Source organism: Bos mutus, chromosome 6, assembly GCF_027580195.1.
Source record: "Bos mutus isolate GX-2022 chromosome 6, NWIPB_WYAK_1.1, whole genome shotgun sequence".
Classification (NCBI taxonomy): Eukaryota; Metazoa; Chordata; class Mammalia; order Artiodactyla; family Bovidae; genus Bos; species Bos mutus.
Window position 1 is genome coordinate 88,573,780 of NC_091622.1, and position 576,716 is coordinate 89,150,495.

Consider the following 576,716-nt stretch of genomic DNA (forward strand, 5'->3'; position numbering starts at 1 on the left):
CAGGCAGACAGACCCCTAAATACCCCCATTGGCCAGCCATTTGATGTGGGCTACCTGTGTTGAGTGGGCATAGCTTTGGGCAAGACAATATCCTCAAGCGGTGAGCTGAACCCAGAGATGATGTTTGTTTCGTGCTATCTGGGGCCACCACAGATACGGAAAAAAGCCATGGTGCGCCATTCAGAGGATCCTGAAAAGGCATGCTGGCCGTTCTTCATGAGGAAGGAGAAGGAGGAGGAGGAGAAGAAAGGAGAGGGAATGGGAAGGGGAGGAGAGTGGAAGGCTCTTGTTCTTTTTCTTTGTGTTTTGGCTGTGCTGGGTGTTCACTGAGGTGCACTGGCTTCTCTTGTTGAAGCACACGGACTCAGCAATTCCAGCAAGTGGGCTTAGTTATCCCTTGGCATGTGGGATCTTAGTTCCCCCATCAGGAATTGAACTCGAGTTCCCTGCGTTGGAAGGTGGATTCCTAACCACTGCACCACCAAGGAAGTCGCATTCCTGTCTTTCATTTCTTTGTTTCTCCTTCCTCTCCCTTTCCTACTCTTCTCTTCCCTCATTTCTCTCTCCCACTCCCTTCCTTCCTTCTTCCTTCATTTATTCCTGAGAAATATCATGATACTACTTATAGGAGGAGGAACACGAGGCCCCAGGTGCTGAAGCAGAAATCTCAGTCAGTCGCCAGGACGAACCACCTTCCGGGTGAATGAGGCCATTTTGGACTTTTCAGCCCTTCCAGTTGCCCTCTGACCACCCCCACTCAAGTGTACTCAGGCAAGATGAAAGCAGAAGTACTTCTCGTTGTTGCTGTTCAGTCACTAAGTCATGTCAGACTCTGGATCCCAGGACTGAAGCCTTCCAGGTTTTGCTGTCCTCCACTAATCTCCTGGAGTTTGCTCAAGTTCATGTCCATTGACTTGGTGCAGGGTACACGCATGCTCCATCCTGTCAGGCTCTGCAATCCTATGGACTGTAGCTTGCCAGACTCCTCTGTCCATTGGATTTTTCAGGTAAAAATACTGGATTGAGTTGCCATCTCATCCTCCAGGGGATATTCCCAACCAAGGGATTGAACCCGCATCTCTGTCTCCTGCACTGAGCAGGCAGAATCTTTACCAACTGCACCGCCTGGGAAGCCATTGGGTTAGTGATGCTGTCTAACCATTTTATCCTCTGCCACCCCCTTCTTCTTTGGTCTTTCCCTCTTTCTTCCACAGTTTTTCCCAGCAGCAGGCTCCTTTCCAATGAGTCAGCTCTTCGACCTCTCATTAGCACGCAGAATTATCAGAAATGACAGACTTGTTGTAAGCCACTAAGTTTTGGAATGGCCTGTTATATAGCAAAAGAGGATTGAAAAATGATCATCATGCATCTAATGTTCAACAAATGGCCACAATCAACATCATTAAAAATCCGCATGCCTGCAGAACTTTGCAATGTTCTTGTGTAATAGCACCCGGAAGATATTCTGCCTCCAACTTCTTCTTTCCCCTCTCCCTCCACTCCTACCCCATGTCTCACCACCCCTGGGTCGTGGCACAATTAAATTAGTGCCAGAGTATTTGAAGTCAAGTCTTCCCTGGTGGTTCAGTGGTAAAAAAAAAAAAAAAAAAAAAGTCCTGCCAGTGCAGAAGATGTGGGCTTGATTCCTGGGCTAGGAAGATCCCCTGGAGAAGGAAATGGCAACCCACTTTAGTATTCTTGCCTAGAAAATCCCAAGGACAGAGGAGCCTGTTGAGCTATAGTCCATGCGGTTGCAAAAGAGTCAGACACAACTTAGTTGACTAAAACAAGAACATTTGAGGTCTGGATCACTTTTGTCCACTTAAAGTTATACAGAAAACATATTAGATTTCAGCACTTATAGGAAATATTTTGTTGGGTAGTATTTCAACTTATTGATTAAAGTGCTTTAACAAACTGACTCTCCATTTTATCATTTCTAAGATCTTCTGTATCAATTGTTTTATTACTAATTTGCAGGTGATAGCTTATTCCCTTCATACTTGGGAGATGTCAGTTTAAAACAGTCTGCATAAAGCAGAAATAACATATGTCTTAATTTTAAAGGCTGATGTCCCTCCAGTATCTTTAGACATTTTCTTTTAAAATAGCTAACAGATAAGTTCTGCTTTTAGTCTTAGAAAGCTTGCTAATTTCCTGAATGACACTGCTATTTATAATACAATGACTTAAAGGAAAAAGAGATAAAGTAAGTTACCACACACACACACAAAAAAAACAGGGTGACAAAGTATGTTTCATAAAAAGCTGTCAAATTATTTTTAAACAGAAGAAGCTCTGACACTAATTTTCTAGCATTCTTTTAAATTGTAACTTTGTATAAGCTAATTTCTTTTGCTTAAATAACTGATTTAAAATTTTTTTTTACCCATTTCTGTACAGTCCACTTATTAGTGTCAGTATTAGGTTTCTCTTCACGGAAATCAAAAAAGTTATGCACACGACAGTAAGGACAGTTAGCAATAGTAGCAGTAGTAGTGCATCGTAGTAGGAGGAAATTAGTATTTACATCCCATTGCTTTGCACAAATATTTGAGGTCTCATTTTTTTGCCTGGCACATAGCAGATACTTAATATTTATTGAATAAATGAAAACTAGCAAAAAGCATTTTACCTCAAATGCTGACTAATAGGCTTGTGAAATTTTAGTGACTCAAGAAATACGTTCATCCTGCCTCACAAACCTTGCTGACAATGTGTCTTTTGTGACAAAATACACTTGTTGATTAAGACAATGAGTTGATGATCCTCTGCTACACGCTACCTCTTTCCTGGTATCAAATAACTCAAGTAGCATTGTTAGCTCAGAAGACATTCCATATAGTTTCCCCCAAAGGATTAGGAACTTGTGACTAATCGAAGCGAACCAGAAAGGAAATGTGGTTAGTGTTCGTAAGAGGAGGAAAAGAAAAAAAGAAAATGAAGTCGCTCAGGTGTGTCTGACTCTTTGCCACCCCATGGACCATAGCCCAGCAGGCTTCTCTGTCCATGGGATTCTCCAGGCAAGAATACTGGAGTGGGTTGCCATTTCCTTCTCTAGGGGATCTTCCCAACCCAGGGATCAAATCCAGGTATCCTGTAACTGCAGGCAGACTCTTTACCCTCTGAGCCACCAGGGAAGCACTAAAACTAAAAAGAAGAGTAAACAGCATGTGTAGTGGAGGGAAGAGATGAGAAGGACAGAAAAAGAAAGAGATTATGAATAATGCCAAAACTTTTTATGTCTTACTCTGGAAATGGTTTTGAACTTACATTTGAATACAGATAGATCTGATTTGTGAGTCAATGCAGGCACATTGATGCGTTCACGTCTCTTGACTGTACTATAGAAATATATTGTTAAGTAATTCACTGAAAACATACTTTCTTGCTACTGCTTTAACAGTTTAGATCGGATAATGAATCCTCTTAGAAGCATTATACTCTGTGTACTCCGTTGCTTTGTGTCTTATTTTTAATTCACAGTATTTGTGAATATTGCAACATTTTAATCACAATAATGGGGAAAGGTTATACAGTCATCACTCAGGAAGAACTAGAAGGAAATTTATTCCCCTTGTCCTGTTTCCTGTTGAAATTCTCTCTGTAATTCACTTCACATGGTCCTTCTTACAAGAATACTAATTTTCAGTTTAAGATTTTCCTTGAGTTTACCTGCTAGATTATGAATTTTCCTCTAGTTTACCTGCTAGACTATGAATTTTAGACTAAAAGGGGGGAAGTCATGTTAATTTAATATGTTCTACTGCTAGACTGCAAGTTATAAGAAGAAAACTATTAGGGTGGAGAAAAATAAGGAATACATAGTAAAGCAGGAGCTAAGAACTTAAACAGACATAGTCAGGAACTGATAAACAGGAAAAAGTGGCTTAAAATTTTTTTTAAAGTTGGAAAAATTATTTACATAGTCATTTTTATGATAAAAGGTAATTTGATACACTTAACATTTTAAGACTTCCTTCTAGAATTTTGAAGGTATAAATAAATAAGCAGAAAGGAAAATAGGAGGCTTAAATATTATGTAAGATTTCTACAAAGCTGTAAGAGGAAGATGACCTGTGTCTGGGGGGTCCATCCTTTCTTCCCAGCCTCCCAAATCACTTTTTTATACCACTTGCACTTGGGGTTCATGTGAAGTCTAGTTTGAGAACTGTGAATGATCAGAAAGGAAAGAGAAACTTTCCTTTAATGAGAATAGCTGATTTATTCACGAACACTATTTAGCTATGACCTACGGTACAGTGCGTTATCCTACACACTACAGGATACATGAGGCATTCAAAGAAACCTTCCACATGCCTCTGCATTCCACATGGACAGAGAAGGGTCAGTCAGTGCTCAGGAATCACACACATTCAGATTATGTAATCATTATTCTACTTGTGCGTTTTAGTTAATACTGCTGTGAATTAAAAAATAAGTAAGCCCTAATGCCCTTATGGCAGAAAGTGAAGAGGAACTCAAAAGCCTCTTGATGAAAGTGAAAGTGGAGAGTGAAAAAGTGGGCTTAAAGCTCAACATTCAGAAAACGAAGATCATAGCATCTGGTCCCATCACTTCATGGGAAATCGATGGGGAAACAGTGGAAACAGTGTCAGACTTTATTTTTTTGGGCTCCAAAATCACTGCAGATGGTGATTGCAGCCATGAAATTAAAAGATGCTTACTCCTTGGAAGAAAAGTTATGACCAATCTAGATAGCATATTCAAAAGCAGAGACAACTTTGCCAACAAAAGTCTGGCTAGTCAAGGCTATGGTTTTTCCAGTGGTCATGTATGGATGTGAGAGTTGGACTGTGAAGAAGGCTGAGCGCCAAAGAATTGATGCTTTTGAACTGTGGTGTTGGAGAAGACTCTTGAGAGTCCCTTGGACTGCAAGGAGATCCAACCAGTTCATTCTGAAGGAGATCAGCCCTGGGATTTCTTTGGAAGGAATGATGCTAAGGCTGAAATTCCAGTACTTTGGCCACCTCATGCAAAGAGTTGACTCATTGGAAAAGACTCTGATGCTGGGTGGGAGTGGGGGCAGGAGGAGAAGGGGATGACAGAGGATGAGATGGCTGGATGGCGTCACTGACTCGATGGACGTGAGTCTGAGTGAATTCCAGGAGTTGGTGGTGTGCTGCAATTCATGGGGTCACAAAGAGTCGGACACAACTGAGCGACTGAAATGACTGAATGCCCAAAGTATATTAAAAGCAGAGGTAGTAAAATAACCCCTTAACTGATACCCTTTCCTTAATTTTTAGGAAGGGCTGTATTTTCTGGGAGTGAAAGTGAAAGTCATTCAGTCATGTCCGACTGTCTGTAACCCTATGGACTACACAGTCCATGGAATTCTCCAGGTCAGAATACTGAAGTGGGTAGCCATTCCCTTTTCCAGGGGATCTTCCCAACCCAGGAATTGAAGCAGGGTCTCCTGTATTGCAGTCAAATTCTTAACTAGCTGAGTTACCAGAGAAGCCCAAGTTTTCTGGGGGTGTCTCTGTTAATCACCTCTTGGAGCTAGATATAGTGCTGTCCCCCAGAATGCTGGAGGACAGGTAAGAGGAAAGGTGAAGGGAAGGGTTCCTGGCTAACGTTTCCATATCTCGAAGACAGTTTTAGGTTGTAACCATAGATTTATATGTTCATTTTTGTAAAGTACCTACCTATGTTTATTGTGGACAAGGTTCATTATTTTGCAACATCTAAGATTTTTAGATATCCTGAGGTGACAGTGTATGATAAAAAGTAGAGCTAATGAATTAATCAATTTGTAAATATCTTTGTTTCTTACCTGGAGAATTACCATGGACAGAGGAGCCTAGCGGGCTGCAATCCATGGGGTCACAGTCAGACACAACTCAGCGACTAAACAAAATATATATGTGTATATATATATATATATTTATAGATATTATTTATATGATGCATATAATGTATAATTATATATATATAATGTATATTATATATACATATATATAGCTCAGCTGATAAAGAATTGCCTGCAATGCAGGAGACCTGGGTTCGATCCTGGGTTGGGAAGATCCCCTGAAGGAGGGAATGGCTTCCCACGCCAGTATTTTGGCCTGAAGAATTTCATGGACTGTATAGTTCATGGGATCACAAAGAGTTGGATATGACTGAGCAACTTTCACTTCAAATATATATATATACACACACATGCTAAGTTGCTTTAGTCACGTTGGACTCTGTTGGACCCCATGGACTCTAGCCCGCCAGGCTCCTCTGCCCATGGTGAATCTCCAGGCAAGAATACTGGAGTGAGTTGCCATGTCCTTCTCCAGGGGATCTTCCCAACCCAGGGATTGAACCCCTGTCTGTGTCTCCTGCATTGGCAGGCAGATTCTTTACCACTAGTACCACCTGGAAAAGTGAAAAGTGAAAGTGAAGTCGCTCAGTAGTCTCCGACTCTTTGCGACCCCACGAACTGCAGCCTACCATGCTCCTCCGTCCATGGGATTTTCCAGGCAAGAGTACTGGAGTGGGTTGCCATTTCCTTCTCCAGAGGATCTTCCTGACCCAGGGATCGAACCTGGGTCTCCCGCACTGTAGGTAGATGCTTTACCGTCTCAGCCACCTGGAAAGCCCATGTATATATATATATATATATTTGGCATGTCATGAGGCATGCAGGATCTTCCTTGACCATGGATTGAACTCTTGGCCCCTACATTTGGAGAGCAGAATCTTAACCTCTGGGCCACCAGGGAAGTCCAAATATATTTGCTATAATTGATAAAAATAAATCATCTTAGATATGGAATTGTTAAACCATCTCTAAGAAATGTACGTAGGGACTTGTTCATTAGGTTGGCAGCAGATGAGCAGAAGGAAGTATAAAAGGAGGGATGTATATGGGTGTGTCATACTTGTATTTAGATGATAACCGCTGATGCGTGTACATCTCTAGGCTGTATCACAGGAACATTTTGTTAAGAAATTCAATGGAAACATACTTCCTCGCTAATACTTTAATAGTTTAGCGTGGATAATGAATCCTCTTAGAAGCATTATACTTCGTGTACTCTGTTGCTCTGTGTCCCATTTTTAATTGAGCACTAAGGGAATGTAGTATTTTAATCATAACTCTACCAATATCTTTATCTAGTCCATGGGGTCGCTAAGAGTCGGACACGACTGAGAGACTTCACTTTCACTTTTCACTTCCATGCATTGGAGAAGGAAATTGCAACGCACTCCAGTGTTCTTGCCTGGAGAATCCCAGGAACGGGAGGAGCCTGGTGGGCTGCCGTCTATGGGGTCGCACAGAGTCGAACACGACTGAAGCGAATTAGCAGCAGCAGCAGCAGCAGAGAGCTGTTGCTATTTTTGTCTCTTATGAAATATTTATTGCTAAAGCAGGATTGCATTTTTTTCCCGCACTGAGTTGGTATAGTATATTCTTGGTTATCAAAATACTCATATAGCTGTGGGATAGTGAAATGGTAAGTATTCATGATGTGTGAGAAAGCATGATACATAACTGCATGATCTTATTTACATAAAAATGGATGCTTAGTACCAAGCGGTAAGCTGCTTGTGATTACGGATGACTGTTTTCTATTTCTTGTGTTTTTCAGTTGCCTATTATGTACATGTTAATGTTTAAGAAATGTATGGCCCTAACAGAAGCAGAAGATATTAAGAAGAGGTGGCAATAATACACAGAAGAACTATACAAAAAAGACCTTCATGACCCAGATAACCACGATGATGTGATCACTCATCTAGAGCCAGACATCCTGGAATGCAAAGCCAAGTGGGCCTTAGGAAAGATCACTATGAACAAAGCCAGTTGTGGGTGATGGAATTACAGTTGAGTTATTTCAAATCCTAAAAAATGATGCTGTGAAAGTGCTGCACTCAATATGCCAGCAAATTTAGAAAACTCAGCAGTGGCCACAGAACTAGAAAGTCAATTTTCTTCCCAATCCCAAAGAAAGGCAATGCCAAAGAATGCTCAAACTACCACACAGTTGCACTCATCTCACACACTAGCAAAGTAATACTCAAAGTTCTTCAAGCCAGGCTTCAACAGTACATGAACTGTGAACTTCCAGATGTTCAAGCTGGATTTAGAAAAGGCAAAGGAACCAGAGATCAAATTGCCAGCATCTGTTGGATCATTGAAACAGCAAGAGAGTTCCAGAAAAACATTTACCTCTGCTTCATTGACTACTCCAAAGACTTTGATTGTGTGGATCATAACAAACTGTAGAAAATTCTTAGAGATGGGAATACCAGACCACCTGACCTGCCTCCTGAGAAATCTATATGCAGGTCAAGAAGCAACAGTTAGAACTGGACATGAAACAACAGACTGGTTCCAAAACAGGAAAGGAGTACATCAAGGCTGTATGTCACCCTGCTTATTTAACTTATATGCAGAGTACATCATGAGAAATGCTGGACTGGATGAAGCCCAAGCTGGAGTAAAGACTGGCGGGAGAAATATCAATAACCTCAAATATGCAGATGACACCACCCTTATGGCAGCAAGAGAAGAACTAAAGAGCCTCTTGATGAAAGTGAAAGAGGAGAGTAAAAAAGCTGACTTAAAACTCAACATTCAAAAAATGAAAATCATGGCATCTGGTCCCATCACTTCATGGCAAATAGATGGGGAAAGAATGGAAACAGTGGCTGACTTTATTTTGGGGGGCTCCAAAATCACTGCAGACAGTGGCATGGCCTGCAGCCATGAAATTAAAAGACGCTTGCTCCTTGGAAGAAAAGTTATGACCAACCTAAACAGCATATTAAAAAGCAGAGACATTACTTTGCCAACAAAGGTCCATCTAGTCAAACCTATGGTTTTTCCAGTATTCATGTGTGGATGTGAGAGTTGGACCATAAAGAAAGTTCAGAGCCAAAAATTGATGCTTTTGAACTGTGGTGTTGGAGAAGACTCTTGAGAGTCCCTTGGACAGCAAGGAGAGCCAATCAGTCTATCCTAAAGGAAATCAGTCCTGAATATTCACTGGAAGGACTGATGCTGAAGCTGAAGGTCCAATACTTTGGCCACCTGATGCAAAGAACTGACTCAGTGGAAAAGACCCTGATGCTGGGAGGAGAAGGGGACGACAGAGGATGAGATGGTTGGATAGCATCACCAACCGAATGGACATGAGTTTGAGTAAGCCCTGGGAGTTGGTGATGGACAGGGAGGCCTTGCGTGCTACAATCTATGGGGTCGAAAAGAGTCAGGCACAACTGAGCAACTGAACTGAACTGAAATTTTAAGAAATGTCATTTTTTAAAACCTTAAAAAAAAAAACAACAAACAAACCCAAAACCAAGTGTATAGTCCTGTTGAGGAAGCAATCTTATAGATGAGTCAGAGATCCAGATGACAGCGTACACCAGCCAGTATATGATGTGTGGGCCCCCTCCTGTACATCTGCCAGGCTTTGTCCATATCACGTGGGGTTTGAGATCAAGATCCTTAATTAGAGTCTGAGACTTTAATAAAGATCTTACTGCAATCCATAAGTGCAAAACCAGAAACACCTACAAGGTTGCCAGTAGGACAGAGGGTGGATGACAATTGCTTATCTACAGAACATTATGCAGACATTGAAAAGAATGGAGAAAAATGACATTGAGGTAACATGGAAGGATGATGAAGACATAATTTTATAGAACAAAAGCTGTATAACTCCAACTGTATAAAAAATGATCTATGTCTATCTCTCTATATGTATATCTTTATGTATTATATATGTGGATCTATGTATATGTGTATATATATAAATGTAGATAGAATAGAAAACTAATGCCAAATTTTTACCAATGGTTACCACTGGAGACCCAGAATGTGGAGCAATGATGAAGAGGAACTTGTATATTTTATCTACAGTTTATAAATCTTTTACAGTGAATTGTATCATACATTTCTCTGTTAGATTAAGTGGACTCAGATGATAGAAAAAAGTAAGAAGTTTATTTTATAATACAAGGGAGGATGAGTTTGCTTCTAGTTTCTGGATGAAATTATAAAAGATAATACATTTGGAAGACAGAAAGGATCCATAAACTAATACATAAAGTTGTTTTGATAATAATTGGCTCCTATTTTATCCACATACTCCTAATGAATCCCAGCACTTATCAACAACCAAGATAGTAACCTCTGCTTTCCTTGGCAACTGGAAAGGGAAGATAATTCTCTTTTCCAAGGGCCACATTTTTATCCTTTCAGATACACCTAAAATGTCTATAAGGCCTCTAAATTGCATTATAGGAAAGGCAGGGCATATTACATAATTATTCAGAGAAAATATATGTAATATTTCAGTCTAGTTCTTGCCTAAATATGTGTAAGGGAGGTGGATATTGAGAAAGGGGGGTGAGCATGTGCAGGGATGCAGCAAATGAAATTTAGCAGGAATTTGACTTGCCTGGCATTTATCTGTGTTGGGCACAACTTGACCACTCTTACACTTGTGTTACCACACACCCTCACTTCCCCTATCCCTATCCTTTTTCTCCTTACTGGCCTTGAGGCAGGGTGTATAAAAGACATCAGGCAACTGTGAAAACCACTTAGCTGTAGACTCCTGAGCAGAAGTTCACCCTCCTGGGAACAACTCTAACACAAGTCTTTTCCACCATGAGCCTCAGACCTGACGCCACCTCCTCATATACCGTGCCCAGCCCGCTTCCTGTCCTACAGGTGTTGCTGCTGATGTCACTGCTCCTGGTGATGCTGGTTCCCTCCACCAATGGAAAACGTAAGAGAAACTTTAGGGAGAGGTGAATAGTAGACTCTCTGCTTCTCCTAACCTGAGGCTGCTTCTGCTGCAGCTGTGTCTGGGGGAGGGACTGCCTTAGTGCCCCTGGGACTAGAGAAGGGCACTATATGAATAATTACAAATGGAGATGCTGCACTCTGTGGGCACTTGACCTGTGCCAAGAATTCTGCTCGGTGCTTTAGTAAAGGTTGACAGGTCGATCATATTCACAATGGCCTTTCGAAGGAGGTACTCATCAATATATAAGATCTAGGAGATAATTATGACCACTAATAGAATCATATCTTCTAAAAAAAAAAAAATCGTATCTTCTGCCCTAGTTAGCAGTAAAGAGAGATTTCTACATATTGAACTTCGCTGCTTGTGTGTGAAGACCATCTCTGGCATTCATTCCAGTAACATCCAAAGTTTGGAGGTCAACAGGGCAGGACCCCACTGCAACAAAGTCGAAGTAATGTAAGTCTCTGCTTCTCTAGTATTGCCTCCCTAAGGAAGCCCTCCATCCTCCTCCCTACCACCACTGCTGGATCCCTTCTGATGATGGCCAGGATGCTCACAGATAACTCTACTCTCTCTTGCAGAGCCGAGTTGAAGAATGGGAAGAAAATCTGCCTGAATCCGGAAGGCCCCCAAATCAAGAAAATAGTCCAGAAAATATTGGAAGATGGTGGGTTAGCTGCTTAATCTTTTTCACTTTCTGTCAAACCTTTTTATCTCCCAAGAAGAACGGAAGTTGAAATCTTGGCTTTCTAGAGTTCTTATTTATCCAGGATACCTAGTCATACTGTATTAAACTTTGGATATGTTTTCCATTCTGTCTCAAAAAGTTACAATTTGCTCTGAGATGGCTGGTTAATAGATGACAGGGAGAAGATAAAATTAAGCATGGCTAGGGTGTAAGACAGTCTCAAGGATGTATTGTATAACAGGAGGAATATAACCAATATTTTGTAATAACTCTAAATGGAAAGTAACCTTTTAAAATAGTATAAACATTTTAAAAATTAATAAAAAGGAAAGTAACCAAGGCTTGTTTCAAAATACAATATATGTTTTACTTCCTAACTCTTGGCTAAATGTGGTAATGTGTTTTGCATTTCTTTCTTTAAAAGTTTCTTTCCAAAACCATTTGTCTTAACTTATTGTGCTCCACTGTACTGATAGACTGGACATGACCATGATGATTCCGTAACAGTCAGTGATATTAGAAACCACACAGAGCCCAGCATGGAGCACTTGCTGAATAAATGTTTATTAATACATTTAGATATTTAATAGATTTTTCATTGTGTTAGTCCTAGGATGTCTTGTTTCAAAACATTAGCTGAAAGATTTTTCCAGTGTTTACTTTAGCCTTCAAATCCTAACAATAATAAAATTGTAGAATGTGAGTTTTGTGAGCAGTGGTTATTTACTTTAAAGTAGACACATTTAATACCAGTAGAGCAAACAATATGTGATGACATATGATATCATATATATCTTCAGTGATACAATATTTTCAATAATAACAGCAGATTCTCCTTGGTATTGAATGTTTTATCCCAACATGTTTGTACATTTTTGTTTACTTAATATCTACATGGTTACATTTTCTGTATTAGAATCAGCCTTGCAAATAAGGACAAGAGAGGATTTAAACTTTACCAGACTATAATTATTATTTTATAATCAACAGAATTTCTTTCACTCTAATCCCTTAAAATATACTATTCTTACAGAAATATTAACATAAAATCAAACTTATTATTGCTTTGTTGTCTTATATTATTACTTTTAACAGAATTGTTAGGGGGAAAAGACATCTTTTTTAAAAACTTTGGTATTTAACAATATGAACAACAAAATTCACTAGTTTATGATTTGTGCTGTTTTTAATGTACTATAGTAATAGCAAAACTTTATTAACAACTATTAATATTATAATATTAATAACAATATTAATATGCCAGATAAAATAATTGTTTTGCATGCATTATAATTAAATAATTGTAAAGAATTAAATAATTCTTACAAGATAGCTATGATGTGGTTAAGAGCACATCCTCTAAAGACAGAATAATGGGGTAACTTAGTCCATCACTTACTAGCTGTGTAACTTTGGTCAGATTGCATAAACTCTCCGTGCCTTGTTTCTTCATTTCTAAAATGGCATAATAATATTGCTTATCTCATGGAGTTGATGTGAAAATTAAGAGCTAATAAATTCAAAGTGCTGAAAATAATCCATGTCACACAATAATCCATAGGCCAATGTTAGTATTTATTATTATTATAATTAGCATCCCCAGTGCTACAGGGAGAAGGCAAAGGCAACCCACTCCAGTACTCATGCCTGGAAAATCCCATGGATGGAGGAGCCTGGTAGGTTGCAGTCCATGGGGTCTCTAAGAGTCGGACACAACTGAGCGACTTCACTTTCATTTTTCACTTTCATGCATTGGCGAAGGAAATGGCGACCCACTCCAGTGTTCTTGCCTGGAGAATCCCAGGAATGGGGCAGCCTGGTGGGCTGCCATCTATGTGGTCGCACAGAGTCGGACACGACTGAAGCGACTTAGCAGCAGCAGCAGCAGTGCTACAGAGAAGAAAATCGAAGTTCAAAGAAATTAGGAAATTTGCCTCAGAATCTAATAACTAAATAGGTGACAGAGGGGCGATTTGAAACTGTGCTATTAACCACAACATCTTAACACTTTGCTTGATTTTTCTTTCTCTAATGAAGAGATTATATTATGTTTCACATAATGGTATTGACACAGAAAATAAGACTTGATACATAAATAGCATACTAAACATCCTATGATTATTATAGAAGACATCAGCTCATCTACCCCAACCTGCACATGGAGTTTAGGGAGCACCCATGTATGAAGCATTTAGTTCACAGTCTATGCATTATTAGGTTTCTTTTTATTATGTTCTCATCATTATAGATTTAATGCCTTAAATGTTTTGTGTACAAAATAAACACATTTATTAAATAATAGTTAACAAATAATACACATAAATAAACATTTAATAAATTAAGCACTCACAGTCATCAGTTTTTCACCAATAATTTAAAATAGCTCAGCAACTCATTCATTTCTCTAGGATCTCCTACTGAAATCCAGGAGGGCCACCTTCTGGGACATGACACAGTTTTTACACTATGCTAATACCTCTTCATTGTGCATATGTCTTTTATTTTTGTGTGCACATATTGAATTATTCTATTTAGATGCAGAGAAAGAATGAGTTAACTGCCATTACTCCCTGAGTTTCTTTACACTGCACATATTGAAACCTGGGGGTCAGATTGTACAAATCCAGTATGTTGCCCATCCGTATGCTAAACCACTCTTCTATCCATTCTCTCTGTGCTAACCCAAATGGGATCTCAAGTTTCAGTTCCATAAATACATATGACTTACACCACATGCTGTACTAGCCATTGTGAAGATGCTGGGTATTCAAAGACCTATAAGTTATGGAGAATTGTCCTTGAAGAGATAACTGTCTGGTGGGAGATGCAGACAGGCTGACAAATCATTACAACCACACGTTCGTATAGAGGTATGCTCCTACTGCACAAAGAAATGGCACTTGAATATGTCAAAGCCTCATCATTATCGTTTTCAACATTCATCATCTTCACTAATGCAGTGCTTTATATTGAGTCCCTACCAGGGAGCTGGAGAAGAGAAAGGCAACCCACTCTAGTATGCCTGCCTGGAGAATCCCATGGACAGAGGAGCCTGGTGGGCTATAGTCCAGGGGGGTCTCAAAGAATTTGACATGACGGAGCAAAAAACACTTCACTTTTCCTTTTAACAGGGAGTTAGAATAGTGATAGACAATACTATCTCACAGCTCATGGAACTTTTCATCTAGGAAGAGAAACCATTTTAAACACATTTAAATATATATGCATGTCTTGTGTGAGTATCATGTGTGTGTGTTTATACGAGCTGTGACAAACAGGAGAAGCAGTGGGTGCTACATGACAACAAAAGGGAACATGAGTTGCTTAGCTGTCAGGGAAGATCCCTCTGGGGAGGTAATATTTCAGCTGACATTAGAAATATGAGTAGAACTTAGCTAGATGAAAGGACAGGTGGTGAGAGAGTAAGAGAAAGCACATTTCAGGTCTAGGAATTCAAGCGCACATCCCTGCAGAGGTCAGGTCCTGCTGAGCCTTAAGAGGTCAGCTTGGTCCATGCAGTGGGCTTCCAAGGCCGTTCACCACAGTTAATCAGTATGACAGAGAGCCTCTGGCTTTGAGATGAGGGTGTGTTTTTCCCTAATCAAAACCAAAGTCATTCTTTCTAAGGGAAGGGAAGATGGTCTTGAGGCAGGAGATAGAAAAGCCCTGGAGCAAACAGTTGGAGTTTGTTTTCTGTGGACTGATACCCCAAGACAAAAATAGCAAGAAGGCTGAAGGGAGGAGGCTGGGCCCTGCCCACATAGAAGATGAGAGGCCACATATTTCTCATTCTCTATCTAAGTCAGGAGCCCTGCCTGAACTCAGTTCAGTTTAGTCGCTCAGTCGTGTCTAACTCTTTGCAACCCCATGGACCGCAGCACACCAGGCTTCCCTGTCCATCACCAACTCCCGGAGCTTGCTTAAACTCATGTTCATTGAGTCGGTGATAACATCCAACCATCTCATCCTCTCGGGTCTCCTTCTCCTCCTGTCTTCAATCTTTCCCAGCATCAGGGTCTTTTCCAATGAGTCAGTTCTTTGCTTCAGCTGGCCAAAGTATTGGAGCTTCAGCTTCAACATCAGTCCTTCCAATAAATATTCAGGACTGATTTCCTTTAGGATTAACTGGTTTGATCTCCTTGCTGTTGAACGGACTCTCAAGAGTCTTCTCCAACACCACAGTTCAAAAGTACCAATTCTTTGGCACTCAGCTTTCTTTATGGTCCAACTCTCACATCTATACATGTGAAAAACCATAGCTTTGACTAGACAAACCTTTGTCAGCAAAGTAATGTCTCTGCTTTTTAATATGCTATCTAAGTTGGTCATAGCTTTTCTTCCAAGGAGCAAGTGTCTTTTAATTTCATAGCTGCAGGCACTATCTGCAGTGATTTTGGAGCCCAAGAAAATAAAGTCTCTCAGTTTCCATTTTTTCCCCATTTATTTTCCATGAAGTGATGGGACTGGATGCCATGATTTTCATTTTTTGAATGTTGAGTTTTAAGCCAGCTTTTTCACTCTCCTCTTTTACTTTCATCTAGAGACTCTTTAGTTCCACTTCTCTTTCTGCCATAAGGGTGGTGTCATCTGCATATCTGAGGTTATTGATATTTCTCCCAGCAATCTTGATCCCAGCTTGTGCTTCATTTAGTCTGGCATTATGCATGATGTATTCTGCATATAAATTAAATAAGGAAGGTGACAATATACTGTTTTGAGGTACTCCTTTCCCAATTTGGAACCAGTCAGTTTTTCCATGTCCAGTTCTAACTGCTGCTTCTTGACCTGCATACAGATTTCTCAGGAAGCAAGTAAGGTGGTCTGATATTCCCATCTCTTGAAAAATTTTCCACAGGTTGTTGTGATCTACACAGTCAAAGCCTTTGGCATAGTCAATGAAGCAAAGTAGATGCTTTTCTGGAATTCTCTTGCTTTTTCTATGATCCAATGGATATTGGCAATTTGATCTCTGGTTCCTCTGCCTTTTCTAAATCCAGCTTATACATCTGGGAGTTCTCAGTTCTCTTACTGTTGAAACCTTTCTTGGAAAATTTTGAGCATTATTTTGTTAGCATGTGAAATGAGCTCAACTGTGCAGTAGTTTGAACATTCTTTGGCATTGCCTTTCTTTGGGATTGGAAAGAAAACCGACTTCTTCCAGTCCCGTGGCCCCTGCTGAATTTTCCAAATTTTCTGGCATATTGAGTGCAACACTTTCACAGCATCATCTTTGAGGATTTGAAATAGCTCAACTGGAATTCCATCACCTCCACTAGCTTTGTTCATAGTGATGCCTTGACTTTGCAGTCCAGGATGTCTAGCTCTAGGTGACTGGTCACAGCATCATGGCTATCTGGGTCATTAAGATCTTATTTTGTATAATTCTTCTATGTGTTCTTGCCACCTCTTCTTAATATCTTCTGCTTTTGTTAGGTTCCTACCATTTCTGTCCTTTATTGTGCCCATCTTTGCATGAAATGTTCCCTTGTTATCTCTAATTTTCATGAAGAGATCTCTAGTCTTTCCCATTCTATTGTTTTCCTCTATTTCTTTGCATTTCCTCTATTTCTTTCTATTGTTTTCCTTTCTATTTCTTCACTTAGGAAGTTTTTCTTATCTTTCCTTGCTATTCTTTAGAACTCCGCATTCAAACGGATATATCTTTCCTTTTCTCCTTTGCCTTTCACTTCTCTTCTTTTCTCAGCTATTTTTAAGTCCTCCTCAAACAACTATTTTGCCTTTTTGCATTTATTTTTCTTGAGGATGATTTTGATCACAGCCTCCTGGACAATGTTATGAACCTCCATCCATAGTTCTTCAGGCACTGTGTCTAATCCCTTGAATCTATTTGTCACTTCCACTGTATAATCATAAGGGATTTGATTTAGGTCATACCTGAATGGTCTGGTGGTTTTTCCTACTTTCTTCAATTTCAGTCTGAATTTTGCAATAAGGAGTTTATGATTTGAGCTACAGTCATATACAGAAGGAAAAGGCGATGGCACCCCACTCCAGTACTCTTGCCTGGAAAATCCCAAGGACAGAGGAACCTGGTAGGCTGCAGTCCATGGGGTCCCAAAGAGTTGGACATGACTGAGCGACTTCACTTTCACTTTTCACTTTCATGCATTGGAGAAGGAAATGGCAACCCACTCCAGTGTTCTTGCCTGGAGAATGCCACGGACGGGGGAGACTGGTGGGCTGCCGTCTATGGGGTCACACAGAGTCGGACACGACTGAAGTGACTTAGCAGCAGCAGCATATACAGAAAGGCTCCTTGGAAGTCAGAAAGGGAGGAGGTGCCCTTCCATATTAAGTGATGCTAACTACCCATGGACATCTTCCGCAGAATCCGTCTTGGTTAATTGATGCATGCATACACATGGGAGGATTGTGAGATATACCAAATACAGACTCTGAACCAGGAAAATAAAAATGATTGGCCAAAAGAAACCTGGAAGAAATGCCCCATGTAAGTGATTTAAACTACCAGGAGAGCAAGACCCTCTCACTGAGTCCACCCGTGTGTCTATCCACATATACTCTACTCTTTTTTTCTTCCTAAGAAACACTTCACTTGTTTCACTACTTTTCCTCTTTGTGGGAATTTTTTTGTGCAAAGCTGAAAAGCCAGTGCCTTGTCACTGACCAAATATTTGATGCTCTCCCCACCACCACCTGATTAATCTCTGGCCAGGAACTGAAACCCTACTTCAAGCTGCTGCAGGCTGAGGCCAGCAGAGATCAGTCCACATGGATCCCTGAACTTTTCTGTGCAGGATTTTGGTGCATTCTTTTCCACAGTCAGCTCCCAGATGCTCTGTGTCCTCCTGAGAGCACCACTACTCCCGCCAATGGTGCAGCCTACCTCACCCTGTCCCTGGGGGCAGCAGGAGCTGGAAAACCTGAACACTCTCCTTGGTCTCTCTTTCAGGGTGAGCAAAATGATGAAATACCTGGGCAGTAAAGTTTTTACATAAAGAATGAATCCAAATAGTCATGTTACAATTCTTCTTAGAATAAGAGGACTTATGAGAACAACAGATTTTGCTTCCTAGGATGTATTGGCTGATGGTTGATAAAGCTGGGGAGATCCCATTCAAGAGTCTGAGGAAGTTTTCCACATCCACCTAACTTCTGGAACCAAGTCCTCACCTAGAGACCAAATTCAACTTTTTAGCAGCAGAATACCATGACAAAACGCACATCTTGCAGACATACAACTGCCAGGTTCAACTCAATGGTCATCCACAAGAAACAGAAGTGAAGGAGCAGTTTTTGAGGAGGCAGTTGGGAGAAGGAAACAGAAACTCCTGCTGCACAAATTGCAAAACAGTGACTGCAGAGTGACTCTACTATTGCGCATAACAAAGAAAACAGACTCTTTTAGGGACTTCTCTGGTCATCCAGCGGTTAAGAATCCACCTGCCAGTGCAGGGGGCACAGGTTCCATCCCTGATCTAGGAAGATTTCACATGCTGCAGGGCAACTGCGCACAGTGCACTGCAGCTACTCAGCCCCCTGTGTCTAGGGCTGGTGCTTTCCAACAAGAGCAGCCACTGTAATGAGAGGCTCCCCCAGCACTGCAAGGAAGAGTAGCCCCTGCTCTCAACTGGCAAAAGCCCCTACATAGCAAGGGAAGATCTAGCACAGCCAATAAATAGATGAATAATAAAGACATTTTTATAAGGTTGAAGTACTGTTTCTGACTGTACGAATGTATGTGAATTCAGGGTGGGGGTCGGATCCTGCCACCAGCTCCCAGTAAGACTGCTGGTCTCTGGCTTTTTTTCTTTTTTCTTGCTTAATCTTGTCTGTCCAGAGCCGAATTCTGCAGAAGTGTCTGTTTCCGCACCGCGGTTCCCCACCCTCCACCCCAAGCTTCCGAAGAAGCGTGCAGATGGCGGGGATAAAACGGGTCTGGAGAGGGTGGGGAACCACGAGTCTGCGGAGCTCCAGCCCTGCAGCCCCTGCGCTGGCTCTCGGCTCCGGCTGGCACTCCTGAGCGCGATGAACCAGGCAGTCGGACCCCGCGCCTCCCGCCCGCGGTCCAGCCCGGGGCTGCTGCTCCTGGGGCTGCTGCTTCTGCCGGCCATCGCCCTGGCCCAAGGTGAGCGCTGATGGAAGCAGGGCGGAGAGAGGTCCAGGGCAGCAGAGAGTCCGGGAAGTCCCAGGAACGGAGTCCGTAATCTCCGGATCCCAGCTAGGATTTCCCGAGCGCTTGCTACGTGTGAAGGCGCGGTGCCACGTGCTGGCCGGTGCGCTCGATCACCTAGCCGGCAACACTCTTTCAGAGGGATGTGGTTTGTGGGTGAGGAAATGAAGGTCCAAGGCAGTGAGAAGATCCCCAAGGTCCCTCTGACTATTCACAGAGTCGTCATTCCCTGCCACCTTGGTCCCGCTCCCAGCGGACTCTGAAGGTGGAGAGTCTGAGGACCTCCAATGCGTGTGCCTGAAGACCACTTCGGGGATTAACCCCAGGCACATCTCCAGCCTGGAAGTGATCGGGGCCGGGCTCCACTGCCCCAGCCCCCAACTGATGTGAGTCCTGGAACTTGTTGCTTTCGTGCCCACCCTCTGCTCTCCCCTTCCCTACCGTCCCTCTAAACCCCGCCGCCTCCCCGCCAGTCTAATTCTAAATTCAAACCCCGAGGACTGAAACGCACCTCTCTTCTTTCTCTGACAGAGCTACGCTGAAGACGGGAAGGAAAATTTGCCTGGACCAGCAGAATCCTCTGTATAAGAAAATAATCAAGAGGCTTTTGAAGAGTTAGTTGCCTAAATCTCTACTTTTGCTATAGAAAATGTTTCTTCTTCTTTTTTAAATTTTCAATCTACTTGTGGAAAACAAATCATCTAATGTTTTTATTGTCCTTGAAACTCTACATAAATAAAAGAAATGAAGTTTTGATAGCATGCCTCAATAGAGCAAAGAAATAACGTTGACATCACAATTTCATATGAAGAAAAATCTCCAGAATTTTAAGCAAAAATATATTTTGAAAGAAGATTTGGTTTAATAAAGACTGATTTTACTTAGTATATGTTGGCTGATACAATTTGCATATTTCCATGATTATATTTCTTAATAACTACTTATTTACCTATTAATGTCACAATTAACTTTGCCAATAAATATTAATTGCAGTTAAACTTTCTGGGCTGCTTTTCTAAAAAAAATTAAATATAGTGGACTCTGCTTTTATCCCCTTAAAATTTATACTGCACTCTAGGATAGAAAATTGATAAAAATGAAACTAGAATTCTCTACTACTTAATGGAAATATATTTCAGAGCATGAAATTAAGATATTTTACTCATTATTGGTCCTTTGATAATGTTGACATTTCACAAAAATGAAATGTTAAAAAACAGTTCTTGGGGTCTTCCCTGGGAGCCCAGTGGGTAAAACTCTGTACGTGTCATCTACATATCTGAGGTTATTGATATTTCTCCCAGCAATCATGATTCCAGCTTGTGCTTCATCCAGTCCAGCATTTCTCATGATGTACTCTGCATATAAGTTAAATAAGCAGGGTGACAATATACAGCCTTGACGTACTCCTTTTCCTATCTGGAACCAGTCTGTTGTTCCAAGTCCAGTTCTAACTGTTGCTTCCTGACCTGCATATAGGTTTCTCAAGAGGCAGGTCAGATGGTCTGGTATTCCCATCTCTTTCAGAATTTCCCACAGTTTATTGTGATCCACACAGTCAAAGGCTTTGGCATAGTCAATAAAGCAGAAATAGATGTTTTTCTGGAACTCTCTTGCTTTTTGATGATCCAGCAGATGTTGGCAATTTGATCTCTGGTTCCTCTGCCTCATGACCTAATGCCATTTCAACCTAAGGTGGCAGTGTTTGTGTAGAGGCAGGATTAGACTGCTAAGAGAAAGTGGAGAATGCCCTATTCAGTCTTCTTGAGGTGGGGGAAGTGAGAAGGCTTTGAGATATCAACCTCCTTAAACAGACACTGGGTTTCCCAGGTGGTGCAAGGGGTAAAGAATCCACCTGCCAATGCAGGAAAAGCAAGAAACTTAGGCTCAGTCCCTGGGTTGGGAAGATCCCTTGGAGGAGGGCATGGAAACCCACTCCATATTCTTGCCTGGAGAATCCTATGGACAGAGGATCCTAGGGGGCTAAAGGGTCTCAAAGAGTTGGACACGACTGAAGCAATTTAGCACAAATGATACTATTTACAGAGGTTTATAAAGTATTTCAGAGTATCATCTAAATTTCCATATCCACTTTGCATGCTAGGTAATATTATTTCCATCTTAGAGTTGTGGTAACAGTCTCAGAAAGACTGAGTTTCTCAAGACCACTTTGCTGAAGTCTGAGCAGGTCAGACTTCCAACTCTGTGCTCTTGCTTTCATGGTGGGCTGCCTCTCACACAAGCACATTTTTCAGAGAGGAACTGACCCCAGAACCAGCTCTTGGAGGTGGTATAGGTATTTGCCAAGGGGAAAAAGGAAGAATGAAACAGTCACAAGATGACAAAATAAAAAAGACACAGGACCATTAGGTCCTCAGCATGTTTATCATTCTGCAGAACTAGAGTGTCCACAAGGAGAGGTCTTTCAACTAGTTTCACTCATTTGGTGCTTTTCATTTTTGGTCCACCTTGTGCATCTTCACCCAAATTATCTTCCAGGTCCAAAGTCCTTAGCACGGTCCACAGGATGTGCTATACTCACTTGCCCTCTAGGCCTTAGTTTCCCCATTTATGAAATGGGGTGAATGTCTAATTCATAGATTATTGTGGGGACCAAATAGATGATGCGAACACTTGGCATAACTCCTCTTATGTAGTCTGTACTTAAAAATTAGCAACTATTACAGATATTATTATTTCTATCAATATTGCTCTTAACACACAATTCCCGTCAGCTTGGAGTGCCGAATAAGGCATTTAACAGAGTGATTCTTGGTGATAATTATAAAAACAAGTTGTAAGAGCAACATGTTTCTGAAGCTAAATGAACTTTGGGAGAGGATACATTGGAAATGAGGTGTTCATGGTAAAATACTTTTTTTTTTTTTTGCCTGTTTTTCTTTTACTGCTTGCGTCAAAAAACATAGATAGTTGGATTCAGTAATTCCTAAGTATGACTCAAAGGGCCAAAGGACCAAAACAGTTTTACAAAGTCCTCCAGTTCTGGGGTCTAGTTAATCCTCCCTTCAGAATCACCGTGGCTAACCATCCTGAGAATACTTTCAAGCTGCCGCCTTTATCAGCAATGGTGCTGAGAGAGGGCTTTCCTGCCAGGAAGTCGCAATCAGGTAACAATTTACTGTAGCTACCTGCTGTTCAAACATTCATGGAGTGATAAAGATTGAATGGACTTGAACTTTTTTCTTTCTTTCTTTTTTTTCTGACAGGAATTAGTCAGCAGAAACTGTCCACAAACTAGGCGCTTACTACAGCCATAGACCCTATCAACAAACAAAGCCACCAAAGGGTATTTGGCTCTGGGATATTCTTTTGCATTTTTTTTCCCTTTTAAGGCCTTTGTGGTAAAAAATACTTCCTCTTGAGTGCACGGAGTATTGAGGTCTTAGTTGGTTATAAAGATATACTCATATTTTTTTATCATTATAAAAGGCAATGAATGCATGCTCACTGTAGATAACATAGAAATACAGAGGAAATAAGGAGAAAAAAAATTTTTTATGTAATTTCACTACTCAAAGATGCTCTTTCTATTTTTCAAAATATTAGTTATTTGATACTGTTATAACGTAAAATGTTAATTTTCAATAAAATACTATTGTACACAATCATAAAAGGAACACAATAATTACTTCATCATGTTGAAATTTGTTAGGAAGTATTCTTATTTCAATTTGGGGTAATAAAATAAGTTTTTACATGGCCAGGGAAATAATAAACCTATGTGATCTGGCATCGATTTATATACAAATGGGGCAATGCTCGTGGCTCAGACAATCGGTAAAGAATCTGCCTGCAATCTGGGAGACCTGGGTTTGATCCCTGAGTCAAGAGGATCCCCAGAGAAGGGAATGGCAACCCACTCCAGTATTCTTGCCTGAAGAATTCCATGCACAGAGGATGGGGTTGCAGTCCATGGGTGTGCAAAGAGTAGGACACAACTAAGTGACTAACACTTTCACTTTCACTATATTTACACACATGCAGACTGTATATGCATGTATTCAGTGTTAGACACAAGTGCCTAAAATAAGTTTACATTAAAATACTTATACTTGTTTTGTACAAGTATTGTATTTTGATGTTTTATTTTCTATACTTCTCACCAAACTCAGGTTTGGCTGCTTACTGCTCAAAAGCCGATATTTGAGAGTCGAGTGTTGGTTGGAAAAGGAAAGGTTACTTCATTCAAGAGTCTGGCAACCTGCAGAGAAGGTGAACTTGTGTTCAAAAATCAGCTCTGAAGATTCTAAAGGGAGGAGGAATCATTTGAGGAAGGAGGTCAAAGTCTTCATTATCTTCCCCTGTGTGCGGACTTTCTTCCAATTGGTCAGTGGTGAGTTAGCATGGTGGTGTTCCAGGAATCTTGGGTTCAGTATGAAGTTACCATCCTCCACCTGGGTGGGGGCCTTAGTTCCTGCAGAAGAACTCAAAGGTATTTATATATATATATTACTTGAAGAGGAACCAGGACCCTGCCCCATGACTGCATTATTGTTTCTTGACTGCTCCTCCTTTGTTTCTGCATCCCCTCCCATGCCCGTAAACATTTGTTGGAATCCGAACTTTGGAACTCAGGGAAGGTCTAGGAGGCTGAATGAAACCTATTTCCTACAAACAAGAATAGGGGGCACAAAAAGGATTTGTGCTTTGGAGGACTTCATGTCTTGCTCTTTGAAACCCCTATCCTATTTTATCCACTTAAAAAAATGTTGGTCACAAGCCTATAGAATGATTTCATAATCCACTGATGGATCATAACTTGTAGTTTAAAAACATTGTCTGCTGCTACTGCTAAGTTGCTTCAGTCGTGTCCGACTCTGTGCGACCCCATAGATGGCAGCCCACCAGGCTCCGCCGCCCCTGGGATTCTCCAGGCAAGAACACTGGAGTGGGTTGCCATTTCCTTCTCCAACACATGAAAGTGAAAAGTGAAAGTGAAGTCACTCAGTCGTGTCCGACTCTGTGCGACCCCATGGACTGCAGCCCACCAGGCTCCTCCGTCCATGGGATTTTCCAGGCAAAAGTACTGGAGTGGGGTGCCATTGCCTTCTCCGAAAAACATTGTCTAGATCTTTGATTAAACAGTCAAGTTTTAACATTCCACACTCTAATTTGTGCTTCTCAAGATGCTTGGCAAGTCAGTAGGGTCAATAAAGCTCAGAATCAGCAGAACTGTTAAATCTCCTTGCCTCATCTGCCTTCAATCTCTGTCTCCAGGCCGGATCTGGTAATGAAGTCTTTGGGAATGCCATGAAAGTGAAAGTATTAGTTTAGTCATTCAGTCATGTCCAACTCTTTGCAACCGCATGGACTGTAGCCCACTAGGCTCCTCTGTCCATGGAATTCTCCAGGCAAGGATGTTGGAGTGGGTTGCATTTCTTCTCCATGGGATCTCACCAACCCAGGGATCGAACATGAGTCTCCTGCATTGCAGGCAGATAACTTTACCATCTGAGCCACTAGAGAAGCCCATGAGAATGCCAGTATTTGAGGGGAAGATGTAGCACCAAGTAGGTAATTTTCTGTATTGTAGAGATTCTATGTCCTTTACAGCTTCTACTTATATCCCTTGTCCATTCTGCTTCAGCCACATGCATTTGGTTTGGGGGTCTAATGAAAACTGAATTGAGGGCCAAAAGTACCTGCTTTCTAGAACATGTTGGGAAAGAAGCAAAGACATTCACTGAATTTAATTAGTGGTTTCATACTTATTTCTTCATCCTGTGTGATTCTTCTTTATTTTTGTGGTTGCTGGTTTTAACCCAGCAAGCTTCTGAATAAGACAGTCTGGGTTACATCTTTTGACTCTGTGTGACCCTGAGTTTCCCCAGTTTTCTCACCTGCCAAACAAGGGTAGTAATGTCCACCCCATAGGACTCTGGAAAGGACCATCCCAGGCCTGAGTCAAAATTGGAACTTAAAAAGTAAAAGCTACTTTTCTTCCCTTTCTTTAGAGTTTTACCCCTAGAGCACATATCATTTGCAAACAGTGGTGGCCACAATCCTTGAACTAAGAAGCAACCCATTAAGAATGTGGTCAAAAAGCTGTAACTGCCCGCCCCTCCCCCACAGAACCATAATCCAAAATTTGAGTGCAGATCTTGCCTGGAAAATCCCATGGACTGGTAGGCTGCAGTCCATGGGGTCGCTAAGAGTCGGACACGACTGAGCGACTTCACTTTCACTTTCATACACTGGAGAAGGAAATGGCAACCCACTCCAGTGTTCTTGCCTGGAGAATCCCAGGAATGGGGGAGCCTGGTGGGCTGCCGTCTATGGGGTCACACAGAGTCGGACACAACTGAAGTGACTTAGCATAGCATCAGATCAGATCAGATCAGTCGCTCAGTCGTGTCTGACTCTTTGGGACCCCGTGAATCGCAGCACGCCAGGCCTCCCTGTCCATCATCAACTCCCGGAGTTCACTCAGACTCACGTCCATCAAGTCAGTGACGCCATCCAGCCATCTCATCCTCTGTCATCCCCTTCTCCTCCTGCCCCCAATCCCTCCCAGCATCAGAGTCTTTTCCAATGAGTCAACTCTTCCCATGAGGTGGCCAAAGTACTGGAGTTTCAGCTTTAGCATCATTCCTTCCAAGGAAATCCCAGGGCTGATCTCCTTCAGAAAGGACTGGTTGGATCTCCTTGCAGTATAGCATAGCAACCTGTTAATATGATAGGCACAAGTTGTATTTTCCCTGTGTGGTAACAACTAAAAGAAAATCAAATAATAAAACCATAATGTTTATCAACCAGCATATCTACAAGATTATAAAATCCACAGGACATCTATTGATTGGGAATCTGGCTTCACTGTCTATTTAGTAAAGAAAGCAAGGTAAAGGAATAAACTTTGGATACAACCTTGTCAAATATTTATTTCCTTGCTGAGGCAAACATAAAAAAGAGATTATGGTATTACTAGCCTGTGTTACGGTGAGAGGTAATAAACTTGCAAGGAGGGCGGTGAATGAGCTGCATGGGGACAATCAGGTCGCACTTATCAGCTGTTTGGGGAAAAAGTCTTCTTTTTCTGGTAATTCTAGGGATGATGATAGGATCTTCTGGGCAAAAAGAAGTAAAGCAATTTATGTACACTCTCATTAGAATTACAACCAGACTGCACTGTGATTATTTATCTGTTTCCCTTTTTTAGATTAAGGAGTAAGGGTCATGCCCATTAACCTCTCTTCATTCCCACTTCCAGAAAAATGCCTGACTGTGTTGGTGCTAAATAAATGATTGTCAGATATTAACTACATGGAGGAAACAAAAGCACAGTTAGTACTATTGTGTAATGGTGCAGCAGGGTGCTGGATAAGGCACCTTCCAATAGAGAGTTGGCTGAATCTTCCCACCTCCTGACCTTGTTAACCTCAGAGATTTCACTAAACTATCCACAGACATCATAACACACTCATGCATTTGCCCAGTAAATGATTTATAAAATTTTTTTGTTAGTCGCATTTATAACTGTTAGAGAAACTTTTAAGAGTTCCCCTCATCTGTACATCTACATGGTTCAATAACACACAGATGCTATAATATGTGCTATTAGACATTATTGATCATTGATATTCACATTTGATGCATAAGATAAACATATGTAACATACATATATGTAATATACACATATTTAAAATACAGCAAAGCCATACTTTCTCTACATCTGCCATAATTTCCACCATACCTAGTTGGGTCTCATATTTCTTTAATACCGTCAACCACTTCAGAAATGTCAATCAATGAACTAGCTAGATCATACAGTAGCAGAGCCACCTCTGTGAAATAAATATCATTCAGAATCCTCTGTCTCCAAGATTACCTGAGTATATGGAAGAAGCCTGGAAAGTGAAAATAAAAGCAAAAATATTTCTGGCTAAAAAATTGGAAAATAATGAACACTGGAAAATACCATGGACATTATTCTCAATGTCAAGTTTTTATGATGAGTCGTAATTTTCCTAGTTGAAATCTTTCTGCTATGCGTGCTATTTTCTTTTGCAATTTACTTACATTCATCTTCTGGCTTCCTAAGTTTTGTTTCCGTTAATACGTTAATGTCATAATGATGATTTCATTTCCAAAATAAATTTCTTATGTGATTCTTTCTAAGAAAAGTTTTCTCATTTCCTTATTCTTTTGCAATTTTGGCAATCCTATTGTCATTTATTTAGTGAGTACTACTTTCAGAAAGCTCAGGAAACAATTTTAAGAAAATAGAGATAAAAAGAAATTTACAAAAACTTTCTTAAAACCGAATAAACCTCAAAAAAAAAAAAATCCCTGCCAAAAGTTAATATATTGAATAGTTTTCAGTGTTAACTAAATGATTTTAAATATTTATAGACTGATTATAACATCAGATAATCATGCCACTGACAGAAAAATAAATGATCTACTATTGCAGACTTTGACTGTGTGGACCACAACAAATTCTGGAAAATTCTTAAAGAGATGGAAATACCAGATGACCTGACCTGCCTCTTGAGAAATCTGTATGCAGGTCAGGAGGCAACAGTTAGAACTGGACTTGGGACAGACTGGTTCCAAATAGGAAAAGGAGTATGTCAAGGCTGTATATTGTCACCCTGCTTATTTAACTTATATGCAGAGTACATCATGAGAAACCCGGGGCTGGAGGAAGCACAAGATGGAATCAAGATTTCCAGAAGAAATATCAATAACCTCAGATATGCAGATGATACCACTCTTATGGCAGAAAGTGAAGAGGAACTAAAAAGCCTCTTGATGAAAGTGAAAGAGGGGAGTGAAAAAGTTGGCTTAAACTCCACATTCAGAAAACTAAGATCATAGCATCTGGTCCCATCACTTCATGGCAAATAGATGGGGAAACAGTGGAAACAGTGTCAGACTTTATTTTTCTGGGCTACAAAATCACTGCGGATGATGACTGTAGCCATGAAATTAAAAGACACTTGATCCTTGGAAGAAAAGCTATGACCAACCTAGACAGCATATTAAAAAGCAGAAACATTACTTTGCCAACAGGAATGTGGTCCACTGGAGAAGGGAATGGCAAACCACTTCAGTATTCTTGCCTTGAGAACCCCATGAACACTATGAAAAGGCAAAATGATAGGATACTGAAAGAGAAACTCCCCAGGACAGTAGGTGCCCAATATGCTACTGGAGATCAGTGGAGAAATAACTCCAGAAAGAATGAAGTGATGGAGCCAAAGCAAAAACAATACCCAGCTGTGGATGTGACTGGTGATAGAAGCAAGGCCCGATGCTGTAAAGAGCAATATTGCATAGGAACCTGGAATGTCAGGTCCATGAATCAAGGCAAATTGGAAGTGGTCAAACAGGAGATGGCAAGAGTGAATGTCGACATTCTAGGAATCAGCGAACTGAAATGGACTGGAATGGGTGAATTTAACTCAGATGACCATTATATCTACTAGTGCGGGCAGGTATCCCTCAGAAGAAATGGAGTGGCTACCATGGTCAACAAAAGAGTCCAAAATGCAGTACTTGGATGCAATCTCAAAAATGACAGAATGATCTCTGTTCATTTCCAAGGCAAACCATTCAATATCACAGTAATCCAAGTCTATGCCCCAACCAGTAACGCTGAAGAAGCTGAAGTTGAACGGTTCTATGAAGACCTCCAAGACCTTTTAGAACTAACACCCAAAAAAGATGTCCTTTTCATTATAGGGGACTGGAATGCAAAAGTAGGAAGTCAAGAAACACCTGGAGTAACAGGCAAATTTGGCCTTGGAATACGGAATGAAGCAGGGCAAAGACCGATAGAGTTTTGCCAAGAAAATGCACTGGTCATAACAAACACTCTCTTCCAACAACACAAGAGAAGACTCTATACATGGACATCACCAGATGGTCAACACCGAAATCAGATTGATTATATTCTTTGCAGCCAAAGATGGAGAAGCTCTATACAGTCAGCAAAACCAAGACCAGGAGCTGACTGTGGCTCAGATCATAAACTCCCTATTGCCAAATTCAGACTGAAATTGAAGAAAGTAGGGAAAACCACTAGACCATTCAGGTACGACCTAAATCAAATCCCTTATGATTATACAGTGGAAGTGAGAAATAGATTTAAGGGCCTAGATCTGATAGATAGAGTACCTGATGAATTATGGAATGAGGTTCGTGACATTGTACAGGAGACAGGGATCAAGACCATTCCCATAGAAAAGAAAAGCAAAAAAGCAAATTGGCTGTCTGGGGAGGCCTTACAAATAGCTGTGAAAAGAAGAGAAGCGAAAAGCAAAGGAGAAAAGGAAAGATATAATCATCTGAATGCAGAGTTCCAAAGAATAGCAAGAAGAGATAAGAAAGCCTTCTTCAGTGATCAATACAAAGAAATAGAGGAAAACAACAGAATGGGAAAGACTAGGGATCTCTTCAAGAAAATCAGAGATACCAAAGGAACATTTCATGCAAAGATGAGCTCGATAAAGGACAGAAATGGTATGGACCTAACAGAAGCAGAAGATATCAAGAAGAGGTGGCAAGAATACACAGAAGAACTGTACAAAAAAGATCTTCACGACCCAGATAATCACGATGGTGTGATCACTGACTTAGAGCCAGACATCCTGGAATGTGAAGTCAAGTGGGCCTTAGAAAGCATCACTACGAACAAAGCTAGTGGAGGTGATGGAATTCCAGTGGAGCGATTTCGAATCCTGAAAGATGATGCTGTGAAAGTGCTGCACTCAATATGCCAGCAAATTTGGAAAACTCAGCAGTGGCCACAGGACTGGAAAAGGTCAGTTTTCATTCCAATCCCAAAGAAAGGCAATGCCAAAGAATGCTCAAACTACCGCACAATTGCACTCATCTCACACGCTAGTAAAGTAATGCTCAAAATTCTCCAAGCCAGGCTTCAGCAATATGTGAACCGTGAACTTCCTGATGTTCAAGCTGGTTTTAGAAAAGGCAGAGGAACCAGAGATCAAACTGCCAACATCTGCTGGATCATGGAAAAAGCAAGAGAGTTCCAGAAAAACATCTATTTCTGCTTTCTTGACTATGCCAAAGCCTTTGACTGTGTGGATCACAATAAACTGTGGAAAATTATGAAAGAGATGGGAATACCAGACCACCTGATCTGCCTCTTGAGAAATTTGTATGCAGGTCAGGAAGCAACAGTTAGAATTGGACATGGAACAACAGACTGGTTCCAAATAGGAAAAGGAGTTCGTCAAGGCTGTATATTGTCAACCTGTTTATTTAACTTATATGCAGAGTACATCATGAGAAACGCTGGACTGGAAGAAACACAAGCTGGAATCAAGATTGCCAGGAGAAATATCAATAACCTCAGATATGCAGATGATACCACCCTTATGGCAGAAAGTGAAGAGGAACTCAAAAGCCTCTTGATGAAAGTGAAAGTGGAGAGTGAAAAAGTTGGCTTAAAGCTCAACATTCAGAAAACGAAGATCATGGCATCCGGTCCCACCACTTCATGGGAAATAGATGGGGAAACAGTGGAAACAGTGTCAGACTTTATTTTTCTGGCCTCCAAAATCCCTACAGATGGTGACTGCAGCCATGAAATTAAAAGATGCTTACTCCTTGGAAGGAAAGTTATGACCAACCTAGACAGCATATTGAAAAGCAAAGACATTACTTTGCCCACAAAGGTCCGGCTAGTCAAGGCTATTGTTTTTCCTGTGGTCATGTATGGATGTGAGAGTTAGACCATAAAGAAAATGAGTCTGAGTGAACTCCGGGAGTTGGTGATGGACAGGGAGGCCTGGTGTGCTGCGATTCATGGGGTCGCAAAGAGTCAGGCACGACTGAGCGACTGATCTGTTCTGATCATATCTGAGTCAAGGCTATGGTTTTTCCAGTGATCATGTATGAATGTGAGTTAGACCATAAAGACAACTGAGTACTGAAGATGCTTTTGAACTGTGGTGTTGGAGAAGACTCTTGAGGGTCCCTTGGACTGCAAGGAGATCCAACCAGTCAATCCTAAAGGAAATCAGTCCTGAATATTCATTGGAAGGACCAATGCTGAAGCTGAAACTCCAATACTTGGGCCACCTGATGTGAAGAATTCACTCCTTGGAAAAGGCCCTGATGCTGAGAAAGATTGAAGGCAGGAGGAGAAGGGGATGACAGAAGATGAGATGGTTGGATGGCATCACCAACTCAATGGACATGAGTTTGAATAAACTCCAGGAGTTGGTGATGGACAGGGAGGCCTGACGTGCTGTAGTCCATGGTGTCTCAAAGAGTCAGACACGACTGAGCGACTGAGCTGAACTGAACTGAACCACTGCAGAATAAAATAGATAAGCTATAAAAAGAATTTTACTTTAGAAGTTGGACTTTTTCCATCTTTGTATCTCCTACTACACCTATCACTATCTTATAAACAAATTGAATAAGAAAGTATATGGAATAAATAGCTATTATACACTCACTTCCTAACCAGACCTTGTAACTTTAAGTACCTGGATCCTCCCATTTACCATCAGGCCAATGGCCCATAAAGGCCAAGCATACTACACTTCTATTTGTAGCAATTAATCAAGACCTCCCTTGCTGTATTCTTTTTTTTTTTTGGTCATACTGTGCTTCATGAGGGATCTTCCCTGACCAGGAGAATCCATGCCCCCCACCTTTGGAACATAGAATTTTAACCATTGGGCTGACAAGGAAGTCTTTTTGATATATTCTTGACATTGCTCCCATTTTGTTCCAGATCTGAGCAGCTCAGGCCCTCTGACTTTGAACATATTGATGGGTCTTACTTGTGTTCTTTGGACTTGATGGCAGAACGTGGGCTCAGGACTTTCTACAGTCTTTGGTTCAGACTCATTTTTCTGGCTGCCCAAGTTCTTTCACTGGAATACAAACTCTGGCCCATCCTGGTTTGCCAAATGTCCAGAGTGGTTAAACTCAAAGGCTGAGTGGTCAAATGCTGAGTGAACAAATCAGGTAAAAGCAAGTAAGAAAATCTAGGCTGTTGCAATCATTTAAGGATAGTTTCCCGGTGTCCTGCTCTCAGGGATAGTGGCCTAAAACCTTTTATTCATGCATTATTTCAGCAAACATTTACTGAATGTTTAGTATGAGTATGGACCCAACTCACATTGGAGATGGGGATAGAAAGAGTAAAAGGTATGATAGTATTATTGGAGAGCACAGAACCCAGCTTGTGAACCAGTGGTCCCCACAATGTGATCTGTATCCAGGGCCAAGGTAAACACTTAGATGAACTGTGAGATTTCTGATGGAGAGGACATTTGAAACGGCTCCTGAGTGACGGGTGTCTGGGCCATGCTTATCCTCCTGCTCTCTATGTATCCCGGCCTTGATGACAAACTCCAGGTTACAACAAAGACCTGGCCCAACAAAATAAATAAATAAATATTAAAAAAAATACGGAGAGTCAGATACTCCCTCCTCTGAGTTCCTATAAAGTTCTATACAGTGCTATCACAGACTCCCAGGCGACTCCTTTTTATACTCCCATGGACTGAGTTTGGTAGTGGGAGAGTACTGTTTTTGGTAGTGGGAGTATCTGCTTTTGTTTTTTTTGTTATTCTCATCTTTGCAAACTAATTTAGAACCTACTTTAGTTCCTAGGTGGTACTGTTGGTAAAGAACACGCTTGCCAATGCAGGATATGCAAGAGACATGGGTTCAGTCTCTGGGTTGGGAAGATCCCCTGGAGGAAGAAATGGCAACCCACTCCAGTTTTCTCTTTTAGAAAATTTCACAGACAGAGGAGCTTCATGCTATAGTCCATGGGGTCACGAAAGAGTCAGACATAACTGAGCATACACATACTTATGAGTGAAAGACAAATGTTGAAGAGATAAATGAATAGACAGAATAAATGCAGTGAACAGAAAAATGCAATGAATAGAATAGAACTGTGATGAGTTCACCGTGCTCAGCAGACTAGCATCTATTTAGGCAAATTTGCTGTGAGTCCCCTATGTAAAAAGCAATGAGGTTTTCCTTTCCTTTTGTTCTTGCCAGAGAACGTGGCTTTGTGACCATGGAGAGTGTTGTCTCTGACCTCTACCATCCAGAAGGTACATGTACCAGTGTGCATCCCAGACTGGAATTCCAAGACATGAAGTCACAAGCAGCATTCTCTTCATCTGGCCATTCTAGCCATTAGGAGCTTGTCTTAAAGGGTCCCAGTCCATAGGTGGCCTTTGTTGTCTAAATCTTCATTGCTTTGTCAAGTACTGGAAAAGTCCCATTCCAGTAGCACCTGCCCCCTGTCACAGATTAATGCATCTACAGTTGAAGGCATCTCACATTCCCATGAATGACCAGAGACACTGTTTCCATTATATAATTTTTTTTTTAATTATCTATTTATTTGGCTGTGACTTGTCTTAGCTGTGGCATGCCGGGTCTTTTGTTGAAGCATGCAGGTTTCTCTCTAGTTGCTGTGTACAGGCTTAGTCACCCCTCAGCATGTGGGATCTTAGTTCCCTAACGGGATGGAATCTATGTTCCCTGAATTGCAAGGAAGATTCTTAACCACTGGACCACAAGGGAAGTCCCTTCACCACATAGTTCTTACCACCTGTGACAAGGAAGGCCTCCTCTTTCTTAGGCTAACTGGAAATTAATTTTCTGGATCTTGTGAGGACAGCAACTTTTTTTTTCCCACTGCATTGTGGGATGCCTCTTGTTTCCTTGGTTAAGCCATAAAAAGGGTTATTGGTCTGAGTCACTATTGAGATTACTATATCCCACTCATCAATGGCCAGATGATGGATCTTTTGAACTGGAAAAGCTTCCATATTTGAAAAAAGAATTGTTTGAGTGCTCTCATCCTAAGCAATTGTCTTACCCTATAGAGACCATATTATAAATGGATATAAAGAAGTGCAATATAACGACCAGCTTTAAGACCCCTTTAACAAGATGAAAAAAACAAACAAAAACAGAAAATGGAATATTACTCAGCCATAAAAAAGAAATCAAATTGTGCAATTTGCAGAGGTGTGGAGGGGCCTAGAGACTGTTATACAGAATGAAATAAGTCTGAAAGAGAAAAGCAAGTATCATATAATATTGCTTATATGTGGAATCTGGAAAAATGATAAAGATGAACTTATTTTCAAAGCCAAAATAGAGACACAGAGAATGGGTGTATGGATACTGGGTGTGGGGGGAGGACTGGTGGGATGAATTGGGAGATTGGGATTGACCTATTCACACTGCTAAGTATAAAATAGATAATTAATGAGAACCTACTATATAGTACAGGGAACTCTGCTCAGTGCTTTTGGGTGACCTAAATGGGAAGGAAATATAAAAAAGAGGGGATATATGTATACATATGGCTGATTCACTTTGCTGTACAGAAGAAACTCACACAACATTGTAAAGCAACTGCACTCCAATAAAAATTAATAAAAAAGGAAGTTTTGCTATGTTAAATTGAATGATAAAATTTCATTGACTACCTAGATCATTTCCAAATAAGATAAAATATAGACACATTGATTATTAAACCTAGGTTTGTCCACTTTTGGCTTCTCATTACAGAAAAACTAAAGATATTTCGTTTTTAATGATTATATCTTCTGCTACATTTTAAAACATTGTTATATTGTGAGGAAATGTATCCTACTAAAAAATATAAAACATATTTGCAAAATGCTGGTATTGCTTTGTTGTTCAGTCGCTCAGTCATGTCCAGCTCTTTGCGACCCCATATTTTGCAGCATACCAGGCTTCCCTGTCCTTCACCATCTTCTGGAGCTTGCTCAAACTCACATCCGTTGAGTCAGTGATGCCATCCAACAATCTCATCCTCCATCGTCCCATTCTTTTCCTGCCTTCAATCTTTTCCAGCATTAGGGTCTTTTCCAATGAATCAGCTCTTTGCCTCAGGTGACCAAAGTATTGGAGCATCGGCCTCAGCATCAGTCCCTCCAATGAATATTCAGAATTTATTTCCTTTAGGATTGCCTGGTTAGATTTCCTTACAATCCAAGGGACTCTCAAGAATCTTCTCTAACATCACAGTTCAAAGGCATCAAATTCTTTGACACTCAGCTTTGCTTATGGTCCAGCTCTCATATCCATACACGACTACTGGAAAAACCATAGCTTTGACTATATGGACCTATACTGACATAACAATTCACAATTGGTTACTTCTTAGTTTTAACTAGAAATCAAGTTAGGTAAATGTTAAGAATTCTAATGAATATATATAATTAAAACTACTACTAATAGAAATATTATAATAAAGGAAACACTTTTGTATACAGGAAAAATAAGATATGTAATTTGGGTAAGAAAAGCTATGAAAACTTAAGATGCATTTTGTTGAAGAAAATAAAGTAACTTTGCCTTAAAGCTGATTATTTTAGAACGGGAAAGAGAACAAGAGAGAAACTAAAGTGAACATACAGTTATAGAAGGTTTGTAAAAAAGGAATCTTAGGAAAGGAATTTTATGTTTGATCAAACTGGGTAAGATTAAATGGCTTTATTATAAGAGTTTTAAACATAAATTTTAATATCAGTAGCATATTTGTGCAAAATTTGAACTTAATTTTCTTTTATTTGTTAAGAGGACAAAGTTTTCTTCAATTATTACTCTTTTCTTGAAAGATATTATAAAAGAATTTCCTTTATCTTTTAAATTGATCTGCCTAGAAAACAAAGAATTTGTGTTTTTTCATAATAATTTCCTATGCTTTATGTTATCTTTATCATTGGTCTTTGATTACCTAAGTAAATCAAGTCTTCTCAATAGTAAAAGAGTTAAGTTTTGCTCAGAATTATGTAACCTTCTATATTTGCCCTTGAAATCTTTCATTGTTACTTTGGTTAAAAGGATAAGTAGGTACTCTTTCATAATGATCTATGATTCCTTTTAATCAAGTGTCCAAAATCTTTCATATTTTTGACACATTTCCTCAAATCAAATTCTAAATAATTTTTTTGACCTCAAACTAACTTGGGATTTTCCAGAGGGCCCCTGGAACATTTTAAAAGATTTGTTTTCTCTTCATATAAAAATAGAGAAGGAGAATAAGAGAGAGAGAAATGTTACATTGATTAGGCTTATTTGGTACATTAAACTACATGGAAAACTTCTTAGCTTATATTGTATGGGTGAATATTATTAATATGCTAATATCTGCTCTAGTAATTATATGAAATTCCAAAAAATCTGATACATTCTGATTTAATGTTACTATAATTGTTATTATCTTAAAATGTTGTGTGTCACAGAAATAACTAAATTTCTTTGTCAATTGCATAGCAATAAACTTTCATCTGATCTTTAACCATTGTAATTTTTAAGCTTTTTGTCATTTATAGACAGTTACTCTTTTACTCTGATTCTTTTGCAGAAGTATTTCTGCTTCAAAGAAATTCATAGAAAGGACCCTGACAAGTACTCTAGAATACAGGTTTCTGATGTATTTAAGAATATACCACTGAACTGGGTAAGAAATTAGAGAATTCTAAAAAAAAAAACAAAAAACTGACTTCATAAAACTGCTAACAAAATATCAAGATTGAAGAGAATTAATTATTTGGGGCTGAATGAACTGACAAGGATGATTATAATTTTTATGACTTAAAAATATTGCTAGTTCTTTAACCTCTTGTTTTCCAGATGTAAAGAGACCTTTCCTCTTAAACTATCTATGACATGGAAATTTAGTAAAATATCCTTTTATGAACAAAGATAAAACAAATTTTTTCCCCCTATGATTCCTCCAGAATTAAGTGACTTTTAGGGAGTATTCTTATTTTCATGGTAATGTGGTTATTAGCATAGGTTTACTAAGATTCTAATCTCTGGCTTTGACTGGAATGTCATATTTGGGAGAGATATACACACATAGACTAAGGGGAATTCCCAGGTTGTGCTAGTGGTTAAGAACCCACCTGCCAATGCAGGAGATGCAAGAGATAAGAGTTCGATCCCTGAGTCAGGAATATCCCCTGGAGGAGGGCATAGCAACCCACTCCAGTATTCTTGCCTAGAGAATCCAATGGAGAGAGGCGCCTGGTAGGCTACAGTCCATAGGATTGCAAAGAGTCAGACAAGACTGAAGCGACTTAGCATACACACACATACATAGACTAAGATATGACCAGACAGCTTTAAGAAAATAAGGTTGACTTTACAGAGCCAATAAACCTTCTTGGAAAAATCTGTCTGGCACTTTCTTGAAGGGTTCATAGCAGCTTTACCAGGTAAGTAAGATATCTGCCTCCTGAAAATCTGTATGCAGGTCAAGAAGCAACAATTAGAACCAGACATGGAATAACAGACTGATTCTAAATTGGAATTGGGTCAAGGCTGTATATTGTCATCCTGCTTATTTAAATTATATGCAGAGTACATCATGCAAGAGAAGAAGGGGACGGCAGAGGATGAGATGTTTGGATGGCATCACCAACTCAATGGATATGAGTTTGAGTAAGCTCCAGGAGCTGGTGACAGACAGGGAGGCCTGGTGTACTGCAGTCCATGGGGTCAGACATGACTGAGCGACTGAACTTAACTGAAGGTAGGAAACTCCCTGGCAGGTGCAGGAACCTCAGGGTATTTGGGGGACCTACATAAAAGAGGAATAGGCACTGAAACTTGATAGCAACTCTTTGGCTTGACTTCCTAGCCTCAAAAGGATTTCTAAAGGTCCAGTCTGAGATTCCTTATGAAAAGTTCCAGCAAAGAGAACATAAAAGAGCCTATATGGCCGATCACTATTCTTGCTGAACTTATGTAATAATCAGGTCAAATGTATTGAGACGACTTAATTTGCAAACAAATTAGTCTTATTGTTGTTATCTTTGATTAAAAAATGGAATGTTTACAAAGAAAAAGATTATGCTTCAGTGATACACCTTTATGGATATTAGATTCGAGTTCTGTTAATTATCTTAAATTACCTTTGAATTTTTGTTTTCTATCTGTGAACTAACTGGATCCTGAATTCTTCTATTTATCGTTTCCTCCAATACCTGGCTTCAGCTGTCTAAACTAGCATTTCCAACTTTTCTCCCAAACTTATGACTTGAAATCATTAGGACTCAGGGCTTTCACTGCCATGGCCCACGTTCCATCTTTGGTTGGGGTGCTGCTGCTGCTCCTAAGTTGCTTCAGTCGTGTCTGACTCTGTGCGACCCCATAGATGGCAGCCCACCAGGCTCTGCCATCCCTGGGATTCTCCAGGCAAGAACACTGGAGTGGGTTGCCATTTCCCTCTCCATTGCATGAAAGCGAAAAGTGAAAGTGAAGTTGCTCAGTCGCGTCCGACTCGTAGTGACCCCATGGACTGCAGCCTACCAGGCTCCACAGCCCATGGGATTTTCCAGGCAAGAGTACTGGAGTGGGGTGCAATAAGATCATAAAAGCCTCATGGCACAACTGGGAGAAAAAAAAAAAAAGCAAAGCCATGAGAACTAAAGTTGGATAACTTGACATATACTTCATAGAAATCACAACAGCTCACAAATAAACCCCTTTGTCTTATCAATTCTTCACAAATGGGTTTTTATTTTGCCTAAAAGTTATAAACTGAACTTTTCTGGTAGCTCAGTGCTAAAGAACCTGCTTGCTGATACAAGAGACTCGAGAAGGAAATGGCAACTCACTCCAGTATTCTTGCCTGGGAAATCTCGTGGAGAGGAACTTGATGGGCTACTACAGTCCATGGGACCCCAAAGAGTCAGATATGACTTAATGACTAAACAACAACAAAAAACTGCCTGTTTTGGTCACTTCTTTGAGTTTTACATTTTTGTGGAACTCCTGTATGTATGAAATTAAATTTGTGTTTCTCCTGTTCATCTATCTTATGTCAACTTAATTATTAGGCCAACCAAAAAACCAGGAAGAGAAGACAAGATACATTCTCCTCCCCCATACCCTGATGCTGGTACACACTAATATCATTGGCCTATAGAGACAGATGGATCCAGAAATTTGATGCAATGTTCAGACATCTTTGTTTTTCTGCCCCCAGAGCCAGAGTCATTACATCAGATGAGATCATCATAGCATACACAGAGACAGAAGTTGAGAGGGAATAAGTTCTTACAGCAAGCGAGGGGTAAAGTAAAGTGACACTGCCCTTATTTTTCTGACATTTAGTTTTCAGGATGGAGCAGCATCTTAGCCAAGGTATCCCCACCAAAAAGTTGAACCTGAGTCATCAGCCTACAATGTAAGCAGATTTATTTGGGGAAATATTCCTTATGTATGGAACTGGAGAATTTGGAAAAGCAAAATAGGAAAGGAGAGTGTGGGCAATTGGGGTTTAATCCTGTTGGGGAACCTTTGAGAAGTCATGCAGAATATCTGCCTGAAACATGAGAAAGGGGGAAATATTTATTGACTGCCTACTGTTCCCTATTGGGCAAGAGATTTTTTTTTTTCATTGTGGTGATAAAGAAAGCTTGGTGCAGAAAGTAGAGTAGAAGTGAGGAGATGTACGTTTATACCCGCTTGCAGCCGGTTGCTGCAGCAATGACTGGGTAGAACAGTGGACCTCCAAGATGGGAGCATTCTGGATTTTACTAATGGTAAGTTTCAAAAGGTTCATAACAATTGCAGGGTTGGTAGAATTTCACCATTGAAGCTTCCATTTTAAAATTCATTTTATTTATTTAGGAGTCGTGGCTTTCATGGGTTTAAAGACTGTGCATAAAAACCTGGTCTTCAACTTTTGCAAAAGTTAATTGGCTTAAAGAGGCACTTGTTCAAACAAGAAAATGAATTTGTTTATTGTACTAGACTAAGCATTCCTTTGCTTATAAATATTTCTGCATTTGGGTTGATAAGGATATCATGAATTCAAGTGGCATATGAAGGAGAAAATAATAACAACCACAAAAGAAATCTTTTTATTTCATTTCCAAAAACAAGTGATTTTGATTGTCATTCCCAGAAGTCAAATTCTATATGATTTATAGATGCTGGCTACCTCTTGGCATGCTTCATTTACTTTACCCCTCCACCTTTTTTTTTTTGGCAGCTCCTATAGATAAACTGTGGAGAAGGCAACGGCACCCCACTCCAGTACTCTTGCCTGGAAAATCCCATGGATGGAGGAGCCTGGTAGGCTGCAGTCCATGGGGTCGAGAAGAGTCGGACACGACTGAGCGACTTCACTTTCACTTTTCACTTTCATGCATTGGAGAAGGAAATGGCAACCCACTCCAGTGTTCTTGTCTGGAGAATCCCAGGGACGGGGGAGCCTGGTGGGCTGCCGTCTATGGGGTCGCACAGAGTCCAGCAGGACTGAAGCGACTTAGCAGCAGCAGCATAGATAAACTGGAGTCCCACTTCCCCTGAACACATTCATTTACGTCAGTTCTGGGTTGGGTCCAGAGACCATTATAGCAAACACTTACTGTTTTTCATCAGTTACAAGAAATAGATGAGAGATTTGGACAGCATGATTAATGCTGAATACAAACTTTTTAAGTCAATGAAACATGATGAAGTGTCAAAAACAGGACAGCAGATATTCTGGATTCCCACATTTAAGCAAATATGAACTCAGCAAAAAATTTAATTCCCTTTCTAGGAGGCTATCAGGTAAAGTATACATATCTACTGATTTCATTGTAGTGGTATTCTAAATATTCTAACATTGTAGTGGTATCTAGAAAGATAATTTTTTTAATAACCTTTTTATTTTGAAATAATTTTGAATTATAAAAAGTTGTAAAGATAATACAGCTTTGGGGTACCCTTCATTCATTTTTCCCTTGTTGTACCATTTTACATCCTTGTGGTATACTGGTCAAAGCTAAGAACCCAACATTGGCACACTACTACTAATTTATATGAATTTCAACAGTTTTCTCACTTATTGTCCTCTTTTTGTCCCAGGAGTCAATGCAGGTTACCACATTGCATTTGGTTGTCACGTCTCTATATTTTCCTCTGGCCTGTGACAGTTTCTCCGTCTTTCCCAATGTTCATGATCTTGAAATTTATGGAGAATGCTAGTCCGCTATTTAATAATACTCAATTTAGGTTTGAAAAATGTTTTCCTTATGATTGAAAACCATGTGACCCTTTGGAAGGAAGACCAAAGAGGTGAAGTGCCTTTCTCATCACATCATATCAGAGAATCCATGATATCCACATGACATCACACTGATGATATTCACCTTCAACATAATTGTTTAGATAAGAAAATGTTTGCCAGATTTCTCTATGGTAAAGTTACTATTTTTACCAGAATTGGACACTCAGGCTAGATCAATGCCACAGTAGACAGTTACGCTGTTAGTGAAATCAAACTGTGGAGGTATCTTGTCGTATACTGTGTTTGCATTTCAGAATAAGTAAATTTGAAACATTCAGCTAGTGGAATTATAAACAAATTTTTTAAAACCACTCCTCTCTGAATGTTTTTGTTTTTTGGTTGCGCCGATTCTTCGTTGCTGCATGCAGGCTTTCTCAAGGTGCAGTAAGAGGGGCTATCTCTAGTTGTGGTGTGTGGGCCTCTCATTTCGGTGGCTTCTCTTGTGGAGCACAAGCTTAGTTACCCCATAGCATGTGAAATCCTCCGGGACCAGAGGTCAAAGCCATGCCCCCCGCATTGGCAGGCATATTCTTAACCACTAGACCACCAAGGAAGTCCAAAAAATTATTTAGTTAATTAATTAAATAACTTTTTTTTTGGCCACACCACTCAGCATGCAGGATCTTAGTTTCCCAATCAAGGATGGGACCCATGTTCCCTGCATTGGAAGCGAGGTATTTTCACCACTGAACCACAAGGGAAATCCCCTGAAAATTTTAAATTATATATCACAGAGCATTGTTATAATAGCACAATGGTTAAAAGTCATTTCCTCTGGGTTAGAGTCCCAAGTTTCAATATCTGGTGAACTTTGGGAAGTTCCTTAATCTCTTTCCAATTGTTTCCTTATTTGTAACCTTAAAAAGTACCACAAAGATAATAACAAATACCTTCACAGAGATGTTTGAAAGATTGAATGAGTCAATATTTGTATAACTCTTAGAAGAGAGCCTGGAATTTGGCACCAAATCATTGTGCTGCATTTTGGGGTGGGTACAGAGGCTTAGTAACTTGGCAATGGTATGTGACAACTAAATAAATTAAACAGCTGCTTTCGTATTCACCCAGAACCCTGTATACTCTTATAACTTGTCAGCTACCATGTTTGTTGAAGAAAAAAAGCAAATTTTCAGTGACTTGTTAAATTTGTGCTGTAGACAAAAATTAAGAGAGATTAGAGGAAAAATAATCTCTTCATGCCTTTCTGACTTTTATAAACTCTAGAAACTGAGCCTGCATTACTTATAATTAGAAAACAAAACAATACATTTTACAACTTTTAAAGCCTAACTTTTGTATACCTGGCTTGTTTCCCATGAAATCCCCCAAAATAATTGATAACAAGGGAAGAAATAACACAAATTCTCAATTATTCCTGAGCTTGTCACCATATGTTATAGCCTTTATATTGTTTTTCATTTCTATTGCTTAATACAAATATTATGACTCAGACAGTTAAGAATCTGCCCCAAATGCGGGAGACCTGGGTTCAGTCCCTGTGTTGAGAAGATCCCCTGGAGGAGGGCATGGCTACCCACTCCTGTATTCTTGCCTGGAGAATTCCATGGGCAGAGGAGCCTGGAAGGCTACAGTCCTTGCAGTCCTAAAGAGCTGGACAGACTGAACAACTTTCACTTTCAATACAAATGTTAATACTCCTTTAATGTCCCAGGTTTTTCTTTCAGGATCATACTGAAAAACACTAGAATATTTTTAAAGACAGTTGTTTATTTTAATAAGACTTTTCCAATAAATAAGGTGAAGAGTATTGAATTCAAACTCCTTTCTAACAGATGAAGTGATTGAAAACAAGGCTACAGAATAAAGCAATGATAGATCTGAAAAGTAGCAACAAAAAGCAAACAAGCAAAACCACCCAAATCCCATGTACGTGCATCTCCTAGTAGAGTGTAACTGTGCATTCTTTTCAAAAAAACTAATACAGAAATTTTTTAAATATAAAAAGAAAAATTGAGAGGTGAACATTTCTATTACCTTTTTTTCCTTTATCATAAGATTTAAAACAGAGTTTGTGTTTAGGTTATATTGAAAAAAGCTATTTCTATTTTATCTGTTTAAATGTTTACAAATATTTATAAGGCATTTATTCCCAGTCAACTTTCACACATGTTAACTCACTTCTCATAACCACTGCCAGGTGAGCAAGGAAACGTTTAACACTGTGTAGGTTTAGTTCAGTTCAGTTTGGTCGCTCAATCGTGTCTGATTCTTTGTGACCCCATGGACTGTAGCACACCAGGCTTCCCTGTCCATCACCGTCTCCCAGAGTTTGCTCCAACACCACAGTTCAAAAGCATCAGTTCTTCGGTGCTCAGCTTTCTTTACAGTCCAACTCTCACATTCATACACGACTACTGGAAAAAACGTAGCTTTGACTATACAAACCTTTGTTGACAAAGTAAAGTCTCTGCTTTTTAATATGCTGTCTAGGTTGGTCGTAGCTTTTCTTCCAAGGAGTAAGTGTCTTTTAATTTCATGGCTGCAGTCACCATCTGCAGTGATTTTGGAGCCCTGCAAAATAAAGTCTGTCACTGTTTCCATTGTTCCCCTATCTATTTGTCATGAAGTGACAGGACTGGATGCCATGATCTTAGTTTTTTGAATGTTGAGTTTTAAGCCAACTTTTTCCCTCTCCTCTTTCACTTTCATCAAGAGGCTCTTTAGTTCTTTGCTTTCTGCTATAAGGGTGGTGTCATCTGCATATCGGAGGTTCTTGAAATTTCTCCTGGCAATCTTGATTCCAACTTGTGCTTCATCCAGCCCGGCATTTCACATGATGTACTCTGCATGTAAGTTAAATAAGCATATAAATTAAATAAGCACAATATACAGCCTTGTGTGTAGGTAATAGATAGCGATGAAAGTGCTATCGCTGTAGGCTGGCTGGCTGTGGGATGTGAGTTATCACCCACTGAGTTGGGCTGCCCAGAGCCCTGTTCCTAGATGCCTGTCCCTAGGCCAGAGGCCACTTTTTTCTTCTTTTCCCACTCCTATAGTATTCCATGTCTCCAGGAGGTCTGAATCTAATCTGGAAATTTTGTTCAGTTGCTAAGTTGTGTCTAACTCTTTGCAATCCCATGGACTGCAGCCTGCCAGGCTTCCCTGTTCTTCACCATCTCCCAGAGTTTGCTCAAACTCATATCCATTGAATCTATGATGCCAACAAACCATCTCATCCTCTAGTGCCCCTTCTCCTCCTGCCCTCAATCTTTCCCAGCATCAGTCTTTTCCAATGAGTCGGCTTTTTACATAGGGTGACCAAAGTACTGGAGCTTCAGCATCAGTCCTTCCAGTTAATATTCAGGATTGATTTTCCTTAGAATTGACTGGTTTGATCTCCTTGCTGTCCAAGGGACTCTCAAGAGTCTTCTCCAACACTATAGTTTGAAAGCATCTTCAGCCAACCTGGATAACTACACTTCAACCTCTAGACTTCATGTTGAGTCAATGCAAGAGCTCTAAAACTTCTGATGAAAAAATAGTAAAGGCATCAGGTGAAAAAACTGAAATTTCTGGTCAGAAAAGAGAGACATCAATATTTCAAGAAAAAGGAGGACCAACACTGATGTTCCCCCTTCAGTGAATGGAACAGGATTTTATGTGTGTTTTCCTCTTTATTTCATCAGCGCACATCCGTGTAAGGGTGCTATGCTGCAGAAAGCGTTCTTTTGTGTCCATGCGCTATTTTGTCCAAAGACAGACCAGAAGAGGAGACCCCGACCAGCTCGCCCACAGCTTCAGAGTGACCACCAATCCCATATTCTCAGACCAACTCTGAACCCTTCTTAGGTGGAAAAGGAGATCTGCCTCAAATTTTGGAAGTTCCAGTGTTGCTAAGAGAATATTGAGTTGAACAGAACACAAAACACTAGATCGTTTTACAGCCCTCAACTTTCACTGAAATTAACCCAGAATTCAGCTTTTGACACTGATCCCAGTTCTCATGTATGAAATAAGCAAAATTGAATATAGAGAGGCAGAAATATATAGAAGCAGAGGATAGATAACTAAACAAAATCTACATGCTTACTTCTCTTTAATTCCCCCAGTCTGATAAGTAAAGAAAACGAAGTCTCTCTCTAAGACCACCTCCCCAACCCTGTGGGGGTCTCTCCCCAGTGTCCCCAGAGCTTTCCCCTCTCCCTGCCCCGCGACCAGGGTGGCCTGAGACCCACAGCCCCCATCTGGGCTGGAGCCCCAGCGTGGTGGAGGGAGACTCACCGTCGCGTGGGGATTTGGGTACAGGGATGACACCTCAGTGCGCTGACTACGCGTGAGGCGGGCGGGGCCCCCTTCCTTCCGGACCGGGAATTTCCCTGACCCCGGGGCTAGCAACTCCCTTCTGATCAGGATAAAAGGGGTTCACTCGGTTCGGGGAGCCACAGAGCCCGCTCAGCCAGCGCTCCCGCCAGCCTTCCCGCCGCCGCAGACAGACCCTCCGAGCAGACACCCATGGCCCCAGCCGCGAACGCCGCCCCCCGGCTCCTCCGCGCAGCAATGCTGCTCCTGCTCCTGGTGGCCGCCGGCCGGCGCGCAGCAGGTGAGACCCGGATCCCCAGGGCGGGACGGGGGTGGGTGGGTGCCTGTGAGGACAGCCCCTAACCCACTCTGTCCTTCCCGCAGGGGCGCCCGTGGTCAACGAACTGCGCTGCCAGTGCCTGCAGACCTTGCAGGGGATTCACCTCAAGAACATCCAGAGCGTGAAGGTGACAACCCCCGGCCCCCACTGCGACCAAACCGAAGTCATGTAAGTGTCACTTCCGTTTCTGTCCTCGTCATCACCACCCACCGTGCCGATGCCCCCACCCCGACCCCCAAATGTACCCCCACCTCACGTAGATTCTTCTTCTCTCTGCAGAGCCACTCTCAAGACTGGTCAGGAAGTGTGTCTCAACCCCGCCGCTCCCATGGTTAAGAAAATCATCGATAAGATGCTAAACAAGTGAGTTGTGGTTTTTATTCATCGTGTGACTAGAGTCATTCTGCCTGCTGAAAATTATATCAGAGAAACCTAAGATTTAGCTGAAGGAATGAAAAACCACTATTTCAGAATTAAATTTGCCATTAAGGTCATTAATCTGCTCTGATGCCAGAAGAACATTGCCAATGCTTTCCATCATGGCCCTTGACTCTCCCCATTCAAATGAACGTGGGTTAAACTGCTTTCACTAAAATTCTCACTGCTGTTGGACAGTTCAGTTCAGTCGTTCAGTGGTGTCCAACTCTTTGCAACCCCATGGACTGCAGCACTCCAGGCCTCCCTGTCCATCACCAACTCCCGGAGTTTACCCAAACTCATGTCCATTGAGTCCGTGATGCCATCCAACCATCTCATCCTTTGTTATCCCCTTCTTCTGGCTTCAGTCTTTCCCAGCATCGGAGTCTTTTCAAATGAGTCAGCTCTTCCCACCAGGTGGCTGAAGTATTGGAGTGTCAGCTTCAGCATCAAACAGAATTGGCTATTTGTAGCCAATAATACAGTGAGTACTGCAGGCCCCACCTCCATTCCTACATAAGAGTATCAGAGAGCCTAGAGGCATCTGCCACACAGTATAGCAGGTGGCAGGCAGTAACCACTTGATGCCAGGCTGGGAAGACTGGACTCAGAAATCTCTGGAACCCAGGGAGAGGGAAAGGAGAAGAGTGCTGTTTCAGTCTTCTGGAGCAGCTACTAAGGAAAACCTTTTCTTCCTGCAGGGCCAGCTCTAACTGACCAGGTGGAAAACAGAAGCTCTTGGATGGCTGTTCCAGAAGTAGACCCTGCCCCTACAGAAATCAAAGAGGGAAAAGAGGAATCACCAGCTCCTAAGGCCACCTGGATCAGGCTTAATATGTTTGAACATCTCTTAGGAGGGTTCTTCCACTTATTTACTTATTTATTTATTTATGTGTTGCTTGGGTTTCAAAGATTCTGTGTTAATATTTACATGTGACATGATTAAGGATGTGATCAAATCTACTTGCACATCCTGTCATTATTGGTATTATTTATTTTATGAGAAAAAAAGTTTATTTAGTCCTGATTCTTTCTGAGTTTGAAGTAGAAGGTTTGCAAATGTTTGCCAGTCATGAAATTAATATTTCTGAGGAGCCCACATTATGCCAGCCCTTGTGGCAGAAGCTGGAGGATCGAAACAGATAGTGAACTCATTGTCGGGTGGGGGGATACGTGTTTTTGTGAATGTTTTTGTAAATGCATTTGTTTGTAAATGTTTAAAAGAATGTTAGTTATTTATTGAAATGATTTCACAGTATGTTGTCAGCATTTCTCATGTTGAAACTTTAAGAGCTACAATGTTCTAAATACCCTTTGGACATTTTATGTCTTTCTTGTAAGGCACAATGCCTTGTTTCATGTTAATTATGCAGTGCTTTTCTATGTCTGAGAAAAGAGAAATCTAAATATTTATTGATGTTTTTACAAAGAACATGAAAATAAAATATTTCAAACTAAACACTGTTTATTTCATTTTTTTCTGAGGAAAACCATTCTACCTTTACTGGATAAATCTGATGATTTACATCAACATTTCTTAGCTTCTTTTTCTCCTCTTGGACATTCATTTGCTACACAGATAAATCAAACTATCAGTTCAGTTCAGTTCAGTTCAGTCGCTCAGTCCTGTCTGACTCTTTGCGACCCCATGAATTGTAGCACGCCAAGCCTCCCTGTCCATTACCAACTCCCGGAGTTCACTCAAACTCACAGCCATTGAGTCCATGATGCCATCCAGCCACAATCCCTCCCAGCATCAGAGTCTTTTCCAATGAGTCAACTCTTCACATGAGGTGGCCAAAGTACTGGAGTTTCAGCTTTAGCATCATTCCTTCCAAAGAAATCCCAGGGCTGATCTTCTTCAGAATGGACTGATTGGATCTCCTTGCAGTCCAAGGGACTCTCAAAAGTCTTCTCCAACACCACAGTTCAAAAGTATCAATTCTTCAGCACTCAGCTTTCTTCACAGTCCAAAGCTCACATCCATACTTGACTACTGGAAAAACCAAACTATAAGTTATACTTAATTTCATCTGCTGATAGCTGTCACCCTCCTTGGCTCTCACCAACCCAAGAATGTGCTTTTCCAAACTGTGCACTGGCCCTTTCCCCTTAGTGTGAGAGTCACTATAATATTATGAGAGCAATAATAATATATTGCTGTTTTTTGTAAGGACCTTCTTGTACCTTGCTACTCAAGTATACCTCTTTAAAAATTTCTTTTTTTTTTTTTAATTCTTGTAGCTATCTTTAAAAAAAATGTTATCTGTTCTTTATTTTTTAAAAAAAAATAACTATTTATTTATTTGGCTGTCCTGGATCTTAGTTTCAGCATGCAGGATCTTCTGTCTTCACTGAGGCATGTGGGCTCTAGTTCCCTGACCAGGGACGGAACCCTGGTCCCCTTCACTTGGAGTGTGGAGTCTTAGCCACTGGACCACCAAGGAAGTTTCTCTTGTAGCTGTCTTAACAATAACCCTCATTTCATTGCTTTGGCTAAAGGATTTTTCAAACAACTATTAACAATTTAGTGAAACTGGCAGTGAAATGATAATAAAGAGGATTTTTTTTTCTTCAGGACTCAAAGTACTTTGTGTCATCAATAGAAGCACAAAAAGTGAGTGGCTGATAATATATAAAAGATCTAGTTGACATTTGGGTTCAGTTTTCTAACTTTCATAAGTAACTATCTCTGAGTTTGGGTTTCCTTGGTGGCTCAGATGGTAAAGAATCTCACCAAAGAGTTTAAGGTTATCCCAACCCCTTACATCAGTTTATCAAATGCAGTAAAATGGTTTTAAGATTTGAATGTGTTAGTTACCACCCTTCAGCATGTTTTCCTTTCCTTATATTAGAGTAGGATCTCTAGTCAGTCAAAAGAACAGGTTTTTATGTCAGTTTATCTCCATTTAGCTATCTCCATGCCTCTAGAGCTTCCCCAGTGGCTCAGTGGTAAAGAATTCACCTGCCAATGCAAGAGACAGAAGAGATGTGGGTTCAGTCCCTGGGTTGAAGATCCCCTGGAGTAAGAAATGGCAACCAGCTCCAGTATTCTTGCCTGGAGAAGCCCATGGACAGAGGAGGCCTGGCAGGCTACAGTCCATGGGGTCGCAATGAGTCCCACATGACTAAGCACAGCACACACACACAGGTAGCAAGAAACAACCTCTGTGAGGTTAGTTTCACACTTACAAAAGCTAAAAAAGTGATCATCTCTTCATAATTCCAATGTATTGATTATGAGATGAGAAGAAATAAACTGTGAACTACAGAATAAATTAAAGCCAGTTGTTTAGATGCTTCCTAAATGCTAGCATTTGCTCCCTAATCCTAAGTCAGAGGACATGGGAAAATGTTTACAAGTGTGACTCACTTGAGAGAGAGTTCAATTAAGCCCTCACCCTTAAGACCAGTCCTTACCCTCAAACGTGGGACTTGCTATATTGGCCACTTAGCACTTGTCAATACAGAACACAGCCCCTAAAAGCAAAAAGATGTTGCTGTTCATTTTGTTGATGAAAGAATCATATTTACTTCAGAGTAAATTCCAGCTCTACCGGTTGTGGACTGTGTGCTCTAGGGTAAGTTCCTGATCTAACCTTAATTTCCCTTCTGCCCAGTAAAGGTAATGACAGAACACTCTTTCTGAAGTTGTACAGGGATTTAAACGTTATCAGTGTCTCCAGGAATCTGCCACTGGCCCTCAAGGCCAACTCCATAGGTATCATCTCAACTTCCAGTGCTGTATCAAGTGGATATGCAGTGTAGTTTTGACATCGAATTTCCCGGGCAGTTCCCATTGGAAGTGTCACAGCAGGAAGTGAATCACAAAGCATGTGAGGTTGTGGTCACAGCATGAAGGAAGTAGAAAATGAATATTTCGTGTTATGTCACAACGTTGAGGGGTCATCAGCGGGAAATAGCAATGGCAGCAGTGACTGAGATTTCCTGAGCAATGTTACTAAATGAACTAGAGCTAGAGAGGAGAAAGTATGGTGTATCCCATTTTGTTATTGTGAATCTTTCTTTGTGAGTTGTATCAAGAGATGTCCTCTCAGGACTTCCAGAAGTAACTGGAGAAACACTGGGAGATGGCAGAGGTGGCAGATCTGTGATAGCACAATGAGGGCCATCCAGAATCACAGATGGTGCTATTTCTCCTTTCTGGGACTTCTCATACAAATAACAAGGGGAAGGGCTTGTCCTATCTTTACCGTTGATGCCCCGCTTGTATCCCCTCTGCTTACCGATGAGTTCTGAAGTCACAATAAGCAACATCTATACTTTTCTGGTGGCTTCCCAACTCAAGCGCCTCTCTCCTGCTTCTTTCCTGAGAGTTTTCTCTGCTTGGGAGTATGGAAGAGGGGAATGGCAGAGGAGTCTGCTCAGCTTACAGGTTGGATGGCCTGTCATGAGATGACTCTCACTGAGGGTCAGGAGTTAATGGATGTGTATTCTATTTTCTAGTTGGACATTTCTAGAAGTTGCACTAAATATATATATATATAGTTTCTACTTCTCTCTTCATCATGTTCACATTTTCTTTTAAACTTTTTTAGCATATTTATGATAGGTATTTTAATATCCTTATATATTAATTCTATAATTCTGTCCTTTCTGAATCTATTTCTATTGCTTGAATTTTCCTCCTGGTATGGGTTATGATTTTCTACTTCCTGGCATGTGTAGTAATTTTTGATTGGATGCAGGAAAAATTGTATATTATGTTATGGAATATCAAGATTTTGTTTTCTTCTTTTGGAGCCTTAGCCTCTGTTCTGATGGGCAGCTAAGTTACTGGAGCATCAGCTTAATCTTTTTGAGGCTTGTTTTTCAGCATAGTTAGGGTGGTCTAGAGAGAGTTCTTTGCTTTGGAGTTCATTTAATTGTACTGCTGAGTCATATCTCTTTTGTGTCTCTACGGAATGCCCTGAGTGCTCACAAGCTCTCTAACAAGTCAGACCTCAAGTGTCTCCCCACTCCAAAAGAGGTCTGAGAACTGCTCAGCCTGAACATCTATGGATGTCCTTTCCCTGAGCTTATGGAGTTTCACCCTATACATTTGTGACTTAGTATTGATTAAAGAGAACCAATGGAAGTTCAAGGCCAATTTCTAGAGCTCTATATTCTTTAGCCAACTCCTTAATAAGTATCATGATGTTCTGAGCCTTTTTTTTTTTTTTTCTGAGCCTATTTTTTAAGCCTTGAAAAACTAAGTTACTTTGAGTCTTTGAACACTTGGTTGTCATATCTTTGTATCCTTTCCTATTATCATCATAATATCTAAACACCTTATAACATAGTATTTTGTGATTTTAGTGACGAAAAATGAGACTCAAAGAAATTAAAGTTGTGTCTGAATAGTGTTTCTAACTTAGTTTTAACTTTTTGGTTTGTAAAAAGGCCAAGGTCTGATCATGTTGTCAAGTTATTGTAACTTATTTTAATATTGAAATAACATTTTTTCTCCACTTTCTCAACATGCCAAGACTGTTGTCTGAGTCCATTTGGGCAGCTGTAACAAAATACCACAGACTGGGTGGTTTATAAACAAAAGATAGTTATTTCACAGAGTTCTTGAGGTTGGAAGTCAAAGCCAGCAGAGCTGGGTGAAGGACCTCTTCTGGATTGTATCCCCACGTGACATAAGGGATGAGAAAACCCTCTGGGGTCACTTTTATGAGGGTACTAATCTCATTCATGAGGGCCCCACACTTATAACCTAATCACCTCCCAAAGACTTCCACCCCCTAACACCATCACATTAGGGGTTAGGATTCCAACATGTGAATTGTGGGGGAGACACAAGCATTCAGACCAGAGCAACCCTTCACAAATATATGTTAATATGAGCTTCCTTTCATCTGTAATAACTCCAGTGTTGCCTCTACTGCAAAGTCTTTCCTGGCTCTGAGGGGGAGGTCCTCCCTCCACTGCCTCCAGGGTACCTATATATTATAACACAGATCACCATCTTTAATCTGTTTACATGTCTGCCTCCCCCTATAGTCCATGAACTTCTCAAGATAAAAAACTCAATTTTTACTCTTTAAATACTTAGTGTCCAACAAAAGTCCTTCAGGTTGTTCAATGAGAATTAGCCAGAAAAACAAACATTCTTTTTAGACTATGTTCGTCTTCAGGCTACATTAGCCCTCAGTAATCACCGATTCTTCACTTCAGTGTTGTTACAGGTTGAATGGCATCCCCTACTCCCACCTTCCAAATTCATAGATTAAGACTCCAACCCCCAATACCTCACTTGGAGATAAGATTTTTACAGAAATAATCAAACTAAAGTCAGGTCATTGGGGTGGGTTATCCAATGTGACTGGTGTCCTCACAAAAAGGGAAAACTTAGAGTGGACGTGCACACAAGAAGAACAGCATGTGAAGAAAAAGATGAAGGAAAGACACTTGAAACAGCTTTTTCCCTCCCAGATCTAGGAAAGAACCAACCTTATCAACACCATGATTTTCGATTTCTAGGCTCCAAAACAGTGAGATAAAGATTTATGTTGTCTAAGCAACATAGTATGTGGGACTTTTTTTTATGGCAGCCCCAGGAAACTGAAACAAATGCTTTGGTTTTTTCCACTTTTTTTCTTAAGCAGTTTTATAAATGACCTTCATTATCCTATACAGCTCATTTATTTATTTATTTATTATATACAAATAAATGAGCTGTATAGGATAATGAAGGTCATTTATAAAACTGCTTAAGAAAAAAAAATGAAGTTCATAATCCACTGAGTTAATTCAGCTTCAAGCCTTTTGAAACTGCTGCCTTTAAACCGCAAGTAAACCATAATTTGCTGTTCTTGACAGGACAAGGGTTGCTGTAATCTGAACTTTATTCAGTATCTTTGTGAAAGTGCAAGTCACTCCATCATGGCTGACTCTTTACGACCCCATGGACTGTAGCCTGCCAGGCTCCTCTCTCCATGGATTTTTCCAGGTTAGAGTACTGGAGTGAGTAGCTGTTCCCTTCTCCAGGGGGTCTTACCAACACAGGGATCGAACCCAGGTCTCCCACACTTCAGGCAGATTCTTTACCACTTGAGCCACAAGGGGAGCCCTCAGTATCTTTAGAGGTTACCCATACTTTAAGTATGGGGCTTCTCCACTGGCCCTAGTGGTGAAGAATCCACCTGCCAGCGCAGGAGACGTAAGAGACACAGGATCTACCCCTAGGTCGAAAAGATCCCCTGGAAAAGGATATGGCAACCCACTCCAGGATTCTTGCCTGAAGAATACAATGGACAGAGGAGCCTGGTGGGCTATAGTCCATGGGATCAGAGTTGGAAAAGACTGAGGCGACTTAGCACACATGCATGCACACATTATGAGTATAGTTAGAGCTTGGAAGAGTCTATTATAACCTTGAATGGATTTACGCGAATAGGCACAAAAGCCAAAAGTAAATACTTGAGGAGGAAAAGCATCTTCATTTCCTACATTGTACAAACATGACCTTTGAAAAGATGTACAGACATCTTTTATTATTCCATTTTGTAAGTTGCTAATTGTAACTGGCACTGAACCCTTCACGATCATGCAGTTTCCCTCCCAGGGAATAATGGGTTCATTTTTCTATTCAATACATTCATCTCCTCATGCCTGAAATCGCTCAGTTAAAACAAAGCTTGAAAAATAAACCCAGCTTCCTCATTGACTTGTAAGTGACAAATATGCCACTTGAATAAACTGTTCCTTCTATTCTTCGTGGAAAGAGAGTGCAAGAACAACAAAAAACTTCCATGGTTACAGAGAGCATATAAAAGAGGCTGCAGTATTGACTCTACCATTCAGACAAGGATCAAGATCAGCATAGACATGGCTACTGAGAGCTCACAAATGTTCCTCCTGTTGGCCGTCCTTGTCCTGGGCATCTTTGGTAAGGAGCTGTGGCTTACATCTTTTCCTTCTTGGCTTTGGAAAAAATCGAAGCCCAAATGTTTCCAGATCAAATGAGATTGAATCTGGTGTTAGGGCAAAATGTAGAAAAAATTAAAACCTAAGCAGCACATACACTGAGATTGTGGAATGTCAAAGATGTTCCTGTTGAGTTAAAATTTTAAAATCTGTTGAATTAATTAATTAATATTGAGAATGTTATGAATACCCACACACACACGTGTGCATGCTAAGTCATCGCTTCAGTTGTGTCTGACCCTTTGCAACACTATGGACTGTAGCCCACCAGCCTCCTCTATCCATGGGATTCTCCAGGCAAGAATGGGGGAGTGGGTTGCTGTTTCCTTCTCCAGGGGACTTTCCCGACCCAGGGATCAAACGCATGTCTCTCATGTCTCCTGCACTGGCAAACGGGTACACTGTAAGGGTCTGTGCTTTTCTTATTAAAGATGATGGCAGCAGCGTGGACTTTCCCGGTGGCTCAGTGGTAAAGAAACCACTTGCCAATGTAGGAGACACAGGTTCAGTCCCTGGGTCAGGAAGATCCCCTGAAGAAGGGAATGGCTACCCACTCCAATATTCTTGCCTGGAAAACCTCACGGACAGAGGAGGCTGGCGGGCTACAGTCCATGGAGTTACAAAGACTTAAAGATTGAACAACAAGAAGCAGCAGCACACTGCAAAAAGGTTTAGGACGTTTATTTTAATGGTGGAAATTGCCACCTTCAACTGATAGAATTCACATAAAATTTTGTTATTTAAAGTATTTTATAGAAGGCAATGAAGTTGATTTTTACCATTAAACATTTCTTATTGACCATATATGCCTTCAAGCAATAAATTATTGGTCTAGTACATTTACCCATTTCTCAAATATAGTAGATGTTCAATAGTTTCATTGATCATAACAATAGCAAATGATTATATTTATGTGATTGTCTCCCTAAAAATTTCTGATGGTATTTGGTGAGTTGAGTATCTTGCTGCATTGATCTCAGATTTCATAAGTAAAGAATTAAGCATCACGGCTGTCTTTGTTCTTAGTGTTTCACTATTTTCTCACACAGCTGATCCCTCTGAGAGCCAAGAGCTGCGATGCCAGTGTATTCAGACACAATCTGACTTTATTTCTCCCAAATTCATTGCAAAAGTCCAGATAATCCCTGAAGGTGCTCACTGCAACAGAAAAGAAATCATGTAAGTGCCGAAGATGTAGAGGGAGAAGTCTTTTTTTGTGACTGTTCCCCAAGTTTTATTGAAACATAATTAGCATACATCACTATAAGTTTAAGGTGTACTGCATAATGTTTTGAATTATATATATTGTGAAATGATTACTACAATAAGTTTAGTTAGCCTCCATCATCTCATAGATAAATTAAAAATAGATTTTTCTTTGTGATGAGAACTCTCCAGATCTACTCTCTTAATAACTTTATTAATAACCTTTTCTTTATTGCCTCACAGGTGTTCTTTACACATTCTGGATATTAAACCCTCATCAAATTTATGGATAGAAAAGCTCATTTTCCAATTTGTGGTTCATGTTTTTAATCTTTCTGTGGTGTCCTTTCAATTAGTATAAATATATTTTTAATATGCTTTAGATTAGTAACGTTCTCTTTTCTGCTTAGCACTTCTAGTGTTTTAGTTCAAAAAAACTTTCCTTCACAGAGTTCATAAAAATATTCTTCTGTATTGTCTGCTAAATTTTTTTACAGTCTATTCCTTTGTATTTAAAACTTTAATCCACCTGGAATTGATTCTTGCATATGGTGCATCTTTTCCAATGACTCAGCTCTTTGCATCAGGTGGCCAAAGTACTGAAGCCTCAGCTTTAGCATCAGTCCCTCCAATGAATATTCGGGGTTGATTTGCTTTAGGACTGACTGGTTTAATGGTCCTCATGTAATGAACCTCAAAGGGATGGAGCTTTGCTGTTCTGTTAAGTGCAGTTGAAAACTACAGAATAGATTTAAATAACTAGTTTATGGTATCCTCCTCTCTTCCGATAATAAATGAGGCTTTAATGAAGTCTTAAAATCTAACCAAATTTGCAGAGGTGTAGTGATAAAGAGTACATAGTAAATGGTTGATAACTGGCAGCCTGGAAGATACCCTCTATATGCACATTTTCCAGAGTCTGACACTATATCCTGTGCATTTTAAGTCAAGTAAATGTTCAGTGATTATCAGCTGATATCTCTAAAGACTCTAGGAAATTTATCTTCTAGTTGATTTTTTTTAATTGTTATGTACACTGATATGATTAAAAGTCACATTCTAATAATATGATTAGTTTAAAATATTTGTGTGTTCATTTTAAGCATATGAATTTCATGTTACAGAAATTGTAATGAATAAATTTCAAGTGTTATTAAATTATATACAGTTATATACTCTTTTCTTTTCAGAGTCACATTGAAAGATGGACAATTAATTTGTTTGGATCCTGAGGCTGAATGGGTGATGAATATTATCAAAAAGATTGTATAGGTATAATTAATTTCAATGACTCTCACATTAATATTCTAATTTCTTTTAATTAAAAATATATTTAGAAATGCATGCAGATTCTGCTACATATCAGAATAAAATTACAATAAGACTAAAATAAGTTTATATCAGAAAACCCAAAAATATGGTTCCAAGGCCAGCAGAATTATCATCTGGCAATTTTATGGAAATCCCAGTTCTCAGTCTCATTTCAGAAGTTCTGGGGAATGAGCCCAAGAGGCTGTGTCTAACAAGCCCTCCAGGTGATTTTGAGCTTCCCAGGTGATAATGGGCTTCCCTGGTAGCTCAGTTGGTAAAAAATCTGACTGCAATACAAGAGACCCAGTTTCAATCCCTGATCTGGAAGATCCCCTGGAAATGGCAACCCATTCCAGTATTCTTGCCTGGAAAATCACATGGACAGAGGAGCCTGGCAGGCTACAATCCATAAGGTCACAAAGAGGTGGACATCACTTAGCGACTAAACCACTCAAGTTTGAGAACCATGGGTTCAAACAGATTTAACATGATATCCAAGTTGACCTATTTATAAATATCTCCACTGAATATAAAAGTGATTAAAATTGCTAGAAGCTCTGTTACAGAAATCAATCAGAAGCAACAGAACTATTTGATGAGAAATTTTAAGAAAAAAATTTCTCCCTCTTTGAAAAAAAATTACTTGAGGCACAGCCTTTCTAAAGCTAAACTCCAAATAGAGTTTATAAACTGGTGGATGGAGAAGATAGAGGGAGGTGATAACGGGAGTGTATTTGGATTAACTTGTGAAAAAAAGAAAAACTCAAACTAGCTTTTGGGAGTGTTTTGGTTTTGTTTTGTTTTGATTTGGTTTGTCTAAGTCATAGCAGTAGATAAGACCACTTATCACGGAAAAACTTATAATGGTAACCACTTACAATGGAAAAACTAAATTTTGTGGATTTTTAATTAAAAAATGAAAATAAAATAGAGAAATTTGAAGGTTGTGATCCACCTGAGGGTCACCTTGGCAGTTGAGAGGTGTAATGTGGTAGGAAGTACTTGAGTTTTTTTTTAATCCTACAGGTATGATATAATGTTCCCAAACCATCTAGCTATAAGTGATGTCATTTTGGATAATTCACTTAACATTGAAGATTGACATGCTTTTGTTTGCTCTTGCTTTATAATTAGAGAAGTAGATAATACATATAAAGTGTTTCATTATGACCATTAATAATTTTTAACTTACTATACACTTTTATCTTTAGAGGTTTTTTTTCCCCCCTCACAAGAGACTACAAATGAATAATCCTGTGTATGTGTCTAATTGCATGTCACTCTCCTTGTATTGTAGAGCCCTTAACTGATGACCGCAGAAGAAGCATCACATTCTATGGATCTCAAGAGCCCTTTGTATCATCACAAATTTGGACACTGTCCAGAGTTTTCTTTGAAAATAGCACGGACTTATACTAATTTAGGACCAGGTTGAACTGCTTTTTCTACTCATTCTGATTAATTTCAGGCCAGTGATTGGCTACTTGTGGGAGGAGTAATGGGAGGAGAGGTAATACAATTTCCATTATGTAGGAAGCATAATCCTGAACTCATACAGCAGGTGAGAGATTTCCCCGTTGGGCTCTACACCTCTTAACAGAGCCTACCTTCTCCATGGTGTCCTCTGCCACAGACAGAAAAAAAAAACAACGAAACACTTCCTCAGGAGGAACTTGCTTTTTAAAGAGGCGTTTTACACATCTTGAAAATGCTCTAGGCCAAAAGTCCAGGGGCCAGGGTGCCACGTTCTGAGCAATTGTCTGAACTTCTGTATACTCTTGTAAATGTGAAAACCTGGCAAAAACAAAGCAAAGTATCTCTATCACTTGAAAAATAGTTGAGATAATAGAATTACAGTTGCTTTGAAAGTAAGCATGAAGAATCACAGTGTTATCCTTATTAAAATTGTAAAATCACTTCCAATTAGTATTGAATAAAGCTAGTTTCACGGTACCTATTCACACTGTTTTAGGCACAATTATACACCAGGTCTCCAAACTGTTTACGGCTGCAGATCTTGGCAAAAATAATAATCATATTATTAAGCCGTATACTAACAACTAGCTCTGAGACTGAGCCTGTTAAAAGAACTATCTCAGGACCATGAGGGCAAGACTAACAGTAGTTTGGAATATAAAATTCAAAATTTCAAGAGAAAGGAATCTAGTCGGCACAGTTTGAGTATATCCACTCACAGTCCAGGCTTCCCTGGTGGCTCAGTGGTAGAAGAATCTGCCTGCAATGCAGGAAACACAGGTTTGATCCTGGGGTCGGGAAGATCCCCTGGAGAAGGAAATGGCAATCCGCTCTAGTGTTCTTGCCTGGGAAATCCCATGTACAGAGGAGCCTGGAGGGCTACTACTGTCCATGGGGTCACAAAAGAGTCAGACACGACTGAGTGACTACACAACAAATCATTGTCCAGCCACCTGTAGACAGAAGTGTGAGAACACGTCACAGAGGCAAGGCTTCCAGGAGCTGCCCCAGGGTGACACAGTTCATTTCCAGAGTAACAGGCACACGACTCAGTAGAGTCTCTCTACAACCCAGAGAGCACTCTCCTCAAAACTAAGGGAAGAGTCAAGTTTTCTGTTTTGCTGTGGTTTTTTTTATGTGTTTGTTTTTACAGAATAGCTTAAAATCCTTATTCTAGAAACTACTTGGAAATCCTGAAGATTTGAAAGACTCCTTCCAAATGAACAGCTCAGTTGGCCAGAGAAAAGTCCAAAGATCTTCCTCTCAAAAAAGGAAACAGAAACTAGGAAAGGAAATTTCCTAGGTATATACTGTGGCTTGTTCTGAGTGAGGCTTAAAGCTGGTTGCTCTATCAAGATTTAAATGCTAACATTTTAATCTCTCATTAAGACTGATGATATGATTTTGGATCCTTATAAGGAAGAGAGTTGTAACAAAAATCTTTGTATAAAATAAAAACTGTCACTGGAAATAAATCCACTAAAAAAACATGGATTTGTGATAAGGAAGCATGTCTGCCTCAATATGGACAATGGGTGGAAAAAAAATTTTTTTTCAACCCCTAAAGGTCTGTACCAATAGTCTGCCTTCAGGTAAGTTTGGGATTTCATTACAGCCCTTGTACGGTCTGGAAACTCCCAGGTAGCATAGAAGGAGGCCCAGATCAATATCTGGCAGAAATGAAAGTCAAACTGTCCTGCTAAGATATGTCTTCAACATGGACCCCAAAGGACTGTCAGAGATAAGAGTCTCATGCAGCTGGTGAGTCTACATACAAATTTATAAAACTCTGGAGGAACCATCAACACTACACAGGAGTCAAGACCCACAGTATAGAACATACCTAAACTTGAAAGTGTTAAAATCAACTAGAGACCATAATGAATAAGCATGTTTCAGATCATTAGACATTAAAGAAGGCTTTGGAACTTAAGAAAATAATATAATATTAGGAAACTAAGCAGATTCAAGAGTGGAGGGGGGAGACAGAGACAAATAGGTAATAGGGAAAGGAACAGCAATTGTAAAAACATTCAAGAAATAAAAATATGATTATATAAAGTAAAATCTCATTGGACAACTTAAACAATAGATGAACTTGAACCAGAGGGACAATTATTTTTTATTCATCTAGGACACAACAGAGAGATAAAAATATAGAATACACAAAAAGGAAGTTAAGAGACTTTAAGCATAGTATGAGAATATGTAACTTATTTCTGAAAGGAACTGCAGACTATGAGAAGAGGGAGAATGCATAAAAAGTAACATTTGAAAGAACAATAACTGAAAATTTTCTAGGATAGACTAAGCCACCATAATCAAGGAGCCCAGTAGATTCTAAGCAAGATAGAAGAGCAAAAATCACACCCAACTACATTGCAGTGAACCTGCAAGATCCAGAACACACAGAAAAGACCTTAGGATAAGTAAGCATGACCCACTGTGCCCCAGGTGGTCTTGGAGGAGGACTCTAGGAGGCTCAAATCTATGATGGGTCACTGGAAATACATGGTTTTTTTAAATGGAATTGCTGTGGATGAATTAGTTGTGGAAGAGTATTAATTTACTGTGGCTTTTTTCTTTACATTTGTAGTGAGGAATAAAGGTCACCAAATTTGGCTTGTGTTCATTATGCCTAAAGGTGAGATGGTTTCTACAGGATATAGTGAACTAGTAAGAAGAACACAGGGTTAGTGATTCACGTATTTATTTGACTAATTCTAATAGAAGTTTTTCGCTTCCTTATGCTTGTGATTCAAACACTACCTCATGACTCACACATTTCACATCTTTTCCACTATGATTTTTTCTTTAGATTCAGAGTCTTTCAAACTATAACCTGTTGGACTGAGAAAAATATGCCTTTATGACTGCTTCCCCCAGTCTCACCCATCTTAATATGTTAATGTGGAGAAGTGGTGGGCTTTCCTGTGGCTCATTTGTAAAGAACCTGCCTGCCCATGCAGGAGATGAGGGTTTAATCCCTGGGTTGGGAAGATCCACTGGAGAAGGAAAGAGCAACCCACTCTAGTATTCTTGCCTGGGAAATTCCATGCATATAGGAGCCTTGTGGGCTAAAGTCCACGGTGTCTCAAAGAGTTGGATGCGACTTACTGACTGAGCACGCATGCTCAGAGAAGTGGTCAAAGTAGTTCAAACAGGATTTGCAGCAGACTCACTAGCTCTACCATTTATGAGGTTATGAGATTTTAGGCAAGAAACTTCTAAATTTCAGTTTCTCATTCCATAAAATGTCAGTACTAGTATCTACTTTGCTGCTGCTGCTGCGTCACGTCAGTCGTGTCCGACTCTGTGCGACCCCATAGACAGCAGCCCAACAGGCTCCTCTGTCCCTGGGATGCTCCAGGCAAGAACACTGGAGTGGGTTGCCATTTCCTTCTCCAATGCATGAAAGTGAAAAGGGAAAGTGAAGTCGTTCAGTCGTGTCCGACTCTTAGCGACCCCATGGTAGCGACCCCATGGACTGCAGCCCACCAGGCTCCTCCGTCCATGGGGTTCACCAGGCAAGAGTACTGGAGTGGGTTGCCATTGCCTTCTCCGAGTATCTACTTTAGGGGGTGATTAAAAGGACGAAATAAGTGGATGCCTTTTGCTCATTTTATTATAATCTAGAGGTCATATCAAATTACTCATAGTCTTTCTGAAGATTCTGTTTCATTTCTTAGCTTAACACTTTTATTCATACTGTTTCCTCTGCTTGGGCCATGCCTCCTTACCCCTCCCCTGACCTAACATTTAAAGGAACTAAAATCTGAAGAATGATCTTGGTTAGTATATAACTTCCTCCAGGAGGCCTCCTCGAACTCTTCAAGGCTGGGTGCTCTTTGTCTATATAAGCTGTTAAAATTACAATTGCTTCACATTTTACCTCATTTCACAGAGGAAGCTTTTAAATCAGCACAAACTTAAATGACTTGCCAAGGATGACAAAACCAGCTAGTGGCAGAGCCCAGGCATGCAGCCAGGAATCCTGATTTTTTATCCCTAATTACCACCATTACTTCCGTTTAAGCTAGCAGGGCCGGCTCCACCCTGGTTACACCCAGATTCTGTGGGATGCTGAAACATAAATCTCCAGAAAGAGACCCTCTGTATATTTCTGGGTGAGTTGCATTTCTTCCCTATGACATGGTCACTCATCAGGCCATCCAAGACATCCTGACTTCTACTCCTTGCCAGCTCTATCAGTCTCCTTTAATCAGATACCATAATCTTGGTCTGGACCGATGCCTGTCTTTCTTCATTTTCTTCTTAGTGCCAACAAAAATATGCTATCATTTTAATTTAGCCAAATCTCCTTCCAAAACTCGTCATTCACATACAGCTTTTTCTCTCCACTTGAGACTCAATCATTCCCACTGCTGAAACAAATAATCCTCTGTCTCTCACCAACACCCCACACCCTGAAAAACACATTTATACATGACTGTGCCTAATCCCGTAGGTGAGGGAGCTCAAGGAGAGGGTGCATTTATTATCATCCCCCAATCTGCTGTTTTTCTGTTTCCTGTTTTATTATACCATAGTTTATCTAGCTGCCTAAGCCAAGACTGGGGCTTCCCAGGAGGCGCTGGTGGTAAGGAACCCACTTGCCAATGCAGGAGATGTAAGAGATTCAAGTTCTATCCCTTGGTCAGGAAGATCCCCTGGAGGAGGAAATGGCAATCCACTCCAGTATTCTTGCCTGGAGAATCCCATGGACAGAGGATCTTGGTGGGCTACAGCTCATGGGTTGCAAAGAGTTGGACATGACTGAGTGATTGAGCACACACACACACAAGCCTGGACTGAGGGTCATCATTTACCGATCTTCTCTCTGTGCCTCACATCCAGCCAGGCTCTAGGTGCTGCCATTTCTACACATTTTCTAGCCTTCATGTAGCCCTCCTTTCTCTTCCTTCTGTGACTGCCTTAGTCCTGGATATCTCATATTTTCACCAGTAACACTAAAAGTACCCTCCAAACTGGTCTCCATGACTTTAGGATGTCCCTGTTCCAGTCAGTCTTATTCCCTGCAAAGAGATTGTTTAAACATGCAAATCTCACCAAATGGGATAGATTCCTCATCTATAAGGCAGGTCAATAATCAGGAAAGACCATTAACCAGATTCTTTATGAAAGCTACCTTAATTTTCATCTCAAAACACACTAAATGGACACAGTTCTGACCCAGTTCTCTTGGAGTTATTCAAATCATGATAACTCTGGGTAACTGGGTAACTCATGATAACTCTACTACTACTACTGCTACTACTACTAAGTCGCTTCAGTCGTGTCCGACTCTGTGCGACCCCAGAGACGGCAGCCCACCAGGCTCCCCTATCCCTGGGATTCTCCAGGCAAGAATACTGGAGTGGGTTGCCATTTCCTTCTCCAATCCATGAAAGTGAAAAGTGAAAGGAAGTTGCTCAGTCGTGTCCAACTCTTAGCGACCCCATGGACTGAGGCCCACCAAGCTCCTGAGTCCATGGGATTTTCCAGGCAAGAGTGCCGGAGTGGGGTGCCATTGCCTTCTCCAATGATAACTTTACCCTATACCATACTTATAATGCAGTATCATTTTATTCAAGTTGCTATTTCCAATCTATGGGCCAAATTTACATCAACAAATAGAGACGTGCTACATTTACTGAAAGAAAACATGTACATGGTGAAAACTCAAGTAGGGTAAGGAATTAGTCTTTTTTAAAGGGAAGATATTAATTTTTCTGTATTGCCTGGTTTCCAACACTAGAAGTATTGATTTTTAGCAATTTTGTGGGTATATATTCTCAGAAATGTTCTCTGCGTGCATCATCGTATCTGATGACAAAACTGGAAGCACTGTTTCATTTAAGGGCATCTATTTACTGATTTCCTCAGGATAGGGAGTGGAGGCAGTATATTTCATTGCAGGTATCTGCCATTGTTAGTTTACCAACCCATTCTGATGGACATTCAGGTATTTCCAGAATTTTTTAAATACAGCAAATGATATTACAGTGAACATTTATGTACTGTGTATGCATACAGGTTATGCAAGTTTATCTGTAGGATAAATTCATAGAATAGGAATTTCTGAGTCAAAGGATCTGTGCATTTTACATTTTGATAAACAGTGCCAAAACACTTCCAAAGAATTTGCAGTAGTAAACTCCCTGTTAAACTAAGAAAATGCTTATGTCACAACAATCTGGTAATCATACTCATATCAAACTTTTTGATCTTTACCAGATTGATAGGTGAAAATTTCCATTTCATTGTTTGAGTCTGTATTTCTCTAATTCTGAGTGGTATTGGGTTCTTTGCATTTCTTTCTTTCCTTTTTTCCCCCAGCTGTTTATATTTTGCTATCTGGGATTTTTTATTCTGTTGGTTATAGGCCTTATACATTTTTAAAAGAAATGTTTATACATTGAGAAAATACCATTTTTTCTGCAAATAAATTGCAAAATATTTATTTTGTACTTTCCATTTGTATTTTTATTTTATTTCAATTTTCCTTATGGAGAAACTATTATTTTAGTATGGATAATTCATTAAATGTTTCCTTAGTAGAGTCTGTGTGTGTCTTTCTGTATGTATATATATTCAGTAAAAACTATATATGTAGTATTTTGTCTGCATATATAGTAAAAACTATATATGTAGATATTCATAAATATAAATATCTACTTTTACATATTTATACATATTTATATACCTGTATTCCCTGGTGGCTCAGACAGTAAAGAATATGTCCACAATGTGCGAGACCTGGCTTCGATCCCTGGGTTGGGAAGATTCCCTGGAGAAGGAAATGGCAACCCACTCCAGTCTTCTTGCCTGGAGAATTCCACAGACAGAGGAGCCAGGTGGATTCCAGTCCATGGAGTCACAAAGAGTCAGACACAACTGTAACACTATACCTATATACATACATTTAAGACAAAAATACTGTATTTTTGTATATGCATGCATACATATAAAATGCTATATACATATAGTTTTTAACTGAAAAAGGTATTTAACCACATTATAATGTGTTTTGGGTAATAGATGAGGAAGTTATTACCCAAGTCTCACTATGTTAATATAACTTCTGCCATCATTTTGGTTTTCCAGGTGGCTCAGTGGGTAAGAATCTGCCTGCAATGCAGGAGACACAGATTCGATCCCTGGGTCAGGAAGATCCTCTGGAGAAGGGCATGGCAACCCACTCCAGTATTCTGGCCTGGAAAATCCCATGGACAGAGAAGTCTGGAGGGCTACAGTCCATAGGGTCACAAAGAGTCAGGCACGACTGAAATGATTGAGTATGCATCATTATAGTGTATTTCCTTTCAGTCTGTTTTCCTATTTGAGTTATAAGTCTAATGGCATAAGTCATCTTTAAGGGACACTATAAAGATGTCTCCTATTAGATCAAGATAACAAAAGCAGGAAGAAGCTGGAAGAAGAGTGCCTTGGAAGCAGAAGTTGTAGGGAGGAGTTTATAAGAATTTGGGTGGGGCCTGCATCCCATCCAATCCTACTCCACCCCACTAGGAAGTGGAAAAATGCATGGTATTTTGGGTAAGTGTACTTAGAGAACTAACCAACATACCCATAAAAAGTTAACATGTGTATAAAAACATTATGCTAAAAAATAATGTACAATCAGTCAGTGTCAGCCAAATAGTACTGCAAATAGTACCAGCTAAACAAACAAAAAAAATTGGCCTTTTCCACTATATCCCTCTACCCCTGCTCTGACCCTAGAAAATGCAGAAGCAACAGAATGAGTAGAGGATGTAAAGAGGAAATTGAAAGTAGAGGAAGAGAAAAAGAACAGACCTCCATGATTTCATCCAGTCTTATGACTTTAGATGTCATCTGTATGCCAATGACTCTCAAACTTATAGCCCCAACCTTGAATCTCTCCTGAACGTGACTTGCATATCGAAAATCCCATTGAACATCTCTATGTTATAGATGCCTCAGAGTTAACATGTCCAAAACTGAACACTTGATCACCCTCAAAGAACTGATCTACCTGCAAACTCTATCCATTATAGTTGATGGCAACTTCATCCTTCCAACTGTTTTGACCAAAAATCTTGGAGTTTTACTTGACTTCTCTTTATCCACACATTGCATATTAATTTTTGGTCAGAAAATCATGTGGAATCTAACTTTAAAACATATGTATGGAATCTGACCATTTCTCACCACCTCAACTACTACCTGCCTGATTAGAGAATTAGCATCATCTTTCACTTGGAGATGCCCCAAACTCCAAACAGACCTCCTGCTTCTATACTTGCCACTGGCACTTCCATCATCTATTTCAAAACAGCAGCAATAACTGTGTTCGAAAAGCACAAATCAGATTGGTATTCTTCTTTTTTCTTTTATTAAATTAATTTTTATTGAAGTATAGTTGCTTTGCAATGTTGTGTTAGTTTCTACTGTACAGCAAAGCAAATCAGCTATGAAAGTGAAAGTTACAGCTATGAAAGTGAAAGTCACCCAGTCATGTCTGACTCTTTGTGACCTAATGGACTGTAGCCCACAAGACTTCTCTGTCCATGGGATTCTCCAGGCAAGAGTACTGGAGTAAGTTGTCATTCTCTTCTCCAGGGGATCTTCCAAACCCAGGGATCGAACCTGGGTCTCCTACATTGCAGGCAGACTCTTCCTGTCTGAACCACCAGGAAGCTGCTATATGTCTACATACATCCCTTCTCTTGGATTTCCTTCCCATTTTGGTCACCACAGAGCACTGAGTAGAGTTTCCTGTGCTATATAGGAGGTTCTCATTAGTTATCTATTTTATACATAGTATCAATACTGTATATATGTCAGTCCAAATCTCCCTGTTCATCCCACCCCTCCCCACCCGGTGTCCATATGTTTGTTATTTTTGTCTGTGTCTCTATTTCTGCTTTGAAAATAAAATTTTATCACTTTTATAGATTCCACGTATTGCCTTAATATGCAATATTTGCTTTTCTTTCTTTAACTCAAAACTTTCCAATCATTTTCCATCTCACTTTGAGAAAAGCCAAAGTTCTTACAATGGCCAGCAAGGCCTTATGCTATCCTCCCCCTCTCATCCTCCACCTCATCCTTTCAAGTCTACCATAACAAAATACCATAGACTGGTGGCTCAAACAACAGAAGTTATTTTCTCACAGCTCTGGATGCTGGATCAGAGTGCCAGCATGGTCAGATTCTGGTGAGAGTGCTCTTGCTGACTTGCTGATGGTCCCCTTCTTGCTGTATCCTCACATGGCAGGGAGAGAGAGAGAGACAAATGAGCTCTCTGGTGTCTCTTCATATGGAGATACTAATCCTATTGGATCAGAGTCCTACCCTTATGACCTCAATTAACTTTACTTTCATAAAGATACTCTCTCTGAATACAGTCACATCAGGGGTTAGGGATTCAACATGAATTTTTTTGAGGGGATGGACCACACACTTTCAGTCCATAATACCTTTACTAACAATAAGACCTTATCTCCTGCTAAGTGCCCCTTGCTTACTCTCCATCCTCATTGACTGGTTGATGACCTTGAACAATCCATACACATGCCTGCTTTAGAGTCTTTGCACAGGCTTCTTCCTCTCCCTGGAGTGTATTGCTTTTAGCTAGCCCCATGGAAAACTCCCTCACTCTTCACTGCTGCTGCTGCTGCTGCTGCTAAGTCTCTTCAGTTGTGTCCGACTCTGTGCGACCCCATAGACGGCAGCCCACCAGGCTCCCCCGTCCCTGGGATTCTCCCTCTCTTCACGTCTTTGTTCAAATGCCAACTTCTCAGTTGAGTCTACCCTTCAGCCTATTTAAAATTGCTACCAACCCTCACAAGCTCCCTTGGTCTCCTTATCTTGCTCTCTCTTTTGTTGCTCCACACAACCGTCCAAGATACTTTACAAGGAGCTGGACATATAGTGGAGACTCAAACAGATAGGGAAGGGTAACAAGAGCCTGATGAGAATGGCTGCAACTGACCCAGAGAGCAGGGCAGGGATGGGGTTGGGGAAGAGTGGTTCAGAGACCAGACCACACAAGAGCTGAGCCCCCCAGAATGAATACAACAATAGAATCACAGGCATTATGATAAGACAATGGGAAGAAATTTGAAGGAAGGTGGACAAATAGGGGGAAGGTGGATCCTTTTCTACTGAGCAGATAGGGTTCTGACTCTGGACTATTTCAAAAAGTTGTATTCCCAGCCTGTTTGCTTAAATAATAGGGTGTCACTCTCATCTGACTATGCTATTGCCAACTTCTCTCCTGAGAGAAGGAATATTTCTTGCCATGTTGTACACATGCTCAGTCGTGTTCAACACTTTGCAAAACCATGGATGGTAGCCCAGTACCAGGTGGTAGAGCTCCTCTGTCCATGGAATTTTCCAGGCAACGATTCTGGAGTAGGTTGCCATTTCCGTTCCAGGAGATCTTCCCAACCCAGAATAAAACCAAGTTTCTTCTGCATTGGCAGGTGGATTCTTTACCACTGCACCACCTAGGAAGCCATATTTCTTGCTATATCAGTAAGCAAAGGATATCACAGTCTGCAGCGACTGCAGCTCACTGCTGGTGAGCTGGTGAGTCCTAAGGGAACTCAGGAAGGAAAAGAATACCTACCATCTAGCAGCCATCAGACTGCAACTCCTCCCTACAGTCACTCCCTATGGTCCGCCCCGAGGAAACTCAGAGTGTGAAAACACCAAATACTGGCCACAGATAGCTGAGGTGCCTATCAAAGGAATGAAATCAGTGAGCCCAGATTTGAATCTTCTCATACATAAGAAGGTACTAAATTCCTTAATTTGGGATATTTGGTTTTCTTTCATTAATAATCATCTTTTGATATTCTGACTACCTGCCCTTTATTGCAAAACTCCTATATAAGCTAGCTCCCCCTGCATGCCACCTCAGAGCAGTTATCTCAGTATTATTTGAGATGCTGCTTCCCAGACTTGAAGTCTTAGAAATTCCCACCAAATAAAATACAACTCTTAACTTTTAGGTTGTGAACATTTTTTTAAGTCAACACTCCTTTATATGGCAGCTGGTGCTAGTGATAAAGAACCCACCTGCCAATGCAGGAGATGCAAGAGACACAGGTTCAATCCCTGGGTCAGGAAGATCCCCTGGAGGAGGGCATGGCAACCCAGTAGAATATTCTTGCCTGGAAAATCCCATAGACAAAGGAGTCTGGTGGGCTACAGTCCATGGGACCACAGAGAGTTGGGCACGACTGAGTGTGCACACACACACACACACACACACAGATCTTAACATCTTTAAAGCTCCATTTTTATATTCAGTGAGCAAATAGGTATAAAAATACTTTCTTCAAATCAACTATACTCCAAGTAAAAAATCCTTCTGCCATTTTATCAACCAAGTTTATATTATATTCTAAAAATTATTTTCTATGTAAATATTACTTTTCTTGTTATGTTTTCTTTATTAATCTCAATACTGACACAAAAGAGTCAAAATCTATAGCAACAGAATCAGTCATAGCCTAAAGATAAAGAATCTGGCACTAAGTTCAGTCACTCAGTCGTGTCCGACTCTTGGCGACCCCATGAATTGCAGCACCCCAGGCCTCCCTGTCCAACACCAACTCCCAGAGTTCACCCAAACTCATGTCCATTGAGTCGGTGATGCCATCCAGCCATCTCATCCTCTGTCATCCCCTTCTCCTCCTGCCCCCAATCCCTCCCAGCATCAGAGAAGGGTAAGCAAGTTTACAGGTAAAATGCCTGCTTTTCCTGAGCTGTTTCTCCTCCTGCCCCCAATCCCTCCCAGCATCAGAGTCTTTTCCAATGAGTCAACTCTTCTCATGAGGTGGCCAAAGTATTGGAGTTTCAGCTTTAGCATCATTCCTTCCAAAGAACACCCAGGGCTGATCTCCTTCAGAATGGACTGGTTGGATCTCCTTGCAGTCCAAGGGACGCTCAAGAGTCTTCTCCAACACCACAGTTCAAAAGCATCAATTCTTTGGCGCTCAGCTTTCTTCACAGTCCAACTCTCACATCCATACATGACCACTGGAAAAACCATAGCCTTGACCAGACAGACCTTTGTTGGCAAAGTAATGTCTCTGCTTTTGAATATGCTATCTAGGTTGGTCATAACTTTCCTTCCAAGGAGTAAGTGTCTTTTAATTTCATGGCTGCAATCACCATCTGCAGTGATTTTGGAGCCCCCAAAAATAAAGTCTGCCACTGTTTCCACTGTTTCCCCATCTATTTCCCATGAAGTGATGGGACTGGATGCCATGTTAGTTTCCTGAATGTTGAGCTTTAAGCCAACTTTTTCACTCTCCTCTTTCACTTTCATCAAGAGGCTTTTTAGTTCTTCTTCACTTTCTGCCATAAGGGTGGTGTCATCTGCATATCTGAGGTGATTGATATTTCTCCTGGCAATCTTGATTCCAGCTTGGGCTTCTGGCACTAAACCTACCCACAAAGAACAGATCAGCAGAGGTTTGCCAGTTGCGCTGTAGGTTGTACAGCTCAGGAAAAGCAGGCATTTTACCTGTAAACTCGCTTACCCTTCTCATCATGTATCTACCTGTGGAGAAGAAAGGATATTGGAAAGCTAGCTAATCTGACCTCTCTGCTTCTGAGAGGAAAATTGACTTATTTAAATGGGTGAGTTTGTAATAAATTAACAGGGTTTATTTGACATAAGGGCTTCCCTCATAGCTCAGTTGGTAAAGAATCTGCCTGTAATGCAGGAGAGTTGGGTTCGATTCCTGGGTCGGGAAGATCCCTTGGAGAAGGAAATGGCAACCCACTCTCCACATGGAGAATCTCATGGACAGAGGAGCTTGGCAGGCTACAGTCCATGGGGTCGCAAGAGTCAGACACAACTTAAGGACTACAGAGATAGAGAGAGAGAGATGACATAACATCTCCCTTTCACCTTTCTCAGGGGAGCCACCTTCAGGAAAGGATCTGCCCTGTCTCTGCCACAGGTGAATGTCATCCCACAAGGGATGGCTGAGATTTTCCAGCCCAATTTGTGACTGGGTAGGTACATCTGCCTGGTTCTGGGGACCAGTTCACCTACCCATTATCTCTAACACTAGTTTTATTAATAGTAAAGGTGATATTTTGGTCTCTTATCTAACATCCATTTTCTTAATTGGATCAAGACATAATTCAGGAAGTTTTAATGAGGTATTATTTGTAAGTCCCCTAAAACAACTATCATACATGCTCTTGGCTCTGATGAGCAGGCATGCCTCTGTATTACAATACAGAAATGATGATGAAGGCTGCGTCTTCAAGATGTCATTGGGATGGACTTCCCTGGTGGTCCAGTGGCTAAGACTCAGTGCTCCCAATGAAGGGCTTGGGTCTGATTCCTGGTCAGGAAACTAGACCCTACATGCTGCAACTAAAGATCCCATGTGCAGCAACTAAGACCTGTTGCAACCCAACAAATAAAAATAAATACTTAAAAAAAAAAATGTCATTGGGAGATTCAGTTCATTATGTAGCCTTCCCTTCCTCACCCTGTTGACACAGTCATGAATACAACCCCAGCCCACATCTGAGTGTGCTCTTATCTGCTGCAGAGGGGGGCCACTCCTTTCTTCTCCCTCTTCTCTGGCTTCTCTCAGCCTCCTCCCATCATTAGCACTATCTAAAGCTTTATCTCTGGCCTGTGATGATCTTGGCTGTCCTCTCTTTGCCATTAGTGAACAAAAGGAACCCAGGAACTAATCCAAACCAACAAAAGGGCAGGCAGCTGCAGTCTATTGAGCTGACAGCAAAGACCATATATTGACTCACTGTGAGCCATCAAATTAGGAGCATAAGGAACTCTACAAACAAAACCACAACCTACTTTGCTTGGTCACATTCTCAGAACCCAACAAGCTAGGACTATGTGTAGCTATGAAGGAATATCAAGAAGTTGAGATCGGAGGGTAGCCAGGACATTGGATGAGCATAATGTTTCCCAGCTCTATGCTCATCTTATTTCCTTGTATAGATTCTGTACCAAGCAAGTAAATTGTATTTTTTTCCAAGAAAATTCAGCCACAATACTTGCATTTTTTTTTTTTTGCATCGAAGGAAACTATCCCCATACATTCCACTGACTTTCATGTTACTTATAACAATTTGTAATTATTTTGTTCAGTTGTGTCCTGCCTCATTTCCCCTGGCCCACCATTTATGCAGCAGACAGCTCTACACAGGTATAACCTGATAGCACTTGGCTTTGGCTATATATACCATGTCTCTCAATTTGTATCCTGGAACTTCTCTGACACAGGAGCATCTAGAAGTGAAAGGCAGTTAACCCTCTTGGTGGGTATTGGGCAATACTGGAGGGTAAAATTTCTCCCCTTCTATCCCTAAGGCAGATAATACTGAGGCACATCTCTTTGGGTATGATCTCTGTCTCTGCACCTGGAGTGAATTGTAGAGTTTCCATCCCTAAAGATAAGATGTATGATACAACATGAACTTCCTCAAAAGGATAATTTTGAGCTAGTGAGTTTGGAGCAATGCAGAGGGCAATGGTCAAACAAGTTTGTACTACACCTTGACATTCCACCCTTGCAAGAGAAAGGCACTGGCCCTAAAGGAAGAAATTGATAACGATCTCTTAACAGAAAGAGAGTTTACGATCACCCATTAGAAAGAAAGCAAGAATGAAGTCAAGAAGCAAAAGTGAGACTTGGTGCTCAGTGAATACAAATTTTAACCTTAAGGCCAACGCTACTCATAATGATTTAAAAAATACTATTTTAGCGTTCTTTGGAAGACTTACAGTATTTTGGATAGATCTGTCATGCGAGTGTATGTTTCTCGGTTCTTTGTCTTGTCACAACAAAGATTTGGAGCGACGGACATTGAAGCCCTCGGCGCGTCACAGCTCTCAGGTCTTGGACAAACCGTGCTACAGCTCCTAGGCAAATCAGTGTTACAGCTCTATTTTATTTATAAGATAGGAGGAGAATCCAAGACCCGAAGAGAAGAGAGTGGAGAAGTGCGTGGGGAGGGAGAAAGAGAGAGAGAGAGAAAGAGAGAGAGCGTGCATGCACGCGGGAGAGAGAGTCCGAGAGAAAGCGCTTTGGCTCCTCCTTTTATATGTTTTTTCCTCCACCTGGGCCTGCCCTATGCAAATTGGGCTTAGCCAGGAGTGCTGTTTGTTCTGTTTGTTCTGCCTGAAGTCTTCACTCTGATCCTCGGACCTTCCTTGTCTTTTAGCCACCGCCATTTTGGACTCCTTTTCCCTGTTCTACCTACCTAACAGATCTAATCCTTTACAACATTCTACATAGACATTACAATTTGCAGTGATACAGTTATTAAATATAGATAACTTGGGTTTCCCTCATAGCTCAGTTGGTAAAGAGTCTGCCTACAATGCAGGAGAGCTGGGTTTGATTCCTGGGTCGGGAAGATCCCCTGGAGAAGGAAATGGCAACCCACTCCAGTATTCTTGCCTGGAGAATCCCATGGACAGAGGAGCCTGGCAGGCTACAGTCCATGGGGTCACTAGAGTCAGACACGACTTAGTGACTAAAGAGATAGAACTTATTTTACAAAGCCTCTTCTCTTTTTTCAAATCAAGATGATCAAACTAGCACATTATGCCAAGCCCAATGTGTTTCCAACACAATTACAGATTATGTATTTGTTAGATGTTTATAAGTGAGACATTTCCAAAGTAAAGCTGGAGAAGCAATTCACTGAGTACAGAACAAGAACAATAATGGAATTGTGCCCATTCCTGTTTTTTTTTTTTTCTCTTTCTTTCTAAGTTCAGGCTTACAGTGGAGAAGGAGTCAGGCTGTTATGAATCTGCTGAGGTAACTTCTCTTTCTTTGGGTTATATATGACAAAGATCCTCCTTGTATCAATCACTGCCTTCAGTTGTAGACCTGGTTTAAATACTGAAAGGAGTTGGAATAAAAGCAGATCAATCTAGTATCCCAGCCAAATAGAATCACTCAGAATCTTTGCTTTGGTGGCCTCAGGGGTCACACTTGCTTAAGGTATACATTGGATTCACTGAAGAAAAAAAAATATTTTTTTATTTTTTTGAAAGTTTGAAGGATGAAATAATTTGACCTAGAAAGAAGAAATAGGACTTTGTCACTCACAGAATAAAGAGATTATTTGTGAGTTACTTCTGTTGCCAATGACTAGCAAAGAATCTTCAGAAGAGAAGAGGCAACAATTTCCTTTGATGAAGTGTTTCACCAAGTTGGGTCTACTGCAATGGGAATTCTTCCATTCCTGTCTCATTCACTATGTATTTCAAACATCATGCACCTTCTAAAAAGACACTCTAGAAAGGGGTAAATTGGATCTTGATAGTAATAAAATATATGGAATCTTTCTTGAGTTTTGTCATTAAAATCATTAAAATTCAGATAATTACCAGAGAGGACATTTATGAATTCCCAGCAAAGAGCCATATTCTCACTAGATGCATTTTTGAAAATTCTATTATGGTTAACCAACTACAGTGTGTTTTATCAGCAAATCAATTTTTACTTTTAGAAATAGTGCCTTTGCAGAGAAAGTATCAGCTCTGAAGTTCAAGATGTGGAATAGCATTGTGGAACATTTTCACACTTTAGGACCAGGTGGGAAGGACCCATGACTACTTAGTCTAAAACCAAATACTCTGAAATAATTTCAATAGTGCTGAGGTCAGATTCAGGACTTCGATACTTTTTGAACTTATCATTTGTACTGCATGCTGATCTTTTTAAATTGAATAATTGACCTATTATATTGTTTATATATATTATATTAAACATTATATTGTTTCAGGTATTCAGCATAATAATTCCATAATTGTATTTATTTGCAACATCATAATGATCTTTTAAGAGATCCTTTCTAACACAGTGACACTACGATGAACACAAAAGGTATTGGGAGAATTGGAAGTGTAAATATCAAGTTGTTGACTGAGGCTATGCAACCTGAACCACTGTGACTTCTTACCACAGTGGAAAACCTACTGGAACCAAAGCAGAAAAATCACTTCAAACCCTAATGTACTCATTAGAGGAGGCAGTTAGGCCTCAGTTCAGCCAGAAATAGTCTCTGGATGAGAGTGTCTTCATTTCCTTCCCCTCAAAAAAGCCTAGTTTGACAAAAAATTCAGGTTAGTTCTATTTTACTTCTTTGTTGTGGTTCAGTAACTCAGTCATGTCCGACTGTTTGCAACCCCATGGACTGCAGCATGCCAGGCCTCCCTGTCCATCACCAACTCCCAGAGTTCACCCAAACCCATGTCCATTGAGTCGGTGATGCCATCCAACCATCTCAACCTCTGTCATCCCCTTCTCCTCTTGCCCTCAATCTTTCCCAACATTAGGGTCTTTTCCAATGAGTTGGCTTTTTGCATCAGGTGGCAAAAGTATTAGTTTCAGCTTCAACATCAGTCCTTCCAATGAATATTCAGGTTTTGTTTCCTTTAAGATTGACTGGTTTGATCTCATTGTAGTCCATGGGACTCTCAAGAGTCTTCTCCAGCACCACAATTCGAAAGCATCAATTCTTTGACACTCAGCCTTGTTTATGGTCCAACTCCCACATCCATACATGACTACTGGAAAAACCATAACTTTGACTATACAGACCTTGGTCAGCCAAATGCTTAGTATTTGGCACAACCCTGACTATTGACTGGACATAATAAGAACCTAGGTAGTGACAAAGTAGGGTCACTAGAGTGGGGTCTAGACCAGTGGTTTTCCACATATGGTCTGGAGACACTTAGGAGATCTTGAAACACTGCCAGGGTGACTGTGAGGTCACAAGACTTCATAACATTAGAATGTGTATGCCTCACAACCCTCCCACCAATTCTCTCTGAGTGTTCAGTGGAAGTTTCAGTGACTATGTGATATGTGATGATATCATTGCTCTGGTGGCTAATGGAATATGAGTTGGTATTTTAAACTTTCTGTTTTAATTTCTAATACAGTAAATATCAATGGCTATAATCCATATCTTAAAGAAAACTCTTTAGTTCAGTTCAGTTAGTCGCTCAGTCGTGTCCGACTCTTTGCGACCCCATGAATTGCAGCACGCCAGGCCTCCCTGTCCATCACCAACTCCCGGAGTTCACCCAAACCCATGTCCATTGAGTCGGTGATGCCATCCAGCCATCTCATCCTCTGTCATCCCCTTCTTCTCCTGCTCCCAATCCTTCCCAGCATCAGAGTCTTTTCCAATGAGTCAACTCTTCGCATGAGGTGGCCAAAGTATTGGAGTTTCAGCTTTAGCATCAGTAGTTTAGGACCCTCAATAATTTTAACAGTTTAAAAGTATCTTGAAACCAAAAATTTACAGTTCTGGAACAATGCTGTCCAGTAGAATTTAATGCCATAATGGAAATTATGGAACTTCCATAGATGGCACTAGTGGTAAAGAACCCGCCCTCCAGTCCAGGAAATGTAAGAGATGTGAGTTCAGTCTCTGAGTCAGGAAGGTCTTCTGGAGGAGGGTATGGCAACCCATTCCAGTATTCTTGCCTGGAGAATCCCATGGACAGAGGCACCTGGCAGGCTACAGTCCTAAAGGTCACAAAGAGCTGGACATGACTGAAGCAACTTAGCACAGCACGCAGCGCAGCACAATGGAAATATTCTATCAAACTGTACTGTCTCAGATAATAGCCATTAGGCATATGAGACTGATGACACCTAAGATGTGGCTAGTGGCTGGTGCAACTAAAGAACTGAGTTTTAAATTTTTTGAGTTTAAATTTAAATGTAAATTGCCTCTGTGAGTGATGGCTATCATATTGGGCAGTGCAGACATAGACCATCAGTTCCCTGACTCCTGATTTAATACTTTCTTAGCTTCCCTGGTGCCTCAGATGTAAAGAACCTGCGGTGCAGTGACCCAGGTTTGATCTCTGGTTGAGAGGATCCCCTGGAGAAAGAAATGGCAACCTATTCCAGGATTCTTGCTTGGAGAATCCCATGGACAAAGGAGCCTGGTGTGCTATGGTCCAGGGGGTCGCAAAGAGTCAGATGTGACTGAAATGACTAACACTTACTTACTTACTTACCAGTCTTTTATACAAGTATTTTTACAGTTTTTCCTTCTGCTAACTATCAAACTCTTGGCTTGGTTTATCTGGTATATAAAGGAATATTTAACAACAAACATGCAATGACAGAATTCTCCCGTGTACCTCTGAAATGTGAATAAATTCCAACTCAAATCTTTGACTCTAAAAAATAAAAAAAATGTTCTAAAGCTTGTAGTTGCCCCTTTGAGTTACGCAGACTTCAAAATAATGTTTATTCGTGCTTCATCTTGAATTAACTATATAGGCTTCAGATGATAGTTTTTAAATTATAAACAATGTTTGGGGCTTTGTTTGTGTTGCAGTTGCACAGACACAGGAATGTCCATGCTTGGTTACACAAGGTTAGCTGAGTGTTCAGACATGTTATTGTTAAACTGGCCTGCTTTGGTGTGGTCATCATTCACTAGCATCTGGATCTCAATGAGCAGAAATCCTGGATTTCTCAATTAGTAGAACTGCCTGGATATTGTGCACCTGGCTCTTACTAATCACAGAATTAGCTTGATAATATAAGCTTTGAATTATGTGACTGTATGAGTTACTAAATCTCTCTAAGCCTACTTTTTCCCAAGGAACATAGGGTAATGATAATATTAATTAAGAGAATTAAATGAGCTAATGTACATAAAACACTTCATACAACTCCTAAAAACTGTAAATATTCAACAGTGGCAGTTGTTGCCCAAATTATGGCTATTAGCTGTATTTACATAGCACATAGAAGATGTGCTATGTAAATACAGCTAATAGCCATATTAGAGAGCCAGTGATGTGCTGGACAGAGTGTCAGCATCATGGAGTTTACATCTAGTAAGGGAGAGGGACGAACAATTACATAAATAAAGAGGAGTTCTAGCTGGTGCTAAACTTTCTAAGAGAATAACTGAGTCATCAATAGAGAAAACCGTTTAGATGGAGAGGCCCAGAAAGACCTCTTGATGTAAACTATATTTAAACTGACATCTGAAATACCAGTAGGATTTACTGGTTGAAAGATGTTTCAAGGCGTGTCAGTTCAGGATAATGGTTAATAAATAGGCTTAAATTCAATGACTAAACAAGACAGAAGCTCATTTCTCTGTCACATTTTAGTACAGGATGGGTGGTCAGGCTCTGCTCTGTAAAGTAACCTGGGGATCCAGGCTAGAAAGGCAACTCTGTCTTCTCATTGTGATGTTCAGAGTTGCTCCCCATTATCATTTCCAGCCAGCAGGAAGGGAAGGGAGATGGATATATAGGGAGAACTTTAAACAAATGACCTGAATATTGCACTTAAAGGAAAGGTCATCTGGATGTTCAGATAGGCTATTACTGAACTAACCTGCTTCAGTGCGATCATTGTCATTCACTAGGACCTGGATCCCAGTTAGAGAAATTCTAGAGCAGTGTGGATTTTGTGCACCTGATTCTTCCAAACCAAACTCACAAAAGATATACGAGCATACAAGGGCATCCTTAGAAGTATACATTTTTAATTGACCGAGTTTCTGAAACTTTCTAAGCCTATTTCTTCCTTGTGAAGTCATATAATGATAATATTACTGCCTTGTCTATATGTTGTTGAGAGAGTTAAATGAGATAATCCCTTGCACTCATATGCTACTTATGTCAGATGGCTTGTTATAAGGCTACAGCTAGATGAAAGGGCAACTAGGAAATTTGTCTCTCACAAGACAGTCATATTCTGAGTAAAAGGGAAAATTGATTGTGGTTTCTACAATTTATGTCTACCACACAGTCAGAGGAAACCCAAAGCTGTAATATGGGAAAGAGCTTGGCACACTAAAGGAACCAAGTGGAGACTAGGGTGGATTAGGGAAAGTGGTGTGAACATGAGGCTAAGTGCCAGAATCCTCTTCTGCAATCAATTTATAATCCACTAGGAGGCACAGACCATGACTTTCTTGGTGGCTCAGGCAGTAAAAAATTTCTTCCGCAATGAAGGAGACCCAGGTTTGATCTGGGTTGGGAAGATCCCCTGGACAAGGGAATGGCTACCCACTCTAGTATTTTACCTGGAGAATTCCATGGGCAGAAGAGCCTGGCGGGCCACAGTCCATGAAGTTGAAAGGAGTCAGGCACTATTGAGAGACTTTCATTTTCTTTCAGGAGAGACAGAAATAAGCAAACGTGATTAATGCTATTATAAACACAAATAAACACCATGCATTGGTAGCAGAGAATGAGGACATTGCTTTTCCTCAGGAGTTTGTGGCGAATGGGACATTTTAGATGGACCTCTGTGGCAAAGAATTTGGGTGCGAGGTGACAGGTGGAGTCATGGGAAGGAAGACGGGCATTTGTACAGAACAAAAGCAAAGGCAAGGAGCCAGGAAATTTCAGGGTAAATTCCAAGAGTGCAAGGACTGTGGTTTAAAACATGGTCAGAAAGAGAATTTGCTTGGCCCCCAAGGAGAAATTCTGCACCGTTATTACAGCTGTGTGTTGTGCTTAGTTGCTCAGTCGTGTCAGACTCTTTGTGACCACATGGACTGTAGCCCACCAGGCTCCTCTGTCGATGGGAATTCTCCAGGAAATACCGGAGTGGGTTGACATTTCCTCCTCCAGGGAATCGTTCCAACCCAGGGACCAAACCCACGTCTCCTGCATCACAGGGGGATTCTTTACCATCTGAGCCACCAGGGAAGCCCAGTAATACAGATAGGAAGTATTATAACAACAACAAAAATTCATGGAGTTAAGATGTAATATCAGTTCCTTGAGTTATGTTCAAAACTGTTTGAGAAAACAGTGCTCTCTGTCTTCATCTAATATCATAAAAAGTAAAGTTTCTCAGTCGTATCTGACTCTTTGGGACCCCATGGACTGTAGCCTACCAGGTTCCACCGTCCATGGGATTTTCCAGGCAAGAATACTGGAGTGGGTTGCCATTTCCTTCTCCAGGAGAGCTTCCCAACCCAGGGATTGAATCCAGATCTCCCGCATTGTAGGCAGACATTTTACCATCTGAGCCACCAGGGAAGTCCTCTAATATCATAGGGCCCCCTTTATTCATCTCTCCAACTAAGGAAAAACTCCTTTGCATCAAAATCTTGTTGAACAAGTGAATACTTCTGATGTGCCAATTTTATCAAAAAGATAAAATATTGCTGCACTCTTATCAGTAACACACACACAATACAGAAGTAATTTTTGTTTACTTACTCTGAATTTTACTTCAATAACACTTAGAACTTCTTTTTTTCTCTCAAAGTTAAAAATATATTCAGACCTTCATTCACTTGCTCATACACTTGTTCATTCAAGAATGTTCATGAATGTCAACAATCTATATAAATGCTAGACACTGGGATGTGAATAAGACACAGTCCATGACCTCAAGAGATACAGGATCTCATAAGAATGGGAGAGGAACAAACATTACAATATAATGCAGAGCAGGGTCAAAGACATGATATTATGTAGGTATACATAAGTGCAGAAGGAGGGGGTTGCTCTGTGAAAAGAAACAAGGAAGGCATTATGGGAAGCTTGAATATTGATTTGGATTCTGCAACCTGAAGAAGAGTCTTCCAGTCTGTGGGGAAAAAAAAAATCACAAATTTCTGAGTATGGCTGGCTAGTTTAGGAGTGGCAGTTAGTCTAGAGTAGATGGAACAGCTAATCAAAAGAAGGAGAAATAGAATAGAATATAGCAAGTCAAAGTTTTAGGAGCCTGAGCAAATATTTTTGAAATTTATTTCAAAATAATGGGAAATGATTGCAGATCTTTAGGAGCCTGAGCAAATATTTTTGAAATTTATTTCAAAATAATGGGAAATGATTGCAGATCTTTAGGAGCCTGAGCAAATATTTTTGAAATTTATTTCAAAATAATGGGAAATGATTGCAGATCTTTAGGAGCCTGAGCAAATATTTTTGAAATTTATCTCAAAATAATGGGAAATGATTGCAGATCTTTAGGAGGAGGATAGACACAACTGGATCCACATTTTAGGAAGAGGGCTCTGGTGACAACACAAATGGTAAGAGGCAGCTGAGCTCAGTGAGCACAGAAGTGTGGTCTCCACAGTGCATCCTACCCTTTCATCGTTGTGTGATACTGAGCAAGTGATTCACTCACTCGGTGCCTTATTTTCCTCTTCTGTAAAACAGGATAATGATGGCTACTTTACAGGGTTGTCATGAAGATTAAATGAAGTAATTCCTATCAAGATTTTAGAACAGTGCCTGATACTTAATAAGCATGACAGTATCTATTTCATAGAGTTGTGAGGTATTAAATTAAGCAGACACATGCAAAGCTCTCAGCAAAGAGCCTGGTACTTAGCAATTGCTCACAAAAGGGTAGGTTTTATTATTAAAAGGTACTCTTCCCTTGTGGCTCAGACAGTAAAGCGTCTGTCTGCAATGCAGGAGACCCAGGTTTGATCCCTGGGTCAGGAAGATCCCCTGGAGAAGGAAATAGCAGTCCACTCCAGTATTCTTGCCTGGAAAATCCCATGGATGACGGAACCTGGTAGGCTAGTGTCCATGGGGTCGCAAAGAGTCGGACACAACTGAGCAACTTCACTTCACTTCACTCATGCAGGGAGCTGGTAATCCCATAACTCTTTACCCTTGGATAACTCCCAGCCCTGGGGATGTAACTGACATAGCGAAAAAGAGGACAGGCTTGGGAATCAAGTAAGCTTGATTCTTGTTCTGCCATTTAAAGTGGTGTGAGGGACTTCCCTGGTGGTCCAGTGGCTGAGGATCTGATTTCCAACGCAGGGGATCTGGATTTGATCCCTGGTTGGGGAATTAAGATCCCACATGCCAGGAAACAACTAAACCCACACACACCATGACTAAAGAGATCGTGCTCTGCAACAAGGGAAGCCTGCACGCTATAACAAGAAGCCCACCTGCTGCAACTAGAGAGAAGCTCCCATGCGCCAAAAGTAGAAAAAGCCTGTGTGCCTCAATGAAGACCCAGTGCAGCTGATAAATAAGTATTTAAACGGTGCTGTAAATGCGGACATTTTTCTAGAACTAGGACCACCTCGTTTCCCTCTGAGATAATTAGAGTACTTCCCACTCCCAAAGGCTGTTGTAAAGGTCACAGGAAACAGTTTATATAGAGTAGCTAGACTGGTGCAAAGTGAACACACAGTAGAAGTTGCTTCCCCCTCAGTTACGAGCTCCTCCTTACATCTGCTGTGAAAGATGAAAAGTCACACACCCTGACCTCAGCCTCGGTACGCCTAGTCTCGAAGACAGTCTTGGTGAGAAGCCAGGCAGAGGATTAGGCACTGTTTTGGATCATGACTTAAGGGTTTTAGAAAAGGACAGGACTAGAATGAAACTAAACCAACTCCTTTACTTGCCAGACCGCTTGCTCTCTGTCTCCCGCTAACACATAACCCAGACTAGCCACAGACCACCAATGGGCAGATGAGCCCTTGTGCAATGTTTTCAACTGGATAAAGTGTGGGAAATGAGGCAAGAAGGAAAGACCAGCAGACAGGGCATTTGGGAGTTAAACGTATTAGGTTGGCCAAAAAGTTCGTTTGCGTTTTTCAGTTACATGTTATGGAAAACTCTGAACAAACTTACAAGCCAATCCAATATAAAGGATGACTGTAATGCATCTGGAGCAGAGGACAACATATGCATTAACATAGAGGGAGGTGAGATTTTTTTTCCCCATCAAAACACAGAATAAGCACACCTAAGTAAGTAAGGGTTCTTCATATTTGGATGGTGTTATGTCATAGTGGATGAGAAAGGTGGTTTGGAAATATGGATTATTGAGTTCAACCCTGGTTTCACCACTTGTTCAGCCTTGGCAAGATATTTAAAATTTCTCAGCTGCAGTTTCCTCATGCAGTGCTAAGTCACTTCAGTTGTGTCCGACTCCTTGTGCCCCCATGGACTGTAACCCACCAGGCTCCTCTGTCCATGGGATTCTCCAGGCAAGAATACTGGAGTGGGTGGCCATTTTCTTTTCCAGGAGATCTTCCCAACCCAGGGATCAAACGTGCAACAGTTTCCTCAGTGGTGCCTAAATCATTACATTCGTGCAATGATAAAATATCATAATCCATACAAAGCAGGTGAAATAGTCTTGGCTCAAAGCAGCATGTGTTTAAAATATTAACTATTGTATTTATGATTTAAGCTTTTAGTTAAGTCAACACAGCTCAAAATATGTAAAGGAGAGGTAATTATCTATCTGTTGTAGGTGGTACAGATGACAAGTCAGAGTTAGATACCTACTTTATAGCCTGAATGATATAATTTCTTAGATTTAGTCAGTATAGAATGAACCTAAATTGATTCCCCTGAAAATGACTTCCAAATAAATTCTTTTTTTTTTTTCCCATTAAAAAATTATCTTTCTAAACTTCTGGATCTCAGGAACTTCTCTGTTTCTAGAGTAAATACTCTTACTAAGCATTTTTACTAAGTGATTTGCTTCTCAAATATCTTCAGGCTTGGCCATGGCTCATAAATCTTTTATGCATCACTACCACTCTGCCATGTGGTTTGGATTTATTGCCTTTCCTTCAATCTGTATAATATTGGGTTGGCCAAATTTTTCATTTGGGTTTTTCCATACCATCTTACAGAAAAACCCAAACTTTTGGCCAACCCAACACTTCTTGGAGACAACAGGGCTGTTTTCACCTTCTTGCTCTATGATAGCATTAACTTTACCTAGAAGGTGCCCTCCTGGTCTCTACTTGGCATTGGTCAAGTGCTAGTTTTGTTCCTAAAGTTGTGCTAGGTACCCTGAGTGTACAGGTGCAAAATATGGGTCGTGCCTTCTAACAGTTTCAGTTCAGTTCAGTCGCTCAGTCATGTCCGACTCTCTGCGACCCCATGAATTGCAGCACCCCAGGCCTCCCTGTCCATCACCAACTCCCGGAGTTCACCCAAACTCATGTCCATTGAGTCAGTGATGCCATCCAGCCATTTCATCCTCTGTCGTCCCCTTCTCCTCCTGCCCCCAATCCCTCCCAGCATCAGAGTCTTTTCCAATGAGTCAACTATTCACATGAGGTGGCCAAAGTACTAGAGCTTCAGCTTTAGCATCATTCCCTCCAAAGAACACCCAGGGCTGATCTCCTTCAGAATGGACTGGTTGAATCTCCTTGCAGTCCAAAGGACTCTCAGGAGTCTTCTCCAACACCACAGTTCAAAAGCATCAATTCTTCTGCACTCAGCTTTCTTCACAGTCCAACTCTCACATCCATACATGACCACTGGAAAAACCATAGCCTTGACTAGACGGACCTTTGTTGGCAAAGTAATGTCTCTGCTTTTCAATATGCTATCTAGGTTGGTCATAACTTTTCTTCCAAGGAGTAAGCATCTTTTAATTTCATGGCTGCAATCACCATCTGCAGTGATTTTGACGCCCCCAAAAATAAAGTCTGACACTGTTTCCACTGTTTTCCCATCTATAGAAATAAATCTCAGATGCATGGAACAGCTAGAGCCAAGGCAATTTTGGAAAAAAAAAAAAAGAAGAATATGGTAAACACAGGACATGGGCCCACCAGAGGGATGAGAATAGATATACATTGCTTTCTGGGAAACAGCGATCATTAGAGCCAAGAAAAGGAAAGGATACAGTGAAAAAATATTTCTACAGGCCAGATGGCTGACTGGCAGCACCACAGCTGGGGACACCATACTTCATAACCTGCTGTGGCCCCTTCTAGGCACACAATGCACTTTTCTCTATGGAGACATTATAAATAGTGCTTAGTTATCAGCTTTGTTTACCAAGGGTGATTAAATCCAAAGAGGAGCTAAACTATAGAGTACTAGAGAACATTAATAATTAACATTTTGGAGGATAATGCAATGTAAAAAGAACTTTTGCTTACCTTGCCTTACTTAAGGCTGACAACTAACCACTCTATGAGGAAGTTTATGATTTCCATTTTCAAAATGAGTAAAATAAAATTGACAGAAATTAAACATATTTCTTAAGGCCACTAATTTACCCCCAAGTGATTACTGGTGGGTGTTATTGTGTTCCATCACTAAAATCTGTGCTATATCATACTGCCTCATATTTGGGATTAGAAAGGTTATGGATTTATGTGTATATGCATGTGCGTGTGTGTTGATGCTGTGTCAGAAAAGGGATTATTCTGTGAAGCAATCCAGCATTCAGCACGTTATTTCTAGACAGAAAACATGTCAAATACTAACAACCCAACTTGGATGCAAAATTTTAGAATATAACCCACTTGTAAATTGCAAACTGATGACAGAAAATATAAATATGGGCCTCCAGCCTAGCATTTTACTATCTTATTTTTCTGTCAAGCAAAAAGATGTCGATTTCCTTTTCAGCATAGTTTTCCAAGTACTGATTGATGAGATCCTTGGAGATATACTAATATAGGTCTATTTTTCTCTCTCACTTTAGAATAAATAATTGTGCTAGAAATGAAAGGATCCCCTTTATCAATAATAACAGACTTCTGAGACTTTCCTGAAGGTCTATCGGTTAAGACTCTGCATTTCCACTTCAGGGGGCATGGTTCAAACCCTGGTTGGGGAACTAGGATACCATGTGGGCCATGGCTGCACCATGTGGCCAAAAAACAAAACAAAAAATAATAATAACATGCTTCTCTGCTAAGTTGTATAATGCATTAGTTTCGGAGGAACTTTTTGCTATATACCCATTACAAAATGGGGTTTATATTTTACTTAGACTGTTTGGCTTTAAATGAATATGCATTCCACACTGTATTCCATTTTATTTTCTAGTTTTCCTATCTAAGATCAAGATTTTGGTCAGAGACACTCAAGCCATATTTGCTTCAGTGAATTTGTAAGTCTTCCAAGCTCTTGGCTGTCTATCCCTAGATTATTCCATTACCTCTCTACTATGTTCCCTGACCTCCCATGCCTCAGCCAGGATACTTTTTGTGCTAAGAATTTTCACCAAGAATTACAGATAAATGTCTAAAAGCGTTTTGAAAAAGATTGTCTATTTCCTTTTCTATGGTTCCAAAAATTTGTCAACATCTGTTTAATAAAATGAGTCTGTATGTTCCTTCTTTTGGGAAATGAATAATTGAAGACATGTGAAGCTCAGTTAATACCTTCATGAGGCTTTGATCTCTGTTAACGCCTCCGCCAGTTGGCCAACATTTTAGAATGATTTAAACTGTTAAATACTGGAATGTGGCAACCGTTTCCATTTTTTCATAAAGCTTTGTCAATATTGACATTAAAACATGTACACACATTTAAAAGATGATATGAACTGAAAGCTGAACAGTGACTTCTATTCCTACATCTTCTTCAGATCAAGAATTTTACTTGAAAGGATTGCTTTGTCATTTTTCTTATAGTTAGTACTTGTTATTGTAATTTCTCTCATAGTTAGCACTTGTTATTGAGAAACAAAAGTTAAATAATTTGTTCAAATAAATAAAGTAATAGTCAAGGCTAGGATTAGACCCCAGGTTTTCTAATTCTTATCTCCTAGTCCTGAGCTTGTTTCACAGGATTCTACTCCTTCTGATCTCTATTTCTATAAGGCTGATACCAATATCTAAACAGGAAGCTGTCATGGACAGTACGGTTAGTCTCTAATGATCTTCTGCAAGCTCCCATGGCCATCATCTTTGCAACTTTTTGAGCTTTTCCCGGTCCTTTTATTAAAAGGTTTAGACTTATTTGCCAGTTAACTTGTGTTATTCTATCTTTTGTTGGCAATGTGGATTTAGCACTAAGTGTGCAATTGAAAGGGCTTCCCTGGTGGCTTAGATGGTAAAGAATCCGCCTGCAATTGCGGATTCTTTGTGGAGCTTATCTCTTCATGGTGAATTTGTTAAGTGCTGAATTATGGTATTGAGAATAATAATAGTTCTACTTATCTCCAGGCTTTTGAATTATGCTCTGGTCATGCTTATGAGACATTTTGTGGGTTGGAAGATTTTTCCTTTCCCACCTGCCTAGACATGATATGTTACAGAACAACTCCAAGTAAAAGTCTGACCACACAGCCCAACCCGCAGGGGAAGTCAGAGGACTTGGGAGGACAAGCAGACACCCTCAAATGCAAAGCCTATTTGTCCAGACCTCTGTTCCACTGAAAGCAAGCCTTCAGCCACCAGAAAAGCTAAGAAAGCAGTAGATCTAGCTTGAACCAAGATAGAAGTCACGGTTGAGTAATATTGTGAGACAGTCAGAATGTGAAAGCTTGGAAGAGAGAGACTGGAAAGCCAGACTTACTGGGGTAAGTGGCAGCATAGTCAGCGCTTGATCCAGAAGTACTCAAGAAAACAAAGCCTGCATTTAATGAGTAAAATTACTTGGGAGAAAATACATTTCAAGAATTGCAAACACTAACTTGTTAAATTAATATCAGCTAAACAGTGGCCTTTATTTTGAAATGAACTTGTCTTCTAACTCTAAATGATTAGACATTTGAAATTCTTTGGGAGGTAAAGCCATTGCAAAAGGGCAAATAAGGGGTCAACAAAAAGAACAGACAAAGTCTCATGGGAAGTTTTAAATTATTTTTTATTAAAAAAAATCTGGAGCATTAAAACAAAATCATGTCTTTGGGATAGGAATTAGACTTCCAAAAATATATCCTAAAATTTAATCTTACATAACTGCATTAGAAACTTTAAACACAGAGATATCAATGTAAGATTTTTACGAGAAAAATGAAGGTACCATAAATTCTTAAAAACATGGAAGTTGTAAAATAAATGATTTTCTTCATGGTAAATGAAGAAAACATCATGTTCAAACAATTTAAAATAGCTTAAATTGTGCATTATGATGCATCAAGTGAAAAATGTGAAAACTTTGAATTGGCAAAGTATTCGCTATGTACACAAAAGCTTCAAAATACAGACTGACTATCTCTTCAATTCAGTTCAGTCACTCAGTCATGTCCAACTGCTTGTGATCACAGCACGCCAGGCCTCCCTGTCCATCACCAACTCCTGGAGTCCACCCAAACCCATGTCCATCGAGTCAGTGATGCCATCCAACCATCTCATCCTCTGTCGTCCCCTTCTCCTGCCCTCAATTTTTCCCACCATCAGGGTCTTTTCAAATGAGTCAGCTCTTCACATCAGGTAGCCAAAGTATTGGAGTTTCAGCTTCAACATCAGTCCTTCCAATGAACACCCAGGACTGATCTCCTTTAGGATGGACTGGTTGGATCTCCTTGCAGTCCAAGGGACTCTCAAGAGTCTTCTCCAACACCACAGTTCAAAAGCATCAATGCTTCGGCGCTCTTTATAGTTCAACTCTCACATCCATACATGACTACTGGAAAAGCCATAGCCTTGACTAGATGGACCTTTGTTGGCAAAGTAACGTCTCTGCTTTTTAATATGCTGTCTAGGTTGGTCATTGGAGAAGGCGATGGCACCCCATTCCAGTATTCTTGCCTGGAAAATCCCATAGACGGAGGAGCCTGGTAGGCTGCAGTCCACGGGGTCGCAAAGAGTCGGACACGACTGAGTGACTTCACTTTCACTTTTCACTTTCATGCATTGGAGAAGGAAATGGCAACCCACTCCAGTGTTCTTGCCTGGAGAATCCCAGGGATGGGGGAGCCTGATGGGCTGCCATCTATGGGATCGCACAGAGTTGGACACGACTGAAGCGACTTAGCAGCAGCAGCAGGTTGGTCATAACTTTCCTTCCAAGGAGTAAGTGTCTTTTAGTTTCATGGCTGCAATCATGACCTGCAGTGATTTTGGAGCCCAGAAAAATAAAGTCAGCCGCTATTTCCACTGTTTCCCCATCTATTTGCTATGAAGTGATGGGACCAGATGCCATGATCTTAGTTTTCTGAATGTTGAGTTTTAAGCCAACTTTTTCACTCTCCTCTTTCACTTTCATCAAGAGGCTTTTTAGTTCCTCTTCATTTTCTGCCATAAGGGCGGTGTCTTCTGCATATCTGAGGTTATTGATATTTCTCCCAACAATCTTGATTCCAGCTTGTGCTTCCTCCAGCCCAGCGTTTCTCATGATGTACTCCGCATAGAAGTTAAATAAGCAGGGTGACAATATACAGCCTTGATGGACTCCTTTTCCTATTTGGAACCAGTCTGTTGTTCCATGTCCACTTCTAACTGTTGCTTCCTGACCTGCATACAGGTTTCTCAAGAGGCAGGTTAGGTGGCTGGTATTCCCATCTCTTTCAGAATTTTCTACAGTTTATTGTGATCCACACAGTCAAAGGCTTTGGCATATATCTTAGCAATGCAATTATGTGACATTTATTTCTCAATTATTTTTCAAATATTCTGAGGAACACAGAAAGTGGTCTAACATCACACACAAAAACTCCAGGTCTGCATTTGGCTGTCTAGCTTGTAATTTTTACTAGCTTTATGATCTCATATACCCTACCAGGCCTTGTTATTTTGGGTCTCAGTTTCCTCATCTGTGAAAATGGAATAATAATACTTAACTAATAGAACTGTTGCAAAGATTAAATGAAATAATGTAAAGCAATAGACAGTCCTGACACACAGTTACCATTTTAATAAATTTTAACCATTTATTACCTTTAAAAAAAGGAAAATGTGCACATGCACACGCACACACATACATATCTAAGTTTTAAAACTTGAAAATAAACACAGCTGCCCATTCTAAAAGACAGCTGAGTATTGTTAAAAACCCAGTTTAATCACAGCTTATTTTGCTTACTTAGTTTACTTTGAGAAGGACATAGCACGGAAACAGACAAAGAGTAGGCTGGTCAGATCATCAGTGCAAGTCCTGCCTAAGCAAAGCATGCCTCTTCCCTATGGCTTCATTCAGCTCTATTCCTCATGGATCATGTTTATCCAGTTCTCTCCTGATTGCTCAGTGCTTTGGGATGAACTGAGATTATTAATCCTGTCTTATGAACATGACATGATATACCTAGAAATATAGATTTTCCTACAAACCATTGGATGTGGAAGTGTAATGTTCAAATGCTTTTTTTCCCACTCATGGAGGATTACAGACTCCATCTTCTTTACAGGCCACCTGTAAAAAGAGAGGAAGTGCTAGAAAAATGTACTGAGTTTAGTTTGTATATATTTGCCGTTCCCTATACGTTATAATAGTTCACTATCTCAAGTGTCTGTCTTTGCTTCAAAAAGGAACAAAGGGTGGATTGAAAGAGATAATCCCAGACTTCCCAGTGGTTCAGTGGTTAAGAATCCATCTACCAGTGCAGTGGACATGGTTTTGATCCCTAGTCCAGGGATATCCCACGTGCTGCAGAGTAACTCAGCCCACAAGCTGCAAGTGCCGAGCCTGCGTGCTGCAGTTACTGAAGCCCGTACACCCGGAGCTTCCCTATGCTCCATAGCGAGAGAAACCACAGCAATGAGAAGCCGGCGCTCCACAACAGAGGACTGCCCCTGCTCAATGCAACTAGAGAAAGCTGACATGCAGCAACAAAGACCCAGCATGGCCAAAAACAAATACAGTAAATAAATAACGTTTAAAGAAAGCCAATCCCTCAGAGAACAGAACTGCCGGAGAACTAAGCAGTTTAATCCCAATTCTCCATTAGTGATCTCTATCCACGGGACTGTGTAGTTTAGTAGAAAAGTAGAGGCTGAATTTTCAATCCAGATTTACTGCAGCTAAAATTGGGAAAATTATTTAATTTCAGAATGTTGAATTTTCCATTTAAAAATCAGGATCTATGACAGATACTTCAGAGAGTTATTAAAAGGATTAACAATTATTATTTGGAATAAGATATATGGTATGTAGTAGGCATCCATTGAATGATAGCTGCTACCATACAGGGACTAAACACAAGGAAGTGTGGAATTTCCATAATGATAACAAGTGAAAATAATTGCTAGCATATAACATGTACCAAGAATTATTTTGAACAGTCTTCCTATCAGTCTGCAGTTAGTCCTCATAACAGCCTTTAGAGTTGGATAATATTATCAATTTACCCAATATTAATTTATATAATATTAACTTTTCTCTGTTTTTAGATAGTGAGCATGATATGCACTCTGAAGCTCCTTGCAACTCTATTAATATCTATATTATAAAATATCTATCTTGCTCTAGCTTATGAACTCTTCAATGACAAAAAGTAGATCTTTGTATTCCCAGGTTTTTCCTGGTTTATAGTATTCTAAGGTTAAGCTATTTGCCTCTGAGATTGGGAACTAAGCACTAAGTACTGTGTTCAGCACAGAAATTAATTTCATTTAAGATTTTAGGAGCTCCAAAGGAATGAATGGGCTTCCCTGATAGCTCAGTTGGTAAAGAATCCTCCTGCAATGCAGGAGACCCTGGTAGGATTTCTATAAGCCAGGGTCAGGAAGATACGCTGGAGACGGGAAAGGCTACCCACTCCAGTATTCTTGGGCTTCACTCCTGGCTCAGCTAGTAAAGAATCCACCTGCAATGTGGGAGACCTGGGTTCCATCCCTGGGTTGGGAAGAAACCCTGGAGAAAGGAAAGGCTACCCACTCCAGTATTCTGGCTTAGAGAATTCCATGGACTATACAGTTGCAAAGAGTCAGACACAACTGAACAACTTTCACTTTCACAAAAGAATGGACTAATTGCATCTTTGTCATTCACAATACATATTTGCACATTTAAAGATCAGAGTTTTATGGTAATTGTCAAGATCATTCACCAGTTTGTATTGAGTAATAGCTCAATAGAGATGTTATCCAGGGTGGAGTGCTGTATACTGCTGCTTTTGGAGATCTGTTGCCAATTCAGTGTTTTCATCACCTTCTGCTGGGCCCACCAAGTCAACCACCATATAGTCCACTCATTTCATCTGGTAATACTCTTTGCTCAAGGCCTGTGTCCACATAATTAATGGAACCAAGTGTGGTTGGTTGGACCAGTCTTTAGACCATAGAAATAACCAGGGACCAGGTTGCAATCTACAGAGTCTGGTTAAGTGGCCACAAACATGGCTGGAGTCAGATACACTGGGATTTGCTCATCAAAGAACTGCAAGCAATCAGTGGAATGCACACTAGCAAAAAGTCCTTATATTGATATAGAATTCTTTTCTGCATGAGGACAGCAAAGAAAATGAATCCAAAAGAATGTTTACAGTCGTTATAATAAATCTGTTTGAAATCTACAAATCTCCTTCAGAACAGTATTTCATGAAATTGAATTCAATGAATTGCCTGCAGACATTTCAGGGAAGAGTCAGGGATTAAATGACTTTTGCACAATAAATTTATTTTCTTGATGATATGAGTGCTTTTAAAATAGGACATTTACATAATTTTAACGCAGTCATATGTAAGTGGTTTGTGGTCTAGAGTATTTCACCTCCTGAGTAATCTTTTCATCAGCTTATGGAAATCCTATGGTTGTTCAGGAATATGCTTTTATATTCCAATAGGGACATGGAGAAGTTTGAAAAGCCCATAATTTCCTTTTAAATTTTACTCACCAGTAATACAAGATGATACTTATTTAAAGATGCAACTACCTATACTAATGGTTGCCATCTCCTTGGAAATAAGCATGCAATTTTTTTAAAAGAGCAATATTGATTGCTATTTGCGGGCCCTGTTAATGTTTTTATCTTTTTCTCCCTGCAGAGTTGTTTCAAGAGTCTCACATAACTTTGAAGTAAATGTTAGTCAAATATTGATCCAACACTATAATAGAAATGTTGAGGACACTGAGTGAGAGGTTACAAAATATCTATGATATTTATTTATATATCTATTTATATCTATGATATAAAATATCTATGTCATGTTAGAATGCTTCAAAATTAATGCATCACCCTCCTGAAAATTTCAAAAGAAGCTATGTAGGCAGTAGTACTGCAAATTCTAGAGCATCAGTTCCACCTTCTAAAGTGAATTCTCAGAGATTAGTGAATTAGTGAATGCTCAGAAATTAGACAGTGCTGAACATATGAGCAAAAGATTATGATTTATAGGACATAACTGGAGGCAAGTCAAGTTGACTGGTAAGGTTATGAGTATATTAACAAAGACAATATCATATTGAATATAAGCACCCATCTCCTGGCAATCTAAAAATACAAGTTCAGAATGCCCTGGTGGTACAGTGGATAAGAACCCACCTGCCAATGGAGGGGACACAGGTTAGATCCTTGGTCTGGGAGGATTCCACATGCTGCAGAGCCATTGGGTCTGTGTGCCACAACTACTGAAGCCCAGGCACCTACAGCCGGTGCTCGGAAACAAGAGAAGCCATCCATTGAAGAGCCAATGCACTGCAACCAAGAGGAACCCCTGCTCACTGCAACCAGAGCAAAGCCCACACACCACTGAAGACCCAGCACAGCCAAAAATAAAATAAATTTTAACATATATTAAAAAGAAAAAAAAGCTTTGACTATTAGTAAATAGTGATGGACAGGGAAGCCTGATGGGCTGCAGTCCGTGGGGTCACAAAGTGTCAGACATGACTGAGCAACTGAATTGAACTGATTAGTAAATAAGAAGGAAAAAGGAAAATACCAAGGGAAAGCCAAAGGTAGGTTGATGACCTACCCTGGAAGGAGAGATATGTGCATCTACTTTGTGAAGAAAATTATGGTGTAGGGTCTCAGCCAGGCAGATGTTTAAAGAGAGGTCATATATTCTGCAAAAACTTCTTTTGGAAGAATATTCATCATTGCCTCTCAATCATGTAATTATTCTTTCCTATTAAGTAAATGAATAAAAGAACTTGCATGAAATCTCTGCATGATCTATTCTATTGTTTTAGTGATTATCATTTATAGGTGCTGCTGCTGCTAAGTCGTGTCAGTAGCTGTAGAGCTAATAAAACATTCTCTGTCTTGACAGGTAAATAATCATAAAGAAGTGTACAATCCTTTCTTTCTTTTCAACCCAGTAGCTTAAAATTATTATAAAATATTTTGGAAGTTAAGAATGATGTAAAAATAATCTAGTAAATAGTTGTTCTGCTTTAGGAAATAAAAAATTATACCACAGTTGAAGTCCCTGTAGATGCTCCTCAAATGCATCTCTAGGAGTTGCCCCTATTTTGAATTTGATGATGAAATGTGCAGAATCACCTGGAAGTTCTTTCTGTTGGGCAACCATGATGACCTATAAAGTCAGTAAGTAAGTGAAAGTCTTTCAGTCGTGTCCAGTGCTTTGTAACCCCATGGACTACAGAGTCCATGGAATTCTCCAGGCAGAATACTGGAGTAGGTAGCCTTTCCCTTCTCCAGGGGATCTTCCCAACCCAGGCATGGAACCTAGGTTTCCCACATTGCAGGTGAATTCTTTACCAGCTGAGCCATAAGGGAAACCCAAGAATACTGTCCCTTATCCAGCATATCTTCCTGACCCAGGAATCGAACTGAGGTTTCCTGCATTGTAAATGGATTCTTTACCAACTGAGCTATCAGGGAAGCCCTAATGACCTATAGAACTATTTTAATAGTCAATGCTTTGGATCTGGCTATTGGCAGTAGAAAGTTTCAAAATAAAAAATGTTCAGAGAGAATTAGGATAATGAGCTTTGACTTATTCATAGTGAAAATTTGCTAATGTTCTGATAAAACAGAGAATAGCAACTCAAAATAATAGAGAATAGCCAATCAAAAATAATTTAGTTCAAATTCCTAGATGCTTCTTTGAGATCAAGTCAGTCTCTGTCCCATTCTCCTGATCTTGTTTACAACCCTATTATTACAACTACCCTCCGAAGGAAGAAAACATCTTAGGTTGAGAGCTGGGAGGCGTATACCTCTATTGTTTTCTAGGTCACATACGCCTCGGTGTTCCTCTGATTTCGGTCACTGCAGTGGGGAAGAGCGCCGGACAATAATCTCAGCAGCCTTGCACTGGGAACTTCCACATCAAGAGCTGGCATCTTTCTGCATTCCACTTTCACAGCTTTCACTAAGGTAGTGGGAGTGTGCCTGACTAGTGTGCAAGAACAGCTGGCCCGGAGCTGGGGGCTGAGGAGTAGGGGGAGGAAGGCAGGATAATGCCCCTGTGCCCCTGGGAGCCATCCTCAACCACTGGCTGGATGAGGAGAACTGACGGTTATCTACTCCAGACTCCAGACCTCTAAAGGAGAATATTAATCCCCCAACATTGTCTGCTTCCTGGAAACTCCAGGGAAATAGAGATCCTGTTTTCCACAGCAGCAACTCAATGAGGAATGCTTGCTTACACTGACTTTACACACTTCCCTGTTCCATTTCTCTGTTTCTTTTCTCTGGTGTCCTGAATCTCTCCACAGATGAACTACCAGGACCCAAAGCCTTGTTTAGTTTCTGATCTTAGGAAAGTAAAAACTAAGGCAGTTCTTTTAAAAAGAGAGAGAGAAAAAAATTTTTTAATTATTTTGTCTACAAAAATACATCTCTTTCATCCACATGTATACACTGTTATACTTACAATGGATAACCAACAAGGACCTACTGTATAGCACATGGAACTCTGCCCAGTATTATGTGGCAGGCTGGATGGGAAGAGAGTTTGGGGCAGAATGAATACGTATACAGTTCAGCTGCTCTTCTCTGCACTTGAAACTATCACAACTTTGCAAATTGACTATAGTCCAATATTAAATAAAAAGTTAAAAAAAAACACATAAAGAAAAGAAACACTCTGGGAGTTCAATAGATTGTAAAATTATTTATCTTTCCATAGCCCAGTTGTCCACATTAAAGTTCCTTGGTTTGCATTGCTTTCGTCTTATGTTGTTTTCTCTTTTTGGACACAAGCATCAACACCCTGCATCCTAGTTTGGTTGCAGGATGGTGATAATGCAACCCCTGATGCTCTGCCCCTCACCTCCCCTTAGTGTTATGTTGCAATGAACAGATTTGTGCATGTGCGTGCTCAGTCACTCAATAGTGTCTGACTCTTTTGTGACCCATGGACTATAGCCCACCAGTCCCCCCTGTCCATGGGATTTCCCAGGCAAAAATACAGGAGTGGGTTGCCATTTCTTACTCCAGGGGATCTTCTTGATCCAGGGATCAAACCCACGTCTCCTGTATCTCCTGCATTGGCAGGCGGATTCTCCTGCATCTTCTGCATTGGTAGGCAGATTGTTTACCACTGAGCCACCTGGGAAGCCAAACAAAGTGAGTCACCATATTTCTGGGATACGCTTTATGCTTGCTCAAGAGGTTACAGCTCTTGTATACTTTTCCCAAGTGGCCTGATCTCAGTCCCTATGGTTAGTTGTGTTTGTTGGCAATGAATCTAAAGATCTAAGTATGGTCTGCCTTTAGAAAACACTGGACTGTGAGTCAGAGACCCTTGGTTCTTTTTTATGATTCTACTTAATATGTTGAGTAACCTCCTACCCTTTCTGGGCAGTTTTTCCATCTGTAATGGAGCCACCCAACTGTATGCCAGACTAAGAGTGGCAGAGTTAGTTCTAGGAGCCTTTCAGAAGCTTAAACTAGAATTAAGCTAATTCCACTGCACCATCCTGTGTTTAAAATCAAAAGTATTTCTGTAAGTTGTTTTATTTTGATGTGGTTGGAAATATGCTTTGACTACAAAAGAAGTAAGAGTGATGTTTCATCCTTCTGTTTAGTAGTTGAATTCTGATGCAGGGTGATTATTTATAACTGAGAGAAACAAAAACATTTAAAATACTGAATAACGTTATTAGTTCTTTACATTATTTTCTAAACCTCATCCTGGTCAAATCAATATCATATTCCCTTCTAATAGCAAGGTTTCATTCCTTTGCATAAAACAATGCATCAACCTACAGGACACTTCTGGGAAGTAGAGCTTGGCATTTAAGAGTACTCTGTTAGAACATACACACAAACCTCTCCCACACTAAAACTCTGTGCATGAAAATATAGGTTGCAGAAGGGAGAGGAGTGGAAGCAAGGAATTGCATGTGATGGAAAAGCTCCTTTCTTTCATTTTACTTTCAGCATGGGAGTGTATGTGTGGAGTGAGGGGAGACATGGGTTCCATCCCTGGTGGCTGGGGGAGGAGTGGGTGGGAAGATCCGCTGGAGGAGGAAATGGCAACCCACTCCAGTATTTTTGCCTGCAGAATCCCATGGACAGAGGAGCCTGGTGGGTACAGTCCATGGGGTCACAAAAGTCAGACATGACTTAATGATTGAGCACATTTTTGTAATAGAGATGGCTTATAGTTCTGCAAATTCTCTTTAATGTTCATTGATAAAAGCTACAGCCCGTTCATTTATCTTATCATCAAGCACCATAATCAGATTAATAACTATTTTATCTGCAACACTGAAGAAGGGGTGGATATGGGGGAGGAGTGGAGGTAATTTTTATTTGGAAGGAGAGACAGGAGGCTCTGGAGAGCAGGCTCTGGTTTGCCAGAGAGCATTGATAAAGCTGTAGGTACCAAGATGCAAGAACAAGGGAGAAGCAAAGAAGCTTGGGAATGAAGGTGGGATGGTACCAAAAAGAAAAACTGCTTAACAATCATGACTTTGCAATTTTCCTTGATGAACTCACAATGATGTGTCTAGGTTAGCACAAAGATGACAAAATTCCTCCCATCAGCTCATCCCAGTTTTCCCAGTAGAGTCTGGTCCCCGCCTAGAAAAAGACAGAAAAAGGTTAATTTAAAAAGCTGTAAAAAAGAAAAACTCTCTATATTACTACGTACTCAAACACACACATGAATGTTTGAACACATCCCCCTCTCCATATTTAATTACCAGTATATTAAAAATATTAGGATTCAAATCCTAAAATATTGATCCTTTATAATTATCATACAGTACATGAAGAAATGATTCCTGTAACATATGCCTCTCAGCTTCTGAACATCTCCTTACTATCTAGTTTGAGAGGCTATTTCAGGCTTACCTCATACTTTCCCTTTGGTTGCTGTCAAGCCTTCGTTAAAGTGCTCTGCAACTACCCCCTTATAATTCAGTGTGTGAGTATTGCTGGTGATGACATGGGACAGAGGAGGTGTCCACCATCCTCCCTTCCGCTGACACTTGCTCAAAGCAGCAGCTGCCTATCACCAAAGGTCACAATCCAGAATTCCAGACACCCATAGTGCCTGCATACATTTCTTTAGGACTCCATTATATTCCAGATTCCATTGGTTTTTGTAAATGATTTATTAAATGAATTTAAAAATAAACATATTCATATCCTCTTAGTATTGTGTCGTCTCTTCCATCCTGGATCATATCCTTTCATATTTGAATCTCCAGATTTCAGTATAGCTTTCACCACTTGGTAGATTCTTAATAAATATGTGATCAGAGGAAGGAAGAAAGGTCCATCTTATCAATATTATTAGCAATTCAGACAGAAATATTAAATGCCATAATATGCCTAAGGCCTGTAGCCAATGCCTGGCAAATAGAAGGTACACTATGAGAGCAACCAAAGGAAAAGCTGAGCTATTTCTGTAATCTGATGGTTCTGGCACATAACAGAAAATAATTATTTTGGTTTACCTCATTCTCAACATTCCCTTTGACAACATAATAAACAAGTCAAAGAAATCATGAAAAGGTGCATTTGATGCTACTCTTGTTCAGCCTCAGATTTGAACAATTTTAAGAAAGCTGTTTTAAAGGACAATGGTAAATTGAGTTTTCTGATCAAATCATTGTAAAGTAAGTGATTGTCCAGAAAGCGTGTGTAAGTACTAAATTGAAACCACAAAACCAACAGATGAATCCTAAGTAGAAAGGACAAAATCTGAAAATTATGGTTACCATGTTTACAATAAATTTATTACTGCCTGAACATTGCTGCAGTTTTACACAAACCAAAAGAATCTATAAATGAATTAATGCCTAGACTAGTTTCAGAAAATAGTTACACTTCTAGTTGTAAGAATGAATCAAAGTTTAGGATTATAACTGACTTTGATGGGAAACAGAGGGACAGATCAGTGAAGAAGCACATAGATTTAGTATTAGTGACAAGGTTCTAGCTTTGCTGCTCACAGTGTGCATTCATGAGTGTTTTTGTTATGCTTTTCCTAATGCTTTATATTTTTCATCTTTTGTAAATATTTCTTTTTATTTATCAATTGTTGCATAATAAAATAGCATATAGTCAACATTTTGGAAACTACTAATCTAGTATATCAAGCCCTTGGTTACCTTATACGTTAAATCAAAATAATACTTATAAAATTATCATTTCAATTAGATGAAATATGCAACAGAATGCTTGGTATATGTGTGCAACATATATAACCATTTATGCTAATCTTTGTTCCAATTTTAAAACTGGTCTTTGAAGGTACACTTTAGTTTTGGTAAGTTTCAAAAGATTATGTATGAATATTGCATTTGAGTTCATCTTGAAATGCTTTAGGTGTACAAGTACATTTTTGATGAAAGTGACCATATCTTAACTGAACAGCTTTCTCCAAAGTATAAAGAGAATATGAAACATGTGTCCTCCATATAGTATTGCAAATGCTGTTTAATGTCTTTGTCTTGATGACTGCCTGCAAGCACTAGCCATAAAGCAATTAAGAATATAATTTTAACAACTCACATAAAACATTTAGTTGGAAATCCTGGGCATATGGTGAGTCACATTTAATTATTAATTGTTATTTATCTACACTACAACTAGACTGTCTAAATTACTTTCTTACAGGATAAAGGGAAAAACTTCTGTAGATTAGTAAGTTCAACAGTTTAATCTTATTTCTGCTTATTTTCCTGAGACAAAAATCAAATACATAGTAGAGCATGCACATCAAGTCTTTCTCGATTATTCTGAAAAGTCTATAAGCTCACTCAAGAAAATATAGTTTTCTATATTTTTATCTAAAGTGTATACTCAGACCACCTTGCTAAATTCTGGGCTGCACAATCCCTAGCAATACTGGGCTATCTACCCTGCTGGCCCCTTCTTGCTCTGCAAAACCAAACCAACAAACATGGAAGATGGTGCACCATTTAGAGCTGGATTTTGAAGCTGAATTCAGAATCAGTTGAGAAATACCGATGTGTTTGGATCTTTCCATTGAAGATTAAATTAATTCTTTCCATTATCCCATGGTATCAAGAGTGAAAGCAGTGATGGTAACCAGAAGTACTATTATGTCCTAACCATGTTCCAGGCAGGGCTTCCCTGGTGGCTCAGACAGTAGAGAATCTGCCTGCAGTGCAGGAGACCCGGTTTCAATCCCTGGGTCAGGAAGATCTCCTGAAGAAGGAAATGGCAACCCATTCCAGTATTCTTGCCTGGAGAATTCCATGGACAGAAGAGCCAGGTGGGCCATAGTTCATGGGATCACAAAGAGTTGGACATGATTGACTGACTAAACATTTTCACTTTTTCTTTCATATTCTAGGCAAAATGTTCAGCACTTTACAAGCACATGTGACCTACTTCAAATCTCATAAAAACCTCTATGAAGAAAGTTTGATTATCTTGAAGTGACTTATTCAAGCTATGCCACTATTGAATTAAACTAGAATACCAAACTTCTGATTCTTATCTATAACTTTTGAGGGTGATGGATATTTTTAACCTCTATACCACAGTAACCAGTGAATCAGTGAAGTTGCTTAGTCATGTCTGACTCTTTGTGATCCCATGGACTGTAACCTACCAGGCTCCTCCATCCATGGAATTTTCCAGGCAAGAATACTGGAGTGGGTTGCCATTTCCTTCTCCAGGGATCAAGCCTAGGTCTCCCTCATTGCAGGCAGACGCTTTACTGTCTGAGCCACCATGGAAGCCCAAAGTAGTTCTTAAATGGTCACTGTATTAATTATTTTACAATTTATTCAAATATCTACCAGTTGCAATCAATTGCCAAGCATTTCTCCTAGAATTACATTATCTAGCCTGGAAAGCATCTTTGAGGGTCCATCTTAAGATCTTAAGGAAATAAGAGAAAGAAATAATGAATTAGTCATGATCTTATAAAACCTTTAATCTGTGGTTTTCCTGACAGGATCTTACATGGTTTATAATTTATAGCTTTTCTCTGTGTTTCAGGTAGAAGAAAATAAAGAGGAAAGGGTTCTGAAATGGCTTTGCAAGTATTTTTGGTAAAAACCAAAAAATAAATAATTGCTAACTAACCAACTTATAAAAGAGGAAAAAAGTAAAGATTAGAGATTTTCTCATCCAAGCAGGCTAGGCCATGCACTATTTGAAGTGTTCAATGTCAAGTATAATTTATTAACCACTTTTATTGAGACTAGCCTTGAAGAAAAATATATAGACACATTTAACAGCCTTCTTGACCATTTCAAACATATGAGGCTTGCTTTTCTATCTTCTTCCAACCAGTGGGCAATTGATTATTAAGGAGACCACCTACACTTTCAATTATTATTATTACCATAAATTTCCTGTAGTAAATTCTTACTGTTTGATTCATTTTCTATGACTACAGAGCCCTGAAGGGATATGGATTTGGGGCCACCTTGTGACGGATTTAGAAAAGTCCTGGAGTCTGGCCCCTAGGGTCAGAAATTTTATTTCAGTTACTAAATTGTTACCTTTCAACAAATATATTTTGCAAAGGGGTTGCATGTGGTAATGGCTGATTTTTACTAATGAAAGAATGATTACCAGTGTTAGACTAAGTTGACTTGTTTTTATGTCCCAGCCACTGCCATAAACATATATATATTAACATAGTAAATCATTTTATGCTCACAAGAATACTATGAAGTAAATGCCATCATATCACCACTTTACAGATGAGGCAGCCAAGGTTTAGAAGGAATAAATAATTTATCTAAGTTCCTGCAGAGAGCAAGTGAGGTCTTAAGAAACCTCAAAATATTCTGGCTGAAGATATGAAAAAAAAGCTGTTCTATGTGAAAGTGAAAAATGACATGAAGTAAATCACCGTTTAGGAACATTTTAAAGCTTCGAATTGTATGTTATTAGGATATTTTGGATTAGAGACTCTGTATTTATAAATGCACAAAATAACATAAAAAGAAAATAATCCTGGAAGAAAACCAAAAAACTGATAATATTATGAACAAACTCAACAGTATAGAAATTACAAAGCATAAATAATGACATGCCTGGTACTTATTCCCCTATGATCTATTTTTGATCTTTCAGTCATGTTAAAAGATAATTTGTGTGTGTGTATGTGTGTGTGTGAAACTAAGGAGCACATATTTTTCAAGCTAAAATTAGTGCTAAATACTCTTGAATTCTATTTACAGTGTGCTGGAATTTTCACTGAATTATGCATCCTATATTTTTCCTTCAGGGATCACAGACAACATCCTCAAAAGTAGAAACACTACTTTCTCCCTATGTTGTTTGAATTTCCTATCTCCATTGTTGGCGTAGACATGGGGTTCCATAACCCGATCCCCACTTCATGGAAGAACTTTGCTGTCTGGGGGCAGGGAGCTGCTTTGACCAAGATCATGGCCTTCCTGGGTCAGCCTGCATTCAGTGGCTCAATGAGAGTACAAAGGTGGGTCATCTCATCTCCAGGTGGGGTGACATTATTTGCTCTGGGGTGGGATGACATTATTTTGCTCCAGGTGGGGTGACATTATTTGCTCTGGGCTAAGTCTGTGTCGGAGAAGGCGATGGCACCCCACTCCAGTACTCTTGCTTGGAAAATCCCATGGACGGAGGAGCCTGGTGGGCTGCAGTCCATGGGATCGCGAAGAGTCGGACACGACTGAGCGACTTCACTTTCACTTTTCACTTTCCTGCATTGGAGAAGAAAATGGCAACCCACTCCAGTGTTCTTGCCTGGAGAATCCCAGGAACGGGGGAGCCCAGTGGGCTGCCGTCTATGGGGTCACACAGAGTAGGACACGACTGAAGCGACTTAGCAGCAGCAGCAGCAAGTCTATGTAGGGCTTTCAGAACAATTCAACTGTTTTCTTCTGTCCAATTCTGCTCCTTCCCCCTTTTTTCTTAGGTTTTGATCCTTAATGTATGTCTTAGACTCCAAAATCATCTTGGAATTTGTCTCCTGTTTTTTTTAATTGTGATAAAAAGCACATGACATCAGTTTTACTCCCTTAACACGCTTGAGTGTACAGTACAGTAGTGTTAACTACATGCACTTTGTTGTTAATAGACATCGAGACTTTTTCATAAATATCTGCTTCCTGAGAATTCAATCCGTGACCACACTTTCTCTAATGATCTACATCTTTTCAGGATGTTTTGAAGTGTAGTTCTTCTTTCTTGGTAATATCCTAAACAGGTTTGCAATATGAAATTGTGAGACTGAAAGATGGCAGAAACCACGTAATGTAGAGTATCTGTAATGATCACATCTCTTTAAAATGGGGTCTGTGAATGTTTTCCATGCACCTTGAAGATTATGTTTTTCCTTTCTCTAGCTTGCATAAGAAGTGGATAGAAATTGGAAGACTTTCTCCTGGGAAGTTTTAAGAAGACAGTGAAAGGTAATTATTTTTATTGAGAGGCCAAAACAACGTTGCAGGTATCTAACAAAGTTTTTGACTCAAAGTTTTCAGTCCTGAGCATCCTATTTGGGATTTTAGAGTTTACTCAAAGTTGATGTCACATCGAAATTATTTTTATTGAGAGGCCAAAACAGTGGTGCAGGTATCTAACAAAGTTTTTGACTCAAAGTTTTCAGTCCTGAGCATCCTATTTGGGATTTTAGAGTTTACTCAAAGTTGATGTCACATCGAAACTTTGTACTTTGGTGACTCTACCGAAGTACCAATGTGCTTTGGTAACACTACAATAGGTTAGCCTCTTGTAGTGGTTTTCAGTCCTGTTGCAGTAATTTATAGGTGGCTAAGAATTTTTTTGCTACTTCTTCCATTGAGAGGCAGAATCTAATTACCCTCCTCTGAATCTGAGTTGACATCGGTGACTTCCTTGACAAATAGGATGTGACACAAGTGGTATGGCATGACTTATGAGCTAGATCTTGCAGCTTCCCCTTAATCCACAGGACCACTCTTCTTAGGAGTCTCTGAGAAGACTAGTGTTTTCCTCAGGACTTGAGAGGTAGGGTTAGGGGGACAGATGAGGAATGAGGAAACTTTTGAGGGCTTAATTACTAAGATGAATGTTTTTGATGATGAAACAATCTGGTGAGGATTTTGTAAACATATATGTATACCAAAGACCATAAAGTTGTTCATTTCAAATATGTAGTTTTTGTAGGAAAAGTATGCTTCATTAAAGTTGCAAAGAGAGATGGAAATTGGTTATCTCAAAGAATTTCCTCAGGTGCCAGAAAGTCTGGCCCAGTGGACTCATAGCTGGGAAAAAATGTCAACTGAATTTCACAATAGAATGAAGCTGGCAAAGGCAACATAACTATTCCTCACTGGATAGGAACACCACAGATTGCATCACTGATCCCCTGAACTCCTAAAACAATGATTGCTCTAATGAAAGTGTTTCTGGTGCTGCATCTGAAAAGAGAGGCACCTGCTTCTTCTGCTACCACCCATTGCCAGAGTTACATTAGCTCTTCCGGGTGAGTTTCAACACAGATCATCTTCTTAGGTACTAAACCCTACTGGGAGTCCTCAGATCAGCCCAGAAGAATCTATTAAAGTTCATTAAAAATACATTTGAATCAGTTCTAATGAGGTAGATGAAACTGGAGCCTATTATACAGAGTGAAGTAAACCTGAAAGAAAAACACCACTACAGTACACTAACGCAAATATATGGAATTTAGAAAGATGGTAATGATAACCCTGTATGCGAGACAGCAAAGGAGACACAGATGTGTAAAACAGTCTTTTGGACTCTGTGGGAGAGGTAGAGGGTGGGATGATTTGGGAGAATGGCATTGAAACATGTATAATATCATATACGAAATGAATTGCCAGTCCAGGTTCGATGCAGGATACTGGATTCTTGGGGCTGGTGCACTGGGATGACCCAGAGGGATGGTACGGGGAGGGAGGTGGGAGTGGGGTTCAGGATGGGGAGCACATGTACACCCATGGTGGATTCATGTTGATGTATGGCAAAACCAATACAATATTGTAAAGTAATTAGCCTCCAATTAAAATGAATAAATTTATATTTTAAAAAAAGAAAAAAAACCTTTTTGAGGAGGAAAATGTGGTTTTTTTCTTCCTTTCAACAGGTTTTGGTACCTAGTCTTACCATCTCACAATCTCACTATGAAACCAGGGCTTCACAACAAGCTAAACAGTTCATAACAGGGTTTGGCAAACAAATACTTAACAACCAACCTTTGTTGACCAATAAAAGTATAGAAATCCACTGTCAGTCAAGTTTTTCCTGGGACTCTTTTTTACTATGACAACTCGAAATGTATATATGATGAGATTTCAAAGTAATTGTGTTGGTCAACTTTTCTTTAATAGAGGTTCTTAGACCATTGGTCTCTACCAAAAATAATTATCCAAAATTGTTTAATAGACTTCAGTTACTCAACATTACCATTACTTGCTTCCCTTTCATATATCCATTATACTTTTCATCTACAGAGTATACCTAAACCCTAGCACAAATCTTCCCCTCTAGTATATCCTTCTATTTGCTGATTACTTGAGCTTCTCCTAAATAAAAGCTTTTTAGATCCAAATCATGGGGTTTTCTACGACACCCAGGAGAGAAAAGGAGTATGCTTTATTTTTCCCCCATCTCTCCCTTCTATTGAGATAGTTTGCATTAGCATGCTATGGCACTAATATACCTGTACTTTAAAGAGAGTAAAAATAGTCTTGTCAATGTACTTTCTTCTACTATAAATTTTAGATCTGTATGACCAGAGTCACCAGATCTCTTTCTTTAATTCTATAGACTATTCAAGGAATTTTATCTTGTCAATAATACACCTTGTTTTGGGGATCTCAGAAGTTATAACATGTACATTATCACACAGTTGCAAATTCTAGCTTCTAGATTCAGGATAATACAATCTTTTTAAAAGTACTTTGAAAGTAAGCATTCATAGATGTCAACTTCTTACCACCTTAGACAGTTCCCATGAAGCCCAGGACCCCTCATTCTCTGTCAAATATATCTTGTCTATGTATCCAGATGATCTGTTGCTGGTAGAAAGTAATTTAGAAAGCTACTTAATCATCTGCAAAGTGGTTATATGAATTTAAATTTCTCTTTGGGCAATGTATGTGTTCACCTTTTCCCAGATACTAATGCTCAGAGTTGTTTGATATATTGTTTCTTAGTACCACATTGTGGTCTAATTTGCATTTCTGTTAGGCAGAAAGCATTAGCATCTTCTCACTTAAATTTATTCTCCCACATTTTGTAATAGATGGTTTTTTTCTTCTTGCTTTAATTAATTGAATAAGCTGAAAACTCATTGTGGAAAAACAAAATTTTTATCATGTTTTAAATTGATGTTCCACATTTCAGATGCACCTAAATTATCTCTGACTTTACTAGGTCTTAATAGGAATAATTTTCAATCTGCTCCACCTTTATTCAGAGTTTTCAATCTTTCTCCTAACTATTGCACCAGACTACTCTCATCAACTCTTATGTGCCTGTAAGTCTGTAGACATATAAGAATACCTAAATTTTTATCCAGCCTTGAGCCTCCTAGCTATGTAACCACAAGCATATCACTTAACTTCTCTGTGCCTTGGTTTCCTCATCTGTGAAATTTTAAAATGACACTACCTATTTTGAGTTATTATGAGGATTGCACATATGCAGACAAGATATAGAACAATGATAATTAGACAAAAGTACATAACACACAAAGAGCATTCCAACTTCTACTCATTCTCTTGCTTGTTTGCCTTATGTTTTTAGCAGTTTATTGACAGATTCAAAGGTGGTTTAAAATAATATTTAATACAGCTTTGAAAATTATCTTTAGGAGTCAATCTAGCTACCTATTCCATTTGATGGAAACAGAAGTCTATAGATTTATGTTTCAAGACCATGGTTGTGTGCCTTATTTCCTCACAGTATGGCTTTATTCACTCTTATAACCCTGGAAAAAAGTTCATTTCTCATCAGGATATGGAAAGTGTTTATGAAGAAAAGCATTTTGGCTTCTGAAAGCAATTATTAAAATAGATATTCCTCTTATTGTCTACTGCCAACTCACTTGTCAAGACAGTCTTTTACCTGGGAGAAAATGGATAATAATCAGACCCTCTCTTAATGCTAATAATCACTGCAATCGGACAGTATGGCTAGCTTTGGATGCACTGTAGATTCAAAATTAAGAGAAACTGGACCTAAGGAAGAAGAAGCCATTTGTTTGAAGCCCAGTTGTTAGCAGAAGTCACATGTTTAACTTTCATCAGGAGGCTGTTTAGTCGTTCTTCACTTTCTGCCATAAGGGTGGTGTCATCCGCATATCTGAAGTCATAAATATTTCTCCAGGCAATCTTGATTCTAATTTGTGCTTCCTCCAGTCCAGCATTTCTCATGATGCACTCTACATATAAGTTAAATAATCAGGGTGACAATATACAGCCTTGAAGTACTCCTTTCCCGATTTGGAACCAGTCTGTCATTCCATATCCAGTTCTAACTGTTGCTTCCTGACCTGCATACAAGTTTCTCAAGAGGCAGGTCAGGTGGTCTAGTATTCCCAACTCTTTCAGAATTTTCCACAGTTTATTGTGATCCACACAGTCAAAGGCTTTGGCATAGTCAATAAAGCAGAAATAGATGTTTTTCTGGAACTCTCTTGCTTTTTCACTGATCCAACGGATGTTGACAATGTGATCTCTGGTTCCTCTGCCTTCTCTAAATCCAGCTTGAGCATCTGGAAGTTCACGGTTAATGGTTCGTGGTATTGCTGAAGCCTGGCTTGGAGAATTCTGAGCATTACTTTACCAGAGTAAGAGATGAGTGCAATTGTGCGGTAGTTTAAGCATTCTTTGGCATTGCTTTGGGATTGGAATGAAAACTGACCTTTTCCAGTCCTGTGGCCACTGCTTAATTTTTCAAATTTGCTGGCGTATTGAGTCCAGCACTTTCACAGCATCATCTTTTAGGATTTGAAATAGCTCCACTGGAATTCCATCACCTCCACTAGCTTTGTTCGTAGTGATGCTTCCTAAGGCCCACTTGACTTCACACTCCAGGATGTCTGGCTCTAGATGAGTGATCACACCATCGTGCTTATCTGGGTCATGAAGATCTTTTTTATACAGTTTGTCTGGGTCATGAAGACCTTTTTTATATAGTTTGTCTATTTTCCAGGCAAGAAGTGGGTTGCCATGCCCTCCTCAGGGGGATCTTCTCAACCAAGGAATTGAATCTGAGTCTCCTGCACTGACAGCCAGATTCTTTACCACTGAGCCACCTCTTCTTAATATCTTCTGCTTCTGTTAGGTCCATACCATTTCTGTCCTTTATCGAGCCCATCTTTGCATGAAATGTTCCCTTGGTAGCTCTAATTTTCTTAAAGAGATCTCTAGTCTTTCCCATTCTGTTGTTTTCCTCTATTTCTTTGCATTGATTGCTGAGGAAGGCTTTCTTATCTCTTCTTGCTATTCTTTGGAACTCTGCCTTCAAATGGATATATCTTTCCTTTTCTCCTTTGCTTTTCACTTCTCTTCTTCTCACAGCTATTTGTAAGGCCTCCTCAGGCACCTATTTTGCTTTTTTGCATTTCTTTTTCTTGGGGAAGGTCTTGATCCCAGTCTCCTGTACAATGACAACCTATGGTACAAAGTAAATCATTCTGACCAATAAACAATGACACTGAATATAATGTCAGGTAAATCCTTGCTATTTTGTTGTTCAATATAATGAAATTATAGCAATTTTGCTCTAACACTAGTCTCATGGTTCAAGAATAATGAGTAAACATGAAAGCAATATAAGCAGGGTGCTGCCAGCAGAAAAGATGAGAGTGGAAGCATCAAATGCCAGAGTTCGATCCCTGCATTGGAAAGATCCTCTGGGGAAGGCAATGGCAAGCCATTCCAGTGTTCTTGTCTGGAGAATCTCATGGAGAGAGGAGCCTGGCAGGCCATAGTCCACGGGGTCTCACAGAGTCAGACATGACTGAAGTGACTTAGCACGCACAGGCCATTATATTATTCTCTTAATATTTTTACCTTATAATTGTGTGAACATTTAGTTAATCTATCTATGTACATATGTTTTATTATATTTGAACTAGATTACATTTGAAAATATTATTTTATTTGACTATTTTAAAAGTTATAGGAATTTTACATGTCCTTAAATTCTCTTGGTGATAGGAAATGGCATAATTTTACCCACTTTAGAAATTAAGAAGAAACTAAACACAAAGGTTAGTTTCCAGCCTTGCATAGTATTCAAAGCTACTGTCTCAAGACTGGTTGTCCCAAAAGCTATCACTCAGTTGTGAATTCAAGTTTCAGTAGTTTATTTTGGAAGTGATTCCAGTGAACAAAGTGGGTGAAGTGGAGACAATAGTGAATAAACAAAAAGGTAATCAATAAAGTGTAATTTATAGTTATGGGTTAATTGGAGCTTCACTACCTGTGTGTGTGCTAAATCACTTCAATCCGACTCTTTGCGACCCCATGAACTGCAGCCCACCAGACTCTTCTGTCCAAGGAATTTTCAAAAGAGACACGTGTACCCCAGTGTTCATCGCAGCACTGTTTATAATAGCCAGGACATGGAAGCAACCTAGATGTCCATCAGCAGATGAATGGATAAGAAAGATACGGTACATATACACAATGGAGTATTACTCAGCCATTAAAAAGAATACATTTGAATCAGTTCTAATGAGATGGATGAAACTGGAGCCTATTATACAGAGTGAAGTAAGCCAGAAGGAAAAACACCAATACAGTATACTAATGCATACATATGGAATTTAGAAAGATGGTAACAATAACCCAGTGTACAAGACAGCAAAAGAGACACTGATGTATAGAACAGTCTTATGGACTCTGTGGGAGAGGGAGAGGGTGGGAAGATTTGGGAGAATGGCATTGAAACATGTAAAATATCATGTAAGAAATGAGTTGCCAGTCCAGGTTCGATGCACGATACTGGATGCTTAGGGCTAGTGCACTGGGATGACCCAGAGGGATGGTATGGGGAGGGAGGAGGGAGGAGGGTTCAGGATGGGGAACACATGTATACCTGTGGCGGATTCATTTTGATATTTGGCAAAACTAATACAATTATGTAAAGTTTAAAAATAAAAGAAAAGAAAAAGAAAACAAAAATCTAAAAGGAACACAAAGAAAAAAAAAAAAAAGAAGAAGTAGGTTGCCATGCCCTCCTCAAGGGGATCTTCTCAACCAAGAAATTGAACCTGAGTCTCCTGCACTGGCAGGCAGATTTTTACCACTGAGTCACCTGGGAAGCCCAGAGCTTTCCTGGAAACCATGTAAAACATGCTTTGGAGTTATCCACCTGAGGGGCAAGGGAGTTGAGCTATTTACATGCTACTCTGGTGAGTCAATATGCCAGCAAATTTGGAAAACTCAGCAGTGGCCACAGGACTGGAAAAGGTCAGTTTTCATTCCAATCCCAAAGAAAGGCAATGCCAAAGAATGCTCAAACTACCACACAAATGCACTCATCTCACACGCTAGTAAAGTAATGCTCAAAATTCTCCAGGCCAGGCTTCAGCAATATGTGAACCGTGAACTTCCTGATGTTCAAGCTGGTTTTAGAAAAGGCAGAGGAACCAGAGATCAAATTGCCAACATCTGCTGGATCATCAAAAAAGCAAGAGAGTTCCAGTAAAACATCTATTTCTGCTTTCTTGACTATGCCAAAGCCTTTGACTGTGTGGATCACAATAAACTGTGGAAAATTATGAAAGAGATGGGAATACCAGACCACCTGATCTGCCTCTTGAGAAATTTGTGTGCAGGTCAGGAAGCAACAGTTAGAACTGGACATGGAACAACAAGCTGGTTCCAAATAGGAAAAGGAGTTTGTCAAGGCTGTATATTGTCCTCCTGTTTATTTAACTTATATGCAGAGTACATCATGAGAAACGCTAGACTGGAAGAAACACAAGCTGGAATCAAGATTGCTGGGAGAAATATCAATAACCTCAGATATGCAGATGACACCACCCTTATGGCAGAAAGTGAAGAGGAACTCAAAAGCCTCTTGATGAAAGTGAAAGTGAAGAGTGAAAAAGTTGGCTTAAAGCTCAACATTCAGAAAATGAAGATCATGGCATCCGGTCCCATCACTTCATGGGAAATAGATGGGGAAACAGTGGAAACAGTGTCAGACTTTATTTTGGGGGGCTCCAAAATCACTGCAGATGGTGACTGCAGCCATGAAATTAAAAGACGCTTACTCCTTGGAAGGAAAGTTATGACCAACAAAGGTGTGTCTGGTCAAGGCTATGGTTTTTCCAGTGGTCATGTATGGATATGAGAGTTGGATTGTGAAGAAGGATGAGCGCTGAAGAATTGATGCTTTTGAACTGTGGTGTTGGAGAAGACTCTTGAGAGTCCCTTGGACTGCAAGGAGATCCAACCAATCCATTCTGAAGGACATCAGCCCTGGGATTTCTTTGGAAGGAATGATGCTGAAGCTGAAACTCCAGTACTTTGGCCACCTCATGGGAAGAGTTGACTCCTTGGAAAAGACTCTGATGCTGGGAGGGATTGGGGCAGGAGGAGAAGGGGACGACAGAGGATGAGATGGCTGGATGGCATCACTGACTCAATGGACGTGAGTCTGAGTGAACTCCGGGAGTTGGTGATGGACAGGGAGGCCTGGCATGCTGCAATTCATGGGGTTGCAAAGAGTCAGACATGATTGAGCGACTGAACTGAACTGAATTCAATGTTATCAACAGCTTTGAAAGATGAGAAAAATAAACGATAAAAAAGGATAATTTTTCCATTATTTCCAAAAACTTCTCGGTAGATGTGCTAACTTCAACTAAATAAAATCAGAGTTCTAGCCGGATTGGCACCCATACCACCCTATCCTTACTACTCACTGTATTTAGTCTTTCAGGGCCCTCTGGCCATCAATCCACTACACCAGCAGAACAGAAGACTGGAAATACTGGGAAATTAATAGGCCTGGAAGCAACCTTTAATGACTCACCAGTTCAGTTCAGTTCATTTTCACTTTCACTTTCTCTTTCACTTTCATCAAGAGGCTCTTTAATTCTTCTTCACTTTCTGCCATAAGGGTGGTGTCATCTGCATATCTGAGTTGATATGCAGATTGACATTTCTCCCAGCAATCTTGATTCCAGCTTGTGCTTCCTCCAGCCCAGTGTTTCTCATGATGTACTCTGCATATAAGTTAAATGAGCAGGGTGATAATATACAGCCTTGATGGACTCCTTTTCCTATTTGGAACCAGTCTGTTGTTCCATGTCCAGTTCTAACTGTTGCTTCCTGACCTGCAAACAGGTTTCTCAAGAGGCAGGTCAGGTGGTGTGGTAATGACTCACCAGCTCAGATCAGATCAGATCAGTCCCTCAGTCGTGTCTGACCCTTTGCGACCCCATGAATCGCAGCACGCCAGGCCTCCCTGTCCATCACCTACTCCCGGAGTTCACTCAGACTCACGTCCATTGAGTCAGTGATGCCATCCAGCCATCTCATCCTCTGTCGTCCCCTTCTCCTCCTGCCCGCAACCCCTCCCGGTATCAGAGTCTTTTCCAATGAGTCAACTCTTCGCATGAGGTGGCCAAAGTACTGGAGTTTCAGCTTTAGCATCATTCCTTCCAAAGAAATCCCAGGGCTGATCTCCTTCAGAATGGACTGGTTGGATCTCCTTGCAGTCCAAGGGACTCTCAAGAGTCTTCTCCAACACCACAATTCAAAAGCATCAATTCTTTGGCACTCAGCATTGAATTAGGTAAGAGCAAAGAAACTTTTTCATTGTGCCTTTTTTTTTTTTTTGAGAAATTAATAGTATTAAGTTTACTGTTTTACTCTACATTTTCAGTAATTAAAAAAGCGAAATTGCTTTTGCTGTTTTTTTCTTTCACTGAAGAGGCAAACAAATGAAAAAGTAATCATTTAAGCAGCAGCAACAGAAAAGGTGGCAGGTTGGAGTTAGTAATATTCCATCAGGTAATTGAGGAGCTGAGTTTTCTGAGTTTTCCTTAGTAGTTACATGATAAATGAAAATTTTAATTGCGAAAAATCAAACCAACTTTTCTCAAAACTATCTGTGTAACTACTGTCTGCACCCACTTTTTCTAAAGTCTCAGGAGAGGTCTGTTTGTGAATGAGCTAAAAAAAAAAAAATTGGGAGATGCTTTGCTGCTGCTGCTGCTAAGTCGCTTCAGTCGTGTCTGACTCTGTGTGACCCCAGAGATGGCAGCCCACGAGGCCCCCCACTGTCCCTGGGATTCTCCAGGCAAGAACATGAGTGGGTTGCCATTTCCTTCTCCAATGCATGAAAGTGAAAAATGAAAGTGAAGTCGCTCAGTTGTGTCCGACTCTTCACGACCCCATGGACTGCAGCCTACCAGGTTCCTCTGTCCATGGGATTTTCCAAGCAAGAGTACTGGAGTGGGGTGCCATCGCCTTCTCCGGGGAGATGCTTTATTTACCTGTTTTTAGGTATTCTTTGGCATTGAAATCGTGGTCCTTTGAGTTCAGTGGTTAACTGAAATGGTCCCAACAGGATTTCTTCACAATTTTCCAGTAACCACGGCAGCACTTCACTTATGTTGCCAAAGGCCATTGGACTCAGAAGTCACAGTAAAGGGAATTCCTGGGTAATCTGGAGGCAGGTTGCTAAAGTTAACCAGGATGAACCAAGAGTTGCTTTAATCACTGCTGTTGTTCAGTCGTTCATGTCCCACTCTTTGTGACCCCATGGACTGTAGCCTGCCAGGCTCCTCTGTCCATGGGGACTTCCAGGCAAGAATACTGGAGTGAGTTGCCATTTCCTTCTCCAGAGGATCTTCCCAACTCAAGGATTGAACCTGTGTCTTTAGCAATTCTCCTGCATTCTTTACTGCTGAATAACCAGGGAAGCCATAACATTCCCAATTTAAACTTATTATTTCAGAAACTCTGTCCTGCTTCTCTAATTACTTTAAAGGATGAAAGTTAGCCAGCTCCCCAGGCGGTGGTTCAGAATCTGTTTATATCAAGTAAGTGGAATTACTGCTCTAGGATTTGGAAGCTAGGGAACACGAGCCAAAACCAAACAGACATCTGCACCACATTAAGTTTCATAAAGACAGAGATATTTCTTATTTTTGTTTACCACTGAACACCCAGAACCCTGTTACTCTTCATTGGCAGATGCAAAATAACTCAGCACTTTTAAAAGCAATTACATGATTTCTAAACTTTTACAGTGTAATCTATTCTGAACCATTCTTCATTATTTGACACATTTTGAATGGAAAGGAATGGAACATGTTATCATCCACTGGCACTGAAGCAGTGTGCTCAGACTTGGCACAATGGAAGCAGTGAAAATAATAAAGGAATAGGCACTGGTTTCATTAAAAGGAAGAACTCTGCTGCATCTCTTTAAACTCTAACATGATGAGTTAAGGATCACACACACACAAAAGTCTTAATTTTAAGAAGAAGATTGCTGCAAATAAGACTACTTTTTGGCTATCCTTTGACTCCCATTGGTGGCTCAGAGGGTAAAACATCTGTCTACAATGCGAGAGACCTGGGTTCGATCCCTGGAGAAGGAAATGGCAACCCACTCCAGTATTCTTGCCTGGAAAATTCCGTGGATGGAGAAGTCTGGTAGGCTACAGTCCATGGGGTCTCAAAGAGTCGGACACAACTGAGCAACTTCACTTTTACTTTGACTTCCATTTGCTTTCTTTCAGGGAGGTCTGGAGTGCTGGAGTTCATGGGGTCGCAAAGAGTCAGACATGACTGAGCAACTGAACTGAACTGAAAATGTTTTTGCTGACTGCTTTGAGTAACTTTCTATGTGAAGACTAATATTTATAGTTTTTAAAATTAATGTTGAACCTCCATATGACACTTTTCTTTCCACTTGATTTTGCAGAATCCTTTGTGAAACCATAGTGATATTTCCAAGAGGTCAGCTATAATAACATCAACAAATAAACCATCTTTAGAAAGAATAGAAACTTATGTCTATTTCACAGAGATGTGTTTTTAAAAAATTATTTAATGCTAATGAAAGATGAAAGAAAAAATTCAAGTGCAGAAACCACATGTTAAAAACAAGATGTTACTTGCTGTAGAACAGATTCTCAGAAGGGTCTAGGATCCCTCATGGGGTCTTCAAAACAGATAGGAAATGATTATTGTCTGAATCTTCATCAACAGAATGATAAATAAAACATATGGGTTACCTAGCTCAATGTTAATGAACAATATTTATCAACTCTGGATCCCAAGGAATATAATACAAATTGTAACTGGGTTTGGGTACATATGTATTTATATATAGTGACAGTAGTAATGTTAGTCGCTCAGTTGTGTCCAACTCTTTGTGATGCTATGCACTGTAGCCCACCAGGCTCCTCTGTCCGTGGGCTTCTCCAGGCAAGAATACTGGAGTGGGTTGCCGTTCCTTTCTCCAGAGGATCTTCCTGACCCAGGAATTGAACCCAGATCTTCTGCATTGCAGGCAGATTCTTTACCATCTGAGCTATAGGGAAGTCCCATACATTGGTCTATAAAATTCAACTTATATTCAGACATGTAAATAAATGTGTTATAAAACAAGATTTTATTTTTAGCAACCAAATGTTTATACCAATCCAAATATCACAACTTCCTTAGAGGAATAGAGATAGAGCCTAAATAATTCAAACTCTGATTCAATCACAGCTGACTTATGCATGTAGCATAATAGACGCAGTGCCTAGGCACCACAATAATTTTAGAGGCCTGTGAAAATATTTCAATTTCTTTTAAAATCAAAAGAAAACATACATCTTTAGAGCCAAAGAAAGTGTTAGTAAAGGTAAAGTTGTCCAAGGACTCTGGAAGTCATTTTTCATCCTTGTTCACATTAAATGAAATTTTTTTTTGTTTTGAAAATAAATGTTTGTTCTTAAAGCATTTTGTTCTCAAAGCCTTACTTTCTGAGGATCATAATTGGATAAAAGAAAGCTCTAGTAATCAGAAGTATGTACCTACCTTTGCCTGATGCTACAGAGAGCATGAAACTGCCAAGAAAGCAAAAGAGCAATGGTCAGCTTGGAAGTCATGTTTACCCTGGATCCTCTCTTTGCAGGTTTCTGCAGCCCCAGACACCATTTGCTTGACTGTCTCTGAAGACTTGTGTTAGCTGGGGTGCTCCTGAGGCTTTTTATATTATTGCAACACTAAAGGTACATGGGTTCTCATCAGGTACTACATTACTGGAAATTACACAAAATCCAGTCTGTCTCCCTGCACTTTGAAACTAACCTTGAGAGAGGCAAACACTCGTAGGTCTCCACAAATTTTCCACGTGCTTAAAGTTTAATTGATTTGGTATAAGAACTATTTTGTTTAATGTCCAGGTCTTTCTCTGTTAGGGCTGCTGTAGCAAAAATAGCATATAGGCTTGTGGCTTAAACAAGAATCACTTATTTCTCAGAGTTCTGAAGACAAAGAATTCCAGGATCAAGGAGCCAGCAGATTAGGTGTCTGGTAAGAACCCATTTCCTGGTTGTAAGCAGCCTTCTTCTCACTGTGTCTTCCTAAGGCAAGGAAGGGTGATGAAGCTATCTAGGATCTCTTTTGTAAGTACTCTACAGGCATACCTCATTTTACTGTGCTTTGCTTATTTGCAGACATTGCATTTTTTTAATATAAATTGAAAGTTTGTGGCAACCCTACATCAAGCAAGACTATTGGCATCATTTTTCCAATAGCATTTTCTTGATTTGCGTCTCTGTATCATATTTTGGTAATTTTGGTAATTTTCCAACTTTTTCATTATTATTCAATTGCTTTAAAAATTTTATTTTTACTGGGGTATAGCCAATTAACAATATTGTGATCACTTTAGGTGAACAGCGGAAGGGACTCAGCCATACATATACATGTGTACATCCTCCCCCAAGCTCCTTTCCTATCCAGGCTGCCACATAACATTGAGCAGAGTTCCATGTGCTATACATTAGGTCCTTGCTGGTTATCCATTTTAAATATAGCAAAGTGTACATGTTGATTTGCTATGGTGATCTGTGATCAGTGATCTTTGATTTAATTATTGTAATTGTTTTGGGACATCATGAACTCTGTCCATATAAAATTGAGTTTAATCAATAAATATGTGTTCTAACTGCTTCACCAAACACTATTCCCCCATCTCTCTCCCTCTCCTTGGGCCTCTCTATTCCCTGAGACACAACAACATTGAAATTAGGTCAATTAATAACCTTACAATACCCCCAAGTGTTCATCTCTCACTTTAAATCATAAACCAGGAATGATTAAATTTAGAGAAGAGTTCAGTTCAGGGAAAAAAGCATGTTGAAAGCTAAGGTAGGTTGAAAGCTGAGCTTCTTGTGCCAAACACTTAGCCAAATTGTAAATGCAAAGAAAAAGAGAAGGAAATTAAAAGTGCTACTCCAGTGAACACACAAATGATAAGAAAGTGAAACAGTCTTATTACTGATATGGAGAAAGTTATAGTGTCTAGATAGGTGATTAAACTAGCCACAATATTCCCTTAAGCTGAAGCCTATCCAGAGCAAAGCCCCAACTCTCCTCAGTCTCTAAAGGCTGAGAGAGGTGAAGAAGCTGCAGAGGAAAGGTGAAGCTAGCAGGGGTTTCATGAGGTTTAATGAAAGCAGCTGTCTCCATAACATAAAAGTGCAAAGTGAAACAGCAGGTGCTCATGTAGAAGCTGCAGTAACTTATCCAGAAGATCTAGCGAAGATAAATGGCAGTTACACTAACACCAGACTTCCCTGGTGGCTCATTAGTTAAGAATCTGCCTGCAGTGCAGGAGACCTGGGTTTGATCCCTGGGTCAGGAAGATTCCCCTGGAGAAGGGTATGGCAACCCGCTTCAGTATTCTTGCCTGGAGATTTCCATGGACAGAGGAGCCTAGTGGGCTACAGTCCATAGAGTCGAAAAGAATCGGACATGACTGAGTCGACTGAACATGCATGCATGCACTCTAACACCATCCTCACAGATTTTCAGTGTAGATGAGACAGGATTCTATTGAGATGCCATCTAAGACCATCACTGCTAGAGACAAGTCAATGCCTGGCTTCAAAGTTTCAAAGGACAGTCTGAAGCAACCTAGATGTCCACCAGCAGATGAATGGATAAGAAAGCTATGGTACATATACACAATGGAGTATTACTCAGCCATTAAAAAGAATACATTTGAATCAGTTCTAACGAGGTGGATGAAACTGGAGCCTATTATACAGAGTTAAGTAAGCCAGAAAGAAAAACACCAATACAGTATACTAATGCATATATATGGAATTTAGAAAGATGGTAACAATAATCCTGTATACGAGACAGCAAATGAGACACTGATGTATAGAACAGTCTTTTGGAGTCTGTGCGAGGGGGCGCGGGTGGGATGATTTGGGAGAATGGCATTGAAACATATATAATATCATATATGAAATGAGTCGCCAGTCCAAGTTCAATGCACGATACTGGATGCTTGGGGCTGGTGCACTGGGACGACCCAGAGGGATGGTATGGGGATGGAGGAAGGAGGAGGGCTCAGGATGGGGAACACATGTATACCTGTGGTGGATTCATTTTGATATATGGCAAAACCAATACAATATTGTAAAGTTAAAAAATAAAATAAAATATAAAAATAAATAAGATGAAAAAAAAGAAAACAAAGGACAGTCTGACTCTTGAGTCTAATGGCAATGCAGCTGATGACTCTAAGTTGGCTGATAACTCTAAGCCAATGCTCATTTACCATTCTGAAAATCCTAGGGCCCTTAGAATTATGCTAAATCTACTCTGCCTGAGCTCTGTAAATAGAATAACAAAGTATGGATGACAGTATATTTGTTTACAACACGGTTTACTGAATGTGTTCAAATCACCTTGAAATCCATTACTCAGGAAAAAAAGAATACTTTCAAAATGTTAATGCTCATCAACAATGCACTCAGACATCTGATGACATGTATGATGGAATTAATGTTATTTTTTTGTGCCTGCTAACAGAACCATCCATTCTGTGGCTCATAGATCAAGGAGTCATTCCAACTTTCAAGTCTTATTCTATAAGAAATATATTTCATAAGGCTTTATCTTTATTCATAGATAGTGATTCTTCTGGTAGATTTGGGCAAAGCCAATTGAAAAGCTTCTGGAAAAAATTCACCATTCTAGATGCCATTAAGAACTTCCATGACTCATGGGAAGAGATCAAACTATCAGCATTAATAGGAGTTTGAAAGAAGTTGATTCCAACCTTCATGGGTGACTTTGAGGGCTCAAGACTTCAGTGGAGGAAGTAACTGCAGATGTGTTAGAAATAGCAAAAGAACTAGAATTTAAAGTGCAGCCTGGAGTTGTGACTAAATTTCAACTATCTCATGATAAAATTTTAATGGATGAGGACTTGCTTCTTATGGTGAACAAAGAAAATGGCTTCTTGAGAAGGAATCTATTCCTAGGGAAGATGCTTTGGGGAGTGTTGAAATGACAACTAAGAATTTAGAATATATGTAAACTCAGTTAATAAAGAAGTGGCAAGGTTTGAAAAGATTGACTTCAGTTTTGAAGAGAAGTTCTACTGTGAGTAAAATGTTGTCAAACAGCATTGTATGGTGCAGAGAAACTGTTTGTGAAAGGAAGAGTCAAATGATGATGCAAACTTCACAGTTATTTTATGAAATTGCTAGAGCCAAACCTTCAGCAACCTCAACCCTATTCAGTCAGCAGCCATCAAGATTGAGGCAAGACCTTCTACCAGCCAAACGTTTAGGATCTGCAAAGGTTCAGATGTCAGTTAACATTTTTTAGCAATAAAGTGTTTTTTAATATGTTATGTACATTGTATTTTTTTTTAAGACATAACGCTGTGGCACAATTAGTATACTATAGCAAATTGGGAACATAAGTTTTATATGCAATAGGAAACCAAAAAAATAGTGTGACTCGTTTTATTGAGATAGTCACTTTATTGGGATTTTCTAGAACAGAACCCACATATCTCCAAGGTATGCTTATAATCCTGGTGGAGCAAAGGCTCCACCCTCATGAACTAATCACCTCTCAAAGAAACTATAGTCCTTTAGGCTATAACGCTTGCTTTGTAGAAACTTCTTTCTAAGCGCGGCAACGGCTGCGACCGGCGCACTAAGCGCAGCGGCGGCCTAAGCACGGTCGAAGAGGAGCTACCCCACGTCCGAAGTCAGGGGTGGCGGCTGGGAGGAGTTACCCCACGTCCGAGGGCAGGGGCGGCGGCGGGGAGGAGGTACCACATGCCCCACGCCCGAGGCCAAGGGCAGCGGCTGGGAGGACCAACCCCACGTCCTAGGAGCGGTGGCTGCGCGGGCACAGGAGGGCCTAGAGAAGGAATCCCACGTTGAAGGTCAGGAATGGCAGCAGTGAGGAGATACCCCTCGTCCAAGGTAAAGAGCAGTGGCTGCACTTTGCTGGAGCAGCTGTGAAGAGATACCCCACGCCCAAGGTAAGAAAAATCCAAGTAAGATGGTAGGTGTTGCAAGAGGGCATCAGAAGGCAGACACACTGAAACCATACTCACAGAAAACTAGTCAATCTAATCACACTAGGACCACAGCCTTGTCTAACTCAAAGAAACTAAGCCATGCCCGTGGGGGAACCCAAGACAGGTGGGTCATGGTGGAGAGATCTGACAGAATGTGGTCCACTGGAGAAGGGAATGGCAAACCACTTCAGCATTCTTGCCTTGAGAACCTCATGAACACTATGAAAAGGCAAAATGATAGGATACTGAAAGAGAAACTCCCCAGGTCAGTAGATGCCCAGTATGCTATTGGAGATCAGTGTAGAAATAACTCCAGAAAGAATGAAGGGATGGAGCCAAAGCAAAAAGAATACCCAGCTGTGGATGTGACTGGTGATAGAAGCAAGGTCTGATGCTGTAAAGAGCAATATTGCATAGGAACCTGGAATGTCAGGTCCATGAATCAAGGCAAATTGGAAGTAGTCAAACAAGAGATGGCAAGAGTGAATGTCGACATTCCAGGAATCAGCGAACTGAAATGGACTGAAATGGGTGAATTTAACTCAGGTGACCATTATATCTACTACTGAGGGCAGGAATCCCTCAGAAGAAATGGAGTGGCCATGATGGTCAACAAAAGAGTCCAAAATGCAGTACTTGGATGCAATCTCAAAAATGACAGAATGATCTCTGTTCATTTCCAAGGCAAACCATTCAATATCACAGTAATCCAAGTCTATGCCCCAACCAGTAACGCTGAAGAAGCTGAAGTTGAACGGTTCTATGAAGACCTCCAAGACCTTTTAGAACTAACACCCAAAAAAGATGTCCTTTTCATTATAGGGGACTGGAATGTAAAAGTAGGAAGTCAAGAAACACCTGAAGTAACAGGCAAATTTGGCCTTGGAATATGGAATGAAGCAGGGAAAAGACTATTAATAGAGTTTTGCCAAGAAAATGCACTGGTCATAGCAAACACCCTCTTCCAACAACACAAGAGAAGACTCTATACATGGACATCACCAGATGGTCAACACCAAAATCAGATTGATTATATTCTTTGCAGCCAAAGATGGAGAAGCTCTATACAGTCAGCAAAAACAAGACCAGGAGCTGACTGTGGCTCAGATCATGAACTCCTGATTACCAAATTCAGACTTAAATTGAAGAAAGTAGGGAAAACCGCTAGACCATTCAGGTATGACCCAAATCAAATCCCTTATGATTTTACAGTGGAAGTGAGAAGTAGATTTTAGGGCCAAATCTGATAGGTAGAGTGTCTGATGAACTATGGAATGAGGTTCGTGACATTGTACAGGAGACAGGGATCAAGACCATCCCCATGGAAAAGAAATGCAAAAAAGCAAAATGGCTGTCTGGGGAGGCCTTACAAATAGCTGCAAAAAGAAGAGAAGCGAAAAGCAAAGGAGAAAAGGAAAGATATAAGCATCTGAATGCAGAGTTCCAAAGAATAGCAAGAAGAGATAAGAAAGGCTTCCTCAGCAATCAATGCAAAGAAATAGAGGAAAACAACAGAATGGGAAAGACTAGAGATTTCTTCAAGAAAATCAGAGATACCAAGGGAACATTTCATGCAAAGATGGGCTCCATAAAGGACAGAAATGGTATGGACCTAACAGAAGCAGAAGATATTAAGAAGAGGCAACAAGAATACACAGAAGAACTGTACAAAAAAGATCTTCATGACCAAGATAATCACGATGGTGTGATCACTGACCTAGAGCCAGACATCCTGGAATGTGAAGTCAAGTGGGCTTAGAAAATATCACTACGAATAAAGCTAGTGGAGGTGATGGAATTCCAGTTGAGCTCTTTCAAATCCTGAAAGATGATGCTGTGAAAGTGCTGCACTCAATATGCCAGCAAATTTGGAAAACTCAGCAGTGGCCACAGGACTGGAAAAGGTCAGTTTTCATTCCATTCCCAAAGAAAGGCAATGCCAAAGAATGCTCAAACTACTGCACAATTGCACTCATCTCACATGCTAGAAAAGTAATACTCAAAATTCTCCAAGCCAGGCTTCAGCAATACGTGAACTGTGAACTTCCTGATGTTCAAGCTCATTTTAGAAAAGTCAGAGGAACCAGAGATCAAATTGCCAACATCCACTGGATCATGGAAAAAGCAAGAGAGTTCCAGAAAAACATCTGTTTCTGCTTTATTGACTATGCCAAAGCCTTTGTGTGGATCACAATAAACTGTGGAAAATTCTGAGATGGGAATACCAGAACACCTGACCTGTCTCTTGAGAAACCTGTATGCAGGTCAGGAAGCAACAGTTAGAACTGGACATGAATCAACAGACTGGTTCCAAATAGGAAAAGGAGTACGTCAAGGCTGTATATTGCCACCCTGCTTATTTAACTTATATGCAGAGTACATCATGAGAAATGCTGGGCTGGAAGAAGCACAAGCTGAAATCAAGATTGCCGGGAAAAATATCAATAACCTCAGATATGCAGATGACACCACCCTTATGGCAGAAAGTGAAGAGGAACTCAAAAGCCTCTTGATGAAAGTGAAAGCGGAGAGTGAAAAAGTTGGCTTAAAGCTCAACATTCAGAAAACGAAGATCATGGCATCCGGTCCCACCACTTCATGGGAAGTAGATGGGGAAACAGTGTCAGACTTTATTTTTCTGGGCTCCAAAATCACTACAGATGGTGACTGCAGCCATGAGATTAAAAGACACTTGCTCCTTGGAAGGAAAGTTATGACCAATCTAGATAGCATATTGAAAAGCAGAGACATTACTTTGCCAACAACAGTCCATCTAGTCAAGGCTATGGTTTTTCCAGTGGTCATGTATGGATGTGAGAGTTGGACTGTGAAGAAGGCTGAGTGCCAAAGAATTGATGCTTTTGAACTGTGGTGTTGGAGAAGACTCTTGAGAGTCCCTTGGACTGCAAGGAGATCCAACCAGTCCATTCTGAAGGAGATCAGCCCTGGGATTTCTTTGGAAGGAATGATGCTGAAGCTGCAGCTCCAGTCCTTTGGCCACCTCATGGGAAGAGTTGACTCCTTGGAAAAGACTCTGATGCTGGGAGGGATTGGGGGCAGGAGGAGAAGGGGACTGACTCGATGGACGTGAGTCTGAGTGAATTCCGGGAGTTGGTGATGGACAGGGAGGCCTGGCGTGCTGCAATTCATGGGATCGCAAAGGGTCAGACACGACTGAGTGACTGAACTGAACTGAACTGAACAGAAAGATGCCCATGTAGAAATCATAATTGTATCTTTCTATTCAGCCATTTTTACTTCCCATACACCACTGAGTGTATCTCTTTAACATAAAATCTTTCTCCTTTCATTTTTTTCCCTTTTTTCACTTACTTCCTTTCATCCTTATTTTCTCCTTAACTTTTGTCATAGTTCTATATCACAAATATGATTCACTTTGAGTATATAAAAATATAAAACAAAAGAGAACAATAAGCTATCATTTCACTATCCAGAGATTATGGCTTTTAAGATTTTGATATATTTCATTTTAATCTTGTGTGTTGTGTATGCCATGACTTTGTATCTTGGTTATTGCACCTTCTCTTGTGTTATCAGCATTTCCTTATATCAATCAGTACTTCTATGTCACAGTTGTCTGGCCATTAGTTCTACTTGCATCTCTGAAGTATTCCAACATGTAATGGTTCCTAGTCTTTTAAAATTTTCAAATAATTTCTTAGTAAATTTCTTCCCTCTTCCTATCTCCACTATAATAGACTGGTCCTCCTTTCTCTTCCCCAGATTCCATAGAAATCTCCTAAATGGCCTAACCCAAGCCTTTTCCCTCACCATTCACTTGCTTCTACCAAGAGAACTTTCAAAAACATGAATCTGGCCATATCTTTTCTCAGGCTTAATCATCAGTGTCTACCACTTGCCATGGTCTTCAGGATAGTTCACATTCTTGACCTGATGGAAGTTTTTGTCTGCTTGACTCTGTCAGACCTCCCCAGTCTCCTCTCTCGATTTCTCTCTCCTCCCATCTTTAGCTTCAGTCTTTTAAATTCTTGTACCTTGTACCTTTTGCCCATACTGTTTTCTCTGTTTGGAGTGTCTTTCCCCTTTTTACATGACAAAATCAATGCAACCTTTGAAATTCAAGCCAGGTCACACCACTGTTTGGGCACTTCCTAAGAGCTCATTCTTTCAATCTCCACCTCACCCATAAGAGTTAAGATCTCAAGGTTTGTCCTCTCCTATCTCTGAGCCTTCCTATAGCCCAAACCGTACCTCTTCCTAAGTGACTTCCTGGTTTCTTTCCTCTTAACTGTGGGAGCTGAATTTGAACCCCACCCACCTCACACAGAGTGAAGGTTCAAGAAAAGTCTGATGAAAATAGAAATCTTTCATAGCCATTCTAGCTCAGCAGCTGAGTCCCTGTGTCTGAAGCTAACTTCCTTCTGTTGACTCCATTCCAACAACAGCATGCCTGGCACATGAATCATGGATCTGGGACAATATCATTTGTTGACATGGCTACAAAGAACAGTTATGGAATTTCCCAACGATTTCAGAATCTCCCTTTAAAATCCCTTTCCCTCCACATTTCTATCATAGGCACCTCCAGAAAAAGAGTAATAGCACATTGTTACATTGAGGGTAAATCAGCCACTGAAAAAATCTCCTACATTAACTTTGCTATTAGGAATTACAAAAGAGGAAACCAAGTGAGAGTTAGTTTGTGAATTTGATAAGTTAAAATTTAATATGCAAATTTTAATATAATGGATGTGAGTGGTTTGGGTGGACATTCAGAAAGACAGAAAGAAACTTTTGTGACTAGTTCAAAAAAAGATCTCTTTAATCCTACCCTTATGTAAGTTTATGAAATATTTATGAAAATATTTTTCATAAAAATATTTCAGTGACTTGGATCTGATTCACCATTTTGACCATACAACAGAATCCTCATATATTTATCACTGTTACTAGTTAGTAAGGTCATATTTACTAACCTAAATATAAGGATGAACATTTTACATGTTGTAAGCAATGATAACATTCAGATAGATAAGAAATTCATCACAGCCATAGACAGATGTATTACAAAGCTAATTAGTTGAAGTTCTAGGACCCTCACTAGTTTAGTCTTTTTTCAATGTTTAGGTGATGGGGGCTAACAAGAGTCATATATTTTTATAAAATTTGCTGAAGTCATGTATTTTAACCAAATTGGTTATAACTGCTAATTTTTTCACTCCCACTTTCCTTCTTTACACTTCTGCTTATACTGGATGCTATTGATATAGCTGTGCCTTTGAGATGTGGCTGAGAAGTTGAGCCAAGGATGGTTAAGTTTAGATTTAGTGATATTTATTTTACTGGTTCACGGTTACATTGTGAATGGTTCTGTTTTTCCTATCCTGGCATAAGACAAGCTTCTAGAAATATCCCTGTACTTACTGTGCCTACACATCTGCTTTCCTGATGCAGAGATCAAAGTGGGGCTTAAGGTGTCCCCCACTTCTTGATTACAGGAAATTACAGGAGATAAGCTTCATTCAGCGTCTGTGACCATTCCCGAGTTCCAATGAGTAGGTTCGAACAGTTGCTATTTAGGGACGGGAGGGGTTGCGGAAATAAGGGAGAAACAGCCAAGAGAAACAATAGGGCTTTCCTGGTGGTCCAGTGGTTAAGACTCCACTGCTTCCACTGCTGGGATGTAGGGTTAATCCCCAGATGGGAAAGTTCAGCACGCTTCTCTCGTGCTGTGGCCAAAAAAGAAAAGCCATAGTGCAGCCTTGGGGCAAGATTCTGGTTCCTCATCAAGGAATATAAATCTTTGAGCTGTTTTGCAGATACTGAAACCCCCACCAGGCAGGAGAACTGTATGCTGCCCACAACTGTAGACCCTAGACTGGCTGGAGTCAGAAGACTCCCATTTACCTAAACACCAACCAATCAGAAGAATGTCCATGAGCTAATCACACTCTTTCTGAAACTCTTCACTAACCTCCAGTTTGGGACACACAGTTGTGAGGGCAATAGGCCACTGTGGCCCAATTTGCCCAGCAAAGCAGTAAAACTATTCTTTTCCACTTCACCCAAAACTCTGACTGCTAGATTTACTTCTGTGTTGGGATCAGATCAGATCAGATCAGATACAAAAGCCATTTTCTGCTTCAAGGCTGGGGTGAGAATCAAACTAATCCACAGGAAAAGTCCAGTTCCCTGAAGCACACTGAGGAATATACTTAATTGACATTTTAATCCCCTCTCTATTGGCAGCCAAGCTGTTGTTCTTTATTGTGACCTCTACTATGGCTTTAGGATCTGTCAATCTAGACATTAATATGAATATCAGTGATCTCACACATTTGTGAAACACTTCAGAGTTTTCAGAATGATCTGTCACGGGTAACAGAGATGCTAACCCATTTCCTGTGGTCAATTCATTACACAGTTCAATTCATTACAGGGTGGAGACCATGGACCCAGTTTTCCAGACTCTAGGTTTAGCAGAGCCCCTCATTCTCCACTCTCCCCACAGATCCTGTCATATAGCTTCCAGCTGGTACTCCCAACAAACAGGACTTTTTATAGAAATGGAGAGTGTCCTGGGTCCATGAATTATTACTTCAGACTGGAAATTTTCAAGGACATGCTTGAGGTAAGATGTAGAGTTAAAAGAGGAAATAATTTCTGTTTCCTTATTTTGTTCCTTACTTTTCTCAGAATGGGTTCTGGTGACTCATCCTGCTTGCTTCAACCATTCTGCTTGAGTGCTGCAAAACATCATGGGACATAGCCATGTGTGGGGAACTCAAACCCAGTACCAAAGCAGATAAACCAAACTCCTACCAGGATGTAAGCTCCATGAGGACAGGGATTGCTGTCTGTCTTATTCACTCATCGGTCCAAAGTTCCTATAATACTACCTGGGACATAGTAGATGCTCAATATATACTTGTTGAATGAATGAATTCTGCTTAATAAGAATGAAATGCTGACTTCTGGCCTCACAAGGAAACTTTGGGCAGCTGTGTGATGAGCACTTAGTCTGAATTATTGCCCCACTTAAGACACTCTATCTGGAATTTCTGTCAGGCATCAGCTGAGATGTCACTTGGTTTCCTACCTACATTTAAATTCTGGAACAAAAGCTGGACCTTGTTTTTGAAGGCAAGTGTATGTAGCACAATGCTAAAGCCCAGCAGGTGCATAATAAACAAACAAACATAAATAAATAATTCCTCTCTGAGAAACTGATATTTCTACTCATTGTAACCTTAATCTAACCATTATGTTACTATCCTCTAACCAGAAGGTTCTTTCTGCTAAATACCTGAATAATCAAAGATCAGATGACATTTAAAATCAAAGGAGGTGGAAAGCTTTGAGGGCTGTGCCATCCAGGCCATGATGAGGTTTCTCAGAGACCATCTCCTTGTGACCAACCTCAGTTGAGTTCAGTCTCTCAGTCATGTCCAACTCTTTGCGATCCATTGAACTGCAGGCCTCCCTGTCCATCACCAACTCCCAGAGTTCACTCAAACTCCTGTCCATCGACTCGGTGATGCCATCCACCCATCTCATCCTCTGTCATGAACTGCAGCACGCCAGGCCTCCCTGTCCATCACCAACTCTTGGAGTTCACTCAAACTCACGTCCACTGAGTAGGTGATGCCATCCAGCCAACTCATCCTCTGTCGTCTCCTTCTCCTCCTGCCCCCAATCCCTCCCAGCGTCAGAGTCTTTTCCAGTGAGTCAACTCTTCGCATGAGGTAGCCAAAGTACTGGAGATTCAGCTTTAGCATCATTCTTTCCAAAGAACACCCAGGACTGATCTCCTTTAGAATGGACTGGTTGGATCTCCTTGCAGTCCAAGGGATTCTCAAGAGTCTTCTCCAACACCACAGTTCAAAAGCATCAATTCTTCGGCACTCAGCTTTCTTCACAGTCCAACTCTCACATCCATATGTAACCACTGGGAAAACCATAGCCTTGACTAGATGGACCTTTGTTGGCAAAGTAATGTCTCTGCTTTTGAATATGCTATCTAGGTTGGTCATAACTTTCCTTCCAAGGAGTAAGTGTCTTTTCATTTCATAGCTGCAGTCACCATCTGCAGTGATTTTGGAGCCCAAAAAAATAAAGTCTGACACTATTTCCACTGTTTCCCCATCTATTTGACATGAAATGATGGGACCGGATGCCATGATGTTAGTTTTCTGAATGTTGAGCTTTAAGCCAACTTTTTCACTCTCCTCTTTTACTTTCATCAAGAGGCTCTTTAGTTCTTCTTCACTTTCTGCCATAAGAGTGGTGTCATCTGCATATCTGAAGTCATCAATATTTCTCCCGGCAATCTTGATTCCAGCTTGTGTTTCTTCCAGTCCAGCGTTTCTCATGATGTACTCTGCATATAAGTTAAATAAGCAGGGTGACAATATACAGCCTTGACATACTCCTTTTCCTATTTAGAACCAGTCTGTTGTTCCATGTCCAGTTCTAACTGTTGCTTCCTGACCTGCATACAGGTTTCTCAAGAGGCAGGTCAGGTGATCTGGTATTCCCATTGCTCTCAGAATTTTCCACAGTTTACTGTGATCCACACAGTCAAAGGCTTTGGCATAATCAATAAAGCAGAAATAGATGTTTTTCTGGAACTCTCTTGCTTTTTCCATGATCCAGCAGATGTTGGAAATTTGATCTCTGGTTCCTCTGCCTTTTCTAAAACCAGCTTGAACATCGAAAGTTCATGGTTCACGTATTGCTGAAGCCTGGCTTGGAGAATTTTGAGCCTTACTTTACTAATGTGTGAGATGAGTGCAATTGTGCAGTAGTTTGAGCATTCTTTGGCATTGCCTTTCTTTGGGATTGGAATGAAAACTAACCTTTTCTGGTCCTGTGGCCACTGCTGAGTTTTCCAAATTTGCTGGCATATTGAGTGCAGCACTTTCATCTTTCAGAATTTGAAAGAGCTCAACTGGAATTTCATCATCTCCACTAGCTTTGTTCGTAGTGATGCTTTCTAAGGCCCACTTGACTTCACATTCCAGGATGTCTGGCTCTAGGTCAGTGATCACACCATCGTGATTATCTTGGTCATGAAGATCTTTTTTGTACAGTTCTTCTGTGTATTCTTGCCACCTGTTCTTAATATCTTCTGCTTCTGTTAGGTCCATACCATTTCTGTCCTTTATCGAGCCCATCTTTGCATGAAATGTTCCCTTGATAGCTCTAATTTTCTTGAAGAGATCTCTAGTCTTTCCCATTCTGTTGTTTTCCTCTATTTCTTTGCATTGATCACTGAGGAAGGCTTTCTTATCTCTCCTTGCTATTCTTTGGAACTCTGCATTCAGATGCTTATATCTTTCCTTTTCTCCTTTGCTTTTTGCTTCTCTTCTTTTCACAGCTATTTGTAAGGCCTCCCCAGACAACCATTTTGCTTTTTTGCATTTCTTTTCTATGGGGATGGTCTTGATCCCTGTCTCCTGTACAATGTCATGAACCTCCGTCCATAGTTCATCAGGCACTCTATCTATCAGGTATAGTCCCTAAAATCTATTTCTCAATTCCTCTGTATAATCATAAGGGATTTGATTTAGGTCATACCTGAATGGCCTAGTGGTTTTCCCTACTTTCTTCAATTTAAGTCTGAATTTGGCAATAAGGAGTTCATGATCTGAGCCACAGTCAGCTCCTGGTCTTGTTTTTGCTGACTGTATAGAGCTTCTCCATCTTTGGCTGCAAAGAATATAATCAATCTGATTTCGGTGTTGACCATATGGTGATGTCAACAAGGTGTGGTCCGTGTGATTAGATTGACTAGTTTTTTGTGATTATGGTTTCAGTGTGTCTGCCCTCTGATGCCCTTTCACAACACCTACTGTCTTACTTGGGTTTCTCCTACCTTGGACGTGGGATATCTCTTCACAGCTGCTCCAGCAAAGCGCAGCCACTGCTCCTTACCTTGGACGAAGGGTATCTCCTCACCGCCACTCCTCCTGACCTTGAATGTGGAGTAGCTCCTCTCAGCTCTCCTGCGCCGGCACAGCCACCACTCCTTGGATGTGGGGTTGCTCCTCTCGGCCTGTGACCAACTTAGGGTCCTGTAAATCCTGCCCTTGCTATTTTACTGTTTGTGGTTACTATATCTCATGCTGCAGATAGTATTTTCAATGGGGTGATAAGAAGGGGCAGAATTTTACACAAAAATGCTATTTTGAGAAAACAGTGATGTAAACTCTAAGCAAAATAAATAAAAACAATAATTTTTAGAATCACATAAAGTCACAAACCTTCACATCTATCAGTGCTTTGAGATAATGTCCTGTGGCCTCCTGGAGTTGTTCCTCCAGTGACTGCCTTTCTTTCACTTGTGTTCAGAGTCATCCATTTCTACGTTCTTCTATGAGTTTTGGCACCAAACTTTCAGAATCAGAGAGCAGAATATCCAATACTAAATATGCACTAAAGAGTAGATTAAACCAAAATTGGGATAGCCAGTTAAAAACCTATGTATGCTTAACAAATTTGTAAAGCAACAACCAGCCAGACATTTCCAGGGCAAATACCTTGCTAAAGGATGTGACAAGTGAAGGTCTCTGCTATACCCAAACAGATCATGATAAATATATATTCCTCATTCGTACATCCTGTCTTCCTGTAGAATGTATCCACGGTTACCTCCTCAGAAATACCAACAACAAAAAAATGTTTTGATCAGAAAAAGGTGTTAGATTTATTCAACATGGAAAAGAGCATTTTGACAGAATCATAGTGTCTCAGAAGAAGGATATTAGGGGGACAGGGATCACAACGTTTAAAACATGTTATTCATGGCAGAGAATTGCCTGGAACTGGGCAAACTTTGCTGACATAATAATTTTAGATTGCTGGCCAAATGAGATGAGAGTCTGGACAGGAATCTTGATAAACAGCCTATTTTCTAATTCAAGGGCTAATTGCTGAGATAAGCAGATTACTGACCCAGATAAACTAACTTACAAGAATTTCCTGAAGCGAACAATAAAGTTCTCCATCAGATGGCAATTTTCTCTTCTAAGTTAAGAATTTCCTGGAACACAGGGTTACTAAGTCATGCTAACACAAATAATCTTGGTTCTTAGAAGAAAGTAGGGAACTGGTCTATAGCCCCAACTCTTGGTACAATGCCTAGGATAAGTAAGTGCACATAGACATACATCTCATAGTTCAAAAAAGCATTTCTTGAATAGAATGAACATTATTGCTGCATGAAGGGGGATCCCTTCCATGGCCAAAGAGTCAGCTGTTGTCTAACACTTGGAAATAAATTGTGTAAGGAGACACACATCCTGACAAAGCAAGAGACTTTATTGGGAATGGGTGCCCAGGCAGAGAACAACACAGTAAGGGAACCCAGGAGAACTGCTCTGGCATGTGGCTCAAAGTCTTGGGTTTTGCGGTGAGGGGGTTAGTTTCTGGGCTCTCTCTGGCCAATCACTCTAACTCAGGGTCCTTCTGGTTGTGCACACATGGCTCAGCCAAGGTGGGTTCCTATGAGAAGGATTCTGGGAGATTGGTAGGACATATGGACTGGAGCTTCCTCTCTCCTTTTGACCTTTCATAAATTCTTCGGTTTAGTGGTAGCTTGTTAGTTCCGCATTCCTTACCAGGACCTCCTGATGTAAGATAATTTGTGCAAGTGGTTACTATCTTGCCTGACCAAGGTGGGAGGTGTTGGTCAGTGGTTTCCCTAACATTATCTTGGTGCTAATTATAATATTTAAAAAAAATAGACATTGTTGTAGATTTGAAAGTTCCCAGAAGTGGGAGTTAGGGTTCTGAATCCCAGTTCTAGTTCTACCACTATTTCTCTGTGCCTCTGTTTACTCACCACATTAAAAAGTAAGTTAGACAAGATTATGTTCAAGGTTCCTTCAGTTCTGAAACACACTATCTCTCCACATTCACTTAGGAATACTTAAGCCACCCACAAATATACGCTTTACCCCTCCCCCTACCCTACCCAGGGCATACAGACTTTAGCTGTTACTTAGAAAAAATGATTATGTTCTGGCACTGAGGCTGATTGGGAGAGCTAGTCATTGAGAATTCAAACTTAGTGTCTCAGTTCAGATGCTCAGTCACGTCTGACTTTGCAACCCCATGGACTGCAGCACACCAGTCTTTCCTGTCCATCACCAACTCCCAGAGCTTGCTCAAACTCATGTCCATTGAGTCAGTGATGCCATCCAACCATCTCATCCTCTGTCACCCCCTTCTCCTCCTGCCTTCAATCTTTCCTAGCAACAGGATCTTTCCCAATGAGTCAGTTCGTCCCATCAGGGATCCAAAGTATTGGAGCTTCAGTGTCAGTATCAATCCTTCCAGTGAATATTCAGGACTGATTTCCTTTAGGATAGACTGGTTGGATCTCCTTGCAGTCCAAGGGACTCTCGAGTCTTCTCCAACACCACAGTTCAAAAGCATCAATTCTTCAATACTCAGCTTTCTTTATGGTCCAGCTCTCACATCCATACATGACTACTGGAAAAACCATAGCTTTAACTAGATGGACCTAGTTGGCAAAGTAATGTCTCTGCTTTTTAGTATACTGTCTAGGTTGGTCATAACTTTTCTTCCAAGGGGCAATTGTCTTTTAATTTCATGGCTGCAGTCACCATCTGGGACCCAAGGAAATAAAGTTTGTCACTGTTTCCATTATTTCCCCATTTATTTGCCATGAAGTGATGGGACCAGATGCCACAATCTTTGTTTTATGAGGTTGAGTTTTAAGCCAATTCACTCTTCTCTTTCACTTTCATCAAGAGGTTCCTTAGTTCCTCTTCACTTTCTTCTATAAGGGTGGTATCACCTGCATATCTGAGGTTATTGATATTTCTCCCAGCAATCTTGACTCCAGCTTGTGCTTCATCCAGTCCAGCATTTCGCATGATGTACTCTGCATATAAGCATCCTGATGTACCCTGAAAATAAGCAGGGTGACAGTGTACAGTCTTGACATACTCCTTTCCCTATTTTGAACCAGTTGGTTGTTTCACGTCTATTAATATTAATAGTAATTTGGGGCTAACAGAACTCAACATCCACAGGACATGAAAGCAGGGTGCACAGGTTTATGATCCCAGGGAAATAAATCCTTCATCTTCTAGCATTTCATTCCTGAGCTTTTTGCCTATGCCAATAACAAAAAGTGGTTTTCTCCGATCAGTCCAGAACAAACTTCCAAGCATCTGTGCATGAAAGTCATCTGGATGATAAAACCTAGGAAAAAGTCAAAACTGAAAGAGGAAATGAGAGCTAAAGAAAATAAGAAATATCCAAAGGATCTGAGTAGAAGACCTAGAGCAAAAGACAGAGGCTATAGAAGGGAGATGTATAGGGGATTATGTTCATGCAGATCAGAGAGGGGATATATGTATGTAGTAGCACGTTGGTAAAGTAAGTTTCAAAAAACAAGCTGAGATTTATAGCATTTGCTGATTTTCATGGTTTTGCCCATGACCCAATGTATTCTATGAAGAATTAATAACTGATAACAGAATTACTGCTACTTCCCTGATGGCTCAGAGGTTAAAAATCCACCTTCCCTGGGTGGAGAAGATCCCTTGGGGAAGGAAATGGCAACCCATTGCAATATTCTAGCTGGAAAATCCCATGGACAGAGGAGCTTGGCAGGGTACAGTCCATGGGGTCTCAAAAGTGTCAGTCACAACTTAGTGACTAAACAACAGCATCACCAACTTAGCATTCAGTTCTTACAATGGGATGAGCTGACTTGAGCTCAGCAATGATACTAAGCAATGCCAGGAAATAATCCCCTTGGGATAATAACTTTTCAATGACCTGAAAATTCACTTCTTCTGTTTTTCTTTTAATGAAACTATGACTATGCTTTACTCTGGGGCGTCAGTGCACATGTCTTATTCTTCAAGAGGAGATTTTTGAGTAGGGGCTTATGTAGAGTGAAGTGGTTTTACACCTCACATGACAGGCATCTCTCTTCCTTGGTTCAGATGACAATCACTATTCCTCCAGTTAACTTTCTAGTAGGAGGAGGGGAGAAAGGAATGGAGTATTAGGGTCACTGTCCTGTATTCTCACCCTGCCCTCTGGCCTCTCGCACTCCCAGTGCTTCGTGGAATGCACTAGCTTGGAGGAAAACTGGAAGAGCTAGACTCTAAAATTAGTTAACTATTATCCATAGTCTAGGCCAAGGAACATCAAGGAAATATTTGCAACAAAGTTGTCTTGGAGACATTTTTTTCCATGCTATTTTTGTGTACATTTGTCATGGGCCTGCCATTGATGCCAAAGTTCAGCCTCTGGGCCCTGGTGCCAAATTGAATCTTGGGAACAGAGTCTTGGGTGAGGTAGAAAAGAATAGGTTTATTGCTTTGGCAGGCAAAGGGGACTGCAGATGGCTAATACCTTCAAAACTGTGTGTCCCAACCCAGAGGAGTTGGTGAGGAGGTACGTAATAATGGTTCAATGGTGGGGCTTCTGATAACATTAGGGTGTGTGCAGGGCCTGCATTCCTTTAACTTGGCCTCAGGCAGTTTCCTGTGGTTCTTGAGGTTACCAAATCATGATATCTCTGTGGAATGAAGAATGCTTCATCAAGCAATTCAATTTAGTTCAGTTGCTCAGTTGTGTCTGACTCTTTGCGACCCCATGGACTGAGCACACCAAGCCTCCCTGTCTATCACCAACTCCCGGAGTTTACTCAAATTCATGTCCATTGAGTCGGTGATGTCATCCAACCATCTCATCCTCTGTCCTCCCCTTCTCCTCCCACTTTCAATCTTTCCCAGCATCAAGGTCTTTTCAAATGAGTCAGCTCTTCACATCAGGTGGCCAATGTATTGGATTTTCAGCTTTGGCATCAGTCCTTCCAATGAATATTCAAGACTGATTTCTTTTAGGATGGGCCAGTTGGATCTCCTTGCAGTCCAAGGGACTCTCAAGAGTCTTCTCCAACAAAACAGTTCAAAAGCTCAATTCTTCGGCTCTCAGCTTTCTTTATAGTCCAACTCTCACATCCATACATGACTACTGGAAAAACCATAGCCTTGACTAGATGGACCTTTGTTGGCAAAGTAATGTGTCTGCTTTTTAATATGCTGTCTAGGTTGGTCATAACTTTTCTTCCAAGGAATAAGCGTCTTTTAATTTCATGGCTGCAGTCACCATCTGAACTGATTTTGGAGTCCCAAAAAATAAAGTCTGTCACTGTTTCCACTGTTTCCCTATCTATTTGCCATGAAGTGATGGGACCGGATGCCATGATCTTAGTTTTCTGAATGTTAAACTTCAAGCCAAATTTTTCACTCTTGTCTTTCACTTTCATCAAGAGGTTCTTTAGTTCTTCACTTTCTGCCATAATGGTGGTGTCATCTGCATATCTGAGGTTACTGATATTTCTCCTGCCAATCATGATTCTAGTTTGTGCTTCATCCAGTTCAGCATTTCTCATGATGTACTCTGCATCAGTTCAGTTCAGTTCAGTTCAGTCACTTAATCATGTCCAACTCTTTGCAACCCCATGAGTTGCAGCATGCCAGGCCTCCCTGTCCATCACCAACTCCTGGGGTTCACTCAGACTCATGTCCATTGAGTTGGTGATGCCATCCAGCCATCTCATCCTCTGTCATCCCCTTTTCCTCTTGCCCCCAATCCCTCCCAGCATCAGAGTCTTTTCCAATGAGTCAACTCTTCACCTGAGGTGGCCAAAGTACTGGAGTTTCAGCTTTAGCATCATTCCTTCCAAAGAACACCCAGGGCTGATCTCCTTCAGAATGGACTGGTTGGATCTCCTTGCAGTCCAAGGGACTCTCAAGAGTCTTCTCCAACACCACAGTTCAAAAGCATTAATTCTTCTGCACTCAGCTTTCTTCACAGTCCAACTCTCACATCCATACATGACCACTGGAAAAACCATAGCCTTGACTAGACGGACCTTTGTTGGCAAAGTAATGTCTCTGCTTTTGAATATGCTATCTAGGTTGGTCATAACTTTTCTTCCAAGGAGTAAGCGTCTTCTAATTTCATGGCTGCAGTCACCATCTGCAGTGATTTTGGTTAAGTTAAATAATAAGGGTGACAATATACAGCCTTGACATACTCCTTTCCTGATTTGGAACCAGTCTATTGTTCCATGTCCAGTCCTAACTGTTGCTTCTTGACTTGCATACAGATTTCTCAAAAGGCAAGTCAGGTAGTCTGGTATTCCCATCTTTTTAAGAATTCAGAGGGCAGATAATCAGAGGACAGACAGACTGAAAACCATCAAGCAATTAACATCTTCCATTTTTTGGGAGTTTTAGTTTTGCAGAAGAGCTCGGAGACATTGTATTCTTTGAGACAGAACCAGGATCCTGTCCCACGGCTACGCTGTCGTTTCTTTTTTCTTTTTTGGCCACACTGCACCACTTGTAGGATCTTAGTTTCTCAACCAGGGATTGAACCCAGGTTCTGGGCAGTGAAAGCAGGAAGTTGTAACCACTGAACAGCCAGGGAATTCTGCCTTATTGTTTCTTGACTACTCCTCCCTTGTCTCTGTACCCCCATCCCTGATTAGCGCTGTTTGAACCTGCCCTTTGGAACTGAGTGAAGGTCATGGAAGCTGAAGCCTATTTCTCACAAACAAGAAATGGAGGACACAGAAAGGCTTCCATGCCCAGGAGCTCCACAGAGTCCTGCTTGGTTTCACTGTTACAATAGAAGAGGATAAACAACATGACCCCGAGTCTGTAGGCATCTTGATGCCTTTCCTGCCAAGATCAGACTGTTCCTCCTCTTATTTCATTTCTGTTCCTTTTAGTGGACTCTAGGTTAGCAAATATGAGGCTGCAGGCTGAGTCCTGCTGATTTTTTTTCCCCCAATATTGTGTGTTCTAAGTAAAGCACATTGCGCAATACTATTTCATTTTGCTGATATTTTAGTTTGCTGAGCCATGATTCCTACAAGTTATGTAAACCACAAAATAGCATTTCCTGTGGCAATGCCAGTCAATGAGAAGCTGTAGCCAAAGTTATGCACCAAAGACGCACTTGACAAGACCCTCTGACTTCACATCCTTGTTCTAAGATCTGGATTCCCCTCTATTTAATAGAGTCACATTGCTTCCATAAACTGAACATGAGGCACAGCTGTCTGAGAACATATTCCCAAGACATTCTGCCCTCACTGTGATAGTCTCACATCAGGAAATGGCAATTGCAGTCCTGCTATTTATTTATGAGCAATGTGATGTCTCTTGAGTAATAAGAGCAAATTGGGAAATAAACTTCCTTTCTGCTGTTGAGATTTCTACAACTTGCAGTACTTCAATAAATGGAACAAACCAGCATTTTAAATTTAATTATAAAAGAGGTATGCTTAAAATGAGGCCAAATTAATATAGGATAAGTGTACAGTGTAGGTTAGATTCTTAAAAAGCTAAAAAGTAAGTCCGTCTCCCATTGCACAAGTTTTTAAGGATACTTTGAGGAATCACTGAAAGTAAGATAGCAATTCTGCTTTTCCCAACAATGCCTTATTGTATTATATCATCAAGAGTTGATTATAGTTAAAATAGCACTTAATAATTGATCAAGAAATTATATTTAAAGATAGATACTTATTACATCCCTTAGTATAACTTTCTCATCTGAAGTCTTAGCCAATAAAACGTATCTGTTTCTGTTCTTCTTCCTTCCCAGGAATGCCCTATTTCAAGTCATTAAGCACTGTTGCAGTCCAAGCACTATAAAATGAACTCTGTGTCAATAAAAATGTAAATGAGTAAATATTGTTTCCAAAGAGCAATAAGTCCTCTAAGGGGACATCAACATGAGCACAAATTTAAATACGTGACTATAATATTCAACTTTTTTTCCAAAATTCATTTCTTCAATTATCTGCTCTAGGATACTTTTGAAATCCTTCCCCAAATTATCTATACACTTGGGCCCATCTCTAATAATTGTGGGGTCTTGGGGGAAGGTTCAAAGAAGGCCCCACATTCCCCTGCCTAAATATTTGAAGCTTTCTAAAGAAGTTAACAGAATGTTAAATAAAATAGTTTTATCCTCCTACCTTGACAAATATACCTTGGCAAATATATACCAAAAGCATTTTAAAAGTAAATAAAACTTATGGATTTTACATGATGAGAGTCCATAAAATAGCAAAGATAACTGAATTTTATTATTTCACAAGCCTGGGTGTTCTGTAATTGTACCAATCATGTTAGCATGCATACAAAATAAAGATATGTAATTTATGAGTTATGCAATATTAATGGCTTAAAATTTATTTTTTGGCTACATTTTAGCAGAATTTATTCTTAAGTTTTTAAAATATTTATTAGTTGCAGCATGCTGGGTCTTTGATCTTTGTTGCAGCATGCAGGATCTTTAGGTTGTGGCATGCAAACTCTTAGTTTTGGCATGTGGGTTCTAGTTCCCTGACCAGGGATTGAACCTGGGCCTCCTTGCATTAGAAGCTTGGATTACCCTCTGGATCACCAGGAAAGTCCCTATTAAGTTTTTATGATTGAAATTTTCACCTGGTTTGTGTTCTCAGACAGTCATGCCAAATTAGATGTTACTTGAATTATTAATCCTAAGGGCATTGTTAATTTTAATTAGAAGTCTTACTCTGCTAAGTGGATTTTCAACAAGATTTCTAAAGCATTAGTTAGATTCAAAAATGAACCATGAATTTTACATCATGTTTATATTACATTATAATGGGTTGCTTACAATACATTACCTAGACACTGAGCTTCCAGAATAAATGAGAAAACGCACAGTGGACAGATGCCTTCAGGCTGTGTTTATTGAGAGGATGGGGAAATAATTGGTCATAAGGGTGCATAACTCTTTTGAGTTCCCCCAAGCTTTTTAGGTCATCTTCTGTGAAAACTCTGTTTTTTTTTGTAAAAATACATACCTCCAGCTCTCCATGGGCATTCTAAGGCAGAAGAAAATGGAAGGGAGTCCAACCTCCACCTTTATTATTCATTAACACTCCCCCCACCGCTGTGTTATTTTGGGGCAACTCAGCCTTGGGACTGGACTTTGTTAGACAAGAAAATAGACAGTAAAGTTTCAGGATTTTTAGAATATTAAAGGGCACTTGAACAAGAATTGCAACAACACCCTTAGAACTCTACCCTTACTCTGGAAAAGAGGAAACAATATAGTCCATGTTCCACACCATCCTAATGTTAGTTTGGTAAACATCAAAAAGGAGCAAGAAGAAAATAGAAGAAAGGAAAGGAAGATAGTGCTAAGTTATGTCTGACTCTTGGAATCCCATGGACTGTAGCCTACCAGACTCCTCTGTCCATGGGATTCTCCAGGCAAGAATACTGGAGTAGGTTGCCATTTCCTTCTCCAGGGGAACGTCCCAACCCAAGAAACCAGGTCTCTCCCACATTGCAGGCAGATGCTTTACCAACTGAGCTACAAGGGAAGCCCAGCATATAAAACAGGAAGGGCATTAAAACACAGAACTGGCTCCTGTCTCCATTGTGCGCTTATGGCTACCCCTAATTTTACTTTCTGTTTCAAAGTCTCCATTCACGAATCTTGGACCACCAGTGGGCCAAAGCCTCAAAGTTGACTGAAGAACTTCATATCCAGGCTTCCCTGGTGGCTCAGTGGTAAAGAATCTACCTGCTGATGCAGAAGACATGGGTTTGATCCCTGGTCTGGGAAGATCCCACATGACCTGGAGCAATTAAGCCTGTGTGCCACAACTATTGAGCCTGTGCTCTAGAACCTGGGAGCCACAACTACTGAAGCTTGTGTCCCTAGAGCCCATGCTTCACAGCGAGAGAAGCTACCACAATGAGAAGCCACCACAATGAGAAGCCTGAGTGCTGCCACTAGAGAGTAACCCCTGCTCACCGCAACTAGAGAAAAGCCCAAGCAGCAATGAAGACCCAGGACATTTAAGTTAATTAAATAACTTAAAAAGAAAAAAAAAACTTCATATCCCTTGGATTTACTTCTCTTTTCCCTCTTTCAAGGATCTTTCATTGTTTTAGGCCATTTTTCTCATGGCTCTCTAGGTCTCCCCTTCTTTTTGAACTCATGATCAACCCTTTATCTTTACCTAGTTCCCTGCTGGATACCACAGATAGGAAGAATGGAAATGGAAAATTGGCTATCACAGAGTTACGCACACTGCCCACACTGCCAAGATGAACAATTTTTATTTTTTCCTCAGTTCCCTCTTCCCAGGGAAGTAACAAGACTATGAAAGAAAGCCTGCATTCAGTGCTTAGAAGACACTTAAGCATTGGCATTACCAACCATAGCAACAATTTCTGTGTTCCAGAACAGGAAAAAGCTGCACGATGTTGTGCTTCAAATGACCGTGCCAATGTTTATCCTTTTTACAGAAAACAGGTTTAAGCCAAAGTTCAGAGGGATATTCCTGGATGTTTCGCTCTGCAGAAATCCCTCAGGACCTTTGCTCTACCAAGGGGTGTGGTCAGGGAACCACAATAATTATTGAAATTGCATAATTTTCATTTTGGTGGAATAGAATCAAATTTTAATCTGTTTTAAATAAAATAAACTTAAATTTTCCTGCAGGCTCAACTTTATGGAGCAAAATTCAGACTCACTACTCAGTATTGGGAGAAGGAAATGGCAACCCACTCCAGTATTCTTGCCTAGAAAATCCTGTGGATGGAGGAGCCTGGTGGGCTGCTGTCCATAAGATCACGCAGAGTCAGACATGACTGAAGCGACTTAGCAGCACTCAGTACTTGAAGACTCAAAAAAGTGACCACAGTAGAGAATGAACATTTTTTTAAGAGAATGAATTTTTATCAGGGCAGATTGAAAGCTCAGAATTTAAAACATAGCCACTGACATTGATTTTAACTGTAACTATACAAGGTATATAAGGATCTGACTGCCTCTTTCATAAAGCTTTGTCTATTTTTATCTTTTTTATACTGGACTTTAATGCAAGATAGAGGAAAAAAATAGCTATAAAGATTTGAGAAAAAGATTATACCCTGGATAAACATATTACTATAGAAATTCCTTTGTAGTTAAAAAATTTTTAATCTGTTTAATAACCAGCTAACATATAATTATATTGAACTTAACAACATTTTGTTACAATTATAGAGAATATCATCAGTCTGTTATCTTATGGGATTGAAAATTCTTTTGATTCAAAGCGCACTTCAGGCTCAATTGTAGTGTTCTCAGGAAGGTATTGCCTCAATAGTGGGGTCAAATTAATCCTTGCCTAAACAGTATTTGGCCACCTGATGTGAAGAACTGACTCTTTGGAAAGACCCTGATGCTGGGAAAGAATGAAGGCAGGAGGAGAAGGGGACAACAGAGGATGGGATGGTTGGATGGCATCACCAACTCTATAGACATGAGTTTGAGCAAGCTCTGGGAGTTGGTGATGGACAGGGAAGCCTGGTGTGCTGCTGTTCATGGGGTCACAGAGTCGGACACAACTGAGTGACTTAACTGAACTGAAAGGGCATTTTGGTTTTGTTTTGTTTTGTTTTGTTTTTGGCCTCACTGGGAAGCTTGCCAGATCTTAGTTCCCAGACCAGAGACTGAACCCAGGTCCCTGGCAATGGAAGTGCAGAGTCCTAACCACTGCGCAGCCAGGATATACCCCTATAAGGGTATTTTGAACTCATACTTTAAACAGTTTAAAATCAAGCCTTGAAAGTCAAATTGATTCCAAATAACCTAACTGCATTCCAGAACAAAATAAAAAAAATATTCGAAGTGATACAAAAATATACAAGGCATTTCACTTCTCTATTGTGTCTCATCAGTTTGATTTTCATTCTGAGCATCAGATCACTACTGCTAATTAGATAATGGTGTTGCAGTCATCAACTCCTATAGTTCCTCCCATATAACTTTCAGATATTTATCTGTTCTCTCTTTCATGACCCCCAGGATAAGCTCACGTCATTTATTTCAACAATTATTCTATGAAGGGCATCTTCCTCTGGGCCAGAAATTGTGCTATTTATTGGAATTCAAACAGAAGTCTCTACCCTTGCTCACAAGCTAATTCCAATCTAATGCAGCAAATGTTTGCATAGATGAGATGAAGTGCCCTAAGAAGATAGAGACAAGAATGTCTGGGGGAGCTGTGGAAAAACACAATTATAGATGATATCATCTCATAGGTTCCTATTAGATGTCAAGAATCACTTCTAACCCTCCCAGTGACACTTCAAGGCAGGTAATATCCCCACTTTATACTTAAGGGAGCAATTTCAAAAACTTTAAGAAACTTGTTAAGAGGCAACCTTAAGCTGCTTGATTCACAATTCTTTCTACCATAGCATGGTTCTTGTAAAAGGAAATGACATGTAAGTAATTACTTCCTAGAGGTACCAATAGATGAGCTTGATCTTAAAAAAATAAAAACAAAGAGAGAGACTTACTAATAGTCAAGCAAAGAACTAAACTGAAAAAAGGAGAAATGGGTGCAAACACATCAAAATCTGAATGATCATTGCATGTTTAGAGAAGGGTTTATTCTGTAAAAACAGAATATAGGTGAGGGATGGAGCAGATATGCATTAAAGAGAGAGTAGATAATGATTTCTCTGAGAGATTTGCTTCCTTTCTGAATTTTCCCCTCACATTTAACCTTCAATGCCACAAGAATTATCCTGTAAAAATAAAACCATGTCACTCATCTATGTACAAACATCCAAGGTTTCTCTTGTGTCCCCTGGTGTAAGGTCTAACTTAGCATTCATGGCACGTGTGCCTTGTTTTTCCAATCTCTGAAATGGGTGTATTTTGAATATCTATTTCCTCGGTTATTATAAGGAGATTTTACACACACACACGAGTCTTAGTCCTGTTTTTCATAACAACATAAAAATGGCATGTTTTTACTAAATGTTAGTGATTAGGAACAATAGCTATTATTATTATTGCTATTCTTTGTGCTATCATAGTATAATGGGCTGAATCAGACATTGAGCAGAGATATTTTGATAAAAATAAAGAATATCAAGTTGAAATACAAGTACTTCAACTGATTTTTTTTTAACTTAACACTTTAGAGAGTGGAGTGCATGTGGTAAGATCTTCTGGTTTTGCTTTTCTTTATTTCCTTTCTTATGCTTGCTACAAACAATTTCCCTAGTTTGACCCAATAGCCCGAAGAACCGAAATGAATTTTGCTCCATGTTAACCTTTATTTTAGATTAACTCCACCGAGAACATTGTGAAGCTGTCACCCTTATCTGTAAAAGCATCAGAAGTAGGCATTCCTGTCAGGAAAAGCACAGGTTGTACGGTAATTTAATGCAAGTACCCATTGTGCAAACTTGCAGGGAGTGATGAAATAAAAATGGCATGACTTCAATTATTTTTTTTTTTCTGCCTGCCTGGAAATTCTCAGAAGGTGATGTCTACAATCTAGGAACTTATAACACAGTCACAACTTTGATCAATAAAACAAAATAATCAAAAGACTATTTTTGCTTGTGGAAGTTCTTTTTCTACATTCAAGGGTTTAATTTCACATAGTTATCTGTGTACATTCGAAAAAAATTTTCACAAGATAATACTTTATTTGTGATACATTACAGTATATTTTCTTTTTATTCTATCTATTATATATTAAAATAATAGTTATAACCCACAAACTTGATTATATGACCTACTAATGCACTGCAGCCATGAAATTAAAAGATGCTTACTCCTTGGAAGGAAAGTTATGACCAACCTAGATAGCATATTCAAAAGCAGAGACATTACTTTGTCAACAAAGGTCCGTCTAGTCAAAGCTATGGTTTTTCCTGTGGTCATGTATGGATGTGAGAGTTGGACTGTGAAGAAGGCTGAGCACCGAAGAATTGATGCATTTGAACTGTGTTGTTGGAGAAGACTCTTGAGAATCCCTTGGACTGCAAGGAGATCCAACCAGTCCATTCTGAAGGAGATCAGCCCTGGGTGTTCTTTGGAAGGAATGATGCTGAAGCTGAAACTCCAGTACTTTGGCCACCTCATGTGAAGAGTTGACTCCTTGTAAAAGACTCTGATGCTGAAAGGGACTGGGGGCAGGAGGAGAAGGGGATGACAGAGGATGAGATGGCTGGATGACATCACTGACTCGATGGACGTGAGTCTGAGTGAACTCCAGGAGCTGGTGATGGACAGGGAGGCCTGGTGTGCTGTGATTCATGGGGTCACAAAGAGTCGGACACGAATGAGCGACTGAACTGAACTGAACTGAATGCATCACAACCTGTAGTTTAATAGCGTTGTTTTAGTCTCCTATGACAACCAAGCTTAGACAGTCTGTGATAGAGTCTAATCCTTACAAGATACTTGGAGAATTAGTAGAGATAGTTTGCTCAGACCAGCTAGGCCCTTCATACAGCCTGCCTGTCATCCACCTTCACTCTAATTATCAGATCCTTTAATATGATTATCAGTGTAGGAGGTCTTTGAGATTTCCATGGGATGAAGTGTTTAGAGCTGAGTTGGCATAAGCCAGAGGATCTCTGGGCTGTTGACACTCTGGGGCCTAGAAGCTGTCATTACTCATACATTTTCATTTGATTCCTAGGGCAAACTAAATTGAAGATTTTTAAAAATGCATTATTTCCTAGGAGGGCTTAAAAAATGAAGTGCACTCAGTAGACTTAAGATTTATATGGTGTCTTTCTTCCCCGTCTTTCTTTCCTTATCCAGAGAAAGACTTAAATTTGAGCCAATGGGCTTCTGAATTAGAAAGTCTTCAGTTTTAATTTTAACGCTGCCTTTAAGATCCTTTGTGCCATTTTCTTTATTGATAAAATGAGAATAATGATATCAACTTCATAGCATTCTTGAAATTATGAAAATGATATTATGTAAAGCTCAGGTACTGCATCTGACATAGAGTTGGGACCTAATAAATTTTACTCTTCTCTTCCTTTGGTTCCTTACATCTAGAACATGTATTATTTCCAAACAGTCCAATCCCTGAGCAAACAAGCAACCCACTAAGCATACCACAGGTAAGCAAGAATTTTTCTTTGGTAGAACTGCATCCCAAAGCTCGGGTGTTACGGTCAATAAAGAAAAGTTTAGCACACCGAATATAACCTGCATTTCCCCCCAAATGAAATTGAAAAGTCTATTAAGTCTGACAACCACCAAGTTTATAAGACTATAAAGTATATCTGGTAATTGAGAGGCTATCTTTACTTTTTTTTACCTTTTTTCTTCTGTGGAAAAAAAAATAGAAAATAGAAATAAGCATAATATGTAACCATATCAATTATTTATTAGTTCACTGAGTCAAACACAACAAAGAGATTGCACCTGTGTCCAGTTTTTATAGAGGACAAGAAAGCTTGAAGCCAAAGGGGTCACCAACCACAAATTGAGTGAGAACTATCAAGTCTTAATTATCAACACCCTCAGGTGGCTCAGAGGTTAAAGCATCTGCCTGGAATGTGGGAGACCTGGGTTCGATCCCTGGGTCGGGAAGATCCTCTGGAGAAGGAAATGGCAACCCACTCCAGTACTCTTGCCTGGAGAATCCCATGGAGGGAGGAGCCTGGCAGGCTACAGTCCATGGCATCGCAGAGTCGGACAAGACTGAGCGACTTCACTTCAGCTAATCTTTGTGCCGTGCTCAGTTGTTTAGTTGTGTCTGACTCTTTGCAACTCCATGGACTGTGGCTGACCAGGCTCCTCTGTCCATGGAATTCTCCAGGCAAGAATACTGGAGCGGGTTGCCATTTCCTTCTCCAAGATATCTTCCCAACTTAGGGATCGAACCTGCGTCTCCTGCATTGGCAGGCAGATTTTTTACCACTGCACCACCTGAGAATCCCTAATCTAATTTCTACACTGTAATTTTAAAGGACAGTTTCCCAACCTTTATCAGCTGCTAAAATCTATTGTCATTATTTCTTTGTCCTTCTCATCTCTTCCTCTAGAGAAGAAAACTTTGTCCTTCCTAGTACAGCTACATTCCAAGAAAACTTTAACCACAGTAAATGATAAAAAATGTGGTTAATGTTTTTGGTAAGTTACTGGCATAAGCAACTCAACCAACCAAAAATTAATTAAGAAAAGTAATGCCAATGAATACCTAACATGGTTTTCAACTCTATTAAAATAATTTACAATATGAGAATCCCCCACCAGGTTATTACCATCAACAGTGTTTCTAGTCTTTATTTTCAGTTTGAAGTATGCCCAAGAACTTTCAGGGTCATGCCAACATTTCCCCTCATCTGTCCATCCACACCCTCAATCACAATCACAAAGTATCACAGAATGTGCTCAAGAAATAATATTTAATTGCATAGATACATATTTAGATAGAGTGTATCACATGAGACACATAACCAAGGCATCCTGCTCCCTTTTCTTCCATATTTCCCACCCACCTGTCCTAACTGAATCTCATGGTTCTTTAATCTCCTCTACATCAGAACCTTCAAATGACACACTATCTTGGTTACCCCCAAGCAGAACCTCACCTTTGATATTATTCTCTTTAGAACGGAGCAACGAGATTACAGACACTTTCCAAGACTAACTTTTTGTCCAAACTCTCCTACTTTCAAACATACATCGAACATACCCAACATCCCCCAGGGACCTGAAAGTCCCTCAAAGATTATCCCCCTGCCCCCACCACCATTTTTCAGTCTATCATACCTTATCCTGCTTCCTGCACCTTCCATCTCAGCCTGGACTCTGTGGTTAGTCATTTCTGCAAATTAAGGTCTTCATGGTTTGCTGCTGCTGCTAAGTCGCTTCAGTCGTGTCCAACTGTGTGCGACCCGGTAGACAGCAGCCCACCAGGCTCCCCCGTCCCTGGGATTCTCCAGGCAAGAACACTGGAGCAGGTTGCCATTTCCTTCTCCAATGCAGGAAAGTGAAAAGTGAAAGGGAAGTCGCTTCATGGTTTACACCAGGCTAACCCCATGGCCTTGCTCAGTTTTACCATTTGTCTTTGTCTCTGAGTTACATGAAGAAATGAAATCATGTCTGTTGGTATCAGTGTGCTTTAATGCTTTTTAGTCCTAAGTGATGTTTCCCTGAAATTTTACAGTCCTTTTGTCCGTTAAGATCAACTACCTCTGTACTTTTAGCGCTGTTGTTCAAATCCTCACCATTTCCCTCAAACACCCAGCCCTGTCCGTAGCCCTGACTACTCAGTGCCTGCTTTGTCCCACTTTTTTGTGGGACACTTCATCCCACTTCATCCTCAAAATCTCTCTGTGCCTTCACCTTTTCTCCTTCTACTTTCTTGATATTGAGAAATAATTACCCCACCCTGAACCCATGTGCTAAATACAAACAGTCAATAAAACTGATTGCTTAATCTCAACTAAGTACAAATTCATGCATGATACTTTCTTTTGGCTTTTAAAAGCTATTCTTAATTTAAGCTATTTCATTATTTTTCTTTATTTAACAATATTTTATTTTACTTTCAAGCACATTTCGCAAATGTGAACTTAATTGGTTTTCATAATAATCCTATGAAATATTTTCAGCACTTTAAAAGAAGTAAAAATGTTTAGGTTGGCTATAAGCTGGTGGAAGGCAGAATGGACAAAAAATAAAGCAGATACAAAAGAAAAAAAAAGGCTGCAGTGAGAGATCACATGGTGTAGAAAAAACAGAGGATGAACTCTATTCCAGCCCCAAATAATAAATCTTGCTATTTCCTGTCCTGAACATCTGTTGACTTCCTTACTGGCCTTCTGTAAGTACCAGATAAATGCTAATGCCATCATCCTCTCATGAAGAGCTTTTATCTTGCTTTGTTTGTTTGATAAGACTTTGATTACTTATAACACATGCTGTGTGTGTCTGTATTAAAAAAAAATGTATGTACAAATGGACAGATTCAAGAGGAATAAAAACAAAAATAAAAGTATTTCTGGTGCAAAATATATGGAATGTAGTAAAAAAAAAAAAAAACACTGGAAAATACACTATGGACAACATTCAAAAATCAGTCTGTGATTCTTTATTCTAATTTTTCTAGCTAAAATTTGTGACACCATGTGTGTGATACTTTCATTTGTGGTTTATACACTCATCTATGTACACTCATATGTATATATATGCGGGCTTCTCAGGTGGCACTGGTGATAAAGAACCCTTGCCAATGCAGGTAGACGTAAGAGATGCAGCTTCCATCCCAGGGTCAGGAAGATCCCCTGGAGAAGGAAATGGCAACCCACTACAGTATTCTGGCCTGGAGAATCCCATGGACAGAGGAGCCTGGCAGACTGCAGTCCATAGGGTCGCACAGAGTCAGACACGACTAAAGTGACTTAGCGCACACAATCATATATATATGTATGTATACTCATCTTTAATACATATATATATACATATACACAGACACATATATACACATATATATTTATACACACACACATATACGGCATCACTGACTAAATGGACATGAATTTGTGCAAACTCCAGGAAATAGTGGAAGAGAATAGAAACTGGTGTGCTGCAGCCCGTGAGGTGACAAAGAGTTGGACGTGACTTAATGATTGAATAACAACATTCATCTATTGCCTTCCTAAATTTTGCTTCCATGAAACCACAGTCATCATGGTTTTATTCTCCAAAAGAAAATTTTATAGCATAAACTATGCATTTCCATGGAGATGTTTCCCCTTTCCCTGTGTCGAGTTCCCTTTTTAAAACTTGTCATAGCACTATTTCTTCATATTGCTTTATATGATCATGGTGGCATTTATTTAATTGAGGCTTCTTCCATAAACATTATAAACAATTTTAAGAAAATAAAGATAAAAACTAACTTGAAGCAATTTCTTAAAATCTTTTAAAAATTGCCCAAAGTAACTTGGGGCCTCCTGAGTGGCTCAGACAGGAAAGTGTCTGTCTGCAATGCAGGAGACCTAGGTTCGATCCCTGGCTTGGGAAGATCCCCTGGAGAAGGAAATGGCAGCCCACTCCAGTATTCTTGCCTGGAAAATCCCATGAACTGTGGAGCCTGGTAGGCTACCATCCATGGGGTCTCAAAGAGTCAGACACGACTGAGTGACTTCACTTTCACTCACTTTCAGTGTAACTTGAAATGATTTGAAATCATTGCTAATTGCTCAACTCACCCAAGGCTTTATTACAGATACAACAACAGGAGTTACCTAATATGCAGAGAGGAGTATATTGGATAGACATTAATGAATGTCAAGTTAAGAGTTGAAAATGTCAGGTTAAGAGTTGAGAATGTCAGGTTAAGAGTTTGGAGTCTATCCAGTTTTGCATCTCTTATAAATCATGTCCTAACATGTTATACACAGTAAGAAGTTAATAAAGGTCTCTATTTTTTTTTTGTCTTATCCTGAGCCTTTTATTTAATCTGACCTTCCCTCACATATTTCATACTTGGGAAATTTGTGCACATAGGTCAAGGAAACACTTTGAGATGGACTCAAGAGCATTCTAATGGAATTAGAATTAACACCTGGACTGGTTTCTGAGTAACAGGTGGAGGCTACACATAGCCTTTAGTGACTAGATTTTGCCTCCATCTCTCCTCTCTTCCTGCCTCACGGGTTAAGCTCCAGATATATGAATTGCTGTCTGTTCCAAGTAGACATGATACTCATTCTAACCTCAATGCTTTTGTACATTTGGCATCACCTTCTGGAATGTTTCCCCTATCCTTTGATCTCCTGATTCACATGAGAAAATTTTATCTATCCTTTATGACTCAACTCAGTAAGTACCTTGCCTTCAGAGAAGCTGCTCTGAAGTTCTCTGAGAATTTGGCCCACCCTCTTCAGAAACAAGACTAGGTATCCTACCTCTGCTGCTGCTGAGTCGCTTTAGTCGTGTCCGACTCTGTGCGACCCCATAGACGGCAGCCCACCAGGCTTCCCCATCCCTGGGATTCTCCAGGCAAGAACACTGGAGTGGGTTGCCATTTCCTTCTCCAATGCATGAAAGTGAAAAGTGAAAGTGAAGTCTCTCAGTCGTGTCTGACTCTTAGCGACCCCATGGACTGCAGCCCACCAGGCTCCTCTGCCCATGGGATTTTCCAGGCAAGAGTACTGGAGTGGGTGCCATTGCCTTCTCCAATCCCACCTCTAGGCACCTACCATATTCTAGGCATACTTTTCATGTGATGTTCTAGGCTACTTCATAATTGTCTGTATATAAGTCTGCTTCTCTTAGTAGACTGAAAGTTTTGTGATAATGGAATCAATCTTTTTTTTATATATATTCCTTGAAGCTAACATGTTTCCAAACTCATAAATGTTAAGTTTAAAGTGAATAGATGGAGAGAAAATGGGAAGGAAGAATTTAAATAGTGAAGAATTCAGTCTGTTAAAAAGATAACTTTATAAGCAATATGAAAGAAGGAGGTATTTTTCAGGACTCTTTACCTGCATGTGGTGTAATACAACCCAAATTGACTAAACAAGGGAAGAGAATCTATTGTATATGACAGTGAAAGTCAAAGGATTCGTTGTTTTTCAGTCCCTCAGTCATGTCCGACTCTTTGTGATACCATTAACTGCAGCATGCCAGGCTTCTCTGTCCATCACTATCTCCCTGAGTTTGCTCAAACTCATGCCCATAAAGGATTAGGTAGAACAAAGCTAGACTCAAGTTCACAAACAGCATCTCCCATAGTCTTGTCTGTGTAAACTATGTGCTTTCCTCTGTGGCATTATATTCTCAGGCAAATGTTCCCTAAGTCATGGCAAGACTGCAGATTTCCATCTTACCAGTTTAGCAATCCCAGCTAGAACCAAGAGCCTCTCAAAGCCCCTTAATTCCCTACTCTCCTGCACAATTGACATTGTCTTATTAGCCAACCTTAACTCATTGGTTCCATTGTGAACCCATGTTGACGTGGGCGAGGACATAGGTAGGAAGCAGGGAGCAACAGTGTCCTTGGGTCACAAATGCTCTGTCTTGAGCTCAGAATTGAAGTCACTTTAATCACATGGATTGCCAAGGGCAGAGGCAGGGATTTCCAAAGGAAAACTAAGGTTCTATTTTAAGAAGAAAGAGGTGAATTTTGTGGTGATCCACTGATTAGGGCTACACACTTTCACTATTGAGAGTGTCAGATCGATAGAGAAGTAAGGTCCCTGCTGCACCTGTGTGAACCCCTCCACCCTTCAAAAGAAAGAAGGAAAAGAAGAAAGGTGGGTGCCAATCAGGAGACAGGTAGAGAAAGCAGCAGACGTACTCATAGGAGAGCTCGGAAGAGGAGGTTAACAATGTTGTTCAACTGAGCATTCTTAGAAGGATGGGAGATCTTGGGATCTAGTAACTTGTTCAGTGATCTTCATTTTCTCCCTTAAGTGTAGAACTGTTCTACATAAACCATAGCTGTGAGGAAATGGGAATGGTAGCATTGGCAGTTATGTCAACAGAGCTCTCAAGGTGAGGTAGGACACGGCAGAGCCACACCACTCGTTCATGCTGGCCAATGAGCAAGGTCAGTGTTCAGCATGGAACAGTGACCTTAGATTCTGCAGGCATGTTACCTTGTATTAATCAAATCTCAAAGATACCCTTACAGTTACAGAATAGAATAGAATTTAGGAAATTGAGCTTCTATTTTAGAGATGACTCCATTGAATTCATGATTGCATTGATTTATGGCTTGTGCATATAAAAGTGGCATTCGGGACATATTAAAAATTAGAAATAATTTGCTTATCCTGATGAGCTTCATATCACTGATGCTTTTAAAATTTTCTGAAACTTACTATGGGGCTGACCTGAATTAAATAATGGAAAGCAGTACATTATTAAAGGAAAAACAATCCTTTTTTATTCCTTCCTGAAAGTAAACGATTTTAATTTAACAAGTTCCAGAGGTCATGTTATAGATAATTCTACAGATAAAGAGTTGATTCTTGACATGTCTCATCCTTTTGGCTGCTGTTGTAAGTAAGCTGAGATTCTACTTTTCCTTGGTATTTATTCATGTCACTCTTTGGGCTGGGTCTGGGAACCATTACAGCTAATACTTTTCATTGTTTGAGCAACTAACTGTTAATGCCCAAGGCAGATAGACAGTCATTTCTTAAATATTTTCTCATAAATGAATTGGGAATTTTTTTTTACTCTTATTCCTATTTTATATGAGAAGTAATTGAAAGCAACAGTGGATTTTAAAAAGCTATTCCAAGATTCTCGAAGAATATGGATGCATTCCCCCTTACAAAATTTCTAATGCTAAAAAAATTTAATGATAAATTAAGATATGTTTCTCTGAAATATACATATACATATATATATTCTCTTTACAACAGAGGTTGTTGTATTTATTGTGGTTGTTGTTTAGTTGCTCAGTCGTGTCTGACTCTTTGCAACCCCATGGACTGTAGCCCACCAGGCTCTTCTGTCCATGGGATTCTCCAGGCAGGAATACTGGGCTGGATCACCATGTTGTGTTTATGCAAGTAACTTAATCAGGTCAGGCTGCTATAACATAATATCATACACCGAGTGAGTGAGTGAAAGTCACTCAGTTGTGTCTGACTCTTTGTGACCCCATGGACTGTATAGTCCATGGACTGAATTCTCCAAGCCAGAATACTGAAGTGGGTACCCTTTCCCTTCTCCTGGGTTGACTAGGCTGAAATAACAAGCATGAGCCTCTTGATGAAGGTAAAAGAGGAGAGTGAAAAAGCTGGTTTAAAACTCAACATTCAAAAAACTAAGATCATGACATCCAGTCCCATCAACTCATGTCAAATAAATGGGGAAAAAATGGAAATAATATCAGGCTTTATTTTCCTGTGCTCCAAAATCACTGCAGATGTTGACTGCAACCATGAAGTTAAAAGACACTTGCTCCTTGGAAGAAAAGCTATGACAAATCTAGACATCATATTAAAAAGCAGAGACATCACTTTGCCAACAATGGTCCATACAGTCAAAGCTATGATTTTTCCAAGAGTCATGTACAGATGAGAGTGTTGGACCATAAGCGAAGACTGAGCACTGAAAAATTGATACTTTCAAATTGTGGTGCTGGAAAAGACTCTTGAGAGTCCCTTGGATGCAAGGAGATCCAACCATTCCATCCTAAAGGAGATCAGTCGTGAGTGTTCATTGGAAGGACTGATGCTGAAGCTGAAGTCCTAATACTTTGGCCACCTGATAGAAAGAGCTGATTTATTGGGACAAATCCTGATGCTGGGAAAGATTGAAGGCAGGAGGAGAAGGGGATGACAGAGGATGAGATAGGATGAGATGCTATCAATGATGGATAGCATCATTGATTCAATGGACAGAAGTTTGAGCAAACTTCAGGATATAGTAAAGGACAGGAAAGCCTGGCATGCTGCAGTCCATGGGGTCGCAAAGAGTCAGCCACGACTTAGGGACTGAATAACAACAAATTTCTCACATTTCTGGAGACTGGGAAGCAAGATCAAAGTATCTGCAGATTTGATATCTGGTGAGAATCTTCTTCTGGTTTGCAGGTAGTGAAATCACCTTGTTTTATTCTAACATCACTGAGAGAGACAACCAGCTCTTTGGGTATCTTTTGCTATAATGGCACTAATCCTACTGTGATGACCCCATCCTGATGACCTCAAATAAACCTAATCACCAAAAGGCTCCATGGTCATATACCATCTCAGTGAGGTATAGGGCTTCAGCATAGGAATTTTTGGAGGGTGCTAACATTTAATGCATAACAGTAAGATTGTCAACACTTCTATTTTATTTAGCAAATATTTATATAGCACTTTATATGTGCTACTCTTTGGACACTACTGAGCACACACTCTTCTAGAAATGTTAACACATTTCATATTCATAGCAACTCTGTGAGGCAGACACTATCATTAGCTTGCTTTAACAGAGGAAGAGCAAAAGCAGGGACAGATTAAATAATTGACCATGATCCCATGGTCACATGGCAGGTAAATGTGAAGTTGAGATTTCAGCCTTGACAGCCTGATTGACAAACTCCCTCTGTTCCTGAGGCAGACCCTCTTCCTCCACTTCCCAATCCTTCTCACAGCATCCACAGAACATCACACACATCCCCAAGGTCCTTACCTCTGGACGGTCAACTTAGACCAACTACAGTTTAATCCAAAAAGGGATATTGAAACTGATGCTGAAAGTGAAAAGCCTTCAGTTACATAGAATTTGAAATGTAAGTACATTGATAGTTGATTCCCAGGAGGGAATCAGTCCAAAGAAATAGGCAAATTCAAACAACACAGAGTGAAATATACTAGTAATCTAGTATTTGTGTCCAAAGCCATATCTGTTTGCTGCTTAAAGTCAGGAATCTTAGGCACTAGCTTTCTCATCTTAAGATCTTTTCCGCCCACAGACAGGCCTAGGATAGGTGAAGGGACCTCCTGAGCCCAACATGGCCCTTAATAATACCTGATATCTGTGGTGGGTGAAAACACAGCCTTCTGTATAACAAAAAGTGGTGTTCTTGGAATCACTAAGTTCCAGAATTTCGAAGAAAGGACCGATAAGAGATTACAACACAGTATCCTAAAATAAACAGGGAATCAACCCATTTAATATGTCCCTGGCCCTCACCCCCAGTCCATATCTCAAAAAAAAAAAAAACAAAAAACAAAAAACAATGGCACTAGCATGATTTATTTTTGATCCTAGAACATCAGGAATTAGACAAAGGTTCTTACATATAAACTGAGATGACAGATGTTATTTTAAGCAGTGCATTTATTTCAGGGATTCATAAAATCTACAAAATGCAAATTAAAGAGAAAGAGGAAAGACAGACAAAACAAACAAATAAAGGCTGCCATTCTAGCCTCAACTCGTTCAATCTCCAAAATAGATGTGTCTTTGAAAGAAACTAACTCCCCCCTAAGCTGTGGTGCTTATACTATACTAGTCTAATCAGTCTGACAACTCTCGCTGACAACTAGGGGTGTCCGGCGCCCATGGCACACCCCCTCTCGACCTTAGGTAGCCCCAGCCTGGCGGCGACTCATTCCCCTCCTGGGGATTTGGGCACAAAGAGGACACCCCGCGTGCGTGGATTCCCTGGGAGGCAGGCGGGGCCAAGCCTTCCTTCCGCACCGGGAATGACCCGCGCGTCCGGGAATTTCCCGGGCCCTGCGCTGCCAACTCCCGCCCCAACCATGGATAAAAGGGGTTCACCCGGCTCGGGGAGCCACAGAGCCCGCTCAGCCAGCGCTCCCGCCAGCCTTCCCGCAGCAGACACAGACCCTCCGAGCTGAGACCCATGGCCCGAGCCGCGACCGCCGCCGCCCCCCGGCTCCTCCGCACAGCGATGCTGCTCCTGCTCCTGGTGGCCGCCGGCCGGCGCGCAGCAGGTGAGACCCGGCGCCCGGGATGCCCTGGGCCGGACGGGGACGGGTGGGTACCCCTGGGGACAGCCCCTAACCCACTCTGTCCTTCCCGCAGGGGCGCCCGTGGTCAACGAACTGCGCTGCCATTGCCTGCAAACTTTGCAGGGGATTCACCTCAAAAACATCCAGAGCGTGAAGATGACGCCCCCCGGCCCCCACTGCGGCCAAACCGAAGTCATGTAAGTAGAGCCACTGTTGTTGTCCTTATCACCCCTGTCGTCCGGATGCCCCAACCTAGACTTACAGCCCGACCTCCTGCCTCACGTGGATTCTCCCTTCTCTCTGCAGAGCCACTCTTAAGAATGGTCAGGAAGCTTGTCTCAACCCTGAAGCTCCCATGGTTAAGAAAATCATCAATAAGATGCTAAACAAGTAAGTCATGGATTTTATTCCTACTTGCAACTAGAGCCATTGCTCTCAAATACTGGCATCTACCTCCTGAAAATAGTATTTGATAAATCCACAGTTTAGTTGTAAGACTAAAACCCATTATTTCCCCATTAAATTTGATCTGCTCTAGTGTCCTAAGGCTATTTCCAGCTCCCTCTGTCCTGGTCCTCCTCTCCATCCCCATTCAAATGAGCCTGTATGTTCCTAAAAGATTCAGTAGGGCTTTCCTGGTGGCTCAGAAGGTTAAAAATTCACTTGCAATGCAGGCGACCCAGGTTCAACCCTTGGGTCAGGTAGATCCCCTGGAGAAGGGAATGGCTACCCACTCCAATCTTCTTGACTGGAGCATTCCATGGACAGAGGAGCCTGGTGGCCTACAGTCCATAGGGTCACAAAGAATCAGACACAACTGAGCGATTTCAAAAGATTAAGTAAATTTAACCAGAAATGGTAAAATGCTTCCAAACCATTAAAGAACAGATGTTGTTTACCTCCATTCCTCAATGGTTTCTACCTGGAAAATGGAGACCCAGGTCTCCATGGGCAACAGGGACCTCAAAAACTTAGCAGTGAAGAGCAGGACTTTGCAGTGAAAGCTCCCTGTCTAGGATGCCTGTGAAAGTTTTTTAATCCCTTTGAGCAGAAACCTTTTCTGAGTGCGGAGCTGGGCCAGGGTCTGCATGCAGAAGTCCCTCCAGCCTTGGGGCCTGTACAAGAAGAGTAGCTTTCCTCAGCACTTATAACCCTAACCCTTTTCTCATTGCAGGGGCAGCACCAACTGACCTAGAGGGAAGTAAGAAATTCATTAGTGACAGTTCCTGAAAAGTGGTCTCTGCTCATAGAGGAACTGAAAATGAAGAAGAGAATGGCTGGTTTCCAGGGACAACTAGAAAGGATTTGATGTGCTGGACTATTTTATATGAGTTCTATTTATTTATATACGTATTTATTTTTCAAAGCTGGTATTTTAGTCTTTTACATGTTAGTGTTTAAAGATGTGATTATGTTAAATCAAACATAACCCAGTCCTGATTGTTATTTAATATGAAGATGATGAGTTTTAAATGTTTTATTCCACTGATATTTATTGGAAGACCATAAAGTGCCAGGCTCTGTGAGAGAGGTGGAGGCAGTGAGTGGGAGAGGGGAATTTATACAATCAGACAGTGAAATCACTATTAGAATCAGGGAAAGTATGTGCATTTCTATTTCTTTACTTTTTAAAAAGAATGTCAGTTGTTATTTATTGAAATGATTTCATATTATGTGATCAACATTTTTATGTTGAAATTTCCCTTGGACATTTTATGTCTTGCTTGTAAGGCATAATGCCTTGTTTAATGTTTACTATGTGGTGTTTCTCTTTGTTTTGGAACAAAGAAGTTAAAACTACTGTTACATTTTTTAAATGACATGAAAATAAAAGTTTTGCAAAAAAAATAACATGATTAAGTTTTGTTTTATTCTTCTTGATCTTTAGTTCCTACTGGGTGCTCAAGGTATTATACACTCAGGCTTAGGTTGTGCCTAACTTAATGCCAACTCCAGGCTGTTATTCCCTTTTTTTCTCTAACTTGAGAAGGAATATTTGATATACTACCCTCCTCAACCACTTTGAGAATTCTAGTTTTATAAAAAGAAAATTGCTGTTTTTTTCACACTGACCAATTTGTTATTCAAAAGTAGTTCTTTATAAACTGTTGAATTTTTATTAGTATTTCAACAAGGGCTCCTATTAAATTGTTTTGATAAAATGGTTTTTCAAACAGCTATGCAATTCTTTTCCTTTTAATGAAGCTGGGAGAAAAAGAGAAAAGTAGATTATTCCTAAGAACAGGAGCAGTTTGTGTTGTTTAAAATGACAATAATAATGGTCAGTAGAAATAAATACATAGTGTACAGTAAAATATATGACAAAAGTAGCACAAATGATAGGTAGGGAGATAAATAGATTTATAATACAATGTGTTATACAATATAATACATTGTTAGGGAAAGCTTTAAAGAAAATTGCAATGTGGCAAGAATATAGTAATTTTTAGGACAACCAATAAAAAAAATGCTAAATTTTAGATTTAAAAATTTAAAAAAAGGGAGAAAATGGAATAAAAGAAAATACCTGTATAATACAAAAGTAGACAAAAATTAAGGAATAAAGGAACAAAACAACAGATGGCACAGGGAGAAATGGCTTCCTTTTGGAGGGATTTCTAATAATATAAGTAGAGCCTCTTGAAGGTGGGGTTTAATTCCAACCCTTTCACACACACCTGAGTTTGAGCTGGACTTAGTGACTTACTTCCAAAAAAGAGGTAAGGAAAAAGGAAAAACAATAAACTTACAACAGAGAATCTGTCACTTAACCAAGTGATTAAGTTTATTATCACCACTTGATATCACATGTACTCATATGATGTGATGAGAAGGACACTTCATCTTCATGCTATTCTTACCCCAAATCAATAATCCCAGTGTAATCATCAGAAAATCATCCTAAAAATCCACATGGAGGAACATTCTACAAAATAACTTATCTTGCCTAGAAAATCCCATGGATGGAGGAGCCTGGTAGGCTGCAGTCCATGGGGTTGCTAAGAGTCGGATACAACTGAGCGACTTCACTTTCTGAGCAACTTCACTTTCACTTTTCACTTTCCTGCACTGGAGAAGGAAATGGCAACCCACTCCAGTGTTCTTGCCTGGAGAATCCCAGGGATGGGGGAGCCTGGTGGGCTGCCGTCTATGGGGTCGCACGGAGTTGGACACGACTGAAGTGATTTAGCATTTAGCATGCTATAAAACTGTCAAATTCATGAGAGACAAAACTGAGAATCTGTCACAGCTCTAAGGAGACAAAAGACACATGACTTAATGCCATGTGGTATGCTGGATTGGATCCAGGAATAGAAAAAAGACATTAATGGAAAGTGGTAAGACCCAAACGGAGGCTGGAGTTTAGTTAACAGCAATGTGCCAATGCTAATTTCTTAGTTTTGACAAGTGATTATAAATATGTAGAATATCAACAAGAGGAGATACTGGGCCAAGGTCCACAGGAACTCCATGTGCTATCTATGCAAGTGTTTAGTAAATCTAAAATTATTCTGGGGCTTTCCTGGTGGCTCAGTGGTAAAGAACACGCTTACCAATGTAGGAGACGTGGTTTTGATCTCTGGTCCAAGAAGATCCCACATGCCGTGGAGCAAGTAAACCCATGTTCAACAATTACTGAGTCTGTGCTCTCCAGCCTGGGAACCACAACGACAAACCCTGTGCTGCAACTTCTGAAACCCGCTCACCATAGGGCCTGTGCTCCGAAACAAGAGAAGCCACTGCAAAGAAAAGCCCATGCACTGCAACTAGAGAGTAACCCCTTTCCCTGCAACTAGAGAAAAGCCTGAGCAGAAATGAAGACCCGGCAAAGCCAAAAAAAAAAAAAGTAAACTAACTTTGAAAATTATTCCAAATTGAAAGTCTATTTTTAAAAAGATAAGACATTAAATCCAAATATATTAGAAATTATAGTAAATTGAAATGAGATAAACATTCAAATTAAAAGTCAAAGACCATCAGGCTGTGTAATTAAGACAAAAAGAATCAATGTTGCTTTAAAAAGGCACACTTTAAGCATTAGGACCCAGATCATTTGAAATGAAAAGAATTAAAGCATTATATCATGCAGAAAAACACTTGAAAGAAACTTGGCATGGATATACTGATGTATTAATTACTTATTAATTTATTATTAGTATAAATTATTGATATACTTGTTAATGGTTGACATATTGTGCATGCATGCAAGTGACTTCTGTCATCTCTTTGCAACTCTTTGCAACCCTACAGACTTTAGCCCGCCAGGCTTCTCTGGGATTCTCCAGGCAAGAATACTGAAGTGGGTTGCCAGGCCCTCCTCCAGGGGATCTTCCTGACCCAGGAATTGAACTTACATCTCTTACTTCTTCTGCATTGGCAGGTCATAAAGAATGTATCAACAAATTTTAAAACCTTGAAAAGTTACAGAGGATATTCTCTGATCATCAAGATTTTTATGATGAGTATAACTTTCCTAGCTGAAATATGTAATAACATATTACTGTACGTGATATGCTTGCTGTGGTTTATCTCATCTCTCAACTTCCTAAATTTTGCTTCCATAATACAGAAAGCATCAAAACAGGGTCATCACGTAGCCAAGAGTGATAAAAAATATTTCCACGGAGACATTTCCTCACTTCCTATATCTATTTCTTGACATATTCTTTGGTAATTTTGGCATTTCTGTATTTCTTTGGCTTATACATATGTGATGTATTTTAATTACCTCCACAAAAGTTTAAAAAACAATCTTAAAAAAAAACAGAAAGTCAAAGTTTACACTGAAATCTATTCTTTAGAAGACTTGGAATAATGCCCAAACTTAACATATTACTTGGTATTCAGAGATAATTGAAATGAATTTAAATATTCAGAGATTTTGCAATTGTCAGGCTGTCTTTCCGACAGGAACAGAAGGTAAGACTAACTCTATTGCAGAAGAAAGTACGCATGAAGAAGAACTTCATGTTTCAGCTTTTTCCACTACATATCTTCTACAAAACTGACCACAAACTCTTGCATCAATACATTGTATGTGCTTTATAAATGCCCTTTGACTTAATATTTTTGACCTAAAACTGATAGATTGTCAGATATTTCTCCAGTAAAGATGGGTTTATTCAAGACCAGCAAAGAATTGCAATTTGAAGTCTGCAACCATGGCAAGCTCCATCCAAGTCCCCACGCGGTAAGGGAAGAACATTTTTATAGAAAGGAACAAGAAGTTGGGAGGGCTACGGTAAACAAAATCCATGGATTTTCATGGACTGAGTCTTTGCAGGGAAAGGAGTCTTCTTCCTGTTGGGTTCAGTTCTTGTCCCAGAGTGTGAGAGCGCCCCCTTCTGGTCACTCTGTTCTATTTGGGTTTCTATGAAGTTTCTGCTTATTATTATTAATTATTGTTAGTTTTACAATATCTACCACCCCTCCTTTTCTGCACACACTGTGAATCTTAGGTTACCCTAGCCTTTCCTCCTCCCCATGGTAGACAGCTGATAAAGCTCACAATGTAGTCTGTGCAAGAAGGCTACAGAAACACCTTGAGGTGCATGGAGAGACTTCCCAACGGAGGTAACATCCGAACTGGGTCTTGATGGAGAAGCAGGATCCTATGAGCACACGGCCTCCAGTGTCCCAGCCCTGCCACCTCCTCCAGCCTCTTTTTCCCTCTTCCTGCTCGTAGAATGAGCTCTAAATGCAAGACACTTGCTCTCTCAGTACTCACATGCTCTTTTCAATAACCATGCCTTTGCCCCCTTGATCCTCTCCTGGAATGTTTTCCACCCCTCTGTGTTCCCCATTTACCTGGAAAGCCCCTTATTCCTAAGATTTGCATAAGTGAGCACTTCTTTCAGGAAAACTTGTCTGACAACTCTCATAAACCCTCTATAAGAGTTGCAGTAAGTCTCCCTTCTCACTCCCAATACCTTGGGAATGGTTTGCCATGGTAGCTTTTCCGAAACTTCTCTTTTTTACATTCATTTCCTACTGCATTGAGAGTTAGATGGTAGCAGAGTCTCTTATTCCTCTTTATATCCCCAGCACCAGACTTCATTCCCACCTTATAAAAGCTGAAAAAATAACCATTGAAAGTGAAGAAACAAATGGAGAAAGGCATTAAATTTGAGTTGAAACACCCTCCTTTTTCATAAGATAATTCTGGCAATAAGTAGAGTCAGTAACAAAAAACCTAATTCGAATTGGGTTAATCAAGAGAGACTCATCTGACCTATGAAACTAAAAGACTGATGAGTAGATGCAAAAAAGCTCAGTAATGCAGTTCAAAACTTCATAACAGTCTCACTCTGGATCAGGCTGCTTTTCTCTGTGCTGGCTTCATTTTAGGCACGCTCTTCTCAAGCACGGGCGAAGTTTTAAATTTCTGTTCTACTAGATATAACACAACAGGAATATTGCTTCCAACATCTTCATTCTTCTCCTCTCTGTGCCAGAATCATTCTACCCAAAGTAATCATTGCGGCAAGACAGGGTTGGCAATTGTGGGCACAACTTCCCAAGGCCAGCATGGGGAGAGCAGCAGAGCACAGACCATTCCTGAAGCTCCATCATCTGGGGATACAGCACCAACGCTGGACTTTTTTTTTTTTTTTGACTGTACCAAGCTTAAGTTGCTGCATGTGGGATCTAGTTCCCTGACCAGGTACTGAACCCAGGCCCCCTGCATTGGGAGCCCAGAGTGTTAACCACTGGACCACCAGGGAAGTCCCACAATTCTGGATTTTAAAGGCAGATTAGATAATGTCAATCAAATCTGCATAATGCTGTAAATATGGCAGCTCAAAATGAAATTTAGCTACTAATTCTTTTAATATAGGGTTGGCTCTATACTTTTAAAACTGATGATTGCCTTAGTTGAAAGTTTGTGTATATACATTTCAGAATACTATTGCTTTTTATTTTTAAATTTTTTTCTTTTGTTTTTGGCCATGTTGTGAGGCTTGCAGAATCTTTTTTCCCCAACCAGTGATGGAACTCAGACCCTCCATAGTGAAAGGGTGGACCACTAGGGGGATTCCCACATTATTGCATTTTAAATGATCTGAAAAATAATATAGTGCCATTAAGGATTAAATTTTGAGAACTGATATATTAAAGTAGAAAAAATCTTTTGCACTTTATTTTGTAAGAAATAAATGTTCATTAAGCAATGTTTATTAAGACAATATACAAAGTCTTAGGCATACAATTGAAGATAATTCTACAATACGATGGTGCTTCTTGATGTGGTTTATCCTTTTGGCTACTACAGTGCTTTGATTCTCTATTCGTTCACCCCAAGTATTGGCTTATGCCAATACTTTGGTTTGGATCTGGAAAGCATTAGAGCAAACATTCTCTGGTTTCTTAAGTTATAAAGAGAATAAATGTCTGGGTAGTCTCCAATTAATGCTGAAGGCAAAATATTTTAGATAATAAAATATGACAAAGTGCTCAAACAAAGTCAGTAGAAAACTGTGATCCTTATTTCAGCAAATAAGAGCTGATGGTATTGCTCAGTTCACTTCTGGGAAACTCTCAGGGTAGAGTCATTATTCCTGACCTGATTTTTGAGTTGAAGTCCACTGATTTGGAAAATCAAATCACTAGATGAATAGATATGGATTTTATTAAATTCAAGTATATAATATTCATGACACAAAAACTCTTGTTGTCAGTGAAATAAAACACTGGCGACTCTTGAGCAGTTGGCTATTTTCAAGTTTTAGGAAAGGTGAAGTTGAACTATTCAACCATGAGAATAACAAAACAAGACTGCTCCTCTGAAGTTAACTGTCATTTGTTTCAGGAAAAATAAATAATTTTTTATTGTGGAGTGGCTAAAGCTACACTGCCTGAAGTTCAAATTCTGAATTATCTTAACTCTGAGATCTTGGCAACTTATTAATAGTTTCCCTGTGGGGGAAAAATTGTGAAGAAAATAACTGGTGACTATTTCATAAGGCAGTTAAGACTAAGTGGGTTTTACATATGTGCAAAAGACTTAGAATATTGCCTATTACATCAAAGTGTTATTTATGATAGCACTTCGTGTTTACTTAGCATCTCATAAACACATAAAACATGTCAGATACTAGGATGTTGAAGAAAAAAGGAAAGATCTGCAAAAGTTTGCTTCTTGAACAGAAGTTTAAAAGTCTTAATAACAATCTCTTCATGTTTTCTGTCCTTTATACTTGTTCTATAATAAGCAGATATACATTTTAATCAGAAAAAGAAAATCAAATTTTTTAACTTTTAAAGAATATCTGTTATGTCTCTGAGCCACTGATTATCTCAAGAAAACATAATATAGTTGACCCTTGAAAACATGGGGGTTAGAGGTGCAGTTGAAAATCCAAGTATAAGTTTTGACTTTCCAAAAACTTAACTACTTATCACCTACTGTTGACTGGAAGTCTTACCAATGGCACAAACAGTCAATTAATACATATTTCATTTAGTCACTAAATTGTGTCTGACTCTTGCAACCTCATGGACTGTAGCCCACCAGGCTCCTCATCTGTGGGGATTTTCCAGGGAAGAACACTGGAGTGGGTGGCTATTTCCTTCTCCAGGGGATCTTCCCAACTCAGAGAGAGAACCAGAGTCTCCTGTGTTGGCAGGAGGACTCTTTATACTGCTGAGTCACCAGAGAAGCCCATTTGTGTTATATACTTTATTCTTAAAATAAAGTAACCTACAGTAAAGAAAATTAGGGCACTTTTATTAGGAAAATTTTAACAATGAGAAAATACATTTATATTACTGTACTGTATTTATTGATACTTTAAGTTTGTCATATGTTTATAAGATGAATCATGTCAGTATCTCCATCAACATTGTCTTATTTAATACAAAACACTGTAGATGTTATATGTACTAATAACATGACTCATCAAAAATGAAAAATAATGTAAAATTCATATTTAATTACAGATATAAAGATTAATGCATTGATAACAAGGAAGCAATATGATTGCTTTGTGGTAGCTTAATTGATACAATTGCTTCACAGTAGCTTAGCCTATATTATAACGAATGAACCATTATAAAAACCTTATGGCCAACAGTATTACAGTCATATTCATAACATAGTATTAGAAACATGGTTACATTTAAAAAAAAATTTACCTGTGATGATAGTTTCTCCAATTGTGAAATAGAGAGGCATACTGTATGGTTAATGTAATAAAAGCAAAGTTATAAAACAGGAAGAAAGCTAACATATTAATTTTATATTAAGTATCACTCACCTTATGCCTACATAAGAACAGACCAGTATTTACATGGATTCTATCCATTCATGACATAGTAACTTTTTCCTGGGTTTTTTTTTTTTTTGACATTTCTAGGCTACGTGGTTAGTCTGCAAGTTTTTTTTTTTTTTTTTCAAATTGCCACAAATCTCCCAAATTTTTTCCAATATGTTTATTGAAACAAGTCTGTGTATAAGTGGACCTATGCAGTTTGAGCCCATGTTATCCAAGTGTTAAGTATTGCTGTTGTTCAGTTGCTGTCATGTCTGACTCTTTGCAACCCCATGGACTGCAGCATGCCACCCTTCCCTGTCCTTCAGTATCTCTCAGAGTTTGCGCAAACTCATGTTCATTGAGTCAAGTGTCAAGTATATTTCCAATTAAGAATTCCAGAAAAATAAAAATAACAACAGTATCTAAGCAAATTCTCAATTATTGCTGAGTTACTCATATTTTATAAGCTTTAGGTCATCTTTCATTCCCTACTCTTTTTTTAAAAGTTAAATTTCCTGTTATCTCAGGACTATACTGACAAAAAAATGTAAAGACAAATCTTTATTATAGTCTAGTTACTCTTAATCTTTTCTAATAATCAAAATGAGACATCTTCACTTTTATTCACATTTTGTAGTTGAAATGACTAAAACTAGAATTATAAGATTACTCAACAAACTAGATAAGAAAAAATTGTACCCTGTTTTCTCTTAAGAAAAAATATGCAAACATTTTATGTTGGAATAGTTTTTGTTTTTATTTTGTTTTTTTTTTCTTCAATAATTATTTTCTCTTTGTGCAAAGATTTTATCCTCAGATTAATTTCAGCTTAGTAATATGGAAAAAAACAATTTCTATTTTAGTTTTAAAAAATTATTTATAGCATTTAATATGTACAGGTGTTTTCCAATGCTAATACATTTATTCATGGTAACAGCCGGTTGAAGTAGATATACAGTTCATCTCTATTTTACAGATGAGAAACTAAGGCACGGACAATTAAATGCCATGGATCAATATTTCCAAGAGCTGAAATTCCTACTTTGCAACCTGTAACAGAGGCCTGCTCTGTGTCTTTACCCACCCTTCCAACCTCCCCTCCCCTGTCTTGCTTACCACTGGGTGTCCCCATACTTTTAACAGATCTGCATCCAGAATCACACCTAAACCATCTGAAACCTACCTGAGCATAATCCAACAAAGGACATTAAAACTAAGGGTGAAAAATATACTACACAATTATGACGTCTTCAATCAACTGCTTGAAGTGTCTTTTTAGAAATCAGTACAAATAAAATAGGACAACAATTATTTCTTTGGAAGGAAATCAAATCACTGGAAGCAGAAAAGTCCATATAAGATGAAGATAAAATGAGATTTGTGACCATCAAACAAGTAAATGGTATGACATTCATGATATTAGCTCTTAGATACTTCACAGGAACACCTGTTTTTTTGGTTAGAAGAGTGAAGGGTGCTACTCTCACTGCTGGCACTAGGCATTCCTCGCCCCCCCCCAAACCCACACTCCAATTCCTGTGACTTATTTTGTTCTTGGACAAAACTAGAAACTGGACCGGGACACACCTTTCCCTCCCTGGAATAGGTCCAAATGACCACTTGTCCCTTAGTTCACGGATCAGTCAACACACTGTACGCAAAAAAAAGCTGGTATTCGTGAATCTACTCGAGCTCTGGAAGTTCCAGAATTTCACCAGGGAAGGAAGCTATGTAGGATTGCGACACTTTAGTTGCAATGTAAACACAAAATTAAACTTTTGATATTGGTCATCCTCTCACTACTGCGGGGATAATATGACATGAAGTGTGATTTATTTGTGCTCGTAAAATACCGGGAAGTAAGAGAACATTCTCATGCATAGTTTGACATGACATGTGCTTTAAGAGTGTATTTATGCAGACGTGGATAAAATCATCAAGTCCCAAAATACTTAAGTGTAAGTAACACGTAGAAAATCAGTTCTCTCTGCGGCCCTCCTCCCTGGCCTTAATTCCCTCAATCTTAATAACTAACGTTTGTCATGATGCCTGTCTCCTCTAAGACGTGACAACACTTCTTGCAAGGCGACTCACCCTCCGGTGGGGATTTGGGTAAGGGGATGACTCCCCGAGTGCGCAGATAACGCGTGAGGCGGGCGGGGCCGCGCCTTCCTTCCGGACCGGGAATTTCCCTGTCCCCGAGGCTGGCAACTCCCATCCGATCAGGATAAAAGGGGTTCGCTAGACTCAAGGAGCCACAGTACCCGCTCAGCCAGCGCTCCCGCCAGCCTTCCCGCAGCAGACACAGACCCTCCGAGCTGAGACCCATGGCCCGAGCCGCGACCGCCGCCGCCCCCCGGCTCCTCGGCGCAGCGATGCTGCTCCTGCTCCTGGTGGCCGCCGGCCGGCGCGCAGCAGGTGAGACCCGGCGCCCGGGATCCCCTGGGCCGGACGGGGACGGGTGGGTACCCATGGGGACAGCCCCTAACCCACTCTGTCCTTCCCGCAGGGGCGCCCGTGGTCAACGAACTGCGCTGCCAGTGCCTGCAGACCTTGCAGGGGATTCACCTCAAGAACATCCAGAGCGTGAAGGTGACAACCCCCGGCCCCCACTGCGACCAAACCGAAGTCATGTAAGTGGCACTTCCGTTGCTGTCCTCGTCATCACCACCCACCGTGCCGATGCTCCCACCCCGACCCCCAAATGTACCCCCACCTCACGTAGATTCTTCTTCTCTCTGCAGAGCCAGTCTCAAGACTGGTCAGGAGGTGTGTCTCAACCCCACCGCCCCCATGGTTAAGAAAATCATCGATAAGATGCTAAACAAGTGAGTTGTGGTTTTTATTCATCGTGTGACTAGAGTCATTCTGCCTGCCGAAAGTTATGTCAGAGAAACCTAGGATTTAGCTGAAGAAATGAAAAAAAATCAATATTTCAGAATTAAATTTGCCATTAAGGTCATTAATCCGCTCTGGTGTCAAAAGGACACTTCCAGTGCCTCATGGCCTCCTCGCTCTTTGAGTGTGGTAAATGTATGTTTCTAAAAGATGAAGCCCCAGGGACTGAATCCCGGTCCCCTGTATTGTAGGCAGATTCTTTACCATCTGAGCCACCAAGGAAGCCCAAAAGGTGAAGCAGAGTTAGCCAGTGATGCTAAAATGCTTCCTATCTGTTAAGGAACAAATACTGTTTACCTCAAGTTTTACATGGGCTTCAGACCTGAGAGGTAAAACTCTTGGGTTTGGGTCATATGGAGCTCAGGCTTGGGGGTGAAGCCAGGGACTTTTCAGGGAACGCCCCTTCCCCTGTCCTCTGCCAACACAGAGCAAGTCTAGGTTCCACCCTTTATTATTCCTGTAACCCCAGGGAAAGTACTTAATCTCTTTAAGTCTCAATAACATGGGGAATAATAGTAATAGGTATTTAGCGGAGTTTGCCATGAGGCTTAAGTGATGTCATGCATGTACTTTTTTTTAGCTCAAGGTGGCATTATATTCTCGCTTTTTGAAAATAGTAAGATTGCTACCACAGACTCCATGTTCCTAATTAAATAGCATTTAGGAGCCTGGCATTTTCTGTCATACAGTGCAGCAATGGTCTAGGTAGCAACCACATAGTGCAGGGCTGTGAGGTTTTGGGGGTCCTACTAACAGTAACCATTTTCTCATCGCAGGGCTAGTGCCAACTGATCAAGAGAGATGGAACGAGCTTCTTGATACTCCAGCAGCCTCAGTGGAAGTGAAGTAAAAGAAGAAAAACAAATGGTTCCCGGGGCCATCTGGACTGTGTTTAATGTATTTTGCTGTGTCTTATGAGAGTTCTATTTATTTACATCTGTATTTATTTATTTATGTTTCAAAGCCTGTGTATTGATATTCTAATATTTAAAGGAGTGAATGTGTTTGGCAGTTCTTGGTACTGTTCGTTTCAAAGTTTATTTTTATGTTAACTTAAAGTTAGTTCAATCCTGACTGTTATTTAATTTGAAGATGGTGTGTTTTAAGTGTTCTTCACTTATTAAACTATTTTTGGGGAGAGGGTATTCCACACTGTACTATCCACTATAGTAAAGGCTAGAGACAGTAGTGGAGGGTTCAAGCAAACAGATAGGTCACGATCACTGTTAATGTAGGGAATGTATGTATACATTTACTTTTTGTAGAGAAGATTGTCAGTTGTTATTTATTGAAACATTTCACTGTCTGTAGTCAACATTTCTGATGTTGAACCTTTACAAATGACAATGATCTAAATATCCCTTGGACATTTTATGTCTTCATTGTAAGGCATAATGCCTTGTTTAGTGTGAGTTATCTAAATGTTTCTCTATGTCTTGGAATAGAGAAGTTTAAGTATTTATTGATGTATTTTTATTAATAACATGAAAATAAAGCTTTTTACACAAATTTCTTGCTTAAGTTTCCTTTTTATTTCTTGACCACTTTTATCCTCCCTCTTGAATACCCAGCACTTGGGTTTTCTATTGCTGTTGTAACAAATTATTACAAATTTAGTAGTTTAAAATAATATACTTATTCTTTTACAATTCTGGAAGTCAGAAGACCAAAATTAGTTCCACTGGACTAAGGTCAAGCTGTCTGCATTGCTGCCTCATTCTGGAGGCACTAGGGGAAAATCCATCGCCTTGGTCTTTTTAGCTTCCAGAGGTCATCTATGTTTCATAGCTTATGATCATCTTCCTGTATCTTAAAGCCATCAACATGGCCTCCCACCAAATGTGTCTCTTTGTTGGTTATTTTTAATAAGCAGAAGATTCAGAAATGTGTTTTTTTTTGTTTTTTGTAACCTCTATCTTAACTGCCTAAAAGAATTTAGATAAAAAACCTGTTTTCAGAATAGACTTAGAAGAGATCTCTGCAAAGAATATGGGCCAGGGGTGGTGAGGCAAACTCTAAGCAGGATCTAAAAATCAGAGTTCACTTCGTGCCCCATTATCTCTGCATGGTGCAACAAATATTATCAAACATTGGCTTTTCTATTCCCAGGTAAATTGCTTCTCTCCCCAAAAGCCCCATAACCATTACTCCCAACATCTTTTGTCTTTAGCTTAGGATGGTATTTAAAGTGAGGGCTTTGGCTATTTTGGTGAGTTACTCAGTTTTCCTGGGTCTCTCCCATGTAGATATATTATTAAACTTTTGTTTGATTTACTCCTGCTAATCTGTCTCATGTCAATTTAACTATTAAACTAGTCAGAAAAACTTAGAGAGAGGAGCATTTCTTTCTCTGAGATGTTTTCTTTTGGTCTTTCTGCTCTGCCGCATTACCTTCTGTCTGATTCTGACTTCTCCTACTTCCTTTTTTATGAGAATCTTTGTGAATTATATCAGGCCACCCAGGATAAAGCAAGACAATCTCTCCTTGCAAGACCCTTAATCCCATCTGCAAAGTTCCTTTTGCAATGTAAGGTAACATACTCACGGGTTCTGGTAGTACAAGGTTATCTTTGGTAGTGGTGGTGGTTTAGTTACTAAGTCATGTCTGGCTTTTGTGACCCCATGGAGCCTACCAGGCTCCTCTGTTCATGGAATTTTCCAGGCAAGAATACTGGAGTGGTTGCCATTTCCTTCTCCAGGTAATCTTCCCGACCCAGGGATCAAACCCACATCTCCTGTACTGCAAGTGGATTCTTTACCACTTGTGCCACCTGGGAAGCCCTACATATACTGTTGCTTCAGTATTTAGCTCCGGATAGTCTCCTTTTAGAGTCACAGTGAAAGATAGAAAATTTGCTTGGCTCCTGAGAATATAAGGGTGATGATTTTTATCAAAAAGAGAGATACAGTACATGCCAAGGTGTCTTGAAGCAAAATTTTTTTCTTCTTAAACATATTGACATTTAAACAAAAGCTCTGCTATACTTTTTATGTAGTCTGGGGTCTGTTATGCCTACTAAACATGTAAATGATTACAATGGCTATAAATTGTCTTATGCAGATCATAAGTATGTTCTCTATGTCTGCATCTCCATTGCTGCCCTCAAATATGTTCATCAGTACCATCTTTCTAGATTCCATATATATACACATTAATATACTACATTAGTTTTTCTCTTTCTGACTGACTTCACTCTGTATAACAGGCTTCAGGTTCATCCACCTCCTTATACAGTGGGGGAAGGAGAGAGTGGGACACATTGAGAGAGTATCATTAAAACATATATATTTCCATGTGTAAAATAGATCATTTCAGTTTAGTTGCTCAGTCTTGTCCGACTCTTTGTGACCCCATGGGCTGCAGCACGCCAGGCTTCCCTGTCCATCACCAACTCCCGGAGCTTGCTCATATTCCTGTCCATCAAGTCAGTGATGTCATCCAACTATCTCATTCTCTGTCATCCCCTTTTCCTCCTGCCTTCAATCTTTCCCAGCATCAGGGTCCTTTCCAGTGAGTCAGTTCTTCGCATCAAAGTATTGGAGTTTCAGCTTCAGCATCAGTCTTTCCAATGATACCCAGTGGGAATTTGCAAACCAGATGCTCTGTGACTACCTAGAGGGGTGAGGTGTGGTGGGAAATGAGAGGGAGTTTCAAGAATGAGGGGACATATGTATACCTATGGCTGATTAGGGTTGATGTATGGCAGAAACGAACCAATATTGTAAAGCAATTATGCTCCAATTAAAAACAAATAAATTTAAAAAAACCATAGGTATGTTAACTAGGAAAAATGTTCAGCAAAATTTCCTCTCTTCTGTTCCCCCTTAGATGGAAATCTTTGAACTCCAACACGGTGTTGCTAAAGGTTCAACTTCCAGCACAGTTTACAAACCATTGGGTAGGAATTGGCTAAATGAGAGCAGACTCTGGGGTAAGGATTGAAGAGCAAGTATGCACTGGGGAGATGCAGGGAAATGTATATAAACAATGTTGAAATGGAAACACCACCAGTAAAGGGGCACAGTTAATAGAAGACCTTATAATAGATCAGTTTAATCTGCCATGGGTCAGTGTTCCAGGTAAGAGACATGGACAGACCAGTTCTTCCAGTTTCTGGGTAGATTATAACACAGTTCACCCTGCTGCTAAGTCCATATGAAACTGAACTGATCTGGATCTGGGGTGTGTTTTGTTTGTAAAATAAATGCAATTACCATGGATTTTCAGAGTTTAGTGAAAATTTAGTGATTAGTAAGCAAATTTACAATAAAAAAACTATCAACATTTTGTTGTAGAGGAGGATGGGTTGGAAGTTTGGAGTCAGCAGATGCAAACCATTATAATAGAATGGATAAACAACAAGGTCCTACATGGAACTATATTCAATATTCTGTGTTAAACTGTAACAGAAAAGAATTTTAGAAAGAATGTATATGTATGTATAACTGAATCACTTTGCTGTCTAGCAGAACTTAACACATTATAAATTAAAAATAAATAAATAAAATTCAAAATATAAAAATAAAATTTTGTTTTGCATTAGTCAGAAAATTTGCTTTGAGATGATTTTATTTTCAGAGGACTAGATTGGAAACAAAGGTTAGGTAGATTATCTGTTGAATTATTTGACTAAATTTTACTTCCTTACTTTTGTGACCTAAATTTTATACACTTAATGACTTTCATTCTAACATTCTCATCTTTATTTTTCTACCTAAGCTCATGTGAGTATTCACCTTATCACCTCCTAGACACACCGGGAAATGTTAGACTTGTATTACCATTGATTATGGTCTTCTGTTTGCATGATGCTATAGGAAGCCTGCACACAATTTGTAGTTTAAATGCAAGTCCTGGTGCAGACATGCTCAATTCAGAGATCAGACTCTTACTAGCTATGTGACCTTGAGCACATTACTTAACTGCTTAGAGTTAAGTATGTATCAGATCATTCTCATGTATCAGATCACTTTCTGGTTCTCTGAAAACACCATTTCTGTTTTGGCTCAGGGTCTTACAAGCACTGTTCTCTCTATCTGTAACATCTTTCAGCTTCTCCCCACCTCCTCGCTCATTCAGCTGCTTAATTTTTACCTGTTTTTCAGCTCTTAGTGTAGAAATCACCTCCTGCAGGAGGCTCTTCCTGAGCCTTCCAAGTGTTAATGAGTTAATGAAGTGTTCTAATGCTTATCATTTTATTTTCACACTGGTTTGCTAGTGCTAGGAAGTGAGGAAAAGGGAAATCAACTGACTTGCCCAAGGTTACAAAGCCTGTTAAGGGCAGAGCGAAAACATCATGTCAGGAGCATCCTCTTCCTTTTCTTTCACTACATCTGCCTTGGTGGGGCCAGCTCCACCCTGGTTGCACTCAGATTCTATGGTATGCTGAGACATAAAATCTCCAGAAAGAGTCCCTCTTTGTGTTTCTGGGTGAGGCGCATTTCTTCCCCATGACATGGTAAGTCATCAGGTCGTCCAAGACATCCTGACTGCTACTCCTTGCCAGCTCCACCAGTTTCCCTTCACTGGATCATCAGGTGCTACGATCTTTATCTTGACAGATGTCTATCTCCGCATTTTCTCCTTGCTGCCAGTGTTAACAAGTAACCACTGTAATCTACTTAGCTCTCCCAAGATTTCACGTGCTCCTCTATTTTCCCATTTTGCTTTATGAACAGTTCACTCTGTTGTCGAAACCAGGGACCCTGCTTTCACCGCAGACTGACTCCTTTTGCTTTGCATCCAACTGGGCTCTCATCCTGCCATTTTCATCCCCTTAACAACTCTCATGTGAAACTCCTTCTCTCCCTTCCTTATGAAATTGTTTTAATTATGCCTTTCATTGGCTTCCATTCAACCATTGACATAACTTCCTAAGTAGTCGCCCAGATTAGCCTCTCCAGTCAGTCTTATTCACCGCAAAGTGACTGTTTAAAAGAGCTCATCTTGTCTGGTCATCCTTTTACTTGAAATCTTCAATAGCTGTTTATCACCTGTAGCCAGTATTACTGGGCTTAGTCGTGTATTAATTTGCTCAGGCCACCATGACAAAGTAATGTACCATAGTCTGTGTGGCTTATACAGCAGAAATGTATTTTCTCAGAGTTCTGGAGGCTAGAAGTCCAAGATAAAAGGGTTCTTACAATTGGTTTCCTCTGCAGCCTTTCTCCTTGGCTTGTAGTGATCATCTTTTCCATGTATGTTAGCATGGTCTTCTCTCTGTATCATCTGTGTCCTAATCTCCTTTTCTTACAAGAACCCAGTCATAATGGATAAAGGAAGGCCCACCCTCAGTGAGCTTATTTTTGCCTTAATTATCTTTTAAATTGGCCTATTTACAAATAAAGTCACATTCTGAGATAATGAGGATTAGGACTTCAACATCTGGATTTTAGGGGGGACAAATTTAGCATATAAACAAGTGGCTTACTCATCTTATTCTTTACAAAATTTCTTATTATTTGTACACTATCTAAGCCTCAAAACTTACAAAACTCTATAGTTGGCCCAAGAACTGACTCAGTCTTCTTTGAGCCTTGCAAAATTTAATCTCTCTCTAACAGAAAGAGATCCAAATTCCCTTATGATCATTCTATCATACCTACTCATTGTGCTGTTGATCATTCAGAATCTGTAACTTGTACCATCAAGTAGGTAAACTGGTTAAACTTGTACCATTGAGTAGGTAAACAGGTTAAAACTTGTAAAAGCAAGAGAGTTCCAGAAAAACATCTATTTCTGCTTTATTGACTATGACAAAGCCTTTGACTGTGTGGATCACAATAAACTGTGGAAAATTCTGAAAGAGATGGGAATACCAGACCACCTGACCTTCCTCTTGAGAAATCTATACGCAGGTCAGGAAGCAACAGTTAGAACTGGACATGGAACAACAGACTGGTTCCAAATAGGAAAAGGAGTATGTCAAAGCTGTATATTGTCACCCTGCTTATTTAACTTATATGCAAGGTACATCATGAGAAACACTGGGCTAGAAGAAGCACAAACTGGAATGAAGATTGCTGGGAGAAATATCAATAACCTCAGATATGCAGATGACACCACCCTTATGGCAGAAAGTGAAGAAGAACTAAAAAGCCTCTTGATGAAAATGAAAGAGGAGAGTGAAAAAGTTGGCTTAAAGCTTAACATTCAGAAAACTAAGATCATGGCATCTGGTCCCATCACTTCATGGCAAATAGATGGGGAAACAGTGGAAACAGTGGCAGACTTTATTTTTCTGGGCTCCAAAATCACTGCAGATGGTGACTGCAGCCATGAAATTAAAAGACGCTTACTCCTTGGAAGGAAAGTTATGACCAACCTAGATAGCATATTCAAAAGCAGAGACATTACTTTGCCAACTAAGGTCTGTCTAGTCAAGGCTATTGTTTTTCCAGTAGTCATGTATGGATGTGAGAGTTGGACTGTGAAGAAAGCTGAGCGCCAAAGAATTGATGCTTTTGAACTGTGTTGTTGGAGAAGACTCTTGAGAGTCCCTTGGACTGCAAGGAGATCCAACCAGTCCATTCTAAAGGAGATCAGCCCTGGGATTTCTTTGGAAGGAATGATGCTAAAGCTGAAACTCCAGTACTTTGGCTACCTCATGTGAAGAGTTGACTCATTGGAAAAGACTCTGATGCTGGGAGGGACTGGGGGCAGAAGGAGAAGGGGACGACAGAGGATGAGATGGCTGGATGGCATCACTGACTCAATGGACGTGAGTTTGAGTGTGAACTCTGGGAGTTGGTGATGGACAGGGAGGCCTGGTGTGCTGCAATTCATAGGGTCACAAAGAGTCAGACACGACTGAGCAACTGAACTGAACTGAACTGATTGAATAGTTAAACTGGTTATATTTAGTCATTGAAGAAAAACATACGTGTACATCATAAAAATTCAAATGGTAAGAAAGGGTTATACAGTTAATAAATGACACCTGAATCTCTCCCTCTCGTTCAAGATCTTTGTTTCTCTTTCCCAGAAAACACTTTTTTGCAAAAAAAAAAAAAAAAAAAATCAATTTTCTGTGTGTAGATGTCTTGGAAAATATATTCTATAGCCAAATTAGCATGTGTTTATGCTGTCTGTTCATGTTTCTTTTTTTTATGGTAAACATGGGGGATACCATGCATGCTGTTATGCACTTTGTTTGCTTTGTGTAAAAATACATTTTGGTGACTGTTCAATTTCAGCAAGTATTTTTAAATGTTTCCCTAGAGGTAGAGAGATATGAGGGCTTCCTAGATGGCACTAGTGGTAAAGAACCTGCCTACCAATGCAGGAGACATAAGAGATGGGGATTTGATCCCTGGGTTGGAAAGATCTCCTGGAGGAGGGCATGGCAACCCATTCCAGTATTCTTGCCTGAAGAATTCCATGGAATACTGTTGCAAAGAGTCAAACACGACTGAAGTGACTTAATGCACATGCAGAAAGATGTGTGCTATACTACTTTATTGTTGGAATGGATCATTATTAGTTTTAAGAAGTTCTATATAGATATAGTCAAGGTTCTTCTCATCTTTTGTTTCTTTTGCTCTAATTACTGTATGTAATTTCTTTCCCCTGTCTAATTGCATTGTCTACATCCCAAATTCTGTTATATAATAATAGTGGTTCCAGACATCCTTGTCTCAAGTTCAGCCTTTCTATCTATTCCTTCTATTTTTTAACCATTAGGCATTATGTTGACTTTTGACTCCTATTATACATATAGGTTGTTACTGTTGCTATTTTTAATATTTTAGAAATATCTATTGGGGGAATACTTTTCCACCCTTCTCATTTCTTTTTAAATTGAACTAGTTCAATTTGCACAACATTCCTAGTCTCTATCATCCCTTTTGATTCTGTTCAGTGTAGAAATATCTTGCCTTATTTGGAAAAAATGAATCAGGCATGCTCAATTCTCCCATTTCACTCTTGGAAGCAGACCCCTTGACGTGGATGAAATCTATCTGGTTCAGCATCTGCAGTGACTTCGTGACTGCTTGTTTGTAGTATTCAGTTGGCAGCATTTTTGACACTGTCTTATTTAAGCTGTCTTCTAATGTTTTCTTTTAAATAGTATTAAAAACTGTTTTTGATTCCATTTGCCATTCATTTGATTTTTTGCATATTTTTAGTTCTGAAATGGTTTCTTGAGCTCTTTACCCCCCCAACAGTGAAAGTACAATCATATTGTGTCAAGAGCTTTAAAAATCTAGAATAAGTGCTTAATCCATCTTTAGTAATAACTACAGATAATTTAATCTATTGTCAATTTATTAATATAGGCAGATGGTATGTGCTGAATAGTTATTAATAAAAATTTTAAATCACTGTATTTGTATATTCATAAGTAAATGCAACACAGTGTTCGCCATTCTGTGCTTTAAGGCATGATTCCTAAATTTGCTTCTTTTTGCACCACACCAGTTAAAAACCATTAATAAAGAACACCATGAGGATGTGCTTTACTGTCTTCTAATTTTAGAGGTTAAGAGTTTTGTATCCACTCAGATATGGTACCAGAAAGGTGTCTTATAAGAACCAATTAATATACTACAATTATTTGTGTATACAAATAATGATACAGGTACAAAAATATAAATAGTGGTTTACAAGGTTTACTCCCTTTATTGTTATTTGATAAAGTAGTAGATTTAAACTAAGACATTCATCTTTGGTTTGTGTTAGGAAAGATACTATACTTTGGAGTTGCTTTCAGGGACTGAAGTAACTATCAATTATTTTAAATCATTTCTTTGGATTTCTTTGAATACAACATGGTGCTAGTGATACATCTTAAAGTGGCAAAACTGCGTTAAGCGAGTTTTTTACGTGTAGTTACTGGAAAATAGGAATGTGTCAGTCAAAGGTATTTCTGTTATAGCCAGACCAGGCTTATGCGTGAACCTCAACTTTAGAAACATTCTATCAGGGTTGGTGCAAATGAAAGTGTGATTTCAGACTGTGAATTTTAAATCATTATAACTAGGCTCACACACATTTTTATTAATCAAAATAGGAACCATTAAAATCAACATATTTTTGCCAATGAGAACAGTTTATTTATTCCTGTAGCATAAAAGTACATGCTTCGAGATATGACAGATTCTTGAAAAGCATTTTCTACATCCTGCTGGTTGTGGAAGCATTTTCCCTGCAAAAAGTTGTCCTGTTGGCTGTGCAGTGTGCTGTCAGGCTTCGTTGTGGAGAAGAATCGGGCCCTTTCTGTTGACCAAGACCAGCTGCGTGCATTGTAGTTTTCAGTGCATCTCACCGATCTGCTGAGCATACTTCTCAGACGCAATGGTTTTGCCAGGATTCAGAAAGCTGTTGTGGATCGGACCAGCAATAGATCACCAAACAGTGACCATGACCTTCTTTTGGTGCAAGTTTGGTATGGGGAAGTGCTTTGCAACTTCTTCTTGGTCCAGCCACTGAGCTAGTCATAGAAGGCTGTGGTATAAAATCCACTTTTCATCACATGTCTCAATCCAATCAAGAAATGGTTCATTGCTGTTGCATGGAATAAGAGAAGACACTTCAAAAAGATGATTTTTTTTTTTTATTTGCAGTCAGCTCATGAGGCACCCAGCTATCAAGTGTTTCACCATTCCAATTTGCTGCAAATGCCAAACAACCTTAGAACGGTCAATGTTGAGTTCCTCAGCAACTTCTCATGTAACTGTAAGAGAATCAGTATCAATGATAGAGAGCTCTCAATCGATTGTTGTCAACTTCCAGTGGCCAGCCACTGTGCTCCTCATCTTCAAGGCTCTTATTTCCTTTGCAAAACTTCTTGAATCACCACTCCGCTGTAAATTTGTTAGCAGCCCCCGGGTCAAGTGTATTGTTGATGTTGCCAGTTGTCACCACTGTTTATGACCCATTTCAAACACAAATAAGAAAATTTCTGGAATTTGCTTTTTGTCTAACATCATTTCCATAGTCTAAATATAAATATAAAATAAACTATAAATATAAAATAAACTATAAATATAAAATAAACAGCAAGCAATGTCATTACCAGAAAAACATGAAGTGAGAAATGTACATTAAATTAATGTATAACATAACCACAGTTATTTAAGAATGTATTGCATATTCAAAAGCAGAGACATTACTTTGCCAACAAAGGTTCGTCTAGTCAAGGCTATGGTTCTTCCTGTGGTCATGTATGGATGTGAGAGTTGGACTGTGAAGAAAGCTGAGCGCCAAAGAATTGATGCTTTTGAACTGTGGTGTTGGAGAAGACTCTTGAGAGTCCCTTGGACTGCCAGAAGATCCAACAGTCCATTCTGAAGGAGATCAGCCCTGGGATTTCTTTGGAAGGAATGATGCTGAAGCTGAAACTCCAGTACTTTGGCCACCTCAGGTGAAGAGCTAACTCATTGGAAAAGACTCTGATGCTGGGAGGGACTGGGGGCAGAAGGAGAAGGGGACGACAGAGGATGACATGGCTGGATGGCATCACCGACTCGATGGAGGTGAGTTTGAGTGAACTCCGGGAGTTGGTGATGGACAGGGAGGCCTGGCGTGCTGCAATTCATGGGGTTGCAAAGAGTCGGACACAACTGAGCGACTGAACTGAACTGAACAGTTCTGACTTAGAAAAAGTTAACTTCTCAGAGCTTCAGATTCTGTATTTATAAAATGAGAAGGAAAACAGTTCTGCTTAAACCCTTATAAAGCTGTTGTATATATTAAATTAAAAAAGTTAATACAAATAACACAGTACTGAACATACCTGGTGGAGAAGGAAATAGCAACCCACCCCAGTATTCTTGCCTACAGAATCCTGTGGATGGAGGAGACTGGTGGGCTGCTGTCCATAGGGTTGCACAGAGTCAGAGACAACTGAAGCGACTTAGCACGCATGCGTGCATTGGAGAAGGAAATGGCAACCCACTCCAGTGTTCTTGCCTGGAGAATCCCAGGGACAGAGGAGCCTGGTGGGCTGCCATCTATGGGGTTGCACAGAGTCGGACACGACTGAAGCGACTTAGAGGAGCAGCAGCAGCAGCAGCAGCAGAACATACCTGGAAGATATAAAGCTTTCAGCAACTGAACTGAACTGAACTGAAACATTAGTGGACACAATTTATTTTCATGTAATTGCTAACATTCACATTAACTCTGTCCCCTTTATCCCCTCCATTAGTTAAAATCTACATATAACTCATTTGTGCCAAATGGATCTTAATAAAAGATACATAATTCCAACAAAGCTCAAAACTTACTGTTTATCATCCATTTCATTGTGCCTTCCACTTAATCATGAATATATTATTGGTATACGGCAAGGAAAAGCTGAGTGGGAATGCATGTACAGTTTCTTTGGAAATATACCACATGCCCGATATATTCAGTTCAGTTCAGTCACTCAGTTGTGTCTGACTCTTTGCAACCCCATGAACCACAGCATGCCAGTCCTCCCTGTCCATCACCAACTCCCAGAGTTTACCCAGATTCATGTCCATTGAGTTGGTGATGCCACCCAACCATCTCATCCTCTGTCGTCCCCTTCTCTTCCTGCCCTCTATCTTTCCCAGTATCAGGGTCTTTTCAAATGAGTCAGCTCTTCGCATCAGGTGGCCAAAGTACTGGAGTTTCAGCTTCAACATCAGTCCTTCCAATGAACATCCAGAACTGATCTCCTTTAGAATGGACTGGTTGGATCTCCAATGTGTAAATAAATTTAAAATGTGCTTCCCATCTGAGACTTTCTTGTTCATAAATTATACTTTTTTTCCCTGTAACAAATTAAATGGAGATCATTTAGGATAAGGAAAAAGGATTTTGCCATCCACTGCCTGCCCCATTTCCAGTTGTAATGACTCACAATTTCTGCTTAAGAAAGTTAGAGCCACAAAAGGGCCATTTAATGTGACTACTAAGTACTATAACCGTTATTGTAATTTTTAACATTGATTACTGTTTAAAAGCATGTCAAAGAACATAGTTAATGTAGTTATGAGCTTTCTATACTATGTAATAAGATTCAATTTATACTTCATTTTTATGGTTAAGATAGCAAATAGTGGTTACATTTTAACTTTGTGTTATTTGTGGTTACAATCAAGTAAAAATAAGATGTACACTAAAATCTCTGGGACAATACACCCAAATTTTTATAGCATTTGGATTTGCACACCGTGAGAATGGTGACGATAATACTTTTGATTCTTATTCTCTTCCTTGTTCTTTTCTTTCATTCAGATTTTCTGTAACTTTCAAGTTTTTTGTAATGAACATGTATAACTTTATAACCTTTGTTTTTTAAAGAAATAATCTCAGGTTATGTTTAAATGACCCACAACATCTAGATGAGAGTCAAAATCAGGTTTACTATTTAAATACCTGAAAGAAGTTTCATCTCTTTCACAAGTGATATTTTTATTTCCTGTACTATTATGGCCAGCAAAGATTTTACCAAATCCTATTAAAATTTCTTATACATCTTATAAAACCTTTTCATATTCATTATTTTCTGTGAATTTACATTCAGTGCTTTTTTAATAGAGGCTTCCCAGAAGGTGCTAGTGGTATAGAATCTGCCTGCCAATGCAGGAGACTTAAGAGATGCGGGTTCGATTCCCGAGTCGGGAAAATCCCCTGGAGGAGGGCATGGCAACCCATTCCAGTATTTCTGCCCAGAGAATCCCACTGGCGGGCAAAGGACCATAGGGTCACTAAAATCAGTGCCAAACTTTGGTATTCATGAAACATTGGCTCCCTCTAGTGGCCAAATTAATGGTGGCTCAGAGGTTAAAGCGTCTGCCTGCAATGCAGGAGACCTGGGTTTGATCCCTGGGTCAGAAAGATCCCCTGGAGAAGGAAATGGCAACACACTCGAGTACTCTTGCCTGGAAAATCTCATAGACAGAGAAGCCTGGTAGACTACAGTCCATGGGGTCGCAAAGAGTCGGAGACGACTGAGCGACTTCACTTTCACTTTCAACTTGAGTGGTGGATGGGTATATAGCTATCACTATGCTATAGATCTATCTAGTAGATCTACTAGATCTACTGATCTATTGATATCTATCTACATATATCTGTATATCTAAAATGCTTCTTATTGAGGAATGTGGATTACTTCTAAGGAGAATCAGAAAATGCTTAAGCCCTATATTTAGTCAATTTTAATTGAAAAATTTACATACAATAAAATGTTCCCATTTCGGTTTTGACAAATGAATAGACTGTGTACCATACCACAATCAAAATATAGAACATTTTTGTCACCTTCAAAAGTTCTTTTGTAACCTTTTAGAGTCAGCCACAGACAAGTAGTAAAAATTAGAAACTGTGGAAACAGACCTTATTGCCTTGTGTTAAACTTACGCATCTCTCACCATGAAATAATCATTATCTGTGGGTTTTCATAGACATCCTTTATAAGCTTGATGAATATCCCTCGATTTACAATTTTTTGCAAGTTTTAAATTCTTTTTTCATGGATGAATGTTGAATTCTGTCAAATATTTTTTCTACATCTATTGAGCTCATTACTGTTTTTTTTTTTTTTTTTTTTCAATCTGTTGTTATAGTAAATTGAATTGATTGGTTCTGAGTGTTAAACCAGATTTACATGCCCAGGATAAACCTCACTTGGTCATGATAGATTGCCTTTTTTATATTGTTTTATTAAATTTGCTAGTGTATTTGAAATTTTCTGTTACTGTGTTATTGAGGGATATTGGTCTGTAGTGTCTTGTAATGTTTCAACACCAGGGTACTAGTGGCCTTATAAATGAGTTGGGAAGGTTCCTTCCTCTTCTATTTTCTGAGAGATTTGCATAATATTGTTACTATTGATTTCTTAAATATTTGAGAGAAATCATCAGTAAAGTCCACTGAAGACTAAAGATTCTTTGTCAGAAGACAATTAGTAACTTGATTTTTTCATGGAATTATTCAATTTTTAAATTTCTTTTGGGGTCAATTTTTGATGATTTGTGTTTTTAAAGAAATTTGCCTATTTTATTTCGGTGGCCAAATACATAAGTAATTGAGCCCTATCTGCTGCTGCTGCTGCTAAGTCACTTCAGTCGTGTCCAACTCTGTGCAACCCCATAGACGGCAGCCCACCAGGCTCCTCTGTCCCTGGGATTCTCCAGGCAAGAACACTGGAGTGGGTTGCCATTTCCTTCTCCAATCAATGCATGAAAGTGAAAAGTGAATGTGAAGTCGCTCAGTCATGTCTGACTCTTAGCAACCCCATGGACTGCAGCCCACCAGGCTCCTCCACCCATGGGATTCTCCAGGCAAGAGTACTGGAGTGGGGTGCCATTGCCTTCTCCATTGAGCCCTATCTACAATCTAATAAATTAGTCCTCTACAGTTTCATGAAAACTTACAGAAGACATGAGACTCCTGAAGAGAGACAAGAAATTTGTTACAGCAAAAGTAGTTATCAAAAATGACCTATCCAAAAAGGAAATGAAGAAATATTTCCATTTACAATAGCACCAAAAAGTATAAAATATTTAAACCCAACCAAGAAGGACTTTACACTGAAAATTGCAAAATGTTGCTGAAGGAAATCAGAGGAGACATAAATAGATGGAAAGATATCATGTGTTCATGGATTGGAAGACTTGCTGCTGCTGCTGCTGCTACTAAGTCACTTCAGTCGTGTCCGACTCTGTGCGACCCCAGAGACAGCAGCCCACCAGGCTCCCCCGTCCCTGGGATTCTCCAGGCAAGAACACTGGAGTGGGTTGCCACTTCCTTCTCCAATGCATGAAAGTGAAAAGTGAAAGTGAAGTCGCTCAGTCGTGTCCGACTCTTAGCAACCCCATGAACTGCAGCCCACCAGGCTCCTCAGTCCATGGGATTTTCCAGGCAAGAGTACTGGAGTGGGGTGCCATTGCCCTCTCCGGCAGATTTAATGCAATATCTATCAAAGTCCCAATGCCATTTTTAGAAGCAGCAGAAAAACCTATTCTAAAATTCATATGGAATCTTAAGGGGCCTTGAGTAGCCAAAACAATCTTGAAAAGGAAGAACAAAGTTGGAGGTTTCATACTCTCTGATACAAAGCCACAGTTATCAAAAGATGTGATGGTGGCATAAAGCAGACACGCAGAACAATGGAAGAGAAGAGAGAGCTCAGAAATAAACCTTCCAATAGATGAGCAAATGTTATCGGCCAAAAAAGTAGTTGCTGGAGCATTAGCATCATTGTTCCATTTTCCTGAGCCCACGTACCACAGGATGACATGGAAGACCAGATGAAGCCTGCATGTGTAGTCGGCTGTTGCACCACAGACAAGGAACTCTGAGCTTAAGGATCTCATCCCTTTAAGGCAAGCAGTAAGCAAGCATTCTCTTTGTACACAGGGAGTCATTACCTCATCGCTCAGAGTTACCGGCTGCATGGAAACTCATGAGAGATGTGGAACTGCTTGGTGGTCCAGTGGCTAACACTCCATGATCCCAATTCAGGGGGCCTGAGTTTGTTAGCATGCTGCAACTAGAGCTGGTGCAGATAAATAAATAAACATTTAAAATAAATAAATACTAGTTTCTTTAAATATAAGAAAATATTAAAAAAAAAAAAAAAGACTCCTGAGAAATGGCCCAGGTAAAAAGTGGTCAGGGTCTAGTCTTGACATTCAGCAAAACATGTAGGAATGAGAATAGGAATGCATGCTCTTTTCCTTTAATTAGTCTTACAATTTTATCAATTGTATTAATTCTCAAAATTCGCTTTTGATAATATTAATTTCATCTGCTGTTTTTCTGTTTTCTATTTAATTTAGCTCTTATTTTTAGCTCAACTGTTCTTATTTTTCTAATTTGTAGAAGCTCAGACCATTGATTTTATTAAATTTTTAATTTTTATTTTATATTGGAGTACAGTTGGCTTACAATATTGTGTTAGTTTTAGATGTACAGCAAGTAATTAAGTTTTACATATATCCATTCCCATATATGTCACTATAGACTGTTGATTAGAGTCCCCTGTGTTATACAGTAGGTCCTTGTTGATTATCTATTTTATATAGGGTAGTATATATACGTTAATCCCAAATTTCTAGTTTATCCCTCCCTGCCACATTTCTCCTTTAGTAACCATAAGTTTATTTCCAAAGTCTGTGAGTCTAGGTATCATTTCATATGGGTCAGAAGAGCCATCACCAAAAAGTTTACAAACAGTAAGTGCTGAAGAGCGTGTAGAGAAAAGGGAAACCTCCTATACTGCTGGTGGGAATGTAAACTGGAATAGCCACTATGGAGAACAGTATGGAGAGTCCTCAAAACACTAAAAACAGGACTACCATATAATCTAGCAATCACACTCCTCGGCATATATCTGTGCTTGTGTTCTCAGTTGCTCAGTTGTGTCTGACTCTTGGAATCCCATGGACTGTAGCCGACCAGGCTCCTCTGTCCATGGAATTTTCCAAGCAAGAATACTGGGGCAGGTTGCCATTCCCACTCCAGGGGATCATCCTAACCTCAGGATCAAACTCTCATCTCTTGTATCTCCTGCTTTAGCAGGTGGGTTCTTTTACCACTGTATCACCTGGGAAGCCCCATGTCCACAAAAAACTATAAATCAAAAAGAAACATGCACCCCAATGTTCATTGCAGTGCTATTTACAATAGCCAAGACATGAAAGCAACCTAAATGTCCATCAACAGAGGAATGGATAAATAAGATGTGAAAATGAAAGTGAAGTTGCTCAGTTGTGTCTGACTCTTTGCAACCCTGTGGACTGTAGCCCACCAGGCTCCTCTGTCCATGGGATTCTCCAGGCAAGAATACTGGAGTGGGTTGTGGTACATATATAAAATGGAATATTACCCAGCCATAAAAAAGAATAAATCCATGCCATTTGTAGTAACATGGACAGACCTAGAGATTATTAGACCATTGATTTTAGACTTTTATCTAAAATAAGCATTTAAGGCTACTGATTTCTCCAGAAGTACTTCTTTGGCTGCTTTCCTCAAATTTTGATAAATTATCTGTTCATTTTCCCTTCTCATGTCTTCTTTGTCCCATGGATGATTATTATTATTCTTTTAACCTACAGAATCAAAGTGCCTTTCTTTGAATTTTGAATGTACCACTTCCTAGACTTGTAGCTTTGGGCAAGTTTCTTAATTTCTTCACAGATCAAATTTATCATATGTAAAATGAGAATCCAAGAGGATCTTTCTCAGAGAATTATTGTCAGGATTAAATGAAGCAATCCATGTAAAGAATGAATGCCTTGAACAGAGTAAACCTACAGAAACTGTTAGCTATTATTATTGATAATTTTTATTCCTTTTAATTTAATGAATGTAACAATTCATAAACATAATCCTGGTTTTTAATACAGAAAATATATTTAACTTTCCAAATTATGTATTTTTCATTTTGTGCACAACTTTTTCTATATTTTGCATTATCTTTAAGCTGGACTACAAGAAAAACTTAAAAAACAATACTTAATTTAAGGGCATGAAGGTAGTTCTGTTTCTTTCTTCTTCTTATCACTAGTTAGGTAGTAGGTCTGATAGATCTGCAGTTTTAAAGGAAAGTAACCTTTCAATAGCCAAACGAAACCACTTATTGTCTAATATAACTTCTGCTCCCTTCTGCCTACAAGTCTTTCCTTTTGTGAAAGACATGCTCCTTAGAACTTTCTGCTTGGTTGGATGCTGTCTGATTCAAGTTGATTTTTGCTCAAATAAAAGCATAACTCAGTTCATCTTCTACTACATCTCAGCATAAAAAAAGGCCAGTCTGATTTTTACTTTTTAAAGGAAGCTGCTATTTTGTTTTCTCACTACAAATTCACCACATAACAAAGGTTCCTAGGTAGTGTAAGTTTGATCATAGACTCCAGAAAATGAATGACAGGTTTTCCTCTCCAAAGTGGAAATGATAAGGTAGAGCAACAGAAATTCTTAGGTCCAAGCCTTGTTCAGCCAGGTATCCCTCCTCCCTCCACACATTCACATTTGTCTTTCTTTCTTCTGCTCTCAGGAGAAAGGTATCCCAAGGTCTCACTAAGGAAGACAGAATCTGTATATATCCTTCCTGCTTTAAATGAAGTCACCAGTAGCCTGGGCAGCTGCGGAGCAGAGCAATGGTTTGGGAGAAAGGGAGCGTGCTGCTTGAACTGATTGGTTTAGACGCTTTCCCTATGTTCTTGCTATGGGCACATCAGCAGCGTGCCCAGTGCAAGAGAAACCGCGTCGCCACCAGGCCATACCGCAAACTGCTGCCTTCCGACGCACGTGCTAGTCCAGCCTGGGGCTCGGGTCCCGGCCCCGCCCCATGACGGTACAGGGCTCGGGTCCTTCAGCCCCGCCCCCGGCCCTGAACTCAGCTTCTAGCCCCGCCCCTGCAAGGTGCCCCCGGGAGCCCTCGGCTGGTGAGACTCGCTCTCCCGCCGAGCCGGGTGGGGGCGGAGTCCGGCCTGGAGCTGTGAGAACCGGAGCGGCGGAGGTGGTGCCTCTGTCGGGGAGCCGGCTTTCGCGGCCATGACAGTGGTGGCCCGCGGCTTCTGGCTGCTCCGCGGCCGCCTGGGCCGAGTGTCGGCGCTGAGCCGGATCGCGGAGTCGCCCTTCGCGGCGCCGGGAGCGGCGGGGCAGGCGTTCCGGGGCTTTCGGAGCAGCGGCATGAGGTATGAGCGCCCCCGAACGCTCGACCTCCTCTAGGGTGGGCGCTCCCGGGTGCGAAGCCAGTGGCTGTGGGAGGGGCGGCCGGGCGCCTGCAGCTGGCGCGGGCGAGGCCTCGCGCGTGTGACCCGGGGCTCCAGGGCAGCCGCGCGGCGGGTCGGGGGCGAGGCCTGTCTTCGCTCCGAACTTGGCCTTGCAGGCCAGGCCGGCTGGTCGCATCCGCCTCAAATCGGGCAACTTGGATGTTCTCTGCGCACACTGGAACGTTCCATGTTTGCAGCGGGTGCAGTTGAGTGACTGAGGAAGACCTTTGAGACCCAGAGAAAAGGGGCCTTAAAAACACGTGGTCTGCTTGTTTGAAGCATTTGTTTGATTTTGGTTACGGCTGTATTTTGTAAACAAAGGAGTGGGCAGTGGCCAGATGGTTTAGAGTTTATGAATTTCTTTGTTGGTGGTAATACTGAGATCTTTTCCAGCTCTACAGTTCTTAATGATTTCACAAAATCAGACATTAATCTTGACTTTTCCGTGTTTCTCTGTATGGCGCTTCCCAAATGTCTGCAGTCTTAGATTGACATGATCAATCTTAGATTCACTGCATCTCTTGTTGCTGGCTAGCAGATTGCGAGTAGGTTTTAACTGTTCTGTACAAATGGTAAGCTTTGTCCGTCCGTCCGTTACTTATAGCTATTATACAAACTCGATCTAAGAAGCTAAGAATAATTTCTTTGAACCCAGAGCCAGTGAGTCCATTTGTTTTCAGACTTACAGGAATTTCAATAACGTTCTGTAACTGCAGTTTTACGTGGCCAGAGATTGTGCCTTACTTGTCTTTTTGTAGCCCCATGTCCAGCACTATGCCGGAAGAAAGGAAAGATCAATAATGAGGAAACATAATGACTGCTTATTTAACTTAAATTGATTAACTCTTCATTGTATATATTTGGATCTTAGTCTTGGCGTGATTGAAGTAAAAAAAAAAAAAATCCTATAGGGTTTACTTTGGACTTAGTTTGTAATGACTGCTGTTTGTCTTCCAGAGAATATGTGAGAAAATAACAATGACTCACAGTTCTGATTGTGGCAGCTCTCATTGTGTCTGAAAAAAATTACCAGTTGGTTTGGATACAAACTCTGCAACCTAGGAAAAGCAGATTCTGTAGAATTCTCTTTGCATTACAGAATTGAAGGAATTAATGCACCACAGTCACACTATTTAGATAATTATTTGCTGAATTTGAGTTATTTTAGGGCTTCTTCCCAGAGTGAAGATAACCTTTTTCAAATTGTGTAAGTTGGTTAATTTCCCTTTGTCAGATCATCCTGTCTTCTCCAGGTATCAATACACTGAATGAGAACCGTAACAGCTAAAAACCTAACTATCTCGTTCAAGCCACTTGTCGTCACACACACATGCAGATACACACACGGATAATTCAGAGGTTTTTAAATTGAATTTATGTCTTTTATAATTTAAAATAATTGACTGGAATAATTTTGGAAAGCTATTTTTAATGTAAATAAAGAAGTGTTACTTTCAACCCAGCTGCTTTCAGATTATAGCTGTATAGAAATAAGTAATACCTTTGATAGATTTTTATTTTTTCAAGGCAGCACTAGTTAGGTTAGGATAGGTGGCATTTTGACATCCCCTTGTCACTAAGTACTGTATATGAAGATGAAGTTGGCTGTAAGGTTGAGAAACACCTGTGGACTGATGGGTCTCGGGTGGGGAGAAATCCGGACAGTGTGTTGATGCTCATTGGTGTCTCTTTTCTCTTCTAGGACCAGCAGAGAGAAGAGATTCCATCTTCCAGAGGTCGCCACTGTCTGCCTCCCCACTTGTCCCCATCCTCGGTCATCTCTTTTAACACATTATTGACCAGAGATGTATTAATATGTCTTTTGTTACCCAAATGTTATTGACTGGAGATATATCAATATCACTTGATAAGAAATTGCTGGCCACAGGTGTTAGTCTCAGCAAAAATCCCCCCGGTCAATAATGAGTTAATATGTAGTGACACATTAGTTGTGTAGTTATTCATAGTGAATGTGGTTTAAATCCTACACTATCCTCTTGACTTGAAATATGAGCCTTAGTGTTTTTCTCACTGCAGTAAATCTTTGAGTTTGATGAACTCTTTCCCTAATGATATTGACTGTTTTCAATTAACAGGTTTATTACCAGTTTCTGGTATAGAGTCTCAAATGAAACAAAGTATTTTTGATTGTCTTTCATATCTTTGGCTAATTAGATACTTATAATGGAACATATAAATACTTTTTTAGTAGAGAATTTCAAGGAATAGTGTTTAACAGAATTTGAAAATTACAAAATTATTATTTATTGTTTAATATTTAATCTCAGAATGGTTTCCCTTTAAAATTTGCAGTGAGTTTTTCCCCCATTTACTCATGATAAAATAGATTTATTAATTGAAAGAAAATATATTTAAATGTCAAGGAAATAAATGAATAAGTCCCTTCTATTTGTTGCAGCTTATTATTTCTTGAAATGAATTACCTAAAAAGCCAAAAAGTTACAAATAAAATATTCTTGGTGATTAAATTTTCCCAATTTGGCCTTGCTGTGTGAGAAGTTTACAAATCAAAATGTGCTTGGGTTGTGAAACATCATATGAGCCTGGCACGGTGTTTTAAGTGTATGGAGCTGGGCAGCAGTCTATCTCATCTGGAGGCAAGGTTACAGCAGACTTTTATATTAATGCCGTTCTCGAGGCAGATTTTCGGGTATTCTCCAACAGAGGCTTCCCCAAACCATGCTTTACTACATCAACTCATTTATAGTAACTAAATGGATATCCCAAGGGTTTTTGTTTTTTTTTAATTAAAAAACCCTGTATTTTTGGAAGTAGTAAGAGATACTGGTTTATGTTATGTAAATAATCATGTCTTATAGGACTTCCCTCGTGGCTCAGATGGTAAAGAATCTGCCTGCAATGCAGGAGACCCAGGTTCAGTCCCTGGGTGGGGAAGATCCCCTGGAGAAGGAAAGGGCTACCCACTCCAGTATTCTTGTCTGAAGAATCCCGTGGACAAAGAAGCCTTGCAGGCTACAGTCCATTGGGTTGCAAAGAGTTGGCCACGACTGAGCAACTAACACCTTCTTCTTTCGTAGGATGGATAGTTTTAATAATTTTAAAAAGACAAATTGTATATGTACACCTGTTTGTTTTTCTTGAGACCCTCTCTTCTAGTATTTACTCAGTTTCTCTGTCTGCTATAGAATTGATTTAAAGATCATTTTATCTTCATGTGAAGCTTAAAGAACCCAGACTCCACTTAGTACCATTACTGAAGCTGATTTTCCATGGAATTATTTCAACCAAGATAGAGTTTGTACCAATGGCTAGCAAGGGCAGTTTCTCAAAATCACATTTTATTTTGCTGGAAAATTGTGATTTTTGAGTCTTAATGCCTTACCTCTCCTAATGACAATGAGCTATGATAGCTATTTGGTTACAGTTTTTATTTCTAAGCAGTTATTGGTGGTTGGTGGTTTGGTCACTAAGTCGTGTCCTACCCTTGCGAGTCCATGGACTGTAGCAGTTATGTCATTTTAAATTTAAAACATAAATGTTTCACCATTTATTGTCTCATATCTTAGTTTTATATCTGTGCTTCAGCTGTTCAGAAATAATATGTTCTAATGTAATATCTCCAAAATCAAGTTTTCTGATTAAAATGGATCAACAGGTGAACAGAGAAAATTAATACTAATCTCAGACCTTGTTAGTTATGATTTTAGTAATAATCTAGCAATTTCTTTAATGACCCAAATCTTTGTTTTTCACATGCTTTGTAGTTATATTATTCTTTCATGTTAATACCCTGCTGCTGCTAAGTCGCTTCACTCATGTCTGACTCTGTGCGACCCCATAGATGGCAGCCCACCAGGCTCCCCCATCCCTGGGATTCTCAAGGCAAGAACACTGGAGTGGGTTGCCATTTCCTTCTCCAATGCAGGAAAGTGAAAAGTGAAAGTGAAGTGGCTCAGTCGTGTCCAACTCTTAGCGACCCCATGGACTGCAGCCTGCCAGGCTCCTCCATCCATGGGATTTTCCAGGCGAGAGTACTAGAGTGGGGTGCCATTGCCTTCTCCAGTTAATACCCTAGTTAGATGATAAAAGTAGCAACAAAGAAACCCAGCAGATTACCTTCTATGGTCGCATACTCTTCAGGAAATTCCATGGAGCTCAATGAAGATTTTTAAAAATAATTTGGTTTAAGGATGATTAAGTTGTAGAAGGATGTTTAAAGATGTAGGAGCTTGGGTGAAAACTGAACTGTCCAATGAGTGGGATAAATTAATGATTAGTAATTAGTGAGTTTACTATTAAGAAGTGCAATCTGGACCAGAAAAAATATCAACTAATTTGTGTTCAGAATGGGATATAATACAAACTTAAATTAGTTTTAAAGAAGACTTCAAGGTTGATAGTATCCAAGAAGTTTTATCCAGCTGCTTCTGTTAATATTATATCATAGGTATTTTCTGTGTTGCCATTGTTTTTGTTAACATTTTATTGGTTCCATAATATTACATTAAGTCAAGTGGCCTTAATTTACCTAACCGTTTTGCTGTTGGTTAATGTCTAGTCCTTGAAATATGAAATAATTCACTCTCAGATGCAGGTCATGTTCCTGTCAACATCATCATACCAACCAGGTTTGTTCACTTAATGATCCGAACTCTACTTAGGTTTCTAGAATTACTCTCATTAAAGAGTATGCCTCGAACCAAGAGACTATTCAAAGATTTGTCATTCTAAACTGAGGGCATATTATAATTTAAAAATAGGTGTTTCCTTTTCCCACTTTGGCTATTTATTAACTCTGCAATGAATATCATCTTGCTTTAAGCAATCCAGTTGTATTGTTGAAAAATAAATTCGTATTAATATTTAATGTTTCCTAACTCTGTGTTAAACATTTTGCTAAGATTTTTCACATATAGTTTGTCCTTCAATCCTCATAACAACTGAAAGAAGTAGACACTATTACTATTCCCAATTAACAGATTAGGAGACTGGGACTTAGGGAAATTAAATAACTTGTCCATGATAACACAGTAAATAAATGGTGAAGACAGAGTTGGAAACTGCATGATCTATCCAGTGCATTTCTCTACAAGCAATTTATAAATTTCCCTATTGCTTATCATCGTTCTGAAAATCCTTATTAAATTGCAGAACTTTTGTGAATCAAGACACCTGATTTTGCATATAAATCTTAAAAATTGTGTTGTCAGATTTCCTTAATACAGGGTATCTCTTTACTTGGGAATTCATGGATAGAATTTAAGTATCCCTAAACTTAGATGGTGGAGAAGGCAATGGCACCCCACTCCAGTACTCTTGCCTGGAAAATCCCATGGATGGAGGAGCTTGGTAGGCTGTAGTCCATGGGGTCGCTAAGAGTCGGACACGACTGAGCGACTTCACTTTCACTTTTCACTTTCCTGCATTGGAGAAGGAAGTGGCAACTCACTCCAGTGTTCTTGCCTGGAGAATCCCAGGGACGGGGGAGCCTGGTGGGCTGCTGTCTATGGGGTCGCACAGAGTTGGACACGACTGAAGTGACTTAGCAGCAGCAGCAGAAAACTTAGATGGGAGGTCACTAATCTCTACTAAATTTAGCATTTTCTTCAATTGTGAATGTTTGCCTTAAACCACTGTAATAGGAGTACAACCTATAATATTCCCAGCAAAAATACAGGTACATTAATAACACAGTTGATGCAGAGACCTCCAAACATATACATTCACCAGTACTCTTTGATATTATGTAGTAATTAGACTTGCCACTAGGTGTTTTATTTAATGCTTTTTTTAAAAAAAAAGTATTTGATAACAATATTTCAATAAAACTGGTTTTCTGTATACCTGTGTATTTTATGTTAAACATTTTAAAAAATGGTTCTGAGAAGATGTACATGGGATTTAACAAACTGCCCAAGTGTTCTCATAGTACAAAGCTTAGCATATAAGATTTCTTCTGCAAAAATTATGGATGTTTAGGTTGTTGTTGTTGAGTCACTAAGTCATGTCCGACTCTTTTGCGACCCCATGGACTGTAGCCCCCCCAGGCTCGTCTGTCCATGGATTCTCCAGGCCAGAATACTGCATTGGGTTGCTATTTCCTTCTCCAGGGGTTTAGGTTGTTACTGATGTTCTAAGTTACAGGTTAGAGTTCTGAAGTTACAAAATTGAATGAAAGAATCACACGTAATGGAAAAAAAAAATTGCTTTACTTTTTATTGACTTATGGAAGTATAATTCCTTTACTTCACAGTGTAAGATAGCATTTGGGATGTGGAATGAAATGTTTTTTAAAAAACCTTAAACTTAACATTTCTAAATATTAATTTACTTTAAAAAAAAATTCACTTGCTTTGAAAGGCTCCCTAGTATCAGTTAGTGATTGGTTTTATTCCATATGTAATTTTGCCCTGGTTCCCTTGAGTTTGTTTTGTTACTATTGTTAATTTGAACCCCCAAATCTTCAAATTTTGCCCTAAGATACAAAGCATTTAAACTATGCTAGGACCTGCAGAGATATTTTAATTGCTAATGACTGTATTAGGTTTTTTCATCTTTATAGATCATAAAACAGTTTATTACAGCTCTAATTAAAGTTGTGGTTGAAAATGAGATTAAAATACAGATGCAGAAGCAAGATGTCAAGTATACAGATTAAATACACTGTCGTTTGTGAGTGGACTTTGATTTACTATTTTGTGAAAGAGTATTTTGATATACAAGAAAAGTAGTGATTTTTTTCCCCTCCTGTTTACTACTTTGTTTTAGCTAATTAAACACTTAATTTAGTTCTAGGAACCATAGATTAGGATGGTTGTAGTTTATTTTCTGGAAAGTGAATAGGTAAATGGACAAGTTCATAGAAACAACACTAAATGTTGATGACTTTTTGTTGTTGTTGTTTAGTTGCTAAGTTGTGTCTGACTCTTTGTGACGCCATGGACTGTAGCCCACCAGGCTCCTCTGTCTATGGGATTTCCCAGGGAAAAATATTGAAGTGGGTTGCCAATTCCTTCTTCAGGGGATATTCCCGACCCAGGGATAGAAGCCATGTCTCTTGCATTAGCTGGTAGATTCTTTACCACTGAGCCACCAGGGAAGCCCTGATGGCTTTTTAGTCTCATATTACTTCTGGTTCTCTGAATATTTCTCCGTCTATTTCTTAACAGAAACTAGGAGAGCCATTTTAACAAATGAGCCAATCGACTCTTAGTCAAAGCTTATTTTATAAGGTCAACAGAGACTATTCCCATTATATACATGAGGAAATTGCATGCCTTTAAAAGCAGTTAAGTAACTTGGCCAGCTTTTAAAGGTAAACAGGGCTACCTCTCAGGGACTTCTGGCTTTGGGTGAGTAATTTGTAGTCTGTTGTGCTGCCTGACTGCTAACTCTCCTCCCTGGCCCCTCCATTATGATATATTCTTTCCTAATGAAGGGACTTGTAGTGTTAGCTGAGCAATAGGGGGAGAATAAACTGCTGAAAAGGAGAGCTCCTTGTCTTGCCTTCTTTGGGGGTGACTTGCAAAGTTCCTACCTTTGCAGGAGATGTCACCTGAGCAAGTAATGACAGGGTGCATTGTGTGAAACATATCTAAGGGTCAAATTGACTTCACTTTTGATTTGTATTAATGGCAATGTCACTGTATAATTTTTTGATGCAGTCACATTTTTAAGAGTTAAAAAAGTAAGATCACACTCAAGTACTGCATTTCAGATTCTTGTTAAATGAGGGCTACTCCATTTCTTCTAAGGGATTCTTGCCCACAGCAGTAGATATAATGGTCATCTCAATTAAATTTGCCTATTCTTGTCCATTTTAGTTCACTGATTCCTAAGATGATGTTCACTCTTACCATCTCCTGGTTGACCACATCCAATTTACCTTGATTCATGGACCTAACAGTCCAGGTTCCTATGCAATTTTGTCCTTTACAGCCTCAGACTTCACTTTCACCACCAAACACATCCACAACTGAGCGTCATTTTGGCTTTGGCCCAGCTGCTTCATTCTTTCTGGAGCTACTAGTAATTGCCCTCTGCTCTTCCCTAGTAGCATATTGAACACCTTGTGACCTGCAGGGCTCATCTTCTGGTGTCATATTCTTTGTCTTTTCATACTGTTCGTGGGGTTCTTGTGGCAAGAATACTGGAGTGTTTTGCCATTCTCTCCTCCAGTTGGCAAAGTTTTGTCAGAACTCTTCACTGACACTTACTCAGTGAAAAACAGGAGATTTATCAAAAGTTCTTCCCACAAATTGGGATACTTTGAATTGGGATTAAAGATGTATTTATTTACTAAGGCTGCCATAAACAAAGTACCACAAACTAGATGGCTTTGTAGAGGAGGGGATACTCTCCTCTTTTTTCTCTCAGTTCTTTGAGCTGGCAATTGAAATGAGAGAAGGCAGATTAACCCGAAAAAAAAAAATCAGTAAAAAAATTTATTACCTATGTATGAGGAATTTACATAAACATGAAGTGTTCCAAAGACAGGCAAGATGAGGTATATATACGTTATTATTATGAGGTATATATACATATATATAATGTATATATATATACATTATTCTGGACTAAGGAGAAGAAGGTAAGTGTCTAGGACTTCAAAGAGAAGTAAGGTAATTCACAGGAATATGAAAAGAGTTAATGTTTGTGAACAAATGTTTGCCTGGCCATCTAGAGACAGAGGGACACAGAGGGAACTTTGATCAAACCAGCCTTGCTAGGTTCCTCCCTGTCCACCACACCTAGTTCATACTTTAGTATGGTTATATGTGGTGACAGCTCCTTTCTGGAACTGGAATTCCAATTCTTAAAGTTCACTTAGGCATTTGGGAGAAGTTCAAAGGTTTCGTCCCAAATCTTTTGGGCCTTGGTTGTTTTCAGCTGGAAATAATCTGCACGTTAAGAGTGTCACATCTTGGGGCACTGTACCCTGAACCTCATCATAAAACAACAGCAACTTATCCTCACATTTGTAGAGGCCAGGAGTCTGAAATCCAGAGAATCCACAGAACCATGCTCTCTTGGCCTGTTGTTACTGGCAATCCTTGGCTTTTTTTGGCTTACAACTGTATGACTCCAATTTTGCGTCTATAGCCATGTGGCCATCTTGCCTCTGTCTTCACATGGAGTTCTCTCTGTCTTTTTATAAGGACAAAAGTCATATTGTATTTATGGTCACTGAACTCCAGTGTGACTTCATCCTGCAGCTTAATTACATCTGCAGATGCCTTATTTCCATATACGATCACAGCCGTGGGTACCAGGGATTAGGGTTTGAACATATCTTTTGGGGGACACAATTCAACCCTCAGCAATAGAATTTCAGAATTGCTTGTATAATGCTTGAGGTGTCATTGTTTAATTAGCTCAGTACCTTCTTTTGGAGGGAAGGGGTACATTTCTATTGTAAGCTTTGGTTTTAGTATTTGCAGTTCACTAGATGTTTCAAATCTGAACTCCTCATTCCACCCTTGTCTGGCTTATTTTTTTGAATATGTTAATAATTTCCAGTAGATTTTGAACAAAATGCAACACTTTCTAGCTCATTTACAAAATATATTTTTAAACACTTGTTTTTAAAATCATGTAGGCAGGCAGTGAAGAGAGTACATTCTGTGATGACATAATTTTTTGTATTCAATACAAACCTTTTCACAATAGCTTTGTAATTTAGTTATAATAACTGAGCTTATGTGTACAATATTTGTTAATTTGTTATCAATTTATACTTTTGGGCTTTCTCCATGGCTCAGCAGCTAAAGAATCTGCCTGCATTGCAGGAGACACATGAGATATGGGTTCGATCCCTGGGTCAGGAGGATTCCCTGGAGGAGGAAATGGCAACCCACTCCAATATTCTTACTCTTGGCAGACTACAGTCCATGGGGTCCTAAAGAGTCCTAGTTGGTAGATTGTATGCTTGTTTGCATACTTATGGATACATGCCCCATGACCAGTTTCAAGCATATACACATACTTCATAGGTTTCTTTATGTTGAAAGTGTTAATGCAAATTCACATGCCTGATGCACAATAGGATTTGGGAGTAGAGAAAGGTTTACAGCAAGGCAATGCAAGGAGATGGGTGGTTCATCCCCTAAAAAGCTTCAAGTTCCCCGAAGAGTTTCAGCAGAGCACTTTTAAAAGCCAAGTGAGGGAGGTGTAGTGTCTCAGGGTCTGTGATCAGCTCATGCACAATTCTCTGATTGGCTGATGATGAGGTAGGAGAGTGGTATCCCAGGGGTTAACATTATCAGTCCTTAGACTCCTGGTGTCCTGGGGCTATGTGTTCATCATTGTCAGATAGTTAACATCTTTCATTTGTTAGCATGAGGGAGGTTTTTTTTACATCTGCAAAACAGCTCAGGAAAAGTGCTTCAAATATTATCATATAGGTACTTCAGAGAGGAGCTAATGCAAAAGATATGGGGGAAAGCCTGTCCTGGGAAGGCCTCATGGGGTCCTGCTTGGTTACAAAGGTAGTTGACCACTTATCAGGAATACTAGAATGGGGATTTTTACTTTGAGCATCATGGGGGTGTAAATCAGTGGTTCTTAACTGAGGCTTGGCAGAACTACTTTATAGAGGTTTTAGTTAAGCCCAGTAAGATTTTTAGATCTAGCCTATAGCATCTCAGAAAGTTCCTGGCAATTCCTTAGCCAGCCTGGCTCATCAATTGTGAGTCCTGTTGTGTTCTGTAAAACAAATTTTGTCAGAGATGATGAAGGTTTTCTTACAAGACAAGAAGGGCAAGTTCTAGAGGCAAAGATGGTTTTCACATTAGAATTAAGAACTTTCCATCAAAAATAACTATAAAATAAGTGAAAAGTCAAACCATATACTGGTGATACTTGATACACAGATATAACTGATGTAGACTTAAAAAACAGACGTAGCCTAAAAGTTGAGAGTTATGTTTTATTTGGCAGAAATTTTTAGTACTTAATCCTGGGAGGCAGTATCATCTTAAGTATCCCTGAGAGAACTGCTCCAAGGAGGTGGAGTGGGGAGTCAGGTTATATAGAAGTTTGAAACAAAGAACAAGTAGTCTGAATATCAAAAGTATTTTTGTGAATTAAAGAAAACCAGATATCTCAAGGAATTTAACACTTTTCTATGTATGGGAAGATGAAAGAACCTGGGTTCGCTGAAATCACTCCTTTCAATTGCAGCTCAGCTATCTGGGGCCAACCTGCTGTGAATCTTCACATTCTAGTTCTTTGGTGCTCACCATAGAGAGTGGCTGCATTGCAGTCTGATGGCTGCCAGATGGCACAGGTCTTTCCCTCCTGAGTGCCCTGGAGGGCTGGAATCCCTGATGACTGTGACATCCTTGTTTACCCATATGGCAGGAAATACTCCATTTCTCACTGTTATGAGATTAGTGTTCAGAATGCATAAATAGCTACTACAAATTAGGCACAGCTAATAATCCATTAGAAAAATGGTCAATAGAGATGAACAGGCATCCCGTAAAAGAGGAACTCCAGATGGCCAATAAAACTGTAAGACATTCAACCTCTAGTAATTAGGGAAACACATATTTAAACTACAACAAAATGCCATTAAACTAATGTGTTACGTAAAAACTTTGACAATCTCAAGGAAGTAGAAATTCTTAGACACTACTGGTGGACGTATGAATTAGTGCAACCACTTTGAAAATAAGGTGGCATAAACTGAACACATATAAATGTATCCTATAATCTAGCAATCCCATTCCTGGGTGTAAACCTTAGAGAGATACTATGTTTTATATTTATATCATATATAAATGTGAGATATATAATGTAGCTCATATATTGATGTACATTATGTATAGTATATATATGTTATTATATTACATTATATAGTATATAATGTATATGATTATATTTCTAATGTTTAGAGACACAAACATTAGTTTAAATGATAAAGGAAAGCAATGGAATTATAAAGCCCAATTTCAGGATTGTGTTTAACTCTCTAGGAGAAGATAAGGTTTTGATAGGGGAGGGTTTCAATATATACAATTGCAGTGATGATGATAATACTTTTTTTAAACTGGGTAGTAAGGTTGTTAATTTTACTGTTTTTTTCTTTTCATATGTTTCATACATATTTTGCATTTATTCACTTTTAATTTAATTCAGGATCTGTTTTGATACCATTTTAAGATAGAAAGATAAATATCCAGAATACTACGTATCTCACTGTTTTATTCAGTCAGTTCAGTTTAGTCGCTCAGTCATGTCCGACTCTTTGCGAGCACATGAACTGCAGCACACCAGGCCTCCCTGTCCATCACCAACTCCCGGAGTCCACCCAAACCCATGTCCGTTGAGTCGGTGATGCCATCCAACCATCTCATCCTCTGTTGTCCCCTTCTCCTCCTGCCCTCAATCTTTCCAGCATCAGGGTCTTTTCAAATGAGTCAGCTCTTCTCATCAGGTAGCCAGAGTATTGGAGTTTAAGCTTCAAAATCAGTCCTACAAATGAACACCCAGGACTGATCTCCTTTAGGATGGACTGGTTGGATCTCCTTGCAGTCCAAGGGACTCTGAAGAGTCTTCTCCAACACCACAGTTCAAAAGCATCAGTTCTTCTGCACTCAGCTTTCTTTATAGTCCAACTCTCACATCCATACATGACCACTGGAAAAACCATAGCCTTGACTAGACGGACCTTTGTTGGCAAAGTAGTGTCTCTGCTTTGTAATATGCTGTCTAGGTTGGTCATAACTTTCCTTCCAAGGAGTAAGTGTCTTTTGATTTCATGACTGCAGTCACCATCTGCAGTGATTTTGGAGCCCAGAAAAATAAAGTCAGCCACTGTTTCCCCATCTATTTCCCATGAAATAATGGGACCAGATGCCATGATCTTAGTTTTCTGAATATTAAGCTTTAAGCCAACTTTTTCACTCTCCTCTTCCACTTTCATCAAGAGGCTCTTTAGTTCTTCTTCACTTTCTGCCATAAGGGTGGTGTCATCTGTATATCTGAGGTTATTGATATTTCTCCCGGCAATCTTGATTCCAGCTTGTGCTTCCTCCAGCCCAGTGTTTCTCATGATGTGCTCTACATATAAGTTAAATAAGCAGGGTGATAATATACAGCCTTGACGTACCCCTTTTCCTATTTGGAACCAGTCTGTTGTTCCATGTCCAGTTCTAACTGTTGCTTCCTGACCTACATATAGGTTTCTCAAGAGGCAAGTCAGGTGGTCTGTTATTACCATCTCTTTCATAATTTTCCACAGTGTATTGTGATTCACACAGTCAAAGGCTTTGGCATATTTTTCATTTAATTTCTTCACTTAATTTTATGCAAACATTTTAACATATTGCTATTTTTATAGTTATTTTCAGTGGCTACATATTAACTCCAAAAAACTGTAATACAATAAGCAATTTTACTCTGATAATCCCACAAATATTTTATAAACACAGTAGTAAATATAAGCTTCCTGTCCTACACAGCTTACAGTGTTGTGAGGGAGACAGTAATTTTAATAAGGATTTAAGAGTCTACATGAGGGTAAGAGCTGGGTGCTGTGGGCAGTCTTAGCAGAGGCAGATCCCCAGTTTGAAGGTGTCAGGGGACATTTTCCAGATTGCCTTCCAAGCTGAGACTTGAGGACTGTGTGGGAATGAATGAGGAGCAGATTTGGTAGGGATGTTAGAGAAGTGAGAAGGAGGATGAAGAGTGTTTTAGGTCAAAGGAACAGTGTATGTGAAGGCCCAGAAATGAGAAACTAGCACAGGCAATAAGTTGAAATGCAGCTGTGTGTACTGTGAGACTTGGTCAGCACCATGAGGCTGAAGAAAGCTCATGCAGGGGCATGTCAGCTACAGAACATTTGGATTTGAATTAAAATTCCCTTTCAGGTCAAAAATTTTGGAGTCATGTTTGACTTCTGTTCTGTTTTCTTTACACCCTATATTCAATCTCAGTAAATCCGAGTGGCTCCACCCTCAAAATAGATTCAGAATCAGACTACTCTCAGCACCTTGACTGCCTGCTCCGCTCACGTCCAAGCCACCATCATCTCTTGCCTGAGATTCCACACTAGCCTCTTCACTGGTGTCCTCACTTCCCTGCTTCCTCCTATAGAGTCTCCACATTTTAACCAGTTATCACTGAATAATGAAAATCAGGTCATGGCACTCCTCAAATCTTCAAATGCAGGCTTTCTCACAGTAACAGCCAGCGTCTTTCCAAAGGCCTGGAGTACAATGTGATCTGAGGTCACACTCTGACTTTACATCCTGTTCTGACCCATTCATTTGTTCTTTCCACTGCAGCCACTGGCCTCGTTGCTATTCATCAAACATACCAGGCATGCTTCAGCTTAAAGTCCTTTGTACTTGCTATGTACTTCCCTTAGCCTAAATTCTTTTCTCCAGGTAACCACAAAACATATTCCTTCACTTCTTCGTTTACACTCAGGTGTTACCCGATTAATCAGAGAAGTGACACTTTAACCTTCTTATGGAAAATGGTAATTCTGGCCTCCACAAATGCCTTTTCTATTTCTCACACATAATATATTAAATATTTGCTTTAAAATTTTGCTTATGTCTTCTTCAACTACAAATATAGTTTCTGTGAAAGTGAGTGATTTGTTTTGTGCACTATTATTTGTATTCCTGGTGCATAGAATAGTGCCTGGCATATAAGCAGTTTTCAATATTTATTTATTAAATTAATTTTCTCAATGTGTATATAGTCCAGTTTTAACAAGGGAGCTGGCATGTTCCCATTTGGAAAATTGCTCTGGCTGCAGTGTGGAGAACGGACTGGCAGCGATCGAGATCTGAAGGTGAATTCTTAGGAGCTGTGTGCTTCTATGGCTGAACATTTGAGTTGTTGCTGATATTTAACAATTTTCAACAATATGCATGTTTTAAAAAAATCTCATTCCTTTATGCACTGAGGTCTATATGAGCTTAATGTGTGTGTTTACCAGTCCTTCTAGCAGGTAGACTGATGCAGGCATCTTGCATTGGCCCTCCACTAATTCAGGGTTGCTTCATTTATCCTTAAATTGTGTCTCCCACAGAGCCAGGCTTGCTCAGCCTCTCCAGTGACTGGGGAAATCAGTGGGATGAACCAGCTACGACTGAAAATGCTCTAAGTCCCTCTTCATAATTGGGTAGCAATCATATGGGTGTTTACCCGTAAACACCAGCTAGGCCAGGCTAAACCATGTCAGCTGTAATTAGCAGGCCAATTTAGCACATCAGTGCTATCATGTAAAGTTAAGCCCTGTCACCTCAGCCTCCAACAGAAAAGGTGCAATCAAGTTTAATCTGCAAATAGATTGTCTTTTTGGAAGTCAGGAATCAGTTTATGCCATTATCATCGCTGACATTCTCAAGGTCACACAGTTTTGTAGTTTATAGGCTGTAATTATCCTGAATTATGTCCAGTGTTGCCAGTTTGACAATAATCTATGAATAAATCACTGTATTTAACAGAGAATTGGCTAATAAAACATGTAAGCCGCTGCATTGCTATTCATATGCTGTTAAAATGCAACATGGAGCTCAGATGGTTTTATATTTTAAAATACAAATGTATGTTCTTTACATCTGAAGTCACTTCTTTAAAAGTGACTTCAGATGTACGTTAGCAGATAAACTCATTTCTAAAGAAGACTATTTTGCCTATCTGAATATTGTTGACACAACTTAATTTTTGGAAAGTATTTTTTTTTACTACTTCTTATTTTATTTATTATTTATTTATTTTATTTTATTTTTTTCTACCTCTTATAAACGAATCATGTTGAAATTGTTTGCCATATCTGCAGGCCCTTAGTACTTATTAGTATAGGAGGTCCTTGTTCTTTCAGTATTAATGTGTGTGTGTGTGTGTGTGTGTGTATGCGTGCTCAGTTATATCTGACTCTTTGCAATCCCATGGACCGTAGCACACCAGGTTCCTCTGTCCATGGAATTTTCCAGACAAGAATACCAGACTGGGTTGCTGGTTTCCTTTTCCAGGGGATCTTCTCGACTCAGGGATCAAATCCATATTTCTTGCGTCTCCTGCATTATTGTCAGGCAGATTCTTTACCATTGTGCTACCTGGGAAGGCCCTTAGTATTAAAAGTCCACTTAAATGAATCAATAACAAATGAGCATCAGGAATTCAAAGTAAATAATGAAAAAAGTTTGTTTCTTAATCCTGAAAAATAAAATTTAAACTCAAAAGTGAATGTATTTTATTTTTTACCTTATTTAAGTCTAATAATTATGTATTAATACCAATTATTAGAATGTACAAAGATACAAACTACAAAAGGTCACTCAAGAAATGATAGATAACCTAAAGAGCCCTCTGTATTAAATAATTTAAATTTGTAGTTTTAAACCTTACCACAAAGAAAGCCCAGGGCCAGACAGCTTCACAAGTGAATTCCACCAAACATTTAAGGGAGAAATAAAACCGATTCTACACAAACTCTTCTGGAAATGTGAAGAGGGATGGATACTTTTTAACTCATTCTATGAGGGCAGTTTTACCCTGATACCAAAACCAGTTACTTGTTTACCCATGGTTATGATTATTATTGGGGCTTCCCAGGTTAAGAATCTGGTGCTAGTGGTTAAGAACCCACCTGCCAGTACAGGAGATGTAAGATCCCTGGGTCAGGAAGATCCCCTGGAGGAGGGCATGGAAACCCTCTCCTGTATTCTTGCCGGGAGAATCACACAGACAGAGGAGCCTGGAGGGCTCCATAGGGTTGCAAAGAGTCAGACACGACTGAAATGACTTAGCAGACACATGATTATTAAAATACACTTTTGTGTTGAACTAAAGAAGTGGTTTTCAAACATGATCATGCATAAGAATACCTGTGAGAGCCTGTTAGATGTGCAGATTGCCAGGCTGTCTCTTCTCCCCCAGGGGTCCTGAATCATGGGTGTGGTGGAGGTGGGGGGGTGTCCAAAAATTGCAAGTTCAGTAAGCTTCGCGGGCAATTTTGATGTATGTATCCATAGACTGTATTTCAGGATCACTTCTTAGCAGAATGTTGTTGACATCAAAATTGCATGAACCTGGATGAACCCTGTAGACCACTGGTGCCGGGTTGAAATAGGGTGTTCTTGATCTGGTTCTGTGTGTGTGTATACCAACCTGTCAGAAAGGGGAGCTGACTTATTTGGAAGGGGTGACAGATTTAATTTTGTTTGTGCTGGCTGATATTCATGATGCCTGCTCTGATTAGAACATAAAAGTTGTACAGGTGATTGAAAAAATTAAGTTGGTAAAGGTTTTCCTTTCCTCCATTTCTCCTCCTGCATAATATTCATTGATCTGCATATAGTGTTTTGTGTAATATTCATGCACTATAGATCATGCTTTCACCAGAGCTTTCAATAGTGAAAGGACGGGGGCACCAGATGGAACTATTTTTTATTTTATCTAATACCTTTAAAAACTAAACATGCAGTAGTGTGTGCATGCATGCTAAGTCACTTCAGTCATGTCCGACTCTTTGTGACCCTAGAGACCATAGCCCATCAGGCTCCTCTGTCCATGGGATTCTCCACTGGAGTGGATTGCCATGCCCTCCTCCAGGAGATCTTCCTGATCCAGGGTTTGAACCCACTTCTCTTATGTCTCCTGCATGTAGTAGGAGCAATGTTAATTCACCACTTTTAAATTTGAGATCATGGAGAGCAGTAAAGCCTTCCCATAATGCATTCATTTTTGTGCCTTTCCAGAGATAAATTTATGTTGTCTATCAAAGTCTAGCGTGCTTTACCTTCTTAAGCACTTATATAAACTGCCATGAAGTAATGTTTTGTGCGTTTTTTTCTGTTAGAAATAATGCCTTGGTGTGAGCAGGGTGGCTGGGGTGGTGGTGTGGGGAGAAGGGGAAACAGCCGTTTGCTTCCTGGCCTGATCCCCATCAATGACAAGTATGGCAGTACTGGCAGCTGTTGTCACAGAGTCTGAGAGCTGTGGGACACAATTTTTCTTGGAGTAAATGAGAGCAGCTGTGTAGTATAGAGCTCATGACTTCAGGATTTTGTACTGGGTGTACTATTAAGAGTGAACTGACTTTGCCTTTGGGTCAAAAGGCTATGGGGCCAGGTATATACAACATGTCTGGGGCTTTGGAGATGGGGGCCAGTTTTAACTCGACTGTGCTGATCTGTCTTTTCTGGGGAAAAAAAAAAAAGCAGAGCTTTTAATAGAACCAATATTCTAGGTCTTGAGTATGTGATTTGATAATTAAAAAACATAGAGGTGAAAGTGATGAAGAAATGTATACTATAGACAGATCATAATGCAGAACTAAAAAGCAGAGTTGGACTAGTTTTTAAAAGTTACGAATGCATTTCTGAACCTGAAGAATGAGGGTCAAATATATCTGAAAAAAATCAAAGTTTGGTTGCTCGCTTAGGGGATCATAGATGTTTTGTTCACTCTCGTACTTTAAATTGATGTGGCTGGATAGTCCTTACTGCCTTTTTAGTAGTATATTTGTTTTTTGTTTGTTTTCCACAGATATGATGCAATTATTATCTCAGGAACTGAAATGGCCAAACAAATCCAGAAAGAAATCCAGCATGGCGTGGACTCTTGGGTTTCCCTTGGGAACAGAAGGCCTCACCTCAGTATCATATTAGTGGGTGATAACCCAGCAAGCCACACGTATGTCAGGAGGAAGATTAAAGCCGCTGCTGCTGTAGGTGGGGAGCATTTTAGCTGTACTTGTTACTAGATAACGTTTTCTGGTTTTAGTGTGATAATTATGAATGATAACTGTCGACTAAATGCTATTTGAAAAACATGTATTATTATTATTTATTGCCATTCTGTAGATTATTTAGTTCCCAACATTCACATTCATTTCTTACTCTTTTTTTTCTTCAAATTTCTTTAAATCAACTTTGTGTGATTTCTGATCCTATTGGGAAACATGAGAGCAACTTGTTACATTTAAAGGGCCTGTTTGTTTTTTTTTATTTTATTTTATTTTTAAACTTTACATAATTGTATTAGTTTTGCCAAATATCAAAATGAATCCGCCACAGGTATACATGTGTTCCCCATCCTGAACCCTCCTCCCTCCTCCCTCCCCATACCATCCCTCTGGGTCATCCCAGTGCACTAGCCCCAAGCATCCAGTATCGTGCATCGAACCTGGACTGGCATCTCGTTTCATACATGATATTTTACATGTTTCAATGCCATTCTCCCAAATCTTCCCACCCTCTCCCTGTCCCATAGAGTCCATAAGACTGTTCTATACATCAGTGTCTCTGTTGCTGTCTCGTACACAGGGTTATTGTTACCATCTTTCTAAATTCCATATATATGCGTTATTATACTGTATTGGTGTGTTTGTGTTTTTTTTTTAATCACATTAACCTGGCTAGTTCATGGCGGTGGTGGTGGTGGTGGTATTGGTATTTTCACTCTCCTCAAATCCACTAACAGTAGCTCATCACAAATAAGTGCAATTTGTCACGTGGAATACTGGGCCAAAGAATGCATGTGAATCATAAGAAAACATCTGTACCATTTAAAAGTTCCCTCCTGATGGTGCTTTGAACATCACTTTTGTAGAAGGGCCTTTTCTTTCAGTGGGACAAGAACAGAGGGAACCAATCAAACACTGTGTAAGACACCATTAATGAAAAAACACATCTTTGTTAGTCAAGTGACTTTCTGTACTTGTTTTTCTTTCAGGTATCTGTAGTGAGATCATTCTAAAACCTAAGGATGTTTCTCAGGAAGAACTGTTGGATATAACTGATCAATTGAACGTGGACCCAAGAGTCAGTGGTATATTAGTTCAGTTGCCACTGCCAGGTACATAATTCTCTTCTGTGTATCTAATTTGGTTAGGGGCAAGGACATCTTTCAACATTATTTCATGACACCACAAGTCATTTATAAAATAGATTCAGAAAGGGACTAGCTATTACAGTAGCATTCAAGGTGGCAATTTCTGAATGACATGTTTATCGTGACTGAAAATTGTGAAAGAAAACTTTAGGCTTTGGCAATAATACATGCAGTTCTTGTTTTGCACAATAGTGCGAGACCATGAAAATGACTAAGTTGAAATTGGGCAAAGGATCTTAACAAATCAATAGGAAAATAACAATTGTTCTGTGATCTTTAAAATGTTTTCTCAAAACATTACCATGGTTTATAAATGTGTAAGGAGATGAAAGCTATGGTTTTTTCAGTAGTCATGTATGGATATGAGAGTTGGACTATAAAGAAAGCTGAGCACCAAAGAATTGATGCTTTTGAACTGTGGTGTTGGAGAAGACTCTTGAGAGTCCCCTGGACCACAAGGAGATCCAACCAGTCCATCCTAAAGGAGATCAATCCTGAGTGTTCATTGGAAGGACTGATGTTGAAGCTGAAACTCCAGTACTTTGGCCACCTGATGCAAAGACCTGACTCACTGGAAAAAACCCTGATGCTGGGAAAGATTGAGGGCGGGAGGAGAAGGGGATGACAGAGAATGAGATGGTTGGATGGCATCACCAAGTCAATGGAGATAAGTTTGAGTAAACTCTGGGAGTTGGTGATGGACAGGGAGGCCTGGTGTGCTGCAGTCCATGGGGTCGCAAAGAGTTGGACATGACTGAGCGTCTGAACTGAACCGAAGCAGATGCAAAAAATAATGAAACTAATATTTATCCAGTACACTGTAATTTAAAACATTAGAAACATTGAGCATTAAAGTACTTTATTTCATTGCCAAAATCTTATCAAGAGGAGTTTGAACAGTTACTTGCCTTCTTCTCATCATATAACTTATATGGAGCAAGCATTTTTTCTATGCCTTGGTGAATTAAATTGTCAAATTCTTTTTAAGTTTGGATTAACTTCTGTTTTGTCCTTTGTCCTTTCAAAGTCATGAAATATCTCTGAGAATTTCTTTAGTGTGAGGTTTGATTCTGGTGTCACTTCCTCTGGGCGTTGTCATCCTTTTTGTTCCTCATTTATTTTGATCCGTTTGCGATGACTAAGTTCCTTTGGCTTCACAGCTGCATCACTCCAAAGGACATGGTATCAGCTTCTAGGGTCTTTTCCTGTTTCTTAATCAACCAACCCATTTACTGTCCATTAGAATCCTACTGCAGCGACTTTACCTTCTCTTTTACATTCATGGCCCTTACCTTCTTGCTAGCCTAGGTCTCTTTTATCTTTGCTTTACTGTTGCCATCTTCAGATCTTCTATTCACATCCAATTTTCACTTCCAGCATCATCATATTTATTTCTTTGCTGAACTTTCATCTTTATGGGCTAATTCGTTCTTTTGATTATGTACTTTTATGAAATGTCAGTGAATTTATCCCTGAAACCCAAGGAGGCAATATGATTTGCTATCTATGTTTGAATTGAGTAACAGATGTACAGTGACCAAGCATTCACAGACTTCATCTGTTACTTATATAGTGATATTTGGACCAAAGAGTCGGCATGCATGCATGCATGCCAAATCGCTTCAGTCATGTCTGATTCTTCAGTCCTGTGGACTGTAGCCCTCCAGGTTCTTCTGTCCATAGGACCCTCCAGGCAAGAATACTGGAGTGGGTTGCCATTCCCTCCTCCAGAGGATCCTCCTGACCCAGGGATCAAATCTGCGTCTCTTAATGTCTCCTACTTTGGCAGACGGGTTCTTTACCACTAGCGCTACCTAGGAAGCCTATCATACAGAAGTGGGTTGCCATTCCCTTCTCCAGGGGATCTTCCTGACCCAGGGTTTGAACCTGGGTCTCCTGCATTGCAGGCAGTTTCTTTACTGTCTGAGAGTTGGCAGCTCTTATATAATTACTCACAGTTAAGACACAGTGATAACTAAAATTTGAACTGTGTTGTTGGAAGACAGGTGTCATTTGACTGAATTATAGCTCTGAAATTCATGCATTTTTCAATGAGCAAAGTAAGGAGTAGCCTGAATATTATAGATTATAGTACTTTTGTGCAGTTTTGAATTATTTTTTAGGTTTTGACTTGCAGAAAGTAAAGCTGAATAATGCAGTTGTCTGTGTTCTTTGTATGGTACTTGTATTTTAACTTATCTAATAATATAATTTAATATACTAGCTATATGTTATAACATTTGTGCTGTTTAAATTGCACTCTAGATTCACATTTCTAATTCTTTTCCTCTTATATGGTTGCGTTTAAAATATCAAAAAGTTGGAACAGATCTTAGAAGTTATTAAGGTTTGCCCTTAAGAAAAATGCTTATGACAGATAATACTATAGATTTAGCATAGTGATTTATCCCATACTTTTATAACTACAAAAGGAATTCAACACATACAGCACACTCATGTGATAGCATAGAAGATTAGGGCCTAGAAAATATCAGGGGTATATTAACATCAAAAGTCTGTCCAAAATTTTTTTGGCATTGAGTTTAAACCCAATTGTTTGGCTCATGCAAAATAAGAATCTTTTTATTTTTTTGGTACTGCTATATTTGCCAAGCAACATTCTTGTGGTTTTCAGTTTTTAAATTTCCCCCACTTATATTTGTATCCAATTCAGATTGTTATAGAAAATGTATCACAAATTTCCAAATATCTAGTTTGTCTTAAAGAATTAAATTCACATCTGTAGAAAATTTACCCCTTTATGGGCAATATTCCTCCTTATTGAATTTGCTAGCAGTTTGCCACTAGATGGCAATGGTGATCTGCTTGTACTAAAATAGAGTACCTTTTAGAAATGTTCATTTTAGAAATATACAAGCAGCTCATGCAGCTCAATACCAAAAAAATAAACGACCCAGTCAAAAAATGGGCCAAAGAACTAAACAGACATTTCTCCAAAGAAGACATACAGATGGCTAACAAAGATATGAAAAGATGCTCAACATCACTCATTATCAGAGAAATGGAAATCAAAACCACAATGAGGTACCATCTCATGCCAGTCAGAATGGCTGCGATCCAAAAGTCTACAAACAATAAATGCTGGAGAGGGTGCAGAGAAAAGGGAACCCTCTTATACTGTTGGTGGGAATCCAAACTAGTACAGCCACTATGGAGAACAGTGTGGAGATTCCTTAAAAAACTGGAACTAGAACTGCCATATGACCCAGCAGTCCCACTGTACCCCAATGTTCATCACAGCACTGTTTAGTAGCTAGGACATGGAAGCAACCTATATGTCCATCAGCAGATGAATGGATAAGAAAGTTGTGGTACATATACACAATGGAATATTACTATTAAATATTAACTATTTAACATTAAATATTAAAAAGAACACATTTAAAGCAGTTCTAATGAGGTGGATTAAACTGCAGCCTATTATACAGAGTGAAGTAAGTCAGAAAGAAATACACCAATACAGTATATTAATGCATATAAGTAGAATTTAGAAAGATGGTAATAATGACCCTATATGCAAGACAGCAACAGAGACACAGATACAAAGAACACACTTTTGGGCTCTGTGGGAGAAGGCGAGGGTGGGATGATTTGAGAGAATAGCATTGAAATATGTATATTACCATATGTGAAATAGATCACCAGTCCAAGTTCGATGTGTGAAACGGGGCACTCAAAGCCCGTGCACTGGGATGACCCTGAGGGATGGGAAGCGGAGGGAGGTGGGAGGGGGTTTCAGGATGGGGAACACATGTATGCCCATGGCTGATTCATGTCTATGTATGGCAAAAACCACTACAATATTGTAAAGTAATTAGCCTCCAATTAAAATGAATAAATTAATTAAAAAAAAGAAACTGAGAAGCAAGAGCCAAAGGGATATGGTGATAACACTTATCTGGATGCTTTGAGAAAAGGCAGTCTTCTACCTTGCTGAAGAGCCAGTAACATACAAAATAACACTGATTAAAATTAAGCCTTTATTATAAGCATTATTACATTCTTTACATTTATTGAGTCATTGGATCCTCACAATTTCCCAATGCAGATGGGGAGCTATTATTTATGTACATTTTACTAATGATGAATTTGAAGTACAGAGAAGTTATGTAACTTCCTCTAAGGACACAGAGCTGGTAATTGAGCTGGGATGTGAACCCAGGCTCACAGGTCCCTCATGCCTTTACCATTATGTTACCACCCTCACCAACTTGTCAGTGTTAGCTCGTGAGTAATGTGTGCTTACTATGTGGCAAGTATTCTTTTATGGGGATGATTTTATTTACTCCTCAAAATAGCCTTATGGGTAGGCATTATCTTCTTCATATTGCAGGTGAGAAGACTCAGCTATATTACTTATTGACACATTATACTGGTACACAAAATTTGTTGTTTAGCAGAATAAACTGGAATTCTCCAGGCAAGAATATTGGAGTGGGTAGCTGTTCCCTTCTCCAGGGGATCTTCCCAACCCAGGGATCAAACCCAGGTCTCCCACATTGCAGGCTGATTCTTTACCAGCTGAGCCACAAGGCAAGCCCAGGAAACCATAACGCAATGCAATTACCTTAAACAATGTGTTATAAAGTATTTAAATTAGTTCATCAATCTTTTGATGTAGGTTTTCAAGGAGGATGACATTTTCCCTTCTTGTTTCTTCTGTCTGGTCTGGGAATTAATTTGACCTGAGATAGATTAACAAGAGAAAAAACAAACAGAAGTTTAGTAACTTGTGTACTTGGGAGAGACTCAGGAAAACTGAGTGACTCTCCAAAATGGTTTCAGCTCTCACCTTAAATACTGTTGGACATGGAGAAGGGAAGGGAGTTCCAGACAAACATCTACTTCTACTTCATTGACTATGCTAAAGCCCTTGATTATGTGGATCACAACAAACTGGAAAATTCTTAGAGATGGGAATACCAGACCAACTTGTCTCCTGAGAAACCTGTGTGTGGGTCAAGAAGCAGCAGTCAGAACCAGACATGGAACAACTGATTGGTTCAAAATTGGGAAAGGAGTATGACAAGGCTGTATATTTTCACTCTAGTTATTTAATTTATATGCGGAGTACATCATGCAAACTGCTTGGCTGAATGAATCACAAGCTGGAATCAAGATTTCCAGGAGATATATCAACAGCCTCAGATAAGCAAATAATACCACGCTAATGGAAGAGAGTGAAGAGCAACTAAAGAGCCTCTTGATTAGGGTGGAAGAGGAGAGTGAAAAAGCTGGCTTAAAATTCAACATTCAAAAACTAAGATCATGGCATCCAGTCCCATTGCTTTATGGCAAACAGAAGGGGGAAAGGTGGGAACAGTGACAGACTTTATTTTCTTGGGCTCCAAAATCACCGTGGACGGTGACTGCAGTCATGAAATAAAAGATGCTTGCTCCTGGGAAGAAAAGCTGTGACAAACCTAGACAATGTGTTAAAAGCAGGGATATCACTTTGCCAACAAAAGTCTGTATAGTCAAAGCTTTTTCCAGTGGTCATGTAGGGATGTGAGAGTTGGGCATAAAGAAGGCTGAGTGCCGAAGAATTGATGCTTTCAAACTGTGGTGCTGGAAAAGACTCTTGAGTGTCTCTTGGACAGCAAGGAGATAAAACCAATCAATCCTCAAGGAAATCAACCCTGAGTATTCATTGGAAGGACTGAAGCTCCAATACTTTGGCCGGCTGATGCGAAGAGCTAACTCATTGGAAAAGACCCTGATGCTGGGAAAGGTTGAAGGCATAAGAAGGAGGTGACAGAGGATGAGACAGTTGAATGGCATCACTGACTCAATGTACATGAATTTGAGCAAACTTCAAGAGATAGTAAAGGACAAGAAAGCCTGGCATGCTGCAGTCTGTGGGGTCACAGAGTCAAACCCAACTGAGTAACTGAACAACAACAGCAATTCAGATATAAGTTTAGAAAACAGTGGGTGTTTGTCCTGAGTCAGTTGTGCCTGACTCTTTGTGGCCCAATGGACTATAGCCTGCCAGGCTCCTCTGCCCATGGAATTTTCCAGGTGAGCATACTGGAGTTCTTGCCATTTCCTACTCCAGGAGATCTTCCTGACCCAGGGATCAAACTTGCATCTTTTGCATATCCTGCGTTGGCAGGCAGATTCTTTACCACTGAGCCACCTGGGAAGCCCGGGAAACAGCAGTCACTCAATTAAATTTTAATGTGTTATTTTACAACTATTGTTCCATGACAACTATTACTAGTATTAGTAATGGCAAATTTTTTCCATTTATTATTGCCAGGCGTTGTTGTTAAGTGCTTTATATACGTAAATCATTTAACGCTCACAAGAACCTTTACCAGTAAGTACATTTTTTTGATCCATGGTTTATAGTTAAGGAAACGAAACTTGTTAAGGTTTTATATGCTACATAGGTTTCACTCATATGCTACAGCATATGAGTAGCAGAGAAATACTAGATATCCAGTTATAGCATTCTTTCAGTCATAATCACAGTCTTACAACTGGGTTAAGTCAAGCATCAAGGGAGATGCTTACTCACCTTTTTTGTATTTTCTTACTTTCTAGGAAATCTACTTCTCATCTATTTCTGGTTAGAAAATTATAAGTAGAGTGGGAAAATTTTTTTGTCTTATCTATCTTTTTCTAAAGTAGTTTTTCAAATATTTCCCTTCAGTTATCTAGTTTGATGCCTTTGAGGATCAACATCTTCCAATTTATGTAAAAGGATTGAATAGAGAAATTAGAATGAAATACAGGATTAAAGGATTGAAAATGGAGAGGGTGAGTAAGAAGAGTTAGAATTCACAGTGTAGATTTAACAAAGATAAATTTTTCTAGTAATTAGTAGGCGTATAAATGTGGATGTTGACCTAATTAGTGAATGTAGATATATATATTTGTCTAAACCTTGATTCTTCATTTGGAGGGGGGAGAAAAAGAGAAATGGTCTTACTATAGTTGTTTTTCTTGAGAGATTATGGAATTTATGTATGCAGAATACTTACTGCTCTATTTTTAATGTTCTCGACCAGAGTGAGAAATGTTTATCACTCTGGACTTCTCCATTTTTGTAGAGCTTTTTCCTGCTTATTTCTAAATAGTTTGTAAATTAGAAATCACCTTTGTTGTAGCTTTCTCTCCTTTTCTTTATGGGGAAAAACAATTCCACATAGAATATTTCATTGCTTTTTAGTAATATGTTTCTTCTACTAGATTATTAGTTATCAGTTCCACCAAAGTAGGGGAAATTGCAGTCAACAATATTATTCCACCTTGCCTCATGGTGGACTCTTAGTGACTGTTATTGCTTAAATAAATGAACCCTGTACCTTCACAGCTACTGTTTTTAGTGTATGTATGTCATTGAAGTTTCATCCTTCTGCATATTCTTCTACATCTGAGTAGTGTATTTATTAATTTCTGTCACCGATCAGTATTTGGTGAGGCTCTTATGCCCCATATCCTTGAAAGCTTCCTATAGTGATAGTATTTCTTATACGAAGGACATGCTAGGATAATGTACATTTTATTTCTTGAATAGGGCTTTAGCCTCTGACTTCTTTACTACATTGGTTATCTTTCAAACATACCAGGGCTGACTTCTTTCTGACTTTTAAGTCTTAGCTTAAATTCCACTGATTCAGAGAGCCTTTCTCAGCCTACACCTTCTGAAATTACTGTATTTCTATCAATTCCTGTGTTAGATCTGCTTTTGAAGTGTGCCAAACAGCCACACATTTCCTTACATTTCCCAGCTTCTCCTAGCAATTAGATTGGGGCCATGTGAGTTTTGGTTACTGGACTGTGAGGATAAGTGACTTTTTTGAGTCACTTCTGGACTGAGATATTTAGAAGCTATGTGGCCTCCCACAGCCACAGCCATTTTTGTTGCAGTTATCATGAAATCTAGGTGTTAAAGATGATTGCCAATTATGAGAAGAAAGGAAGTAGGATTCTTTTTTTTTAATGTGGGCCATTTTTTTAAAGTCTGTATTGAATTTGTTACAATGTTGCTTCTGTTTTATGTTTTGGTTTTTTGCTCACAATACATGTGGGATCTTAGCTCCCCAAACAGGGGTTGAACTTGCACCTCCTGCATTGGAAGTCTTAACCACTGAACCACCAGGGAAGTCTCAGAAGGTGGGACTCTTGGCAGAGGCTTACATGAATAAGAAATAAGTATTCTTTCATAATGGATTGGAGTTTCAGATTAAAGCACACACACACACACAGAACACAAATATGATAAAAAAAAAAACTATATATACACAGATCTATGAAGCTCAACAAACTCTCAGCCCATGAAATAGGAAGACAACTATACCAAAAACACCAAAATGAAATTCTTCAAATCCAGTGTGATTAAAAATAACGTTGAAAGTGTCAAGGGGATGGGGAGTCACATTACATACAGAGGAACAAAAAGAAGGAAATAGCAGACTTCTCAGAAATAATGTAAGCAAGAAGACAATGGAACATCTTAATCTTTAAAGTACTGAAAGAAAGAAATAACTATCAATCATGAGCTCTATAGTGAAAACATCTTTAAAAACTAAAGGCAAAAAAAGCATTTTTAGAAATGTAGAGAAAGTAGAGTCCAGATAGAGGTGAAAACAATCACGTGCATACCCACACTGTAAAACTTGTTAAAGGAAGTCCTTCAGGCAGAAAGAAATGATACAATATGTATATTATCAAAGGAATGAAGAACACTGGAATTGGTAGCCACATGAATAAGTATTTATGATATTTTTCTTAAATTGTTTTTCAAATCATTTTAGAATATAATTGGCATTTATCCCAAAATAAAAACAATGTAATATGTGGTTTGTAACACACATAACAGCAATAGTACAAAAGTCAGAAAGGAAGAAATGATAAAACATTATTGTTAGATTCTTATGCTATATGTAAAGTGATAAAATGTCACTTGAAAATAGACTTAAATAAGTTATATACTATAAAGCCATAAGCAACTGCTGAAACAAAACAAAACAAAGAGTTAGAGCTAGTAAAGCTAGTCAAAGAGATACTATCCAATCATTAAAATGTTCAAGTTATTCTAAAGGAAGAAAGAAAATGGGGGAACAGTGAAAACACATAGCTAGTTGATAGATTTAATCACATAAATGTAATGTTGTAAATAATCCAGTTAGATGTCAGAGGCTGTCAAATTGAATAAAAAACAAGATCCAACTATATGGTACCTACAAGGAATATAGTTTACATATAAAAGCCTAGAGAGGTTAAAAGGAAAAAAGATGGAAAAGATACGCTATACTAAGGTAGATCAAAAGAAAGCTGAGTGGTTATGTTAATATCTGCCTGCCAATGCAGAAACCACAAGAGACACAGATTTGATCCCTGGGTCAGGAAGATCAGATTCAGATCCCTGGGGATTCCCAGTCCCTTTGTTGGATCCCCAGGCTGGGAAGCCTGATGTGGGATTCATAACCTTCGCAGCAGTGGGAGGACTTCTTTGGTATTATTCTTCTTCAGTTTGTGGGTCATCCCCCCACCAGCGGACGTGGGAATATTTTTTATCGTGACTGTGCCCCTCCTACCGTCTTACTGTGGCTTCTTTGTCATTGGATGCAGGGCATCTTTTTTTGGTGGGTTCCAGTGTGCTCCTGTTGATGGTTGTTCAACAGCTAGTTAGGATTTTGGTGCTCTTGCAGGAGGAGATGAGCACACGTCCTACTCTACCATCTTGAACCAGAAACTGATGTCTCTTCTTGTAAGGGCGTTAATCCCATCATGAGGGCCCCACTCTGATGACTTCATATAAACCTAATTACATATCGTTTACATTAAGGGTCAGGGATTCAACACACGAATTTTGAGGGGACACAATTCAGCCCATAGCAAGTGTTTACAAAGTAGTTGGAGGTTAGGGGGTGAGAAGGGGAGAGAGAACAAGATGAGGAAAAGGGGCCTGTAGAAACTTTCCAGAGTGGTATACATATGTTCATCATCTTGATTGTGGTAATGGTTTTACAAGTATATACATATGTGAAAGCCTATCAAATTATGTACTTTAAATATATGCAGTCTACTATATTCAAATATTTTTAAATAAAATTATTTTAAAAAACAAATCTATTAGGAATACAAATGGATACAATAGAACTCTTATGGAAAGGAAGTCAAGGGAATGATAAGATCAGGATGTGGGATGAAGTTTACCTAAGGTTGGAGCAGGAAATGGGGTGGTTAATGGATGAAATATATGATTAAATATAGATTTTGTCAAGTCCATAACTTTTGTTTGGGGTGGCAAATTTGCATATGCCTAGCTTACTATGAAAATAACTAGTTAATTATTTAAAACTGGATTATGCTTGGACCAATATTGATATTGTGTCACAAGTTATTCAAAAATTTATGTGTTTAAGGTTTATGCAAAGAAAAAGGGCCAGATTTTAAACAATAGTTTGTTCAAATCCTTTCTGACATGATTTAGTCTTAACATAGAAACAAGTGAAAATCATTCGTTCATGTCCGACTCTTTGCGACCCCATGGACTATCCAGTCTATGGAATTCTCTAGGCCAGAATACCAGAGTGGGTAACCTTTCCCTTCACCAGGGGATCTTCCCAACCCAGGGATCAAACCCAGGTCTCCTGAATTGCAGATGGATTCTTTACCAGCTGAGTCACAAGGGAAGCCCAAGAAACAAAGTCATCACTGCAAATCACTCATCTACTTAAAAATTTTTTCTTATAGGTAAGACTTTTTTCAGAGAATTTGTATGAGGGGAAGGTAGGGGAACAAAGGGCTTCCCTGGTAGCTCAGCTGGTAAAGAATCTGCCTGCAATGAGGGAGACCTAGGTTTGATCCCTGGCTTGGAAAGATTCCCTGGAGGAAGGCATGGCAACCCACTTCAGTATTCTTGCCTGGAGAATCCCCACGGACAGAGGAGCCTAACGGACTGCAGTCCATGGGGTTGCAGAGTCAAATACAACTCAACAACTAAGCACAGCACAGCACAGCACAGGGGAACAAAATGGAAAATTCTCCTGCTCTGGCTTATGATAACCACATGATGGCAGCATTAAGCAAACTGTGTGTGTGTGTGTGTTGTGTGTGTGTGTGTGTGTGTTGTTTAATGGTTTATAGAGAAAGCTGAGTAAATCACTTTGATGTGCTTTATATATCAGTGGGATTGGTTGGTCCCTGTAGCCATATGTGTTTCTTCCTATTTATTTCCAAAGAGAAACCATCCCGAGTTATTTTAGTCCCTCAGATCTATATAATTATGTCTTTTTGAGTAGGTGCTATCATAAACAGACTATATCATGTAACTTGAGATTATTTACTTCTCAAAGTATCTTCACAGTCTGGAATTTCTTAGAACAACAATCGTTGCTTCTTTTTTCATATTTTTCTCTTTCCTCCTTCATAACGTCCTTAACTATTTTTGAGTGCTTTCAGCTTTGATAAGGAATTCACCAAAATCAAAAGACCCTTTGAAATGTCTGGATATTTCTTTGTAGAATTCTTTAAAGAGAAGTGTTTAAATGATTTCTCTCAGACCCTCTTTGTTCTTTTTCCAGTTCAAAAAAATATTTACCTAGAATCCAACCTATATATGATTCTGTGATAGTCACTAGGGAAAAGGGATGGTTAGAAAACAATTTGAGACTCACTGTCCTTAAAAACTTTGCAAGGAAGTCCCTGAAACACAGTATCTCTTCTTTTCCCTTTTGTGTTAAAGGAGTTCATTAGAATAGATATGCTCAGTTATCAGACTTTTCCTCTGTGGAAAAGACATAGCTTCAAGTTCAGTATAGTATATTTGACAGAAGTGTATAGTGTCTAGAAATCCAAGGGTTTAGAAAACCAGGGTGTCTTCAACACCACTTCTGAAGAATAATGCAATCTTTGGATCTCTATCTACTCTTCACATCACTCAAGAAACTTATAAAGGTCAAACCTTTGCGTGATGTGTAGGTTCCCACTTCATTAACTTTTTAAAGAGCCTGTGAAATCAGCCTGCCTAGGAATGTCTGCCTAGTTTCTGTGGCTATAGGAGAAAGAGGCTAAGAAAGGGTGGAGAGCCAGATCCACCCCTTTCTGGGCATCCACTCCGCCTCCAAGTTCTGCTGTCTTCTCAGATTTAGGGGTGGAGTAATACAGTGAGACTCGAGTCATTTCCCATTGCCTTTTTGTCTTGTCACTGCTTGATGATCCAACAATTCTTAAATGATATTGGGCAAGAGGTAAGCACCTGATACTTATTTTGTGTCTTGAAACATTGACGTAGAACCCAGAGGGTGTAACTTAAATAATATTATGTATTGGTTTGAGAACCGTGAACACAGCTTCCAAAACTGTATTTACTCCGGGAAAATAATTAACTCATCAAGAGTGTGAAAGTGTGTTAGTCACTCTGTCATGTCAGATCCTTTATGATCTCATGGACTGTAACCCCACCGGGCTTCTCTGTCCATGGAATCACCAGGCCAGAATACTGGAGTGGGTTGCTATTTCCTTCTCCAGGGGATCTTCCTGACCCAGGGATCAAACCCAGATTTCCTGCATTGCAGGCAGATTCTTTACCATCTGAGCCACCACTAGGGAAGCCCAGCTCATCAAGAGGCTACAGCTAAATGATTGACTAAAATGTGAGCTCCAGAGGATAGGAGTTTTGTTTGTTTGATTCACTTATATATTCTAAACCCTTATAACAGTGCTGAGCTTCCCTAGTGGTTCAGTTGGTAAGGAATCTGCCAACAATGCAGGAGACCCAGTTTGATCCCTGGGCTGGGAAGATCCCCTGGAGAAGAACATGGCAACCCACTCCAGTATTCTTGCCTGGAGAATTCCATGGACAGAAGAGTCTGCCAGGCTACAGTCCATGGGGTTGCAAAGAGTAGGACATGACTGAAAGACTAACACTTTCACTTTTCACTTTAGAACAATGGTAGGCACATGATGAAAGTGAAGTCGCTCAGTCGTGTCCGACTCTTTGCGACCCCGTGGACTGTAGCCCACCAGGCTCCTCTGTCCATGGGATTCTCCAGGCAAGAATACTGGAGCGGGTTGCCATTTCCTTCTCCAGGGGATCTTCCTGACCCAGGGATTGAACCCAGATCTCCCACATTGCAGGAAGAGGAAGCCACCAGGGAAGCCCATCATTTCAATATTGTAAATCTATAAATATTTGTTGAGTGAATAAATGAGTGAATTTCCAGGGGTCTTGTCCACACTTGTTCAGAGTGTGGACTTTTACATATCTGCAGAAAGCTTTACCTGAGATTTCTTATTTTTCAAGTCCTGAAAGGAAGAAATAAATGAAAAACAAAGAAACATGACTCTTTTACACATTAAATTTATATTGGAGAGTGTAAAAATGCCGAATATCTAGTAGTGCAGATGCATCTATTGACAAATCAAGATTTTAGTGAAAGCTACTTTTTTTTTTTTCATTGTATTTGTAAAATATGGATATCAGAGATTGCAGGAGAGTCAGGCACCTTTTCCTCGTGGTAGTCTACTCTAATTGTTTCCAGTTTACCACTCATTTGTCTCGGTATCTTCATTTATAAATCAAAGGTAGTTGTAGTTATTTATTTAACAAATTTTCAGGCACTGTTATTCATGCTAGGAATACATTAGTGAAAAAAAAAGGACAGAAATTTCTACCTTTGTGGAGTAGTAGGGGAGATAGACAATAAAAAATAAACATAATAAGTAATTACTGTATATTTTTTAGAAGTTGATATGCTATGGAAAAAAAGAAAGGTAGAGCATGGTAAAGAGGATCAGGGTGTTCGGGGAGTACTTGGGATGTTATATTTTTATTTTGGAGTATTTATTATACAGAGGACATGTTAAGATAATGCACATTTTATTATTTGAATTGGACTTTATTGAGCCTCTGATCTCTTTACTACATTGGTTATCAAATGTACCAGGGCTGAATTCTTTTCCAGCTTTCAGGTCTTAGCTTAAATGCCACTGGCTCAGAGAGCCTTTCCCAGCCCATGTCTTCTGACATTATTATAATTCTGCCAACCCCTAGTTTAGATCTGTTTTTTTTTTTTTTTTTTGTGGCAGACAAATAAAATACTCCAAACATGCATGTTTCCTTACATCCCCCAGTTTCTCTTGGCAGTTAGGTTTGGGACTTCAGAAGAGAGGAAGGCAATTCACCTGAAGACAGAAAAGCAAATGTTTAGTAAGCAAATGTTTGCTGGGCTATGCAGAGACAGTGGGACACACATGATTTCTAGGCCCTGCCTAGAGTTCCCCCAGCATTCCTAGCGCATATTCTTTGCAGATATTTCTGGTGATACCTCTGTACCTCTGTTCTGGGAAAAACTCCTTCATCTAAATTCTTTAGGCAGCTAAAGAATTTAAAGAGGGAGATAAAATGTAATCCTCATGTCAAAGAGACACATTTTGATATGGCAAATTTTCTCCCTCACAGAATGAAGTAAGGATTGTGTCTCTTTGTTGTTGTTGTTGATTTTTTCCCTATATGACTGTCAAATTATTCAAGTGTTATTTGTTGAAAATGCTTTCCTTCTCTCATTAAATTGCTTTTGGCAACTTTTTTTGGCAAATATTCAAATGACTGTGTAAATGTCCGTCTAAAGTTGGGCTCTCTATTCTGTTCCATTGATCTATTTGTCTATCCCTACACCAGCTACCCACTTGGGTATTCTTGCCTGGAAAAGCCCATGGACAGAGGAGCCTGGTGGGCTACAGTTCATGGGGTCAAAGAGAGTTGGACATGACTGAGTGACTAACACTTTCACTTTCATACCAGCCCCACTCTGTGCTGATTATGGTAGCTTTGTAGCAAGTCTTAAAGTCAGGTATCCTAAGTCCTTTTTGTTCATTTTTAAGATTTCTTTAGATGTCCTAAGTCCTTTGCATAGCCATATAAATTTTAGAATCAGTTTGTCAACTTCTACAAAAAAACTTCACTGGGTTGTGTTTGCAATTATGTTGAATCAATAGATCAAATTGGAAGAACTGACATCTTAATATTATTGAGTCTTCCAACCTATGAGTGGGTAGCCATTCCCTTCTCCAGGGGATCTTCCCAGGAATGGAACCTGAGTCTCCTGCATTGCAGGCAGATTCTTTACCATCTGAGCCATCAGGACTCCTGAATACAGTACACCTTCCATTTATTTAGGTCATCTGTCAGCAACATTGTATAGTTTTCATTATAAAAATCATGCCCTAAATTTTAAAATTTATTCCTAAGTATTTTCTGATCTGAGTTATTGTAAATAGAATTTTTAAAATTTCATATTTTAGTTGTTTCTTGTATACAGAAATGCAATTTATTTTTCTGGATATGGACTTTATATTCTGTGATCTTGCTAAATTCACTTTATTTGTTCTTTTGTTGTCATGTATATTCTTTACAATATTTTATATAAACAACCATCTGTGGTGAGAGAGTTTTACATCATCCTTTCTGATCTTTAGACTTCTTTTTTAAATTTTCCTTCTCTTGTTATACCAGCTACGATCTCCAATAAAATACTGAATTAGAAATGGTGGGTATGGACACTTCTGCCACTTTCTGATCTCGGGAAAAGAATCTATATTTCATTATAAAGTATAATGTTTGCTGTAAAAGTTTCTGTGTGTGTGAATGCCTGTCACATTTAAGACTTCAGGCTTTGCTTTGCCCTTGTTGAGCCACAGATGCATTCCGTTTAGTTCTCTTAGCTTTGGATGGGCTTCTTGGGGTTTGCCTGTTATGTGTATTGTCCAGGGGTCAATCAGAGTTTTGGGAAGAAATTATAGACATAATTCGGAGAAGGTAATGGCAACCTACTCCAGTACTCTTGCCTGGAAAATCCCATGGACGGAGGGGCCTGGTAGGCTGCAGTCCATGGGGTCGCTAGGAATCAGACACGACTGAGAGACTTCACTTTCACTTTTCACTTTCATGCATTGGAGAAGGAAATGGCAACCCACTCCAGTGTTCTTGCCTGGAGAATCCCAGGGACGGGGGAGCCTGGTGGGCTGCCGTCTATGGGGTCGCACAGAGTCAGATATGACTGAAGCGATTTAGCAGCAGCATAGACACAATTTGACTCTCCCCTCTGTGGTTTTCTCTTTTCCTGGATAGATATATCCCTTCAATTTCCAACTTCTGTAGCAGCCCCAAACTTTGTCCTTTGATTCCTTAAGCAAGGAAGAACACAGATTTTTATCCAAATTCGGTCTAGAAAAACCTCTCAAATGGGAAAGTCTTCCAGTGACATTTCCTTCAGATGTCCATTCTCTTCCAAATCTGTTTCAAGTAACTCTTCAGTGCTTTCAGAGAGTTGTATTTTTTGAAAATGTTTAAAAATTGTATGCTTCATTTACAGTTATTACAAAATATTGGCTTTATTTTTTGTACTGTACAATACATCTTTGATAGTTATTTTTTAATATATTTTTCCAATGTTTATAGTTGTTTTCATTGAGAAATTTGGTCCAATATAAACAATTTCAACATTATTAGACATGGAACCTAATGTTGAAATAACATGGTCAGAATACTATTACTGAGAATGTGGAATTTAAACAAAGATTTGAAAAAAGAGAAGGATTTAGCCAAATTGACAGTTTTTTTGGTAAAGCCTCCAGGCAGACAGAGGAGCAATAACCAAGCTAGGAGATGCCTGATATATTAGAGGAATAGCAAGAAGAGTAGGGTTTTGAGGAGAAGAGTGGTGTGATCAAACATGCATTTCAAAAATAAAACCTCTGCTATTTTGAGAACAGATTATATGGATGCAAATATAGAAACAATTAGCTAGAGAATTAGCTGTTACAAGAATTCACAGGAGAACTAATGGCTTCTTGAACCAGAGTGGAAACAGCGTCAGACATTATTTTTTGGGGCTCCAAAATCACTGCAGATGGTGATTGCAGCCATGAAATTAAAAGATGCTTACTCCTTGGAAGGAAACCTAGATAACTTAGATGACCAACCTAGATAACATACTGAAAAGCAGAGATACTACTTTGCCAACAAAGGTCCGTTTAGTCAAGGCTGTGGTTTTTCCATATGGTCATGTATGGATATGAGAGTTGGACTGTGAAGAAAGCTGAGTGCCGAAGAATTGATGCTTTTGAACTGTGGTATTGGAGAAGACTCTTGAGAGTCCCTTGGACTACAAGGAGATCCAACCAGTCCATCCTAAAGGAGATCAGTCCTGGGTGTTCATTGGAAGGACTTATGCTGAAGCTGAAACTCCAGTGCTTTGGCCAACTCGTGTGAAGAGTTGACTCATTGGAAAAGACTCTGATGCTGGGAGGAACTGGGGGCAGGAGGAGAAGGGGACGACAGAGGATGAGATGGCTGGATGGCATCACTGACTCGATGGACGTGAGTCTGAGTGAACTCTGGGAGTTGGTGATGGACAGGGAGGCTTGGCGTGCTACAATTCATGGGGTCACAAAGAGTTGGACACGACTGAGTAACTGAACTGAACTGAACTGAACCAGAGTAGACATGGTGAGACCAGTGAAGTGCTATATGTGATGTGAAGGAAGAACCAATAAAGTTTTTGTTGATTAGATATTCGGTGTGAAAGAAATTGTTCAGAATGACTTCAGATTTTTCTAGCAAGTAAGCATGATATCTGTATAACACAGAAGGATGGAATTGCCATCAATTGAGAAAGCTATGAGTAAATCAATTTAATACCATTCAGATATGACCCTAAATCAAATCCCTTATGATTATACAGTGGAAGTGAGAAATAAATTCAGGGGATCAGATCTGATAGACAGAGTGCCTGAATCTGTACACTGTACAGAGACATTGTACAAGAGACAGGGATCAAGACCATCCCCAAGAAAAATAAATGCAAAAAGGCAAAATGGTTGTCTGAGGAGGCCTTACAAATAGCTGTGAAAAGAAGAGAAGCAAAAGGCAAAGGAGAAAAGGAAAGACATACCTGTTTGAATGCAGAGTTCTAAAGAACAGCAAGGAGAGATAAGAAAGCCTTTCTCAGTGATCAGTGCAAAGAAATAGAGGAAAACAACAGAATGGGAAAGACTAGAGATCTCTTCAAGAAAATTAGAGATACCAAGGGACTATTTCATGCAAAGATGGGCACGATAAAGGACAGAAATGATATGGACCTAACAGAAGCAGAAGATGTTAAGAAGAGGTGGCAAGAATACACAGAACTATACAAAAGAGATCTTAATTACCCAGATAATCACATGGTGTGATCACTCACCTAGAGCCAGACATCCTGGAATGCGAACTCAAGTGAGCCTTAGAAAGCATCACTACGAACAAAGCTAGTGGAGGTGATGGAATTTCAGTTGAGCTATTTCAAGTCCTAAAAGATGATGCTGTGAAAGTGCTGCACTCAGTATGCCAGCAAATTTGGAAAACTCAGCAGTGGCCACAGGACTGGAGAAGGGCAGCTTTCATTCTAATCCCAAAGAAAGGCAATGCCAAAGAATGTTCAAACTACCACACAATTGCACTCATCTCACAGGCTAGCAAAGTAATACTCAAAATTCTCCAAGCCAGGCTTCAACAGTACCTGAACCTTGAAGGTCCAGATGTTCAAGCTGGATTTAGAAAAGGCAGTGGAACCAGAGATCAAATGGCCAACATCCACTGGATCATCGAAAAAGCAAGAGAATTCCAGAAAAACATCTACTTCGGCCTTATTAACTATGCCAAAGCCTTTGACTGTGTGGATTACAATAAACTGTGGAAAATTCTGAAAGAGATGGGCATACCAGACCACCTGACCTGCCTCTTGAGAAATTTGTATGCAGGTCAAGAAGCAACAGTTAGAACTGGACATGGAACAACAGACTGGTTCCAAATTGGGAAAGGAGTACATCAAGGCTGAATTTTGTCACCCTGCTTATTTAACTTATATGCAAAGTACCTCATGAGAAACGCTGGGCTGGAGGAAGCGCAAGCTGGAATCAAGATTGCCAGGAGAAATATTAATAACCTCAGATATGCAGATGACACCACCCTTATGGCAGAAAGTGAAGAACTCAAAAGCCTCTTGATGAAAGTGAAAGAGGAGAGTGAAAAAGTGGGCTTAAAGTTCAACATTCAGAAAACGAAGATCATGGCATCCGGTCCCATCACTTCATGGGAAATAGATGGGGAAACAGTGGAAACAGTGTCAGACTTTATTTTTGGGGGCTCCAAAATCACTGCAGATGGTGACTGCACCCATGAAATTAAAAGACGCTTACTCCTTGGAAGGAAAGTTATGACCAACCTAGATAGCATATTGAAAAACAGAGATATTACTTTGCCAACAAAGGTCCATCTAGTCAAGGCTGTGGTTTTCCAGTGGTCATGTATGGATGTGAGAGTTGGACTGTGAAGAAAGCTGAGTGCCGAAGAATTGATACTGTGGTGTTGGAGAAGACTCTTGAGAGTCCCTTGGACTGCAAGGAGATTCAACCAGTCCATTCTGAAGGAGATCAGCCCTGGGATTTCTTTGAAAGGAATGATGCTAAAGCTGAAACTCCAGTGCTTTGGCCATCTCATGTGAAGAGTTGACTCATTGGAAAAGACCCTGATGCTGGGAGGGATTGGGGGCAGGAGGAGAAGGGGACGACAGAGGATGAGATGGCTGGATGGCATCACTGACTTGATGGACGTGAGTCTGAGTGAACTCTGGGAATTGGTGATGGACAGGGAGGCCTGGCGTGCTGCAATTCATGAGGTCGCAAAGAGTTGGACAAGACTGAGCGACTGAACTGAACTGAACTGAATTGTGCCTTTTACATATATAAGGACTTTGGCAGTCTAATAATGGCAAATTGGAGCTATTTGAAGTAGCTCCAATCTAAATAAGCTCCATTGAATGTAAGATGGCAATAGTGTCCCTTTTAGGATACAAAAGATAAAAGACACCAAAGCATGGCTCTCTGAAAACAATTAGAACTTAGGCATTGATAATGTTTAAAAAATTATGTATAAGTGGCATTCATTGTATAATGCATAAATCAACTTTTATATAGAATATACACCTTTATTTCAGTATTTTAGGCATGTGGGTTAATTGTTGGGTTTAGGGTAACCTAAGTTACACTGTACAGAATAGTATTAAGAGCCTACTTTTCAAAATGAGATGATTGGCATCTCAAATCTCATTTGGTTAATTCATAACTCAAGTAATGTTCTTTTCCCTTCATAAAGAAAACCATAATAATATTTTGTATTTCAGTGTAAAAATGCTTCAGGGAAATGGTGTGTGTGTGTGTGTGTGTGTGTGTGTGTGTTTTATTTGCTTTTCTTTTATGTCATTTGGGAGGAAGCTAGGCATTAATGATGTTACGGCTATTTTTGACACTAATGGGCCTTTTAACCTATAATGCTAGCAATATTCAATAGAAGCTTATTCATGGAAATATTTTGTATAGGAAAAACATAGATTTAAATGTGCCAACTTATGCGGCAAAGCTTTATCATCTAACCATTCTCAGATCTCATTGGTATTGTTTTATTTTACAGATTTTTCCTTTTTACCAGGCTAGTCACTTCTGGTTCTGTACCTGCATATACTCTTACAGAAGTTAATTACAGCTATTGGTCAAGAGCACATTGACTTAATATTTTCATGGCAAGAGAAGGAATAGAGTAATCATTGTATATCTTAACTGAAGCTGAACCACAAGTGATCTGGCTGAAGGCCCTCGCATAAAATTTTTCAGGCTTCCAAATAAATAACAATGGAAAAATTAAATCAATTTTATTTACTTCCAGACCATATGGATGAGCGGACAGTATGCAATGGAATAGCCCCTGAAAAAGATGTAGATGGATTTCATATTATTAACATTGGAAGACTGTGTCTTGATCAACATTCCCTCATACCTGCCACTGCTAGTGCTGTTTGGGAAATTATCAGAAGAACAGGTTGGTCTATGGGACATAGGTGCTAAGTGCCACATGAGCATTTGTGCATTGCCTTGATGGAAAGGGTGAAAGAAAATAAGCCATTAAACTTCAGTCTACAGGAATAGATAAAGGTATAGAAATTGAAGAATAATCTGAAATAAGATAAAAGAAGAACTGGTATCAGGTTACAAGTAACCGCTGTTTCAGCTTTCAGGGAGTGCATTTTCCAAATAATAGATTTATCTCCCTACTTTAAAACTATAAACTTAAGGTATTTTGATATGCATTTTTCAAAATGTGTTATGTTTTTCCGTACCTTTAAAAACAAAATGTGCTGAACATTTGGAGCCATCTCTAATGACCTAGGTTTTCATTGTAGACACTTGCCCTTGAGCTGTGCTCTAAATAAAATAATGCTCTCAAAGACCCTCAAGCAGGCAGGTGACGGTTCCCCTGCCTGTATCACTGTCACTTACATTTCTGGCCGCATCTCCTCATCCCAGTCTGTTCTTTTCTACTGAGAAAGAGAACTTTCAAGGGAAAGCAGATCCTAGAATTATATTCATAGAATTTTAATAGTTATAAAACTTTAATTCTAATTTTTTCATTTTACTTATGAAAAAACTATGCCCCAAAGAGGTTAAGTGTATGAAATCTGTAAGCTTTACCTTTCAGATCTTTCTAAATCCGTACATTTAGTGCTTCTCTCCTATGAAGTAAACCGCGTAAATTTTATGAAAAATACTTTTCTCAACTTCATTTTGTCCTAGATTTGGTCAAAGTTTGGTTGCCAGTTAACCTTGACATTGTTGTACCTTGCCTGTTTTATAATTAATAGTTAATATATTTTAAGTCTTCACACTTCTACCTCTTCATGTGAATTTTAATGTTTAAAATAATTTAATGACAACTTGAAAATGTTTGTGGGTTTTTTTTTAATGAGGATATAATGAGAGGAAAACTGACAAAACCAAAAAGTATAAAAAGAAATATTTTTAAATAATGAATTTTGGAACATTATAGACAATTCACAAAATAATTCAAATTTAATTAGAGGTTTTTAAAGAATATTTCAGTTGGCTGTTCAGATGATTACTTCTTCTTGTTTATTCTTCATTTAAATCAAACTCTGTGTTTTAAGGAATTGAAACATTTGGAAAAAATGTTGTTGTGGCTGGAAGATCCAAGAATGTAGGGATGCCCATTGCCATGCTCTTACACACAGATGGAGAACACGAACGGCCAGGAGGTAGGTGCCACTTGGAGATTCTATGCACTCTTATTAATACAATCTTCTCACTTCCTAAGCTCTTCAAATAAAAATGTATTTGGAAATGTGATTTAGCATATTTGTGGGTTTAGCTGGGAGGGATTGAGGGCAGGAAGAGAAGGGGACGACAGAGGATGAGATGGCTGGATGGCATCATCGACTTGATGGATGTGAGTTTGAGTGAACTCCGGGAGTTGATGATGGACAGGGAGGCCTGGCGTGCTGCAATTCATGGGGTCGCGAGGAGTCGGACATAACTGAGGAACTGAACTGAACTGAACTGAATGCAATAAAGGTTTCCCTTATTCTTCATCTAATGACATGTGTGCACACGTGCTCAGTTGATCAGTCATACCTGATCCTTTGCGACCCCATGGACTGTAGCCAGCTGGGCTCCTCTGTCCATGGAATTTTCCAGGCATGAATACTAGAGTGGGTTGCCACTTCCTACTCCATCTAATGACATGAATGCCTTGATAATGTATAAAAGAATTGCTAGAAATATGTGGTCTCTTTGTTCCTATTTTTTTCTTTTGGCTATATGTACTTCTTTCATATCCTTAAACATATAGAGATTATGGAGAATCATATGGAGGTTCCTTAAAAAATGAGGAATAAAACTACCATGTGACCCAGCAATCCCACTCCTGAGCATATAGCCTGAGAAAACCACAATTAAAAAAGACACATGTACCCCAATGTTCATTGCAACACTGTTTACAATAGCTAGGACATGGAAGCAACCTAGGTATCTATCCACAGATAAATGGATAAAGAAGTTGTGGTATGTATATACTATGGAATATTACTAGCCATAAAAAAGAATGCATTTAGTCAGTTCTAGTGAGGTGGATAAACCTAGGGCCGTTATGCAGAATGAAGTCATAAAGAGAAAAAACACATATCATACATTAACACATATATATGGAATCTAGAAAAATAGTTCTAATGAACCTGTTGGCAGGGCAGGAACATAGATGCAGATGTAGAGGATGCTTGTGGACACAGCAGGGGAAGGAAAGAGTAGGACAAACTGAGAGCAGCATTGCAATATATACATAACGTGTAAAATAGATAATCAGTGGGCAGCTGCTGTGTAGCACAGGGAGCTCCACAGGTCACCCTCTAGGGCGCCCCTTGTGACGACCTAGAGGGGTGAGATGGGGATGGGTGCTAGAGAGGCTCAAGAAGGAGGAAATATATGTATGTTTATGACTGGTTCACATTGTTGTACAGTAGCAACCAACACAACATTGTAAAGCAAGTATCCTCCAATTAAAAAATTAAAATATTAAAAAAAGAAAGGTGGAAAGACTAGATACATACTAGATGCATAAATATCACATGTTGATAGATATCTGTATACCCATGTATACCATCTCACTAAAACACACCACCAATGCATGGATATAAGATTTTTTTTTTACCATTATTACCTTGGTGAATTTCAGTTTTCTGTTCTAACATTTTCAAATACAGTTGACTCTTGAACAACACAGGTTGGAACTGCACAGTCCATTTATATTTTTTTCACTAAGCATTTACATACTACAGTACTATACACTCTGTGGTTAGTTGAATCAGTGAATATGGAACCGTGAATACAGTGGCTGACTATAAAATTATAGGTGGATTCTCAACTGCACAGAGGGTGGGTGTTCCAAACCTCCACATTGTTCAAGGGTCAACTATACTAATTTTATGACCTTGGTTGACATAATGCATGTGAAATATTTTTTTAAACCATGAAGCCCAGTGGAAAAACAAACCCAATGATAACATATCACTTATGCAAAGTGATGAATTATGAGAATTAAATATTGTTTTTCCTTCCTGGGATTAAGGACTTAAATATTACCAGATCAAAATGTGTATGAGGATAAAAGTTATCTTGGGCCTGATAGTGACTCATAGTAACTTTAAAAAGCCTTAGTTTTGGACTTCCCCAGTGGTCCACTGGTTAAGAATTTGCCTGCCAATGCAGGGGACATGGGTTCAATCCCTGGTCTAGGAAGATTCCATGTACCCCAGAGCAGTTAAACCTGTGCCCCACAATTACTGCGCCTGCGTGCCTAGAGCCTGTGCTGTGCAAAAAGAAAAACCACTGCAATGAGAAGCCTGTGCACCACAACAAAGAGTAGCCGCTGCTTACCACAACTAGAGAAAGCCTATGCAGCGAGGAAGACCCAGCACAGCCAAAAGTTCATTAATTAATTATTTTAAAAGTCTGAGTTTTGAAGAGCTGTTCAAAAGACCAAATCTGGTAGTATGAACTTTGAGATGGTAGCCTACAAAGAGATGTAGTGTAGATGTATCTCTAGCTTAATTATTCACTTCTAACATAGTCTGTTAGTGCTCATCTATGTATCTCTTACGGAGAAGGCAATGGCACCCCACTCCAGTACTCTTGCCTGGAAAATCCCATGGACGGAGGAGCCTGGTAGGCTGCAGTCCATGGGGTCGCACAGAGTTGGACATAACTGAAGCGACTTAGCAGCAGCAGCATGTATCTCTTAGGATGTAATAATGATATTGAGTCATATTTGCCTTTATTTAATAGTTTCTGTTAAGCAAGGTAAAATAACCAGGAAGATTTACCTAAGTATACCATTTTTGTTGGAAGATTTTGACCAAGAGTCACTCGGCAGGTTTTTCTTCATTTTCAACACATTGTTATCTTATTTCATCAGTAACATATCAAGCAACATTATGCAACTTCATTATTTGCACAGCACTTTCTCATGATCTATCTTATTTTGTTCTCAATAATCTGGAATATATTCATATTCACATTTTGTAGCTAAAAGAAATGAACTTTAGAAACTTCAGTAACTTACCCAAGGTCATTCAAGGAAACAGTGTACAGAGCTGGGGGCTGGGTGCTGACTGTCTGGTTAGGAGGATAGTTTTGAAGTCAGACCCCTCTCCCACCAAGCCCTGTATCCTTGGACAAGTCATTTAATCTGTGTAAGCCTCCACTTCCCTCATTTGTATCTTTTTTGCTGGGTTATCGTAAAAACTAAATTAGATTTGAATGTGAAGCGCTACTCACAGTGCCTGAGACAGTAAGTTAAGTAAGCCCTTGGTACATGTGACCCATGGCTATTACTATTATTTCTATTATTATGCTTAAGGCAATAACCTATGGCCATGCAGATGAAAAAGTTTAGAGTAACATAATCCAAGGTTAATGATGAATTTTTAACCTTCATTTGAAATTTTATTTTTTTTTTGTGGTGGTTTTTCTGTTTGCCTTTATTTGGATGATATCTAGTCTTTGTTGTAATAATTTGCATAAATGTAAAATTTATAAAGTTTATAAACTATTAGAAGTATGATTTATAATATTACAAATTGTACTTTATATTATTAACATATTGTGTGCTAATTTCTTGATAAATTTCAATTTTGAATCATTTGTCTATAAAATACCTAAGTCTAAGAAAGTCAATTTCCCTCCTCTTTATGCAATTTAAAAGTAGATTTTCCTATGTTGTAAAACACATTGACTTTATAAATATTCTGTACTTTGTTTTGCAAGATATGTTCACTTGAATGCATGTTAAAAATTGAATAAAAGCAGAATTAGATATAGTACTGGTTACTTACATGCCAGGTGGTTAAATTTGCATTTATTATAGTGGCACCTAGGTGCCCTTTGGGCTTCTCTGGTAGCTCAGAGGGTAGAGCATCTGCCTGCAGTGCGGGAGACCCGGGTTCAATCCCTGAGTTAGGAAGATTCCCCTGGAGAAGGACCTAGCAACCCACTCCAGTACTCTTGCCTGGAAAATTCCGTGGACGGAGGAGCCTGGTAGGATACAGTCCATGGGGTCATGAAGAGTCGGACATGACTGAGCGACTTCACTTTCACTTTTCACTTTCACTTTAGGTGCCCTTTATAATTATAGTATCTAAAAGGTAATATATTGTAACTGATATTGGTCAATTTACAACATGGGTGGAAAGAGGTAATATATTGTAACTGATATTGGTCAATTTACAACATGGGTGGAAAAAGGTAATATATTGTAACTGATATTGGTCAATTCATAACATGGGTGGTGTTTAATCTCATGCACATTTAATAGGAATATGGTGACATATATGATTAGTATAATGAATTGTTGAGAGCTGCTCACTGAAAACCTGGAATCTGTGGGAAAGATAATATTTCAAATGTCCATGTCTGTTAGAGCAGTGATTATGTGGAGTGACTGCATGTGCATTGTTAGCTAGTGGAGATAATGAAGGAGGATTAACTGGGCAAATTCCTATCGATAGACCTTGTTCTGATGACACTCACAATGCTGAGCATCAGCTCACATTGTATTTCTTTGCCAGAAAAGATTCAAAGCCCTAATGACTCATTTGTGTTTTAAAGCCAAAGATAATCGCACTAGAAGACATATGGTGAGGTTGTGGTACTATTGCAGTGGCATTAGTGCTGGGATTTTTTAAAAGAGCATTATGGAAGATTTTACTTAGAGTCCTATGGACCTAGGGATATTCTTGATCTTGTTTGTGCAATATGCATTCAGTACATATTCTCATTGAAACACTAGGGTGGGGAGTGGTAGAGTGTTGAAAAAGACTTGGCTAGCACTAGTAGTAAAGAACCTGTGCCAGTGCAGGAGATGTAAGAAACCTGGGTTCGATCCCTGGATTGGGAAGATGCCCTGGAGAAGAGAATGGCTACCACTCTAGTATTCTTGCCTGGAGAATCCCATGGACAGAGGAGCCCGGAGGGCTACAGTCCATGGGCTGTCAAAGAGTCGAACACTACTGAAGCAACTGAGCACACACACCCCTGTCTCCAGAAGATGAGAGATTGCATCTTCAGGACACCATGTTTTCTTAAAGCTCAGGTTCCTCGTTGATATTCAGCTTTTGCACTCAAGCTGCCCATCTGCTGCAAATTCTATAAATCAGGTACATTTTTTTTTAAATTCAAGGAACATCCTATATAAATGGAAAAACCTCAAGATATTTTGTCAGTGGAATGCCTTGCCTTTGTGAAAATTGGCTCCAGTTGTGAAAAATGAACATTTTTGCCACTTTGGAAGCATTATCGGGGCCTTCAGGTGGTAATACAGGAGTGGATGTTCCAGGCAGTGCAATGTGATATGAGAGCTATGTGTGATTAAGCTCAGCCCAGTGCTAGGTTGGCCCAGGTGTCCTCCAGTTTCAAAGAGAGGAGCCAAAAAGGAATGCCTGGGATAGGAGTCAGGCAAAGCAATCACAAAGTCTCAGTCACGAGACTGAGATTCTTGGTCTTGTTGCCAGAGGAGTGAGGTGGACTTTTCCTGCCTCTGTGGAATGAACCATTGCCAAACTGGGGCAGGCAGACACCAGTCATATAGTCTTTATTCCTCCCATCCCACTGTTCCTAAGGTAGAAGTACTCACGGTAAGATATTGGGGATATTATGTCTTGTGATTCCTCCATGTTGAGTTGGCGTCACTGAATTATAGCTTTGAGTTTGTTTAGTGGAAAGCAATAGCAAAGAACAAATGCTTTTTGCAGTCTCATTTTCTGTGTTGAATAGTAGGAGTACTGTTTCATTTTCAGAGTATCTGAAATTCAGCCAGCTAGTATCTGGAAAGCACTGTACTTGGAAAAATACCACATATCCTCACGTTGGGCAGCTGGAACTGTTAGTTACACTGTTGAAACTAACATTCAGTTCAGTTCAGTTCAGTCGCTCAGTCATGTCCGACTCTTTGTGACCCTATGAATTGTAGCACGCCAGGCCTCCCTGTCCATCACCAACTCCCGGAGTTCACTCAAACTCACGTCCATTGAGTCAGTGATGCCATCCAGCCATCTCATCCTCTGTCATCCCCTTCTCCTCCTGTCCCCAATCCCTCCCAGCATCAGAGTCTTTTCCAATGAGTCAACTCTTCACATGAGGTGGCCAAAGTACTGGAGTTTCAGCTTTAGCATCATTCCTTCCAAAGAACACCCAGGACTGATCTTCAGAATGGACTGGTTGAATCTCCTTGCAGTCCAAGGGACTCTCAAGAGTCTTCTCCAACACCACAGTTCAAAAGCATCAATTCTTCAGTGCTCAGCTTTCTTCATAGTCCAACTCTCACATCCATACATGACTACTAACACTAAACACTGTATAAAAAAATGAAATGAAGTTCAAATCCTTTTCTTTCCCTTTCATTTTCTCTGTTTCATCCTGACCTCAGAGCACCAGGCATTTGTTTAATTAGCAGCACAAAACATCCCTTTTCTAATGTCTATAAGCCCAATAGTTCAAAGCATGACTTGTAAGGTTGTTGTGTTCTGCTCCACCAGCATTTTCAGCCATTTCTCCCATCAAGTCCCCTTTGGTACCTTCTGCTGAAGCTTCATAGAACTACATATTATTCCCCAAACACACCACCTCTTCCAAACAGCCTTTCCATTACATACACTGTTCCCTAGGCAGGGAATGCTTCTTCTCATCCCTCACCTGCTTTCCTCTCACCTTCCACCCATCTTTCATGATGTGCACCAAATCTAATTCTTAAATGTTATCTATGCTGCCATCACAATACTAATTCTGTTACGTCTTGATTGTCTACCTATTCCCCTTTTCTACACATGCATAGTAAACATGAGCTGCTTAATGACAAATATTTCTTCTTGGGCTGTTTCTATCTCTGAAATTTAGCCCTGAGATTGGCATGTAATGATGCAACTAGTCAATGAATCAATAACAGTTTATTAGTGTCTCCTATTGGCACCGAAGAATTGATGCTTTTGAATTGTGATGCTGGAGAAGATTCTCTAGAGTCCCTTGGACTGCAAGGAGATCAAACCAGTCAATCCTAAAGGAAATCAACCCTGAATACTCATTGGAAGGACTGATGCTGAAGCCAAAGCTCCAATACTTTGGCCACCTGATGCCTTCACATCATTGGAAAAGATGCAATTCTTTGGAAAGGACCCTAATGCTAGGAAAGGTTGAAGGCAAAAGGAGAAGAAGGCAGCAGAGGATGAAGTGGTTAGATAGCATCACTGACTCAATGGATATGAGCTTGAGAAACTCCGTGAGATAGTGAAGGACAGGGGAGCATGGCATACTGGAGTCTGCAAGATCCCAAACAGTCAAACACAGTTAGTGACTGAACAACAACATGAGCCTGTATTATAGAAAATAAGACTGCAGGCTAGGGATTTAAAATAAAATATTGCTATTTATTGAGGGGAAAAAAATTCCCTGTATAGTGAGGAGGAGGGAGAGAAATAGCTAGGTGCTTACTACACACTAACTCCTTCATATTTTAACATTATAGACATTTATATATAAGCATAACTTATGACACCCCTTCCCCCAAGAATCAGATCACAAGAGAGGAGAATGCCTCATGACCATCAGGAGGAGATCTTTGTGTACTGGGAAGAGAAGGGAGTTGTTAACAACAGCATTAATTGAAAGAGGTCACAGCATTTTTCCAGTAAAACATTTAAAATTTATCATTTTGTTTAGACTATTTTTTTTCCTCATGCTGCTGCAATGTAATACTGCCTTCTTACACAGGGGCTGATTTCTTTCTCACTAAGTATGCACAATATGACAGTGAATAAATCATATTCTTGAGCTCACAGTTCAGTAGGAAAGACAATCACTAAACAATCAGGTAATGATGATTAATCATAATTGTGCAAAATGCTGTAAAAGAGAAGAGCTTTCTATAATAAAAGCTTAAGGAATGGATGATTTCTAACTATAGTTCTGCATGAAGGTTTTACCTATTTATGTCTATCTTCTGTTACTGTTGCAATGGAATATTTTTAATAGTCTGCTTTCTGTCACTACGCTTCATTTCAGACTAAAAAAAATCCCACCTCAGGGACAAAAACAAAAATATATACTACTTAAAGTTATTTAAAATTTCTAAAATATCTAGAGGAAAAGTTTCATTCCGTAGAAAATAAATAATTCATACCATAATGGTAAATTATGATTTGATGATTTTTTAAAAAATCAAGTCAATGCCATGCAATTATTATATGTATAAAATAAGAACATCAGATAGAACTTCCTCAAACAGGCCTCTCGGAAAATCTCTCCTACTCCCTCACACACAGTTCTATAGAGACACTAAAGAACTTTTCCTTCACAACATTTATCAGTTTGTAATTATAATTTATTTGTATCATTATTGATTAATGTTCATCATACTTAGTGGACTGTTAACTCCACAAAAGCAAAAACCAGATTTCTTTATCTTCCCATTTTATTTCCAGAATCTACTAATAGCACAGTATTTCTCCAAAAATTCTTTGTTCAATAAATGAGTGAAAAGATCAGTTTATTTGTAGACCATGAGTATCACAAAGGTTTTAACACAGCTATTCATAAACTGTAGTCTTAGAAGGCCTAATGTACCACAAGATTTTAAATGGTTCTGAGGCTAACCATGAAAGGCCAAAAAGTGGGCAATGGCCCAATTCCTGGAAATCCCTTCCCCTTCCCCCAAAATAATCAGGGAATAACTGAAATAATCGGGGAATAATTAGAATAATAGTTGGAATAATAATGAGTTGGAATAATCTTCCCACTCATTTGCCTAAGATATTACTCAGCCCATAAAAACTTGCCACCCCATATTTTGGGGGCTCTTACCTTCTGAGATGACCCACACTCTGTCTATGGAGTGTGTTTCTTTCTAAATAAATCCATTTCTTACCTAAAGAAAAAAAAATAGTATTTTAAATGGGTTTGCGGGAGATCTGGTTTCGATCCCTGGGTTGGGAAGATCCCTTGGCAACCCGCTCCAATGTTCTTGCCTGGAGAATTCCTTGAACTGAGGAGCCTGGCAGGCTATAGTCCATGGGGTCACAAAGAGTCAGGCACAACTGAGTGACTGACACTGGTTGCTGGCTAATTTTTTTTTGAAGGGACAAAAATTAGTCAAATAAGTCTGGGAAATCTGGGTTAAACAAAATCAAACATATATCTTGACTGTGAATATAGTCATATAATATAGCCTTTAATATAGTGACCATTGTGAAACTCTGAGAGAGTAAAAGTCTTTGGTATTTGACCCTGGAAGTTGTTTTTTTCCCTCTAAAACAATATAAATCCATATATGTATATTTATATACATCCTGGAATGCGAAGTCAATTGGGCCTTAGGAAACATCAGTACGAACAAAGCTATTGGAGGTGATAGAATTCCAATTTAGCTACTTCAAATCCTAAAAGATGATGCTGTGAAAGTGCTGCACTCAATATGCCAGCAAATTTGGAAAACTCAGCAGTGGCCACAGGACTGGAAAGGTCAGTTTCATTCCAATCCTGAGGAAAGGCAATGCCAAAGAATGCTCAAACTACTGCACAACTGCACTCATCTCACACACTAGCAAAGTAATGCTCAAAATTCTCCAAGCCAGGCTTCAACAGTATGTGAACCGTGAACTTCCAGATGTTCAAGCTGCATTTAGAAAAGGCAGAGGAACCAGAGATCAAATTGCCAACATCCGTTGGATCATTGAAAAAGCAAGAGAGTTCCAGAGAAACATCTACTTCTGCTTTATTGAGTATGCCAAAGCCTGTGACTGTGTGCCTGTGACCTGCTTCCTGGGAAATATGTATGCAGGTCAAGAAGCAACAGTTACAACTAGACATGAGCAACAGACTGGTTCCAAATTGGGAAAGGAGTACGTCAAGGATGTATATTGTCACCCTGCTTAACTTACATGCAGAGTACATCATGGGAAATGCCGGGCTGGATGAAGCACAAGCTGGAATCAAGATTGCCGGGAGAAATATCAATAACCTCAAATATGCAGATGACACCACCCTTATAGCAGAAAGCAAAGAAGAGCTAAAGAGCCCCTTGATGAACATGAAAGAGGAGAGTGAAAAAGTTGGCTTAAAACTCAGCATTCAGAAAACTAACATCATGGCATCCAGTCCAATCACTTAATGACAAATAGATGGGGAAACAATGAAAACAGTGAAAGACTTTATTTTGGGGGGCTCAAAATCACTGCAGATGGTGACTGCAGCCATTAAATTAAAATATGCTTGCTCCTTGGAAAAAAAGCTGTTGCGACCCCATGGACTGTAGCCTATCAGGCTCCTCCATCCATGGGATTTTCCAGGCAAGAGTGCAGGAGTGGATTGCCATTTCCTTCTCCAGGGGATCTTCCCGACCCAGGAATCAAACCCAGGTCTCCCACATTGCGGGCAGACGCTTTACCATCTGAACCACCAGGGAAGCCGATCAACCTAGACAGGATATTAAAAAGTAGAGACATTACTTTGCCAACAAAGGTCCATCTAGTCAAAGTTAGGATTTTTCTAGTAGTCATGTATGGATGTGAGAGTTGGAGTATAAAGAAAGCAGAGTGCCGAATAATTGATACTTTTGAACTGTGGTGTTGGAGAAGACTCTTGAGAGTCCCTTGGACTACAAGGAGATCCAACTAGTCTAACCTCAAGGAGACCAGTCCAGAATATTCATCAGAAGGACTGATGTTGAAGCTGAAACTCCAATACTTTGGCCACCTGATGCAAAGAACTGAGTCACTAGAAAAGACCCTGATGCTGGGAAAGATTGAAGGCGGAGGAGAAGGGGACGACAGAGGATGAGATGGCTGGATGGCATCACTGACTCGATGGACATGAATTTGAGTAAGCTCTGAGAGTTGGTGATAGACAGGGAGGCCTGGCGTGCTGCAGTCCATGGGGTCACAAAGAGTTGGACATGACTGAGCAACTGAACTGAACTGAATGTATATTTATAGTTGCCATATTTGTATCTATATATTTGCTATATATGTACTGATATACCCCAGAGATCTAGCCTTTTTCCACACAGAGGACGAATAGGGCAATAAGCAGGATGTTGTTCTTCAAGATGTCTGCATTTTTCACTGTCAATTTCAGGACCTTGAGAAAACTTATTTAGCATCAGTCTATGGTCTTTTAAGGCTTTCCTGGTAGCTCTTACTATCTGGTAAAGAACCTGCTTACAAGGCAGGAGACCCAGGTTCGATCCCTAGGTTGTGGTGATCCCCTAAAGAAAGATATGGCAATTTGCTCCAGTATTCTTGCCTTAGAGCATTCCATGGACAGAGGGGCCTGGCAGGCTACAGTCTTTGGGTCACAAAGAATTGGACATGGCTGAGTGACTAACACTATGCCCTTATAAGCAAGTTTGCAAAAGCAGACATCGTAGTAAGATTCCTCAGTTTATTTTCATCTGTTAATCTTGGAAGAAAGAAAATAAATGCAAAAATTATATAAAGCTTTAACAAATAGACCTCATACACACATCTCCCAGCCAAAACAACTAGAAAGCAAAGGGTAACACTTTACTTAGCCTTTGTCCCATGACTGAGTTCGGTACCTCATTTTGGCTAGGGGTTGGGAGGGTCTGATTGCCTTTCTTTTTTTTATGTATATATAGCTTAAAATCTGTTTCACAATCATGAATACTACCATCAATCCTGACCCGGCAGCTTGGTAGCATGAGGAATTTGGTCACCTGGGGAATTGATTCATGTGGATGATTTAACAAATTTTATCCCTACTAATAGGAAAATAAACCCAAAAATATGACTCCAAAGCCAATATTTTCATTTGTAATCAGCAACTTGTTCTCTCCATAGTTGCAATCTTGACAGGTAAAGTTGGACTCCTGGAGCAGGAGAGCCTCGTGTTAATGAGACTCGGTGCTCTGATCATATTGCCTGAGTGCATCCTGTGTTCCTGTATTTCCCTGAAACTCAGTGTTCAGTTCATATTAGCTATTATAGTGTGCTTGCTCTAAAAAGTATTTAAAGTGGTCCACAACAATACACAAATCACAATGCAAATGAGAAGTAGTTAAGAAAAAGGAGAAATAAGACCTGAAACTAAAATGGAGTTATGAATAAAGCTACTATTAAAAATAGGCTACTATAAATTATAAATTTATTATAAATTTATAATAAATAATTTTAATAAAAATAAAGCTACTATATAAAAACATCATTAAATCTTCATGGATATTTTCCCTGGCCAAGCACACTGCAGTTTATATACTGTCACTAAATATATGTTTGGTGAATTTAATTGGGTCTAAACTACACTTTCTGTATTAGGGTCAGTAATTTCATTCTGTGAGCTTTTTAGCAGGAAAACAAAATGACTAGTTACCCAATTAAGTGTCTTTAGGATTAAAAATAAACACATGCTCAGAATAAATAAAACATTTTCTGATTTTAAAACCAAAGAGTAATTTCTCCTAAATTCCTTATAAGCAGGGAACTAGGAATGGACTGAGTAATGTTCATAATGCTTTTTAATTTAATGAAATGGTCATATTTTATAGAGTTATTTCTTTTATTGTTTAGCATAGGTCAAAGCTACCACTGGCATGTATTTCTCTGATCTCACTCATACATTTCTTCTGATTCTCAGTTTCTGAGTCATTCTCTTCTTCCCGACTTCTAAACCAGTGTTCTCAACTTTAGCTGTCCACTAGTATCATCTGACGGCTTTTGAAAATGTAGCCACCTGAACCCAGTGCAGAACAATTATATCAGAGTCTTTGTGAGGAGGATCTGAATATCAGCATTTTTTATAAAGCTTCATAAAAGAATCTAACACAATGATAGTAATTGAGGATGAAGCTCAAAACATTGGAATGAGTCCAGGACTTCACTTCCTATTCCAGAGTCATTCTGTAGGCATTTTTTCCCTAGCCTCATAGCTTCATTTTTTAATGTTTTAAATTAATTTTTATTATAGTATAGTTGCTTTACAGTGTTGTGTTAGTTTCTGCTGTACAGCAAAGTGGATCAGCTATATGGTTATATGTACCCCCTCTTTTTCGGATTCTTTCCCACTTAGCTTACCACAGAGCCTTGGGTAAAGTTTCTTGTGCTATATAGTAGGTTCTCATTAGTTATCTATTTTATACATAGTATCAATAGTACATATATGTGTCAATCTCCCAATTTCCCAATTCATCCCACCCTCCCCCTAGTTTGGTGTCCATATGTTTGTTCTCTTTATCTGTGTATTTATACTTTGCAAATAAGCTCATCTATACCATTTTTCTAGATTCCACAGATATGCGTTAATGTATGATGTTTGTTTTTCTTTTTCTGACTTATTTCACTCTGTGAGACAGCCTCTAGGTCCATCCATGTCTCTGCAAATACCATCCTCATAACTTTAAATCCACCTGTATCACCCCTGTGCTCTACAGCCATGTAACCACTGTCCACTTGACAGCTCCACTTGAATGGTCCACAGGGATCTCAAAATTACCAAATACAAACCTTCACTCTTAATTTTACTCCCCATAGTCCTCATCATCTTAGTAAATGTCACCATCGATTCACCTAGTTGCTCAGGCCATCCTTGACTTCTCTCTCTCACATTCCCTATCTTATCCATTAGCAATCTGTGCAAAACATACCTATGATCTCATCACATTCAATAATAAGTCCCTAGGTCAGTAAGCCATTATCTCACACTATAAAATGTACACATTTTATAAAATTTACATCTGCCTTTGTCCCATCTCCCACATCCAGTCTATTTTCCAAGTGGTGTGTCTCAGTCATTGGTGGCTTCCCTTAATACTCACAGCAACAAAATGCCAGAATAGAAGCCAAATCCCTTGCTGTCATATGCAAGATATTACATGACCCGACCTATGTCTCCTTACTCATTTCCTACCACTTACCTTCCTCACTACTCTCCAGCCACACCTACCTTTTGCTTTCCTAGAACATGCCGTACATGTCCATGTGTCAGATCTTTGCTCTTGGCTTTCCTTTTGCCTAGAATGCTCTTTTATGTAGTCATTTGAGTAACTTATTTCCTCACTCCTTCTGGTTTCTGTTCAGGTGTTATCTCCATGGGAGACCTGGGTTCGATCCCTGGGTTGGGAAGATCCCCTGGAGAAGGGAAAGGCTACCCACTCTGGTATTCTGGCCTAGAGAGTTCCATGGACTGTATGGTCCATGGGGTCACGAAGCAACTTTCACTTCACTTCACCATTCTTAGCTTCCTCACTACCCTCCAGCCACACCTGCCTTTTGCTTTCCTAGAACATGTCGTACATGCTCATGTGTCAGATCTTTGTTCTTGGCTTTCCTTTTGCCTACAGTGCTCTTTTTTGTAATTATTTACATAATTTATTTCCTCACTACTTCTGGTTTCTGTTCAGATGTTATCTCCACAGGCTGCACCTGACCACCTTATCAAAATAGCACCTATCCTGTTGCTCTTTATTCACTTATTCTGTGCTTCTTAACTCATAGCATTTATTCTTATGTAAATTTTTATTATAGACTTATTTGCTCATTTATGTCTTATCTTTGTTGGATGATGAGTCCATGAGTTAAATTCAATAATTTTTGGCTGAAACCAGGGGCATATATTTTTAATTATCTAGAGCAATAGGTGGTTATGATTCAGTAAGTCTTTCCTAATACTCTTTCTCACAAAAGAAATTTGAGATAGACGTAAAAGGAGTGAGATTGAAATGGTATTTGACTAAATGTGAAACCATATTCCTTAGTTTGCATCCACCTAGCAACCCAAAGTGTTTGAAAGATAACTGACAGACTGATAAACAGCAAATCAAACCAGCCTAGTCTTGACCAGATGCCAGGTTAAAGTCTGGCCCATTTAAAATATGAAAAGAAGGCTTAGATCTGAGTGCTCTGTAACTACATCTAAAGTTATTTAAATAAAAAGCAGCTGAAATTGAAACAAAAAACTTATAGTAAATGGAATTCAGGAGCCAAGAGAGTACAATATTATTTTAAGATCTAGGAAAATTGTTGTTGTTGTTCAGTCACTAAGTCATGTCCAACTCTTTGCGACCCCATGACTGCAGTGCGCCAGGCTTCCCTGTCCTTCACCATCTCCCAAAACCTGCCCAAACTCATGTCCATTGAGTTGGTGATCCTATCTAACCATCTCATCCTCTGTCCTCCCCTTCTCCTCCTGCCTTCAATCTTTCCCAGCATCAGGGTATTTTCCAGTGAGTCAGCTCTTTACATCAGGTGACCAAAGTATTGGAGCTTCAGCTTCAGCATCCAGTGAATATTCAGGATTGATTTCCTTTAGGATTGACTGTTTTGATCTCCTTGCTTCCCACTTGGAAAAATTGGCTAGAGATTATTTTACAAGAAGATCCCCTGGAGGAGGAAATGGCAACCTACTCCAGTATTCCTCCCTGGAAAATGTCATGGACAAAGGAGCCTGGTAGGGCCACAGTCCATCGGGTCATGAAGAGTCAGAGACAGTAGATCAACTGAGTACACACAAAAATTAAAGCCTAAACTGTCTTTTTTTGTGTTAGAGGCACATGTTTTCCGTCAGATGTGCTCTCATCAGTACTACCGGTGTATTCTGGGTGGGATTTGAAGGCAGACTTTATGCCTAAGGAAAAAGAGATCATCGAGTCATCGAGATCCCTCCCTGGCCTCCCTAGTATCAGCATAATCCCAGAAATGCTATTCTGCTGACCAAAGTGAAAACACAGTGTGTGCCAGCTCTGCTTCTACTGCTCGGACCTCCTTTCCTTTCTGTCCCATGTGGAGGCTGTGCAGTGAAGTGACGAGGAGCTTGGCCTCAAGAGCTGGACTGGATCAGTTTGAATTCTGGCTCTTATATAGATTTATGACCTTGGACAAATTATGGGATCTTTGTGTTTTCTCACTTTTCTCATTTATATAATGTAAATAATGTTAGTTTCAACCTCACAAAAAATACACTTACAGTGTTTGGTGAGGATTGTTATGAGTTAATATATATAACTAGAACAGTGCTAGTTGTGTAGTAAGTTCTTCCATAAGGGTTGTTTTTATCATATATGCTTTGGTTCTGCCCATGTAGCTTCCATGGAGCATTTCTTAGTAGAAAGGGTTTTGTTTTTCTGTTTCATGCTTAAAGATATAAAATAGCAGCTTATGAAGAGAGAAAGAAATATATATTCAAATTCAGAACCTTTAGGCCTCTGGAGTCATTTGTCTTAAAACAGAACTCAGGCTTCATTTTTCTATATAGTGCTGTTCTGTTGATGAGTACTGAGTTTTCCTTCTTGACAAAAAGAAGTTTTCCTTCTTTGCTATTTCCTTGATTTTTTCCCTTAAGCCAGACCCTGGTATAAGTTAAATGTATCAGGAATGATGCAATTTTCCCTTATCCAGAGAAGCTGACAAAGCAATACCCTACGTGTGAGATTCTAGCTCCTACTGGATTTGCCATTTTGCTTCATCTGCTGATGCAGGCACAAACATACAGGTTTGAAGATTTGCCTTATGGATAAAGAAGATGAGACTTGCCCTGTGTTGTTGAGGAAGATAGATCTAGGATCATAGCAAAAAGGTAGAGTTTTGCTATTATATGAAGGACTTTCTAACAGTTTGAGCTAAATAAAATACCCATAATTATTTTTATGGAAAATAACTTATTAGTTGGAAAAGATAGGAAAAGCATAAGGGAATTGAAGCAGAAGCAAGCTAAATTCCTGCTCACATTAAGAATCTGTCTCTAAGAGCTTTAAGTGCCCCTGTGTGGTTCTTAGCTAAAGTAGATCATGGTTCTCTCTGCCAGTTCTGTAACTTATATCTCCTTTTAATGTGGAATTATCACACTGTATTACAGTTCCGATTCACAGATCTGTTTTTATGTGAGAGTAGAGAATTGTGTGTCTCCATTACTTGGCATGGCCCTGGGATTATTTCTTGGTTGTTGAATAAATGAAATGCCTGACAAAAGTAAATCCCTCATTTAGGTAATTCTAACAAAAAAAATGATACTCTAAAATGAATCATATTGTGTTGTCTTAGCATTTCTAACCTCAAAAATTATTTCCTCAGTTGGCACTCTGTGTTAGTTAGCACCAACCCTTTGCTACAATCTGCAATTTTGCATAAATCACAGAGGCAATGATAGCCTAGAAGATTGCGCAGGGGGCTGGCTCCCAGTGAATAATCCTGGATTGACTGCAGACTCTTATATAGTCAGAAGCATTTCTTGCCCAGCAGCTAATTATTAAGTTCTAACAGAGCTCTATGATTCTAGGAGATAGGTCCTCAGTCTTTCGTTCTTATTATATCTTACAAATATGATGTAAAACACTAGGCACAATAAAGTTGCTTAAGACTCTTCTTATAAAACATTTTTACCTAGATTTGTGTGATAGAGAAAAGGAGGCCTGAGCCCAGGCTGTTATCATATGCACACTAAGAGGATAAAACTGAGTGTGAGAAAAAGTCATCTGAGTGTCAAAGATATGCATCATTCTGTGGAGTGGCTGTGGTAACTTGTTGGTTCTGATTATCCTAGGGAAAAAGCTAAGGCACTAGAGGTGACTAGCTGCAGCAAGCCCTGGAATTCACTGAAGAAAAGTGATGGAACACCAGAATTGAAAACAGAAATGACGAAATTTTCACAATGCTGAGTAAGACAGGTCAAATAAGAGTAGGGTTAGGACAGCTAGTTCTTAGGAAAAGGGATAGGGTTTTGTTGTTTAGTCACTAAATTGTGCCCAACGTTTTGTGAACCCATGGACTGTAGCCTGCCAGGTTCCTCTGTCCATTGGATTCTCCAGGCAAGAATACTAGAGGGGGTTGCCATTTCCTTCTCCACGGGATCTTCATGACTCAGGGATCGAACCTGCATCTCTTGCATCTACCTGCACTGGCAGGCAGGTTTGTTACCAGCTGAGCCACCAGGGACGTTCAAAATATTTTTTCTTTATTGATTTGGCTGTGCTGTCTTAGTTGTGGCATGCTCGATCTTCTAGCTGCAGCATGCAGGATCTTGAATTGTGGCATATGGGATCTAGTTCCTCTGTCAGGGATCAAACCTGGTCCCCTGCATTGGGAGCATGGAGTCTTAACCAGAGGACAACCAGACCACCACAGGAGTCCCTCCAGGAACAGGTATCCAAGGGCAAATGCAGAAGAGTCTGAGGCATTATTTGAACACATTTATTTTTAACTCCCTTGGTTCACTTCTCTTTTGCTGTCATCATATACTCTAATGAATAGTAGGTTAAAAACCTTCCCATAGTTTGTGCAACAGTCAGAAACGGATCCATCAAGTTTAAAAAAGACTTTGATATTGACATGACTATTCCTAGCCACAGTCAGGAGTTAAAAAATAAATTAACTAGATAGTATTAATTAAGAAGTGGAGTTATCTAAAAGATCTTTCCATGGTGATTGAAATTTATCTCAATTTTTTTTCTTTTGCTTGAAGCTTTATAGGTTGTTAATAATATGTGTATATAACTCACTGAACTATGTATCACTCAGTTCCTTAATGAAATCATTAGTAATGATGAAGTGGGAGGTTTTGGTTTCATTTTGGTTTTAATTTTGGTTTTTGCAAGGATTTGGGATGCTCTCATTTGGTGGTTTTTTAATTATTATTTTTTTGGCTGTGCTGGATCTTCATTGACCCACTCAGGGCACTCGGGCTGTTGGCTGTGGTGCGTGCACTTCTCTACTTGCCACAGGTGGGCTCGGCAATTGCAGCACACAGGCTTAGTTGTGGCATGTGGGATTTAGTTCCCTGACCAGGGATTGAGCCCGGGCCCCTTCATTGGGAACATAGAGTCTTATCCACTAGACCACCAGGGAAGTCCCAGGGGTCTCTCATTTGGAACAAGAGAATGCTTGAGTGGGCTGTTAACACCTAAGGGAAGTTTTCTAAACATAGGAAAACTGTATTAAGATAGAGATGGGAGGATGCTTCATAATTCTGGTGCCTGGGGATGGTTCTAAACATATACTTTACATATGTTGACTGTTTACAGCTTGTACTTACTTTTAGTAACTACATGTCTTTAATAATATTTGTTTAATAAATAGCTACTGAGAATTCTCTCAGTATATGCAAGATACTGAGCAAGACTTTGAAAAGAAAACTGATACAAAGGACACGGCTTCTGTTCTAACTAGACTTTGTGATGTTAGACCCCAGTTGATGGTGAAGGGAGGAGGGACTTCATAGATGATGCCAAGTTTCTGGGCAGAAAATACCAAGGAAGGTGGTGCCATTATAAGAGTAGATAACATAGGCAGGATAGCAGGTTTGCAGTGGCATTTGCAGACATGAAGGAGGACACAATGAGTGAAGGAATTTGGGTTTTAGTTCATGTATCCTCTATTTATATTTATGTGTGGCACTTGGACAAGTAGATCTTGAGTAAAAGAATAAGAATAGAGTTAACAGAGTCTGTTTGGAAGTCATATGAGAAAATATCACTTCTAAAGGTATAGGAGCCATTCATATGTTCCAAGGGAAATGGTATGGAATGGAAAATCATAGAACCTTGGGAAATAGGTGACAAGGAGAGGATAGAAATGGCAAAGGAATTTGGAAGAAAAAAGGAGCTCAGTCTTGTGGGAGTCAAGAGAGCAGAATTATGGAAGCAGGCATGGGGTGACTAACAGTGCAGTGATTGAAGAAAGAATGAGTGACTCCATCACAAACAAGATTCATCATTATTAAGGGAAAATTGTGCTAAAATCAGCAATAAAATAAAATAATAAAAATTGCTAAGTTGATTTTTTAACAGTGCTGCTGCTGCTAAGTCACTTCAGTCGTGTCCGACTCTGTGCGACCCCATAGATGGCAGCCCACCAGGCTCCCCCATCCCTGGGATTCTCCAGGCAAGAACACTGGAGTGGGTTGCCATTTCCTTCTCCAATGCAAGAAAGTGAAAGTGAAATTGCTCAGTCATGCCCGACTCTTAGCGACCCCATGGACTGCAGCTCAACAGGCTCCTCTGTCCATGGGATTTTCCAGGCAAGAGTACTGGAGTGCCATTGCCTTAGAATAGGTTTTATATTGTCATCCAGCTTACCATTAATAAGAATTCTATTTGTCTTGGTAACTCAAGCACTGATCATTCAAATCGTGAATTATGAGTGGCAATGTGTTCTAGCAAGAGTTTGGCATTGTGTTTGGTCATAGCATTCAACGTTTCCATAACATTTTTCTGTTGAGTTTATTACTTTGTTGGTAAATTCTTAAAATTATTTTTTGGTGTTTTGACCTTGTGTCGGGCATTTTTGTTTACTTAAACATTTGCATAGAATAAAATTTATTTAAACAGTTACATAGAGTAAAATTCACTTTTTTTGGTATTTAGTTCCATGAATTTAGACAAATGTACAGTCATGCAACAACCACTAATATCAAAATTCCCCAGGGCTGATCCGTATATATAGTATTATGAAAGTGTTAGTGGCTCAGTTGTATCCGACTCTTTGTGACCCCAGTGGACTGTGGCCGGCCAGGCTCCTCTGTCCATGGAATTCTCCAGACAAGAATACTGGATTGGGTTGCCATTGCCTTCTCCAGGGGATCTTCCCAACCCTGGGATCAAACCTGGGTCCCCTGCATTGCAGATAGATTCTGATTCATTGGTTTAGTTCAGTTCAGTCGCTCAGTCGTGTCCGACTCTCTGCGACCCCATGAACTGCAGCACACCTGGCCTCCCTGTCCATCACCAACTCCCAGAGTTCACCCAAACCCATGTCCATTGAATCAATGATGCCATCAACCATCTCATCCTCTGTCGTCCCCTTCTCCTTCTGCCCTCAATCTTTCCCAGTATCAGGGTCTTTTCAAATGAGCCAGCTCTTTGCATCAGGTAGCCAAAATATTAGAGTTTAAGCTTCAAAATCAATCTTTCCAATGAACACCCAGGACTGATCTCCTTTAGAATGGACTGGTTGGATCTCCTTGCAGTACAAGGGTATCTCAAGAGTCTTCTCTAACACCACAGTTCAAAAGCATCAAGTCTTCAGCGCTCAGCCTTCTTTATAGTCCAACTCTCACATCCATACATGACCACTGGAAAAACCATAGCCTTGACTAGACGGACCTTTGTTGGCAAAGTAATGTCTCTGCTTTTTAATATGCTGTCTAGGTTGGTCATAACTTTCCTTCCAGGGAGTAAGCGTCTTTTGATTTCATGGCTACAGTCACCATCTGCAGTGATTTTGGAGCACAGAAAAATAAAGTCAGCCACTGATTCTACTGTTTCCCCATCTATTTCCCATGAAGTGATGGGACCAGATGCCATGAACTTAGTTTTCTGAATGTTGAGCTTTAAGCCAACTTTTTCACTCTCTTCTTTGACTTTCATCAAGAACCTCTTTAGTTCCTCTTCACTTTCTGCCATAAGGGTGGTATCATCTGCATATCTGAGGTTATTAATATTTCTCCTGGAAATCTTTATTCCAGCTTGTGCTTCCTCCAGCCCAGCGTTTCTCATGATGTACTCTGCATAGAAGTTAAATAAGCAGGGTGACAATATACAACCTTGACATACTCCTTTTCCTATTTGGAACCAGTCTGTTGTTCCATGTCCAGTTCTAACTGTTGCTTCCTGACCTGCATATAGGTTTCTCAAGAGGCAGGTCAGGTGGTCTGGTATTCCCACTTCTTGAAGAATTTTCCACAGTTTATTATGATCCACACAGTCAAAGGCTTTGACGTAGTCAATAAAACAGAAATAGATATTTTTCTGGAACTCTCCTGCTTTTTTGATGATCCAGTGGATGTTGGCAATTTGACCTCTGGTTCCTCTGCCTTTTCTAAAAACAGCTTGAACATCTGGAAGTTCACAGTTCATGTATTGCTGAAGCCTGGCTTGGAGAATTTTAAGCATTACTTTACTAGCGTGTGAGATGAATGGAATTGTGTGTTAGTTTGAGCATTCTTTGGCATTGCCTTTCTTTGGGATTGGAATGAAAACTGACCTTTTCCAGTCCTGTGGCCACTGCTGAGGTTTCTAAATTTGCTGGCATATTGAGTGCAGCACTTTCACAGCATCATCTTCCAGGATTTGAAGTAGCTCCACTGGAATTCCATCACCTCCACTAGCTTTGTTCATAGTGATGCTTCCTAAGGCCCACTTGACTTCACATTCCAGGATGTCTGGCCTTAGGTGAGTGATCACACCATCGTGATCATCTGGGTCATGAAGATCTTTTTTGTACAGTTCTTCTGTGTATTCTTGCCACCTCTTTTAATATCTTCTGCTTCCGTTAGTTCCCTACCATTTCTTTCCTTTATCGAGCCCATCTTTGCATGAAATGTTCCCTTGGTGTCTAATTTTCTTGAAGAGATCTCTAGTCTGTCCCATTTTGTTGTTTTCCTCTATTTCTTTGCATTGATCACTGAGGAAGGCTTTCTTATCTCTCCTTGTTATTCTTTGAAACTCTGCATTCAAATGGGTATATCTTTCCTTTTCTCCTTTGCTTTTCACTTCCCTTCTTTGCACAGCTATTTGTAAGGCCTCTTCAGGCAGCCATTTTGCTTTTTTGCATTTCTTTTTCTTGGGGATGGTCTTGATTCCTGTCTCCTCTACAATGACACAAACCTCCATCCATAGTTCATCAGGCATTCTGTCTATCAGATCTAGTCCATTAAATCTATTTCTCACTTCCACTGTATAGTCATAAGGGATTTGATTTAGGTCATACCTGAATGGTCTAGTGGTTTTCTCCACTTTATTCAATTTAAGTCTGAATTTGTCAATAAGGAGTTCATGATCCGAGCCACAGTCAGCTCCCAGTCTTGTTTTTGCTGACTGTATAGAGCTTCTCCATCTTTGGCTGCAAAGAATATAATCAATCTCATTTCGGTGTCGACCATCTGATGATGTCATGTGTAGAGTCTTGTCTTGTGTTGTTGGAAGAGGGTGTTTGCTATGACCAGTGCATTCACTTGGCAGAACTCTATTAGCCTTTGCCCTGCCTCATTCTGTACTCCAAGGCCAAATTTGCCTGTTACTCCAGGTCTTTCTTGACTTCCTACTTCTGCATTCCAGTCCCCTATAATGAAAAGGACATCTTTTTTGGATATTAGTCTAGAAGGTCTTGAGCCATCAGGGAAGCCCCTATATAGTATTATGGATACTGTTTAAAGTCCTTTTTTAGATTACTTATCATGAAGTGAGTTGGATTTTCTTGAATCTGATGTTTGCAAGATACTTCTGCTAGGGTTTGGGGAGGATATTCTGGGCAGCCTTCAGATTTTTTTCTTCACCACCTTCACAGAGTCAAACCATTTCCTTCTCAAACGGCTCCTCCGAGTCTTTGTGTTACCATTCACTGTGAACTATGTGAGGTGCAAGAGGGCTTCTTCTGCCTTTATTCCTACATGCAATAGGAGAGAGAGATTTTGCAATTTGCTATGACCTCCTTCACCTTCAGGAAGTATATTTTTGTAATCATTTTTCAGAGATCCATCACTACTGGCCATTTTGTTATTGTTTGAACTTCTTTCTGCCTTTCTCCCTGTGTGATATCTACTAACTCTGCGCACCTGGGTACTGTTACGTATTTTTGGAGTCTGTGAAAAATATGTCTTCTACTTTTGCTAAAAAGAAGGATTGTACAGTTTTTGTTGTTGTCATTAACTGGGTAATTTTGCATGTTATCTGGGAGGAGCAGATAGAAGATCCTGTTTAACACATCCATGTTCTTACTGGAAGTCCTTCCTTTAACTGCTCTCATCACTGCCTTTCTCTCCTTCCCTTTCCTTGGCTCACACATTAAGCTCTGGTATCCCTCATACTGCCAACTCGTCTTATTCCTACATCACTTTATTAAAGCATGGAGTACTTCCTGTTATATCCTAGACCATGTCATCATTTCCTGAACATATAATTTCAAAGTTGATCCACTTTTTCCTGCTATCCTTTTGACTTGAAATGCCCTTTTATTCTTTCCCTGATTAGTATACTCTTGTTCATACTTCATGAGCTAAAAATGTGTTTGACTCCTTTAGGAAGCCTTCTTTGACATCTCCTCAGCTGTTGTTGTTTCTGACTCTTTGTGACTTCGTGGACTGCTGCACACCAGGCTTCCCTGTCCTTTAGTCTCTCCAGGAGTTTGCTCAAATTCATGTACACTGAGTCAGTGATGCTATCTAATCATCTCATCCTCTGCTACCTCCTTCTCCTTTTTCCTTCAGTCTTTCCCAGCATCAGGGTCTTTTCCAATGAGTCAGCTCTTTGTATCAGGTGGCCAAAGTACAGGAGCTTCAGCTTCAGCATCAATCCTTCCAATGAGTATTCAGGGTTGATTTCCCTTACGATTGACTACTTTGATCTCCTTACTCTCCAAAGGACTCTCAAGAGTCTTCTCCAGGACCACAATTTGAAAGCCTCCATTCTTCAGCCTTCTTTATGGTCCAACTCTCAAATCCATACGTGACTACTGGAAAAACCGTAGCTTTGACCATATGGATCTTTGTAGGCAAGATGATGTCTCTGCTTTTTAATACACTGTCTAGGTTGGTCATAGCTTTCCTTCCAAGGAGCAAGCATCTTTTAATTTCATGTCTTCAGTCACCATCTACAGTGATTTTGAAGCCCAAGAAAATAAAACCTGCCATTGCTTCCACTTTTTCCCCTTTCATTTGCCATGAAGTGAGGCAAATCACTCTCTCACCTGTGTTTCCACAGCACACTGTCCCATTTTCACTGCACTTACTTTGTTGCTTTCAATATTTATATATCTTATTATCAAGCCAGTGAGTGTGCCCTGCTCTATGTATTGGCCTGTCAATATAAAACTTTCAAATCCTTGGTTTCTTGGACTCTACTTGGAAATCTCCTATAATGAACAGCACATTCTTTCATTTGGTCTCATTTGACTTTCTACTGGTCAACTGAAGGGTGCAATATTTTGAGTCACTAGATTTCCATATCTAGCTTTTGCTTGCAAAGTGTTTTGATAATTTCAAAGCAATTTTACTATTCTTAGGATGTTACTGGAACTCCTCTAGAATTGAAGCCTCATAAAAAAAAAAAAAAACTCAGTAATTACTAATAGAAGTTATTCTGCATTCCAGGTGATGCAACTGTGACAATAGCTCACAGATATACCCCCAAAGAGCAACTGAAGATCCATACTCTGTTGGCAGATGTTATCATAGTTGCTGCAGGTAAGTCTTCAGTGCCTGTTATTTGTTGAAATGTCACATCAGCAGACTAATTCCTTCCCTGGTTGCTGACATGTCTATAAGAATAGCTTCTTGGAAGAATTAGGTATATGTACAACTAACTTCCATTCTGTCTTTTGGTAATCATGATATTGGTCCATTATGCCTGTGTTAGCATTTGTTACTTCATTATGGGAAACCAAAACAGTCTTTGGAATAACAGATTAAGCACAAGAATGAACGTGTACTTTGACAATTACTTTGAAGGTGTAATTGGTTCCAAACATGAATAAGTTAAGAGGAGACTGGTAGGAAATGCTGTTGAAAAGGTAGTCAGGGCTACCTCATGTAGGATCTTGTAAACCCTCCACGGACTTTCATATAAGCCAAGGATGGCTGTGAGCAAAAGATCAATATGGTTTGGCTTATGTTTTTAAAATATTACTTATATTGTGTCAAGGAGAATTGATTCTAGAACAGTAAGAGTAGAAACAGAGAGAGTAGTTATGCACTTCTATTTAATGAATCTCAATTTTCCCTTCATTTGTTTTATATTCAAACGTACAAAGTAATTCTACCCTTCACTTCTAGCTTTACTCTTGCCATGTAGTATTTCTGCATTACAGACAACTGTGACTCTTCTTGTTTTATCCAAGGCTTGAATGGGGGCATTTTTCACTTTGTTTATCAATTAGATGTTACTGATAATTTCAAGACTTTACAGTTAAATTGTTGAATATTTACAAACTACAAAGGGAGGGTAAAAGTTCCAGAAGAAATTGAGTTTGATGAAGAGAATGATAATAGTTTAAATTAGTTTCAATCAAGTTTAACTCACTTTTTAAATAATATAGACCCTTCTCTGGAACTCAGAATATATATGTGATGATTCCAGGTGGAGTAATTTGCCTCTTTGTAGAGTAAAAATAGAAATATTACATTTTCATGAAGTCACCAGTAAACTGGTAAAGCTAATCACATTTCCTGTTTTTCTGAAAAATTATATTCAAGAGATATCAAATGCAAATTTTTGAACTGAGTTGACACAACTAAGACATCAGATGTTTAGAGAGGCAATAAAAGTTTGTATACCATAGGTCAACATTAAGTAAAATGCTGTGCAGCAGCTGATATATTAGCAGAGACAAATACCGACTCCTTTTTAGAAATACTAGGGTTCACACACCACTTTCAGGATTTGGTGAGCAGAGAGAAATTAGAGCGATCTTCCCGGTTTATCTCTAACTTTAGACAGAATGAAATTACGTTATCTTTAAAAGGTGCTGTTGGCTCCAGTATTCAGTTCAGTTAAGTTCAGTGGCTCAGTCGTGTCCCACTCTTCGCGACCCCATGAATCTCAGCACGCCAGGCCTCCCTGTCCATCACCAACTCCCGGAGTTCACCCAGACCCACGTCCATCAAGTCAGTGATGCCATCCAGCCATATCATCCTCTGTTGTCCCCTTCTCTTCCTGTCCCCAATCCCTCCCAGCATCAGAGTCTTTTCCAATGAGTCAACTCTTCACCTGAGGTGGCCAAAGTACTGGAGTTTCAGCTTCAGCATCATTCCTTCCAAAGAAATCCCAGGGCTGATCTCCTTCAGAATGGACTGGTTGGATCTCCTTGCAGTCCAAGGGACTCTCATGAGTCTTCTCCAACACCACAGTTCAAAAGCATCAATTCTTTGGCGCTCAGCCTTCTTCACAGTCCAACTCTCACATCCATACATGACCACAGGAAAAACCATAGCCTTGACTAGACAGACCTTTGTTGGCAAAGTAATGTCTCTGCTTTTGAATATGCTGTCTAGGTTGGTCATAACTTTCCTTCCAAGGAGTAAGCATCTTTTAATTTCATGGCTGCAGTCACCATCTGCAGTGATTTTGGAGCCCAAAAAAATAAAGTCTGACACTGTTTCCACTGTTTCCCCATCTATTTCCCATGAAGTGATGGGACCAGATGCCATGATCTTCATTTTCTGAATGTTGAACTTTAAGCCAACTTTTTCACTCTCCTCTTTCACTTTCATCAAGAGGCTTTTGAGTTCCTCTTCACTTTCTGCCATAAGGGTGGTGTCATCTGCATATCTGAGGTTATGGATATTTCTCCCGGCAATCTTGATTCCAGCTTGTGTTTCTTCCAGTCCAGCATTTCTCATGATGTACTCTGCATATAAGTTAAATAAGCAGGGTGATAATATACAGCCTTGATGTACCCCTTTTCCTATTTGAAACCAGTCTGTTGTTCCATGTCCAGTTCTAACTGTTGCTTCCTGACCTGCATAGAGGTTTCTGCATAGCAGGTCAGGTGGTCTGGTATTCCCATCTCTTTCAGAATTTTCCACAGTTTATTGTGATCCACACAGTCAAAAGCTTTGGCATAGTCAATAAAGCAGAAATACATGTTTTCCTGGAACTCTCTTGCTTTTTCATGACCCAGCGGATGTTGGCAATTTGATCTCTGGTTCCTCTGCCTTTTCTAAAACCAGCTTGAACATCAGGAAGTTCACTGTTCATGTATTGCTGAAGCCTGGCTTGGAGAATTTTGAGCATTACTTTACTCGCGTGTGAGATGAGTGCAATTGTGCGATAGTTTGAGCATTCTTTGGCATTGCCTTTCTTTGGGATTGGAATGAAAACTGACCTTTTCCAGTCCTGTGGCCACTGCTGAGTTTTCCAAATTTGCTGGCATGTTGAGTGCAGCACTTTCACAGCATCATCTTTCAGAATTTGAAATAGCTCAACTGGAATTCCATCACCTCCACTAGCTTTGTTCGTAGTGATGCTTTCTAAGGCCCACTTGACTTCACATTCCAGGATGTCTGGCTCTAGGTCAGTGATCACATCATGGTAATTATCTGGGCTCCAGTATTACCAACTTGTAAAGACTGTTTCACCATTGAACTCATTTCCCATTTACCAATTATGACATTAAATGCATATTTTATTGTAGTGGAGTAACATCCCTCAGTGTTCATTCAGTTCATGTTTTTTTAAATTTTGATAAAAAAATGACAAATGTGTGATCAAAATCCTCTTTTCAGAACCACTGACATTCTTTGTGACTAAATCAAAGCTTATGTCACAAGTATACGTTCTTGAGTTCCTGCTATGGACTCACCGTATGCTCCTTTGTAAAGGCTTAAATCAGAACTTTGTAAAAGGCAAAGGAACAAGAGATAAAATTACCAACATCCATTAGATCATAGAAAAAGCAAGAGAGTTCCAGAAAACATCTACTTCTACTTCTTCATTTACTATGCTAAAGCCTTTGACTGTGTGAATCACAACAAACTGTGGAAAATTCTGAAAGAGATGGGAATACCAGACCACCTTGCCTATCTCCCAAGAAACCTGTATTCAGGTGGAGAAACAACAGATAGAACCAGACATGGAACAACTGACTGGTTCCAAACTGGGAAAGGAGTACATCAAGGCTGTATGTTGTCACCCTGCTTGTTTAACTTCTGTGCAGAGTACATCATGTGAAGTGCTGAGCTGGATGAAGCACAAGCTGGAATCAAGATTGCCGGGAGATATATCAATAACCTCAGATATGTGATGACACCACCCTTACGGCAGGGTGAACTAAAAAGCCTTTTGATAAAGGAGAAAGAGGAGAGTGAAAAAGTTGGCTTAAAACTCAACATTCAGAAAACTAAGATCATGGCATCCCATCCCATCAGTTAATGGCAAATAGATGGGAAAACAACGGAAACAGTGAGAGAATTTATTTCGGGGGGATACAAAATCACTGCAGGTAGTGTCTGCAGCTATGACATTAAAAGATGCTTGCTTCTTGAAAGAAAAGCTATGACAAACCTAGACAGCATATTAAAAAGCAGAGACATTACTTTGCCAACAAAAGTCCATCTAGTCAAAACTGTGTTTTTTCCAGTAGTCATGTATGGATGTGAGAGTTGGACTATAAGTAAGGCTGAGCACCTAAGAATTGATGCTTTCAAACTATGGTGTTGGAGAAGACTCTAGAGAGTCCCTTGGACTGCAAGGAGATCAAACCAGTCAATCCTAAAGGAAATCAATCCTGAATGTTCATTGGAAGGAATGATGCTGAAGCTGAAGCTACAGTACTTTGGCCACCTGATGGGAAGAGCTGACTCATTTGAAAAGACCCTGATGCTGAGAAAGATTGAGGGCAGGAGGAGAAGGGGACGACAGAGGACAAGATGGTTGGATGGCATCACCGACTCAATGGACATGAGTTTGAGCAAGCTCCAGGAGATGGTGGAGGACAGGGAATCCTGGCATGCTGCGGTCTATGGGGTCGCAGAGTCAGATATGACTGAGTGAACAAAAACAACAAATCAGAACTGAATACAGGGGTTAAAAATAAGACAGAAAAAGACAAAGGAAAATAAGAGAAGGGAAAGGAGGAGCCAAGCCTATATAAAATGAACAAGTGAAAGTGTTAGTCCATCGGTCATGTCCGACTCTTTTGAACTGCTTGAACAGTAGCCTGTCGGGCTCCTCTGTCCATGGAATTCTCCAGGCAAGAATACTGGAGTGGGTAGCCATTCCTTTCTCCAGAGGATCTTCCCCACCCAGGGATCTAACCCAGGTCTCTTGCATTGTAGGCTGATTCTTCACCCTCTGAACCACCAAGCCAGAAGGTACTCAGACCCCTAGCGGTAGAGCCTCTGTGGAGACTCTAGAAGCTGCAGCCATCCTGCTCAGGATAGCCTTTTACCAACAGAGGGCGCCAGTCAGGTGTGCAGCTACTGCAAACAGCCAGCTGGACACACTCCATCCTTATTCTGAGGGGGAAGACATTTTGAATGAAAGCAGTGCAATCTGGTCTTGCTCCTGCCTTATATTCTAGTCCTAATGCCTCCAACTATTAATAGATACTAAAGTATTCTGAAAGCTGGAAGACTGCCCTATACAAAGTCCTCCCATCATCCCCAAGAAATAAATATTTGGATAATGGGAAATTTCTGGGAAGAAAATTGAGAATTATAAGAAATAACTATAGATTGCTACATTTTCACTTCCTTAATAAACACCTGGAGATTTAAGGGTAAAATATGTAGATATTAGTAAATGACGGTAAAGTATAAATTAATGTAAAAAAGAAATTCCATATAACCAGACGATAAGAAAGAAATATTTCTAAAATGACCGCATCATCATGTGTGGGGAACACACAAATACAATTAGCAGTGGGTATTAAAGAAGGAGATAGTGATCTAATAGCAGAGTTGCTGAAACAGGGAGGGCTGGATTGTTATCATAAGGAAGATGTCAGCATATGTGGAAGCAGTTGCATCTAAAGGTTGGGAACAGTAGAAGGAGGAACAGGGCGTAATGTATCAGAAAGTTTAATAATGTTTGAGAAATGACAGTACAGAATGTAGTGATGAAATCTCAGAATGGGCTTGAACAAGAAAAAGGGAAAAAAGGAAATCATTTTGTGAATATCCTGGGGCATGAATAAAATTAGCTTATATTAACCTCACCCCTCCAGTTTCTCAAATTCCCATAGGTTTAACTATGCATCCCTTACCTTTTAAATATCTACTTTCAAAAATCAAGAATTGGACTAATTTAGAAGCTCAGACTTGAAAATCAGATCGTCAGACTGCTTCCCAAGTAGCACTCGTGGTAAAGAACCTGCCTGCCAATGCAGGAGACATAATGAGGCAAAGGTTCGATCCCTGGGTCGGGAAGATTCCCTGGAAAAGGGAATGGCTACCCACTCCAGTATTCTTGCCTGGAGAATTCCATGGACAGAGGAGCCTTGTGGGCTACAATCCATGAGGTCGCAAAGAGTCAGGACATGAATGAGTGACTAACACACAGAAACTCAAATATGAAAATCACATTGTCAAACTGCATTTAGAAATAAGAAGTTCAAGTCTCTATAGCTACCGCTGAGTTCACAGGAAGCATGAGTCTGTTTCTAGGGTATTTTCCTGTACCATGCTTATAGCACTCAACACCTGTGTATGGTTGTCTGTCACCTTCACTAGACTAGAGCAGGGACAAGGCTGGGTTTTGTTGTTGTTGGCTCTTTTTCTAGCCAAGTGCTTAGAACAGTATCTGACCCATAGTGGTACTCAGTAAATGTGTACTATAATTGTGTAATCTTGAGATTACAATTGGAGCAAGGATTTCTTCAAATTGATATAAACTTAGCTGATAAATATGTAAGAATACTTTTATAAGGATGAAATTGTTAGTCTAAGATATTGGTTGATTTGCTTAGAGATAACATTATTTTTATGACTACTAAACTTCCTACTTTGTCATTGTAAATTGATAAAGCCATAAAAGTGAAAGATGTGTTTATAAAAAATCAGTTCATGTCACTAGGTAGATGAATGGATTTATTTTAAAGATTCAGTTCAGTTCAGTCACTCAGTCGTGTCCGACTCTTTGCGACCCCATGAATCGCAGCATGCCAGGCCTTCCTGTCCATCACCAACTCCCGGAGTTCACTCAGACCCAGGTCCATTGAGTCAGTGATGCCATCTAACCATCTCATCCTCTGTTGTCCCCTTCTCCTTCTGCCCCCCAATCCCTCCCAACATCAGAGTCTTTTCCAATGAGTCAACTCCTCGCATGAGGTGGCCAAAGTACTGGAGTTTCAGCTTTAGCATCATTCCTTCCAAAGAAATCCCAGGGCTGATCTCCTTCAGAATGGACTGGTTGGATCTCCTTGCAGTCCAAGGGACTCTCAAGAGTCTTCTCCAACACCACAGTTCAAAAGCATCAATTCTTCGGCACTCAGCTTTCTCCACAGTCCAACTCTCACATCCATACATGACCACTGGACAAACCATAGCCTTGACTAGATGGACCCTTGTTGGCAAAGTAATGTCTCTGCTTTTCAATATGCTATCTAGGTTGGGCATAAAATTATTAAGATCAAAACTTAGAGCAGGATGAAGAAAATAAGGAGACTATGATAGACATCTAAAATATAGTAAGAAAGGAGAAAGATAAGGGGGAGGGATAAATTAGAAGGTTGGGATTAACATGGCTCAGTGGGTAAAGAAATTGCCTGCAATGCAGGAGACAAAGGAGATGCAGGTTTGAATTCCTGGATCAGGAAGATCCTCTGGAGGAGCAAATGGCAACCCACTCCAGTGTTCTTGCCTTGAGAATCCCATGGACAGAGGAGCCTGGCAGGCTGTAGTCCACGGGGTCACAAAGAGTTAGACACAACTGAGTTACTAAGCACACACACTCTGTGTAAAATAGATAATCAACCAGGACTTACTGTAAAGCACAAGGAACTCTACTCAATACTCTGTAATAACCTATATGGAAAAAGAATCTGAAAAGAATAGATATATGTATATGCATAAATGAGTCACCTTGCTGTACACCTGAAACTAACACAGCATTGTAAATCAACTATACTCCAATATAAAACGAATTTTAAAAATAAAAATATAAAGAAGTAGTTTAGGGGAAGGCTAAATTGGCTTTGTGTAAGATAATGATAAAATAGGGGAAAGTAGCCAGATTAAGGACCCAGTTTTAAGAATATGGACAAAGCCTTTGGCTCACCTGCATCTCATGCTTACAGGAAGCTGGGGGAAGTCTTTAGTTTGTAAAAGTCGTAGGAATCTTGATTATCCAGACAAGATAGGCAATGTTTTCCCCAGACATTGTCCGAAGGACCCTCCACCCATCTGAGTAAAGTCTGTGGAATTAGCTTCATTCAGAAGATGAGCTGCTGAGTCAATGCCACGAGCATATTAACTTCTGGCTGCAGAGTGTCATAGCCGGTGAAAGCTGGTGTTTTGTCCACTAAGCTCTCTCCGCCAGCATGATGTATGAACCTTCACAGTCATAACTGAAGCGTCTATATTGCAACACTTTTAATGATGGACACTGTAATATAAAGCAGGATAAATGAGCAATTCAGTAATTTGGAATATTCATACTTACTTGTCATAAAATGCAAGCTGACCAACTAACTTCTTTCTACTGCTTCTCCCATCATATTATCAAGTTTTAGACACACTCCCATTACACAACATCCTAGGCTCAGAGCTTTCCCTCTGGTAGGTTTCCTCCTCCTTGAAGCCAGGTTAGTAAATTTCACGATGGCAGGAAGTTCCAAGGGGTGGGGCATGGAAATACTCTACTGGACCATCTGAAGTTCATGCAACTCGGGAGAGGAGTTTGCTCACTCTCAGTCCTGGGTGCTTCCTGAATGAATGCTCACCCATTTCACGGTCTCACTGAAGCTACTGTTCTTCTTGTATCCTATTTCTGATTATCTTGTCCCCTTTGGCCTCTGTTTCTGCATTTAGAATTCCTTTCTGCTTTCCTAAATTTGTCATTTATCTCAATTTTTTTTCAATTATTTTCAATGCTATAGAGTAGTGTAAAAAGCACAGGCCTTGGGAATTTCCTGGTGGTCCAGTGGTTAGAACTCCACAGTCTCATTGCCAAGGCCTGGGTTCAGTCCCTGGTTGGAGTTATTACTTTGTTATGTTTTTATGGCATGTCTTTAAACATTTTATATCATTAAATATTTAAAATGTGCTTTTTAAATATAGCAAAAGAACAATGTTGCAAGCATCAATCAGGTTTGTCATATCTAAATATTGTTGTGTTTTCAATTTCTACATGCTGTACGTTTCTGCAACTTGCTTTGTTCTGGTTAACATCATGCTTTGGAGATTTGCCCATATAAATACATGCAGTGCTAGTTAAATAATACTCAGTTGACTGAGCATCCGTTTTCTGTTGATGGATATGTATGTTATTTCCATTTTACTGCAATTGTAAAAAGTGCTGTAGTGCTGTACAGAAATAAATCTGTACATATTTCCTCAGGCTCATTCTTTCTTTCAACAGATATTAATTTTGCCCTCCATCAGGTGCTGGAAAACAAAGATACATAAATTATAGATTCAGCTTTTGGGAAATTCAGAGCCTAGCAGAGGAGAAAGATGTACAAATTAGTATAATACAGCTTGCTGATACAGTATTAGAAGTATTTGTGGATAGATATGTTTATGTCTGGTTATCTATTAAAGAGAGACACAGAAAGACAGATAGTAGAGAGATAGAGAGACAAAGACCAAGAGGCACAGAGACACACAGACAAAGATGGAGAAAAACAGAGAAAGAGAGACAGACAGACAGACAGAGACAGAGGATGTGTCACTGAGGAGGAGTGACAGCTATGTTTCACTGACCCTGAAGGCGAAATGACTGAGTGGGGGTCCCATCCCACAGAGTGAACAGTAATTCCCTTGGAAGAATCAAAGGGAAGGGGCCTTCTGGAAGCTTAAAGCTGTAAAATACTGTGTGTGTGTGCATGTGTGTGTGCTTGATTTCTCAGTCATGGCTGGTTCTTTGTGACCCCATGGATTGTAGCCCACTTGGCTCCTCTGACCGTTGAACCTTGCTAGCAAGAATTCTTGAATGGGGTGCTATTTTCTACTCCAGTAAAACACTGTGCATATATCAGAAAATGTTCAGTTCAGTCCAGTCACTCAGTCATGTCCAGCTCTTTGCGACCCCATGGACTGTAGCACACCAGGCTTCCCTGTCCATCACAACTCCCGTAACCTCCCGTAACTTACTCAAACCCATGTTCATCAAGTCGATGATGCCATCCGACAATCTCATCCTGTCGTCCCCTTCTCCTCCTGCCTTCAATCTTTTCCAGCATCAGGGTCTTTTCAAATGAGTCAGTTCTTCGCATCAGGTGACCAAAGTATTGGAGTTTCAGCTTCAGCATCAATGATTCCAATGAATATTCAGGACTGATTTCTTGAATGTTAAAATGTTAACTCTTTCAAAATGATGCTTCTCTGTGAGTGGTGAAAGATGAAACAGCATTCTGAAAGAGCCAGACAGCAAAATAAATGAAGAGATTTGGATTTTATCCTGTCAGTTATGGATTAAACTTTATTTATTTTTGTAACACACCACTTCACTTTTAATGTAAGAAACTTACAAAAACATGCTTACGTTTTCCCCTTCCATCTTGTGCGCTACTGTTGTACATTTTCCTTGTGTATAGTAGTAAACCCCATGATACGTTGCTGTTACATTTGCTAAATAGTCAATTATATTTAAAATAAATTTTAACAAGAAAACTATTTCATAACTATGCATGTATTTCTCATCTCTCATATCATTTTCTCTTAACCTGAAGGATTCCCTTTATTGTTTCTTTTTAGCTCATCTCTCATATCATTTTCTCTTAACCTGAAGGACTCCCTTTATTGTTTCTTTTTGGCTTTTGTTTTCTGTTGTAGTGCGGGTGATTAACCCCGTTGTCATAGTTTCAGGTGCTCAGCAAAGTGATTCAGTTACACATATACATGTATGTAGTCGGGTTCTTTTTCCATATAGGTTATTACAGAGTCCTGAGTAGAGTTCCTTGTGCTATACAGCAAGTCCTGGTTGATTATCTACTTTACATATAGTGTGTGTCCATAATCACTCAGTTGTGTCTGACTCTTTGTGACCCCGTGGACTGCAGCCTGCCAGGCTCCTCTGTCCATGAGATTCTCGAGACAAGAATACTGGAGTGGGTTGCCATTTCCTCCTGCAGAGGATCTTCCCCACCAAGCGATCAAACCTGTGTCTCCTGCACTCTTTCCCCATTTAGATTGTTAAATAATATTGAAGAGTCCCCTGTGCTATACGGTAGGTCCTCGTGGATTATCCATTTTAAATATAGTAGTGTGTGCATGTCAATTCCAAACTCCCTGATTCAGATGGAGAAAGACAAATATTTCATGATATCACTTAAATGCAGATTCCAAAAAAAAAAAAAGATACAAATGCACTTATTTACAAAACAGACTCACACACTTAAAGAACAAACTTATCGTTACCAGGGGTGAAGGGTTGGGGAAAGGGTAAACTTTAAATAGGTGTAAACATTGGAATAACATGATGATATTTAAATTTTTGAAGGGTTACCCTGGTAGCCCATGGGCAGGGATGTGGTTGGGAGTAGCATTGATGTGGTTCTAAACTAATATAATAGTTGAAAATCAGACAGAGAAAGAAAAAGTAGACTAATCTTTCTGGCTTTGGATCCTGGGCATATGGTGTTACTGTTAACAAGGGAGAGCATGCAGAAAGGAAGTAAGATTTGTGTGGAGAAATGAGAGGATGAGAGGTGATGATGAATCTCATTTGAACTTGTTGAGTTCGAAACACTCACAGTATATTGAGGTGGAGAAATCCAGTAGAGGCCTGATATATGTGGATTTGGGGTTAGGAAGAGAACTCTAATCTGGACTGACAAGTTTGGAAGTCATTAGTGTCAATGGTACTAGACATGAGTTTGTTTAGACAAGACAAGTATTTATATAATCAATTCCATTCTCTTCCTCTTTTATTATTTTGTTACACTTCAAAATTCACAATGTGATGTTTAAGAGTTTTTAAATAAAGACATTCCATATCATCCCATGTTAGCCTGATGTATTTAAATTTTACATATTAATAATATTAAGGCATATTTTATGCTTTACACAAGTGTTATCAAACAACTTTTTTATAGCAAAGTTGTGTAGATTGCATAGTTATGTCACACTCGTATAGTAGAGACAAAATTATACTCTAAAAACAGAATGATTATCTTAAATTCATAAATGTTGAATCTTTCCACATAGATACTTAAAAATCATTAATAAATGTTTCTCACAGCTTATATTTTATGTTCATGCTTGTGTTTCTGTTATGTTCACAGTAAATTTGTCATAATTATTCTCTATCATTCAATGCATTTGATTTCCATTATATAGTTTGGTTAAGTTTCCCAGTGGACCTGCTTTTTCCAGTCTTAATTCTCACAGCCTATTTTACTGTCAAATAATTTTTTTCATCAGAGACAGCCTAATTTCAGTACCTGCATTTCTCATGCCTATTTATTGGTTAAATGCTTTGTAAAAATAGGAACAAATGATTTTCTCAGTACTGTATGGTCTGATTATCTGTTTTCTGAGCCTGATCTGCTTAATTTTTGCTTGAATAATCTATTGACTTAAATTCATCCTTTTTTTAAAAAAAACTAGGATCTGAAATGAAAGTTCTACATACTTTAAATATACTCTGTAATTTTTCCTATCCATTTAGGCTCTTTTTCTGTTCATCCAGTATATTTTTTCTATTTATAATTCTACTCCTATGGTGTCCATTCAACTCTGGAGGGTCTGATTAAGGCAGACATAGTCATGACATTCATAACCATGGTAGTAACTATTAAAAGTCCTTTATCCCTCTGTTGGGTTTCCCTGGTAGCTCAGTGGTAAGTAATCCACTTACCAATGCCAGTGCAGGAGACATGGATTCGATCCCTGGGTTGGGAAGATCCCCTGGAATAGCAAATGGCAACCCATTCCAGTATTCTACCTGGGAAATCACATGGATAGAGGAATCGGACTGGCTACAGTCCATGGGGTTGCAAACAGTCAGACACAACTTAGTGACTAAACAACAAACAAACAACAGCAAATTCCTCTCTTAACAAATTATTGCCTCTGCATTAAAAGACAATAGATTCTAGGGCATCTAATCCATATTTAGATGGATTTAGGAATGGTGCCTAAAATCATGATATTTTCCTTGTATATCAGTAAATAATTTAAAATCTACTCTACAGCTTCTGTGCCATTTTGAATATGGCCCTTGAATATTATGACTCACTTCAACAACTGACTCCCGTAAACTGACTCTGGACTACAGAGGAGGTAGAAGGCAGTTTTTAAAACCATGCCTTCAGTGGGCTTATCTCTTTCTAGTTTATTAATTGTTTAGTAGGCCTAACTTTATATGAGGCTGTATCAAGTCTTTGTTTATAGTTGTTAAAAAAAAGCTGTCTAGCAACACCCATATAAGGCATAAAATATGCCTTAATATTATGTGAAATTTAAATACATGATACTAACATGGGATGACAGTGGCTGCCTTTATTTAAAGTAGAAAAGTCTCTTTTAAGCATCATGTTGAAAATTTTGAAGTGTTAACAAAATAATAAAAGAGGAGAAGGAGAATGGAAATACAGAGGACCTAGATGAGATGTGATGAGTAAAAAACAGTATGAATTACAAGTGGGACAGTACTGACGTTATTCATACCATCTCGTGATCTCCAGTAGCCGGGACCATGTCTTATTTATCTTTATATTTCTTGTACCTCGTGAAGAACCTTACATTGGGAACTAGAAAACTCACTGTTAAATGAATACATTTCCTTCTTTAAAAGTCAGGTGGTTTTCTTGGTTTAAGGGTTTTTTCCCCTAAAACTTGAAGAGAGCTTTCATCGGGGCAGATGATCTCTTCAGGATCCATTCAGACTCTGATTCTTCTTCAAACCTTGTTTGGGGCTGTTCCACTTCATGAAGCCTTAATATGGCATTGCATCAGCACCACTGACTCAGAGCTTACACCTGCAGAATTCAAAGGTAAGATAGGGAGGAGGCCGAGAAACATCTGAGAAATGATGACTGTCTTCAATGAAAGAACGAGAAAATGCTATCTCTTTGCTCTCTATTGTGGGTAGAAGTATGAGCCCTTCTTTGGTGAAGTCATCATTCCTGTGGTATATTCAGATTTGCGGTACTGCTGAATATTTATCCCAAATGTATTAGGACTGGCAGAAAGTGAAATGATTTCAGTAGATCTATAGTCAGTCATTAGTTTTGGCTTTGTGATAACACCACATATCTAATTAAAATACAGAAAACCAAAAAAAAAATGTTTTTAATTCAGGGATGAAGTATCACATATCAACACTTGTGTAATAATCTGTACAGAGGTGGTGATTGAAGAGGAGGCTATGGAGAACCTGACTGTGCACCTAGCTACCTGTTTGAGGTGTGGCTTTGGTTCTAAAGGAGAGCGATGGGAAGGAAGGAGTCACTGTGCAGCCACAGGTCTCCTCAGGCAGCTTTCTGTGTAATTCCTTTCATCTCACCCATTTATACAGTCAGAGAAGTGTTTCCAGCCCTGTCTCCTCATCTTTCACCTAAGTGCATTTCCTCCCAAATTTATTTCTGATTTGATTAATTAATAATTGCTTATTTTAGAATGATTTACCTTTGTTACAAAACTTGAAGATTAATGAGTACTATGTACAAGTGTGGACTTTGTGACTGTGGATGGAACAAATATAAATGTCATAGTTCTTCCCCGAGTATGCAGATTGCAGACAATCTTCTCTTAGTATATTACTAATGTGTGTGCTTTAAATCAAGATAGTAACATCAGGGATTGCATATTATGTTGCAAAAAAAAAAGGGCAGGTACATTTTAATCATGTTTCAGTTGTATGTATTTCATAATTCATACACTTATTTTAAAGATAAGTAGGACTAGACCTTGTCTTTGACATACATCCATACACACGCAAAACAAAGGGCACACAGTATACACCTTTGACAGGATAGTTAGGGCAGTCCTAAAGATAATGTGATAGGGCATGTCAGCATGAATGGGAAGCCCTCCTTATGTACTGAGTATCGTACGTTCCTTTGGGTCACTAAGATACCACCCCATATTTACTTTTTCTTGAATTAAAAAAAAAGTGCTTGAAGGACTTCCCCCACCTCTACTTTATGATACATTTTCTAATTTTTTTACTGGAGACTCTGCAAAGGAGTACTTGAATGGCTCAAAAAGAACTTACAAGATGGCATTAATTATAGTGGGCACTAGATGAGGTAGTAAACTTGAGTAAATTTCTCCAGATACAAATAAATAGACTTTAAACCTTGTTATAGATATAAGCTGTGAACAGATAAGGTCTCAAAATACTACATCCAGGAGTTTAAAGAAAATTGTAAGGAGGTTTTCAGGGAAGTATTCAAGGACATCCATCCATTTATTGATGATAGCAAAAAGTTTGAAGCCGCCTAAACATCCAGCAATGCAGGAATATTTAATAAATGATGGTATAGCTATAAGAAGGAATTCTTACCACCAGTTATATTTTGAAAACTAATTATATTATTTATAAACATGACCTAATGTCTATATAGATTTCTATACAGAAATCTAAATAGAACCCCACAACACACACATATGAAAAACTTCAACTTGAGAAGAGTTGTTACCTCATGCTAATGGCTAATAGGTAATAGATAGATATTGATTCTTTATCTTTCTCTGAATTCTCCAAATAAATTCTTCAAGATGTACTGATTTCACAATTACAAAATAAAATAAAAAAACATTAAGGTGATCCATTCCCCATCAGTGGCAAGATTCTGCCTGAAGTCCATGTTGTCTTCTGTGGCTGATAACCTTTTTACATAAAAGCGTGGGAGTGCACTGTTCATTGCAGCCCTATTTACAGTAGCTAGGACTATTGGAAGCAACCTACATATCCATTGACAGGTGAATGGATAAGGAAGTTGAGGTACAATGGAATATTAATCAACTATAAAAAGGAACACATTTGAGTCAGTTCTAATGAGGTGGATGAACTTAGAGCCTATTATACAGACTGAAGTAAGTCAAAAAGAGAAAGACAAATACAGTATATTAACACATATTTATGGAATTTAGAAAGACGGTACCAACAATTCTATATGCAGGGCAGCAAAGGAGACACAGGTGTAAAGAACAGACTTTTGGACTCAGTGGGAGAATGAGAGGGCAATTTGAGAGAATAGCACTGAAATATATGCATTACCATATGTAAAATAGATGACCAGTGCAAGTTCAATGAATGAAGCAAAGCCAGTGCTCTGGGACAACCTAGAGGGATAGGGTAGGGAAGAAGATGGGAGAGGGGTTCTGGATTAAGGGTACCCTGTGTATTCAGTTCAGTTCAGTTCAGTCGCTCAGTCGTGTCCGACTCGTTGCGACCCCATGAATCACAGCACGCCAGGCCTCCCTGTCCATCACCAACTCCCGGAGTTCACTCAGACTAACGTCCATCAAGTCAGTGATGCCATCCAGCCATCTCATCTTCTGTCGTCCCCTTCTTCTCCTGCCCCCAATCCCTCCCAGCATCAGAGTCTTTTCCAATGAGTCAACTCTTCGCATGAGGTGGTCAAAGTACTGGAGTTTCAGCTTTAGCATCATTCCTTCCAAAGAAATCCCAAGGCTGATCTCCTTCAGAATGGTCTGGTTGGATCTCCTTGCAGTCCAAGGGACTCTCAAGAGTCTTCTCCAACACCACAGTTCAAAAGCATCAATTCTTCGGCGCTCAGCCTTCTCACAGTCCAACCCTCACATCCATACATGACCACAGGAAAAACCATAGCCTTGACTAGCCGGACCTTTGTTGGCAAAGTAATGTCTCTGCTTTTGAATATGCTATCTAGGTTGGACATAACTTTCCTTCCAAGGAGTAAGCGTCTTTTAATTTCATGGCTGCAGTCACCATCTGCAGTGATTTTGGAGCCCCCAAAAATAAAGTCTGACACTGTTTCCACTGTTTCCCCATCTATTTCCCATGAAGTGGTGGGACCGGATGCCATGATCTTCATTTTCTGAATGTTGAGCTTTAAGCCAACTTTTTCACTCTTCACTTTCACTTTCATCAAGAGGCTTTTGAGTTCCTCTTCACTTTCTGCCATAAGGGTGGTGTCATCTGCATATCTGAGGTTATGGGTATTTCTCCCAGCAATCTTGATTCCAGCTTGTGTTTCTTCCAACCCAGCGTTTCTCATGATGTACTCTGCATATAAGTTAAATAAACAGGGTGACAATATACAGCCTTGATGTACTCCTTTTCCTATTTGGAACCAGTCTGTTGTTCCATGTCCAGTTCTAACTGTTGCTTCCTGACCTGCATGCAGATTTCTCAAGAGGCAAGTCAGGTGGTCTGGTATTCCCATCTCTTTCAGAATTTTCCACAGTTTATTGTGATCCACACAGTCAAAGGCTTTGGCATAGTCAATAAAGCAGAAATAGATGTTTTTCTGGAACTCTCTTGCTTTTTCCATGATCCAGCAGATGTTGGCAATTTGATCTCTGGTTCCTCTGCCTTTTCTAAAAGCTTGAACATCAGGAAGTTCACGGTTCACATATTGCTGAAGCCTGGCTTGGAGAATTTTGAGCATTACTTTACTAGCATATGAGATGAGTGCAATTGTGCGGTAGTTTGAGCATTCTTTGGCATTGCCTTTCTTTGGGATCAGAATGAAAACTGACCTTTTCCAGTCCTGTGGCCGCTGCTGAGTTTTCCAAATTTGCTGGCATATTGAGTGCAGCACTTTCACAGCGTCCTCTTTCAGGATTTGAAATAACTCAACTGGAATTCTATCACCTCCACTAGCTTTGTTCGTAGTGATGCTTTCTAAGGCCCACTTGACTTCGCATTCCAGGATGTCTGGCTCTAGGTGAGTGATCACACCATTGTGATTATCTGGGACATGAAGATCTTTTTTGTACAGTTCTTCTGTGTATTCTTGCCACCTCTTCTTGATATCTTTTGCTTCTGTTAGGTCCATACCATTTCTGTCCTTTATCGAGCCCATCTTTGCATGAAATGTTCCCTTGGTATCTCTAATTTTCTTGAAGAGATCTCTCATCTTTCCCATTCTGTTGTTTTCCTCTACTTCTTTGCATTGATCGCTGAGGAAGGCTTTCTTATCTCTGTGTATACCTATGGCCAATTCATATTGATGTATGGCAAAAGCCATCACAATATTGTAAAATAATTATCCTCCAATTAAAATAAATAAATTTTAAAAATTAAAAAATAGAGCATGGAGTGGTGTAAAGCTGAACTGGCCTGTCCCCTGCAAAGTACCAAACATGTTAATTTAATGACTCTTCTTAAAAGAAGAAGAAATGAAAAGACAAGTGAGTTAAATGGATAAATCATATGGGATATAAATTATATCTTCATAAAACTCCAGTAATCTTGCCTGGAAAATACCATGGACAGAGGAGCCTGGTAGGCTACAGTCCGTGGGGTCGCAAAGTGTCGGACACGACTGAGCAACTTCACTTTCACTTTTCACTTTCATGCATTGGAGAAGGAAATGGCAACCCACTCCAGTGTTCTTGCCTGAAGAATCCCAGGGATGGGGGAGCCTGGTGGGCTGCCATCTATGGGGTTGCACAGAGTCAGACAAGACTGAAGTGACAGCAGCAGCAGCAGTAGCAGCAGCAGCAGCAGCAAAGCTTATAAAAACTGATGGGAAACTGAAAGACCCAGGAATGCTACAATTAAGGGCAGTTTTTGCTTTTAAATCGGTTATCAAATATTCAGAAAAAAGAATCTAGTGTTTTGTTTGGCTTGTTTGTTTTTTCACTTGAAATTGCTTTATTTAAAACCATTTCCAACTCCTGAATCCTGATATACTCAGTTCTTGGTCATTAAGCAATGAACCCTTTTGATGTTAGGCCACATGTAATGTAACATGATTACATTAGTAAAACTGAAATGCTCAGCAAAGAATTTTATTTAAAAAGTATAACTGCCAAAAGAAGATGGAATGGGGTGGGGAGGGAGGTGGGAGAGGGTTTTAGGATGGGGGACACATGTAGACCCATGGCTGACTCATGTCAATGTATGGCAAAAACCACTACAATATTGTAAAGTAATTAGCCTCTAATTAAAAAAAAAGAAGATGGAATTTGAAAGCATTTCTACCTAATCGCTGAGAATTGTATTCTCAGTAATATCCTGAGTTAAAGTTCCCACAACTACAATCTGTCTGTACCAGCATTTTAAATGAAGCAAACAGCATTCTGTTACTACACAGAAGATAATTGTTAAGAGCAATCAGTCATTATAAATAAGTTGATTCAAGTCTATGGAATATTATCAGAATTACAGCCAAGACGGGGACTCCAGATCAAGCCAGTGTGGTTGTCTTTGTTTGTTGCCTCCTGATCATATGAAGAAGTAATCTAGTTCTCAGGTAGCAGCAAGAAGGAGTAGGGCGAGAGTCTTCGGGAAAGAGGTGGTAGGAAGGGAAAACCTCTACTTGCTCTCATTGGAGCCCCTGATTTCTCCCTTTGCCATTCTGTCTTGAACATTCCTTGCCACTGATGCTCTATCCTTTTATCTCAAGGCCCTAGAGCTATCCAGATGCCATTAATACCTTGTTCTTCTATAGTCAGTCAAGGACAAATACAGATTTTAACTGAAGTAAGCTTTGTAACAAATAGAGGCACATTCATTTTTTGCCCTGTATACCTAATTTAAACCTTAGAAAAACCTATTTAGTTTCCAATTTATCTGACTCATCTCCAGCAAAAGCTAGTCCTTGATATTTCTGAAAAAGCATGTACAGGGACATTAAGATTTTTTTCTTAATATGGTTAAATAATTAGTACTTCCTCATATGTCTGAGTATCATGGACATTATCTTTTAAAATATAGTGATGTTTTTCAAACAGACTTTTTGGCCACTTTATTTATTTTTTAATTGAAGGATAATTGCTTTACAGAATTTTGTTGTTTTCTGTCAAACATCAACAAGAATCATCCATAGGTACATCCATGTCCCCTCCCTCCCAAACCTCCCTCCCATCTCCTTCCCCATCCCACCCCTCTAGATTGTTGCAGAGCCCCTATTTGAGTTCCCTGACTTAAACAGCAAATTCCCACTGGCTATCTGTTTTATATTTGGTGTTGTAAGTGTCCATGTTACTCTCTGCATACATCTCACCCTCGCCCTCCCCTGCTCCCTCCATGTCCAGAAGTCTGTTCTCTATGTCTGTGTCTCCATTGCTGCCTTGCAAATAAATTCATCAGTACTCTCTTTCTTGATTGTATATATATGTATCAGTATATGACATTTATATTTCTCTTTCTGACTTCACTCTGTATAATAGGCTCTAGGTTTGTATACCTTCAAACAGACTTTAAAGTAACCTTTAAGTGGAGTGTTTCAGTATAGAATTTTCATCATTTTATTTAAATATTGGCATTCATAATATTTATTTATTATAATACAGATTGATATTTATTGAGCATTTCTAAAAATCTCACATTTAAATCTCATAACACCCTTATGAAGTCACTAAGTTTAATATCCTTATAGATGCAAAAAGTTGAGGTTTAAAGTGAACTGATTTGCCCATGATCATATGATGGAATGCCTGAACCAGGACTGGAAACCCCATCTGGATCTTGATTCTTCAAAGCCCCTGATGTTGATTCTTCTAAAACCGCTGATCTTGATTCTTCATTCTGCTTTTGGCTATTGTTGTCATAATTTTGGAAAGCAATATGTGCTTTCATTTTCTGTGTTTATTTGCTTTATGTTAACTGCAAGCGTTATAATAACTGAAGGAGCAGGCATTATGCATGCATAAATGTTTCTCAAGAATTTATAACTATGTTGGGTACATTCCACATTTTATTCATAGCATTTTTTAACGAAACTCAAGGGGCATATTTTAGCAAGACAAAAAACAAGCATGAGTTTAAATTTTCAAAGCTTGCAGAGTTATATCTACAATTCTATAACTGTCTGCCAGTTAATAACATTTCACATTTGTATATTCAAATAGCAGAAAACTTGGCATTTTCCTTGTCTGAGTATTTGTTACATCTTCACTCCGGTTCAGCTCTTCCAAGACAGCCTGTCATATGTGTCCCTTTCATAATGCGTGGTGATGCTTAAGAGCACACTCTCACAGAGTGATGCTGACATTCTTTAGGAATCAGAAATCTGTTGAAAGGGGCCAAAATTATCCCTTCATCTCTGTGTCTTTTAGTCATAGACTCATATTTGTTTTTAGCAAAATATATGCTCCAACTGGAAAAGTTTTAACTCCTGGTACATTTTTTGTGTGATTTCATGGCCAAGGAAATAATTTAGAACCCATCTCAAATTTTTTAACCTACAGTTTATTCTTATTCTTATATATTCCTTAAATGTTTTCTCACCACCCAATGTCCTCATTAGGGATTTTGACCTGTAAACCCTAGATAGGAACTGGTTGGTACACCACTAATCCTAGAATAATTATGTAAGGGAAAGGCTCTCTTCCCCTCCCCTGACCAAAGAGATGAAAAACAATGCCTCACTAATTATGCCATTGCTTTCCTAGAATCAGCTGGAGATGATAGCCACATAATAATAGTAGCTAGAGAGGTAAAATTGAGACAATCTTGGTTTATTTATATGTGGTCCTTTAAGTCATACTTGTTTTTTACCCTAAAAAAAATAACTAGGGATATACACAAAATAAATTGATTTGCTAAAATTGTCAAAAGGGGATTAACAATGACATTTATTTAAAGAAATTTAATTATACCTTGACTTTTAAAAAAAGTTTGAAGCAACTTATAAAGACATTTTAGTTACATAGGAATAAGGTCACTTACGGTAACTTATCATCACTAAAGCTTGTTGTTGTCAGTTGCTAAAGTCGTGTCCAACACTTTGCAACCCTGTGGACTTCAGCACATCAGGCTTCCCCATCCTTCACTATCTCCCAGTTTGCTGTGATCCATGTTCATTGAGTCGGTGATGCTATCTAACCATCTCATCTTCTGCCATCCTCTTCTGTTGCCTTCAGTCTTTCCCAGCATCAGGGTCTTTCCCAGTGAGTTGGCTCTTCACATCAGGTGGCCAAAGTACTGGAGCTTCAGCATCAACATCAGTCCTTCCAATGAATATTCAGGGTGCCTATTAGACATCTTAAAGTAACAGGTAAATCCTCAGAATTCTGACTAATAAACTCAGAGTATTTTGTGAGATGTTTCTTTCTTCTTGGTAGTGAGGCAGAAAAGAACTTCCTCATATCAAAAGAATATTCACTGGAAGGACTGATGCTGACGCTGAAGCTCCAATACTTTGGCCACCTGATGCGAAGAGCCAACTCACTGGGAAAGACCCTGATGCTGGGAAAGATTGAAGGCAACAGAAGAGGATAGCAAAAGATGAGATGGTTAGATAGCATCATCAACTCAAAGGACATGAATTTGAGCAAACTGGGAGATAGTGAAGGATGGGGAAGCCTGATGTGCTACAGTCCACGGGGTCTCAAAGTGTTGATTTGATCTGTAAAGTTGCATACAGGACAATATTCATATTGTGTTTAAGTTTTCAATTAGAATAGAAATAAGCCAAAGGCAATTGTCATTCATCAGATGCTGCTGTACGCCAAGCATCATGCTCTGTGCTTTCATCTACTTAATTTAATTTAATTGCATTTTTACAAGAAATTTAGGGTTTGGGGAAATGTCATTGTGTTTATTTTTATAAATGTGGAATATAGTCTTACCATTGGTGTAGGAACATAGAATCTGTAGTTGTCAAGGCTGAGATCTGTTTGCCTCCAAAGCCCAAGTTCTTTCCAGTGACTCAGACGACATGCTTGCGCACACCAAATGGCAAACCTGGTTACCCTCCCTGGTAACTGCTAGTTCCTAATGGAGAGCTGTCATTATCACACCATTTTCCTACCTAAAGAGTTTCTCAGATCACACTTTGTCTGATTATGCTATATGGAGCAAATAAACAGCACATATCCACATTTCCCCCTGGATTTGTGATTTGAAACTCCTGGACTTTCTGCTCACTTCTCTTTCCCATCCTGCCAATCCAGGTAAGATAGTCAAAACTCCCAAGATTGGTAGAGACACAACTGTTTCACCTTCCTTTTGCTTCTCTATAGCCCTGCAGCGCCAGCCAAGCCAATTAGAAGACCCAAATGAAAGAAACTACTCCAATAATGCTCTCTTTCCTTTTGGAAGTTCTTTCTGCCTCACTACCAAGAAGAAATATCTCACAAAATACTCTGAGTTTATCAGTCAGAATTCTGAGGATTTATCTGTTACTTCAAGAGGTCTAGTAGGCGCTTACTGAACTTACTCACTTAACTTTCTCAAATTAAGTTTGCAACAAGAATCTAACTCCTTTTCACCAAGTTAAAGTACACAGAACGAGAGCCTTGGTGGCTTTCCTATCTTCCTTTGGGATTGCTTTTGCCTTTCTCCTCATTTAATTAGTATGCCACTTTCCACGGACTGCTGCCTGAAGCTAGTCTAGCCACGTTCATCCTTTCTCCCTTCATTTACTCAACTTATGTATTGAGTTCATACATATTAGTGCCAGACGCTGTGTCACATGCTGGTTAGTTTCTCCCTCATGGAGCTTACAATCTACTCTAAACAAACATGTAATATGCAAATGTAATGGCAAAATTGTAAACTGTGTGAGAAAGTGCAGGAGCTGTGGGTACATCTGTGGAAGGGGACTTGGTTGGTACCAAGGTTGGTGTAGTCACAGAAAGCCTCCCAGAGGAACTGGCTGTTTGTCTGACATGCTGGATTTAGTAATATCAGGCAAGAAAGACTGTCGCAGTTTTCTTTTATCAGTTTTAACTAGGCACTAAATGTACATCTGCTGTATTTTTATTACTGTGCATCTCAGGTTTAGAACAGAGAAGGCAATTGCACCCCACTCCAGTACTCTTGCCTGGAAAATCCCATGGATGGAGGAGCCTGGTGGGCTGCAGTCCATGGGGTCGTTAAGAGTCGGACACGACTGAGCGACTTCACTTTCACTTTTCACTTTCATGCATTGGAGAAGGAAATGGCAACCCACTCCAGTGTTCTTGCCTGGAGAATCCCAGGGACGGGGGAGCCTGGTGGGCTGCCGCCTATGGGGTCACACAGAGTCCAACATGACTGAAGCGACTTAGCAGCAGCAGCAGCAGGTTTAGAAGTCATCTTCCACACAGTACATTCGAGTTCCCTGAGGACAGGGGCTCTGTGAGGTTCCCTTACTCTCCTGAATGTCAGCCTAGCATCTCACCACACTCCTACTGGGCTACATGGGAAAGGGGTTTATGGCAGGATAAAATGCCATCAAGAAATTTTGATGCTTTCTCTAATTCATTTGTGTGGATTTTGTTCATTTTTGAAAACAAGTGTTGGATTTTTGGGGGGTACTTAGTTTTATCATGTAGTTTTATTTGTTTGTTTTTAACAAGTTTTTTTTTAACCTCAAAAAATGATTCCCTTGATTTCCCTGCTTTCATATCAAGCCTCTTCAGAGTTCCATGCTCTGGATGTGTTTCGTGTTTCCAAATGAATGTGAATGCCTTGTCCTTAATTTTGTTTGGTACTTGCATCACAGAGGATGTTATAATCAGCTAGTTATTCTCTCAAAACAAAGCTTGTAGGCAAGGTAACAGACCCACCCATTAAATCCCTAAGAGAACAGAGAGCTTTTTTTTTTTTTTTTCATTCTTACAAGGTGCCCATTCTTTCGTCACTTTGGCTTGTATACTGACCCCATCTATGGTAGGGGACTCTGTAAGGTTTGGCCCAAACATCATTTACTAACATTGTTGTTATACTTTATATAAGAGCAGATTAGAAATAACACCATTCAGTTTGTTGACAGGTGTGACAGAGCAATCTTCTTGTTACTATTTGTCCCAACTGTTGTTACGTGATGATTATATGTTAAGGTTGTGCCACTCTCTATTTGTGGGGGGTGGGGTCTCAAGTCAAGAGTGAGATCATTCATTGTATGCATCATCACAGCCTTTCCAATGTGCTGAAAAGTGGCATAACCCTTAGATCAGACAAGTTGATGGAGTGGGAGGTCTTTACTTCGTTATAAAGATAGATCCTTCTGTTGGTCTTGATGGAAATGGATCTGAGTGAAACTGGTCTGCTGTTGTTAGTGGAAAGGAAGATAGGAGAGTAAAGACCGGTGGTGGGTACAGAAGGCACTGGAGTGAGTTGTGGTGAACTGGTACTAGCCATCTGAACTAGGTTATAGCTTGATTTCAAGCAAAGATAATTTTGCAAAAACATTGTCCTCTCTGTAAGCTTGACAGTTTCCAAAAACTTAATTTTTTTTCTCATGAGAGCAATGGTGATATTAATGAATAGGATTTGTAATACTGTAAAATAATATGTGATGACATTTAGAAGATCTTTCCTCCCCACTGGTACTTCTGTCATGCTCATCCCTCCAAATCATTGGGTACACCCAACCATAGCTTTTCCAAGAATTGAATATAATATAAAACAGGTTGCTTTTACTTTTTCAATGGAGAAACCAAGTCTCAATATTCAGGATACATCTGAACTGGAATGTTGACCAACTGGAACTGAACCAGCCTTTTTCTTCTCTTAAGTGCATAGTGGTAAATAAAATGTTTTTTTCCTATCATTTGACAATATGGCAAAACAGTTTTAAAATTAATAAACATAGTTATTCTAGAAAACAAGAAAGAGAATAGAATAAGGATATTCCCCTAAAAAAAAAAGCAATGAGGAACAAATAAAATTCATAACATTCTGAAGCTGTGAAGTCAGTCCACAGGTAGCAGAGGGTAAAGACTCAGGTGAATGCTTGGAAAAAAGAACTGACATCTTTATGCCACACAAGTTGTATACATAGCACAGGACCACATCTGCACAGCTTTAGTGAAAAGGGGTTCTGGGACAGATGCCGCCTGTTTTCTACTCTCTTGGCTGAGCTTAGAACAGCAGTACCTCCTGCCATAGAGCTTGGGGCTCCTGCAGCATGGCTTGTAGAATTATGAGAGTCTGGATCTGTGCCTTAGCAGAAGCAAATCTAGAAGTGGATCTGTGAAGAGTGCAGTCCTGAGTTCCAGGCCTGCTCGGGAGCCAGACTTCCAACAGAGCCCATGGTGAGGCCACCACAAACTTGCTATAAGAGACCAGGATGCCCTAGAGGAGATAACCCATGAAAAAGGCACCTAACAAAGATGATAAAGGACAAATGACCAACTTGGTAAACAGAAAAGCTGACTAAGGAAAATAAGCAACTAGTACAACTAGAAAGGACTTTGAAAAAGTCATTTTGATGTTATTAGAGAGATAAGAAAGGGATTATAATCATGAGAGAAGAATGAAAGTTTAAAAAGAAGAATAAGATGGTGGCTCAGATGGTAAAGAATCTGCCTGCAATAATAGTAGTAATAGTAGTAGTATGTATTGTTATTATTGTATTGAAGACCCAGAATGGATGTGGTGACTTCTATTTGGTAATTCTAGACTTTACCATCATCTCATCTATTATAGTGTGACACACTTTTGTACTGAGTTATCATTTTAATTAGTGATTAAATTCTGAAGTTGAAAAGTAATATAACAAAATAAAAGAGCCTCAATAGTAGATTTGAACTGTTAGAAGAAAGAATCAGTGAGCTTGGAAACAGATCAATAAAGATTGTGCCATCTGCAGAATAGATAGTAAAAAGAATATAGAAAAGTGCAAAAAACTTCAGAGAAATGTGGAAAATTCGTAAGCACGCTAACATATGTGTGATAGAGTTACTAGAATGAAAGGAAACAAAGAAATGATCGGAAACAATGTTTGAAGAAATAATGGCTGAAACTTCCCAAATTTGATGAAAAGCATTAATGAACAAAGGCAAGGGAAATCACCAACCTCCAACTAGGATAAACTCAAGTAGAAACACCCCCAAGATATCATACTTAAAATGTTGAAAAGCAAAGAGAAAATCTCCAAAACAGCAAGCAAAAAATGACTAATTACATATAAGGGAACCTCAATAAAATTAACAGTTTGTCATCAGAAACAGTAAAGGCCAGATGACAGTGAGATAACATATTTAAAGTGCTGAAAGAGAAACTATCAAACATGTACCTTACATTTAGTAAAATCCTTTCTCAAAAATGAAGGTAAAAACATTTCCAGATAAATAAAAACTAAGAGAATTCATTTCTAACTGACTTTTTTTTTTTTTTTTTTTCTAACTGACTTTCATTACAAGAAAAACTCAGTACATTTTAAAGGATTGAGATTACAAAAAGTATGTTCTCCAACAACAATGGAATGAAATGAAAAAGCAATAACAGAAAGGAATTTGAGAAATTTACATATGTGTGGAAATTAAGTAGTACCCTCCTAACTGACTAAAGCATCAAAAAAGAAATCACAATTACATTAAACTGAATGAAAATGAAAACCTAACATAGCAAAACTTATGGAATGCAGTTAAGGCAGTGCTTAGAGAGAAATTTATAGCTGCAAATGTCTTCATTTTTAAAAAAGGAAATATATTGAATCAGTATCCTACTCTTCGAACTTGGAACACTAGAAACAGAAGAGTTGGCTATACTCAAAGGAAAGAGAAGGAATAAAAGAATAAAGATTATAGCATATATGAAAGTAATAGAGAATACAAAACAACGGAGATTATAAAGAACATCAAAATTTGGTTTTCTGAAAAGATCAACAAAAATTGTCAAAACTTTACCTAGGTTGACCAGGAAAAGGAAAAAAAAAGAGAGAGAGAGAGAGAAAAGTGTCAAATTGCTAAAATCAAGAATGAAAGAGAGGACATCATTAACAAACTACAGAAACAAAAAGAAATTCTAAGGGAATACTGTGGAAAACTATAATGGATGAATACCTAGAAAGACACAGACAACCAGAGCTAACACAAGGAGAAATTGAAAATCTGAGTAGACATTTAACAGTTTAGGAGATTGAATAAGTAGTTTAAAAACTTCCTCCCACAAAGAAAAGCCCAAGTCCAAATGACTTCACTAATGAATTCTACTAAATATTTAGAGGCAAATTAATGTCACTTCCTCTGAAACTTTTCTAAAAATAGACAAGATGGGGATATTTCCTATGAATCCAATATTATTCTGATATTGAAATAGAAACATTACAAAAAAATTACATAGAAACATTACAAAAAAAGTACAGACTAATATTCTGTATATAGATCCAATAATCCTCAATGAAATATTAGCAAGCTGAATCCAGCTATGAATAAAAAGGGTAACATATCATGACCAAATGGGGTTTACACTAGGAATATATTTTACTTTAACATACAAAATCAATTAATGTAATGCACACCATCAAGAGAATAAAGGACAAAAGCCTTGCGATCATATCATTAGATATGGAAGAAGGATTCAACAAAATGCAACATTCTTTCAAGATAAAGACACCCTCATGGCTCAGATGGTAATCTGCCTGCAATGTCTGAGACCCAGGTTTGATCCCTGGGTCAGGAAAATCCCCTGGAGATCTTCCTGAAGATTGGGAAGCAAATAGCAATCCACTCCAGTATTCTTGCCTGGAGAATTCCAAGGCCAGAGGGCCTGGTGGGATACAGTCCATGGGGTCACAAAGAATTTGTCACAACTGAGTGACAAACACCCACAACAAACTAAGAATAGAAGAAAGTTTCTCAATTTGATAATAGGCATTTTAAAAAACTCCATGCTTAAATCATACCTATTGGTGAAAAACTGAATATCTTCCCCCTAAAACCAAGAATAAGACAAAGATGACAATTCTTACCACTTTTATTCTATATCGTACTGGAGGTTCCAGCCGGTTCAAGAAGAAGTAATAAAAAACATTCATGTTGGAAAGGAAGAAGTAAAATTATCTCTTTTTGCAGATGACATGATCTTGCATACATAAAATCCTAAATAATCCACTAAAAATTATTAGAACCAATATAGAGCTTCAGGATACAAGATCAATATATAAAAATCAATTATATTTTTATACATTCAGTTCAGTTCAGGAGCTTCAGGATACAAGATCAATATATAAAAATCAATTATATTTTTATACATTCAGTTCAGTTAAGTTCAGTCACTCAGTAGTGTCGGACTCTTTGGGACCCCATGAATTGCAGCACGCCAGGCCTCCCTGTCCATCACCAACTCCCGGAGTACACTCAGACTCACCTCCATCTAGTCAGTGATGCCATCCAGCCATCTCGTCCTCTGTCGTCCCCTTCTCCTCCTGCCCCCAATCCCTCCCAGCATCAGAGTCTTTTCCAATGAGTCAACTCTTCACGTGAGGTGGCCAAAGTACTGGAGTTTCAGCTTTAGCATCATTCCTTCCAAAGAAATCCCAAGGCTGATCTCCTTCAGAATGGTCTGGTTGGATCTCCTTGCAGTCCAAGGGACTCTCAAGAGTCTTCTCCAACACCACAGTTCAAAAGCATCAATTCTTCGGCACTCAGCTTTCTTCACAGTCCAACTCTCACATCTATACATGACTAAGGCCCACTTGACTTCACATTCCAGGATGTCTGGCTCTAGATGTGTGATCACACCATCGTGATTATCTTGGTCATGAAGATCTTTTTTGTACAGTTCTTCTGTGTATTCTTGCCACCTCTTCTTAATATCTTCTGCTTCTGTTAGGTCTATACCATCTCTGTCCTTTATTGAACCCATCTTTGCATGAAATGTTCCCTTGGTATCTCTAATTTTCTTGAAGAGATCTCTAGTCTTTCCCATTCTGTTGTTTTCCTCTATTTCTTTGCATTGATCTCTGAGGAAGGCTTTCTTATTTCTCCTTGGTATTCTTTGGAACTCTGCATTCAGATGCTTCTATCTTTCCTTTTCTCCTTTGCTTTACACTTTTCTTATTTCACAGCTGTTTGTAAGGCCTCCCCAGACAGCCATTTTGCTTTTTGCATTTCTTTTCCATGGGGATGGTCTTGATCCCTGTCTCCTATACAATGCCATGAACCTCCGTCCATAGTTCATCAGGTACTCTGTCTATCAGATCTAGTCCCTTAAATCTATTTCTCACTTCCACTGTATAATCATAAGGGATTTGATTTAGGTCATACCTGAATGGTCTAGTGGTTTTCCCTACTTTCTTCAATTTAAGTCTGAATTTGGCAATAAGGAGTTCATGATCTGAGCCACTGTCAGCTCCCAGTCTTGTTTTTGCTGACTGTATAGAGCTTCTGTAATCAATCTGATTTCCGTGTAGACCATCTGGTGATGTCCATGTGTAGAATCTTCTCTTGTGTTGTTGGTAGACGGTGTTTGCTATGACTAGTGCATTCTCTTGGCAAAACTCTATTAGCCTTTGCCCTGCTTCATTCCGTATTCCAAGGCCTAATTTGCCTGTTACTCCAAGTGTTTCTCGACTTCTTACTTTTGCATTCCAGTCCCCTATAATGAAAAGGACATCTTTTTTGGGTGTTAGTTCTAAAGGGTCTTGTAGGTTTTCATAGAACCATTCAACTTCAGCTTCTTCAGCGTTACTGGTTGGGGCATAGACTTGGATTACTGTGATATTGTAAAGTAGGTATTAGGATCAAAATTAGGGAAAGGAAAAAGAGAGATGGCACAAAAAAGTAAAATCAGGAAATATAACTGGGACAGTGGGACATTTTAAATTTATATAATCTTATGCCATTAAATTTTAAAACCTAATCGATACTTAAAACCTGGATAACATGTTAAAACCAGAGAATGGAATCCCTGGTGATTCAGTGGTTAAGATTCAGTGCTTTCACTACTGTGGGCCCAGGTTTGATCCCTGGTTGGGGAACCAAGATCCTACTAGCTATGTGGCACTACCAGAAAGAAATAAATAAGTAAAATAAAATAAAATTTAAAAAACTGGGAGGAAAGGTGGGGATTTAGCAAAATTGTCCCAAGACAGAGAAAATCTGATTAAGCTACTAAGTATAAAATAAATTGAATTGGTAAACAGTTCTTCATATTAAAATAATGAGTACTAGAAGGTCTGGGGATAACTTCAGAAAGAACTTCTAATTCTTTAAAGAATGAATAATTATGTCTCATATAAACTTAGTATGGAAAAAGAAGAAAGGAAGAGGAGGTGGAGAAGGTGGGGGAAGGGGACAAAGAGGGAGAAGAAACATTATCCAATTTAATTTATAAGATCACTGATGGGGCTTCCCTGGTAGCTCAGCTGGTAAAGAATTCCCCTGCAATGCAGGAGACCCTCATTCAATCCCTGAGTTGGGAAGATCCCTGGAGGAGGGCGTGGCAACCCATGCCAGTATTCTTGCCTGGAGAATCCCCATGGACAGAGGAACCTGGTGGGCTGCAGTCCCTAGGGTCACAAAGAGTCGGACACGACTGAGAGATTAAGCATGCATGCATAATATTGATATCAAAACAGGACAAAGGTGACAGGGAAATAAAAAAGCTTTGTCTAGTTTTACTTATGAATATTGGTAAATTGAAAACATTAAAAGAATATAAGAAAAGAATTCAGATTCTTTAAAACTGTATTAACATTTTAAAAAATTGAATTCTTTAAACTATATTACTACCCAGCTTCTACGTGCCACTAGTGGTAAAGAATGCCTGCCAGTGCATGAGGCGTAAGCAACACAGGTTCGATTCCTGAGTCAGGAAGATCCCTGGAGGAGGGCATGGCAACCCACTCCAGTATTTTTGCTTGGAGAATCCTATGAACAGAGGAGCCTGGTGAGGTACAGTCCATAGAGTTGCAAAGAGTCAGACAGGACTGAAGCAACTTAGCACACATGCACCATTACTCTTATAAACTCAAAAGATGTAGAAAAAGCTATTTATAATAGCCAACAGTTATTTGTGATTTAATAAAACAACAGCAAAGAAACAAGTTTTTAAAATAATCATTCCGAGTTAGGAATGGAGAAAATTTTCTTAATCTAATGAATGTTATCAGTCGAAAATAAATAGAGAAAAAATCCTCAGTTTTGAAATACTAGAATTATTCCCATTCATTTAAGGATGAAACACAGAAAACAACTATTTCTTTGATTTTCCTGGTGCTCTTTCATTTTTCCTTTATTCTATTGATGAGATTTCTATGGTCAGGCTCAGATTCAAAGCATGGGAAAAAAGACTCCACTACTTAAATAAAGGAACCACAAAGTCATGTTGACCAAAAACAGAGTCTGACAGTTATTTCTCCAGCAAAAATGGATTTATTCAGGATCAAGGAATTGCAATTTGTGGTCTGCAATGACTCAGTGACTAAACAACAGCAACACACATTATGCTGTACTATTCCTATGAAACTATTCTAAATTGCCACTGGATAAACACATTGCCAGCCAGTAGATAATGACCTAGGCTACCCATCTCCTCCAGACTCCTCTGTTTTAGAGATATTGGTTGGTTTTGCTAACTGATGATTTGAGCTGCATGTATTCTCTCTTCCTGTGCTGTTAACTCCCATTTTTGTTTTAAATTCACAAACAATAGCGAGCCTTTGAAATCCTATCCCCCCACCCGGAGCCCCAGTAGAAAGCAGAGCCCCAGTTACATGCTCTCTCACTCTCTTTTGCTTTACCTGTGACCTCACTGACTGTGTGCCCCAGATGTGCCATGTAATTTCCAGGTCCTGTGTCAATAAGCTTTTTTTTAATTTCTTAATGGTTATTGCTGATGGCATCTTACAATCCTAAGAACCAAAAGAGCATGTTCAGCCACAGCATTGTTATCAATAGGCCGAGACCAGCAAACAACAAGATGGAAGAAGGGAAGGTCTAAGACTACGTACAAAGGAAATAACAGAATTATGAAAAAAATAATTTGTGTTTCTAAAATATCAGCCTCATTTATATACATTATTTAGACTATTTGGCTTTTGGAAGCTATGTCTTTAAGCAAAAGGAACTGAACTCACTAGCTTTCAAACTGAACTCTTGGGAACCTAAGGAGCTGGTGCTCCCCCAATCCTACCTTTTTTTTTTCAATGAGTACATCTATGCTTGCTTTGATCATTTTATATGTGAACTTGGTAAGCATTTTTCCTGTAAAGAAAGGATGAAAAAGTGTTTGAATCTTATTCCATTTTTGTGTTCTGTACACCCCATGGAGATTGGCAATGTAGGCCCTTTGAATTGATGCTTTCAAACTGTGGTGCTGGAGAAGACTCTTGAGAGTCCCTTGGACCGCAAGGAGATCAAACCAGTCAATCCTCAAGGAAATCAACCCTGAATCTTCATTGGAAGGACTGATGCTGAAGTTGAAGCTCCAATACTTTGGCCACCTAATGTGATGAGCTAACTCATAGGGAAAGACTGATGCTGGGAAAGATTAAGGGCAGGAGGAGAAGGGGACCACAGAGGATAAGATGGTGGGATGGCATCACTGACTTAAAGGCCATGAGTTTGAGTACATTCCGGGAGATGATGATGGACAGGGAAACCTGGCGTGCTGCAGTCCATGGGGTCGCAATCAGACATGACTGAGTGAACCACCTACTGTCCCAATTGTCCTCCAACCTCCAACTGTGCCTCCAGTGCACCCGTGTCTACTTGAAAGGAATATGGTTTTGTTAATGGGAGGAAGAAGAGAGAAACATGCATCTCACCCCTCAAGAGGTCCACTGGGCTTTGCAGCAAAAAGGTTCAAGGTAAAAGCTGATATCAATTATCAGATCTTAGAAAAGACCATCATTCTGGGAAAGACTGAAGGCAGGAGGAAAGGGGATGACAGAGGACCAGATAGTTGGATGTCATCACCAACTCAAGACATGAGTTTGAGCAAGCTCCAGAAGTTTGTGAAGGACAGGGAAGCCTGGCATGCTGCAGTCCATGCGGTCACAAAGAGTCGGACATGACTGAGCAACTGAACAACAACAACAAAAGCTGATATAACTCACTCAGTTCTGTGAGTTTCTGCAAGCAAAGGGATTCCATATCCCTGGAGAATCAAGTATGGCACAGAGCAGAATCCTACTGGTCCTCAGCTCTGTGAGGAATCCAAGGCTGGTCTGGCACCCCAAGGATTAGAAGCTTTAGAAGTATCCGGAGACTGCCCTCAGTACAGACATTACTCTCCGGACAGGCATCATAGTCAAACAGGAATCAAAATGGCCAGATAGGAATCAAAGAAGCCAGGGAAAAAAGAGGACATGTTCTGTGGTCATTGTCACTGATTCGCTGGCTTATAATCCACTTCTTGGGGATTCCTAGAAGTAACAGGAGGACTCTTTGGGGAAGACACTGAAGTACTCTCACTACTAATATAGTCTGTATTTAGCTAGGATGCATTTAGCCATCATACTACTGTCTCCAAAACAAATACTGTTGAACATGGTTTTTTCTCATCTAGATAGAAACATATACATTCACACAAATTCCATTGCAATTGCTCTTGTTATTTATGTAGTAGGACAACTTCCAGCTGAAGGAGTGATGCATCTGAACAAGCATTTCCACGGTGTTACTTTTATATTTGAATAAGAATTCTGGTTTTGTTCCCAGTCTCACCTCTGACTCATCATTGTGAAACCAAGAAATCAATTAGCCTCTCAGCACCTCAAAATCTTTCTTCTGTGAATGAGGATAATGGGTAACCTTCTCTTGCTTCACTGAATTGTTGTGAAGTTTAATTAGATAATGTTCACACAGCCCTTTGAACTCTACTAATTAAATTGATGTGTAAATATGGTGCTTCTTTTTATCAGGATGCCTTGACTGAGCCATTTCATAAAGAAAGATGACTGTGATAGGAGGATTCATAGGGAAAAGATTACTTTAAAAAAAATGCTTGTGAACTAAATTCTGAGATTGTCAAGTAACCATGTGAAATCATGTGAAAATACCTAGTTGGGGTTCTAGGATATGGCCTCTACTTACTCAAGGAGTGTTGGTTTTACCTTCATATAAAAGTAAACAGTTCCTAGGGTGTAGAATCATGTCCTGTTTATACTTTAAATAATGTTATTGTTTTTCTAAATGCTATATTTATCCAGTATATTTTGTTAAAACAGCATTGGTTGTTTATTTCATATTTGTCATATGCTAAGTCACTTCAGTCATGTCCGACTCTGTGCGACCCCATAGACGGCAGCCCACTAGGCTCCCCTGTCCCTGGGATTCTCCAGGCAAGAACACTGGAGTGGTTGCCATTTCCTTCTCCAATGCATGAAAGTGAAAAGTGAAAGTGAAGTCGCTCAGTCGTGTCCGACCCTCAGCGACCCAATGGACTGCAGCCTTCCAGGCTCCTCCATCCATGGGATTTTCCAGGCAAGAGTACTGGAGTGGGGTGCCATTGCCTTCTCCGTCATATCTGTCATATAAGGGATCACAAAATAACAGATTTGATATAGCCAAATAAATGTATAACCTTTGAAATAGTGTAATTCTGTGTAGACCATCCATTGGTTAGTCGCTCGGGGTAAAAAAAAACCATAAGCCTACCTCCATAAACCTATCTCAGGCTTTAGTATGTAATTCTGTTTATAAGTTATTTGCTTTAAAGTTATAAGTTTATTTGCTTTAAAAATAAATTATTTTTTAAAAATTCTAACTTATAAATAAAATTACATACTAAAGCCTGAGATAGGTTTATGGAGATAGGCTTATGATTTTTTTTTTTTACCCCAAGTGAATTAATCCATCTATGAAGTTATTTCTGACAGAAACAAAAGGTCTTTATGAATGCAAATTTCAAAAATAATTGGGAGAATTATTTTAGAGTGAACTATTCTCATTAGTGGAGAAGGCAATGGCAACCCACTCCAGTACTCTTGCCTGGAAAATCTCATGAACAGAGGAGCCTGGTGGGCTGCAGTCCATGGGGTCGCTAGGAGTCAGACAAGACTGAGCGGCTTCACTTTCACTTTTCACTTTCATGCATTGGAGGAGGAAATGGCAGCCCACTCCAGTGTTCTTGCCTGGAGAATCCCAGGGACAGAGGAGCCTGGTGGGCTGCCGTCTATGGGGTCACACAGAGTCAGACACGATTGAAGCGACTTGGCGGCGGCAGCAGCAGCAGCAGCGGCAGCATTCTCATCAGAAAATTTAGTAAGATTTTAATTCACCTAAGATTTCCCTGTTGTGAGTGAAATCTCTTTTATTGATAAGCAGACTAACGAATGGATGGTCTACACAGAATCACATTATTTCAAAGGTTATATGTTTATTAGCCTATTTCAAATCTGTTATTTTGTGATCCCTTATATGACCTCCATAAACCTATCTCAGGCTTTAGTATGTATTTTTATTTTTAAGTTAGAATTTTTAAAAAATTAATTTATTTTTAAAGGTTACACCCCATTTATTGTTATTATAACATATTGGTTATTTTCTCTGTGCCGTACAATGTATCCCTGTAGCTTATTTTCTACAGTGTGTACCTCTTACTCTCCTACCCCTATATTGTCCCTCCCCCTTCCTTCTCCTCACTGGTAACCACTAGTTTGTTCTCTATATTTATTTCTGCTTTCTTTTTGTTGTATTCACAAGTTTGTTGTATTTTTTAGATTTCACACATAAATCCAGTATCATACAGTATTTGTCTTACCCTTTTGAAGTATCTCACTTAGCATAGTACTCTCCAAATCCATCCGTATTACTACAAATGACAAAATTTTATTCTTTTTTTATGGCTGAGTATTATTCCAGTGTGTGTGTGTGTGTATCACATCTTCTTTATCCATTCACCTGTTGATAGACACTTATGTTCCTTCCATATCTTGACAATTGTAAATAATTTTGGTATAAACATTGGGGTGTGTTATCCTTTCAAATTAGTGTTTTTGCTTTTTTCCAGACATAAACCCAGGAGTGTAACTGCTGGTCCTATTTTTAATTTTTTGAAAAACTTCCATTCTGTTTCCCCAGTGGCTGCATCAATTACATTCCCACAAACAATGTACAAAATTCCCTTTTCTACACATCTTGCCAACAATTTGTTATCTGTGTTCATTTTACGATAGCCATTCTGACAGGTGTGAAGTGATATCTCACTGTTGTTTTGATTTGCCTTTCCTTAATGTTTAGTGATGTTGAACATCTTTTCATGTGCCTGTTGGCTACTATCTTCATGTCCCTTTGGAAAAATGTATATATATTCAGGTTTTCTGCCCACTGTTTAATTGTTTTATGTTAAGCTGTATTAATATGCATTAATATGAGCTCTTTAATGTATGTTGGATATTAACTCCTTATCAGTCATATCATTTGCAAATATTTTCTTCCATTGAGTAGGTTTGGTTTTTTTTTTTGTTAATGGTTTCCTTTACTGTGCAAAATATTTTGGGTTTAATTAGGTCCCTTTTGTTTATTTTTGCTTTTATTTGCTTTGCTTTAGAAGACAGATCCAAAAAATATTACTACAATTTATGTCAGAGTGTTCTGCCTACATTTTCCTCTAGGAGTTTTATGGTTTTTGGTCTTAAATTTAGGTCTTTAATAAGTTGTTGTTTTTACTGAAGTCTTTAGTTCATTTTGAGTTTATTGTTATATATGGTGTTAGAGAATGTTCTGATTTCATTCTCTTATGTGTAGCTGTCCAGTTTTACCAGCACCATTTATTGAAGAGACTGTCTTTTCTCCATTATATATTCTTGCCTCCTTTGCCATAGACTAATAGACTGTAAGTGCATGGGTTTATTTCTGGGCTCTCTAATCTGTTCATTGATCTACATGTCTGTTTTTGTGTCAATACCAGGCTGATTTGATTACTGTAACTTTCTAGTATAGCCTGAAATCAGGTAGGGTGATTCTTACAGCTCTGTTGTTTCTCAAGATTGTTTTTGCTATGCATAAACATATGCATAAGCATATGCATAGCAAAAACAATGCTAGAAATTTTTAATGATGATATTATAAGTGTGCAACAATGAAATTTCATGTTACTGAATATCCTAGAATATAGAGTTGATATGTTTTATTAGGAATTTAAAGAACTGATATGAGAGTTTTGAAAATTGCTAAATATAAAGGAGGGAGTTTGCAATAACAAATATTTATATAAAATCTAACAGCTATTGTATTGTACTTGTAATGTTTCTTATTACCTATTTACTTGAGGAAGTAAATCTGCTGATAGTCCAGCATAGCCTAAAAGTATTTTGAATTTTTAGAAACTTAAAATTCAGTTTCTGATTCACATCTTCTAAAATATATGTTCTTCTGCAAATCTTCCTTTGAATGATAAGAATATAATTACAGGAAAATTTCAGATTGTTTAGGTCCTGATAGAGGATTTTGAAAAAGTATTAGGATGACTTAGTAAACTCCTAGGTATAACAATAGCCCAGATATGTATATTGTTGATATTTCCAGAGGCCAATAAGTATTGATTATTATGATCTAAAAGAAATCATAATAGTCGATTATGATTAACAGTACAGAAAGGACACTAAAGAAAACAAAATACAGGTCTAAACTAAAACATTGTCTCAGGAGGCACAAGGATAAAACAGAATTTGAGGTTGCTACTACAGGGAACTGGGGAATGAATATTCTATTTATGGATCTAAGATTCTGAATGATTCTATATCCTCAACCCATTGGTGTTTTTACCTAGAAGGACAGGAGTTTTAAGAACCAGTCCATTTTCTATTAGTTTTGGTCCGTCTTTAGCTTGTGCTTTAAGAGAATATTATGTATCGGAGTCACCTGAAGAAGTGTTAAAATGCAGAATCCTGGACCATATCTGGCCTGCTGACTCAGGACACAGGCAGTCTAACAAGCTCCCCAGGTGAAACTCACTAAAACTTAAGCACACCTCAATAAAAGTGCTTTTCTCACTAGATAGAGGTTTAGATAGAGGTTCAGTCCTATTAATGCCGCCAATATTATAGAAGTGTTACCCACAAAAACTCTAGCATTTCTTTGAAATCTTAAATTTGAACTTGATTTAGACACAGTAAGTCTAAGTTAATATGCCAATTAGTTGATACCTCATTATGAATAGGAAGTCCTCAGAGTTTTCAGGAAAGAGACTATCAAGAAATCACTTAATTTGTTGATAATTCCGCTTTCAGCATACAACTGTCACTATCAAATTAGCAAGTGTGGGGTCACTGAGGAGCCAAGACTGCACTTCTGCTCTCAGCCAGGACATGCGGAATGTCTGAGTATTCTTAAACACCCACCACCTGAGTGGTCTGTTTACTCCAAGGGAGATGTTGAATTAAATAGCAAAGTTTAAGACTAATAAAGTAGTGCCCAGATCAAGCAAAAGGTTGCCTTTTAACATTATGAGAAAATTCTCCTTGTGAATATTCAAAGATAAAATGAGAGACTGGGCATTTGATTCCTTTTCCTCCTCCTCTTCTTCCTCATAGGGAGTGTCTGATTGTTTTATCTGAGTCTTATTCTGTCTTTGTTCTCATGTTCTTTTAAAAATGCTCAGTAAAGTTCTGGATGTCTGTCAATGGGTCTATTATTCCAGTCTAGTTTTTCTAGAATGTTTTAAATTATAGATTTTAAATTCTAAATTTTTCTACTGTATTAAACTTTCTATTTCAGGCTTAAAAGTATTGGCAAAAAGTTAGCAGAAAGCTCATTACATCTGCAGCAGGAGTTAATGAGAACTGTCTAAAGGTATTAAAGAACTTGTCTCTGAATTCTCCAGTGGATGGTTCCTTTCTTTGCTTGGAAGACAGAATCAGCATTCAATCTAAGCTCACAGGAGGGGATAGTTTCCAAAAGACCTTGTCTAATATACACAACTTTTCTAAATTCTTCTGATTTCTTATGCAGATTGGGTTCTTTGAATCCTATCTTTCCATCCAACTCTTTCATAATAGAACACATATGTACTATTTGATATACACTTGGGGATACTGGATTATTGACTCCTAAAACTATTTCTAATTCCTCTGCAAATTTTATCACTTGGCTTTTTGGCTCAGTATGAGACTAGACCTTAAAACAATGCAATTTTCCCTGTTTCTGATGGTGAGGGGAGGGGTGGTTAATTTTTTGAAGTAATTGTACTTTGGAGATTTTTCTAGCCAGTCAGGAGGTAAAAGGAACAAGTCAGAGGAAGTGGAGAAACTTAAGTTAGGGGAAGATAAATAATAAGATAAGAGCTATTTGATTTATACTAAGACTTCAGTTCAATTCAGTCGCTCAGTCGTGTCTGACTCTTTGCAACTCCATGAATCGCAGCACGCCAGGCCTTCCTGTCCATCACCATCTCCTGGAGTTCACTTAAATTCACGTCCATCGAGTTGGTGATGCCATCCAGCCATCTCAGAAGCAAGGTATGATGCTGTAAAGAGCAATATTGCATAGGAACCTGGGATGTTAAGTCCATGAATCAAGGCAAATTGGGAGTGGTCAAACAGGAGATGGCAAGAGTGAATGTCGACATTCTAGGAATCAGCGAACTAAAATGGACTGGAATGGGTGAATTTAACTCAGATGACCATTATATCTACTACTGCGGGCAGGAATCCCTTAGAAGAAATGGAGTAGCCATCATGGTTAACGTGAGTCTGAAACACAGTACTTGGATGCAATCTCAAAAACGACTGAGTCTGAAACACAGTACTTGGATGCAATCTCAAAAACGACAGAATGATCTCTGTTCGTTTCCAAGGCAAACCATTCAATATCACAGTAATCCAAGTCTATGCCCCAACCAGTAATGCTGAAGAAGCTGAAGTTGAACGGTTCTATGAAGACCTACAAGACCTTTTAGAACTAACACCCAAAAAAGATGTCCTTTTCATTATAGGGGACTGGAATGCAAAAGTAGGAAGTCAAGAAATACCTGGAGTAACAGGCAAATTTGGCCTTGGAATATGGAATGAAGCAGGGCAAAGGCTAAGAGAGTTTTGCCAAGAGAACACACTGGTCATAGCAAACACCCTCTTCCAACAATACAAGAGAAAACTCTACACATGGACATCACCAGATGGTCAACACTGAAATCAGATTGATTATATTCTTTGCAGCAAAAGATGGAGAAGCTTTATACAGTCAGGAAAAACAAGACCGGGAGCTGACTGTGGCTCAGACCATGAGCTCCTTATTAAACTGAAGAAAGTACTAAGACTTGGAAGACTCTAAAAGAGATCATTTTTAGTTTTTCACTTTTTGTTTGCCTTGGTGAAGACATATTTTAAGGGAACAATTTTGGAATCTGAAGGCCTCAGATACTCCCTCTGAAACATTAAAAAAAAAAATGCAGAACAGTGGATATTTGGGATGCCGTGCTAATGCTAAATCACTTCAGTCGTATCCAACCCTTTGTGGTCCAACGGGCTGTAAGCCTGCCAGGCTCCTCTGTCTATGGAATTCTCCAGACAAGAACACTGGAGTGGGTAGCCATTCCCTTCTTGAGAGGATATTCCTGACCTAGGGATCGAACCCAGGTCTCCTGCACTGCATGCAGATTTTTTTACCATCTTAGCTAGGGGAACAAGTGATCTGAGGCAAAACTTATCCATAGGATTTTCCAAAATTCAAAAGACACTTTCTGAATTTTTCAGTCTTCAGGGTCAGTTCGAGTAATGGATTTATCTACCTTACCCACATCCCCTCCCTGTGAACTCTTCCTTTGTAGATATACAACAAAAGATAACAGCGATAGAGACAAATTGTGTTGTAAGTAATAGCACTGACTTCTACCAAAGATAAAAGTTATTTAACTGAACATATAATCAAAGGATTCCTAAAATGAATTTCTTATTTAAAGAAGACAAAATAAACTCAGCATTTGGGGACCTTTAAAGAAAAGAAATCAGAGTTGGGACTCAATGCAAGACTTACCTCATCATCCCAGTCACGGAGGCCAACAGCTCCCTGCACCAGCAAGAGGCTCAAAGGGCCAAAGAGGCAACCATGGTTCCAACTTGAGGTCGTAGACCATGCCAAGGGAAGTTCTTTTTTTTTTTAATTTAAATTTATTTATTTTAATTAGAGGCTAATTACTTTCCAATATTGTATTGGCTTTGCCATATATCAACATGAATCTGCCACGGGTGTACATGTGTTCCCAATCCTGAACCCCCCTCCCACCTCCCCCAAGGGAAGTTCTTGATTAGATTTTCACAGATCCCCAGTATTGTTGAACACCGGTTTCCCCCAGATGTTATCCAAACAATCCATCAATAAGACAAATCTGAGTTTAGGTTAGAGAAACATGGGAGAACACTATCTTGACAGTCCCTTAGAGGCCGTGGGGTGCTGGAGCTAACTCTTATTAGCCTGAGAAGGATTCTGAACATCTCTTCCCAATTCCACGTTCAGTGATGTCAGCTTGGTAACTTGAAGTCAGCCATGACAGGAATACGTATACCACAGGAATCACCAAATTCCACAAATCAGAAATCGCATCCCCCACCACCACCCCCGCCACCAGCCCCAGTGAGCTACTTTACCTTAGTAACATCTTAGGGTGTAGAAGCAAAGTTGGAACATTTTGGATATGTTGAAGTTTGTTTTGGGGGTTTCCCTGGTGGCTCAGATAGTAAAGAATCTGCCTGCAATGCAGGAGATGTGGGTTTGATTCTTGGATGGGGAAGATCCCCTGGAAATGGAAATGGCAACCCACTCCAGAATGCTTGCCTCAAGAATCCCATGGATAGAGGAGCCTAGTGGGCCACAGTCCATAGGGTTGCAAGAGATTAAGCATAAAGTTTGTTTTAAGGCAAGTCTCATAATAAGAGATTTTCAGTAGGATTAGGTAAAGATCATAATATAAAAGTTTAGGATTGAAGACACAACAAGGAGAGGATTTAAAGCAAGGATTTCCAAGAGTCTCAAAATTTTTGATACTATCTGTTGAGATATCAGTTTGATGTTAATTAAAATAAGCCTTTTGATGTGTTCTTGAGACAATAAAATTGCTTACAACTTTTATCTTTCTGAGCAAGAGTTTCTTAGAGTAATAAAGTTGCATTGATAAAGATAATGAAATAATAAAGTTATGTTAATATATAGAGTAAGTTATGTGGATGTGGATGGTTTTGGTTCTCACACATAATGCTTGAGACTTCAAATTATATAAGAATTAAGGATAGGTTTCTATGGAACTATTACATCAAAAAGAAAAAGCTCATAGGAAATGTTCACTTGAACCTACTGTTCATTTTCAACTTTAACAAAAAAACAAAAATTTTTCTGACTTCACATTCTACTATTATCTGAAGTCTTTTTTTTTTTTTTTTTTTATGAGTTTGTTTTTCAAGTATAATTGTTTTTTTTTTTTTTTTTTTAATTTCAGGTATACACGTGCTCCCCATCCTGAACCCTCCTCCCTCCCCCTCCCCATACCATCCCCCTGGGCCGTCCCAGCGCACCAGCCCCAAGCATCCAGCATCGTGCACTGAACCTGGACTAGCATCTCGTTTCATACATGACATTTCACATGTTTCAATGCCATTCTCCCAAATCTTCCCACCCTCTCCCTCTCCCATGGAGTCCATAAGACTGTTCTATACATCAGTGTCTCTTTTGCTGTCTTGCATACAGGGTTATCGTTACCATCTTTCTAAATTCCATATATATGCGTTAGTATACTGTATTTATGTTTTTCCTTCTGGCTTACTTCACTATGTATAATAGGCTCCAGTTTCATCCACCTCATTAGAACTGATTCAAATGTATTCTTTTTAATGGCTGAGTAATACTCCATTGTGTATATGTACCACAGCTTTCTTATCCATTCATCTGCTGATGGACATCTAGGTTGCTTCCATGTCCTGGCTATTATAAACAGTGCTGCGATGAACATTGGGGTACACGTGTCTCTTTCCCTTCTGGTTTCCTCAGTGTGTATGCCCAGCAGTGGGATTGCTGGATCATAAGGCACTTCTATTTCCAGTTTTTTAAGGAATCTCCACACTGTTCTCCATAGTGGCTGTACTAGTTTGCATTCCCACCAACAGTGTAAGAGGGTTCCCTTTTCTCCACACCCTCTCCAGCATTTATTATTTGTAGACTTTTGGATCGCAGCCATTCTGACTGGTGTGAAATGGTACCTCATAGTGGTTTTGATTTGCATTTCTCTGATAATGAGTGATGTTGAGCATCTTTTCATGTGTTTGTTAGCCATCTGTATGTCGTCTTTGGAGAAATGTCTATTTAGATCTTTGGCCCATTTTTTGATTGGGTCATTTATTTTTCTGGAGTTGAGCTGTAGGAGTTGCTTGTATATTTTTGAGATTAGTTGTTTGTCGGTTGCTTCATTTGCTATTATTTTCTCCCATTCTGAAGGCTGTCTTTTCACCTTGCTAATAGTTTCCTTTGATGTGCAGAAGCTTTTAAGTTTAATTAGGTCCCATTTGTTTATTTTTGCTTTTATTTCCAATATTCTGGGAGGTGGGTCATAGAGGATCCTGCTGTGATGTATGTCAGAGAGTGTTTTGCCTATGTTCTCCTCTAGGAGTTTTATAGTTTCTGGTCTTACGTTTAGATCTTTAATCCATTTTGAGTTTATTTTTGTGTATGGTGTTAGAAAGTGTTCTAGTTTCATTCTTTTACAAGTGGTTGACCAGATTTCCCAGCACCGCTTGTTAAAGAGATTGTCTTTAATCCATTGTATATTCTTGCCTCCTTTGTCAAAGATAAGGTGTCCATATGTGCGTGGATTTATCTCTGGGCTTTCTATTTTGTTCCATTGATCTATATTTCTGTCTTTGTGCCAGTACCATACTGTCTTGATAACTGTGGCTTTGTAGTAGAGCCTGAAGTCAGGTAGGTTGATTCCTCCAGTTCCATTTTCTTTCTCAAGATCGCTTTGGCTATTCGAGGGTTTTTGTATTTCCATACAAATTGTGAAATTATTTGTTCTAGCTCTGTGAAGAATACTGTTGGTAGCTTGATAGGGATTGCATTGAATCTATAAATTGCTTTGGGTAGTATACTCATTTTCACTATATTGATTCTTCCAATCCATGAACATGGTATATTTCTCCATCTATTAGTGTCCTCTTTGATTTCTTTCACCAGTGTTTTATAGTTTTCTATATATAGGTCTTTAGTTTCTTTAGGTAGATATATTCCTAAGTATTTTATTCTTTTTCGTTGCAATGGTGAATGGAATTGTTTCCTTAATTTCTCTTTCTGTTTTCTCATTATTAGTGTATAGGAATGCAAAGGGATTTCTGTGTGTTGATTTTATATCCTGCAACTTTACTATAATCATTGATTAGTTCTAGTAATTTTCTGGTGGAGTCTTTAGGGTTTTCTATGTAGAGGATCATGTCATCTGCAAATAGTGAGAGTTTTACTTCTTCTTTTCCAATTTGGATTCCTTTTATTTCTTTTTCTGCTCTGATTGCTGTGGCCAAAACTTCCAAAACTATGTTGAATAGTAATGGTGAAAGTGGGCACCCTTGTCTTGTTCCTGACTTTAGAGGAAATGCTTTCAATTTTTCACCATTGAGGATAATGTTTGCTGTGGGTTTGTCATATATAGCTTTTATTATGTTGAGGTGTGTTCCTTCTATTCCTGCTTTCTGGAGAGTTTTTATCATAAATGGGTGTTGAATTTTGTCAAAGGCTTTCTCTGCATCTATTGAGATAATCATATGGTTTTTGTTTTTCAATTTGTTAATGTGGTGTATTACATTGATTGATTTTTTGCGGATATTGAAGAATCCTTGCATCCCTGGGATAAAGCCCACTTGGTCATGGTGTATGATCTTTTTAATGTGTTGTTGGATTCTGATTGCTAGAATTTTGTTTAGGATTTTTGCATCTATGTTCATCAGTGATATTGGCCTGTAGTTTTCTTTTTTTGTCGCATCTTTGTCAGGTTTTGGTATTAGGGTGATGGTGGCCTCATAGAACGAGTTTGGAAGTTTACCTTCCTCTGCAATTTTCTGGAAGAGTTTGAGCAGGATAGGTGTTAGCTCTTCTCTAAATTTTTGGTAGAATTCAGCTGTGAAGCCGTCTGGACCTGGGCTTTTGTTTGCTGGAAGATTTTTGATTACAGTTTCAATTTCCGTGCTTGTGATGGGTCTGTTAAGGTTTTCTATTTCTTCCTGGTCAAGTTTTGGAAAGTTGTACTTTTCTAAGAATTTGTCCATTTCTTCCTCGTTGTCCATTTTATTGGCATATAATTGTTGATAGTAGTCTCTTATGATCCTTTGTATTTCTGTGTTGTCTGTTGTGATCTCTCCATTTTCATTTCTAATTTTATCGATTTGATTTTTCTCCCTTTGTTTCTTGATGAGTCTGGCTAATGGTTTGTCAATTTTATTTATCCTTTCAAAGAACCAGCTTTTGGCTTTGTTGATTTTTGCTATGGTCTCTTTTGTTTCTTTTGCACTTATTTCTGCTCTAATTCTTAAGATTTCTTTCCTTCTACTAACCCTGGGGTTCTTCATTTCTTCCTTTTCTAGTTGCTTTAGGTGTAGAGTCAATATATAATGAATAATGCAATAAATGAAATTAAAAACACTCTGGAGGCAACAAATAGTAGAATAACAGAGGCAGAAGATAGGATTAGTGAATTAGAAAATAGAATGGTAGAAATAAATGAATCAGAGAGAATAAAAGAAAAACGAATTAAAAGAAATGAGGACAATCTCAGAGACCTCCAGGACAATATTAAACGCTACAACATTTGAATCATAGGGGTTCCAGAAGAAGAAGACAAAAAGAAAGACCATGAGAAAATACTTGAGGAGATAATAGTTGAAAACTTCCCTAAACTGGGGAAGGAAATAATCACCCAATCACCCAATCACCCAGAGAATCCAAAACAGGATAAACCCAAGGCGAAACACCCCAAGACACATATTAATCAAATTAACAAAGATCAAACACAAAGAACAAATATTAAAAGCAGCAAGGGAAAAACAACAAATAACACACAAGGGAATTCCCATAAGGATAACAGCTGATCTTTCAATAGAAACTCTTCAAGCCAGGAGGGAATGGCAAGACATACTTAAAATGATGAAAGAAAATAACCTACAGCCCAGATTATTGTACCCAGCAAGGATTTCATTCAAGTATGAAGGAGAAATCAAAAGCTTCTCAGACAAGCAAAAGCTGAGAGAATTCTGCACCACCAAACCAGCTCTACAACAAATACCAAAGGATATTCTCTAGACAGGAAACACAAAAATGGTATATAAATTCGAACCCCAAACAATAAAGTAAATGACAACGGGATCATACTTATCAGTAATTACCTTAAACGTAAATGGATTGAATGCCCCAACCAAAAGACAAAGACTGGCTGAATGGATACAAAAACAAGACCCCTACATATGTTGTCTACAGGAGACCCACCTCAAAACAGGGGACACATACAGACTGAAAGTGAAGGGCTGGAAAAAGATTTTCCATGCAAATAGGGACCAAAAGAAAGCAGGAGTAGCAATACTCATATCCGATAAAATAGACTTTAAAACAAAGGCTGTGAAGAGAGACAAAGAAGGTCACTACATAATGATCAAAGGATCAATCCAAGAAGAAGATATAACAATTATAAATATATATGCACCCAACACGGGAGCACGCAGTATGTAAGACAAATGCTAACAAGTATGAAAGGAGAAATTAACAATAACACAATAATAGTGGGAGACTTTAATACCCCACTCACACCTATGGATAGATCAACTAAACAGAAAATTAACAAGGAAACACAAACTTTAAACGATACAATAGACCAGTTAGACCTAATTGATATCTATAGGACATTTCATCCCAAAACAATGAATTTCACCTTTTTCTCAAGCGCACATGGAACCTTCTCCAGGATAGATCACATCCTGGGCCATAAAGCTAGCCTTGGTAAATTCAAAAAATAGAAATCATTCAAGCATCTTTTCTGACCACAATGCAGTAAGATTAGATCTCAATTACAGGAGAAAAACTATTAAAAATTCCAACATATGGAGGCTGAACAACACGCTGCTGAATAACCAACAAATCACAGAAGAAATCAAAAAAGAAATCAAAATTTGCATAGAAACGAATGAAAATGAAAACACAACAACCCAAAACCTGTGGGACACAGTAAAAGCAGTCCTAAGGGGAAAGTTCATAGCAATACAGGCACACCTCAAGAAACAAGAAAAAAGTCAAATAAATAACCTAACTCTACACCTGAAGTCTTTTTTTTTAGACTAATATCTAAAATCAGTCCATGGGGTCGCAAAGAGTCAGACACATCTGAGTGACTGAACTGAACTAAACTGAAAGTCTTTTCCAAATGTTTAAATAGTTTTTAATGTTCCACTTTATCAAATGATAATAATTTAATTTATTGCATTTGTTTATTTGGGGAACCAAATACCTCATGTTTAAGAAATTTCTTCCAGTGTCTTTTAAGGTACAGTTAATGAACAACTTTACTTCCAGTCATTTGTCTCTACGAGACAACAATGTCAGTGGGCCACTTATCTAACACATCTGAAGCAGGCATCATATATGCCTATTTGTTATCATTTCAACTGTTAAGTACAATTTGTATTATTTCTTTCGTTTAGCAGAATGGCAGGGTCAGAAGTCTGCAAGGGTTCAGAAATGAATTACTTGAGAGAAGAAAGAAAAACATTATTTTAATTAGACAAAAGAGAATCTTTAAATCATAAAATTTGAAAGCATCATTCACTTTCCCAATTCAATCTCATCTTTACCCAATTGTGAACATTTCTAATAGGGAATAAGGACAGGATTTCTCTTTGTGGCTTATTATTATTAAAATATTCTCCGATTTTGAGCTAAAATCTATTCCTTTCCTTGTCCCTTCATTCTTCCTTCTGAAAATATATAAAGTAAATCAACTCCCTATATAGTTTAACACATTGAAGACACAATTATTGGGTTTTGATTATTTTTAGTTTTTAGGGTTTTTTTCCCCCTGAGAAAGGCAACTTGAGTTTATTCAACCATTCCTCTGTTTCAGAGATATTCAATGTATTGACCAATACTGACCCATGGCTGTTCCTTACCCTTTGGGAACTATAAGTTATAGATCCACATCAATATAAAGAGCTGTGGCAGAATATAAATCAGCATACTGGGACTTCCCTCATGGTCCAGTGGTTAAGAATCTGCCTGCCAATACAGAGGACAAGAGTTCAATCCCTGGTCAGGGAACTAAGATCCTACATGTCATGGGACAACTAGTTGCAGCATATGCTGCAAGTAGAGAAGCCCAGGTGCTGCAACAAAGTGTCTGCACAAGGCAAGAAGACCCAGCCCTGCCAAAATTAAAAAAAAAAGAAATCAACATATTGCTATCATTGAAAAATTCTTTCTATGAAAAAATAAAGATAGCTTAATTTAAAAGGTTATTTACTGATATAGTTGATTTACATTGTGGCATAAACTTTTTCTTCTTGTCACAACCTGATGGGTAAACAGTTGAACCAACTAGTTTGATAGCACTTGTTCCATATGACATGATTTCCAGATCCATTCTCAACATTCTTCTTGAGATCAGCCTCCAGAATACAACCAACATTTTCAGAGAGAGTCTGCTGAAAATATAGTGGAAAACATTACATCCCTGTATCTGGACATTATTTGTCTTGGAACAACCTAATAGTTTTTAGTGAGTTTTTAATCAAGTACAGCCAGCTGGTCAGAATTATATACAGAACCTCTTTCAAATTCTTACTGCTATTGATAGTCCACTATTCCAAAGTAGCTACCTACTAGCTATTCTGTCCAATTTTGTGTCATTTACTAATATGGATTATGCAGCTTTTGCTGTATTAAAAAACAACCAAACACCCCCAAACTCAGTCAATTTAAACAACCACCCTTTAAAATAAATTTCTCCTGAGTCTGGTTCAGCTGGTCAATTATGGTGACCTTAGCTCAAATATTCTGACCATGACTTGGCTTGTTCAAACATCTGCCTTCAGCTGTTGGTTGGGTAGATGGCTGGTCTAGGATGGTTTCCCTGAAACGACTCAGCTCTCTTCCACAGGATTTGGATCTGCCAGCAGGGAGGCTTGTATTTGTTCTCATGGCTGTGACAGGGTTCCGAGAGAGAGAAAGATGAAATACACAAGACCTCTGTAAGAATCAGTCCCATCCCTGCCATAAAGTAGAGCAGAGAAGGGTGGAAAATGGACCTGGAGGACGACAAAGATAAAATAACTATTGAGATGCCAATGCATTCTTCCAAGTTCTCACAAAATTTTAAAGTGGCACTGAAAGATACTTTTCATGGAAGACCTCAAGAGACCTTCTTATAGATGCATTGATAAACTGTTTCAGAATGTATTATTTAATCAGTCATGACTCTACCATTGAGAGCTTTTATTCAACCCATGTTTTTCCATCATGTTTCACTGAATCCCATCATAAGGGTTCAGTGAAAAACTGTCAAACTTGCTGCTGCAGATAAGAAATCATAGTTTCCTGAACACAAATGATCATCACTGCATTATTTATGATAGCAAAGTATTGAAAAGACTGCAGGAATGAATAACTTATTATGGTAATTTATATAATAAATTATTTCATGTGTTTTTTAAATTTTAAATAATTGATGAAATAGGAAAATGCTTACAATTTAATTTTAATTCAAAGATAAGCAATACAAACAAAACTATATATCTTTTTATAGGCTTTTATAGCTAATGAAGAAACATTTTGAAATCCTAGAAACAAATACAATAAAATACACTTATTATCTTTGGATGGCAAGATTATAGTGATTTTTGTTTCAGCTTAACCTTTTAGATATTTTTGACATTTTCTGCAATGGACATATGTAACATCATCATCAGAAAAAAAAAAAAAAAGAATGCATTCAGTTGTTTTCCATTTTGTAATTTTCCTGAGAATTAAAATCAAGCTCACATTTCCCTCGCTTTGGAAAACTGTGTATTTGACCACTGCCAATTGATATTCATTGAGATACTGTATTGAATGGTCCTAATTGAAAGGGAGATCTGGATCTTTCCCAAAATCATAGTAGCTGGATTTTGATAACTACTTCATTGTCATTTTAATTTTTAAAATATTTCCTGCTGCCATAATCACTTATGGTTTCTTTTTCTATTGGCTGCCAAGAATATACAGGATTTTATTACTTTATTTGGAGCATTACTCAATATCTATGCTGCCGCTGCTGCTACTGCTAAGTCGCTTCAGTTGTGTCCAACTCTGTGTGACCCCATAGATGGCAGCCCACCAGGCTCCCCCGTCCCTGGGATTCTCCAGGCAAGAACAGTGGAGTGGGTTGCCATTTCCTTCTCCAATGCATGAAAGTGAAACATGAAAGTGAAGTCGCTCAGTAGTGTCTGACCCTCTAGAACTGATAAAAAGGGAGAACTTCTCTGGGACAGGATAGGAAAGCAAGAGAAAAAATATCTCTCAAGCACTGATAACCATCTTGGTTGTATCATTGGTATGGCTGAGGAACCTTGTCAGCTAGCTGCATCTATTTTGGCACTGTCTTTTTAGCCTTTTAATTCTTACTATCACTAAAAATCATATGTCACAAGATGACAGTTAAAGCATCTGGATATTCAGATGATAGAAGAAAGCCTCTGATGATACCAAACAGATTCCCCTATTCTGGTTAAGGGATGTAGTGTGAAAATGAGTAAATCACATTCCAGACACAGTGTCCTCCAGAGGCATGCTGATGGAATAAAGATGGACACAAATTCTTTGATTCTTCTCCCATTAGGAAGTGGTGTCTCTACCCCTCCTTTTCAGTCTAAGTGGATTCTGTCACTGCCTGACCAATAGAATATGACAGAAGCAACACTGTGCTAGTTTCCAGGTTCCATCCTCAAGCAATGGTGCCTTCTGTTTGCTGCCACTTGGAACACTCACTCCTGGAAGCCAGCTGTGGGGCTGTGAGAAGTCCAGCTGTATGGAGAGGCCACGTCTATGTGCTCTAGTCAACATCCCCAGACGAGCTCAACTGCAGGCCTGTGAACGCACCACCTCGGACAACCAATGATGTCACAGGTTGAGATGCTTCAAGCTGCAGCCACTAATTGACTCCATTTATGTGAAAGACCCCCAGGAAGATACATCCAGCTGAGCTCAGTCAACTCACACAACTGTGGAAAATAATAATAAGTTGTTGGTTTAAGACACTGAGTTTAGGAATGATTTGTTAACTTATAGCAAAAAAAAAAAAAAATGGAGCACTAGCTATTGTTAGCTGGTACTGTTGCACCTGAAATAAAATTTGAAAAGAGTTATAAAAAATAGATGGTGACATCACATTTCTGTAGAGCTATCTTTCAAATTCAAATGGAGAAACACTGAGTAGAATGTACGGTTTCTTACCATTCCAAGTTATATACAGACATGATGAATCAAAGAAACCAAGGAAAAATCAAAGCAGGATAGCCTTTCATGTTTGGAAATGATAAGATACTACTTTGTGCACAGCGCTTTACAGTTTACCACAACCCTGAGAAAAATGAATATTACCATTTCACGTTTTGTCTTTTTTATCCTCCTTCCCTCCCTCGCTTCCTTGTCTCTGCCTCCATCTTCCTGGTTGTTTTCACTGCACTGCACTCACCCTCAACAGAAGCCTGTTTTATCTCCATAATCTCCCCATGCTATTTACAGTACATGAGATACAAAAGGAAGCTGCTCAAGCTGGGTCCATTTGAAGTCTGCTAAGCAATCTCTAAGGTGAAGGGTAAACCCTAGCAGGATTTCATCCAGCGATACCCTCATGTGCTACCTTTCCATGACAACAAAAATACCAGATGTATAAATCTTTGTTATGCTCAAGGACAAACTTTAAGTATTTCCCAGTGTTTTACAACTCTGTTTTGCTTCTAGGTATCCCAAAGTTGATCACATCGGATATGGTTAAGGAAGGTGCTGCTGTAATCGACGTTGGTATCAACTATGTCTATGATCCAATCACAGGAAAGACAAAACTCGTTGGAGATGTGGACTTTGAAGGTAATAAAGTGCATCTCTTTTGACAAATGAAGAAAAACAGAGGTTCAACTTTGCATGTTTTGATAGTTGAAGGAGAGATTTTCTATTTAATTGGGGCATTACTTTTTTATAATTTTTTTTAAGATTATTTATTTTGGCTGTGCTGGATCTTTGTTGCTTCACAGACTTTTCTCTAGTTGCAGTGAGCAGGGGCTGCTCTTCATTGTGCTGCCCAGGCTTCTCCCTGCAGTGGTTTCCCTTGTGGAGCACGGATTCTAGGCTTGCAGGCTTCAGCAGTTGCAGCTCACAGGCTGTACAGCACTGGCTCAGTAGTTGTGGCACATGGGCTTAGTTGCTCCACAGCACGTGGGATCTTCCTGGACCAGGGTTTGAATCCGTGTCCCCTGCATTGGCAGGCAGATTCTTAACCACTAGAACATCAGGGAAGCCCAGATTTTGGCACTATTATTAATTATTTCCTCTGATGGAAAAGAGTGTAATGACACTCATGTATTTCCTTCCTTCTGCCTGACCTCTTTCTTTCACTTCTTCCTTCCTACCTTCCGTCTTTCTTTCCTTCTGTCCTTCCTTTCCTCCTCTTCCTTTTTTGGAGAAAAATGTAATGACATCATTAATATTTAGTTTTAAGATTAAATTCCTTGTAGTGCAGTTTTCTTAGCATTGTTTTGACTGTTGGGAGTGTATCTCTGTCCTTCATCATCCATGCTTTATACTCAGCCATTCATTCTCAGAGCCAGAAGGCGACTTGGGATGTGTTTGCTAGCCCTCACTATATTTCAGATCTAAATAGTTCCCTGGATAATTCAAGTCAATATCCCTCACTTGTGTTTTAAAGAGGACGAGAAAGAAGAGTTAGGTTAACATTACTATGGCCGATGAAGGAGACAAAGCAGCCAATGTGTAGGAATAAAAGAAATTCTAACCCAATGCCTTAGCTGTATAGATGAAGAAACTTAACCCCAAGATAGATATATTTTTAGATGCTTGACCCCTAATCCAATTTTACTTCCAATATCTTTGTCAAATACTTATCTGCATTGGGCTTTTCAGTATAATTTAGGAATCTTAGCTGTCTAATAATACATGGATGTAATAGAGTAATTTTCATATTAGAAATATTTTATATATTGGATTGGTCATTCTGGCCAAAAAGCAGGGTCATGCAAGAACTTCCACAAGTTAAAAGTATGTCTTTACAGACAAATTGAAAGGAAAAATCATGCTCTTTTTAAAAATAATTCAAACTTCACATTTTCTCTTGGAATTTGGTCATTAGATGATGGTTTGCCCAAGTCCTAGCTTGGTATATAATACAAATGACTATACAGAGACTCAGGAGCGTCCTTCTGAGTAAGGTATTGGCCCCTTGAATGTGAGATTCCAGGGTGCATCAGGGACCAGGTCCAAGCAGGGATGCTAAGCCCGGTGCTAAAAAGAAAAGGGAAGCCTGAAGACAAAAGCTCTGGAGACAGAATGATGAAGAGAGCAAAGTACAGATGGACCGTATCATCTGCTGCCCTCACAGGCTGTCATTCATGGAGCCTGCCAGCCGAGCAAGGTGGCTCCCCAGTGAGCATGTATGTCTGTATGTATGCGTGTGTCCATTCTGACCTGTTTAGGAAATGACCTCTTTTCTTTATTTAATTTTTCATGTTCAGTCACTAATGTCAGATATCTATAATATATTTGAATTTCTAAACTTGAAATTTCAAGTAAGGATAGATTTCATTTTAAAAGTTGACCTTTTTTTTTTTTTTTTTCCGGTCATTCTGCTTCTGGGTTACATTATAGTTACTGTGTGTTTATTGCAAAATCACCACACACTTATAATGCATCCAGATGGCATTGACAGCACGTGACAACCAGCTCAACGCAGGAAAGCAGGATGTTAAACACAGCTCACAACCTTGACTGTGCTTGTGGGGCAAGCTTACCTAGCTGGCAGTTGGCAGTGTTTTATAAGACCCTTCTCCTATATGATATTTCATTCAATTCAGATTTTATGAAAACTTTTTTTTTTAAATGAGCATTGTGGGGTGGGTGCATACACTGTCACATATACAATCCCTTGGTAGTATCTATTAAATTACAGTTATGCGTATCTAACTATATAATGAAACAAAAAAGGACATGACCATGAGGGACTAAGATGTAAGGAAGAGCACTGAGCTGAGAGACTGAAGAGGTACTCTGAGACCTATTATTGAAACCCATTAACTTAGCAACCTCTCTATCCAGCAATGTTGTTATCAGTTGACAGCAATGATGGCAGTTGTTCCTTCCAGCTCTAACACTTGGTGCATCTCGGACGTTCAGCTGAGTGTTGCCATGTGATTGTGTAAAAACACAGAAACTTTCAGAAAGTCAGGTTTTTCTGATCCTATCATAAAACACGCCTATGTGATTTATAAAATTACTCTTGTCGCCCTGCTGGTTCTTGGAGCCAGAGCCCTAAGACCTGGACTTGGTAGAGAAGGCCTTACCAGTGAGGCCATGACTCAGTCACCCAGAGGAGCACGCAAGTGATAGGTTTTGACATGCTGCTCTTCAGATTGTTCATCAGGACTTAACCTGAGGTGAGGGATGATCCCGAAGCTGAGAGGGAGGGACTTTCACGTGGGTTCTGCTGCAAAACTTATAGGTAGCAGTCAGCTGTAAATTGCCACAGGGAAATTGTGGCTGATTTGTGAGTATCGATGAAAGTTTCACTATAACTATAGCCAAGACAGATAAGCCAGATACAGGTAAAATGCGGAGCTGAAGTAAATGGTCCTTGCAGAAATCTTGGCTCAATAATAAAGGAAACAGGATGACCTACTTCAAGTAGATTACTTGAGTGGGAATGATTTTTAAAGAATAATTTCATCCACGACCCCCTTTAGGTATTACTGGAAATATGTAAATAATTGCAGATTATTTTACAAATTCAGTGATTTATAGAAACAGGTTCCATTTAGTCCATTTTCTTTCTAAGAAAGTACACACGCCTGTATGTATTCTGCTTCATTATTAAATCTTTTGACCTCATTTTTAAATCAGGCTTCTCTCTAAGAAGACTGATGTTTTGTAGCAAATACAACATGAAGGTTGCATCACAATAGTTCTTGACAAAAGAGAACATAAAAACACCCTAAATATTTCCTTGAGACTTTGAGGTCAGATTTTTCTTTGGGTTTAGATATAGTTTCCTCTAAACTGCATCTTCCTTCGTCCACTAGGGCTTCCTGCTCTTATTTCTGTGTTCTCATAGCCAGTGTTTGTGAAGTGCTTACAGGGTACTAGGTATTGTTCCCAGACTTTTACATATGAATAACCCTATAAGCATGTATTGTTTAATTTTGATTCAGTTATCATGATAACCCTATAAGGTAGGTGTTGTTATGCCAACTACACACTGGCATTAGCCATCTGCCTCCACAAGGATTAAATCATGAGCTGCTGCAGCTGCTGACCTTCAACATTCCCTGAAAGGCGTTCAGGGTGGAGATAGAAATGAGGTACTGTGTGATCTGGGAACAACTGGCAGAACAGGTCTGCAGGTAGATTTTCAGAAGATTTTATGAGCCCAATTCTTGCATCTCCTTGTGGCTAGAAAAGCACTAAAACCCTTCATGGTGACATCTGCTCCTCGTGACTAGCAGTAATTTTCAGGAGACTAGCATCAACTTTCAACAAAATACATGTGCCTGATTACATGTACTTGCCCTTCACCAAAGTCACTGACCTTTCCCCAGACTCTGTGCAGCGGTTTCTCAGCACTATCTGAAATAGCTCTTGGGCTACAGTCCTCATTTTGCCTTTAATAAAACTTGTTCCTTGTCCAGTTTTAACTGTTGCTTCTTATCCTCCAAACAGGCTTCTTAGGAGATAGGTAAGATGGTCTGGTATTCCCATCTCTTGAAGAATTTTCCAGTTTGTTGTGATCCACACAGTCAAAGGTTTTAGCATAGTCAATGAAGCAGAAGTAGATGTTTTTCAGGAATTTTGTTTTTTCTCTGATCCAATGGATGTTGGCAATATGACCTCTGGTTCCTCTGCCTTTTTAAAATCCAGCTTGTACATCTGGAATTTCTCAGTTCATGTACTGCTGAAGCATAGCTTGACAGATTTTGAGCATGTGAAGTGAGTGCAATTGTATGGCAGTTTGAACATTCTTTGGTATTGCCCTTCTTTGGGATTGGAATGAAACCTGACCTTTTCCAATCCTGTGGCCACTGCTGAGTTTTCCAAATTTGCTGACTGGCATATTGAGTGCAGCACTTTCGCAGCATCATCTTTTAGAATTTGAAATAGCTCAGCTGGAATTCCCATCTCCTCCAGTAGCTTTCTTCTTAGCAATTCTTCCTAAGGCCCACTTGACTTCACACTCCAGGATGTCTGGCTCTAGGTGAGTGACACCATCATGGTTATCCAGGTCATTAAGACCTTTTTTGTATAATTCTTCTGTCCTTGCCACCTCTTCTTAATCTCTTCTGCTTCTGTTAGATCTTTGCTGTTTCTGTCTTTCATTGTGCCCATCTTTGCATGAAATGTTCCTTGGTATCTCCAACTTTCTTGAAGATATCTCTAGTCTTTCCCATTCTATTGCTTTCTTCTATTTCTTTGCACTGTTCACCTAAGGCTTACTTACCACTTATTTTGACTATTGAGAAAGAGAAACCTACATGTTTCCCCTGGTTCAAGGACTAAGATTTTTGTGTGTATGCCCAGCCAGGAAAGATGAGTTACCTGCTGTTAGAACCTGCCTGTGGATATATACCCAGGACTGGGATTGCTGGATCTATTTTTAATTTTTTGAGGAACTCCATCCATTTTTCAGCAGTGTTTGTACCAATTTACATTTGCATCTACAGTGCACAAGTGTTCCCTTTTTCTCCAGGTCTTCTCTACCACTTGTTATTTCTTGTCTTTTTCACAGTAGCCATTCTGACAAATGTGAGGTGATATCTCACTGTAGTTTTGATTTGCATTTCTCTGATGATTGAGCAACATTTTACATACCTGTTGGTCACTTGTATATTTTCTTTGGAAAATGTGTCCATTCCATTTCTTGGCCCATTTTCTAATTGAGTTGTTTGAGGGTTTTGTTTTTTCTTTTGTGCTATTGAGTTGTATGTTCTTCATATATTTTGGTTATTAAATTCTTATCCAGTATGTGGTTTGCAAGTATTTCCCCCCATTCTGTAGGTTGCCGTTCCACCTTGTTGTTACTTTTTCTGTGCTGGTGCTTTTTAGTTTGATGTTGTCCCACTTGTTGATTTTTATTTTTGTTGCTTGTGCTTTGGTGTCATAGCCAAAAACCTACTGCTAGGACCAATGTTAAGAGTTTCTTCCCTATGTTTTCTTCTAGGAGTTCTATGGTATGAGGTATTAAATAGACTTTAATCCATTTTAAGTTAATTTTTGTAAGTACTGTGAGCTAGAGCTCCAATTTCATTTTTCTTTATATCTTTATCCAGTTTTCCCAGTATCATTTTTTGAAGAGATTTTCCTTTTCCAATGAAGTGTTCTTGACTCCCTTGTCAAATGTTAGCTGACCTATGTAGGGGATTTATTTCTGAGTTCTCAGTTCTTTCATTGATCTATGTATCTGTTTTACAGCTTTCATTATTATAGCTTTATATATTGTTTGCTTCCCAGGTGACTCAGTGCTAAAGAATCTGCCTGCTAATATAGGAGATGGAAGAGACACAGGTTCGATCCTTGGGTCAGGAATATTCCCTGGAGGAGGAAATGGCAACCCACTCCAGTATTCTTGCCTGGAAAATTCCACAGACAGAGAAGCCTGGTGGGCTATAGTCCATGGGGTTGCAAAGAGCTGGACACAACAGCACAAGCACAAAATATTGTTTGAAATGGGTCCTTCACCTTTGTTCTCAGGCCTGCTTTAGCTATTTAGGATCTTTGTGTTTCCATACAAATTTTTAAGATTTTTTTTTTCTGTTTCTGTGAAAAATGCCATTGGAATTTTGATCGAGATTGAATCAAATATATTGATGGCTTTGGGTAGCATGTGAAGTGAAGTGAAAGTCGCTCAGTTGTGTCCAACTCTGTGCAACCCCGTGGATATACAGTCCATGGAATTCTCCAGGCCAGAATACTATAGTGGGTAGCCTTTCCCTTCTCCAGGGGATCTTCCCAACCCAGGGATCGAACCCAGGTCTCCCACATTGCAGGCGGATTCTTTACCAGCTGAGCCAACAAGGGAAGCTCATAGACATTTAAAAATATTATTTCTTCTAATCCATGAACATGGAATATCTTTCCACTTATTATTTGTCTTCTTCAATTTCTTTCATCAAAGTCTTGCAGTTTTCATTGTATAGATCTTTCATTTCCTTGGTTAAGTTTATTCCTAAGTATTTTATTGTTTTATGAAGCTATAGTGAACAGGATAGTTTTCATTATTTCATTTTCAGATTTCATTGTTATGTATAGTATCAACTACACTAAATCAACACTACTGATTTATGATCCAGCAACCCCACTTCTCTTATCCAAAGGAAACGAAAACAGGATACAGAAAAGATATGTCTTGTTTAGTGTAGTTTTACTCATAAGAGCCAAGATATGAAAATAACCTAGACATGCCTCAGTAGATGAGTGGAGAGTCTGGGAGGGCAGTGGGGCCAAGTGCCCTCTGGAGCTGAGTTAGCCTGCCCTGAAGGTCACAGAGGGAGGCAGGGCCAGCACCGACTCCATAAGGTACCAGGGAAAACTGTGTTCATGAGGGAGTCTGTGCTTGAACTTGAGGAGGGATTTGTAGGTGAGGAGTGGGGTGGTCCTAGAGAGAGGGAACAGGGGGCATCTAGGCCAGCCATCCTGGGACAGTAAGAGGAAAGAGAAAGTCAGATGCTGGATCAGTCTGTCTGTCCATTCCTAGGCCTATAACTCACTCTTTTCTTAACCTACCCAGGAACAGGACACCTCCAGCCATGGAGGGGATATACCAGCCAAGTCCAGCCCCTGTCAGCGATTTCTCTCTGGCCCATAATTCTCTGCACAGTAGAGGCCTAGGTACTTCTCTGGCTCCTCACTACAGCCCTTTCTAAAAAATGCTGAAGAGGATGGTAGGAAGGGGAGAAGTGCTCAGGGCCCTTTCTGGAATCCCTGGAGGCCACAGAAGGGCTGGGGGTGGGATGCAGGGGGGTAGGGATGCCAAGTGTCAGGCATGCCAATGTCAGGATGCCAAGTCAGGATGCCAGTGTCAGGCATTGCTATGAGCACTTGGGATGCAACAGTGACTGACACAGGCAAAGTCCTTCCTGACAAAGAGCTTACACTCTGGTTGGAGAAGACAGGTAATAAATATATAATATACTATATTAGGCAGTATTTAATGTTACAAGAATAAAACAAGATGGGGGGCGAGGCTAGAGATTTATGGCCTTAGGTTGTTGAGAAAGAGTGGTCACAGCAGGCTAACTGCTGATCAGAACAAAGTCAAGTCGAGAGCCATGTGGATATATGGGGCAGGAACAGTCTAGACACATGGATGAGCAGTGTGAAAACCTTGAGGTACAGTGTTCCTGCTGGTTTTGATGAGCTGAGGAAGGCCACTGTAACTGGGGCAAAATAAATAAGGGGAATAATGCTGGGAAATAAAGAGGAAGCAGCAGGGGTACCACATCATGAATGGCCTTACAGACCATGCAAAGGAATTTGAATTTTACTCTAAGTGCAGTGGAAAGCCATTGGAGGATTTGTGCCAAAGCCATTGCAGGATATTTATGCATTTTTTGCATTTGACAAAATCATCCTGGTTTTTTGAATGACAAATCAACCTTAGAGAGGTGAAGATACCTGTTAGGGTACCTGTTAAGGTACCTGTTAGGATACCTGTTAGGGTACCTTAGAGAGGTGAGGTACCTGTTAGGGTACCTGTTAAGAACCCATTGTAATTATCCAGGTAAGAAATTATCCAAGATGGGGTGTGGACCCAGGTGGTAATGGTTGAAAGTATTAAGAGGTAGTTAGATGGTAGATAAAATTTAAAAGGAGAGTTAGAATGATTGGCTAAGTGATTAGATATAAAAGAAAGAGAATTATTTATGACTCTAAGAGTTCTCAAATAGGCAGAAGTGAAGGTATTCTTTTGAGATGAGTCTGAAATGATCAGTGAATTTCATCTATTTATGTGTATATAGGGCAGAGAGTGGGCAGAAAAAGAAAATAGGGCTCTTTCCATGGGGAGGGAACAGCGGATCAAAAGGAAGGAGGAAAGATTCCAAAAGGCCTTATGTACTCAATAAGTGATCCAACATTGTTTGTTGAATAAGGAAAGTAGGATATTCTAAATAATTGTGATTTGGTCCAAATAGTTATAGCCTTACCATGCATTCTTCAAAAGAATCTCCACTAGACAAATCTCTCTTAGAGCAAAAAGAACCCTATAATTTGGGACTCCATCTGGTCAGAATTATTCCTCAAAATTCGAATGCAGTAGTCAAAATATGAGGACAGAAGAGGGTCCAGAATTACACAGAAGGTACTGTTCTTATAAGAAACTACTATAAAGGAATTAAAACTCATGAAGTGCTTTTTAAAGCAGCTTTTCATCTATATTTTCTCTTCTTTTACTATAGGTGCTTCCAGATGTCTTATTTATGCATAGTAGTCTACATTCAAAACCTGAGAGTTACCTTTTAGTCCATGCTTTTTTATATTATGTACAATATTTTATATAAGGCTATGATTTGGAGTTAGACTGATTTAGGTTTGAATTCTAGCTCTGTTGCTTAAAACAATTAGGATCTTGGCAAATCACTTCAGCTCTCTGAGACTTATCATCCAAAAAACTGAGATAATAATACCTATCTTATAGAGTTGTTACAAAGATTAAATGAAATAATCACCTCACATAACTAATGTATGAGACTTCCTGAGCATAATACCTGGCAGAAAACAGTGTATGTGTGTGTTTGTGAGTGTGCACATTATTCAGCCTTTCTCTCCATTCCCACTAGAGTACTAACCTGGAAATATGTAATTTCACCTTTCAATTACCACTCAGCTCCTCATTACTTTTCTGACCTCAGCTCTCTTCCGGTCAGATCTGTTGTCACCCAATAATCCCCATCTTCTCCAAACTCCCATAGTAGGTCTCAATCTGCCCAACTCTTTCTGTTCTTAATCCTGTACTGCCTTGCACTTTTATTTAGTTGTCCCCTACTGAATTGTATGCCTCTGTAAGGTAAGCTTCCTGTCCTCCATTGCTTTTGTATCTTCATCCCACACCAGGTTCAACCTTCTCAATCATATCACTGGTCATTTGCATGATAATCCTGGATAACTTACAAATCTCTAGTGTTACTCTTGCATTACAGAAATAATCCCTTATAGTTGCCTGAATGGGAACAAAAGCTCCCACTGAAGGTGGCATCTGACACATTATTAATGTACAGCAATCTAGATTCAGTAGTGATACATCCACTGAATCATACATTGGCTTTTTCAGTGCACACTTCTCGCTCAACACACCGTCAAGGTACCAGGGATTTGGCACACACAGATAGACCGAGTCCCTGTTCCCACAGAACTTATATTCTCTAGTGTATGTTAGTCTCTCAGTCATGTCCTACTCTTTGCCCCCTCATGGACTGTAGCCCACCAGGCTCCTCTGTCCCTGGAATTCTCAGAAAGAATACTGGAGTGGGTTGCCATGCCCTTCTCCAGGGTATCTTCCCAACCAGGGATTGAACCTGGGTCTCCTGCATTGCAGGCAGAGTCTTTACCATCTGACCCACCAGGGAAGCCCTGTATTCTCTAGATTATATGTCAAAGTAACCATTTTTTGGAAGTGGCTTTGGTACTGTGTGTGTGTGCTAAGTTGCTTCAGTCATGTCCAACTCTTTGTGACCCTATGGATTATAGCTCACCAAACTCCTCTGTCCATGGGATTCTCCAGGCAAGAATAATAGAGTGGGTTGCCATGCCCCCCTTCAGGGGATCATCCCACTCCAGGGATTGAACCTGTGTCTCTAGGGTCTCCTGCATTGGCAGGCATGAACTTTACCACTAGTGCCACCTGGGAAGCCGATTTTGGTACTACTTACTCTTAAATGTATGTTCTAAAGCTGGGAGAGTAAGAGCATGTTACCAGTTTCTAAGGAAATAAAACTATTTTGGAATGAACCACTTTTAGAGAACTATTAATCTGTGGTGATATTATAAAGAACCAAAATTAAACTGAGTTTTCCATGTTAATCATTTAATTTGATGATGTATGTCTTAGTCAGTTTGAGCTGCTATGACAAATTATCAAAGGCTAGGTGGCATAAAGAACAAATATTTATTTCTTACAGTTCTGGACACTGGGAGTCTAAGATCAGAGTGTCATCATATCCAGGTTCTGGTGAGAACCCCATTCTGAGTTATAGACAGCTAATTTCTCACTGTATCTTTACATGTCACAAAGATCATGATAGCTCCCTGAATTTTTTTTTTTTTTAAAGAGTACTGAAAGTTGGAACTCTAATGACTTAATCTTTTCCTAAAAGGTCCTGAGAATTTTGCAAAGAGATTGCACTGGTCATAGCAAACACCCTCTTCCAACAACACAAGAGAAGACTACACATGGACATCACCAGATGGTCAACACTGAAATCAGACTGATTATATTCTTTGCAGCCAAAGATGAAGAAGTTCTATACAGTCAGCAAAAACAAGACCAGGAGCTGACGGTGGCTTAGATCTTGAGCTCCTTATTGCTAAATTCAGACTTAAATTGAAGAAAGTAGAGAAAACCACTAGACCATTCAGTTATAACCTAAATCAAATCCCTTACAATTATACAGTGGAAGTGACAGATAGGTTCAAGGGATTAAAACTGATAGAGTTCCTGAAGAACTATGGATGGAGGTTCATGACACTGTACAGAAGGCAATGATCAAGACCATCCTCAAGAAAAAGAAATGCAAAAAGGCAAAACGGTTGTCTGAAGAGGCCTTACAAATAGCTGTGAAAAGAAGAGAAGCAAAAAGCAAAAGAGAAAAAGAAAGATATAAGCATCTGAATGCAGAGTTCCAAAGAATAGCAAGGAGAGATAGGAAAGCCTTCCTCAGTGATCAATGCAAAGAAATAGAGGAAAACAATAGAATAGGAAAGACCAGAGATCTCTTCAAGAAAATTAGATACTAAGGGAACATTTCATGCAAAGATGGGCACAATAAAGGACAGAAATGGTATGGACCTAACAGAAGCAGAAGATATTAAGAAGAGGTGGCAAGAATATACAGAAGAACTATATAAAAAATATCTTCACGACCCAGATAACCACAGTGCTGTGATCACTCACCTAGAGCCAGACATCCTGGAATGTGAAAGTCAAGTGGGCCTTAGGAAGCATCACTATGAACAAAGCTAGTGGAGGTGATAGAATTCCAGTTGAGCTATTTCAAATCCTGAAAGATGATGCTGTGAAAGTGCTGCACTCAATATGCCAGCAAATTTGGAAAACTCAACAGTAGCCACAGGACTAGAAAAGGTCAGGTTTCATTCCAATCCCAAAGAAAGGCAATGCCAAAGAATGTTCAGTGTATACTGCATAATTGCGCTCATCTCACAGGTGAGCAAGGTAATACTCAAAATTCTCCAAGTGAGGGTTTAACAGTATGTGAACCGTGAAATTCCAGATGTTCAAACTGCATTTAGAAAAGGCAGAGGAGCCAGAGATCAAATTGCCAACATCCGTTGGATCATCGAAAAAGCGAGAGAGGTCCAGAAAAACGTCTACTTCGACTTTATTGACTATGCCAAAACCTTTGACTATGTGTATCACAACAAACTGTGGAAAGTTATTCAAGAGATGGGAATACCAGACCACCTTACCTGCCTCCTGAGAAATCTGGATGTAGGTCAAGAAGCAACAGTTAGAACTGGACATGGAAAAACAGACTGGTTCCAAATCGAGAAAGAAGTATGTCAAGGCTGTTTATTGTCACCCTGCTTATTTAACTTATATGCAGAGTACATCATGAGAAATGCTGGGCTGGATGAAGCATTGAGCTGGAACCAAGATTGCTAGGAGAAATACCAATAACCTCAGATATGCAGATGACACCACCCTTATGGCAGAAAGTGAAGAGGAACTAATGAGCCTCTTGATGAAAGTGAAAGAGGAGAGTGAAAAAGTTGGTTTAAAAGTCAACATTCAGAAAACTAAGATACTGCATCTGGTCCCATTCACTTCGTGGCAAATAGATGGGGAAACAATGGAAACAGTGACAGACTTTATTTCTTTGGGCTTCAAAATCACTGCAGATGGCGACTGCAGCCATGAAATTAAAAGACGCTTGCTCCTTGGAAGAAAAGTTATGACCAACCTAGACAACATATTAAAAAGCAGAGCATTACTTTGCCAACAAATGTCCATCTAGTCAAAGCTTTGATTTTTCCAGTAGTCATGTACAAATGTGAGAGTTGGACTATAACGAATGCTGAGCTCCGAAGAATTGATGCTTTTGAACTGTGGTGTTGGAGAAGACTCTTGAGAGTCCCTTGGACTGCAAGGTGATGCAACCAGTCCATCCTAAAGGAAATCAGTCCTGAATATTCATTGGAGGGACTGATGCTGAAGCTGAAACTCCAGCTCGTTGGACACCTGATGTGAAGAACTGACTCATTTGAAATGACCCTGATGTTGGGAAAGATTGAAGACAGGAGGAGAAGGAGACAACAGAGGATAAGATGGTTGGATGGCTTCACTGACTCAATGGACATGAGTTGTAGTAAGCTCCAGGAGTTGGTGATGGACAAGGAAGCCTTGCGTGCTGCAGTCCATGGGGTCACAAGGAGTCTGACATGACTGAGCGACTGAACTGAACTGAACAGATCCCACCTCAAGCACTTCTGTTTTGGTAGACAGTAGTCACCATCTTCAGTGATTTTGGAGCCCCCCAAAATAAAGTCTGTCACTGTTTCCATTGTTTCCCTATCTATCTCCCATCTATCCTAAAAGTGTTAGATCTTCTTTTATACTAAAATTGGAGTTTTGAGCTAACACTATGAAAAGTTTATATTTTGAGTCAGACTGATCAACTGTATTGTTATTGACTGAATATGTGTTCCTTAAAATTCATATATTTAAATCCTACCCTCCAGTATGATGATATTAGGAGGTGGGAGATATTGACCATTGAGCCGGCTGCTGCTTTGTTGTTTACAGCATGGGCAAGATGCTTAAAGTCTAGGTCTTTGAACTCAGGTCAACCTTTAGAGACATTCATTTTAGTAGAACATATTTTACATTGAATTCTTTACTGATGTGGAGAAGAGTTGGACTTTCCAGGTGGCAACAGTGGTAAAGAATCAGCCTGCCAATGCAGGAAACACAAGAGACTAGGGTTCCATATCTGGGTAGGGAAGATCCCCTGGAGTAAGAAATGGCAACCCACTCCAGCATTCTTGCCTGGAATATTCCCTGGACGGAGGAGCCTCGTGGGGCTACAGTCCATGGGGTCACAAAGACATGACTGAGCACACACACATATGGAGAAGAGTTAAATTGAAACATAAAAGGTTGTACCAAAACAGAAGTGCTTGATGCCTCTGAAGTCCTTGTTTTATACTTAAGGGTGAGTTTTTTTGTTTTTTTTTTTTGAAGTTGTTTCTCAGGGTCTTTTTAAAATAAAAATATCTATAGGAAGGAAATTTTATGTCCTAGTGTCTCGGGTTGATTATGGCAGACTACTGGGATCAAGACAGTGCCAGTGATTTTTGAGGATACTCCAAACAGCCTGTCTAGGTTTACAGACTTGCCACTCTGCTGTACATGTTCAGAGGCTTAAGGAAGAAGGATTGGGGAGGGAAGAAAAAGGATTGGGGAGAATGACAAGAATAAATGATAATGTTTTTATAAAGGAAGTCATGAAATGAAGATATTTTAGTTATGTTGACAGAGTACTAAAAATATCCTAGCGGAGATCCTTACTCCTGCTCACCAAAATGGAAACTAGCAATGATGGCTGACACTATTCATGGTCAGAGAGGAGGTTCCTCTGGTGGTCACAGAGTTTGTTGAAAACAATTTCAAATTTTGATCAGATAATTAATTTGTTATTTGGCTCCATTTAAGGCCTCCTGAGTTGTGAGTGGTAGTTTTAAATATTCACATCTGTATTTCTCTTGGCATCTCTCTAGTCAGTCAGCTGTGTTTGACTCTTTGTGATCCCATGAACTATAGCCCACCAGGCTCCTTGTCCATGGAATTCTCCAGGCAAGAATACTGGTGTGAGTATAGATTTGACTTAACATAATGAGTAAAGCAGATAAAGCAAAAAAAAAAAGAAGAAGAAGAAGAAAGAAAAGACTTAGCCACCTTACCCAGTTTAAGTTAAATAGTTGAGGGAAGTCTTTGTAACAAAAAACTTATAAAAATATGACCAAAGTCTCATAATCCTGTCCATTCCATTAATATTCCACTGGGTGCCATAATAATGAATATCTTAATATATATGTATGTATATGTATATATGTATATATATATAATAACTTGTAGAAACCCCAGGAGTCAGACAGCTAGATAAATGCAAGAGAAAGCATAGTAAATTGTCTCTGGGGCACCCGATTCCCTGTTGCCTCACAAGAATCCAGTGGCGAGCCATTCACTTGTCAAGGAGCCCTTACTCTCTCTCTCTGGCTCATCATGCTCTCATTTTTTATGTCAACCATCTGAGAAAGTGGAGTGTTTTCCATATTATCTCCTGAGTCATACTATTTCTCCAGTCTCATGCAAGTCAGGTTTTTCTGGTTGTTATTTACCTACGTCATCTTCCTGAAGCTTGTCTTCCCTTCATTACAGCGGATGTGTTTGGGAGGTCATGCTTCTAAATGGTCTGCGTTTAGAAGGAAGGGAAAATCTCTAAGCATTTAATTTGGACAATTACGCATGTATAGGAGGAGACAGAAATTCACATGAAGGGAACGAGGAATTTTCCTTCTGCTGCTGGTTGCCACAAATAAAGAATCATTCCTTTTCCTTTTAGGGAAGGGAGTTGGTTTTAAAAGTTAGTTGTAACATTGCTGGAAATCTGATATGGGCCATAGAGTACTTCTTTGCAAGAGAGAGAAATGGACAAAATACAAATGGAAATAAAACAGTACTGTGGGAATTTAACATATCAATTCTTTCTCTTCTACCCAAGAATAGATTTATAAAGCACAAATACATTCTTTGACTTAACTAGAATATACAATTTTCAAAATGTATTAGCAAAATTAATTCTGTTTAGGTATATATGTAAATTCAATTATTCGGGAACTTTGGAGTCAGTATATCACATACTATGGTGCTTCCTAGGTGGCACCGTGATAAAGAATCTGCCTGCCAATGCAGGAGACACAAGAGACATGGATTTGATATCCCTGATTTGGGAAGATCCCCTGGAGTAGGAATGGCAACCCTCTCCAGTAGTCTTACCTGGGAAGTCCCATGGACAGGGGAGCCTGGTGAGCAAAGAGTCACAAAGAGTCGGACACAACTGAGTGAATGAGCGCATACATCATACAGCAATAGAAATTCCCTATCTGCTTAAAAATTAGTGAGTCTTCCTAACGAAGTGTTTAAAATGAGAGTCTGGATTATTAAACCCAGATCCTGAAAACCTGGGAAAGTAAAGTTTCCAGAGGAAATAATGACACACAACACACAAGCCAGAGATACCCTGTCATGAAGCATGGGTTGCTGGTGCCGGAAGGTTAACGATCACACACTTCTTCTTTATTCTTACCTTAATTGTTAAAAGGTAACTGTTAATCCCTTATGTAGCTGTAAGTATCCTTCGTTAGCAATACTTCCACACCTTGTGACCATGTGTCACCCCTGGGTTTTAAGGCACACCTAATCTGAACACCTGGTTTCTTTCATCATCCCTCCATTACCTCAAATTTTAAACTTCTGCGCCATGCCTGTTCTTCTTACCTTCAAACTGAAAGATGGTTGACTTCAAGTAAGAAATGATGGAAATTATGTCAAGCCAAACCTGTGTTAATTCTTCCCTTTAGAAATTTGAAATCAATAACATGATAAAGAGTAGATGTCTACATATTGGAGAAAAGGAAGCATAGCAGATTAGATACATATTTCATGCTGAAAAGGGATTTCTTGAAAAATAATTGAATAGCATTCAAGAACCTAAAACTTTATGAAAATAAAACTTGGATTTCTTCTTTATTTTAATTTTCTTCTGAAAATTATTTAGCAGTATACAGAGTCTGCCTGCAATGCAGGAGACTGGGGTTCAATCCGTGGGTGAAGATCCCCTGGAGAAGGAAATGGCAATCCACTCCAGTATCCTTGCCTGGAAAATGCCATGGACAGAGGAGCCTGGTGGGCTACCGTCCATGGGATCACAAGAGTCAGACACGACTTAGTGACTAAACCACCATACATTTTTCTCTCCAATTTCTCACTTTGAAAAGCTGGTTATTCTTAAATACATAAATGCCTAGGTTTATTCGCAAAAGAAATTTTTTCAAAAGCTTATTCATCTTGAACACAGTATCTACAGCTGTCCTGACCCTTCACTTAATGGTCATGCAGCCCATGACCACCTTCCTAGCCTCTTCTCTGTCTCTTCTCTGCTTGCACCATGTGCTTCAGTCATAATGCACTTTTTTGAGCTCCTCCATTGCATCGGCTTTGTTGTCAGGTCCAAAGTTCCTTTGCTTTTATTATTCCTGGTATTTGCACTGCATTCTTTCCTTCTTTCTTCCTCCCTCAGACATTCATAAAATCTTGAAGCTTTTCTGTCACTTTACAAATATTCTCTGACCCCAGTATGATTTCTGTTCCTCTTTGAAGTGCTCTCACAAGAACCAGAATTTATTCCCATCTTAGCCAGTTTACCTTTATGTTGCTTCTTTGGTGTTCTCACTTCTCTGGCCCAGATGATAAGCTCATCCCATTAGAAAAATATACACAGAATAGGCAGTTTTCCCCATTTGATATATCCTGCATCAGAACATTATTTTTTCAAAGTTTTAAAAATACGTTATAAACAAGGTCCTACTGTATAGCATAGACAGCTGTATACAACATCCTATGCTATGCTATGGTAAGTCACTTCAGTCGTGTCCGACTCTGTGCGACCCCATAGACGGCAGCCCACCAGGCTCCCCCATCCCTAGGATTCTCCAGGCAAGAACACTGGAGTGGGTTGCCATTTCCTTCTCCAATGCATGAAAGTGAAAAGTGAAAGTGAAGTCTCTCAGTCGTGTCCAACTCTTAGCGACCCCATGGACTGCAGCCTACCAGGCTCCTCCGTCCATGGGATTTTCCAGGCAAGAGTACTGGAGTGGGGTGCCATTGCCTTCTCCGACAACATCCTATGATAATCCATAATGGAAAAGACTACGTAAAAAAAGAGCATATATAAATGTATCACTGTACAGCAGTGATTAACACATTGTAAATCAACTGTATGTCAATAAATAAAAATAATAATGCCTCAAATTTGTATAATTATCTGCTAGGCTCTATATGAACTAGACTCCTCCATATCATCTCCTGAAACTCTTCCCTTCACTTCTACATGTCAACCCCACTGACATTCTTGCAGTGTTTCCAAGAATTGATGCCATTTTCTGCCTGGAGGAAATCTTATTTCTACCTCATCACAAACATTGTTCCCCAACCAAGAACACTGTTTATTCCCTACCTCTCCATTTCACCTGGAAAAGTTTGATTCATCTTCTGATTTCTGGACTTGGCAGAGATATTCATATACTCAACCTCAGTTAGGTCCTCCCAACACAGTCACAGTGCAGTAAGCATTTTGTTTGTAGAACATATCATAGCCTTAGCTCAATTATTATGTAGGTAATTATATTTATAATATAAATCTCCCAACTAGACTATAAGTTCCAAGGGGTAGTGACAATGGCTGTCTTTCTCAAGAAACTATTTTCGTAAATCTCTGGGGAGTTTTGAGCATGTGTTGGAACAGTGAATAATGGAGTTCAGAAAATATGCAGTGGTTCGGAAATACTGCAAGACAAGGATGTAGGGCTGGATCATAAAAGATCCTAGCTGACATGACAAAGAATTGATATTTTATCCTAAAGGCAGTCTACCGACTGAGCTAGCTGCGTGGCTAAAGACAGTCAAAATTCAACAAATGTTTATAAGCTGAAGTGATCTAATCTATGTTTTAAAGAATAAATCTGGCAGCAGGTTATATAGCTAATAAGGTAGAGACTGAAATCCAAGAGACTTATTACAGTAGATTATAAAAAATGACTATACGTGTCTTCTTGCCTCATGGGCACATCCTCTTGGCAATGTGACTTGGTGATTCTTCCTATTCTAAGCCTTTAAATTTGAGCTTGACCATGTGACTTGCTTTGACCAATGAGGCATTCAGATGTTACACTGGGGGTGGCTGGGAGTTGACTGGAAAGTCGGAGGCCACCACATGAAGTAACCTTCATTGAAGCAGTGGATTCTAACCACATTTAAATCTCCTCCACATATGTGTATATGTATAACATTCCCTACCCTCATTAGAAACAGCTCTCATTTCAGCAGTGATTCTCAGTGGTGCATACTGGAATCATGAGGTGGGAGGAGGCATATTTAATTTGATTACAGTTCTCAGGAGATTCCAACCTACTCTATGATGACAAATTGAAAGCCATGGATCATTCATGGATCAATAAATGAATAGTTAATGTAGCTGGGGAGTTAGTAAGCACCACAAAGGAAGTAGCATTTAGCCAGATCTGAAAAGGAAGAACAAATATTCATTGGATGGAGAAGTGCAGGAATGGTATGTCAAAGAAAATAGTATGTACAAAGGCAAACCTTGTGTCCAGAATGACTGATTTTAATTTGTGAGCTCTTTGCTCTTTTATTTCTAAACAACTGGACACACACTCTCTAGTGTCTGAATTTTGCTGATAGGCATTATTATTAAGGAAATTATAGAATATATTTTGCAGAGTCAACAGTTTAGAAAGAAGTCATTCAAATAAATTATCATGACGATTGTCACCTTTCCTCAAAATATTCTTATTTTTAGGAAACTGCTTTAAAATCATCAAGTCATGTCCATCTAAATCTCATTCCCTAAAGTAAGTTCCATACAAGTAACGACAGGATTTGAGGATTATTTTACTTGCCTCCATTGTCAGTTTCAGTAACTCTAAAATCATGTTGACTTTATGAAATTTAATCTAATCATGGTTTTGTGGCATCTGTTCATAAAAGTCTCTCATGAAAGCATCAATATCAATCAAGATCTAATTCCTGATTCCCATATGTACAGAATTTTAGTATTTTCCTTAAAACACAAACATACTCCCTCACAGTAAATAAGTTTATGAATGAAATTACTGCCTTAAAATTCTTCTGTAATTCTTTTCAATGGAGCATATAGAACACCTTTTCTCACACATAATAGGATTAATCTTTAATAGCATCATCTTCTGCAAACAGGTGCAAACCCTGTTTGCCCTCAGGGAAAGACCAGTCAATGAGAAGTTATTCTGGTGATGTAATGCTTGTTAACTTACTCTTTCTCAAACATGATTGGGGAAAATGCTTTTCAGAGCATCAGACCGGTATTGAACTTAACTCTTTTCACAAACATGTCACTTAGGACAGCCTTGAAATAGTTATGCAAAGTAATTAGACTAAGAGAATTTCTTTTAAGCATTGGCATCTGTACCCATTGGCATTTGCCAGTGATAATTCCTCATATTTCTTGAGAAATCACTTACTTCCATACCCTGGTCCTTATGTAAATAGAAAAAGAATACATTAACATTAGCCAGCAGCAGCAAAACTTAGCAGTTCTTTCTCAGACACAGATCCTAATTAAAATCCAATCAAAAGCAATAGAGATCTTATATTTTTTAAATCAAATTCAACACAATCTGCCTCTCATGACTCTGTACAAATTCTATTTTCATACCTGACTAGTTATGTCAAAGATAAAAATATCTGAAATAAGTATTTGAATAAAACCAAATGTGTTCACAGTGATGTCATAAAATTCTGCCTAGGGATAATTTACAAGGCTCTGTTGACACAGCTAAATGCTCATGGAAGTCCAGAGAAGTCCTCACCCAAGACAGGTGAAGATCCATTACCCATCACATAGTCTTGATTCTATGAAGTGATTGGACAGGACAGATACATGTTGGTTTGCATAGTAAAGTGTGCAGGACAGCAGACATAGAGCCACACATTTCAGGCAGTTGTTATTTCATGTGACAGCTCATTCTCATTCCCTATTCCTCCACCTCAAGCCTCACTTTTTTAGCAAAAGAATGCAATAGTAAGCATGTTGTGAAAAACATAATTTCAAAGAGGAGGGTCATAACACCTGAGCAGACCAGTGGTTTATCTGATCTGAATTTCACCCAAGAGAAAGCAACTCAGACTGCTAAGCCAGCTGAAATTTAAGTGCTGACATAATTCAAAGATGATGAACTCTGAGTACTCACAGTAAAATTGGAGGTAAATTACTATATCAGAACTTTCTCCTTTTTGTTTCTTTTTTCTTAATATCCTCTTAACCCTTTGAGAAAACTGAGTTGATTTGGGGCACATGAGCCTTTCTTGGAGCTTTTCCACTTGTTCAGGTCATGGTAATACAGTTGCATTGGGATGAGGTGGAATTATGGAACCATAAAATGATTCAAGCCTGACTGTGAATAATGTCTCTACCATATTGGAGAATGATAAGTCATTTTAAGTTCAGTGAGCCACTTTCTTCAGCTATTGAAATGATAATTAAATGTCAATTATTAAAATGATGTGTCTACAATTCTTGGCAAATAGTAAGTATTCAATGGATACTGCCTATGGTTATTACTATTTTTCCATATAAAAATAATTTCAAGCCACTTCACTTTTCAAAGTTGAAAACCAAATTATATAAAAAAATGATTGTATACCCAGAATGGATTCCCAATTTTGTCTGCTTCTATCTTTTAACTATGAAATAAACCATTTTGTTTTCCATTGAGTATTTACTTTGATCTTGATTCTTAATGTATCACATTATGCAGTAGTATTCTATTTTTATCTATTAATATTTCAAAGTCAGTGCTTTACAAATATATGATTTTACATGCTATCAGTATAAATAATAGCAGTACAGTACATTTCTTCTAGAGATCTGATGCAATTTTTAAAGACATTTTTCTCTAATCCTATAGAAAAGGTCCTGGAAGGCACTGTTGATACCATCAAGTTAGCTTATTCAAAAGTGAAAAATGCAGTTTGTCACACTCCAGCTACTTATGTAGCTTGAGAATTCAGTAAATTAACTTGAACTAAATTGTTTTGATGCTGTCTATATCCAGTCAAAAACACAGACACATTTCTGCAAACTGATTTTAGATTTTAAATTTCAACAACTACTTACTTCATGTTTTCATAACTTACTGAATGCCTCACCTGTGCATGGAGAAGTTCTAAGATTAAGAAAGACAATAGTCACCCCAAAGACAGTTTCTGCCTTCTAGGGGCCAGTGTCTAATTAAAGGAACAGCACACTGTGCTAAATTTCATAACAGAGTTTGGTAAAAAGTGACTGGAAACATAGATGGTAACACTTTTAATTTAATGTTGACGGGGGAGAATTTTTGAGAAAAATTATGAACAGGTAACATTTTATTGGCTTTAAAAGGATAATAAATAAAAGGGGTTGTTTATTTGGAAAAGGTAGCAGTATATTCCAGGTGGAAGGAATAACAAGAGCAAAGGAAGGAAGGACTGAGAATTCATATTGATTTGTGAATTGACTGTTGACACAGCCTAGTGTTTCTGCAGAATAGAGTACATTGGACTGAATTATGGCCAGGAAAGGACATGCTTCCTGTATAGAGGCACATTTTGGAAAAACAAAATATTATCTCCCAAATCATAATACCCTTATCCTTTCTTTGTTATATACTATGAGACGAATCATGATGTACACTAGCGGGCTTTTTTGGTGTGTGATATCTTCAAGCTTATCTGGACTTTTCTTCAAGTAAAAGAATGTTATTCCTTTGATTTTCCTATGATTAAAAGGCCCAGATGGAGCTAGTGGTAAAGGATCTGCATGCCAATGCAGGAGACCTAGGAGAAATGAGTTAGATCCCTGGGTTGGAGAGATTCCCTGGAGTAGGAGATAGCAATGCACTCCAGTATTCTTGGCTGGAAAACACACAGAGACGCCTTGCAGGCTACAGTCCATGGGGTCGCAGAGTCAGACATGACTGAGCACACACACACACATATGAGTAAAAACTTACAATATACTAATACACTTAAGATAAATGCAAATTTTAAAAATCATATTTCAAAAAGGCAATGTAAATTGTACAAAAGTAATGCTTAATTAAGATTTCAAAAACATCTACTGATTTCATGTTTGTAGAAGCATCTAAGAGTAAACTTTTAAAAGGCAATATATCTAAATAGTATGTGACTAATGAGGTCAGAGTATGCATTAAAGTATTCTGTATGCTAACTTTGTGTTAAAAGAGTTACCTGGGAAAACTTCATTTTTCTTATTCACACGGTGAAACACTGAACCAGTAGGTCAATTCATAAAGCCATTCACCTGTAATATTGTGGGTGTGAGAACATTCTTAAATATAACTTGCTAAAAATTCTCTGTAATTTTCTTTGAGTATATTCACTGAAGAAGAAATCTTTATTCATACCTTAGAACAGGACTATGTGTATTTGCTCAGTTAATTTGAATATCTTTAATGTTTTTATTAGACTTGCACTGGAATGTATTATCCACATATACATGATGCTATTGTTATAACAAGGCTTTCCTGATGGCTCAGACAGTAAAGAATCTGCCTGTAATTCAGGAGACCAGGGTTCAATCCCTAAGTCAGGAAGATCTCCTGGAGGAGGGAATGATTAACCACTACAGTGTACTTTCCTGGAGAATTCCATGGACAGAAAAGCCTGGCAAGACTATTTTAATTTAACGGATGGTGCTAAACTGTTTGTATCCTGTCTTCCCTTTAGAGACTAATATCATGTATTCTAGAAATAGTTAACTGGAATTACACATAACTGAGTCAATCACTGGAAAAGATCAGTTTTCATTCCAATCCCAAAGAAAGGCAGTGCCAAAGAATGTTCAAACTACCACACAATTGCACTCATCTCAAATGCTAGCAAAGTATTGCTCAAAATTCTTCAAGCCAGGCTTCACCAGTACGTGAACCAAGAACTTTCAGATGTTCAAGCTGGATTTAGAAAAGGCAGAGGAACCAGAGATCAAATTGCCAACATCTGTTGGATCATAGAAAAAGCAAGAGAATTCCAGAAAAACATTTACTTCTGCTTTATTGATTACACCAAAGCCTTTGACTGTGTGGATCACAGCAAACTGGAAAATCCTTCAAGAGATGGAAATACTAGGCCACTTTACCTGCCTCCTGAGAAATCTGTATGCAGGTCAAGAAGCAACAGTTTGAACGGGATACCGAACAATGGACCGGTTCCAAATTGGGAAAGGAGTACATCAAGGCTGTATGATAGTCACCCTGTTTATTTAGTTTATATGCAGAGAGTACATAATGCGAAATGCCAGACTGAATGAAACTCAGGCTAGAATAAAGATTGCGGGGAGAAATGTCAGTAACCTCAGATATACAGATGACACCACTCTTATGGCAGAAAGCAAAGAATTAAAGAACCTCTTGAGGAAAGTGAAAGAGAAGAGTGAAAAAGCTGGCTTAAAAGTCAACATTCAAAAAACAAAGATCATGGCATCCAGTCCCATCACTCCATGGCAAATAGATTGTGAAACATTGGAAAGAGTGAGAGACTTTATTTTCTTGGCCTCCAAGATCACTGCAGATGGTGACTGCAGCCATGAAATTAAAAGATGCTTGCTCCTTGGAAGAAAAGCTATGACAAACCTAGATAGCGTATTAAAGCAGAGACATTACTTTACTAACAAAGGTCCACCATCTAGTCAAAGTAGTCATGTATGGATGTGGGCTCAATTCAGTTCAGTCGCTCAGTCACGTCCAACTGTTTGCGACCCCATGGACTGCAGTATACCAGGCTTCCCTGTCCTTTACTATCTCCCAGAGCTTGCTCAAACATCCAACCATCTCATCCTCTGTCGTCCCTTTCTCCTCCCACCTTCAATCTTTCCCGCATCAGAGTCTTTTCCAATGAGTCCATTCTTCTCATCAGGTGGCCAAAGTATTGGAGTTCAGCTTCAGCATCAGTCCTTCCAATGAATGTTCAGGACTGATTTCCCTTAGGATGGACTGGTTGGATCTCCTTGCAGTCCAAGGGACTCTCAAGAGCCTTCTCCAATACTACAGTTCAAAAGCATCAATTCTTTGGTGCTCAGTTTTCTTTATAGTCCAACTCTCACATCCATACATGACCACTGGAAAAACCATAGCTTTGACTAGACGGACCTTTGTTGGCAAAGTAATGTCTCTGCTTTTGAATATGCTGTCTAGGTTGGTCACAGCTTTCCTTCTGAGGAGCAAGTGTCTTTTAATTTCATGGCTGCAGTCACCATCTGCAGTGATTTTGGAGCCCCCCCAAATAAAGTTTCTCATTGTTTCCATTGTTTCCCCACCTATTTGCCATGAAGTGAGAGTTGGACCATAAAGAATCCTGAATGCCAAAGAATTGATATTTTGAACTGTGGTGTTGGAGAAGACTCTTGAGAGTCCCTTGGACTGCAAGGAAATCAAACCAGTCAATCCTAAAGGAAATCAGTCCTGAATATTCATTGGAAGGACTGATGCTGAAGTTGAAGCTCCAATACTTGGGCCACCTGATGCAAAGAAGTGATTCATAGAAAAGACCCTGATGCTGGGAAAGATTGAAGGCAAAAGGATAAGGAAATGACAAAGGATGAAATGATTGGATGGCATCACCAACTTGATAGACATGAATTTGAGCAAGCTCCGGGAGTTGATGATGGACAGGGAAGCCTGGCGTGCTGCAGTCCATGGGGTCGCAAAGAATCAGACACAACTGAGTGATTGAACTGAACTGAGTCAATCATGGGTTACAGATTTTCTTTTATTAAACTTTTTATTTTGTATTGGAGAATAGTCAACTAACAATGTTGTGATAGTTTCAGGTGTACAGCAAAGGGACTCAGCCATACATTTACATGTATCTATTATTCCCCAAACTTCGTCCCATCCATGCTGCCACATAATATTGAGCAGAGTTCCCTGTGCTATACAGTAGGTTAGATTTTCATCATGTAACACTAACTGAGCTGCATGAAGTTTTATGCTACAGTGTTGGCCTCATGTTTTTTCTATACACATTCAATATCATATACAGAAGTGTGTGTATGTGTGTTACAGTCTGCTTCATTGTAAAAATTATTTGGGGATGCTAGAGTTATACATGTAATGTAGAAAAATTCAGTGTATTCTGTTAATTAAACAAAGAAACCCTTGGACTGAGATGGCTCTAATGCCCCAGCCGTCTACATAAGCAAATCAAAATCTAGGTCTGGAAATGCCTCAAGGTTACAAAATTGAAAGCTAAGGACAGCCTATCACAAACAGCCAACTAGGCTATAAAGCTGGGCATTAAAGCTATAACTAATAAGTGGTTTTCTTGCTTTGTTTCCACCTTTTCTCTGTAAGTCGCTCCAGTTGTTGAAAGCTTTCCAACTACTTCAGGTTTGGTGCTGCTGGATTTGACTCCATTTTTGTGCAGATAAACTCTTAAGTTTTAAAATATTCACTTCAGTTTTTACAGTTTTAACAGTTCCATATGTTTAAAGATATGAAATTCTGAGAAAAAATAAGAAATTTTTCTGTTTCCTCCATCAGCTGTTAAGAAGAAGGCTAGCTTTATCACTCCAGTTCCGGGAGGCGTGGGACCCATGACGGTGGCAATGCTTCTCAAGAACACCCTTTTGGCAGCTAAAAAAATCATTTACTAGATCACGTGAAGGAATAAAGCAAACTGAAGTCATGCTACGTATATTTATTTGACAAAAGGCAAAAATCTTTATATTTTACTACAAAGCTATTTCTACATTGTATTTATTTTTTCATGGGTAGAATCATTGTGGATCAGATGATTCACACAATCTTATGCATTTCCTGCTAATATTTACTGGAATATTTTGAATGGATTTTGAGTTTTAGGAAAAAAGAAAACAACTGCAATGACACTTTGGTAACAATTGCTTGTTTTGTGAATAATATTTGTTCATAATGTTAAAACAATAAAGGGCTCATAAGAAATGCATATATTTTTGACACAAAATCACAAATTGTGTGTCTTCAACAAACACGTTGTCAGCCAAATAGGCTCCTTTGTAAAATGTAATTTAGATTTTGCCATAATCGTACTCAATTTTATATATATTTTACAGTCTATATTGTATGCTGAAAGATAGGACTAAGTTGTGTCCGACTCTTGTGATCCCATGAACTGTAGCCTGCCATCATGTTCCTCTGCCCATGGGATTCTCCAGGCAAGAATACTGAAGTGGGTTGCCATTTCCTTCTCCGGGGAACTTTCCCAATGCAGGAATTGAACCCAGGTCTCCTGCATTGAAGGCAGATACTTTACTGACTGAGCTACGTGGGAAGCCCATATTGTATGCTGAGAAAGAGCAAAAGAGCTTACTTGCTAAAAGAAAGATAAAATATTAAGCATAAAATTTTGATCTCATATACTTCCCAAATGTACTCCCCAAGGCATACTAATGAAAAACTATGCTCCATTCAAGGAAAGAAAAATGTGCAAGGAACCCTAAAAATGCCATGCTACTTGGAAAGGTATTGATTATTTCAAATTGTGAATGACTACTTGACATAGTAAAAATTCAATAAGAATATGTTAGGCTTACATGTAATTTCTTTGTTCTCCTACAAACATTTGAATAATACGTTCCACAAATCTAGAACTCTAATAGCAAAATATGACACAATGTGCCACAGCTACTCCTTAGGATATGACTAAAAACCTACTGCTTTTTGCCCACAGTTCTTTTCTCTTACGGCATTTGGTTCTCCAGTAGATGCCATGTTTTTAACGCAATTTAAATTATAAAATACATGTGCCTGTCAGTTGAAGGCTATTTGAGACTACCCTAGGCACATAATTGTATTGTTGTCATGCCCAAATCCCAGTGTGTTAATGTACCAATAATGATTCTTACCCAATGCATGTCTTTGTGTACTCTTAATCATTTGTGTGAAAATAGACTAGATGTTTATAATTAATAGTATTTCAACTGTATAATAAAATCAGTTTGGAAAGAAATACATGTCTTCTTTTTTCCTAAGCTAGAAGTTTCCTTGTTCATATACTCGTTATCTATTTCTTCGCAGCACGCTGGGGAGATGTACAAATGTCTCAAAAAGGAAAGAAAATGTTCTGTAGCCCATTCCACACTAATCTTGGTCTGATAACCTTGATAGTAGTTTTTTAATTTATTTTTGGCTGTGTTGGATCTTCGTTGCTGCACAGGCTTTTCTCTAGTTGCGGCGAGTGGGAGCTACTCTTTGTTGCGGTATGGGGGCTTCTCACTGCAGTGGCTTCTCTTGTTGCAGAGCACGGGTTCTGGGGCGGGCAGGCTTCAGTAGTTTCAGCTCCCAGGATAGGTTCAGTAGTTGTGGGGCAGCATGTGAGATCTTCTTGGACCAGGCATTGAACCCACGTCTCCTGCATTGGCGGGTGGATTCTTTACCACTCAGCCACCTGGGAAGCCGCTTGATGGTAGTTTAAAATCAAAGATCCCAAGCAAACATGTCAGAAAGGCCCTCATTAATATATAAGTGCCCCAAATTCCCAAAACGAACAATGACTATTGCAGTGGGGTCAAGACTATCACAATAGAAGAGATTGAAATCAACTCCACATATAGCTGAGACATCAATGGATTTATAGGCAATGAAAAGAGTGAGGGGATCAGTAGATGGAAAATTACTAAGAGAACTTGATTAGATATCAAGGCTGGAAGGATTTTTGTTAAACTACCTCACCAGGATTCTTGTTAAAGTTCAGTTCAGTTCAGTCGCTCAGTTGTGTCCGACTCTTTGCGACCCCATGAATCGCAGCATGCCAGGCCTCCCTGTCCAAAAGTTAGGTCAATATAAAGGGTGGGAGAGGAGGAATTTAATCAGATATGGCAAGAGGACAAGGAGCAGGGCAGGGGTATTCTCTATAAACTAACAACAGATTTCTTTGCTAAAACTGAGCTCAATAGTCTAATTCGATGCCTAGTTAAGAAAAGGATTCAGAGGAGCCTAGCTAAAGTTTGGTCAAGAAGGAAGCCTTTGTTAACACATAAAGGAAATGAAGTTGGTTCATCAGTATCATAACTTTATTTATGGATATTATTTGGGATCTATAAAAGATAGATATATGATTGTCTTGTGAAGGAGATTTGTACAAGTTCCCTTCTCCTACAAGTATCTGTAAAAAGGACCCTGAAGGACTAGTGAGGACTGAATAATAACATGAAGACATGGAGGTGAGAATGAGCTTAGCAAATACATATGAAATCAAGGGCAACAGTCAGACTGAAGTGAAAAATGTATGTTGCAGAGTGGTGGAAATATAGCTGAATAATAGCAGAAATGGATTAGAAAAAGCCTGGATAAATCAGAATTTGGACTATAGTTAGTCAGTGATAGAACATGGAAGTTGAAGCCTGGAGGATGTTATCACTGATTATCATGAGAAAATTGTAAAGAGGAGCTGATTTGGAGGAGAGATAATATGTTCAGTTGAAGACATGTTGTGTTTGCAGTGATGACATAATACATAAATCAAAGTCCTAACATAATATCACTCGGAATTGAAAATAATTTATGGCTAGTGGTGAAAATTTAGGACACAGTAATGATGCTAAAGCTGAAACTCCAGTACTTTGGCCACCTCTTGTGAAGAGTTAACTCATTAGAAAAGACTCTGATGCTGGGAGGGATTGGGAGCAGGAGGAGAAGGGGACAACAGAGGATGAGATGGCTGGATGGCATCACCAACTCAATGGACATGAGTTTGGGTGAACTCCAGCAGTTGGTGATGGACAGGGAGGCCTGGCGTGCTGCAATTCATGGGGTTGCAAAGAGTCGGACATGACTGAGCGACTGAACTGAACTGAACTGAACTGAGTGTGTGTTAACCACTATATTTCTAGCCTTTTTGACCTCTGTATACACCCTGCATCTTTCTAATCTTATTCAATAGTAATAGCTATCCTTAACTGAGAGTGTGCTATATGTTTTACATTTTTGAGGTTGTTGTTACTGACATTTTGCATTTGATATATGAGTAAATCAACCCATGAGGTTATGAAAAAGTCTCAGCCAAGGCCAAATGGGTAGGAAAGGTAGAACTGAAATTCAAAGAAAGGTCTGTTGGGTAATATGAGCCAGAACCCACTCTCTTTTCTATCACTCTATCCCCTCAGTTGCCCACCTCCCTGCCACCTAGAATCCTTTCTCTTATCATTATATTTCTAAATTCTACTTGCTATTTAAGATTCACTTCAAATGAAACTCATCCAAGAGAAATGCTGTGAGACTTTGACTAAGTCCTACCTCTGAACTCTCATACTCATTTATGTACACATTCATGGCAGTCATCTATCTCTACCCAGCACTGTAGTTAAGTATGTATTTTCCTTGACTCACTCTAGTTCCTTGAGGTCAGAGTCCATGTATGATTTGTCTACTTGTCTTACAAATATTGGATGTTAGAGGCATAAAGTAGTTTATGATTGAATGGGTGACAGCTGAATTCATGAGAATTACAGATTAAGTTTAGAGAAAGATAAGCAATGTGCTGGTGACCCTTTCCTGCAAATGTCCAAAAACAAATTGTGACTTTTAGTCAAAGAGCAAGCAAGAAAGAAAAAATGGAAGGAGAGGAGAGGAGCAAAGAGATGAAGAGAGGAAAAGAAAGGAAAAGAAACTGTTAAGTGGGAGAGGGAAGGAAAAAATAAACTTAAGGGGGAGGGGCGGGAAGAGAAGGCACTTTCAGAGTTGCTTATGACTAGAGAGAGATGACAGAGAAGGTGATGGCACCCCACTCCAGTACTCTTGCCTGGAAAATCCCATGGACGGAGGAGCCAAGTAGGCTGCAGTCCGTAGGGTCGCTAAGAGTCGGACACGGCTAAGCAACTTCACTTTCACGTTTCACTTTCATGCATTGGAGAAGGAAATGGCAACCCACTCCAGTGTTCTTGCCTGGAGAATCCCAGGGACGGGGGAGCCTGGTGGACTGCCATCTCTGGGGTCGCACAGAGTCGGACACGACTGAAGCGACTTAGCAGCAGCAGCAGTAGCAGCAGAGAGAGATGAATAAATTAAAAAGACAGTAAAAATGGTCAGAGGGAAAAATGATAGATGGGCATTGTAGCTCTTCACTTTCTTTCTCATTCTAACATGCATCAAGAATACAAATATCCATATGGCCACTTTACAGTACCCACCATCCCCATTCTTCAGAATTGCTGAGGGACTCCCTGATGAGAGGACTGAAGACATGAACATTGGAGATTTCCTACTTAGAGTGTACGTGGAATCCATCAGGATGAGTCCTAGAGGAAAAGAAACAAAGGATAACTTGGAGCTATTTTCATAAGCTCAGGTGGTAGATGAGTTTATATTGATATTATAATAATATTATGTGGCTTAGTTCACCAGAGTGGAGAAACATTTAGAGAGACAGCGGTCCACTTCTCTCAGTCCAAATATGTGCAGAAGCCACGGTTCATTTAATGTTTAGATTCTTATGGTAAAGGTAATTTACTTAAATCTTGATTTTAGGAGATAATGTGAATTCCTTTAAGGTCAGTATACTGACTCCTACCAGAGGACGCAGCTGGGGAAATGGAAAGGACGCGTGACCTGGAATCCTGAACAGATTCAAGTCCCAACTCTAGGGTGTGTCCTCTGGCAAGTCACTTAATTTCTTTCGAGTCTTCATTCTTTATTTGTTATATGGGTATTAAAACAAGACCTGTTGTTTATTGCTTTCTTCACTCAAGATAGATTGAGTATGCTCTATATATTAGGCATTGGATTTGTTGGGGCCAGCCAGGATTACTGAAGACAAATTTGAGATGTGTGTGAAAACCTTCTGCAAATGCAAAGCACTGTTAAATACCAGTTATCAGTTACTACAAAGATGTTGTTGTACTATGTCCCAGTCTTTGGAATAAAGGTATTTAACATTATTCCTAGCATCTTCCTCCTGAAACTGCAATTGGTTGTGGTTTATTTAATCCTTTGTAAATTATTTCTTCTTAAATTCTCACCAGTGGCACAGAAAGTGATTATATGACTTATAATTCAAATACTATTTGCTTAGGAAAAATCATATCCAGAAATTGTCCTAATAACAGTTAAAAAGAAAACCACAAAAGTAGAAATATGAACTGTGTAGGCACATTAAAGTAAGCCAAGTCCTATATATTCTTTAACTTTAAAAGGATGACTCTTGTGGTAAGCGATTGCCCAAGTTATAATGAGTTCAACAAGCTCATTCTTGTGTGATTTCTAAAGCCAAGTTTATATTTGAATAGTGAAAAGGATCCTTTCTGGTAAACTGAATTTGCTGGGTGGACGTGATGCAAATGACAACCTATCCCGACTTCTACAAGTTTTCAAGGTACAGAAAATATGAGCAATTGAAATTCTTGGTAGAAAACTTTAACACCTCAGCAAAACATATTTATAAATTATTTTATTATAAACTGGGCAAGTGAGAATTTATGGAAGCTCCGATTGTCACAAAAAGTAATAGCAATAATTACATATTTTGACTTTAAAAATGATACTTTAATAATCCTAAGTAGATAGGTAAGGTGAAGTCGCTCAGTCGTGTCCGACTCTTTGCAACCCCATGGACTGTAGCCTACCAGGCTCTACCATTCGTGGGATTTTTCAGGCAAGGGTACTGGAGTGGGTTGCCATTTCCTTCTCCAGAGGATCTTCCCGACCCAGGGATGGAACCCATGTCTCCTTCATTGTAGGCAGACACTTTACCGTCTGAGCCACCAAGGAAGTCTCAAGTAGATGAATAGCAAAAAAAATGTGAATGTTATATTAAACTTAAAACTTTCTATTCATTAGATGTACCAAATTTAAATATTTTAATTTCATCTTATTGGAGATGATATTATTATTGTTATTAGTATTTTGGTGTTTTACCAGCCTAATCACTGGGGCACATTTTTAAGAACTGTAGTTCCTAGAGCTTGGTAGCCATTCCATTTACTCAGAAAAATATTAAATGGCAAAAATGACATAAAGGTAAATGTTATACTCTTAAAAATAATTATTTTTACAAAACTTGAAATACTAAAACTAAGTAGCAAAAACTAAAATAGAATATTAAACTTTTACTTTTATGCACATTTAATTGTTCTCTCCTGCCACTAAATAACAAAATATCTTGATTTACAGTGCAACCCAATCTGTCCTAAAAAGTAGTGTAAATAACTGCAGCTTCAGGGATATTTCTTTTATTAACAGGTTAAGATGTTTCCTGGTTTGGATATATTAAAAGTCCCCTTTCTTGGAATCCTGCATGGATTGCTAGCAGCTTAGGAGCTAGAACAATTCTGTTCACACCAAGGGAGCTTTACCTGAATTCAGTTCTTTTTTGTTGTTTTAAGTACATTTACAAACATGATTATGCCCACAGGTAACAGGAAACCAGTGTTTCAAATGAAAAACTTGATCACACTACCAGATAACACAGGTATCCTGAACAAGTGCACGAACGCCCCAAGGCTTTACGCTGCTGCCAGAAGGACATATTTTTTTGATTGCTAAGAACTGCCAGATGACGCTTCATGAAATATAAATGCAAGAAAGCCTCTGAGAGAGCTCAATAAAAACCTTCCACCCATCGGTCTAGAAGGATAAGAGCAAGATACTATTAACAAGTGCAGGAAATGGATTTCGGGGTTCCAATATCAGTCTATCTCTTGATCAATGGTAGGTCATTTCTTTTTATTGTGTTAATGTTGTGTCATTGTAAAATGTGAACAGGATTTGCTTTCTCTGTGTGAGTGAGAAGTTGGCTTTTAGCAATTGTTCTTTATGACAAAGATCCAAGCAAGGAATCCGTGGATTCATTTAGTTTCTTATGTAATCTTTTGACACATTCCTCTCTTAATATATTTTGATACCTTTTTTCTGAGATCTCTATATTGTTTGTTCTATACAACTGAAGAGCAGTTGAGACATTTTAACTATGATATGAGAGTATCCTTTTGATTGAGTGAGTTTATAAATGTATTCATGTTCTCTTAACAATTAGTGGGTTTCTATTTTCTCTAGCTGTAATGTAGTGAATGGAATTGATATACATGAGAAACTGTCAGAAAACTGCCCTTAGTAGGTTATGGATCTCAAATGTAGATGAATTAAAAATAGAACAGATGTGGGAATAGACAGAATAACTTTTGATCTGTTGCTTGTACGTTGAAGGAGGCTAGCCTGCTAAAGATGCCTTTCCCCTCCTTCACACAGCAATGACAGCACTGACTGGAGAGGCAGCCAGCACTATAAGCCCCCCATTCACAACCCAGCAGAGTAACTGGACAGTTAACAAAACAGAAGGTATTTTTCTTCACACTTTTGTATTTCAAGTGACTTTTTTTTAATGTTTTAGCGAAATTTAGATTGTGATAAAAGCAACATTGGAAATTTTTAAACATATATCTTATTATTAGACAATCTTTTATGGGGACATTGTGAAATGGAAGTGGCAGGTAAATATGTCGCAAAGAATCATCTTTTTAAAAGGAGGAAGTGGAGCAGATGAGAGAAAGTTGTCTTCAGTTACAGTCTTGGATGTGAAACCTGCCACACTTTCTGCCTGATTCCTGCTGAGTTCCCAACAAACCAGGCATGTCTAAAGGCAATTTGTCCCCATTTTTACATTCTCGATGAGTAACAATATTTTGATCTGTGATTATGAGCTTTTGCAGCCAAAATTTCTGGCAAGCAGATGAAGCCTTAATCCACTTTCTCTAATCTTCGGAAACGTCTTTTTCCTTGTTTGTCTTTGGGGTTTTTTGTTATTTTAGTGTACGCTGTATTTCCCAACCACTTGTACCCAATTTTTGTTGTTGATGGTGATGACATATTTTATTATTGTTATTAAAATAGTTTCTGGCCATTGCTGAGCGTCAGCATGTTTCCAAACTCTTTGAACTCTTAGAGGTGAATTTAGGAAGCTTGTTATCTGCCAAGACCTGTGTATCAGGTGGCTGTGATTCTCAGGCAAATCAAATATCACTCCCTGATGGGAAGGTGGGCTTTGTGATTTACAACAAAAGAAACACCATGTCTTGCTCTCAGAGCCCAGCAAATAAAAGAAGATGAAGTCAAATACTTTGTTTGTGAACATGAAAGATAGTAATATTTAAGTATTCTTTATTTCACCAATAATTTTATATTTTAAAAACTTCCTTAAAATATTTTACCCATTTGAATTTTGGAGCATGTATTAATTTGAAAAACAAAATATGCGGCTTTTAGAATAACTTTTAGCCAAATTCTTCATGTCTCCAAGCCTTTAAACAAAGAGAAAGCATCCTTGTTGGAAGATAATACTGTTGAAATTAAAGAAGTACAGTTCCCTCTCAGTGTCGGACAGTTTGCCCATCACCACCGTTTTTCTTCCCTAATAGTGAACTGCAAATCAGTAGTCGCCAAGTTACAGGCAATAATATTGGAAAGAAAAGGGATTGAATGTATCACTTCAGTAGTTTTCCTTTGTGTTCTTGATTGGGGAATTCTCGTTTCCTGCTTATTGTTTAATCTAAAAAATCTGAATCTAGTACCTCAGGAAAATTTTTGTGAAGTTATAATTAATATTCTTGTCCTTAGGGGGAAGATGAGTCTCTAGTCTACTCTCTTTTTAAAAATGTCTTCTTTCAGTTCTCACATTTTCTAGTAAATCCTGATTCAGGCTTGGTTAATTGAACTGAGTTAATCTTGAAGTAGGAAGAACCTAGTACAGTTTATAATGGGAAGTTCTCACTGCCTTAATGATCAAGGTGAGAAATTAGATTTACTATGCTACATTTAACAAAATGAATATGAATTTTAAGGTAATGTGCGATCTCAACCAAAATGAAGCTATGCGTTGAGGACATATGATGTTTATTCACAACAATGACAAAAATAAAATGCCACTAATTCTGCTTGAGAAGAATTTAAGAATCAAATATTAAACTACACTAAAATTATGCTGTTTTACCCAAATGTCATTCCCACTGCATAAACCTCAAGAACAGCATAGGTATATGTCTTTAATACATCAAGGAATGAAAGATAACCATTCTGAAATATATGTATTTTGCTGCAGTACAGCTTCCCAAAGGGAAGTTTCCCATAAAAAGGCTTTTGGACACTTGACCACAAAAGTTTGACCAAGTGTGGTCATCTGAAGAATCTAAGAGCTAGAAATCAAAACCCAGGTTTTCTAATTCCAACTCCATGGCTTTTCCTACAGTCTCATAATGCCTCTTGAGTAAAATTTCTAATTAACATCCAAAGGTATTGTCTTAGCTGTGTTAAGCCTGAGCCATAAATTATTTCTGGCTTCATATACGGGTCATAACAATACCTCTTCTGAAATCAGTTATGGAAAACAATTTCCTTTCCATTAGCTACTTAAGGTCCACAGATGAGCAAGGGCAGATTCTCATCTCACTCCTCTGGGGAGTGAAGAGAAATCAAATTCATTATCTCACAAGCACATATCCACATCTCCCTAAGTGCTTACTTCTCAGGTATATGAAAGTTTCTATATTTATTAGCATCCAGGATACATTTGGGAAGCCTTGTTTAAGACACCATACTGACTAGTATCAATGCTGCCACCTTTTGGCAGACTTGTATCTATATCTTATAATGAAATTTCTAAAGAACAGAATGATAATCAGTCCACCTCCACCACCTAATTTATTAATATGTCTAGATGATATTAACCTAACTTTTGTATATATAACCTGCCAAAGGAATGAATCAATAGTTCAAGTGGCAGAGCACTCAAAGAATATTCTTAAAATGAAAGGCCTTTTTGTATATGTGTTACGAATCTACTATGAAAGCGTGACCCACTTCATCTGTTAATATAGTATCTCCTTTTTCTAGCTGACTACACAGAAGGACCCATAGCCTTGAAGTTCTCACATCCTTGCCTGGAAGACCACCACAGTTACTGCATCAATGGTGTCTGTGCATTCCACCATGAGTTGGAGAAAGCCATCTGCAGGTAATTGCAAAGAACTTCCCAAGTCCTAGAGATGGGAGAAGGAGAATGTATGCCTCCTCCAACATGGTGTTTCACATGGTACCTTTATATACACCTCTATCTTACCCAGTAAAAAAGGTACATGCTCTGAACATGATTCACCAATTCTCTTTGTATTTGAATATCTAAGGAGTCTTTTTCTAACCTACCTAATTCTCACTGCTTAAAAGTATGGTTCCTAGATTAGCAGCATCCGTGTAACCTGGGAGCTTGTTAGAAATGCAGAAGCTCATGCCACACCTCAAAACTACTGAATTCAAAACAACTTTTGAAAAGTGAAAATGTTAGTTGCTCAGTCGTGTCCAACTTTTTGCAACCCCATAGAGTATAGCCCACCAGGCTCCTCTGTCCATAAGAGTCTCTGGGCAAGAATACTGGAGTGAGTTGCCATTTCCTTCTCCAGGGAATCTTCCTGACCAGGATTGAACCTGGGTCTCCTACACTGCAGGCAGATTCGTTACCATCTGAGAGACCAGTCAATAACATGCAAAGACGTTTCTAAGATTTTTATGAGTTGATTATAGGGTGAAATGAAACTATGGCAAAAATATTTCAGGAATATAAACTTCTAGATCAACTGAGACACTGTTTATGACCATTGATTTGCTCAGCATCCTCTTATGAAAGAGTAGGTTAACAGTTTTCTTCATCAACTCATGGAGGTGTCCTACCTTTCTCTTCTACCAATGAGGGAAGCTGCATTAATACGGGGTTTTAATCAAATGCATGGCTTCTTCTTCTTTAATAGATCAACTTTCATTTGGTATGTGCCTCTTTAATTTAAATCATTTTTATTTAATTGTTTTCATTTTTTGAAATTAGTCATAGGTGTTTCCATCATCATGAGTTTTAACATTATACATTTTTTCTTTTTTTTAAAGGTGTTTTACTGGTTATACTGGAGAAAGGTGTGAGCATTTGACCTTAACTTCATATGCTGCGGATTCTTATGAAAAATACATCGCAATTGGGATTGGCGTTGGATTACTATTAAGTGGTTTTCTTGTTATTTTTTACTGCTACATAAGAAAGAGGTAAGAAAAAAAAATTATGAAGTCACTAGGTACTCATTCATTTGACAAACATTTACTGAGCCCCTACAAGGTACCAAGCATTGACATATATAATTGTCTAGTGAAAATATGGCTGTAAATCTGGCAAGTTCCTGCATATTTGTTTTGGTGCCTCTTCTCATAAGCCCAGACAAGAGGTAGATTTACCTGCAGTTGCAATAGGATAGCTCCAATTTACAATTTCCCTTCATCCTCATCTCTGTCTGTCTACATCAAGTTGTAAATGAGTAGGACAGTCAGTCCACAAGGGTGAAGATTAACTGTGTCCTGTGCAAAACTATATGGAGTGCTGAACACCGTGTTTGGGACACCGTACGTGCTCAGTAAATATCTGTCAAATGGACACATCAAATATAAGTATGAAATTAATGAAAGTGTGTAACAAACTTGGGCCATTTTCTTCCCAGACATCAACTGAGGGTACATGCAGGAGATACTGCCTACTGCTAAAAGCTAAAGAAGACAAATTTGATCCACTAAGTATAAATTACTCATGTATTAATTATTAATTATTATTTCTGGTCTTTCCACACTGGTAATTTTACCTAAAATCCACATATAAGGAAAAGTCAAAAAATACGTGACATACATTAAAGAAAAGTAAAAATACACTTCTTTTGCTGTACTCTGTTAACTAAGTTGTCATTTTTAAAATGACCAAAAGTTATTATACAACATAAAAAAATATTTTCTTAATAACTGCACCTTAGAGAGAGTAAAATTTGTTATATCAATTGTGGATCGATTAATACAAAATCTGTTAAATCAGCTGCATAAGAGATCAAGAAAGGAAAAACAAAGAAAAGGAAGTAAGACCTTTTAGTGTAAATAAGACAACTGCCTGAGGTCAAGTTCCCTAGAAGAAGAACTATGAAAGAGATTCTTGAGTGAGTGATTGGTCAAGGGACTACTCAAAGCTGAAACTTGTAACAAAGTAGGAAAGCTAGAGCAGAGTGGAAAGGAAGCAAAGATGTAGCTTTAGCTGAAACCTATCCTCAGCCTGATTCCACAGGGAGACCTAGAACATGAATGGCATCTCTGACCCAACCTAAGGAGGTGAGGGAGCTTGGTTTTAGTACTGAGTCATCAGGTGTGGATGTCAGAATGCTCCTGGTGGGGTAAGGGACAGGGCCTTGGAATCTCCCAGAAATCTTCAGGCAAAATCCTCTCTTGGCTGAGGACAGTCCTCTAGAGAAGGATGGTGCTGTGAGCCTTATTATGGGCTTCCCTGGAAGCTCAGCTGGGAAAGAATCTGTCTGCAATGCAGAAGACCCTGGTTCAATTCCTGGGTCGGGAAGATCCCCTGGAGAAGGGATAGGCTACCCACTCCAGAATTCTTGGGCTTCCCTGGTGGCTCAGTCAGTAAAGAATCTGCCTGCAATTCAGGAGACCTGGGTTCAATCCCTGGCTTGGGAATATCTCCTGGAGGAGGACATGGCAACCCACTCTAGTATTCTTGCCTGGAGAATCCCCATGGACAGAGGAGCCTGGTGGGCTACAGTTCATAGGGTCACAGAGAGTCAGACATGACTGAGCAATGTAGCACAGCACAAAGCACATGGGCCTTATTAATACCCACAGCTGCTGAGGGATGGGGATGGCAAAGAGGGTATAGGTGGGACACCAAGAGCAACTATTATACCAGAGCATTTATATAATTCTCAATAAGCTATACAAACAGCAGTCAAATTCATATGGAAACCAATGCTCTGTTTTAGGTATCTAAAATTGAAATCACCTTACAATATCTGTTCCGGAGGAAGACCACTGTGAAGCCTTTGTAAGAAATTTTCATGAGGCATTGGTGTAAATCAGTGGGCCCCAAACTGAAATCTTCAAGAGAAACAACAAAACTTTCCAGGCTGACTAGAAAGTTGGGATCGTGGTGAAATGAGAGAATAAATTTCAACGTTGGTGCTTAGACTCTGTCATCGTTAAAGCACCATGGGAGCCAAGGGAACAAGCTACAGTGACAGAAGTCAAGTTCACAGCCGTACTCTGGGTTTGCTGCTTCTGTGTGGTTTTTGTTCTCCCTATGGGATACTGAGTTGTATGCTTCTGACTATGTCAGATGTGAATTCTCATGACAATAATTATCAACTATGCAGTTGTTAGGGGAAGCACACTGATTGAAACCTCCCACCCTGGCCAGGCACCACAGTAACCATTTGCATGAGCTGTTTTACGACAGAAGGTCTTGGTAAGGAACAGGGAACTAATAAGCCTCCACCAACCAGAAGAGTTCGGGAAAGGTCAAAAGGAAACACCAGCTGTCCGTCCACCTCCCAGAATCCTCTCTGGCATCCATCTTGGCTGAACAAGGCTTGCACCACCAGGAAGGACTCTGAGTCAGAATGATTGGCTAAAGACAACCCGGAAACTAATCCCATCACCATAAAACCCAAACTGCAAGCCATGTGACAGAGCAGTTCTCCTGGGTTCCCTTACCCTCCTGCTCTCCACCTGGGCGCCCTTTCCCAATAAAATCTCTTGCTTTGTCAGCACATGTGTCTCCTCGGACACTTCATTTCTGAGTGTTAGACAAGAGCCCAGTTTCGGGCCCTGGAAGGGGTCCGCTTTCCTACAACACAGTCAGCCTAAGCAAGGCCATGCTTGGGTTCTTCACTATGCTTGTTACCAGGATTTTGGACCACAGCTCTATGGACCAAATTTGAAACATGCTGCTTTCATGGTGTCTAAAAGAATGTGATGTCAACTACTCAGATGAGATTAGTGTTATGGCACTTCCGGTGACCCAAACATGTGACTGAAGTCTAAGCTAGAGAAAAGAAAATGGAACGTCCAAGGCAAACATAAATCATCCCAAGCTTGTGGCAAAACTTTGAAATATGGAATAAGCTAAAGAGTTTCTGATGACTGAAAACTTATCTGGATATTGAGTCTTGAATAGGCAAAACATTTTTGTTTCTGCATGGATTATAAAATTTTGTGCTTGACTCACTAGTCCTCAAATGCTTATGTTCATCACTTTCTCCTATTGTTAGTGGAATTACCTGGTGACTATTTGGACTGACATTCTAAAATTCTACTAATGAATACAGTTCTACAATTGACTCTGAAATAGAAACTGAAGAACCAGACATTTTCATCAGCCAAGAGCATGTGGAAACTTTCTTTACCATTCCTGAATACCTGATAGAAGATTTATATGTGGAGAAAATGGAACATTGGTAGAAATAACATTTTGAGAATTATGGTCCTACCTGTTTAATCATTATTCTTCCACCTAATTCAAATAATCCTAGCCCCCTTAATTTCTTTGGACTTTCATGTCATTTTCCACAAAGCCTTTCTAGCACTAAAATTTGATATTGAGAGAAGGGAGAAAAATTTACACATCTGTGTTGCAAGTGTGATTATTCTCAGCTCCATGTCTGTCCCCAGTCTCACCCCTCACTCTGAAACACACCACTGGATATTATCTTCGGTGTATATTGTAGTGTTTGGTTGTTAAAATAATAATTTAAGAATTTGTTCTTAAAGGAAGTGAAACATGAAATTAAAGAATAGTATCTACCACGTTTCTTTTAGATTCAATCTAAGACTATGGACTTTTTTAATTTTTTTCTATTGTGGAATAGATAAGCAAAGTATTTTGATCATAGCATGGGTTAAAAAAGGAGTCAAAGGTGAACTTTCTTAGAATGGAAGCCTACTAGCAATGGCTTCTCTTACATCAGGTTGTGACTTTTCATTCACTTCTAAATAAAACTACCTTCTGTTTTCCTTTGAGTAGAAGGCATTTCACTTGCTCAGTTTGTTTTTCCTTCTGAAGGAATTTAATGCAGATGAATTGCACATCAGCACTTTCTGCATGATCTCACAAAGTATGCAAAGGTTACATCATCCCAAGGAGTAGGGAGGTAAAGGTTCCTCCCAATGACTCCTCTTCCTGAGCATTTCAAATAGCTGTTAAAAAGCTGGGGAGAGTCCAGGAAGAAACAATAAAGCTTAATTAAGGACTGCCTCCTGATGAAAAGAAAGAGGAAGTAAGACTAAAGTCTCTGGAAAGGTGATAAACTAAAGAGTTACAAATATTTGCTGTCTATAAGTATTTCTAAAATGTATACTTAACTGAATAAAATTCCCCAAATGCCAAACCAAAAAGTAGATCAAAGCAGAAAACCAACAGAGGTTCATTTTTTTTCACCTCTGGATGGGTATGCATTAACATCATAAAATCCACCCAGTGAGAAAATATGGAAATTTAGAGTGTGGCTCCTGAGAAGCCATCTGTTTATGATCTGTCATACAAAGGAATCTTGTGCTCATATAACTCCTAGAGTTCATTTTCCAGGAAGAAATCCCTGGTATTCTTATGGCAAAATTTACATTTGTAAGCAGGTCTTCAGTAGGAACATGTATAAGATGTTCTGCAAATCTTTCATTTTCTGTTTTTTCCTATATGAAATAAGACCCTCCCTGAACAGAAGCCTACCGGTGAAGATCTGGTATCAGAACTACATTTCAGCTATTAGGTGTGGTGGGTCATTTAAGAAAGAAATGAGAACGTATTTCTGGCATCTTTGACTAAATCAAACCAGTCAACGGAGTTCATCAGTTTCTTTCATTTCCCATTTTGTCTCCTTCCTGTGTCTGCCCTTCAGTTCTTGAGAACACATTCCTAAGTCATCAGTATTCATGAGCGCTTCATTAATTAGCCCTTGGGAGCACAACGGCAGTAGGAGCAAACACTATAATTTCAGTCATGCTTGAGAGAGTAAATTTACAAAAAAGGAATTATAACTGCTTTCCCCGAGTTATTTTTTTCCTATAATTATATTGGAAGTAGATGAAATGATAATACAGTTTGTCTTTTAGTGTTTCCTGGCACAATACAACCCTTTAATTTTGAAATGTCCCATTTTGCTGACATCAAGAAAATGTCCATTTATTATATGCAATTGAAAAAAGAATGTCTTAAGGAAATAACAATGAAACATGAGCAATTTAAGCTTTTGATGTTGAACAGAAGGACACTTCTCCACAGAAGACCATGAGTAAACCATCTAATTTCTCTGCCTTGCAAACTGTAACACACGCTGTGATATGATATAAATATTGATATCCTACAACCCACACTCATGGGAAGGGTTACCAGAATCTCTCTATTGCAAAACACCACTCTTTCTGGCTTACATCATTACTGTCTGACATCAGGATACTAGCATTTGCCAAGATGAACTGGAAGTGTTGAAATTTAATTTGTGAGTTTGGGACTGCTAATCTGGGTGAGTCCACATTTCTGTCCAAACTTTTGGCACAGCCCTATTCAGTAGCACATTCAGAAGCATATCTTCCAGATTCAGCTCCAAATTTCTGTTAAATGTTCAATGAATGTACAACTCAGAGTACAAGGCCTAAGTAGCTATTTCTTGAGAATTCAAAGTATAGACTTCTTGAGAATAACCATGTGAAAAAATGTGATCCATCACTACATTTTACTCCTCCGCCAAAACAAAACATGAGGGCTTTTACAGATTGTGGCCAATACCCACAGCTTCCAGAGAAGTATCTCATAAAGATGAAGAATATGATTATACAGTAACAAGAATAACTGAATTGTTTAATCAGGTCTTATGCCTATACTTCATGGGCTTTCTTTGTAATTTTTATGTCTCAGATAATATTGGAGCATAAGTAACTTAGATTAAAATTCTGTTAATACCACAGTCTAGCAGGTATCAAACTAGCAGTTTTCTTTAACAGAATGTTAGTTAGGCTTCACATCTTTCTGGAAAAACATGGCATATCTAGATTTTTTTTAACTATACAAAACTATTGATTCAATATTGAGTCTCTTCTCAAAGGAAACTGAAGTAATAGTGTAATATAGCTACCATCTATGAGCATTTAAAATGTTTGAAAAGCATTATTAGCTTTATTTTAATTAACCCACACCTATGTGCAATTAAGGCTTATAGAAGGCAAATCATTCTTTTCAAGGTCACATAGCCTTTCAGTGGCAGAGCCTAGATAGATCTAGATAGATCTAATGCCAAAGTCCCTTATTTAAACCTATATGAAAATTGTTCCCAACATTTTATGAAAAACATTAGTGTTGGGGGTTGATTTTCTTTCTTTTTTTCCTTATGAGTTTGAATATATACCCAAGAGATTTGCAAGTAAATGAAAAGTTATTTTCTTTAAAATATATAAAATAACGACCTTGTCATGAATCGACCACAAAAATTTCCTGGTGTCATCTGCAGATTATTAAAATATGAATAGCATCCTTAGGGTGGGGCCAGAACAAGCTTCAAGTGCCTACTGAATGTACAGTCTGAGAAGAGACTTTAGACTATAAATGAACCCTGGTTTATCCACAGGATGTAGGGAATGAGTTGGTCACTTGAGAACACTTGATCCCAGCCTGTGGACAAGGGTTCTTTGGCACTTACATCCTAACAGGGGCATCGTGGTTCAGTTTGGTAATGAGATGAGGAGCGAGTGGTTTTCACATCTCTGGGAAAATCTCAACAACCTCCTTCCCACCACAACACCCCCAATCCTACCCTAGTGCCATATATTCTTCAGAGAAAAACAGTCAATGGTAGTGGTCCAGCTTGGGTCAAAAATTGGAAGCAACATTAAAAAAAAAAATCTGCAATAAATGGATTGTTAAAGGACCTGTGATCTAGTCTGGCTGTGTGATTCTCTAACTTTGCTGGGCCATTTGGACTGGCTATCTTTGTCTGTTAAGTGAAAAAGATATTGTTTAGAGATGACCTCCACATTCCCTTCCTGGTTGAAAGTTGTATGTTGAAAATGTGCAGCCTATAAGGCAGATCCCGTCCACAGGTATATTTCCTTTGTCTTTCAAGGCATCTGTTTTAAATCCAGCCCACATTTAGAAATCAAGATGTTTTACTATAGAAATCTAGCTTCTAGAAAAAAAGGAGACACAGTATATATAATAGGAGTTAAAGGAGATCTCATAGATACAGGATATATAATAGGAGATACACAGTTCTGACCCTATATTCTTAACATAGCTTTGATCAGGAGTGTGCCCTGGACACCCAGCCAGTTTTTGTCTTCTCATTCAGGGTTCCTATGGATCTTAAGACTGTGTGGATCACAATAAACTGTGGAAAATTCTGAAAGAGATGGGAATACCAGACCACCTGACCTGCCTCTTGAGAAACCTGTATGCAGATCAGGAAGCAACAGTTAGAACTAGACATGAAAAAACAGACTGGTTCCAAATAGGAAAAGGAGTACGTCAAGGCTGTATATTGTCACCCTGCTTATTTAACTTCTATGCAGAGTACATAATAAGCAACGCTGGACTGGAAGAATCACAAGCTGGAATCAAGATTGCTGGGAGAAATATCCATAACCTCAGATATGCAGATGACACCACCCTTATGGCAGAAAGTGAAGAGGAACTAAAGAGCCTCTTGATGAAAGTGAAAGAGGAGAGTGAAAAAGTTGGCTTAAAGCTCAACATTCAGAAAATGAAGATCATGGCATCTGGTCCCATCACTTCATGGGAAATAGATGGGGAAACAGTGGAAACAGTGTCAGACTTTATTTTTTGGGGCTCCAAAATCACTGCAGATGGTGATTGCAGCCATGAAATTAAAAGACGCTTACTCCTTGGAAGGAAAGTTATGACCAACCTAGATAGCATATTCAAAAGCAGAGACATTACTTTGCCAACAAAGGTCCGTCTGGTCAAGGCTATGGTTTTTCCTGTGGTCATGTATGGATGTGAGAGTTGGACTGTGAAGAAAGCTGAACACTGAAGAGTTGATGCTTTTGAACTGTGGTGTTGGAGAAGACTCTTGAGAGCCCCTTGGACTGCAAGGAGATCCAACCAGTCCATTCTGAAGAAGATCAGCCCTGGGATTTCTTTGGAGGGAATGATGCTAAAGCTGAAACTCCAGTACTTTGGCCATCTCATGCGAAGAGTTGACTCATTGGAAAAGACTCTGATGCTGGGAGGGATTGGGGGCAGGAGGAGAAGGGGACGACAGAGGATGAGATGGCTGGATGGCATCACTGACTCGATGGACATGAGTCTGAGTGAACTCTGGGAGTTGGTGATGGACAGGGAGGCCTGGTGTGCTGCGATTCAGAGGGTCACAAAGAATCAGACATGACTGAGCGACTGAACTGAACTGATGGATCTTAAAGTGTGCCAGGATGGTTTGACTGGATTAATTTTAAGATCCTGCCTCATCTAAATTCCTCTGAATCTAGTCATCTGGGTAACCTGTAGAGGGCCTTGTTGTACTGCAAAACACTCAAGCCGTGAAAGAACCTGGAAGCTGTCAGGGGTGGCCTCCAATGACTCAGATCCCCTGCCCTGCCCACACCCTCAGTCACTCTCTGCTACAATCTTTGTCAGATTTGTTTTCTCATTGTTCAGCCCTATTTATGTTAACTTCCTGATCAAAAACTAAACTGACTCCCCATTGTGTGCCATGTTTAACAAAGGCTCCCCTCCTAATAGAGTGAGGCCCTCCACAGGGAGGCTCTGGTGGTCTCTTTCTTACCTATCTTCCCTGGGGCTCCCAACTCAGACCATCAGCTGCAGCCACCAGTTGCCCTTTGCTCTCTGAAGAGATCTCACAATTTCTATCTGTATGTTAGGTTGTCAGCTATTCCCTCCACATGTATTACCCTCCTTCATCTCTGTTGGTCAAGATTTCACGCAAAAAATTTTTTTTCAAATCCTGCCATCTCTTTGAAGAATTACATTATTTGCAAATATCATCTTTCCCTTCCTTTGAGTTCCTTGATTATTATTTTGTTTAACCTCTCAAATAGTGCTTACATTCTGCCTTGTATTATAATGGTTTTTGTTTTTGGCTAAGTTCCAGTTGTGATCAGAAATCTCATAGGGCTGGGTTCTGAGTCCCTGCTGTTTACTAGTTCTGTGATAGAGAGTAAATTATTTAACCCCTCTAAATCTCAATTGCATCCATTGTAAATGGGGATAATAATAATTATACCTAACCCATAAGGTCATTTTAGGATTAAGTTAACTTAGATAGCTAACTAGGTAAAATATTTAGAACATAGTACCCATTCAGTAAATTTTACTTATAATTATTAAACATTTGAAACTTCTGTATATGCCTTCCTAAAAAAGTTATCACATTGCAGAATTAAGCAATAAAAACCACGGGTCATATGGGAAAACTAAAGCTAGGGGTATAATACTTGAAAACTGTGTGACATTAAAAAAAAGAAACACTAAAGAAAATCATCAAACCACAAGGGAAGAGACAAAGAGAAGAAGAAAAGAACAGGGAAAAACTATACAACATCCAAAAGCAATTAACACCATGGCAATAAGAGCATACCTATTAATGATCACTTTGAATGTAAATGTACTAAATTCTCCAATCAAAAAACTTAAAGTAGCTGAATGTATAAAAAGACAAGACCTATCTATATTATGCTCCCTGTAAGAGACTCACTCCAGATCTATAAACACACACAGACTGTAAGTAAAGGGATGGAAAAAGATATTCCATGCAAATTAAAACAAAGCTGAGAGTAACACTCTTATATGTGATAAAATAAAGTCAAAAAAACTGCAACAAAAGACAAATAAGGGCATTACATAATCATAAAAGGATCAATTTAAGAAGATACAGCATTTGTAAATAAGTATGCATCCAACATAGAGGTATCTAAATACATAAAGCCAATATTAACAGATATAAAGGGAAAATCAACAGTAATACAGTGATAGTAGGGACTTTAACACCCCACTTAAAATCAATGGATAGATCCACCAATATATACAAAACATTGCATCCTCAAACTGCAGAAGACATTTTTTCAAGTGTACATAGAACATTCTCCAGGATAGATCACATATTAGTCCACAACACAAATCTAAATAAATTCAAGAGTAATATCATGTCAAGCTTTTTTCTAATCAAAACAGTATGAAACGAGAAACCAATTACAAAAAGAAACTAGAAAAACACAGACACATGGATATTAAACTACATGCTACTAAAAAACCAATGAGTCAATAAAGAAAGCAAATAAGAAATTTAAAAAATACCCTGATACAAATGAAAATGGAAACACAACTTTCCAGAATCTATCAGATCAGATCAGTCGCTCAGTCGTGTCCGACTCTTTGCGACCCCATGAATCACAGCACACTAGGCCTCCCTGTCCATCACCAATTCCCGGAGTTCACTCAGACTCACGTCCATCGAGTCAATGATGCCATCCAGCCATCTCATCCTCTGTCGTCCCCTTCTCCTCCTGCCCCCAATCCCTCCCAGCATCAGAGTCTTTTCCAATGAGTCAACACTTCGCATGAGGTGGCCAAAGTACTGGAGTTTCAGCTTCAGCATCATTCCTTCCATAGAAATCCAAGGGCTGATCTGCTTCAGAATGGACTGGTTGGATCTCCTTGCAGTCCAAGGGACTAAAGTTTAAAAATAAAATAAAATTAAAAAAAAAAAAAAAGAGTCTTCTCCAACACCACAGTTCAAAAGCATCAATTCTTCGGCTCTCAGCCTTCTTCACAGTCCAACTCTCACATCCATACATGACCACAGGAAAAACCATAGCCTTGACTAGACGAACCTTTGTTGGCAAAGTAATGTCTCTGCTTTTGAATATGCTATCTAGGTTGGTCATAACTTTCCTTCCAAGGAGTAAGCGTCTTTTAATTTCATGGCTGCAGTCACCATCTGTAGTGATTTTGGAGCCCAGAAAAATAAAGTCTGACACTGTTTCCACTGTTTCCCCATCTATTTCCCATGAAGTGGTGGGACCGGATGCCATGATCTTCATTTTCTGAATGTTGAGCTTTAAGCCAACTTTTTCACTCTTCACTTTCACTTTCATCAAGAGGCTCTTTAGTTCCTCTTCACTTTCTGCCATAAGGGTGGTGTCATCTGCATATCTGAGGTTATGGATATTTCTCCCGGCAATCTTGATTCCAGTTTGTGTTTCTTCCAGTCCAGCGTTTCTCATTATGTACTCTGCATATAAGTTAAATAAACGGGGTGACAATTTGACGAACTCATTTTCCAATTTGGAACCAGTCTGTTGTTCCATGTCCAGTTCTAACTGTTGCTGCCTGATCTGCATACAGGTTTCTCAAGAGGCAGGTCAGGTGGTCTGGTATTCCCATCTTTTTCAGAATTTTCCACAGTTTATTGTGATCCACACAGTCAAAGGCTTTGGCATAGTCAAGAAAGCAGAAATAGATGTTTTTCTGGAACTCTCTTGCTTTTTCTATGATCCAGCCAATATTGGCAATTTGATCTCTGGTTCCTCTGCCTTTTCTAAAACCAGCTTGAACATCAGGATGTTCACGGTTCACGTATTACTGAAGCCTGGCTTGGAGAATGTTGAGCATTACTTTACTAGAGTGTGAGATGAGTGCAATTGTGCAATAGTTTGAGCATTCTTTGGCATGGCCTTTCTTTGGGATTGGAATGAAAACTGACCTTTTCCAGTCCTGTGGCCACTGCTGAGTTTTCCAAATTTGCTGGCATATTGAGTGCAGCACTTTCACAGCATCATCTTTCAGGATGTGAAATAGCTCAACTGGAATTCTATCACCTCCACTAGCTTTGTTCATAGTGATGCTTTCTAAGGCCCACTTGACTTCACATTCCAGGATGTCTGGCTCTAGGTCAGTGATCACACCATCATGATTATCTGGGTCATGAAGATCTTTTTTGTACAGTTCTTCTGTGTATTCTTGCCACCTCTTCTTAATATCTTCTGCTTCTGTTAGGTCCATACCATTTCTGTCCTTTATCGAGCTCATCTTTGCATGAAATGTTCCCTTGGTATCTCTGATTTTCTTGAAGAGATCCCTAGTCTTTCCCATTCTGTTGTTTTCCTCTATTTCTTTGCATTGATCGCTGAAGAAGGCTTTCTTATCTCTTCTTGCTATTCTTTGGAACTCTGCATTCAGATGTTTATATCTTTCCTTTTCTCCTTTGCTTTTCGCTTCTCTTCTTTTCACAGCTATCTGTAAGGCCTCCCCAGACAGCCATTTTGCTTTTTTGCATTTCTTTTCTATTGGAATGGTCTTGATCCCTGTCTCCTGTACAATGTCACGAACCTCATTCAATAGTTCATCAGGCACTCTATCAGTGCAGCAAAGTCAATTATGAGGCAATAGCATAGTAATACAGGTTAACTCAAGAAACAGGAAAAATCTCAAGCAAGCAATGTAACTTTACATCTAAAGGAAGAAGACAGAAAAGAAAAAGCAAAGCCTAAAGTTAGCAAAAGGAATGAGATAATAAAGATTAAAGTGAAAAATAACAGAAATAGAGACCAAAAAAACAATAGAAAAGATCATTGTAATTAAGGACTATTTTTTGAAAAGTAAACAAAATTGATAAACTTTTAGCCAGATTAATCCAGAAAATAAAGATCCTAAACAAATAAATGAAAAATGAAAGAGAAGTTACATCATATACTGCTGCTGCTGCTGCTGCTAAGTCGCTTCAGTTGTGTCCGACTCTGTGCGACCCCATAGACGGCAGCCCACCAGGCTCCCCCATCCCTGGGATTCTCCAGGCAAGAACACTGGAGTGGGTTGCCATATCCTTCTCCAATGCATGAGTGAAAAGTAAAAGCAAAGTCACTCAGTCGTGTCCGACTCTTAGCGACCCCATGGACTGCAGCCTACCAGGCTCCTCCGTCCATGGGATTTTCCAGGCAAGAGTACTGGAGTGGGGTGCCATCGCCTTCTCCACATCATATACTACAGAAATACAAACAGTCACAAGAGACTACTACAAACAATTATACAACTACAAACTGGACACCCTAGAAGAAATAATTAGATTCCTAGAAACAAACAATTTTCAAAGATTAAGGAAGAAAGAGAAAATATGAACAGACCAATTTCTAATCAGTAACCAAAATCTCTCAACAAACAAAAATCTAGGACCATATGGATTCACAGGAACATTCCAACATGTATTTAAAGAAGAGTTAATACCTATCCCTCTACAACTATTCCAAAACACTAGAGGAAGTGTTTCCAAATTAATCTATGAGACCAGCATTATCCCAATAAGAAAATCAGACAATGACACTATAAAAAGAAAAAGAAAATTACAGGCCAATAGCCCTGATGAACATAGATTAAAAAATTCTCAACAGAATATTAGCAAACTAAATTTAGCAATATATAAAAAGGATCATACACCATGATCAAGTAGAATTTATTCCAGGGATGCAAGGATGATGCAATACCTGCATATTAATTATTGTAAAACAGCACTTTAACAAAAGTGAAAGCTAAAGCACATTTTATTTAAATGATCATTTTCAGATGCAGAAAAAGCATCTGATGAAAGTCAACATCTATATATGTGATAAAAATTCTCAACAAAGTGGGTTTGGAGGGTACAAACCTAAACATAATAAAAACTGCATATGACAAGCCCCCAGCTAACTCATACTCAGTGGTGAAATGCTGAAAGCTTTTCCTCTGAGATCAGGAACAAGTGAAGTATGCCCACTCTCACCACTTTTACTCACATGATACTGGAAGTCCTAACCATAGCAATCAGAGAAGAAAAAGAAAGCCATCTGAAATGGAAGCAAAGAAGTAATACTGTGACTCTTTGCAGATGGTGTGATATTATATAGAATAACCTAAAAACTCCACCAATAAACAATTTTGACTAATAAATGAATTCATTAAAGTTGCAACATTTACAACTTTACAAAATTTACAAAAAGATGCAGAATTAATCTGAAGACATTTGTTTAATTTCTATACATTAATAACAAACTATAAGAAAGAGAAGTTAGGAAAATAATCCAATTTACAATTACTTCATAAAGAACAAAATATCAAGGAGCTGAAAGACTTGCACTCTGAAAACTATAAGGAAAAGATTAAGATAAAAACAAATAGAAAGATATCCTTTGCTCACTGACTGAAAAATTATTGTTAAAATGTCCATACTACCCAAAGCAATTCACAAATTCAATACATTCCTTATCAGAATATTCATGGAATTTTTCACAGAACAAATAATCCTAAAATTTGTATAAACTACGAAAGACCCCAAATAGCCAAATCATTCTTGAGAAAGAAGAACAAGACTGGAAGTATCACATTCTCTGGTTTCAGACTATACTGTAAAGCTATAGTAATCAAAATAGATATTGCTGGCACAAAAACAGACATATAGATCAAATGGAAGAGAATAGAACACCCAGAAATAAACCCACATTTATATGGTCAGTTAATCTATGATAAAGGAGGCAAGAATACACTATAGGGGAAAGACAGTCTCTTCAATAAACACTGTTGGGAAAACTAGACCATTACCTGGAAAAGAATGAAACTATTTTTCTTACACCATAAGCAAAAATAAAATAAAAATGAATTAAAGGCTTAAATGTAAGGCCTCCCAAACCATAAAATTCCTAGGAGAAAGTGAAGGCAGCATACTTTTTGACATCAGTCTTGGCAGTATTCCCTTATTTGTGTACTTATTTATTGGGATCTGTCTCTTCAGGCAAGGCAACAAAAGAAAAAATAAACAAATGGGATTACGTCAAACTAAAAGACTTTTGTACAGAGAAGGAAACCATCAATAAAGTGAAAAGGCAATCTGCTGAATATTGCAAATGATATGATATTTGCAAATGATATGCCTGCTAAGGGGCTGATATGTAATATATATATAAAGAATGCACATATCTCAATAGGAAAAAAATTAGATTAAAAATGAGCAAAAGACCTAAACAGGCATTTTCCCAAAGAAGACACACAGATGACCACACAGGCAGATGAAAAAATGTTCAACATCATTAATCTTCAGGGAAAAGCAAATAAAAGCCACAATGAGATATCACCTCACACCCATCAGAATAGCTATTATCAAAAAGAAAACAAATAACAAGTGTTAGTGAAGAAACAGAGAAAATGGTACCCTTGTACACATTTAATGGGAAGGTAAACTGGTGCAGCCACTATTGAAAGCAGCATAGAGATTCCTCAAATTTTTAAAGTAGAACTACCATATGATCCAGCAATTCCATTTCTGGGTATTTATCCAAAGAAAATGAAAACTCTAACTGGAAATCAAACATGAACTCCAAGGTTCACTGCAATATTATGTAAATATAAGAGCCAAGATCTGGAAGTAACCTAAATAATCACGGATAAAGGAGACGTGGTATATATACAGTGGAATGTTGTTGTTTAGTCCCTAAGTCACGTCCGACTCTTTTACAACCCCGCGGACTGGAGCCCACAGGCTCCTCTGTCAGTGGGATTTCCCAGGCAAGAATACTGGAGTGGGTTGCCATTTCCTTCTCCAGGAGATCTTCCTGACCCAGAAATTGAACCTGTGTCTCTGTTTGGCAGGAGGGTTCTTTACACTGAGCCACCAGGGAAGCCCCACAATGGAATATTAATCAACCAGAAAAAAAGAATTAAATTTTGCCAGTTTTGACAACATGAATGGACCTAGAGGATATTATGCTAAAGTGAAACAGAGAAAGGCAAATACTCTATGATTTCACTTATATGTAGAATCTTTAAAACAAACCAACACACATAACAAAACAGAAACAGACTCACAGGTACAAAGAACAAATGAGTGGCTCCCAAAAGGGAGGGGTGGGGGAGTGGACATATGGGGGAAGGGGGAATAAAAGGTACAAACCTCCAGTTACAAAATAAATAAGTCATGAGGATGTACTGTACAGCAAAGGGAATCTAGTTAATGATATTGCAATTATATTTTATGGTGACAAATGGTAAGTAGACTTGTCATAGGGATCATTTCATAATGTGTAAAAATAACAAATCACTGTGTTATACACCTGAAGTCAAAATAATATTGTAAGTCAAAATACTTCAGTAAGAAAGAGTAATAAAATCAGCAAAGTCTTATACATTCTAAACGATCAAAGATATATAAATAAATAATAAAAAGACATAAATAGTTGAGTGTGTAGTATACTTTACCTCAAAAAACACCTGAGGTTTGCTTGTGGAAGTGACAGAAGAAGGATTATGGAAACTGGGTAAAAAGTTGTAACAGCAAATATTTCTAACACAAACCTGAACCAAAGTAGCTGTCATATATTTGTGATTTGGGCAAGTGTGCATTTGGTGTAGTCTACTCATCTCAGCTCAACAGCTTTGTGCATTCATCTAGTGCTTTTCTCGGGTGAAATTCTGTGTAAGCAAACACAAAATTCCTATTACGCTGAAACTGTTCCTTTATGTTAGAAGTAATGCTCACTTTCAAAACAAGCATTCAAATAAAACCATATCCTGAAATGATCATAGCTCTTATATTTCAACCTAAAACTTAATTATAATTTTTAGACACTTGAAACATTCTGATAATATTTATATCAGGACCTTAAGGAGTGGGGGTTACGATAACCTTCATTTCTCCATCTAAATTGTAACAGGAATGCCAACACATATTTCCAAGGACCCATGATACCATGCTTTTGAGTTCTCTCAGACAGACTTATTATCATTATGTTTATTCTTTTTAAATCAAACTATAAATGGACAGAAAACCTCATGACTATATTTTCCTTCCAAAATTCATAATCACTCTAAGATCATTTTCTTCCAAGTGTTATTGACTTAAAGTATTAATGTGAAAAATCCCAATTCTTCCTCCTTTCATAGTGACTTATTCCCCTCCTGTATTTTTTCTTTTCTTTCTGAGCATCAAGTTTGACTCCCTTCAGTAATATATACTAGGCAATAAATCTTGCCAAACTGCAGACCTTCTTCAAGCAGCAAGAATTCATTTAAGAATTATCAAAGCATTTAGTAGACAAAAGGGGACATTACACAAAAGGAAGTAAAAAAGAAGAGTCAAACTTGGTATATACTAGGGTCCCCAGCTTGAGCCTAACACGTTACCATCAGGGTTCAGGCCTGTCTAGGTGGATTGGGCAAAAACGTGTGTCTATAGACAGCTGTCTTGAGCAGACTGAAATTCATTTGCCTGAGGGACTAAGGAGCCTTCTCTGAGCACACCTTCAGGTACGCCTCATACCTGATCAAAATTAATTTATGTTTCAGTGGTTTTTGTTTGCAGGCCTAGGGAAATATAGCATGTAGTAAAATGTAGTAACAATTAATTTGCTTCCCTTGCCAGCAAGTAAGAACTTTACAAAAAAAGATCTTCATGACCCAGGTAACCACAATGGTGTGATGACTCACCTAGAGCCAGACATGCTAGAATGTGAATTCAAGTGGGCCTTAGGGAGCATCACTATGAACAAAGCTAGTGGAGGTGATGGAATTCCAGCTGAGCTATTTCAAATCCTAAAAAATGATGCTGTGAAAGTGCTGCACTCAATATACCAGCAAATATGGAAAACTCAGCACTGGCCACAGGACTGGAAAAAGTCAGTTTTCATTCCAGTCCTGAAGAAGGGCAATGACAAAGAATGTTCAAACTACCACACAATTGCACTCATCTCACATGCTAGTAAAGCAATATTCAAAATTCTCAAAGCCAGGCTTCAACAGTACATGAACTGAGAACTTCCAGATGTTCAAGCTGGATTTGGAAAGGGCAGAGGACCCAGAGATGAGATTGCCAACATCCACTGGATCATAGAAAAAGCAAGAGAATTCCAGAAAAACATTATCTTCTGTTTCATTGATTATGCCAAAGCCTTTGACTGTGTAGATCATAACAAACTGTGGGAAATTCTTAAAGAGATGGGAATACCAGAGCATCTGACCTGCCTCCTGAGAAATCTGTATGGAGATCAAGAAGCAACAGTTAGAACTGGACATGGAACAACAGAATGGTTCCAAATTGGGAAAGGAGTGGTATATCAAGGCTGTATGTTGTCACCTTGCTTATTTAACTTATATGCAGAGTACATCATACAAAATGCTGGGCTGGTTGAAGCACAAGTTTGAATCAAGATTGCTGGGAGAAATATCAATAACCTCAGATATGCAGATGACACTACCCTTATGGCAGAAAGTGAAGAGGAATTAAAGAGCCTCTTTAAGTGAAAGAGGAGAGTGAAAAAGCTGGCTTAAAACTCAACATTCAAAAAACTAAGATCATGGCATCTGGTCCCATCATTCCATGGGAAATAGATGAAGAAACAATGGAAACAGTGACAGATTTTATTTTCCTGAGCTCCAAAATCACTACAGATGGCGACTGCAGTCATGAAATTAAAAGACACTTGCTCCTTGAGAGAAAAGATATGACCAACCTAGACAACATATTAAAAAGCAGAGACATTACTTTGCCAACAAAGGTCCATCTAGTCAAAGCTATGGTTTTTCCAGTAGTCATGTATGGATGTGTTAGTTGGACTATAGGGAAAGCTGAGAGTCAAGAACTGATGCTTTTGAACTGTGGTGTTGGAGAAGACTCTTGAGAGTCCCTTGGACCGAGAGGAGATCAACCAGTCCATCCTAAAGGAAATCAGTCTTGAATCTTCAATGGAAGGACTGATGCTGAAGCTGAAACGCCAATATTTTGGCGACCTGATGGAAAGAACTGACTCATTTGAAAAGACTCTGATGCTAGGAAAGATTGAAGGCAGGAGGAGAAGGGGACAACAGAGAATGACATGGTTGGATGTTTGAGCAAGCTCTGGGAGATAGTAAAAATAGGGAAACCTGGTGTGCTACAGTCCATGGGGTCACAAAGAGTCAGACACAACTGAGCAACTGAACTGATCTGGCCCGCATCCATGTCTCTCCACTATGGAGAACAGTGTGGAGATTCCTTAAAAAATTGGAAATAGAACTGCCTTATGATCCAGCAATCCCACTGCTGGGCATACACACTGAGGAAACCAGAAGGGAAAGAGACATGTGTACCCCAATGTTCATCGCAGCACTGTTTATAATAGCCAGGACATGGAAGCAACCTAGATGTCCATCAGCAGATGAATGGATAAGAAAGCTGTGGTACATATACACAATGGAGTATTACTCAGCCATTAAAAAGAATTCATTTGAATCAGTTCTAATGAGGTGGATGAAACTGGAGCCTATTATACAGAGTGAAGTAAGCCAGAAGGAAAAACACCAATACAGTATACTAATGCATATATATGGAATTTAGAAAGATGATAACAATAACCCTGTGTGTATGAGACAGCAAAAGAGACAGTGATGTATGGAACAGTCTTATGGACTCTGTGGGAGAAGGAGAGGTGGGAAGATTTGGGAGAATGGCATTGAAACATGTGAAATATCATGTATGAAACGAGATGCCAGTCCAGGTTCAATGCACGATACTGGATGCTTGGGGCTGGTGCACTGGGATGACCCAGAGGGATGGTATGGGGAGGGAGGAGGGAGGAGGGTTCAGGATGGGGAGCACATGTATACCTGTGGCGGATTCATTTTGATATTTGGCAAAACTAATACAACTATATAAAGTTTAAAAATAAAATAAAATTAAAAAAAAATGAAAATAGAACCCCGATTTTGCTTTGGAATATCATCCTCCTTCAACTTCATTGTACCTGGCTAGATGTAAACATCTCACCTCTATCCCCAGGGGCAATCAAAACATTCCATCACCCAACAGTAGATACTGAGAAGCAGTTGTTCAGTCACTAAGTCACGTCCAACTCTTTGTGACCCCATGGACTGCAGCACGCCAGACTCCTCTGTCCTATCTCCTGGAGTTTCTCAAATTCATGTCCACTGAGTCAGTGATACTATCTAACCATCTCTGCCACCCCTTTATCCTTTTGTCTTCAATTTCCCCCAGCACCAAGGCCTTCTACAATGAGTTGGCTCTTTGCATCAGGTGGCCAAAGTAGTGCAACTTCAGCATCAGTCGTTCCAATGAATATTCAGGGTTGATTTCCTTTAGGGATGGACTGGTTTGATCTCCTTGCTGTCCAGGGGACTCTCAAGAGTCTTCTCCAGCACCACAATTCAAAAGCATCAATTCTTGGGCACTCAACCTTCTTTATGGTCCAACTCTCACATCTGTAAATGACTACCGGAAAAACCATAGCTTTGACTACATGGACCTTTGTTGGCAAGTGATGCCTCTGTTTTTTAATACACTAGGTTTGTCATACATTTCTTTCCAAAGAGCAGGTGTCTTTTAATTTCATGGCTGCAATCACTGTCCACAGTGATTTCAGAGTCCAAGAAAATAAAGATGCTTCAACCTTTTCCCCTTCTATTTGCCATGAAGTGATGGAACTGGCTTCCCAGGTGGCATAGTGGTAGAGAATCTGCCTGCCAATGCAGGAAAGGAAGGCGATGTGGTTCAATCCCTGGGGCAGGAAGATCCCTTGGAGCAGGAAATGGCTATCCACTCCAGTATTCTTGCCTGGAAAATTCCATGCACAGAGGAGCCTAGACAGCTACAGTCCATGGGGTTGCAAAGAGTCAGATACAACTGAGTAAGCATGAAGGCATGCACCGTGGGACCAGATGCCATGATCTTAATTATTTAATGTTGAGTTTCAATTTTTTTTTTTTTTTGCATCCAGCATATATTTTGAAAACTTTTACACTGATACCAAAGACAGGCAAAGACACTACAAGAAAATTACAAATATCCTTAATGAATATTGACATAGAAATCCTGAACAAAATACAAGCAAACCAAAGCAGTACATTATAAGGTTTATACACTATGACCAAATGTATTTATTCCTGGAATTTGAGAATGGGTCAACAGACAAAAATTAATCAATGTGATATGTCACCTTAATAGAAAGAAGGAAGAAAACCCCAAGCCTGCTTTTTCACTCTCCTCTTTGACCTTCGTCAAAAGATTTAGTTCCTCTTCACTTTCTGCCATTAGAGTGATGATATGCATATTTGAAGTTGTAGCTATTTCTGCCAGCAATCTTGATTCCAGTTTGTGACTCATCCAGCCTGGCATTTCTCATGACATGCACTGCATATTGGGCTTCCCAGATGGTGCTAGTGGTAAAGAACCCACCTGCCAGTGAAGGAGACATAAGGGACACAGATTTGATCCTTGGGTCAGGAGGATACTCTGGAGGCGGGTTTGGCAACCTACTGCAGTATTCTAGTATGGAGAACCCATGCACAGAGGGCTCCACTCCATAAGGCTGCAAAGAGTCAGACACAACTGAAGCGACTTAGCAGGAGCATGCACAGTGCATTTAAGTTAAATAAGCAGGGTGAAAATATACAGCTTTGATGCACTCCTTTCCCAATTTTGAACCAGTCTGTTGTTCCATGTCCAGTTCTAACTATTGCTTCTTGACCTCCATACAGGTTTCTCAGGAAGACGGTAAGGTGGTCTGGTATTCCCACCATTTTAAGAATTTTCCAAAGTTTTTTGTGATCCATACAGTCAAAGGCTTTAGCATAGTCAATGAAGCAGAAGTAGATGTTTTTCAGGAATTCCTTTAATTTCTTCATGATCTAATGAATTATGGCAATTTGATCTCTCTTTCTCTCTGCCTCTTCGAAACCCAACTTGTACATCTGGAATGTCTTTGCTCAAGTACTGCTGAAGCCTAGCTTGAAGGATTCTGAACATAATCTTGCTAGCATGAATTGAGTTCATGTTATCATTCAATTCAGTTCTGTTACCCAGTCATGTCCAACTCTTTGCGACCCTATGGACTGCAGCAAGCCAGGCCTCCCTGTCCATCACCAACTCCTGGAGTTTACCCAAACTTATATCCATTGAGTCGGTGATGCCATCCAACCATCTCATCCTCTATCATCCCCTTCTCCTCCCATCTTCAATCTTTCCCAGCATCAGGGTCTTTTGAAATGAGTCAGCTCATTGCATCAGGTGGCCAAAGTATTGGAGTTTCAGCTTCAGCATCAATCCTTCCAATGAAGATTCAGGACTGATTTCCTTTAGGAAGGACTGGTTGGATCTCCTTGCAGTCCAAAGGACTCTCAAGAGTCTTCTCCAACACCATAATTTAAAAGCATCAATTCTTCAGCGCTCAGCTTTCTTTATAGTCCAACTCTCACATCCATACAACACCACTGGAAAAACCATAGCTTTGACTAGATGGACCTTTGTTGGCAAAGTAATGTCTCTGCTTTTCAGTAAGCATCTTTTAATTTCATGGCTGCAGTCACCATCATCAGTGATTTTGAAGCCCAAAGAAATGAAGTCTGTCACTGTTTCCATTGTTCCTCCATCTATTTGCCATGAAGTGATGGGACCAGATGCAGTTTCTTAGTTTTCTGAATGCTGACTTTTAAGCCAACTTTTTCACTCTCCTCTTTCACTTTCATCAAGAGGCTCTTTAGTTCCTCTTCACTTTCTGCCATAAGGGTGGTGTCATCTGCATATCTGAGGTTATGGATATTTCTCCCGGCAATCTTGATTCCAGCTTGTGCTTCCTCCAGCCCAGCGTTTCTCATGATATACTCTGCATATAAGTTAAATAAGCAGGGTGACAATATACAGCCTTGACGTACTCCTTTTCCTATTTGGAACCAGTCTGTTGTTCCATGTCCAGTTCTAATTGTTGCTTGCTGACCTGCATATAGGTTTCTCAAGAGGCAGGTCAGGTGGTCTGGTATTCCCATCTCTTTCAGAATTTTCCACAGTTTATTGTATCCACACAGTCAAAGGCTTTGGCATAGTCAATAAAGTAGAAGTAGATGTTTTTCTGGAACTCTCTTGTTTTTCCGATGATCCCGCAGATGTTGGCAATTTGATTTCTGGTTCCTCTGCCTTTTCTAAATACAGCTGAAACAGCTGGAAGTTCTCGGTTCATGAACTGTTGAAGCCTCAATTCACGTACTGTTGTAGAATTTTGAGCATCACTTTACTAGTATGTGAGATGAGTGCAATTGTGAGGTAGTTTGAGCATTCTTTGGCATTGCCTTTCTTTGGGATTGGAATGAAAACTGACCTTTTCCAGCCCTGTGGACACTGCTGAGCTTTCCAAATTTGCTGGCATATTGACTGCAGCACTTTCACAACATCATCTTTCAGGATGTGAAATAGCTCAACTGGAATTCTATCACCTCCACTAGCTTTGTTCATAGTGATGCTTCCTAAGGCCCACTTGACTTCACATTCCAGGATATCTGGCTCTAGGTGAGTGATCACACCATCATGGTTATCTGGGTCATGAAGATCTTTTTTGTACAGTTCTTCTGTGTATTCTTGCCACCTCTTCTTAATATCTTCTGCTTCTGTTAGGTCCATACCCTTTCTGTCCATTATTGTGGTCATCTTTGCATGAAATGTTCCCTTGGTATCTCTAATTTTGTAGAAGAGATCTCAAGACTTTCCCATTCTGTTGTTTTCCTCTATTTCTTTGCATTGATCACTGAGGAAGGCGTTCTTAACTCTCCTTGCTATTCTTTGGAACTCTGCATTCTAATGGGTATATCTTTCCTTTTCTTCTTTGCCTTTCACTTCTCTTCTATTCACAGCTATTTGTAAGGCCTCCTCAGACAACCATTTTGCCTTGTTTTGTTTGTTTTGTTTTTGTCACAAGGCAAAAATTATTAAAAAAAACATTAAAAGAATTTCAGAAAAGAGAGTCTACAGATCCAAGAAATATAGACCTCACACCTAAGTAATTAAAGGAATTACAGTCTAAAACATCTTTTAAAATTTGTAGCTTAAACTGTTCAAGGATTAAGAGGGAAAAAAATCATAAAATAAGAGCAGGGAACTGGAAAAAGACAAGTGATGATCCTAAATGCAGTCTTTACTGTAAAATAAATCTAGATAAACTAAAAGAAAATCTAGTAGCTTAGGCACAAGATAGAGAGAATTAGAGAAATGAAAGAAAGTTCTGAAGAAATCATCTAGAATAGTTGCTCAGAGAAATAAAGAGATGAAAGGTATGAAAACTTCCAAAATAAATCAAGGTATTCCCAGAAAGAAAGAATAGTTTAGAGGAAATATTTAAGCAAGAATGGCCAATAACTTTCAGAAATGAAGACATGAACCTTCAAATTGAAGACATATACTTGGGCTTGAGAAAGATGAGTGAAAACAAATCTACACATAAACAAATCACAATGATACTGAAGGACATGAAAGACTAAAAACACTTAAAATTTGTCAGGAAAAAAGATATATTGTCTTAATAAGTCATTGAAAATAAGGGCATATTCTCCCTCAGCAAAAACAGAATATTATTATACAAGGGAATGATTTTCAAAATATTTAGGTAAAACCAATGTTACTATAGAATTCTACCCCCCATTTTAATAGTAAGAACAAAATTAAGCCATTCAGCCAAAAAAGATACTAATACTTTCCAACAAAATGCTCAAATCACTGATATATAATTGAGATTACAAAAATTCAGTTAAATCATATATAACGGTTTCATCTCACATTTTTCTTTCTTGTGACAAACATAGTGTACAGCTTCAGGTGAACAGTTGGATGAAGTAAATATTTTAAGAAATACAGCTTTTTTTTTTTAAACAAACATTTTTGGTCTCTAGTTTAGGGCTTCCCTCATAGCTCAGCTGGTAAAGAATCCACCTGCAAGGAGGGAGACCTGGGTTAGATCCCTGGGTTGGGAAGATTCCCCTGGAGAAGGGAACGGGTGCCCACTCCAGTATTCTGGCCTGGAGAATTCCATGGACTATGTCCATAGTGTCGTAAAGAGTTGGACACGACTGAGCGACTTTCATTTTCTTTACAAATCAAGCAAACTTGTATGTTTCTTTATCTTTAGCAAACAGACTTAAAGAGATATGCAACTTTATAAGATAAAAAATACACAAAAATTAACTCACCAGCTAATATTTGCTAACCTGTTATTGCTATGACTTATGATTTAATCTGAACTCTAGCTTTCCAAGGACCATGGTAACTATCTTCTCATTCTCAAAATTTCTTATTAAACTCAATAAAGGCTTTCAACCTCTGACTCTTCTTTTTAGGAAAGTCTAAATTAAAGATATTGAGCTTATAATTTTCTACTTCTGAAAAAGACTTAGTTTCCTTTTGCTAAATCATCACTGAAAGAACTGCCAATGAATATATTTTAACAAGATGAAAAAAGATCACGAGAGGAAAAAATGTCATGCAAGTAGCAATGATGAGCAAAGAAATCAGAGATACATTTTTCATAAGTAGAGATAAATGTTCAGTTCTGGTTAAAATTAACCTGGGGCAACATTTAGAAAATGATGTAAAACTTAAACACTAGATCATAACAAGGATATTAAAGAAGGAATTTAGAAAGAAGTTAAATTGTAGTAGGGTCCTTGTCTGTGCAAAATCGCTTCAGTCGTGTTCAATTCTTTGTGACCCCATGGACTGTAGCCTGCCACACTCCTCTGTAATGGGGATTCTCCAGATAAGAATACTGCTGTGGGCTCCCGTGCCCTCCTCCAGGGGATTTTCCCGACACAGGGATGAAATTCCTGTCTCTTACATCTCCTGCATTGACAACAGGTTCCTTACTACTAGCGCTACCTGGGAAGCTCTCTCATCTGTATAAACAAGGAGAGAAATACTGACTAAAGAGTGACTATGGCATAAAATTATAAAAATTAAGAATGAGTGAAAAAGAATATGGTAAACCATTAATAATATTAAACATTTATGCCTTAAGGATGAATAAAATAGGAGAATAAATAAAAATATACCAGAGAAAACTTTCACCAATAAAAGGCAGAAAAGGAAAAGTAAAAGATGAAAAAACTCATATTAAATAGAAAACAAAATGAAATAGTAATGATAAGTTGGAATATATTATAAATTATAATAATTGTAAAGGGTTGGAGATTTCCAAACTGGGATAAAAAAAATAAATGTAGGCATTCAGTCATTTACAAAAGATAGTATAAAACCTAGACATAAAATTATCATGGAAAGAGAGTTGATGTAAAATATTAATTAGAATAGAGTTTAAGGGAAAAAACCTTGAGTTGAGATATAGATGCAAATACGTGCAAGTGTTCGTAGCCACTCAGTCGTGTCCGACTCTGCGAGCCCATGGACTGTAGCTGCCAGGCTCCTCTGTCCATGGGATTTTCCAGGCAAAAATACTGGAGTCTGTTACCATTTCCTTCTCCAGGGGCTCTTATGGACCCAGGGACTGAACCTGTGCCTCCTGCACTTCCTACATTGCAGGCGGATTCTTTATCACTGAGCCATCGGGTAGCCCACAGATACAAATAATGATGCATTTAAAACTATAATGACCCTGAACTGGTATCTACTTAATCACCTGAAATCTACAAAACAAATTTGGCATAATTACCTGGAGAATTGGACAAATATGTGATCATAGGCAGAGAATATAAAATGTCTCTCAAGAGCTGATTGAATAAGCAAACAAAAACTTAATATAAGATTTGAATAGCACAATGAACAAATTCAGTCTTATACACACACTGTCTCTTAAAGAAGGTCCAGACATTCTTTTCAAGCACATGAGAAATGCTTATGAGTCCACCACTCATAAGATCATCCCTCAATGAGAATTTTTAAAATGGAAATTATACAAATGCTGTCTGATTAAGGGGCTTCCCTGGTGTCTCAGATGGTAAAGAGTCTGCCTGCAATGCAGGAGATCAGGGTTGGATCCCTGGGTCGGGAAGATCCCCCAGAGAAGGGAACAGTTACCCACTCCAGTATTCTTGCCTGGAGAATTCCATGGAAGGAGGAAACAGTCCATGGTGTCTCAAAGAGTCAGACACAACTGGGTAACTGACACTTTCACTTTTCTCTGATTAAAAAGCAATGAATGAAAAATTAGCAATGAAAAATAGCAAAAGCTGAGGATGAAACAAAACATATGGCTTTGTGGGTAAGAGCATGGACCCCTGGCAGACTGGGTTTCTTAGCTAACCAGCTGTGTAAACTTAGGCAGGTTAATTTCTTTGTATTAATACCTCAGTTCTTTCAGACACTTATTTTTATTTTTTTTTCCAGACACTTATTTTTCAAACTCAAAGTATTTCAATCTCCGTAACAGGAGAACTTTACTGTAAAAGTAAAGAATACATTAAAATCATCAGCCAGTTTCTCTAACAGACACATAAAGTTTACAAGTAATACAAGAAAACACACAGGAAGAACAGAATCCCAGAAAAACTGGCGACATGGTTTTGCAACAAGAATCTCTCTACTCAAGAGAATCTTGAGAATCTACTCAAGTGGTTAAAAAGTTGTGAAAGACATTACAGTCAGAGGTTGTGTAAAAGGTTAAATTTGAGGTACACTGGGCTATATATGTGATATGCTGATTACCAGAATCAAGATCTAGAAAGAGATAAGCAATCCCAAGCCAGGAACTGGACTGGGGCAGGCAAACCTTGATGCATCTGAGTAATTTCCTCCCCCGATTATGTGACCACAAATGTGTCCAGGTTCCTTTCTCTGCCCGTGCTAAACTGTCACTTATCAATGTGACATAAATTCGTATCTCAAGAGTAACCCTGAGCCTGAGTTGCCAATAGCAAGAGGAACTGGATTCAGAGGAGTGATTCATATCAAGGCACGCACTGGGCATGAGAAGTAACTAATTTACCATGAAAAACATTGGTCATAAAGTTGAAACATTTATGAGAAAGGTTTCTTCATATCTGTGTTGCAATGTTACAAACTGGAAAAAAGAAGTGAAATTGCCATCTTAGGCTGGAACAAAATTAGGTTTTTTTTCATTACAAGTAAGACAATATTTTTATATGTGTATTCTGATCATTTGTAAATATACTTTTATGAAATTCCTATTCATCTTCATAACCCATTTTTTAAAAATCAGGCTGTTTCAGTTTCTTACTGACATATAGAAAATGTAAAATACTTCAAATACTAACCATTTGTCATTTGTGTTGCAAATGTTTATTCTAAGTTGTTTTTCATTTTTGTCTATATTTCTCTTTGAAATACAGAACTTGAAAAGCGAAATTTTCACAAAGATCTTTTCTACACCAAAGTTGTTTTCATTTGAGAAACAAATGAAAGACAAGAAAGTAAGTTTTCACACAAGAATGTAACTTTTATTTTAGAGATTGTACAGAATGCTGAAAATCTGTTGTTTTTTCTAACTTGTGATGAGTGTTTAGTCATTTTTCAATTTATTGTCATATATTTAATTAATATTTATTTATATTTCCAAGCTGCAGTTCAATGGCTCTCTTTTATTCTTACAGTACCAGTACCACACATATATTTAATAACTGTATAGCTACATAATATGCTTAAAAATCAGGTAAAGTTAGAACCTCATTATTAAGCCAGTTTTTCAAAATTGTATTGTCTATATCCCCAGATTAAGCTTTTGAACAAAAACAATTTTTAATAGGCTTTATATAAACATGATAAAGAGAATTTAAAAAAAGAAAATTCAGAGACTAATAATTCTTTTTTTCCATTATTGCTTCTCAATCACCAACACTTATACTTTTCAGAGTTAATGATTATTTTGTACCACTTCAGAGATATTCTACACATAAACTAGTATAATCATTTATAAGCTGGTTTGCTCCAAAACTTTACCATACTGTATATGTAATTTTTTGTTGTTGTTTGTTTTTTACCTAATATCTTTGTAAGTATTTCATGCAAGTGCATCCAAGCTCTCTCATTTATTTCAAGAGTGCACAGTTTTGCCTTGCTTCATGCACCATATTAATTAACTGGTCTTTGCTTGGCAGATATTTACATTGCTTCCAGACTCTTACTACAACTAACAGGGTTGTCAAGAATATCCTTTTACATATACATCAAGATACAGATTTGAAAACATATCTATAAAGGTAAGTTCTTAAAAATATGACTGCTGCTTCCTCTATGTGGGGTTGCTGGTTCATAGATACATCTCTTTTCTGTATTTAAAATGTTAATATTTCCATTTCTTTATCAACCCGAGTGTCCACACTATTAGTTTGAAATTATGCATCATTTATATAAAGAAAAGGATACTCTTTTCTTCAGATTATGTTTTACAAGTATTTGTTGTCTTTTGAATTATTTATGGTGTTTTTTGATGCCTATAATATTTTCCATAATTGAATACATCCAACTTTTATTTTATGGTTTATTTTTGATGATACTTTTATAGCTTCATTTTTTAATTTCCATGCTTGATCCATCTAAAACTTGTTTCAGTGTAAAGACTAAGCAAATAAAGTTGTTTATTTCTTAAATGTCTATTCCAGTTTCTCAACAACATTTATTGAATACTTGTTCTTACACATTAACCTTCAATGCTACCTTAATATTATATACTATTCCCATATTACTCTCATATTATTTTCTGTATTGAATTCTGTTTTGTTTCATCACTTTACCTGGTTTATTCCAAAAACTGACAATGCATACATATTCTTACTTTAGAGAGAATTTACATTATTATGATATTCAGGGTTTCTATCCAAGATTCGGGTATATCTTCCAATTGATTCAAGTCTTCTTTTATATTTCACAATAGCATTTTAACATTTGTTTATAGAATTCTTGTGCATTTATTGTTAAACTTATTCACAGCTATTAAACTCCACTCTGGTATTACTGTAAGGTGGATCATAATCCACTTTAAATTTTAACTAGTGGTTAATTCTATATGGGAAGGCCATCAATTTTTGTAAATAAAATTTATGGCCATCTTACTGAAACATCTATTTAATTGTAATAGTTTATAAGGTTTTTATAAACATATGGAATTCCTTTTTTTATAAACATATGGAATCACTGCTTCTATTAAGAAGGATAATTTACCTCTTACTGAAACTCAGACTAGGAATTGAACCCACAATCCAGGATTCAAACCCAGCCAAAACCTAAACTGGGACTTGAACCCACAGTCCTTTAACTGAGATCATACACCTGGTCTCAGGACTTAATGAAGCTTGGGTTCTTGATGTCTCATTGTAGAAAGAATTCAATGAGACACAAAGTGATAGGTAAGAAGTGGATTTATTTAGAGAGAAACACATTCTGCAGACAGAATATGGGCCATCTCAGAAGGCGAAAGCAGGACCAGGGTATGGGGTTGTCTGTTTTTATGATTCCACAGGCCAATGAGTGGGGAAATATTCCAGCTATTTTGGGGAAGGGGTGAGAATTCCAGGAATTGGGCCATTGCCTACTTTTTGGTGTCTATGGTTGGCCCTGGAACTGTCATGGCATCTATGGGTATGTCATTTAGCTTGCTAATTTGTTACAATGAGTGTATACTGAGGCTGGAAGACTAGTGAAGGTCAACTAGTCTGCTATCTTGGACCTATTTGGTTCTAATCAGTTTATCTCACGTCCTCAGGCTATGTCATTTTTTTTAGAGGTTATGCTTTGTTCCAAGTAAATAAATAAAGTGTTAGACTTTATTTTTGGGGGCTCCAAAATCACTGCAGATGGTGATTGCAGCCTTGAAATTAAAAGACTCTTACTCCTTGAAGGAAAGTTATGACCAACCTGGATAGCATATTCAAAAGCAGAGACATTACTTTGCAAACAAAGGTCTGTCTAGTCAAGGCTATGGTTTTTCCAGTAGTCATGTATGGATGTGAGAGTTGGACTGTGAAGAAAGCTGAGCACCGAAGAATTGATGCTTTTGAACCGTGGTGTTGGAGAAGACTCTTGAGAGTCCCTTGGACTGCAAGGAGATCCAACCAGTCCATTCTAAAGGAGATCAGTCCTGGGTATTCTTTGGAAGGAATGATGCTAAAGCTGAAACTCCAGTACTTTGGCCACCTCATGCGAAGAGTTGACTCATTGGAAAAGACTCTGATGCTGGGAGGGATTGGGGTCAGGAGGAGAAGGGGACGACAGAGGATGAGATGGCTGGATGGCATCACCGATAAAATGGATGTGAGTCTGAGTGAACTCCGGGAGTTGATGATGGACAGGGAGACCTGGTGTGCTGCAATTCATGGGGTCGCAAAGAGTCAGACATGACTGAGTGACTGAACTGAACTGAACTGAACTGATTCCCTCCTGGCTCAGTACTATTTTAATATTTTTGCCTCTTCTTTCTCTCATCTAATCCTGACAATTATACTAGGTAATAGTAATTTATCATTTCCAGTTTTATTATGAATATATCTAGTGTTTTCCAGCAATATGATATAGATTCTTGACTCCATCAATGTAAAATAAAAGTAAATTCTATTATTTATATTTCAGTAAAAGTATTTCTAAAGTCAAGAATGGATATTGAATTTTATCAAAAGAATTTCATCATCTATGGATATTGTTACAATTTTGCCCTTGTTCTATTAATATGTTGAATTAAATTGGTAGTTTTCTCTATGCTAAATCCTCTTTACACTGTTAGTATGAATCATAACTGCTCTTGGGATTTTTTTTTCTATTTTTTTAAGTGCTGCTAAATTTTATTTTCTGCCTTTTCAAGATTATTATTGTATTAAAATTAATGTGTGAATTAAAAAAAATTTTTTTTCGTGCTGACTTTGTTAGATTTGGGTGTCAATATTAGGCAAGCTGAATACTAAACTATGATGATAAAAATCATGAACTCTGAAGCCAGACTAGCCAGGTTCAAATCAGCTCTGCTGTTAGTGACTGAATGACCTCGGGCAAGCTGTTAAACCTCTCTTGTGCATTAACTTCCTTGACTGGAAAATGTGAAATCTGAGGGATTATGGTTCTTTCTTACTATTAAAATGTAACTCTTCAAGTTCCAAATGAAAGGATGGGCATGTGGTAATAAGGACCCTCTTTTTTTAAAAAATAAATATATAAACTTTATTCACTGTCCAGCTTTAACATTTCCATTTCTACTTTGCCCCTGATATCAAAGCCAAAGTGTACACTTTATTTGCAGCTTAGCATCATCCTAGATTTTAGTTTGCTTCAACATAGGGCAATAAATGACATTCTTGTATAATGTTTTATTTGACAGCAAGGTTTTTTCTTTTTTTTTTCTTTTTGCTCTTTCTTTAAAAAATAATGAAATATAGTGAATTTACAATGTTGTGTTAGTTTCAGGTGTACAGCACAATGATTCAATTATACATATATATGTATTTCTTTATCAGATTCTTTTCCATTATAGGTTATTATTACAAGATATTGAATATAGCTCCCTGTGCTATACAGCAGGTCCTTGTTATTTATCTGGTTTACACATAGTATCATGTATTTGTTAATCCCAAACTCCTAATTTATCTATCCCTCCCCATCCTTGCTATTTCTTTCAGTAAACATAAGTTTGCTTTCCATGAAGGACCTTCTTTTTGAAAGAATTTAAACCCTAACTTTTGTTCCCATCCCTGTAAGACCATCAATAGTTCTGCTCAGCTTTTCAAGCCCCTCATCCACTGATTTCTCTGTTGAGAATCATCCAGAGCAGTCCAAATTGTGAGGCTCAGCACCCTTACTCCTGGATATGGATCCCTCAGTTCCTTACTGCTGCCTGTCTGATGCCTTCAGATCAATGCCTTCTTTCACTGTGCTCCTTTTCTGGGCATTCTGAGTGAAACAGTTAATCCAAAATACTATTGTCTCCCCACTTTCTATGATCAGTCTAAAACAAACTAACATTTTTGCCTACAGTAATTATTTTAATTTTAAGGTTAGAGTTTATCTAATTTTATTAAAAAAATTAGCTATATCCTTGAACAAAATATGACTTTAAATATGCAACTATTTCAAAATTGTTGTAATGTTTATGCTTTCTAAAAATTCTAAAGAAAAAATTAAGCTGGGGATTTCCAAGTTTATATTATAGCATTTACGATAAATAAGTGACATCAATTCAGGAACAAATGAAGACAGACATCACATTTATAAATAAACAAAAACTTAATTTTTGTTTTCATTCCTCACATTAAAAATTTAATGTGAAGGAATCACATTAAATTATTTCTTTTTGTTTGCATGCTTGAATATGTAATACAATATAAACAGCTGAAAGTAAGTTTAGTTTTCATATTGTACCTAATGGTAAGTATACTCCTATTTTCTTTATTACTTACCCTCCCCCCCAAAAAAAATGTCAAAAAAAAGTATGTCCTATCACTCAACTCTCTTTTATGAAAGACAAGGATTCTACCCACTCTATATTTTGAAGAGTCACTGTTTATAATTAATGAGAAATGGAATATTTCCTGCCATAAGAATAAGCATGAATGTCATAGTCATCAGCCATTGCAGCCCTCCAATGTGAGGTCTCTTCACACTGTTCATGGAGTTCTCAAACCACATTGTCAAAGCTATGGTTTTTACAGATGTGACAGTTGGACTATAAAGAAAGCTGAGTGCCGAAGAATTGATGTTTTTGAACTGTGGTGTTGGAGAAGACTTTTGAGAGTCCCTTGAACAGCAAGGAGATCAAACCACTTAATCCTAAAGGAAATCAGTCCTGAATATTCACTGGAAGGACTGATGCTGAAGCTGAAACTCCAATACTTTGGCCACCTGATGTGAAGAACTGACTCACTGGAAAAGACCTGATTGATGGGAAAGATTGAAGGCAGGAGGAGAAGGGGATGACAGAGGATGAGATTGTTGGATGGCATCCCCAACTTGATGGACATGCATTTGAGCAAGCTCCAGGTGATGGACAGGGAAGCCTGCTGCTGCTGCTGCTGCTAAGTTGCTTCAGTCGTGTCCAACTCTGTGCGACCCCATAGATGGAAGCCCACCAGGCTCCCCCATCCCTGGGATTCTCCAGGCAAGAACACTGGAGAACACTCTCCAGTGCATGAAAGTGAAAAGTGAAAGTGAAGCCGCTCAGTTGTGTCCAACTCTTCGCGACCCCGTGGACTGCAGCCTACGAGGCTCTTCCGCCCATGGGATTTTCCAGGCAAGAGTACTGGAGCGGGGTGCCATTGGGGTTGCAAAGAGTCAGATACAACTGAGCAGCTGAGCTGAATGTGAGTCCATGAGTCATAAGGGAACTCAAGGAGAAGAATACCTGCTGTCTAGCAGCCAACAGACTACAGCCACTCCCTATGGTGAGCCTTGAGGAACTCAGGATGTGAAAACAGGATATTGGCCTCAGATAGCTGAAGTGCATATCAAAGGAAGCGGTTTGTTTAGTTAAAACAGAAGCAAGGCACAGATGTACATCAGAAGAGAAAGGGTGTTGGCATCTCTCCTAGTGAGGAGGAGCTCAGTAAAGAGGTGGTTAAGTCATTTATATATGGCAGTTTGTCAGGGTTTTCAGTCAATTATCTGGTTTATTTTTCCACACCTGACCTACCCTAGGACCCTCCTATGGGTGTGCATGCACCCCACAGCCAAGATGGTTCTCGAAGTGAAGGCTTCTGGGAGGAGCAAGATTCATTATGGCCTGGTATCATCCCCTGACTTTTAACCCCCAAGGGGCCTTTCTCTATATGTGTAGTGTCTCCCTTGTCCCCAGAAAGCAGGGAGCAGAGATCCCTTAATTCTTTATCCAAACAAGGTTTTGCCCCTCTTTGTCCTTGCCATGATTATTACTTTAAGAACAAACAGTGGCTATTTACCCTGTTTCTGTTGTTATTTCCATTTCCGAGGGCAAATAGGAGGTTGATTGTAAATGCCGTAACTGGAGCCCACCTATCTCTTGTCTCAGGAAATGCAAACAGGCGGCTAGTAGTAAGTATCCTGCCTGAAGCCCACTTCTTCCTGCCCCATAAAATGTAAACAAGAAGTCAATTGTAAATGTCTAACCTGGAGTCCATCTATTTTCTGCCTCAAGACTACCTGCTCTTTGTTGTAAAACTTCCATGTAACTTGGCTCCTCCCCTTGCCTCTTTGGACCAGTTCTCTCAGGGTTTCTTGAGATTCTGTCTCCCAGGCTTGAAGTCCTAAAAATTTCCAACGAATAAGACATAACTCATTGTTTAGGTTGCTTGTACTTTTTCGGTTGACATTAAGTATCTTACAGATATCCAGCAACTGTACATACGCGAAAACACTGCTTAAATCGTCACAACATTGCAACACTCCCCACAATGAGGAAGTTTATATCTGTTAAACTTTTATTTACTTAATAATAAAGGCAAAGGACTCCTTCTGACATTTTTGCATGTATTGTTTATCTCTAACTATGGTTGTGCACAAGTGTGTACGTTTGTGTGTGTGTGTGTGTGTGTGTGTAGGGGGAACTGATAGTCTATTTCATGAGTACCTTCTATGTTCCAGGGATTCTTTTCAACATTTTAATATATGAAAGTGTTTCAACCTCAAAAGTATCCCATGATGCATACTCTGTTAACTCCATTCTTCAGATAAAACAGTGCTCTAAGCTTGCTAAACAACTTCAAGCTAATACTTGTTAGCTTTTAAGGAGCTAAGGTTTCATGAATAAAGTTTAAAAATAGTGAAAATCATCATTAACAGTCATTACCCCACTTAGTCCATTTCTCCGTCTTTAAATAAAATTGCACTTCAAACATAGACAGCAGTCTGCCTTCCATTCCTCCTGCAGCCCCTTCAAAGCCTCATGGCCAAGATGCTACACCAATCCCCTGTGGTCCATTCCAGTCTCTAGTCTTGCCAGAGCATCTCCTGAAAGCTTCTAATCCTTTAAGAAAAGTCTGATTTGTCCTGTTTCTACAAAGCAGGATCCTGTGGGCCTCCTGGACACAAAAGCCCTGCTGTGCCCCCCATTTCCGGATTACAGGAAATAGGTTTCATTCAGCCTCTATGACTTTCCTTGAATTCCAAGGGGCAAGTTCAATCAGTTGCTCATTAGTGACTGGAGGGAACATGGAGATAAGGGAGGAATAGTCAAAAGAAACAATCATGCAGTCTTGGGGCAGGGTCCTGGTTCCCCTTTAAGAGCTAGACATAACAATATCTCTGAGTGATTTGCAGATACTGAAATCCCCGACCAGGTGAGAGATATGAATGGTACCCAAACCACTGGGACCAGAAGGTTGATGATGCAGACTCCCACTTACCTCACCACCAATCAAGCAAAAGAATGCCCAGGAGTTGATCACACCGTCTTTGAACCATTACTATAAAACATCTCACTCCCCTCTCCAGGTTGGGACACACAGTTTTGAGGGTATTATCCCACTGTGTTCCCGTTTGCTTGGCAAAGCAATAAAGCTATTCTTTTCTACTTCACCCAAAACTCTGTCTCTGAGATTTAACTTGACGTCAGGGTAAAGAAACCATATTCAGCTTCACTGTCTCAGCTAGAGGAGAGAAATTCTATTCACCAGCACTCAAAACAGAAAGATTTTCATCCTACCCAACACACCCCATTCCTGTGGCTTTGTTTTTGGTTGTCTGCTTGGCCCAGAGATTTCAGCGTAAACACTGATCTGAATCTGTTCTCAGGTATCACCCTAGGTTCCCAGGGCAATCCTGCCACCAAATCACAAGTTCAAGTAAACTCTTGGGAGTCCATTTGGTAACTTACGTGAACAGACTAACTGCCAACACTATCCATGTTTTTATTTCAAATGGAAATGGCTCTAACTTTGGGCTAGAAGTACTGGGGCTTCTCCAGGCAATCCTAAATACCTATATTACTGGAATATTCAACAAGGAGATCAATAGGAATAATGGGATAATTTTGATACCCCCATATTTCCCTAATAGATAAACAAAAGAAATCTAATGACTTTTGCCTATCTTTTTACCAGTACACTTCTATGACCATATCTATGATATAATTGGTGGTGCCACTGGTAAAGAACCCACCTGCCAGTGCAGGAGACTCAAGAGATGCAGGTTGGATCCCTAGGTGGGAAGATCCCCTGGAGGAAAGCATGGCAACCCACCCTAGCATTCTTGCCAGGAAAATCCCATGGACAGAGGAGTCTGGTGGGCTACAATCCATAGGGTCACAAAGAGTTGGACACAAGTAAAGTAATTTAGCATGTATGCATGACACAATTATTGCTCATTAAGTGATTATAATAATCATAGTTATCACATAAGTTCTTTGCACATAACCTTGTTTCCAGTTATAAACAGTAGATTTATAGGAACCTCTTTGCTAGATACTGTCTTTATCAGCTCTCTGATGTTACTGTGCAATTCTATAAGCTAATTAAATTCAGAGGTTCTGTACTGGGTATGAGGGAAACTCTAAGGGCAAAACGAATTCACAGATAGAGGTTGAATAAATCTCTGATTTTCAATGACAAAGTAGTTTCATCTCATGATAATTTTTAATAGATATTTTTTTTTTTTTACAAATTGGAAAATATATAAGCTGATGTTATCTGAGGAATGCTGTTAAGAATGAAGTTAATGTATTTGAAGTAAGAATGTTATTTCTGACTAATATCTTCCCTACTTAAAAAATGATTTTATGGCTATCCAGTTTCAGTTCTGACATACAAAGAACTTAGAAGTATCACTCCCATCCTTAGAATAAGAGAAAGCTGACAAACTGAAAATCAACGAATTATCTTGGCCCTATTAGAGAACTGAGTTTACAGGACAGACTGCCACCCAGACAAATGTTCCATTTTTGGCTTCAACTGTTTTTCTGCCTTCTCTGGTTTTAATTGGTTATTATATATGATTTCCTTTCACCTCTTCTGCTGCATCAATTATAATACTTCTTAAAAAGTTTTAGTATTTGCTCTAGGAGTTTGAAGCACACATTTTAAACTAAAGCCATCTTCAAATAATAACATGATACTGCCTCAGGTGTAGGGCAAGCATCTTATAACAGGTATTTCCAATTTCTTCTTCCCGTCCCTTATCACAGTACTGTCATTTATTTCATTTACCCACATGTTATAGTCATTCAATACATTACGATTATGACTGCATACAATTATGACTGCATACAATTATGATGGCATTAGCCTATTATCTAATCTTAGTCATTTAAAAAAAAAAACAATAAAAACCTCGTGTGATTTCTAATTTCCAAGTTATTAAATTACTGTACACTTACCATGGGCCAAGCACAATTCTAAATACTTTATGCTTATTTAAGATCCACATCCTTATGAAACAGTACTGTCATTTCTGCTTTATAAATGGCCAAAAGCTGAGGCAGAGAAAGTTTAAGTGACTTGCCCCAAGTCAGACAATTAGTAAACTGGGTTGTATGGGTGTGAAACCAGGCTATCTGGCCTCAAGCCCATGCTTTTATCTCTCCACCCTCTTTGTACTTCCACATGTATCATCCAATTTTATGCCAAATCCCTTCATTCACCTAATGATCATTAATGGAGTATTATGGCACCCCACTCCAGTACTCTTGCCTGGAAAATCCCATGGACGGAGGAGCCTGGTAGGCTGCAGTCCATGGGGTCGCTCAGAGTCGGACACAACTGAGCAACTTCACATTTATGTTCCCCCCAGAGAAGGGAATGGCAAGCCACTCCAGTATTCTTGCCTGGAGAATCCCATGGACAGAGGAGCTTGGTGGGCTACAGTCCACAGGGTTGCAAAGAGTCAGACAGGACTGAGCACAATTATGCTCCAGGTACAGAGCCACGTGCTGCAAGATACGAAACAAGTGTAAGACTGTGCCTGGTTCATCATCTATAAAAGGAAAGAAACTTTAAAAGGGTTCCTCAGGCCTTTCTAGTGTTGCCTGAGGAAATTCAACCTTTTCCCCATATCCATCTCTGACCTACAAATGAGGAGGGTCTGTTGTGAATTCTATACCAGAATTCTCCAGTTTGTCAACAGGATCCCAGGTGCAAGAAACCTCTACTCAAGGATCTACAGGAGGAAAAGTTCTCGATTGTTTTCTACTACTCAGGCTTCAAAGCAAAGAGAAACCCCCTTTCCTCAACAGCATTACAGTCTCTTATCATGTCACCCGTGCGTGCATGCATGCTAGGTCGTTTCAGTCGTGTCCGACTCTTTGTGACCCCATGGATTGTAGCCCTCCAGGCTCCTCTGTCCATGGAAGTTTTCCAGGCAAGAATACTAGAAAGGGTTGCCAAGCCCTCCTCCAGGGGATCTTCTCGACCCAGGGATCTCCCACGGCTCCAGCACTGCAGGCAGATTCTTTACTGCTGAGCCACCAGGGAATCCCATCATGTCATACACGCACACACAAAAAGCTACATCTGTGTACTGTTCATTTTCTACAAGGCCAGATGGCACAGTTTTATGTCTGACTTACTCATCACTCCAGCCTTTTCAGTTCTGCTTTTGGCTAGAAAACATTCCGAGTTTTCTTCCCTCCTTGCATGCAGTCACCTTTATCCCCAACCCGATTGTCTTTTCTAATGCCCTCCCCTCTGAGTGACGCTCTTCCTTATCTGAGGGTTGTTTGGGAACGGGTTGACTCTTGACTCTGCATGCCTTCAAGGGCTTCATTTGGGAGCCAGTTGTTGATCTGGAATAGTTTATTCCTTTGGGCTTCTTAATTCTCCAGCTCCTCTAATCCTCATGTAAATAGGTGACCAGATCCTGAACTTAAAGGCTTTCTCTCCAAACCCTGAGTTACTGAGAGGCAAAGTGTCAGTATATGTGTAAATGCCATACTTTTAGAATCTATAGTAAGTGGAGGAGATGTGTCTATGGCGTGCATGCGTGCTAAGTTGCCTCAGCTGTGTTCAACTTTTTGTGACCCTATAGACCGCAGTCCGCCAGGTTCCTCTGTCCATGGAATTCTCCAGGCAAAAATACTGGGGTGGGTTGCCATTTCCTCCCCTAGGGGATCTTCCCAACCCAGGGATCAAACTGGCACCTCTTAGATCTCCTGCATTGCAGGCAGGTTCTTTATTCTTTATTGCATGATTATCAAAGTGGGGTTCTGGTATTACTTTAAACCAAGGGGCTGGCTAACCTAAGGTAGCCTTTTGTTGCATAGTTAAAAATTCAAGTTAACTTGGGGTCGAGTGAAGCCAAGGAACAAGTGGAGCAAACAGTGCTGAGTCTGAAGGGTGAGATGGGCCCCCAAATGGGAGGAGGAGGCACAAAGGAATTGACTATTGGAGGACTGAGGAGATGGAGAAGAGAATGGAAGTGACCGGGGATTCTGAGCTGATCAGTGAGAACCGGTGTTTGGAGAGGAGTGGGAAGGGCAATTTACAGAAACCAAGCAAAAACAGACCAGTCTTTGGATCCAAAGGAATATCTGGAAAGACCAGGGATTTGAAATCTGACAAACCTATTTTCAAACTCCAGCTCCACCACTGCTTGATCTTGGAAATGTTATTTAACCTTTAGGTTCTCATCAGTATATCAGGGATGATTATGTCTACCCAGTAGACTGATGTGAGGATTAAAAGGAGGAATATGTATAATACACTTAGTGCTTCACACATAGTAAATATTTCATAAATTCAAGTTCTCTCTTTTCTTTTGCTTCACATTCCTCTCTCCCTCCCTGATCCACATCCCAATCTTGAGTCACTTCTAAAAACTGGGTTTGTCTCCTCCATCTTAGACAAACATGACTTTAGGAAGTTCTAATAATCATTTCTAATTCTTTTTAATTAGTTTAAAATTATGAGATGTCACCTCTGCCCTTGAAACACCACATTTCTCTCTGAAAATGATCTGTTCCCATTCCTGACAGATTGATAAAATCTAAAAAAAAATTCTGTTTTTTCCTTTCCACTGAAATGTTCTTTATCTAAAAACACATGAAGAGTAGAGCAATAAATAAAATATCTGGACTCTTAAGGAAAAGAATGTCTGGGAATTCCCTTGCAGTCCAGTCGTTAAGACTCAGCCCTTTCACTGAGAAAAATAATAATATTGCATGTGTGTGGAATCTAGAAAAATGATACAGATAAACTTATTTGCAAAGCAGAAATAGAGACACAGATGCAGAGAAAAAATGTATGGATCTGGCAAGTGGGATGAATTAGGAGACTGGGATTGGCATATATACACTGCTGCTGCTGCTAAGTCGCTTCAGTCGTGTCCGACTCTGTGCGACCCCATAGACGGCAGCCCCCAGGCTCCCCCATCCCTGGGATTCTCCAGGCAAGAACACTGGAGTGGGTTGCCATTTCCTTCTCCATATATATATACACTACTATGTATAAAACCGGAAACTAATAAGAACCTACTGTATAGTTCAGGTGATACAAATGGGAAGAAAATCCAAAAGAGGGGATATATGTATACATATAGCTGGTTCACTTTGCTATAGAGCAGAAACTAACACAATACTGCAAAGCAACTATCCTCTAATAAAAATTAATTTTAACTAATTTTCAAAAAGAGCTTTCACTGCCATAGTCCCAAGTTGAATCCCTGGTCCAGGGAACTAAGATACTGCAATGTGTGGTCAAGAAATAAAAAGAAGAGGAGACTGTCTTCACTCACCAGAAACCCAAACAATGATCAAAACTTAGCACTGAATTCTGAGCAAAAGGGTCAAAATTCGTGTAAATTATCTAACGGGCTTATCATAAGTCCACAATATAAATTTCAAAATTCTGATGCAGATTTGAAAGATGTAAGCAAAACTGAATTTTATATACATATAATAAGGATCCAGTCAAATACTTCAACTTTACTGAAACTCCATGCCTAAAGTATTGCTTGAAATAAATAGAACATCATATAAGAAAGCTTTTAGTTTCTGTAAAGTGATTTCACAAATAACTGGATTTGACCTATAAGGTAAGGAAATTATAATGTACAGAGGTAGTTGTTAAACCTTTTACCCAGTGAAATGTTTCTTTAAATGGAATTTTCTGTGGAAGACCTGCATTTAGAGAAAAATGTAGCAGAAGTGGGAGTGAGAACCGGGAATCCATCTACTCTAAAAACACACATTCTCTCTCCCATTTCTGACTGTGACAGAAACTCTGAGCACCACCATCACCATCACCCCTCCCCATTCATGTAGCCCCTAGGGCTTTAGAATCCACAGGATTCACCACTGCTCTAAAGCATCACTGATCTGTGTGTCTATATTTTCCTAAATTGCATATCGTAACCAGTTACTGTGCCAGTAAATAAATTTTAATGAATCTCAACTATTATACCCTTGTGTCCTATGGCCTGAGTGTGCTCAATCGTGTCCAATTCTTTGTGACCCCATTGACTGCAGACTGCCAGGCTCCTTTGTCCAGGGAATTTTCCAGGCAAGAAATATTGGAGCGGGTTGCCATTTCCTACCTCAGGGGATCTTCCTGCCCCAGGGATTAAACCTGCATCTCTTGCATCTCTTGCACTGGCAGGCGAATTCTTTACCACTTGTGGCACCTGGGAAGGCCACTGTATCTTTCATATGAGATAAAATAGAAGAGATCACAACACACTTCAACAAGCTAATATATGGTTTTAACACACTTATTTCATAAAGATATATATTCCTGAGTATGCTGCATCAGAATGTAAAATGACTGTAAGCCCCAACTGAGAAGTCTGACAGAACCCATGCTGCTTCATGAGGCTGAGAGAACCTCATGAAGTGGATAACATCTTGGTGAAATAATTTTAAAACGACAAACTCCCAACCCTAATATAATGGAACTTTATTCAGAAAAAAAGTTATGGTTGAACAACATATAGGCAAATCAATGAAGAAGTTGGAGGCATAATTTTGTTGGTAATAAAAAGAAGAAGCTAAGTTTTTTTAGCCATTTATTTTTATTTATGTATTTATAATTTATTAATTATAAATACCATGCTCTTTTCCCCTATCAAATAAATGTTCAGTTTAAACCTAAGACTGTTGAATAACTTGGGTTGTCTTAAGCCTTCTATCATAGTTGCTAAGTCCACAAATCAGAAATACAGATGTAAAGGTATTTCAGATACTTTAAATGTAACAAATGGCAAGAGCAATATCTTAGTTAATCCATGAAACTGCATGATATCATTTCTCTTAATAACACTGGGGATCTGTTTATCATCCAGGCCTTGGTATTATGTCTGTATTAATTTTCACAGTAATGGGCATCCAAATACCCTCAGCATATTTGTCTTTTTCATGTGGAACACAAGAGTCAAGTGTTACTTGGGCTCCTAATTGCTGGGTTTCTAACAGAAGAAGTTCTTTGGCTCCTTAAGCTGCAGGATTTTCTCAAAATGATTCATGTCATCTCTGACCAGTTCTCAGCATGATTCAAGATGTTACAGTCTTTAACAAGCAGCATTTTCTGGAGATCACTTCAGATATTTCTTCTGCTCAACAGACCTTCGGCTGTCCACACCAAACCTATCCTATGACACTGTGACTTGTGAATAGTACCGATCAGAGCACAGAAGTATTGTTAAGTGCCTGCTTAATGGGCAAGTCTTCCTTACCACTGGCCCTAAGTTTGATTCATAGATATCTAACAAAACCGGTCTAGGAGCTTATTAAGATAGTATGCACACCATTAATGTAATAGGATTTGTGCTGGCAATAATTATTAACCTAGTCATGTTGGATCACTACCAGATATATGACACCCAAGTCCCAATGTAATTTTCTTCTCTTCCTTTAATATATAATATGGAATTCAGCTTTAGTAAGCAACACATTCATTCAACAACTAAATGTTAATGCCTCATATATGCAAAACAGGACTTCCCAGGTGGTGCAGTGGTAAAGAATCCACCTGCCAACATAGGAGACACTAAAGACATGGGTTCAATCCCCCAGTCAGGAAGATCCCCTGGAGTGGAAAATGGCAACCTGCTCCAGTATTCTTACCTGGAAAATTCTATGGACAGAGGAGCCTGGTGGGCTACAGTCCATGAGGTCGCAAAGAGTCAGACACGACTGCATAACCAAGCACACACACATATGCAAGACACTAAAGTAGGTATAGCAGAGTATCCAAACACATGAAAGGCATCACTTTGGCTTCAAAAATATTAAAATCTGGTATTTAAAATACAACTTGTAAACCACCACTAACAATAGGCATACTTATTGTATAATTTATGTGCTAGCCAATGTTCTAAAAATTTTAACTCCAAGTTACTGAATAAGGATAGCGATTGATCCTTTCCTCATGGAGTTCATCTTTCCATGAGAGAAACAAGAAACAAATGCGTGAAGAAGTGATAAGTTTTATGATGGAGGAAGTTCAGACTGTAATAAAAGACATCACTGGATGTGCCTGACATGGCCTAGGAAGATCTGAAAAGGCTCCCAGAGAAAGTAATAATAAAGTTAACACTCATTTGAGTATGATCCAGGACAAAAAACAAGCAGAACTGCCAAGAATCTGGAGTTGAAGTGTCATAAAAGTTTTGAACTCACAAGTCACGTAAGTAGAAATGTTATAAACATCAGAGCTTCTGCTCTCAAATCCTTAGTCTATCCCTATCCATTGCTGGGCTTGATTTAGTTTTCCCTTTGGAATATCTTCTATTGATTTGTGATTTTGGAAGTCAAGGATTTGTCAGAGCCACCAGAGACCTTCCCTGGTGGCTCAGATGGTAAAGAATCTGACTGCAAAGCGGGAGACCTGGGTTTAATTCCCAGGCCGGGAAGATTCCCTGGAGAAGGTAATGGCTATCCATTCTAGAGAATTCTTACCTGGAGAGTTCCATGGACAGAGGAGCCTGGCGGGATCCATGGGGTCTCAAATAGTCAGACACAACTGAGTGACTAACACTTTTACTTTCACTAGAGAGCTCGGTACAACAGATAACATAACAAAGCACAGGTTTCATGTTAAGATGCCATGATACCCGTTACAAGACTGGCAGGATAGGGTAAGCAGAGAGAAGGGTAGTTTATAGCCATTCCTTTTGGAGCCCCATGGGAATACAGGTAATATTTTTTCCAAATCCAAAACACACTTTATAATCTAAGTGAGGTATAGGAGGGCCTCTAGAAAATTGGCTCAAGATTCAAGTAAAACTCAGGTTTCCTTCTGGTGAGATTCTGGGTTCCTCTAGCTTTATTTTTCATACATTCTTAAGAATGCAGATGCACTAACCCAGGAAGGACAGATCTGAAGTACTAGGTCCTCTGTTACAAAAGTAGAAAGATAACTAGATTTTTACAAATAGGTATGTATTAAGAGGTGTGTTTAGAGAAAGGAAGATTAAGTTCCAGGGAGTCTGGGGAGTTGATTCATGAGATGAGGGGAGTTTTGAAGAATCTTAAGTCTGAAATTATAGTCCAAGAGCCAGAGTAACTTGAGAGGGGACTAGGAATTGTAAGATGGATATTCCTTCCATGTCATTATATTTTTGATCTTATGTCATTCTGAAGTCCAAGTCAGTTTAAGTGCCATGGCACCATATAAAGACTGGAGATGATGATCCATGTCTCTTTCTCTATACTCAGCTACCCGCCCTCAGTGAAGATACAACAGATATTATATGTGTGTGTATGTATATATACTATATATAGAGTACCTGTTGTATGTTTTCTCCTGTGCCCCTTAATTTCCACCCACAAATAATGGATTAGATATCAGCAGGAAAGGAATGAGAGGAGACCAATGCATTTAAATAAGGTGTGAACGAGATTGTCTGTATATATATTAATAGAATCTCAGTATCTCAGAAAATCACTTTGTTCCTGATTCCTCTACTATAATACACAAGGTTACTTTCTTAGATCCATATATATATAATATTGAAGAAAATTATTTTTGAAGTTTCCCTCCAAATTAAATTAGAAAAAGATGAGAAATGCATGTTATAGTAAAGCCCACAGTAAGCAGCTTCTCTCTTGGGTTCACTTGAATACTGCATGGGTTAAACAAAGGCCTGCCTACAAGAATGACTTCTCTCTACTCCAAGAGTTTTACACTTAGCTTTGATGACTTTTGGGACTCTTGTCCTGTGAAACTTCCCACGCTGAGTGAGGCCCACTGACTCTTCTCTGACAGTTGATATTTAGTATTAGAAGAAATACAGGACATTATATGTCTGTAATCTGACTTGTGTCTTCTCCTTTACACTGAACTTTCTCCTGAAAGGTTACCAGTGATCTCATTCTTGCCAAACCTCTTCCTCCATTTCTACTACTGTCTTGACCTCATTGCTCCACCTGCCACAGGCACCTCTTTGGAACACTCTCCTTGTGCTTTGGGAAGCCAGCACTATCACCATGGCCCTTTGAACTTTTTGACTCTCTTATATATCTTGACACTAAATAAATATCTGATATTTGTTAATGTCAAAAATTATATCTTACAGTTCTGTCTCACCATTTTATTAATTGACCTCATTTGAATCCCATGAAAATACTGAGATGAATGAAAGACAGGAACAGGTTTTACAGATGAGGCTAGGGCAGTGTAAATAAGGTCATAAGGTCAAAAGACTCAGGAATGATAGGAGCTAGCATCGCAAACTAGGGCTTCGAACTGTTGGTTTAGTGTCTTTTTTTTTGCATAAATGTTTTCTTTTCTTATTCTTTTGGCACATTTAACATATACCCCTTCTTTCCAACAGAAAAAGTGAAATTTTCTTCATAAATGTGGCTCGGGTCATACTATAGTACAGTTCTCAATCCACAACAGGATCAAGATTTTCAAGTTTCTAAATCCCCACATAGTTTCCATGGCATTTATGATTCATACGTTGTAAGCTAAGGGAAGAAAATGAACAAAACAGCTAAACCAAAATCCTAGGGGAGATGAAGGTAAGATTTCAGAAAACTGGAGAAGCCTGTTTAGAAGATAAACTACTTTTTCATATCCTAAGGACATTACCTGTGCTATCACTCTAGGATATTTCAGCCGAGGTCTAAGATTGCTCAGTGCTTAAAAAGCAAATATAGTTGAGAGATATTAATGTTGTGGTTCCATCACATCAGTATCAGATTTCAGAGGTCATAGAAAGCTATTCCATTTCGAGATCGTGTGGTTCAAATCTGCCTTTTAAGAATGAAAAAGGTCTAGCCCAGAACTGTTAAATGACCTACACAAGATCACACAAGAGTTTATGTTCAGTCAGGACTAGAACTTGGATCTAAACTATGTGGTTCAGTATTTGTTCTCGCTTTCCATGTTTAGTTAAAACATCAGGCTCTCTGCTTATAAGACTACATTTATTTGAGGCCCTTCCCAAAATAAATGAATCAGAATCTCTGGGAGAATAAGGCCCCAGATTCAGTATTTTTTCTGAAGCTATCCAAGTGACTTTAACGTGTAGCCATGGGTGAGGAGAATCAGCTGTACAATAAAATATTAGCAATTATACAAATCATTCCTTACAGACTAAGATACATTGCAAGACAGAATATAATCTGTGTGTAATTTTATTGGGGGATAATTTTCTAAATCTAACAGGTATTACCAGTAATATCCAATGTAATAAAAATGAAGACTTCAATAGCTATTGCTTTATTGCCTTCACTAGCGATTTTTTACTTATCTGTTAGTGGCAGTGTTAAACAGAGGAAAAAAACAGTAATCATAAAACAATTCCTAGGATTTCTGTGCCATTTTACTCCATCTTCTAGATATCTTTACCTCCAGGGTGTACCGAAATAAGGCAACAGTAGGTTGAGGGCAGGAGGAGAAGGGGACAACAGAGGATGAGATGGTTGGATGGCATCACCGACTCAATGGACATGAGTCTGGGTAAACTCCAGGAGTTGGTGATGGACAGGGAGGCCTGGTGTGCTGCAGTTCATGGGGTCGCAAAGAGTCGGACACGACTGAGCGACTGAACTGAACTGAGATAAAATTTATTGAGCTATAGATTTAGATATCTTGAAGAGATTGAAGACAAGAAAGTTTCAGGCTGTGTATGTTTCATCCTTTCTCCAAGGTTGAGAAGGACACTGTTCTTACTATTCAGTTGCTAAGTCATGTATGACTCTTTGTGACCCCATATATTGCAGCACACCAGGCTTCCATGCCCTTCACCATCTCACAGAGCTTGCTCAAACTCATGTCCATTGAGTCAGTGATGTCATCCAACCATCTCATCCTCTGTTGTCCCCTTCTCCTCCTGACTTTACTCTTTCCCAGCCTTAGAAAAGCTGACTTTCCTAATGAGTCAGCTCTTTGCATCAGGTGGCCAAAGTATTGACGCTTCAGCATCAGTCCTTCCAATGAATATTCAGGAATGATTTCCTTTAGGATTAACTGGTTTGATCTCCTTGCAGTCCAAGGGACGCTCAAGAGTCTTCTCCAACTCCACAATTCAAAAGCATCAATTCTTTGGTGCTCAGCCTTCTTTATGGTTCAACTCTCACATCCATACATGACTACCGGGAAAACCATAGCTTTGACTAGATGGCCCTTTGTTGGCAAAGTAATGTCTCTGCTTTTTAATATGCTGTCTACATTGGTCATAGCTTTTCTTCCAAGGAGCAAGTGTCTTTTAATTTCATGGCTGCAATCACCATCTGCAATGATTTTGGAGTCCAAGAAAATAAAGTCTCTCACTATTTCCATTGTTTCCCCATTTATTTGTCATGAAGTGATGGGACTGGATGCCATAATCTTAGTGTTTTGAATACTGAGTTTTAAGCCAGCTTTTTCACTCTCCTCTTTTACCTTCATCAAAAGGCTCTTTAGTTCCTCTTCACTTTCTGCCATTAATGTGGTGTCATCTGCATATCTGAGGTTATTGACATTTCTGTATATTTAACTTATATGCAGAGTACATCATGAGAAACACTGGGCTGGATGAAACACACGCTGGAATCAAGACTGCCAGGAAAAATATCAGTAACCTCAGATATGCAGATGATACCACCCTTATGACAAAAAGATGGAGAAACAGCAGAAACAGTGGCAGACTTTATTTTGGGGGGCTCCAAAATCACTGCAAATGGTGACTGCAGCCATGAAATTAAGACACCTACTCCTTGGAAGAAAAGTTATGACCAACCCAGACATCATATTAAAAAGCAGAGACATTACTTTGTCAACAAAGGTCCATCTCGTCAAGGCTATGGTTTTTCCAGTAGTCATGTATAGATGTGAGAGTTGGACTATAAAGACAGCTGAGCACCAAAGAATTGATGCTTTTGAACTGTGGTGCTGGAGAAGACTCTTGAGAGTCCCTTGGACTGCAAGGAGATCCAACCAGTCAATCCTAAACGAAATCAGTCCTGGGTATTCATTGGAAGGACTGATGCTGAAGCTGAAACTCCAATACTTTGGCCACCTGATGTGATGAGATGACTCATTTGAAAAGACCCTAATGCTGGGAAAGATTGAAGGTGGGAGGAGAAGGGGATGACAGAGGATGAGATAGTTGGATGACATCTCCGACTCAATGGACATGAGTTTGGGTAAACTCCAGGAGTTGGTGATGGACAGGGAGGCCTGGCGTGCTGCAGTCCATGGGGTCACAAAGAGTCGGACACGACTGAGCGACAGAACTGAACTGAACTGAAGTGATTGACATTTCTCCCAGCAATCCTGATTCCAGTCTGTAATTTATCCAGCCTTGGATTTCTCATGATATACTCTGTATATAAGTTAAATAAGCAAGGTGACAATATACAGCCTTGGCATACTTCTTTTCCAATTTGCAACCAGTCTGTTGTTCCATGTCCAGTTCAAACTGTTACTTCTTGACCTGCATACAGGTTTCTCGGGAGGCAGGTAAGGTGGTATTCCCATCTTTTTAAGAATTTTCCAGTTTTTTGTGATCCACACAGTCAAAGGCTTTAGCATTGTCAATGAGGCAGATGTTTTTCTGGAATACCCTTGCTTTTTCTATGATCCAATGGATGTTGGCAATTTGATCTCTAGTTCCTCTGCCTTTTCTAAATCCATCTTGAGCATCTGGAAGTTCTCAGTTCACATACTGTTGAAGCCTGGCTTAGAGAATTTTGCTTGTGTGTGAGATGAGTGCAATTGTGCGATAGTTTGAACATTCTTTGGCACTGCCTTTCTTTGGGATTGGAATGAAAGCTGACTTTTTTCAGCCCTGTGGCTACTGCTGAGTTTTCCAAATTTACTGGTATACTGAATGCAGATGAGCACAGACTCATCTTTTAGGATTTGAAATAGCTTGGCTGGAATTCCATAACCTTCACTAGCTTAGTTCATAGTGATGTTTCCTAAGGCCCACTTGACTTGGCACTCCAAAATATCTGGCTCTAGGTGAGTGATCACACCATCGTGGTTCTCTGGGTCATTAAGATCTTTTTTGGATAGTTCTTCTGTGTATTCTTGCCACCTCTTCTTAATATCTTCTGCTTCTGTTAGGCCCATATCATTTCTGCCCTTTATTGTGCCCATTTTTGCATTAAATGTTCCCTTGGTATCTCTAATTTTCTTGAAGAGATTTCTAGTCTTTCCCATTCTATTGTTTTCCTCTATTTTAGGAATCAATGAACTAAAAGGACCGGAATGAGTGAATTTAATCTAGGTGATCATTATATCTATACTGTGGGCAACAATCCCTTAGAAGAAATGGAGTAACTATCATAGTCAACAAAAGAGAAATGCAGTACCTGGGGAAAACTCAAAACAGAAGAATGATCTCTGTAAGTCTCCAAGGCTAAGCCTTCAATATCATAGTAATCCAAGTCTATGCTCCAATGCTACTAATGCTGAAGAAGCTGAAGTTGAATACTTCTATGAAGACCTACAAGACCTTCTAGAACCACCAAAAAATGATGTCCTTTTCATCATAGGGGACTGGAAGGCAAAAGTAGAAAGTCAAGAGATCTCTGGAGTAACAAGCAAAGTTGGCCTTGGAGTACAAAATGAAGCAGGGCAAAGCCCAACTAAGAGTTCTGCCAAGAGAATGCACAGGTCATAGCAAACACCCTCTTCTGACAACACAAGAGACCACTCTACACATGGACATCACCCGATGATCAATACTGAAATCAGATTAATTATATTCTTTGCAGCCAAAGATGGAGAAGCTCTATATAGTCAGCAAAAACAAGATTGGGAGCTGACTTGACTCTGATCATGAACTTCTTATTGAAAATTCAGACTTAAATTGAAAAAAGTAGGGAAAGTAGCCCTTCAGGTATAACCTAAATCAAATCCCTTACGATTATACAGTGGAAGTGACAAATAGATTCAAGGGATTAGATCCAATAGACCAAGTGCCTGAAGAACTATGGATGGAGGTTCGTAACACTGCACAGGAGGCCGTAAGCAAAACCATCTCCAAGAAAAAGAAATGCAAAAACTCAAAATGGTTGTCTGAGGAGGCCTTTAAATAGCTGAGAAAAGAGAAGCAAGAAGGGCATTAAATTGAGTATTTAAGAAACTACATAAATCCATATGCAATCATTGCAATAATCTTGCAAATTATTTAGAAGTTGGGGAGTTTCTCAAAGGCTGATGATGTATGAGACATAAAATGCTCATTGAATGATTGTTTAATCAAGGCCTTTATGAAAGTTAACATTTTAACTGCAAGCCATTGATTAAGAAGTAGTAGCACCAGTGTAGGCGATGTATGATCACATGCTTCTAGGCATTAGCTAAACTTGAAATAGCAGTACTTTAAATAAGGATGGCTGCATTCCTAATTCATCATCACTGCATGTGTAATTAATGCTCTGTGGGTATGCATAAGTGACAGAAAGGGAGGCTCTTCTATTACTAGGTCACAGCTCAAGACAAGTACAAGAAGCAGCAGCTTCAGATGTCAGATTCCTAATATCAAATAGCATCTGTCTTTTTCTCATATTTTATGATTACTGAATGATTTTTCAGAGGAAGCTGTTGATAAAATTCACACGTGGTATTTTCAACGGGGCATTGTTAGAACAAAATGTTTTACATGAGCATGATGGACTATAAAAAAGGAAGGTGAACAACTGCTTTGGCGATGGAAGCTGGAAGACTGACACACCTAATTTCCTTCTTAATAGGAAAGCAATAATATGGGACATTCTTCTTGGAAAGAGTATCAAAACTATCAGCAAAGGGACGTGAACGCTCTTTTCAAATACTCTGAGACTAGAAGCTCCAGAAACATGGATTTTAGTGAAAATATAAGAGAGCAATGCACATATAAGAAACACTGTAAATGGAAACTTACATTACCATGTGTAAAATAGATAGCCAAAGGGAATTTGCTGTATGGCTCAGGAAACTCAAACAGGGGCTCTGTATCAACCTAGAGGGGTAGGGTAGGGAGGGAGATGGAAGGGTCCAAAAGGGAAGGGATATATGTATACCTATGGCTGATTCATGTTGAGGCTTGACAGAAAACAACAAAAATCTGTAAAGCAATTATCCCTCAATTAAAAAATTAATTAAAAAATAAAAAAAGAAAGAAACACTACTTACGGTGAACCAGACGTTGCTATGGGCAAAAACAATACAGTGTGATGGTGAAAGAGTTGGTGTTGCCCGGAGTCAGGCTGCTTGATTTGAATTCTGTCTCCTGTTGTTTATGAGCTGAAGGACCTTGAACAAATTCCTTAATCTTTCTGCCTTAGTCTCATCTGTAAAATAGAAATAAAAATGTACTCACTTCACAGGGTTATTTAGGGGAATAAATAAGCAATTATATTTTAAACTACCTAATGCATTAAAAATGTTAGGTATATAAATGCTACGTGTTGTTGTTGCTACTGCTATTATTACTAGGCACATTCTGATTTAGATTTAAGAACAAATATCCACTACTTTCATGTTCCTTTCCACCTATAGTTCTGAATCAAAACAGAACCACAAACAAGATACTGTCTTTTAGTGAATTCATTCATCTAATCACTCAGCCATCTACACCACTCACTGTTCAAATGGTATGTAAATTTTTACACGTTTTGGAACATTTTTGGTTTAAGAAAACTCAAATTATCAGGCCAGTCAATGAAAAATTGTAGTTTACTATTAATTAGACTTTAAAGCGTTCTAAATTTTTATTTTCTTCTACCTCTGCATACATCGAATGAAACACAAGGACATTTTTCTTTTTCTGAATTTTCAAACTAATCCTCTGTTAAGAATGGATTAGTCCAGAAGACAATGACTTTTTTTTAAAAAGTCTATGATAAAGGATATTTAAATAAAGGGAGGATAACTACATTCAATGTAAGTTCCTCCTTTCTCTATTTTGTCTCTACTAGGACACAATATGAATAAATGAATCAATGAAAAAGCATGGCAATATGTTAATTTTCAGTCAAGGAGAAAAGCTAGGGGACTTCTCTGGTGGTCCAGTGGCTAAGACTCCGAGCTCTCAGTGCAGGGGCCCTGGGTTCAATCCCTGGTCAGAGACCTGGATCTCAACGCCACAACTAAGAATTTTCATGCCACAACTAAAGATACCAGTGCCACAACTAAGATCTGACCCAGCCAAACAAATACATACTTTTCTTACAAAACAAGAAAAGCTAAACAGTCACAGTTGCACAGAGACTACAGGGAAATATGGAGCCTAGAATTCTGCTTGGAAATGCGTGCTTTGTTTGTACTTTATAAGACACTATTTAATCTACATTTAAGTAATTATCATGAAGGACATAAATTCTTCATTCAAGTGGAAGTGGCTAACGTATGATTCATATTTGTCTAAATGTAGAATAAAATCATTTTTTTCAAAAGTTAGCATGATAGAACAGAATTCACATTCCAGGACTCATATTTTGAATATTAAATTTAATAGCTTTATCTCAAACACTTTCCTATATTTTTCAACACCTTTATTGTTAAAAAAAAAGCAACCTATGGCTGATTCATGTTCATGTTTGACAGAAAAAAATAAAATTCTGTATGGCAATCATCCTTCAATTAAAAAATACATAAGTTTAAAAAATACATTATTTTTTAAAAAAGCAATCTAATACCACTCCATGGCAGCAGTTCTTGCTAAGGATTACCTAACAAAAAATTATAAACATTTTGTTATATAAAAGCTAATTCACCAAAGTAGGTATGCTCTGTTGTTAGCTTGAAAATCATTAATTTCATAATAAATAAGTGCCAGTTGCAGTCCCAAAGAAGCAAGTGATGGGAGAAGAATTATGAAGTTGCATCTGTTCTTGTCTAAGGCTAAATGCTAGAGTTTGGGTCTGGTCCAGGGCTCGATCTGGCTACAGTGTGTAGTAGGCTTACACCTGATATCAGTTTAGGGCCTGTGTATGCAGTTTAGGCGGAGAAGGCGATGGCACCCCACTCCAGTACTCTTGCCTGGAAAATCCCATGGGCGGAGGAGCCTGGTAGGCTGCAGTCCATGGGGTCGCTGAGGGTCGGACACGACTGAGCGACTTCACTTTCACTCTTCACTTTCCTGCATTGGAGAAGGAAATGGCAACCCACTACAGTGTTCTTGCCTGGAGAATCCCAGGGACGGGGGAGCCTCGTGGGCTGCTGTCTATGGGGTTGCACAGAGTCAGACACGACTGAAGTGACTTAGCAGCAGCAGCAGCATACAGTTTAGGATTCGTAGATGCTGCCAGTCCAGGGTTTCCTAATTCTCCTAAGAGGACCCTTTTTAATGCCACACAGCCCCATCTGACAGAGGTAATATGTTTGTTATGTATCAATTAAAATACACATACCAGCAAGCCACCTTGAATTCATTATTAATTTAAAATGAATACACTTTAATAATCACAATCCTTAATACCTTTAAAAAACAGTATTAGATAGATATCAGACTATAAATATTATTTATATTTACTAAGTTTTTGAGAAAGAATCCCCAAACTGCAAGGGTTGGGAATTGCTGACCTGGTTGATATCTTGAAGGTACTGCCAGTTGGAAAATTCTATACGACTTGATTGTTTTCTTGCCAAACTGTCCTGCCTTAAATGTGTTGGGGGCCTTTAAGAGGAATTATGATTGTGCTTGATACTATGTTTATACATTTAAATGAAAGATTAATGAAAATGGTTCCCAATTATCAAAAAAAAAAACAAGACTCTTTTGCGGAGGCAGCGGCCAGTCTTCCTGATGTGTCATGACAGAGTCATTCTTGAAAGCTAATGGTTAGAAAATTGAGTAAACATAAAACCAATAAAGAGAAGATTTCTTCACACCATGTGAAATCAGCTTATAGAGGAGCACATTGCTGTGGAAAATTTTGGGAGAAGCACAAGGATTTTTTCATGATGATGGTATCTCCTGCTTGCAGGCATCAGCTACAAAATGAAAAAAATTCCTCCCCACATATCAATACCAAAGAGCTGACTACTGTCGCGTGACTCCATTTTTTCCAATCTGGTCCCACCCCATCCTTCTTTTGTGTACACACCACGACACTGTATTTATTGAAATACGACATTAATTAGGACTAAGACAGTCTTCTTCCTGTCACTGTTTATAAGTACTTGACAGGGGCCACTGTGCAAAATAATGAAATACTTCCAGCTGACCCCTCATTCTTTCTACTGAATTCTGCTTTAGTTTTTCAGACACTTGAGGGCTATTTCTTTTCCAGATCCAGTTTGTAAAACAAAAACCATCACGAACCAGCAGTCCCTTTTCCCAATTCTAATTTACCAAATTTGTGATCCCTATCAATGTTCCATTAAGCTAACCCACCTCCAGGATCATCTTTCTTGGTTCCATTTATTCTTTTAGAAAAGAGCAATTGACAAGTTACTTACTGCTTGTTTCCTTGCTGGGTTCAGAAATTAAACTCAGGAACTCCTGACGCACAGATAATCCTACTTGTACTTTACCATACATTGATTCACTTAGCTCCTGAATACTGACCATCATCCTAACATGCATCTGCATATTATAACAGGCATTTTTAACAGGTGCCAACTCTTCTAGGCACTATGGGAAGCACTTTCACTATCTTCTTATGAGTTAGATACTATTAGTATCCCTAGTTTGCATACAAGGAAACTGAAACTGGTTAAAAAACTTGTCCAAGGATTCACATGCAAACAATCTAAATCCAGAACTGAAGATCTTAACCACTGAGGGAAAGAGGAAACATTTGCTTCCAACAGGAGTAAAGGACATCATTGATATGAAGGAAAATGAGTAGGAAGGAAGGAAGGGAGGGAAGGAGGAAGGAAGAAAGAAAGAAAGAATGAAAAAAAGAAAAAGGAAGAAAGAAAAAAGGAAAGGAATACATGAAGATAAAAGAAAGGTAAAGAGTTATCAACATATGAAATTTCATTTTCTATTCAAGTATGCTGTCAGTATGTCAGGGAAGTATGGGCTTCCCTGATAGCTCAGCTGTAAGAATCTACCTGCAATGCAGGAGACCTGGGTTTGATCCCTGGGTTGGGAAGATCCCCTAGTTGGGGGCATGGCAAATCATTCCGGTATTCTTACCTAGAGAATCCCCGTGGATTCTAGCCTGGTGGGCTATATAGTCCATGGGGTCACAGAGTCGGACACAACTGAGCAACTAAACACATCACAGCATATGCTGTCAGTACTGCTATATTAACTCACTGTTTTTAGGACCTACAGGGTAAATACAACAAGTAAGGCAATTCATGCATTTGAGCAGAGCCAAAGATAGGACTGACAAACAAGAAAAGTTAATTCAAAGTAGTTTCATCAGGTGTAAAGTACCATCTAGCATTCTATATCTGCTGCTAAGTTGCTTCAGTCGTGTCCGACTCTATGCGACCCCATAGACGGCAGCCCACCAGGCTCCCCCATCCCTGGGATTCTCCAGGCAAGAACACTGGAGTGGGTTGCCATTTCCTTCTCCAATGCATGAAAGTGAAAAATAAAAGTGAAGTCGCTCAGTCGTGTCCGACCCTCAGTGACCCTATGGCCTGCAGCCTTCCAGGCTCCTCCATCCATGGGATTTTCCAGGCAAGAGTACTGGAGTGGGGTGCCATTGCCTTCTCCAATTCTTTATCTAGTCTAGCGGAGAGATAAACACCACAAGCTGTGACAGATCAGAATGGAGAGAGAAGCCCCACCAATCCAGGCCTTGGAGGAGAACCATGAAAGTGAATAGGCTTGGCTCCATTTCTCCAAACTGGGATTCCGCTGGCTCAGGGAGGACAGTGGGAATAAGCAAAGGCAGAGTGAGTTTCCCAGCCTGACTGCAGCTAGGCAACTTGTCTTGGTGAACTAGCGGGAATTGAAGTGGAGAAGTCTATTGAGTTCACAATTGTGTCTGGCCTTCTCCAAAAGGCAATGGAAAGTCACTGAAAGATTTTGTTCGGAAAGGTGACAGCATTAAGGCAAAATTCAGGGAAGTTAAATTAAAAGCAATAGGCTGATGGATGGGGAAAGCATCATTTAGGGGCTTTTCTTCATAATCACTACATTTGGAAGCCTTAAATGCTCGCAGCACGCTGGAAGCAGAGGGGCTGCAAAGGAAGGTGTAGACACACACACACACACACACCACCTCTGGACGGTGGCGGGTGTGAATACAAGGAGCCACAAATTTCAAGAACGTCCATAGGTCACTGACACACACACACACACACACACACACAGCTTTCCAAAAGCACGAACTAGGAGCTCCAGCCCTGGCCGAGAAACTGACTGACTCAAGCTAACGCCCGTCGTCCAGAGCAACCCAAACCACCCACCATCCGGCAGGTGACCCCACAAACCAACCCTACTGGTCCACGCTCCCCATCTCCTCCCGCATGAGCCAGGGAGGGAGATGGAAAAGTTTGGGGAGTAGTCCCCGGCTCACGAGAAGGGCATTTTCTCATTCCTCGGTCACTCTCAGGTGTTCAGAGCGGGAGGATGACATCCGGACCGTCCTCCGGCCACTCCTCCCCCGGGCCGATTATGAAACTGCGGGCACTTTGTACCTCACCCCGCTCGCTAGGGAGTACTCAGGCCCCTCCCCAGACTAATAAAGGTCGCAGCGCGCGGCCGTGGAGCTCACTTGCCAGACACAGGCCGGGTGTCCGAGAGACGCGTGGTCCCCCGTAGCTCCAGCCGCCGCCGCCGCAGCCCAGCCGGACCCCTCCCGCAGCCCGCCGGAGCCCCCGTGTCCCCGCGCCCCGACACACGCTCACCGCGAGAAGGATGGAGCCGCGCCGCGCCCGCCAGGTCCCCACGCTGCTGCTCGTCCTGGGTGAGTCCCCCGCCCCTTCCCGACGCAGAGGACGAGACTCGGGCGGCCCGGGGGGCAGTTGTCACTTTCCACCTGACTCCAGGGTCCTCCATTTCCAACCAGGTCTCTCCTTCGGCGGGGAGTCCGGCCCTTCCCTCCCGCTGCGGCTGGAATGGGATGGGGTAGGGGAGAGGGGATCGGTGTTCAGTATGCCTTTTGCTGATCAAGGAACTTGGGCTGTGTGTTCTGCGTGAATTAATACAGCTCCGTATTGGGAGAAATAAAAAGTTGAAAAGATTCCCACCCCTACCCCTACCCCGCCTCCCCGCGCCCTTGGGAAAATCTGACAGTTCTAAAAAAATCCAAAGACAAGGGAAAACTGGGGTGAGGGTGGGGACAGGAGGCGGGAGTAGGGACTAGACCCGCGCCTATAAAAGACTTTTGGGAAAGAAAAGCGGTTTCCTCCCGCCTGGCCTTCAGTTTTCTACATAAAGCGGGCTTCAGCTTTCTGGGGTGCTGGCGTGTGCCGGCGCCGGCTTCGCGGAAGCTCCGGACTCCACGAGTGGAAACGCTGCTTGCTCACCTGGAGCTGCAGGGACACGCGGGCCCTGCCGCTTCCGGTCCCCCTACCCCCTCCCCCCTACTCCCGGGCCGCGCGCTCATCACTTGCTGTTAATTGCACTCTGTGGCCTGTAGTGGACCCGACTGAACACACAACACACACACGCAGCCTGTAGTGGCTGAGCGTACTTTAATGCATGTCTTCTTATTTGAGATAATTCAGGTGTGTTTTTTTTTTGGGGGGGGGGTGGACAGAGGGGGAAAAAATCCTTATGTAACTTTACTGGTATTGAAAAAAAAAATAATGCTATTTCCTAAACTTCAAGAAGAGTTTGGAGCTGTTATGAAAATTTTCCTAAGGAAATAAAGGTTGCCAATCTCGCGTTATTTCTGGGATTGCAATGAGGCGAATTCCCCTAACTCTACCTGTGCAGGATGTGACAGTTAAATTATTATTTCGACACACCTTATCTTAGGGGTTAGAAGACCTAATGACATGCATACTATGCATACTTGTAACTAACTCGTCCAAGTTCAAGAACACAGGTGGGAACTGGATCTGTGGTTTCTACCAAAACTTTTAAGAATAACTTCCTAGGAGTTTCTCAGTAAATAATGTGGCTTTGCTATCTTTGTTATGAAGTCTTCCTAGAGTTAGATGTCAACCTAGAGGTCAGAATAGCTTAACACTTTTTTTTTTAATTTCCCCTACCTATAAGGTTGCTTTGAACAATGCAAGTGTCTGTTTTGGGCCACTCATTGAGTATTCTAATTTGAGACATCAAGATCCTATGAATATCCTGGTTACTACCCACTTAGCTTATGTGTTGTGTGTTTTTGTTGTCATAAAAATGCTTAACTCCTTTATTGCATTACTTAATTATAGTTCACCTATTTCATCAGCTGCCAAGCCCATTTCTAAATGAGCTCGGCCAGTTTCTGTTTTCCCAGTTTGTTTAGGTATTTCTCTGCCACTAGGAAAGTTCCTGTTTGAAGTTCTGTATCATATCTCTACACTCTATTCAAGTATGCAAGTCCAATAGTCTTATTCCAAAGCACATGGAAAAAGGCAAGGCCAACTGTTCTGTTTGAAATTGCCATTTCCCCCCTAAACTAAAGATTACGTAGAAATACTTTTCCCAAGTATCTATCCTTCAAGAAAAAGAGACATTCATTCGAGTTTTCAGCAAACATTTTATTATTGCCTTTTTTTGTGTGTGGAATTTATATGTATTTATGTCTGTGGAAAAAAAAAATACAGACACTTTCATTTGAATCTTCTGCCTCCAGCACATGCAGATTTAAATTGCTATACACACCCCACAATCATTTGGTCACTTTTACATTTGATAAATATTTGATATTGATGGTTCCCAAATAAAAAGGAAAACATTTTATATTGAGTCTGCAATTAATGTTCAGGGTCTCTTGATCTAAAAATCAAACATGTTCAAGGATACCTAGATGGGCTTTTGAGCATGCTCCTGAATGACAGCTCCAAGACAATTTATCCATACTTCATTGCACAATGATAGAGAATTGACAGAATAAACATTCTTTCTTGAAATCTGAGAAGCATAGATCTCAGTGAGGCAATGGCTTGCCTTAGAGCTTTCCTTTTGACCCTGAGAGTTTATGAGCTGCCTGGTGTTGGCACAGCCTGAGATGACACATCACGGGCAGAAACACGATGACAGGCCTCTCCGGTCTGGATTTTGACCCAGGCACCCTAGCTGCCTTCCGCATCATCTTGCCATATAAGCAACTTGGGTAATTGGGGTGTGTGGTTCAACCCTGAGACCCAAATCCAGGCTCTGGGAAGGCAGATGCCTCCTGTGAACTAACCATGTTGTGTGTGAGGTGTTTTCCATGTATCCTTTACTCCTTAAAATAACTGTATGAGGTAGAGATGATTAGCCCAGTTTGACAAATGGAGAAACCAAGGCTCAGTGATGTCAGATACCTTACAAGGACTTAGAGACAGCAAATGTCAAGGTCATTCTGGGTCAATGTGTAAAGAGCCAGAGGTTTTCAGAGTTAGTTATCAGGAGCATAATAAAGTAACTGGTTCTAATAGAGAAGTCCTAGAGTAGCGTGGGGGTTGCTGCAGAGCTTAGGACCTGTTATGGGCACTGGCGTATGTGCAAAAATGGTACCTGATGGTATCACTCAAGAAACCAGGCACAAAAAAGATGAGATTATTTCTTTAAGCTCTGCTCAGATATGTTACATTTTTACTTAACCTATATTCAGCATTTTTAATACCCAGGAAATGACTTTATTATGAAGCAATCATTGACGTCAGTTGACTGAGACCTTTGTTTCTATTTTTATAGTTTCCTAGACGTATGTTAAGTAAAGCAGTCAAGGAGAAGGAAACCCACATTCTTTTTATTCCCTGGATCATTCACAATATTGTGAATTGAATGTAGTGTTGACAAGAGATCTAGCTGGAATCTACAGCATACTTTATTAACAGTGAGAAAATAGACCTACCTATTTGGTTTTATAAAAAAAGTGCAGTGGTCCCATAGTCACTTTGGAAAACTTGAATTTGAATGTCTTCAAGAATGTTCATTTTTGCCCAGGAATCTCCCATTTCCTGGTGAATGATCATCCAGGAGATGCAAATGTCATGTAAGAAATCCTCTTTGAAGGGACTGTAAATGCAGGTGTGGTCTCCTCATCTGTCAGTCTTCACTCTGAATATAGGCCTATGCAAATTTCCATGGCTGTAACTGCTGTTGGAAACATTCCTTCAGAAGACAATGGGAAGACTCCCCAAAGCTGTAATAGGCCAGCTCCTCAGGGAGAAGCACCCTGACAGCCATTGCCTTGGTACGGCAATACTGGAACCTTTGGAAAATGATCCAGTGTCCTCTGGCAATGCAGTTTATGTTAAGGCTGGATGTCTGGTTTCAGGGCAAATAAAGGTTCAGTGGCATTCTAGGTTAAAGCTTTAACTAGGATACTGTTAATAATACCCAAGACAGCTTGATAATTGTCCAGAAAAAAAGTTAGCTCAATTATTTAGGTCAAAAAGCCTGAATTTTAAACTTGAGGCATGAAAGTAAGTGAAATACAAATATTTTTGAAAATCCTCAGGATAAGGGTAAAAGTCTCTCTTTCTCATATGTATGTGTAAATGCATATATGTATAATTTTCTGTACACACATGTGTGTGTCATACTTTACAGTTTTGCATTGAGACATAGTATATAGAACATAGGTTTCACATCCCGCTTCTTTTATTTCATACTTTTGGAAAGATGTATTCCTCCTTGAGCTTCAGTTTTCTCATCTATAAAATGGAGATTGTAATAACTATGCTGTTAGGTTACTGTATATGGATATTATAAATATCATAATATTAAAAATAATGAGAAACAGTTTTAAAGTCAGCATTGTTATCAGTAGTAGCAAGTTTTTCTTTTAGGAAAATGCCTCATTTGATCTTTGTAACTCCCTTTTAGCCAGGAGAGGCATTGTTTTTCCCAGTTTATAAATGACAAGACTCACTTTAAAAGGCGTTACACAGCATGTAAGGCTCCTTTTTAAAATATGGTGTACCATCTACTGTGGATGCTCCCAACTCACTTCACTTTCGGTGAAAGTTCTACTCATCCTTTAAGATTGAAGAAAAATATCAGGCCTTCTCTGATACCTCCCTGCATCTTTCTCTCACCACTGGAAAATAACTGTGCCGTCTGCCCGCCCCCCTCCCCCCAACCCCTTTGTTTCTCTCTGAATCCTCCTATCCTACTCTTTTCTCATCACACTGTGTGTATCTGGCCCTGTCTTTCCTTACTGATGCTCAGCTTTTATCATTCACATTGTAACAGACTTATGTTAACCAGTCAATGACTATCATTGGAGGGATGATGAGAATGGTACTCTATTTAGGGTTCTTAGCACTCTGTTTTGACTCAGACAGCTGTTCTTTGAAAATGTGCTTGCAAAGTCAAATATTTTGGCTGAACAATAGTTTTTGAAAATCCAATTCTGTTTAATAGTAAAGTTGAACACCTTTTCTTCCTTGTTTTCCCCATTTCTGTCTCAGTGTAGTCTGTATTCAATGACAGTACGCCTAACAAAATTTAAGTGTATCAGCACTGTGTGTGTGTGGATGGATATGTGTATATGTGTATGTGTGTGTGAGTGAGAGAGAGAGAGAGAGGGAGGGAAATAGGGCAATGATATGACTGAATGATGGATAATCAGCAAGAAAACGTATTCTAATCTAAATTCTCTCTCTCCTACTCCACCCTGCTCCCCGGTGATATTTTCAAAGATAAGGTAACCTAGCTGCCGAGAGATAAACAGTATCTGAGCTAGAACTCTCTCCATACCTCACGGATCTGCCGGGAGGATTTTCCAGCCTTGGGTCTATTTACACTATGGACTGGATGGTTCTTTGTTGTGGACTGTTCTGTGCATTGCAGGGCATTTAGCAGCAATCCTGGTCTGTACCCACTAGATGTCAGGAGCAGCTCTGGTTGTGACAACCCAAACTATTTCCAACGTTGCTAAATGTCTCTGGTTGGCAAAATTACTCCAGGGTGAGAAGCACCAGCTGATGTTTTCCATTGCTAAGGAACATTGCCGCTCGTAAGTTGCAGTTCGAATAATCAGTGCTTAAGTTACTAAGACAAATAAAATTCATGTTAATGGTAAGCTCATTGCAGATATAAAAGCAATTCTAATGTTAAAAAAAATCAACTTAGCAAGTTTTATTGCCGATTTTAACACCATTTTCCCTGAATAATGATGAATCTTGTTTATGATGGAGTCATTCATTCTCTCTCCAATCATTGCATTGCTAACCACCCCATGCCCCCTTTCATAATTCTGTTCTCTTGACTCCCGCAAGACTGAACTTTCCTTTTTCCTCCAATTTCTTTGGTCATTTCTATCCACTCCTTGTCACCTATTTCTGAAGTTCTATGATTTTCCATTCCATACTTTTTCCTTTGGAACATTTGAATGACTTCTATTTTTGAAGGTAGTATTTCCTCATAAGACTTTCAAATAGATCCTGTCAATTCCATTCCTATTCTTTTACTCAAGATCTTTTTTCCCAGGTACCTCATAAATATAAATAAATGATATATGAACTGCAAACCCAGATTCCTTCATTCGTTATGTCCCCCGTCATGTCTACTAGCTACAAACAGTGCCACAAACCTGCTGTCCTGCCTGTGTTATCTACTCTTGTAATGGCACCACCTTCCATGGTATTTTCTGGTCAGAAACATGGTATCATCTATGAAATTCTTCCTTCCCTCACCACCACCTGGGATCTAGCCTATAGTTAGAACAGAAGCTATGCCCTTTGCATCAGTTTACTTTTCAGCATCTTGTTCAGTATCATGCATATAGAAGGCTCTTGGTAGACATTTGTTGAACAAATATTATTAGAAACAGATAATTACTAAAAAGTTAGTATAAGTTAAGTTGCTTTCCTTCCCTCTCGTTTATCACGTGTAATTAAGCCCTTCCCACCCTTCGGTTATGCTAAGGATGCACATATGCTTTGCACAAAAGTTGAAGTCTCCAGTGTTAACCAAAAAATATATTTTCACAAAATAAAATTTCTTAGCAGCTCCCATTATGCTAAGTGCATCACACAGATTCTTGGAATGAAATGTAATTAGCCTTAAGGCTTTTAAAATTATATTTTATGTACTTGTTTTCTCCTCTTTTCTTTCTTTCTTTTTTTTTTTTTTTTTGAGGCATACTGATGAAAACACTATCTTTTTGCAAATTCATTTTTGGCAATGAGCTTCTGTAAAGAATGAATAATAACAATAGTATGCTTCTAAAAATGCTAAGTTTTCAAAGTTGTAGGCCACAATATGACCGTAAAGAAGGAAGAAAAGGCAAATGGCACACACTTATCCAAACTGTTTCTCCTTTAGAAGATTTTTCTTTTGAGACAATAATGTAATAGTAATTCAAATTTCTGAATTGAATCAATGGGGATACATGTAAGAAGCAAGATGGAAGGGGGTAAAGATAGAAAAGGTGCTGAAAGGATCTTCCATGAAATATTATCTTGAAGAAAAAAATACATTTTCAATAGATAATTTGAAATAATACCCTAGAGATGAATCTTTGGTTTTAGAGGTTGCACATTCCATATTTAGAGCTCTTAGTCACAAAATTTCAAAACACCCAGATTAGTAAAAATTGTATACTTTATACAGTAATGGATATGCCTTCTCCTATATTATGAGAACATTTCCATTATGAATAAGATAGACAGCTTTAAAATCCATTTTTATGATAAAATAAGCTCTAGTTTCATATTTTGACACACACTTCTTGATTTGAATAGTTTTAAGTATAGTATTGTATGATAACCAAAATATATGAGCATTTTGAAGTATGATTTAGAAATTATTGCCACAGATTTGAAGAGTTATTTAATGTCTCTGAACTGAAAACTATGGCTTATTACATCTTCTCTTGATACTTTACAAAGAAGATCTTATGGCTGTATTTGAAATTCAAAATTCAAGACTTATTTGTAACCTGTCATTATATCAACCTCTGGTTTCATTCTGTTATCCTGTTTTTATCTAAATAGTTACTGTTGGCTTTTACATTTATTTTTAAATGATGCTTAGTGGTAAAGTTAACATTAAAAGCTGTAGAAAGAAAATGATTGCTGGCAGGAAGCAAGGTTTATGCTATATAGATATACATTATGATATGTATATACTATTACATATGCTGTTTTCTGAGAAATAGGCTGTTACTAGAAAGTCTTTCAGTAGTGCTTTTCAGTGTCTGATGTGATAACAGAGCTTACAGTTATTTTAACTTTATCTAATAGTGGCATTTAAGACAAAAAGACATCTGGAAATGATGAAGGCATATTCACTCCTTGAAAGAAAGTATACAAGACCTAACAAGCCTAGTATGTTAAAGACAAATCCTAAAATTACAGACTGCCCTGGAAGAAAGTAGAAAACTAACAGTTTTGTGAGTAGGTAGGCATGTGACCAAGCAGAAGTGTGAGCAAAGAGGATTTTGCTGCCTGTTTGGGCTGGGCAATTACTGTGATTCATAATGAGTTGGCTGTTCTGGTCTAAATATCCGAAAAGGTTAAATTAGGAAAATAAGGTGCATTCCTTTCATTCTGTAACCCATCTCATTTTATTTTGGGTCATTTGTATTTGACTTGATTGTTATTCAGGAGAGTCATTTTATCTCTGAGAATTGCAGTTGATGATTGCAGAATAGGCTTGGTTAACCAGTCACCAAATCTCAGTCTCCATCTAGATGGCCCCTCAGTGTGGCCAGAAGGAAGCAAGGACAAAAGACACCGTATGCAAAAAAAAGGACATTTTCTACCTTTAGCATTCCTTCTGACTGTCAGGCACGCACTTTTCACTTAATGCCCCAGGGCCCAGGACATTTGGTGCCCCCCCACCCCCCACTGGAGCGAGGGCACTCAACCTCTCCCACGAGCTGTCCCCAGTATTGTGTAAGGTGTAGGCTCGGCCCTGACTCACAGAGTAGAGGTGATTTGTATCCTGTGAGTCACCAGTGCCACTTCCTGCTGGCACATTTGAGATTTCACTGAAACACATCTCTGAAAGGTGAAGGTAGATGAATAGGCGAGCTTTAAATTCCTGAAACCCATTTGGAAATTGGACAGAAATAATGGGCTCCAAAGACAGTTTTGTTTTCTTAACATTATTGACATAGAAGTTCCAATGGCTAATTTTGTGTTTACAAATTACCATTTAGCGTGGAATTCCTCTGTATGGTAGTTACCAATGTAGGGCTGGCCACCAATCTGTTTGCTGACATTATCCAAACTCTATATCCAAATAATACCATAGGGTTATGTTTTCTCAGCAGGGACCCATGGTCAAGATCAAAAATTCAAATATAAGATTTGCAATTGACCTAGAGAAAGATCATTATGTTCAATTAGCACTAAAGTCATGAAAAACTGAAAGATTAAGGAAATATACAGATAGGACTTCAGCATGTATCCCTGTATGACTTTAATGAGTAGTGATTTATAATTGGATATGAATGCTGGATGTTAAAATTCTTCATGGGTTAACTTTTTCAATCTTTTGATCGCTTCCCACTATTCCTTTACCCCATTTTGCAAGGCCCTGGGCTAAATATGAGGTTGAGGAAAGCTTGAAAACCAGTTTTGAAGCAATAGAGCTGTGTGGATGAACACATGATTTAGAACCAATTTTGGTAGTTCATTAAGAACCAGTTTTGGTAATTCTTCCCAAGTGGTGCTAGTGGTAAAGAATCTGCATGCCAGAGCAGGAAACACAAAAGACGCGTGTCTTATCCCTGGGTCCTCCTGGAAAAGGAAACTGCAACCCACTCCAGTATTCTGGCCTGGAAAATTCCATGGACAGAGGAGCCTGGCCGGCTACAGTCCATGGGGTTGCAGAGAGTCAACCACGACTGAGCACTTACAAGAACTGAACACAGTAGTTCATTGGCTACATATATCTGTGATTAAAGTGTAATCTCACACTGTCATTTGAGAACTACATTTAAAATCATTTACAATTCCATCTATAAAATACCCGGATGTGGGATTAATGTACCAAGTCTCATAGAAACCATCCTGAGAGATGGACTATGTCCAAGGGAGCGTCACAGGTTAGAACAGCCCAGTTTTTGTGGAGGCACGCCCTGCCCTGAACATTCTTTAATTCACAAAGACAAATATTTCACTTGTGGCTTGACCAACTGGAACAAAGTTTCCAACAGTGGAAAAACTAACAATATGAAAAACTTTTGAGAAAAAAAAAAAAAAAAACCAACAACAACTAATAAGCAACACCTCAGAGCAATTAGCTGGATTTTATTATAATAGTTGCAGGTTGCATTTGTAAGCAGTTCTGAACAGGAAAGGCTAGTGTCTGATTTCTGCAAAGAGTGAAGAAACCATCCTTTGCAGAGAAATGTACATTTGCACAGTGGACCTGGCTGGCCCTTTTGCAGTAGGAGAATCGATAAGATCTCCTCACATCAGTTGAAGAGCCGTGGAGGAATAGGAATGTCAGGGATGTAAAAACACACATTTGAAACTCCAGCTTATCTTGAGCAGATTGTATAAATTAAAGGAAGTAATTCTTTATGAGTGAAAGTTTATGGCAAAATTATATCGAGAAGTAGAATGATATTGGCTTGGATAAAACTCTAGCTAATTCACCCCTGAAAAAATGTGTGGACAGTTATCCTTTTCCATCTCTGTTCAACTGACAGTAGAATCCAAATTTTAGCCATTTTTTTGTCATTTAAGAAAGATTTTTTTTTTTTCCTGTAAGGACAATCAAAGTATCATTTATATTGTAGGAGAAATATGGAGCAAGGAGGTGATAGTTCTAAACTTTCCAAAAGATATTTTCAAGTCACTGAAAGGTTATGAGACTCGATGTCATAAGATGTACTCCTAACCCTTATCTTCTATAATCTCTAGGTAATTGGTCTTGGATAAGACATTTAATTTAACTACACTGCAGTTATTGAGGTTAATATAACCACTTCAGAGGATTATTATCAGTGTCAAGTTTGAAACATTAAGAAATTACAAACTCTGATGCTTATGTTTTACTCAAATCATACTCAATTTGCTTAACATGTACACACCTCCTCTGTGAAAAAATAAAATTCTTTATTATATGGAATAATTATCCTTTAAAATACCAAAATACAGAGAGATTTATAACCTTGTTATAGACCAGTAGAGGGCACTATCCACATATACTACTTCTCAAAACAAGCTAGCTGTTGAATGGCATGGAACATTCATGAGTCCCATTTCATTTAATTCTCCCCCAAACTCTATAATTTGGTAAAATTGAGATCCAGAGAATTTAATTAATTTGTCCATTAATTGCATAGCTCAGGTTTTCTCCCAGGATTGCCTTTCCAACCATACTTTGTTGCCTCTTTATGGCATTAAATACTCTGCTTCAGTTATATTTAGCTGAGTTCATTCCCTGTAATGTCCATTATACTTTAGTGTTATTGCCTGTTTCCAAATTCTGTAATGTGGGCAAAGAACAACATTGCTGTGTACTCTGAAGAAAGTTACTTAAACTCTTTATGCCTCACTCTTCTCAAATGGCTAGTCGGGAGAACAGTAATATCTTCTTCAAAGAGTCACTGAGTGGATTAAGAGACAGTATAGGTAAGGATGGGCTTCCCTGGTGACTCAGATGGTAAAGAATCGTACTGTGATGCTGGATACTCAGGTTCGATCCCTGGGTCAGGAAGACCCCTGGAGAAGAAAGTGGCTACCCACTCCAGTATTCTTGGGGCTTCCCTCATGGCTCAGACCATAAAAAATCTATATGCCCACACATAGTACATGGTCAAGAAATGTCAACTGCTGCCAACTACTACCACCAACGCCAATAATGTTTATTATATAACAGTTACACATATAACCTGGAACGAGTGATTAAAGAGCAAATACTCCTAAGAAGAAGAGTAAAATTCTCTTCAGTAAACTTTCCTACAATTAAAAGGATTCTTCCTATTCTTTCCATGCAATTCACAAACTTCTTGCAACATCCTGGTGCCAGTCCCCCAACATTTATCTTTTCAGGGGAGACACACAGTGAAACACCTTGTTAATCTCTTATTGGATGACAGAAGCTGTATTCTAAGGCTCAGTATGGTTCATGCAGCATGTGTATCCCTTCCCATATTGGATAAGATATGTTCTGACTTTACTTAGATTACATATTGTGCATTAAAATCTATTAATATTTTCATGTGTAATACAAAGAGTACCTTAGGTACTTAAATCAACAACTGATGTATCTTCAGTTGAGAGTCCTATTTCATTGTGACCATAAATAGAAGCTGAGTTTTATTTGAAGCCTTCTTTGTGATAGGTTCTACTTTGGAGCATTGCTCTGAACACATCATGAAGTAAAACGGTGGAAATTTTCCAATTGCTAAGCTTCTTAAGAAATCAGATGGTAAAACCAAGTCTTTGAAAAGGTTACTGTGAAATGTTTAGAGCAGGTCATGTTTGTAACTCTGAATGTAATGCCATGGCTTTTACCATGGGACACAGAGCTGGGTGTTCATTTATTTTCAGTGATATGCCTGTTTCCATGAATTATTTTCTTTCAGGGTTTAGAGGGATCAAATTATTGAAATAATCAAAAGAAATCTGCAAATATTGTAATTATGTGGAAATCTGGTCAGAGTTTCTTTCTTGAAGCATCAGTTATATATTTTATTTTTCTCCATAAATAGTTTTCTATCTTCTTCAAGCAGTCTTCAGTACAACTGTGATTCCTTCATGTATCCCAGGAGAGTCGGGAGATAACTGCACAGCATTAGGTAAGCCCAGCTTTGTCAATGTTGCATCAAATAATTATGCATTCTTAACAGAAATGTAAACTTAAAGACTATAAATATGAGATAGTGGGGAAAAGAGAGGCGAATAGCTGCTCTATTAACAAAAGAACTCAATGATCTGGAAAAATTATATAAAGGAGTAACTGGAGGCAGAGGGCCTGGATATCTAGTTGTATGTGAAAATTTGATCTTAAAGAGAGGGAAAAAAGAAAATCAGATTCCCTTTGATCATTTCAGAACTTTGCTACGAAACTACTGGGAGAGGTTGGATCCCAGGCAAAATAGGCAAATTTGAGCTTTGTACACAGTAGATAAAGTATTTCGTTGTTGTTTTTTGTAAAAGGAACAAATGATGTCCTGTATTTTGAGTTACAGCAATCATTCAGAAAATATCTATAGAGTACTTAATACATGCCAAATACTGTGCTTAGGTGGCACTAGTGGTGAAGAAGTAGCCTGCCAATGCAGGAGATGTAAGAGATGTGGGTTTGATCCCTGGGTAGGGAAGATCCCCTGGAGAAGGGCATGACAAGCCCCTCCAGTATTCTTGCCTGGGAAATCCCAAGGACAGAGGAACCTGACGGGCTATGGTCCATAGCCTCACAAAGAGCCAGACAGGACTGAAGCAACTTAGCATACATGCACACAGATGAGTGGTGCATTGTCGTATCTTTGGACCCCAGGGGACTCTGACTGTGGTTCAGGAGAGATCTGCTTTATATTCAGTCTGAGTTATTGAGTTCAGAGTTATCCTGAGTAACCAGAGTAGTACACCTCTTTTCTTATCCTTCCTCATTATACTCTAGGGGTTTGGTCTGCCTCGCTCCCTATTTTTGGCTATTTGAACAAGAGTATAAAGTCAAGATGCCTTGTTTGATTATTTCATATAGACTCTTCAAATTTTAGGTCTTCCCTAGTGGCTCAGATGATAAAGCGTCTGTCTGCAATGCAGCAGACCCAGGTTCAATCCCTGGGTTGGGAAGATCCCCTGGAGAAGGAAATGGCACCCCAGTCCAGTATTCTTGCCTGGAAAATCCCATGGACTGCGGAGCCTGGTAGGCTACGGTCCATGGAGTCGCAAAGAGTCAGACATGACTGAACAACTTCACTTTCACTTTCTTCAAATTTTAGTAATTGAAACATTCTAGGGATTCCTTGGTGGTCCAATGGTTAAGACTGTATGCTTCAACTGCAGGGGGCATGGGTTCAGTCCCTGGTTTGGGAACTAAGATCCCACATGCCACACGGCCAAAAAAGTAAATAAACTGTTTAAAAAAAAAAGCTCTTAATAAAAAATTATAAAGTAAATGTTATGTGTAGGTTGTAGCGCTATTCTAAAGAGGCTACTGTTTTCATGGTTGTATTTGTGTAACCAAGGCATTTATAAGTCAGGGTTTGTTTAGGTCACGTTCAGCTCTTATCATTAGAGACTTTGATTTTGGGTTTGGGGTGGTGGTTTAGTCATAAGTCATGTCTGATTCTTTTGACCCAATGGACTGTAGCCTGTCAGGTTCTTCCATGGGACTTTCCAGGCAAGAATACTTGAGTGGGTTGCCATTTCCTTCTCCAGGGGATCTTCCTGACCCAGGGATCAAACCCTAGTCTCCTGCATTGCAGGCGGATCCTTTACCGACTGAGCTACCAGAGAATGCACACCAAAACAAGCCTTGTTGGCTTAAAACCCTCTATAGATTTAAGCTGTCTTAAATTAATTAATGGATTCAGCTTGCAAATGTCAGAATTATTTGAAAAAATTAGACAACCTTATTTGGATAAGTGAATAACCGTAAAGTATTATGATTTTTCGTGTGTGCCTTCAACTTACCTTTTCTAACCTTAAACATTGTCTTTTGGGAATTTTATTCCCAGTTTTTATTTTGTTTTGTTTAGTCCATTTTCCTTTGGGAATCCAGTGTTTTGCTTATTGCTCTAGAGAGTATGATAACTAAAGTGACTTTTTGTCCACAAATGCCTGAGAATGGTTACGATTATGAAAGGATGATACTATTTCGAAGAAAGTAACAGAATACATTCCACTTGGCGTTTCTTTCACAGTTCAAACTGAAGATAATCCACGTGTGGCTCAAGTGTCAATAACAAAGTGTAGTGCTGACATGAATGGCTACTGTTTACATGGACAGTGCATCTACCTGGTAGACATGAGTGAAAATTACTGCAGGTAATGCACCAAACACAAACAAACAATATCTTAAAAACCCATATTGTCTCTCTTTCTTATCTTCTTAATAAGTACTCTATTATTTCCATGGGCTGCAGTTTTTAGTATTATTAGCATGCAATTTATATTTACTATTATAAACTTTATTTTTTCTTTTAAGCTGTGCTCTGTGTGCTAAGTCGCTTCAGTTGTGTCTGACTCTTTGTGACCCTATGGGCTGTAGCCCACCAGGCTCCTCTGTCCATGGGATTCTCCAGGCAAGAATACCGGAGTGGGTAGCCATTCCCTTCTCCAGGGGGTCTTCCTGACCCAGGGATCGAGCCCAGCTCTCTTATACCTCCTGCACTGGCAGGAAGGTTCTTTACCACTAGTGCCACCTCTTTTAAGTTGGGGAACAAAGAGTAGAACAAATGGTAGTTATCAGATTATACAAATACTTCAGGGGTGTGGAATGGGGAGGGCTTCAGATACCTTCCTCTCACACTTACCACAATAGCAGGTCAACTTTTAATCTTTTCACTGGACTTATATGTCAGCTATTGTTACAAGCATTGACTCCACTGATTTAGACAAAAAGCACCTCAAACCCACACAACATACAAAACACCATTGTCAGCCACATTGGCAGCTGAATAAGACTATCATTTTAATATAACAGTTGCGATTTGAGAGCTTCATGGGGCTCTTTTATCAAAGTTGGGCCAGCTTTCGGGTCAGTCTTTGAATTCATCTTTACAACTTTTGGCAGACCTTGTTGATATCTTGCTTTATAGTGTGAGATGACCTCTTATGAGATTAATTCAGAACCAAGATTGCTTTTTAAAATAATTGATCTTTCTCTTCCATTGTCCTTTAGGTGTGAAGTAGGTTACACTGGTGTCCGGTGTGAGCATTTCTTTTTAACTGTCCAAAAACCTCTGAGCAAAGAATATGTGGCTTTGACTGTGATTCTTGTTATCTTGTTCCTTGTCATAGTTGCTGGTTCTATATACTACTTCTGCAGATGGTAAGCCAGTGTTTTTGTTTTTTAACACTCTTCCTTTGTAAATTACCTTTATACAAGACACACAAACTGGGTAAAAATATGGCAAAGTATTATTTAGTGGGAAAAGACAGACTGCACTAAAGATATTTTTAAGAAAGTTTCAGCAGCAGAACACCTGGACTTGACTCTGTTTTGGGATCTGTTATTTATTACCTCTGTGACCTTATACAACTTAAACTAAGAGTATCAGTTCCCTCCTTTATAAAATACAAATAGAAATCCTTATTCTACGTTAATGACAGGATTATTATCAGTATTGAGTATAACACATGCAAAAGTAAATCATAAGGCATCATGCCAATGTTAAATTTAGCCACTTGTATTCAATTTATTAGATTGAAGTTTGTATTTCATAAAATATACTTTGTAAACTAATAACCCCAGAGGCTTAGGATCTTAAAATTTAAGGCAGACTAGTAGAAACGAGTGTCCAGATAATTGTAAGAGCTTACTTTTAAAAATTGGTTCATGCCAGTCCCTTAAAATTCCATCTTCAACACTCCATCTCTGTACAGTGCTGTACTTATATATGCTGACAACTGAGTGGGCATTGAAACTTTTGAGCGTATATCAGATTGGCTGTTTTTTAAGGTTAGTATCAGGAATAGTATAACTTAAATAGTGTGTGTGTTCAGTCTTATCCAACTCTTTGAGACCCCATGGACTATAGCTTGCCAGCTCCTCTGTCGATGGACTTTTCCACTCAAGAATACTGGAGTGGGTTGTCATTTCCTACTGCAAGGGAACATCCTGATCCAGGAATCAAAACGGAATCTCTTGCGTTTCCTGCATTGGCAGGCTGGCTCTTTACCACCGTGCCACCTGGGAAGCCCTACTTAATAGTAGCTGCCTTTAAAATGTCTCCATGAAATCCTCCTTATTTTGGAAGGGCTACAAATTTTTCAGTGTACATTTGAGTGAATTTTATTTTATTTTTGCTGAAAATAATGCACTTCTACTTTTGAAGCTCCAAAAATGTTACTTTTACAAGATTAAATTTATTTGATCTGTGTTTACTTCTAAGTATTCATCAAATTTTAATATCTTTTTAATTAGTTATGATCACATAACTGAATATTATTACACCTGAAACACACCTGAAAGGTCTTTAACTACAATCCTTTCTTTTCTAAAGATGAGAAAGTGAGACCCAGAGAGGGAATTGACATGCCCTGGCTTGTCTAGTTGACAAGTAGCCAGATCAAGGCTAAACAAAGGTTTTCCTAATCGTGTTTTTCAAGTAAGCAAAAACATTATGCAGTTTCCTTAAGTCTACATGATTCATCTTCAAAATGGGTAGAAAATGAACTCAAAATATTAGGTAGACAGCTTTAATGAATGAGTGAATGAAGATTCTGAACCACTAGATTTATGAATCCTAGCTAGGAGAACTTGCCAGGTTATGTAATCCATTTGTACTTTACTTTTTTCATCTGTAGAATGGGGATGATAATGCTAAGTGTAAGGATAAAATAAAAAATGAATATATATCACTTAAAACATTGTCAGTCACGTAGTAATTGCCTGATAAATGTTAGTTATTTTTATTTTTATTGGTGATAACATTACATTAACATGATAGGTAGAATATAATAGGGATATTCAAAGTATTTGCACTTTTTTTCTTATTTGTAATAAGGAAAGAAGGAAGAAAAAGGGAAGGGAAGACAGAGAAAAAGAAAAAAATGATAACAGTCCAGGATTAAATGTGGTCACATGCTCTCCTGGAATTTTACAATTTTCATGACCATCTGAAAGCCTCTGAGGAGTTCTTTAACTGCATTTCACCATTTCCTCCCGAATTTATTTGTCCAGGGAAACTACTCCTTGCCCCCTCCCTCTTTTCTCAGCTTCAACCTAAACTTGGTTACCTGTGTCATTTTGGAAGCACCATGCTTAAGTGCCTTTAGAGTCCAAGTATTTGTTTCTTTTTTTTTTTTTTTAAACTTTACATAATTGTATTAATTTTGCCAAATATGTTAGCATATTTTGCTCTTATTATTGTTAACTACAGTGCTAATGATTTCATTTCTGAATATTTCTAGGTACAGAAATCGAAAAAGTAAAGAACCCAAGAAAGAATATGAAAGAGTGACCTCAGGGGATCCGGCATTGCCGCAAGTCTGAATGGTGCCATTAAGCTTATGGGCAGGAATGCACTGCATGCCTGGTTATGTTAATATTCCTATTTTATTAATAATATTTATGTGGGGTCATATGTTAAGTCAACAATGATGTATTTTTTCATATGCTAAGAAAAGTTTTTATTTTTGTTTTATTTTTAACAGATTGCTAATGTATAATGTACACAAAATATTTAATATAAAAGGAAAGTGGATATTTTTGTAAGAAATCCTTTCCTGGGCTAAATGCTTTACTGAAAACTTTTTTGCCTGGTGTACAATGCATAGGAGTGAACAATGCCCAGTTCGTTGTTTAGAAAGTGTCAGCACGTGACAGATTTCTATAAGCCAAAAATATGGTCAAACCAATTTAATGTATTTTTCTACTCCTCGAATCAATGATAATTGGTTTGACTATATCAGAGTTTGGTGTCTGAGTTGGCACCACTGTGCCACGTATTGAAACACTAATGCTATGGGAACTGGGGAGAAGCAAATATAGATCTTGAGCTAAACACTACACCCTCTGCTCCCTCCACTCACACATTCTCACTGTTTACTGCCTGGAAGGAAGGTGCGCCATTCTCTATGCCCATTCACAACTCCTGTGGATATTAGTCATCCATCTAATACAGGGGCCACAGACTGCTCCCAGTCCACAGCTGGCTAGGAATGGGCCACACATCTGGAGGTGAGTGGCAGGCAAGCAAGCAAAGCTTCATCTGTATTTACAGCCTCTCCCCATCACTCACTTCTCCCTGGTGCATGGAAAAATTGTCTTCCACAAAACCCGTCCCTGGAGCCAAAAAGGTTGGGGACTGCTGATCTAATAGATTTTCCTTAAGAAAATGAATTGAGAAAACTTTTACCATCTTTTATGTAATTTTATGTATAGCTTCCCAATGTCCTTTTTTTTTTCAGTACATTTATGCTAGGTAACTGTTGCTCATGAACTAATAAAAAAAATCCACACATGAAGCCAAAATTTGTGCTTCTTTTTTGAAGAGTATTTATTTCTATATGAACTTTGCTAAAGAATTCTACAGTTAAATCAGAGTCCAAAATTTGATGGACTAAGTGTTATTTTAAAGTATAATATAAGACAGTTATTCTATATATAGTCTAAAGAGATCTAAAAGCATGTTTCTGTTTCCCATTAATATAGCTGAAGTCAAATGTGCTGTGTAAGGATATGTTTTTAATCCTACACATCCTTATTGACATCTACTGTATGTAAGGGAGGTCTGCTTATTTTGAGTAATATTGATTGCTTAAAAAAAATTATTGATGAACCAAGAAATCATCTGAAATCCATTTATTTTGTTACAAAAGGGAGTCATATTGGTTTATCTTGAGCATTTCAATTCATATTACATAATTAATTGTAAGTGGTTTGGGATGTTAAATCTTTATTTAAGGATGCTTAAATAAAGATTAAAAACTAGCCCCTGTAAAAGTTAAATTTTTATTTATAATTTGATATTAAATAATAAAAAAGATAGGACACAGATTGGTTTTATGGGTGAAAATTAATTTTTTAAATGTTTTAATGAAGATAATGCTGGGCAAACATTAAAAAACCATTGCCATTAGCTCATGTTTCTTACAAACAGAAAAATTTGGCTCATATTTAGTCTATCTTCCTTATTTTACAAATTTCTCACTATATATATTTCTAGAAAGATCTATCTATGTCTAATGTATTGAGACTAAATGCAAACCAATGCATAAATACCTAGTTTGTGGCTTCCCACCAAGACCACACAGTAACCCAGTAGACATACTCTATAACCAAAGAGGGTCTAAGATTGATGCTAAAGATAACCTCATGATCAAGATTTGTGTAATTTATTAAATATTTAAAATACAATCAAATGCCACTGTTCTTTTGGACATTCTTTGTTCTTATCTCTTTGCCAAAGTCAAAGCAAGGAGAGAGATGGTGCATTGGGAGGACAGATTTTTATTTTTGAGTCCTGAGAAGAGGATTAGTTAAATTCAACTGCCCTGAGGTGTCAGATCAATTTCTATGTACCAAATACATGATATTAGCTTCTAATTTCTATTGAATTCAGTAAAAACTCATGTCTGATCCATTTTGCTATTTTTGCTGCAACAGTCAGTATGTAGACTTTTGGGAAAAAATGTGTTTAACTTGCTGCCCAATAATTTCTGATTTTTGTCTACTCTTATTCCTATGGGGAAAAGGGGAGTAACAACCTTTATATAAACAGTGTTGCTTGAGTAAATTTTAATGTTTTGACTGAAGAATAATTTTATCTAACACATGCCTGTTATTCAAGTTGGATGAGGTTAAATGTAAGACAGTGAATTTCTCTCTGCTTTTTTTGCACTCTGTAATTGCACTTTTTACGTTTGAAGAGCCATTTTGGTATACAGTTTATATTAAAGATGCTGTAGAACATAAAGTTGTATCACATGCAGTTTAAAGTAACTTATTTGACAATGAATTTTATCAGAGTACTGAATTGTATCAATTTGTTTGTGTTCCATATCAGCTTTGATAATTGTGTACCTTAAGATATTGAAGGAGACTATAGATACTTCACAGGATATTATTAATTTTTATTTATTTTTTGTTGGAAACTGGAAAAAACAAAATTGAAAAATAAAAATGCATGAAACACCTTGCATTAAAAATGTCACTGATTGATGTAGTCTCTTTTGTTTTTTCATACTACATTAACGGGCTTAAAAGCAGTGACAGGACTATAATGTGTTTAAAGACATTGGTTTTAGTTTGGGAAAGCACTATGTAAATTTATCACAGATTATGGCCTACCATAATGAAGAATTTCTTTGAAATGTAAGGAATTCCATTAATTATAAAATTCTAGCTGTTAGTATATTTTAAAAGAATATTCTTAGAGAGTACTTGCTGTATAGCATGCACAAGTCAGCTCACTGCTCTGTGATGACCTTGCTGGGTGGAATGGGGGGTGGCAGGAAGGTCCAAGAGAGAGGCATATATGTACACATATGGCTGATTGACTTCGTTGTGCAGCAGAAACTAACACGAAATTGTGAAACAACTATAGCCCAATAACCATTTCTAAGAAGAATAAATATCCTACTGAGAAATAACTTTTGAAAGGGTGCATCAGACAGAAGCATGTCCCATGATTTCCTCAGCATCTGCCAACCAAAAGTTTGGGTTTTCCCAGGCCTTCCCAGGTGGCTCAGTGGTAAAGAGTCTGCCTGCTAATGCAGGAGATGTGGGAGACACAGATTCAATCCCTAGGTCTGGAAGATTCCCTGGAGTAGGGATCCCACTCCAGTATTTTTGCCTGGAAGATTCCATGGACAGAGGAGCCTGGTGGGCTATAGACCACAAGGTTGCAAAGAGTAGGACATGATCAAGCACACACACCACCACACAGCAGGAAACATTGATCCTCTGAACCTCTGTCACAGTAACACCTTCTGAGGTACCTGCTTCAACAATCTATAGAATGCTTTGTCTTTTATTGGCTCCTTGGACCACTTCATAATCTCTGGATAGGGCAGGGAGGCATAGCTAGCTTTGATCATTTTACAAGGGGATAAACCAATATGTCCAGGGTCACAGTTGGTAGTAAAAGATGAAGCTGGGGTGAGAAACAAGGTCTTCTGATCCCCAGTTACACTGCAGCTCTGGCCATGGTGGTGCTAGTGTTAAAGAACCTGCCTCCCAATGCAGGAGACATAAGAGACTTGGGTTCCACCTGTGGATCAAGAAGGTCCCCTGGAGAAAGAAATGGCAACCCATTCCAATATTCTTGCCTGGAAAATCCCATGGACAGAGGAGCCTGGCTGGCTACAGTCCGTAGGGTCACAAAGAGTCAGACATGACTATAGTGACTTAGCACCTGGTTCATGTCAGGGGCGGCAGAACAGACCATCACGTGGAGTGAGTGTGAGGTTTAATTTGGAATTTTGTGGGGGAGAAACAAAAATTTCTATAAAATGAATTTCTTGAGATCTCACAAAACCATCAGACTGATTCTATTCAAAGTCTGAGAACCCACAGGGTTAAGTAAGGAAAAGAACTCCTTGAAACACTTCTCCCATTCAGCTTCCAAGGTGCCCTCCTCATCTGGTTGTCAACCTGTTTTCAGTCTCATCCTTAATCTTCCCTAATATCTTCTGTCTTCCACCACTGATCTGTAAATGCTGGAGTCCACCCAAGCTTTTAATTTTGGGACTTTTTCCTCTATATGCATACATGCTAAATCACTTCAGTCATGTCTAACTCTTTGTGACCCTATGGATGGAAGCCTGTCAGTCTCCTCTATGAGATTCTCCAGGCAAGAACACTGGAGTGGGTTGCCATGCCGTCCTCGAGTTTTCTCTATATATACAATCCCTACTTTATTTCATATAGCCTTGTGCCCTTAATTGCCATTTGTATACAGACTATTCCTTGACTAGATATTTCCCCTGATTTCTAAACTTCATTATACAACTACCAATGGATATCTACTGGACATAAAATGGTAACATGTTCAATGACCAACAGTCCCTTATTGTTTTTTCTTCTACCATGTTCCTGTTTGATTAAATTCAACTCCATCCTTTTTGTACCTCAGGTCAAAAATCTGGTGTCTTTTCTGGAAGGTGATGAATGGTTCACTTTTAAGTGGTTTCAGAGAGGATTACCCTCAAATTTGTACAACAATGGAAAAACTGCAGAACTGGCCATTTTGAAGGCATTATGCAGAAGGAAAAATCTCCCAGAAGACTAGACTTTGATAGAATATCACAATTTTTTTTAAAAAATAGGAAACTGTAGGCAAAGGTTTTGACTTTGGTCAATTCTAGAACATAGTTCTCCTCAAATGGTCGCAAGACGTTGTTTTGTTCATTAGGGTCCAACATGAATTCATTAAGAAGGAGACATAAAATACGGATCCTTTAAAAATATCCTGTCTGGTCAGCTAATGGTAAATACCCAACATACAGAGCCAAACAAAGGAAGGATATTCAGTTTATTTAAATTTAGAGAAATATTTAGGAAAAGTCTTCCAAAAATTTCATATGAGCCTGCAGAGCCTTGTGCCTACTAAGAAAATAGGCACAGCCAAGTACTTTAATGCAGGTGTTATTAACAGGTCTTCCCTGGTGGCTCAGTTGGTAAAGAGTCAACCTGCAATGCAGGAGACCTGGGTTCAATTCCTGAGTCAGGAAGTTGTTAATAGATCCAACAAATGCTAAATGGAGGCCATGTGACAAAGCTTTGGATAAGGGCATGGTTGTACTCATTGGAAATATAGGAATTATGAATAAATTATTAGTTTCCCCAGTGGCTCAGTGGTAAAGAATCTACAAGAAATGCAGGAGCCACAGAAGATGCAGGTTAGATCCCTGGGTCCAGAAGACCCCCTGGAGAAGGGTATGGCAACTCACTCCAGTATTCTTGCCTGGAGAATCCCATGGACAGTGGAACCTGGCAGGCTACAGTCCATGGGGTTGCAAAGAATCAGAAAGGACTGAGGTGATTCAGTAGGCACGCATATAAAAATATCAGTGGAAAGGTGATTTTTCCAGCCCATCTGTCAGAAAGGAGTAATGGTTTTCTGTTTAGTCTTTTTCTCTGGATAGCAGGGTTGATACCAGGGAAATACATCATATTCTTGGCCCTCAACTTGTCATCAGGAATAATTCATGTTCTGGAAAAATGATAAAAATTAATACTTTATGAATCAATCAATACTTATAGAAAATCTTTTTTTTAGTATCTAGTAATATATAAGAACTGTAGAGTATTCAAAAGAAGTATTAAATGTACTGTAGATTTTAAGAAACTTAGAAGAGGAATTTGAAGTTATCATGACATATAAAGAATAATGCAAGGCGTTAGTAGTTACAGTTCTTTGGCTTTTAGGGAAAAAAGACTGAAATTGTCTCTGGCTTAACCAAGAATAAATTTTGGGGAAGGATATATGGGGTTTGATAGAATTAAAAGCCAAAGAATCAAGGAAGTTCTAGTACTTTAGTTGGCAGTGTACTGCTTCTAAAAGGTGTGAATTCCAACTGTTTTTGTTCTTGGGTGCAAGTGGTCAAGGAAGGCAGGATCTGATTACTTAACTGGGATCATGACCTCACCTCTTGCCTTGGCCACTAATACATTTGAAAAGCCATAGAGTTTGTACCTAATGGGAGAATCTTTTCCCTGCAGAGGAAAATCAGAGAGCTATTACTAGAGGAAGAATAAGCAAATTCTGAACAGGCAAACAACAGAAGTCCGCCATAGTTACTAAATAGTATTATATCAAGCCATTTAGAGAAAGGTCATGCCAATGGGGAAGCTTTTACTGAGGAATTGGGACTTTAACTGGACTTGGAAGCTTGACAGGACTTTGATAAGCAAAGGAGGGACTGTAGGACATTTCAAATGGAAGAATAATCAAGAAAACCATGGCACGTTAAAGATATGTAAGGGAAACCACCCTGACAATAGTGTCAGATATCTATTTGGGAATAAGTTAGAATTTAGTTTGAAGGATCTTCAAAATCATACTTAGAAGATAAACTTCACATTAATGATTAATGATTAATAAGTAATCATTTAAAGTTCTTGATCATGGGACACATGCCATTAAAATGGCATCATAAGCTGAATAATACCCACCACACTCCCTATGCCCCAAAGATGTCTTTGTCCTAATTCCTGGAACCTGTGATATAGTCCCTTACGTAACAGAAGGGGCACTGCAGATATGATTAAGTTTACAGACCTTAATTTGGGGAGATGATTCTGACGAGCCCAGTGGACTCAGTCTAATCACATGAGCCTTTAAAAGCAGGGAGCTGTTCCCAGCTGTGGTCAGAGAGCTGTAGTCTGAGAAGGACTTGACCCAAAGTTAAAGACTTTGAGACAAAGAAAGTTATCATAAACCAAGAAATGTAGGTGGCCTATAAAAGCTTGAGAAGACAAGAAAATGGATTCTCCCAGAGAGCCTTCAGAAAAGAATCTAGCCTTACCAACACCTTAATATTTACCCAATGTCAACACCTTACTTTTAGCCCAAGGAAACCTACATTGTACTTCTGATCGATAGGACTGTAAGACAATGAGATCTATTGGCTTAAGCCACTAAATTTGTGGCAGTGTGTTAATATAAACTGAATATGATTAGTGTTTTGAGAAAATTTAAGGGTTCTTATTTAAGAAGACTGATTGAGAAAATCAGTCTAATTGATTAAAAAAAGAAGACAGAATACCTAGCTAGATGAGTGGTGTAATTACCTAGATATAAATTAAAGAAAGCTACAACTGTGGTTACATCTGACATAACAGAGAGCAGGAGGAAAATTTCAGACACATTACAGAGAGAAAACCAGAAGTGGTTAGCGATTGGATATGCGAAATAAGAGAAACTGAAGTTAGAAAGAATTCAGCTTTGGAAAAAAGAAGTTAATTTAGTATAAATATGTTGAATGCAAGATAACAACAGGATATACTTATAGAAATAGCATGTTCAAGGTATTTGACAATACCTCAAAATTATATATACTATTTTCCAATTTAAAGAACACTTTCACATCTATTAACTCTTTGTTTAAATGCATTCTCTAAGACAGAAGGAGAAGATTAATAATTGTTACTTACATGAGAATATAGTTTCTGGAAAGGTTGTGGTTTTCTCTGAGTCACAAAACAAGTAAAGTCTCAGAACTTAAATGTTATTTCAGGTCTCCTGATCCCCAAATTTCCATCTACTTAGAGCTGCCTCCCTAATGTGGAACTTGGGTGTGTGGTGTGAGTTAAAGATGTGATGGTGGGAACTCCCATCACAGAGACTATAGCTGGTGTCAGAGAAACATTTCAAGTTCAATACTTCAAAGAGTGAGGGTAGAGGAAAAATGCCAAGAAAACCAATGATTGACACAAAGGGAATACCTTCACCAAAGAAATTGTCACACACACACACAAAAAAGAGGAGACAGGGAAGGTAAAAGGAGTGGTTAAATGTTTCATTCATTCATTCAAAAATTACTTATTGAAGGCTTAGTATATGTCTCACAGTTCTACATCTCAACAGTGAGGGATGAACAAGACAGATTATTCCTGGAATTTGCATTTCTAGTGGGAAAAGAAGAAGATAAATAAATATTAATAACAATAATAGTATCAAACATTTATATAAGGCTTATCATTTACTGGAAAGCTTTTAAAAAGTAATAACTCATTAAATCCTTATAACAAGTCTATAAGCTATGTAACTACTTTTATAAGATTCATTCCTCAGATGAAGGAAATGAGGCAGAGTAACTGACCCAAGGTCTTGTGGATAGGGATAAAATAAGTTAGTAATACATAATATACTTCGGTGTCAGGGCTGATTTAGTTAGGGTGGTCACATGTGTGCATGCTAGGGTGGCCACAGAGGCATCCATATGGAAGTAATATATGAGCATAGATATGTGGGGGTGGGGAGCAAATAGTGCTACAAACTTGTGGAGCCAAAGTATTCTGGATCTGGAGCAGAACATACAAGGACTCTAATATTCAAAAGACAGTAGGATCAGCATGGCTAGAGCATGCTCCGTGGACAGCAGCAAGAGAGAAGTCAGAGAAGCAGGTGAGGGCAGAAAATTTGGGAAGTATAGGCTTTGGATAAGGTGTTCACCTTTTGTTAAAAAGGCAACAAGCCATCAAAGGGTTGGGAATAGAGTGGTGATGAAATTTGAATTTCATAATGTCATATGCAGCTGCATGGATGAGCCTAGAGATTGTCATACTAAGCTAAGTAAATCAGAAAGAGAAAGACAAATATCATATGATATCACTTACATGTGGAATTTAAAGTACGGCACAAATGAACTTATCTATGAAACAGACCCACAGACACAGAAAACAGATGTGCACTTGCCAAGGGGTATGGAGGATAAAGGGGATTTGTACCGGGAGTTTAGGATCGGCGGATGGAAACTACTATATATAGAATGGATAACAAGGTCCTACAATTTAGCACAGGGAACTATACTCAACATCCTGTAATAATCCATAATGAAAAACAAAATGAAAAGAATATATGTAGTTTTTATATATATTTAATTTATAAGGTCATGGTTATTGTCTGCTATACAGCACAGCAATTCAGATATACCTATACATATATCTATGTATACATATAAATACAGAAAGTAATCCAGATATATCTATATCTATCTCTCTCTATATATATACACACAAAGTAATTCAGATATTCCTATACATAAGTATGTATATCTATATATACACACTTCAATCAAAAAATATGTATTTCAAAAAGACTAGTCTATCTGCTTTGGAGAAAACAGAATAAAGAGGGGCAAAAAAAGCCTGGAAGACAAGGTAGGGGCTTATTTTATTCCTACTTAAATAATAACATGGCAAGGACAAAGATGATAGTGGTGGAGGTCATGAGAAGTGGTTGAGCTTGGGCTGTATTTAGAATGAACCTCATTTCAACAGGACTTGCTGATGGGTATAACCAGGAGAGTGCAGTGGCATTGAAAATCAGGAGAAAAAAAATCTAAGATTGGCAGTAATAGTCAACACTGTCCAGTACACTAGAAACTTGGAAAAAAGAAACTGAAGGAGAGTAAAAATGTTACTGGTTTTGACTTCTGAATATCATGGATTTTGAGAGTGTTTTTAGTGGTTGATGAAGTGGATGAAGTCAGATTGCTCTGGATAAAGGAGTTGGTGGTGGCTGACGGTAGAAAATACTTACCTAGAATTTTGACTGTGTCAGAGAATGGAAATGACAAGCTCTCAATCATTCAGTAATTGTATACCCTTTGATTGCAAGTTTTTCTCTTTGGCCTTTTCTGTGTTAATTAGAATCAATAGTTAAAGAAAGCTTAAGGCCATGGAGGAGGTTAACATTATTGGTTAAATTGGAAGTTGGGACTCACCAATGACTTTCAGTTCTTCAGTCATCTCTGGCATTTATACCACAGGTAACTGAGAGTTGGCTCTCATCCCGGGTTTCAGGAAAAGAACCAATGCCTGTGAGTCATATGCTTACACAAGATGAAGTTTAGATTACAGAGGCAGAATCTCGCTGGGGAAATATAAATAATACCCTTATCACTGGGTAGGGCTTCTTTATAAAACATGGGTTGGACCACAGAACAGAAAGTTGAACTGGAGAATATACACAGCAGCTATACTGAGAATTGATTCCCTCAGTGTACGTGATGGCTCCTGACCTGTCGGTCATGTCACATAATTTAGAAATCAGGAGTAGGAGGTTTCAGGTTAGTGGAAGTCAACAATTATAGTGGTATTCTCAGAGAGCTTCCCTGGTGGCTCAGAGGTTAAAGCGTCTGCCTGGAATCTTGGAATGTGGGAGACCCGGGTTCAATCCCTGGGTCAGGAAGATCCCCTGGAGAAGAAAATGGCAACCCACACCAGTACTCTTGCCTGGAGAATCCCATGGAGGGAGGAGCATGGTGGGCTACAGTCCATGGGGTTGCAAAGAGTTGGACATGACTTAGTGACTTCACTTCACTTCTCAGAGGTAAAAATTTGCTCTCCTTGACAAGACTGGGAATCCTAATGAGGACTGGTAGTTGAAGTAAAGTGTCACATTGCAGCATTGTTTCTGCCTTTTTAATTTGTGCTTTAGAATCTCCAACAGTTCACAGTCTTCATTGTACTATTCCATAGCATGGGACCCAATATTCAGTAGTTCGTATGCTTAATATATACCTGTTTTCCAGCTCTTTGTTGTTCTGTGGTACTTGGTAGAAAAGTTCAATATTTATTACTAATATGATAATATAACTAATGACTCCTCACTGGGATCAGTCTAGATTGAAAAAAATTCCCAAAAAAATGGTACAGACATTGTGCCTTCCTCTTTAGACACACACACACACACACACACACATTAAATAAATAGTCTTTAGCAATATGCATATAAAACTACAAATAATACATCCAGAGTTGAATGACAAAGAAAATATTTATTTAAAAACCACAGAAATGATTTCTGAATTCTAGCCTATACTATCTAAAATTTAGGTCCTAAAAAACTTGTAAGAAACTAATCTTGGAAATCAAATCACAAGAGAATGAAATTTCTTTGAAAGTCCTTGATAATGACAACAGGAAATTTTAGCATATAATAAAAGAAGTGTGCCTTGTACACAGATTTTAATAAATATTTTTTTCTTATCAGAATGGGCAATCTCAGGCTTGATACTTTCATTAGGCAACAAATCCAACAGGCTATGCCCCTATAGCAGACACAGATCTGTTTGCTACAATGGTAGCAGAATTTCCTGGTGTTGGGTCACAACCCAGCCCCCATTCAAGGAGGGCAAGAAGAAACCAAATAAACAGGCAGCACGCTCCAGATTGGTAGCTGGCAGAATGAATAAGCAAGGGAACTTATCTACAAGGTCTTGGGCGATGGTGAGATGACTAAATTGCCAACACCACCCAACAGATTCTTGAAACTTTATATTAAGCCCTTAATGGAGTATTAAAAAGCAGAGACGTTACTTTGCCAACAAAGGTTCATCTAGTCAAAGCTATGGTTTTTTCCAGTAGTCATGTATGCAGGAGGCTGAGGGCCGAAGAATTAATGCTTTTGAACTGTGGTGTTGGAGAAGACTCTTGAGAGTCCCTTGGACAGCAAGGAGATCAAACCAGTCAATCTTAAAGGAAATCAATCCTGAATATTCATTAGAAGGACTGATGCTGAAGCTGAAGCTCTAATACATCAGACAACTGATTCGAGGAGCCTACTCATTAGAAAAGACCCTGATGCTAGGAAAAATTGAAGGCAGGAGGAGGAGGAGACAATAGAGGATGAGATGGTTGGATGGTATCACTGACTCAATGGACATGAATTTGAGCAAGCTCTGGGAGATGGTGAAGGACAGGAAGGCCTGGAGTGCTGCAGTCCATGGGATCACAAAGAGTTGGACATGACTGAGCAACTGAACAACAACAAAATGTAATTCAGCCACATATACCTTCCAGATGGTGTCAGTAACACACTGTTTTCTCAAGGCTGCATCCTTGAAAATGGCTCCCACTGTGGGAATGGCTGGCAGAACATACATTCCCAGGACAGGGGAGGAGCTGAGGGACCTCCAGTTGCCCTGGTCCAGCTCTAGTATCCACTGGTGCTTATGTCCTTTAGATGAGCTCCTCCAAAACCTGGATGTCAGTTAGTCAGTTCAGTCGCTCAGTCGTGTCCAACTCTTTGCAACCCCATGAACCACAGCACGCCAGGTCTCCTTGTCCATCACCAACTCCCGGAGTCTACCCAAGCCGATGTCCATCGAGTTGATGATGCCATCCAACCATCTCATCCTCTGTCATCCCCTTTTCCTCAAGCCCTCAATCTTTCCCAGCATCAGAGTCTTTTCCAATGAGTCAGCTCTTCGCATCAGGTGGCCAAAGTATTGGAGTTTCAGCCTCAACATCAGTCCATCCAATGAACACCCAGGACTGATCTCCTTTAGGATGGACTGGTTGGGTTTCTTTGCAGCCCAAGGGACTTTCAAGAGTCTTCTCCAGCACCACAGTTCAAAAGCATCAATTCTTCAGCTCTCAGCTTTCTTCACAGTCCAACTCTCACATCCATACATGACCACTGGAAAAACCATAGCCTTGACTAGATAGACCTTTGTTGGCAAAGTAATGTCTCTGCTTTTGAATATGCTATCTAGGTTGGTCATAACTTTCCTTCCAACCAGGATGTATATTCCATTAAAAGAAGAGTTTAGGGATCATGCTGTAAATGTCACTCATCAGCTTCAGCAGCAGAATTTTGTGTCATTGGAAAGAAGTTATAGTATGTGCAGGTGTGCGTGAAAAGAATAGAAACTGTATTAAAATTTATGCATATGTATGTCTTACTTAAAATATGTAACCTATACTTGCAGCAAATTTTTTTGTAGCTTTTAATTACAAAATAACATGTTTGTTTTTAACAAAATTTTAAAGTGTTATTAAGTAAAAATAGGTTTAAAGTTACTCCGTTTTCCTATTTCTTAAATTACCACATTTTGATTTATCGTTTTACAGTCTTTTATGTGAATGGGATTGGGAGCATATGCACAGCAATGGAGTAATTCTGTGTGTAACATTTTGCTTCATGTTTTTAATATTTAACATGGCAATTTTACATGCGGCTACCCACTCCAGTGTTCTTGCCTGGAGAATCCCAGGGATGGCAGAGCCTGGTGGGCTGCTGTCTATGGGGTCGCACAGAGTCGGACACAACTGAAGTGACTTAGCAGTAGCAGTAACCCTTCTTGCCCGGAAAATCCCATGGACAGAGGAACCTGGTGGACAATGGTCGATGGGGTTGCAAAGAGTTGAACCTGACTGAGCAACTCAGCACTCATGCAAATATTATTAGGGCTAGTATTTTAATGACTGCATAATCTCAAAACAAAGCTACATTACTGAATGTGTAAATTGTTTCTAATTTTCCAAATTTGTACAAAATTGAGATGAATATCTCTATACCATAACCATGTGCCTCTCCATGATTATTTTCTAGAATAAACACACCAAAGTGAAATTATTTGAACAAAGTTAAGGGCCAAATAGTCAAAGCTATGGTTTTTCCAGTAGTCATGTATGGATGTGAGAGTTGGACCATAAGGAAAGCTGAGCACCAAAGAATTGATTCTTTTGAACTGTGGCGTTGGAGAAGACTCTTGAGAGACCCTTGAACAGCAAGATCAAACCTGTCAATCCTGAAGGAAATCAGTTCTCAATATTCATTGGAAGGACTGATGCTGAAGCTCCAATACTTTGGCCACCTGATGTGAAGAGCTGGCTCATTAGAAAATAGCCTGATGCTGAGAAAGATTGAAGGCAGGAGGAGAATGGTACAACAGAGATGAGATGGTTGGACAGCATCACTAACTCAATGGACATGAGTTGAGGTAAGCTCTGGGAGTTGGTGATGGACAGGAAAGCCTGGAGTGCTGCAGTCCATGGGATTGCAAATAGTCAGACATGACTGAGTGACTGAATTAAACTGAACTTAAGTGTATATTAGTATAAGGGGTTCCCAGGTGGCACAGTGGTAAAGAATCTGCCTGCCAATACAGGAGATGAAAGAGACACAGGTTGGATCCCTGGGTTGTAAAGATCCCCTGGAGTAGGAAATGGTAACCCACTCTGGTATTTTTGCCTGGAAAATTCCATGGACCAAGGAGCCTGGTGAGCTACTATTCATGGGGTCTCAAAGAGTCAGACAAGACTGAACATGCTAGCCAGAAGGATATATAAATTTTGCTTTTGATACAATTTGCAGAAATTATTTTTTAAGTTCTAGAATGATGAAAAATACATCTTAACACCAATCAATTTAATATTATTTTAATACCACTAATTTGCCAATAATTATTCAATCAAGAGTTAACCTCTGAACATTTCATCCTATTCCTTCCTTCTCTCTCTGCACAATTTGGGCCAAGTTCCAGATATCTAGAACTCTGCCTCTAAATATATTAGTGTTTATTTCCTAAGAATAAGGATATTTTCTTACACAGAGTCAGGTTATCAAAATCAGAAAATTTAACCTTGATATACTATTGTCTAATATTCATTCCATATTCAAATTTTATCAACTCTCCTAGTGATAATCTCATGCTAAACTCTTTTTGGTTCAAAATTCAATCAGGATCACATATTGCATTTAGGTGTCAGTTTTCTTTAATTTCTTTACATCTTGAACAGTTCCTCAGCATCTTGATCTCCTAAACCATAAATGTTCTTCCCATTATTAATATCAACCCTTTCAGTTCAGTTCAGTTCAGTCACTCAGTCATGCCCGACTCTTTGCGACCCCATGAATTGCAGCAATCTTAGCAGGGAAGTGTGCCCCTCCAGGAGAGATAGTTTATTGAGAGGACTGTGAAGGAAAACTGCAGAATGTGAAAAGTTACTGATGATGATGATCCTAGCTGAAAAGTTAGAGTGATCCTGTGAGGATTAAAATGACAGAAGGAAGGCTTTGAAGGCTGGAAGGAATACTGACGATATACAGAGAAAGTGATATTACAGAGATATGAAAGTGAGTCACTCAGTCGTGTCTGATATAGAGGGCATCAATACCCGGTTTTTGCCATTTTACCAATTTTCCCAAGGATAAGAAAATTCTGTAACTAATGTAACGGGGCTTATAAAATGAGTTAACTATAGCATTCTTTTCTTACCTTTTGACTTCTGATATCTAATGATACTTCTCATAGAACAACAAAACGAGCTGGGACTGATCATTTACTTTTTAAGTCAGTTCTGAAACATATTCTTTAAACAGAGAGAGTGCCTACTTGGTCAATTAAATCCATAAATATCTCATTAAACGGTTCAGTTCAGTTCAGTCACTCAGTCCTGTCCGACTCTTTGTGATCCCATGAATTGCAGCACGCCAGGCCTCCCTGTCCATCACCAACTCCCAGAGTCCACCCAGACTCATGTCCATTGAGTCAGTGATGCCATCCAGCCATCTCATCCTCTGTCATCCCCTTCTCCTCCTGCCCCCAATCCCTCCCAGCATCAGAGTCTTTTCCAGTGAGTCAACGCTTCGCATGAGGTGGCCAAAGTATTGGAGTTTCAGCTTTAGCATCATTCCTTCCAAAGAACACCCAGGACTGACCTCCTTTAGAATGGACTGGTTGGATCTCCTTGCAGTCCAAGGGACTCTCAAGAGGCTTCTCCAACACCACAGTTCAAAAGCATCAATTCTTGGTGCTCAGCCTTCTTCACAGTCCAATTCTCACATCCATACATGACCACAGGAAAAACCATAGCCTTGACTAGACGGACCTTTGTTGGCAAAGTAATGTCTCTGCTTTTGAATATGCTATCTAGGTTGGTCATAACTTTCCTTCCAAGGAGTAAGCGTCTTTTAATTTCATGGCTGCAGTCACCATCTGCAGTGATTTGGAAACCCCCAAAATAAAGTCTGACACTGTTTCCACTGTTTCCCCATCTATTTCCCATGAAGTGATGAGACCAGATGCCATGATCTTCGTTTTCTGAATGTTGAGCTTTAAGCCAACTTTAGCCAACTTTTTCACTCTCCTCTTTCACTTTCATCAAGAGGCTTTTTGGTTCCTCTTCACTTTCTGCCATAAGGGTGGTGTCATCTGCATATCTGAGGTTATTGATATTTCTCCCTGCAATCTTAATTCCAGCTTGTGCTTCCTCCAGCCCAGCGTTTCTCATGATGTACTCTGCATATAAGTTAAATAAGCAGAGTGACAATACACAGCCTTGACGTACTCCTTTTCCTATTTGGAACCAGTCTGTTGTTCCATGTCCAGTTCTAACTGTAATTCAGCATAGTAAACAGTATCAGCATAACAACTAATAAGACTTGTAGCAGTTTCATAGGTATAAGTCCTAACTTTCTGAAGTTAAATTCCTATCACCACAACTATGGTAAATAACTCTCGTTTGCTCTTCCATGCTCACCAGTGAGAGTGCCCAGGGAGCACACATGAGGTCAGACTGTTGGGAGAATGCACTTCTTATTAGGAGGAAATTTTATAGTGTTTGGGTCTGTGCTGGATGTTTTAGAGAAGAATATGAGAAAGCCAAGTTTTTTCCTGGATTGGGTGCGGTCAGAGAGCTTGAATAATTCAGTTAGGTACCCTATACATTTTTTTTTAACAGTCAGGAGGAAGTATGCAAGGCTAAATTTGCCATTGGTCAGAAAATGATAGCCACTTATGTTAGTGGAGTTAGAAGGGTATGTGAATATTTTGTGATTGCATTGCTTACTGTCTCTGTTCTCATACGATTGGAATGTGGTCTTACTTCTGTCATGCTCCACCATGGTCATGGTGTGGCCCTGTCTGACTCTTCTACATATTTGTTGGATGTAGTTTGTGTTCAGTGGAGGACACCATGGCCTACCTGTGAGATGCCAGGTGTCAAGGCCTTTCATTTTATATTATTTTATTGTTACTCTTTTCTCAACGTATCTATTCCACATTCAGTAAATATGTATGAGTGACAAGATGTGCCTGGCACTATGTGAGGTACAAGATACGGGTGAAAAAAAAAGACGAGAGGGTAGAACTCAGGTAACAATAAAGTGTTCAAGAGTATGGCTTTGAGTTAAAGTCCCAGATTTAAATCCTGGCTTATCACTTACTGGGCTTCTCTGGTGGCTCAGACAATGAAGAATCTGACTGCAATGCAGGAGACCTGGAGTTTGATCCCTATGTTGGGAAGATCCCCTGGAGAAGGGCATGACTCTCTACTCCAGTATTCTTGCCTGGAGAATTCCATGGACTGAGGATCCCGGTGGGCTGTAGTCCACAGGGTCACAAAGAGTCGGACACAACTGAGTGACTAAAGCTTTCACTTTTTTCTTTATCACTTCCTGTCTTCTTGAGTAGTAGTAATAGTGTTAGTCACTCAGTTGTGTCCGACTCTTTGGGGTCCCACAGACTACAAGATCACCAGGCTCCTCTGTCCGTGCGATTCTTCAGGTAAGCCCCAAATATCTAGAAAATAAACAACACGCACCTAAATAACACGAGTTAAGAAGTGTCAGGAGGAATTTTAAAACATTTTAAAATGAATGAAAATATAACTTATCAAAATGCATAAAATGCAGTGGAAGACGTTCTTGGAGGGAAATTTGAAGCACTAGAAACATATAAGGGAATATGCTCGGTCACTCAGTGGTGTCCAATTCTTTTACGATCCCATGAATTGTACCCACCAGGCTCCTCTGTCCTTGGGATTCTCCAGGCAAGAATACTAGAGTGGGTTGCCATTTCCTACCTGCGTTCTCCAGGTAAGAATATTGGAGTGGATTGCCATACCCTTCTTCAGGGCATCTTCTCGACCCAGGGATGGAACCCGGGTCTCGTGTATTGCAGGCAGATTTTTTACTGTTTGAGCTACAGGGAAGACCTTGAGTCTCCTTGAGTAAGTTATTCAATATCACTAATTCTCAGTTACTTCATCTGCAAGTAGGAATAATAACATTAATACCTCCCTAAATTGTTACTGATATTAAATAAATGTTATCATTATCATTATCATTAAAGAAGACAGAAGTGCTGCAGAAGAGGAACCAGAGATGCTATGATGGTCTGTACCAGGAGCACTTCAACTCTGGGACAATCAGGGAAGTGCCCCAAGGAGGAAATATTTAAATAGAGCTCTAATCATGCTTTAACTAAGAGGAAGGAGTGAGGAGAAGGGTATCCTATCCAAATAGAAGAAGGAATCTAACCAAAACCTCAGACAGAAAAGATGTGTCATGTTTGAAATCCTGGAAGAATGTCCGTGTAGTCAGTTTAGTCCAGAGGAGGTGGGTGGTGGGAGATAACATTCATGAAGGGGACAGTTAGGAAGGACCTTAATGCCATATTAAAGATTTGAGATTGTCGTAAGAGCAGCAAAGCGCCACCACCAACAGAGCCATGCCTCACCCAACACCTTTTACAGGAGCTGCTGTTAACAGTTACACAATAAGGAACTTGAATTCTAATCTCTATTCCCCTCTCTGACTCCTAGACATGTGCTAATGAAGGGCTTTCGGTTGTCAGCTCAGACAATGAACACAGCCCTAACTTGCGCCCAGCTTTGAGAAAAACAAGAATCATTTAAAAAGAAGAGGAATATCAATGGACAAGATAGTTTTTCCAAGTTTTTCCAAGATAGTAGAATATATGACACATGCTTTTTAAAAACCCCTATATTCAAGTATGCTTAACATTACATTGTATATTTTAGAGTCTAGTATTCCACAGATTTTCTTTTTTCCTATTTCTGTAATTTTTTTTCAATACCTGTAACTCACTTAGGTACCAAGTCATTTAACTGGTATGGAATCACTTCGGTACAAACAAATAGTCTAAAATATAGATACAGTTGTTGTTTTCAAATTATGTATTTACTTCTATAACAATTTATAGACATAAATGTTAGTTATTTCTAGTAACTTTTGGTTTCTACACTTTAAAATTAGTATAATTATCATCTCCCCTAGCTTCTAGGATTTTTGTGAGAATTACATGGGGTAACATATCCAATGGATATTCAGCCCATGCTTATTAATTTCCCTCCTACCGAAAGAAGGCCCCTTTTCAGCAGAAGCCAAGGATAGCCAGGAGAGGCTGACCCTTGAAGTCTGACTTTCGATTTCCCCAGTTTAATTTGGAAAGTGTCACTGCCAAGGTAACAGAAGAGTTGTATTTGAAGCCATGATCTGTTAGAGGATGTGTAAGAGAGTTGAACAAAATCATCAGTGAATGCAATGCCGTCTTGTGTTCCTTTTATCATCAAAATTACTTTTCCCAAAGACCGTTGCAGTCATGAGTCCATAATAACTTGTCAGATTTTGTCCAGGTGGAGCTGAACTTTAAAAAAAGATCTAGCAAAATAAACTGCCCTAGGCTACCATCCATGTGACTCATTTGAACGGAAATGTGAAATTATTTGAAGGCATAAGGAAAACTTTATATTAAGTGATCTAAATAAAATGAATTAAGTGTTGAGAGATGAGTCAGTTCTTTTCTCTCAAAGCACTAGCATTCCTGCTGATTTCAGTTAGAATCATTAATTTTCCTGTAATTATTCCATCTTTTCCTTCACCTCGTATTGACCTCTCTGTTCTACGTTTAAATCATATAGACTCTCTTAAAATTGTAAAAGCCACATACTAGTATTTAAATTTTGACATTAAGTTTGATAAATTTGCTTTTGATGGAAAGTATCTGAGTTTTTCAATAAACTTTCAATTCTGTGATACTTTCTTTTTCTGAACAGCTGATATAATGCATCAGAAGGATCCATTTATGTCAGTGGTTCTGAGAAACTGATAATTCAAGAAAGTACCAAACTGTGTCATGGATTATACAGAAGAAGTATTTACAGACCAAAGTTGAATTAACACAATGTTTTGTTTTATCCATGTAAAAAGTACAAGGAGTAAATAGATATCCTTTCCAGATGGTGGTTTGTATAGATGGTGACATCTGTGTTGAAATGATCACACAAGCTTGCACGCAATTCATGCCCAGGCTTTTTCCATCAAGGAGAAATGACTAAGAAGGACCACACCAGCTTACAGGCCAAGAATTGCAGGATAGTTTCCTTGCCTGCCAAGGCCCAACCTGGCACAGGTTAAGGGATAGAAACCCTTTCTGATCATCCTCATTACCAGTTATGAATGGGAAAAATTAAACAGAGTAGTCCTTTAAACTGGATATTACTTTGCTATCACAGATGATTAGTGACAATAGCCAGTGACAAAAATGTACTTTCCCCGCAATTAGATATAATTTTTTGTTATTACCTAACTCTGTGTTTCTCAACCCTGGCTATACTACAGGAGAATTTAAGAGATCTAAAAAATTTTCTTTACTATTCATTTATTTGGCTGTGCTGGGTCTTCGTTGCTGTGCATGGGCTTCTCTTTTTGCAGTGACTTCTCTTGTTTTGGAGTTCAGGCTCTAGGGCATATGGAATCAGTAGTTGTGCTGCAAGGGCTTAGTTCTCCCAAGGCATGTGGGATCTTCCCGGACCAGGGATCGAACCTGTGTTCCCTGCATTGGCAGGCAGATTCTTAACCTCTGGACCACCAGGGATGTCCCAAGAGATTTATTTAAAAATATCTATGTCTAGGTAATCAATCAGAATCTCGTGGTTTTAAGACTTGATTCTTAGAAGCTGTTTATGTGCCACTAATGGATCACAATAAACTGTGAAAAATTCTGAAAGAGATGGGAATACCAGACCACCTGATCTGCCTCTTGAGAAATTTGTATGCAGGTCAGGAAGCAACAGTTAGAACTAGACATGGAACAACAGACTGGTTCCAAATGGAAAAGGAGTACGTCAAGGTTGTATATTGTCACCCTGTTTATTTAACTTATATGCAGAGTACAACATGAGAAACGCTGGACTGGAAGAAACACAAGCTGGAATCAAGATTGCCGGGAGAAATATCAATAACCTCAGATATGCAGATGACACCACCCTTATGGCAGAAAGTGAAGAGGAACTCAAAAGCCTCTTGATGAAAGTGAAAGTGGAGAGTGAAAAAGTTGGCTTAAAACTCAACATTCAGAAAACGAAGATCATGACATCTGGTCCCATCACTTCATGGGAAATAGATGGGGAAACAGTGGAAACCGTGTCAGACTTTATTTTTTGGGGCTCCAAAATCACTGCAGATGGTGATTGAAGCCATGAAATTAAAAGATGCTTACTCCTTGGAAGGAAAGTTATGACCAACCTAGATAGCATATTCAAAAGCAGAGACATTACTTTGCCAACAAATGTCCGTCTGCTTCACTTTCACTTTTCACTTTCATGCATTGGAGAAGGAAATGGCAACCCACTCCAGTGTTCTTGCCTGGAGAATCCCAGGGACGGGGGAGCCTGGTGGGCTGCCGTCTATGGGGTTGCACGGAGTCGGACACAACTGAAGTGACTCAGCAGCAGCAGCAGTCAAGGCTATGGTTTTTCCTGTGGTCATGTATGGATATGAGAGTTGGACTGTGAAGAAAGCTGAGCACCGAAGAATTGATGCTTTTGAACTGTGGTGTTGGAGAAGACTCTTGAGAGTCCCTTGGACTGCAAAGAGATCCAACCAGTCCATTCTGAAGGAGATCAGCCCTGGGATTTCTTTGGAAGGAATGATGCTAAAGCTGAAACTCCAATACTTTGGCCACCTCATGCGAAGAGTTGACTCATTGGAAAAGACACTGATACCGGGAGGGATTGTGGGCAGGAGGAGAAGGGGACGACAGAGGATGAGATGGCTGGATGGCATCACTGACTCGATGGACATGAGTCTGAGTGAACTCTGGGAGTTGGTGATGGACAGGGAGGCCTGGCATGCTGCAATTCATGGGATCGCAAAGAGTTGGACACAACTGAGTGACTGCACTGAACTGAACTGAACTGAATGCTTGCTTATGTGCAGGTATTATTAAAAATAATGATTTTAACCAATGGAATCAGTCAGCATAGGACCTCTGGAGAGTCAGACTTAATTGATCCAGGTTTTGCCTGAGAATTTCAAATGAGATTCTAATAAGCAACCAGGCTAAGGTGATGATGTTATAAACTGCCTGTATTCTGTTTAGACATGTCTAGAAATCCATGACAAAGAAGTTTTCTAATGCAGTGATCCCAACATTGGTTCTTTTCAGAGACAACAAAGCCATTAATAACTATAACTTTTCACATTTATTTAGCATGCACTACATTTCAGAGTATTTTCGAAAGCATTAGATCATATTAAATGGGTATGGAAATATTTTGAAAATAACTTAAATATACAAAACTAATACCTAACATTGTCTATTATTTTCTAATGTTATTTTAACTCATACTTCAGTTCAGTTCAGTTCAGTCGTTCAGTCATGTCTGACTCTTTGTGACCTCGTGGACCACAGCAAGCCAGGCCTCCCTGTCCATCACCAACTCCCAGAGTCCACCCAAACCCATGTCCATTGGTTCGGTGATGCCATCCAGCCATCTCATCCTCTGTCGTCCCCTTCTCCTCCTGCCCTCAATCTTTCCGAGCATCAGAATCTTTTCAAATGAGTCAGCTCTTCCCATCAGGTGGCCAAAGTATTGAACTTTCAGCTTCAACATTAGTCCCTCCAATGAACACCCAGGACTGATCTCCTCTAGGATGGACTGGATGGAGATATCCTTGCAGTCCAAGGGACTCTCAAGAGTCTTCTCCAAAAAAAAAAAAAAAAAAGAGTCTTCTCCAACATCACAGTACAAAAGCATCAATTCTTTGGTGCTCAGCTTTCTTTATAGTCCAACTCTTACATCCATACATGACCACTGGAAAAACCATAGCCTTGACTAGACAGACCTTTGTTGGCAAAGTAATGTCTCTGCTTTTTAATATGCTGTCTAGGTTTCCTTCCAAGGAGTAAGTGTCTTTTAATCTCACGGCTGTAGTCACCATCAGAAGTGATTTTGGTGACCAGAAAAATAAAGTCAGCCACTGTTTCCACTGTTTCCCCAACTATTTCCCATGAAGTGATGGGACCAGATGCCATGATCTTAGTTTTCTGAATGTTGACTTTTAAGCCAACTTTTTCACTCTCCTCTTTCACTTTCACCAAGAGGCTCTTTAGTTCTTTACTTTCCTCCATAAGGGTGGTGTCATCCGCATATCTGAGGTTATCGATATTTCTCCCGGCAATCTTGATTCCAGCTTGTGCTTCCTCAAGTCCAGTGTTTCTCATGATGTACTCTGCATATAAGTTAAATAAGCAGGGTGACAATATACAGCCTTGACGTACTCCTTTTCCTAATTGGAACCAGTCTGTTGTTCCATGTCCAGTTCTAACTATTGCTTCCTGACCTGCATACAGATTTCTCGTACTTAGCTCCCCTTATAAACTGAGAATTCCTTAAGGTTCACCTCTTTATCTTATTTATCACTGTATTCCACACAAGAGTTCAATAAATATGTATACTTGGTAAGTATTCAATAAATTTATGTTTCATAAATGATTGGATAATTCCATTTACTTGGATGAATACTAATGAATAATTGTGTATCTGACTCTCTCCAGGTCTTACAGAAACAGTAAAACTTTTGCTCATAGCTCCTGTTTTCATGGTGCTTACATTCCAGGAGATGAATGGAATATTAAGATTTCAGCTTCCAGACTATTCCATGTGCCTGTCATCAGTACTGACATGCCACAGTAGAGGTCCAGACTGGCACAAGCCCAAAACTCAAGAGACACATGTGTTTTCCTTTGCTAGCAGTCAAGAATCAGCCTATCTGTAATCGTTGCAATCCTTATATCTTGCTGTTTTTTTCTTCATCATGCGGCATGTCAAGTGGGCATCCATGATCTTAGTTCTCCAGCCAGGGATTGAACCCATGTCCCATGCATTGGAAGCATGGAGTCCTAACCACTGGACAGCCAGGGAAGTACTGATCCTTCTATCATTTTACATGAACAACTTCTATTACTTTGGGCATCCTCACACAGGGGTCTTTTTAAAAAAGTGCAATCAAAAGAATGTATTAGCAGTGCTTCGAACAGAAACCTGAAATCTTAACACTTGATACGGAAGCCTCAGGTTACCAGGTAATCTTCCCCGTTGGAAGGACTGTACCTGATGCTTCTGTTTGAACTGTGATTTACATCTGTAATGCATAAGATGGATATCTGTGCCAAGGAGAAGTCTTAGCATGGAGAAAACATTCAATAGCCAATTAAAATGATAAATGTGCATGTTCCTTAACATGCACAATCCCATTGACAATACTGAGGAGAATGAGTGGCTTTTTCTTAGGAAATTGAAAAAATGACTAAGAGGAGCCTCCAAAAGCCTGCTGGTAATATAAACTTTCCCTCTCCCAAATAGCTTCAGAGTCAGATCCAAATTTATCATCCTTTTAAGCAAAAACTAAATTCTGTGTTCCCCTTTCAAAGGAAATGGGACATCATCCTCACCACCACGGGATGGGAGTTATATGATCTGAAGACAGAAAACTTGATAATCAGTTTCACTGGCCCTTCTGATTCCAAAACTGCCCCTGAGAAGGAAGAGGAGTAGTGCTTTACTCCTGAGGGGCACTGGCACCTTGACTCTGGAGAAGGCTGGATGGGGTTTGGCCCCCAATAAATTTGCCTTCAGCTATTAAAATTCTGCTTTGAATTTTAGAATTCAGGCTCACTGAACTTACAATCAAATGTCTTTTAGGAGTACTGACAGGCCTAATGGAGCAATGGCAGTGATTCTGTTGAAAAAAATTCTGTGCTTAACTTGGAGCCAAGATAATATTTAATACAAACAACTGACTAAAGAATTACCATTTTACTGGGTGGGGAGAATAGTTATTTTGAGTTTTGAGGCCAAATAGAGAAGTGATAAACACAGAAGGAAAAATATTAGTCCTCTTTCAAGTTCAACTTCCAGCTAAAACTGTTTATCATAATAACCATAATTATTTTTAAAAGCACTCTGAAAAAAATTTGCACAGAGAGTAGCAAATCTGAAGATCAGAATCTTAGAGTCTCATCTAAAATTAGTGTTTTCTTTGTTAATATCCCTTGCTATGTTTCTATAAATGCTAATCTCAGGTATATGCTTTCAGAAACAGTAGCTGTCACCCAGGCCCTTAATAATCTTTTGAAATGAGGTAATAAAAAGAGCTAATTATAAGGGAAGGGAATACAACATACATATCCAAACAGCTGACCAACATGAGGTATCACTTTCCTTTTCCAAGGCAGAACAAGATGAAGATCCAGCAACTACTTTTACAGAATGGAAACTGACTAACAAGATGTAATCATCTTGGCATGAAACTTGTATAGAAGAGACTTTGGTTACCATGAAATAATTAAGCAAGGTGAAAATATTAATTGGTTCTTGATATAAAGGCAATTTTATTGAAAGCACATTTCTATTATGTTGCAAATATTAATGTTTAAAGGAAAAATATAGTTATACTGATTTTCTAGTAATACTACCCAGCATTTTACTAACCAGAATCCTCTGTTAACTGGCATTTCTAAATATTTCCAGTACACAAATAATCATCATTACAAACTGAGATATGAAAATATTGTGAAGAATTATCTAAAGCTTAGGCATATTTGTACACTCTAATACTTGAAGATAAATGTTATGTAAATCATGTTTGGTATATCATAGACCATAACAATATTTTCTAGAAATCCCAGATATTTTATAAAAAATATCTATTTCAAGAATTTCCTCCCAACATACATTAATAGAGAAAGACATGTCTCTGAGGCCAATTAGAAAAGTGAGTTTCAGTGAATAAAAATTATTAATGTGCACCCTCTTCCAACAACACAAAAGAAGACTCTACACATGACATCACCAGATGGTTGACACCAAAATCAGATTGATTATATTCTTTGCAGCCAAAGATGGAGAAGCTCTATACAGTCACCAAAAACAAGACCAGGAGCTGACTGTGGCTCGGATCATGAACTCCTTATTGCCAAATTCATACTGAAATTGAATAAAGTGGAGAAAACCACTAGACCATTCAGGTATGACCTAAATCAAATCCCTTATGATTATACAGTGGAAGTGAGAAATAGATTTAAGGGACTAGATCTGATAGATAGAGTGCCTGATGAACTATGGATGGAGGTTTGTGACACTGTACAGGAGACAGGAATCAAGACCATCCCCAAGAAAAAGAATGCAAAAAAGCAAAATGGCGGTCTGAGGAGGCCTTACAAATAGCTGTGAAAAGAAGAGAAGCGAAAAGCAAAGGAGAAAAGCAAAGATATACCCATTTGAATGCAGAGTTCCAAAGAATAGCAAGGAGAGATAAGAAAGCCTTACTCAGTAATCAATGCAAAGAAACAGAGGAAAACAACAGAATGGGAAAGGCTACAGATCTCTTCAAGAAAATTAGAGATACCAAGGGAACATGTCATGCAAAGACGTGCACAAAAAAGGACAGAAATGGTATGGACCTAACAGAAGCAGAAGATATTAGGAGGAGATGGCAAGAATACACAGAAGAACTGTACAAAAAAGATCTTCATGACCCAGATAATCGCAATGGTGTGATCACTCACCTAGAGCCAGACATCCTGGAATGTGAAGTCAAGTAGGTCTTAGGAAGTATCACTATGGACAAAGCTAGTGGAGGTGATGGAATTCCAGTTGAGCTATTTCAAATGCTGAAAGATGACGCTGTGAAAATGCTGCACTCAATATGCCAGCAAATTTGGAAAACTCAGCAGTGGCCACAGGACTGGAAAAGGTCAGTTTTCATTCCAATCCCAAAGAAAGACAATGCCAAAGAATGCTCAAACTACCACATAATTGCACTCATCTCACACGCTAGTAAATTAAAGCTCAAAATTCTCCAAGCCAGGCTTCAGCAATACATGAACCATGAACTTCCTGATGTTCAAGCTGGTTTTAGAAAAGGCAGAGGACCCAGAGATCAAATTGCCAACATCTGCTGAATCATTGAAAAAGAAAGAGAGTTCCAGAAAAACATCTATTTCTGCTTTATTGACTATGCCAAAGCCTTTGACTGTGTGGATCACAAGAAACTGTGGAAAATTCTGAAAGAGATGGGAATACCAGACCACCTGATCTGCCTCTTGAGAAACCTGTATGCAGGTCAGGAAGCAACAGTTAGAACTAGACATGGAACAACAGACTGGTTCCAAATAGGAAAAGGAGTACGTCAAGGCTGTATATTGTCACCCTGCTTATTTAACTTATATGCAGAGTACATCATGAGAATCGCTGGGCTGGAGGAAGCACATGCTGGAATCAAGATTGCTGGGAGAAATATCAATAACCTCAGATATGCAGATGACACCACCCTTATGGCAGAAAGTGAGGAAGAACTAAAGAGCCTCTTGATGAAAGTGAAAGAGGAGAGTGAAAAAGTTGGCTTAAAGTTCAGCATTCAGAAAACGAAGATCATGGCATCCGGTCCCATCACTTCATGGGCAATAGATGGGGAAACAGTGGAAACAGTGTCAGACTTTATTTTTCTGGGCTCCAAAATCACTTTCGATGGTGACTGCAGCCATGAAATTAAAAGACGCTTACTCCTTGGAAGGAAAGCTATGACCAACCTAGACAGCATATTGAGAATAGACTTATAGACATGGGAAGAAGGGAGGAGAGAGTGAGATGTATGGAGAGAGTAACATGGAAACTTACATTACCATATGTAAAATAGATAGCCAACAGGAATTTGCTGTATGGCTCAGGAAACTCAAACAGGGGCTCTGTATCAACCTAGAGGGGTGGGATGGGGAGATGGGAGGGTGGTTCAAAAGGGAGGAGACATATGTATACCTATGGCTGATTCATGTTGGCAATTGAAAGAAAACAATAAAATTCTGTAAAAAAATTATCCTTCAATTAAAAAATAAATAAAATTATTATACAATTCTAAAAAAAAAAAAAAATAGCATATTGAAAAGCAGAGATATTACTTTGCCAACAAAGGTCCGTCTAGTCAAGGTTATGGTTTTTTCAGTGGTCATGTATGGATGTGAGAGTTGGACTATAAAGAAAGCTGAGTGCCGAAGAATTGATGCTTTTGAACTGTGGTGGTGGAGAAGACTCTTGAGAGTCCCTTGGACTGCAAGGAGATCTCCATGCAGTCCATCCTAAAGGAGATCAGTCCTGGGTGTTCATTGGAACGACTGATGTTGAAGCTGAAAGTCCAATACTTTGGCCACCTGATGTGAAGAGCTGACTCATTTAAAAGACCCTGATTCTGGGAAAGATTGAGGGCAGGAGGAGAAGGGGACGACAGAGGATGAGATTGTTGGATGGCATCACCGACTGGATGGACATGGGTTTGGATGGACTCCGTGAGTTGCTGATGGACAGGGAGGCCTGGCGTGCTGCAATTCATGGGGTTGCTAAGAGTCGGACACGACTGAGTGACTGAACTGAACTGAAGTCTCATTCTTCAATTGACAATGAATTTGAACTCACTCGTTTCCCTTCCCAATCAGTTTTTAGGTAGTAGATGGTTTCTCATTAAGGTTGTTTCTTCTCGGTTTGTCTGTCACTTTTCTAATATATTATGCCCCATTTTTTATTTCAGGCATAGATGAGAAGCAATGAGAGTGATTATGAGCTGTAAGAGTTGTGAGAGCTAAATCATGAAAATGGACCTAAATGGCATTTTTCAAAGCACAGGCCTTGGACCATTAGCATTAAGAAGCTATCTGGGAGGTTTCCGGCACATGTAGTAAGTAACATAATTTATTTTTATTCATACAAAGACTGAAAATACCTGCCTTAAAAAGACTTCTTTTCCTCATTTTTAAAACCAAAGTGTTATAAAACCTAAAATTACTTAGACATTTAGAATTTTGTTGAGTTCTAAGCTCTGCCTAATATAAGACTGCTTCTGATGGAGCTCAGCAACAGTAAGTCTTATAAAACTTCTAGGACGTTACATGATGATGATGATGATAATTGTGGAATCACATTGAAAAAGAAAAGACAGTGAAAGTCATTCAATTGTGTCCAACTCTTTGTGACCCCATAGATGATACAGTCCACAGAATTCTCCAGGCCAGAATACTGGAGTGGGTAGCTATTCCCTTCTCCAGGGGATCTTTTCAACCCGGGGATCAAACCCAGGTCTCCTGCATTGCAGGTAGATTCTTTACCAGCTGAGCCACCAGGGAAGCCAGAAATCACATTAATCTTGACCAAAAGTCCAGGTTTCTGTCTTGAAAATTTTAAGCACAACATTCATCTCAGGGCCTTTGCATCAAATTATGTTGTCTTTCATCTGTATCAAATCAATCATGGCTGAAATGATCAGCTTCTAGGTTTTAAATGCCCTACTTTTCATTTGTGCTAAAAAACTGCCATATCTGAGTGATCTCCCTTGACCACCCTAAACTGTATCACCTTCCCACACTCTCATTTGGATTTACTCTTCTTCATAAAATAATTATCATGTTATCCATTATATATTTATTGTTTACTTGCTTAAGTTCTTCTGCCTTAGAATAGAACACTGATGAGAGCAATGTTTTCATATATTTTGTTCACTGCTTGATTCCCAGTGCCTAGGAGGGTCATCAACCCATGAGAAATTTTAATAAATATTTGTTGGAAGTGGATGAGCCAACATACACAGTTGTCAGTTAATCCCTTAGGAAACACATGTTTGAAAGTGGTCTAAAGGGAACTAGAATGTGAGCTCATAAAACTTGCCCAATGCATTTCATGCTCCAGTGAAGTTGTCTGCACAGAGAGTGTGCTAAAGGTAGATCTGTGCTCCAATGTCTTAAGACACTCCCCTAATAAACTAGTCTCCTTGCTTCCAATATTGTCTCTTTCTATTTTATCCCCCACATGGAAGCTAGGGTGATCAGACCACGTTGTTCACCTGCTGTTAAAACCCTTGAACAGCAGCCCACTGTGTCCAGGATAAAGACCCCCAGAGCTTTGCATGGTCCAGCTTCATTTGAGTTCCCACCATTTTTCGCCTAAGCAGCTCTTCCAATAGCACAAACTCTGTCAAATTCAATGCTATACGGATACCGCTCTCTTTGCCTGGACTGCCCTTGGCAAGCTCCTATTCCTTCTTCACATTTTAGGGGAATTGCCATTTTTTTTCTCAGAAAACTTCCCTGACATTGCCATTTAAGTTAGCTCTTCTTGGTGTATTTTCTGAGCATCCTATAATTCTCTTCCATAATATTGATCACAATTCAAATAGTTTTTGAAGATATGACTATTATTAAAAAGTGCTTATCTTCACTAAACTCCGAGTGTCATTTCACAAGCTCTTTATCTTTTTGCATCCCAACTACGAGCACAATGTAGTGTGAACTTTCAATCAACACACACTGAATGAATAAATGAATTGTCCCAAGCTAACCTCTGGGAAGAATGGAGTTAAAATATAACTAGTTTATGCCATTGTGAATGCTCTGAGGTTCCTGGAAAGCTTAATTTTTTTGTTAATTGTTCTGTTTAGTTGCTAAGTCATGTCTGACTATTCTGCCATCCCATGGAGTATATAGCCTGCCAGGCTCCTCTGTCCATGGGATTTCCCAGGCAAAAATACTGGAGTGGATTGCCATTTCCTTCTCCAGGGGATCTTCTCAATCCAAGGATCAAACCCGTATCTCCTGCATTGGCAGGCAGTTTCTTTACAACTGAGCCACCAGCAAAGCCTCAATTTTTGTTTATGGCTTTATTTTTAATTCTAGTATCCTCTTTTATTGTTAATAGTAACTCTTATGTATTATCTGATGGTTTGATTTAATCCTTTAAAATAATTCCAAATAATTTTTATTGTTTACTCAGAGCTGAAGCTCAGTACAAATGATGCAAACCACTATTTCAGCCAAGTCCTGTTGATTCCAAAGCCTAAGCTGTAACCTCTCCACTGTGCTGCCTTGGCAATATTAGACCCTTCCAGAATATTAGAGCCTTCCTCAGGTTTCTGGTTCCATCCTGAAGCCTTAGCCACTTCTATACTTGGAGAGTGCCCAGAATTCACTTTATTGAAACTTAGTTTTTCTCTGTTTACTTGGGCATTTACAGAATTTAATAGTAGCAATCTAAAGCATCCTACATCATCAATGGACACTACAATCAAACAGTCAGTTGAGGAATTCATGTACGACCTGATGTTTTTAGGTTCGGGTTTGGGGCCCTGGAAGGCAAACTTGTACTTTACCTTATTTTTTCAATACTAGAGTCAAAATTTTTCATGAATACAGTGACAACTATATTTATTCAGATTTTGTGCAAAGATTTGTATTTGGCAGTTACCTGGCATGCTAAATGCTGAGCTCAACATGCCTTGGCATGTAAGAATGAGTTTGCTCTCTCTGCCCTGTTTGTGGCATTCTGGCTGATAAAGAAGGCCCCAGAGTCGATGAGAATACCAGATCAACTATGGAACTTGTAATATTATTTGCTTTGAATCAGAGTTCATTTGACCACCTTTAGCATTCTGAATACTGGCTTGGGTCCTTCTCAAATTGTCTGTTTATTCTAGAGCAAACCTCAGTTGGTATTTCAAAATCTCGGTTAACAGGAAATCAATGAACTCTAGAGAAGTAAGTTAAAGGCAAAAATTCTTTTTGTGCAAAAGTTCACTGGGCCTTTGAAGACATGCAAAAATGACACGTGAATCACTAATGTGAATGAGTTTATTATGCATCACAATGATTTTACCTTTAATCACTAATATTTTCTATGTGAGACAATTATACTTATTTTAAAACCACTGCAGAATTTCAGTACTATATATTTCTTAATGTTTATTTTAGACTACATCCCAAATCTTCGTTGCTCAGATTAGGACAATGTACCAAGAAAGAAAGTCAGAAATCCGACTAACAGAGTTATCTATTTTGTTATATAATTTACAAGAAAGATCAAGGATAGCATTGAAGAAGTTCAGAATAATTGGCAAAATTTTCACCAACTTTTAAAATAGGAACTGGTCTATTTTGATAGCCCAGGAAGGTTCCTTAAAAATGAAATGAGTAGTCATTTAGTTTCTTGTTTTTCCAGGTTTATTACATAAATGTGCACTAAGTTAGTACATTTGGACTTTAATGTATGATTAAGATCACCTGTATATCTTGTTAAATAGCAGATTTGGATTCAGAAGGTTTAGACTAAGATTCAGCCTTTCCCCCAAGTACTGGCTGATGCTGTTGGGTCTTGAACCCTTTTGTTCATGCCTTACACAGAGTTAAAGTTCAATAGAAACTGATGTTAATTGAATTCTTGAAAAATACTTTCATGAGGGAATGCTATGACTTTGTATCCTTTTATTTATTGAACAAACGCATGTAGTGCCTACTATGTTCCAGACACTGATGGGAATAGGACATTGCCATGAAAAAACCAGATCCATAGCAATGCTTGTGAAGGAATCCTTAGAGACAAGCTGAGAACTAGCCTTGTCCCTGCCTCAGAGACCTGTGGAGAAGACAAACACCAAAAAATAAATGCATATGCAAATATAATATTATAAATCTTGACACTGCAATGAGAAGAGTAATGAAAGCATTTCAAAGATTTAAAGTGGGGTGTGTAGATGTGAATTGCAGCAGACTTGAAAGATGCCTAAATGCTAACAACTCAAAAAGGAGGAATGTGTTCCAGGCAGAATGGTGCCTTGGGCAAGGACTCTAAGACATGAAAGAGGTTTGCTTCCTCATGAAATCTTAGACAGTTTTAGATGACCAGTGTAGCTCAAATGTAGAAAAAGGTAGAAGGGGCAAAGAAATGAAATTCAAGATGAGTGACCACCTACCTTAACTTACTGGAAAACAATATTTTCAGAGTACAGAATGCATTCTTAATAATGACTTTAAGACAATTAGGTATACACCAAGGTGTATGATGGGGCTTCCCCAGTAGCTCAGCAGTAAGGAATGTGCCTGCCATGCAGAAGAGGCAGGTTTGATCCTTGGGTGGAAAAGATCCCCTGGAGTAGCAAATGGCAACCCACTCTAGTATTCTTGCCTGGAAAATCCCATGGACAGAGGAGTCTGATGTGCTGCAGTCGATGGGGTCGAAAATGAGTCAGGCAAGACTTAGTGACTAAATAACAACAGAAAGGTGTGTGGTGACCACCCCTAGTGTGGATAGGCAGGCAGGGATAAAATTGCAAAGTGCTTTTGGCTATGAAGTTGTTAGGATTTTTAGTTCGTTTCTTTCATTGTTCTCTCTAGTGGGAAGAACCCCAAGTCATAGGAGTAAAAGAATTTCATTTATGGTTTAATAGATCACTCTGGAAGTTGTAAGAGGATAATGGTGAAGCCAGTCTTTTTATTTCCAAGCATTTTTTGCTTTACTTAAAAAAAAAAAAAAAAAAAGTGCCAAAAAGATAGAACATTAACTAGAGCACAATTAAGAGTCTCTTGATGAAAGTGAAAGAGGAGAGTGAAAAAGTTGGCTTAAAAGTCAACATTCAGAAAACTAAGATCATGGCATCTGGTCCCATCACTTCATGGCAAATAGATGGGGAAACAGTGGTAATAGTGGCTGACTTTATCTCTTTGGGCTCCAAAATCACTGCAGATGGTGATTGCAGCCATGAAATTAAAAGACGCTTACTCCTTGAAAGGAAGGTTATGACCAACCTGGACAGCATATTGAAAAGCAAAGACATTACTTTGCCAACAAAGGTCCATGTAGTCAAGGCTATGGTTTTTCCAGTGGTCATGTATGGATGTGAGAGTTGGACTATAAAGAAAGCTGAGTGCCGAAGAATTGATGCTTTTGAACTGTGGTGTTGAAGAAGACTCTTGAGAGTCCCTTGGACTGCAAGGAGATCTCCATGCAGTCCACCCTAAAGGAGATCAGTCCTGGGTGTTCACTGGAAGGACTGATGTTGAAGCTGAAAGTCCAATACTTTGGCCACCTGATGTGAAGAGCTGACTCATTGGAAAAGACCCTGATTCTGGAAAAGATTGAGGGCAGGAGGAGAAGGGGACGAAGGAGGATGAGATGGTTGGAAGGCATCACCGACTGGATGGACATGGGTTTGGATGGACTCCGGGAGCTGGTGATGGACAGGGAGGCCTGGCGTGCTGCGGTTCATTCGGTCTCAAAGAGTGAAACACAAGTGAGTGACTGAACTGAACTGATCTGAGGTGCTCGTGTTTTGTCATTTTTTGTTGTTGTTTCTCATAGCTATATAACATTTAGCTACTATGTATGGCATACGAATTTACATGGTACTCCCATTTGTTTAATAGAAATACATGAGCATTAAGTAAGAAAGTTCTCAAAGAATTTTAATATCCTTGAAATATCAAGTGTTACATAAATTTAAAGGACTTTTAAATGCCAGGAATGTAAATATGATGAGCAAGATATGATAAACAACTTGGGCAAACATTAGGGGTTTAATGCTAGTGACGTGAGGTGCAGAAGTAGATACTCACATAAATGATGGCCGTTTTCTCCTCCATGTCCACTGGGTAACTAAAATACCCCACACAGATGATACAGAAAGAGCTCTGTGGGTTCTTACAACAACTAAGTCAGTGCCACCTACTTCTGTTGCATTGCTTCTTTTCAAGAAGTGATTTCTCATTTCCCTCCCACCCTCTTCAAGCAGAGGACCAAAATGCTGACGCTTTACAAGGCTCATCTCCTGCAGTGATTCTTCTACTTTCATCACCTCTCCAACCTTGGTGCGTCAGAGTCTTCCCCAGCATCAGGCCAGTTTCTGGCAGTGGTTTGGCTGCTTGAGGAACATAGTCACTGTGTCCTGACACTAAGGCTGTTCATGCACCCCAGCAGCCCTGCTGTGGGTACATAGGTGTGGGAGTGAGGGTGTTCAAAGGCCCCACTGCTTCCTTTCTTGCCTCTTCCCCATCCCTCACTCCACGCCCTCTGATGCCAGTTGACTCATTCATTCTCCATGACCCACCATCTCCTCTGGAACACGTCCATGTTCGCCCCGCCTTCCCGTTTCCTCTGCCTGGAGCTCTAAGACAGAGAAGTGCTTTCCTAAAGAGATGAGTGATATCACACCCTTTCCCAAACTGTTTATCTTATCCTTAGCCCTTGTCACAAGTTTAATTCTCTTTGTGCTAGAGGTGTTTTTAACATTTGTGACTGAATCAAATTTATTTTAAACACACTGTGACATCTTTGTTATTGAAAACAGTTCTCTTAAGAATGCTTTAAAAAAAATGGAAAGAGTTATACGTTGTATCTAAGTGAAGATTTTAGCATAGGTGGGTTGCAAAAATAGCCTACAAGGCTACCTGGCCAACACAAGTTACAAATTACCACCACCCCCCGCCCTTTTGCATGTTACAACTGGGGGGACTGATGCAGCCACCACAAAAAAATCAAGGTTGTTTTCAGATTTTTATCTAGTTCTGTGAGACAATATATGTCTTAAAAATAAGAAAACTATAACTTTTTATGTGTGTGTGTGCTTAATTGCCCAGTTGTGTCTAACTCTTTGTGGCCCCATGGATTGTAGCTTTCCAGGCTTCTCTGCCCATGGAATTTTCCAGGGAAGAAGAGTGGAGTGGGGTGCCATAAGCTACTCTAGGGGATCTTCCCAATTATACTTGTTGTAAAAAACAATTGAACACAGCAGAACACAGTGAAAAAAATACTCACCCTTAATACAACCATCCAAGGATGAGCAAGTTTCACTTTGGGGACCGCTAGATCACATTTTCCATTACCTTATTCTCATACCAGGTAGACAGGGCTAGAGATGCAGGTGGGGATGAAAGAATAACAGTCATGGCCAATGGCCCCCAAGTATTTCTAAGTAGGTGGTAGAAGATACACATCATTTCCTTATCCATACAGGATGTCACAAGTACCTCTGTAGAGAGAAAGAAAGGAAGTGGGAGTGAAAGCAGAGGAGGGTATGTGAACAGAACTCATCCATCCCTACATTCTTCCGGATACTTCCTCATATGGTAGGAAAAGTCAAAGAATAAAATTTAGTAGAACTCACTCTGTTAAGTGATCCACCAAGTCTCCTCTGGGGACACGTGAACCTTCTTCTGCTTGTTGATGAGGATCATAGATCATAGGTTATTCACTTGGAGGCTGAAAAAAATTAACCCATTTTATTCAGCTGGGAATGTGTGCCTGGATATGTTTGTAACTATCTTTTTCATAGATCACGCAATTCAGTATGATACTTAGTGCCAACGTATGCTTGTTCTTGTAATTTACTGATTTGACTGTGCTGGGTCTTCCTTGTGGTACACAGGCTTTTCTTTAGCTGCAGTGTGTGTGGCCTTTCCTAGTTGTGGTGTGTGGCCTCCAGAGCACTTGGGTTCAGTAGCTGTGGCACCTGGGCCTAGTTACTGTGTGGCATGTGGGATCTTAGTTTCCTGACCAGGGATAGAACCCACATCCCCTGCATTTGGAAGCCGGGTTCTTGGCCACTGGCCCACAAGGGAAGTCCCCGTATGTTTGTTCTTAAGGGCTTCTAGGGAGGCGTGTTATGATTTAAAACAAAACCAGCCTCAGGGATGCTGCACTTGCTTTTCCTTCTGCATTTGTCCTCCTAAATCTTTGTCCTTCTAAAAACATTGTCCTCCTAACATTTTCCTTCTAAATCTTTGCATGGTTTTCTCCTTATCACTCATCCAAGCTCAAACATATACACAAAGAGAACTTCTTTAATCCAATGTACTAATGTACTTGTACAATGTACTTCTTTAATCCAGTTTAGCTCAATGTGCAGGTAGCCACTATCACCTCAGCCTTCTCTAATTCACTTTATTTTCTTTAGCCTTACCAACATTTTAAATTGCTACCTTTATTTATCTACTCATTTATTTTCTGTCACTATATTTTAATGAGAGCAGGGACCTCATATGTCTAGCTCACTACTTATCTCCAGTGTCTAGAAAAGCACCTAGCACAGGTGCTTTAAAATATATTTGTATTTAATAAATATTTATTAAATAATAATAAGCTTAACAAATGTGATGTAAATTATACTGACAGAATAATTTCATTGGAAATAATGAATAAAGTTTAGATGGTGTGACTGTTTCACTAGTCACAAAAAACATGAAGCAAACAAAAGGAGAAAATTCTGGGTGAATATAATATACAGATTGGTCCTTCTATGGGCCCAAACTGAGAAGATGAGTCGGTCCTAAGGGATCTCTTTCATCTGTTTTTTTCTCATTTCTTTTCCTGAGATGCTCTTAATCTATGCATGGGAAAACACTTGAACACTGTGCAGTACTTTACAAACAGAAAATGTTTTTCTTTCTATTTGCCATAATTTGTTGACAATGAAGAAAATAATGGTTATTTGAAAAGGATTGTCCAAAGGAGCAGCACACAGAGTATCTACCGTGGATCAGGTGCAAGTGAAGCTTTTGAAACCACCCTATAAAATATTGCTTGTCATCCCCATTTATCAGATGAGGAAACTGAGATTAAGGTTTTGAATAGCCTTTTCAACTGAAGCTAGCCTTAATTCCAAAACTAATGCTTTCTGCTATGATGTGTGGAAAAGGAAACCCACACTATTATGACAATCCCCCCTCCTTACTCCACATCACACACAGTAGCTAAACAGGATGGCTTGTAGCACTGATAGAATTCCTTGAAATATGGAGGATAATGTTAATCATTTGTTTCTTTTGCCTATTTGCTTTTCTCCCTGAGCTCTCATTTCCTCTGTGACTCTGACTTCATTTAACATTACCACTATGAAGAAGAAAAAGAAGAAGGAAAAGAAGAGAAAAGGGAGGCAAGAAGCAAAGAAGGACAGAAGGAAGAAAACGTATATTAAGGATCTGGGCACCAGGATTCTGTCATTTTTAAAAGATCTTTTTGGTTTGCTTTCCACAGACAACTGTATCTTTTATTACAGAAAATAAATCTAAAAAGAGGACCGTTTTTCTCCGTTTATATCTTGTACCCTGGCTCAAGATGAATTTAGATTCTGTGTTTCTTACTATAGATACCACGTTCCTTTCAGGCAATTTCTTGCTTTCAGTTTGCTTTATATATTCTTTGTTGAACAACTTTTAACTGAATTTTTATTTGCTATTTTCATAAACTTTTTAGGAAACATTCATATCTTAAGTAAGGTTAGCAAGAACTTGGGGTATGGAATGTGAAGAAAATGTGATAGAAGGAAACAATTAGGAGATAAAACTTAATTTTAAATGGAAAACTTTGGAAAGGAATAGATTAACTCTTTTCTCCCAATACAGCCCTTAGGAAAAGGAGAGGTATAAAAGAAGTGACTGTTCCCTAAACTGGGCAGGGGCACATAGCAGAAGTGTGGCCATTTTAGTGTGGCCACTAAGCTTAAAGTCTCAATGTAATTGTGGCTCTTTGCTCTCAAACACACTGTTCATCATAAGAGGCCCATCCTGTACTATATACTACGATTGGTTGTGTTTCTACTGAGGTTGAGGGGATTTAAAGTGTCCCTGGCCACCTGTTTGGTGGCCAACATTAAGCCATATTTGCTGTTGGTCTTTCTCTGGTTGATGCTTTCTTCAGCTCTCCCCAATTATGGTAACTATACACTTATATAGTTTCAGTAATTAGACCTTTATCTTGTTCAAACTTTTGAGACCCTGAGTTTGTGTCTCTTTTGCATCTCTGTCCAGAGTTTAACTTTGGACCCCTGATCTCAGTTTCGTAAGTTTTGACATGGACAATATATCCATGTAACCATCAAAGCCAGATAAAAAATATTTTTATTATCGCCCACAGATTCCTTCATCCCCTTTCCAATCAATTCATCCTTTCCCCTGCTCCTAGAGCACCTACTTTCTGAATCATGTCTCTATAGATTGATTTTGCCTATTGATTTTGCCTATTCTTTGACCTCATAAGATTGAAACAATACAACATTTACATCTTTTTGTCTCATTGCATTTACTTAAAATGCTTTTGACGTTCCTCTGTTATTGTATGTGTCATTCTTTATTGCTAAGTGTCATTCTACTGTACAAATATACCACCATTTTTTTAAAATCCATCTTGCTGTTGATAGACATCAGGTTTTTCCTAGTTTGGGGCAATTTTGAAGATGGATGCTTAGCACAACTTTGTACATTCTCTTCAGTAAATACACAGGAGTGAAATTCCTGGGTCATAAATTAGATGTGTATTCAGTTTTATTAAAAATTGCCAAACAGTTCTCCAAGTACTTGCACCAGATTTACACTCCCACTAGTAAATATAGGGGAGATCGCATTCATTTACACCATCAAAAGTATTTTGAATTGTTGATCTTTTCAATTTTAGCCATTCTAAAAGGTATAATGATATTGTGTTATCAATTTGATTGGACTTTCATTTGGTCTAGATAACAAACTCTTGGTCAGATATACATACAATAAAAAATATTTTTCTTGTCTGTGGCTTGTCTATTCATTTTCTTAATAGTGACTTTAGAGACTCAAAAATTTTGAAGTCCAAAATATCAACTTTTCTCCTCCTATGGTTTAGTGCTTTTTGTTGCCCTGTACAGAAAATCTTTGCCTACACCAAGGTCTTAAAGATGTTTTCATACATTTTTTTAAATAGCACAATCTAATACAGTTTTCTTTGATGATTGAATTTTCTGCCTTAGCTGCACCATCCAATACTGTAACCTGTAGGCATATCTAGCTATTAAGCAATTTATATGTGCCGGGAATGACTTAGGAAGCTTTTTAGATTTAATTTAAACAGACAGATGTGGCTGGCAGCTACTAAAGTACATAGCAATTCAAGAAGTTTTAAGGTTTGGGTCCCATATTTAGATCTACAATGAACCCAGAATTATTTTTATGTGTGGAATAAGGAATCAGTTTATTGCCCTGTGTGTATCTAGTTGCTGCAACAATATTCACTAAAACTACTTTCTTTTCTCCTTTAATTTATTTGGCACCTTGATGGAAAACCAATTGACTGTATAAGTATAGATGAAAAAGATTTTTAATGAACTATATAAATATTGAACAATTATTCATTTAGTACTTTTATGTGCTAGGCAATGTGCTAAACTCTGGGAGAAATAGAGAGTCCTCCACTTAACGTTCAGTTGAGATACATACTATTGCCCCTGCCCTCATTAAGATCTCAGTGCAGTTAGCAACATGTGGCAGTCACAGGGAATTGCAATGTGGTACAATATGGTGGGAGAAATAATCTGTGCCTTGGGTATATGTAGAAAGATATATGCAATCTGGATTTAGGGGCAATAGTCAAAGAAGGCTTTGTTAGAGGAATTGATCTCTGAGTTGAATGCTGAATATAAGTTAGTTAAAGAGTAAAAAGATGTATTTCAGGCAAAAGAAGAGGAAGAAAAGCATCTAAGAAAAAATAATGCTTGAGTGCTTACAATTATCCCATGCTTTACATGGACTATTTCAATCAAACTTAACAATAATCTGAAGCACAATAATAGCACCATTTTGCAGACAAGTAAATCAAAGCAGTAAAAGATTAACTACCCAAGTCATTAATGTAGTCAAAAGAAATACCAAAATTTGAAATTAGTCTCTCACTCCAAACATAGCACTAAGTCATATCCAACTTTTGTGATCCCATGAATTGTAGCCTGCCAGACTCCTCTGTCCATGGGATTCTCCAGGCAAGTATACTGGAGTGGGTTGTCATTTCCTTCTCCAGGGGAGCTTCCTGACCAAGAAATGGAACCCAGGTCTCCTGCATTGCAGGCAGATGCTTTACCGACAGAGCTACGTGGGAAGCCTTCACTCCAAAAGTCATGCTCTTAAATCCACTACTCAATAATGCTCATAATATTTGATATTTATTTGATTATTCTGTATTTTTAATCTCTTGGATTTTATTTTAATTGGATTTTAATTTTTAATACCTGTCATATTGTACATTAAATTGCCAGAACTTATTCATTTTATAATTGGAAGTTTGTACACTTTAATCAACATCTTCCCATTTCTCCTATCCCCACCCTAACCCCTGGCAACCACCATTCTACTCTCTGTTTCTATGAGTTTGTCTTATTAAATTCCATATATAAGTGATATTACCCAGTATTTGTCTTTCTCTGTCTGATTTTTTCTGCTTAGCATAATGTCCTCAACGTTCATTTATGTTTGCAAATGGCAGGATTTCCTTCTTTTTTGTTGCTGAGTAATATCCCATTGTGCTTGAGTATGTCTGTGTACGTGGAATTCCCTGGTGGCTCAGACTGTAAAGAATCTGGGCACAATACAGGGGACCTGGGTTTGAGCCCTGGGTTAGGAAGATGCCCTGGAGCACTCCAGTATTCTTGCCTGGAGAATTCTATGGACAGGGGAGCCTTGCAGGCTACAGTCCGTGGGGTCGCAAAAATCGACCTGTGCTTAGGTCGATTTAACTGAGTTACTAAGCACAGTGTGCATACGTATGTGATACACATATGCACACACACACACACACATCACATTTTTATCTACTCAGCCATCAAAAAATGGGCACTTAAGTTGTTTCCACATCTTGGCTATTATGAGTAATGCTGCACTGAACATGAAAAAGAGATTTTTTTTGTAAAATGGTGATTCTATTTCCTTCATATATATATACCCAGAAGTGGGAGTGTCAAGTCATACGGCAGTTTTACTTTTAATTTCTTGAGGAACCTCCATGCTATTTTCCATAATGCTATACCAATTTACATTCCCACCAGCAGTGCAAAACTGGTCCCTTTCCTTCACATCCTTGATGACACTTATTGCTTGTGGTTTTAATACTGGGCATTCTAACATGTGAAGCAATAGCTTGTTGCAGTTTTAGTTTGCATTTCACTGATTAGCTATATTCTGTATTAGATGAATGTACATTAAAGAAACACAAAGAATATCAGGTAACAGCTCAGTTCAGTTCAGTCGCTCAGTCGTGTCTGACTCTTTGCGACCCCATGAATCACAGCACGCCAGGCCTCCCTGTCCATCACCAACTCTCGGAGTTCACCCAAACTCATGTCCATCGAGTCGGTGATGCCATCCAGCCATTTCATCCTTTGTCATCCCCTTCTCCTCCTGTGCCCCATCCCTCCCAGCATCAGAGTCTTTTCCAATGAGTCAACTCTTCGCATGAGGTGGCCAAAGTATTGGAGTTTCAGCTTTAGCATCAGTCCTTCCAAACAACACCCAGGACTGATTTCCTTTAGAATGGACTGGTTGGATCTCCTTGCAGTCCAAGGGACTCTCAAGAGGCTTCTCCAACACCACAGTTCAAAAGCATCAATTCTTCGGCGCTCAGCTTTCTTCACAGTCCAACTCTCACATCCATACATAAAGAGTATGCTGCTGCTACTGCTGCTGCTGCTAAGTCACTTCAGTCGTGTCTGACTCTTAGCGACCCCATGGACTGCAGCCTACCAGGCTCCTCCGTCCATGGAATTTTCCAGGCAAGAGTACTGAGTGGGTTGCCATTGCCTTCTCCAATAAAGAGTATAATCCCTTCTAAATTGTTAGATTCTCCTTTAAGAATCAAGATACCCCTTTTTAAACTAATTATCATTTTCATCAACACTTTAGCCAAAAGCTAAAGCTACACTCTAATAACATCAAAGAATTTTAAGAGAAAGTACCAAAGGCCACAGAATTCTAGGCCCACTGAAGACTGATCAAGTTTTTAAACCTGCGTTAAGCATCACAATTGTCCACTGAATTTCTTCATTTCCCTTATTTACACTTTGACACTGGGATAAAAGTCCTGGTTTTAAAAAGGTCTAATGCTCCAGCACAAGGCCATTTCCAGGCCACATAAGGAAAAGAAGCCAGTTCACAGAGTATCTAATGAGTCCCCAAGTTATTAAGAGCTGATTGTAATAAACTAAGAATAGTGTGTAACTCACTTCCAAGCCGTTGGTGTAAGCTCTATTGTGCTGACAACAGGGAAAGTAAACAGTCAACAAGATGATTATGACTCAGACATAGTACACAGTACATTTATAGAAAGCCAAGTCTGGCTCTTTCTTTGTATCCCACATAGTTCCTCCTTATCTTGAGTTGCTTTTGAAGTTAGTTAAAGCCCTGAGATGGAAAGGTATTAAGAGACATGTAGAAAGAAAAAATAATATGATGGTCATTGGTTTAAATAACAATCATTTATGGAAAAAAATCATTGCATCTGATCAGGAATGTATCTCAAATCATCTCCTAAAGTCATGCAGGTGACACTCAACTATATCAAAACTAGAAAATGCATACAATACAAAAATGTTAACAATTCATCTTAAAAGAGAATGCTTGTCTTCTTTTTGATTTATAAACAATATCTCAAATCTATAACCAAATGTCCTAAGAGAAAAATCCTGAAAGCATTCACAGAGACAAAAGGTGTCCTAAAAGGCATGAGAGTCAGACTGATGATGGTAATCCTCTCGGCAGCAGCACAGGGCATTGGAAGGCAATGGGCAGTGTCTATAATGTCCAGAATAGAATTATTTTGAAATTAGAATTTGATACACTGCTAACAGTCAAATGAAAAAGAAAATACATTTTAAGATGTATAAGAATGTGGACAACTAACAGCTCATACACCTTATGTCAGAAAGTTTATTTGAGTAGAAAGAGACTCGCAGACTTATAAAATGAACTTTAGGCTACCAAAGGGAAGGGATAAGTTAGGGAGTTGGGATGGTCATGTACACTGCTATATTAAAATGGATAACCAACAAGGACCTACTGTATAGCAGATGGAACTCTGCTCAACGTCATGTGGCAGCCTGGCGGTGGGGGATGGATTTAGGGGAGAATGGAGATACATTTGAGTCCCTTCAATGTTCACCTGAAGCTACTGCAGCATTGTTAATGGGCTATACACCAGTATGAAATGAAAAGTTCAAAAGAAAAAATGCAAAAGTTTAGTTGAAAAGATATTCCAGGGAAAGAAAAAGCTAAATAAGGAGAACATGAAAGAGGATGGTATGTCATTCAAGAAAGAGTAACAGCTGATTATAACCTATAAGAAGAGAAGAAAACTGAAGATACTTTGAGATAGACTGACAGATGCTAGGAAAGTCCTCTTTGGAGTGGTGAAATGCAAACGACATCTCTTCCTCTACAGATGCAACATATTGCTCAGTTCAATAATGTCCCAAATACTATGTATTTATTTTAAGTTTTAAGTCATCTATATAAACATTCAAATGACACTAACTATAGTAACAGAATAGGATCTCAAATTTATAAAATGGGGTAACCTTAAACAATGATCATTGGAAGGAGACTAAGAAGTAAAAAGTGAAAAAAGAGTAAAGTGAACACATTTCAATTTTTTACTTGAAAGGAGTCAGTATTCTCTATGTAAAGTCAACAAATCCAAAACAGTGTTTTAAGAATGCAGTAAAGTCATGAAGGCAACTGATAAAGTACAACTACAATGTAACTTAAAAAAAATTGAGGGACAAATGGGATTGGGAGACAGTGTGAAATATTACATTTCTTTTCCTTCATTGGAGAACTAAATAATACCTAAAACTAACAAGTCAAGAACAGAGCTAATACTGTAATATGCTGCTGCTGCTGCTAAGTCATTTCAGTTGTGTCCGACTCTGTGCGACCCCATAGACAGCAGCCCACCAGGCTCCCCCGTCCCTGGGATTCTCCAGGCAAGAGCACTGGAGTGGGTTGCCATTTCCTTCTCCAATGCATGAAAGTGAAAAGTGAAATTGAAGTCGCTCAGTCGTGTCCGAACCTCAGCGACCCCATGGACCGCAGCCCACCAGGCTCCTCCATCCATGGGATTTTCCAGGCAAGAGTACTGGAGTGGGGTGCCATTGCCTTCTCCAACTGTAATATATAAAGCTATAAAAACCACCGGCAGAGCCAAAAACCAAATGACACTAGTGATAACATCAGAGAAATGGCACGAGGAATCAGTAGTGGAGACAGAAGGCCTTTCTGAATTATTTTATTCACATTTTTATTCTTGATTTGATCTAGCCACCTCCCATAATTACTTTGAAAATTTAGCAATGAAATGAATGAGACAATTTGTTTTAAATTCTGTCATTGTCAGTTATTTTTAATTTAAGGTGGCCCCAAAATTTAAGGTGGCTCACTCAGTTCTGTGTGGGTTTTTTTGTTTTGTTTTGTTTTATATTTATTAAAATGTGTTTTTTCTTTCATACATAAATTTTTTTTTCCCAAGATACAATCTGGACATCTTGAGTATATAAGAGGTTGAATGAAATATTCTTAAATCCATGAAGACATGTTACAGGTTTAGGAGACATCACAGAATCTCATCCTCATTATCCACCACTCTGTTCCTTGTGTTGAGAAGAACGCAGGTCAATATTAAATGGCAAAGAAGTAAGCTTTCATAGGTAGGGTATGTAGATATTCCCTATTAGCTATACTATTTTCAATACTATTCTATGCTAAAATTCACCTTTATTATGTTGAAATCCTAAAGAATGCACTGTGAAAGCCAACCTTTGATCCCTCCTCCATTTTACAGAACCATATCTGAGGCTTCCAAGAGCAGGTTCCAAACCCCTGAACTCTGTGCTGTTTGCAAACAGTACACGAACTGATATCTCTTCAATGAAGAGTGCTGCACATGTGAAGGTGTCCAAAATGACTCATGTTTAACAGAACTGCCACGGCAACGCTTCCACAGTCTTTCTCTAAACACGAGGAAACAAAGCCCGATGACATCATAGAGGATCAAGTCCAGAGGAGTGCTGCTGACTGCTGGGCTTTGGCTTCCTGTCTGTTTATGTGGCTGGGGTAAAAGAAAAGAGGTCAGAGAAGAAGAGTATTTGTTGTTATAAGGATGAAACATCAAATATGTCTCAGGTGATCTATTTCATCTGATGTCGTAAGGCTGCTGACATGGGCCCAGACAGAGCTGTCAGTACCTAATGCCTGGGTCCCAACGAGACACGGGCTTTTGAGAGTGCTGTGACCTTTGCATGGAACACAAGCATTTTCCTGACCCTCACCCCCATTCCCACAACAGACTTATCTACACAATCACCTACTCTTCAGCTAACGAGGCCAATTCATTCTTCCCAGATATCATTTCTCCCAGGATGCCTTGCTACAGCTCTTAAGTCTGGGCTACCTTTCCACACTCTTTAGATCTCAGGGTACCACGTCTTTTCCTTAGTGTCATGCCACTTACCACAATGCATTATAGTCATCTGCTTCTCATCTGTGTCCATCTGCTGCACTGTAAACTGTTTAGAAGAATTGTTTTTCATTTTTACATTCCTATCACAGTTCTTGGGATATAGGCAATGCAGAATAATACATAATAGGTAATAATACATAATAGGTAATATATAATATGTAACAGGTAATACATAATACATTGAATGAATGAATGACTTACACATTCAGAACACCATCATGGCCATTTTTGAAGGATAAATCTGACTTTCAGAGGTAGTCTAACCAAACTTACACAGAGTGAGGTAGAAATCCAGATGTCAATTTAGTAATTTCCAGTGAGAATTGTGATTGCTGATCTGCTTGGTTACAGGAATCTTCTGACCTTCACTGACCTTGGACAACCTATGAAGACAAATTCTAATCAGAGATCACTCAGGCATTAGACTGAGTGAAATAGATATATCTATTTTTTCAGTAATGATGTGTCAGCTATCAGAATGAAAGAGATGAACTCCTTGGGCCAGAGAAAATCCTTCCTGGAAATGTGTTCCAATGGAGAGAGCCAACTTTGACATTCTTATATCACCCTTCTGATTGATACATTTGTCTTTCAGTTTTACTAAAATAGTAAATGTAGTCCTGTGAGCTTTTTTGGATTTTTTAGATTTTTGTGGTCCTTTGGATTTTTTAGTTATTTTCAGTTATTTTAGAGTTATTTTATATGTTTGCTCTCTGCTCTATCAATTAGAAAAATTTTAAAGTCAATTTATTTCTAGGTTCTTTTACACTATGATATCACTAGTATTTGGTCTACCAAGCAAGTAACTTTAAAAACCTTTGTTGAGGACTTCCCTCATGGTTCAGTGGTTAAGAATCCACCTGCCAGTGCGGGGGACATGGGTTTGATCCCTGGTCTGGAAAGATTCCATATGCTGTGGGGCAACTAAAGCTGTGTGCCGCAACTACTGAGCTCATGCACTGCAACCAGCAAAGCCCACACTATAGTACCTGTGAGAGTGTTCTGTGACAGGAGAGGCCACTGCAGTGAGAAGCCCATACACTGCAACTAGAGAGAAGCCCCTGCTCACCACAACGCAAGAAAGTCCATGCGTGGCAATGAAGACCAAGCACAGCCAAAAATAAAACTGATTAAAAAAAAAAGAAAACGATCATCTACTGTATGCCTAGTGCTATGCTGACTATGATATATAATAATGATTAAATGTATGAGTTTTAAGTCAAAGAGACCTTGGTTTGAATCCTACTTCTATCAAATAAAAGTGCAGCCTTCTAGCAAGTTATTTGAAACTTTGATTTTCTCATCTGTTCTGTGGGGATGATAACACATACTTTAAAGGATTTTATGAAGACCAAATGACATGAAGTCTAAAATGTACTTAGGAGTATAAGCTCTAAATACATGTTATCTAAATTATATGATAATATTTACAGCTTAAATGTACTCTTTCCTGTCAGAGGCACCTGTAAAGGAAATGGAAACCTAAACTAATAGTTTCAGTTTTTTAGCATAGGAAACGCCTAGTGGATTCTGTTCTCATCTCAGGACCTCTATATAATGTTAAACATTTGCTGAGAATATGCAACGCATATAAACTTGTGCTGGGATTTAAGAGTGGTGAACAGATGGAGAGAATACATCCCTGCCCCTGTCCTCACATATGACCCATGTTGGATATGGTAATTCTCATTCTTGGTATCTTTTCAAGTGTCTCTTTCATTTAGCTTTAGTAACGATGTTAATCTAGTCCTTATGCAGCTTTCTTATGTGAAAAAAAATTATTAAAAAAAATGATGTAAGTGTATCCAAATGTTACCTAAGCCACTGTAAAATAAAAATAGTAACTGGAGGTTCTTACTTTGTTTACTAAACACTTGTTAATCCACTCAGTTCATTCAACCAACAGTTGAGCCCTTAACCCACACCAACTATTATTACAGGTGACAAAGAAAAAGGCAGCCCCTGACATCCAGGAGCTGGCCTGGTACTCTCACCTTGGCCTTGATGTTCTGCCGAACATTAAAAATTTCACACAACAGCAACATCAAATAAGGTCACTGTATGACTATCATGGATTATGGCAAAATCAAGACCATCTCATAATCCACCTGAACACAGACAAGACCTGAACGTGGTTCAAGCCACAGCAGTGACCACACATCCTCTTATCCTGATTACTATGTGTGACTGTGGATGCCTTCACAATTAACAGATTTAGCCTTACTGCTTCTATGGAAGACCAAGATATCCAACCATAGAATTATGCCCACTTCCTGACAGCTGCCAATTCAGAGAAAAATGTCCTCCCTTAAATTACTTAACACAAGCCCAGATCCTCTCTGTCCTTTCTAAAACTTACTCGACACCATCTTTTACTCATATACCCATGTACTCGGGTGTACATTCCCCCTCCCTTCAGCTGTGCTCCTGTGGTCTTTAGCTTGAGGACATTGCGATGGAAGGGAATACTGCTATAAATACGAGAGTGTCTGATTACCAAATCATTTCATATTGGGCTCAGAAAACCACACACCAGAAAAGCTTAAATAACAGCAACTTAATCAAGATAGAAAGTTTTCTCTTCTAAGGTAAAGAGTACAGAGGTGGTGCAGCAGCTCCAAATCAGGGATTCAGGCTCTTTCTGTCTTTCCCACCATTCTAGCACATGCCTTCAGATTCAGGGTCAGTTTATGGTTCCATACAATTCTGGGGGATGCTGCCAAGCATCCATATTCCAGGCAAAGGAAAGGAATAAAGAAAGCACAATAAGAGTGTGGCTCCTAACCTCACCAAATTCCTTCAAGAAGCCTTCCCGGAAATTCTACCCATACTTCTGCTTTCAGTTCACCAGACATGACTTGCAGAATCTAGTCACATTGTCACCACTATTTTCAAGGAAACCTGGGAAATGTTCTATTTAAATTGTACATATTGCCATCTGAATAACATCAGGGTTCTATTACTAAGGAAAGAGATAGGAATGGATACTGAATAATGTCTAGGACAAAATTATTGATGGGGTAGTTAGTATTGAAAAATTGCCTAGTTGGGTTAGTTCATGGTGAAAAAAGAAATTTCACCAACAAACAATGTACTCACAGCAGAAATGGCCTGATTTTGCTGTGAAATCATGGTATCATGGTATGAAGACATCATATAGTAGGAAAATATTGCACAGCTGAAAAACATAGAGTTTGCACATTTAAAAACAAGTAATGCTCTGGAAAGGGCTTCCCAGTTGGTGTTAGTGGTAAAGAATTCACTTTCCAAATGCAGGAGACACAAGAGACAAGGGTTCAATCCCTGGGTTGGAAGATGCCCTGGAGTAGGAACTGGCAACCCACTCCAGTATTCTTGCCTGGACAGTTCCATGAACAGAGGAGCCTTGTGGGCTACAGTCCATGGGGTCTCACAGAGTTGGACACGACAGCACACACATTCATTCTTCCAAGGCTCTGGAAATGTCATGCATCTGAAGTCAGCAGTACAAGCTATTTGCAATAGGACCTTAATACAAGGCTCACTCATGTTGCTTTCATCATTCTAAAAAAGTTTTGAATTCTTAAAGGCTTATCTGTCACAGTAAGCAGAGGTTCTCAAGTTATGAAATCAGTTAGAACAGTGTTCAATTATTTATCCCGATCCACAAATAGGCTTTGAAATTTTCTCATTGGATTCTCCAGTACTTTTTTCATTTGTGTCAATATTAATCATAAGAAAAATACAAAAGATCTTTGAGCAATTATGAAAGGTCAGATACTGTTCCAAGTGTCTTATGTGCATTATCACATTTAAACGTCACAACAATCCTATGATTAAGGTGTGGTTATCATCGTCTCCTTTTTTAGAGATTAGAAAGCTAAATCCACAAAAGCATTTAAATCATTTGACCCGTTGGTAAGAAATTGACTGTAGAGCATTGAAACATATACATTATCGTGTGTAAAATAGGTAGCTAGTGGGAATTGGATACACAGAGCTCAACTTGATGCTCTGTGACAGCCTAGAGGGATGGGAGGTGGAAGGCAGATTTAAGAGAGAGGGGACATATGTATACCTATGGCTGATTCATGTTGATGTATGGCAGAAACCAACGCAACATTGTAAAGCAATTATCTTTCAATTAAACATAAATAAATTTTAAAAAGAAGACAGTACTGAAATCCAGTAGTTTCAGCTTCAAATGTTACAGTCTTGACCTCTTCACTCTACCTCCTGGATTCCACCCAGCAGAGGACAGCACAAATGCAGGAGCAACTGTTTAAGGGTAAGGAAGGATGGGGAAAAGCAGACAGCTTCAGTGATCACTGTCTTTCAAAACTGACATCCTAATTGGAAAAAACAAAATAATTGATCATAGAAATCATGTCAAATCAGTTTGCTTGGAAAATCATTCTCTTGCCTTGGATTGGAGTTTTTAACGTAAAAAACAAAAAAGAAGTAATATTTGATCTTTGCACACATATTTAGAACATACAGAGAAGCAATGAATTCCTTAACCAGACTAACATTGTTGACATTCTTTCTATATCCTTTCAGAATGTTTCTGTTCATGTATATCTACATGTACCTATTTATATTTGATATGTATATAAATATTTGTAAATATATTATTAAAAGTTTCATACTGAACACAGTTTTATTAATGTTTTATACAAAAATGTTAATATATGTCTATAAAACTCTTTCTTGGTTTTACTCTTATAAGCCATGGATTTTTTAAAAAATGTAGACTTACACTCTTCTTTTCTCTTTCCTCTTATATGTGCTACCTTCCTAAATCTATGAATGCAAAATAAAGCCACAATACTTGTTTAGTTTTTTCCCAGTAAAATACCATTACAGTAATCATTTTGTGCAGGTTGCAATATTGTTAAGGAAAAAAACGAAGCAAATTTTATAAACATGTATAGACATATTTTCAAATCTCCAAATTACCAAAACTGAGAAACATAAAATTTTACATAGTTAATTTTTTAAAAGTTATATCCTTAACTATCTGGCAGTTAAAGTAACTTTTAAAAGTGCAGACTATATGCATTTCTTCAAATAAGTAATTTTAGGCAAAACATATCTTCAAAGTCTCGTTTTCCTTTTTCTATTTCAATAAATGTAAGAATTTTAGTAAATACTATTTTTAAGATGGAAACATTTGATCACATTTATATTTCTTAAAAAAATTCTTAAAAAATTTTTGCTATCATGTAACACTTCCCCACTATTATATTAGCTTTGCTCAGGCCAAGTGTACTGTTGAAAAGTCAAATATATTTTTTACAGTCACAAAAGATAGTGCTTGAGAATCTCAAAATTGTCTAGCAATTTGATATTAAAAGTATCTTCTTGGAATGTCTGCTACCTTAAGAAGTAACCAAAACTAATCATTTTTAGAGTTTCTGTGGAAGAAAGGAAATCTAGGAGTGAATCTTCAGCAAATGGCAAAATCATCTGGGAGCACATAAATCCAGGTGTGCTCAGTCATGTCCAGCTCTTTGCAGTCCCACGGACTGTAGCCACCAAGCTCCTCTGTCCATGGAATTTTCCAGGCAAGAATACTGGGTGGGATGCCATTTGCTACTCCAGGGACTCTTCCCTGCCCAGGGATCAAAGCCACTTTTATTGCTTCACTTGCTTTAGCAGGAGGATTCTTTACCACTAGTGCCACCTGGGAAGCCCAAAATCCAGATTTAGGATGAAAATATTGATTTCAGGAATATTACTAAAAATGTTTATAAAACATATGGCTATATTTTCAATTTTTCCTTATCCATGAGTTCCACGTGTATATGTATTTTTCAATATTACCTTCTTCTTATTCTGGTCACATAATTTCAGGGCATACATTCAGAAAGCTTTGGGAAGTATGACATACAAAGGTCATTTTATTTGTGATTTAATTTGTCCCTGCCTAGGACAGACTGTACATGAGTGGTCTACTCAACAAAATAGTATTTCCTTCACTTATGATCTTTAAAAACTGCTATTCTTACTGAACTCAGGGGGAAAAAAGCCTGTTGTGATCATGGGAAAATACAACAAAATCTATATGTAATACAACCTAGCTTTGTTAAAAATGCATGAATGCTTGAGAGACTATCTAAAGTGATAATAGAAACATCAAATATGTATCATTAATAATATTGCCATTGAATTACTAAATGTATGCATATGTTGTCAATTTTTTAAGTAAAAGAAGGCAAGTAACAGTCAATCCTAAAGGAAATCAACCCTGAATATTCATTGGAAGGATGGATGCTGAAGCTGAAGCTCCAATACTCTGACCACCTGATGTGAAGAGCTATTCATTAAGACCCTGATACTAGGAAAGTTTGAAGGCAGGAGCAGAAGGGGATGACAGAGGACTATCCAAGATGGTTGGATGACGTCACTGACTCAATGGACATGAGTTTGGGCAAGCTTGGGGAGATGGTGAAGGACAGGCAAGCCTGGCGTGCTGCAGTCCATGGGGCGGCAAAGAGCTGGACGGGACTAAGCTACTGAACAATAACAACAAGAGTTCCACATCTTTGAAAAAGTTCCACATCTAAAAAAAAGGTCATCACACAATATTGAATTTTTGATAACTGGAATGATAATTTATAAAATAAAATGCAAGAAGCTAAGGAAAGTAGAAATGCATTAAAGGAAGATTAAGCTCACACAACATATTTTTTAATTTTGGAAAAAATAAATTAAGGATATCATTATTTATTAACTAAAATTGGTAAACTATAAAAATCTTCTATAGGACTCTAATATACTTCAACCATTTGACCTTAGTATATTTTTAAGAAATAATAAAATGTCAGATCTTATCCTAAAATCCTAAATTCATAAAGGATTAACAGCACACCAAAATTATACATGCTTCCTAACTCAGTGTATGATGATGGTTATGGACATCTAGTTTTCTAATCTTACATTCAGAATTGAGTTAGTGAGAACCCATAATAATTTGGTGTAGATGTGACTCCATTCTTGTGAGACACTGAGTCTTGAAGGATTATATGCAAAGTGGATTTTTTCTTTTTCATATATTCAGACATATTACATTAAAATAGTTCCCTATTCATTACTAAATTGAAAGTATCCAAATTTGTAGGATGAGTTTCTTAGATATAAGATAAATGTCTTCATCTCACTTACATGCTTCCTTACATTTCTCCATCTTTTATGTTTCAAACAAATCTTCCATCTCTATGAGTATGCAGTCCCACTGTTTTATAATCTCTCTGAATGTACCTTGATTTTTTTTGCCTATGTATTCCTTAGTGGAGTAGTTCTTAATCAGAGGTACACACCAGAATTTTCCTGAAAGATTTTTTTTTTTTTTTTTTTAATACACAGGCCAGGTACTCACATCAGACATACTGAATCAAGAGAGGAAAATGGAGAGTAATTTTGTAAAGGTTCTCAGATGATTCCAATCAGCTAACCTTTGCTTAAGAACTAAAGACAGCTCTTGTTTAGCACTGCTAAGAAAGCTGTTTAAGAAATGATTAGTGGAATAGACTTTTCTACAATGTCCTAACATAGTCTACGTTTGAGGTCCAATTTAAGGCCTCTGTGTTCCTCATTCTTCTTGTATATGCCTGTCTCTGTTGTTCATTACTGCTTATGTCTATCTCCGTGTGTGTACGTGCTAAGTCACTTCAGTGGTGTCTGACTCTTTGCAACCCCATGGACTGTGGCCCTCCAGGCTCCTCTGTCCATGGGGTTCTCCAGGCAAGAATACTAGAGTGGGCTGCCATTTCCTTCTCCATAGGGTCTTCCTGACCCAGAGATCGAACCTGTGTCTCTTAGGTCTCCTGCATTGGCAGGTAGGTTCTTTACCACTAGCGCCACCTGGGAAGCTCACAAGTCTATCTCTGCTCTTAGATATTGTTATTATCATTCTATAGGATAATCCTCCCCATTTTATCCTGCCACGTTCCCTCTAGGGAGAAAATACGAACTACTTAAGTGTAGGGGCTTCCTTGTGCTTCTTCATCTCATCTTCCACCATTCAAGTTCTCTACATCACACATTCTATTTCCTTTCTAGCACTTTCACTACCTAAATTTATTTTGTGTATTGTTTCTTTGGTTACTGTGTGTTTCTCTTTAACAGAATGTAAAGACTTTAAAAATAAGGACACTGACTAATTTAAAGTTCTAACGCAATATCTAGTTCTCAAAATATACTTGATGAATAAATGAACTACCTAGAGGACTGATTTTGGCACATGTATCAATGTATATTGTGTTTACTTAGTTCCCACTGTATCAAATCATTTATGACTTTCAGTCCCATCTTCTGGTCCTTGCTCTGGAAGAGTCATCATGTGAAGGATACAAAGAGCAAGAAATTTTATTTCATTCTGTCAAATTAAAACAATCAAGTTCATTAAAGTTCTCTTGAAGGAACTAGAAATTACATATTCTTTAGAGTGGATATTTTCAAAATGAAAAGTAGAAAATTATAGACATCTAAATGGAGCTAATGCATCTGTTAATAATACGTGAACTGTTGCTTATATTTCAGAGAATTTCTTAATTTTAGTTTGAGAGTTCATATGTTGACTCATAAAAATGACCATGATGTAATATTTACTCAGACCCTGACGCTATTTGTAAAATTTCAAAATCAGCTATATGAACAAAAACTAATTCTACTGTGGGTTCTATAGAATATCTTTTAGCAGAGTCAAAGTGAGTTTCTTTCCACTCTACGTATAAAATATCATCAGGCTCTAGATACTAGGCACCAAAAGAGTGTGTGACTCGCTAGGAACATTTGCCTTTGGGGCTGCCTTTAATATCAAACAAATGAAGGAATTATTAATTTATTAGGATAAAAAGAGTTACTTCTCTACTTGAATTTTTTGAAATTACTCCTCCTGGTCTCAACTTAGCAATCAGAATGTAAAGAATCCCACATTTATATGGGGTTGGTTTCTTTCTCATGCATGTATTCCTGAATGCCATGAGTCATCAAGGGGTGCTGCCTTTGTGATGCAACTATTATGACACCACATGATATCCTGTGATGCACCATAATGTCAAAATGCTTAATCTTAATGTGAAGTGGGTACAAAGTTCACGGCTTGAACGTATTGGAGGAGATTACTGATCACTTACTCTGTGAGTAGCTACATTTCTAAGGGTCACTTAGTTCTTCAGTGTGATTAATATAGTGTAACTATCACAATGTTAAGGTTAATAATATTTAATAACAGTCAAGTTTATTTATTGTGTACTCACTACAAGTAGGATCTGTGCTATTGTTTATGTATCTTACCTAATCTGCTTAACGGCATGTGGGTATCTTTATTCTTATTTTCAGATGAGGAATCCAGAGTCTTTCAGATATTAAGTAATTTACTATATGGTGGAATTTGTATATGAAAACTCAATTGGTTTGAATCTTAAGTTGATATTAAGCACTCAGTCCCTATGATGCTATGTTATGTTCCACACCAATGTAAATTACCACCCTCTAAATTTCCAACTGGAAAAAGACAAGACAATTTCCAATGTAAAGAGCCCACTTTCACTTCAAAGTGAAACACTTTTGATGATAGGTGTGCACAACTTGCATTCACCTCAATAAGAAGAAGGGCTTCCCTGGTGGTTCAGCTGGTAAAGAATACGCCTGCAATGCAGGAGACCTGAGTTTGATCCCTGGGTTGGGAAGATCCCCTGGAGAAGGGAAAGGCTACCCACTCCAGTATTCTGGCCTGGAGAATTCCATGGACTGTATAGTCCATGGGGTCACAGAGTCAGACACGACTGAGCTACTTTCACTTTCACTTTCAATAAGAAGAAAGTAAGAAGAGAGGAAGAGAAAGATGAGAACAAAATCAAAACCTATGAGAGCAGAAAGATATACCAGCCTAGGCAACAATCTGCATGCTAAACAAAATCTCCACCATCTTTTGAAATCTGCTGGTAAGAATGTGAGTCTCTCTGAATCACAGTCACCTCATCCACCAAAAAAGATGACCATGCAGGCCCCTGCTTCACCCTGGAATGGGCAGGGTCATCTTTCTCATCTTATTTTCCACTCTTGGTCACACCTTGTCTTCAGGTATTCTTTTCATTTACACTTGCTTCTGGGAAGACCATTGAGTGACCTCTCCGTCTTTCCACAATGCTCTCCATGATACACAGAACAAAACTAAACTGCATCCTGGTTTTTCATGGCACTCAATCCTTCTTATCTGATATAAAAGACCTACTTTACTCTGCATCTGACTTTCACCTCCTTGAGCTACTGGGAACTGGTCATCATTTAATTATCTCCCTGCATAAAACAGAAAACAAGTGAAATACACAAAATATGGTCTCAACAAATGTCCAATAGAAGCAAAGGCATGAGTCATGACTCTATTTTATCCTACTAAATGTAAAGTACTATTTAGCCTACATTATTATGACATGTCATTAAAAAATATATAACTTTTTAAAAAGTTTCCCAGAATTAGGACACGTACCACTGTGACCGACATTCCTAAAAAGAACTGTTTTACTGGAACAGTCACGGAAGAGACAGATACCTTCAGGACAAAGAAATACTTAGAACAATGCTTTTTTCTCTTCTTCAAGTCATGAAAAATCAAGTTCTGGAGTTGTCTCCATGTAGAAGTTAGTCAAATTAATCAATCTCTCCCTCTCTCTTCACTTCATCTGCTTGTCATGATTAAAATGCCCTGCTAGGTTCTAAATGGACTCTTAAAGCTGGCTCATTCTGTCTTGGGATTCCAGAAGCAAAATCTTGGCCACCATTCTTCGTCATCCAATCCCAATATGCTATCAGCAGAGACTATTCCTTTAGGTTAAATATTATTCTCCTGTAGAAATTCTCTTTTCAAAGAGAAGTTTAGTCTAAATCCTTTTATCAGAGTGGAAAGAGAGTTTAAGAGTGAGATGAGGTTGAAGATGAATCTGTCTGGCTCCTGCCATGACCAGCTGTGTGAAGTCCTCCCTGCCTTGTAAAGCTGACATTTGTCCCTCTTGTAAAACAGGGAAGATGATACTTAGACCTCCCTAGGTTTTGAGTGAGGTGGTATTGGTAATATTTTTAGTGTATTGTTCTGCCAAAAAAAAAAAAAAATCAATAAATAATAATTTTGACAAGGATGGGTCCCTGGGCCACAAAAATAAATTGGACGGGAGGTGGTTGGAAATTCTGACCACTTCACAGTGGGTGGGGAAGGGCCTCCGGGTGAGATAAGGTAAATAAAGCAGCTTCTCATTAGGAGGTGGGCTCTGTAGTCATATTATGACCGTTATTGTTAAAGACATCGGACCATTGTTAAGTCACTCCTGATCTTAAGGTACTTCAACATTTTAAAATGGAATTTTTTCTAGGTAATTCCTGTCTGTGGTAACACTAAGATCAACCAAAGTATATTCTGAGGATTTTCAGATGTGTTGAATGTTCGGGACTTCTGAATGTCAGCTCCTAGCTCCCAAACTCCACTCCTGTCCCTTGTATGGATCTGGTAATTTTTTTTTTTTTTTCAGCTTGCAGCGAGAGGTTTAATTTTCACTTCCTTCCAGCGGCTCTCTGCGCTCTCAGGAGGTGGGGCGCCTGGCATCCGTGTGTGGTTTTCGGGTAGTAACTTCTTCCCGGGAGGCCGCCCGCCTCCACCCTCCGCCGCGGCGTGACGTCACGGGCGATGCCCGGGTCCCCGCCCGGCCTATAAAGCGGCAGGTGCGCGCAGCACCTCCGGAATGTTCGCACACCTGGTGCCCTAGCCTGAGCCCAGGGATCGCGAGGCGAGCTCCAGGAGCTGCCTCCAGTACCCCAGGCTGGCCGGGCCTGCGAGCTCGGCCACGCGGCCCCCAGCGTCCCAGCTCTCGGCCACCACCGCCTCTTCCCGCCTGCAGCTCCCGGCCGAGTTGCCCCAGAGACCGCGACGCCGCCGCTCCGAGGGACCAATGAGAGCCCCGCTGCTGCCGCCGGCGCCCGTGGTGCTGTCGCTCCTCATCTTTGGCTCAGGTGAGGACATCCCGGCTCTGAGCTGCCCGGAGCTTCTCCCACAGAGGCCAAACTGGTCGCCTCTTGGATTTTGCTGCTTATTCTTAAAAAAAAAAAAAAGAAAGCAGCCCCTGGGTGTCCCCCGACTCTGTCCGATGGGAGGTAATCGACATACCGGCCCCTCCTATGGAGGCTGAAAAAACAGGCCGGGTGTCTTAGAGGTTCCAGGCCAGCAGGAGGGTGCCTGAGAATCTTTGTACTCTCACTTTAGTCCAGAGGAAGGGGAGTTTAGAGATCCTGTAATCCATACCCTTCCTTTTACAGCGGTAAAGTGATTTCTAGAGATCTTGCAGAAGAGAAGTCCCAGACCAAGGAGTCCTATCTCCTACCTAAATTCTCCGTCTCCTCTGTCAAGTGATTTTGTTTTTACCATTCTAGAGGGCCTGGCATCGTCCCAGGAAGAGGTTCTACTTAAAAGCACCACTCTGACACTGTTTTGAGACCTAAAGAATCCGCCTGCCAAGTAGGAGACGAGGGTTCAAGCCCTAGGTTGGGAAGATCCCCTGGAGAAGGAAATGATAACCCACTCCAGGATTGTTGCCTGGAAAATTCCTTGAACAGAGGAGCCTGGCTTGCTACAGTCCATGGGGTCGCAAAATACTCCTATAAGATTTAGCCACTAAGCAACAAACGATAAAGCAGGGGCTTGAAACTGGCCCCCAAGTCTTACCTAGTCCCTAGTTTCTTCTCTATGTGAGGGCAATAATAAGAAACAATGACAGTAAGAAAATTTATTACCAACTACTATTCATATTACTTTTTACATTTGATATGCATACTCTTTTTAAAAAGGTACTGCATGTGTTAAAAAGATATTGGGTTTATCTCTAGAATCTGTTTATTAAAATGGAACAGGTAACATTCTATTGTATATATATATATATGAAGTTATGGTCATATTTAGATGTTACCTCTTAAATAATTATATTACATTAATTTGCCTATTTGGTGGGTTTTTGATGTGGAAATTAATGTAGATTATCTGTGGAAAAGAAAACCTAAATAAAAGAAGCTCTGTAATTGGGACAGTTGAGTTTGCTTGTTGGCAGAGTATGAAGCAGCTTTCATAAGTGACTCAATCGCAAACAATAACACATGTGCCGTCACTGCTTTGAAGATAAACACTCCTCCCGAACAGAATTGACTGGAGAGAAAAGGCACCCCGCTTTACTTTTTCTTTTCTTCTCTTATTCTCGCTCCCATAGCCCATTATACTGCTGGATTAGACGTCAATGACACCTACTCTGGAAAAGGGGAACCATTTTCTGGGGACCACAGTGCTGACAGATTTGAGGTGACCTCAAGAAGTGAGATTTCCTCTGCAAGTGAAACGCCTCCTGGTGGCGAACTGTCCTCCGTGATCGACTATGACTATGCAGAAGAGTATGATAATGAACCACAGATATCTGGCTATATTGTAGATGATTCAGTCAGAGGTGAGTAGAGGAGAAGGTGACAGTATAGCCTATAAGATATGTGGTTTGTATGAGCAAAGCTGCTTCAAGAAAAGCCTCTCCAAGATCTTCCAGTGGCTTTCTTGTGTGTATGACTGTTGTGCATCCTGCTAGTTAAGCTGGAAACTGAGATAGAAGGAGCTTTTAGTAGGCACAACTTTTGTGTCTGGAGCTCTAACAAACGTTTCATGTCTGGTAAGTCTAATCTTCACAACTTTATAAAGTAGGAATTGTTATCATTTTACAGATGTGATAACTGAAGCTTAAGAAGGTTAAGCACTTTGCCCAAAGTTCCACAGCCAGAATGAGAAACTCCAATCTGTTGGATTTCAGATACTCTGCCACATGACCACTCCCCGATGTGAAAAACCAATGTAGACATCAACCAACCCTATATACTTTATATCAGCTTTTATAGCCACTCCCCACCACCATTTTTCTCTAAATAACTGCAGTTGGACACAAATAGGGCTTCCCTCATAGCTCAGTTGGTAAAGAATCTGCCTGCAGTGCAGGAGACCCAGGTAAGGGAACAGAAAGATGTAATGGGAAAAGAATGATTGGATCTTAGCACTGTGTATTGTGTTGCAACATTGGCATTAGTAATATCACTTTCTGGAAATATTAAAGAACAAATATGCATGGATTTTATGTCACTAACATCTCTGTTTAACCCTAAATCTCAATTGTCGGTTAAATAATAGTGACCTATAATTTCTTCTCTTCTGCTGTTACCTGATTTTTCAAAAAGAGCATTTACTTAAAATGAGGGTACCAGAGTAAGAGGTCACTATTGTTCATTACTCTCATATTACTTTGGAGTTTGAGGGCAGATGAGGTCATCAGTAAATCAAATCTAAATATCCTAGGAGCATCCATTATGAAGGCAGGGTTTAAAGCGTCCTCTTTCCTGATCTTAGTTTCCCTGACTCCTCCCCTCTGTCTAGCTCCCAGAACTGGTGAAGGAATAGCAAGTGATAACATGAAGACAGTGGCAGGTGGGAAAAGTTTTATCAAACACTCCATTTTCCTCCCTTGCTCCACACCTCCCTTATGTGCTTTTACATAAGGTGGGAAAGGGGTCCATTTCTTATTTTGGGAGGGGGATGAGATGAGACCATTAAGACTCTAGAAATTTTTCTCTTAAAGATGTTTCAAGTTGGCATTTCATAAGGCCAAATGAATTGATGGTGATGAATGAAAATGGTTAGGGGCCAAAATTACAATACACTGTAAAATACAGTGAAAATTGCTCCATGAAGATAATGTCTATTGTAGCACTTCAGCATAGTGACTGTCTCTGTTTAAAATTTGTAATGTATCTGTAAAGTGCTGTAATATCGATTTAAACTGTCTCTGTTAGAGGAACTGTTCTAATTTGGGGTACTTTTCTTATCATCAGAGGGAAGTTTCAACACAAAAATTGCATAGCCACCTATTAAACATTGCTCCTAATTTGACTATTGTTAATGTTGATATAATGACTGCTAAAATACTCAAAGTATTTAATTTTTCATTACCTTAATCACAGGGCTCCAGCTTTGCTACCCTTCCTTATGTTTCTAGAGTTCTCTATTTACTGAGCACTGCAGAACCATTTTGACTAACTTTATTATGACTTTATGACTCTTTTCTCTGGGTTCACTAAATACTTGCTCAGATAAACCTATGCAGAGATTAGGTAAGACAAAATGCACAGCTCTAACATAGAAACTCCTCCTTCCTATGTTTAATGTGTGGGTAAACTATACCCTGCATAGCTATAACACTGAACAAAGGTTTCTGTGAATCTGAAGAGTTAGGATGAACCCATGAAGCATCAAGTACAAATATTTCTGGACTCTGTTTTTCAAATAGATTGATTATAGAAATTAGCCCCCAGAAGGTATCAATTAATTATAATCTGTTGTAATCTGGGAGTTGAAGAAAGTTAACTCTAATGTATAATTCTGTTCTTTTCACCTCAGGTAATAACACACCAATTCCCAACTATGATAGCACAAGACTGATATGAGTAAAGAAAATCATCAAATATACTCAAACCCCACTTAGAGAAAACATAATGTAATTGGGTATTAATAGGCTTTAACATTCCAGCACTGCCATTTTCTAGCTACTGTTTTAGTGCAATTTACTTGTCTTTACTCGACTCTACTTTTTCTCATCTGTATCATGTGGATAGTAACAATACATTCAACTGTAATTTGGGTTTAATTAAATTAATGCTTGTTACCAAGAACCTGGTATGAATTAAAGTAAAAACAAATGTTTAAAATATTTCATGGATTTTCTTAGACAAGTAACTCCTATTATTCCTGTTATCAGTAGTAGTAATACTGATACAAATAAATCAAAATATGTTTTTAAGCTAATAAAATAACAAATGTGTTCAGATTCTAAGTGCCACATAATACAGATATTGTCTTTGTTCAATTATTGTATATGAGTTGTGTTAAAAAATGAGACTGATACGGCTGTTACCCTGTGAACTTACTGCTAGGACATTTTTCTCTCATGTCTTCAAAATGGTGTTACACGTGAAGAGAGACTTTTGTCAATAGATCTTTTCTTTTTTATTTTTTTAGTTGAACAGGTAGTTAGGCCTAAGAAAAACAAAACGGAAAGTGAAAAGACTTCAGATAAACCCAAGAGAAAGAAAAAGGGAGGCAAAAATGGAAAAAATAGAAGAAACAGAAAGAAGAAAAATCTGTGTGATACAGAATTTCAAAATTTCTGCATTCATGGAAAATGTACATTTTTAGAGCAACTGGAAACAGTATCATGCCAGTAAGTTACCCTAAATCATATGGAATTCTATATTTCTAACACTGTGTATGAAACCCCTAGTTGCAGAAAACCATTTGTGTTTTTTTTCAATGTATAAACCAAGAGTTGGCAAACTTCCTTAAAGAAGGAGATATGAAATATTTTGGTTGTTGTGGGTCAAGATTATGTACGGTTATCATATAACCAATTAAAACATGGCCATTTAAAACTGTTAAAAAAAAAAAAAAAAAAACATTTTTCAGCTTGCGTGCTATAAAAGACCTAGCAAATGGCCAGATTTGACCCGTGGGCAATAGTTTGCTGAACCCTGGTGGAAATCATCATTTCGCAATATATATTTTACAAAACCTCTTGATAAAAAAGGAACTAAGGTAGTTTTCACTTAATGTTGTTCTTGCTTCCTTCTCCCTAAAAGCTGCTAGCACATTAAATGGTAGTGGAATGTATTAGCTGCATAACAAGCCACTGAATTCATCAGTTGGTCATACAAGGAGCACAAAGAATGAAAAGGCGTGTCCTCTTGGAATATCACACTCAGACTAATCTCAACTTGTTCTTATACTAATACACCTTAGGCGCGAATGCATTCTACAGCTCATCATTTTGAAATACAAATAAATGCCTGGACTGATTTTTTGAATGCTAGAATTAATGATGGTTTGTGATCTGGAAAGTAAATGTGATTATTGGAATCTTTTCAGTGATTATAATTTTAAAATGTGGGTTCTTTGCAGATGTTATCCAGAGTACTTTGGTGAACGATGTGGGGAAAAGTCCATGAAGACTCAGAGCATGGTCGACAGCGATTTATCAAAAATTGCTTTAGCAGCTATAGCTGCTTTCGTCTCTGCCATGACCTTCACAGCTATTGCTGTTTTTATTACAATCCTGTAAGTAAGGCATGTCTTTAAAATCCCTAATAAAGTAATGCCAGGTTGATTTTTTTCAGGATTTCTATCTCAATGTGGTATCATATTTTACGTGAGTTATTCTATTAGTGGTACGTGATATTTGGCCGTATCTTTACCCTTCATTGACAATTCACAGAATATGGTTAAATGTATTCCTTTGGCCACCATTGAAACTTAATATATGAACCCCTTTTCTTGAACTTAAAAATTGATGGTTTTGTTTCATGTTATATGTCTGCTCATGGCTACTTCTGAATCTCAGATTGTTAATATCTTCTATTAGTATATTATGCTTAAGCAAGCTTCCCCAGAAGCTAATAGGAACTAGGTTGTCAGAGACATTGCTTTGATACTAAAAAGTCACAAAGAGCTTCAAGCCAGGAGCCAAGAAAAGATGTCTTCTGCTTCTGTCAGAATGCAAAATTCTGAGTTAGGAATTTGATAGCATGGTACTGACTTATTCGAGCTTATGCCTATTTTGTTATTGTCAAATGAAGTATGGGAATTCAATTACTAAAAAAAAAAAAAAAGTTTCCTCCATATGGCATGGCGTAGGAAGCAGGGACAATTCTATTACTGTTTCATTCTAGCAGTATCTTCCCTGTGCTCATAATAACAGATCACTTACTTCACTTCATGACCAATGAATGTTTGAACTAGACTGTCCTAGGTAGTAGCCACTGGTGGGTATGTAAAAATGGCATTGTCTGTCAAACAAAAGTCAGTAGATTAAGGAGCTTCAGGGAGGGTGTGAATGGCTCTGTAATGACTCATGTGCTACTGGAGCTTGGGAAAAGCAAGACTCATTATTCTAATTTTAGGTCTTGGTAAATTACTTTTAACAACTGGATTGTATACATGATCTACTACTCCTGCCATTCAGGAAACAAGGAATTATCTTCTGTCATTGTTTACTATTATTTTAAACTCATATCAGCTAATGATAAAATGCCAGGTAAAACACAATTTTATGATGCACGTAAAGTTTGATGTGTGGTTTAAATTTGTTTTGCACATCCGAGAAATTATTTCAGTCTGTTGGTACCTCAAGCCCGATATGATATGCCAGTGTGTTTAGGAAAAATACACTCAGACACCATTATTATTTGACGTAGAATGACAGAAGAAGAAACTGCCAGTTAGGGAAGATGTTTTGAAAGAATTATTCAAAAACTCATAATTATTCAAATTGAAATATTTAATAATCCTTTGGAAAAGTATGGAAAAGCTTTGTCATGTTTTCCTTTTCTCTTGTATTCTTCCCTGTATTTGAAACACATCGCAAATACCAGCCTAAGACACAGTTGCTGCTTTTACATAACTGAAATCAGTTTTTTCCCAAACATCACAACAAAAGTTCTTAAGATTTTAATAATAACATTTAGTAGATAAAAAAGCTAATAAAAATTGAATTGCTTGAGCAACACTAAAACATTTCAGACCATTGAGTTTTTTGAGTATCAGGTAGCAATAAATTAGAAATATTTATTATATTTAGAAATAAAATCAATTTGTTTTTAAGCCTGTATATAAAAAAACAAAACCTAAGCATTTACATTAGTTTGTACAGCCCTTCTGTGGTAAAACTATACTATCTTCTTCCAGCTGTGCCTGCAATTGTGCTGTTTCGGGGAAAAATATGGATATGTTTCATGCCTTCTAAAAGTTTGCATCCCAATGCACATTTGTTTAAATCTCAGAATATGTTTATATAAAATCAACATAAAGATTCCCTTAAAAGAACATTGTGATACTTTTTACCTGGGTTTAGTTTTTTGGGTTTGGTGGAGTGGTCCTTAAATGTATAGTGGTCCATAGGACTCATGAAAGAAATTCCCTGTGCTCATGAAACCCCAGTCAATGTATATATGAATAGAACTTTGATGATAGTAGAATATCTTGTTCTCTGAAGGCTTCGAAGACGATACCTCAGGGGATATGAAGGTGTCGCTGAAGAACGAAAGAAACTTCGACAAGAAAATGGAAATGCACATGCTGTAGCATAACTGAAGGTATTATTGCAGGTTGGAGTTTTAAAAGATATCTTTAAATAATATTTTACAATTTTAAAAATATAACGTCTATTATCTGAAGAAAAATGAGAAAAGCAAGTTTTCTTAATGGTACACTATGAACATTGGCTACACAAAGGTGTTATTCTTTCAGCTTGAGTTGCAGTTCCATACTGAGAACGGACCATGTCCTTACTATGCCAAGGGATAGAAAAGTGAAGGAGACACAAATTCTGTTCTCAAAGAGCTTAGTGTTTTGAAGATAGAAAAAGATGCAAGAAACAAGAATATCAGGGGGAGTAAAATATATGTCATAAAAAAGGAACTAATGGAATATGAGGAGTTTCCAGCAAAGGAGAGATAGAATCCAGTGGGCTGCATTTAGGGAGCAGAAAAAGATGCGATAGAGGATGGCATTGGAAGTGAGCCTCAAAGAACTGATGAGACTGGGACATGTGATTATAAGTGGAAAGGAAGATCAATAGTGTGAGATGGGCTAGATTATTTTAGAAAGGTTTGAAAGATGACCTAGTTCTAATGGTGTTGGAGGAGATAAGGTTGAACTGATAGGCTGAGCTCACATGGTGGAGAGCCAACATCAGGGCACCTGCACTACAAATGTGAGGAAGTAGAAACACCAGTGGGATATCCTTGCACAGAAAAGAAGCAGGAATGGAGAGGGGCTCACACTTGAGAGGTAACTTGGTTAGTGTACAGATTGTAGTTCCTATTTTTTTAAAAAAAATTTTTTTTGTAAAGAGAGAGAGCTGAGCATGTTGTATGGAGAAAGTATGGAGAGGGATATTTCGTTGACAACTAAAGTCAACAGCTGATGAAGCAAACTTCCACAGGAAGGGGGAGGCAAGGAGATCAAGGACGCTCTTAATGTCAGTCAAAAGAAGGAACTCCATTTCCTCAGACATTTTGGAAAGAGGTCACATCCTCAAGTTATTGGTGGCCAAAAAGTATGTTAGGATTTTTCCGTACAATCTTACAGAAAAACTCAAATGCACTTTTTGGCCAGCCCAATATTATTTTTTGCCTTCGATTGTTTTAAGAATTACTTGAGATACTTGCTAAACATGCACATTTCTAAGCCAAATCCTAAATCTACTAAGTCTGCGATTCCATCTTTTATTAACATTCCAGATGCTTGAAGAACACTATCTTTAGCATTGGTTAAGTACAGGCATTGTGTTCTGAGCCTATTACAGAATTAGCTCAGTAAGTCATGAAATAGATAATTATCCATGCCAGTGCTATACTCAATACTTATTCATCAAAAGTTATTAATGAATTGGCTTAATGTTCTGAAGCTAAAGTCACCAGCATGAATAAGAGTTTATTTTTGGTTGTTTAGTGCAATTGAAATTTCTCAAAGGAGGTCCGGAATGACTTTAGGAAAAGGAATATGCTGTGTTGGCATATTGTGGCTACCTATTAACTGGTAGCTACTATTATTATGCCCTTGGTACTAATTATCCTAAATTAACTGTATATCATAAATATACTGAGCCACTTAATCTTTGTTTTTAATTATGTCCGCTTCATGGATTTGGTTAGGAAAACTATTTCTCATCACTATTCTCAGTGCTGCAATTTTAATAAACAGAATTTGATGAAACAGGTTTGAACACACAGTCTTCTACCCAAGTATGCATATAACTGAAGCAGATGTGAAAGACAGATTCAAGTCAGAAGGGCTAGTTTGTCTCTGAAAAGCTTTTAGCACTTTCCACAAGACATCCTAGGGGAAAAAAAAAATTGGCAGAAATTCTGATTGATGATTATTCTTTGACCTTATCTCAAAGCTATGTTGGAATTGGGCTGTCTTTAACAGTTCATTTTATTTTCCAACAGGGTATCAGATCGGAGTCACTGCCAAGTCACAGCTGCAAGTGATACATTGGTTCTTCTTTTCAGCAAATCCCAAGAAAACAGAACCTTTTCGTTCTGATGGTTTTAAACTTTCAATTGTCACTTTTTAATGCTAAGTCTTATTTCTGTACATAAAGATGCATGGAGATAAAAACTATTTTTTCAAGTTGTAAATAATTTATTTAATATTTAATGGAAGTGTATTTATTTTACAGTTCATTAAACTTTTTTTTTAATCAAACAGATTGAGAGTTTGAATGTGACTTTTGAGATTGTAAGACTTTAGGGTATTTGTCTAACATTTAAATGATCATTTTAAAAGGAGTTCCTTTCCTTTTTTTTTTTTTTTTTTTACTGTTTTGATGTTTATTTTCAAAACTTAACTGTTTTCTTAGAAAGTACTCTTAATGGGAAAATTATTAACTAGAGTCACTTAAAGTGAAGTCGCTCAGTTGTGTCTGACTCTTTGCAACCCCATGGACACCAGACACCAGGCTCCTCCGTCCATGGGATTTTCTAGGCAAGAGTACTGGAGTGGGTTGCCATTTCCTTTTCCAGGGAACTTCCTGACCCAGGGATTGAACCCAGGTCTCCCACACTGTAGACAGATGCTTTACCATCTGAGCCACCAGGGAAGTCACTTAGTCCTCCCACAAATACTGATGTCCCAAACTTCTCTTTCTTATTCCACATAGAACTTATTGCAAGTCCAATAAATTATAAAAGCTTCTAAAATCAACATGTGGTATAGCTTCTCTATTACAGTAGACATAGATATTATAAAAGAGAGAAAATATATTGCCCATTATTATCATCACCATAAACAAGAAAGGAATAAGGTTTGAACATGGCCTTTTGCATGAACCAGGAAGTATTTAGATTTGAGACTTCTTTCCCTAATATCACGACATAAATGTATAAAGCAACTAAAACCCACTCTTCTTTTTCTCCACTTGCTCCTCTTTTCTTACATTATTTTAAACAAATACATGTGTATTTCTGGTGAATGTTCTTTCAAAAGCATTAAGGTCGTGGAATGATTCACAGTCATCCCTGGCTGGTCAACTAAGTTACCTGGGTGAAAAACAAAATAAGCTTTCTGTTGTGCAGGGTATATTTTGAGAATATTCACCAGTAATAAGCATATTTCCAGCAATCATCTCATGGAATTTCATGGATGAGAGGTGCCTCAAATATCAACACTTCCATCTGTCTCTAATGTGTGTGGTTGCTCAGTCATGTCCTACTCTTTGTTACCCTTTGGACTGTAGCCCTCCAGGTTCCTCTGTGCACGGAATTTTTCAGGCAAAAATGCTGGAGTGGGTTGCCATTTCCTCTTACAGGTAATGTTCCCGACCCAGGGACTGAACCCATGTCTCCTGCAACTCTGGCATTACAGGCGGATGGATTCTATACCTACTGAGCCACTGGGATTTCCAAATCCTTGCCCAGTGATCATCTAACCAATTGGCTTCCAGTCTCACACATTATTAGTTGAGTTTTAAATGTCAAAGTGGCAATCCTCATCCCAACCCTGCCACTCTCCTCACAGTTTCTGACTTAAATGGTCAGGGGTGGGTCATTGGTCCCTGTATTTTTTAAACATTCCTATTTACAACCAGTGTTGACAACCTCTGGTTCTCACACCTAAAGTATACATTTTCTGCACACCTGAAGTATATACATTTTCTGCACACCTAAAGTATACATTTCCCTCAGCATCAGCTACTGATTATTTATTGTGGATGACTCAAATATAGTGCTAGGGATATAAGACAAAAAAAGCCTTTATTTTGGGACATTTACCACCAAACTGGTGGGAGAGTGTGTCTTGTCAACACAGTGCAGTAAATAGCTGGATTAAGATATGTACCAGGAATTCATAGAATTTAGAGGAGCTCTTATCCAGACCAGGCTGACTGAGGCAGGAAGGGTTTCTTGAAGAGGGCCCACCCAAGATAATCTTTGAAGGGTGAGTAGGAGTTGCGTAGGAAACCATTACAGTCACAAGCAAATTACAAAGTCATCAAAGAGTATGCCTCAAAAAGGAAAATATATAAAATAGTTCAGGATTACTGAAACAAAGGGTAAAGTCAAGAGAGTCTATAACACAAGTTGGAGTGGTCAGATCAGGGGCACACAGGGCCCTTAACTTACACTGTAAGTTAAATGAGGAACCACTGAAGCCAGCTGATCAGGGATAGTACTGATCACTTGTATTTCAAATAGGTTAACAGTCAACCATATGGTGAAGCCCAAAGCCAGAGGTAGGAACATTAGCTTGGAAGCAGTTGAAATATCCCAAGAGTGAAAAGAAAAACAGTTGAAGTTGGGAAGTTAAGGGAGGGAATGAGAAACCCAACATGTATTTGGAGATGTTTTTGTAGATTGAAAAACCAAAAAGCTGAGGGAACAAGATAGTGAGAGGAGAGAAGATATCTGGAGTGGCCTTCAGGTTCCTGGATTTAGTGGCTAGGAAGATAGTGATACAATTTTAAGTAGCCGTCTCTTGAACTAGCTTATTGAATATTCTAAAAGAAAAGCATGGCTTTTTAGTTATACTTGAATGAAGAATGTCTCTTCTGTATTTCATAAAATCAACCTTTCTAGTTTTTAATGGATTTGTGAAGAAATGAGTACCAGCCTGAATAATCAGTCAACTGAATCAATGCTGGCCCTCACCTCCCAGCTGAAATTGAGCAGATGAGAGGAAAAACTAGGTCTACAAGTGTGATAATAAATGCAGCCTTGGATCTGTTGAGTTTGAGATGTCAGGAGATATCTATCAATAGGAAGCAGTTGGATACATAAGTTTGAAATCCAGTGAGGTGAAGAATTACACATTGAGAGTTGTCAAAATATATATGTTGTAACTGAAGCCACAAAATGCTCAAGATTACCAAATGAGGTGCTAATGAGTTTGCAGAAAAGTATATTTGAATTGAAAAATCTCAGTTGTCACCAAACACTGGGAAGGATGACTCAGGCTACCATAGTCACTGTGAAGGTTCTAGGCAATTGCCTATTATTCCATGTAATTTCTTAGTCCTTAAAACAAAATAAAAGTTTATTGAACCATTACAGGCAAAGATGGAAAAGCTGTATAGAGTCAACAAAAACAAGACCTGAAGCTGACTGTGGTTCAGATCATGAGCTACTTGCTGCAAAATTCAGACTTAAATTGAAGAAAGTAGGGAAAACCACTAGGCAATTCAGGTATGACTTAAATCAAATCCCTTATGATTATACAGTGGAAGTGACAAATAGATTCAAAGGATTAGATCTGATAGACCAAGTGCCTGAAGAACTATAGATAGAGGTTTGTAACACTGTACAGGAGGCAGTGACCAAAACCATCCCCAAGAAAAAGAAATGCAAAACACAAAACCGTTGTCTGAGGAAGCCTTACAAATAGAGTAAAGAAGAGAAGCAAAAGGCAAAGGGGAAAAAAAGAAAGACATACCCATCTGAATGCAGAGTTCCAAAGAACAGCAAGGAGAGATAAGAAAGCCTTCTTTAGTGATCAATGCAAAGGAATAGAAGGAAACAATAGAATGGGAAAGACTAGCAATCTCTTAAAGAAAGTTAGAGATACCAAGGGAACATTTTATGCAAAGATGAGCACAATAAAGGACAGAAATGGTATGGACCTAACAAAAGCAGAAGATATTAAGTGGCAAGAATACACAGAACTATACGAAAAAGGTCTTAATGATCCAGATAATCACAATGTTGTGATCATTCACCTAGAGCCAAACATCCTGGAGTGTGAAGTCAAGAGGGCCTTAGGAAGTATTATTACAAACAAAGCTAGTGGAGGTGATGGAATTCCAGCTGAGCTATTTTAAATCCCAAAAGGTGATGCTGTGAAAGTGCTCCAGTCAATATGCCAGCAAATCTGGAAAACTCAGCAGTGGCCACAGGACTGGAAAAGGTCAGTTTTCATTCCAATTCCAAAGAAAGGCAATGCCAAAGAATGCTCAAACTACCGCACAATTATACTCATCTCACACACTAGCAAGTCATGCTCAAAATCCTTCAAGCTAGGCTTCAACAGTATGTGAACTGAGGACTTTCAGATATGCAAGCTGGATTTAGAAAAGGCAGAGGAACCAGAGAACAAATTGCCAACATCCATTGGATCATAGGAAAAAGCAAGAGAGTTCCAGAAAAACATCTACTTTTGCTTTATTGACTACACCAAAGCCTTTGACTGTGTGCATCATGACAAACTGTGGAAAATTCTTCAAGAGATGGGAGTACCAGACCATGTAACCTGCCTCCAGAGAAATCTGTATGCAGGTCAAAAAGCATCAGTTAAAACTAGACATGAAACAATAGTTCAGTTCAGTCGCTCAGTCATGTCTGACTCTTTGCGGCCCCATGAACTGCAGCATGCCAGGCCTCCCTGTCTATCACCAACTCCCGGAGTTCACCCAAACCCATGTCCATTGAGTCGGTGATGCCATTCAACCATCTCATCCTCTGTCATCCCCTTCTTCTACTGCCCTAAATCTTTCCCAGCATCAGGGTCTTTTCAAATGAGTCAGTTATTTGCATCAGGTGGCCCAAGTATTGGAGTTTCAGCTTCAACATCAGTCCTATCAATGAATACCCAGGACTGATCTCCTTTAGGATAGACTGGTTGGATCTCTTTGCAGTCCAAGGACAACAGACTGGTTCCAAATTGGGAAAGGAGTAAGTCAAGGCTGTATATTGTCACCCTGTTTATTTAACTTATATGCAGAGTACATCATGTAAAATGCCAGACTGGATGAAGCACAAGCTGAAATCAAGATTGCTGGGAGAAATATCAATAACCTCAGATATGCAGATGACACCACCCTTATGGCATAAAACAGGGAGGAGCTAAAGAGTCTCCTAATGAAGGTAAAAGATGAGAGTGAATAAACTGGCTTAAAACTCAACATTCAGAAAACTGGGATCATGGCATCTGGTCCCATCACTTCATGGCAAATAGATAGGGAAACGGTGGAAACAATGACAGACTTTTTTTTCTTGGGCTCCAAAATCACTGCAGACAGTGAGTGTAGCCATGCAATTAAAAGATATGTGATACCTGGAAGCAAAGTTATGACAAACCCAGACAGCATATTAAAAAGCAGAGACATCACTTTGCCAACAGAGATCCATATAGTCAAAGCTGTGGTTTTTCCAGTCATCTTATAAAGATGTGAAAGTTGGACCATAAGGCTAAGTGCTGAAGAATTGATGCTTTTGAACTGTGGTGTGGGAGAATACTCTTGAGAGTCTCTTGGACAACAAGGAGATCAAACCAGTCCATCCTAATCAACCCAGAACATTCATTGGAAGAACTGTTGCTGAAGCTGAAGTTCCAATACTTTGGCCACTTGATGCAAAGAGTGGACTCATTGGAAAAGGTCCTAATTTTGGGAAAGATTGAATGCAAAAGGAGAAGGGGGTGACAGAGCATGAGATGGTTTGATGGCATCACCGATTCAATGGACATGAATTTGAGCAAACTCTAAAGAGTGCAGGACAGTCAAACTTGGTGGCTGCAGGCCACAGGGTCACAAAGGGGTGCCTGGTGGGCTGCACCCCATGGGTTTGCAAAGAGTCAGACACAACTGAGTGACCAATATAAAAGTAATGACACTTATTTTCTTCTGTGACTTAGAAATCAACATAATTCTTTAGTAATATTTTGTGTGAATATTTTCACCTTAACCTCTAATCTCTCAAACACACACATGCAAACATATCTATACTATGTTCATTTAATCATTAATGTAATAATGCTGCGGCTAAGCCGCTTCAGTCATGTCTGACTCTGTGCGACCCCTTAGACAGAAGCCCACCAGGCTCCCCTGTCCCTGGGATTCTCCAGTCAAGAACACTGGAGTGGGTTGCCATTTCCTGCTCCAATGCATGAAAGTGAAAAGTGAAAAGTGAAAGTGAAGTCGCTCAGTCGTGCCTGAATCTTGGAGACCGCGTGGACTGCAGCCTACCAGGCTCCTCCATCCATGGGATTTTCCAGGCAAGAGTACTGAAGTGGGGTGCCATATTTACTGACATCTTCTATAACCATAGTGATGGTTTGCACAGGGCAATTCAAGCTTCTTCCAGGACTCTCTGGAGAGACAAAGTGTATCATAAACACTCTCTGCATATACGTGTGTGCATGCTGGTAGTGAGATGGTTGGCAGCTTAGATCATCATAAAATACAATTAGAACCTTTTTTTAAAGGATAACAAAAACTGTTTTATGCCTGGACACTAACATAAAAATTCTTGAGTTAAAAATTATCTTAAAGAAGATTTCAAAATACTTAGAATCTAATGAAAATGTTTTATTTGTCAAAATTTGTGAGGCATAGCTAGCTAAAATAATACTTAATAGACAGTTTGTAGATTTAAAGTATATTTATTAGAAAATAAGAAAATCTTAAAAGGGACACAACTTAAGCTAAATATTTAACTCAAAATTTAGAAAAAGATCAATAGAATAAACCCAAGGAACGTAAAATAAAAATGTGAAGGGCAGAAACAAATTTTCAGTATTTGTGTACAAATGTGAGAGTTGAACCATAAAGAAAGCTGAGTGCCAAAGAATTCATGTTTATGAATGTCACTTTTTTGCAAAAATATAAAGATGGATAATGTTGGCAACCAGTTAAACATTACTGGTTGGAGATTAGCTTGGAACTGTCATTATAATAACACTTGATCAGATTAAAAATAAATATACCCCATTACCCAGAGTGAACATATTTCTGAGACATGGAAGCCCACAAAAGAACTTGCATGAGGATGTTCATTGTTGTGTTGTTTATGATAGTGGGGGATTAGAAGCAATCTAGGTGTCTATTACTTGATAACGGGAAAGTCAAATGTATGTGCACCCTGGAAAATTCAGTGCAGCTATGAGAAACATGAGATACCCTCCTATTAGTAGGGGTAGATTTTTTTTAATGTAAAAATTTTTTAAAGATAATGCTCAAGCAAATAAGATATAAACCAAGACAATTCACATTTCTTTATGTTAATTAAATATACATTTTATAAATGTCACAGATTATATTAATATTTATGTTAATTAAAAATAAAAGGTCACAGGAAGCATAAGAATGGTTACCTAGTAGGGAAAGGTGAATAGGAGCAGGGAAGTTACACTATGTTGTGCTGTCTTAGGCACAATATTGGAAGGGAGAGAGGACAGACATTAGCAGCCTTCACTTCTGGTTAGTGCAAAAGCTGTATTTCTGAGGTTATTAAATGTATTTTCACAGGGCCCAATGAAAAGTGGATTGTGAGTGAGGTACACCTCATTCATTCCCTGTTAGCTGGGAACCTTACTCCCATAGCACATTGCCACAGAGGCAAAGTGACTTCCCCTCAGTATTGTAATATTTCCACTTTTTCTTTTGCCTTCTTATTTGATTCTCCCTCAGATAAGATGTCAAATGTGATGACTACCTACTTGGTGAATTAGTAGTAGGCAAAAATCCCTTGGCCCTTGGTTATCAAAGTTATCAAAGTGTTAATCACTCAGTAGTGTCCAACTCTTTGCGACTCTGGGTACTGTAGCCCGCCAGACTCCTCTGTCCATGGAATTCTCCAGGCAAGAATACTGGAGTGGGTTGCCATTCCCTTCTCCAGGGGATCTTCCCAATCCAGGGACTGAACCCAGGTCTCCCACATTCAGGCAGATTCTTTACCATCTGAGCCACCAGGGAAGCCCTTGGTTGGCAAAAGTGTTGTCACTGACTTGCGAAGATGAGGCTCCCATACCTGCCAACCTTTACTCTCTTCCTTCTCCTCTGATGACTGTGAGTAAGCAGGCTGAATTTCATTCAGTTTCTCTGCCTGTGAATAGGCCAGCTGTGTCCATATCTTTGGTCCTGCCCTTCTTTAATTAATAAAGGAGGAAGCAGAAAGCCCCATTTGAGGCTCAGATGCTACTACCATTGTTCAGAAGGTTTACCATTAATTCTCTGGGCCAATTTGACTACCTTTTTCTATTTTCAGTTGTTAAGGAGCCTGAAGGGAGGAGGAGAGAATGATGGGAATCTCAAATCTCCATTTGCTGAATTTTTCACTGTAAAAGGTTAACTATGGGACCCTTTGGGATCAAAAAATCTTATGAAAATAAATAAAAGGTTTCCTCATCCATTCATACTTTTTTCTTGTTTCCATTTACAGGGGACCCACATAATCCTTCAAGCTAATTTTTTAACCATGCAAGAGTCCATGGGTGAGGATTAAGAAATTCTGGATTTAAATACTTTAAAAGGTCCTATGTTCCTCAATATTTTTAACTCTCCAATGCACTCAGATTCTAGGGGTTTGTAAGCAAATAAAAACTCCTTTAACCCTAGTCCTAACCCTTCCACAGAACATGAGAATGCTTAGTGCAACCACAAGAAGCAGGTTTCTCCATTTATGGGGAGAGAGTTGGAGGAAATTTCCAAGACTAGGGAAAAAGTAAATGAGTTTAGCAGTTTAGAGTGACAAGAAAGGAATGAAGTGAAGGAGGAAATAAATGCAGAAAGATGGGCAGGATAAGAATGATGCTGGACTCAGGAGCCATAAAGAAGCTCTTCCTTATATTAAATGCTACTGAAAATTTGCAAAGTACTTTGTTGTGAAGAGTAATAGGGATGGGTAAACAACCAGAGATCAGGAGGGCCAACTTGAACCCTTGTAGAGGCCCCAAACAAAAGCCCTTTGAAGTTCTGTATGAATCAAGGAGTTCTTTCTACATCCATGCTTCTCTTTTCCAATTTATTTGGTGCCTATTCTTATCAGGTAGAAAGAATTCCTGAACTTTTTTTTTTTTTTTGTCAGCTTGAAAGGGACTTTCCTGGTGGCTCAGGCAGTAAAGAATCTGCCTGCAATGCAAGAGATCCAGGTTTGATCCCTGGGTTGGGAAAATCCCCTGGAAGAGATAAGAAAGCCTTCCTCAGCGATCAATGCAAAGAAATAGAGGAAAACAACAGAATGGGAAAGACTAGAGATCTCTTCAAGAAAATCAGAGATACCAAAGGAACATTTCATGCAAAGATGGGCTCAATAAAGGACAGAAATGGTATGGGCCTAACAGAAGCAGAAGATATTAAGAAGAGGTGGCAAGAATACACAGAAGAACTGTACAAAAAAGATCTTCATGACCCAGATAATCACGAGGGTGTGATCACTGACCTAGAGCCAGACATCCTGGAATATGAGTCAAGTGGGCCTTAGAAAGCATCACTATGAACAAAGCTAGTGGAGGTGATAGAATTCCAGTTGAGCTATTTCAAATCCTGAAAGATTATGCTGTGAAAGTGCTGCACTCAATATGCCAGCAAATTTGGAAAACTCAGCAGTGGCCACAGAACTGGAAAATGTCAGTTTTCATTCCAATCCCAAAGAAAGGCAATGCAAAGACTGCTGAAACTCCCTCACAATTGCACTCATCTCACACACTAGTAAAGTAATGCTCAAAATTCTCCAAGCCAGGCTTCAGCAATATGTGAACCGTGAACGTCCTGATGTTCAAGCTGGTTTTAGAAAAGGCAGAGGAATCAGAGATCAAATTGCCAACATCCGCTGGATCATGGAGAAAGCAAGAGAGTTCCAGAAAAAACATATATTTCTGCTTTATTGACTATGCCAAAGCCTTTGACTGTGTGGATCACAAGAAACTGTGGAAAATTCTGAAAGAGATGGGAATACCAGACCACCTGACCTGCCTCTTGAGAAACCTATATGCAGGTCAGGATGCAACAGTTAGAACTGGACATGGAACAACAGACTGGTTCCAAATGGAAAAGGAGTACATCAAGGCTGTATATTGTCACCCTGCTTATTTAACTTATATGCAGAGTACATCATGAGAAATGCTGGACTGGAAGAAACACAAGCTGGAATCAAGATTGCTGGGAGAAACATCAATAACCTCAGATATGCAGATGACCCCACCCTTATGGCAGAAACTGAAGAAGAATTAAAGAGCCTCTTGATGAAAGTGAAAGAGGAGAGTGAAAAAGTTGGCTTAAAGCTCAACATTCAGAAAACGAAGATCATGGCTTCTGGTCCCATCACTTCATGGGAAATAGATGGGGAAACAGTGGAAACAGTGTCAGACTTTACTTTTCTGGGCTCCAAAATCACTGCAGATGGTGGCTGCAGCCATGAAATTAAAAGACGCTTACTCCTTGGAAGGAAAGTTATGACCAACGTAGATAGCATATTCAAAAGCAGAGACATTACTTTGCCAACAAAGGTCCGTCTAGTCAAGGCTATGGTTTTTCCTGTGGTCACGAATGGATGTGAGAGTTGGACTGTGAAGAAAGCTGAACACTGAAGAGTTAATGCTTTTGAACTGTGGTGTTGGAGAAGACTCTTGAGAGTCCCTTGGACTGCAAGGAGATCCAACCAGTCCATTCTGAAGGAGATCAGCCCTGGGATTTCTTTGGAAGGAATGATGCTAAAGCTGAAACTCCAGTACTTTGGCCACCTCATCCAAAGAGTTGACTCATTGGAAATGACTGTGATGCTGGCAGGGATTGGGGGCAGGAGGAGAAGGGGATGACAGAAGATGAGATGGCTGGATGGCATCACTGACTCGATGGACGTGAGTCTGAGTGAACTCTGGGAGTTGGTGATGGACAGGGAGGCCTGGCGTGCTGCGATTCACGGGGTCAGAAAGAGTCAGACACAACTGAGCGACTGATCTGATCTGATCTGATTCTTGCCTGGAGAATCCCATGGACAGAGCCTGGCAGTCTACAGTCCTTACCGTCACAAAGAGTTGGACACGACTGAGCGACTAACACTTTCTTTCACTTTTTTTTCTTGCAGACTTCTTATTTTACTGCCTGAAGATTTGATGGAAATCATGCTTCACTTTGATAACTGGCTATACACCTAGATAGAATGAATTTATTAAAAAGAGTATTGCTTATACAGATATGGTACTATTTAAAGAGCATTTTACATTATATCAGTTTAGCATCACACACACATGAATATAGCATGAACGTTCATACACATACCAATTAATGGGACTCACTTTATCTCAGAAATATTAATATGTCCTATAGGATAAGGCTTTGTATAGCTATGTGATCTTTACCCATGAAGAGGAAGGACACATCAACAAAGGCCTTATTTCAGGACATTGGCTCCTATTGGCTCTACCTACAATCCATGTAAACGGTAATTAAAACAAGTAATTAATTAAAATATCCTGGGATCCCAAGAATGGCCTGATATTGGTGAGGCACTAATTCTCAGGTATTTCTCTTAGTCAAAGTTACCTGCAAATGACTTGGCAGACTGCCTGTTGGATTCTCAAGTATCATTTCAAGCACGTGACTCATTCCATGAAGGCTTTTAGAGCTAATAGCCTCAGTGCAGGAAACAAGGACCAGAGACGTGGCTCATTCAGTAGTGTTCAGTGAGAAACAGACATAGAGAATAGACTTATGGACATGGGGAGAGGGCAGGAGAGGGTGAGATGTATGGAAAGAGGCCATTGGTCTGGTAAAGAGACTGTTTGCCATGTCATGAGCTATAGGACCTCAGACAGGTATGTCAACACTTAACCTTAGCCTCATCTGAAAACAGGCCCTTAGAAGTGCTGTCTGGAACCTCTCTACTAGTACTGAAATGGTTCCTTGGGCACAAGTCTAGTTTAGTATTCACAAAGGAGGCTTATAAAAATTTTAGGAATTTGGTTTTATTTTGACCTTCCTAGTTAGTTGATCAAGTTCCTATTTTTTTCCAAAAGGCAATTCCTACAGCTAAGTAAGTTAGAATTCTATGGAGCTGGTGCTATGCCTAGAACTCATGGTAAATACCCACTACACTTTAATTATTTTTTGGCTGAACCATGCAGCATGTGGGATCTTAGTTCCCAGACCAGGGATTGAACCCATGCCCCTTGCAGTGGAAGCATGGAGTCTTAACCACTGGATAACCAGGGAAGTCTTTACACTTTAATTTTAATATATGAATAAATAAATGAGGGCTTCTTAATCCATGTAGAGAAAACAAATGACTTCTTTACAATGAGAAACATGTTTCAATAAAGTTTTGCTGCAGTTGGATTGACAGAGAAATACAGTAAAGTGAGCACTCAGTTTGCCCAGCTGTGAGGCCTAAATGGCCTTTGACAAGGCAGGTGGCTTTTTTAAGCCTCAGTTTTCTTATGTGCAAATTGAGATTGATAATAGTACCCATCCTATAAGCCCCAGAGGATTCTGAGAAGAGTCAGATAATATCTGTAAATGCTTTTCAGACAGTAGTAGTATAAAAATATTAGATGTTGTAAAACCCTGAATAGTATGATTACCAGTGCTAATGGATTACTTCTCCTTTATATTTCTTTCAATATTGTCCATTTATTTCACTACAAAGGTACTTAAACTCATGAATTAAGGGAAAATTTTTCTATGAAAGTTTATCTGTTGTTTCCAATGAAAATATAAACGATACCTTCTCTGACATGCATTTTAATCTAATGAATAATGTATATGCATGTTAGTTGCTCAGTCGTGTCCAGCTCTTTGCAATCCCATGGGTTATAGACTTCCAGACTCCTCTGTCCACAGGATTCTCCAGGCAAGAATACGGGAATGGGTCGCCATTCCCTTCTCTAGAGGATCCTTCCTACCCAAGGATTGAACCTGAGTCACCCACATTGTAGGCAGATTTTTTTACTATCTGAGTCACCAGGAAAGATAACCAATGTATATGAACATATTACAATTGTATCAATATCTGAACATATTTTGCTCCTAGAGTCTTCTTAGGGACCTTCTGAGGGAAGTTTAGGGACCTTAGATACTTATCCTTAATTCCTTTTCTGAAACTGCTAAGTCTAAAAATCTCCAATAATAACTTTTTTGGTTGTTTTTATTTGTTTATTCCAGTTACTGAGAATATTTACTCATTTCATTGTGAAAATATCAAGGAGTATGATTTCCATGTTGCCCATTCACAGATGGAGATATTATAAAATATATGGGATACGTAAAGTATTACCTTCCTCAAACCAGAAAAATTCTAAATTTCATAGCACATTGGTTTCAAAAGTTTCTGATAAGGAATTATAGGTCTACGCTATCATAAGAAAAGGATGAAATCATAACATTAGCAGCTCAAGCACATTGGAAATTATTTTTTTTCCTTGGGAATACATCAGAACTTATACTAAAGCCCATGTTGGCCCACTGGGAAGCTCTATTCTTAGCCCATTAATACTCAAACTTTCCACTGAAATGATCCTTACAGACGGCATCACATTCCTGTGAAAATCCTCAGGGATGGCAAATATTCATAGTTTTGTGTAGATTACATTCTTGGAAGCAATCCAAACAATTAAAAAGAAAATCTGATGAATAAAGTGGGCATTTAAGCTGGGCAATACATTGTCATTTTTATCATTGTTGTAAAAATATATACGTGTGTGTGTACAGAAACACTGAAAAGTGGAAGCCAATAAAATAGATTGTAATTAAACACAACACAAATTTTCACAACTAACAGAATCTCTCAGAGTTTATAAATTCTAATTTATAAGACTAGATGACTGTTAGGTTTTATGGAAAAGTTCTCCATAAGCAATAGGATCATGGAAAAATAAATGTAAAACATTATGACTTGGATATGAGAGGTTTTGCATTTTGGAATGGCAGAACTTCCCATGACAAAATTATCTATTTGTTCCTGAATTATAGGAAGAATTTAATTTTCAGACACGATTTAGTAACTAGGGCTAAACTTGTGCTGTTAACAACTAAAAAATAAAAAACAATACTTTTCAAATTATGGACAACAGACAATGCAGAATTTTGATCCTTGAGAAAAGAAGAGCAAATGAGGTAGGCTTTACTACTAGCCTGAATTTCTACCTGGGTGTCGTGTCCCAGCACGGGGAGAGGAAACCTAAGCAGAGCATGGAAGTCTCACCAAGTTAAGAAAACATAGATTTGTCTCAGGGTGTCTGAGACAGCTGAAACTTATGGGACAGAATAGCATAGAGATAAAACATATGCAGAGAAAGAGGTTTAGAAATCTGCTTGGAGGTCTCAAACTTTTGATTAAACATTAAGCTGTGCATAATTAGAGCAAAATTCCACGATGCTATGCAAAGAACGACTACTGGATATGTGTGAGTGGAAAATTCCCAGGGCTCTAGCAGGATTAGAAGATGTTCAATGTCATACCATTTATTGTGGCAAGACCTCACTGAATACAGGAGACATTCAATAGAGACTTTGTAGAGTCATGTCATTACTAAACTAGAAGTCACTCTAAAAAAACTCAAAGCTGAAGAACAAGTTAAAAATGTATCAGATTGATCCGAACTAATGTATCTCTCAATACTTTGGCCACCAGCAATGCAAAGAGCTGACTCATGGGAAAAGACCCTGATGCCGGGAAAGACTGAGGGCAGGAGGAGAAGGGGCAACAGAGGATAAGATGGTTGGATGGCATCACTGACTGAATGGACATGAGTTTGAGCAAACACCAGGAGATAGTGAAGGACAGGGAAGACTGGAATGCTGCAGTTCCTGGGGTCACAAAGAGTTGTACATGACTTAGTCAGGTATGCAAAATGTACCTCTGTACCAAAAAAAAAAAAAGAAAATTTAAAGGAAGGCAACAAAATTCAGACACTCAATAACATGATATTAAAATGTCCAACACCCAAAGGGAATCTTCTGGACATTCAAAGCACCATTATTTTGCACACTCTAATGAATAAAAGAACAAGTGTCATGTTCTCTTAATTTCTGTCTATTATTTATATATAGACTTTTCCTTTTAGTCAAGCATAAACTTTTATCTTAAACTAAAATGAATTCTTTAGCTGGCCTTGTCATAGTTAACAGTCCATTTGAATGGATGATACCTTGACAAAATTTTAGCATTTTTCTAGATTATCAGGTGCCTGAAGAGTAAGGCATAACTACACATGGTCAGGCATGTGTTGCCATGGTCATCAGATCATTTAAATATACAATGTGGTTCCCCCAAACTCTTATTCTTGATGATACTTTCTTTCAAAGAGTTTAACTTACATTCCTCAAAGATTAATCTGATCCCACTCAAAGCTAATAAGACTGTGCTTTAAATAATATTCATTTCTACCAAACCGTGAAGCACCATGCCCCTTTTTAATTTTTGCTGTTACTTCAACCTTCAAGGCTTCTGTTGAAGCACAGTGGGACTACAGGTTGAAGCATAGCGCAAAATGTCACAGATGTGGTCATTCATCGTGTACACTACCAAAGACTGGAGACATTAGTCTCCATTTGTTTGTTTTCTAGTTTCACTTCAAATAAAATGACAATAAATACATCCCATGTTCCATTAATACACTATGCAAAGAATAAATTACCTAGCAGTCCTTTAAAAATGCATAAAAGTAAATTTTATTCAACTCATTTTAAGAAACATATACTGATTATCCACTATATGCCAGATGCCCTGATAGATAGTAAAATTGTACAAAAGCAATAAGGAGCTTAATTTTCCATTTTATTAAGGCAGTCCTAAATTTCCATGATGCCTCTAGTGGTAAACAATCTGCCTGCCAATGCAGGAGACACAGGGGATGCAGGTTTGAACCCTGGGTTAGGAAGATCTCCTGGAGAAGGAAATGGCAACGCACTCCAGTATTCTTGCTGGGGAAATTCCATGGACAGAGGAGCCTGGTGGGATACAGTCCATGGGGTCATAAAGAGTTGGACATGACTGAGTGACTGAGCACTCACACACATAAACTTCCATGTATTTAAGTTTCAACTTATAGTTTCATGCATTATAAACACATATATTAAGCTTACATAGATTTTAATAAATCTTATTTGAACATTTATGCATTAATTTATGCATATTTCAAGTCACGCATGGCAGACTTCCTGTCAACCAAGAATTCACTTTGGAGTTTACTTGTCCCTGTTATTAGTATGGCAACTTTCTTTGTACCATCATTTAAACATTTTATTGTAGTGGTATTTGAACACAAAAGTAAGATGTGCCTCAGAATTATCTTCTGAGGGGAATTCCATAAGGCTCTATAACCTCAGCTCCCATTTTGATCAGGGATCTCTGCTTCCATTTCTGTATTGAATGGCTTTCTCAGGAGGTCCCCATTTGAATATACCCTTCTGCAACTGGGGGCTTTCCTGATAGCTGATTTGGTAAAGAATCCACCTGCAATGTGGGAGACCTGGGTTTGATCCCTGGGTTGGGAAGTCCTCTGGAGAAGGGAAAGGCTACCCAGTCCAGTATTCTGTCCTGGAGAATTCCAATGGAGTCACAAACAGTTGAACATGACTGAGCAACTTTCACTTTCACTTTTCTGCAACTTAAAAAAAAATTAAAAATTACTAATATTTTGCATTTTTATCAGTAACTCACATGAAAAATGGCATATAGAAAGATCAAAGTGCCAATAATTTAATATAACTAAGTCAAAGATATGCAAATTTTAGACTACCAAGTGACAAATTTTTAACCCTGATCAGATTCAGGTATATTGTCTTCATTTGAGAATAAAAAGAATGAAATTAATAAATGCCATCAAAATTTGTGAAAGAAGAGGCATAATTATGAATTTTGAGATGTATTTTCATTTTCTGGGAATAAAACCCTTCTCATATAGATTTTAAGTTCTTTTTTAATTTTGGCTCCTTCAAACTTATATATTTCCTTTAAAGAAAAGATAGAGAATACTTATACCAGGAAATTTTAAAAATGAATTAAAACTATTGAAATTTTGTCTTCTTCTTGGTTAGAAAAAAATAAATCACCTTTTCTAAGAAACACTGCCCCAAGAGAACTTCTTCTCAGGGTTCACCCAATTGTGATCATTTTGAGAAACTCAGCGGTAATCAAACACACCTCTACTGGGAAGAAGAGCTGTAGGAGACAGGTGAGAGGAAAAAGTCCAGAGATCTAGCAAGACATTTCAGGGAAAGGTGCTGTTTAAACTTGTTCTGGGAGGGCCCAGCTGATTAGTTAGATTACCTTTCCAAACACAACAAAAGCTCTTCAGGGTAGAACTGAAGTCCCTGAGTGGAAAGCTTCCTATTTAAAAGCAGAGATTGCCAGTGGCACTGGGGCACACCCAAGTCCTCTGACAACTCCTGTATCAATGGTTTCAAGGCCTGAGGAGGTAACAACACAACAACGCCAAAAAAAAAATGGGACAGAGACAAGAAGATTTGACCAAAATTATGGAAGCATCATCAGCAGCCATGAAGGTAGAAGGGGTTGTAGAGAGAGGAAGGAGGTGGGGCGTGGGAGAGGAAGAAGAGGAAAGAGATCAACTAGGAAGGAGGATTGGGTTTAAAGAAAGATCTGACCAACTTAAACCAAACTTGTCCAAAGAAACCACTTCAGTTCCAATGATTTATGTAGGTTCATTGACTTTCTAGTCCTCTTTTTTCTCACTGTTTCCCTTGGGATAACAATAGGAGGGTATAGACAGGGTTTTTAAAGGGATGATTTCTACCAAGAAGTTACAACAAATAATAGTTATTTTTCTCAGATCTAAAATATCATCTCAAATTTGACCCATTTCCAGCTAAGTGACCTACGTTAGTCCAGTAACCTTCCTTTGAAAACAAAGGAAACAATGGTTACCACCCAAGATGGTTGTGATTAAACTCCATGCACACATGGATACTCAATAAGTAGTAGTGAACTCACTGAACCCCTAAGCCATGGTCTGGCTGAACAGGTTTGAATTATCATTACTAGCTATATGATCAAGGATAAGATACAACACTTTATTCCCAGCTAGAAAATGGGAAAGTTATAAAATGGTCAAGTACCCACTTCATGAGGTTATTGTGAGATTAACTGGGAAGAAAAACTTATAAAAAAAGTTATAAAATTTTAAAATGTCTCCTTGGACCTGGCACATGATAAGACTTTAGCAAATGTTAGCTCTTATTATTCCTTTTCTGTATAAATGACTGCTGATGCAGTATTCTTATTAAAGACTCAATTCTTATCCTTTGAATAGTGTAATAAATAGGATTGACTAAGTAGCATGTTACATCACAATATGTCATCAAACCACACAAATGGAAATAATGGCCAGAGGAGAGAAGGTGAGAAAGCCTCCATGTTTCATGATACTTGCCACCTTGAGGTAGCCCAAATTGAAGCTAAGAATGGACACATACGGAATCTTACTGTATGATATTAAGATTTAAAAAAAAGAAAGATCATGGCATCTGATCCCATCACTTTATGGCCAATATAAAGTGGAAAAGTGGAAGCAATGATGGATTTTATTTTCTTGGGCTCCAAAATCACTGCAGATGGTGACTGCAGCCATGAGATTAAAAGACAGTTGCTCTTTAGAAAGAAAGATATGATGAACCTAGACAGCCTATTTTTAAAAGAGAGAGAGAAAGACATTAGTTTGCTCACAAAGCTATGGTGTTTCCAGTAGTCATGTATGGATGTGGGAGTTGGACCATAAAGAAGACTGAGCACCAAAGAATTGATGCTTTCAAATTGTAGTGCTGGAGAAGACGCTTGAGAGTCCCTTGGACCACAAGGAGATCAAACCAGTCAATCCTAAAGGAAATCAGTCTTGAATATTTATTGGAAGGACTGATGCTGAAGCTCCAATACTTTGGCCACCTGATGCAAAGAGCCAGATCATTGAAAAAGCCCCTGATGCTGGGAAAGATTGAAGGCAAAAGGAGAAGGGAGCTGCAGAGGATGAGACAGTTAGATGGTATCACCGACTCAATGGATGTGAATTTGAGCAAATTCCAGGAGATTGTGGAGGACAGAGGAGTCTGGCGGGCTGCAGTCCATGGTGTTGCAAAGAGTTGGACATGACTTAGTGACTGAACAACAACAACAAAAATGGCTCAAATGTCAACTGTTCCCAAATCCTTAATTTATTTAAAAATCAAACATAAATTACAGGGTAACATCTTTATAAAGCATTTTAGTGATTATAAAAAGAGCAAGATTTCTTGAGATATGGAAACTAAAAGACAATGGCTGCAATATTTGCAAAGTTGAACTGTTTTGTGATTTTAAATGATAATAATTCCAAATATTTATTAAAGAGAAATTTTCTGTACTTAAATCGTTACTGATTAAGAATGGAAGCATATTTTCTATATTTGGGGGATGAGTAGGGTGGTGAGTATCTTTTTATAAAAAGAATCCAGACAGATACAGAAGAAACTAGGAATCAGGCAGAAGTGCTTAGGCTTTTAACAGAGAGCTTCCGAGCCCCGAATGTGATGGTAGATGTTACAGAGGCAGATACAAATAAGATTCTCTCCAGAAACCTCCCCACTGCCCTTTCAGCATTCTAAGAAAATAATAATGTATAATGAATAAAATTATTTTAAACCTTAGAAAGAAAATGGCTGAGTACAAACAAGATTTTAACTGGTTGTATGCACTTTTATATAAGAATTTCATTTAAAAGTAGTAAGCTAACTACTTTTAAATTAAATTAAATGACTAGCTATAAATAATAAAATGAAGGCTCAAAAGCTCAGCTTAACAATAACAATAATAAACAGTCACTGTTCTCCACTATGGGCCAGACATTTTTATTTAGCAGGAGAGAAAGGCTGGCACACAACTAACTATAATTCTAATGCTCATTGTTCAGTGTTTGACTTTGGCACCTGAGAGCTAGTTAGGCACACAATCTCAGGGCCCACTCCAGACATAATGAATAAAAATTTGCATTCTAACAAGATCTCCAGGGAAATGGTGCCCACACTGTGTTTAAGAGGCACTGCTCTTGCTTAACCTATCCCTGCCCTAGGTTATATAACTGTGCAAATCACCAACATTGCTGGCCTCCCAACACACAGAGTCCATACTACATAATGGACCAGTCACATACTACATAATGTCATGTTACACAATTAGTCTAAGGAATTAAAAGAATTAAAGTCTTTGCCAGGCACTGCTTCTGACTTTCCTTCTAGCATATACCCTCTCCACCATTGCCCCCATCACCATTGTGTTGAAACCCTTTTCTTCTGAGTGAACTCTACTGACTAGACTTGGCTTGAGCACTTTCTTTCAGGATCCCTAGATCATCTACAAAGCTGAGGCTGCTTCCTCTCTGAGCCACAGATACATAGCTTTTTTTCCATGGACCAAGTTGTTCTGCTCATTGATCTGCTAGATGAACAGAGTCAGGCTGACTGAGACATGCTGGGAATCAGACAGGGTAAAGGGAATCAGACAGGGTAAAGGGAATCAGCTGAAACTAAGCTGTCCTAGAGGGGCTGGACAGGTTCTGGGAGAAGCTTGCCATCTGCCTTCAGGTCTGGTCTCAATATCCCTGTCTGTGGCTCTGTTAGAAGATGAGCAGGGTTGAGAAAATTTGGAATGTTTCTTATTTTCAGCATTAGATGAGATTTTGACCAATTACCCAAGGAGGTATTGGTTTGAGGTGATTATAAGATCAAGAGAAATAGAGATTCAGGTCCTGGCCAGACCACACTACCTATAGAGTCAGGGAAGTGGACAACAGGGTGAAATATATGTTTAGCAGACAAGCCACATGATAACACGGCTAGAGAGAAAGGCTGCTCCCTGATCAATGGGCAAGAGAGAACTGGGTTGGTCCTCAAGCTTAAGGAAAGACAGGAGAAACAGACTATTCCTCGTTTTCAGAGACTAGAAACAAGCTCTCTTATTGTGGGTGGGGCTAAGTTCACATCTAGAGCAAAACTGGGAGGAGGCCAGCACTGGGCAGCACCCTGCTCACCCTCGGTCAATCTTCAGGAAGCTTCTGAGCAATCTGCCTTCTCTTCCAGATACACAACCTCAGTGCCCCACAGTCTCACTTTGAAAGGAAGCCAGAAGTTTCTGCATCCACCTCCATTAATCTTCTGGTTCTCTTTATTTCTTTGGGTTTGGTTTAATATTTTCCTGGGGAACATATTCCCTCAACTCTAGATTTGGGTCTATTTATTTTTATTTATTATTATTATTTTTTTCAGAACATAGACCATCTCTGAAAATACTTGAGCTTCTTCACTGGAATCTCTCCAATTCTCCACATTCTTTTTCTTCGGAATTGGCTCTATCCCTCCAAGTCACCCAGCTTACCTCAGACTCTGCTGTCTTCTCTGAGTGGGGGGAAAGAAGGGTCACCTCATCACTCTAATTCTTTTTTGTGACAAATCCTCCTTATACCTTGATGCTGGGATGGCATCTCAACCAGTATTTCCCAAAGAGAATCAATCACCTTTATTCCTAAGACTGCTGTTTTCCTTATTTCTGTCCACCACTTACTCCATCCTCTGTTTTCTCCTTTTTTTGTTGTTGTTGTTGTTCAGTTGTATTTGACTCTTCGCAATCCCAGGGACTGTAGCACTCCACCACACTCTGTACCACTACAGAATTTGTTCAAATTCATGTCCATTGAGTCAGTGATGCTATTTAACCATCTCATCCTCTGTCAGCCCCTTCTGCTCCCGCCTTCAATCTCTCCCAGCATCAGGGTCTTTTTCAATGAGTCAGCTCTTGGCATCAGGTGGCCAAAGTATTGGAGCTTTAACTTCAGCATCAGTCTTTCCAATGAATATTCAGGACTGAGTTCCTTTAGAATTGACTGGTTTAATCTCCTTGAAGACCAAAGGACTCTCAAGAGTCTTCTCCAGCACCACAATTCAAAAGCATCAATTCTTCAGCATCCCACCTTCTTTACGGTCAACTCTCACATCCGTACATGACTACTGGAAAAACCATAGCTTTGACTATATGAACCCATGTTGGCAAACTGACTCTCTGCTTTTTAATACACTGTATAGGTTTGTTATAGCTTTCCTTCCAAGGAGCAAGTGTCTTTTAATTCCACCGTCCACAGTGATTTTGGGACCAAGAAAATAAAATCATTCATTGCTTTCACTTTTCCCCTTCATTTATCCAATAAAACTTTCTATGTCCTTTCTGTATTTTCCAGCCCAACTTCTTTTGTGTAGCACTAATCATCTCTTGCTTAAAATAGTCACAAAGTCTTCCAATGAATTTCCTGCATCTCAGTAATTTATTATCCCTCTTCTCAATTAATCTTTAGTAGAACTGCTTGGTTAGTATGACTGGAACAAATCACTGCTCATATAATTGCCCTGTTTAAGTATCCATGCCACTATTCTCTATTATTTATTAAATGACTACCTATTCCTTCATGGTCATTATCTGCCTGAAAAGCTTACATGGAAAAGATAGAACCCTGAGAGTATCCTCCAGTAGCATTTCTGGGGCTCACTCTTATTTTCCTATGGATCCTGTCCATGACTGTTGCCACTCTACAGCACAGCAACTTCTCCCCAGCAAGGATAATAGTAAGCTTTTCAGTTGAGGCCAACATCCCCATCCTCAGCTTCTTCAGTGTGGTCAGGATAATCTGGCTTCTGGAAGCAAAACAATGCTTAATCATGCCTGGAAGTTCTTCCTTTAGATGATGGTTTTTCAAGACAGGTGTGGGCTGGACAGTAATGCTGGATCAATGTGAGAAATTAGCTTCAGACTGTCTAGTCAGCAACCCTTCAAGGTGTCACATCAGGATTGCAATTTTAATAAAAAATCCAGAATTTTCTAAGATCCCATTGTAATATGAGATCTGGTTCTAGGTACAGTCAACCAGCCTCGCCCCTCTCCAGGAAGTGTTGTCTTTGTGAGTACTTACCAGTTCCAATGAATGGAGTATTTCCCACACTATCAGGCAGTGAATCATGAAAGGAATCAAATTTCCTTTCTTTAACTGTACTCCAACTGAAACCTGGTATTTATAGCTCAGCCTACTGGTACCTTTTCAACCCTTATTTAGAACAGTTATACGGGAATTGATGAGCTACAGGAAATGCATTGGTAAAACTGGGAGGTGGTTAATGCAGAGACAGAGAAAAAGTTCTATGATCTTTATACCTTTATATATGTAATTAAGACTCCCTTCAATCTAAGCAACTTGCCAGCTTAGGTTGATCCCTTCACCTTGCCAGCTAAAATGTTCTGCAATTCTACTTGAGTTGTTGACAGGTTGTTAAAACAGGGCAACATGCCCTCATGTAACCCGCCTCAGCTTGAGTTTTGCTCATGGCTCTGAGTCCCTGGCCTTGCCAGGGGAAGGTGTGGTTTTGGAAGAGTGCACCAGGTTCACAGTCTTGAAGTCATAGACCACAAGTCATCAAAGGGGCCGGGCTCCTGGGACGGGCACAAGAAACAGGGCCCGGCATCAGTAGATAAGAGATATTCCACCTACAAACAGCTACAAAAGGAGGATGTCAAAGAGGGGAAAAAAGCAGATCAGAAGCCCTGGAAGCTTGCATTTATATATTTGGGTATACTTACATATGTTTGTGCAGTGAAGGTCACTCTGGGCTAAGAACCATTCAACTCTAGCCGGCTTTGCTGTTGTTCAGTTATCATTTAATCTGAGGGGCACATAACCTCAGTGCCCCACAGTCTCACTTTGAAAGGAAGCCAGAAGTTTCTGCATCCACCTCCATTAATCTTCTGGTTCTCTTTATTTCTTTGGGTTTGGTTTAATATTTTCCTGGGGAACATATTCCCTCAACTCTAGATTTGGGTCTATTTATTTTTATTTATTATTTTTTTTTTTTCAGAACATAGACCATCTCTGAAAATACTTGAGCTTCTTCACTGGAATCTCTCCAATTCTCCACATTCTCCTGGCTTGATGAGCTTTGTTGGTACAGTGGTGATAGGCTTACTGTAAAAAGGTAGGGACCCATGTGATAATATTTTGAACGTAAACAGGACAGCAGAAAAGAGAAAACAAAACAATAATTAAGATCACTTTCTTTTTTCTAAACAAAACAGAACTAAACAAGAACTATATTTCAAATCCCCTTTCTGCTGGAATCAAGAACAAGCAGCCTATAAATATATTTTAAGGCTTTACCCTAGAATTTTGTATAGTCATGTAAGTTGACATCATAAGAAACAGAGTATAAGATGCATATGTAATCTGAATATTCTCAAGCTCCAAATAAAATTGCATGGACATCAATATTCACCAGCTACATAATTTGTGGAGCCCAGTGCCACATGAAAATGAGACACTCCTTTTTCAAAGAGCAGGATAATAGTACCATTAAAGGAACTGAGATACAAAGGTTTCCATTACTTCTGCAATCTTTCTTTTGACCTATCATGGTGTTTTTAAGTGTCTAAGTAAAACAAAATTTAAAATTGTATATCACTAGCTTGGATTTTACCATTCATGCTTCTATTGTGCAATGTTAATTTTAAAAATCAAATATAGGTGTACTTCAGTATTTGCTGAATCACTGAAATGGTACACTTTTTCTAAACACAAGTATGTAATCCTTTGTTTTCAGAATAGGAGAAACACTGGGCCAAACGAACTCAACTGTGTTTATTTCACTCCTTGTTATGCCCACATTCTGTCAACACTCTACTTTGAGTGTACAGTGAGTAAGGAAGGACTGAGACAAAGAACTATGGCTGGCCCTATCTTTCATTTTTGGTCCATGTCAATATGTTCGGTGTGAGCAGCTGGCTAATACAAAGAATTACACGAAAACAAAAGGATGTTATACTTTGTGATGAGTTCCTTGGGATTCAAAGGTCTCCATGAACCAGCAGTCTAGTTACAATGAAAGAAACCAAAACAAGAGTTAAGGTGATGATACAGTGATGGGACGAGTTTAAGAAGGCAGTAAAAACAGCTAAACAATTTCAGAGGAGGGATAGAAAATAGAGTTGGGGGCTTCCTGGTGGCTCAGTGGTAAAGAATCTGCCTGTCAATGCAGGAGACACAGATTCAACTGATTCTGGGTCTTGTGGGAAGATCAGAAGCCATGGAGGAGCTAAGCCCATGCCCCACAACTATTGAGCCTGTGCTCTAGAGCCTGAGAGCCGAAACTACTGAGGCCACATGCCGCAACTACTGAAGCCTGCACGCCCTAGACCCTGTGCTCCACAATAAAAGAAAACTCTGCAGTGAAAAGTCCATGCTCTGCAACTGGAGAGTGGCCCCCACTCACCGCAACTAGAGGTAAATCCATGCAGTAACAAAGACCTAGCACAGCCATAAATAAATAGATAAAATTAAAAAAAAAGAAAATAGAGAGTGGGAAAAATCAACAACATCAGTAACATCATCCCCATCACATTTGTAACAAGAAGAAATAATAATCTCTTGGATGAAAAAACAAATCATGTTCGGGATTAGAAAAGTAAAGATGGAAAAAGAAAAGCTAATAGTGGAGCCAAGGTGTTGAAAAACTAAGATAGAAAGATAGTCCTGGAGTAGAATGAAAAATATTAGCTAAAGCATTTCAGCTGTACTACTATAACCATTGTTATTATTAATCAGAAAATAAGAGCTACCATCTGGTGATTCCCCACAACTGTCACTATCTTTATAAGAATTAACCCATTCCTTTAATCTTCAGGACAAAACATGAGTTCAGTTCAGTTCAGTTGTCACTCAGTCATATCTGACTCTTTGTGACCCCATGAATTGCAGCATGCCATTCAGGCCTCCCCATCCATCACCAACTCCTGGAGTTCACTCAAACTCACGTCCATCGAGTCAGTGATGCCATCCAGCCATCTCATCCTCTGTCGTCCCCTTCTCCTCCTGCCCCCAATCCCTCCCAGCATCAGAGTCTTTTCCAATGAGTCAACTCTTCGCATGAGGTGGCCAAAGTATTGCAGTTTCAGCTTTAGCATCAGTCCTTCCAAAGAACACCGAAGACTGATCTCCTTTAGAATGGACTGGTTGGATTTCCTTGCAGTCCAAGGGACTCTCAAGAGTCTTCTCCAACACCACAGTTCAAAAGCATTAATTCTTCGGGGCTCAGCTTTCTTCACTGTCCAACTCTCACATCCATACATGACCACTGGAAAAACCATAGCCTTGACTAGATGGACCTTTGATGGCAAAGTAATGAGACATGAATTAGGTACTATGAATTAGATTCATTTTTACGGAAGAGGAAGTTATGTTAAGTAACTTGCTCATGACTCCACAGCTGGCAAACAGAGGTGCCAAAGAGTTTGAGGATAAATACTTAGAGCTTTGAGAAGGAGAGAATGACAGAATGAGACACAGCAAAATCTGCCAATCACGTGAAGCACCCATCATGGTGAGGTTCTCTGGAGGCCATTGTTAAAGACGGTATTGAAATACGTGGATGTAAAATTTTAAAATTATGGGCTATAGAGGTGCAATGGATGTGGGAAAGGAAAAGAAAGGTGTGTGAAAAAATGCAATGGCAAAATCAAGAACTTCCCTGGTGGCCCAGTGATTAAGACGTTGCCTTCCAATCCAAGGGATGCAGGTTTGCTCCCTGGGCAGGGAGTTAAGAGCCCACATGCCTCACGGCAAAAAAAAAAAAAAAAGCTACATTGTAACAAATTCAATAAAGATTTTTAAAATGGTCCACATCAAGAAATGTTAAAAAAAAATAATAATCAACAGGTTTGAGGGCTGGGTATATCACAGGCTGAAAGATAGCTGAGAATCAAAGATTATCACTTTATCCCAGAGGTATATGATATCCAAACCTGTCATATTTTGTGAACGAAAGGACTGACCAACGATTTAGTGAACTACGGAATTTATGCTGAAGCATAACATTGAGTCTAAAATTTGTTCACGTCTTCATTTATTTAAAAAGTATTTATCAAGTGCTGTACAAGATACTGAAACAACCAATATTTATACCAACATTATTTTAGGGACCACTTAACATTTTCTAGGTACTAAAGCTGAAGCAGTGAATGAGGTAGATAAAGCCTCTGTTTTCAAGAAGCTTACAGACTATCATAGAAGAAATAAAAGAGAAACAAATAAGATAGGAAAAAATGAAGATAACCACCAGTCCCCCGCAAAATGATATCAGAATGTTAAAAAAATAAGCAATGTGAAATAAAAAATCAAATGATGCCAGAAACATAGATGCTATGAAGAAAATCAAGCAGTTATAAAACAGAGCAATAATATGATTGAGAGTGGTTAGGAAGTAGCACCTTCAGTTAAGAATGATCAGAGTCATCTGAGGAGGTGACAGGTGAGTTGAAATTTGAAAGTTGAGAAGTGGTCATGGTGGTAAATAACTTTGGTGTAAAGGGCCCAACAGATGAAAGAAGCTTGTATGTTTGAGAAACAGAAAGACCAGTTTGGCGGGAGGTGGTGCCGGGCCATGCTCAGTTCAGTCATTTCTGACTCTTTACAACCCCATGGATTGTAGCCTGCCAAGCTCCTCTGTCCATGGAATTTTCCAGGCAAGAATACTGGAGTGGGTTGCCATCTCCTCCAGAGGAGACGGTTAACAAGAGGGAAAGCTGTGTGAGTTAAGCTTGGAGACTTGGACTGTGGCCAGGTCATGCAAAACGGAAAGACCTAATTTCTCTGTTCAAGTAACTCAGAGTCTAGTGGGGAGGCAGACTTGTAAACAAATATTGACTCTACCCTACGGCATGATACATGCTCTGATAGCACAGGTGATAAGTGAGCACAGAAGACCTGTTTTACCTCCTGAAACTTAGCAGGGGTCTGTGATCTTCCCCATGATGGACGATCACTATACCCACAGTGCCTTCATTCAGTTTGGTTCCAAGACAACCACCCCCAATTTTTCCAAGCGCCCCTCCAAACTGGCAAGCAAAGCATTGGGCTTGTTGCCGATAAATCACTTGGAGCCCTTGGGAAGAGAGGCACTCAGTAAACAAGGCTGGGATTATCTCACTGCTTTATGAGATCAAAGCACTTTACAAACATTAACTAATTGAGCATATCATGTTGCAGAGTGTCAGTGTTGTAATGAGGCTCTGTTTAAGCTCTTTATTCTTTCTAAAATGCCTGCGTACTCTTGGAAGGTATGAGTTCCACACTGACTTCATGGACAGAAAGCCTTTATATGTCCCTCCTTCTCCACTGCTAGAGAACTTTGTCTCAGCTTGGGGAGCGGGGGAGTTTGGTGAGACTGGCATTTGACAGAACGTGAAATTCCTTACTCCACAGCCCATTTGAGAACACTTCAGTAGACATCTCTGTTACTGAAATTAATTCTCTAAGATCTAACACTATGTGGACCTGTACTCTTCGGCATGTTCTGGGAACTCAGTGATGCCTCTAATCTTGGCCAAATATCTCAAAAAATATATTTCTTACAAGACAGACTTGGAAAGAAAGCACAGATAGATCTAAGCTTCAGAATCACCTGTTGGCTTGTTGAAAATAAAGGTCCCTGGAATCTTTTCAAGAGCACTTGAATCAAAATTTCAGAAACTTCCATCTTAATAAACTCCTGATTTGCTTCTTACACACATGCAATTCATAACTACTGCAGAAAAGCAGACTCAAATCTCAGGTCAGTTCAATTCCATTCAGTACATTTTTATTAAACACCTACCAAGTACAATGCAGTAACAGAGACAAGGAAGATCCAGCTTTAGCTCAAGAAATCTATATTCCAGGAGGAGGGGGAAAAAAAAGAAGAAGACAGGTGATTTTAATTCAAATAGAGCATAACAGGGATACACAGAATATTATGATGATTCAGGGGCTTCCCAGGTGGCGCTAGTGGTAAAGAAGCCACCTACCTACCTGCAGGAGACAGAAGAAACACAGGTTTGATCGCTGGGTCAGGAAGATCCCCTAGAGGAGGGCATGGCAACCCATCCCAGTATTCTTGCCTAGAGAATCCTATGGACAGAGGAGCCAGGTCCATGTGTCACAAAAAGTCAGACACAACTGAAGCAATTTAGCACACATGCAGGAATAATGGTTCAGATAGAGTAGGCAGGAATGATATCCTTTTGGGGTCCCAGGAAAGAAAGGTGCAGCCTCTTCAGTTGGACTTTGAGGGACGATAAAGATTTAAATTGACTAAAGCCGAAAGATTGGGAGTATGGGCTTTGACGTGTATTCGGATTATGTTTCTGCTACCTCCCTGTCTGATCTTGGGCAAGTCACCTATCACTTCTGTGTTAGCTTATTCAGCTATAAAAAATGAGGTGGCTGGCAAGATGATTTGAGGTCCCTTCTAGTCAAAACCTTTATTGCTCTGGCTTTATTTGCCTCAGTGATCTGAGGGTAGGCATGCTGAATTTTCAGACTGATGGGATGAGAGGTGGAATGCTGCTGGCAGTGAGAACCATGTGCTAGGTTGAGGGATGTGTTGAAGCCAGCACCCCCTTAGGCTGGGCTCCCAGACAGGTTTGGTGAGAAGGAGAAGTTTGGTTGCTTGTGTGGCATCTGTCACTGCTAGTTTTAAGTTGTTTACTTCTTTCTAAATGCTCACACTAAGGGAAAAAAAATACAGGGCTCTATAGCTATTGCCACCACATGATTAGTTCTCAAAATAAGCAGATTTCATCACAAAAAGGGCAGGTAGGCCACCATAGTGACTACTGACCTAAGAGGAACGAAAAGATGGGGAGGAAACATTCTGAGTGGGACCTTTGTCCTGGGTGGATGTGGACCTTTAGGGGGACAGGGTTCAGGTTCACAAACATGAGTTTTCTGGGCTGTATATTTTCCTCCAAGTTCATTCACCACCCAGATCATGGTGAGAAATATCTCTCTTCCTTCTTTCATTGAGGGATGGAGGCTTTGTAGGACACAGTGAGGGTAAAAATTAGGCTAACAATTGTGGTGCTGCTTCTGAGCCTGCTGGGGAATGACCAATGTCTTCTTGGACAAGCAATGTCTTCTTCCACCTAAGCAATTAATCTCTTCCTGTGTGACTGTTCTTTCTTAACAGAAGAGGAGAAGTCAGTGTTTTGAGTTTCTTAAGGCAAATGGGGTGGTTTGGAAGGCTTTGAACAACTTTCAAATTTTCTGGGTTAACACCTTGGAAAGGCTTTGGGGCAGTGGTGTGCAGAGACATCTTTAATTGCCTGGGGGAGGCTTGTTGTGTAGCATTTACTGAGTTTTCTGGTGTAAATCATAAAAGATGATGCTGTGAAAGTGCTGTACTCAATATGCCAGCAAATTTGGAAAACTCAGCAGTGGCCACAGGACTAGAAAAGGTCAATTTTCACTCCAATCCCAAAGAAAGGCATGCCAAAGAATGCTCAAACTACCGCACAATTGCACTCATCTCACACATTAGCAAAGTAATCCTCAAAATTCTCCAAGTCCAGCTTCAACAGTACATGAACAGTGAACTTCCAGATGTTCAACCTACATTTAGAAAAGGCAGAGGAACCAGAGATCAATTTGCCAACATCCACTGGATCATCAAAATATCAAGAGAATCTACTTCTGCTTTACTGACTATGCCAAAGCCTTTGACTGTGTGGATCACAACAAACTATGGAAAATTCTTTAAGAGATGATAATACCAGACCATCTGACCTGCTTCTTGAGAAATCTGTATGCAGGTCAGGAAGCAACAGTTAAAACTGGACATGGAACAACAGACTGGTTCCAAATAGGGAAAGGAGTGTGTCAAGACTGTATATTGTCACCCTGCTTATTTAACTTATATGCAGAGTACATCATGAGAAATGCTGGACTGGATGGAGTACAATCTGGAATCAAGATTGCTGGGAGAAATATCAATAACCTCAGATATGCAGATGACACCACCCCTATGGCAGAAAGTGAAGAGGAACTAAAAAGCCTCTTGATGAAAGTGAAAGAGGAGAGTGAAAAAGTTGGCTTAAAACTCAACAATCCAAAAACTAAGATCATGGCATCCGATCCCACCACTCCATGGCAAACAGATGGGAAACAGTGGAAACAGTGGCAGACTTTATTTTGGGGGGCTCCAAAATCACTGCAGATGGTGACTGTAGCCATGAAATTAAAAGATGCTTGCTCCTTGTAAGAAAAGTTATGACCAACCTAGACAGCATATTGAAAAGCAGAGTTGCAGTAGTCATGTATGGATGTGAGAGTTGGACTATAAAGAAAGCTGAGCACCAAAGAATTGATGCTTTTGAACTGGGGTGTTGGAGAAGACTCTTGAGAGTCCCTTGGACTGCAAGGAGATCCAAACAGTCCATCCTAAAAGAAATCAGTCCTGAATATTCATTGGAAGGACTGATGTTGAAGCTGAAACTCCAATACTTTGGCCATCTGATGTGAAGAACCGACTCATTGGAAAAGATCCTGATGTTGGCAAGATTGAAGGTGGGAGGAGAAGGGGATCACAGAGGATGAGATGGTTGGATGGCATCACCGACTCAATGGACATGAGTTTGGGTAAACTTCAGGAGTTAGTGATAGACAGGGAGGCCTGCTGTGCTGCATTCCTTGGGATCGCAAAGAGTCAGACACAACTGAGTAACTGAACTCTACTGAACTGATTATATATATATATATATATATTCTTTTTCAGATTCTTTTCCATTATAGGTTATTACAAGATATAGAATATAGTTCCCTGTTATTTCTGTTTTTAATGTTTGTTTTTGATGCTACAGAAAAATGAGAACATTGTATACATAGTTTGCTGGTGCTGCTAAGTCACTTCAGTCGTGTCCGACTCTGTGCAACCCCATAGACTGCAGCCCACCAGGCTCCCCCATCCCTGGGATTCTCCAGACAAGAACACTGGAGTGGGTTGCCATTTCCTTCTCCAATGCATGAAAGTGAAAAGTGAAAGTGAAGTCGCTCAGTCGTGACTGACTCTTAGCGACCCCATGGACGGCAGCCCACCAGGCTCCTCCGTCCATGGGATTTCCAGGCAAGAGTACTGGAGTGGGGTGCCATTGCCTTCTCTGATACATAGTTTAAACCTTGTGTTTTTGCAATTATCAGAATAATGGGTGTCTTCAATGAGCTAATTTAGCTCTGTATAGTTCATTTTAATTGATGCTTAAAATTCCAAGTAATCATTTGGAAATGGTGCTATTTAGATGGTTTCATTTTTTTCACCCTATTACAAATGTGCTGACTGAAATAAGCAGCTTGATCAGGAGAAGGTAAGTGGTTAAGTTTGGCAATTTCTTGGGGGAGAGGTGTTTTGTGACTTTAAGTTCTTTATCATCTAAATTTCATAATCTGCAAATTAAGATTGATAAAAACAGCACCCATTATTGTCATAAGGAATAATTAAATTAACATGCATGCTTAAAACAATACCTGGTACACAAAAAATGCTCAATAAATGTTAGCTCCCATTCTATGTACCTTTACACACTCAGAGTAGCTAGCTAATCAGTTTTCTAGACCCTTAGACATGAGTCAAAATGCATACAATCAGCTCTGGGAAATGTCTGCCTACCTCCAACACCCCCTGTTTGAAGGCATTCCTAGATCCATACCTAAAGTATGCATGCCTCACAGTTTGATAATGTCAAATTGCCCCCAACCCTCAAGGCATGCCATTTTGAATTCCAGCCAACACTAGAGATTGGCCATCTTTTTTTTTTTTTTTTTCAATTGGAGTATCATTACTTTACAATGTTGTATTAGTTTCTGTTGTACCCCATGAATCAGCTGTGTGTGTGTGCACCCTCTCTCTTTGACTGCCCTCCCACCCACCCCTCCATCCCACCTCTCTAGGTCGCCACAGAGCACTGAGCTGAGTTCCCTGTGCTATACAGCAGCTTCCTACTAGCTAACTACTTTACACATGGTAGTTTATTTGTTTCAGTGCTACTTTCCCAGTTCATCCCTTCCTCCCCTTCCCCCTCTGTGTCTGCATGTCTGTTTTCTACATCTGCATCTCTACTTCTGTCCTGCTAATAGGTTCATCTGTACCATTTTTCTAGATTCCACATATATGTGTTAATATGAAGTATTTATTCTTTTCTTTCTGAATTCCTTCACTCTGTATGACAGACTCTAGGTCCATCCACATCACTACAAATGACCTAGTTTTGTTGCTTTTTATGACTGAGTAATATTCCATTGTAGATATGTACCACTTTTAAAATGTTACTAGTTTGTCATAATACCTATGATAAGTCTTGATTCAGCCAAAGAACAAGTCATCCAGGAGCTAAAGGGAATGAAAAGAACCATGAAGAAAGGGACAGGGGAAATGGAGATGAGACTCTCTTATGTCTCTTTCACAGAGATCTTCAACCCTGAGAAGGCAGATTGCCACTACCACACACTTAGGGTTTCTCTAGATAGGGTTTTCCAATAAGACACCTTTTTTCTCTCATTCTTGTCTACAGTTGGTGTACCTTGTCTAGAGACAGAGACGAGGCACAAGTGGCTTGGGATGACTTTGCTAGTGCATCTGTATCACACGCGTGTGGATCGAGGCCATCCCACTAAGAGTTGACTCCAACAGGAGTAACTTGGTACCATCTCCTTCCCTACAGAGCAGATTGTGTTCTCCCAGGCACTCTTTGCCAAGTTATGTTGGCCTGTCACTCATCACATCTTCCACATGTATAACTTCTCACTTCTATTTTGTAAATAGAAGTGGTAACTGAAGCATCTTATCTTTCTTTGAGGTGTAGAATGATAGGGAAGAGTGAAGTCGCTCAGTTGTGTCCAACTCTTTGCAACCCCATGGACTGTAAACTTCCAGGCTCCTCTGTCCATGGGATTTTCCAGGCAAGAATACTGGAGTGGGTTGCCATTTCCTTCTCCAGGGAATCTTCCCATGCCAAGGATCGAACCCAGGTCTCCCACATTGCATGCAGACTCTTTACCACCGGAGCCACCAGGGAATCCCTGAAGCATAGAGAGTGAGAAAGAACTGTATTTCCCAGCATGTGCCTCAGAAAATCTAAACTGTGTTCACAGACCTAATTCCATGAGGTAGTGGTGCATTCAAATGCTTTTTGGAAATCCAGTTTCACCCGAGAAAGAAGACTATGTTCTGCTGAGGTCAAGATATAGTTTGCAAAGTAAATGTGATCATTTGCCAGATTGTATAACCTCCTTTCTCATAGGAATGTGGCAATATTGTTCTGGATCATGTACAGCCTTAATTAACACATCAAGTGAAAGTGTTAGTTGCTCAGTCGTGTCCAACTCATTGCAACACCATGGGTGTAACCTTCCAGGCTCCTCTCCATGGAATTCTCCAGGCAAGAATACTGGAGTGGGTTGCCATTCTCTTCTCCAGCGGATCTTCCCCACAAAGGGATCGAACCTACATGCCTCATGTCTGCATTGGTACATGGATTCTTTACCACTAATGCCACCTGAGAAGCCCAGATAATCTGTAGATTACAAATATAGGCAAAAATAAATATATTCTCTTTGTGGCCTAGATTATCTGTTAGGCACTATAAGAACTAATTGGATTTTTTAAAAAATCTAGAAAAATGGTGGTGGTGGTGCTGCTGCTGCTGCTAAGGCACTTCAGTTGTGTCGAACTCTGTGTGACCCCATAGACAGCAGCCCACTAGGCTCCCCCGTCCCTGGGATTCTCCAGGCAAAAATACTGGAGTGGGTTGTCATTTCCTTCTCCAATGCATGAAAGTGAAAAGTGAAAATGAAGTTGCTCAGTCATGTCCAACTCTTTGCAACCCCATGGACTGCAGCCTACCAGGCTCCTCCGCCCATGGGATTTTCCAGGCAAGAGTACTGGAGTGGGGTGCCATTGCCTTCTCCAGAAAAATGGTACAGATGAACCTATTTGCAAAGCAGAAATAGAGACACAGACAGAGAGAACAAATGTATGGATACTAAGGGAGGAAAGAGGGGCGGGGTGAATTGGAAGATTGGGATTGACATATATACACTACTGATCCTATGTATAAAATAGATAACTGACAAGAATTTACTGCAGAGCACAGGGAACTCTACTCAGTGCTCTGTAGTGACCTACATAGGAAGAAAATTCAAAACAGAGGGCTTGCATGTGTACAGACAGCTGATTCACTTTGCTATATAGCAGAAACTAACATAGCTATGTAAAGCAACTATACCTAATGTAATTTTTTTTTTTTTAATCTGCACTGCACTTTTACACCAATAGCATTTGTATGAAACTGGTGACATGAGAACATAGAATCAGGATAATGCTCCATTTCACACCCTCCAGAACAGAAAAAGGATGTGATTGCTCTTTATGTTTCCATATTGTCCCCAGATGAATAATTGGACTCAGTGTCTCTTAAAAGTCATTGACTGTCCTGTAGCATACAAAGATTATCTCTGTTTTTAATATCACTTTGTATGTTCACAGGCAATTAAAAATAAAACAGAGGAACAAACAAATCATTTAAAATTAAAAGGAATTATCTTCTGATTTGGGGAAATTCATTTCTGTAGAGATAACAGAAAAGGATGCTTTTATCAATATTTTGATACTTTGAGCCAGATTCTGGCTCAAAGCCAAATTCTGTGTAAAAACTCACAGAGACTCTTATTTTTAGGAAAAAAATTGAGGAACTTCTTACAACACAAGGCATCTAACGATTCCCACCATGCTCTATTTATTTTTTCTCCAAAGTCCCCTTTGAAGTTCATTGTGGCCCAGTACAAATAAGAGATAAAGTGAGGGGATAAGGATCCAGATTGAGATGAATGGAGGGCTCTGCCCCAGCCTCCAGTATCGGGCAACCAGAAAAAAACTAAAACTTTTCTAAGATTTACCAAAACTCAACAACACAAATGGAGGAAATGCCTGAAATGAAGCAGAGCCAGAGCTGAGATTTCTTCAGTGGTACAAGGTGTTCTACAAAGATAAACATATCCCTTTGTTATTTTAAATGTTTATCTTTCTCTGGAGTCACCGAACATTGAGACAGTGGAGACTAGGTTTCTTTCTATTCAGTATGTGTATGATTGGACATCAGCACCAGTGAAAAAAAAAACTTGTATTTCTCCCAAGCTGATAGAGAATTCTGTCCTTTTGTATGTATAGTTTCAAAGGCATGTGAACTCTCTGACTCTCTAAAAAGCAACTGAGAGAAATATCCACATGAATCCAGCTAATTTCTTTACCTTGTAGGATATCTGAAAAGCAAATCAAAAGAAAAAAAAAGGCATTTTAATATCCCCACCCATGCCTGCCTGTAATTATAACCTGTTGTACTGGGAACTCTGCTTACATGTAATTCCATCTCACACGTGGACACCAAACTCCTAATCCACAGAAAATGAACACTTGAAGAATTCAAATACATGCGCAGATTCAATTTCAGAGAGGGTTCAAAGATCTCCTAGGAGTTCCAGGCATAATCCTGAATCCTAGGGAATGAAAAAATTCATAAGTTGCTTTCTTATTATAGAAGAAATAGATTCTACCAGTAGAAACAGATTCAAATCATTACAATTCAGTGCAAGATGCAGTTAAAACATCTAAAGTGCTAATTAATACCAATGTTTATGAGCTATGAAGTTAAAAATAAAGACTAATGCCCACTTGGAAAAGGTTTTGCCTTCCTTTTCTAAAGACAGAACCCCAAATTTTCATGGTTTTGAATAGCTTTAATTGAACTCTGATTGTATGGAACACACACTAATTGTTTGAAAAATTTAAGACATAGGATGGAAACAGCAGAATTCCCAGTTAAATCTTTGACACAGGCCACAATCAAGATGTTAGGTTTAACTGAATTTACCATTGGGTGGTATTAACCACAAATATGAAACAAAGAGATTTTCCCAATGCAGGACCCAGAGAACATTGCTCTCCTCTTATGGGAGATCTAGTTGCCGGTCTTTATTCTCACCAGAGTGCTTGTTTTTCCTTTAAACCCCTGAGAAGTACAACGGCTTGAATGACTTCTCTTTCTTGGTCCTGCTTGCTGTTACAGGCTCTCAGATGGCAGTGCGTGGTGATACGGCAAACAATCAGGAGAGACAGGCTGTCAGAGCTGTTCAGTGGTTGTTAATCTGCATATATGTTAAATAATGCCCATTGGTCTTCGTACCCTTGGAAACAAGCAATAACACAAGAAGTAAAGACCCTGACAGTGTTTCCACTTAAAGCAATACAAATGTCTTTAATAAAATTTTTATTTTTCATTTTGATGTTTGGCAAAACTAATACAATTATGTAAAGTTAAAAAAAAAAAAACAAACCCAAGATGACATTCCTGCTTTCCTTTCACCTGGCCTCTGCATTTATGTCTCTGTTCTAATAGAAAATATTCTATGTCAGCCATAATTTGGCAAACCCTCTCTGGGGACCTACTAAGTGCCAGAGATGGCTCAGATATAAGCACCATTGGTATAATAATTCATTGAGAAGGGTCTTGAGTGGCTTGAGACTGAGAGGGACCCCCATCTAGTCTAAGGGCATTATTTGGGCGCTTGGGATAGGGTAATGCCAGTGTATTTGCTGAGATTGGTTTTTTGTTTGTTTCTTTTAGGAAATTTTGTGTGTTTTTTTGTTTTTGGCCACTTTTGCCATAATTAATAGGCAAAGTTGAAACAAAAAAAATTATACTCTAGTAGTCTAAAAACATTTGTGCATTCATTCATTTGTTCATTTATTTATGCATTCATCCTCAGATATTTCATGTTTATCTATTATAAATGAAGTAGAAAATATTAAAAGAAGAGAGAGGAATGAAATTATTCTGTGTAAGAAGAATAGAAGCACAATGCTTGCTCAGGATGAATTTATAATCTAATTAACATCAAGTGTGTGTGTGTGTATGTGTGTGTATAGCAAGAGGAGAAAATATCTACAAGTTTCAGCAAATGTAGAATGAAGGAGAAATTTATGTGGGACAGATTGTTATTGTTTAATAATTAGCATTATCTTTCTCATAAGAGCTACTTCACAGTTCACACTTGTTATGTAGGCTAGAAATGTCCAAGTGATGAGCACTGTAAAATTATACAGACAAATGTACACAGGTACACCAGTAAATTGTGTGTATTGTCAAAAGCATTCTTCAAAATGACTTATTAATAACCTTAATTCGTCTCTTCCTTTTGTGCTTGGTGTACTATTCTTTACCTGCTTTCCTTGGTCTTTACATTCCTTACTAATACAAACAAAAAACATTCCTTGTTAACCCACATGTTGATAAATGCCAACTACTGTACATAAGTCAACAAAGGGTTATGTGAAGAAGGCTCAAATCCAGCTTGTGTTCATTGTTAATAAATGTAGCCAAGTTTCTCTATAATTCAATCTTATTGTGTTGCATAAAGCCAACTTTTTATTGATTGCTTTCCATAATTTTCTTGACAAAGACAAAATGGAAAATTATTGAGCCATGGAAAGATAACTCTTGTACAGAGTCTAACCTTGTCCCCAGTCCTCTGTATAAATTCTTCCCTTAATGGTCAATTTCTGGATCCCTCCATTTATAGACATATAGGGTCTTGAGTAAACTATACATACGTGTATATATATATATATATACGCACACACACATGACTTCTCTGGTGGCTCAGATGGTAAAACGTAAGCCTACAACGCCAGAGACCCAGGTTCAATCCCTGGGTCGGGAAGATCTCCTGGAGAAGGAAATGGCAACTCAATCCAGTATTCTTGCCTGGAGAAACCCATGGACGGAGGAGCCTGGGAGGCTACAGTCCATGGGGTCGCAAAGAGTCAGACACGACTGAGCGACTCCACTCACTCACTCCCTCATATATACATACACACATATGTACATATTTGTATGCGCTGTGTGCTTTACTTAGTTGCTCAGTCATGTCTGACTCTTTGTGACTCCATGGACTGAAGCCTGCCAGCTTCCTCCATCCATGGGGGTTCTGCAGGCACAAATACTGGAGTGGGTTGCTATGCCCTCCTCCAGGGGATCTTCCCAACCCAGGGATCTAACCCTGGTCTCCCGCATTGTAGGTGGATTCTTTACCATCTAAGCCACCAGGGAACCCCAAGTATATGTAAATACAAATATTCATGAGAAGAAAAGCCTGTAAATAGCACTCTCAACTTATGTGTGTGACTTTTCCTGAACATTAAAGTTCTGCTGACAACATATACCATGCATACTCTAATTTTCACCTTTGTCAATGTTTATTTCCATTAGTTAATTTATCTGTAATGCATTTTGGTATGATTTCCAAAATAGCCAAGCATTTGCCTCTGATTTGTTTTCTCTCAAAACTTAAATGCATGACATTTCTCTGGGGAAACAATGTATATTTAAAACTCTTAGCTTGGATAACAGAAGTTTATACTGGAAATTCCTGGAAAACTAACTATGACTGGAGGGCATATATAAACTGAAGGACAGACAGATGCCCTATCTCTTAGAAATGTTTATTTCTGAACATAAACTTTGAAATTGAATCTGAGGGTGTACATTGTAGGCATAGGTGCCAATGAAGGCAGATCTGTCCCTTCTGCAAGATTATTTGGGTTACAACTAGGTCCATAAACCTGTAATGAACCAATGATTTTCTTAAAACATATCTCTATAGTCAGGAAGGATAGGAATAGGAAGGCTTCATCTTTTTTTCTTGCTGATCCTGGTGGCAGTTCTAATTTTTAACCTTGCTTTCTGGTTATTTTCCAAGTAAGCAGGTTCACATTGCTTTCTCTTGGTTCAACTCAGTTTGGAGTCACACGTGTATCTGACAGGGCTTTCCAGGTGGTTCTAGTGGTAAAGAACTTGCCTGAAATGCAAGAGACGTAAGAGGTGCGGGTTTAATCCCTGAGTCGGGAAGTTCCCCTGGGAGAGGAAATGGCAACCCACTCCAGTATTCTTGCCTGGAGAATTCCATGGACAGAGGAGCCTGGCGACTACAGTCTATGGGGTCACAAAGACTCAAACATGACTGAGGCAACTTAGCATGCATGATTCTGACAATCACTGAATTTACATTTGTACTGCTCAACAAATAAGGTTGTATTCATCCATCTATTCCTTCCTTTATTATTTGCCCATTCATTACACAAACATTTACTGAAGAATTTATGTTTTACAGCATTGAACTAAATTTGAGCTTATAAAGAAAATTAAGACATTTTTGGAGAAGTGACTTTGGAATTTTTAAATTTTTCTCCTTTAAAATGTTTTGGTATTTTAGATGTGTCATTCAGTTTTATTATTTGGCATTTTATGCATCATTTGGCTATATAATTCAAAGCATGGTACTTCAGGTTGACTATTTTTGTGACTGTCTTAAAACTTGAACCCACAATGTAGTCAGTGTCTCCAAAAGATGAATTAATATTGACTGGCTACCAATTGCTGAGCTTGAGACAGTACATTATCTCATTTAATCCTCACAACACTTAGGTGAGGTAGGTGCTATTATTACTGTTATTTATTATCCCTGATGCCTCAAACAGTAAAGAATTCACCTGCAATGCAGGAGATGTAGGAGGAGCAGATTTGATCCTTGAAAAGGGAAGATCCCCTGGAGGAGGAAATGACAACCTATTCCAGTATTCTTGCCTGGGAAATCCCATGGGAAGAAAAGCTTAGCGGGCTACAGTCCATGGGGTCACAAAGAGTCAGACTGAGCACACTTGAATGCATTATCTGTAGAATCCCTATTTCACAGACGAAAAGCAGAGATTTAGGGAGGTTAGTTAATTTGCTGATAATTAACAACTAATAATTGTCACAGCTTGAGCTTAATTTTGGTCTATTGGACTCTAAAACTATCTCTTGGACCATATCACTAGATTCCAGAGTTAGTTACACTCGAGTCTTCAATATATTCAGGATATTTATCAAAATGTTATTTTGAACCTCAACCAGTTCTGGAAGAATAAATTATTCCCACCTAAAGTTGCTGATGGACAGGGAGGCCTGGTGTGCTGTAATTCATGCAGTCGCAAAGAGTTGGACATGATTGAACTGAAGTAAACTGAAAAAATTTAAGGTGTTTTAAAGGCACAAGTACAAGGAATGTGTGGCCTGTAGATCCTAAATATTCTCTGCCCCAAATGCCAGACAAAAAATCTCTACCAGATGGGAAACAAGGGAATTCTCATTTGAGTTTGCTAGACTGAATCATGTGAGGAAGAGAGGGAGCTGTCATTGGTAAGCCTTGGGTAAGTCTTGCTGAAGGAAAAAATAAAAAGTGCTTGCCTTGTGAAAGGATGTTGATGCAACAATAACAGCTAATTCATGTAGAAGTGGGTTCACTTAAATATTGGGTACAGCAATATTCAGAGTAGAACTATGGGAAGAACACAGACTCTGGAATTAGAAAAGCTTGCTTTCCAAAATAAGTGCTTTGTCACTCATTGGCCATGAAAGTGAAAATGGAAGTCGCTCAGTCATGTCCAACTCTGCAACCACACGGACTATACAGCCCATGGAATGTTCTAGGCCAGTATACTTGAGCAGGTAGTCTTTCCCTTCTTCACGGGATCTTCTCACCTAGGTATCGAACCCAGGTCTTCAGCATTGCAGGCGGATTCTCTACCAGCTGAGCCACAAGGGAAGCCCAAGAATACTGGAGTGGGTTGACTATCCCTTCTCCAGCGGATCTTCCCTACCAAGGAATCGAACCGGGGTCTCCTGCATTGCAGGTGGATTCTTTATCAACTGATCCATCAGGGAAGCCTGATGTAAATGTAAAATTTCCCATTCTCTGTCAGTTAAAACCCTTTCCTATCAGTATAATAAATAGCTACCTTATATATTGTTGTGAAGATTAAATGAAACATTAACTGTAAAATTCCCCAGACATGGTGTAACACAGAGTAAACCCTCAACAGTGCTATTTCCATGGCTACTGATGTACTTAGTATTTTTGAGCATGGATCTACATTTTATTACTTGTCATCCCAGAAAGGATAATAATGCAATATCAGACGCTGTGTGAGTGGTCCCCAGCTTAGTCTCATCTTCTTCTCACTGTGCTTCAGCCTCCCTGGCCTTCTTACAGCTCTTCAAAGTTACGAGGGTCTCTCCCTCCTTAATTACCTCCCATAGGCCTGTCACTTCCCATTCTCCATGATTCTTCCCATTCTCCTCTGACTCTTCAGGCCTCAGCTGAAATGTCACTTTCTCAGACATCGTACTTGACCATAGCCCTCCAGGCTCACAGTTATCCATGTTACATGCTCTTTCTGCCTTTTATTGTGGACATATCAGCCTCCATCACTGGGTGAACCAATTCTTCAAAATGAATTTTCTTTTATATAATATACAAATACTTGACTGCAGCCATGAAATTAAAAGACGCTTACTCCTTGCAAGGAAAGTTATGACCAACCTAGATAGCATATTCAAAAGCAGAGACATTACTTTGCCACCAAAGGTTCGTCTAGTCAAGGCTATGGTTTTTCCTGTGGTCATGTATGGATGTGAGAGTTGGACTGTGAAGAAGGCTGAGCACCAAAGAATTGATGCTTTTGAACTGTGGTGTTGGAGAAGATTCTTAAGAGTCCCTTGGACTGCAAGGAGATCCAACCAGTCCATTCTGAAGGAGATCAGCCCTGGGATTTCTTTGGAAGGAATGATGCTGAAGCTGAAACTCCAGTATTTTGGCCACCTCATGCAAAGAGTTGACTCATTGGAAAAGACTCTGATGCTGGGGGGGATTGGGGGCAAGAGGAGAAGGGGACGACAGAGGATGAGATGGCTGGATGGCATCACTGACTCGATGGACGTGAGTCTGAGTGAACTCTGGGAGTTGGTGATGGACAGGGAGGCCTGGCATGCTGCGATTCTTGGGGTCGCAAGGAGTCGGACACGACTGAGTGACTGATCTGATCTGATCTGATATGTTTTATATATATAAGCATAGACATCACCAGATGGTCAATACTGAAATCAGATTGATTATATTCTTTGCAACCAAAGATGGAGAAACTCTATACAGTCAGCAAAAAGAAGACCAGGAGCTGACTGTGGCTCAGATAGTGAACTCCTTATTGCCAAATTCAGAGTTAAATTGAACAAAGTAGGGAAAACAACCAGACCATCCAGGTATGACATGATTATACAGTGGAAGTGACAAATAGATTCAAGGCATTAGATCTGATAGACAGAGTGCCTAAAGAACTATGAACAGAGGTTCATGACATTGTACATGAAGCAGTGATCAAGATCACCCACAAGAAATAGAAATACAGAAAGGCAAAATGGTTGTCTGAGGAGTCTTACAAATAGCTGAGAAAAAAAGAGAAGCTAATGGCAAAGAAGAAAAAAGAAAGATATCCCCATTTGAATGCAGAGTTCCAAAGAAGAGCAAGGAGAGATAAGAAAAACTTATTCAGTGATCAGTGCAAAGAACTAGAGGAAAACAATAAATGAGAAAGACTAGAGATCCCCTCAAGAAAATTAGAGATAACAAGGGAATATTTCAAGCAAAGATGAGCACAATAAAGGAAAGAAATGGTATGGACCTAACAGAAGCAGAAGATATTAAGAAGAGGTGGCAAGAATACACAAAAGAACTATACAAAAAAGATCTTCATGATCCAGATAACCACGATGGTGTGATCACTCACCTAGAGCCAGACATCCTGGAATGTGAAGTCAAGTGGGCCTTAGGAAGCATCACTGCAAACAAAGCTAGTGGAAGTGATGGAATTCCAGTTGAACTATTTCAAATCCTAAAAGGTGATGCTGTGAAAGCGTTCCACTCAATATGTCGACAAATTTGGAAAACTCAGCAGTGGCCACAGGACTGGAAAAGGTCAGTTTTCATTCCAATTCCAAAGAAAGGCAATGCCAAAGAGTTTTCAGTTACTGCAGTTACTGCACACTTACACTCATCTCACAGGCTAGGAAAGTAATGCTCAAAATCCCCCAAGCCAGGCTTCAACAGTGTGTGAACTGTGAACTTTCAGATGTTTAAGCTGGATTTAGAAAAGACAGAGGAACCAGAGAACAAATTGCCAACATCCATTGGATCATCAAAAAAACAAGAGAATGCCTGAAAAAATCTACTTATGCTTTATTGACTATGCCAAAGCTTTTGACTGTGTAGAGCACAACAAACTGTGGAACATTCTTCAAGAGATGGGAATACCAGACCACCTGACCTGCATCCTGAGAAATTGGTATGCAGGTCAAGAAGCAACAGGTAGAACTGGACATGGAACAACAGACTGGTTCCAAATCAGGAAAGGAGTATGTCAAGGCTGTATATTGTCACCCTGCTTATTTAACTTATATGCAGAGAACATCAAGAGAAATGCTGGACTGGATGAAGCACAAGCTGGAATCAAGATTGCCAGGAGAAATATCAATAAACTCAGATATGCAGATGACACCACCTTATGGCAGAAAGTGAAGAGGAACTAAACAGGTTCTTGATGAAAGTGAAAGAGGAGAGTGGAAAAGTTGGCTTAAACCTCAATATTCAAAAAACGAAGATCATGGTATCTGGTCCCATCACTTCATGGCAAATAGATGGGGAAACAATGGAAACAGTGAGAGATTTTGTGTTTTGGGGGGCTCCAAAATAACTGCAGGTGGTGACTGTAGCCATGAAATTAAAAGATGCTTGCTCCTTGGAAGAAAGGCTATGATCAACCAAGAGAGCTTATTAAAAAGCAGAGACATTACTTTGTGACAAAGGTCCGTCTAGTCAAGCTATGGTTTTTCCAGTAGTCATGTATGGATGTGAGAGCTGGACTACAAAGAAAGCTCAGTGCGGAAGAATTGATGCTTTTGAACTGTGGTGTTGGAGAAGACTCCTGAGAGTCCCTTGGACTGCCAGGAGATCAAACTAGTCAATCCTAAAGGAAATCAATCCTTAATATTCATTGGAAGGACTGATGCTGAAGCTGAAACTCCAATACTTTGGCCTCCTGATGCTAAGAACTGACTCACTGGGAAAGACCCTGATCCTGGGAAAGATTGAAGGCAGGAGGAGAAGGGGACGACAGAGGATGGGATGGTCGGATGGCACCACCAATTCGATGGACATGAGTTTGAGCAAGCTTCTGGAATTGAAGATGGACAGGGAAGCCTAGCGTGCTGCAGTCCATGGGGTTGCAAAGAGTCAGACACAACTGAGCAATTTAACTGAACATATAAATGTGCTTTGTTTTATTGTACTTTGATTCGTTATGCTTCTCAGATACTGTGGTTTATAAAGTTTCATGGCAACCCTACATTAAGCAAGTCTATCAGCACAACCTTTTTTTGTCTTTAATAATTTAATGTCAAACCTACAAAAAATGAAATTGGCCTGGGTTTCTGTAGTCTTATTGTTTTTGTCATGCATAGCAACCAGCTTGTGAGTGATTGCACATTAGAAAGTCACTTGTGATCCTTGTCTCAGAGACATTCATATTTTGTTTATGAGACATAGCTGTCCATGGATGAAGTAACAGGCTATATAAAAATGGTTAAAAAGAAAAAGCACTATCATATACATTAGTATTTAGAGGATACACTTTATAATTAAAAGTAGTCATCAAGGAAAAGTTCAAGATTGGAAAATTATCTTAATTCCACTTCTTATTATTTCAACATATTAACTTTGAATTCCAAAGATAAACACTAAATATTATCTTAAAACATAAATGATGCTTTTAATACAGAATCTCTCAGTGTTAGTAGTTACAGCGGTAATTGTTCTTCTGGGTTAACTAACACTGTTAACTAACAGCTAACATTGGTAACTGTTAATTAACACTGTTAACTAACACAGTTAACACTGCTAACTGTTAACTAACACTGTTAACAGTGTTAGTCTGTTAGAGCGGTACAGACCTATAATTTGGATTTCATGAAAACACTCTCTCATGCAGTGAATTGCTTTTTTATATTGGGTTATTCACCTTGCTGCATTAGAACATTCTGGTTCAATATTTTTCTATATTGAACTTATTTTTAGGGAAGCTGAACTGAATTTAAAGAATATTGCAGTCTTAAGAATGTTAATTAAGAAAAATAAATGTAAGCATTCAGTATTCTTGGAAGAGTTCCTTCCTATCATGATATAATAATCATTTCACACTCAGATATGGCTTTCCTTTTCTATCAAGTTCCATAAGTTATCATCTGTTTAGTTATTTCTGATGGTTTGACGAAGGGGCTACAACAGTATATTCTTCATTTTAATACTAGGTATATATATTACTGGAGAAGGCAATGGCACCCCACTCCAGTACTCCTGCCTGGAAAATCCCATGGGTGGAGGAGCCTGGTGGGCTGCAGTTCATGGGGTCGCTAAGAGTCGGACACGACTGAGCGACTTCACTTTCACTTTTCACTTTCATGCATTGGAGAAGGAAATGGCAGCCCACTCCAGTGCTCTTGCCTGGAGAATCCCAGGGACAGTGGAGCCTGGTGGGCTGCCGTCTATGGGGTCGCACAGAGTCGGACACGATTGACGCGACTTAGCAGCAGCAGCAGCATATATATTACTGGATAAATTGTTTGACGTCTCAAGTGATTACTGGCTTGTTTATGTATTTTATCTAAGGAATTTTTACATGGCAACACCATTTTTTCCAACAATATTTATTCATTTCATGTCTCTGTGTCACATTTTGGTAATTCTTGCAGTATTTCAAACTTTCTCATTTTTCTTATATTTGTTATGGTCATCTGTGCTCAGTGATCTTTCATGTTGCTATTATTATATATCACTGAAGGTTCAGAGGATTTTTTTTAGCAGTAAAGGTTTTTCTTATTATTATTTTTTAATCTTTTGGCCATGCTGCATGTCATGTAGGATCTTAGTTCTCTGACCAGGGTTCAAACCCCTACCTTCTGCATTGGCAGCATGGAGTCTTAACCACTGGATCACCAAGGAAGTCTCAGAAGTAAAGTATTTTTTAACTGAGCTGTATAATTGTTTTCCCTGGTAGCACCAGTGGTAAAGAACCTGACTGCCAATGCAGGAGACAAGAGACATGGGTTCAATCCTTGGGTTGGGAAGATCCCCTGGAGAAAGAAATGGGAACCCATTCCAGTATTCTTGCCTGGAGAATCCCATGGACAGGGTAGCCTGATGAGCTATAATCCAAGGGGTTGCAAAGAATCAGACATGACTGAAGTGACAGCACACAGCACATATGGGTTTTGTACATAATGCTTTTGCACACTTAATGGTGTAGTGTAAATACAAATTTTTATTTAGCTTGTTTAAGTTAAATTAAATTATTTAAATTAAAATATTAACTGCTTATTTAACTTATATGCAGAGTGGATCATGCAAAATGCCGGGCTGTGTGAAGCACAAGCTGGAATCAAGATTGACAGGAGAAATATCAATAACCCCAGATATACAGATGACACCACCCTTATGGCAGAAAGCAAAGAAGAGCTAAAGAGCCTCTTGATGAAAGTGAAAGAGGACAGTGAAAAAGTTGGCTTAAAACTCAACATTCAGAAAATTAAGATCATGGTATCTGGTCCCATCACTTCATGGCAAATAGATGGGGAAACAGTGAGAGACTTTTTTTTGCGGGGGGGGGCCCAAAATCACTGCAGATGGTGACTGCAGCCATGAAATTAAAAGACATTTGCTCCTTGGAAGAAAAGCTATGACCAACCTAGACAGCATATTAAAAAAACAGAGATATTACTTTGCTAACAAAGGTCCATCTAGTCTAAGCTATGGTTTTTCCAGTAGTCGTGTATAGATGTGAGAGTTGAACTATAAAGAAAGCTGATTGCCGAAGAATTGATGCTTTTGAACTGTGGTATTGGAGAAGACTCCTGAGAGTCCCTTGGACTACAAGAAAATCCAACCAGTCCATCCTAAAGGAAATCAGTCCTGAATATTCATTGGAAGGACTGATGTTGAAGCTGAAACTCCAATACTTTGGCCACCTGATGCGAAGAACTGACTCATTGGAAAAGACCTTGACCCTGGGAAAGATTGAAAGCAGGAGGAGACGGGGATGACAGAGGATGAGATGGTTGGATGGCATCACTGACTCAATGGACATGAGTTTGAGCAAGCTCCAGGAATTGGCGATGGGCAGGGAAGCCTGGCTTGCTGCAGTCCACGGGGTCACAAAGAGTCAGACACCACTGAGCGACTTAACTGAACTGAATTGAAACACAAATTTTATATGCACTGGGAAACAAAAATATTTGTGTGACTCACTTTTTTGTGATATTCACTTTATTGCAATGGTCTTGAACTAAGCCATCAATATCTCCTAAGCACATATTATATATTATTACACAATGCCTACTATATATTTATGATATGTAATATTTGCTTATATATAGGAGATTTCTTATATATACATATGATTCTTTGGTTCTGTTTCTCTGGAGAACCTAACATAAGTGCATATTACAGACTTAATATTGTCAATGAGTAAATGACACATGATAGCATTTTGAAACTATTTACTTAAAAACCTATCTGTGTGTCTCCTGAGGCTTAACCTTTATTTGGTTCTGACTTTAAATCACTTAGTCCTTGTTTCATTACCCTAAGTTTATTCTAAAGCCATAAATCCCACCACAAATCTGTTTTCCATTACTCACTTACAAATTAACAAGTAAAAACATGTTTTGAAATATACCATCCTTATTGTTATACTTTAGATTTTCTCGGTCAACCTCAAAATGGCTTAACATTCCCAGTAGAGCCCTGTGGGCAAATTTATTCAGACTTGAAAATTCAACAGTAATCTTCATGAACTTCACTGTTTGATTCTTCCATCCTTTTATGCCAATACCAATTGAATAAAATCAAGCAATGGTTAAGCCTAAGAACAGTTAAGAATTGTACAATGATAGACATTTCCTTGGAATATCTCTCTGAGATGGGTTTCAAAAAGGGGAAACAGTTCCTCTTTCTCTGTATGTTATGAAGATTCCAACTGCAAAATCCACGCTCTGTGCGACAAACTGTGATGACCGTAGGAAATCATAGGGAGAGAAAATGGGTTTCTGTAGTAAGTACACAGAGAAGGCAATGGCACCCCACTCCAGTACTCCCGCCAGGAAAGTCCCATGGACAGAGGAGCCTGGAAGGCTGCAGTCCATGGGGTCACTGAGGGTCGGACACGACTGAGCGACTTCACTTTCACTTTTCACTTTTCACTTTGATGCATTGGAGAAGGAAATGGCAACCCACTCCACTGTTCTTGCCTGGAGAATCCCAGGGACGGGGGAGCCTGTTGGGCTGCCATCTATGGGGTCGCACAGAGTCGGACACGACTGAAGTGACTTAGCAGTAGTAAGTACAAAATCTGTTGTTAAAAAGCAGAATATACATAGAAAACAAACTTTCAAAAAAATAAACACAAGTACAGCCAGTTTCGATTTCAGACATTTAAAAATCTTTTATTTTCAGTGAATAACTACAAATCAGACAACCAAGAGAGAAAATAGAATCTGATAATTACATAAGAATCTCTTACCAAGTGGTTTTATGATTTTTGAGCAATCTTAAGTATATGACACCCCTGTAACTTTGCCCATGAAAGTCAACATTTTCTCATGATACTCGATAATCTGTCTTTTAAAATATCTCAATATTAGTATTTTAACTGGCAGAAGTCAACAACTATCCCAGGATACATAAAATGTTAACACATACATAGTTTACCACCTACTTTCCATTACTCACTAAAAATTTCTCTTCCATTTGAGAAAACAAACTGTCTTCAAATAGAAATTTCCCCCCTCCAAACTGAAGTTCATTGGCATATACAGTTGAATATTCACCAGGCATCCTTCCACTTAAGAGGGAAATAATGCTAAACTTCTTTTTACTTTGAAAGTGTGAAAGTGTTAGTCATTCGGTCATGTCCAACTCCTTGTGACTCCATGGATGATAGCCCACCAGGCTTCTCTGTCCATGGAATTTCCCAGGCAAGAATACTGGAGTGGGTTGACATTTCCTCCTTCAGGGGATCTTTCCAACCTTGGGTATCGAACCCACATCTCCTGCATTGCAGGTGGATTCTTTACCACCAGAGCTACCAGAGAATACCTTTCCATTTAAAGTTTGTTATATTCTACTCCACTTAGGAAAATAGTTGTAGGACTATGTGTAGGGTAATGACAGTCTTCTGTGCCCCACCTTCCTGCTTGGAAAAGCATGGGGTGAGGTCCCTTGCACTGCTCAAGGTCTGTAGAGTGAGGAAGAACAGTAAATGTGGGATTGCAGCTGAGGACATGAGGCCATCAGAGCCAGAGTGAGTTTCAGGAGAAGCAGCTTTGGAAAAAAAGGAAAGTCAGCGAACAGTGAATTTGTAATGTGGGAGAGGAGAGAGAGAGAAAAAAAAAAAGAACAAAGCAGAGAGCACGAGAGAGATGGAGATTAAATTTGAGAATGAGAATTGAGTCCACTTAGGAATATATAAGTGGAAGCCCTTGGCAGGAAAGAGACCAGAGAAGTATGGAGTCAATTTGGGCATCTTTGTCTTCCTATATGGGGCTTCCCAGGTGGCCCAGTGGATAAACAATCTGGCTGTGATGCAGAAGACGTGGGTTGAATCCCTGGGTGGGGAAGATCCCCTAGAGCAAGGCATGGCAACCCACTCCAGTATTCTTGCTTGGAGGAACCCATGGACACAGGAGCCTGGCAGACTACAGTCCACGGAGTCTCATGGAGTTGGACACAACTGAACCGACTGAAACTCTTTCTTTCTTCTCACCTTTCGGCCTCTTCCTCCTTTGTCTCCTAAATAGATGTCTTCCATTCCATTTGTGTTCATCCCTCTCTTTCCTTCCCTCCCCCTCACTGGACTTCCCTTTCAAACTAGCACTGCAGCGAGCCTGTCTAGTCACATGACTTCAAGGATCTCATCCACGTGGGTAAGTTACCTATTTCTAAGTCCCTGCATTTTCTGATAGATGCCTCTACCTGGATCCAACCAGCTCTTCCAAGTCAGTGTATACAAACCTATCTTGAGATATTTAGCATAATCAACTTTGCATTATTTCTAAATATGAGAATATCTTCTCTTCCCTAAAACTATCAGCTCCTTGTAAGAAATGAATCAGATATAGCAACAGGTCTCTGTCAATACCATTCTCAATGCTCTACATTTTGATGATTAGTGAATCAATACAAATTCAATGTAGGGCTTCCCAGGTGACTCAGCAGTAAAGAATCTGCCTGCAATGCAAGAGATGCGGGTTCAATCCCTGGGTCAGGAAGATCCCCCTGGAGAAGGAAATGGCAACCCACTCCAGTATTCTTGCCTGGGAAATCCCACGGACAGAGGAGCCTGATTGGCTACAGTTTGTGCTATCGCAAAGAATCGGACATGACTGAGTGACTGAACATGTCACGTCAAACAAGTTTAGTGTGCTCTAAACGATATTTTAAAGGGCAGAAATCAAGAGTTTGTGTCACCTGGAAATGTTTGCCATAGGAATCAGGTCCTAAGAAATGCCTTCACAAAAGTGATTCTCTAAAATTCTACTGTTAATAATAATGTTGTTGTTGTTGTCGTTGTTCAGTCACTAAGTCACGTCCGACTCTTTGCAACCCCACAGATTTTAGTCCACCAGGCTCTTCTGTCCATGAAATTCTCCAGGCAAGAATACTGGAGTGGGTTGCCATTTCCATCTTTAGGGGATCTTCTGGGATCAGAGATCAAAACCATATCTCCTGCATTGGCAAGCAGATTTTTTTTGCCACTGAGCCACCAGGGAAGCTCCACTAATAATAATAGCCCATATTTATTTTGCTAGTCTCTTTATGCAACAATATCCCTGTGAGGCTGGTGCATTTATCTTCATTTTACACACACAAAACCTGTGGTTCAAAGATGCAAGTAGCTTGCCATAATCACTACATTGCAGGCTGTCATTTTCACAACCACTGACTATTATACCACCCTTAGCATTTCCATTACCCTGGGATATCATACTCAGCCATCCTCACCAAGCTAAAGTTCTGAGAAAATATAGCTTAATTCAGGTGAAATCGTTTTTTTCATTTTACCAGAAATGAATGTCTGTGTTCTTCTTCAGCATATGATTAACTAAACCATAGTACATTTTGTTCTCTGAATTTGTAACTTCTGTACCTATCCATGGTCATTTTCTGTGTAATTCAAATGGTACACTTTGATACCTAGTACAAATTTGCTGTTGATGGCACCTTAAAAGGCAACTGAGAAACCTCTATGGAATTTCCTTTGTCGGTTACTCTTACACCCACATGAAGAACATTCAGCTGATGACCATATAATCCAGATGGAGTGTTTGTGGATTGTTCATCATCCGTGGTTTAGAAGGAATACAGATGCAACATCTTGTGTTTAGGCAAGAAAATGCATTAGACTCTTTCAGCTACTTTGTTTACCTGGTTTCATGAGAAGCTGACTGAAACTAACTGGAAAGCCATAAATGTTGATAAACATTTCATGAAAGGGCACAAACATGAAATTAGATGACTTCAGAAGAATAATCATTTATCTTCTTTGAGGCAAGCTTTTAGAGTGGTGTGGTCCAATCAAAAAAAAAAAGAGAGAGAGATACAAAAGTAATTTTAAATTTAAATTTTATAGCCACACTAAAACACATAAAAAGAAAATAGGTAAAATCATTTTGTGAAATGAGTTTTGTTTAACTCAATATATCCAAATTAGCATTTGATATATAATCAATATAAAAATCATTGATAAACTGTTTTACATTCTTTTTTCATACTGAGTCTTTCCAATCTGGTGTGTATTTCATACTGTCTGGACATGTCAATTTTGACTTGCCACATTCCAAGTGTTCCACAGCTATGTATAACCCATGGTTAATTTCAAAACTGCTGGATAACAAAGGAAGAATACACCAGATTCTATTCTTTCCTCATGCCTAGAAGAATAGCTGCCTTCAGTCTCTGAGTTTTGCTCCAACCCTTCTCCTCTTCAGCCTTGGATCCCTGCAGGATTGCACCAGGATCCAGAAGTTACACAATCAGTAGCTTCACTCAGAGGCCAAGTAGCATGAAAATCTGATGTATCTTATGATCAAATCCATCTTGGGGCCAGTTTCACATTTTTTTTTAAATAATAAATGTTGTCACATATGCTTCCTAGTAAGAGTTTCTAAATGCTAGAAGAATTGTTAACCAAAACTCTGTCCCATCCCAGCATTACCAAAGTGTGATTAGTCAAAATATGACAAAGAAGCCACTACCACATTCAAAATAAGTGAATAATTTTCTTGCAGCAAAATGGGTTGTGATTTTCATCCTATTCATCATCTATAAATGTAACATGTTTTTTGTATGCAGAGAAGTGACCCATGACCACCCTTCACATAATAATTGTACACTTAAAAGCATTACTGGTTTGTATCATGTTTCATCCTAATACAATCATTGACTTAAGTAAGGCAAGGAATCTCAAAAAGCAAAAAGTCTAAGATTCTTATGTGAATCTTTTATTTTTCCTCTGGAAAATAATGTGGTGAGAATGTTTCTCCTACTAATTATTCAAAAGCAGCAGAAGGGCAAGAGGAAGAAATGACCCATTATAAGTTTTTGTCAGTGAAGAAAATAACATCAGGGGCATCTGTACTGTGTGGGGAGAGCAGACTATACTTAGCTGACCTATCCAAACAAGAGAGTCTTAAGGAACTCTGCACTAAAGTTTTCCTAGGGCTAAATAAGTGGGCTTCCCTTGTGGCTCAGCAGTAAAGAATCCACCTGCCAAGCAGAAGAAGCGGGTTTGATCCCTGGGTAGGGAAGATACCCTGGAGAAGGAAATGGCCACCTAATTTTGCCTGGGAAATCCTGTAGATAGAGGAGACCGGTAGGCTACAGTCCATGGGGGTCGCAAAGAGTAGGACATGATTTAGTGACTGAACAACAAAAGGGATAAATAAGCAGGGCTTCACAGCTACAGTTGACTTGGACACAAAGCACATGCACTCAATCGAATTTCTAGTGTCAATGGGAGATTTGGAAGATACCTACTTATCATCCAACGAAATAGATGACAGTGGAAAGAAATGTAAGTGTCATTCCTCCATATTTCTCCATGTTACCTCCATATGGTGATTCATTTCAAAGACTAAAAGTTGGCTATCGCAGTCACCAGACAGCCTTTCTCCTCCTCCTCTCCAACCTTTTAGCATCTCTTTCATTCCTCTCTTTATACCAGCTCCATACTATTTTGTGGGAAGACATGAAGCATGTTGCCCTCATCCTCTCCTTTTCCTCCTTCTCCTTATCATAATTTTTTCTTCACAGCGTTGTGTTCTGAACACTTTTTCTGTTGAAAGCCCAGTATAAGCTCTGCGCTTACAGCATCTTATTTAAACAGCATACCATCTAGTGGTGACCCTTTACCACTCCAGGCTGAGGAAATGGAGACGCTGAGACACTATCTCCTACAAGTCCAACAACTAGGAAGTGGTAGATCTGGGACTGAGACTGAGTGCTGTTTGACTTCAAAGCCTGGATTAGTAAATTTTGTATTACTTTACCAGTAGCCTCTCCCTCCACACAGTCGTGTGTGTTAAATACATAAAGCACATTATAAGTAAATAAATGAACTTACAAATAAATCTTTTTACTTTCAGACTTGTTCACCTGCTCTTCTGGCCACCCCACAGCCTTCTTCAGTGGCCTCTTTGGTACAGTACAAACAGTGTGTGGGCTAACAGAGATATCAGTCTCAGATCCAAGAGATGTGTCAGATGGTGAGAAGGATGGATCCTTAGGGAATTCATCTCATCTGGACCCTGGATATCCGAAGCATTAGGAGGAGGCAGGGATATTCTCTAATCAGATGAAGACTATTAGAACCAAAATGACACAGCCTTTGTTTCATCCTTCAGCTATAGGTCCTTGACCTTTATATATGGCATAAGCCCATTTCTTTAGGATTTAGTTGAGGGAAAAAATATTTCCCTCCTTTCGCAGGGAAGAGAATGACTCATAGCACATCAGTACTCTCTTAAAAATTGCCTCTTATTATCCAGCTCCTAAATTTATATATTCAGTGTGTGGAAGGGAGTTATACCAGTTACACCTACCTCCTTTACAGATACTCAAGAGTAGTTTCACATCTCATTTTTAAAAGATTGTGACACTTATCACTTGCCCAAAACTGAGGCTCAAATAACTATGTTTAATATGTATTGCATATCTATTACACACATTCAGATAAGATAAAATAGACAAGGCAAACCAGTTAGGGAAAAAGAATTACTATATAGAGAGGTAAAATTCACCAGGAAGACATAACACTTCTAAACATAAATATTCTAATAATTTCTCCTTAAATGCAAAGCAAGTACTTTTTTAAATAGAAATTAACAAATCTGCAGACATGTTAGGCAATTTTTAGTATAAAAATTCTGAGTAATTGATAGGTTATGAGTCCAAAGGTGTCTGTAGGTAAATAATATTTAAAGAACACAATTAACAACCTCAATCTGAAGCGAATAAAGAGAAATCTAAACTCAGAAAGTGTTCTTCTTAAATATTGTTAGTGTTTAAAAATTGACCATGTTACTAATTATAAAGCCAGTTGCAATAAATATTAAAGAATAACCAATATTTAAAATTCATCTTTTGATCAAATTGCAATTAAGATAATCATATATTAAGTAACTAATAAAGTCATATATATATATATATGTGGCAGTTGAAAACATATTCTAAATATTCATGAACGAAAGAAGAAATTCTAAATAGAGCCAAATGTCACTGATATCTAAAATACCATGGGCTAAGAGTTAAGAAGTTAACCTTACAACTTAAAAAGCTACCCAAAGTAATTCATATGATAGAAAAAAAGAAATGTTTTCCAAATAATTTTAACATAATATGGTACAAAAATCAGAAACTGAGATTCTTGAGGAAGGAGGTTTAGGAGTTGGTTTCACTCATGAGCATAGTAACGAATACCATAAACAGAGTGCTAGCGGCTTAAAAACGAAATGTATTACAACTAAGTTGAGTTTAGACAGCATATTAAAAAGCAGAGACATTACTTTGCCGATCAAGTTCTGTCTAATCAAAGCCATGGTTTTTCCAGTAGTAATGTATGGATGTGATAGTTGGATCCTGATGCTGGGCAAGATTGAAGGCTGGAAGAGAAGGGGATGACTCTTTGTGACCCCATGGACTGCAGCATGCCAGGCTTCCCTGTCCATCACCAAACTCTGTCCATCACCCTTTCCATCACTCAACTCCATGAATTTGAGCTTGCTCAATCTCAAGTCCATCAAGTCGGTGATGCCATCCAACCATCTCATCCTCTGTCATCCCCTTGAGTATTCAGGACTGATTTCCTTTAAGACTCACTATAAAATTATAGTATTTAAAACTAGGTGATACTTGTGGAAGCAGAGAAAGAATATAAAAACAAAAAAGCATAAAATAGAAATATTTATTGATTATACCACATTAAAATAAAAACCTTGCATTTCAAAAAATCATTTTTTAAAAGGGAAAAGTTAAATCTTAGTCTGAAAAATCATATGCAACATATTTAACCAAGAAAGTGTTAATGCTCAGAATGTATAAGGAACACACACAAATCAATGGGCTTCCTGGTAGCTCAGCTGGTAAAGAATTCGCCTGCAGTGTGGGAGACCTGGGAAGATTTACTGGAGAAGGGAACAGCTCCCCACTCCAGTATTCTGGCCTGGAGAATTCCATGGACGGAGGAGCCTGGCAGGTTACAGTCCATGGGCTCAAAGAGTCGGACACGACTGAATAACTTTCACAAATCAGTAAGCAGAAGAAAAAAATCTAATAGGCAAAAGATATGACAGCAGAATGGAGAATCAAGTAGCTGATAAATACATGAAACTATATCTAGCTTCACTAGTAATCAGAAACATTTAAATTAAATAAAAATTGTATACCTTTCTACATCTATGATGCTCACAAAAAATAGGAGATCTGAGACATGTTAACAAGAATTGGCTTGGTTGCGGTTTGGGTTTTGTGTTTTGTGTTGTTTGGTTTCTTTTTGGTTTTAGACGACCCCATAAATGACCCTTGTGTTTTCCATTATATTTAGCTGATGGACTCGGTATTCTGGAAGATGGAAAAAAAATATTTTCTTTATAGGTGATTGTGAAAGATTGAAGTATAATTTCCCAACTACTTGCTTCTTTTCAATGACAGAGTTATATGTTCCCTCTCATTGTCAAGTGAGTTGTTGTTGCATCATTTGGGAAGAGTATATGTTCCTCCCTTATTGACTTTGGTCTGGGTCCTGGGGTATTCTTTGGCTGATGGGATGTAAGATGTGACATGAGTCATTTTTTAGTAGAAGTTTCAATTTGGATGTGTGTAGTTTGCCCTCACCTATTAGAGTAGCATGCCTCAGATAAGGGATACAAGTGCCTGGATCTCTGAACCAGGAAGACATATGGAACCAAGCCAGGCTGAGTCAAGCTATAGCCAGGCTCAAACCCAGCAGGACTGAGCAAAGGCCCAGCTGGCCTGCAGCTCCTATGTAACACGAGCAAGGAATAAATATTTGTGGCTGTTATCCACTGATGGTATTGGCATAGTTTGTTGCCACAGATAAACTAGTACGCTGATAAAGCTGAATGGTATTCTGCAATGTGACCTAGTGTTAGAGCTGTCGTTCACCAAGCAGGTAACTCAGTCCACTTTCTTGGGGAGGAACAGAGGGTGGGACAGCTAGCCACCTGTGTTTAGGCAAATCCTTCCTCATGGAAACCAAACAGGGAATAAATATTAATCCATAACATACCCAAGTCATGGCTATCCACTTGGACTAAGAAATGAGCAGCCTGTTAGGACAGTTCTCTCTAATCTTCATGGGATCCCTTCCTCAATACCAACCTCAATCTGATGGAAATAAAGCAAACTCTAAAACCAGAAATTATTCTTCTCAAAAACACACTGCTAATGTTTAACAGTTGACCATATTATTAGTTATAAAGCCAGTTACAGTAAATATCAAAGAATCAACAATGTACTGAATACATTCTAGGATGTTTATTAATAATATTATGTTGAATAAAAGTGCCGAAAGTGGGCATCCTTGTCTTGTTCCTGACTTTAGAAGAAATGCTCTCAGCTTTTCACAGTTGAATATAATCTAGGCTGAGATATGAACACTCTATACCCATTTTGTTGAGAGTTTTACCATAAATGGATGTTGAATTTTGTCAAATGCTTTTCCCAGATCTATTGATAGAATCTTGTGATTTTTATTCTTTGTTTTCTTAGTATGGTGGATTATGTTGGTTGATCTGTGGATACTGAATCATTCTTGTATCCCTGGAATAAGTCCCATTTGATTATGGTATATAATCCTTCCAATATAATGTTGAATTTGGTTTGCTAATATTTTGTTGAGGATTTTTGCTTCTGTATTCATCAGGAATACTGACCTGTAATTTTTTTCTGTAGAGTCTTTGTTCAGTTCTGGTATCAGGGTAATAACGCTGGTCTCATACAATGATTTAAGCATCGCTTTCATCTTCAATCTTTTTTGAATAGTTTGAGAGGCTATGTATTAACTCTTCTTTAAATATTTGATAGAGCTCACCTGTGAATCTATCCTGTCCTGAATTTTTGTTTATTGGAAGTCTTTTGCTTACTGATTCAATTTCATTCCTAGTAACTGGTCTGTTCAGATTTTCTGTTTCTTCCTGATCCAGTCTTGGAAGATTATATGTTTCTAAGAATTTACCTGTTGCTTCTAGGTTGCACAATTTGTTGGCATACAATGTTCATAGAAGTCTCTTAGAATTGTTTCTTTCATTGTTTTTAAATGAAAACATTCATTTCTGGTTTTATTTGAGACCTCTCTCTTTTTCTTGATGAGTCTGGCTAAAGGTTTATCAATTTTGTATATATTTTCAAAGAACTAGCTCTTTTCCCCATGTTTTAGTCTCAATTATATTTATTTCTGCTCTGATCTTTATTATTTTCATCCTTCTACTAATTTTTGACTTTGTTCTTTTTCTGGTTCATTTAGGTGAAAAATTAGGGTTATTTATTTGAAATTTTTCTTATTCTTGAGGAAGGCCTGAATTACTGTAGTATTCTCTCTTAGAACTGCTTCTATTGCATCCAGTAGATTTTGGAAAGTCAATTTTCTGTTTTCGTTTATCTCAAGGTATCTTTTGATTCTCTCTCTGATTTTTCCTTTGACCAATTGGTTGTTTGGTAGCATGCTGTTTAGTTTTCACATGCTTGGATATTTTCCAGTTTTCTTCTTGTAATTGAGTTCAGCTTCTTATCATTGTGGTCAGAAAAAATAATTGATAATTTTATTTAGTGTTATGTTTGTTATCTTTCTGTTTATTTTTTGTGTATGTATTATAGGTTTTGGGTTTGTGAGGTTATATGAGGTTCGTATATATCAATCTATATATATAGCAATTCATTGCTCTATGCTTATGTATTGCTATATGCAAGTGGCTGAATGTCACTTAAGTTCAAATGTAATCTAAAAGCACGTTTTCCTCTCCCAAAACATTTTGTTTTTGATACTACGTTTGCTTCTTTTTTACTTTGTGTATCCATTAACTACTTACTGTAGTTAAAGTTGATTTTACAACTTCAGTCTTTGAAAAACAAAAATTATCTATATTTCTCAGGGTTCTCCATGGATGTAAAGCTAACTATAAATATATTTGTATAATAGAAATTAACTCAGTTATGGAGACTGAGAAGTCCCATAATCGCCATCTGCAAGCTGGAAAATCAGGTAAGCCTGTTACATAATTCAGTCTGAATCTAAAGTCTTTAGTCTAAGTCTAAAGGCTTGAGAATCAGGAGCATCAAAAGCAAGAAAAGATGGTTGTTTCAGCTCAAACAGAGAGATCAAATTTGCCCTTCTTCCATCTTTTTGTTTCATTTAGGCTCTCAACAGATTGTATGATGTCCATCCACAATAGTAAAATAATCTTTACTCAGTCTACTGATTTAAATGCTAAGGAGAACCACCCTCCTAGAAATTCTCAAAAACAGTGTTTACCAGCTATCTGGACATCTCTAAGCCCAATCAAACTGACACAAAAAAGTAATCATTGCAGGAACATGACAAATGTTGTGGGATTCTAACTTGGTTATGGGCCCAGTGTTACTCCGACTGATGTGTGGAGGTCATCCATCAAGGCCCATGCTCTTTTAGATGCCTGACTCCAAAGGCAGACGATGGAGGTCCGTCAGCAAGGTCACATCTCGGGACTGAGGATCCCTTCCAAAACTTAAGCACTGTTATTACCGCTGGTGGTAAAACCCATCTGAAATTATTATTTGTAGAGTTCAAGGGCCTTATGTTCCTGAATACATGGTTAGGATTGTTCACAAAAATAATGCTTAATTTCCTTTTTTTCCCTCTAACTATGCTGTTTTAGAGGTAACTATGATTTCTGAGCATCTTCTAGGGTCTTGGTATTGCCAGGTACCAGTTTCTACAAAATCCCCCCCCCCCATATATATTACCTACCTTAATTATTTAAACACTTGAATTTGTAACAAATGTTGGACAACCATTATTCTAACACACAGTGTTTCCTTACATCTGTTGAATTACTTTGCCTAACAGATGGGTTGTTGAGATTACACAAGGACCCACCTGAATGGTCTGAATATAGTCTTGGCCAGTCTGTAATTTTTCACAGTTGTTTCAAGGTCTATAGAGTCTAAAGATATACTATACCAGGCAATGTGGTTGTTACTGGATTTCCTTGTAGCATTTACTTCTATGAAAATAAATGGAAGGGGTACTGACAGAACTAGATCTGTGTATGTTGTACCCATATCCTCAACCATCAATGTCTAACTTATCCTAAATAATGTACAAATAGGACTTTTCACAACACCAGTATTTCAACTCAACACTAAGCACCTGTGAGGCATAAACCACAGGTCTTTTTACTTATGATATATTTGCATTAGGACTATGGCTACTGTATAATATGAAATTATGGTAGCTTTTACCTAGTGAGATATTATTAAACTATTAAAAGTATAAATATGAAAGCATAGCTTCAATTTATAAAAATCTTCTGATTTATTTTTAAATGAAAAAAGAATATTTACTAAATTATACATACACAGTGACTCTATGTGGACAAGGATTTGAATGAAATATAAACAAAATAGATTATGGCTAAACATCTTAGATTAAAAATTTTTTATTTCCTATTATAATTATAAAATATGATAAGGATAAACAAAAAAAACAAACAACATCTCATTCAAGGAATTCTATTTAATTATAGTTAAGCTTGAAGAGCAAACTCACTAAGTTTAGAATTTGGCTGGAAGAATGAAATTTCACAAAGTAAGATCCTTAGATTTATATAAATGGGGAAGCATTTTAAAGCACAAGAGCAGATAAATGACACTGGCATTTACATCATTGTACTGATCAAGGCATAATATGTATCTTTTATGTATCTTTTTGAAATGGGACCATGTCTATCTGTTGCTAACCCTATTTCAAAGAGAAAATCCAAGGTGACAGTGAACCAGAGACTTGAACTTTTCTGTGCACAGCAGAGCACATCGCTTACATTCACCAAAGAGACTTGGATTCAGGCTCTCATTTTGGCATTCACTCTCTATTGCTTTCCATCAATTGTTCTATACATGGTAGTTCAAAAAATGCAAACTTATTTTCTTGATATCCAAGCGCAGAAAGAGGTTAAAAACTCCTGATCATCAGCATGACTGAGCTTTGAAAATTGCATCAAATATCCCTTTAAGAGTGTTTTAAGCTAGCAGACTGCTAACTGAAGAAATACACTGTAATAGTCTTTTCAAGGTCTCTTCTTTCAGAGAACAAGAAAGACATTTGCTCTGACCATAGTTTTTAAAAATCTATTATTATAAATTTTCAAAGAAAATCCTTATTATGCATGATAAATAATATATAGAATCATCTTCAACCTCTCCCATATATCACCATAATTTTCTGGCAAGACAATCCCATCTTAGCCTTAACATGGACAGTCCATAGCATCATCTGTAGAAGATCACACTACCTGTAATCATAAACATTGGGGCCAATCAAAAATTGTTCCATGAGGTCTTAAATGTAATGCAGCCAATAAAGTGTGAAAAGATGCTTTTATAAAGAAACCATTCTCCTGAGTCTGTTTATATTAATGTAAATTACTTGGAAACACATGATGAATGAAATAATATTGCATATTCCCTGGTGCTCTATATGTACATTCCTAGTTTATGCTTATAATTGCTTACTAAAGACTGTAAAAGACTGTATAAATCATACAAATTAGGCCTTCTAAACCCAAGTAGCTAACAATTCCAACTCTGGTACTCTTTCCAAAATAATCAATTTGGCTTTGCTACTCATAACACCACCAGATATATGGTAACTCAAATATATGGAATAGCTACATTATATTGCTACAGCAATAATCTGGTTAATACATCAATAATAAAAATTTAAACACTTTTTGATGGAATAGGCCACACCTCCTAAATATGTTGTTAGGCAAACTGGAAATATATCACAATCATAATTGGAACAAATATCACAACCATAATATTTTCACTTGTGACGTTTCCTTAGAATCTATTGTGAAATTCCATGGGATAGACTATGGATGGAGTTATAAACTACAAGTCTTTGTCTTGCTTGCTTAGCTCAGCTGGTCAGAACACAGCACAGAGGAGGATAAGAATGTGGTAATGATTACAGGAAGGATTTTATCTACATAAAATAATGACACTTGGCTTCTAAAATTCATTTAGCAATTAAATTTCATGTAGATATGTAAGTCTGGGAGTTAATTTCAAATCAAACAAAGCTATACAATGAAACCTTAAAAAAAAAAAGATGTGGTGATATTGTTATGTTTTCCCTATGACCTTCAAATATTTTCTCTCCATTAGACTCCCCTATTCACTGGGGGATGGAATGATACTTATCAAAATACTAAATGCTCCCTTGGTCCTTCCAGCTCAAACTTTTCTCAGTGGGATAATAAAAGTAAAAAATAATGATAATAATAATATTCATTTACATCTATTAAGTACTTACTATATGCCAGCTTTACAGCAAGAGCTTTTTCTCTCACTTGAATCTAACCACACTTTCTTGAGGTAGGTGTTAATACTACTGTCAGCATTGTGTTCATATGAGGAGACTGAGACCCCAGAGAGGTTGATCACTTAATAAATGAGACTGCAAAGGTTCAAACTCTGTCTGACTCACTTAAACAACATTTTTGTGTTTCCCAGCACTGCTGAATCAGCTCTAGAAATAGAAACTTTATACTAATGCATATATATGGAATTTAGAATGGTGGTAACGATAACCCTGTATGCGAGACAGCAAAAGAGACACAGATGTATAGAGCAGTCTTTTGGACTCTGTGGGAAAGGATGAGGGTGGCATTGGGAGAATGGCATTGAAACATGTATATTATCATATGTGAAACGGATCGCCAGTCCAGGTTCAATGCATGATACAGGATGCTCCGGCCTGGTGCACTGGGATGACCCAGAGGGACAATATGGGGAGGGAGGTGGGAGGGGGGGTCCAGGATGGGGAACACGAGTACACACCAGGTGGATTCATGCCGATGTATGGCAAAGCCAATACAATATTGTAAAGTAATTAGCCTCCAATTAAAATAAATTAATTTAAAAAATAATAATAAAAAAATAAGAAAACACAACACACACACACACACACACACACACACAAGAAAAGTTTAAAGCCTCCCTCTACCCCCGACTATTGTCACCACGGATTATTTAAATATTTGTTTCAGATAAACCGCAGTACACACTGGTGACTAATGGAGTGTTGATAATGACCTTTTGGTTGATGAGAGTAATGTGCTGTTCTTAGAGAAGATGATGGTACTGAGATGATCCAACCATAAAAGTACCATGAACTTTATGTTGATGTCCTGATTGTGATGATGCATTAGCTTTGATTTCTTCTAAAACATTCACTTTATTTTAGGAGGATATTATCATTTCTGTTTCCATTGTTGATGCAATTGTGCAAGTTTAAAGTAAATGAACTGGCCCACATAGACTCTACCACATTCTTGCCTTCTACTGAATCATGTTATGACCAACTGAACTGAGCAAAGAGAGCCAAAGAGTTCTAGTTAATAATTCCACCCACTGCCCACACTCAACTTGGAAATTTTGCAAGAGTTCCTACTAAAATTTCAGAGATACAATGTTAGGAAACTTAAGAACATTGTTTTCAGTCCATCCTAGGACTTAGTATACTGTCAATGTGCATTCTCTGTATCTACCAAATACTAATCAATTTATTTACAGTCATGATAAATCACAGAATGAATGAGCAGTAATCAGTTTAAGTCACTGAAGTTATCTTATATACCAAATGGCAGTGTTACCAACAGCAAAATGTTATTATTTTTTTTAAGGTATTGAAATTGGAATTGAGTTGACCACACAAATCAAGAAAATGTCATTTTGCCTTATATTAGTTGTGGTATTTTGAGTAGAACATTAAGACAGATGTCCCTGTAACTCTTCAACTATGAAATAAGTGTAATAACTACTTAGGATGATAAGAAGGGGCTTTCCTGGTGGCTCAGATCATAAAGAATCTGCCTGCAATACAGGAGTCCCCCATTCAGTCCCTGAGTCAGGAAGATCCCCTGGAGAAGGGCATGGCAACCCATTCCAGTACTCTTTCCTGGAAAATTCCATGGACAGAGGAGCCTGGTGGGCTACAGTTCATGGACTCACAGAGCTGGGCATGACTGAAGCAACTTAACACGCACAGGATGATAATAAAGAACAGATGGATTAAAAAAGAGAGAGAGAGAGAAGCACATTAAGGACCGTGAATAATTAAAGGAGATTATTATTATATGGCTGAGTCTAATAGATATTTTACAGCATCAGACTTTTGTTCCATCACCAGTCACATCCACAACATTGTTTTTGCTTTGGCTCTGTCTCTTCATTCTTTCTGGGATTATTTCTCCTCCTCTTCTCCAGTAGCATCTTGGGCATCTACTGACCTGGGGAGTTCATCTTTCAGTGTCCTATATTTTTCCCTTTTTATATTGTTCATGGGGTTCTGAAGGCAAGAATACTGAAGTGGTTTGCCATTCTCTTCTCCAGTGGGCCACGTTCTGTCAGAAATTTTCACCATGACCCCTCTGACTTGGGTGGCCCTACATGCCATGGCTCATAGTTTCATTGATTTAGACAAGACTGTGGTCCATGTGATAAGCTTGATTAGTTTTTTGTGATTGTGGTTTTCATTCTGTCTGCCCTCTAAGGGATAAGGATAAGAGGCTTATGGAAGCTTCCTGGTGGGAAAGACTGACTATAGGGGTAACTGGGTCTTCTAATGGGCAGGCCCATGCTCAGTAAATCTTTGATCCAATTTTCTGTTGATGGGCAGGGCTGTGTGAAAAATTCTTAAAGAGATGGCAATACAAGACCACCTTACCTACCTTCTGAGAAATCTGTATGCAGGTCAAGAAGCAATGTGCAGTTCAGTTCAGTTGCTCAGTCATGTCCGATTCTTTGCGACCCCATGAATCACAACACGCCAGGCCTCCCTGTCCGTCACCAACTCCCAGAGTTCACTCAGACTCACGTCCATCAAGTCAGTGATGCCATCCAGCCATCTCATCCTCTGCTGTCCCCTTCTCCTCCTGCCCCCAATCCCTCCAAGCATCACAGTCTTTTCCAATGAGTCAACTCTTCTCATAAGGTGGCCAAAGTACTGGAGTTTCAGCTTTAGCATCATTCCTTCCAAAGAAATCCCAGGGTTGATCTCCTTCAGAATGGATTGGTTGGATCTCCTTGCAGTCCAAGGGACTCTCAAGAGTCTTCTCCAACACCACAGTTCAAAAGCATCAATTCTTCGGTAGTCAGCCTTCTTCACAGTCTAACTCTCACATCCATACATGACCACTGGAAAAACCATAGCCTTGACTAGACGGACCTTTGTTGGCTGCTTTTGAATATGCTATCTAGGTTGGACATAACTTTCCTTCCAAGGAGTAAGTGTCTTTTAATTTCATGGCTGCCGTCACCATCTGCAGTGATTTTGGAGCCCCCAAAAATAAAGTCTGACACTGTTTCCACTGTTTCCCCATCTATTTCCCATGAAGTGGTGGGATCGGATGCCATGATCTTCGTTTTCTGAATGTTGAGCTTTAAGCCAACTTTTTCACTCTCCACTTTCACTTTCATCAAGAGGCTTTTTAGTTCCTCTTCACTTTCTGCCATAAAGGGTGGTGTCATCTGCATATCTGAGGTTACTGATATTTCTCCTGACAATCTTGATTCCAGCTTGTGCTTCTTCCAGCCCAGCATTTCTCATGATGTACTCTGCATATAAGTTAAATAAGCAGGGTGACAATATACAGCCTTGATGTACTCCTTTTCCTATTTGGAACCAGTCTGTTGTTCCATGTCCAGTTCTAACTGTTGCTTCCTGACCTGCATACAAATTTCTCAAGAGGCAGATCAGGTGGTCTGGTATTCCCATCTCTTTCAGAATTTTCCACAGTTTCTTGTGATCCACACAGTCAAAGGCTTTGGCATAGTCAATAAAGCAGAAATAGATGTTTTTCTGGAACTCTCTTGCTTTTTCCATGATCCAGCGGATTTTGGCAATTTGATCTCTGGCTCCTCTGCCTTTTCTAAAACCAGCTTGAACAACTGGAAGTTCATGGTTCACGTATTGCTGAAGCCTGGCTTGGAGAATTTTGAGCATTACTTTACTTGCGTGTGAGATGAGTGCAATTGTGCAGTAGTTTGAGCATTCTTTGGCATTGCCTTTCTTTGGGATTGGAATGAAAACTGACCTTTTCCAGTCCTGTGGCCACTGCTGAGTTTTCCAAATTTGCTGGCATATTGAGTGCAGCACTTTCACAGCATCATCTTTCAGGATTTGAAATAGCTCAACTGGAATTCCATCACCTCCACTAGTTTTGTTCACAGTGATGCTTTCTAAGGCCCGGTGGACTTCACATTCCAGGATGTCTGGCTCTAGGTCAGTGATCACACCCTCGTGATTATCTGGGTTGTGAAGATCTTTTTTGTACAGTTCTTCTGTGTATTCTTGCCGCCTCTTCTTAATATCTTCTGCTTCTATTAGGTCCATACCATTTCTGTCCTTTATCGAGCCCATCTTTGCATGAAATGTTCCCTTGGTATCTCTGATTTTCTTGAAGAGATCTCTAGTCTTTCCCATTCTGTTGTTTTCCTCTATTTCTTTGCACTGATCGCTGAAGAAGGCTTTCTTATCTCTTCTTGCTATTCTTTGGAACTCTGCATTCAGATGCTTATATCTTTCCTTTTCTCCTTTGCTTTTCGCTTCTATTCTTTTCACAGCTATTTGTAAGGCCTCCCCAGACAGCCATTTTGCTTTTTTGCATTTCTTTTCCATGGGGCTGGTCTTGATCCCTGTCTCCTGTACAGTGTCATGAACCTCAGTCCATAGTTCATCAGGCACTCTATCTACCAGATCTAGTCCCTTAAATCTATTTTCTCACTTCCACTGTATAATCATAAGGGATTTGATTAGGTTATACCTGAATGGTCTAGGGGTTTTCCCTACTTTGTTCAATTTAAGTCTGAATTTGTCAATAAGGAGTTCACGATCTGAGCCACAGTCAGCTCCTGGTCTTGTTTTTGTTGACTGTATTGAGCTTCTCCATCTTTGGCTGCAAAGAATATAATCAATCTAGAACTGGACAACTATGATCATGGCATCAGGTCCCATCACTTCATGGCAAATAGATGGGGAAACAGTGGAAACAATACTCTTGTTGTTTATTTTTTAGGGCTCCAAAATCACTGCAGATGGTGACTTCAGCCACGAAATTAAAAGATGCTTGCTCCTTGGAAGAAAAGCTATGACCAACCTAGAAAGGATATTAAAAAGCAGAGACCTTATTTTGCTGACAAAGGTCAGTCTATTCAAAGCTATGGCTTTTCAGTAGTCATGTATGGATGTGAGAACTGGACTATAAAGAAAGCTGAAAGCTGAAGAATTGATGCTTTTGAACTGTGGTGTTGGAGAAGACTCTTGAGAGTCCCTTGGACTGCAAGGAGATCAAATCAATCAATCCCAAAGGAAATCAGTCCTGAATATTCATTGGAAGGACTGATGCTGAAACTGAAACTCCAATACTTTGCCACCTGGTGTGAAGAACTGACTCATTTGACAAGACTTTGATGCTGGGAAAGACTGAAGGACAGGGAAGCCTGGCATGCTGCAGTCCATGGGGTCGCAAAGAGTCATACAGGACTGAGCGACTGAACTGAACTAAATAGATATTTAATTATATTACAGCTCTGGAAATGCTGAGTGAGTTTTGGAGTCTTTGAAACATAGACCAAGAAGGGCACCTGAATGTTGATGATGACTTCTCATTGGTAGGAATTCCAAACAAGTGTGTTTCAAATCCTTTAAATCAAAGAGTCCTTTTAGCTCAACATTATTCATAGACTTATTAAAAATCCCCCAAACAGGCCAGTAATTTGGTGATGGTATATAAACAATGAATATTACTGTTCAATAAATTATTTTCCTTAGGGAATGACATAGGTGGAGAATGTTGAAATTTTTATATTTTAATCTGTTAGGTCTGACCCACTGGTTTAAATTCACTATATCAAATTTGCGTAATTATTTGGCTGTATTTTGGGATGGATTTTGGAACTGCTGATAGTGGCTGAGACTATAGTGATGTGTGAGAAAAATTATACAGACAGTAATATGCTTAGCTAGAAGCAAAATTTTTACTTTATTGGCCTACTTTCTAACTTAATTTTTCAAAATTGTACCTTTAGAAATATATTTATTTTAAATGGTCAATTAAATTAATCAAAAGGACTTGGGTAATTTTATAGGGTTGCATTGAATCTGTAGATTGCTTTGGAGTATAGCCATTTTCACACCTCACACTGGTCAGAATGGCCATCATCAAAAAATCTGCAAATTATTAATATAAATGCTGGAGAGGATGTGAAGAAAAGAAAATCCTCTTGCACTGTTGGTGGGATTGTAAACTGATACAGCCATTATGGAGAACAGTATGGTGATTCTTTAAAAAACTGGAAATAAAGTTACCATATGACCCAGTACTGGGCATATGAAAGTGAAAGTTAAGTCGCTCAGTTGTGTCCAGCTCTTTGCTACCCCATGGACTATATAGTCCATGGAATTCTCCAGGCCAGAATAATGGAGTGGGTAGCCAGGGGATCTTTCCAACCCAGGGATCAAACCCAGGTCTCCCCTAATGCAGGAGGATTCTTTACCAGCTGAGGAAATGCAGGAGGATTCTTTACCAGCTAAGCCACAAGGGAAGCCCAAGAATATTGAAGTGGGTAGCCCATCTCTTCACCAGCGGATCTTCCCAACCCAGGAATCGAATCAGGTCTCCTGCATTGCAGGCAGAATCTTTACCGACTCAGCTATGTGCTTAGTCACTGGGCAAGTCCTCTGAGAAAACCATAATTCAAAAAAACACATGTAGTCCAATGTTCATCGCAGCACTGTTGACAATTGCCAGGACATGCAAGCAACCCAGATGTTCACTAGGTTGGTTGAATGGATAAAGAAGTCGTGAGATATATGTATACGTATATATGTGTATGTGTGTGTGTCTGTGTATAAATATGTGTATGTAATGAAACGTTACTCAGCCTTAAAAAGGAATAAATGTGAATCAGTTGAACTGAGGTGGATGAATGTAGAACTGTTATACAGAGTGAAATAAGTCACAAAGAAAAAAACTATCATATATTAGCACATATATATATATAGAATCTCGGAGAAGGCAATGGCACCCCACTCCAGTACTCTTGCCTGGAAAATCCCATGGATGGAGGAGCCTGATAGGCTGTAATCCATGGGGTCGCTAAGAGTCGGACACGATGAGCGACTTCCCTTTCACTTTTCACTTTCATGCATTGGAGAAGGAAATGGCAACCCACTCCAGTGTTCTTGCCTGGAGAATCCCAGAGACGGGGGAGCCTGGTGGGCTGCCATCTATGGGGTCACACAGAGTCGGACACGACTGACGTGACTTAGCAGCAGCAGCATATATAGAATCTAGAAAAATGGTCCTGGTGGACCTATTTGCAGGACAGGAATAGAGGCAGATGTAGAGGATGCTCTTGTGGACACAGCAGGGCTGAAGGAGAGGGTGGGACAAACTGAGAGAGCAGCACTGACATATACACACTAGCATGTGTGAGACAGAGAGAGAGGGGGAAGTTACCATATAACACAGAGCCCAGCTAGGCACCCTGAAGACCCAGATGCCTGGGATGCTGGGTTGGGGGGTGGGAATGAGGCTTAAGAGGCAGAGGAGACAGAGATATATATATATATATATATATATATATATATATATATATATATACACACACTCATGGCTGACTTGTGTTGTATGGCAGAAACCAACACTACATTGTAAAGCAATTATCCTCCACTTTTTTTTTTTAAAAAAGGGATTTTGATGTGATATGAAGGCAGATATTTAGATAATAAAGGCTGATTTTTTTTGGAAAAGTTTCAGAGGAAGCTATGATATCCTTAAAAATAGCCTCTATTCAGGCCTAGTTAAACGTGTTAGGGATGACTAATTACTTACCTTCCTTATCTTTGATACCCCCTCAGTGCTTCTTGTTCTCCATTCAAGTCAGATTACCTGGCCTCTAAATAATCTGGTGGGTCTTTTCAACTAATGTTCTTTCTGTAAGAGGCATCTCTCCTCACTTGATCATCCTGGAAATCTCCTCCTTCAAATCTGTGCAGCAAAGGATTCCTCTTTCTCTCAGTCAGTGTTAGATGCTCACACCTCCTTATTTCTGCTTTGCAATTAATGCATCCATCCTTCCATGCATCCATTCATCAAGCTTTATTTGAGCTCCTGTTATGCAGTGTGTCAGTCACAGAGGATACAAAACAAATAATACACAATCTCTATTATAAAACATTTAAGGTGTAGTGTAAGGCTTCTTAACCTGGGAACTTATTAATCTGTATGAGCTTTTAGGGTTCCATTTAGCTTGTTAAAATTTTATGCATAAATTTTTCTGGATGTGCATGTGTGAACTTCTCAGCAAAGATAGATTTTAGATGTCGGAAGAATCTAAAAAAAATTTCAGAAATCCCAAGAAGTTTAAGACCATTGATTTATTGGAAAAAAGAAAACAATCAGTCAATTACAACAGACTGTGTGATCAAGGATAATATGGAGGTTTGCATAAGAGCAAATGTGTAGTGTATGTGATAGAAACCAGAGTGATGACAGAATCTGAGAAAGCTTTTGGAAGAAGGCATCTGACTGTCTTAAAGGATGTGTAAGACTCTTTGGTTTTCCTCACTTTCAAATTTCTGGAACTCATTCTGTTGCCTCATCACTCATTTATCTTTTTATGTACAGAAGCCTGGCTTCCAGACCCACTGCTGCCCTAAAACAACTCTAGTGAAAGTCGTTCATGATGTCTTCATTCTTCAAATTAATGCAAGTTATTCTCTTTTTATCTTGCTTGAATCTATGCAACATTTGAATCTTCCTCCTTTTGAAAATGTCTCCTTTATTTTTCATTGTTCCTCACTCTTGAAGCTTTCCTTTCACTTCTCTGAGTGCTATCTCGAAGAATTTCATTAATATTTTTCCTCCTCTCTCCTCCTGGAGTTCCATTTCCAATGTCCTTATCTTAATCTACCTCTCTTTCTAGTTGGTCTCACGCATATTCATGACTTTAGAAAGCATATCTATGCTGCCCTATGTCTCCACCCCAGATTTCTCTCCTAAAGTTTTGAACCATCTACCCAATTACTTATCCTTCTCTATTTGATTTCCCATGGGTACCTCCCACTCAGGGTACAAAGATGTTCACCATTAAATTCATCTTCTCTGTGAGTATATAGAAAGGATATTCAGTAAATTAAAGAAAAGGAAAAAAATAACACATGAGAAGTATACTCTGAGAAATAGTAAATAATAGCAAGAGTACTAGAGCTTGTAATGGTAAATTAAACATAAAATATTGTGGGCTTAATAGAATTTACAAGTTAGTGAGAAATAGGGCAAGTACTGAGAATCACAATATTGTATGAAAAGTGTTATGAGAGAGAGTGCACAGGCTCCTATCAGAGTACATACAGAAACCCCTAACCCAGAAAGGAGAGGTGGTAGTTCAGACACAGGAGGTGATATGCAAACCAAACTTTGTGTTTTGGTAAGCTGCACTCAGTGATCACCTCTTTCAGGTTCTGTCTTTATTCGGAAAAGGTGGAGTATCCGGTATGTTCTTATTCAGAGTCACTAAGAGCTTTCCTAGAAGCTACTAGGTGCTACCTCAAATCCCGAATTGAAATTTAGTCACAGTTGTCTTTTAGGAAAGCATGTGAGAGAACTGGAGTGTGAAATTTTGGAGAGTAGAGAAAAGAACGTGCCTTAATTTCTTTGTGTCTGGCACGTGATTGGCTCAAAAGATACATGATGGAATAAGTGTTGGTTGCTATAGGGGTTTTCTGTAAAAGGAAATTAACATTTTCTGTGAGTTTTAGGACATCAGAGGTGATTATAATGTTTTATTAGTCAGATTATTAAAGTCAACTTTTGAGAGTCATACTTTAAAGCTTCAGTGAAGTAATACAACAAAAGTTTATGTCTTGCTTATGTCACAGTTCCAGATACGGCAGGCTGTTTTATTACACAATCCTCTGCTTCGCCAGGAGCTCCCATCTTTCATCTCAATCATTTTGGGGTTCTTTCATTAGCAGCTACAGAAGATTGCCGTAATCGGAACTATGTTCATCCAAAATGACACACTTCATTTACATTCACAATTCACTAGCCAGAATCAGCCACCTTACCCTACCCCAACCACAGTAAAAGCTAGGAAATAGAGAAGGCCCATGAGATACTGGTGAACACTGATGGTCTCTGTCACAGTCTGCTCTTCTGGAATCCAAAGTCACTTAACTGCTTCCAAGGGAGAGAACCAAAGTCCTAGTAGTTACCACATTGAGCTTAAGCTAGATAATTTTTGCAAATCAATCCTTCCATGGTTTACAAATATGACTCCTCATAGGTTGAGAAAACTGTGAAGTTATCTGTCTCTCCTCCAGCATAAGCACTTCCACACTCACTAAGATGCAACATCTACAATAAACATTCTCATTCAGAAAGGAGGACTAAGGGGTGATCTCCTTCAGTCACTGGTCCATAGCAATTCTGAAATCCTACTGGGCAGACAGTGTGAAGGTTTAAAATTAGGTGGTGCTAGTGGTAAAGAACCCAGCTGCCAATGCAGGAGACACAAGAGATGTGGGTTCAATCCCTGGGTCAGGAAGATCCCCTGGAGGAAGAAATGGCAACCTACTGAAGTATTCTTGCCTGTAGAATCCCATGGACAGAGGAGCTTGATGGGCTACAGTCTATAGAGTCACACAGATTCAGACACGACTGAAGCAAGTTAGCACACACATGCACATATTCCTTGATTTGATCTTGATACTGTTCTAAAAGAAAGAGTTTTATTGACCAATAAAACATTATTCATTACAATTACAATTATTTATTCTTTACAATTGTTTATTCTTTATTCTCTTTGGCCATTTCATGTTGAGACTATCCTTCTCATGGAACAACTTTTTTCTCTCCTTTTACTAAGAAATCAGATTCTCATTTAAAATTTTCATATACAGTAAAACCATGTAATTTCACAATAGGGATTCTAGTTAAACCTAAGTTAAATAAAGAGCTCTGGACAAAGCCACCCTGAAAAACCCACACTGCTAACACATATCAACTAAATCCATTAAAATTGCTAAATCTAATGTTTTACAGTTTTATTGTTAATATAATGACCAGATTGACTATATAGCAATATAGTTCACCATTTAAAATCTCCAAAATGGCAAATTATTGTAATACTAGCACTGAAAAAAATTGCTAGTGTTATAACACTAGCAACACTTCTATTATTTAAAAGAGTGCTAGAATTAGTTTTCAAATATCTAGTGGCAAAATCAGCTCCACTTTCATACCTTTAATCTCAATTACTTAACATAGCCTAGTTTGTCTCCTACTCATGTCATAGTCCAATGGGGGCTAGGCAACACTTCTGCATAGCTTTCCTTCCAACAATGACTCAGGGACCCAGGCTTCACCCATCATGTAATTCCTCTCCCTTGAACTCCTTCACTTCGGTTACAGAAACTAAAGAGAATGTAGATAGCTAAAAGCATGATTCAGTTCAGTCAGTTCAGTCACTCAGTCGTGTCCGACTCTTTGTGACCCCATGAATCGCAGCACGCCAGGCCTCCCTGTCCATCACCAACTCCCAGAGTTCACTCAGACTCACATCCATCGAGTCAGTGATGCCATCCAGCCATCTCATCCTCTGTTGTCCCCTTCTCCTTCTGCCCCCAGTCTCTCCTAGCATCAGAGTCTTTTCCAGTGAGTTAACTCTTCTCATAAGGTGGCCAAAGTACTGGAGTTTCAGCTTTAGCATCATTCCTTCCAAAGAAATCCCAGAGTTGATCTCCTTCAGAATGGACTAGTTGGATCTCCTTGCAGTCCAAGGGATTCTCAAGAGTCTTCTCCAACACCACAGTTCAAAGGCATCAATTCTTCAGTGCTCAGCTTTCTTCACAGTCCAACTCTCACATCCATACATGACCACAGGAAAAACCATAGCCTTGACTAGATGGACCTTTCTTTGTTGGCAAAGTAATGTCTCTGCTTTTGAATATGCTATCTAGGTTGGTCATAACTTTTCTTCCAAGGAGTAAGCGTCTTTTAATTTCATGGCTGCCGTCACCATCTGCAGTGATTTTGGAGCCCCAAAAAATAAAGTCTGACACTGTTTCCACTGTTTCCCCATCTATTTCCCATGAAGTGATGGGACCGGATGCCATGATCTTCGTTTTCTGAATGTTGAGTTTTAAGCCAACTTTTTCACTCTCCTCTTTCACCTTCATCAAGAGGCTTTTCAGTTCCTCTTCACTTTCTGCCATAAAGGGTGGTGTCATCTGCATATCTGAGGTTATTGATATTTCTCCCAGCAATCTTAATTCCAGCTTGTGTTTCTTCCAGCCCAGCATTTCTCATGATGTACTCTGCATATAAGTTAAATAAGAAGGGTGACAATATACAGCCTTGATGTACTCTTTTTCCTGTTTGGAACCAGTCTGTTGTTCCGTGTCCAGTTGCTTCCTGAACTGCATACAAATTTCTCAAGAGGCAGATCAGGTAGTCTGGTATTCCCATTTCTTTCAGAATTTTCCACAGTTTCTTGTGATCCACACAGTCAAAGGCTTTGGCATAGTCAATAAAGCAGAAATAGATGTTTTTCTGGAACTCTCTTGCTTTTTCCATGATCCAGCGGATTTTGGCAATTTGGTCTCTGGTTCCTCTGCCTTTTCTAAAACCAGCTTGAACAACTGGAAGTTCATGGTTCACGTATTGCTGAAGCCTGGCTTGGAGAATTTTGAGCATTACTTTACTCACGTGTGAGATGAGTGCAATTGTGTGGTAGTTCGAGCATTCTTTGGCATTGCCTTTCTTTGGGATTGGAATGAAAACTGACCTTTTCCAGTCCTGTGGCCACTGCTGAGTTTTCCAAATTTGCTGGCATATTGAGTGCAGCACTTTCACAGCATCATCTTTCAGGATTTGAAAGAGCTCAACTGGAATTCCATCACCTCCACTAGCTTTGTTCATAGTGATGCTTTCTAAGGCCCACTTGACTTCACATTCCAGGATGTCTGGCTCTAGGTGAGTGATCACACCATCGTGATTATCTGGGTCATGAAGATCTTTTTTGTACAGTTCTTCTGTGTATTCTTGCCACCTCTTCTTGATATCTTCTGCTTCTGTTAGGTCCATACCATTTCTGTCCTTTATTGAGCCCATCTTTGCGTGAAATGTTCCCTTGGTATCTCTGATTTTCTTGAAGAGATCTCTAGTCTTTCCCATTCTGTTGTTTTCCTCTATTTCTTTGCATTGCTCGCTGAAGAAGGCTTTCTTATCTCTTCTTGCTGTTCTTTGGAACTCTGAATTCAGATGCTTATATCTTTCCTTTTCTCCATTGCTTTTTGCTTCTCTTCTTTTCACAGCTATCTGTAAGGCCTCCCCAGACAGCCATTTTGCTTTTTTGCATTTCTTTTCCATGGGGATGGTCTTGATCCCTGTCTTCTGTACAATGTCACGAACCTCAGTCCACAGTTCATCAGCACTCTATCAGATGTAGTCCCTTAAATCTATTTCTCACTTCCACTGTATAATCATAAGGGATTTGATTTAGGTCAGTAGGTGCCCAATATGCTACTGGAGATCAGTGGAGAAATAACTCCATAAAGAATGAATGGATGGAGCCAAAGCAAAAACAATACCCAGTTGTGGATGTGACTGGTGATAGAAGCAAGGTCCAATGCTATAAAAGCAATATTGCATAGGAACCTGGAATGTCAGGTCTATGAATCAAGACAAATTGGAAGTGGTCAAACAAGAGATGGCAAGCGTGAACACCGACATTCTAGGAATCAGCGAATTAAAATGGACTGGAATGGGTGAATTTAACTCAGATGACCATTATATCTACTACTGCAGGCAGGAATCCCTCAGAAGAAATGGAGTAGCCATCATGGTCAACAAAAGAGTCTGAAATGCAGTACTTGGATGCAATCTCAAAAATGACAGAATGATCTCTGTTTGTTTTCAAGGCAAACCATTCAATATCACAGTAATCCAAGTCTATGCCCCAACCAGTACCACTGAAGAAGATGAAGTTGAACAGTTCTATGAAGACCTACAAGACCTTTTAGAACTAACACCCAAAAAAGATGTCCTTTTCATTATAGGGGACTGGAATGCAAAAGTAGGAAGTCAAGAAACACCTGGAGTAACAGGCAAATTTGGCCTTGGAATACGGAATGAAGCAGGGCAAAGACTAATAGAGTTTTGCCAAGAAAATGCACTGGTCATAGCAAAGACCCTCTTTCAACAACACAAGAGAAGACTCTACACATGGACATCACCAGATGGTCAACACCGAAATCAGATTGATTATATTCTTTGCAGCCAAAGATGGAGAAGCTCTATACAGTCAACAAAAACAAGACCAGGAGCTGACTGTGGCTCAGATCATGAACTCCTTATTGCCAAATTCAGACTTAAATTGAAGAAAGTAGGGAAAACCACTAGACCATTCAGGTATGACCTAAATCAAATCCCTTATGATTATACAGTGAAAGCATGATTAGAAGCACACAAAAGAGTCTGAAATGCAGGACTTGGATGCAATCTCAAAAACAACAGAATGATCTCTGTTTGTTTCCAAGGCAAACCATTATTATCTTATAAGGAGGCTGAGAAATGTAGGAGGAGTGCACAGAACAGCTGAGTCCTCTCCAGCACTACCACAGTGTTTAACAATTTGTACCACATCAGCCGTTGAGTCTGTATTTTCCTCTGTAATTTAATACTTTTCTGGGCTCTCTTAACTTGAGCTAATTGCAGTTTTAACAGGGATTTATGCTTCTTTTGTGACCTCCCATATAAAAGGGGGAGGATCTGGGGACTATATGTGTTTATGGTTGAGGAGCTATGACCATAAATGGGAAATACACTTCATTAGAGTTTTCATGTCAAATCAAGGCAAACAAAGTTTCTCACATTGAGATCAATCAGCTTCCTTTAATTAGACAATGAGAACTATATGACCAATTATCTTTCCATTTATCCTCAATAGCTAGGATGCTCCCTTACATTTATAAGCATAAATAGACTTGAATATGAAAAAAGCATATGTCTTTCATATTATACTTTTGCAGTATTCACAGTTACATAAAATCCAAGAGACACATAAACTATATTGCTAACAATTTTGCTGGGAGTCTTTTTTGCTTTAAAAGTGTGTCAAGCTTACAAGGTAATGGCTAGGAAACTCTGACAAACTGATTGACCAAATATCCCCTATACATTTATGTTCTAAAACCAAATTTATCTTCCATCACTATTTATCAAATCTCTCTTTCATAAAGAGGTAAAAGGTCAGGTCCCATTATGTGACAAGGATGAGTACACTAGTTGAATTGATAGAAGAGATGGCTTGAAATCAGATGTTATAAGAGGCAGCTGTTTTTCCCAAGTCTGGCTTGTGGTGGTGGTGGTTTAGCTGCTAAGTCATGTCCGACTCTTGCAACCCCATGGACTGTAGCCCACCAGGCTCCTCTGTCCATGGAATTTTCCAGGCAAGAATATTGGAGTGGATTGCCATTTCCTTCTCCAGGGGACCTTCCCAATCCAGGAATCAAGTCCGGATCTCTGGCATTGCAGGCAGATTCTTTACTGACTGAGCTATAAGGGTAGCCTCTCATGTCTGGCTAATCTTAGCAATTTAACACACATGTAAATTAAATTTAATAAAAATCCTTTTTTTTTGGTCTCAAAACTTTTATAGTATTAAAAGACCAGGTGATGAGAAAATTCTATGTAAAATGGTAAGTTAAAGATGGAAAGATGACTCTTTTGGGGGCAGACAAGTTTGCAAAGCCTTTGAACTCTCACTAGTCTTTCACATGCCCTGGGTGGGGGGTAGGGGGTTACCCTGCCTTTGTGAAGCTGTCATCCCACTCACCTTTGCTTTATCTCATTCCTCCTCCCCCTTCCATGGAGAGACAGCAAATGATTGGGAACTTCCTGAGCTCAGACTCTTCTTCCACAGGAAAACCTGCTTCTCCTGTCCTTGGAGGTAAAAAGGGTACTATCACAAAAACAGAACCTCAAACAGGTCACTGGATTTCCTAGTTTCTGAAAATAACAGGCTTGTCTTGGGGACCAGGAAGCTGGAGTTCCCTGCTGCCCTTATGGCATTCAAATAAAGAAAAAAGCAACCATACGTTATCCCCCAAAATGACACAAAGGAAAACATAAACAAATCTGGTTCCCATGTGGCAGCCTGCACAGTCAAGGCCATTGTTCCCTGGGAACTTCAACTGACACACGCCCCACTGTGCCGGATCAACTGGCTCGTCCTCAGTTTCCAGGCGTGAAGTCACACAACGGAGCCTCCATCCCTGGGGTGATTTTCCTCTTCGCTTGTGCTGAGTTGTTTCCTGATGGACCTGCTGTACTTCAATTCAAAACAGTAAGGAGGAGAGAGGATCTTGCTGATATATTTGTTTTATCCTTGTGAGAAATCACCTCTTGAGAAAAGTCGAGAGGATGCTGTGAACTGGATCACAGGTCACTTATAGATAAATCACCCAGGCCACTGACAGTGCTTTGGCCTGGTTACTGTAAAACAGGAAAGATAATATGTAAAGTAAATCCTCACAATATTGATTCAATGGTCCATGAAGACAGAACTTCTGTGTTTACACTGCGTAGGTGATGCCTTGGATGTAAACTAAAACCTCTGGGGGGCATGCATTGGACAAAAACGTAACCAGTTTTTAAGGAAATGAACTCTTACTGGTGTGCATGCCTGAGTCATATTTACTAGCAAAGACAAACAAATGAGCTCTATTCCCTGCTAGGTACTGTCGTGCCCAGTGGCTGCACAACCCCTCCCATGCCCCAGTGGCTTTTTTTATGATATTAATAGAGCAGAGCTGAACTTTGGGAACATATTCCAATCTCCATTTTACTGCCTTATTGTCTAACAAGTCTTTCTTCCTTCTCCAACTGAGAACCAACATTAAGAAGAAGCAAAAATGGCTACCAAAGTGGAAGGGTGGGGGAGGGATAAATTAAAAGTTTGGGATTAACATATACACAGAACTCTATATAAAAATGGGCTTTGCGGGTGGTTCTGTGGTAAAGAATTTGTCTGCCAATGCAGAAGATATGGGTTCAATGTTAGAGTTGGGAAGATCCCCCTGGAGAATGAAATGGCAACCCATTCCAGTGTTCTTTCCTAGGAAGTCCCATGGATAGAGTAGCAAAGACTTAGCGACTAAACGACATATATAAAATAGATAACCAACATATATAAAATAGAAAACTAATAAGAACGTACTGTATAGGGAATTAAACATATATAAAATAGATAACCAAAAAGAAACTGTATAGGGAACTAAACATATATAAAATAGATAAAACATATATAAAATAGACAATCAACAAGAACCTACTGTATAGGGAACTAAGTTCAATACTTTATAATAACTTATAAAGGAAATGAATCTGAAAAGATTTTTTATATATATATATATATATATATATGTTTGTAAAACTGAATCACTTTGCTGTAAACCTGAAACTAACACATTGTAAATTAACTATATTTCAAAAAAAAAAAAAGAAGAAGTAAAAGCACAATTTCTGTTTCAGTTCTAGTATCACGGGCAGAGGCACTCATGGTGGGGAGAGGCAGCTCATAGTAGGCAAAGATTTCTCTTTTCCAGCTTGTGGTGATGTGGTAGGAACAGTGAGAGATCTAAAAATATCACCACCACCACCCCATCCCCCACCAGCTTGTCTCAGGATTTCATCACTAAAAGCTTAGGCCTAAATATCTACTGCATGTCTCCCATGGGCCAGACATTATGTATGCAACAAGGATACAAAGATGAAAATGATACTCTTTTAGTCCACAAATCAGTACGCATTGCCATCACAAACTGTCTTTTTTGATCTGCTTCTTGAATTTATCTGTCTGGAGCATGATTATTGCTAAGACCTAATTTTCTGTCTCTCCAGCTTTGACCATGAAGGCCTGGCCTCTGTGCGGGTAACACAAGTGTATAATAGTCACTGATACATAGCAGGCACTCCATTTATAAGTGAAGGATAATGAATAAATGAGTTAATATGACCAGAAGAGTGTATCATGAGAAACATTGGGCTGGAGGAAGCACAAGCTGGAATCAAGATTGCTGGGAGAAATATCAATAACCTCAGATATGCAGATGACACCACCTTATGGCAGAAAGTGAAGAAGGAAAAAGAGCCTCTGGATGAAAGTGAAAGAGGAGAGTGAAAAAGTTGGCTTAAAACTCAACACTCCAAAAACTAAGATCATGGGATCCGATCCCATCACTCCATGGCAAATAGATGGGGAAACAGTAGAAACAGTGGCAGACTTTATTTTGGAGGGTTCCAAAATCACTGCAGATGGTGGCTGTAGCCATGAAATTAAAAGACACTTGCTCTTTGGAAGAAAAGTTATGACCAACCTAGACAGCATATTAAAAAGCAGAGAGTGCCAACAAAGGTCCGTTTAGTCAAAGCTATGGTTTTTCCAGTACTCATGTACGGATGTGGGAGTTGGAAGCTGAGCACCAAAGAATTGATGCTTTTGAACTGTGGTATCGGAGGAGACTCTTGAGAGTCCCTTGGACTCCAAGGAGATCCAACCAGTCCATCCTAAAGGAGATCAGCAGTCCTGGGTGTTCATTGGAAGGACTGATGTTGAAGCTGAAACTCCAATACTTCGGCCATCTGATGTGAGGAACTGACTCGTTTGAAAAGACCCTGATGCTGGGAAAGATTGAGGCAGGAGGAGAAGGGACGACAGAGGCTGAGATGGTTGGATGGCATCACCAACTCAATGGACATGAGTTTGGGTAGGCTCCAGGAGTTGGTGATGGACAGGGAGGCCTGGCATGCTGCAGGCTATGGGGTCGCAAAGAGTCAGACACAACTGAGCAACTGCACTGATGACCAGCAATACAGTGTGCTTTAATATTCATGTGACAATCATTGACCAGACTCTTTCCAACAAGGAGGCAGCCTAGACTAACAGTCTTACTGGAGGGCAGAAAAGACCTGGTTAGAACCTGAGGCAGACTTCAGCAAAAGCACAGTGGTTGACAGCCCAGTACCTAATTAGTTGAGACCCCTGAGAACGTAGCTCCAAGAGGAGAAGGAAATTTGAAGGGTAGGAAGAAGGCACCAAGGAAAGCCTCACCTCCTCTACACCATGCCAAATCTCAGTCTTACTCATGATGACTCTCCTGTAAATTTTTTTTTTTCTTTAGAAAAGCTAATGAGGAAGACAAGTATATATAGTCTAACTCCCTATGGAAGAAGATTTAAAGTTTTTAGGAGACATGCCTTGGCTTATTAGAAAGAAAGGGCAGTCTTTCTCCACGTGGAATCAGCAGATGGATTGAGCATAGCACTGACATTTGGAATTTGAAGTGAGTGAAAATCTCTCAGTTGTGTCCAACTCTTTCCAACCCCATGGACTGCAGCCAGCCAGGTTCCTCTGTCCATGGAATTTTCCAGGCAAGAATACTGGAGTTGGTTGCCATTACCTTTTTGAGAGGATCTTCCTAACCCAGGGCTCAAACCTGGGTCTCTAGTGTCTCCTGCATTGGCAGCAGATTCTTTACCACTCGGCCACCTTGGGAGCCACTTGTTTATTTATAGTAGAACATACACTTTCCAGAGCTCTTGTCTCCAGGCAGGTAACAAACCCAACAGGCAGGTGCACATCTCTCGAGGAGTACAGAATGTTCACATCATATATCCTGCAGAAAGCTGCGATTTTTGCAAAATTAGGTTGGCTTTTCAGGATCACAGCCAACCACTCAGACTGCAGGTCCGCTCAGACTCAGAAAGAAGGCTGTCACACTCTATCACACTGCCATCTTTTGGCAGTGAGAAGTATAACCAAAAAGGCAATAGAAAAGAGGCCTTATTACCTATTACTTGTCTTAGCCAAAATCACTGCAGATGGTGATTGCAGCTGTGAAATTAAAAGATGCTTACTCCTTGGAAGGAAAGTTATGACCAACCTAGACAGCATACTACAAAACAGAGACTAATTTGTCAACAAAGTCCGTCTTGTCAAGGCTATGGTTTTTCCGGTAGTCATGTATGGATGTGGGAGTTGGACTATAAAGAAAGCTGAGCGCCAAAGAATTGATGCTTTTGAACTGTGGTGTTGGAGAAGACCCTTGAGAGTCCCTTGGACTGCAAGGAGATCCAACCAGTCCATCCTAAAGGAGATTAGTCCTGGGTGTTCATTGGAAGGACTGATGTTGAAGCTGAAAGGCCAATACTTTGGCCACCTGATGGGAAGAGCTGACTCATTTGAAAAGACCCTGATGCTGGGAAAGATTGAGGCGGAGGAGAAGGGATGACAGAGGATGAGATGGTTGGATGGCATCACCAACTCAATGGACATGAGTTTGGGTAGACTCCGGGAGTTGGTGATGGACAAGGAGGCCTGGCGTGCTGCGGTTCATGGGGTCACAAAGAGTCAGACACAACTGAGTGAACTGAACTGAACTGTCTCAGCCCACTAATGGGAACCATGCTGATGCAACCACCCTCTCAAGTGGTAGAAGTTCTTTGGAAATGAAAGAACAAAACAAAATAAAATGGAGCAGGGCTTCAAGAACTTGCGCACAATTCACCCTGAAACAATTTCAGTACATATTGGGGGCTCTATTCTTTAATCTGTTAACACTATAAGACATTTAATGTTCTCATTTTGTATACCATTTTGTAATATAAAACATACAGCATAGGTTACCTAGGGGCCAGGCATTTTGAGCGTCTTGTGGCACTTTCCAAAATGCTGGATATATGTGTTAGTCATACGGCAGGTATTTGTTTGTGAGCCAAATGCTAGGCCATCTTCTGGGTGGTGGGGACATAGTAGTGAATAAGACAGTCCATGCCTGCTTAGACATTACAGTGTCAGGTGAGTGTTAAACTTGGGCAGTAAAGGCTAATATTGACAGGCACAGGGAGACCTAAGAGTCAGAGAGTTTTATACCTCCGAAATCAAAGTGTGCCTGCTCAGGAAGTGATATTTAAAAAGAATTAGAAAAGGCTAAAAATCAACAAGCTGAAAGTAAAGGAGGATGAGCAAGGGGCTATTTTCCAGGATAAAGAATGAGTCTATACAGACACGGCTACCTTTAGAAAGTCTCATTCCATCACCGTCATGAACATGTTGCTTAAAAGACTGTTTTGACTACAGTCTTATGATTAGTGTGTAACACATTTGATGCATTATTAATTCCCTAAAACTTATTATTAATAAAATTTCTGGAATGTACTGCTTTGACAAGTGATGGACCAGGCTGTTCTTGTCCTTCATGGAACAAGTCTGCTTTAGCACAGTAGAAAGATGGATGTATCCTTAAGTAACTGAGAGCTTCTTCCTTGATTATCCAGAACCACTCCAATTCACTTAATTATCATGCCACCACTCAGTTAGGCTCAACTACTAGAACTAATTGTAGATTAATTCCTAAATAGCCCAAAGGATATGTGTGGTGAGGGTAGGGGGCAGGTGCCAAGCTAGTCCTTTTACCTTTTACCTTAGAATATCTTGACATATTTTGAAAGTTTTGCCATTCTTATAGATTTAAGCACAATTTATCAATTCAAAAATACGCTAATATCTATTTAAACATGGTGATAACCCGCTATAACTTAGGTATATTTTATACATTTTAAATGTCTTCCATATGTCTCCTGTGTTGAGGCATGAATATGTTAAAGCTAGAACTGGTCCTAACCTCATCTGTTATGATCTATGACCTCACAAATCAAAAACCTAAGGTTCAAAACGGTAGCTTTTCTAGAGTTAGTGGGTGTCAGAACAAGGATTCTGGTTGGATGCTCTGGTGCCCAAAGCAATACATTTTCTATTTTTTATATTGCACCCAAAGTTTACACAAGTAATCTATGAGTGGGATCTTTTATCTGAAAAAAGTCATAAAATACACACGATTAAAATGGATTCTAAAATAGCATTATTGTTCTAATTATTAATTAAGAATAATTTGCATAGTGCTTTTGTGTTTCAAACTAAAATAATTTTTACCAGATATTCCTTTAAATATCACTGAGAAGAAGATTGTTAAACATTCATTTATTCAACAAGTATTTACAGAGCATATAGAGTTTGCAAGACACTGTATTAGGCGATTGATTCCTATCTTCTTTTATTAAACAAGGTAAATAAGGGGGAAGGAAAATGTTTATAGGAACAAATCATCAAATTCTTCCTTCAGTTTCTCCATTTCTTGAGCTATTCTGATACTATCTGTGAAGCATTTTACAGTTTCAAAGCATTTTCTCATGACATGAATTTCATATCATGTTGTTTTAGCCTCTTATAGCTCTTAACACTTTCAATTTGCTTTTACTGTTTTGGGGGTTGGTAGCTTTGATCTACTTATTAGATTTTAAGGTCATAAAAACTGAAGCTATTCTAAATACCACTGAATCTGCCGCAGTGTCCAACCCACTTTGTTGAATACAGTAGGTGCTCAATGTCTGGTGAATGAACAAATGAAATCTCATTAGCTCTTCAGAGATGTGTTAGAGAAGGCACTGTAACTTAGAGAGATGAAGTCTTGGTTCTCATTGTTAGCAAACCTTAAAAGTCCTAATGGGATCTGTTTTTACTTAAACCCTTAATCAAAATCATGCAATAATTCTTACCTGGAATAGAACTATTTCTTATATTATCACTAAAACAAAAGTGACTAAATAACATATGTTGACATTTGTCAAAGTATCTGATTTCTAAAGTCTGTGTTTACTTTTATTACTCAAAATCATACAATAATATCCATCTCATTTGGGGCTATAATTCCCAGTTTTATTGCTAGGAAGGTGACTGTGACACAGAGAAGACCAGCTCTCTGGTAAAGAGTAAGAGATATAGAAGCTATATTTTTAAGTGTATCACTTAATACTGCTTTAGTCATCTTTTCACTGACCATAACCGACTTCCTCTTCACCAAGATGTTTCAAAAGAAGGGGACTATGGTACTCCATGTCCTGTTCTTGGCAATAGTTGAACTCGGAAGGTGAAACAACTCACATGCTTAACAAGAATACATGAATTTCCATAAAAGTTTTCTTTTCAAAAATAAAAACTTTCCAAGTGTACATCTAAATATTGGTTTAGCCAAAAAGTTCATTTGGGTTTTTCTGTTAATGCTGTATGTAAAAATTCAAACAAACTTTTTGGTCAACTCAGTACTTAGATGGTTTAAATTTTTGTAGCATTAGCAATAACAAAGGGCATCCAGGTAGTTCAGTGGGTAAAGAATCCGTCTGCAATGCAGGAGATACAGGAAATGTGGGTTCACTCCCTGGGTCAGGAAGATCCCTTGGAGGAGAGCATGACAACCCACTCCAGTATTCTTGCCTAGAGAATCCCATTGACAAGAGGAGCCTGGTGGGCTACAGTCTGTAGGGTCACAAAGAGTTGGACATGACTGAAAGTGACTGAGTACACACGAGTAATAACAAAAGAATGTATTCTTTTATGGATCAAGAAATATATTTTCTTTATGGCTCTGTTTTATGTAGATAAAGGAATCTCTGAAAGAAAACTTCAATCATGTGCCCTGAATCTCCTTTTAGTACTGAACTAATTCTAGTCTGCCAGGACAACTGGAAAAGGCAAATTCATTCCACCAAATTGGCATGATTAAAATCAGAAGTAAAACTATTTTCAAATTACTATTTTTAACATGTTTTACTGTTAGATTAGTTAAGGAATGTTAACACAGTCATGAATTTTATCCCATTGTTCCTTGGGGAGAACTTTATTGCCCTCGTGTGAGAAATCAGATGGTAGGTGACTAACACTTTGAATTATACTATAGTATCGGGAGTACTTTCATACATGTTATCTCGCCTGACCCTTCTACCTGCCTTGTGGAGTTGGCAGGGAAAGTATTATTATCTTCACCTGCAAATGAGAAAAGTGAAACTCACAGAACTTCAGTTGTTTGCCTAAGGTCAAATCATCATAAGTAGTAAAGTTGGGCCTTGAAATGAAAGCTTCAGTCTCCAAACTCAGCACACTAAGTCACTGATCAGTAAAGAGAAGAATAGAAATGGAAATTCTATTACGACTTTGATGAATAAAATCCATTTACACTAAATGAATTCAAAATGTTAAACTAAAATACTAAGGCTTATGGAGAAGGCAATGGCAACCCACTCTAGTACTCTTGCTTGGAAAATCCCATGGACAAAGGAGTCTGGTAGGCTGCAGACCATGGGGTCGCTAAGACTCAGTCACGACTGAGCGACTTCACTTTCACTTTTCACTTTCATGCATTAGAGAAGGAAATGGCAGCCCACTCCAGTGTTCTTACCTGGAGAATCTCAGGGACAGAGGAGCCTAGTGGGCTGCTGTCTATGGGGTCACACAGAGTTGGACACGACTGAAGTGACTTAGTAGCAGCATGGACGAGGTACCAAATATAAATACACATTTTAAAACATATATTCTTAATCACCAGGAAAAAACATTCATAGCTAACATCTCAGTCTCAGTTAGAAATCAAAAGCTTCTGATAAACAGAGCAGATAGTAATGTTAATAATTGATATCTTGACCGATATAATTATTTACCTATATATGTTGGAAAAGAATCTCCCTGCAATGCAGGAGACCCAGGTTCAATCCTTGTGTCAGGATATCTCCCGGAGAAGGCAATGGCAACGCATCCCAGGATTCTTGCCTGGAGAATCCCATGGACAGAGGAGCCTGACAGGCTATATACATATAGTCCATGGGGTCGCAAAGAGTTGGATATGACTCAGCAACTGTCACTTGTACTTCACATGTATGTGCTCAGTTATTTAGACTGACCCTGTGAATACAATATTTAGATTCTGTTTACCGGTCCATTTTTGCAGCAATCATCTGAGTTCAACCAACGGGTATTAGGTTGGTACTGTTACAGTATGCTTGCTTTTCAATATTAGGTTTTCACACTGATTTACATGTAGGATCCTATGATATATTTAACAATATGATGCTGAACAAGATTAAAGTTTCATAGTTAAAAGTGTGAGCTCAAGCTGTATGAACTTGGTTGACTAACCTAACCCAAGTTTTTCAACTGTAAAATATAGATAATAATAGTATACTTTGAATTGGCTTGTCATAGGATGAAGGGAATTGATAATATGTAAGATACTTAGTTTTAGTACATGGTAATTATTAAATGAGCCATGGTTTTTCTGTAGAATTTATTGTGTCAATGTTTATATTGTTGTGGTGGTGAAGACACTGTACACAAAATTTTAAAATTCCCTATTATCACAACTGGAATGAAATTTATCCAAATTATTTAAAGCTGTGATGAAAGTGATAAAGAAATTAGTTTTGACAAATGATTATAACTTAGAAGGGTGGTGGTGTATCTGGATTTTGTGTGCATTAGGCATCAATCTGATCAGAAAAGCAGTTTTTGCTTTGACAGCTTTCTCACTGGCTGGCTTTAAATCAAACGTGAATTAAATATGTCAGTCTTTTCTCTGTAAAGATGGAGATAAAGGCCTAGGATTTCAAATGTGATTACTTGTAATATGAGAAGTAAAAAAGAATGTCTTTGAAGATATTAATCTAAAGGAAAATAAAAATTTGGATTGCATGTCATTATCCCTTCTGGACTTCCCAGGTGGTACTAGTGGTAAAGAACCCACCTGCCAATGCAGGAGACATAAGAGACATGGGTTTGATCCCTGAGTTGAGAAGATCCCCTGGAAGAGGGCGTAACAACCCACCCCAGTCTTCTTGCCTGGAGTATCCCAAGGACAGAGGAACCAAGCAGACTGCAGTCCTTGGGTCCCACAGAGTTGGTTATGACTGATGCAACTTAGCACATGTGCACGTCCCTTCTAAAAATTCCAAACTGTATATATTAACTTTTCATCCTGTTGTGTGTGTGTGAAGTGGGGTGGGGGAGAAAAAAAGTTGAATATGTATAAAGAGAAAGTGAGTTCTCTAGCATGACTTATTTGGGTTTATTTCAGCAAAAAATATTGAAAAGCCACTCTATTCAGAATAAGCATGATGGTCGTGTACACACTGCTATATTCAAAATGAATAACCAACAAGGACCTATTGTACCACATGGAACTCTGCTCAGTGTTATGTCCCCACCTGGATTGGAGGGAGGTTAGGGGGAGAATGGATACATGTATATGTAGGGCTGAGTCCCTTTGCTGTTCACCTCAAACTACCACAACTTTGTTAATCGGCTATACCCTAATACAAAACAGAAAGCTTAAAGTTTGAAAATAAATAAATGAATAATACCAGAATTAGTGTGATGGGATGAAATTTTAAGTCATACATTTTAAGTTAGAAAGTAGTAAAAATTTAACCCATGAAAATATTTTAAAACACCTATTATGATTACTTCGATAGAACATTAAAAACAGATAAACCAAAGAAATGCTCAGCCCCGCCAGGGACAACGGAGATGACTGCATGATTTTGTTTTGGACCTCGCCCTACTGCTGTGTGACTTTTCCAGGCATGTTTGGCTATGTCAGAAGGATGAGAAGAAGTGGCTTCTTGAAATGAAATTTTGGCTTCATGAAGCCAGTTGTTTCCAGAAAAGTAGCAGTGGAATTGCAGATAAGGAGAAGGCTGATGACTCAAAGGCTTGATGACACTCCAGAGCAGTACTGCCAGTATTAGGACCTGGAAGAGGAAGGAGAAGATGATTTAAGGCAGAGAAAGGCATGTTGAAACACGCGAGTGGAGCCATGCTGAATGCTATGGAAGTCAACATGATGGTAATGTGAGCAGGTGACTGACATGAAGTGGATCTTGAGATCTCTGAGTAGAAAGCCTTGGGGAACTAAAAGACCTCAGTGTCAAATGGGTAGCTAGAACCGAGAACAAACTTCCTAAGCATGCTGACTGGGATTGGAATGGAGTAAAACACAAAGGCTGGCACCTCTCAGAGAAGTGAAAATAAGAACACTCTGAAAGTCAGTAGAACGTATGTATGAGCATGGCCACCATTTCTGCACTGAAGTAGATGGTAATGGGGTGGCAAGAATGTGGAAATCAGAAGGGGAGAGAGCTGTGTGATAGGCTCTGCCCTTTAGTCACTTGGCCTTATTCTCATAACCTTTCTGCGTTTGGTTTCTTTATCTGTGCTTTGGTGCAGCTTTAGAAAGATTTTTTAAGTTCCTATGTGGCGAACATATTAGAGAGAGGAAAGAAACAAAGTAAGGAGGTAATTTAGAATAAATTAAAGAGCAAAGAGTCAGACACGGCTGAGCACACACACACACAGAGCCTTCTAGACCAGGTGCCTTGAGTTATGTTAGTGTCAGGGGAATAGAGACAGTGTGTATTCTAGATAGATTTTAAAAATTGAATCTAACAGAGAAGAGATCATCAAGGTGAATT

General features: G+C 39.1%; 10 protein-coding genes and 2 long non-coding RNA genes across 23 annotated transcripts; 10 read left to right on the forward strand and 2 right to left on the reverse strand.

The window, feature by feature from the left end:
- Positions 1-10,573: 10,573 nt before the first annotated feature.
- Positions 10,574-12,913, forward strand: PPBP (pro-platelet basic protein). Its single transcript, XM_014476834.2, has 3 exons — positions 10,574-10,760; positions 11,102-11,237; positions 11,363-12,913. Exons 1-3 carry the CDS (start codon positions 10,640-10,642, stop codon positions 11,463-11,465), a joined length of 360 nt encoding a protein of 119 aa, XP_014332320.1. The 5' UTR covers positions 10,574-10,639; the 3' UTR covers positions 11,466-12,913.
- A 6,424-nt stretch (positions 12,914-19,337) lies between these two features.
- On the forward strand, positions 19,338-20,633 carry LOC102268959 (platelet factor 4). Its single transcript, XM_005891249.3, has 3 exons — positions 19,338-19,579; positions 19,842-20,010; positions 20,156-20,633. Exons 1-3 carry the CDS (start codon positions 19,480-19,482, stop codon positions 20,241-20,243), a joined length of 357 nt encoding a protein of 118 aa, XP_005891311.1. The 5' UTR covers positions 19,338-19,479; the 3' UTR covers positions 20,244-20,633.
- A 25,371-nt stretch (positions 20,634-46,004) lies between these two features.
- Positions 46,005-48,177, forward strand: LOC102269246 (growth-regulated protein homolog gamma). Of its 2 annotated transcripts, none has more exons than XM_070372971.1 (4): positions 46,005-46,272; positions 46,356-46,479; positions 46,591-46,674; positions 47,097-47,418. In XM_070372971.1, exons 1-4 carry the CDS (start codon positions 46,185-46,187, stop codon positions 47,125-47,127), a joined length of 327 nt encoding a protein of 108 aa, XP_070229072.1. In that variant the 5' UTR covers positions 46,005-46,184; the 3' UTR covers positions 47,128-47,418. The 2 variants fall into 2 exon arrangements, with proteins under 2 accessions (XP_070229072.1, XP_005891312.1); XM_005891250.3 differs by lacking the exon at positions 47,097-47,418 and adding an exon at positions 47,430-48,177 and having other exon boundaries at positions 46,017-46,272.
- A 6,363-nt stretch (positions 48,178-54,540) lies between these two features.
- LOC138988315 (C-X-C motif chemokine 15-like) lies at positions 54,541-58,830 on the forward strand. Its single transcript, XM_070372972.1, has 4 exons — positions 54,541-54,625; positions 55,713-55,842; positions 57,060-57,141; positions 58,478-58,830. Exons 1-3 carry the CDS (start codon positions 54,565-54,567, stop codon positions 57,139-57,141), a joined length of 273 nt encoding a protein of 90 aa, XP_070229073.1. The 5' UTR covers positions 54,541-54,564; the 3' UTR covers positions 58,478-58,830.
- Positions 58,831-88,261: 29,431 nt separating this feature from the next.
- Positions 88,262-117,882, reverse strand: LOC138988232 (uncharacterized). Its single transcript, XR_011464519.1, has 3 exons — positions 116,675-117,882; positions 98,172-98,255; positions 88,262-90,727 (listed from the first exon to the last, which is right to left on the reverse strand). It is a non-coding gene; the product is annotated as an uncharacterized lncRNA (long non-coding RNA).
- A 38,437-nt stretch (positions 117,883-156,319) lies between these two features.
- Positions 156,320-158,361, forward strand: CXCL2 (C-X-C motif chemokine ligand 2). Its single transcript, XM_070372973.1, has 4 exons — positions 156,320-156,487; positions 156,579-156,702; positions 156,812-156,895; positions 157,680-158,361. The coding sequence occupies exons 1-4, from the start codon at positions 156,397-156,399 to the stop codon at positions 157,693-157,695; spliced, it is 315 nt and encodes a 104-aa protein (XP_070229074.1). The 5' UTR covers positions 156,320-156,396; the 3' UTR covers positions 157,696-158,361.
- A 9,443-nt stretch (positions 158,362-167,804) lies between these two features.
- On the forward strand, positions 167,805-170,160 carry LOC102271974 (growth-regulated protein homolog beta). The gene is made up of 4 exons (XM_070372974.1): positions 167,805-168,177; positions 168,269-168,392; positions 168,504-168,587; positions 169,434-170,160. Exons 1-4 carry the CDS (start codon positions 168,087-168,089, stop codon positions 169,447-169,449), a joined length of 315 nt encoding a protein of 104 aa, XP_070229075.1. The 5' UTR covers positions 167,805-168,086; the 3' UTR covers positions 169,450-170,160.
- Positions 170,161-187,956: 17,796 nt separating this feature from the next.
- MTHFD2L (methylenetetrahydrofolate dehydrogenase (NADP+ dependent) 2 like) lies at positions 187,957-334,754 on the forward strand. 6 transcript variants are annotated; one of them, XM_070372512.1, is made up of 9 exons: positions 188,180-188,283; positions 190,064-190,097; positions 206,857-207,041; positions 208,045-208,167; positions 228,941-229,093; positions 230,217-230,324; positions 255,193-255,285; positions 307,417-307,542; positions 333,337-334,753. In XM_070372512.1, exons 3-9 carry the CDS (start codon positions 206,888-206,890, stop codon positions 333,447-333,449), a joined length of 870 nt encoding a protein of 289 aa, XP_070228613.1. In that variant the 5' UTR covers positions 188,180-188,283; positions 190,064-190,097; positions 206,857-206,887; the 3' UTR covers positions 333,450-334,753. The 6 variants fall into 6 exon arrangements, with proteins under 6 accessions (XP_070228612.1, XP_070228611.1, XP_070228610.1 ...); XM_070372510.1 differs by lacking the exons at positions 190,064-190,097; positions 333,337-334,753 and adding an exon at positions 318,042-328,384 and having other exon boundaries at positions 187,959-188,283; XM_070372509.1 differs by lacking the exon at positions 190,064-190,097 and having other exon boundaries at positions 187,961-188,283; positions 333,337-334,740.
- Positions 334,755-334,949: 195 nt separating this feature from the next.
- LOC138988233 (uncharacterized) lies at positions 334,950-402,901 on the reverse strand. Of its 3 annotated transcripts, XR_011464522.1 has the most exons (4): positions 402,431-402,901; positions 396,806-396,963; positions 337,962-338,069; positions 334,950-335,232 (listed from the first exon to the last, which is right to left on the reverse strand). It is a non-coding gene; the product is annotated as an uncharacterized lncRNA (long non-coding RNA). The 3 variants fall into 3 exon arrangements; XR_011464520.1 differs by lacking the exon at positions 334,950-335,232 and having other exon boundaries at positions 337,640-338,069; XR_011464521.1 differs by lacking the exons at positions 334,950-335,232; positions 402,431-402,901 and adding an exon at positions 402,018-402,184 and having other exon boundaries at positions 337,647-338,069.
- On the forward strand, positions 340,191-348,613 carry EPGN (epithelial mitogen). Of its 2 annotated transcripts, XM_005891251.2 has the most exons (5): positions 340,191-340,476; positions 341,014-341,103; positions 343,651-343,771; positions 344,692-344,844; positions 346,602-348,613. In XM_005891251.2, exons 1-5 carry the CDS (start codon positions 340,434-340,436, stop codon positions 346,654-346,656), a joined length of 462 nt encoding a protein of 153 aa, XP_005891313.1. In that variant the 5' UTR covers positions 340,191-340,433; the 3' UTR covers positions 346,657-348,613. The 2 variants fall into 2 exon arrangements, with proteins under 2 accessions (XP_005891313.1, XP_070229077.1); XM_070372976.1 differs by lacking the exon at positions 341,014-341,103.
- On the forward strand, positions 402,294-422,403 carry EREG (epiregulin). 2 transcript variants are annotated; one of them, XM_070372515.1, is made up of 5 exons: positions 402,294-402,489; positions 414,319-414,384; positions 416,458-416,581; positions 417,438-417,587; positions 419,672-422,403. In XM_070372515.1, exons 1-5 carry the CDS (start codon positions 402,441-402,443, stop codon positions 419,751-419,753), a joined length of 471 nt encoding a protein of 156 aa, XP_070228616.1. In that variant the 5' UTR covers positions 402,294-402,440; the 3' UTR covers positions 419,754-422,403. The 2 variants fall into 2 exon arrangements, with proteins under 2 accessions (XP_070228616.1, XP_014332323.2); XM_014476837.2 differs by having other exon boundaries at positions 402,296-402,489; positions 414,298-414,384.
- A 55,111-nt stretch (positions 422,404-477,514) lies between these two features.
- AREG (amphiregulin) lies at positions 477,515-487,116 on the forward strand. 2 transcript variants are annotated; one of them, XM_005891256.2, is made up of 6 exons: positions 477,515-477,842; positions 479,087-479,317; positions 481,921-482,122; positions 482,857-483,012; positions 484,946-485,057; positions 486,906-487,116. In XM_005891256.2, the coding sequence occupies exons 1-5, from the start codon at positions 477,782-477,784 to the stop codon at positions 485,037-485,039; spliced, it is 744 nt and encodes a 247-aa protein (XP_005891318.1). In that variant the 5' UTR covers positions 477,515-477,781; the 3' UTR covers positions 485,040-485,057; positions 486,906-487,116. The 2 variants fall into 2 exon arrangements, with proteins under 2 accessions (XP_005891318.1, XP_014332321.1); XM_014476835.2 differs by having other exon boundaries at positions 477,516-477,842; positions 484,946-485,045.
- The last annotated feature ends 89,600 nt before the right edge of the window (positions 487,117-576,716 follow it).

Excerpts from the sequence above, each read along its gene's own strand:
- CXCL2 (XM_070372973.1), top strand. The coding sequence starts at position 156,397 with ATGGCCCGAGCCGCGACCGCCGCCGCCCCCCGGCTCCTCCGCACAGCG. Across the intron at positions 156,488-156,578 it reads CGCCGGCCGGCGCGCAGCAG|GGGCGCCCGTGGTCAACGAA; the intron begins GTGAGACCCGGC and ends TCCTTCCCGCAG. Across the intron at positions 156,703-156,811 it reads TGCGGCCAAACCGAAGTCAT|AGCCACTCTTAAGAATGGTC; the intron begins GTAAGTAGAGCC and ends TTCTCTCTGCAG.
- PPBP (XM_014476834.2), top strand. The coding sequence starts at position 10,640 with ATGAGCCTCAGACCTGACGCCACCTCCTCATATACCGTGCCCAGCCCG. Across the intron at positions 10,761-11,101 it reads TCCCTCCACCAATGGAAAAC|TTAGCAGTAAAGAGAGATTT; the intron begins GTAAGAGAAACT and ends CTTCTGCCCTAG. Across the intron at positions 11,238-11,362 it reads TGCAACAAAGTCGAAGTAAT|AGCCGAGTTGAAGAATGGGA; the intron begins GTAAGTCTCTGC and ends TCTCTCTTGCAG.
- LOC138988315 (XM_070372972.1), top strand. The coding sequence starts at position 54,565 with ATGGCTACTGAGAGCTCACAAATGTTCCTCCTGTTGGCCGTCCTTGTC. Across the intron at positions 54,626-55,712 it reads CCTTGTCCTGGGCATCTTTG|CTGATCCCTCTGAGAGCCAA; the intron begins GTAAGGAGCTGT and ends TTTCTCACACAG. Across the intron at positions 55,843-57,059 it reads TGCAACAGAAAAGAAATCAT|AGTCACATTGAAAGATGGAC; the intron begins GTAAGTGCCGAA and ends TTTTCTTTTCAG.
- MTHFD2L (XM_070372509.1), top strand. The coding sequence starts at position 188,141 with ATGACAGTGGTGGCCCGCGGCTTCTGGCTGCTCCGCGGCCGCCTGGGC. Across the intron at positions 229,094-230,216 it reads GGAAATTATCAGAAGAACAG|GAATTGAAACATTTGGAAAA; the intron begins GTTGGTCTATGG and ends CTGTGTTTTAAG. Across the intron at positions 307,543-333,336 it reads TGGAGATGTGGACTTTGAAG|CTGTTAAGAAGAAGGCTAGC; the intron begins GTAATAAAGTGC and ends TTCCTCCATCAG.
- AREG (XM_005891256.2), top strand. The coding sequence starts at position 477,782 with ATGAGAGCCCCGCTGCTGCCGCCGGCGCCCGTGGTGCTGTCGCTCCTC. Across the intron at positions 477,843-479,086 it reads GCTCCTCATCTTTGGCTCAG|CCCATTATACTGCTGGATTA; the intron begins GTGAGGACATCC and ends TCGCTCCCATAG. Across the intron at positions 479,318-481,920 it reads TGTAGATGATTCAGTCAGAG|TTGAACAGGTAGTTAGGCCT; the intron begins GTGAGTAGAGGA and ends TTATTTTTTTAG.
- LOC102271974 (XM_070372974.1), top strand. The coding sequence starts at position 168,087 with ATGGCCCGAGCCGCGACCGCCGCCGCCCCCCGGCTCCTCGGCGCAGCG. Across the intron at positions 168,178-168,268 it reads CGCCGGCCGGCGCGCAGCAG|GGGCGCCCGTGGTCAACGAA; the intron begins GTGAGACCCGGC and ends TCCTTCCCGCAG. Across the intron at positions 168,393-168,503 it reads TGCGACCAAACCGAAGTCAT|AGCCAGTCTCAAGACTGGTC; the intron begins GTAAGTGGCACT and ends TTCTCTCTGCAG.
- LOC102268959 (XM_005891249.3), top strand. The coding sequence starts at position 19,480 with ATGAACCAGGCAGTCGGACCCCGCGCCTCCCGCCCGCGGTCCAGCCCG. Across the intron at positions 19,580-19,841 it reads GGCCATCGCCCTGGCCCAAG|AGTCGTCATTCCCTGCCACC; the intron begins GTGAGCGCTGAT and ends GACTATTCACAG. Across the intron at positions 20,011-20,155 it reads TGCCCCAGCCCCCAACTGAT|AGCTACGCTGAAGACGGGAA; the intron begins GTGAGTCCTGGA and ends TTTCTCTGACAG.
- EPGN (XM_005891251.2), top strand. The coding sequence starts at position 340,434 with ATGGATTTCGGGGTTCCAATATCAGTCTATCTCTTGATCAATG. Across the intron at positions 341,104-343,650 it reads GACAGTTAACAAAACAGAAG|CTGACTACACAGAAGGACCC; the intron begins GTATTTTTCTTC and ends TCCTTTTTCTAG. Across the intron at positions 343,772-344,691 it reads TTGGAGAAAGCCATCTGCAG|GTGTTTTACTGGTTATACTG; the intron begins GTAATTGCAAAG and ends TTTTTTTTAAAG.
- EREG (XM_014476837.2), top strand. The coding sequence starts at position 402,441 with ATGGAGCCGCGCCGCGCCCGCCAGGTCCCCACGCTGCTGCTCGTCCTG. Across the intron at positions 414,385-416,457 it reads AGATAACTGCACAGCATTAG|TTCAAACTGAAGATAATCCA; the intron begins GTAAGCCCAGCT and ends TTTCTTTCACAG. Across the intron at positions 417,588-419,671 it reads ATATACTACTTCTGCAGATG|GTACAGAAATCGAAAAAGTA; the intron begins GTAAGCCAGTGT and ends GAATATTTCTAG.
- LOC102269246 (XM_070372971.1), top strand. The coding sequence starts at position 46,185 with ATGGCCCCAGCCGCGAACGCCGCCCCCCGGCTCCTCCGCGCAGCAATG. Across the intron at positions 46,480-46,590 it reads TGCGACCAAACCGAAGTCAT|AGCCACTCTCAAGACTGGTC; the intron begins GTAAGTGTCACT and ends TTCTCTCTGCAG. Across the intron at positions 46,675-47,096 it reads ATCGATAAGATGCTAAACAA|TCTTTCCCAGCATCGGAGTC; the intron begins GTGAGTTGTGGT and ends TTCTGGCTTCAG.